The sequence below is a fragment of the Aquarana catesbeiana genome, linkage group LG12 (genome assembly GCF_042186555.1).
Source record: "Aquarana catesbeiana isolate 2022-GZ linkage group LG12, ASM4218655v1, whole genome shotgun sequence".
Classification (NCBI taxonomy): Eukaryota; Metazoa; Chordata; class Amphibia; order Anura; family Ranidae; genus Aquarana; species Aquarana catesbeiana.
In genome coordinates, this window is record NC_133335.1 from 202,593,838 (window position 1) to 203,170,553 (window position 576,716).

At 44.1% G+C, this 576,716-nt stretch overlaps 2 protein-coding genes across 3 annotated transcripts; one reads left to right on the top strand and one right to left on the bottom strand.

Annotated features, from left to right (window-relative positions):
- Positions 1 to 121,453: 121,453 nt before the first annotated feature.
- Positions 121,454 to 431,147, top strand: DLGAP4 (DLG associated protein 4). 2 transcript variants are annotated; one of them, XM_073606515.1, is made up of 12 exons: positions 121,454 to 121,784; positions 251,359 to 251,436; positions 272,002 to 273,064; positions 290,023 to 290,231; positions 293,080 to 293,194; positions 301,075 to 301,651; positions 383,318 to 383,670; positions 387,654 to 387,742; positions 390,679 to 391,052; positions 400,730 to 400,821; positions 424,441 to 424,593; positions 428,399 to 431,147. In XM_073606515.1, exons 3-12 carry the CDS (start codon positions 272,060 to 272,062, stop codon positions 428,621 to 428,623), a joined length of 3,192 nt encoding a protein of 1,063 aa, XP_073462616.1. In that variant the 5' UTR covers positions 121,454 to 121,784; positions 251,359 to 251,436; positions 272,002 to 272,059; the 3' UTR covers positions 428,624 to 431,147. The 2 variants fall into 2 exon arrangements, with proteins under 2 accessions (XP_073462616.1, XP_073462617.1); XM_073606516.1 differs by lacking the exon at positions 121,454 to 121,784 and adding an exon at positions 232,868 to 232,985.
- Positions 431,148 to 489,324: 58,177 nt separating this feature from the next.
- On the bottom strand, positions 489,325 to 494,542 carry TGIF2 (TGFB induced factor homeobox 2). The gene is made up of 3 exons (XM_073606451.1): positions 494,512 to 494,542; positions 491,474 to 491,721; positions 489,325 to 490,014 (listed from the first exon to the last, which is right to left on the bottom strand). Exons 1-3 carry the CDS (start codon positions 494,540 to 494,542, stop codon positions 489,325 to 489,327), a joined length of 969 nt encoding a protein of 322 aa, XP_073462552.1.
- Positions 494,543 to 576,716: the final 82,174 nt, after the last annotated feature.

The following is a 576,716-nucleotide window of genomic DNA, read 5'->3' on the forward strand; positions in this document are numbered from 1 at the left end:
GAGGTCCGCCAATTGCATATCCCTGATCTAGAGCGATCAAAGGGTTAAATGTGTGCCTAGCCAGTGTTTTTGTGTTTACTATATAGTGCTTTCACTAAAGCAGTGGTTCTCAACCTTTCTAGTGCCGTGACCCCTTGATAAAATTTCCCAAGTTGTAGGGACCCCTAACAGTAAAATTATTTTCATAGCGTGGGTTGTCGGCACTCAAGGCAAGACAAGTAATTTGCGCCCCTAACCCACGGACATTTAGCGATCCATGAGTCCCTTCCACTCGTACAGTATTATAACCCCTTATGGTACATTTTAGGATGTACCACTCTTTCTCTTTGTTCTCCTATCTTTCCCTTTTATCTCTCTCTATCCCAATTTCTTGTTTTTTTCCCCCCATCCCTCTCTCTAGCCGTCTTGGGAGGAGTTCTGATCAGCCAAATTAGGTGCTCTTGATCAAGGTCATCTGCTGAACGGAGAACTGTAGTAGTGACTTTTAATGGCAACTATAATCACAGGTAGTGTTACTCACTAAGTCTCCGGCTTCACTGTGTCTCCGACTAAGTGGGGTCTCGCAGCAGTGACATCTATGCCGAAATCAGGAGATAGGGTCTCCTCCACCCCCTTCCATTTCACATTCCTCATCAGTCAGCTGACCTCTAGTCTCTGCCCCCGACCCATGCCGTGAACTGAACGGGTGGCTCCGAAGAGGCTGAGTGGGCAGCCGCGCGCTCCAGGAACAGCCCAGCTGGGCGGCTGCGAAAAGGCTGGAAGAGCGGTACAGGCTTCAGGAACAGCCCAGGATTCGGTCACCCCTGGTAAATCATCATTTCGACCCACAGGTTGAGATCCAGTGCACCAAGGGATGTGCTGGATATTATTCCTTGCATTGCAGGGAAACAAAACCCAGCACATCCCCGCTGACAGAACAAAGCTCTGCCTTGTTTCTATAGGCAGAGCTCTGTTCTGTCTTTCTCCTTGCCGGTCAGCGGGTGCCAGCAGTCATCCATTGGCCAGCACCCGCTGATTGGCTTGTACTCAGGAGTGCCAGATCACATACTAGGTACATGACCAGGCACAGGAGAGCCACTTTGCCGGCGTATAATGGTGTTATGCGGTCGGCAAGTGGTTAAACTCGTCTACCGTGAGAACTATCCCATGTCACTATGAAAATGTGGCAAGATTATCATGAGTATAACCTGCTTATTAAATGAAACTCAATATACTCATTTAGAAATCTAGTAAACTAAATTTTACCAAAAACAAACTGGATGAATATTTTCTATTATTTTAGAAGTAGACGAGATTGCCTGGAAATCAGTGAGACCCTCTGATGGGGTATCGGCAATCCATGCACTTGGGAACTTTGTTGTAATAAGGGGGTACATGCTGTAATAAAGTTGAGAAATACTGGTGTAATATGTCCATCCAGCACTGCGGCTTGATCTCATCTAATTTTAAAATGTCAATCTGTCTAATCTAATTTTAAACAGGCTATCTGTCTTCAAGGCTTAACCAACAAGCATTATGTTTCTCTTGGGAGAGTTTGAAATTGGCAAGTGAAAATCCCTTTAGAAGAGGCTGTCTGTACAATGACATGCAGTATACTGAAACTGTACTCCAGCCAGGGCTCTGTGCTGAAAACTCGCTTCTGGTTTGACACATGTAAATGAATCCCAAAGTATAACGCCGCCATTCTGATGAGTTGGATTACAAAAGGCGGGGCAGTCAAAAATCTCAATCAGTTTAGTATTTATTACAGTATATCTAATGGCAAAACCTTTTCCTGGTGCCTCCATGGCAGCATACCTGTGACAAGCTCCGCCTTGACTCCTCCCTCAGGACCAGTGAATCTTATAAAAGAAAAGGATTAGTGCACTCCCAGCATTCTCCTTTTTTCCTTATACCCCATGGTCAGTGAATGGTGGTCGAACGTCCTTACCTCTGCAGTCGGCAGCTTCCAGCTGGGTTCAAGCCTCTCCCAGGTGCAGTCCCTATTCTTGGGCAGCTAAATGTGCTAAAAAGATAGGAAGTCCCTTCTGTGGGTCTTTTGGGACAGCAGTCATCTCTTAACCACTTCAATACCGGGCACTTAGACACCTTCCTGCCCAGGCCAATTTTCAACTTTCAGCGCTGTCGCAATTTGAATGACAATTGCGTGGTCATGTTACACTGTACCCAAACAATTTTTTTTTCATTTTGTTCCCACAAATAGAGCTTTCTTTTGGTGGTATTTGATCACCTCTTTGGTTCTGTTAAAAATTTTTGTAAATAAGTACGTTTTCTTCTTCAATGACGGGCACTGATTTGGCTGCACTGACAGACACTGATAAGGCGGCACTGATGGGCACCGATGAGGTGGCACCAATGAGGTGGCACTGATGAGGTGGCACTGACAGGCACTGATGATGAGCACTGATAGGTGGCACTGATGGGCACTGATAGGTGGTACTGATGGGCACTGATAGGTGGCACTGATATGCGGCACTGATGGGCACTCATAGGTGGCACTGATGGGCACTCATAGGCGGCACTGATGGGTACTTATGGGTGGCACTGATGGGTACTTATGGGTGGCATTGATAGGAGGCACATATGGGCACTGATAGGTGGGCACTGATGGGCATGGATGGGCACTGATAGGTGGCACAGATGGACACTGATGGGTGGCACTGTTGACACTGATTGGTGGCACTGATGACATTGATGGGTGGCATTGCTGGGCATCACTGCTTTATAATGGTGCCAGTCAGTGCCCTTTTGTGGGCACTGATTGGCACAGATTGGGCACAGACTGGGCACATTGGGCACATGTGGATGGCCACGGGGTGCATACCTGGCCATCCACATGTTGCCCGCTTCCCTGGTGGTCCTGGCGGCTTCCCGGATGATCTAGTGCGGGCACTTGAGGGGGGGGCTGCGCTGATAAACAATCAGCGCAGACCCCCCTGTCAGGAGATCCGCCCATCGGCTCTCCTCTACTCACGTCTGTCAGACGCGAGTGAGGAAAAGCCAATCAACGGCTTTTCCTATTGACATCTTGATCAGCCGTGATTGGACACGGCTGATCACGTGGTAAAGATCTGCTATAGGCCGGGCGGGAAGTGGTTAAAGGGGTTGTAAACCCAAGAAAAAAAAACAAAAAAAACCTGCAAGGCAAAGGCATAATGAGCTAGTATGCATAGCATACTAGCTCATTATGAATTACTTACCTGAGATCAGAGCCCCCGCAGCCGTCCTCATACCCTGCTCCGGCGGCCGACAGCGCTCCCGGAGTTACTTCCGGGTATCGCAGCTCCGGCGCTGTAATTGGCCGGAGCCGCAATGTTGTCACTTCCGCGCATGCGCGCGGGAGCCGCCGGTAAGGGCACACTCACTGAAGCAACGGCACGTACGTGCCATTGCTTCAGTTTGCTTCAGTGCACATGTGCCGATGACGTCGGCACATGCAAATACAGGGGATATCTCCTAAACCGGTCAGGATTAGGAGATATCCAGGGTAGCTACAGGTAAGCCTAATTATAGGCTTATCTGTAGCAAAAAGTGTGTTGTAAGGGTTTACAACCACTTTAACTAAGAGCTCCTATCTGCATGTGCTCAAGCCTGCAGCAGAGAAAGCAGCTATATCTATTTTTCACTAAAGCCTTATCCTTCTATTTCTCCCTCCTGTCATCCATTCTCTCTCACTTTCCTTTCCTTGCATTCCTCTGTCTCTTTTTCGCACTCTTTACCCCCCATCACCTCCCACTTGTTGTGGTATTGTACCTTAATTTCTGGTTGCTATAGTGCAGTGGTCATCAACCCTGTCCTCAGGGCCCACTAACAGGCCAGGTTTTATGTATTGCCTTGGGGAGATGCAGACTAGAATACTGCAATCACTGAGCAGCAAATGATATCACCTGTGATGTATTGCAGTAACGCAAACCTGGCCTGTTAGTGGGCCCTGAGGATAGGCTTGATGACCATTGCTATTGTGGGTGGCGCGCACCTCACGCTGGCTTTTCCAAGTCCCTCAGCGTCTCCCTGCCCGCTCTGCGTCTGCACGGACATCAGGAGCTGACTCGGCAGTCCGGGCTGAGTCGGGCGAGCTGCATAGGTCTTAGTGCGCGGTCCGGCCTGAGATCGCATCGGCCATCTTGAATAAGGGCACATTACAAAATATGTTGCCCTTACTTGTCAAAATCATTTTTGAGAGGGTTGTATTTTCCACAGATATCCCTCCCCTCTCCACTGTTTATTACTGGGGGCTTTCAGCATGGCATCCTGTTGTCATCTGAGGAGCTTGCCTATTCTGGGAGCTCCTGGAGGGGACCCTGTTTTTTGGCAACGGTAAATGTAATTTCTTTCTTTTTTTTTTACTCAGAAATAACCTTTACTTGCTCCAGCTGAAATACCAGTTGCTAACTCTTTTATCTTTCTCTAGCTGCTTTTTCTGTCTGCTGCCTAAAATAAGCAGTATGCCCTCTCCAACATTTAAGGTAGGGACTGTCATCTAGGTGAGTTAAAAAAAAAAAAAAAAAAAGAGAGCACTTATGCTGGTATGTTTATTTATTTCAGCCTCGTACACCAGAAGAAGTCCAAGCAGACATCAAGGCTTCATAAAGAAAGCTATGAAGGCCCCAACAAGGGCAGACCATCCAGATCAGGATACCATGCAAGCAGCAAGGGTTCATCCGTGAAAAGACATAGTTCTTCACATTCACCAACTCTCAAATCCCTAAAATGCAGAGCATGCGGGGTCATCCCATTACCAGTCGATTTGGTCTGCAAAAGCAGTTTTCGCCTAGGTTTACACTATTGCAACCTGAAAATCGCGCGATTTTTTGCCATGATTTTGATGTATTCTTGAGGTCTATGGCCTGCATCAAAGTGACACCAAGGTAGTGCAGGGACTGCTTTGAAGTCACTGCGACTTGAAGTCGCACAGATATGAACGGTACTCATTGTAAATAATGTGGTGCGACTTTTCATGCGACTTCGCAGTCCCATGTCACATGAGAAGTCGCACTAGTGGTTCCCGTGTCACAGGAGGAAAGTCAGACTTGATCCCCCAGAGCAGAAGAATTAGAAGTACCCAGGGATTCAGGGATGCTTACTTGCACGCACTCATACTACAACTGTTACAGAAATACCTGAGATTTTCAGTCAACCAGGTCCATCTACAATTCCAGAGTCTCCCCTTCGGACTCTGCACTTCTCCCAGAGCCCTCACGAGGGCTCGGATCACTATCCAAGCTTCCTTACAAGAACTGGGTCTCAGATCTTATCACTAACGAGACAATATTCTCCTTTTATCAAAAGATCCAGCCCAGCTAGTGGAACACAGGAGGTCTGTTCTGTGGCCTACACTATCAAGATACGGTTGGATGGTAAATCATCAAAGGAGTCGTCTTTTCTCCAGTTCATTTATTTAGACGCCTTATTCAACACCGCAAAAGGGGTGGTGTTCCTGCCATCTCAGAAAATGTGGGCGATCAATCAGAAAATAAAGAGAGTGAGGACATGGTCCTACCTAACAGCCTCCAGCTAACTCAGCTTAATAGGAATTTAGTCTATCTGTATCCAGAGGGAGATGCTTGTAAAGCCACATCCATTAAGGCATGTCTTCTGGACCACAGTAACCACAGACGCCAATGCAATAGGCTAGGAGTCACATTGTAATAGGCGTTTAATGCGGCAGACATCATCACAAATATCCAGGTGGCTTCATTGACAGCATTGCTCTCTCAGATCAAGGACAAATCAGTTCTGATTCGGATAGACAACAGAGCCGCAGTATCATACATACTTTACCAAGGCGGAACCCACAACAGTTCCTTACTGAGGGAAGTGGAACCCATCTTCATTTGGGCAGAAAGGAATCTGAAGGACCTAAGAGTAGTCTATCTTCCAGCCCACTCAAACACAGAGGCAATCACCTATCACAAAGATTCCTGGATCCCAACGAATGGTCCCTACATCTGAAGTAATTCAGTTGGATTGTGGGCCAGTGGGCCCTTCCCGAACTGCATCCTTTTGCTACAGCAAGCAATACCAAGCTGCAGAGGTTTATTTCACATCTACCTCACCCTTGGGCAGAAGCAATAGATGCCCTGTCAAACCCTTAAGCGTGCAATATAATTGAGGCCTCCTCCAGCCTCCTACCTCCAAAATTCTCTAGAGACTTGCAATATCAACAATAACGGTGATAACAGTCCTGCCATATTTGCAGGGAGACCCATGATTCCCTAGGGCAATGTATCTTGTCCAGTGTCCAGCCTCTGGTAAATATTGCTCTGCTACCCTTTCTTCTGGCTCAAGGCATCACACCCATCAGAATCCTCACAGACTGAACCTTCACATTAGGATGTTAAAGCACAGAGGCTTTAATCATTAGGATGTTCCTCCAGAGTTGTTTCAACTCTTCTCAAAGCACAGGAGTCTTCAACGAACAATACAATGACAAAGTTTTGAATAAGTTTGGATGTTTCGTTAACAGCAAAAACTTCAATCCTGATGTGCCCTCTTCCTCCCAACTCGCCTCGACTTCCTGCAAGCAGGCCTTGACTTAGGATTAGTATTAAGCAACTTAAAGGTATAGATGGTGGCAATCTCTGCTATGACAACAAGAGATGGGCTGAAGATCCTTTAATAATCAAATTCTTCAAGGCAGTCAAGAAGATAAGCCTACCTGTTAAAACACATCTTTCCCACTCTGCGTCTCTCTATCGCTCTGGAGCCTTTATCCAGACATCCTTTTGCCCCATCTGATTCAGCGTCCTGGAATCTCACTTGGAAACTGTTCTTCTTCGTGGCAATGGCAGCAGACTGGGGAATGTCAGAGCTTCAGGCTCTGGGATTAGAAGACAATAATATTATTTTTTTTGTACTTGGATAGAGTAGAACTTAGAACAGTACATGGATTCATCTCTAAGTTCTCCTTTTCCTCTACTATCGCCGAGCCTTGGGCCCTGCCAATCTTTTCAGATCCAATTTCGACCTTCTTCACAAAGACGATATTACTTCTGTACTAAGACACTATCTTCAACTCCCTTCAGACTTTCATCAAACCTTTTTGTAATACTCCAAAAAAAAAAAAAAACAGGGGCAAAGAAGCATTCCCTGGTGCGGAGGCCTCCGGGATGTGGCCCTCCGGTCATTCGGGAACTGCAGTTCCCATCATACCTATCAGAGCTTTACCATACCTCATGGGACATGTGGTTCAGTGGCAGCTGGGGAGCCATAGTTTGCAGATCCCTGCTCTGGTACAATAGCTTCATGGATTATCAAATTGATTAAGAAGGCATACAGGGCTAGGGGTCTAGAACCCCCTCTTCAATTGGGCTGTATTCCACCTAGTTGTTTTCTGCTTCTTGGACAGCCAGAGCAGACATATCCATTGAAAAGATCTAAAGGGTAGCACCATGGTTATCCCAACATGCATTTATGAAACGTTACGGAGTAGACCCGCCAGCTCTCTCATCTGTAGAAACTGGCAGACAGGCTATCAGGTCGGCATTTGCCTATTTAATATCCTTTTTCAAATAATTCTTTTACTATGTATCATCCCACCCATTTCAACTAATTATTTGTCACGGTTATGCTGCCATGAAGACACCAGGAAAACAAAAAATTGTATCATACTTACCGTAATTTTCTTTTCCTGGTGCCTATCCATGGCAGAATACAATCCCACCCTCGATATGCTATATTACATACAATGCTGGGAGTGCACTAATCCTTTTCTTTTATAAGATTCACTGGTCCTGAGGGAGGAGCCAAGTCGGAGTTGTCACAGGTATGCTGCCATGGATAGGCACCAGGAAAAGAAAATTACGGTAAGTATGATACAATTTTCAGTTTTTGCTATTGGGAAGATTTTGCTTCATTTCCTGTCTGAAGATAAAACAGGAAATGAGAGGAAATCTCTCCTACAAAAGACAAACTCCCTCAGACAGTTGTTACTAGATAGGTGTTCCCTATGGTAGAATTCCCCTCTATTCCCGTTCAAGTGTTCAACTCAAAATTTTAGGACTTTCACCGTCAATGTTGGTGGTGATGACCCCCACTGGCCAATGGGGTAACCCTGGTCAGCATGGACACAGACAGCAGTAATATCCTACTGTAATAATAAGCCATTACACCAAAGTTCAATCCTAATTATTTACTGGAGTTCAATTCCAGAAAGACCAATAGTTTGGGGACATGGGAGTCTCCTTTATCAGGATAATAGACATAACCATCTGTTTAAGGAGATTTCTTTTAACCCTGTGAAATATAAACAGACACAAAGGTGAGGTTTCCCATCACTTCCTGTCCCTCTGACTCCTTGTCACTTGTAAGGCAGAAGCTGAACAATGGGGTAAGCAAATATTGTCTAAATATTGTGTATTCTTAGCTGCATCTTGGTGTGCTTTGGGTATTTCTTCTTAAGCTGTAAGTAATCCAGTATAAAGCTTTGCCTCTGTACAGGGGCTTCCTTTAAAGCGGGGGTCCACCTATCTATCGTTTTTTTTTTTTGGAGTTCATTCACAAACTTTTCTTCTTATGATTATCTACTCACATGTTCTGTGTAATAAGTCCGCCTGTGTCCGATTTCGTTGTAAAGAATAACTTATAAAATTCACTGAAGGCGGTTTCCATCTTCATTGTGGGCATTTGAAGCCCACAAGCATGTATTTCCTGGATGTGGTGAATGTTGTGCTCCCAGCATTCACCGAGATGTTGTGATGACGCTGTTGCATAATGCATGCTGGGAAGCCTGAGACTAGCTCCCAGGGGAGGTCTGGGAGAGGCTAGAAACACGCCTACTCCCATGGGAGGAAAACCAGGAAGTGCTAAGAAGATTAGAAAAAAAAAGGTAATTACGGCGATTTAAATTTTTTTACACAGCATGTCAGCATCTAGGCAAGGAAGAGAATGCATAGAGATAATATTCAAAATTTGGGTGGAACCCCGCTTTAATAAAGATCAGTCATTATCCCCATATGTTCTGACCTCATGGCTTGGCCCCTTTGATGTCAGGAACCTTTATGTGTAGCCTCTAGAGGTACAGTATCTCACAAAAGTGAGTACACCGCTCACATTTTTGTAAATATTCTATTATATCTTTTCATGTGACAACACTGAAGAAATTACACTTTGCTACAATGTAAAGTAGTGATTGTACAGCTTTTATAACAGTGTAAATTTGCTGTCCCCTCAAAATAACTCAACACAGCCATTAATGTCTAAAGTGCTGGCAACAAAAGTGAGTACACCCCTAAGTGAAAATGTCTAAATTGGGCCCAATTAGCCATTTTCCCTCCCCGGTGTTATGTGACTCGTTAGTGTTACAAGGTCTCAGGTGTGAATGGGGAGCAGGTGTGTTAAATTTGGTGTTATCGCTCTCACTCTCTCATACTGGTCACTGGAAGTTCAACATGGCACCTCATGGCAAATAACTCTCTGAGGATCTGAAAAAAAGAATTGTTGCTCTATATAAAGATGGCCTAGGCTATAAGAAGATTACCAAGACCCTGAAACTGAGCTGCAGCACGGTGGCCAAGACCATACAGCGGTTTAACAGGACAGGTTCCACTCAGAACAGGCCTCGCCATGGTCGACCGAAGAAGTTGAGTGCACGTGCTCAGCATCATAGCCAGAGGTTGTCTTTGGGAAATAAATGTATGAGTGCTGCCAGCATTGCTGCAAAGATTGAAGGGGTAGTGGGTCAGTCTGTCAGTGCACAGACCATATGCCGCACACTGCATCAAATTGGTCTGCATGGCTGTCGTCCCAGAAGGAAGCCTCTTCTAAAGATGATGCTCAAGAAAGCCAGCAAACAGTTTGCTGAAGACAAGCAGACTAAGGACATGGATTACTGGAACCATGTCCTGTGGTCTGATGAGACCAAGATAAACTTATTTGGTTCAGATGGTGTCAAGCGTGGGTGGCAGCAACCAGGTGAGGAGTACAAAGACAAGTGTGTCTTGCCTACAGTCAAGCATGGTGTGTCATGGTCTGGGGCTGCATGAGTGCTGCCAGCACTGGGGAGCTACAGTTCATTGAGGGAACCATGAATGCCAACATGTACTGTGACATACTGATACAGAGCATGAACCCCTCCCTGCAGAGACTGGGCCGCAAGGCAGTGTTCCAACATGATAACAACCCCAAACACACTTCCAAGGCGACCACTGCCTTGCTAAAGAAGTTGAGGGTAAAGGTGATGGACTGACCAAGCATGTCTTCAGCCCTAAATCATATGGAGCATCTGTGGGCCATCCTCAAACGCAAGGTCTTTAACATCCACCAGCTCCGTGATGTCGTCATGGAGGAGTGGAAGAGGATTCCAGTGACAACCTGTGAAGTGCTGGAAAATAATTGTGGCCAAACACAATATTGACACTTTGGGCCCAATTTGGACATTTTCAATTAGGGGTGTACTTACTTTTGATGCCAGCGGTTTAGACATTAATGGCTGTGCGTTGATTTATTTTGAGGGGACAGCAAATTTGCACTGTTATACAAGCTGTACACTCACTACTTTACATTGTAGCAAAGTGTCATTTCTTCAGTGTTGTCACATGAAAAGGTATAATAAAATATTTACAAAAATGTGAGGGGTGTACTCACTTTTGTGAGATACAGTATGTGTATGTATGAATGTGGGTTAGGGAGCTTAGATTGTAAGCTCCTTGAGGGCATGAACTGATGTGAATGTACAATGTATACGTAGAAGCGCTACGTAAATTGACAATGTCAAATAAGTACATGAAATGAAATAAATAACATAACATACTAACCACACTTAGTGATTAGGGTGTGCCCAGGCACACCTGGCATACCCCCTGCGCACGCCTATGCCTGCACCTATTTTCCGGGGAAAAAAAGGCCTGGCTACAAGCATGACTCCCAAAGGCTGAGGCATGATTGGGCTTGTAGTTCCGCAACAGTTGAAGGGACACATGTTGAGCACCCATGCTGTACTGCTTCAGTTCCGTATAGTCTGCAGACAGCTCCAGGAGGTCCAAGCAGGGGTGTCCGGATCAAAAGGATTGTCAGTCCTCTGACAGGCAAAACAATGGCTTCAATACTTGGAAACACTGATCGGAAATATGCATTCAGATCAGGAAAGTCTGGGTAAGGTTAGGCCTTAGTTTTATACTTGTTCTGGGTCAGTGACCCAAAGTATAGGACCAGCCTCGTTTTGGAATTTAGGTGTTTACATGTTTAAAACAGTTTTTTTTTGCTAGAAAATTACTTAGAACCTCCAAACATTGTGTATTGTTTTTTTTTTTCTAACACCCTAGAGAATAAAATGGCGGTCATTGCAATACTTTTTTTCACACCGTAGTTGCGCAGCGGTCTTACATTTTTTTGTGGAAAAAATTCACTTTTTTGAATAAAAAAATAAAAAAAAAAAGTAAAGTTAGCCCAATTTTTTTTTTTATTGTGAAAGTTAATGTTACGCCGAGTAAATTGATACCCAACATGTCACGCTTCAAAATTGCGCCCGCTCGTGGAATGGCGTCAAACTTTTACCCTCAAAAATCTCCATAGGCGATGTTTAAAAAATTCTACAGGTTGCATGTTTTGCATTACAGAGAAGGTCTAGGGCTAGAATTATTGCTCTCGCTCTAACGATCGCGGCGATATCTCACATGTGTGGTTTGACCACCGTTTTCATATGCGGGTGCTACTCACGTATGCGTTCGCTTCTGCGCGTGAGCTCGTCGGGACAGAGCATTTAAAACATTTTTTTTTTTTTTCTTATTTATTTTACATGATTTTATTTATTTTTACACTGTTTAAAAAAAAAAAAAAATTGTGTCACTTTTATTCCTATTACAAGGAATGTAAACATCCCTTGTAAATTTCTTGTAAAAAAAAAAAAAAAAAACATCCCTTGTAATAGAGAAAAACATGACAGGACCTCTTAAATTTGAGATCTGGGGTCAAAAAGACCTCAGATCTCATATTTACACTAAAATGCAATAAAAAAAAAAAGTAATTTAAAAAAATGACATTGAAAAAAATGTGCCTTTAAGACATATGGGCGGAAGTGACATTTGACGTCACTTCCGCCCTGCAGTGTCATTGAGACGGGTGGGCGCCATCTTCCCCTCACTCGTCTCCATGAACAGCTAGGGAAAGGATGCGATCGCCTCCGGTAAGCAGCGGAGGGCACCGGCTCGCGGCGGGAGGGGGGGCCCTCTCCCGCCACCGATAAAAGTGATCTCGCGGCGAATCCGCCGCAGTGACCACTTTTATCTTGTAGTCGGCTGAAAACGGGGATACCCTGGTTATGGCAGCTCGCTGCTGCCATAACAACGATATCCGCCGCCAAAGTTAGGACATATATGTACATGCGGCGGTCGGCAAGTGGTTAAAGCCAGAGGGCCAGCATGATATCCGGGTCACTAGGCCCAGAACAGCAGGTCAGCAATGGCAGCCTATGGGCATTTCTCCTTGACAAGCTTCCTATAGCAAAATCAGGCTTACCCAATATGACAGAGAAGTATTGCTCTTTTCATTAGTATATTAAGTCACGCTTGCATTGGTAGCCTGTATGTTTTGTGAATCATCCTAGTACGTAGTATTTGCCAGTTCCCTTTTATAAACACAGCGCTGCGTCCAATATAGTAAAAAGCCACATCTAATTTGGATGATGGCAGAAAGAGGCACACGCTATTTTCAGGCTCTGTCTTAAAAATAGGAAGCGTCTATTGTACATCGGCCAAGCAGACTCATACATTGAATGTACGGAGACATTGTAGACCTGCACACTCACTTCCCTCCCCCGGCTGTCCAGCTGAGAGCTGCCTTGAGGATGATTAATGTCCTGATCACCTCCCACTCCTCCCCCATGCTTGCTTCTACATTCTGCCAGCCAGGCTCCCAACAAACCTGTGACATCACTGAGAGCAGCTCTGTGACATCACACAGAGAAAATATCTGCCTTGATATATGTGTGATGTGCTCATTTGTGCCTACGTCTCGCTTTTCATTCTGGCAACTAATAATGAAGAGTGAAAAATACCAATACATACATAAAGCAATGGGAATAATGCAGTAACAGTTAGTCAATATTGACAAATAGGGTCATTTTCAGGCATAAATCATTACATCTTGGGACTGTTTGTAACAATAAGGACATTGGGATTTATTTATTAAAGAAGGGGAAAAAAAGTGATTAGGTACAAAGTGCAGCCAATCAAAATGCACATCCTGTCATTTTATAAGGATGGAAGATGATTGCTGATTGGCAATCATCAAAGCTCCCATTTCGTTCCGTTTACAAAGGGCATTTACTAACTTCAGATTGGAACAATAGTGCATTATCCAGATGCACACATTAGATCTAATCATGGGATATTTGTTTGGTAAAGAGGGACAAGGGAGGGTGTTTGCTGAGTAAAGATGGCCGTAGATTACTTTGTTTTTATTCGATCAGCCAGCAGGCTGATAAAGAAAAGTGTCCTGATCGCTCCACACCTCACCCAGCCGTATAGTTAGCAGATAAAAGCAGCCTCAGCTCACTCCATCAAGGCCACTAGACATGTGCGCTGCCGAAAAATTCATTCGTTTTAGTCTTCGTTTTATTCGTGTTTTTTTTTTCTCAGAAATTCAAAAATTCAGAAATTCGGAAATTCAAAGATTCGAAAATTCGAAAATCCAAAAATAAGGAAAATCTGCCAATTAGAAAGAACGAAAATCCAAACATCCAAAAAAATTTAAATAATAACTAACTAATAATTTGAAAGAAAATTCCAATACCTATAATTTAATAGTTAGTAATAGTTATTATTAGTTAGTTATTTCAGATTTTTGAATTTTCGGGTATTTGGATTTTCGTTCTTTTTGAATGTTTGGATTTTCGTTCTTTTGAATTTTTGGATTTCCAAATTTCTGAAATTTAGAATTTTCGAATTTCCAAATTTTAGAATTTTCGAATTTCTGAATTTTTGAATTTTTGAATTTTCGGAATTTCGAATATTCTGAAAAATTTGAAAATTTGGATATTTCTGAATTAACGATTTTGTCTAAATTCCTAAAAAAAAAAACAAAAAACAAATTTGGAACAAAACGAATTGCACATGTCTAAAGGCCACACCCCCAGCATGTTTTGCCCGATCCCGGAGGAAATGCGTTGGGGGCATGGCCTTGATGGAGTGAGCTGAGGCTGCTTTTATCTGCTAACCATATGGCTGGGTGGGGTGTGCAGTGACCAGGACACCTCTCTTTCATCTCCTCTGCGTGTTTTGAGTCAGGGTGGACTCCCCAGCCTGCACCCGCAATAAACAGCAGCATTCACCTCACAGGGCTTTGGGAGCCTGAGCGGGACCCCTTAGCAAATCCTAGGATCACACTGATAAAAAAAAAAAAACTGAACAGTTTCCCTCATCCACCAAGCAAGCTGAATGGAGGAATCTAACAATGGGGACTCCTTTTGCTGTCAGATTACACTGATTAGAGCTATAGCTGATTGGCCGCAGGCACTGATCGAATGAAAATTTACCAGCAGTGCCGTTTTAGAGGAGTCGGTCATTAGATTAACTCCTCTTGAATGGGAATGACCATAGATTGATCAAAGCTGAATTTTGATCAATCTATGGCCAGCTCAAAGGTGTGGACTGTATTTATTCTGGACCAGTAGGGGACTATTCTTCGGCATGGACTCCCTGTGTCTGGAGATGATCAACAGGTCAGGAACTTCACTTCCCTTGCTCATTTGTTTAAATCCCCTCTTATTTGTTATGCTGGGTTGTTCTCATCTTCACATTCTTCTCTGATGGCTTCAGGGAGCCAACTGGCTTCCTTGCAGCCTGCCCCTTGGTGACATGGCCGCCAGGTCATGTCACCCGCTCTACTCCAAAGCGACCTGGGATGTCTAACGTGGATATCTCAGGAGGCTATGGCAGTGGTACATTTCAATCTTGCCTAGGTGAGAATGGGGGACAGGCTAGGGCTGAATATAAATTAAAAATGGTAAAAAAAAGTTGACTTTCTATGTTTGTGAAGGTGGGAAGGTTGTGAAGGCCAGGCTGGACCTCTCTCAGGGCTCCTAGGGGTGGAGTAAGTGTGTTTCATTCTCGTTGGACAACAAGTCCAAAAAGTTATGGAACTGCAGGATGCCAAGGGAAGCCCATCCAAGTACAGAAAATAGTTAGTGGTATAAAACCCAAAACCAAACATGTCAAATTTTACAGCTTGCAAATCTCTAGAAGTGATGGTTTTTTTTTTTTTGCCTTTTTCTCTTCTGTTTTCACATGGTGGTTTGGCCAGTATCACCCCCCCGAATTAGTGGTACACAACTCTGAATAAACATAGGAGGCACAGCAGACAGCAGCATTGTCAGTCTGGGGGGGGGGGGGGGGTTTAATAGATTAGCAGATTTAAATATATTAACAAATTGAAGCCAAACTCCAGCTTACACTTTATAATCAGTTGCAGCAGACAATTGTTTTCCTTTTGATGTAAAGGTTGTGCATGAATAAATAAATAAAAATGTATAATTTTAACCATTTAAGGAACGGAAGGATTTGACCAGGCCATTTTAATGACCAGGCCATTTTTTGCGAAGCGGCACTGCGTCGCTTTAACTGACAATTGCGCGGTCGTGCAACGCTGTACCTAAATAAAATTGACTTCTTTTTTTTTGCCACAAATAGAGCTTTCTTTTGGTTTTTATTTTTTGCACTCTAAACACAAAAAGACCGACATTTTTGAAAAAAAAAGCTATATTCTTTAATTTTTCCTATAATAAATATCCCAAAACTATATAAAAAACTAATTTTTTCCTCAGTTTAGGCCAATATGTATTCTTCTACATATTTTTGATTAAAAAAATAGCAATAAGCGAATATTGATTGGTTTGCGCGAAGGTTATAGTGTCTACAAAATACGGGATAGATTTATGCCATTTTAATTTTTTTACTAGTAATAGCGGTGATCTGGGATTTTTAGCGGGACTGCGACATTGCGGTGGACAGATCGGACACTTTTGACACTTTTTTGAGACCAGTGACACTTATACAGCGATCAGTGCTACAAAAATGAACTGATTAATGTATAAATGTTACTGGCAGGGAAGGGGTTAACACCAGGGCGATGAAAGGGTTAAATGTGTTCCCTGGGAGGTGTTTCTAGCTGTATGGGGGCTGGGCTGACTGGAGGAGGAGAGAGATCACTGTTCCTAATCACTAGGAACAGACGATAACTCTCAGCTCCCCTGTCAGAACAGGGATTCGGCATGTTTACACTGGCAGATCCCCGTTCTGTCTCTGTGTGGAGCAATCACGCCTGGCCGGCGGACATCATGCCCGCCGGCCACGCACGCGGGCTCTGGGACCATGCCGCGGGTGCGCATGCGCCTGCTATATCTGTTACACGAAGCGATGTACAATGAGGAGATTCGTGTAATAGAGCCAACCCGCCACAGTATAACTGGGCTGCCAGTGTTAAGTGGTTTGTCTCATCCATGTAAACTGATGCATTTTGCTGGAGAGCTTGGGCTTTTGAAAAACAGACTTGCTGGCTAGATCACCAGATGTAAATAGAAGAAAGGAAGCCTAAAAAAAGGAAACAAATACAGCCATCACATCTAAGAATTGGTAAGCTCCAATATAATAAATGTTTGCTTTTGGGTGCAATACTGCTTTAACCTGCTTGCCCATACACCCACTACATAACATTAATTAAAGGGAAACTAAAGCCTTTTTATATACATGAGAAATGCGTCAACTTAATACAGTGGAACCTCGAATTGTGAGTAACGTGGTTAACGAGCGTTTCGCAATACAAGCACTGCATTTTTAAAGATTGTAACTCGGTTTGTGAGTGTTGTCTCGCAAAACAAGCACAATTCAGGCCAAAGCGGTGTGCAGTACTGCTTTTCGCCTGAGGTGGGGGGGGGCGCCAGAGCCGAGCAGAGCCAAACGTCGCCGATTGGTGTTGTTTGGAAACGCACAGAAAGGCCCAAGGACAGCACGGCTCAGTGTCCTCTGGCCTTTTCGGCCATTTCCAAGGCTCTCCGGCGCCCCCCGCCTCTGGCCGCATGCAGTATTGCATCCCATTGAAGTCAATGCGGAACAAATTATTTTTGTTTCCATTGACTTCAATGAGAAAACTCGCTTTGATATGCAAGCACTTTAGATTACGAGTATTCTCCTGGAACGGATTATGCTCGTAATCCGAGGTTCCACTGTATAAACAGTTATCAGTGTGCTTTAATGTATTACAAACCTTGTTTCTGTGTATAATTTCTAATTATCTATGACCACGGAGTCAATCCCAAGCCTGGAGTGGAGCTTTAGTATGGTAAATGTATAAAGTGGCGGATGATGGGTGCAGAATCTTTTGTTCTCAAATGCTCAAGGGGTCACACTTATAAAGACGATTCACCGCTGGTGCGCCTGCTGTATCGAGTCAGGTTCTCTGCTAATCTGAATTTTCAAATCTTTAATGGGAAATACAAATCTCAGTAACATTTGTGTCTGAAAAACGGAGAATGTTAGAACCACTGGTCTTGATCTAGTTTTAGACATTTACTATTTGAACGTAATGAAATATTGATTTTATCAGTGATTCTACATTGATTCCTACAGAATACCTGCTGTGTGTTCTCTTATATTCTCACCACTGCAAATGGGATGGGATAGGATTTTGTTCTTCCCTCCTGCCTGTTCATAGATCCCGAACAGGCAAACAACAAACCAACATCAGAATAAAGCCATGATTACAATTCCTGCAGTTTTTCCAAGTCAGTGACCACAATAGTTCCAAAACCAAAGCAATACCATCAGGGCCGGGACAAGTGGTGGGCAGGAGGGGCGGCTGCCCTGGGCACTGTGGTATTATGTGAAGTGGGGGACACCACAAGGAGATGGGGGGGATTTGTGTTTGTAGGGGGTAGCAGGGGGTAAGTATTGTTCTAAGAGGGGAAATGGAGCGGGGGGTGCTAAGAGTGGTGGTTTGGGGGGGTTATGTTGGGAGGGGGGGTGGGGGAAGAACATTTGTGCCAGAAGCAAGGATATGGAGGGAGTTTGTGCTGGGAGGAGGGATCTGAAGTGGGGGGGAGAAGATGTGTACTAGGAGGGGAGATTTTAGGGGTAGAGGATTTGTGCTAGGAGGGGTGATTTTATTTTTTTTGGAGGGGGGGGGGGGCATTTGACCTGGGGGATTCATGGCATTGGCAGGGGGCAAAGATTAGTGCTCAGTGTTTTTGTGGGGGGATTTTTGCTGACACATAATGCCCATACATTATGGGGGGGGGGGGGGGTGCAGTTTGGCATTTTCACCCTGGGCTCTAGATGACTTTGTCCCGAGACTGAATTCCATGGCAGCCAGGTGAGTAGCAATTTTAGAAGGAGAGGTCAGGAACAGCCTATATGTTTCTCTCCATACCAATATCCTTTAAAATCCTCCTTTCCATTTGGCATTTCCACCTATCACAATACAAACAACAAAAATGAGACAACGTCGGGGAATGGCTGGCAAATCTAGGCCCCACAAATACGTCTATATTTCTTATCAATGCCCCCTTTAATAAAGAATTGGTCAGCTGTACTGCAGCACGTTTTTTTTTTCTTGCAGATTATAAGCCATTTTATTGTATACTTATAGGGGCTCTATGTGTGTACAGATCACCAAAGGCAAACAGCAATATTTAGCAAAGTTGGCAGGCCTTGAAAGACACCCCAAAGTAATGGATCAAGAGAAAAAGATGAGAAATGCTACAAATTCTTTGCATTTAATGAATGCATGAGCAGACAAAAAGAAACAGCCAATTACATTTTCAATGATTTCTATGTCTGTTTTCATTGCTTTTAATGTGTGTATGTCTCGTGTCTAATCGCATTGTGTGTATTAAGTCTTCTTATGCATGGCGCTTCCTTTTTTTGTGCTACTTTGATTACAATTGGCAGCGGCTACCAGCACAAGTTAATTAGCAGATAATTATTAATCAGGGTCTTGCTAGCTGGAAGGGATGATTAATCCAGTGGGCAAGCGGCTAAACAGTGTAGAAAATGACACCGGCTATTCCTCAGGGATGAGACCTATTGGTCGAACCGTGTACAGTACAAGAGGAGCTCAGTAATCCATGGTCACCATTGTAGACTTCTTGCCATTATATACAGATGGCACACACATTGGCTTTACATTGTGCTCAGTAGGAAGACTGCAGTGTCTACCAGTATGTATTGTAGAGGCCGGTGTCCCATCCACTGTAAGGATTAGCATGTTGTTTCTGCAGCATTCCTGGCTAGGGGGTTATACAATTGTGTTGAATAAAATAATAAGTTTAATCACTACAGTGTATGTATGTCTTGGAATGTAGGAGCTAACTGGATTTCTCGTAGGATCAATAGGTATTTTTCTGTTCTTATAGCGTTTTAACCGCTTCAGCCCCGGAAGATTTTACCCCCTTCCTGATCAGAGGACTTTTTGCCATTTGGCACTGCGTCGCTTTAACTGACAATTGCGTGGTCGTGCGACGTTGTACCCAAACAAAATTGACGTCCTTTTTTTCCCACAAACAGAGCTTTCTTTTGGTGGTATTTGATCACCTCTGCGGTTTTTATTTTTTGCACTATAAACAAAAAAAGAGCAACAATTTTGAAAAAAACGCATTATTTTTTACTTTTTGCTATAATAAATATCCTCCAAATATATATATTTAAAAAAAATGTTTTTTTCCTCAGTTTAGGCTGATATATATTTTTCTACATATTTTTGGTAAAAAAAAAATCGCAATAAGCGTATATTGATTGGTTTGCGCAAAAGTTATAGTGTCTACAAAATAGGGGATAGATTTATGGCATTTTTATTATTAATTTTTTTTATTAGTAATGGCAGCGATCTGCAATTTTTATCGTGACTCGTGACTGTGACATTATGGCGGACACGTCGGACAATTTTGACACATTTTTGGGACCATTGGCATTTTTACAGCGATCAGTGCTATAAAAATGCATTGATTACTGTAAAAGTGTCACTGGCAGTGAAGGGGGCGATCAAGGAGTTAATGTGTTCCCTAGTGTGTGTTCTAACTGAAGGGGGGAGGGGAATGTGTAGGGAAAGAGATCGCTGTTCATACTCTGTATGAAGAGACGATCTGTCACTTCTCCCCTCAGCATCTGTGCACCCCCCTTTGATAGTGGATGTCTTTTGGACGCCCATGCGTCACCGCCCGTACATGACGCTGGGGGCGTAGCCTTCGGGGTCTTGTGGGTATATCTGGACGTTCAGCACGGCTGGGATTCTGATTCACTACTTGGCGATTGGATAGAGCGGTCACATCTCTAAGAACAAACTGACAACCATTGGATGTTTTTCACTCCATTGAGACATTTTCCAGACACAATTTTAAGGGGCTAAGTGGAGACCGCAGTGAGAAATACCCCTATCCAGTCCGTGCTGATCCTCCGGATGTTCCCCTATTGTGGCCTTTGTTTTGTTCCGCCTCCTCAGCTCCCGAGCTGGATGCATCACACTGCTGCCATCTTGATATCCAGCGTTTGGCGATTCATCTCAGATTTCGATACAACATTCATGCATCCGCCCCTGAAGAAGCGAGCAGGGTCTCGCGAAATGCATAGGGCTTTATTGATACTTGTTTTATGCCGGTACATGCTGGGTATTATTGATGTCTGCATTATGTTTACATACTTCCCTGTCCACATGTATGTACATTTTATCATCTTATTTTGTATGTGTATTTACTGACCCAGCAACTTTCAAGTTTTATTGTTGCTCATTGATGTATAACATTTGTAATAAATCTTTGTATATTTACGTTCATCTGTGTTGTGTACATTGGCTATTATGCCTGGTAACTCACAATCATTGTTGTTACCGCTCCGTTACATAACATTTTGAAATGAATAAATTGATTTTGGACATTGGCTAAACCTCTCTCACCTCATCTAAAGTCCCAGGGCTATTTTTCTTGTTTTTTTGTGCACTATTAGGGATGGAGGTGTCAGAGGGGTCACACCAGACCTTAATCTTCCTTTTTTTAATCTTCCCCTCAGAGAACCGGAAACTGTGTGTTTACACACACAGATCCTGGTTCTCCACGTGCCCCCAAACGATCGCGGGAGCCCGGTGGTGATCGCGACCGCCGGGCACTCGCATCGGCTCCAGCGGCCCGCACGCGCCCCCTAGTGGCCACAGGGTGAAACGATGTTACATAACGTCGCTTCACCCAGCCGTGCCACTCTGGCGCAGTACAACTGCGGCAGATGGTCGGCAAGTGGTTAGAGAAGCAAAAGATGGGTAAATGAACATGTATTGGAGAAATGTTTTAAATATGTAAATATGTTTTCTTTTTTAATTTTGCCCAGGATTTTTAGATATGTTTCTTTGAAAAGGTTTTTGTTGAGAAAATACAAATAAACCAGTAGGACAATATAGGAATGCATATGGTCTGCCACATTGAATAATCACATGAAATATAATGCAGGCAATAACTGATCAACACATTTTATGAAAGAATACATTCCACATTATCCAGGCTTGAGGGCAGGCTACAAACTCTTTTACTGTACTAATTTGTTATATCTTCTTACTGTCAGTGCTAATTAGAGATGGGCCAAATACCCCCTGTTCAGTTGAAAAATCAAAAGTCTCCATTTTGAAGGCTTATATACAAGTTATTGGTCGAAAAAGGGTATGGGGGCCCGGGTACTGCCCTGGGGGGGGCATCTACCAATGCAAAATAAAGGCACAGTGATTTTAATGATGCTTAAAGAGATACAATAAAAATTAAAAATTCCCCTAAATATAGTGCTTGGGGGGTTACCTTAGCCTGCCTGTAAAGTGCCACATCTGTACCATGTATAGAACCTGCTGAAGCAAAACTGACAGAAAAAAAAAGACATTTAAATTAAATTTTCCCTGCATGCTTTCGTTATTTAGTAAACAAGGGCTTGGGGAGCCAGTCTGTATGATGAGGCCACATTTTAGTGCACTTGGAACAAGATTAGAGATTTCTTTGATAAATTCTGGTGTCTCTTTGGCAGACTTTGGATGGAAATAACAAAGTTTTGCACCATAGTGAGCAAGCCTTATGTGAAGAAGCCAAATTATAGTACACTCAGGCCAAGATTAACACATTTTTTTTTAGATAAAGTCTGGTGTCTCTTTCAAAGACTTTGGATAGAAGTAACAGGTGCGGAGAAATTGGGATTTGGGTGGTGCCTTCACACCATAACCCTATAGAGGTACTCTTGATGAAAGCAAAAATTTACCTTGCTGTAAAAATTTTTTTAAATTTGATGCCCCTGTCAAACAGTTGTGGAAAAATTGTTCTTTGGGTGTTGGTGGTGCCTTCACCCCATAGCCTTCTAGAGGTAAAATAGAATGGAGTCATATATGTATATAAATATATAGTAAAGACCCACCAATCATTTGAAATAGTGATTGTCATGAAGTGCCAACCCTGGTATTGAAATATAAGAAAAGTAGGTAATAGATATAGGTCGTTGAACGGCCATCTCCTGACAAGTATACACAAAATTGAAAATATATAATTTATTGTTGAAAAAGGTTTACAAAGGCATACACATATATAAACAAGTGTAGCACTAACTCTCGGTGGAGCTGCTGGTTTAAGCGGGCTTGTTACCTTCACTCTCGACACCCCTGCTTCACCGGCACTGGGTCTAAGGTTCCGTTGAGTTTACCTCTGGACAATAAAAGCACCAACACTTGAATACGTTTTCAATGCTTTATTGAACCAAGTAACGAAGGAAGTAGTAGGAAAGAGGCAGGAGGGAAGCTACAGGGAAGCTCAAATACCTTTCTTTAGGATTCTTGAGAACGTCCTTTAAAGTTGAATATTGTAATCGGATGCAATCCCCTTGTGGGACACAATCTTTGCTCGCCTGGATAGGCCTCTCTCACTTGCCTAGCAGCCAGTATGTAGCATGAACAAAAGTCTCTGCCACAGACTTGCTTGAAATAAATCTGTACAATCCTCTGCCACAGGATGTATTAAACTTTGCGGTGAATGTCAGACACAGTACTTGGACCTCTAAGCCAACCCGGCAGTACTATGCTGTGAAACTACTTTAGGATACGTCCGCCAACCCAGTCACCAGGCCCCTCTCCAGACCAGCACTCTGCGTGATCCTTCCATGACGGGTCCTCCCCTGGGATCTTCTCGGTTGTCCAGCTTCTTCACTCTGGATAGACAGCTCAGGACCATTCCTCGGCATGTTTCTGGGCCCACCCACGCGCCGCAGCGGCGCGGCATTCCGGAACGGAGGACCACGAGGTAGCACTCTAACGCATACCTGTCGGCCAGGAGGGCCAGCAGGTGGCTGAAAACGAACCCCAAAACATGGCGTCTGTCCCATAAATACCCTCTCCCAGAATGCAACTCGGAGGACCACCTCCACCGAGTAGTCTCCGGGACAGAGGAGCACCCATACGCTTCGACACGTTGCCTTTCCAACACTAGCCTATGGTAACAGCGACACCCACCGGCTCAGTGTGGAACCACACGCAACGTCAGCCAAGCTGGAACAGAGGCAAATCTAACTCCCCTAAGAGCAATTTACTAAATTTACCTATCAGTTGGTAGATCATAAATCTACCAGCGCTACATACTCCCCCCACTACAATAGACGTTGTCCCCAACGTCTGTCCAAAAACAATGATAATAACTCCCAAGCCTGGGAGCAGGTATTTGAGCTTAGAACTTGGATTAGATAGAGAAGAAGGAAAGACAGTGGAAAGACATTATGAGATTAACATCTACAAAACAATATGTTCACGTCCATAAACAAAACCATCCTATGACTGTACACAACCTCACTATCTATCTAGCTGAAAAGCCTCACAGCTTGATAGGAGATCAAATGGTTCCTGAAAAGAAAAACATGTTAAACACACACATATATACTGTACAACTTCAGGAGCAAAGCCTCATTTAAAAATGAAACTCTCTTCCCATAATCTGTTATCAAAATAATCTTTAGAAGTCCATCCCTGTATATAAAATTTTTTCACATGAAAGTAATCCAGCTAGCAAAAAGAAGTCCTTGGATTCAAAACACTGAGATGAATATCCAGACCTTGACCACGAAGATCTCTTTATACTGACACTAACTAACTAACTTCAGAGTTCTATTGTCCATAGTTACCAATAAAACCGGGGATCTGGCAAGGTCAGTGTTTTTCCCAGTTTATCCACTGTGGTAATGAAATATACAGCGTCATCTTTTCCGGGCCTGCAGATGACCACTTTGTCAGCATAGATGTGCCGACCGAAGTTCCAGTGCATAAAACATCCACTAAAGCGTTCATCCATTTTAACAGAACATCCAGTCTTTCGGAAAGGCTTTGGTACAGTGAAGTTCCCGGTTAACTTCAATCACTTGCATTACATCCTGGGGGACATAGGGGAACTCCAAGCCATACTCTGTAGCTACACGCTTGTTTAACATTCTCTGCAAACGTGCAAGCTTGGGCAAAGATCTGTACTTTTCCATGCCAGGAGGCACACAGGAATCCAATGATTTGCTCACCATAGACCCAGCCGGTGTCTGTAGTGAATTATCAACTTTCAACCAAGTCTCATTTACAGTGCTGTGTGACTCCACATAGGGTGACGTCTTCCCAGAACTCAGGGCTGTCCATTCAGGGAAAGTCATAGCAGAGGCGACATCCTTGCCTTGTGACCACAACAGTTCTTGTGACATAGTCTCAAACAGGTCATCATCACTGGAAATATCCAACATGGATTCTATTTCCGAATCTCCCAACTCTTCCGCTGGCAGATATTTATTTACAGTCCCAGATACATTCCCCATCAGCTGCTTACCCATTCCTGTCGTGGACTTTTCTGGATCCAGTTCGGGTAGCCTCGGGGGTAGGCCTCGGCCACGGCCGCGGGAAGCCTTCACATATCCTACCTTCCTCTGTACAGGTATAACAGAGACAGGCATGGTGGACTCAGAACTCAAAGCAATGTCCACTGATGAGACGGCAACAGCAGTGTCTCTCTCCGGAACACTCTCGGCAACAACAGGCAAAGTGACGGCCTGCCGCTCTCTCTCCGTAGTAATAGCAGCTTCTACTATGGCGATACCTGTTGCCCAATCCATCCGATAAGCACGGGGCGACATGGTAGGTTGCTCCACCACAAACAAATACTCTCCGCACTGCGGACATCGGCCAAATGGACGGAGATGTACGGCCAGTCCTTCACATTTATGGCAAATCATGCCCAGTCCCTCAATATCTCCTGAGGTATACAGAACAAACCTCCCCTGCGGCTTCAGATGAACACCGGTATCTGTAAGCAGGGTTCCGGTCAGCACGGTATTCAACGCGGTGCTTGCAGGGAACATTCTCGGTCCCATAATTGACTGCATCGCTGAAAAAGATATGACCACACTCTGATCTTCTCAGCACGATCACGAGGCCTCTCTTCTTCTCTGGCGCCAAACACATACACGCGTCCCACGCGGTATCAAGTAGGGTAGACTCCTCCCACTTGTTCTTCTGATCACGTAGCTCCCGAGCTTTTACTGGTGCCCGCCGCCTACGCACTCAGAAATAAAGTCCTGCAACTTTTAACCTCTTCTCTTCCTGAAAAATGACAAAGTCCAGCTTTCACCGTAAACTCCCGGTGAAACACCTCTCTGGGTTGCGAGAATTGATGGTCAACAAATCCCGGAGGACGCCCCCACATGTAGCACTAACTCCCGGTGGAGCTGCTGGTTTAAGCGAGCTTGTTACCTTCACTCTCGACACCTCTGCTTCACCAGCACTGGGTCTAGGGTTCCGTTGAGTTTACCTCTGGACAATAAAAGCACCAACACTTGAATACATTTTCAATGCTTTATTGAACCAAGTAAAGAAGGAAGTAGCAGGAAAGAGGCAGGAGGGAAGCTACAGGGAAGCTCTAATACTTTTCTTTAGGATTCTTGAGAACGTCCTTTAAAGTTGAATATTGTAATCGGATGCAATCCCCTTGTGGGACACAATCTTTGCTCGCCTGCATAGGCCTCTCTCACTTGCCTAGCAGCCAGTACATACCACGAACAAAAGTCTCTGCCACAGACTTGCTTGAAATAAATCTGTACAATCCACTGCCACAGGATGTATTAAACTTTGCGGTGAATGTCAGACACAGTACTTGGACCTCTAAGCCAACCCGGCAGTACTATGCTGTGAAACTACTTTAGGATACGTCCTCCAACCGAGTCACCAGGCCCCTCTCCAGACCAGCACTCTGCGTGATCCTTCCATGATGGGTCCTCCCCTGGGATCTTCTCAGTTGTCCAGCTTCTTCACTCTGGATAGACAGCTCAGGACCATTCCTCGGCTGCTGTGGTAGGCCCCAGACATGCTTCTGGGCCCACCCACACGCCGCAGCGGCGCGGGCCTCCTGAACGGAGGACCACGAGGTAGCACTCTAACGCATACCTGTCGGCCAGGAGGGCCAGCAGGTGGCTGAAAACGAATCCCAAAACATGGCGGCTGTCCCATAAATACCCACTCCCAGAATGCAACTCGGAGGACCACCTCCGCCGAGTTGTCTCCGGGACAGAGGAGCACCCATACGCTTCGATACGTTGCCTTTCCAACACTAGCCAATGGTAACAGTGACACCCACCGGCTTAGTGTGGAACCACACGCAACGTCAGCCAAGCTGGAACAGAGGCAAATCTAACTCCCCTAACGAGCAATTTACTAAATTTACCTATCAGTTGGTAGATCATAAATCTACCAGCGCTACACAAGGGACCAAATATCTTCCCTATAAAAACAGTAAAGTATGTACAGTAGGTACAATATATACAAGCAGTCAAAGCTGACATGTTTCACAGTAATATTGGTACATCCACTTCTTCAAAGCTGAATTGCTTCATACTTTAGTCAAAATCTCAAGGCCATCCTGACCATTCGAACTGAGGGTTGATTGAGAAGGAACACGCCAAGCATAAACTCCACACATCAAAGGACAACAATCCTGATGTATACGACTGTAGTCATCACTTAAAGGAAAACTTTGCATACACAGTGAGTTATAAATCTTAAATAGAGAAGGCTATCATTCAAGGTGTTCGTGCACCCAAAATCATTTACTATCAACAGATGTCCAAAAGGTCCAATGACTTTAAAAAGATTTAATATAGTGTAGTGCGTATAATGGACACCCGTAACATCCAAGTGCCTCTAGTATAGGGAGCCCAAAAGATAAAACAGCTGCAGGAGACGCTCCTTTTGGTGTGTAGTGCAGTCGACATACAGTAGCTCTGGGTCTCCCGAGGATCCCTGTCAGGAAAGATTTTACTTGCTGGTGGCACTATAACTCCCAGATCTATGGGCCTCAGTTCCGGGGTCCACCAGCGGGTGTCTCCTGGCAGTCTGGAGCCGACATCATCTCCTGCAATCAGCCATCACCTGAGACTGATTGTAGGAGGTGTACTTCTACCCGGCAGATGATTGCACTCATTGCCTTGGTATTGTTTCCTTGTGCCCTGACCTGTGTTTGCTACCTTGTATCCGGAATCCTGTTTCCTGTGATCTTGAACCGTGTATCTATTCCTGGACCCCTGCCCTGCAGCCTAATACCTTCTGCCTTCTCTCCCTGTCTCCTGTTATCCTTCCCCTGTCTTGTCTTGCTCCCAACCCCATCTGCTTGATCTCCCGTGTATGACCATGGCTTGTTTATGATTGTGATTGTATCGTACACCTGTATGCCTGTTACCCAGCCTGCTGAGCCGGTGACCGTTACCCAGCCTACTGGGCCAGTCCCCATTACCCAGCCTGTTGAGCCGCTGCCCGTTATCCAGCCTGCTGCTCCAGTGCCCGCTGTCCAGCCTGTTGCTCCAGTGCCCACTGTTCAGTCTGATGATCCAATGCCCGATGCCCTGCGTGATGATCTAGTTCCTGATACCCAGCCTGATGTTCCAGTACCCGCTGTCCGGCCTGATGTTCCAGTGTCCGCTACCCGGCCTGTCCAGCCTGATGTTCCAGTGCCCGCTGTCCGGCCTGATGTTCCAGTACCTGCTGTCCTGCCTGATGTTCCAGTATCTACTGTCTGGCTTGATGTTCCAATGCCCGCTGCCCAGCCTGATGTACTAGTGCCCACTGTCCAGCCTGATGTCCCAGTGTCCGCTGTGCGGACAGATGTTCCAGTGCCTCTGCCTGCCGTCCAGTCTGATGATCCAATGCCCGATGCCCGATGCCCAGCTTGATGATCCAGTTCCCGATACCCAGCCTGATGATACAGTTCCTGATGACCCAGTGTCTGATGCCCAACCTGCTGATTCTGTGCCTGTTGCCCAGTCTGATGTGCATCTGCCCACTGCCTAGTTTAATGTGCCTCTGCCCTGCTGCCCAGCTGGATGTGCCTCTACCCGCTGCCCAGCTTGATGTGCCTCTACCCGCTGCCCAGCTTGATGTGCCTCTACCCAGCTTGATGTGCCTCTGCCGGCTGCCCAGTTTGATGGGTAGCGGAACGGGCAACCAGGTGATGTTCGGGCCAATCTTTTGCTTGGTTTGAACTTTTCGCCCAACACTAGTGTTAATACTAGGAATAATACTGCTGGCTGTTACTGCTGGTTATAACACTGCTGACTGCGACTGCTGGTAAAAGTTATAGTGATGCTGACTATCATTGGCAGTAGATGTCTTCAGTCTCCATATTTTGCCCCCCTAATAGCTCTCTAGCCACTTCACTGTTCTATTTGCCAACATCAATCCTGCCTTCACACTGTTTCCCCCAACGATACTCTCCCAAAAGCACTCTTCCCTCCAACAACTGTCAAGCCTCCATACTCTGCCACCCTTGTAACACTACACAATCCACAATCAGCTTCCTAACATATCTCCAGCCTCTAAACTCTGCCCCCCCTAATAACCTCCACACTCTTTCTGCCAACAATTTTCTAGCCTTGATATCCCCCCTAACAACCTTATAGTCTTAACACTCTCTCCCCTACTCTCCACCATCCGCACTTTGCCATTCTAATAACTCTCTAGCCTCAATATTCTTCTGCCCACAACTTGCAAGCCTCCATGTCCCTTAAAAGCTCTCCAGCTTTTACACTGTTCCCTTAACAACTCTCCCGCCTTTACACCGCCTTTACACTCCAGCTTTTACACTGTTCCCTTAACAACTCTCCCGCCTTTACACTCTGCACCCTGACAACTCTTTGGCCTCCACTCACTTTTACGTCAGACCTCCTTCTCAGACTTGTTCCACCCAACAATTCTTCATCCTACACACTCAGCTTTCTAGCATTTTGCTAGCCTCCACACTCTTCCCCCTAACAACTCTTCAGCTTTCATACTCTTCCCCCCAACAACTCTCTAGCCTCCAAACTTTGCCATCCTAAAATTTCTCTAGCCTCCATATTCTGCCCGACAGCAACTTGCAAGCCTCCATACTCTTCCCTCAAACAGCTCTCCACCTTCCACACTGTTCCCCCCAGCAATTTCCTAGCCTTCACACTCTGCAATCCCTGACAACTTTTTAGCCTACACACTCTGTCCACTCAGACTTCCTCAGACTCCACACTGTTCCACCCAACAACTTTCCATCCTCAACACTTATCTTTCTAACGTTTATGCAGCCTCCACAATTTGCCCTCTAACAGCTTTCACAGTCTTTCCCACAACTCTGCATCCTCAACACTCTTCCCCCCAACAACTTTCCAGCCTCCACACTTTGCCATCCTAAAAAAACACTGTAGCCTGAATATTCTGTCCCCCAACCACTCCAAAGCCTCCATACTCTTCCCTCCAACAGCTATCCATTTTCCAAACTGTTCCCCCCAGCAACTCCCCAGCTTTCACACTCTTCAGCCCTTAACAACTCTTTAGCCTCCACACTCTTTCCTCTCAGACCACTTCAGACTCCACACTGGTCCACCCAACAACTTTCCATCTTCAACACTTATCTTTCTTTCTCCAGCTTCCACACTCACCTAACAGCTTTCACAGTCTTCCCATCAACAATTCTCCAGCCAGTGTGGACACTCTTTCCACAAACAATTCTACTGCCTCCATATTCCCCTTCCAACAACTCTCCATCCTCAACACTTATCTTTCAAATATTTCTCCAGACTCCCACACTCTGCCCCCTAACAACTCTTCAGCCGTCACAGTCTTCCCCGCAACAACTCTCCATCCTCAACACTATCCCCCCCCCCTCCAAAAACTCTCTAGCCTCCAAACTTTGCCATCCTAAACATTCTCTAGCTTCCATATTCTGCAATACAACAACTTTCAAGCCTCTATAATCTTCCCCCCAGCAGCTCTCCATCTTCCACACTGTTCCCCCCAGCTTTCACATTCTTCAGCCCCTGACAACTTTTTAGTCTCCACACTTTTTCCTCTCTGATGTCTTCAGACTTCACACTGTTCCACCCAACAACTCTCCATCTTCAATGCTTAACTTTCTATTATTTCTCCAGCCTCCACATTCAGCTAACAGCTTTCACAGTCTTCCCCTCAACAACTCTCCATCATCAAACTATTCCCCCAACAACTCTCCAGGATCCACACTTTTCCATCCCAATAATCCTCCAGCCTCCATACTCCTCCAGGTTGACCTACTGATCTCTTTTCTTTATCTTCACATTGTGGATCCAAACAAATCTTCAAATCAGAAATTCAGAGTAAAAGCACCAGTTCTCACTTGACTCCTTGTTTCAGGTGAGTGACTCAAATTATTGAAGGCATGGGGGTCAGCATGACATCTAGGCAATTAGTGGTTATGCAAGCAGAGCTCAGCAATGGCAGCCTCCATACTGCTGTACAACCTTGGTTTCTTTTATTATGTGGTCTGAGGGGGGAGTTTATAATGGTTAAGTTTGAGCAGCAGAGGGCAATTTATAACTCATGCTGTGAACTCATACCAAACCTTTCTCATCATGTGGTTCCTGTTTCACACTACCTTACTGTGCAGCAAAATTGGTAAATCTCCCGTGTCATTTTTTTTTTTTTTTAATCAGAACAGGTAAGAATATTGACTTGTTTTTTAAAACGCAAAAGGTACAACATTGGAATAAGCGCCTGATTTAATCTCAGGACAAAGGGCAGCTAATACTGCAAACAGGGTAATTAAGTATGCTGCATCTCACTCATGCTAATAGCATTTTCTTAGTTTCCCTTTGGGTGATGCCAACAGAAGTGTTTCACTGAGTCAGCTTTCCTTTATGATTCTTAAAGCCGGCCTTCAGTCATTTTTTTCGACTTTCCATCTATTAAATCTTCTGCCCTTGTTATTTTAACTTTGGATTGTAAAACATTTTTTTATGCCAGTAAATACCTTTTACAGCCCACTTCCTGTTTCTTTTCTGGTAAAAAGTCTCATGAGAGTTTGCCAGGAAGGGCGGGGGGATGAGTCAAAAGAGGGCCAATGAGAGCTGCATAGCTGGAGGTGTGCCTCTGTGTAAATCCAGGAAGTGTACAGGCAGCAGCTTCAGCTGCCCACAATTAAAATGGTTGCAGCCAGACTCAGTGGAGGTAGATTTTTGCAGCATAATTGGCAAGTACAGAGTCACAGTATACAGTATCTCACAAAAGTGAGTACACCCCTCACATTTTTGTAAATATTTTATTATATCCTTTCATGTGACAACACTGAAGAAATGATACTTTGCCACAATGTAAAGTAGTGAGTGTACAGCTTGTATAATAGTGTAAATTTACTGCCCCCTCAAAATAAATCAACACACAGCCATTAATGTCTAAACCGCTGGCAACAAAAGTTAGTACACCCCTAAGTGAAAATGTCCAAATTGGGACAAATGTGTCAATATTTTGTGTGGCCACCATTATTTTCCAGCACTGCCTTAAATCTCTTAGGCATGGAGTTCACCAAAGTTTCACAGGTTGCCACTGGAGTCCTCTTCCACTCCTCCATGACGACATCACGGAGCTGGTGGATGTTAGAGACCTTGCGCTCCTCCACTTTCCATTTGACGATGCCCCACTGATGCTCAGTAGGGTTTAGGTCAGGAGACATGCTTGGCCAGTCCATCACCTTTACCCTTAGCTTCTTTAGCAAGGCAGTGGTCATCTTGGAGGTGTGTTTGGGGTCGTTATCATGTTGGAATCCTTCCCTGCGGTCCAGTCTCCAAGGGAGGGGATCATTCTCGGCTTCAGTATGTCACAGTACATGTTGACATTCACGGTTCCCTCAATGAACTGTAGCTCTCCAGTGCCAGTAGCACTCATGCTGCCCCAGACCATGACACTCTCACCACCTTGACTGTAGGCAAGACACATTTGTCTTTGTATTCCTCACCTGGTTGCCGCCACACACGCTTGACACCATCTGAACCAAATATGTTTATCTTGGTCTCATCAGACCACAGGACATGGTTCCAGTAATCAATGTCCTTAGTCTGCTTGTCTTCAGCAAACTGTTTGCGGGCTTTTTTGTACATTATCTTTAGAAGAGGCTTCCTTCTGGGACGACAGCCATGCAGATCAATTTGATGCAGTGTGCGGCGTATGGTCTGAGCATTGAGGGACGACCCCCACCCCTTCAACCTCTGCAGCAATGCTGGCAGCACTCATACATCTATTTCCCAAAGACAACCTCTGGATATAACGCTGAGTACGTGCACTCAACTTCTTTGGTCGACCATGGCAAGGCCTGTTCTGAGTGGAATCTGTCCTGTTAAACCGCTGTATGGTCTTGGCCACCATGCTGCAGCTCAGTTTTAGGGTCTTGGCAATCTTCTTATAGCCTAGGCCATCTTTATGTACAGCAACAATTCTTTTTTCAGATCCTCAGAGAGTTCTTTGCCATGAGGTGCCATGTTGAACTTCCAGTGACCAGTATGAGAGAGTGAGAGCGATAACACCAAATTTAACACCCCTGCTCCCCATTCACACCTGAGACCTTGTAACACTAATGAGTCACATGACACAGGGGAGGGAAAATGGCTAATTGGGCCCAGTTTGGACATTTTCACTTAGGGGTGTACTCACTTTTGTTTCCAGCGGCTTAGACATTAATGGATGTGTGTTGAGTTATTTTGAGGGGACAGCAAATTTACACTGTTATACAAGCTGTACACTCACTACTTTACATTGTAGCAAAGTGTAATTTCTTCAGTGTTGTCACATGAAAAGATATAATAAAATATTTCCAGAAATGTGAGGGGTGTACTCACTTTTGTGAGATACTGTATATAAAATAATATGCAAAGTGGTTGGAGGAAAGCTTCAGATTGTCAAAGATGTTTTTATTACAAATTATGTGAGCAGACTGCAGTTCCTCTTTAATTTAGGTTCTGACAAAAGACTTCACTAATTGGATATTAGCAAATTAAGTTGTATGTGACTTTCATTTTAAAGTGCATGTAGGTTCTTTCCAAATATTACCATTACATTTTACAAGGATTTTTGGAAGTTTGTTTAACGCTCAACTTCAGCCTTACTTTCAGTTTTACACAGTTGTACAGACTCCTGTTCTGTATTGGAACTGCTTACTGATTTCACTGCACGCTGTGAACTTCTCACTGTGTGCATTAGAAGCTGCAGCAAGACAAAGAGAGACTACCTCTAATGCCGCGTACACACGAGCGGACTTTCTATCCTACTTGGTCCGGCACACTTTCCGACGGACTTTGTCCGCCAGGTGCGCCGGACTTTAAAACAGACGGACTTGCCCACACACGCCGGGACTTTCCGGCGGGCTAAGTCCGCCCGTCTTTCCGACGGACTTTCGCCGGAGTTCCGGCGGACTTTCAGAATGAACGGACTTGCCCACACACGGACAAGTCCGTTCATTTTGAACGTGACTCAGGTGCGACGGGACTAGAAAAGGATGTCAAACTTGCCGCTTTTATCGGCGAGATTGACACCTTACTAGCCCCGTCGCGGGGCATACCAGGCCCTTAGGTCTGGTATGGATTATAAAGGGGAACCCCGCTACGCCGAAAAAAACGGCGTGGGGTCCCCCCTAAAATCCATACCAGACCCCGATCCGAGCACGCAGCCTGGCCGGTCAGGAAAGGGGGTGGGGACGAGCGAGCGCCCCCCCCCCTCCTGAACCGTACCAGGCCGCATGCCCTCAACATGGGGGTGGGTGCTTTGGGGGAGGGGGGCGCCCTGCGCCCCCCCCCCAAAGCACCTTGTCCCCATGTTGATGAGGACAAGGGCCTCTTCCCGACAACCCTGGCCGTTGGTTGTCGGGGTCTGCGGGCGGGGGCTTATCGGAATCTGGGAGCCCCCTTTAATAAGGGGGCCCCCAGATCCCGGCCCCCCACCCTATGTAAATGAGTATGGGGTACATGGTACCCCTACCCATTTACCTAGGAAAAAAGTGTAAGTAATAAAACACACTACACAGGTTTTTAAAATATTTTATTAAACAGCTCGGGGGGGGGGATCTTCCTCCGGCTTCGGGGGTCTTCTTCCGGCTTCGGGGGTCCCTCCGCTTCATCTTCTCCCGGCGTCCGGTTGGTTCTTCTCCCGGTGTTCCAGTTCTTCGGCCGGCTCCTCTGCTGTCTTCAGGTAGCTCTCTTGCCAGCAGAGGTCCGGACTTCTGGGCTTCTGGGCTTCTGGGCTTCTTCTCTTCTCTTCTCCAGATGTTGACACGACGCTCTCTCCGGCTGGACTGCTCTCCGAGGGCTGCGTTGTGACTTATATAGGCGGAGACCCCGCCCCCTTTTGATGTCACAGTCCCTGGGCATGCTGGGACTGTGACGTTTTAGGGGGCGTGGTCACTGGGTGATGTTGACCACGCCCCCTAAAACGTCACAGTCCCAGCATGCCCAGGGACTGTGACATCAAAAGGGGGCGGGGTCTCCGCCTATATAAGTCACAACTCAGCCCTCGGAGAGCAGTCCAGCCGGAGAGAGCGTCGTGTCAACATCTGGAGAAGAGAAGAGAAGAAGCCCAGAAGCCCAGAAGCCCAGAAGTCCGGACCTCTGCTGGCAAGAGAGCTACCTGAAGACAGCAGAGGAGCCGGCCGAAGAACTGGAACACCGGGAGAAGAACCAACCGGACGCCGGGAGAAGATGAAGCGGAGGGACCCCCGAAGCCGGAAGAAGACCCCCGAAGCCGGAGGAAGATCCCCCCCCCCGGAGCTGTTTAATAAAATATTTTAAAAACCTGTGTAGTGTGTTTTATTACTTACACTTTTTTCCTAGGTAAATGGGTAGGGGTACCATGTACCCCATACTCATTTACATAGGGTGGGGGGCCGGGATCTGGGGGCCCCCTTATTAAAGGGGGCTCCCAGATTCCGATAAGCCCCCCGCCCGCAGACCCCGACAACCAACGGCCAGGGTTGTCGGGAAGAGGCCCTTGTCCTCATCAACATGGGGACAAGGTGCTTTGGGGGGGGGGGCGCAGGGCGCCCCCCTCCCCCAAAGCACCCACCCCCATGTTGAGGGCATGCGGCCTGGTACGGTTCAGGAGGGGGGGGGGCGCTCGCTCGTCCCCACCCCCTTTCCTGACCGGCCAGGCTGCGTGCTCGGATCGGGGTCTGGTATGGATTTTAGGGGGACCCCACGCCGTTTTTTCGGCGTAGCGGGGTTCCCCTTTATAATCCATACCAGACCTAAGGGCCTGGTATGCCCCGCGCTCGCCGCAATAGGGAAATGTGTTTTTCCTATTGCAGCGAGCGTGAGATGCAATACCCTGCCCTCGTGTTGTATCTGGTCCGTCGGACCAGCCTACACACGAGCGGGCTTTCCGTCGGACCAGCACACACACGAGCGGACTTTCCGCCCGAAACTGAGTCCGGCGGAAAGATTTAGAACTTTCTTCAAATCTAGGTCCGGCGGGCTTTTGGGAAAAAGTCCGCCGGAAAAGTCCGCCGGTGCCTACACACGGGCGGATTGTCCGGCACACTCTGGTCCGCCGGACCAAGTATGCCGGAAAGTCCGACCGTGTGTACGCGGCATTAATCCCCATTCACACCCCAGTGTTTCATAGCTTGAAGCTCCAAAACGCTGGAGGAGAAAAAGTAATTTTTTCTCGATGGAGTAGTTCACATCTCCACAAGTCGCCTGAAGCCAAACACTTGAAGCTCAAAAAAGTTCTGTTTTTTTTTTTGTAGCTCGAATCGGGCATATTGGTGCATTTTTGAAGTGTTTTTTGTTTCATAGAAATGCATAGAAATGCACCACGCTTGATTCGAGTGGTTTTGAGGACTTTAGTGTGTTTTGTCATTTTTTTTTTTTTTTTTGCGCTTTTCTGCTCAAATACAATCATTTAAAGAAATGAATAAATAAATAAATACATACAATGCATAAATAAATAATAATAGTCATACATAAATAATAATAAAAATAAATAAATAAATGTAGCACGGCCCCCTAGGGGACTGCTTGCATTTACCTGCTTATCTGCATCGCTATGACCCTGTGAACCTTCCAACCCACCTGACACTCTGGGTTCAGACATCATTGCAACAGCTTTAAGTATAAAGAAGGCACTCAATTTGTTTATATTATATTAGCGTTTACTGGAATACTTCAGTTAAGGTATAATTATACAAAAGAGATGGTGGTTTAACTGATTCTGAAATAGCAGCACAAGCTCAGCCAAATGACCATGGAATAACATGGATGGACATGGATGGTATGAGGGCCCTTTAAGTATCAATGACAGAATGTCCCTGTTGCAGATCTGGTGGTCTTCACCGGCAGTCTGAGCTCATTAACTGTATCCAATAGGGTGAAGTAAACAGAGTGGTAGTATATCTTGCACTGACTTAGTTAAATAACTTATGTACAGTGATCAGATGATGGTGCAGTGAAGTGAAGTCAAGGTAGAGCTGTCTGTGCACAGTGTCCCAATGAAACAAAGGAAAGGGTTGCAAAACTGGGCAATAGCCCTCTCACCAACGCCCGGGACGATTCAACGCCTTCCCGCGGCTGTCTCCCGAATAGATGTTCTGGCTTTAGTTCCGCTTGTGATGATCACCTGTGGCGGAGCGCGAAGCGTGGGTCACTGCACTGTATGGATAGTGTTGATCAGATGTCCGATTAACAGCAAGCAGTGCTGGCTCCCTTCTTGGTCAGGTAGGAAGGCTCTGGACCGCGTGGTAGGCCGTGACCTCACTCTCCCTGGGGAGGTCCTTCACACACAAGACCATGGAGGAAGAGAGCGCGAGGCGGGTCTCTGGTCTCCTTTATGGTTCCTAGCAACCCTCTTGGTGTTAACAAAGATCCCTGGGATATGTAGTCAGAATGCATGGTCATGCAGGGGAACAGCCGTCTGATGAAACTACCAGTCCCATAATCCCTTTGGTTGGGCTCACAGATATGATGTCAGTCTCATAACGCTGGGCACTAGAGGAATAGTGTGGTACACAGATAGGGTAGGGAATAGCTGTTTGTGGCAATTATAGTCCATATTACTACTTTAAATAACCCTAACCCCAACCCTTAATATTAACCCCTAACCTAAGAAAATAAATAAATAATAATAAGTAAATAAATAGTAAAAATTTAGCGCTACCCCTGTAGGGGCCGCTGGTGAATAGGGATCCCCCACCTAGGTACACTAAATTTCCACAGCACAAGAGTCAGGAATAGGGATGAGCCGAACACCCCCCCGGTTTGGTTCACACCAGAACCTGCGAACGGACCGAAAATTTGTGCAAACTTTAGAACCCCATTGAAGTCTATGGGACTCGAACGTTCGAAATCAAAAGTGCTAATTTTAAAGGCTAATTTGCATGGTATTGTCCTAAAAAGGATTTGGGGACCCGGGTCCTGCCCCAGGGGACATGTATCAATGCAAAAAAAAAGTTTTAAAAACGGCCGTTTTTTCGGGAGCAGTGATTTTAATGATGCTTAACCACCTCAATACAGGGCACTTACACCCCCTTCCTGCCCAAGCCATTTTTCAGTTTTCAGCGCTGTCGCACTTTGAATGACAATTGCGCGGTCGTGTTACACTGCACCTTAATTAAGTTTTTATCATTTTTTTCCCCACAAATAGAGCTTTCTTTTGGTGGTATTTGATCACCTCTGCGGTTTTTATTTATTGCGCTATAAACAAAAGAAGAGGGACAATTTTGAAAAAACACAATATTTTTTACTTTTTGCTATAATAAATATCCAATTTTTTTTTTTTTTTTAACAAATTTTTTCCTCAGTTTAGGCCGATACGTATTCTTCTACATATTTTTGGTAAAAAAAAATTGCGATAAGCGTATATTGATTGGTTTGCGCAAAAGTTATAGCGTCTACAAAATACGGGATAGATTTATAGCATTTTTATTATTTATTTATTTTTTACTAGTAATGGCGGCGATCTGCAATTTTTATTGTGACTGCGATATTGCGGCGGACACATCGGACACTTTTGACACATTTTTGGGACCATTCACATTTATACAGCGATCAATGCTATAAAATTGCATTGATTACTGTGTAAATGTGACTGGCAGGGAAGGGGTTAACACTAGGGGGCGCTCGAGGGGTTAATGTATTACCTAAGGAGGTGATTCTAACTGTGGGGGGAGGGGACTGACTGGGGGAGGTGACCGATCGCTGTCCCTATGTACAAGGGACACGCCATCGGTCTCCTCTCCTCTCTGACAGGACGTGGATCTGTGTTTACATGCACAGATCCACGCTCCTGCTGTGTTACCCGGCAATCGTGGGTGCCCGGCGGACATCGCGGCCGCCGGGCACGCGCACCGGGTCCCGAGTAACACGGCGGGTGCGCGCGCGCCCCCTAGTGGCTCGGGAAGGCGAGGACGTCATATGACGTCCTCCCAGAATAACAGAAGCCTCGTCCAGCCGTCATATGACGGTGGGCGGTGGCTTAGTGGTTAAAGTGAAAAAAAAGTGAAATATTCCTTTAAATATCGTACCTGGGGGGTGTCTATAGTATGCCTGTAAAGTGGCGCGTGTTTCCCGTGCTTAGAACAGTCCCTGTACAAAATGAAATTTTTAAAGGAATAAAAGTAATTTAAAACTGCTTGCGGCTTTAATGTAATGCCGGGTCCCGGCAATATGGATGAAAATCAGTGAGACAAATGGCATGGGTACCCCCCCCAGTCCATTACCAGGCCCTTTGGGTCTTGTATGCATATTAAGGGGAACACCGCACCCAAATTAAAAAAAGGAAAGGCGTGGGGCCCCCAGGCTCTATATATTCTGAACAGCAGTATACAGGCAGTGCAAAGAAGACAGGGACTGTAGGTTTGTTGTTAAGTAGAATCTGTTTGTAATTTTGAACTGGTACATTTTTAAAGTGTAGCTCCAGCCAAAAAATCTATTTTTAGGCTTTTTGGAAAACATAGGGAAGGGTTATCACCCCTGTGACATTTGTTTTGCTGTCTGTGCACCTCTTCATAAGATTTCACCTCACTTTCTGTCCCAATGACAAATTTTTTTTGACAATTTGGGGTTTTAGTGAAACAAGGATTGGTGATAAAGCATCAGTGGAGAGGAGACACGTTTTTCCCATATTAACTCTTACAGGTGAGAATTTCCCTTCCTAGGGCTAGATTTCATCTCACTTCCTGTTGTCTCCTTCCATTTGCAAGTAGGAGTTGTTTGTAAGTTGGATGTTGGAAAGTAGGGGCCTGCCCTATATACTCTGCAGAAATTGGGGTCTTAGGTGTTGGTGTTGCCCGCGAGGTAACCCTCTCAGGAGAGCGCTTCTCCAAGGGGGTGTGACCGTACACACGGTCGGACATTGATCGGACATTCCGACAACAAAATCCTAGGATATTTGTTGGCTCAAACTTGTCTTGCATACACATGGTCACACAAAGTTGTCGGAAATCCGATCATTCTGAACGCGGTGACGTAAAACACGTACGTCGGGACTATAAACGGGGCAGTAGCCAATAGCTTTCATCTCTTTATTTATTCTGAGCATGCGTGGCACTTTGTGTGTCGGATTTGTGTACACACGATCGGAAATTCCGACAACGGATTTTGTTGTCGGAAAATTTTATAGCCTGCTCTCAAACTTTGTGTGTCGGAAAATCCGATGGAAAATGTGTGATGGAGCCTACACACGGTCGGAATTTCCGACAACAAGGTCCTATCACACATTTTCCGTCGGAAAATCCGACCGTGTGTACGGGGCATAATACATCACAGCTTACTAATCATTAGATATGGTGGCTGCATCACCACATCTGTGGCTGTTTTCTTTTCTTAGGGTTTTCCCCTCTATTTTAACCTGGTGATTTGGCCAAGAACACACCTGTGTGTTTAGTTTTGTTTAGTTTAGATTAGTTAATCTAGTTATTTAGTTTCGTTAAATTCGGTTGATTCGTTCAATTCGTATTTGGGATTCATATTCGGAATTCACTTTTTTGTCTCTTTCGATTCCTCTTTTCCAACTTAGATTTTGAATCGGCCGAATCGAAAACTTTCAATTTTTTTATTTTTTTATTTGAATGTGGCAAACTGAACAAACAAAAGAAAAATTTTCATTCAAATGCTTACAATGACTCTTTAAATCACCTTTGGCTTAACTAAAACAGCATTATTTTGAAATGGTACTCTAACACACACACAATGGGGTTTATTTACTAATGCTAGAGAGTGCAAAATCAGACTCACTTCTGCACAGAAACCAATCAGCTTCCAGGTTTTATTGCCAAAGCTTAATTGAACAAGCTGAAGTTAGAAGCCAATTGGTTTCTATGCAGAAGTGAGTCTGATTTTGCACTCTCCAGCTTTAGTAAATAAACCCCACAGTCTTTGATTTCAGAAACATGTTTACAGTTCGAATTCGGCTGAGATTTGATGTAAAATTCAATTTTGAATTTCAATTCAAATTTCGGAAATTCGGACGAATTTGTCCAAATATTTTCTCAGAACGAAACGAACCACACATGTCTAGACCATGCGTTTCAGGGATCAGTGTCCTCTTCATCAGGGATAATATTAAACATACTTGATAATAATTATTAAACTGTAGTCATATAATTCTGTAAAAATGTATACCAAATATTTAACTTATATAAACATACTATGTGTACACCAACACACTGTATTTAAAATAAATATATACAGTATATCTACTTATACAGTATATACTTCCAAATATACGCATACATGCATGCATCCATATACACATAAAAAAAAACCAAACAAACAAAAAAAATGATAAATCAAGAAAAAAGGAAAGCACATATTTTTGTAATCTTTCTGAAGTTCTTCTTTATATAAAATAATAATGACGATATCTTATGTGTTTATTTCAGTGCTTAGTGGATTTCTGCAATAACCCAAATCTTTAGCTAAAACTGTGAAGACAGACGCCCTATTCAGACATTGCAATCATAGTAACACAGCACAGTAATTTAATGTAGACCTTTCAGTAACTTTCCAGCTCTGCATGAATACTTTCCTGATCCCGACATGACAATATACAGCAACAGTATAATTTTTCAAAAAGCTTTACTTCTAATCATGAAAAAGTTGTCCTTTAGCTCCATAAAAGGTGACTTTGTCTAAGCTGGGATGATGTTTTCACTGAATCCCTGGGATGTCCTGTGATTAGACTGGACATTATAACTTTGTAGCAAGTCACAAGGTGAAAGGCTGCAGCCTATGAGAGGTAATAAAGACCTGCTGGATGTATTAACCATTTGACCTCCGGAAGATTTACTCCCCTTCATGACCAGGCCATTTTTTTTGTTGCTATACGGCACTGTGTTACTTTAACTGACAATTGCGCAATCATGCATTGCTGTACATAAATTAAATTTATGTCCTTTTTTCCCTACAAATAGACCTTTTTTTGGTGGTATTTGATCACCACTGTTTTTTTTTTTTCTTCTTTTCCCGATAAGCAAAAAAAAGACCAACAATTAAAAAAAAAAAAAAAAAAAACAATATTTGTTACTTTCTGTTATAAAACATATCCAATTAAAAAAAAATGAAAATAAAATTTCTTTATAAATTTAGGCCAACATGTATTCTGCTACATATTTTTGTTAAAAAAAAATCACAATTATGCCCTGTCCGAAGGTTTCTCCGACGGAACTCCGACGGAATTCCATCCAAGCGGTCTTGCCTACACACGGTCAAACCAAAGTCCGACCAAAGTCCGACCGGCAAGAACGCGGTGATGTACAACACGTACGACGGGACTAGAAAAAGAAAGTTCAATAGCCAGTAGCCAATAGCTTCCGTCTCATACTTGCTTAAGAGCATGCGCCGTTTTTTTGTCTGTCGGAACAGCATACAGACGAGCGGTTTTCCCGATAGGAATTGGTTCTGTCGGAAATATTTAGAACATGTTCTATTTCTAGGTCCGTCAGAATTTTCTAAAAAAAAAGTCATAGTTATAGTCTACAAACTATGGGACACATAATGGAATTTTTTTTTTTTCTATATACTAGTAATGGTGGCGATCAGCGACTTAGTTACTTTTAGTTTATTTCGAACATAAACTAAAATAAGTAATCATTCAGAAGCAGACAATCACAAAACAACTAGTTACAAGAAAAGAAAAAAAAACTATAAAAAATGTTTTCGTTTACATATCGGAAAAGGAGTGGGAAGAAGTACAAATGTATTTAATTCCACCCCCTTCTCCATAATTAGTAATAAAATATTCAGGGTCCTATCGCTACTTAAAGTGGAACTACAATATTGCAAACAACTGGTACAAAAAGACACTAACTGACACTTTGTGGGAACCAGTGGCACTAATACAGCGATCAGTGCTAATACTATACACTGGGTACTAATGACACTGGCAGGGAAGGGGTTAAACATCTAGGGTGATCCCTTGTCTCGCCCCTTTGACTTGAGCAATGGGACAAGACAGGGGTGCCCCTTATCTCCTTTGTTATTTATACTGACATTGGAGCCCCTACTTGCAACCATCAGAAATATATATTAAATATTTTAAAAATGGGGATTGTACCAAAAGTACTTTATTAGTTCCAAATGCTCCCGGTACAAATTCCACAGAATTACTTTAATACATTAAAAAATATCATCTTGGGGCAACACAAAAAATCAAGAATACAATATACAATATTAAGCAAAGAGAAAAAACATGAAGGTTTAGCAGCTCCAGATTTTGAAAGCTACTGTAAAGCAGTTTTGTTGACACGAATTGTCAATTGGACATATCACTTAAGTGAAAAGGGGTGGGTTAAAATTAAGAATAGGTTGAGTGGGACACGGTTGGATAAGATGATTTGGATACCACAACATTATCATTTTTTTTCTAATGACACAAGTTCACTTACAACACAGGTAATTAGGGAGTGGGATGTAATGCATAAGCAAAAGAATTGGAATTATAACTCACCATTTATAAATAGTGTACTAAAGCGCTGATATGTGGAGTGAGTTTATAAAGTGAACTGTGTGCAAAAATTGTATTGATAATTGCATAAGGAAATGTTTAAATGAATCCCCAGGGAATTGGGATGAATGTGAATGTATGGGCCAAAAAATCCCAAACTATGGGATATAGGTGAAAAAATAGGAAATAACCAAATAATTAAGCCGCACCCATATACAAGTGCTCTGATGCCACTACAATAAAATAAATCTAACAAAAAAATATAGTGCGCTACAATTAACTTCCTATTAAAATATGATGATAAACACTATCATGTAGTATAAAACATACCGTGAGTATAACCAAATCAATGAGTGAATCACATGCCTGTTCATAAATAAAATAAGAAAATTCCTTAGCTGCCTTCATATGGTAAAAAACACCCAAAGAAAATATATCAGAAAAATGTAAGAGGAATGTTAGATGATGAATCTGAAGCCTTTAAAAATATCGAAAAGTGTTCTATACATGCTCAAAGGGAAAAAAAACACACCACAAATACTATTGCTGGTTGCTTCAATCAACAGTTAATTAGGAACGTGGGTCTCTCCCCTGCATTTCTGATGCTCTCAGGTGATGGTTTTAATTTCCTCCCATTATGTGTTATGTTCATGTAGTCACAAGAAAAAAAGAGAGAGATATCATTGCGCAGTGAACCACTTCTCAAGTGCCATCTATGTTCAAAACATATTCACTCACATGATCTGGCAAAATACAGCGCTTGTGAATCAGTCGTGTTCTCCTTCCTCTCACCGCTTCAGTGTGTCTCGCACACAAGCAGGTCGGATAACATCACTGGCTCCTCCCGACGCGTTGCGTCACATGTCACGTGACCTTGATAAAGTCAGGAGCCAGTGACGTTATCCGACCTGCTTGTGTACGAGAGGAAGGAGAACACAACTTTCTGACTGATTCACAAGCTCTGTATTTTGCCAGATCATGCGAGTGAATATGTTTTGAACATAGATGGCACTTGAGAAGTGGTTCACTGCGCAATGATATCTCTCTCTTTTTTTCTTGTGACTACATGAACATAACACATAATGGGAGGAAATTAAAACCATCACCTGAGAGCATCAGAAATGCAGGGGAGAGACCCACATTCCTAATTAACTGTTGATTGAAGCAACCAGCAATAGTATTTGTGGTGTGTTTTTTTTCCCTTTGAGCATATATAGAACACTTGTCGATATTTTTAAAATATATTTTTAAAGGATTTAGATTCACCATCATGTATCTCTTAAATTTTTCTGATATATTTTCTTTGGGTGTTTTTTACCATATGAAGGCAGCTATGGAATTTTCTTATTTTATTTATTAACAGGCATGTGGTTCACTCATTGATTTGGTTATACTCACGGTATGTTTTATACTACATGATAGTGTTTATCATCATAACTCACCATCAATACCCCTTACGGGTACAAATTATTTTCCACCAGGAAATGAAACACTGTTTGGGTTTGGATTAGGAAGAAAGATGCACGATTAAAGGACATTAGGAAAGAAGGGGGGATTTGCACCATACAGGAATTAAGATATAAGAATGATATCGTATCGATAAATGAGCCGAGATACAGACAATTAACACATTTTATAGAGACATTACCTAAACCAATAAGATCAAATGAGAACTTGTTGCCATTGGAAAAAATTCCTAGCTCCCTTTATCTCCTGAATCAATTGGATAATCTCCAGACAGAATTTCTTGATCTTTAGGCAATCCACCATATGTGGATCATTGACCCTCTTGACCCACAACCCCTCCAGCATAACGGTGATTTCTCAGGTTGGAATTTATTTAATTTGATGGGTGTTAAATACCATCTTGAGAAGCACTTGAAGTTCATCTTTCTCATGTTGGTATCTAAAACTGTCCCTTCCGCCAGTTTCAATAGCTTTCCTTTTTCTTGTTCGCTCCATTTTGCACCGAGCTCCGTTTCCCATTTCTCCAAAAAAAGTGGAACTATGGGATCTAACATTCCCATAATAATCTTAAAAATCTGGGAGGTACAGTGCTTCGGCGCAATCTTCGGCGCTCACAGATTGCAGAAGCTGGAGGAGGAGAAACAGCAGCTCACTGAGCTTCCCAGTGAAAGGCAGGGGGGGGGGGGGGGTGCTGGGGGTGTCAGGACAAGTCTGATCATTGGAGGAGATGAGAGCAGGCTGAGTTCCCCGCAGGGGCGGCTCGTCCATTAAGGGCGCACGGGTGCAGCCCCCCTTATCCATGCATCCGGCCCCTTGCAGGATGCCAGATGCATGAAATCTAATGGGGTTTTTTTTTTTTGAAGCACGTGATTAAAGCCAGAGGCTCTAATAGGCTTCGAAATAGGGTGGTCTCGGGGCGCAGAGCACTGCGAACTGATCCCACCCAGTTGCGTGACAGTAGCGAATGAATATTCGCTATTTTCACACTAAATCTCCTCCCCGCCAATCAGGAAGGCGGGTCTGAAACCTGTTTGGCCACTGAGGAGGAGGGATGAGATGGAAGCCACCGAGCAGGGAAAAGGGAAGCCGCTGTGCCCGTGATGCCCGCGGAGGAGAGAAGGGGAAGCCGCTGGGATGCCCACCGCCCATAATGCCCGCCATGGGGTAAGTGCTCCGGACCCGACCGACCGGACGTGTCTGTAGGTGCACTGTTTTCCACCCCCCCCCCCAGCAATACTAGACATCAGACTACGGTGTGTTCTCCTGTCTAGTGTGGTCAGTTTTTAAAAGGAAAGCAGAGGGACTGGCAGAAACACCAGGAATTTTACACAAAAAATCAATACAAACAGAACAGGATACTTTTTCATACAAGTACATGGTACAGCAGACACATATGCACCACAAAGCGACACAGGAAATCATTTTTGCCTGTGGCCCTCAAATGATATAATTCTTCTCTGTAAGTGCTGGATGTGAGGATTTATTCTAGTTTATGATCTAGATTTTTATGTATATTTTATATTATGTTGGTTGGTTTTAGGTTAACTATGTGTACTGATTTTTGGGTAATGTTAGAGAAAGTGGTGCAATTTACATGTTGATAGTTTGAATTTTTTTTTTTTATTATCTTTTCAATCAGTGTTATTTATTCCATGTAGTATTTTACTAGGATGGTATGGTTGATTACAGTACAGTATTCATTTTTTTTTATATGGTATTAATTGTTGTTATTGGTTATTTTATTATTTTTGTGCCTTGTTATTGTGATTTTTACATAGTTACATAGTTAGTAAGGTTGAATAAAGACACCAGTCCATCGAGTTCAACCTGAGCAAGTGTGGGTGCGTGTCTACAATTATCCCTATATTTTTATTTAAGGTACCCATATAGCGCTGTGTCAATTTTTACGCAGCGCTCCACATATATATCGCACACTCACATCGATCCCTACCCTCAAGGAGCCCACAATCCAAGGTCCCTAACATTCATATACTAGGGCCAATTTTTGAACAGAAGCCAATTAACCTACCAGCATGTCTTTGGAGTGTGGGAGGAAACCGGAGTATGCGGAGGAAACCCACGCAGGCACAGGGTGAACATGCAAACTCCAGGCAGGTAGTGTCGTGGTTGGGATTTGAACCAGCGACCCTTCTTACTGCTAGGCGAAAGTGCAACTCACTACACCACTGTGGTACCCCAAACATTTTTGTGTTGTCTTGTTGAATTTAATTGTATTTTAGTAATTTCTCTTTGGGATTAATAAAGTATTCTGAATCCGAATATCAGGAATATGGAATGGTAGGTTTACATACTCTTTTATCTTCTGCATTATAAAGATCTGTACAATATAAATAGCACTTCTTGGTGCTCACTGCCTGCTACATGTGTTCCACACTTCTGGCTGTGTAGAATACCTCCTACCCCACTGCATGCTGTGGTTTCCTCAACCAGCTCATATATCACTATAGAACATATAAGCCATTGGGTGGAACTATTGTGCAGTGGGGGAAATGGTGGGATGCTTTTCTTCAGCAGGGACAGGGAAGCTGGTCCGAGCTGATGGGACGATGGATGGAGCCAAATACAGGGCAATCTTAGAAGAAAACCTGTTATAGTCTTCAAAAGACTTGAGACTGGGGTGGAGGTTCACCTTCCAGCAGGACAACGACCCTAAACATACAGCCAGAGCTACAACGGAAAGGTTTAGATCAAAGCATATTCATGTGTTAGAATGGCCCAGTCAAAATCCAGACCTAAATCCAATTGAGAATCTGTGGCAAGACTTGAAAATTGCTGTTCACAGAGGCCCTCCATCCAATCTGACAGAGCTTGAGCTATTTTGCAAAGAAGAATGGGCAAAATGTCACTCTCTAGATGTGCAAAGCTGGTAGAGACATCCCCAAAAAGACTTGCAGCTGTAATTGCAGTGAAAGGTGGTTCTACAAAGTATTGACTCAGGGGGGTTGAATACAAATGCACGCCACACTTTTCACATATTTATTTGTAAAAAAAAAAATTGAAAACCATTTATCATTTTCCTTATTATGTGCCACTTTGTGTTGGTCTAACACATAAAATCCCAATAAAATACATTTACATTTTTGGTTAGAATGTGACAAAATGTTGAAAATGTCAAGGAGTATGAATACTTTTTCAAAGCACTGTATCTGTCACATACCTGGTAGAAGCGGAGCTGACGAGAGGACTTCCCTTACACCACCTGTGTATTACTCCCTGGAGTTGGTGATAGGATGTAGCAGAATGAGGAGAGACACCTGTGGTAGGTCCTGACACCATGGATGGTCAGATGACAGTCTGAATACCGCTGAGATGTTGTAGATCACAGGTGTCAAACTGGCAGCCCTCCAGCTGTTGCAGGACTACAAATCCCATGAGGCATTGCAAGGCTGACTGTTACAAGCATAACTTCCACAAGAGGCATGATGGGACTTTTGGTTCCGCAACAGCTGGAGGGTCGCCAGTCTGACACCCCTGTTGTAGATGCTCGACTGGAACTTGTGGAGAATACTGTAACACAGATGAAGTACATAAACTCACAAATGCAGGAATCAAAGCTGTGGTCAAGACAAGCCAAAGTCAGCAACAACTGGATAGAAAGGGCACCGATTTGGAAGATGGAAGCAGGGTCAGGAGCTAGGCCGGAGTCAATAACAGATGGGCAGAAGAAGTACAAAAACAGAGGATGGAGGCAGAACATGAGCCAATGTCAGCAACAGGAGATCAGAATCAAACGGAGTCAGGATTCATGTTCCCCATGACTAAGTTCCCTGGGCAGAATGAAATGCGTTGGGACGGTGGGCTGGTTGGAGCCCGGGTGGAGGCTGTCATACACCTTCTTACGGAGTTTTGCAGAGATGTGTGGCTTCCAGGATTTTTGCTTTTTCCATTAGGAGTCCGGAGGTGAACCAGGTCAAAACACAGCATAATCAGTATGCAGATCTGATCAATGAAGCTGATGACCAACCAGCAATTCTCCTTAGATCTTTAATGCCTTAAAAGAACCACTTGGTGCCAAATGCCAGTGCCGTACTTGCATATTAATCCACCTTAATGCGCATATTCATTATAGTCAATAAGCTGCACTGTGAGCATGTGTTCAGGTACAGCCATGTGCTAAATTTTCCTGACAATATCTTATACAGATACTTTTAATTCTAAACAACAGGTAGATATAAAAGACAGTAATTTAATCCAGTCCTACATTACAACAATACCTAATCAAATGCATTTTTATTATATACTGTAACTAATTGTCAGGAAGGGCATGCCAGCAGACAAGATGCTCTGGGCAGATTCCTGTTCAGGGCTCTTCACGTGCACTTACAAGATGTGCACGTGCTCATGCCTGGGTGCGTGCATTGGCATGCATAGGAGTGCGTATAGATTTGCGCAAGCATACACGTGTGCACGAGCACCCTGTGACGGATGTTGGAACCAAATGGGCTATTTAAACTGGGCCAGTGCTCAGGTTCAATGCTGTCATTTCTACAGCGTTCAGTGTGAACTGTGATTCTGCATCCAATTCCTGTTACCGTCCTTGTCCTGACTTCTCCTTGAACTTCCTCCTTCGTCCCTCGCCCACACATCTGTACCTGATCTGCCTGCATGTGTATGACCCAGCTTGTGTGACTCCGCTATTTCCTGCCTGATACCAGCCTACGCCTCGCCTGTCTGCTGTCACCAGTATCAGCCTGTTCCTGCTGCTCATCGGCTGCTACCCAGCTCACCCTTTGCATCGGGACAGAGAAGCGCTAGCACTGTGAACCAGTACAGACCAAGGAAGGTGAGCAGAGTTAGCAAATTGATGGTCTCATTATTATGGTATGCCTCCTTCATTGTCCAGTCATAGGCTGGGGGAGGGTTGGTGACCAAGCTGTAGTTCTTAACTGGAGAAATGTGAGCTCACTGACTGGACCAACGAACCTTGGCCTGGATAAGCAAAATCTTCTTGCAAATAAGACAGTTAAAATATATTTATTTCAAACGTGTTTTTAGTAGTTTTCCTGAGATGGTGCATACTGAGATAGCAGCAATGTTTTTTGGAGAGCAGCAGCTCCATGGTGTTCTGCCGTGAACACCCTACCAGTTCAAAGACTAATTAACAGGGATGTTTGCCAGTTCCAGTGATGCCTTCAAGCCTTTAGTTGGTACTCATGAGTTCTTCTCTACCTCATTGAGGATTCTTCTGCTTTGTGCCTTGGGAGTCATCTTGGCTGGGTGTCCACTTCTAGGAAGAGTAGCCACCATCTCCATTTATGGACAATTTGTTTAACTCTTGACTGATGGATACCTAAATACTTTGAGATTGCTTTGCATCCCTTTCCAGCCTTATGCATATCAACTACCATTGATTGTATGTGTCAGGAGCGTCTAGCACTCCTGCTCCTCATTCCAGCATCCTGGTTTTGGCTGTGGCATTCTCCTTGTCTGTCTCTCCACCTGCAGGGTGATTAATGTGGCCAGTCTCTGGGTGGAGACCAAACCTGATTTAAGCAAGCCAAACCTTGGCTTGTGATAACATGGAATGCTTGTGTTAACATGTGTAATACCTGATCAAGCCACCTGTCTGTCTGCCCTGCTCTGCTAGATTGGATTTCCCTGTGTATGACCTTGGATCGGATAACAACTATTTTCTGAAGTCTGCCTGCCTTTTACCTGGACTGTCATTGAACCACTCTGCCTGCCTGCCAACCACAAGTACTTGATCGTTTTGCTCAGTTTGGGCCTGCCCTGGCATGGTAGCCAGGCACTATAGCATTGTGTATAGGTCCTGGGGGCAACTGAGTACCGGTAGGCCTGTTTGCCTTATGGGAAAAGGGGCTGCTGAAGGTGAAGAACACAGTAGCCAGCTATAGTGTATGACCACCTGCGTTACAGTATGTCTTCAGAGAGCTCCTTTTTGCCAGGCATGGTTCACCTTCAGCGGGAGCTACTTAACAGCAATCTTACAATGTGTGAGTGTCTTTATCAAAGTAGCTCTAAACCAAACTTCAAAACTCATTGGATCATATGAGTAAACCCGTATTGTTGCCATCTCGTGCCATATTGTAATTTCTCCAACTCCAAGTACCTCTTGTTATCCCATTTGGGGCTAGACCTGGTGAATCCCTCCACTTGTTGTAATGCCCTAACTTTGTTATACACTTTCTGCATCAAGTTGTACGTTGGAAATTGCTTGTTAGATTTACAAAACTTTAATGCTTCCAGACCCTCCGCTACCTCTCCCCCAGTGGCAACCCGGAGAAGGTGTGACGTAGGGTCCACCAAGTTCAACACCTGAGTATTAGCAGGGCACAGAGCTCTGTGTTGTAGCTGGAAGGCCAGATAGTACCTGCTTCCTTAGGGTGCTGTAACTGTTCCAATTTTACCCTGGCTGTTGAGTTAAGCCAAATAAGAGACCTAAAAATTGAGTTAATAACTCGAAAGTTCTTCAATGGAACTACCATAGGGGAGTTGTAAAGTATATAAAAGCTGTGGCATCAAGATCATTTTGATCCAGTTTATCCGGCCTACCGCTGACAGTTTCTATTTAGACCACACCCTCACCCGATCCCTGCAGCGATTTAGCAAAGGGGTCAGATTCAAGGTGATATACTCTAGTGGGTTAGGTGTAACCTGTATACCCAAATATCTAAATTCCATGGCCACAGGCATATCTAGCAGAGTAGACAGCTGCGGGTCAGGTTTCCTATCTAATAGCATGAGAGACGACTTAGTCCAGTTAATCACCAGTTCTGAATAGTGGCCAAACGTTCGGACAACCTCCATAGCCTCCCCCAGGGACGACAACGTGTCTCCCAAAAGCAGCATGTTATCATCAGCATAAAGCATTAATTTTTTCGAGGTGTTCTCCATATTGAAAGCCCCTGATGTTAGTATTAGAGCGGACACGGGGTGTTAGTGGTTCTATAGACAGCGTGAACAGTAGAAGGGACAAGGGGCATCCCTGTCTAGTGCCCCTAAATAGACTAAAGTAAGGAGATACATTTCCTGCCTCTCTAATGGCTGCCTTCAGAAAGCTATACAACAGCTGGACCCAAACTATAAAATCCTTTCCGAACCCAAATTTATGCAGGATGGCCCATAGATAAGACCATTCAATACTGTCAAAGGCCTTATGGGCATCAAGAGAGAGCAACGCCCTGTCCCCCATATTATCGGACTTAGATTATAAATTTATAAATAGCCTGCATAGATTTATACCTATAGATTTCTGAGGCATGAACCCTGCTTGGTCTGAATAGATTATGGAAGACATTACCTTGTTAAATCTTAGGACCAGCACCTTAGCCAGTATTTTCACGTCCGATTGCAGAATTGCCTATACGAGCCTGAGTCTAAGGGATCCTTTCCGGGTTTCAACAGCAAAACTATAATGTCTTTGGACATAGAGGTAGGGAGACACCTGTTTTTTTTTATTTTGGCATCATTAAATACCCTTAACAGCTTAGGTAGTAACCGTTCACCATACTGCTTATACACCTCGGCAGGAATTCCATCCTCCCCCGGCTCTTTGGAGTTGGGGAACACTCTGGTCACCACCTGTAGCTCCTCCAGTGTCAGAGGAGCATCCAGTAGTTGCCTGTCAGCATCAGACAGAGAAGGTAACTCTATCCCTTCTAAATTTGTTTGTAAAGAACTTTCTGTATAATTCTGCCGGGATCTGTATAGGTCAGAGTAGTATGAGTTAAGAGCCGCCATTATAGCGTCAGGAGAATTGGTTACTGTACAGGCGGCTACCCTTAAGGCACCAATGGATGGGGATGTTTGCTGTGAGTGGGCAATTTTTGCCCACTCGCAGCAGTATGTTCACCCACCTCATAAAATGCAAGTTTGCTGAAGAAGTGTTTCTACTCAGCCGCCGAGGAGGTGAGTCGGCTAAGCGCAGCTTGAGCAGATAGCCACGCGTCCCTACGATCCTTCGTGGGGTTAATGACAAACTCGACCTCCAAATCATGTACCAATCTCTCCACCCCCTCGCTTTGTGTTTTGGAAGCACTTTTAAAATCATTAATTTCCCTGATAAATAGTCCCCTGAGGAAGGCCTTGAATGTATCCCATACCACCCCCTCATCGGGATGCCCCACCTGATCAAACCAAAAGTCAGTTATTTTTTGTGTAATCTGGGTCTGGGATGGAAGGAGATTGAGCCAAAAGGCATTAAGCTTCCAAGGGGCCCTAAGAAGTGTCGAGGGGGGACTAACCTCCAAACTAAGGACCAGTGAGCACTATTAATGGTTTAATTGGTGTGTTCAATAAAGACACAAGAAATTAAAATTTTTATGTTATTAATCACATTGTGGTTGTTTATTGTCACTTACAAGAGGATCAGATCACATTTTATGTCAAATTAAAAAAAACAGTCAATTTCAAAAGGTTCACAGACTTTTTCTTGCTCAGTACATATATTTATCGCAAGTGAAAGTTGAGACATTCACAGGTCTTGAAGCAAAAGAATGTGTTCGAAAATAACTGTTCATTGTGTCTGACATTTTGACAGGGCTCAGCCAATCTTCCTCAAGGCCTTGAGCCACGTTGCAACATTGGGCACAATAAATTGTTATTTTTTAACACATTCCCTGCTTCTTGACCTGTGAGCACCTCAACTTTAGCTTGTTGGTCTATTGATGCTTTGGACTTATCTTATCACATCTTATGTGTGCAGTGACTCTTACTGGGAAAAATGTATATAAATATATATACAGAGAGGCAGTGAGAGAGAGAGACCAATACGATATTCACACACACATATATATATATATATATATATATATATATATATATATACATACATATATATATATATATATATATATATATATACACACACAAAATATATTACCAAAAGTTTTGGGACACCTGCCTTTTACACGCACATGAACTTTAATGGCATCCCAGTCTTAGTCCATAGGGTTCAATATTGAGCTGGCCCATCCTATGCAGCTATAACAGCTTCAACTCTTCTGGGAAGGCTGTCCACAAGGTTTAGGAATGTGTCTATGGGAATGTTTGACCATTCTTCCAAAAGCACATTTGTGAGGTCAGGCACTGATGTTGAACCAGAAAGGTCTGGCTCGCAGTCTCCGCTCTAATTCATCTCAAAGGTGTTCTATCCAGGTGGGGTCAGGACAGTCCTCCACCCCAAACTTGCTCATCCATGTCTTTATGGACCTTGCTTTGTGCACTGGTGCGCAGTCATGTTGGAACAGGAAGGGGCCATCCCCAAACTGTTCGCACAAAGTTTGGAGCATGAAATTGTCCAAAATGTCTTGGTATGCCGACGCCTTAGGGCCAAGACCAACCCCTGAAAAACAACCCCATACCCTAATCCCCCCTCCACCAATTGATTTAGACCAGTGCACAGAGCAAGGTCCATAAAGACATGGATGAGCGATTTTGGGGTGGAGGAACTTGACTGGCCTGCACAGAGTCCTGGCCTCAACCCGATAGAACACCTTTGGGATGAATTAGAGCGGAGACTGCAAGCCAGACCTCCCCGTCCACATCAGTGCCTAACCTCACAAATGCGCTTCTGGAAGAATGGTCAAACATTCCCATAGACACACTCCTAAACCTTGTGGACAGCCTTCCCAGAAGAGTTGAAGCTGGTATAGCAGCAAAGGATGGGCCAACTGAGTATTGTACCCTACAGACTAAGACTGGGATGCCAATAAAGTTCATGTGTATGTAAAGGCAGGTGTCACAAAACTTTTGATAATATAGTATATATATATATATATCATCTATGCATACACTAAGGCAAGTTTTTAGAAAGCAGTGAATGTGACATTCATCAAAAATTCACTGCAGCTGAATCTTCCTGGTGCACATGTTTAATATTACTGGGATTGATTACCCACTAATAAATATTCAATGAATATCACATTCACTGCTTTATAAATATGCCCCAAAGTGTTCCTCAGAGCTGGATAGCCATAAGAATTATACTTATTAATGTAGTATTAATTAGCTTTAGCATATAAGATCCTTTTTATAATTATGGGAAATTATAGCACAGTCGTGGCCAGGTAGAGATTTACATCTCTCAGAGTTAATTTCCTACCCAGAATCCCTTCTTTCTGCTTGTTCTGACACTTACGATTCCCTAAATACTTTTAAATCTCTTCATCAAGAACCATTCTCCTATACCGAAGGAAAAAAAGAGGATTATAGATTCCTTTGGGCATTTTTTGTCATAGGCAGCCTGGTGGCATCAGATATTCTTTGCATACAGCTTAAAAGTTATTCGCTATGATTTTCTGGCTAGCATAAAATATGACATCATCTAACTGAATCTTTTCAGCCAAAGTAACAGCAGAGAATGCCACTGCGATTAAGTGATAGTAGACACCATTTAGCTTCTCATGAGCCTTAAACTCTGGTACACAAGATTTTTTTCTGTGTGTACTGGGCTTTAGGCTTCCCCCCCCTCCACTTTTTTGGCTAGCCAGTAATTTGACATTAGGGCCTGCAGCGTTGCCCAACACAGTCCCCATGCAAAAACAAGAACATTTGCTTTATGTCCTATCAATTCAGTTCACCAAGGAGCTAAAAAAAGTAGGTGTTGCATATTTGGGAATCACTGAACATTTGAAGAAACATTGCATTTTTGTGCAGTGCTGAGAAAAGTATATCTTATATTTTTTGCACAGGATTGAAAAAAAATAGCACATATGGCATTTTTGTGCAGCACTGAATATAATAGCACCTTGCATTTTTGCACAGCACTTTAAAAAAAAGTACATGTTGCATTTTTGTGCACACTGATAAAAAAAGACACGTTGCATGCTTGTGCAGCACTTAAAAAATAAGACGTGTATTTTTATGGAGTACATGTCGCATATTTTTGGCACACACTAAAAAAAAAAAACCTGATCCATTTTTGTGCAGTGCTAAGAAAAAATACATGTTGCATATTTGCGCAGCACTGGAAAAAAAACCATGTTGCTTTATTTTTGTGCAGTGTTAGAAAAAAAAAGGATGTTGCATTTTTATGCAGGTCTAAAAAAAAGGACATTTTGCATTTGTAGCACCTTCTAGGGTTGTTAGGCTGCTACAGTAGTCAGGTTTTCTGTAGTTTAGGTAAATTGCAGGTTTGGCTGGCAGCCAAGCCTGTTTGTTTGATCTGGGTTGGGAGTGACTCAGGCAGAGCTCTGTGACTCACAGGCAGCATCACTGAGACCTCACACTTCTTTCCAGAACATGCTGGAATCTTCTGGAAAGGAAGTAGGAGAGGAGAGGTAGAGCTGTTCTGAGGGTCCTGTCTAATCCCCAACTAGGATTGGCAGGGGGCAGGCCCCCCTCAAATACTCAGGGTCAGCCCAGCTAGGGAGGAGTTGGTATCGGGTGAAAGATGGAGATGGAGTGTTAGGCTGTTGGGGCATTTGAGAGAGCTCCCAAGTCTGGGGGGGGTGACCTTGGGCCCGGGCTCGGGTGTGGATGGGACCCTCTTACAACCCACAGAGGTGTCCTGAGAGAGGACAGCAGGAGAGCACTGCCGGGCAAGTCTCCAGGGGTTCCACCGAGGCAGCCAGGAGGGCTGGTGAGTGTTCACAAAGTCAGGAGGACTGGGAGGCATGCCTGAGAGGACTGGGTGCAAGCAGTCTGGGATGAGTGCAGAGCCAGTGGAGAGGACCGTGGTGGCACGGGCAGTGGAGAGAGGCAGCTGCAGCCAGGATGACTGGCAGGGCCTGAAGATGTGGTGCTGGGAGCAGAAGCGATGTGAACAGCTAGCACTAGGACTACCTACATATTTGCTACACCAAAGGGGCCTGCGTTCCCTGCCTGCAAAGGGCAATTGCTAAGGCCTGGCGAAGCCAGCGTCAGGCCTAATCCAAAGTGCTAGCTGGTCCTGGAAGTGAGAAATCAAGTGATGTACTGAAGGGTGAGATCAGTAGTCAAGTGATGTGCTGGAGGAAGAGAAGAAGTTGTATATACAGAGGATGTATATAGTTTCAGTCGCTACATTGTCTTTTTGATCAACTGGGCATCTCATTTGTACCCCATCCCCATCCAAGTTTTATTCCCCCAATAACAAAAAAAAGAAAAAAAAGTGCTTGGACTGTTTCATGTCTTCTGGATGCTTGAGGATTGTGTGCCTGGTTGGGCAGGGTGACAGATGGACAACAACTACCAATAGCCCTTACGAGGGTACCGCTACACACTTTTGTAGAGTGCTGAGAAAAAATACATAAAATACATGTTGCATATTTGCACAGCACTGAAAAAAAAGCATGTTGCATTTTTATTGTGCAAAAGGATGTTGCATTTTTATGAAGCTCTAAAAAAGGACATGTTGCATTTTTGTGCTGTACTGAGAAAAAAGACATTGCATTTTTGTGCAGCCTTAAAGGGCAAGTTCACCTTTGTACACTTTTTTTTTCTAAATTCCAGGTCCTCTATGCACCAATATAGCATTCATGTACTTTTTTTGCAAAAAATATCAAAGCTTTCCATTAAATCTACAGTCACTTGAGGGCAGCACAGTGGTGTAGTGGGTAGCACTCTTGCCTAGCAGTAAAAAGGGTCGCTGGTTCAAATCCCAACCATGACACTACCTGCCTGGAGTTTGCATGTTCTCCTTGTGCCTGCGTGGGTTTCCTCCCACACACCAAAGACATGCTGGTAGGTTAATTGGCGTCTGTCCAAAATTGGCCCTAGTATATGAATGTGAGTTGGGGATCTTGGATTGTGGGCTCCTTGAGGGTAGGGACCGATGTATGTGTTAAGTGCTGCGTAAATTGATGGCACTATATGGGTACCTTAAATAAATAGGGATAATTGTAGACGCACCCACACTTATAGGGCGTACACACGGTTGGACTTTGTTCGGACATTCCGACAACAAAATCCTAGGATTTTTTCCGACGGATGTTGGCTCAAACTTGTTTTGTCTACACACGTTCGCACAAAGTTGTCGGAAAATCCAATCGTTCTAAACGCGGTGACGTAAAACAAGTACGTCGGGACTATAAACGGGGCAGTGGCCAATAGCTTTCATCTCTTTATTTATTCTGAGAATGCGTGGCACGTTGTCCGTCGGATTTGTGTACACACGATCGGAATTTCCGACAACGGATTTTGTTGTCGGAAAATTTTATCTCCTGCTCTCCAACTTTGTATGTTGGAAAATCCGATGGAAAATGTCCGATGGAGCCCACACACGGTTGGAATTTCCGACAACACGCTCCGATCGGACATTTTCCATCGGAAAATCCGACCGTGTGTACGGGGCATTACACTGGATGGACTGGTGTCTTTATTTAACCTTACTAACTATGTAACTCACTTTTCTTGTCCTAATCCACGTTTCCAGACACTTCCATTAGTAATGTCTTCTTCCTGATCAGACTTTAGGTCATGACACAGGAAGGAGTTGACCAGCTGACCTCATTAGCACAAGCCCTGCATCACCCACCCACCCATTCCAAGGTGCACATTTTTTAAATTAACTGCAATCAATCAGTGATCACTCTTCTCACTAAATACACAATATACAATCAGATTGCATGGTGTATGGCCATGTTTATACACCTTAATCTACTAGTTGCACTTTTAGTGCCATTAATTGTTAACGGCACACCAAACACAGAAGCAAACACACATTTTACCACGTGAAAAAACGAGGGGCAAATGCTGCAAAACGCACAGTAAAAAAACCACAACCCACAAAACGCAAAAATGTCCCATTATCCACATGTAGTGCAGCCAATTAAAATCAACAGGCTGCCCTATGCGTGTCACAGGAAAAACGACACAAAATGTGCGCTCCAACGATGCTAGATGTGAATGGGGCCTGAAAGTGAAATTGGTGCGATAACACAAGAACAACGAGGCTCCATTCACATCTATGTGTTTCCTTGCATTTCAGAAATGCGCTGCACCAAAAGTCGCAGTAGAAAAACGCACCAAGCTCCATTCTAAAAAATAGTTCTGAATCTTCTTTTGGGCGATTGCTATATTTAGGGCAGCCCATTCAGGTGGATGGGCTGTCCTATGTGTGATGAGTAAAAATGTTCCAAAACGCCTCCCCCTTTGCTAAAAAAAAAAATGCATGTGGGAATGCGAGTTGTGAACGGGGCTTGACAGCTGAGTGTTTCTGTCCACTCCTTCCTATGTGCTTGTATAAAGATGACCATACACTATGCAATCTGATTATATATTTAGTGAGAAGGGTGATCACTGATTTATTGCATTTCATTTAAAAAACATGCACCTGGGAATGGGAGGGTGGATGAAGCAGGGTGTGTGCTGTTGAGGTCAGCTGGTCAACTCCTTCCTGTGACCTAAAGTCTGATCAGGAAGAAGGCATTACTAATGGAAACGTCTGGAAACGTGGATTAGGACAAGAAAAGTAAGTGACTGTAGATTTAATGGAAAGCTTTGATATTTTTGCAAAAAAAGTACATGAATGCTATATTGGTGCATAGGTGAGCTGGAATTTAGAAAAAAAAAGAAAAGTGTACAAAGGTGAACTTACCCTTTAAAATAATAAAAAAAAGGACATGTTGCATTTTTTGAGCAGCCTTGGGGAAAAAAAAAATGTTGCCTTTTTGTGCAGCTCTAAAAAAAGAAAAAAGGACGTTACATTTTTGTGCAGCACTGCAGAAGTAGGACATGTATTTTTGTGCTGTACTCGAAAAAAAATGAAGACATGTTGCATTTTTGTTGCATGTGCAGCGCTAAAAAATAAATAAATAATTAGTGCACGTTGCATTATTGCGTACATTTTTTTAAGCTGAGAAAAATAGGACACATTTGTGTTGATTAACTAAAACTGGAGAGTTCATAATATGGTGCAGCTCTGCATAGAAACCAACCAGCTTCCAGGTTTTTGTCAAAGCTTAACCGCTTCAGCCCCCAGAAGATTTGGCTGCTGAATGACCGGGCCATTTTTTGCGATTCGGCACTACGTCACTTTAACTGACATTTGCACGGTCGTACAAAACTGCACCCAAACAAAATTGACGTCCTTTTTTTCCCACAAAAAGAGCTTTCTTTTGGTGGTATTTGATCATCTGTGTGGTTTTTATTTTTTGCGCTATAAACAAAAAAAGAGTGACAATTTAAAAAAAAAAACACAATATTTTGTACTTTTTGCTATAATAAATATCCCCATTTTTTTTTTTAAAGCAAATTTTTTCTCAGTTTAGGCCAATATGTATTCTGCTACATATTTTTGGTAAAAAAAATAAATTGCAATAAGTGTATATTTGATTGGATTTATAGTATTTTTTTTATTTTTATTTTTTTACTAGTAATGGCGGCGATCTGCGATATTATGGCGGACACATCGGACACTTTTGACACATTTTTGGGATCATTGGCATTTATACAGTGATCGGTGCTAAAAAAATGCACTGATTACTGTAAAAAAGTCACTGGCAGGGAAGGGGTTAACACTAGGGGGCGATCAAGGGGTTAACTGTGTTCCCTGTGTGTGTTTCTAACTGTAGGGAGAGGGGACTGACCTAGAGGAAATGACAGATTGTGATTCCTAGCTATTAGGAACTCACGATCTGTCACTCCTCACAGAACAGAACAGGGATGTGTGTGTTGTTTACACACACATCCCTGTTCTGCCTCTCGTGCCCGCGATCGCTCGTGGCCGGTGGTCAATCACTACAGTCGGCCACGAGCATCGGCACCCCCGCAGTGCAGCGGGCCCGTGCCGACTTGCCGCAGTATAATGGCTGGTCGGCAAGCGGTTAACTAAAATTGGAGAGTTCATAATATGGTGCAGCTATGCATAGAAGCCAATCAGCTTCCAGGTTTTTGTCAAAGCTTAATTGAACCATCTGAAGTTAGAAGCTGATTGGCTACCATATACAGCTGCACCAGATTTTTCACTCTCGAGTTTTAGTAAATCAGTCTCATTGCATTTTTGCACAGCTTGTTACAACTCCAATGGCAGCTCAGAGATATATATTTCTTAGGAGGTTACCTTTAGTGGAAACCACATGTCAAAATAATTAGTAGATCCAGAGAAGCAGAAGAAGCCGAATCTACTAATTATTGCTTTAGATGCAGAGAAGGCATTCAATGGAGTGCATTGGGGCCATCTATCGGAAACATTGACTAAATTTGGATTTAAAGGATATATATATACATGCAGCTATAATGTCTCTATACTCAAATCCATCTGCTAGAGTATTCACCTCTGGCAATATCTCCAAAAGCTTAAATCTAACTAATGGAACCAGACAAGATTGCCCATTGTCGCCAATCATTTTTTCTCTAGCTATTGAACCGTTAGCAGAATCAATATGCTCCAATAATACTATTAAGGGAATAAAAATAGGTTAAACTGAGCACAAAATAGGATTATTCGCGGACGATATAATTCTAGCCATATCTGACCCTGAATCTACTATTAACGAAATACAAAACACTTTAGACAACTTCGGGAAAATATCCTACTATAAAGTTAATAATAACAAATGTTTTGTACTTCCTATGAATATGACAAAAATGGAGACTATTAGGCTGAGAAGCAATAATACCTATAATTGGGATGAACCTAGCATCTCCTACCTAGGTATATAACTTACCTTCCCAACAACTAAATTATATGCAGCCAACTTCCCAAAATTATTAGAGCAAATAACCAAAGACCTACATGGCATTCAGAAAATACAATTACCGTATATACTCGAGTATAAGCCGAGTTTTTCAGCACATTTGTTTGTGCTGAAAATGCCCCCCTCGGCTTATACTCGAGTCAAGCACTTTTCTGCAGCAGAGAATGACATTTTCCGAACCGACTTTGGGGCCCCGTATCTCCAGGGTGCTAGGAACCCCAAATTTGGTGTGCAAACCCAGTGGAACTAGGGAACTACAACATATCCAAAGCTGGGGTTCCTAGCACCAAGTGGCCCAGAGATACAGAGCCCCAAAGTCGGTTCGGAAAATGTCATTCTCTGCTGCAGAAAAGTGCTTTTGGGGCCACTTCTCGGGGCCACTTGGTGCTAGGAACCCCTAGCACCATGTTGTAGTGCTAGTTCCACTGGGTTTGCACACCAAATTTGGGGTTCCTAGCACCAAGTGGCCCCGAGATACAGGGCCCCAAAGTCATTCAACTGTGTCAATCTGCAACAATGTCCTTTCGGGACCCTTTGGGTCCAGAGACCCCAAATTTTGGCTGCAGCTAGGGGGCATCTAGGAACCCTTAACTACCAAGTTTGAAGTTCGGGGGACCTATGGCTGCAAATGGGCACAGTGAGGCATGCAAATGGGCACAGTGAGGCATGCAAATGGGCACAGTAGGCTTATACTCGAGTCAATAAAATTTCCTAGTTTTTTGTGGTAAAATTAGGTGCCTCGGCTTATATTTGGGTCGGCTTATACTCACGTATATACTGTATCCTGGGTGGGGAAAATAGCAGCATTCAAAATGCAAATATTACCGAAGATCCTTTACTATTTTCGCTCCCTACCTATCACTTTAACCGCTAAAATTTTCAACCAAATAAACCTAAAACTGAAAAAACTTTATATGGAACGGCAAGAAACCTAGAGTTGCCTTTTCAATACTTACCTCCAACAGTATCAAAGGAGGAATGGGACTACCAGATTCGGTATTACTATTATGTGGCAATCTTAGACCAAATGAAATACTGGTTCTCCACTACAACTGATAAATTGTGGAGTAACATTGAAAAAGAGATTACTAATGGCAATGATATGTATGCTTTATCTACAGCATATATGTTTTTGCCTAAAGTCATTTTGCCAAAATTTCTCACTATTAGAACCACATTAATAGCATGGAAATATATACTATCTAAATCTAAAGATTTAGGGGAACTGACCAGTCTCCCTATTCCCTTGAGAGTACTCGACAGTGGCGGTGCGTTCATAAAGGGCGCAGGAGCGCCACCCCCTCTCCCCTGACACCTCTCTCTCATCATAGATAGATTCATGCATTGCATGAATCTATCTATGGTCGCCGCTGCCGTCCCCTATTCAGGTGCCCGGCCCCTTGTCGGGCGCTGGGCACCTGACTTACAGTGGTGGGGTATTTTTTTGGAAGCACCTGATTAGGGCCGTGTGCTCTAATAGGCATCCTGGTTAGAGCCGTAGACTATAATAGGCTTCCAAAATGGTAAACAGCAGGTGCAATACTGTGCGTTCGCTGTTTAGTCAGTGTTATGTTAGGAAAGCGAATAAATCGCTTTCCTAACACTGACCCGCCTCTCAGCCAATCAGGTGCTCGGGTCTGGTTACCTGTCACCTGATTGGCTGAAACAGGTGCTGTGATTGGATGCCTGATAGAGAGGACCGGAGACATTGAGGAGCGTGGACGTGGAGGACGCTAACCGTGACCCGCTGCGAGATAGGTAAGTCCCGACTCCCAGGCGATGCGCACTGGCAGCATTTGATGGGGCACAGTAGTGGCAATTGATGGGCACACTGGAAGCAATTGATGGGGCACAGTAGTGGCAATTGATGGGCACACTAGCAGCAATTGTTGGACACATTGGCAGCAATTGATGGGGCACACTGGCAGCAATTGATGGGGCACACTGGCAGCAATTGATGGGCACCCTGGCAGCAACTGATGGGGCACAGTAGCGGCAATTGATTGGCACACTGGCAGCAATTGATGGGGCACAGAAGCGGCAATTGTTGGGCACACTGGCAGCAATTGATGGGCACACTGGCAGCAATTGATGGGGCACAGTAGCGGCAATTGATGGGCACAGTGGCAGCAATTGATGGGCACACTAGCAGAAATTGATGGGTACACTGGCAGCAATTGATGGGGCACACTGGCAGCAATTGATGGGCACACTGGCAGCAATTGATGGGCACACTGGCAGCAATTGATGGGGCACAGTAGCGGCAATTGATGGGCACACTGGCAGTAATTCATGGGGCACAGAAGCGGCAATTGATGGGCACACTGGCAGCAATTGATGGGGCACAGTAGCGGCAATTGATGGGCACAGTGGCAGCAATTGATGGGCACACTAGCAGAAATTGATGGGTACAGTAGCTGCATTTGATGGCACAGTGGCAGCAATTTATGGGTACAGTGGCTGTGCTTGATGGGCCCAGTGGCTGCACTTGATGGGCACAGTGGCTGCGTTTGATGGGCACAATGGCTGCAATTGATGGCTTTTTTTTCAGTTTGTTTGCACCCCCCAAAAATTTGGAGCACCAACCGCCACTGGTACTTGAGTACTGCAAAACGGAAAATTTATATCAAATACTTACCGTAATTTTCCTTTCCTGATGGACTCCATGGCAGCCTACGTATGGGTTAATCCCGCCTCTCATACCTCATAGGACCCCACTCCCATAAATCTTTGCTTCTAGACAGAGACTGTGTTCCGTAACTTAGCCTACTCCAGCAACTGGGAGGGAACTCCTGCTGCCATGGAGTCCATCAGGAAAGGAAAATTACGGTAAGTATTTGATATAAATTTTCCGTTTTCCTGACAGACTCCATGGCAGCCTACGTATGGGAAATAACTAGCCATACACACCCGGGTGGGCAATTGCTGGTTAAAGAAAAAAAGGTTTAATTGGCACCATCAACAGATAATACGTGCAAACCAAAGTTAACCGTAGACAAAGAAGCCGGTTCTACACAATAGTGTGTCATAAAAGTGTTAATTGATGACCATGAGGCCGCTTTACAGATTACATCTGGAGACACATGTCGGGATGCTGCCCACGATGTAGAGACGCTCCTGGTAGAATGAGCGGTTACCGCCTCCGGAGGAGCCAAACCCTTAGACCTGTAAGCCCATTGAATAGCTTGAACGATCCATGCTGCGATGGTTCTAGAGGAAGCCCGTGAACCCTTGTTCTTGCCGCGAAAAAGCACAAACAGATGATCAGACTGGCGGAAAGAAGCTGTGGCTTCTAGGTATTGCTTCAGGATCTGCCCAACATCTAGAGGGTGAACATTAGAGTCCTCAGTGGATCTGAAAGTAGGGAGGACAATCTCCTGATTTTCATGGAAGATGGTTGTTACTTTTGGATTCGATCCTAACATGGGAAACAAGACTACACGATCTGGGAAGAAGGTAAGGAAAGGTTCTTTGTATCCTAGGGATCCAATTTCAGAAACTCTCTTGGCCGATGTTATGGCCACTAGAAAGACCACTTTGAGAGAAAGCTCTCTAATCGATGATTGATCCATATGCCGTATCTCCTTTTCTGAGAAGAAATCCAAGACGAGAGGGAGATCCCATTTAGAGAATCTTGGTCTTTTCTGAGGCCTAAGCCATATTGCTCCCTTGAAGAACTGCCTAGTAAGGGGGTGTCTGGCCCATGATACGCCTGTAAAGGCTGAGATTGCAGAAATCTGGACCCGCAAGGAACTCACCGATAGGGACAGATCCAGGCCAGTTTGTAGAAAACCTAGAATGTCCTGAATCCTTGGATTACTACAGGATCCATTGGTGGAAATCACATAGTCTGCAAACTTCGCCCAAATCCTCTGATATACTCTGTTGGTGCCCGCTCTTCTGGCATTCAACATTGTAGCAATAGCTGTACTTGGACAACCTAGTGCTTCCAACCTTCTCCTCTCAACCACCAAGCCATCAGATGGAGCTGGGATGGACAAGGGTGAAGAGATGCTCCCTGCAGCAGGAGATCTGGTCTGGACGGGAGAGGGACCGGCTCTCGGTAACTGAGCTGCATCAGGAGAGGAAACCATGGCCTGTTGGGCCAGAACGGAACAACTGCCAGCACCTCGACATTCTCCCACCTGAGCCTCGAAAGGAAACGAAGAATGACTGGAACTGGGGGAAAGGCATAGGCCCTGTGGAATTTCCACTGGTCCGTCAGGGCATCCACTCCGAAGGCCTGGGGACAACGACACCTCGTGTAATATTTCCCCAGCTTGAAATTGCATGGGGATGCGAACAGATCCACTTCCGGCATCATCCCTAGAGACAGGAGCCAATCGAAAACTTCGGTGTGGAGGGACCACTCGTTGTCCAGGGTGACTCTTGAAAGGAAGTCCGCTTGGACATTTTGAATTCCTGGAAGATAAACAGCGGATAGATTTGATAAGTTCGTATGGGCCCAGGACATGATCGGGCTTACTTCCCTCAGTAAGGAGAGACTGCGGGTGCCCCCCTGTCTCTTGATGTATGACACTGCGGTCGTGTTGTCCAGTCTCAGAAGGACTGAGGCTCCTGATATCAGATGGAGGAAAGCTTGAAGGGCATGGAAGGCAGCTCTGAGCTCCAGGACATTTGAGACTATCCCTTGGGAAGGGAAGTCCCACCTGCCTTGGGCTATCTCCGTCAGACAGAGAGCGCCCCAACCTCTGTTGCTCGCATCCGTTGTCACTGTGATCCAGGAGACAGGTGCTATGGAGTGACAATTGAGGAGGTTTTTCCGTAGCAGCCACCAGGGGAGGCCCTCCCGCATGGAGGTGGTTACCCGCACCAGATGGTCTCGAGACCCTGGATCCCATTGCTGGAGAAAACCCTTCTGAAAGGGCCGCATTTTCCACTGCGCCCACCTCACCATGGGGGCTGTGGCTACCATAGTGCCGATTATTTTGAGACACTGAGAGGCTCTGAGGAGAGTTGCTGACAATGCTAGGCGAATTCTCTCTCGAATTACCGGAATCTTCTCCAAAGGAAGAGAGATGGTGCTCTCCACTGTGTTGAATAGGGCTCCGAGGAATACTAGAGCTTGAGTCGGAACTAGGTGACTTTTCTCCCTGTTCAATAGCCAACCGAACTCTGTCAGAGTAGATATGACTTGATCCCGATGTGACAATATCTGTTCTCTGTCCTGAGACAGTAGAAGTAGGTCGTCCAAGTAATGGTGTAACCGAATGCCTTTTACCCGGATTAGAGCTACCACAGCCAATAAGAGCTTCGAAAACACTCGAGGCGATGTTGTGAGCCCGAATGGGAGACAAGTGAATTGGAGATGCCTCTGGCCTACTGCAAATCGGAGATACCTCTGGAAATCTTTTGCGATCGGCACATGAAAGTAGGCGTCTTTCAGGTCTATGGAGACCAGCCAATCTCCTGGTTGTACTGTTTGTCGGATTGTCAGCAGGGTTTCCATCTTGAATTTTTCCTTCTTGATGAAGGAATTTAGATGTGTCAGGTCGATTACTGGTCTCCAAGAGCCATTCCTTTTGAGGACCATGAAAAGGGGGGAATAAATTCCAAGAAATCTTTCTTCTGATGGAACTTGAATGGCGGCCCCCTGGGCAATCAGTGAGTCTGTATAAGATAGAAGAATTTGTCTTCTTTCTTCTGAGTGCGGAAGGACCGTAGGCACAAACCGGTGACTGGGTGGATTGGTGAAAACCCAAGTGTGGCCTGAGGAGACCGTTTTTACGGTCCAGTAATCTTGAATCGAGGCTGCCCAGACGTGCTGATACCGAAGTAAACGAGCCCCTACTTGCACTACCTGGACAGGCGTTGTATCAAAAGGACTTGGAAGTCTCCCGACCACTTGACGGGGCTGACTTTGAGGATTTTTGGCCTGAAGGCTGGCCTCTCCTCCAGTTTTTCCTAAACTCCCGACCAGGTCTGTAGCGACGAGCATCTCTAGCGCGTTCTGGTTCTTGTCTGGGTTGAGCCCTTCTTTGGTTAAGGATACGACGGTCCTGGGGTAAGAATCCTGACTTGCCCCCAGTAGCACGGGAGATAGCAGAATCCAGTTTATTTCCGAAGAGTGAGGAGCCTTCGAAAGGAATCCTGCACCAGGCCTGTTTAGAGGCAGGGTCTGCAACCCATGGGCGTAACCAGAGGGCACGTTTTGCTGTAACTGATGAAAGCATGACACGTGCCACGAGACGAATAATGTCGATGGATGCTTCTCCCAGGAAGACCGAAGCCAGCTTCAGCTCATGTAATGGAGAGCTCTTGAATAAGTCCTCAGACACACTTCCTAGAGCTGCACCCACATCATCCGTCCAAGACTCCATAGCTTTTGACAAAGCTGCGAGGGCCAGAGCCGGTTTACAAGCCATCCCTGCCGTGATATAGATACGTTTTAAGTCCGTATCAATCTTCCTCTCCAGACCATCCTTGAAAGAGACGGTATCCTCTAGAGGGAGCGTAACATGTCTCACCAGCCTCATGAGAGCTGCATCGACAAGGGGAGCTGATTCAAGATGTTTTACTTCATCATTCTTGAAAGGGTACATCTTTGCAATCTTGGAAATTAAGGAGTTTTTCCTATCAACTTTTCCCCATTCATCCGAGATAATTTCACCCAGTTCACCCAGGAAGGGGAAGTTCGGGCGATCCTTCTTAAGGTGCTTAAAGTATTTCCTCTGTTTAGAGGGTGCTTCTGCTGGTTCTTCCCATCTCAATGCATCTTTAACCGCTCTGACCAGCTGGGGAACCAGGGAGAAGTCAAAACCTGCCCCAGGTTCAATTATCTCTGCTTCACTGTCTGAGGAACCGCTAAAAGAGAGACTATGATGAGAAGGGCCTGGAACTTCGGACTCAATTTCTTCAGCAACTGGAGCAATAACAGAAGGAGGAATTACTGCCCGGTCAAAATCTGCTTTGTTAAGAGATTCTTGGACCACTTTCCTGACCAGAGCCTCCACTTGCTGGTCCTCAGCTCCTCTTTCCTTCGTAGCTCTCGAAAAGCACAACTCACAGAGAGATTTACCCTCTGGGACCTGAGTTTTACATCCCCAGCAAGCTTTCCTCTCAGGGCAGCTGGAATGGCGGGGGGAATGATGGCTAGATTTAGACCTTAACCCCTCTTTGCGGTGTCTGGAAGATGACCTAGTCCGTCTAGAACCCAACGTAGACTGGTGATGATGAGACCTAGACTGGTCTTTTTCTTTATGTGCCGATAGCTGTGGTTCAGACCTAGAAGGGCTGAAGGGGAGAAAAGAATACTTTGTTCCTAAATAGTACCCCAACCAATACAGGCAGAATGAAAATAAAAATACTTCATCCTACCTGCGGTGTAAGGGTTGGCCACTAGGGGGCGGTGACACATCCATGGCGACAGAAACAAAGGACTGCAAACAACCAATAAGAGACAAATAACTATGTATACTTTCACTTTCTCTTTCCCCTATTTGGAGAAAGAGACCTAGACACAGGAAGGTACAGCAAAGCTCCTTACCTCAGAGACAGAGAGATGGACACAGGGAAGCCGCTGCCTGAGCGAAAGAGCAACCCAAACCATAGCTGTATGTGACAGCTATTTGAATCTGCCGCCTGTGATGACGTCATCGCGGCCACAGCGTCCCTACGCTGTGACCGACGCCGCTCCACGGCGCTCGCGCGCATGCGCAGTTGCCGTCATCGCGCGCGGACTGCGCAGGCGCGAACCAAGCCTCGATCTCAATCGAGACTTCGCAGCTGCGCAGTCGGAACGGGGAAGCGGCGGACTGGAACGCAAATGCGTCCCAGCCGCCATGGCCACTAGGAAAAGCATTACAAGACAAAACAACACACACAACAGGCTGCCAAAAATTCATAAACAGAAGACCATACATTACCACGGCACCTGAGGGGATCCATCCTGGAAATGGGAGCAAGAGGAGCACTCACCGCACGCCCGGGGTAATAATGAAGGAGGCCTCCCGCTAATAGCTGGGACGTTTGGCCGAGATGCCGCTTCCCAGCCAATGGCCGGTATAATCAGCTCTTCCAGGCATCAGAGTGAACCCCGTATGTCCGCCCTGCTAATAGCTGGGGAAGCTGGACTTCAATAAGACACCGCCATCATCAAACACGTGCGAACCACCAGGACTGGATCAACAAAACTTCATAAGGTAAGAGATACACCTTGGTCCTAGGAGGAGGACAAAAAAGGAACACAGTCTCTGTCTAGAAGCAAAGATTTATGGGAGTGGGGTCCTATGAGGTATGAGAGGCGGGATTAACCCATACGTAGGCTGCCATGGAGTCTGTCAGGAAAGCTAGGTTATCAGCAAAACAATGGATTACACAAGGATTTAATTATTATTACCATTTACTACTGATTCATAAGAACACAGTATTAAATAGAATAAGAAAATACGATCGTCTTAAGAATTTTAACCCTGACTCACATAATTCACATTCCCTCAGTAATATGGAAATTTATCACTAACAATCAACAACATAATATAAAAATATATCTCTATTTTACAAGCTCTTTTCAGAATTCCCAAAAATTATAAAAAATCTCCCAATATGATTAAATGGGAAAAAGAACTTTCACTAACCTTCACTGAGGAGCAATGGCACAACGCTATTTTAATCAATGGTAAAGCATCCTCATGTGTGGAGCACTGAGATATTGGCCAGAAAATATTAAATAGATGGTATCTGACACACATATAAAATCTCCAAAATGTATCCTTCCCCATCACTCACTCTTTGAAGTGTAAAGAACAGATTGGGACCCTCTACCACATATTATGGAGCTGTAAAAACTTAAACTGTTTCTGGAGATCAGTTTCTTCCCTTGTTTCTACGCTTACAGGAAATCTAATTCCTCTTACGCCAGCAATGGCTCTATTGGGAATTGACTTAAATATATACCCCAAAGAATTTCGGACAGTAGTGACAGTATCTTGATTGCCGTAAGACTAACTATCACCTCGCTATGGAAATCTAATGATGCCCCCAATCTTTCTAGAGTCTTCATTGTTAGAGTAAACACACAAGCTCAATATGAGATGTTGATAGCCTTTAAAAACCTCTCTGTGGTTAGATTTGAGAAACTATGGCAAAATTGGATTTCACACCATAGACTAGAGCTTCTAAATTCCTTAAAGATTCTAGTAAAACATTATAATGATAAAACTATTAAAATATAATATGAGGTTCCATACTGTTGATTACATTAAGTAACTGCTTCTAATTCCCCTACCTTTAACTAAATGATTTAGGAAAATTAGCATCTCTTAACCACTTAAGGACCGAGCCTCTTTCTGAGATTTGTTGTTTACAAATTAAAAACTGTTTTTTTTTGCTAGAAAATTACTAAGAACCCCCAAACATTATAAATTTTTTTTCTAACACCCTAGAGAATAAAACGGCGGTCGTTGCAATACTTTCTGTCTCACCGTATTTGCGCAGTGGTCTTACAAGCGCACTTTTTTTGGAAAAAATACACTTTTTTGAATTAAAAAATAAGACAACAGTAAAGTTAGCCCAATTTTTTTTTATATTGTGAAAGATAATGTTACGCCGAGTAAATTGGTACCCAACATGTCACGCTTCAAAATTGCTCCCGCTCGTGGAATGGCGACAAACTTGAAAATCTCCATAGGCGACGTTTAAAAAATTCTACAGGTTGCATGTTTTGAGTTACAGAGGGGGTCTAGGGCTAAAATTATTGCTCTCGCTCTACCGATCGCGGCGATACATCACATGTGTGGTTTGAACACCGTTTTCATATGCGGCTCTAGTCACGTATGCATTCGCTTCTGCACGCGAGCTCGACGGGACGGGGCGCGTTTAAAAAAAAAAAAAATGTATTATTTATTTTACCTTTGATTTTTACACTGTTCTTTTAAAAAAAATTGTGTCACTTTTATTCCTATTACAAGGAATGTAAACATCCCTTGTAATAGAAAAAAAAAGCATGACAGGACCTCCTAAATATGAGATCTGGGGTCAAAAAGACCTCAGATCTCATATCTACACTAAAATGCAATAAAAAAAATAAATAAAAAATGTGTCATTTATAAAAAAAAAAAAGCTCCTTTAAGAGCTATGGGCGGAAGTGACGTTTTGATGTCGCTTCCGCCCTGCAATGGTATGGAGACGGGTGGGGGCCATCTTCCCCTCACTCGTGAAAGGATCCGATTGCCTCCGCCTCCGGAGGAGCAATAGGGTAAACAGGGTACATAAAACTAAAATAGACATGATGCTTTTTTCCCCTTTTTATTATCATTTTTGTTGGGAATTATCAGGTATGAATATAAATATTTTGTGTGATGTTATGTTATGTACTGTTAAACATATTGATTAATGTTAAGTAACCTTTCAGTTACTGCTCCATATACTCGATTCATTTCTCTTACTGTTTTTATTTTTGTATTATGGAAAAACCTAATAAAAAATTATTTAAAAAAAAAAAAAAAAAAATAGTAGATCCAGAGATATAGGCAGCTGAAGTTTGGCACCCCATCTGTCGTGCCAAACATGACAAGGATAATAAGGAGACTAAAGTTCGACTTTCGCAGGAAAAGTCAGGATTTACATAGAACGTCAGCTGCCAGATTTCTGGATATGCTAAGATGCTGTTTTCATTGAAGGCAACCTCTGTGTTTGCGTCCTTTCATCATCTACTCAGTTTGAGTTATCCAGGTCTGTCACAATGTTGTTTTTATCTTCTCATCACTGCGCCAATTTACTTGCTAAAATCATTCATACTCTTCATGATATCCAGGTGAATTTTGGCATGTTTTTCAGTAGAGATGTTTTGTTTAGTAAAATAGTTAATAGAAAAAAATAATAAAAAATGGAAACTTGCTTTTTTTTATGGTCATAAATGAAATTCTCCAGAGCTAGAAACATAAGCTCAAAACCTTTAAACCTAGCTTCAAGCTGGCCATAGACAAATAGCAGTACCCCTGAAAGGGCCACTGATGGATGGTGATTACATGTAATAAAAGCATCTCTCCTGATGACCACCACACACAATGATGAAGACCAGGGTTCTTTCCCTGATTGTGCAGAGGCTGCCAGAACACACACAATAGCGTCTCCATGTACACTGACCCAGTAACTGTCTAGGGCAGTGGTTCTTAACCTTGGTCCTCAAGTACCCCCAACAGGCCATGTTTTGGGAATTTCTCTTAGATAAAATAGCTGTCCAAAATACCAAGCCATTGACTCTGATTCAAAGCACCTGTGCAAGATAAAATAAAACCTGCAAACATGGCCTGTTGGGGGTACCTGAGGACTGAGGTTGAGAACCACTGGTCTAGGGGATGTCTTTTTAGGTTTTAATGCTAATGAAACTTGTAACTAAGAAGGGGTATATGGCATGGGATACTCCAATAAGTGCAAGTTCCAAAGACTTCACTGTCTTGTACATAGCACTTCTTGATCCCTGAGACTAGAAGGAATGGTGAAATCAGGGACGCTGGGCTGTACTCGGTAAAGCTACAACTTCACTGGGATCAGCAAGCAGGCTTTTACTCACCAGGCCACCAAATAGGTACCCAGGCTTAGCTTCCTGTTGCCTTCTAGTGAAGTGCTAGTAGACTGGATCCTCCATCGTAATGTCTCAGGGGTGTCTTTGTAGTTGCAGGTATGGGCCCCACGGCTCTGCCACAGCCAGGATCCCGATGAGCATCAATGTAGATCAGCATCCAGGCCTTCAGAGATGGAAGTTTTCCCAGCTGGTTAATCTCTTATGCTAGGCCTCTAACAGGCTTTTGGGCCCATCAGCATAGACAGTTCAGCTGCAACACCTCAGGCCTCAGCCTGAGACAAGAGAGCAAGCACATGCCCTCCCCAAAAATGTATACTCTCCCCCATCATGCCCCAGTGGCTTGAACCTCTTATTGGGATAGCTGGGGAAGTATGAATATTCATTATTCAGCCTGGCAGGGGAACCTCGTACTATAGCCAGTGGTGTCAGTGACCCCTATCTATGTTGTATCTGATATCCATATCTATCTCATATCTATATGTATATAATACTGGTATAAATTAGTACAGAAGCTGCCAGTCACTCAAACACACCAAGGCTCAGTCTAGGGCAGGGTTCCATAACTAGGATTCCTCCAGTCCAGAGGTTGCTAGGCATTACTGGAAGCAATTAGCAATTTATGCCCCTCAGATAAATTCCCACTGATACCAATGATCTTTTTAGCTATCTGTAACGGGGTAATTCTTCCCAATGACTATAAGTGTAAGGAGCGTTCTTCCTATTGACCATCACACCAATGTATCATGAGTTGGAGATATAGTCAGTTTTAGCAGGGGTTCCCTGAGGTCAGAACGTTATTTTAAAGCATTTGTAAACCCAACAATTCATATTCTTGATATGTGCCTGCTGTATCATATACATGTATAAAAATATCATATTCTCTTTGTATTGCTTCCTCAAAAATCCCCGGTAATCCTGTCAGTCACTCTGCTTTCCTATTAAAAACTGACCACACAAAGCATGAGAGCACAGAATGGTCAGTTCGCTAGCTATGCTGTGAACTCAGTCTGACATGTCCTGACACCGCCCCCCCCCCCCCCACAAAGCCTTTCACTGGGACGATCCGTGTCCCGCTGTTTCTCCTCTCCTATTGGAATGAGACAAAAAAGTGGAGAATCAAAACGCCAAATCTGACACATTCCACGCAAAACTCCAAAAATGGTCTGGACAAAATTATTGGCACCCACAATTTAATATTTGATAGCACACCCCTTGGAAAAAATATATAATATATATATATATATATATATATATATATATATATATATATATATATATATATATATAAAATCTCTGGAGATGAGATGAACTTGTAACCTTGAGATTGTCCATGCTTTTCCACAATTTTTGCTTCCAAATCCTCAGACAATTTCTTTGCTGCTCTTTCTCTTCTCCATGTTCTGTGTGGCACACGGAGACACACAACAGAAAAGTTTAGTCAGTTTTTTACCATTTTAGCTGGTTGCCAGTGTGATTTCTATACTGTCAGCACCTAGTAATTGATACAGGTGATTTTAATTACAAATTACAGGAGCATCACAAACGTGGAGTGCAATTATTTCTTACAATTTTGAGAAGGTGCCAATAATTTTGTCCAGTCCATTTTTGGAGTTTTGCGTGGAATGTGTCAGATTTGGCTTTTTGTTTCTCTGCGTTTTTGTGTCATACCAATACAAACAAAAGAAATAAACATGAGAATGCCTAAACATTAGTAATTGCAACAATTTTCTGGGTGAAGTGGTGCATTATCTGACAGAAATGCAGGGATGCCAATATTTTTGGCAATGACTGTATGTCAATATTTAGCTTTCTGTTTCTGGAGCAGTTGATTATAAATGGTATAAAGAATTAAGGCCCATAGATGTTTTAACCACTTGCTAACCAGCCACCACAGTTGTACTGCGGCAGAATGGCACGGCTGGGCGAAGCAACGATATGTTACATCACTGCGCCCTGTGGCCACTAGGGGCACGCACACGCCACCCGCTTCTTGCTTCTGGAGCTGATGCGAGTGCCCGGCAGTCATGATCACCGCCAGGGCTCCCGCGATCGCTGCTGACACACGGAGAACCGGGATCTGTGTGTGTAAACACACAGTTTCCAGTTCTCTGAGGGGAGAAGAGACAGATCGTCTGTTCATACAGAGTACACAGTCCCATCCCCCCTTCAGTTAGAACACACACTAGGGAACACAATTAACCCCTTGATTGCCCCCTAGTGTTAACCCCTTCCCTGCCAGTGACATTTTTACAGTAATCAATGCATTTTTATAGCACTGATCGCTGTATAAATGACAATGGTCCCAAAAATGTGTCAAAATTGTCCGATGTGTCCCCCATAATGTTGCAGTCCCGATAAAAATCGCAGATCGCAGCCTTTACTAGTTAAAAAAAAATAATAATAAAAATGCCATAAAACTATCCCCTATTTTGTAGACGCTATAACTTTTTGCGCAAACCAAAAAATATACACTTATTGCAATTTTTTTTTTACCAAAAATATGTAGAAAAATACATATCGGCCTAAACTGAGGAAAAAATGTTTTTTTTTATATATTTTTCGGGGATATTTATTATAGCAAAAAGTACAAAATATTGTGTTTTTTTCAAAATTGTCGCTCTTTTTTTGTTTATAGCGCAAAAAAAAGAAAAAAACGCAGAGGTGATTAAATACCGCCAAAAGAAAACTCTATTTGTGGGAAAAAAAGGACGTCAATTTTGTTTGGGTACAACGTCGCACGACCGCGCAATTGTCAGTTAAAGTGACGACGTGCCGAATCGCAAAAAAGTGCTCTGGTCAGGAAGGGGGTAAAATCTTCCGGTTAAAAAATATTATTTTTTAAATTAAATATAAATTAAATTATAATAAGTCTTTGACTTACCAGGCAAGTTATTAGAGGCATACATTCTATGGAAAATATCAAGGTCATACACTATTTAAGCTCTTGGGATACATTGGGCCAATGTATTCACATGCAGTCCAGGGCATTTATTTCTGTGGCCTCTATAATCGTCATCTGTGTAATCCTTTGCTTAGAATATACTCAATGTGTTTCCTATAACCAGGTGCACTTCTCAGTATCAATTATTGTCACTGACTCCCACACAAGATCTCTTTTTAGCCCAAGAGAATAGGTGTCCACCTTCCTTTAATTATATCTGTGGTTTAACAATTAGTCAAAAGAAAAAAATATCTAATAGCTTAACCTAATACATACAATTACTAACCTGTTATTTATCATTATCTCCAATAGAACATCCGATGTCTGGTTTTCCTGATATTACAGATGATTCAGATGCCAAGCATGGAGAGCCACCAGCGTGGCTGTTGTCAGAAAAACGACTCAGTTCAGTCGGTTCAGATCGCCACTATAGGCTCTTGGCCTGTGCAAGGGCTGAGTGTGATTGAGTGCCTCCCAATACGGAGCTAATACTTATCATTTATAGATTTTTGGATAAACATAGTGGTGTTTATGTGATGTTATTTTCTTCTCCTTAAAGCTAAAATCCAGGCAGATAAAACAATATTAAATAATCAATACATATGTTCCTTGCATCTAAAAAGAAATAAATGCAAATAATGTGGCAACAGCTCAGACAAAATCAGTAATTCTGTCCTCGCTCAACTGAAAAAAACACAAAAAGAAGTAAGAGCTCAGTTCTTGACCTTTTAATCCTCACGGTGGTGCCAATACACCTATATGAAAAACTAATTTATATATATAAAAATAAGAATACTATCATTGATAGCTAATAAAAAAGGAAATTGTTTATTATAAGTTCTAAAGGATCAGTGTCCACTAATCAACTGAGTCATATTATCAAAGTTCCAATCCAAATGAAGCCAATCTCTTAAACTAGCAATTAAAGCATTTGGAAAAATAGAAAATGACCACAGCAAAAGGCCCACCCCCCCCGTGCTGCAAGGGATAAATACTTGTTTCATCCAGGGGCAACATAAAAAAACAACTATATTTACCTTATTCCTCACTTCAAAAGGTTTCCTCCCAGGTGCCCTTAAAAGTAATTTTCTTTACCACTTTATTGGTTGCAGGCACTCCATTATCACGTACAATGCAAGACCAATGGTGGAGAACCCACCCTTAACCCACCACTTCATTGGTTGCAGGCACTCCATCATCACATACAATGCAGGACCAATGGTGGAGAACCCGCCCCTAACCCACCACTTCATTGGTTCCAGGCACTCCATCATCACATACAATGCAGGACCAATGGTGGAGAAACTGCCCCTAACCCACCACTTTATTGGTTCCAGGCACTCCATCATCACGTGCAATGCAGGACCAATGGTAGAGAACCCGCCCCTAACCCACCACTTCATTGGTTCCAGGCACTACATCATCACGTACAATGCAGGACCAATGGTGGAGAACCTGCCCCTAACCCACCCCTTCATTGGTTGCAGGCACGCCATCACAGTAATGATTAAGCACAGTTGTACTGTGTGAAATGCGTCTACAAGACTGAGTGTTGGTGTGCCCTGGTGTCACTTTGGTGACTAATAAACAGCATTTGGAATCTACCAATGTGCAGCCATTTCTTCTTCATTCCAACTCCATCATCACGTACAACGTAGGATCAATGATGGAGAACCCGACATCAACTCATGAATTGATTGATTGGTTGCAGCCACTCCATCATCACATATAAGCAGAACCAATGGTTAAGAGCCTGCCAGCAATCCACCACTTCACTGGCTGCAGGCACTCCATCATTATGTATAATGCAAAATAAAAAGTTGCAAAAAAGTGAATGGAACATTTAAGTGACGAAAAAAAATGAATATATCCCCTTCTCGCCAATCGTACGCAGATATGCCGGGATGAAGCCCGCAGCTGCAGGCATCATCCTGGTACTGTTTTTTAGAGCGGGCGACCGGCTATCCAGGGATAACAACCGATGCGGCTAAAAGCTGCTCGATTGTTATCCCGGAGGAGCGGGAGGGGACATCCCCCCTCCCGCCGCCTCCCCCCGCTCTAAACGGGCCTCCTGTCCCACCGGGAGACCCGATCCCTCGATCCGCCACTTCCGACGGCTAGAGAGAGACTGGCACGAAGCCGGAAACGGCTTGGTGCCAGTCTCCTGAATGTAAACACGGAAGCGACGTCACAACGTCACTTCCTGTTTACTTGGCTGCCAATGGTGCCAGATTAGATAGATTAGAAAGATATACAGTATTCAAAATCGCAGTTTTTGGAGTTCTGAATACATTGAAGTGCATAGGAGGGATTGGAGGTCTTTTAGACCCCTGATCCTTCCATAAAGAGTACCTGTCACCACCTATTACTGTCACAAGGGATGTTTACATTCCTTGTGACAACAATAAAAGTGATCAAAGTGATCAAATTATTATAAAAAAAAAACACAATTTAATGATATAAAAATAAATACGAAAAAATATTTTTTTTTAAAGCCCCCCTTGTCCCCGCGAGCTCGCGCAGCAAAGAAAACGCATACGGAAGTCACGCCTGCATATGTAAATGGTGTTCAAATCACACATGTGAGGTATCGCCACCAATTCTAGCACTAGACCTCCTCTGTAACTTTAACCTGGTAACCGTAAAAAAAAAACATTTTAAGCGTCGCCTATGGAGATTTTTAGGTACTGTAGTTTGCCACCATTCCACGAGTGCGTGCAATTATAAAGCGTGACATGTTTGGTATCTATTTACTCGGCGTAACATCATCTTTTACATTATACAAAAAAATTGGGCTAACTTTACTGTTTCGTTCTTTTTAAATTCATGAAAGTGTCCCTTTTCCCAAAAAGTTGCGTTTAAAACACCGCTGCACAAATACCGCGTGGCATAAAATATTGCAACAATCGCCATTTTATTCTCTAGGGTCTCTGCTAAAAAAAATATATATAATGTTTGGGGGTTCTAAGTAATTTTCTAGCAAAGAATATGGATTTTAACTTGTAAACACCAAATGTCAGAAATAGGTTTAGGCGTGAAAGGGGTAAACACAAACAGAACATAAAATGGTTCCAAAGTGAAAATGAAAACATCTAAGGGAAGTCCATTTGGAACCAAAATAAACGTGAAAATTCTTTCTTGTGTGGTCCAAGATGGATCTTGAAGGTACAATCAAAGTGGTAAAGTATTCACGCATAACAGATTCGATGGACACACGTACCGTATAGCCTGTGAGTCAAACAGGCAGTCTTGAGGGAATGACCTCAATCAGGATCTCACACCACTGGAAAAATGGTAGGAAGGATTCCACCCGATGATGGACAGGGTATATCAGGCATCCAAAATTAGGCTCCACAGCATGCGATGAAACACATCATATGTTGTGCATGAAAAAAAAAAAAATCTGTACATATTGTGATACTGTATGACGTTTAATGGTAAAAAAAAGGGGGGGTTACACTCACAGCAAATCCAGTAAAACAAGCTTGTACATAAAATACGACATAAGCAATGATTCCAGGAGCGCCACTGCCAAAGACACTTTTAACCCTTTTTCGTCCGCAAGTGGGGGTTAAAAGCGCCCGCTAGCAGCCAAAAAGCGCAGCTGAAACGACGGTAAAGCGCCGCTAAAACGATGGTAAAATGTTGCTAAAAATAACGGCGCTTTACCGCCGACACCCCCTGCCCCAGTGTGAAAGTGCCCTAAATGTGTTTCCTCAGCGTGTTCTAACTGTAGAGGGGATGGGCTGCCTGGGACATTATAGAGATCGCGGTTCCCGATCACTGGGAACAGCAGATCTCTGACATGTCCCCTGTCAGAACGGTGATCCACCTTGTTTACATAGGCAGATCCCCGTTCTGCCTCTGTGTACAGCGGCCGCAAGCATGCTTCCGCAAAGCGCAGTGGGCGCACGCGCCCACAATCTCACATACACGGAGAGCCGACCAGCTGCAGTTTATGTGAGGCGGCTGGTGGGCAAGTGGTTAAAGAGTAACTCCACTTTTGTTGAGAAAAAAATATTCCCCTCTGATCTATGTGCATTGCAAGGATTTTAACAAACTTTGCTGCAGATTCCTATCTTTCTGTTTTTCTGAAGTAAATTGTTTGTTCACGGTGTCCACTTGTATAGGAGTGGTTTTAGAATTATCAATCAGCTGCTGCACTTGCAGGGCTCTAATGAGGAGATTGTCAGGGTCTGTATCCATTTAAGACAGGATTTCCCATTGGGAGTATCTCACCAAAATGCATTTTTTGTTGCAGGGGATGCCAAAATCTGACTTATATCTTAGTGCAGACTTCTGTGAGCCAATCACACCAGCAGGAAATGGCATTTTCAGGGGGAGTTTTGTACACCATCTTTGTAAAGAACGCCTCCAGGTAGCCATATTGCATTCCATTTTACGGAAAATTACAGTGCCACAGATTGAAAAGGAAAAGTAATTTTTAATAACATTCAATTGCAATATGACTTGTGTGGCAAATGTATATGCTATATTATTATTTTTTTTTTTTTTACACAAAAAAAAAGAGGAAAGTGCACCAAAAATGAGCATTACCAGGGAGGCGGACTTTTTAGGCTAACAAACAGTGGAGAAGATATAGCAGTATAAAAAAATATAAATTTATTGAAAAATACAAATATCTAAAAAACAATGACAATTGTAACATATAGCATCTATGATTATTGTGCATTGAGCCCTTGTATGTCTACGCGTTTCGCCGTTAGGCTTCCTCAGGACACGGCCAAGGCATTATTTTTTTTATTATTACTTTTTTTTTCGCTCCGTAGGGAGCAGATGGATGTTGGTACTGGTGTGCCAAAATGGCCGTCTCAGACCCCCAGGATGGTTCTGTGTATCTTTCATATTTGCCTAGCATTCAACTACTTAAAGCGGAGTTCCACCCAAAATTAGAACTTCCGCTTATATGCTTCCTGCCCCCCTCCAGTGTCACATTTGGCACCTTTACAGGGGGGTGGGGGGAACGGGGACCCATTTATGACAGGTCCCCTTCCCCACTTCTAGGAGTTAGACCCCCTCCTCCTTCTCCCACCGCCGGGCCAATTAGAAAGCGTAGCGTGCTTTGTGCATGCGCAGTAGGGAACCACTTGGTTTGCCTAGTTCCCTTACTAGGAATGGCGGCGGCTGCACCTGGGAATTGAGCCGAAGATCGGCTGGGGTGCTGACACCGCGGGCTCCCTGGACAGGTAAGTGTCCTAATCTTAAAAGTCAGCAGCTACACTATTTGTAGCTGCTGACTTTTACATTTTTTTTTTTAGGTTGGACCTCCTCTTTATTAGCCCTGTAATCTGTTTTTCGTGAAATTGTTCCTTACTGTGTTTTTCTGCCTCCTTGTTACATCCTCTGTAGGCCCATGAACCTCTCCTTTGCCCTCTCACTTTTGTTTGTTTAGAGAAGTGAACATTAGCTGCGCTCTATGCACACTACAAATCTCATAGCCCGGGGTTCTCCTAAATACGGCCCGTGAGCCAGATCCAGCCAGCTACAAGATTTTTTTCAGCTCATGGCTGAGGTCAGTGGCGTATCCTTAATGTGCACAGACTGAGAATTGAGGTCAGCGAAGGCTGCTTATGGTCTATGATTTGACCTGATATAAGGGGTGCTCTGATGTAAAGGACAACTTTGAAGGGGACCTTGATGTAAGAGGGGACTTTAATGGGGATCCTGATGTAAGGGGGCACTCTGATGGGGACCCTGATGTAATGGGGAACTGTGATGGGAACCCTGATGTAAGGTAGTGCTCTGATGGGAACCTTGATGTAAGGGGGGACTCTGATAGGGACCCTGATGTAAATCAGGGCTCTGATGAGGACCTTGATGTAAGGGTCCCCCTTACATCAGGGTTTCCATCAGAGTACCCCCCATTACATCAAGGTCCCCATTAGAGTGGCCTTTTACATCAGGGTCCCCATCAAAGTTCCCCCTTATATCAGGGCTCTGATGGGAACCCTAATGTAAGGGGTACTCTGATGTAAAGGACGACTCTGATGGAGACCTTGATGTAAGGGGGCACTCTGATGGGGACCATGATGTTATGGGGAACTCTAATGAGGACCCTTATGTAAGAGGGGACTCTGATGGGGCCATGATGTAATGGGGAACTCTAATGGGGACCCTGATGTAAGGGGGCACTCTAATGGGGATCCTGAAGTAAGGGGGCACTCTGATGTAAAGGGGGACTCTGATGGAAACTCTAATGTAAGAGGGGACTGTGATGGGGACCTTGATGTAAGGGGGCATCTAATGGGGACCCTGATGTAATGGGGAACTCTGATGGGAACCCTGATGTAAGGTAGTGCTCTGATGGGAACCCTGATGTAAGGGGCGACTCTGATAGGGACCCTGATGTAAATCAGGGCTCTGATGAGAACCCTGATGTAAGGGTCTCCCTTACATCAGGGTTTCCATCAGAGTGCCCCCTTACATCAGGGTCCCCTTTAGAGTGGCCCTTTACATCAGGGTCCCCATCAGAGTTCCCCATTACATCATGGTCCCCATCAGAGTGCCCCCTTATATCAGGGCTCTGATGGGAACTCTTTTGTAAGGAGGGCTCTGATGTGGCCCTTGATGTAAGTCAGGGCTCTGATGGAAACCCTAATGTAAGGGGGCCTCTGATGGGAACTCTGATGTAAGGGGAAAATATGATGTAAGGGAGGACTAATGGGGTCCCTAATGGGAGGGCAGACTCTGATGGGGGCCCTGATGTAAGAGGGCACTCTGATGGGGAAACTTATGTAAGTTAGAGCTCTGTTGGGAACCCTGATGTAAGGTGGGACTCTAATGGGAACTCTGATGTAAGGGAAAATCTGATGTAAGGGAGGACTACTGGGGTCCCTAATATGAGGGGAGACTCTGATGAGGACCCTGATGTAAGAGGGCAATCTGACAGGGAACCTTATGTAAGTCAGGGCTCTGATGGGAACCCTGATGTAAGAGGGGGCTCTGATGGGAACTCTGATGAAAGGGGGAATCTGATGGAGGGATGGAGACCCTTATGTAAGTCAGGGCTCTGATGGGAATCTGATGGGGAACCCGATGAAAGTCAGGGCTCTGATAGGAAGCCTTGATATAAGAGGGGACTCTGATGGGAACTCTGATGTAAGGGGGACCCTGATGTAAAGGGGGACTTGTTTATTTATAAAGCTGATTTTTTTTACAGCTACAAATATTTGTAAAATATATTATGTGGCCTTCATACCTAAACGTTTGCCCCTGCCATAGTTCATCTTGGGAAAGGGTGGCTACATTCCTACATATAGTGGAAGCATGGAAGGTGAATGTAGCCACCATATAACAGGAAGTCAGCTCACAGCAGCAAAAAAAAAAAGGAATTTGGAGATTGGAGGAGGCTGAGAGCAATAGAAGGGATTTTCTGAGTTGAGAACACATACTTGAACAGAAATCTTTGTAAATAAGAATTTAGTGTCGTTTTAAACCCTATATGAGTTTTTAGCTAATACGTTTATATTAAGCATAGTTCCCAACTGTCCTTGTATTTGAGGGACTGTCCCTGATTTGGAGCAATGTCCCTCTGTCCCTCTTTCCTCCTCCTTTGTCCCTCATTTTGGTCTGATCTATATAATTGTATCTAAAATGCACTTTTTAGCTATCAAAAAGTGTTTTCCAGCACTAAACCTTTCATCTGATTTCTAAATTGCTGCATTTGTAAATTCCAAAAGCCAATATAAAGGAATAGTAGTGGTAAAAAAAGGCACTTGTGGGTTTAACCAATCTTGTTTTTTTGTACAATTCTCCTTTAAGGGGGTGTGGCAAGGGGTGTGTCCTATGCCTGCATACTTTTGCTTATAGGTGTCCCTCATTCCCATCTCAAAAAGTTGGGAGGTATGCATTAGGCCATTATCCCAGGGGTGGAAGTATAGGGGTCGCAAAAGTCGACATTGCGACTGGGCCCCATGCTGCAGTGGGCCCGTGTGCCCCTCCCCAAGCGGTGGCTGTATATGGGACCGAGCTCCCCGATCCTCAGCCGATGCGTAAATCGGCAGTGCAGGAGCTCGGTCACTCTGTGTTTACTCTGAAAGTGAAAGCAAGGGAGAGGTGTCTAGCACAGTGTGTGCTGTGCTCTCTGCCTCCCCCTACAGTGCAGTACCCGGCATGGAGAGTGAAGGTATAGTGCTGCAGCTGCCGATTTTTAAAAAGGCAATCTATATATGTTTGTTTATATGTGTGTGTCTGCATGTTTGGTTATGTGTATGTGTGTTTTATATGTGTGTGCGTGTTTGTGTGCATGCACCTGTGTGTTTTATATGTGTGTGTGTGTGTGTGCATTTATGTGTGTATGTTTATATGTGTGTGTGTGTGTGTGTACATGTTTGTGTGTGTGTTTTATATGTGTGTGTGCATGTGTGTATGTTTATGTGCGTGTATTTATATGTGTATGTATATGTGATTGTGTGTACCTGTGTGTTTACATGCGTGTATATGTATACACATTACTTTTAATCCTGACACCCTTTTTCTTTACGATCAAAACTGATTTTTTTTTTTTTTTTAGGGTGGGTTCATAATACCAACAAGAAAATATCATTCCTCTGAAAAGCAATGCAGGCTCAGAACGCTTTTCAGAGGCATTTGCCATGCAGTGAAGAGGCAATATGTTGCGCCTTGACTGGTAAAATGTTGAGAAACACTGATACAGAGAAACCGATCTCTCCATTTTACTTCTCCAGCTGCTGAAAGCCTGCGGGAGGGAGAGGAGAAGTGGGGGAAATTAAAAGATCAGCTCCTCTATATGCTGCCCCCCTCGTGTGCTCTCCAGCCCCCCTGTACTTTTTCCTGGCCCTCCTGTGCTCTCTCCCTGTCCCTCCACTTGTCCCCACAGCTCCGCAGAGTTCCCCCCTCCCCTCTCCTGCCAGCTGCTGCAGGGTATCTGTCAGGATGAAGCCTTCTCTGAATGGAGAGTAAGTGATCGGTACCGGTCATGGACTCAGTCCATTCATAAATGAAACATAGTAAACTGTATTTACTATGCTTCAGTTTGCGAATGAAGGGGGCAGCTTTATACAGAGCTTTTCTTGTTCATTCATTCTGTGCAGCTGAAGCTGTGTTCTCAATCTCCTTTCTCGGTCTCAAAGGTGAAACATCAGAGGTCTGCTTAGACCCCCTGATATCGCACCAAAGCCTCCTAATGGGACTCTTAAAAAATTGTAAAAAAATATTTTTAAAAAATAATATTGTAAAATAAATAAATAAATAAATGATAGAAATATAAAGTTAAAAAAAAAAAAATGCCAGTGGAACAACTACCAGGGCCACAAACGTCACACTTGAATGGAAGATCCCTCAAATGTTTTTTTAGCAGCTAAAGTAGGTATTCAAATCAAAATAACAATGACATGGTTAAAAATTAAATTCTTTATTTACATTATGGTATCAAAAGAAAAGGATAAAGGGCATGATTTGCATGGGAGTTGTAAAAAGCAGTTCAGATCCTTACATATAAAAACATCTCGTCAGTATGGAGAAACCGCATATAAACTCAGTACAAATTAAAAATTCCATAAACTTATGCGGGGTTTCACAATATATCCATACGCGTTTCGACCTGTATGGATAAAGGTCTTCTTCAGGGAAATTTACTCTATGTGAAAGAGAAAACAGTTTAAATTAAGCTGTCTATAAGTAGATCAATTATTCTATATATTCATTTCATATTGCAGAATTATATGCATAGTGCATAGTGCATATTCACCACTTCCTGATGAGAAAGCTTCATGCCACAATTGGATGGATTGCTGTTCTTCTAAAAAATCTGAATCTGAATTTCTTTTACAACTCCCATGTAAATCATGCCCTTTATCCCTTTCTTTTGATACCATAATATAAATAAAGAATTTAATTTTTAACCATGTCATTGTTATTTCAATTTGAATACCTACTTTAGCTGCTAAAAAACCCTTTGAGGGATCTTCCATTCAATTATACAAATTGGGGTTTGCAGCTCCAACTCACACATATGCGTTACCTATTCTATACAAACGTCACACTTGTGACCGGGTCTTGGCGTCTCCACCACCGGGCCGGAGGGAAGGGTCCCAGCTAGGGGTCCTTCATGGTTTCTTGCACCGGGGCCCTGAAGGTTCTAGTTACGCCACTGCATCATCCTATAAACTTGCTAGTGATGACATAAGGAGGACTATTACTGGTGACACGGGACAGTAAATGGCATCGTCGCAGAATAATACAGGTCTGCATATGGTTGCAGAGAGACTTTGACAGCAGCACACATCACTGTTCAGTCTGATCTATCACAGATCTGTCGTAGAGGACATGACAGGCCACCATATCATTTCGCTGTAGAGTAGAGAACGACATGAAATTTTGGTCCTTTAGGGCTAGAGCAGATTTCAGCTGACAGCAACCCCCCCTCCAGAGTGCTGTGAAGGTCACCACTGTGACAGAAAAACCTCTTCCCATAACAGGCATTAGTATAGAGATCTAGGAGAAATCTAAACCACACTTCCCTGACTCCGGATTAGTGGAATAGAGGACTTATTCGATGTGATCAGGATAATATCATGGAATTGAACCCGCAGCTCTCAGGCATATGCCTGGAAGTAATCAGCCTGCAGATATCAGATTATACATATGCCTAAAAGGGCTCAGCTTCTAGCGGAGAAAACAAACAAATTAGCACAGATATTTCATCCAATCAAGGAATTATGTTATTTCAGTAAAGCCATAGATGGTACTCACAGAGCTAGATTACAATAATGTGCTCCCGCAGGATACTTTTACTCTGACGCCCACCGTGACCGTCGAATCTCTGTGGGTACACAGTTCCATGGGCATGAAATAAACAAGAGTACTCTACGTGTAACAAAATAGCTGAATGGAACTAAATACATACTTGTAATACATATATGTTTACTGTTTTAGTCCCCAAAGGATTGGTAACATTGGCCAGCCATAGGAGCGTAATAAGCAGCACACCAAGAGCACATACATAATAATAAAACAACATCAAAATACCCAATGCAACGGAGAAAGGGACACATTACAATGATGTCATCAAAGCTTGACAACTTTATTGATCGACAGCACACATGCAGCTGCCAGGTCTTTTACAATGCATTTTACCCATCTGGGCATTACCGTCTCATCAGAGTGCCCCTTTACATCGAGGACCCTAACAGAGTACTCCCTTACATCAGGGTCCCCATCAGAGTCCCTCTTACAGCAAAGTCATCATTAGAGTCCCCCTTACGTCAGGGTCATGATCAGAGTCCCCCTTTACATCAGGGTTATCATCAGAGTCCCCTTTACATTAGGGTCCACATCAGAGTCCCCTTTACATCAAGGTCCCCATCAGAATCCCCCTTACATCAGTGTCATCATCTGAGTCCCCTTTACATCAAGGTCCCCATCAGAGTCCCCTTTACATCAGGGCTCCCCCTTACATTAGGGTCCCACTCAGAGTCCCCTCTTACAACAGGGTCTACATCAGAGTTCTCACTTACATCAGATCGAAGCAGAGACCATAGGCAGTCTCTTCTGACCTGAATCCTCAATCTGTGCACATTGACGATCAGCCACTGAAACGCATTTGAAGGACAGACATAGGGTGGAAGCTGCAGTGTGTGCTGTCAATCAAGAAAGCTGTCAAGCTTTCATGATGTCATTGGAGTGCGTCCCCTTTCTTCATTGCAACATGCATTGATTGAAGCATGCAAGCGGCAAACAATCCGCCTCAGGCTCTAATCATGTGCTTCTAAGAAAAAAAAAAACCCCCAATGGACTCCATGCATCCAGCGCCTTGCATGTAGATTAGGGGCCGGTCACAATGGATTAGGGGGGCAGCGCCCCTGCGCCCCATATGGACTGGCTGCCACTGATTGGGACCTGCTTTACACGCAAATGAACTTCACTGGCATCCCAGTCTTAGTCCGTAGGGTTCAATATTGAGTTGGCCCATCCTTTGCAGCTATAACAGCTTCAGCTCTTCTGGGAAGGCTGTCCGCAAGGTTTAGGAGTGTGTCTATGGGAATATCTGACCATTCTTTCAGAAGCGCATTTGTGAGGTCAGGCACTGATGTTGAAAGAGAAGGCCTGGCTCACAGTCTCCACTCAAATTCATCCCAAAGGTGTTCTATTGGGTTGAGGTCAGGACTCTGTGCAGGCCAGTCAAGTTCCTCCATCCCAAACTTGCTCATCCATGTCTTTATGGACCTTGCTTTGTGCACTGGTGCGCAGTCATGTTGGAACAGGAAGGGGCCATCCCCAAACTGTTCTCACAAAGTTAGGAGCATAAAATTGTCCAAAAGATCTTGGTATGCTGATGCCTAAAGAGTTCCCTTCACTGGAACTAACGGGCCAAGCCCTACCCCTGAAAAACAACCCCACACCATAATCCCCCCACCACCAAATGATTTGGACCAGCGTACAAAGCAAGGTCCATAAAGACATGGATGAGCGAGTTTTAAGGTGGAGGAACTTGACTGGCCTGCACAGAGTCCTGACCTCAACCTAATAGAACACCTTTGGGATGAATTAGAGCGGAGACTGTGAGCCAGGCCTTCTCGTCCACATCAGTGCCTGACCTCACAAATGCGCTTCTGGAGAAATGGTCAAACATTGCCATAGACACACTCCTAAACCTTGTGGATAGCCTTCCCAGAAGAGTTGAAGCTGTTCTAGCTGCAAAGGGCGGGCCAACACAATATTGAACCCTACGGACTAATGCCCCATACACACGGTTGGACTTTGTTCGGACATTCCGACAACAAAATCCTAGGTTTTTTTCCGATGGATGTTGGCTCAAACTTGTCTTGCATACACACGGTCACACAAAGTTGTCGGAAAATCCGATCGTTCTGAACGCGGTGACGTAAAACACGTACGTTGGGACTATAAACGGGGCAGTAGCCAATAGCTTTCATCTCTTTATTTATTCTGAGCATGCGTGGCACTTTGTGCGTCGGATTTGTGTACACACGATCGGAATTTCCGACAACGGATTTTGTTGTCGGAAAATTTTATAGCCTGCTCTCAAACTTTGTGTGTCGGAAAATCCGATTGAAAATGTGTGATGGAGCCCACACACGGTCGGAATTTCCGACAACAAGGTCCTATCACACATTTTCCGTCGGAAAATCTGACCGTGTGTACGGGGCATAAGACTGGGATGCCATTAAAGTTCATGTGCGTGTAAGGGTAGGCGTCCCAATACTTTTGACAATATAGTGTACAGTGCCTTGAAGAAATATTCACCCCTTGAAATTTTCCACATTTTGTCATGTTACAACCAAAAACTTAAATGTATTTTATTAGGATTTTATGTGATAGACCAACACAAAGGCACATAATTGTGAAGTGGAAGGAAAATGATAAATGGTTTTCAACATTTTTTAACAAATAAATATCTGAAAAGTGTGGTGTACATTTGTATTCAGCCCCCGGTGTCAACACTTTATAGAACCACCTTTTACTGCAATTACAACTGCAAGTCTTTTTGGGGATGTCTCTACTGCTTTGCACATCTAGAGAGTGACATTTTTGCCCATTCTTCTTTGCAAAATAGCTCAAGCTCTGTCAGATTGGATGGAGAGCGTCTGTGAACAGCAATTTCCAAGTCTTTCCACGGATTCTCTATTGAATTTAGGTCTGGACTTTGGGCCATTCTAACACATGAATATGCTTTGATCAAACCATTCCATTGTAGCTCTGGCTGTATGTTTAGGGTCGTTGTCCTGCTGGAAGGTGGACCTCCACCCCAGTCTCAAGACTCAAATAGGTTTTCTTCTAAGATTGCCCTGTATTTGGCTCCATCCATCTTCCCATCAACTCTGACCAGCTTCCCTGTCCCTGCTGAAGAAAAGTATCTCCACAACATGATGCTGCCACCACCATGTTTCACGGTGGGAATGGTCTGTTCAGGGTGATGTGCAGTGTTCATTTTCCACCACAAATAGTGTTTTGCTTTTAGGCCAAAAAGTTACATTTTGGTCTCATCTGACCAGAGCACCTTCATCCACATGTTTGCTGTGTCCCCCACATGGCTTCTCGTAAACTGCAAACGGGACTTCTTATGGCTTCCTTTCAACAATGGCTTTCTTCTTGCCACCCTTCCATAAAGGCCAGATTTGTGGAGTACACAACTAATATTTGTCCTGTGGACAGATTCTCCCACCTGAGCTGTGGATCTCTGCAGCTCCTCCAGAGTTACAATGGGCCTCTTGGCTGCTTCTCTGATGAATGTTCTCCTTGCCTGGCCTGTCAGTTTAGGTGGACGGCCATGTCTTGGTAGGTTTGCAGTTGTGCCATACTCCATTTTCGGATGATGGATTGAACAGTGCTCCGTGAGATGTTCAAAACTTTGATATATTTTTTTTATAACCAAACCCTCCACAACGTCTGGTGTGTTCCTTGGCCTTCATGATGCTGTTTGTTCACTAAGGTTCTCTAACAAACCTCTGAGGGTTTCACAGAACAGCTGTATTTATTCTTAGATTAAATTACACACAGGTGGATTCTATTTACTAATAAGGTTGGTTCCACTTGATTTGTGTTAGGAGTATCAGAGTAAAGGGGGCTAAATACAAATGCACATCACACTTTTCACATATTTATTTGTAAAAAAATGTGAAAACCATTTATCATTTTCCTTCCACTTCACAATTATGTGCCACTTTGTGTTGGTCTATCACATAAAATCCCAATAAAATACATTCACATTTTTGCTTGTAACATGACAAAATGTGGAAAATTTCAAGGGGTATGACAAGAGATCAACAGGAACATGCAGGGGCAGAAAACAAAAGCAGGGTCAGGCAATTTTGGTTGGCAAGCAAGAACAACAGGAAATGCAAGGTAGCTGGTGAGAAGACAACGATCACCATTAGGGAAGATATTTAAATACCCTCCAGTACCTGAGAGCACACCTAGCAACAGAGCCATGCACAACTGCACACTAACGCATAGCTCCCAACTGTTCCTGATTTCGAGGGACGGTCCCTGATTTGGAGCAATGTCCCTCTGTCCCTCTTTCCCCCTCATTTGTCCCTCATTTTGGTCTGATCCATATAGTTGTATATTAAATGCACTTTTTATCTTTCAAAAAGTGTTTCCCAGTGCTAAACCTTTCAACCGATTTCTAAATTGCTGCATTTGTACATTTTAAAAGCCAATATAAAGCAATAGTAGTGGTAAAAAAAAGCACTTGTGGATTTAATTAACCTTTTTTTTGGGTTAATTCTCCTTTAAGGGGGTGTGGCAAGGGGTGTGTCCCATGCCTACATACATTTGCTGGTAGGTGTCCCTCATTCCCATCTCAAAATGTTGGGAGGTGTGCTAACGCATGCACCGACATATAAGGGCCAACACGCGCATTACCAGGCCCAGCCAGCACATGTGCAACATGCTGCAGATGGACAGGACAGGCAATGCCCCTGGCCATACTGACACAGACCTAGGAAGTACTGTAACAGCAGAACTTCAGGAACTTAGTTTTTGGTTCCTCAAATATTGCCCTTCATACTTTGTCAGAATCTATTAAAGATTGTATTAATGTAACACTTTTGTACCCTAAAAGCATGTTTGATTGAAGGCCATGTGACCTTCTGTGTTCTTACTACCCCCAAGTAAGCAATGGTAATGGTTACATCACAGTGACCTGTGCCACTTTGGACTTCAGGAAGTAGGGTGGGTAGTTCTTATCGGCATTGCCAGGGTGATCTATGAGTGACGGCCCTGGCATCATTGACACACACCGCTGGGGGATGTGACTTCTTTGACAGTCAGGGCATTGATGATTAGCCTGGACTGTGCAGGGTGTCATGTGGTCCAGAAGAAGAGTGGCCAGCAAGCAGGTCACATTAATAACATCTAAAATTGCGAAGGGATCGCATAAAAATGAAAGGGATTCCATGACTACCTGGGCACAATGTAAGTACTTTCACTGAATTCAGTGAATTTTGAGTTGGACTTCTAGGTAAGCCTGACCTGCTCTAACCTTTTTTGAACAACAGTGCCAAAGTGCAGAAAGAACCAGTGTTTGTCCTCAAATTCATTAGGCAATGTCTCTTCTGATGTTAAAGTGGAGTTCCACCCATTTTTACAACTCTTCAGCATCCCTCAATAAACTGCGCACTGTAAACAAATTGGATATTTTTAAATTTTTTTTCTCAGCACCTACTGTATATCTGCTGTATTCATTTTTCACTTCCTCCTCCCTGGCCGCGGCCCATCGCATCATTTCCTGTTTTCAATGCCTTCTGGGAAGGGGCGGCAACTTCCTCTGAAACTGCCGTTGCTATGAAAACCTGACCTGAAACCTATTACACTGCTTGTGCTGCGCTGAGCATGTGCGAGATCTGCAAGGATGAGATCCAGGAAGAAATACAGTCTGGCTTCAGATGCCCACACTTAAGATGGCCACGGCCTGCTGTAAGTTTATAAAATAACAAACTACTGCTATAAACTAACAAAACAGACCTTAGTTTACAGACTAACTTTACTAGAATACATTAAGCTTGTGTATTATAGGGGTATTTTTATTTAAAAAGTATAATTTCGGCCGGAACACCACTTTAAGCACTGAAAAATCCACACATTGATTGCCCTGGTGGTTTCCTGCCCACCCATCAGCCTAAGGCAGCGCCAACATATTTATACAGTATATACAGCAAGTGCAATTTGATGTGACACTTGGATAATATGTATGGTACGAATGACCATGACATATACATTATTGCCCACTTTAATTAGTGCATATGCTGTATAATCAGACACCATATTTTACTATATATATATATATTCCTTCCTGATCCCCCGAGAGGCAATCTGATTTTCCCTGCATCAACTTTACCTATAAATGTCAGTACCCAATTATATTATGTACATTTAGGAATGAATCCAGGCCTTCTTCTAAAGCAATCTACTGAGCTGGCCAGAACCACCTCTGGAGGGAGTCTAGTCCACATTTTCACAGCTCTTACTGTGAAGAAACCTTTCCGTATTTGGAGATGAAATTTTTTTCCTCTAGACTTAAAGCGGAGTTCCACACAAAAATGGAACTTCCGCTTTTCGGAACCCTCCCCCTCTCCGGTGTCACATTTGGCACCTTGCAGGGGGGAGGGGGGTGCAGATACCTGTCTAAGACAGGTATTTGCACCCACTTCCGGCATAGACTCCCATGGGAGTCTATGCCTCTTCCCGTCCCGACCGCGCTGTCTGCTGGGAACACACAGCTCCCAGCAGAGAGCAGGGACCACTAGGGACGAGCAGCGCGACTCGCGCATGCGCAGTAGGGAACCGGGAAGTGAAGCCGCAACGCTTCACTTCCTGATTCCCTCACCTAGGATGGCGGTGGCAGCTGCCGAGAACCGAGCGGGTTCTCGGCGTCCCCTGCCGACATCGCTGGACCCTGGGACAGGTAAGTGGCCATGTATTAAAAGTCAGCAGCTGCAGTATTTGTAGCTGCTGGCTTTTAATATTTTTTTTTTTTGGCGGTGTGGGTGAACCCCCGCTTTAAAGAGTGCCCCCTTGTCACCTGTGATGGCCTCAAAGTGAATAACTCAACACCAAGTTCACTATATGGGCCACTTATGTATTTGTACATGCTGTACATGTAATATCCCCCCTTGATCTCCTCTTCTCAAGAGAAAATAAATTCAGTTCCTCTTATCTTTCCTCATAGCTGAGCTCCTCCATGCCTCTTACAGTGTCTTAAAAAAGTATTCACACCCCTTGAAATTTTCCACATTTTGTCATGTTACATAAATGAAAAGGAGAGAAGTTACTGCGCTAAACCTTAAAGAAAAAGTGAGCTGCTACAAACAATGTGGCAAACATAAAAATACAATAATAAGCAAATTGTAGCGCTATAAAACACAATATCAAAAATGACTCAAAACACCAAAGTGAAATGGTGTGAAAAAATGTCTATGGAAAATGTGCGTAGATACACCTCAAGGAAGGGTGTCATCAAAAATGTCATAAATAGAAAACATAAAGTCCCATGGAAAATGGTGAGGTGCAGTAAATCAGGAACACAGCTCCATCCGTAATCTAAACATCCAAGATGGGATCATCAAACACTGAACAAGATGTGGGTGCGCTTACCAGAACTGTGGACTCTAGTGCCATCAGCAGACTCTCTGCTGATTGGGGTCATTATCATGTTGGGATACTGCCCTGCGGCCCAGTCTCGGAAGGGAGGGGTTCATGCTCTGCTTCAGTATGTCACAGTATATGTTGGAATTCATGGTTCCCTCAATGAACTGTAGCTCCTCAGTGCCGGCAGCACTCATGCAGCCCCAGACCATGACACTCCCACCACCATGCTTGACTGTAGGCAAGACACACTTGTCTTTGTACTCCTCACCTGGTTGCCTCCACACACGCTTGACACCATCTAAACCAAATAAGTTTATCTTGGTCTCATCAGACCACAGGACATGGTTCCAGTAATCCATGTCCTTAGTAGGCTTGTTTTCAGCAAACTGTTTGCAGGCTGATGCAGTGTGTGGCGTATGGTCTGAGCACTGACAGGCTGACCCCCCACCCCTTCAACCTCTGCAGCAATGCTGGCAGCACTCATACATCTATTTCCCAAAGACAACCTCAGGATATGATGCTGAGCATGTGCACTCAACCTCTTTGGTCGACCATGGCGAGGCCTGTTCTGAGTGGAGGCTGTCATATTAAATCGCTGTATGGTCTTGGTCAACGTGCTGCAGGCTCCCCATTAACACCTGAGACCTTGTAACACTGATGAGTCACATGACACGGGGGAGGGAAAATGGCTAATTAGGCCAATGCTCAATGCTCCTTTGTATATACAGAGCTGAAGAAAGTATTTAATTAATTTGCCTTCTCTTTGTTCCCAGTCACCCACTCTAGATTATTTTGTAGAGGGCCTACATGCCCAGACATGACCTTTTTTACTATTAATATTAATATATTTAAAGAATTTTTGGGGGTTTGTCTTACTATCTTTTGCAATCTGTCATTCATTTTGAATTTTTGCATCCTTGATTTCCTTTTTACATATTCTGTTATATTCTTTGCAACATTTAAAGGATGATAGTGTTCCTTCATTTGTATATTTGTAAAAGATATTTTCTTATTATTTATAGCTTTTTTAACTTTGGCTTTGAGTCACATAGGTTTAATTTTTAGCATTTTAAACTTATTGTCCATGGGAATATAGTTTGCAGTGAGTTCGCATACAGTCTTTTTGAAGAATTCCCATTTCTGTTCTGTGTTCATCGATGACAATATTCCCTACCAGACTAAGTCTTGGAGAGCAGCCCTCATCCTTGAAAAATTTGCTTTCTTAACCACTTGCCAACCACCTGTATGTGATCTGCCTCCCGCGGGTGGGGGGTCCGATCGAACCCCCCCCGGTGCCCGAGGCGGTCGGCTTTTGTCCAGCGGCGATCGGAGGTGAGAGGGAGGCCATCCATTCGTGCCCCCCCCTCGTGATCGCTGCCGGCCAATAGAATCATTCCTCTGCTGCTGTATGCTAAACAGTAGCAAAGGAAATGATGTCATCTCTCCTCGGCTCGGTATTTTCCGTTCCGGCGCCGAGGAGAGAAAACATCGATGTGAGTGTAGAACACACACACACTCAGTAGAACATGCCAGGCACACAAAACACCCCCCTTTACCCCCCGATCCCCCCCTCAATCACCCCCCAATCACCCCTCCCCCCCTGTCACACTGACACCAAGCAGTTTTTTTTTTTTTTTTTTTTTCTCTGATTACTGCATGGTGTCAGTTTGTGACAGTTAGTGTGGTAGGGCAGTTAGTATTAGCCCCCTTTAGGTCTAGGATACCCCCCTAACCCCCCCTAATAAAGTTTTAACCCCTTGATCACCCCCTGTCGCCAGTGTCGCTAAGCGATCATTTTTCTGATCGCTGTATTAGTATCACTGGTGACGCTAGTTAGGGAGGTAAATATTTAGGTTCGCCGTCAGCGTTTTATAGCGTCGGGGACCCCCATATACTACCTAATAAATGTTTTAACCCCTTGATTGCCCCCTAGTTAACCCTTTCACCACTGATCACTGTATAACCGTTACGGGTGACGCTGGTTAGTTCGTTTATTTTTTAAAGTGTCAGGGCACCCGCCGTATATTACCGAATAAAGGTTTAGCCCCCTGATCGCCCGGCGGGGATATGCGTCGCCCCAGCAGTGTCAGATTAGCGCCAGTACCGCTAGCACGCAGCATACGCCTCCCTTAGTGGTATAGTATCTGAATGGATCAATATCTGATCCGATCAGATCTATACTAGCGTCCCCAGCAGTTTAGGGTTCCCAAAAACGCAATGTTAGCGGGATCAGCCCAGATACCTGCTAGCACCTGCGTTTTTCCCCTCCGCCCGGCCCAGCCCACCCAAGTGCAGTATCGATCGATCACTGTCACTTACAGAACACTAAACGCATAACTGCAGCGTTCGCAGAGTCAGGCCTGATCCCTGCGATCGCTAACAGTTTTTTTTGGTAGCGTTTTGGTGAACTGGCAAGCACCAGCCCCAGGCAGTGTCAGGTTAGCGCCAGTACCGCTAACACCAACGCACGCACCGTACACCTCCCTTAGTGGAATAGTATCTGATCATATCAATATCTGATCCGATCAGATCTATACTAGCGTCCCCAGCAGTTTAGGGTTCCCAAAAACGCAGTGTTAGCGGGATCAGCCCAGATACCTGCTAGCATCTGCGTTTTGCCCCTCCGCCCGGCCCAGCCCAGCCCACCCAAGTGCAGTATCAATCGATCACTGTCACTTACAAAACACTAAATGCATAACTGCAGCGTTCGCAGAGTCAGGCCTGATCCCTGCGATCGCTAACAGTTTTTTTGGTAGCGTTTTGGTGAACTGGCAAGCACCAGCGGCCTAGTACACCCTGGTCGTAGTCAAACCAGCACTGCAGTAATACTTGGTGACGTGGCGAGTCCCATAAATGCAGTTCAAGCTGGTGAGGTGGCAAGCACAAGTAGTGTCCCGCTGCCACCAAGAAGAAGACAAACACTGGCCATCGTGCCCATAATGCCCTTCCTGCTGCATTCGCCAATCCTAATTGGGAACCCACCACTTCTGCAGCGCCCGTACTTCCCCCATTCACATCCCCAACCAAATGTAGTCGACTGCATGAGCGGCATTTTCTTTATGTCCTCCCGAGTACCCCTACCCAACGAACCCCCCCAAAAAAGATGTCGTGTCTGCAGCAAGCGCGGATATAGGCGTGACACACGCTATTATTGTCCCTCCTGTCCTGACAATCCTGGTCTTTGCATTGGTGAATGTTTTGAACGCTACCATTCACTAGTTGAGTATTAGCGTAGGGTACAGCATTACACAGACTAGGCACACTTTCACAGGGTCTCCCAAGATGCCATCGCATTTTGAGAGACCCGAACCTGGAACCGATTACAGTTATAAAAGTTAGTTACAAAAAAAAGTGTAAAAAAAAAATATATATATAAAATTTAAAAAAATAGTTGTCGTTTTATTGTTCTCTCTCTCTCTATTGTCTCTCTATTGTTCTGCTCTTTTTTACTGTATTCTATTCTGCAATGTTTTATTGTTATTATGTTTTATCATGTTTGCTTTTTAGGTATGCAATTTTTTATACTTTACCGTTTACTGTGTTTTATTGTTAACCATTTTTTTGTCTTCAGGTACGCCATTCACGACTTTGAGTGGTTATACCAGAATGATGACTGCAGGTTTAGGTATCATCTTGGTATCATTCTTTTCAGCCAGCGGTCGGCTTTCATGTAAAAGCAATCCTAGTGGCTAATTAGCCTCTAGACTGCTTTTACAAGCAGTGGGAGGGAATGCCCCCCCACCCCACCATCTTCTGTGTTTTTCGCTGGCTTTCCTGTCCCAACAGGGAACCTGAGAATGCAGCCGGTGATTCAGCCAGCTGACCATAGAGCTGATCAGAGACCAGAGTGGCTCCAAACAACTCTATGGCCTAAGAAACCTGAAGCTACGAGCATTTCATGACTTAGATTTGGCCGGATGTAAACAGCGCCATTGGGAAATTGGGAAAGCATTTTATCACATCGATCTTGGTGTGGTCAGATGCTTTGAGGGCAGAGGAGAGATCTAGGGTCTAATAGACCCCAATTTTTTAAAAAAAGAGTACCTGTCACTACCTATTGCTATCATAGGGGATATTTACATTCCCTCAGGTAACAATAAAAATTATTAAAAAAAAAAAAAAATGAAAGGAACAGTTTAAAAATAAGATAAAAAAGCAAAAAAATAATAAAGAAAAAAAAAAAAAAAAAAGCACCCCTGTCACCCCCTGCTCTCGTGCTAAGGCGAACGCAAGCGTCGGTCTGTCGTCAAATGTAAACAGCAATTGCACCATGCATGTGAGGTATCACCGCAAAGGTCAGATCGAGGGCAGTAATTTTAGCAGTAGAACTCCTCTGTAAATCTAAAGTGGTAACCTGTAAAGGCTTTTAAAGGCTTTTAAAAATGAATTTATTTTGTTGCCACTGCACATTTATGCGCAATTGTAAAGCATGTCATGTTTGGTATCCATGTACTCGGCCTAAGATCATATTTTTTATTTCATCAAACATTTGGGCAATATAGTGTGTTTTAGTGCATTCAAATTTTAAAAAGTGTGTTTTTTCCCAAAAAAATGCATTTGAAAAATCGCTGCGCAAATACTGTGTAAAAAAAAAAATGAAACACCCACCATTTTAATCTGTAGGGCATTTGCTGTAAAAAAATATATAATGTTTGGGGGTTGAAAGTAATTTTCTTGCAAAAAAAAATAATTTTTTCATGTAAACAAAAAGTGTCAGAAAGGGCTTTGCCTTCAAGTGGTTAGAAGAGTGGGTGATGTGTGACATGCGCTTCTAAATGTTGTGCATAAAATGCCAGGACAGTTCAAAACCCCCCCCCAAATGACCCCATTTTGGAAAGTAGACACCCCAAGCTATTTGCTGAGAGGTATAGTGAGTATTTTGCAGACCTCACTTTTTGTCACAAAGTTTTGAAAATTGAAAAAAGAAAAAAAAAATGTTTTTTTCTTGTCTTTCTTCATTTTCAAAAACAAATGAGAGCTGCAAAATACTCACCATGCCTCTCAGCAAATAGCTTGGGGTGTCTACTTTCCAAAATGGGGTCATTTGGGGGGGTTTGTGCCACCTGGGCATTCCATGGCCTCCGAAACTGTGATAGGCAGTGAAGAGTGAAATCAAAAATTTACACCCTTAGAAATCTTGAAGGCGGTGATTGGTTTTCGGGGCCCTGTACGCGGCTAGGCTCCCAAAAAGTCCCACACATGTGGTACCCCTGTACTCAGGAGAAGCAGCTGAATGTATTTTGGAGTGCAATTCCACATATGCCCATGGTCAGTGTGAGCAATATATCATTTAGTGACAACTTTGTGCAAAAAAAATAAAAAAATAAAAAACATTTTGTCACTTTCCCGCAACTTGTGTCAAAATATAAAATATTCCATGGCCTCAACATGCCTCTCAGCAAATAGCTTGGGGTGTCTACTTTCCAAAATGGGGTCATTTGGGGGGGGGGTTTGTGCCATCTGGGCATTTTATGGCCTTCAAAACTGTGATAGGTAGTGAGGAGTGAAATCAAAAATTTACGCCCTTAGAAATCCTGAAGGCGGTGATTGGTTTTCGGGGCCCCGTACGCGGCTAGGCTCCCAAAAAGTCCCACACATGTGGTATCCCCGTACTCAGGAGAAGCAGCTGAATGTATTTTGGAGTGCAATTCCACATATGCCCATGGCCTGTGTGAGCAATATATCATTTAGTGACAACTTTTTGTAATTTTTTATTTTTTTTGTCATTATTCAATCACTTGGGACAAAAAAAATTAATATTCAATGGGCTCAACATGCCTCTCAGCAATTTCCTTGGGGTGTCCACTTTCCAAAATGGGGTCATTTGGGGGGGTTTTGTACTGCCCTGCCATTTTAGCACCTCAAGAAATGACATAGGCAGTCATAAACTAAAAGCTGTGTAAATTCCAGAAAATGTACCCTAGCTTGTAGACGCTATAACTTTTGCGCAAACCAATAAATATACACTTATTGACATTTTTTTTATCAAAGACATGTGGCCGAATACATTTTGGCCTAAATGTATGACTAAAATTGAGTTTATTGAATTTTTTTAATAACAAAAATTAGAAAATATAATTTTTTTTCAAAATCTTCGGTCTTTTTCCATTAATCTTTTTCCATTAATAAACAAATATAGCGCAAAAAATAAAAACCGCAGAGGTGATCAAATACCATCAAAAGAAAGCTCTATTTGTGGGAAGAAAAGGGCGCAAATTTCGTTTGGGTACAGCACTGCATGACCGCGCAATTAGCAGTTAAAGCGACGCAGTGCCAAATTGTAAAAAGTGCTTTGGTCAGGAAGGGGGTAAATCCTTCCGGGGCTGAAGTGGTTAAAGTGTGTTTTTATCTTTCCGTGTATGTATGTGTTTGTTGCTTACAGCTAACATTAAATGAAATCATGTTATGGTCACTGCTACCCAGATGTATTATGAATATATGAATATTGGTGATAAGCTCTGCATTGTTTAAGATTACCAGGTCCAGCAGAGAATCATTCCTAGTTGGGGCCTCAATAAACTGGACCACAAAATTGTCTTGTAATACGTTTATAATTTTTTGCCCTTTAACTGTCCCAGAAGTGCCATTACTCCAGTCAATTTTCGGGTAGTTAAAATCCCCCATTATTATCACTGTCCCAGCCCTTGCAGCCCTTTCCATCTGTGCAAGGAGCTCAGTCTCCACCTCCTCATTAACACTGGGAGGTCTATAACAAACTCTAATGATAACCTTTGTAGGACGCACACAGTTCCAGACTCATCACACTCTCCACCAACTAGGTCCTCTTTCACCCTCGCTTTGAGATCACTTCTCACATAGAGACAGACACCACCACCCCTCCGTTTTACCTTGTCTTTCAGAAAGAGAGCATAGCCAGGAATATTAATAACCCAGTCAGGTAAAGAATGAAGCCAAGATTCAGCAATATCAATTAAATCATAGTTCTCCTTGTGCACCAGAGCTCCCAACTCACCTATTTTGCTTGGCAGACTTCTGGCATTGGTGAACAAACACTTTAATCCATTGTCACATTTTGCACACGTATGTTGCATATTTTTTATTTTAGTACAAATAGTACCATTTCCAATGGTTGTTTGTAACATGGGAACCTTCAGATCATCTGTCATAGCCCTCCCCCCCATCTTTCCCCATTCCACCCACCAATAGGAGCTGACCCCTATCTGACCTGTCTGCCCCATTATAATTTAATTCACCCTCCCCCCTCAATCCTAGTTTAAATACTCCTCCAGCCTTCCCATAAACCTCTCCCCCAGCACAGCAGACCCTCTTCCATTTAGGTGCAAACCATCTTTAGGATATAGGTTGCACCCCAATGAAAAGTCAGCCCAGTGCTCTAATAACCCAAATCCCCCTTACACCAGCTCTTTAGCCATGCATTCAGCTCTCTAATCTCCCCCTGCCTTTCCTGTGTTGCGCATTGGCACAGGCAATATTTTAGAGAATATCCCCTTGGAGGTCATTCCCTTCAACTTGCAGCCTAGTTCTTTAAAATGCTCTTAAGGAGCCTCCACCTTCCATATAGTCTGTCATTGGTTCCAACGTGGACCAAGACAGCTGGGTCATGCCCAGCCCCTCCCAGTAATTTATCAACCTGGTCCACCACATGTCGAACCCTTGCACCAGAGAGACAGCAAACCATTTGGTTGAGGTGATCCTGGCGACAAATTATTCTATCAGTCCTTCTGATTATAGAATTCCCTATTACTACCAACTGTCTAGGCCTACAGTGCCTTTAAAAAGTATTCACACCCCTTGAAATTGTCCACATTTTGTCATGTTACAACCAAAAACGTAAACGTATTTTATTGGGATTTCATGTGGTAGATCAACACAAAGTGCACATAATTGTGAAGTGGAAGGAAAATGATAAATGTTTTTCAACATTTTTTGCAATTATACTTTGTAGAACAACCGCTAGTGGGGTGCTTTTAACCCCAGAGATGGGGTTAAAAACTCCTGTGTTGCGGCGCTTCCGAATCGCTTTTCAGGAAGCACTGCCCATTCATTCCAATGGGCAGGGCGTTTGGGAGCACTAAATACAACGCTCTCAAACCGCCTCAAGGATGCCGCTTGCAAGACTTTTCGGAAAGTCCCACAAGCACACCGCCCCAGTGTGAAAAGTCACACTTGAATGAATGGCAGGCAGTTTTCAGGCGCTTAGCAGAGACTATTCCCAGCGCTAACGTGCCTGAAAACCGCCCCAGTGTGAAAGGGGTCTTAGGGTGTTCAAACCAAGGGCTGGCCTTCCTTTTCTGTAAGCCCCTACCACTCCCTCTAACTACATTACCCCTTTTTCTACCTGATAATCCTAATGACATGTAGTCACTATGCCCTGTGAGTAGGCACTGCTGTGTCACACATTTCACAGAGCCTGCCTTCTGATCTTGGAAGCCAGACACAGAAAAGTACCGCTCAAAGTGAGTGATAAGTGAACCCCATCACAGCTCCTGTCTGCAGGTGCCTGCCCGTCTTGCCACCGTGATAATCCAGGAAATGAAGAAGAGATGGCCTCACACCACAGCAAAATACAGTGCAATGCTTTTATTCAAAGATAACAGTTCATGTAGCACAAGATACAAGGATGTTGATGCGTTTCACACAACACAGTACCTAACCACTTTACCTCCATAAGATTCTAACTTCATCACCAGAGCATTTTTGCTTTATGCCACTGCGCGACTTTACCTGTCTTTTGCGCAGTCATGCAACACTGTACACAATTTATATTTGTAGTCATGCCCCCGTAGGGGTTGCTGAAAGTTGTGGTACGCCCGTCACCCTGCCCAGCTCAACGTCCATCTTACATTTACTCAGTAACACAGACCAGTCCATAGCTTGTTTGGTTTTGTTTTATTGAGGAGATTAAACTTGGATGGGTACTAGGGAATTATGGTATTCACAGGATTTCAAAACAAACAATTATGAATTGTAGATCATCAATTGCAGGTTGTAGAACAATTAATTGTGAATTGTAGATCATCAAATGGGACTAATATGTACACTCCCTAAATCTCTTCTCCAGAACTCCACTTGCTGTACACTGTTCCTTCACCAGCACTTCTCTTGCTGCAGACTATCACTCCTCTGGACTAGCTAGCACCACGTGGGTAGGCCTGACACTACTCCAGCCAGACCTCAATGAACTGACTTTTGCGGGCAGGGGCCGCAGGCCCCTGTAATGTAGAATAGTTCAGGTTCTAGCTGTCCTCTGCTCAGCTACGTCTCCCAGATAGCTCTCTTCAGGCCCTGCCAGCCAGCTTGGCTGCAAAGACCCCTTTCCACTGCCCTTCTCCACAGTCCTCTCTCCACTGGTTCTGTACCCATCTCTCAAACTGCAATCTCCCAGTTCTCTCAGGCGTGCCTCCCCAGTCCTCTCGACTGTACTCACTCACCAGCCAACTTGGCTGCGACCTGTAGTCCTCCTGGAGACTCTTAGCGTGTTCTCTTCCGCTGTCCTCTCTCCTGCACCCTCATGTGCCTCTGGTTCCGGGATCTCTTCACTCCTCCCGGATGCACCCGAGCCCCAGCCCAGGGTTACCCCCCCAGACTGGGGAGCTTCCTGTGGGCCCGACAGCCTCCACACCCTCTCACTCCAGCTCCTCCACCCGACAACTTCTACCTAGCTGTGCTGACCACAGGCATTTAAAGAGGCCTGCCCCCTGCCAATCCAAATTTGGGATTGGGCAAGGCTCCCGAGATACCTGATACCTCACCTCCTCTCCTTCCAGGACCTTCTAGAAGGAAAGGGGAGGTGGTGATGCCACCTATCAGTCATCCAACTCTCCCTGAGCCACTCCCTGCCCAGAATGAAAACAAACAGGCCTAGCCACCAGCTAGGCCTGCCTAAATTTTCCTACTCTGTCAAAAATCCTTCCTTCCAGCACTCACTAACTAGAGGGTGCTACATATTTATGTCATTGTTTTCACACAAATAGAGCTTTCTTTTGGTGGTATTTGCTTACCACTGGGTTTTTTATTTTTTATTATATAAACAAAAAAAGACCGGAAATTTTGAAAAAAAAAAAAAACAATATCTTTTACTTTTTGCTATAAAACATTTACAAAAAAATAAATAAATAAATGTAGCAAGGTCCTGGGCCCCAGAGGTCTAATGGTGACCTCAAGGGTTAGGGAGAGCCGATATTCTTCCTTGTAGATTGGGTTACCAGGCATGGTGGGTGTGATGCAAGAAGAATGGTGGGCGCCAGTCACTTTTTGAATACGAACAAGAGATTTATTGTCTCTTAACAGAACTGTGGGAGAGAGGGTTAGGTCCAGGACACCCTTGAGTAGATGCAATGGTAATTGGCAGACTCTGAGACTTCTATAGGTAGACAGCTATACAGTGGAAGGCCTCCAGCCGGATAACACTTCTGTATATGTAGGACTGCTGTCTCCTATGGCAACTAATCTTGCAACAGTCACTAATGGTGGATGGTCCCTTAGTGGTGACAGCTTCCTCTCTACCTCCGACGACCACAACTGGTTCCCCATCTGGCTGAACCTTCTCGACTCGGTTGGACTCCAATCCAGCAGTCTCAACCCTACACTGCTTCTCCTGCTCCTGGATAGGCCTCAGGCAGCCTAGCAGCTAGGTGTCCCCGGGATAGGCCTCAGGCTTCCGGCCTAGCAGCCCAGGGCTACATAACACACGTTCACCCAGACAGCCATCCAGGTGGCACAGAACCCTGGTCAACTGACTTCACCCAAATAAATAGGCTCTCCCAGCAGGCCAAAGGGGCTTCAAGAAACCCCTGCCTATTGGCTGAGACACCCCATCCATTCATAATCTGTCTTTGCTATGCCCTTGTCTATCTAATGTCACCAGCTACAATGCCACCTAGTGACAGAAGAGAGAAGTGCAGCAATTCCAGAATTAGGGGGATATCAGTGGATCTCCTAACAATTAGCCAGGACAATTACTACGTGGCAAACTAAATTGGTTAGCAATCCTGCCTAAACACCAGGGTGCTACCAAAAAAAAAAATATTCATAGATTTAGGCCAAAATGTATTCTGCTACATGTCTTTGGTAAATGAAAATCCCAATAAGTGAAAGTTATAGCGTCTACGAATGACAGAAAATATACTGGAATTTTTATTTATTAATGGCGGTGATCAGTGACTTATAGCGGGACTGTGATAGTGCAACTGGCAATCTGACACTGAGTGGGAACTGACTCACTGACATCACCGGTGACACAAACAGTGATCAGTGCTAATAATATGCACTGTCACTGTACTAATGACACTGGGTAGGAAGGGGTTAACATCTGGGGCAATCAAAGCGTTAACTTGGTGCCTAGCAAGTGTTCATGAGTTTACTGTGTGCTAATTTTACTAAGGGATGTGACAGTTTTTATTCCCTGCTTTGCAGAGAGACAAAAACTGCATATCCCCGCTGTCAGTAGAGAGATCTGTGTGGTTTACCATGAATCATTGGCTTGGACCACCTGATCGGCATGTGCTGGAGCCAGTGACAGCACACCTGGGTCGGCAAGCGCGCACATGTGCGCCCGCCCCTGCCCGGAAACAAATAATCGCGAACTGTACATACATATACGTGATTCTGCACATCCGACCCGCACTGTAGCAGCAAAACTACAATGCGCAGTCGGTAGGCGCTTAATCATAACCAAGTACTGTGTTGTGTGAAACGCTTCAACATCCTTGTATCTTGTGCTACATGAACTGTCAATACTGTGAATAAAAGCATCGCACTGTATTTCTCTGTGGTGTGCAGCCATCTCTTATGCCCCGTACACACGAGCGGAATTTCTGTCGGAAAAATCTTGGATGGTTTTTCCGACGGAATTCCGCTCAAGCTTGGCTTGCATGCATACGGTCACAAAAAAGTTCTCTGAACTTTCAACCGCCAAGAACGCGGTGACGTACAACACTACGACGAGCCGAGAAACTGAAGTTCAAAGCTTCCGAGCATGTGTCAAATTGTTTCCGAGCATGCGTGTTTTTTTTGTGCGTCGGAATTGCATACAGACAAACGGAATTTCCGTCAAGAAACTTTTTCCATCGGGAAAAATAGAGAACCAGCTCTCAATCTTTTGCTGGCGGAAATTCAGACAGAAAAAGTTGGATGGAGCATACACATGGTCGGTATATCCGACCAAAAGCTCCCATCACACTTTTTTTGACGGAAATTGCGACCGTGTGCATGCTGCATTAGTTTCTTGCCTTCTGATCTACAGAGGTCCTGAGAGGAGGATTTCAGGAGGGGGATTCAGTACAGGAATCACAGCAAAGATCCATGGGATATTTAGTCCTTAGAAATGGAAAGTAGACAGCAGAGGAGAAGCTGAAAAGCATGCAGGGAATGCAGGAAGTTGTGAAAAGAGATGGCCAGCAGACAGGTAGAACTCACAACATGAAAGGAGATTGTTTAAGTAAGTTTATATTGGTATAAATGCAGGCTGTGACCATAGATTTCCTTTAAAGCTGAACACCCTTGCAGTGGAGCTTCCCCGCAACTGCATGGGTTAAATGCTTATTTGTTTTTCCTAGGGTCCCATGACATGTGATGAGGTCAGAGTGTGACCGATGGAGGACCAAAGAGAAGAGGGTATGAGGGACCGATTGCATGGAGAGGAGGGAGTGAGGATAAGGTGAGTAAAAGTGCTCTTTATTGGTATCCTAGATAAAAACGAGCATTTAACCCTTGCAGTGCTGGGGGAAACCTATTGGAAAAGTGTATTTTTTTTTTTAATTTCTCCAAAGCTCACCCTTAAAGTGGTTGTAAACCTCAGACATGAAATATGAATGAAGCATATCCCTCTATAGTGTGTACTTGTCTCAATTAAGTGCTGCCTCATCCCTCTGCGATAAGTTTTCCTGAAACCATGAGAAAAAAGGTGACAGGGGAGGGACCTCCAGCAGATTGACAGCCTCAGCTATGTTCCTGTGTGCTGTGTGAAGGGGGTGTGTCTCTTCCCTCCAATCAGCTCTCAGAGCTCTCCTCACTGAAGTACGATCAGCTCTCCGTCCCCTGCTTTTCAGAGCTGGGAGATACTGTGTATATTCTGCACTTTGAATGGATGTAGGGGAAAGACGGCTGTAGATATGCCCCTCGATGTGAGCCCTTAAAGTGGTTGTATACCCTTATTTTTAATTTTTACCTACAGGTAAGCCTATAATAAGGCTTACCTGTAGGTAAAATGAATATCTTCTAAACCTGTACGGTTTAGAAGTTATTCACTTTGCATGCAGCCGCTGATGTCAGCGGCACATGCGCTGTGAATGCCCGGCTGAAGGCCAGGTAGACGCTGCCGGACCTTGCAGGGAAGAAAACTCTCGTGCGCATTAGCGGGAGTGACATCATAGTGGCTCTGGCCACTCACAGCGCCGGAGCTGTGAACCTGGAAGAAACGCTGAGGGCAAAATGTCAGCTCCCTCGCCGTGGATCGGGCTGTGATATGGGGACCTTGTTCTAAGGTAAATATTTCATAATGAGCTAGTATACGGTGCATACTAGCTCATTATGCCTTTGCAGGGTTTTTTTTTCCTTTTCTTTTTTTTTTGACACGTGCGGGTTTATAAACGCTTTAATGTCATTCAGTTAAAGGAGATCTAAGTAAAATAAATAAAGTGCGCTGTATCAATGTGAATGTATTAATTAGCTGCCAACACTGAAAAATACAAATGATTGTGCCCTTAAAAATAACGTGCACACTAACAATCAAACATATAAGAAAAAAAAACGTGCATAAAGACACTATCAAAACATGTCACAATGTGAGCAAAGTCATATTGCAAAGGCACAAAAAGCAAATAGTTAATACCTCTATATAAGGAAAATAAGAAACAATATAAGTGAAAAAAAGGCAAAACAAATCAAAAACAAAAATAGTCCCTAAAAGAACTCTGTTATTGTTGGATCAATACAATGAAAAAGTCCCAAATAGTGTTGAGTTGGTGCTGAAATTATGCTATTCCTTAAGTCCTTTAAAGTGCCGCACGGATCACCACCGTGCTTAGGTAATGAATGGCCACTTACCAGGCCCCAAGGGTCAACACTTCGATCTGTGTTGCCGCCTATATGGAACTCCCGAAGGTCAAAGGCTCCCGGCTCATAGGTAGATGTAAAAATGAAAGGAGGACTGATAGTGTGTTATCATTTAAAAGCATGTGTTTATTAAAAAAATTGCACTTACAGACTATTTTCTGGATTCATAGCACATATTATCGTGGTGGCACGGCCGCCTGCAGTACAGTCTGTGCGCGCTGACGTCACTGTTGTCTGCACTCGACGCGTTTCCCCTCAAAAGGCATCAACTGGGATTTGGAGCTGTAGATAAAGGAGATCTAGAAGCAAGAACAAAAATATAGACTGCATTTACAATGCGCGAACAATGCGCTATAAACAGGCTATAATTGTTAATGGCACCCCAAGTGTGGTTAGAAGACATGCATTGTGTTGGGTGGTAAACGTGCTACAAACGCACCAAAATGCACGTTGAAAGAACATTCGATGCTCCACGAAAAATGTGCAAAAAAAACCCAAACGAGCGGGAAAATGGCCTTAGACGTGGTGACTGCATTCGTTGCCATATTTCAGTATCTTGTTTGTGCTGAAGACCACGTAGGTCGTGCCCAATGGTGGATACTGACGGTGAACCCTCATAGGTCTTGGGCTGCTTCCTTTTTGGTATGGCCTTAAGGGGCCTTTCCACATGTAGACTTGGAAAAATAGGAAAGAAGGCGCACCAGATATCCAGAAAAATGCAAGTTCGATTGTAAATTAAGAGGCGTCTATTGAGAAAAGCAACAAGTATATCAGGCCAACCGTTTCGAGAGGACAGGGCTCTCCCTTCTTCAGGACTGTTGATGCACGCTATTAAATGGGAATGATTCCCACGCTGGTTATATATTTGTGAGGTTTCAGAGGTTAAACCCACAAAGTGACAGCTGAGGTTCCATGGATTGCGACCCCTGGAACCTCAGCTGTCACTTTGTCAGACTTATGCCGCGTACACACGGGCGGACTTTTCGACCGGACTGATCCGAGTCCGGCAGACAATTCGACCATGTGTGGGCTTCATCGGACCTGCAGCGGACTTTTTCGGTCGAAAATCTGATGGACTTTAGATTTGGAACATGTTTCAAATTTGTCCGACGGACTCGAGTCCGGTCGGAAAATCCGCTCGTCTGTATGCTAGTCCGACGGACAGAAACCCACACCAGGGCAGCTATTGGCTACTGGCTATCAACTTCCTTATCTTAGTCCGGTCGTACTTCATCATGTATGAATCCGTCGGACTTTGGTGTGATCGCGTGTAGGCAAGTCCGTTCATTCAAAAGTCCGACGGAAGTCCTTTAAAAGTCAGTCGAAAATCCGTCGGAAAGTCCGTCGGACCAGTCCGGTCGAAAAGTCCACCCGTGTGTACGCGGCATAACCGTCGAACTTGCATTCTTTTGGACATCGGGCGCGCCTTCTTTACTATTATTCCATATTTCAGCCAAGGAATTTTTCAGCAAGCAGGGTTGGGTTGGGGGAAGAAAGGAGAGGCAGCTGCCCCGGGCAGAGCACCCTCACTCATTGTGTTGTGCGGTGAGCGTCGCACACCACCACATGCATGACCAAGATCGGTAGCAGACCACGGTAGCCAGAGCACAGGGGGAGTACACCCATCTACACCTTGCATTAGGAGCGGGGGAGGGGGTGCGGTCCTGTATCTTCGTTCTGGGCACTCGCGAGCCTGTCCTGGTACCATCAGCAAGTACAGAATAAAACTATTGGTCCTGCCACTGTCCTTGTCACTTCCTGTGAATTAAATCACAATGTTATCAGCTTTCCAAGCTATCTTATGTAAACTACAAATGTTTCTTCCCCCCATATAATGTACTGTACATGAAGAAAGGAAGATGTATTTGTAGTCCAAATCAGAAGATCGGCCAAGGTAGACAAAGCTATAATTCAATCAAAATGATCAAATCAGCAAACAATCAAATAGGCATAAATAGCCTGATTGATTCAGAGTTGGTTTAGTCGATTAGCCAGGGCAAGAAATGATTGGTTGTATTTCATCGATCAGCAGCACTGAAATCCTTTGTTCATGAATTCAATTGTACTTTGATCGATCATAATATAAGGTTTCATGGTAAAAACAGAAATGCGATTGACAACTTACAATCGTATCTTCCAACAATCAATTGAAATCCATTTACCGTGTGTTTCATATTGATCAAATAGGTTGTCAACTATAGGTGGATTATTCCTATCGGGAGAAATCACTCAGAAAATAACTCAAATTTTTGGAAACGTGTATGCAACCTTTATGCCGCGTACACACGGTCAGACTTTTCGGCTACAAAAGTCCGACAGCCTGTCCGACAGACTTTCGACGGACTTTTGTTGGACTTTTGTCGGACTTTTGGCAGACTTTCTTACGAACAGACTTGCCTACATACGATCACACAAAAGTCCGACGGATTCGTCCGTGATGACGTACACCGGACTAAAATAAGGAAGTTGATAGCCAGTAGCCAATAGCTGCCCTAGCGTGGGTTTTTGCCCGTCGGACTAGCACACAGACCAGCGGATTTCTGGGTCCGGCGTAGTTACGACGTAAAGATTTGAAGCATGTTTCAAATTTAAAGTCCGTCAGATTTGCGGCTGGAAAAGTCCGCTGAAAGTCCACTGAAAGTCCGGGGAAGCCCACACACGATCGGATTGTCAGCCGTATTTTGTCCGTCGGCGTCCGTCGGACTTTTGTAGACGAAAAGTCCGACCGTGTGTACGCGGCATTAGATCTAGTGTCAACTTTGTAATGCAGGGGCCTACCTGATTTGATACTATTTCAATGGGTTATTTAGGTTTGTCCTCATATTACATAGTTTTGTTACATCTAAAGGCAATCAGATTGTATAGTACAGGGCTTTTTTTCAGCAGGAATGTGGGGGAACGCAGTTCTGGCAACTCTAGCACCGAATGTATGTAATGGCAAGGAGTGTTGGAGAGTCTAGTGATGCAGGCTGCTGGGAGTTCTTTTGTTTTTGTTGCTGTGGGGTCAATTCTATTGTTGCTGGGAGGGGTATTTTGCTGTTAGGGGGATGTATTGTTGCTAGGAGGATCTATTGTTGCATGGAGGGATCTATTGTTGCAGGGAATCTATAGTTGTAGGAGGGATCAATTGTTGCTAGGGGTATCCATTGCATAGTTGCCAACATTGTAAAAAAATTTTTAGGGACACTTTTTTGGCTGTAGGCGGAGTCTTATTATAATTAGGGGGCGTGGCATGCGTTTGTAGGTGTGGCACAGGGGAAAAGTAAAACTGCGGCAAAATGGGCGTGGTTTATGCAAAATAGTGTGTGTGTCTTAAATGGGGGTGGCTCAAAGGGGGTGTGGTTAGCGTCTGAGATGAACGAGGGATTGAGGGAGAGGGAGGGAGGGATGGAGGGACAGCAGCCCCAGATCCTACACAACAATAGAAATATGTGTATTCCAGAAAGTTTAACAATCAGCAGCTAAAGATACTCCAAACACCTGGTGTTAGCACTTCAATAATCCCGGCACCATGGTTGTTATGGTGTCAGGATGATTGAAGTGCATTATTTCTATTATTACATTGTAATATAAAATGAAATAATTCAACTCACCATAATGCCGAATCAGTGGGATCCCTGAGCGTGTCACCTGCCACGTCGCCTGCCACCAGCCGTCCGTCCTTGCATCAGGTGCCCCCAGCAGAGTCCGTCCTTGCATCAGGTGTCCCAGCAGAGTCCGTCCTTGCATCAGGTGTCCCAGCAGAGTCCGTCCTTGCATCAGGTGTCCCAGCAGAGTCCGTCCTTGCATCAGGTGCCCCCAGCAGAGTCCGTCCTTGCATCAGGTGTCCCAGCAGAGTTCATCCTTGCATCAGGTGTCCCAGCAGAGTCCATCCTTGCATCAGGTGCCCCCAGCGGAGCCCCCCTTACATCAGATGTCCTCAGCGGAGCCCCCCCTTACATCAGATGTCCCCAGCAGGGCCCCCCTTACATCAGATGTCCCCAGTGGAACCCCCCTTACATCAGATGTCCCCAGCGGTGCTCCCCTTACATCAGATGTCCCCAGTGGTGCCCTCCTTACATCAGATGTCCCCAGCGGAACCCCCCTTACATCAGATGTCCCCAGCGGTGCCCCCCCTTACATCAGATGTCCCCAGTGGTGCCCTCCTTACATCAGGTGTTCCCAGCGGTGCCCCCCCCCTTACATCAGGTTTCCCCAGCGGAGCCCCCCTTATGTCAGATGTCCCCAGCGGAGCCCCCCCTTACATCAGATGTCCCCAGCGGAGCCCCTCTTACATCAGATGTCCCCAGCGCAGCCCCTCCTTACATCAGGTTTCCCCAGTGGAGCCCCCCCCTTACATCAGATGTCCCCAGCGGAGCCCTCCCTTACATCAGATGTCCCCAGCGGAGCCCCTTACATCAGCTTTCCCGAGCAGAGCCCCCCCTTACATCAGGTTTCCCCAGCGGAGCCCCCCCTTACATCAGATGTCCCCAGCGGAGCCCCCCTTACATCAGCTTTTCCCAGCGGAGCTCCCCCTTACATCAGGTTTCCCCAGCGGAGCCCCCCTTACATCAGGTTTCCCCAACGGAGCCCCCCTTACATCAGGTTTCCCCAGCGGAGCCCCCCCTTACATCAGCTTTCCCCAGCGGAGCCCCCCTTACATCAGGTTTCCCCAGCGGAGCCCCCCTTACATCAGGTTTCCCCAGCGGAGCCCCCCTTACATCAGGTTTCCCCAATGGAGCCCCCCTTACATCAGGTTTCCCCAGCGCAGCCCCCCCCTTACATCAGGTTTCCCCAGCGGAGCCCCCTTACATCAGCTTTCCCCAGCGGAGCCCCCCTTACATCAGGTTTTTTCCTAGTATGTCTCCGCCGGCCGCGTGGTTACAATAACGGGGCGGAGTAGGGCAGGGGGGGTGGGAGCAAAGCGGGGCGGTGGGGTAAGCGGGGCGGAGGGTGGGCGGCGAAACACAGGAGCTCCGTCTAGCCGCCCAGCCGTGTCCTGGTCTTCTTAAAAATGGCAGCCGGTGGAAACAATGTCTCTGCCGGCTGCGGACCTCTAGCGGTGGCGGCGGAAAATCGTGGAATACCCGGATTTCTCAGGACATTTCCCGGGAAGCAATAAATTCGGGAAATAGTCTAAATCCCAGAAATGTCCCGGGAAATTCGAGACAGTTGGTAAGTATGCCATTGTTGCTGGGGGATCTAGTGTTGCTGGGGGGTCTATTGTTGCTGGGGGGTCTATAGTTAGGGTTGCCACCTCATCCCTTTAAACCCGAACACCTTTGAATTAAACAGGTTCTGGGGCTAATTAAATGCAGATAAGGCACCAAGTGAGTTTATTTACCACCTTAATCAGCCACAGAACCTGTGTAATTAATATGTGTTCAGGTGTAAAGGGATGAGGTGGCAACCCTATCTATAGTTGCAGGGGGATCTATTGGTGCTGGGCGATCCATTGTTGCTAGGGGGATCTAAAGTTGCTGGGAGGATTTTTTTTACTGTTTTTCTTGTTATCACTGTAGCATCCTCTAGTTAGGTAGGTGTAGGAGTGAGGATTTTTCTGATAGAGTAGGAAAATTTAGGCAGGCCTAGCTGGTTGCTAGGCCTGTTTGTTTTCATTCTGGGCTGGGAGTGGCTCAGGGCAGGGCTGGGCTGAGTGACTCACAGGTAGCATCATTGTCGCCTCCCTCTTCTATCTTGAAGGTGCTAGAAAGAGAGGAGGAGAGGTGAGGTGGGGCTGCCTGGAGTATTTTGAGGAGCCTTGACTAATCCCCAACTTGGATTGGCAGGGGGCAGGCCTCCTTAAATACCCAGGGTCAGGAGTTGTTGGGTGGAGGAGCTGGAGTGAGAGAGTGTGGAGGCTGTCGGGGCCCACAGGGAGGTCCCTAGTCTTGTGTAGGTGGGGGTGACCTTAAGCTGGGGTTCGGGTGCATCCAGGAGGAGAGAAGAGATCCTGGAGGAGAGGCATCCGAGAGAGCAAGGAGAGGACATTTCTAAGAGTCACCAAGGAGGACAACTGATCGCAGCCAGGAGAGCTGGTGAGTGAGCACAGTCGGGAGGACTGGGGAGGCACGCTTGAGAGAACTGGGAGATTGGGTGCAGAACCAGAAGAGAGGACTGTGGGAAGGGTAGTGGAAAGAGGTCATTGCAGCCAGGCAATGGCTGGCAGGGCCTGAAAGTAGTTGTAAACCCTTACAGACTACTTTAACCTACAGGTAAGGCTAGATTAAGGCTTACCTGTAGGTGCAAGAAATATCTCCTTAACCTCCTAAATACGGGCACAGATGTCTACAGCGCATGCGCGCCGTAGACAACGGCGCAGGTGCACTGAGCGTGCCGTTAGTGAAGGCGATCATGCCGTCACTGACGGCTCCTGTGCGCATGCGCCGGAGTGACGTCATCGTTGCTCCGGCCAGTCACAGCGCCCTCCGGGTATCATGGCAGCAACGGAGGAGGTGAACGAGGGTTGCTTCAGGGGCTTCGATCTCAGGTAAGTAATTCATAATGAGCTAGTTTGCCGTGCATACTAGCTCATTATGCCTTTGTCCTGCAGGGTGTTTTTTTTTTTTTTTTAGAGAGAGTTTACTTCCGCTTGATCTGGGATTGGTAGCTGAATAGAGGACAGTTAGCACCAAACCTATTTCTTCACCACAGGGGCCCGAGGTCCCTGCCCGCAAAAGGCAATCCATTGAGGCCTGGCTGAGTTAGTGTCAGGCCTAACCATGCAGGGCTAGCTAGTCTGGAGGAGTAACAGTCTGCAGCAAGTGAAGTGCTGGAGGATAAAGGAAAGAGGTCTTAATCAAGAGTTGTGCTGGAGAGTAGACTGGAGTGTATATTGAAGTCCCAAGCAAGTTGTGCTGAATCATCCTGGGCATCCCATAACTATCCTTTACCCATCCAAATTCAATCCCATAAAAAAAAAAAACAAAGCTTATGGATTGTTCTATGTCTCAGAGTGATTGTGAGATGGATGTCTGGCTGGGCAGAGTGTCAGGTGAACCACAACATTCAGCAACCCCTATGGGGGCGTGGCTACATCACTAAGAAATTCCATACAAATGATTTAGCACCACAAAATGATACTTGGTTCTGCATTCTCTAAAAGGGGAGGTACTGGGAGGTAGGTAGGGGGTGTAACCAAGGGACGGTGCTTAGAGGTAGGTAGGTGGTGGAGACAAGGGGTGACTCTGAAGGGTTAATGGTCAACAAGGGCCGGCTATGCAAGTCAGCCATTGTGTGTATTGTATATAGATCTCGATATTTACATGAGTGTTTATGTAGGAGAAGAGGTGACAAGAGAAATACGATAGAATCCATGAACAAAGCATCTCAGTATTGCCAACTGATGCAACATGATCGATAATTTTCTGCTATGACTGATCGACTTCCAGTCGGAAGTTTTGCCTATTCCATTGTTTGCCGATTTGATCATTTCCATTGGCTTTCCCATCAATTGGATAATAAGATTGAAGTGTACAAGAGATTGTACAATCAAATTGTATAGTGTATCATTAGCCTAATGGTGGCTATACACATAATGATCTGATGGAACAATAATTCACAGAATCAGACAATATGATTGAATCTAAAAAATACTGAAAAGACACATACTGTTTAATCAGTCGGTTTTGAGCAAAACAGATCAATTCCATCTAAATTATTTTGGCCGGTCTGGATGGAAAATCTGATCGTAGAAAAGTAGATAGACTGACATGATTCTTTAGTATATGGCGCATCAACCGATATTTTTAATCTTCTGAATGTATTTTTCTCCCGATCGTCAATGCAGTCATATTTAAAACAGTTTTGTGTGTGAACAACAGTGGCGACCCATCCATAAGGGGCGCAGGGGCGTCGCCTCCCCCAATCCAATGCGCCCGACCCCTAATCTACATGCAGGGCGCCGGAGGCATGGATTTCAATGGGTTTTTTTTTTTGGAAGCACATGATTAGAGCCTGAGGCTTCAGAAAAGGGTGGGCTCGGGGCGCACAGCACTGCGCCCTGGGCCCACCCAGTTGTGTGACAATAGTGAATTAATATTCGTTATTGTCTTCCTAAATCTCCTCCCGGGCCGATCAGGAAGCAGATCTTAAAGCGGGGTTCCACTCAAATTTTTAACTTAATCTTCCCCCCTTCAGTTAATTGTATAGATGTTTAAATGCCGCACGAAATTTTTTTTATCGCTGTAATTACCTTTATATTGTACTTTATTGTGGCACTTCCTGTCTCTCCTCCCATGGGAGTAGGCGTGTTTATTGCCTTTCCCCGCCACCACACTGTCTCCTGGGAGCTTAGTGTCAGGCTTCCCAAGATTCAGTGCAGGAACAATGATCATGCTTGTGAACAAGCTGTGAATGAACAGCATTCACCGCATCCAGGAAATCAATGCTTGTGGGCTTCACATGCCCACAAGCAAGATGGAAACAGCCAGCATCACATTTTTTAAGTTATTCTTCAGTACTAAAACAGACAGAGGCGGAAATATTACACCCAAACTGTGAGTATTATTTTGGGGTTAGCAATGTGTCTCAATGACCTAAAAAAAAAAAAAAAAAGATTGGTCGCCGGACTCCCGCTTTAAGACCCGATTGCCCGAGAGGAACAGCGACCCTATTGGCCGCCAAGGAGGAAGCCGCCGAGGAGGAGGAGACGCAGGAAGGAGCCGAAGCTGCCTGTGACTTAGATGGGGTAGGTGCGGGGCTGGTGGGCGGATGAGCGAGCGACGGGCGGGGTGGGTGGTTTGACCAATCGACCGACCTAACGGTGGAGGGGGGATGGGGGGTGGAGGGTAGTTTGTTTGCCCCCCCAAATAAATGGAGCAAGAGCCGCCATTGGATTCACCAACAACTATGTAGTACAACCGTCTGCCAGACTGGATGCAAATTAATTAAATAGATTAGGTAGGTCCTTTTAGTACATATAATCCAATGGTGGTTGTACGCTTTCATTGTATTATCCAATCGATGTGCAAATCAACCAAAATGAACCAATAGGCAAATAATCAAATAGCTATAACTTCCCTTCTGCTTGGATTCAATCAAACTAAAGCTGGCCATCGATAAATCGAAATTTGTTTGGTTCAGCAGGGAGCTGCCAAATTTTCGGTGTGTGTGTGGCCATTCCTGTTCAATAAATGTTGATCATTAGATCGACTTCTGTTAAATTGGAATGTTGGAAAACTTTTGTTGATCAGCAGCCAATCGGATGCAGCCGCTGATCAGTATTTTTTGATAACGGAAAGTCCTGTTGTCAGAATACAATGTCCCCGGCAGGGGGAAGTTGGTTCCTCCATCCACCTTCCTTTTTTTTTTGTTCAGCCCACCGGTTGGATAAAAAAAACCAAACTTTTATGACCAGTTTAAAGCAATATTAAACCGAAAAGCAAACATTTATTATATTGCAGCTTACTGATTCTTAGAAGTGATGGCTGCATTTGTTTTCTTTTTAGGCTTTCTTTCCTTTATTTTCATCTGGTGATCCAGCCAGTTAGGCCCCTTTGGCACGGGTGCCTCCGTTTTGACGGACTTCGCTTACTGAGCAGAACAGAGACGGACCCAGTCCCGCTCTCCTCTATGGGGAGATCAGGTGAAAACCGACCGCCTGTCCGTTTTCATCCAATCATATCCGATCCGCCAGACGAATGGAAAACAGGACCACCATCTGTCTGGATTTTGCGGACAGGATCGGATAATGGCGGATGTCAGCGGACATGTCACCGCTGACATCTGCCTCTCCATAGGGGTGAATAGAGCATTCGATCAGGTCTGCCTCAAGAAACTGACAGGTGGACCTGATCGGACAGCCTGTGTGAAAGGGCCCTAAGTCTTTTGTTTTTCAACAGAGCAGATGTAGCAGTTAAAGGGTTGAGACAAAACATTCACCACGGATGGGTGCTTACAATGATCAGCTTTTATTTATTTATGTAAAACCTTTATCCCAAAAGGATTTGTTCTATCTGTTTATAAAGTGTGAGCTGGAGTTTGGCTTCAATTTGTTGGGTATCTAAATCTGCTAGTACATCTAACACTCCCCCCCCCCTAGACTGGCAATGCTGCCTTCCAGGGGTGCCCCCCTGTGCTCCTTCATCCAGAGTGGAGGCACTCTACTACAGGAGGTGTGTTACTGGCCAGATCACCGGGTGAAAACAGAGACAAAAAAGCCTAAAAAAAGAAGACTAATGCAGCCACCACATCTAATGATTGGTGAGCTGCAATACAATGTCTTACATCCTTTGGATTGTAAGCTCCATGAGCAGGGCCCTCCTGTTCCTTCTGTATTGAACTGTTTTGTAATTGTACTGTCCCCCTTTTGTATTGTAAAGTACTGCGCAAACGGTTGGCACTATTTAAATCTTGAATAATAATAAATATATATAAAAATCAATATATAATAATAATAATATTAACCACTTAATGACCGCGCCATAGCCGAATGACGGCTACAGCGCGTCTCGATAACTCTGGGAGGGCGTACATTGACGTCCTCCCAGAATTGCAGGTGCGCACCCGGGAATATCCGAGACCGCCGGGTCCTCCGGATCTGATAGTGGCCATTTACCACGGGATCGCTCCGCTCCATCAAATGACGGAGCGATCACTTGTAAACAAACCGGCGTCATGTCCAGTTCCTATCTCCCCTCTCTGTACCGATCGGTACAGTGTGAGCGGAGTGGGGAGAGATCAGGTGCAGCAGCGCTGTGGGCTGGATCTATAGTGCCCACAGCGCTGATATGTGACAATTCCAGCCCCATCTAGATATCCATCCATCCTTGCTCAGCCATCCATCCCTAATCAGCAATACTCATCCATGCTCATCCATCCATCCATACTCAGCAATACGCATCCATCCATCCATACTCAGCAATACTCATCCATCCATCCATACTCAGCAATACTCATCCATCCATTCATACTCAGCAATACTCAATCATCCATGCTCAGCCATCCATCCATACTCAGCAATACTCATCCATCCATCCATACTCAGCAATACTCATCCATCCATTCATACTCAGCAATACTCAATCATCCATGCTCAGCCATCCATCCATACTCAGCAATACGCATCCATCCATCCATACTCAGCAATACGCATCCATCCATCCATACTCAGCAATACTCATCCATCCATCCATACTCAGCAATACTCATCCATCCATTCATACTCAGCAATACTCAATCATCCATGCTCAGCCATCCATCTATACTCAGCAATTCTCAGCCATCCATCCATACTCAGCAATACTCATCCATCCATCCATGCTCAGCCATCCCATCCACCCCATCCACCCCCAGCCATACCAAGCAATACTCAGCCATACCCAGCCATACCCAGCAATACCCAGTCATACCCAGCAATACCCAGCAATACTCAGCCATACCCAGCAATACTCAGCCATACCCAGCCATACTCAGCCATACCCAGTCATACCCAGCAATACCCAGCAACACTCAGCCATACCCAGCCATACCCAGCAATACTCAGCCATACCCAGCCATACCCAGCAATACTCAGCCATACCCAGCAACACTCAGCCATACCCAGCCATACCCAGCAATACTCAGCAATACCCAGCAATACTCAGCCATACCCAGCCATACTCAGCAATACCCAGCAATATTCAGCCATACCCAGCAAGAGTATATATATGTATAATTTGTAGTCAGAGTCTTCACGGAAATGTGATAACCCTAACTACCAAGACCTGAGATGTGCCCTGGTCTAGCTGGTCGGTATGCCTAAAAGAGGGCATAACCTGGATAAGAGTATGAGAAATGCGTATGATTTATATGAAATAATGAAAGTTTGGGGGAAATGGAAGGGTGGGAACCAGGAAGACGATCATCCATGCTCAGCCATCCATTCATACTCAGCAATACTCATCCATCCATCCATACTCAGCAATACTCAGCAATACTCATCCATCCATTCATACTCAGCAATACTCAATCATCCATGCTCAGCCATCCATCCATACTCAGCAATTCTCAGCCATCCATCCATACTCAGCAATACTCATCCATCCATCCATGCTCAGCCATCCCATCCACCCCATCCACCCCCAGCCATACCAAGCAATACTCAGCCATACCCAGCCATACCCAGCAATACTCAGCCATACCCAGCCATACTCAGCCATACCCAGTCATACCCAGCAATACTCAGCCATACCCAGCAATACTCAGCCATACCCAGCCATACTCAGCCATACCCAGTCATACCCAGCAATACTCAGCCATACCCAGCAATACTCAGCCATACCCAGCCATACCCAGCAACACTCAGCCATACACAGCCATACCCAGCAATACTCAGCAATACCCAGCAATACTCAGCCATACCCAGCAATACTCAGCAATACCCAGCAATACTCAGCCATACCCAGCCATACCCAGCAACACTCAGCCATACCCAGCAATACTCAGCAATACCCAGCAATACTCAGCCATACCCAGCAATACTCAGCCATACCCAGCCATACCCAGCAATACTCAGCAATACCCAGCAATACTCAGCCATACCCAGCCATACCCAGCAAGAGTATATATATGTATAATTTGTAGTCAGAGTCTTCACGGAAATGTGATAACCCTAACTACCAAGACCTGAGATGTGCCCTGGTCTAGCTGGTCGGTATACCTAAAAGAGGGCATAACATGGATAAGCGTATGAGAAATGTGTATGATTTTTATGAAATATTGAAAGTTTGGGGGAAATGGAAGGGTGGGAACCAGGAAGACGAGCCAACGTAGGACCTAACAGAGAAGGAGGGATATATACCTCCTCCGGCCAGCCTTTTAACATATATATGTATATAAAATAATTTTTGGTTTTGGCTTTAACACTGCTTTAAGTTGATTGGCCAGGGAGGAAAATGATCGATTGGCAGCACTGAGATGCTTTGGTCATGAATCCAATCGTAATTCCTCCTAGATTGTAAGCTCTAACGAGCAGGGCTCTCTGATTCCCCCTCTGTATTGAATTGTATTGTAATTGTACTGTCTACCCTAATGTTGTAAAGCGCTGAGCAAACTGTCAGCGCTATATAAATCCTCCTTAATAATAATAATAATAATAATATTTCGATGGATCAGATAATGTGAGGTCATGGTGGAAACCAAGATGTGATCGATAGTATACGATTGTATCTTCCAACTATTGATCAAACCCAACTATCAGTTGATTGGGTTGTTGACTATAGATCGATTAGAAGAGATATCGGTCGGATCATTTGATCGAATGTGCCACCATACATTGTACAGAGATTGCCCAATCAGATTGTATGGTGTATGGTCAGCCTAAGGGTTCACGGGCTGTACTTTAAACAATGCTGGTTAATGGCCAACAAGGGCCGGCTATGCATTCCCTAGAATACAAGAGGGTGACTGCATAGAGGGAGCTGGTTTATAGCAGGGCAGCCATTGTGTGTAATGTATACAGATCTCCATCTTTCCATGAGTGTCCATGTAGGAGAAGACTGTGCCTGGTGGATGTGTGTACACAGACAGCTCCAGATCCTGTGTCCTACATCCCCATCCCCGCAGGATTCCATCCCTGCTCTTCTACTCATCCCCCTCCTTCTCCTCTGTGGGGAGGCAGAGCACAGAGATCCTGCATCAGCACCAGACACACAGCATCCCTGCTCTCCATCATCCATCAGAGTGGGATACCGGAGGTGGGGTGCGGGGACCATCCAAGGGGGACAAGATCATTGTAGGGTGGGCTGGAGCAGAGACCTTTGTAACGCTGCAGAAGGAGGAGAGGGGGAGGAGAGGTGGAGAAAAGGAGGTTGGTGGTGGTGGCGACAGAAAAAGAAAAGGGGGGGGGATTATGAAGCCGGTTTCCACCTGAAGACATAGAAGAAGGAGCACCGGAGGGGGGTGACGGGAGCCCCAATCAATCTTGCACAGTGGAGTAAAGGTAAGACTTGTTTTTCATGGAAACGTTTGGCCGGAGCAGCGTTTTGGATGGCGGAGGGGGGGAAGGGGGGGGGGCTGCACATTGGGTCTTGTTATTGGCAAAGAATGCAGCAGATTTGCTGGCCATAGTGACAACAGAAGGGGTGTTGAGGATCCCATAGGGTGGAGGGCAGTGTTAACCTTTAAACTGCCAGAGCGATGGCCCTACTAGGATCATCTTTGACTGTAGCCCAGGTAATTCCTAAAATCGCAGCGTCTTTTTTTACAGTAGTTACCTGTTTGTTGGCCAGCGGCAGCGGGGGTGGGGGGTCTCATGAGTATCCCTTTGGTCAACAGATAAATTGCTATCTTGTGCAAGGTAGGATTTGTGATTGTCAGTTATGCTATTCCAGCACTTGTCCCATGGGTCCATTCCTCATGCGCTGTAATTGGTTTTCTTATTCATTATGGTACTTCAAACCATTTGCATCCCAAAATCTGCCCCGGCAAGCAGACAGGATTGTGCCCCCCCCCCCACTCCACATATAAAAGCGATGCCTTCAAAGATCCGGGCCTGTGCGGTCATCCTACCTGGTTTGCTGTTGGTAAATATCATTTTATCCTTCTCAACAAATGTATCCTGATCAGCTCATTGTATTTATTTACCTCTGTTTGTCACATCCTGTGATGTCACGGCTGATCCCAGGCATGCTTTTCCTACATCTTGACATCATCGAGCCTAACCACACCCCTTGGCAGAGAGATGTCACAATATAGTACATCGGAAGATTTAATTCAGCCTCCATGCAGAAATAATGTCTGATTCATAGCCTTGTGCTTGTGTTTTAAGGTGCAGATGTCTTTCCAGCTAGTGCTTTCCCCGCTGCCTGTGGGTGCGTTTGGCAGGGGTTAATTTTTTTGGGCTGTTGCAGCACATCTTCGCTCCATGTACTCTGTGCACCTTCAGCACTCAGTCCTCTCTGTGCATTCCAGTGCATCGCATCGCATTCTCTTCTAACTTTTTTATAACCTCTCTCACACCGACATAGTTGCCAAATGTTCCTGGTTTCCAGGATTTGAAGAGTTATCCTTAGAAAATCTTCCTGGAGATATCTCGGATTTTGAGCACTGATCTCTTTCATCATGACCAGTTCCTGGTGCCTCTGGGAAGTCAGGCACTTGTGAAAGAATTTGAAGATGTAAAGTGAACCTGTCGGCCAGGCTATGGTCATTATTTACATATTCTTGACTCGTAGCTGGCGCCAGTAGCTGGCCCCTTAATTGGGCCATGACAGCTGAGGCTAGTAGGAAGGGCTCCCAATCATGCGGCACAGTACCAACACCATTGGGAGCCAATCTTACCAATTGTGGGTAGTTCACTGCGACAGCTCGGTCACAGTTCTGGAGGTGCTGGTTAAGCGCGCCCTAAAATGACGCATTGATGCATTTATGCAGAGGCTGGGCGTTAAGGCCCACCCACTTTGCCGCTACATATATTTTGCTGTCATATAGGATTAGGCAGTAAACGTGTTTTAAAACAAGCCCTCACTGACCTCTGTAGCTGCAGGCACTGTGGAGAATATACTTCCTAAATATTTAAAGTGGTTCTAAAGGCTTGTTTTTTTTTTATCTTTAAAATAATAAACACATCATACTTACCTGCTTTGTGCAATGGTTTTCGACAGAGCAGCCCTGATCCTTCTCTTCTTGGGTCCCTGGGTGGCGCTTATGACCACTCCCCTTTGCAGAGTTCCCCCTAGAGCAGGGGTCTCAAACTGGTGCGAAACTACAAGTACCATGATGCATTGCAAGGCTGACAGTTACAATCATGACTCCCACAGGCAGAAGCATGATGGGACTTGTAGTTTCGCAACAGCTGGAGGGCCACCAGTTTGAGACCCCTGCCCTAGAGCAAGCTGCTTGCTCTGGGGGCACTAGTATGTGCTGGCTCCCGAGCCGCCTCTGTATCTATAGGACACACAGAGTGTGGCTCAGTCCCGCCCCCAGCTAGCGCCTTACTGGCTGTGATTGATGGCCAATGGCTCTCACTGCTGTGTCTCAGCCAATCGGGAGAGAGAGTCCTGGGAAAGCCTTAGCTCTCGTGCACATCACTTAGGGCTCAGGTAAGTATTGGGGGGGGGGGGCTGCGGGAGGAGATGCACCCTGAAGGTTTTTTACCTTCATGCATTTTAGAACAACTTTAAAGTAGAAGACCTGAAGTCCTTCAAGTCATTCTCTCATCAGCTTAGTTCACCATGCCCCCTCCCCCCCAGCAGTGACGTAAGAGCCTTTTCATCTCCAATGCAGCCATTTTCAACCAAGGTTCCTCCTGAGATTGCTTGGGTTTCATTGAGCTGTGGCTGATTGACCTTTTATCTCTAGAGGCTGCTAGGGCTTCATTAAACTGTAGCTGATTGACCTTTCATCTGACGGTGCCTACATGGTTCTGGATTCAGAGCCAGCTTCACGACAGCTGTCTGTAAGGGTGCCATTCTGACCACCATTGTAAAGAGAGCATTTTTCCAAGTGACCACCAATGTAAGGGGCATTCTGCCCACAGACCCCTGATGATTTTATTTTAACAGGGGTTCCCCGAGACCTGAAAATTCCTTTGGGGTAAAATGTTGAGAAACAGGAACAGCTGATTTGCAGCAAGAACGACTTCACCGGCTTCAGTTCTTCTGCTGTAAACATTGAGGATGAACTGCTCCACAATACCTGCAGCTAAATAGGTCAGTGGGGGGCTTGTTTTAATGCTTGTTTACTGTTGGCTGAGAAAAAGTAAATGCTTGAATATCCATAGTCTGGCCACAGGTTTTCTTTAAGATCTAAATGTTTCTACTCCTTCTCAAAATGACAGATTTAAGCCCAAAATGTGAAAGTCAACGCAACGTTTTTCATAGTGGAGATGCTGGGTTTAGGCTGGCCATACATGGTTGAATTTTGAAAGAATTTTCTTTTGAAAATCAGAAAATTTGTGCGTTTTGTGATCCGATGGTGCCACCACTGATTTCGAAAATTTGACCAACCAAGCCTTCAATTTCACCTCATTTTGCTACAGAAAAGAATGAGAATCTTTTCTTTCTGGGAATTTTCTTTTCTTGCACATGCGCATTTCTTTTTCGATTTACATTTCTCGCACAATTCTCCCATCGTTGATTAGAAAATCGTCCGTTTTTCAAAAAATTTCTGTGTCCGATTACTCAAATTCGATGGCCGCAGGAAAATCGGCTGTCACTCCAGCCCACTAATGGTGCGAAATACGAACGAAAATTCTTAGATAAGATTTTCAAAAGAAAATTCTTTCGAAATTCGACCCATGCCTTAGAGCTTAGCAAAAATTTTGGTAAATGTTTTATATTTAATGAAATCAACGGCTCCTGATTTTTAAACCCAGTTTTGCTTTTCCAAAGACCATGGTTTTTCTTTTAAAAGCAATCCTTCATATGTTAGAATTCATTGTGAAAGGACTGTAGAGCTTCGTTCTCTTCTAAACCAGGATTAATAGTAGCTATTATACAGTCACTGTTACAGCAACAATGTCCCTGGAAATTATGTTAAAGTATGAGAAATATGCTACGTAGTTGTCTCCTCTGGTTTTCCTTTGCGCTGTCTGATCTTTTTTTTTTTCTGTTCCCCTAGCAGTGCTCATCTACCTATCTCCTTGTCTTCCATGGCTTTCTGCCTAATCCCTTGAAGTGTTTGTTTCCCATAACTAATATGTATTCCTGTCTATTCCTGTTATTGACTCACCGCTCTGTTTTCTCTGCTATTTATGTGACTCCAGTCCGTTCTCTTTAACGTTTCCTCGTGTTAGTTGTTCATCTCTCTAAGCTTACTCTAATCGAGCCATCCTCTACTACTAGCCTGACCTCTGCTAGAACTCTGAAAGCAGTTGCTGTTATATCGTTTTATTTACAGTGTTTGACATCAATGAATTAATGAAGCAGTATGAGCTGTGAATTAGTAATCTGTACAGGAGTATACAAAGGCCTGCTCACTGAGAATACAGCAAGACAATGAGCCAAAATAAGCACATAGTTAATAAAGACAGATTAGATCCCCAAAATAAGAAATTGTAAACCAGTGCCTGTGGCTTAACTCTTCGATCTAAATGTAAATGATTCATTCCTGAGAATTTCTTTCTGTCCCTTTTTTAGATGCACACCCTGCACATCAATAATTACAGTGTATGTAAACCCTGAGGAATGATCTTCTCTTATTTGCTCCTTTTTGGACTGATAAATATTATACCATAATATACCATAGAATGCGTTTTGTTATGTCTGTTTGATAAGTGCAAGAAATACCTGTTGCTCTTTCTAGCACTCTTGTAAGGTGATAACTGCCTGGGGTGCATTCTCTTCAGTTTTCACTGAGGACTACAGTATACCTCCCTCTTATGTTATGGAAAAGACAACGTTGTATCCTGGCCAAGGCTGACAAGGCTCAGGACTAGGGCAGCACTTTGCAGGGGGCAGCACGGAAAGAGTCCCCTCCGGCTTGCGTTGTTAGAGTAGCACCAGTCTAGCGCCCCCATACAGCGGCTGCAACTGTGGGGGGGGGCCGCTTCTAATTTTGACTGTCCTATCATCCCGGACCACAACCCTTCCTCATTGTGCCATGTTGCACCATTGGCAGGGTTATATCTTCTTAGTCCTCTCCATAAAATTATCAGAAATTTGTCCTTGAAGTAGAACTATGGGCAACACTTTTTTTTTCTATTGTGGATAGAGTAAGGGAGGGTTATAGCTCCTGTCAGTTTATTTTTTTTACCATCCCTGTCCCATTGCAGAGATTTCCCTTCACTTCCTGCCCCATAGCCAAACAGGAAGTGAGAGGAAATCTATGCAAATTAAAGGAATCCATTATTTAAATAAAAATGATCTCGCGCATTCAAATCTAATCACACATATTGTAGTAATTGGTGTACAAATAAAATTATATCTAATAAATACAACAATGTGGGAATAAATATATATTATGGGTGTAACGGATCAGAAAAGCAGCAAAAAATGAATGAAATAATCAAATAATCAATCAAGTGTTCCAATTAAGTGCAAAACTAATGCAAGTTCACAGGGTGTACAACGGGTGATTTGTTCTGCCCTTTCAAGGTGTCTCAGTGTGACAATGACTGGATAGGTCAGACTTCATGTAGATCTTCATGTATAATTGTGCAATCACTTAAAGCGGAGCTCCGCCGAAATTTTTTTTTTTTAAGTCAGCAGCTACAAATACTGCAGCTGCTGACTTTTAAAACATGGACACTTACCTGTCCAGGGCACCCGCGATGTCGGCACCCGAGGCCGAACCGTCTCTCGGTCCCCGAGTGCTGCCGCCTCCATCTTCGGTAAGGGAATCAGGAAGTGAAGGCTTGCGGCTTCACTTCCCGGTTCCCTACTGCGCATGCACGAGTCGCGCAGCGCAATACGGATGGTCCCTGCTGTCTCTGGGACCCGTGTGTTTCCCAGCAGACAGCGAGGGGGGGGACAGGAAGTGGCGTAAATAACCGCAGATTCTGCGGCTATCTATGCCGGAAGTGGGTGCAAATACCTGTAATATACAGGTATCTGCACCCCCCTCCCCCCTGAAAGGTGCCAACTGTGTCACCGGAGGGGGGGAGGAATCCGATGAGTGGAAGTTCCACTTTTGGGTGGAACTGCACTTTAAGGCTCTCAGAACTCTCACCTTAATATTGTTGGTAAATAAGCGTCATGATATAGTATCTGTTGGTTACGTCACTATAGCCTCCCGGTTGTTCTTCTCCACTAAATAAGGTGTAATTCCATTTCTCTCCACCAATGATATAACTGTCCGCCTAATAAAAGATATATCTCCAGGAGTGGCGGAGCATAGACGTAACCGGAAATCTAGTAAGGAGGCGCTCTGAACGCCGCTTTTGCTGTACTTGCTTGTTTTTAAATATTTTAAATGTAAGAGACCACTTTTTTATCTTTAATAAATTTCTACTCTTAATGAACGTACTACACCATCGGAGCCCCTCTGTTTTTTCTTCTCCTTTCCCCCACCGGGCCGCTGTGCCCTGGAGATATATCTTTTATTAGGCAGACAGTTATATCATTGGTGGAGAGAAATGGAATTACACCTTATTTAGTGGAGAAGAACAACCAGGAGGCTATAGTGACGTAACCAACAGATACTATATCATGACGCTTATTTACCAACAATATTAAGGTGAGAGTTCTGAGAGCCTTAAGTGATTGCACAATTATACATGAAGATCTACATGAAGTCTGACCTATCCAGTCATTGTCACACTGAGACACCTTGAAAGGGCAGAACAAATCACCCGTTGTACACCCTGTGAACTTGCACTAGTTTTGCACTTAATTGGAACACTTGATTGATTATTTGATTATTTCATTCATTTTTTGCTGCTTTTCTGATTCCGTTCCACCCATAATATATATTTATTCCCACATTGTTGTATTTATTAGATATAATTTTAATTGTACACCAATTACTACAATATGTGTGATTAGATTTGAATGCGCAAGATCACTTTTATTTAAATATTTGATTGAAGTGCTATGTGAACACTTTTTGGTTTTGCTGCTATCGTTTTAGATATCACTACACATATTCAGTTCCATTCATTTTTTTGTGTTTATTGCACACTTTTTCACTATTACTCATTTTTAGCGCCAAGGACATTTTTACCCATAACGGAATCCATTGCCACCCTTCTTAGTCCTAGTTATCAGAAATTTGTGCTTAAAGTGGTGTTCCGGCCGAAATTATAATTTTTAAATAAAAATACCCATATAATACACAAGCTTAATGTATTCTAGTAAAGTTAGTCTGTAAACTAAGGTCTGTTTTGTTAGTTTATAGCAGTAGTTTGTTATTTTATAAACTTACAGCAGGCCGTGGCCATCTTAAGTGTGGGCATCTGAAGTCAGACTGTATTTCTTCCTGGATCTCATCCTTGCAGATCTTGCACATGCGCAGTGCAGCACAAGCAGTGTAATAGGTTTCAGGTCAGGTTTCCATAGCAACGGCAGTGTCAGAGGAAGTTGCCGCCCCTCCCCAGAAGGCATTGCAAACAGGAAATGATGCGATGGGCCGCGGCCAGGGAGGAGGAAGTGAAAAATGAATACAGCAGATATACAGTAGGTGCTGAGAATTTTTTTTTTTTAAATATCCAATTTGTTTACAGTGCACAGTTTAGTGAGGGATGCTGAAGAGTTGTAAAAGTGGGTGGAACTCCACTTTAAAGTAGAACTATGGGCAACACTTTTTTTTTAATTGTGGATAGAGTAAGGGAGGGTTATAGCCCCTGTCAGTTTATTTTTTTACCATCCCTGTCCCATTGCAGAGATTTCCATTCACTTCCTGCCCCATAGCCAAACAGGAAGTGAGAGGAAATCTATGCAAATTAAGGGAACCCATTGCCCCCTCCCCCCCTAGGCCCTCAGAACTAGTGTCCCCACTTGAAAATTTCAGGGCGGGTCTTAAACAGCAAGGGGTGTGGCCTTGACAGGAAGGGGTGGGTCATATTTAAATTAAGGGGTACACAAGTTTAGTCAGGCCTAGGGCAACACAAAACCTAAATACACTACTGGGAAAAAGAGGAGAGGGGGGGGAGTGTTCTGTAGTCCTGTCCTAGGGTGACAATGCTGACATAGATACTGTACAGTGAAAAGCTTTGTCACCCTAGGACAGAAAGGGGTTGTCTTACTAAAACTGGAGAGTGTAAAATCTGGTGCAGATGTGCATGTTGCCAATCAGCTTCTAATTTCAGCTTGTTCAATTAAAGTGTTACTAAACCCAGGACCCTGCATTCACTATCAGTGGCGGCTGGTGTTTTTTTTTTTGGGGGAGGGGACAGCAAACATATACCCCCCGCCACCCCTGAGTGGCCAATGGCACATCACCCCGCTTGCTGCCTGCTGGTCGATCCGGAACTTACCCCATCTAGGTGGCAGGTGGCGGGCAGCCACTCCTGTGTCCTCTCCTCCATCATGGCGGCTTCCGCCGTGCGTCTCCTAGGCATCCAATAGGGTCCGCTTCCCGATTGGCTGGGAGGAGGATCAGTGTTACAATAGCGAATATTCATTCGCTATTGTAACACACCTGGGTGGGCTCGGTTTGCATTCTTTGCGGCTCCTGTGTCCTCTCCTCCATTATGGCGGCTTCCGCCGTGCGTCTCCTCCCCTCCTCCTAGGCGTCCAATAGGATCCGCTTCCTGATTGGCCGGGAGGAGGATCAGTGTTACAATAGCGAATATTCATTCGCTATTGTAACACACCTGGGTGGGCTCGGTTTGAATTCTTTGCACCCCAAGCCCACTCTTTTTCAAAGCCTATTAGAGCCTCTGGCTCTAATGAGGTGCTTCAAAAAACACCCCCCCCATTCGAATCCATGCATCCGGCGTCCTGAAAGGGGCCGGACGCTTGGATAGGGGGGCGGTGCCCGTGCGCCATTAACCACCCTTGCGGTATGATTATGTCAGATATTTGATTGTCAAAGCGGTACATTGTTTTGCATGGAAATTTGGCGTTTTATGTTGTAGGCCTGTTATTCTTAGTAATAGCTCATTTAAATCTGTCCGAACAAGAGTCTAGTAGACATCCCGGGTATGATAAATAATGAAACACTAAATCATAAATTATAATATAATACATAACTATAAGTAATTATAAAAAATAATAATATAATAATAATACATTTTATTCAATAATGTAATCAAATCAAAAACACTGAAATTTGCTCAGTCGCAGAATCATCGCTGTCGTCACTTTCAGTGTCTGATGACGGATTTCCCCTCAAATCACTATCGCTCAATTTTGGAAGTGATTCTAATTCACTATCGCTGTTTTCTAGCTGGTCTAAAACCGCTTTTGACGTAGAGGGACGCTGTTTGGATGCCATGGACGTTCTCAAGTTTCCAGGCAGAAAAAATTGGTATATATTATATAAAAGTGCAGGCAGGGCACTGGACAAAGCACTAGGGACTTGGTTTAACCACTTGCCGCCCGCCCTATTGCCAAATGACGGCGGCAAAGTGGTTTGATATTCCTGACCGGACGTCATATGACGTGATCAGGAATATCGAGCCGCTGCGCGCCCCCAGGGGGCGCACATCGCGGCGATCATTGTTGCGGGGTGTCAGTCTGACACCCTGCAACACCGATCTAGGTAAAGAGTCTCCGACGGAGACTCTTTACCACATGATCAGCCGTGTCCAATCAAGGCTGATCACGATGTAAATCGAAAGAGCCGGTGATCGGCTTTTCCTCACTCGCGTCTGACAGACGCAAGTAGAGGAGAGCCGATCGGCTGCTCTCCTGACAGGGGGGGTCTGTGCTGATTGTTTATCAGCACAGCCCCCCCTCGGATCCTACCCAGGACCACCAGGGAAGCTGCCCAGGACCACCAGGGAAGCGATCCACACTGGACCACCAGGTATGCCCCTAGACCCCCAGGGAAATGCCACTGTGTGCCCAGGCAGCTGCCAATCTGTGCCCAGGCAGCTGCCAATCAGTGCCCACTTCAATGCCTACCACTGCCAGTGCCACCAGGGATGCCCATCAGCGCCTCATATCAGTGCCGCGTATCAGTGTCCATCAGTGCCACGTATCAGTGCCCATCAGTGCCGCCTATCAGTGCCCAGCAGTGCCGCCTATCAGTGCTGCCCAGCAGTGCCACCTTTCATTGCCCAGCAGTGCCACCTTTCATTGCCCATCAGTGCCGCCTATCAGTGCCCAGCAGTGCCGCCTATCAGTGCCGCCTATCAGCGCCACCCTATCAGTGCCCAGCAGTGCTGCCTTTCATTGCCCATCAGTGTCGCCTATCAGTGCCCATCAGTGCCAACCAGTGCCACCCATCAGTGCCCATCAGTGCCGCCTATCAATGCCCATCAGTGCTGCATATGAGTGCCACCTACCAGTGCCCATCAGTGCCACATATCAGTGCCCATCGTCAGTGCCCGTCAGTGCCCGTTCATTGGTGCCACCTCATCGGTGCTGCCGTATCAGTGCCTGTCAGTGCCACCTTATCAGTGCCCATCAGTGAAAGAGAAAACTTAGTTATTTACATTTTTTTTTAACAGAAACAAAAGCAAAACTTTTATTTTTTTCAAAATTTTCGGTCTTTTTTTATTTGTTTAGCAAAAAATAAAAACCGCAGAGGTGATCAAATACCACCAAAAGAAAGCTCTATTTGTGGGAACAAAATAATAAAAATTTAGTTTGGGTACAGTGCAGCATGACCACGCAATTGTCATTCAAACTGCGACAGCACTGAAAGCTGAAAATTGGTCTGGGCAGGAAGGTGTCTAAGTGCCCAGTATTGAAGTGGTTAAAATAGTAATGTAATCTTACAGATTACAGTGTATTGTATGTGTTATGTTTTGTGTACTTTTTTGAATTTGCCGCCGGGCTCCTCTTCCATGCATCGCAACGCTCGCAGGGAACAGAGCCTGGATCATTGATGAATCGGGTGGAGGATACAGCGGGGGGACATCGCAGGATCCTGGGGACAAGGTAAGTAACCTGTACCAGGATACTGCGATGCAGTCCCGAGTGTGGCTCGGGGGTTACCTCTCTTGGTACTGAAAATTCACCCCAAGCCACGCTCGGGAATACCGCCAGGGAGGTTAATGGACGGGGCGTCCCTGTTCACTATATCTGGTCTCCTACAGTACACAGAACATGGAAATGCACTTATTTTAGTAAATATAAACCGCTAAATACTTTTTTCTCATCAGCTGTATATAGCAGTCTTGTGACTTCTATCACTGTCTGGTTAAAGCTTGTAGGAGGAGCTTTCATTCTGCTTTGACTGTTCTATGAGGCTGCAGGACTCCTGACCCTCTGTCTAGACAGTGCTGATTTGACCTGTGCTGATCACATTCACCTTAAAAGAAAAAAAAAACTCTCTAGCAATACACAAACTGAGCATGTGCAGAGTGCCCCCAAGGCTCTGTACTATCAGGAGATTGGGGACAGTGGAAGAAGGTGAGGATCAGAGAAGACAGGATCAAACTGCCTATTTACACAATGCAGAGGATTAACGCCTTAGGTTCCACAGTGAGTATAACAAACATGCTTTACTGCATATAAATATTGATTTTACTGTTGTGGGTTTAGTAACACTTTAAGTTTTGACAAAAAAACCTGGAGGCTGATAGGTTTCCATGCAGAGCTGTACCAGATTTTACATTCTGCAGTTTTAGTAAATCAACCTTAAAGTGCGTTACTGGCAGGATCGTTAGATAGAGCGACTGCTCTCCCGGGCCTCTGCCACCTGATTGGCAATCACAGCTCAATCACAGCTCGCAGCCAGTGAGGAGGGAGAGGGAGGGGGCCGAGTTCCGTTCTGGGTGTCTTATGGACAAACAGAATGGGGCTCGGAAGTGAGCACGTAAGAGTGACCCCAGAGTAAGCAGTTTGCTCTGGGGTCACTCGGAGAAGTGGAGGAACCAGGAGCACCGGCGGGGGACCCGCAAAGAGGAGGATCTGGGCTGCTCTGTGCAAAACTACTGCACAGAGCAGGTAAGTATAACATGCTTGTTAGTTTTAAAAAATAAAAAAAAAAAATCCCTTTAATTTGACTTTAAGACTGCATTCATACCTGCGAATGGGCCCAACACCGATTACATGCGAGAACCGCTGCGGGGGGGTTTCCCAGCGATTGGCTGCAGGAGGCAGCCCCATTGAAAGCGGCTGATTGCGGTTGATCACATGTAGTCAGTAGAGTGATCAGTCCTGGACGCAGACAGTCCAGACATTGCTTCCAATGGGACTCCCCTCCCGCAGGGGTTCTTTTATGTAATTGGCACCGGATGCATGGATTTCAATACGTTTTTTTTATTTTAAACACATGATTAGAGACAGAGGCTCTAATTGGCTTCAAAAAGGGGGGGGCTTGGGGCGCAAAGCACTGCGCCCCGAGCGCACACACTTGTGTGACATTAGCGAGCAAATATTAGCTAATGTCTTCCTGCTTCTCCTCCTGGCCAATCAGGAAGCAGGTGGAGAAGCGACCGCCGGGACTCGGGAGGAGATGCAGGGGGGGAAGTCGCCAAAGCTGCAACCTGGATGGGGTAACAGTGGGGTAATAGCCGGGGTTGGTGGGCGGCCTGGTGGGCGACGAGCGAGCAATCCATCGTTCGATGGAGGGTATGGCTAGTGAGGGGGCCAGGTTTGCCACCCCCCAAAAAAAACTGAGTGCCAGCTGCCGCTGGTTGGGCTCATTCACAGGTTTGAATGTGGCCTGAAGGGAAAGTATAGCATAATGTTTTCAGTGGTAACAGTAAATTCATTTTTACATGACTTACATTTGTTTACAAGTTTGCCCTAAATTTTGAGATTTCTAGATTAGCCACTAGAGGGAACACTCAGTGGCTTAATATAATCACTCCTTCTCTCTTAACAGCTTTTACAATATCAGCCATACAGGGAGTGCATTATTGCAATGAGTCAGCGGACTCATCAACTTGTATTGTAAGAAGTAGCAATAAAACAAAGCCTTTATGTATCACTGCTGAGTGGAAAGCAGAACCAATATGGCTGTGTCATGTACAAACTTTATTTCAAATTATATACAGAAACAAAGCTTTTAAAATATTGAAACGCGTTGATGAGATTTTTTTCTCCAAACTGATCTCCTTGATATGTTTCTTTAAAGTGTCACTAAACCCACATCATAAAAAAACTGTTAAAAATGGTGTATTACATGCTGTTCATACTCAGTCACTATGAGATTCGTTTTCTGTATTCTGCAAAAAAAAAAAAAAAACCTGGCTAATCATGCCTTTCTCTATCTCTACCTTCTGTTCTTGTCCCCAATTCATCTAGGGATTTTGCAGCTGTGGTGGCAACTCTGCACATGCTCAGTTGGCAGTGTATTTTCTACCCTGAGTATTTTCACCCTGAGCAGCCTTTGTGACTATAGAGTCACACAAATGAGCATATGCACAATAGTAATGACAGCCTACTCCCTCTCTCCCTCCTCCTCCATGCCCACTGATCAGCTAAACACAATGGAGATGGGATATTACATGTAGATTATTGGAGGCTTCACCTTCCTCTTATTCTGAGATACAGACTGGAGGGGCGTGACACAGCCTGTGAATGGCAGAAATCTACCCACACCATTTTATTGCCAAAAAATAATAAAGATCTGATTACAAATATATATATGTATAACAATTTAAAACAGTTTATTGATAGTAATTATTTATTTTTACTCTGTATTCCAAAGGCTGTTTTTTTTTTTTTTTGAACATGTGACCAGCAGTAGAGGACTAAAGGCTCCTGTTGCTTATGCTTCCCTGCAGACAGGCTGGGAAAGTGCTGGGTCATGTCACAGCTGTATATCGGTTAGGGAAAAGGTAATTAGATGTTTTTTTTATTAAAATAACTACAGTGCCATCATCCACATACAAGAATAGAAGGGACAATGTAAATTAAATAGTGTGCACGTTTAGGGTTATTTTAACTTATTTTGGAATGAGTTCTTTGAACTCTACTCAACATCAAGTTGATATATCCGGTCTTGAAGCTGAATATTTTGGTCATTAACAACTTGATGTTGAATTTCCAGTTTGTCTAGTATATCTCGTTTAGATTTTTTTTTAGTTCCTTTACTCTTCTGCGGGCTACTTCACTCTTAGGAATTGTCATCTGTTCCGCCTCCATTTACTGCTCCGGGTCTGACCTCGTCGGTAGAGAGCGGATATAAGCTCGCAGAATTATCTTCATCCATGCCGGGGTTGGAGGAGTGGTGACCTGAGATGAGAGAGTTGGAGTAGGTGGAATGCTGTACAAGAGTGCCCCATTATGTGTAGGTGAGTCCCATAATGATGGTGTATCAGGTGACATTGCAGTCAAAAAGTTGCTCCAGTGGGTAGTGAGATCTACTGCAAAGACTAAAAAACAAATTGTGACTGGGTTCACCAAACATGGCAGTCACCTTGAAGTTCTTCTTGTTCTCCTTAATGGTGGTGGATAGTCATTAAGCAGTAGTAAAAGCGCCTGGATAAGCCTGAGGTTAGGGATCCTTGATAACTAACATCTTTTTCTGCCGTGAGCCAGCCACGTTCCCCATAAATCAAACATTTAAAAGACTATACATGTCTTTTGATGTAGACCTTTTCCTTTCTGATGTAGAGCTTCAATGCCTACAACAGATCTTGGTACCCTGACCGTAGCAAGGCCAACCTGCTCATAGTAGTTTGGGAAGCTATAAGTTCCAGCATGCCATGTTAACTGGTGGCTTTTAGGAAATTCTGAGAATTAGAGCAGTCCCACAACAGGTACCAGCCTACATGAAGTGCTGCCTATATCAACACATGGAATTATCCTTAGTTAAGCCTCTGCCAATGTCGATAAGTCCTGTCCCTTCTCTGTTCCAGCCATTTCTGTTTCTGTGTACAGTATGTTAATAAAAAAGCGTGAAGCAACAATCTGCATCTGTGTGCTGTGGCATATAGCAAATAGCAGCAGGAAGCAGCTAAGGGCCACAAGGCAAGGTTAGAGCTTTATCCAGCACTACCCCTAGGGGGCGTCATTAACAAATTCTCTCCTGGCCATGGTATGCATGGCCTCCAACTACTAAAAAGAATCAGATTGCTTAGTGCCTTTAGTCTCTCTTTTTTAAAGATATTTTCAACTTGGCAGGTCTTATTTGCATGGGTGGCATGGGTGGATCAATTTTCAAACAATTTTCTTGAATACAGTAATACCTCGGATTGCGAGTAACATGGTTAATGAGCGTTTCGCAATATTATTTTTTTTTAAATTCTGACTCGGTTTGCGAGCGTTGTCCCGCAAAATGAGCAGGATTCAAGCCTCTGCGTTCTCCAATACCGTATTTGGCCAGAGTTGTGGGGGCGCCGGTGACACTCGGAGCCGCTCAGATGCACTAGGATGCACTCTGAGCCACTCGGAAACACTTGGTTCCCGAGTGTTTCCGAGCCTCTTCGAATGTTTCCAAGTGCATCCGAGCAGCTCCGAGCGGTTTCCGATTGTCCCCGGCAACCCCCCACCTCTGACCACATGCGGTACTGCATACAATAGAAGTCACTGTGGAACAAATTATCTGAGTTTCCATTGACATCTATGGGGAAACTCGCTTTGATATACAAGTGCTTTGGATTACAAGCATTCTTCTGGAGCTAATTATGTTCCTAATCCAAGGTATCACTGTACCTGTTTTTTTTGCAGCCAAGTGGGGATTTTGTGAAATCTTGAACAGCTGATTTTAAGGCTGCATTTACACTATTGTGGCACGTGAATGTGCACAAAATCCGACAATTTAGTGCTTTCTTTTTCTTTTTTTTTTTTTTAACAAATAAACATTCTGAAATGTCTATTTTCAAAAGAGACAACACAGCCACAAACTGTTTATTTTCAGATTGTTTCTGTCTGATTAAAACATGGGAGTGGAGCCCTTAGTACTGGCAGGCAGGAAGGGGGAGGAGTCACCCTAATGCTTTCACTTTGTGTCAATTTCAGTTTGAGCTACTGAGCTCTGTAAGCAATAGGCTTTTTTTCAGCAAAGCAGACAAGGATAACATGGAAACATGTATTCAGGAGACTAAAGCTCCACCTACTGGTTGGATATAAGACAACAAATGTTCATATGGATTCATTCATATTTATCTGAAAAGGAAAAAAAATATTCATATTGTTTTTTTCTCCCGACCATAATACATAAACAAAAATATATACAAAATCAGTATACTTTGGAGTTAATTTACTAAAACTGGAGAGTACCAAAATCTGGTGAAGCTATGCATGGTAGCTAATCAGCTTCTAACTTTAGCTTGTTCATTTACCTGCTTGCCGCCTGCCCCCAAGCAAATGATAGAGGAGCGGTGCGGCTCTCGTTCTGGGTGAACGTCATATGATGTTGCCCCAAAACAGCCAGCAATGCCGTGTTCCTAGGAAATGGCACCACTCCGATTTCTGTAAAGAGCCAATCACAGCCGGTCACATGTAAATGTGGAAGTGCCGGTAATTGGGTCTCATCGCCTCACACTGACAGAGTGTGTGGTGAGGAGAGCCAATCAGCGGCATCTCCTTGCAGGGGATACCCGGACAGGTAATTAGGGCACTGATCATCAGTGTCCTGATTACAGTAAAGCCCCCAGTGACACCAATCAGTGCCCGTTAGTGATGCCAGTCAGTGTTTCCTTTCACTGCCCATCAGTGCCTGTTCATCAGTGCTGCCCATCAATGCCCATCAGTGCCTCCTATCTGTGCCCATCAGTGCTGCCTATCAATGCCCATCAGTGCCTCCTATCCGTGCCCATCAGTTCCACCTATCCGTGCCACCTATCAGTGCCCACCAGTGCCGCCTATCAGTTCCACCTATCAGTGTCCACCAGGGCCATCGATCAGTGCCGCATTTCAGTGCCACCTATCAGTGCCCATCAGTGTGGCATATTAGTGCCTCCTCATCAGTGCCACCTAATCAGTGCACGTAAGTGCTGCCTCATCAGTGCCCATAAGTGTCACCTCATCAGTGCCCATTAGTGCAGCCTATCAATGCCCATCAGCGTACATCAGTGAAGGACAAACATTTATTATTTACAAAATTTACTGACAGAAACTAAGAAAACCTTTTTTTTTCAAAATTGTTGGTCTTTTTTCTTTTTTCAAATAAAAAACCCAGCAGTGATTAAATACCACCAAAAGAAAGCTCTATCTGTGTGAAGAAAATTAATTTGGGTATTTGCAGTGTCGAATGACCGCGCAATTGTCATTCAAATGTGACAGTGCTGAAAGCTGAAAAATGGCCTGGGCAGGAAGGGGGTGAAGGTTCCCAGTATTGAATGGGTTAAAGAGGAATTCCAGCCCCCTCAGCCAAAAAATTCAAAGTGTCCTCACCCCAGCCGATACTTGAATCGCCTCTCGGGTGCTGGCGCCGCCATCTTGGGTAAGGGAAACCAGCAGTGAAGCCTTGTGGCGTCACAGCCGATTTCCTATTTCGCATGCACGAATTGCGCTTTGTGAATGGGCCGGCTGCGGGGGGGGGCAAAACTTTGCCACGGCGAACTGGACCGGAAGTGGGAGCGTGTACCTGCCAAATGTGGCAGCAGAAGGGGGAGGAGGCAGACAAGCGGAGCTTTGACAAAAACCCTGGAAGCTTTTGGTTTCTATGCCGAGCTGCACCAGATTTTGCACTCTCCTGTTTTGCCAACCCCCTAGGAACCCGTAGGATCGGTCAGGAAGATGTTTTATATTGAGGCAGTGCTATGTTTGAGCATAGTAATCTGTACATTGCACCCAGAAAAATGCTGCAAAAATAAGAAGGTTCAAACTGCATGCATACTGTATGTGATCCTTGGTGGAAACACCAGTGCTGTAAGGCAAACCCCTTAGTACCTGGATATGTGTGTTGTATTACCCCAATAAATCTTCTCATTATTCTTCTAGAGCAAAGTAGGAATGAACAGAAAAATTTATTTGAAAAAGAACACTTTTATTTTTATATATATGACGGGACCTGTTAATAGGGCAGTACAAATGGGCAAAGTTGGTGCACAGTGAGTTTGCTATGGTGAAACCTGTTAAAGTGAAGTTATGGGTACAATTAAAAATGGCATACTGTATAGGCTATAGTTTTCCACTAGTATTACTATGGTAGTTTTTGTTTCTCTAGGTCCTCCATAACAGTTTTATTACCTGTTGATCCTGCCAGTAGATCTGTTTCTTTTCCACTTCCTTTGGCAGGTAGACAATGCAGTTTATTTTGCAGTGAAATGACTCCAGCGTTGTCACCCAGTGGACAGGGTAGTTTTATTCACCATAATTCTGGTGAAAATTCAAGCTGTGGGTGGCCCTGTTCGAACCATCTGGCTTCACAAACTTCAATTTGAAAATCAAATGGCTGGGCAGAAAATACTTAAAGTGGTTGTAAACCCTTACAGACCACTTTTTGCTACAGGTAAACCTATAATACCCAGCATATCTTCTAAACCTGCACGGTTTAGAAGATATCCCCTGTATTTGCATGTGCCGACGTCATCGGCACATGTGCACGGAAGCAGACTGAAGCAATGGAACCTACATGCCGTTGCTTCAGTTAGACTGTGCCGTTCCCGGCGGCTCCCGCGCACATGCGCGGGAGTGATGTCATCGCGGCTCCGGCCAATCCAAGCCCCGGAGCCGCGATACCCGTATGTAACCCCCGGGAGTGATGTCACCGGCCGGTGCTGTGGCTTCAGTTAGACTGTGCCGATACCGGCGGCTCCCGCGCGCACGCGCAGGAGTGACATCATCGCGGCTCCTGCCAATCACAGTGCCAGAGCCGCGATACTCGGAAGTAACCCCTGGGAGTGATGTCACCGGCCGGTGCTGTGTATGGGCACCGCAGCGAGGGCTTCGATCTCAGGTGAGTATTACATAATGAGCTAGTATGCTATGCATACTAGCTCATTATGCCTTTGTCTTGCAGGTGTTAGTTTTTTTTTTTTTTTTTTCCAAAAGTGGGTTTACAACCACTAACTTAATAATGACTGCAGCTAATCAAATGCACTCACTGTTTGGGTATTCTGACAACCGTAGGAGCATAGGATGTCAGAATACAATAGCCATCAGGGGAGATTCCTCCATCCATGCTATTTATGCTAATTTCTCTTATTCAGCCTATGGGCATGAATGAGCAAAATTTTAAAGTGTTACTAAACCCACAACAGTAAAATCAGTCTGTATATGCAGTGAAGCATGCTTGTTATACTCCCTGTGGAACCTAAAAGGGTTAATTCTCTGCATTGTGTAAAAAGGCTGTTTGATCCTGTCTTCTGATCCTCCCCTTTTTACACTGTCCCCAATCCATCCCCTGATAGTATAGAGCCTTTGGAGGCACTCTGCACATGCTCAGTCTGGTGTGTATTGCTAGAGAGTTTTTTTTTCCCCTTGGAAGGGCCAATCAGCACTGTCCAGACAGAGGGTCAGGGGTATTGCAGCCTAATAGGACAGTCAGAGGAGAATGAAAACTCCTGCTGCAAGCTTTAACCAGACACTGATAGAAGTTACAAGACTGCTATATACTGCTGATGAAAAAAGGTATTATTATCAGTTTATATTTACTAAAACAATTGCATTTCCATGTTCTGTGTACTGTGGGAGACCAGATATAGTGAATGCAGGGTCCTGGGTTTAGTAACACTTTAATGTGTACGACCAGCCCTAGACTGACATGGAACTTTAAATGGGCTTTTATTATTATTATTATTATTATTATTATTATTCAGGATTTATATAGCGCCAACAGTTTACGCAGCGCTTTACAATATAAAAGGGAGACAATACAGTTATAATACAATACAATACAAGAGGATGAAGAGGGCCCTGCTCAGAAGAGCTTACAATCTAATAGGGTGGGGCAGGTGGTGCAAAAGGTTGTAATTGTGGGGAATGAGCTGGTGGAAGTGGTAGGAGATTAGTTGGAGACGTGATAGGCTTTCCTGAAGAGATGAGTTTTCAGGGATCGCCTGAAGGTAGCAAGAGTAGGGGATAGCTGGACAGGTGGAGGTAGCGAGTTCCAGAGGATGGGAGAGGCTCTGGAGAAATCCTGGAGATGAGCATGGGAGGAGGAGATGAGAGAGCTTGAAAGCAGGAGGTCTTGAGAGGAGCGGAGAGGACGATTTGGGTGATATTTGGAGACAAGATTAGTGATGTAGCTCGGGGCAGAGTTGTGAATGGCTTTGTACGTTGTGGTTAGTATTTTGAATTTAATTCGCTGGGTGATTGGGAGCCAGTGTAGGGATTGGAGTAGAGGGTTGGCAGACACTGAGCGGTTGGTAAGGTGGATAAGTCTGGCAGCAGCATTCATGATAGACTGAAGAGGGGATAGCCTATGGAGAGGCAGGCCAATGAGAAGGGAGTTGCAATAGTCAAGGCGAGAGATAACAAGGGAGTGAATGAGGAGCTTGGTGGTTTCATTTATTAAAAATGGGCGAATTTTAGAGATGTTACGGAGGTGAATTCTACAAACTTTTGACAACGATTGGATTTGAGGCTGAAATGACAAGAGTTGTAGGTGACACTGAAGGAGTGCTGTGATAAATAGGCAGAGAACCAGGATAGAGCAGAATCGGAGGCCAAGGGAATGTAGTTTATTGAGAAGGAGCGGGTGGTCAACAGTATCAAAGGCCGCAGAGAGGTCAAGTAGTAGGAGTATTTAAAGGAGGCTTTAAAGCGGAACTAAAAGCAAAAAATACTCACCTATGCTCCAACGATCTGACGCCCACAAAGTTCCTTCCCGACATCATCTCCTCAGATTCTTCCAGATGCTGGTCTTTGACCGTCTTGATGGACCGGTTTCCCGATGACGTTGCTCAGGAATCATTCATCCCGGCATACTGGCACTGTGCCGGAAATGTAAATAAAGCTGAGCATGCACGGCTCTCTTTACTTTCTGGGGAGGATAATGAACAGGCAATAGACATTGCCACAAGCAAACATTTTTATACGATTACAAAAGGAACGTTGGTGGAAGTCGTATCATTTCAACAATAGTATAAAGCTGCTTTGTGTGCAGTAAAGCATGCCTAGAGTGCATATGTGCTAATGGACTCAAAAGATGAACACTGATTGGTTGGTCTGGGGACCCTCACTTTGTACATCGCTACTGATTTTAGCAGTGCTTTCCTGAATCATTGCAGGAATTGTTTTTTTCACAGTTCTACCCATATGTAGCGTGTCACACACATGTTATATTTACAGTGAATTCCTTGTCACATTCCTCCCCTGAGTCTCACAACTTTCACTCAGTGTAACACCCTGCCCCCCCTCCCCCCCAGGTCAGCAGTTTGTGTCCCCCTCCCCCTCTGTCATCCTCCTCCTCCCATGTTCTGCCTGCTCCCCTGTGTAATCTGTGCTGTGTTCCCTCAGGTTAATCCTGCTCACTATCATCTGCTGCCTCCCCCCTCCTCACATCCACAAGCCCCCTGCATCTGTCTTGCTTTGCTTTTTTCAATCACAACCTTTCACTCCTGACATCTCCATCTCTCTGGTATCAAATCCCTTCCTCTTCCTCCTCAGCCTCATCACTGGAGGCTCCGTATACTGCTCTCCGTATACTGCTCTCCGTATACTGCTCTCCGTATACTGCCCTCCGTATACTGCTCTCCGTATACTGCTCTCCGTATACTGCCCTCCATATACTGCTCTCCGTATACTGCTCTCCGTATACTGCCCTCCGTATACTGCTCTCCGCATAGGCGTGCGCAGGGGGTGTGCCAGGTGTGCCTGAGCACACCCTAATCACCCCAAACGCATTAGCATTATCACTCTGTGTGTCGGCGGGGAGATGGGAAATATCTCCCTCTGACCAGTTCTGCCATTAATAAAGTGCTACCACGTCTCTCTTTCACTGCATTGGCTCTGCCATAAGAGTGTGTGTGTGTGTCTGTAATATACATATACATATACACATACATACATACACGCGCATGTGTGTTTGAGCTTTGGGGTGCACACCCTAATGCAACAGGCTGCGCACGCCTATGGCTCTCCGTATACTGCCCTCCGTATACTGTTCTCCGTATACTGCCCTCCGTATACTGCTCTCCGTATACTGCTCTCCGTATACTGCCCTCCGTATACTGCTCTCCGTATACTGCCCTCCCTATACTGCTCTCCGTATACTGCTCTCCGTATACTGCCCTCCGTATACTGCTCTCCGTATACTGCCCTCCGTATACTGCCCTCCGTATACTGCCCTCCGTATACTGCCCTCCGTATACTGTTCTCCGTATACTGCTCTCCGTATACTGCTCTCCGTATACTGCCCTCCGTATACTGCTCTCCGTATACTGACCTCCGTATACTGCTCTCCGTATACTGCCCTCCGTATACTGCTCTCCGTATACTGCCCTCCGTATACTGTTCTCCGTATACTGCCCTCCGTCTACTGCTCTCCGTATACTGCCCTCCGTATACTGTTCTCCGTATACTGCCCTCTGTAATACTGCCCTCGGTAATACTGCCCTCCGTATACTGCCCTCCGTATACTGCTCTCTGTATACTGCTCTCCGTATACTGCTCTCCGTATACTGCTCTCCGTATACTGCCCTCCGTATACTGCTCTCCGTATACTGCCCTCCGTATACTGCTCTCCGTATACTGCCCTCCGTATACTGCTCCCTGTATACTGCTCTCTGTATACTGCTCTCCGTATATGACGTGTCATGTGGATGCAAGGAAGGCTTTATGTATGTTAATGTGAAAGTCTGTGTGTGTGATACATTCCAACCGCTACCGATAATCCGTCATTTCACATATTGTCAGAGATCTATCTATCTATCTATCTATCTATCTATCTATCTATCTATCTATCTATCTATCTATCTATCTATCTATCTATCTATCTATCTATCTATCTGTCTATCTATCTGTCTATCTATCTATCTATATGTCTGTCTGTCATCTATCTTAACTACCTACTAACTATCCATCTATCCATCCATTATCATTCTATTAGTCTATCTATCCATCCATCCAGTATCTATTATCCATTTATTTATACTGTATCTATTATCCATCCATCCAGTATCTATCTATCTATCTATCTATCTATCTATCTATCTATCTATCTATCTATCTATCTATCTATCTATCTATCTTTTCCATTACTAATTGTGGAGCACTGTACAGCCTGCCCGACAGGTCTGCCTAAGAAAAAAAGAATGAAGCGATGTGCACAGTCTGAGGGGATTTAAACTTGAACCTACATAAAGAGTGAAGGGGTTAGAAGTATGTAATATACAGAGTGCAGGGGTCAGGTGTACATAACAAACAATGAACAATGATCTGCAGAGCCCAATTAAAAATGTATTAAATACACGTTTTTTTATTAATTTGGGTGTATTTATTACATTTTTGCAAAATGTGGAATTTTACTTTAAAGTACTGTACAGCCCAATATACAAAGTGCAGCGGTCAGGTGTATGCTATGTATTATGGAACAAACAGAGCACAGAGGTCAGGATTACTTGAAGTGGAACGGCGGCTGCCTGGCGTTTGTTATAATGTGTACTGTACACTAAGCCTGCTGTTTACCTTCCTCCAGTAATGACTGGCCTGAGCTATGCCTTGTCTCTTCATCCTCCAGTGCCTCCATCTTTTCCGTCCCCTTTTCCATGTCACTTTTCTTTGGCTATTAGGCAGCACTTGTACTACAGGCAGTGTACTCTGATTGAAAACTTGCTATTGGATAGGGGAAAGTATTTTCTTTTCACAGAAGCAAATAAATCTTTTAGCAATCTTTAAAAAAAATAAACAGATCCACTTTTAGGGCCTGTTCACACCATTTGTTTTGGGTTGAATTGGGTAGCCTTGCCCAGCGCAGTGCCCTGAAAAAAGTACTGCACACTAAATCTTTCCTAGCAAAAATGTACCTCCCAAAAATCAGCAAATATCCCACCACCACCCCTATGCAAAAACCTCTGCAATTAAAAATCCCCCAAACCAAGAAAAAGTCCCTGCCAAAAGTACCCCCCCCCCCCCCCCTTCCCTCAAGCTACCCCTCAAAAGGAAAAAGCCCCCCTCCATGCAAAACTCCCTTCCCAAAGCAAAGCCCACCTTCCCTCAAGCAACCAACTCAAAGCAGTTGTAAACCCCTGAAATGAAAAATTAGCAAAGCATATCCCTCCAATAGTGTGTACTTGTCTCAGTCCAAAGCACCTGATGTGAATCTTGTCTGATCTCTCCTTCTGACATTTACAGCGATTGTAAAGAATTTTTTAATTTTTTTTTTAAATATTACCTGCTCTGACCTCCTCTTCTCGGTTCCCCCGCTGGCACTCCTGGCTCCTCCTCTCTGTCCAGTGCCCCCATGTGAAGCAGGCGCGCTCACTCCCAAGCTTTGCAGTTGCGTCCATTGACACAGAAAGCAGGACTCGGCCCTGCCCCCTTTTCCCTCGACATTGCGGTTGATTAACAGGAGCGGGAGCAAATGGCTCCTGCTGCTATTAATCTGTCAAGGATTGAGTCAGCAGAGAGAGGCACTGCTCTCGTGCACATTGCTGAATCAGATCGCGCTCAGCTAAGGATAAAGGGGAGCTAGGGGGATTCTGCAGCAGAGAATGCATTAGTGCTAGTTCACACCAGACGCAGTTCCGTTCAGTTCCGTGCGCTTTTTTTCTGCACAAAATGCATGCACAGTGTTTTCATTGTATTCCAATGGCTCTAGTTCACACCATGCAGTCAGTTTTCGGTCAGTTTCTGCACCGGAAATTGACTGCATGGTGTGAACTAGAGCCATTGGAATACATGGAAGACACTGTACATGCATTTTTAGTGCAGGAAAAAAGCGCACGGAACTGAACGGACCTGCATCTGGTATGAACTGGCCCTTAAGGTAAAAAAAAAGCTTTACGCCGCGTACACACGAGCGGACTTTCCGGCGGACTAGATCCGACGGTCTTTCCGACGGACTTTCTGCGGAGTTCCGACGGACTTTCCAAACCAACGGACTTGGCCACACACGATCGGACTAAGTCCATTCAAAAGTCTGGTCGGTTTGAATGTGATGACGTAAACGGGACTTTTACGTCATCAATAGCCAGTAGCCAATCGCTTCCCTTGCGTCGTATTTGGTCCGTCGGACTAGCACACAGACGAACGGTTTTCCCGATTTTTAGTCCGTCGGACAGATTTGAAACATATTCTATTTCTAGGTCCGTCAGATTTTTATCCCGAAAAGCTATCGGACTAGCCCATACATGACCGGATTGTCCGCCGGAAAGTCCGCTCGAGTGTACGCGGCATTAGAACCACTTTAATCTGGATACCAAGCACTTCCAGGAGAGGGCTTCGCCCCCCTCCAGTTGATTGACACCCTCAGCTGTGCATGGCTCCCTATAAGACTTTGTAGAGAAGTGTCCTTTCCCTCCACTCAGGTCTCAGATTACACTCACTGCTCTATGCTGTGCAGTGTGTGACATCAGATCCCTGCCCCCACCTTCTGGAAACTCAGAAATAGCCTTTGATGTTTCAATTTTGAAGGGCTGTAGAGAACAGAGGGCTGCTGATAAACAGGTACAACTTCTGTAGGAGGATTTGTTTCACCTCTGTGTATAACCTGAGGCTAGGCACTTCACTGGGTATATGTGAGGGTTTCTAACCTTTTCCCAGTCTGTTTAGAAGTAAAGGATAATGTTTTGGCTTTACATATACTTCATATTTACACGGGACTAACATATGTACCTATATCTCACTAACCGACCCCCCCCCCCCCTCCGGCAGCATATCATTGTCCCTTCAGTGCTGGGAGTAAAGTGAAGTACTTGGCACTGCTGGGTATGGGTGAGCATGACTCCTCCATGACTCCTCCATGACTCCTCCACCCATGTGACAGGTAGGTGTCCTGAGATTGGCTCAAGCTATCACATAGGACAAGGAAAGATGTCCATAGCCCTGTGTGAAGCTCAAGCAGGATGGTTTGGAGCTTGCACAGGGCTTACCTTCCTCAATCCTAGGAACCAAATAGAGCAATGCTGGCAGAGGAAAGGTAAGCACTTCCCTGCATGGACAAAGGATGGATAAGCTCAGTTCAAGGGAGAGTCTGTTATTTTCAGGTCTGACCCATAGACTTATATTGACAGAGTGGAGCATCAAAGGACAGCAAAGTCCTACAGAGCAGTAATAATTGTCTGTATATGTAATGAGCAAATCCTATTTCCAAGTGTGTGTGTATATATATTTATATATTATTTTATTAAATATAAATATTTGTGGTTGTCACAAGGCCCCACATTTGCAAACCTCTTTTATCTTTGCCTATCGCTTCACTCTCTATCTCTTCTCTCACCAACTCTTCACTCTCTATCTCTTCTCTCACCAGCTCTTCACTCTCTATCTCTTCTCTCACCAGCTCTTCACTCTCTATCTCTTCTCTCACCAACTCTTCACTCTCCATCTCTTCTCTTTCCATCTCTTCACTCTCCAACTCTTTATTTTCTCTCTTCTCCCTCCATCTCTTCTCTCTCCAACTCTTCACTCTCTATCTCTTCTCTCACCAACTCTTCACTCTCTATCTCTTCTCTCACCAACTCTTCACTCTCCAACTCTTTATTTTCTCTCTTCTCCCTCCATCTCTTCTCTCTCCAACTCTTCACTCTCCATCTCTTCTCTTTCCATCTCTTCACTCTCCAACTCTTTATTTTCTGTCTTCTCCCTCCATCTCTTCTCTCTCCAACTCTTCACTCTCCATCTCTTCTCTCTCCATCTCTTCACTCTCCAACTCTTTATTTTCTCTCTTCTCCCTCCATCTCTTCTCTCTCCAACTCTTCACTCTCTATCTCTTCTCTCACCAGCTCTTCACTCTCTATCTCTTCTCTCACCAACTCTTCACTCTCCATCTCTTCTCTTTCCATCTCTTCACTCTCCAACTCTTTATTTTCTCTCTTCTCCCTCCATCTCTTCTCTCTCCAACTCTTCACTCTCCATCTCTTCTCTCTCCATCTCTTCACTCTCCAACTCTTTATTTTCTCTCTTCTCCCTCCATCTCTTCTCTCTCCAACTCTTCACTCTCTATCTCTTCTCTCACCAACTCTTCACTCTCTATCTCTTCTCTCACCAACTCTTCACTCTCCAACTCTTTATTTTCTCTCTTCTCCCTCCATCTCTTCTCTCTTCAACTCTTCACTCTCTATCTCTTCTCTCACCAAGTCTTCACTCTCCATCTCTTCTCTCTCCATCTCTTCACTCTCCAACTCTTTATTTTCTCTCTTCTCCCTCCATCTCTTCTCTCTCCAACTGTTCACTCTCTATCTCTTCTCTCGCCAACTCTTCACTCGCTATCTCTTCTCTCACCAACTCTTCACTCTCTATCTCTTCTCTCACCAACTCTTCACTCTCTATCTCTTCTCTCACCAGCTCTTCACTCTCTATCTCTTCTCTCACCAACTCTTCACTCTCTATCTCTTCTCTCACCAGCTCTTCACTCGCTATCTCTTCTCTCACCAACTCTTCACTCTCCATCTCTTCTCTTTCCATCTCTTCACTCTCCAACTCTTTATTTTCTCTCTTCTCCCTCCATCTCTTCTCTCTCCAACTCTTCACTCTCCATCTCTTCTCTCTCCATCTCTTCACTCTCCAACTCTTTATTTTCTCTCTTCTCCCTCCATCTCTTCTCTCTCCAACTCTTCACTCTCTATCTCTTCTCTCACCAACTCTTCACTCTCTATCTCTTCTCTCACCAACTCTTCACTCTACAACTCTTTATTTTCTCTCTTCTCCCTCCATCTCTTCTCTCTTCAACTCTTCACTCTCTATCTCTTCTCTCACCAAGTCTTCACTCTCCATCTCTTCTCTCTCCATCTCTTCACTCTCCAACTCTTTATTTTCTCTCTTCTCCCTCCATCTCTTCTCTCTCCAACTGTTCACTCTCTATCTCTTCTCTCACCAACTCTTCACTCTCTATCTCTTCTCTCGCCAACTCTTCACTCGCTATCTCTTCTCTCACCAACTCTTCACTCTCTATCTCTTCTCTCACCAACTCTTCACTCTCTATCTCTTTTCTCACCAACTCTTCACTCTCTATCTCTTCTCTCACCAACTCTTCACTCTCTATCTCTTCTCTCACCAACTCTTCACTCTCCATCTCTTCTCTCTCCATCTCTTCACTCTCCAACTCTTTATTTTCTTTCTTCTCCCTCCATCTCTTCTCTCTCCAACTCTTCACTCTCCAACTCTTCTCTGTCCATCTCTTCACTCTCCAACTCTTTATTTTCTCTCTTCTCCCTCCATCTCTTCTCTCTCCAACTCTTCACTCTCTATCTCTTCTCCTTCCATCTCTTCTCTCTCCAACTCTTCACTCTCTATCTCTTTTCTCACCAACTCTTCACTCTCTGGCGTCCGTTTATGAAGCAGGGATAATCAGGAGGAGAAGTGTTTGAACTTGTTCTCCCGCCGATTATCTCTACACACGGAGAATCCTCATTGAATGACACAGAAACGGGCAGTTTATGAAGCTGCGATCTCAGCGCTTCACTGGCGATCTGTGTCAGAATTCACACTCCCAGATTCACCAGCTCAGAGGTGGTGAATCGGGGATTGAAGAGGGAATGTGGGGGGGATCTGAGGGGGAAGGAGGAAGATTTTTAACTCCCTTATGCCTCGTTCAGACCCCCCAACATTGTAACCATGTCCCCCTGTCATATTTATGTGTATACATATATATATATATATATATATATATATATATATATATATATATAATGTGTATATGTATATATATATATATATATATATAATGTGTGTGTGTATATATATATATATGTATAGATAATGTGTGTGTGTGTATACATATGTAGATAATGTAGGGGGGCACGTTATTTTTTTAACATTAATCCACGCCGTCTGTCCGTGTACTGAGCGGTGATAATTTATCACTGCTTAATAAACTGACATCTTTGTGTGTCAGTGAATTTCTGGTGCTGTAATCTTGTAAAGTCTCACGAGATTCCAGTATCAGGGGCCGTTCTCCACTGTTGGAAGCGTTTGTAGATCACTTCACTCCTCCAAAGGTGAAGTGATCTACACAGCTTCATAAACTGGCACACAGAGGAGAAAGATCTTCACTGTGAATGCCGGAGAATGAAGCAGTGAATAGATTTCACTGCTTCATAAACGGACACCAAAATCTCTTCACTCTCCATCTCTTCACTCTCCATCTCTTCACTCTCCAACTCTTCACTCTCCAACTCTTCACTCTCCAACTCTTCACTCTCCATCTCTTCACTCTCCAACTCTTCACTCTCCATCTCTTCACTCTCCAACTCTTCACTCTCCAACTCTTCACTCTCCATCTCTTCACTCTCCAACTCTTCACTCTCCAACTCTTCACTCTCCAACTCTTCACTCTCCATCTCTTCACTCTCCATCTCTTCACTCTCCAAGTCTTTATTTTCTCTCTTCTCCCTCCATCTCTTCACTCTCCATCTCTTCTCTCTCTATCGCTTTTCTCTCCATCTCTTCTCTTTCCAACTCTTCACTCTATCTCTTCTCTCTCCATCTCTTCTCTCTCCAACTCTTCTCTCTCCATCTCTTCTCTCTCCATCTCTTCTCTCTCCATCTCTTCTCCCTCTAACTCTTCACTTTCTATCTCTTCTCTCTCCATCTCTTCTCTCTCCATCTCTTCTCTCTCCATCTCTTCTCTCTCCAACTCTTTATTTTCTCTCTTCTCCCTCCATCTCTTCACTCTCCATCTCTTCTCTCTCTATCTCTTCTCTCTCCATCTCTTCTCTCTCCAACTCTTCTCTCTCCAACTGTTTTCTCTCCATCTCTTCTCTCTCCAACTCTTCTCTCTCCATCTCTTCTCTCTCCGTCTCTTCTCTCTCCATCTCTTCTCCCTCCAACTCTTCACTTTCTATCTCTTCTCTCTCCATCTCTTCTCTCTCCATCTCTTCTCTCTCCATCTCTTCTCTCTCCATCTCTTCTCCTTCCATCTCTTCTCCCTCCAACTCTTCACTTTCTATCTCTTCTCTCTCCATCTTTTCACTCTCCATCTCTTCTCTCTCCATCTCTTCTCTCTCAATCTTTTCTTTCTCCATCTCTTCTCTCTCCAACTCTTCACTTTCCATCTCTTCTCTCTCCATCTCTTCTCTTTCCAACTCTTCACTCTATCTCTTCTCTCTCCATCTCTTCTCTCTCCAACTCTTCTCTCTCCATCGCTTCTCTCTCCATCTCTTCTCTCTCCATCTCTTCTCTCTCCATCTCTTCTCTCTCCATCGCTTCTCTCTCCATCTCTTCTCTCTCCATCTCTTCTCCCTCCAACTCTTCACTTTCTATCTCTTCTCTCTCCATCTCTTCTCTCTCCATCTCTTCTCTTTCCATCTCTTCTCTCTCCATCTCTTCTCTCTCCATCTCTTCTCCTTCCATCTCTTCTCCCTCCAACTCTTCACTTTCTATCTCTTCTCTCTCCATCTTTTCACTCTCCATCTCTTCTCTCTCCATCTCTTCTCTCTCAATCTTTTCTTTCTCTATCTCTTCTCTCTCCAACTCTTCACTTTCCATCTCTTCTCTCTCCATCTCTTCTCTTTCCAACTCTTCACTCTATCTCTTCTCTCTCCATCTCTTCTCTCTCCAACTCTTCTCTCTCCAACTGTTTTCTCTCCATCTCTTCTCTCTCCAACTCTTCTCTCTCCATCTCTTCTCTCTCCATCTCTTCTCCCTCCAACTCTTCACTTTCTATCTCTTCTCTCTCCATCTCTTCTCTCTCCATCTCTTCTCTCTCCATCTCTTCTCCTTCCATCTCTTCTCCCTCCAACTGTTTTCTCTCCATCTCTTCTCTCTCCATCTCTTCTCTCTCAATCTTTTCTTTCTCCATCTCTTCTCTCTCCAACTCTTCACTTTCCATCTCTTCTCTCTCCATCTCTTCTCTTTCCAACTCTTCACTCTATCTCTTCTCTCTCCATCTCTTCTCTCTCCAACTCTTCTCTCTCCATCGCTTCTCTCTCCATCTCTTCTCTCTCCATCTCTTCTCTCTCCATCTCTTCTCCCTCCAACTCTTCACTTTCTATCTCTTCTCTCTCCATCTCTTCTCTCTCCATCTCTTCTCTTTCCATCTCTTCTCTCTCCATCTCTTCTCTCTCCATCTCTTCTCCTTCCATCTCTTCTCCCTCCAACTCTTCACTTTCTATCTCTTCTCTCTCCATCTTTTCACTCTCCATCTCTTCTCTCTCCATCTCTTCTCTCTCAATCTTTTCTTTCTCTATCTCTTCTCTCTCCAACTCTTCACTTTCCATCTCTTCTCTCTCCATCTCTTCTCTTTCCAACTCTTCACTCTATCTCTTCTCTCTCCATCTCTTCTCTCTCCAACTCTTCTCTCTCCAACTGTTTTCTCTCCATCTCTTCTCTCTCCAACTCTTCTCTCTCCATCTCTTCTCTCTCCATCTCTTCTCCCTCCAACTCTTCACTTTCTATCTCTTCTCTCTCCATCTCTTCTCTCTCCATCTCTTCTCTCTCCATCTCTTCTCTCTCCATCTCTTCTCCTTCCATCTCTTCTCCCTCCAACTGTTTTCTCTCCATCTCTTCTCTCTCCAACTCTTCTCTCTCAATCTTTTCTTTCTCCATCTCTTCTCTCTCCAACTCTTCACTTTCCATCTCTTCTCTCTCCATCTCTTCTCTTTCCAACTCTTCACTCTATCTCTTCTCTCTCCATCTCTTCTCTCTCCAACTCTTTTCTCTCCATCGCTTCTCTCTCCATTTCTTCTCTCTCCATCTCTTCTCTCTCCATCTCTTCTCCCTCCAACTCTTCACTTTCTATCTCTTCTCTCTCCATCTCTTCTCTCTCCATCTCTTCTCTCTCCATCTCTTCTCTCTCCATCTCTTCTCCTTCCATCTCTTCTCCCTCCAACTCTTCACTTTCTATCTCTTCTCTCTCCATCTTTTCACTCTCCATCTCTTCTCTCTCCATCTCTTCTCTCTCAATCTTTTCTTTCTCTATCTCTTCTCTCTCCAACTCTTCACTTTCCATCTCTTCTCTCTCCATCTCTTCTCTTTCCAACTTTTCACTCTATCTCTTCTCTCTCCATCTCTTCTCTCTCCATCTCTTCTCTCTCCAACTCTTCTCTCTCCAACTGTTTTCTCTCCATCTCTTCTCTCTCCATCTCTTCTCTCTCCATCTCTTCTCTCTCCATCTCTTCTCCCTCCAACTCTTCACTTTCTATCTCTTCTCTCTCCATCTCTTCTCTCTCCATCTCTTCTCTCTCCATCTCTTCTCTCTCCATCTCTTCTCTCTCCATCTCTTCTCCTTCCATCTCTTCTCCCTCCAACTCTTCACTTTCTATCTCTTCTCTCTCCATCTTTTCACTCTCCATCTCTTCTCTCTCCATCTCTTCTCTCTCAATCTTTTCTTTCTCCATCTCTTCTCTCTCCAACTCTTCACTTTCCATCTCTTCTCTCTCCATCTCTTCTCTCTCCATCTCTTCTCGCTCCAACTCTCCATCTCTTCACTCTCCATCTCTTCTCTCTCCATCTCTTCTCTCTTCAACTCTTCACTCTCCATCTCATCTCTTCTCTCTCCATCTCATCTCTCTCCAACTCTTCTCTCTTTATTTCTTCTCTCTCCATCTGTTCTCACTCCATCTCTTTTTTCTCCATCTCTTCACTCTCCATCTCTTCTCTCTCCAACGTTCCACTTTCTGTCTCCTCTCTTCCCTTTCCATACCTTCTCTCTTTAACTCTTCTCTCTCCAACTCTTCACTTTCTATCTCTTCTCTCTCCATCTCTTCTCTCCCCATCTCGTCTGTCTCTTTCTGTATCTCTCTCACACATCTCTTTCTATTTCCCAATCTCTCTATGCCAACTCTCTGTCTTTTATCTTCCTCTCTCGTTCTTTCTCTTAGGCAGCCTCTACATTACTCACTTTTATTCTTTCAACCAGCGGGTTGAACGAAAAAACAATGATCTGATTCCCCTCATTCACACACTTGAGATAGATGAAGGAATTACTCCAGATGAGCTATTGTGTTCTGACAGCGGAGATACCTCTCCACCATCAGAATATACTGGTCAGTGCTAATGGCTATAGCCAGCAGCACTGATCAATCGGAAAAACTGACAGGTTGGTTGTACAGAAGTCGATCAGTATATCAACTGCTGTACAACCAGGGTGCCCGTACATCGATTGAAATTCATCCGATCCCTGCTGAGCTGCCTGAATTTTGATCCATAAATGGCCGGCTTTAATCTCCCTCTTAATCTATCTATCTATCTATCTATCTATCTATCTATCTATCTATCTATCTATCTATCTATCTATCTATCTATCTATCTATCTATCTCTTTTTTTTAATTCATCTTCCTGTCGCTCTTTATTTTTCTTTCTCTATTCCTGGTGAGTGCATTCACTTTAACCTGAGAGCCACAGGGCACCCTTGACACCGACAGCTGATATCTAGAGCGCCCGTGGATGTCAGTACACACTGACACTGTTCTTTTAATGGATTTGCTGAATTCAGAGCAGACAGAGATCTATCTATTAGGAAATGGTATCCTGGTTTCTTTTTTCAATAGAGTCAAAGTTGTTAAGACCAACATATAACAATTATATTCTGTTTTTATTTTTGTTATTTCATTTTTGCTCTGTTTACTATGTGATACTTGTAGGTAACCCTTAAACTAGCACAGAAAGTAGACTAGTAAGAGAAAGTCACAATGCTCTCTGCAGCTCAGGAAGTGAGCACTTTTTACCTATTTACACAGAGCTTTACATAACATACATTCACATCAGTCATTACTCTTAAGGAGCTTACAATCTAAGGCTCCTATCTTATATGCATGCATACTAGGACCAATTATCCTACTGCATGTCTTTGGAATATTGGAGGAATCCTACGCAAACACAGGGAGAACATGCAAACTCTGCAGCCTCAGCTGCACATGATAAATGGACAGGAAATGCTCTGTGCAGAGGCTTCCTGTTCATTTACAAACTGAAGCATAGTAAACACAGTTTATTATGCTTCAGTTATGAATGGACACAAAAGAGATTGGTACCGATCACTCACTGTGTCTATTCAGAAAAGAAAGGGGCCGGTAAATTACATATTTACTGGTCCCTTCAGTAGGGGGAATAGTGCCCCATCAATGGTATCAGTGGGAGGACTAGTGTCCCATCATTGGTGTCAGTGGGAGAAATAGTGCCCTATTATTGCTTTCAGTAGGAGGAATAGTGCCCCATCATTGGTGTCAGTGGGAGAAATATTGCCCCATTATTGGTTTCAGTAGGAGGAATAGTGCCCCATCATCAGTATTAGTGGGAGGGCTAGAGCCCCATCATTGGTGTCAGTGGTAGGAATAGTGTCCCATCATTGGTGTCAGTAGGAGGAATAGTGCCCCATCATTGGTGTCAGTGGGAGAAATAGTGCCCCATCATCAGTATTAGTGGGAGGACTAGTGCCCCATCATTGGTGTCAGTGGGAGAAATAGTGCCCTATTATTGCTTTCAGTAGGAGGAATAGTGCCCCATCATTGGTGTCAGTAGGAGGAATAGTGCCCCATCATTGGTGTCAGTGGGAGGAATAGTGCCCCATCATCAGTATTAGTGGGAGGACTAGAGCCCCGTCATTGGTATTAGTGGTAGGAATAGTGCCCCATCATTGGTGTCAGTAGGAGGAATAGTGCCCCATCATTGGTGTCAGTGGGAGAAATAGTGCCCCATCATCAGTATTAGTGGGAGGACTAGAGCCCCATCATTGGTATCAGTGGGAGAAATAATAGTGCCCCATCATCAGTATTAGTGGGAGGACTAGAGCCCCGTCATTGGTATTAGTGGTAGAAATAGTGCCCCATCATTGGTTTCAGTGGTAGGAATAGTGCCCCATCATTGGTGTCAGTAGGAGGAATAGTGCCCCATCATCAGTATTAGTGGGAGGACTAGAGCCCCATCATTGGTTTCAGTAGAAGGAATAGTGCCCCATCATTGGTGTCAGTGGGAGCAATAGTGCCCCATTATTGGTTTCATTAGGAGTAATAGTGCCCCATCATTGGTGTCAGTGGGAGAAATAGTGCCCCATCATCAGTATTAGTGGGAGGACTAGAGCCCCATCATTGGTATCAGTGGGAGAAATAATAGTGCCCCATCATCAGTATTAGTGGGAGGACTAGAGCCCCATCATTGGTTTCATTGGTAGTGGTAGTGGTTCAGTGGTAGGAATAGTGCCCCATCATTGGTGTCAGTGGTAGGAATAGTGCCCCATCATTGGTGTCAGTAGGAGGAATAGTGCCCCATCATTGGTGTCAGTGGGAGGGCCGGATAAACTAATGGATGGGAGACTGGTAACTTTGCAAGGCTGTATTCAGTCCAGTCATCCAATCCTGTGCAATCAATGATTTTCTGTGCATGTGATTGGGTATTCAGCATGAACATAGTGTCACCCTCTATAATAAGCTCAGTGAGCATTCACTTTGCTAAAGGAACAGTCTCTATATCTTTAGTAAATTGACCCCGTTGTGTTCTGACAGCTGTTGTTGCGGTAGGTACAAGGCTTCCTACCTGGCACTCATGGGTAGGTTGATGTCGTGTTTGTTGCAATCACATCCAGAGTGCATGCGGTTTACTGACTTGCTGTGTCATAGACACTAAGAACCATTTCAATTCGGGAGAAGAATCTGCTTCCAAGATGGAATTTTCCTGAAAGATCTTTATTGTTCCCCCCAAGATAAAACCAGCCGCAATGTTTGCACAGAACACTTGATTGGAGGACAGAGTTTTCAGCCATCATCCCATGTCTGTCTTAGTCTCTGACCTCTTACATTGCATTGTATGTTGATCCATATTTAAAGCTGAAGTTTAATCTGCTTTTATATTTATAATAATAATATTTTGCCTACCTGGGTTCTCAATTGTTAATACAATTTTTAAATAAACCTGTTTCTTTTTCTTTACATACCTCATTTTAGATCCAGTTAAGTTATCACTGGGTCTCTGTGCTTCTCTGTGCAATGCAGGCAGATCATGCTTCTGTAAGCCACTGTGTTATAGCACCAGGGGGTGTGTTCATTTCCAGCTGGTGTGAGTAGTAATGTGTTTTTTTTTTTCCAGTGAAAAGATTATCACACACATATAATAAAATACACCTACCTGTCTGTTCGCAGTCCCCTGCGGAATGTACACGGTGCTGCACATGCACAGTTCAGTTTACATTCCGGCACTCTGCCAGTGAGCGGGGACGATTATACTCCCAAGTGACATCATCCCAAAATGGTGGAAGACCAGCACCCGGAAGAACCCGGGGAGAAGATTCCAGCACTGGCGAGGGACCTCACTGTGTTGGACTGTTGGAGGGACTGTTGGTCCCTTTAGTTCCACTAAAAAAAAAAGTTGGGCAATCACGGTGTCGGGACTTGAACAGCAGCGGCTGGCGCTCCATTTTGTGTGTGGGGGGGGAGGCGGCACACAAACCACTCGCCACCCCCCCTCCCCCCCTGGTCGGTCCTCTACCAAAAGAACCCTGCCCACCCCCCACTCCGTCTACCCCACTAGCCCGGCACTTACCCCTGCGGGAAGCGGGACCGGAGACCAGGGGAGCCGAGCCGAAGCGTCAGGCACGCCTGGGTGACGTGGGAGGAAGGAGAATGGAAGCCGTGCTTCTCCTCTCAGCCAATCAGTTCTCAGGGCCCGCTTCCTGATTGGCCGGGGAGGAGAATCAGGAAGACAATAGCGAATATTAATTTGCTAATGTCACACAAGTGGGTGGGCTCGGGGCGCAGTGCTCTGCTTCCCGAGCCCACCATTTTTTAAGCCAATTGGAGCCTCCAGCTCTAATCACGTGCTTCGAAAAAATAGCAATAAAACATTGAAATCTATGCGTCCCACGCCCTGCATATAAATCAGGGGCCGGGTGCATGGATTAGGGGGGCGGCGCCCCTGTGCCCCGTATGGCTGCCACTGGACCTGATGCCAATGATATCCTTGCAGTACACCTCTGGACAGATGGGGACACCTCTGGGGAAGCTTGTTTCCCGAAGACAGACCCCCTCAAAAAGCAAATACACTACCCGCGCTCAACCGCAAGCTCAAGCGCAGCTTCTTGTGGCCCGAATCGGTGCTCTGGCTGAAGTATCTCCACACTCGGATGACAGAACTAGTAATAATTTAAAGCCGGCTACTCGGCATAAAATGCAAGTTTGTATTGACTACATAGTAAAACACAACTGTGACAGGCTAACGCATTTCGGCTGTAGCAACCTTCCTCATAGTTACACATTAACCTGTCACAGTTCTATTTTACTATGTAGCCAATAAAGACTTGCATTTTAAGGATGACACTGAGTAGCTGGCTTGAATTTACTACTAGTTCCCCAAAAAAGGGGACAGATGATAGACGTAACCAGGGGCGTTGCTAGGTCTACAAAAGATCTGGGGCTAGAGCCCATAGCAGAGTAGTAAAGAAAGTCATACGCTTGGGTGGGCATACACATGTATATACAGTAATATACGTGTGTGTGTGTGTATATACCCCCCAGAGAGCCCCCCCTTACATCAGGGTCCCCAGAGAGCCCCCCTTACATCAGGGTCCCCAGAGAGCCCCCCCTTACATCAGGGTCCCCAGAGAGCCCCCCTTACATCAGGGTCCCCAGAGAGCCCCCCCTTACATCAGGGTCCCCAGAGAGCCCCCCCCTTACATCAGGGTCCCCAGAGATCCCCCCTTACATCAGGGTCCCCAGAGATCCCCCCTTACATCAGGGTCCCCAGAGAGCCCCCCCTTACATCAGGGTCCCCAGAGAGCCTCCCCCTTAAAATCAGGGTCCCAGAGAGCCTCCCCTTGCATCAGGGTCCCCAGAGAGCCCCCCACTTACAATAGGGGCCCAAGAGTGCCTCCCCCCCCCCCCACCTTGGGGACCCCTGCAGAGACTCGGGGCTATGGGCCCCAGATTTAGGGCTATAGCCCCAAAAGCCACCCCCTAGCGACACCACTGGACGTAACCCATCAAGGCATTTTGATATTTGCGTAATTCTTCTCAAGAAACCAGAGACTGTCATTAGCACACCAAGGATCTCCAGAATGGGTCCAAATCTTTATTCAGCTATCACATCAATACAGTAGGTTGGCACGTTTCGAAGCCACGCAGGACCCCTTCATCAGGCATGTGACTCTTCTCAAGAGCCAGCACACTGCTTGTATCAGGGCTGAGAGCCCTTGAGAGGAGTACTAAAGCTGGCCATACATTATACAACTTTCTCATACAATTTCCTTTAGATATACCTTCATCTATGTAGTGCAAGGGCCTGCCTGACTGCATACAAATTGAAAGTGCTTAGGTCTGACCTCCTATTATATGGTTTTGGTAAATCCAAAGGAAAATTATATAATGTATGATTAAACAAGAATCATACGATCTGGTATCATACGAGAAAAATTTTCGCGTTTGTCCATTCGGATAATATCGGATGAAGTGTCATGATCAGCTCTCGAAAAGCTCTGTACTAACGATCCGATTATCGTACGATCGCTTCGAAAAGCGGTATTTTTCATCCGATTTTCGAATCGTGTGTACGAGCCGGTGCTGTGATGTTTTTATGAAGCTATATACAGCACCCTGCCGGACCCTCCCACCAGCCACAATCTGCCTGCATTGCATGGAGAAGCACAGAGACACAGTGATGACATCACTGCATCTAAAAGAAGGTTTGTAATAAAACAGAAAAAAAAAAGATGATCGGTGTATAACACACACATTCGTTTAGGAAAAAAAAACTTAAATTTTAAAAAGGAACTTTGAAGCAAAATAAGGGTCAGTGCTCATCTGCAGCCTCACCATTGCCATCAATGCAGCCTGATCAATGCCTATCTGCAGCCTCACAAGTGCCATCAATGCACCCTTATTGGTCTGCATCAATGCAGCCTCACAAGTGCCATCAATGCAACAGCCTCACCATTCCCATCAACGCAGCAGCCTCACCATCGCCATCAACGCAGCAGCCTCACCTTTCCCATCAACGCAGCAGCCTCACCTTTCCCATCAACGCAGCAGCCTCACCATTGCCATCAACGCAGCAGCCTCACCATTGCCATCAATGCAGCAGCCCCACCATTCCCTCAACGCAGCAGCCTCACCATTGCCATCAATGCAGCAGCCTCACCATTCCCATCAGCGCAGCAGCCTCACCATTGCCATCAACGCAGCAGCCTCACCATTGCCATCAATGCAGCAGCCCCACCATTCCCTCAACGCAGCAGCCTCACCATTGCCATCAGTGCAGCAGCCTCACCATTGCCATCAGCGCAGCAGCCTCACCATTGCCATCAACGCAGCAGCCTCACCATTGCCATCAGTGCAGCAGCCTCACCATTGCCATCAACGCAGCAGCTTCATCATTGCCATCAATGCAGCAGCCTCACCATTGCCTTCAATGCAGCAGCCTCACCATTGCCCTCAATGCAGCAGCCTCACCATTGCCATCAACGCAGCAGCCTCACCATTGCCATCAATGCAGCAGCCCCACCATTCCCTCAACGCAGCAGCCTCACCATTGCCATCAGTGCAGCAGCCTCACCATTGCCATCAGCGCAGCAGCCTCACCATTGCCATCAACGCAGCAGCCTCACCATTGCCATCAGTGCAGCAGCCTCACCATTGCCATCAACGCAGCAGCTTCATCATTGCCATCAATGCAGCAGCCTCACCATTGCCTTCAATGCAGCAGCCTCACCATTGCCTTCAATGCAGCAGCCTCACCATTGCCCTCAATGCAGCAGCCTCATCATTGCCATGCAGCAGCCTCACCATTGCCTTCAATGCAGCAGCCTCACCATTGCCATCAGTGCAGCCTGATCGATGCCCATCTAGAGCCTAGAGGGTACAGGGAGGGGGCGGGACGAGCGCCGACAGATTACATACAGTGAGAATCTCCTATGATAGACAGAACAGTGGTCCAATGGCGGCCCAGGAGACGAGACTTCCTATTACAGAGGCCGCCAAGTAAACAGGAGATTCTCACTGTATATAATCTAATGGCGTTTGTCCCACCCCCTCCCTGTCCCCTCCGAGGCAGCTAAAATTGAAGTATTGGGTATAACACACACACGCTATTTGCATTTTCAGGGTGAAAAAGTGCGTGTTATACCCCAATAAATACAGTAATTACTATGTTTGATTGGGGGGGATTAAACTTTATCATTATTCGTTTTGGAATATCTACATATAATTGTATAAAGATCGTAGATTGTAATATGTATAGTTGGCTTTCCATTGACACTGGTTATTCCATCAGACACCTCCAAATGGATATTTATTAAAAATGATTATCCTATATAAAGCAATATATAAACTGTGCCTAACACTGTCCATCCATTCCCACTTAGGAGTGAAACTTACATTATGTGATAATATACCCTTCAGCAAAGCCATCTGTCTGTACATTTTGTCTTGTATTACACACAGCCATGTAAAATAATCCATGATTTATTCACATCCTAAAACCTCATCTTTTAACCCCTACCTCGTCCCCCCTGTCACCGCAGAGACCTTTTGCATCAGCTAAGGGTTAATGTATGTTTGTACACCAGCAGAATTCTTGCTCTTGGTTTGGGGGCAGAGAAACTCACGCAGTGACACCACCGGCATGACAAGGACACTACAAGGTCATATGAATGTTGAGCTACTTAAGACAATCTGGATGGCCCTTCTGATGCAAATCGCTTTGGGTAGCATGGTTTTAACGCTTACCTAGCCAAGCTGGCCAGGTCCGTTGTGTAACTCCCATTGGGGGGGTTAAAGATCAGGACTCATGGAATGAGTATGATGGACAGATGATAAGCGATGACTGTGTCTGGATGGAGAAAGCTTTTTATACAAATGAGCCTACTGGAATCATCTGAGATGGAAGGAGAAGATAACAGACGCCACATAGGACTAGCCTCCCCTGACCAAGTGGCTAGTACAATCGTTGAGGCTTCTGATCGAATAATTCTATGTGCATCTAAAGTTCAGCAGCCTCCAGTCTTATTAGCATTGATACCTGTCACCGGGGTGCTGTATGTTTATATAAAACATGCTGGGTTAGGTGTCACCGAGTTTATTGGCAGTGCATTCTGGGTATTGCGTTGCATGTCTGTGCACTGTGCCGAATGAATAATGCATTGAAGACATCCCAGAGATCCAGATGTGATCCATTTTATACGGTACTCTTCGCCAGCCCTCCCTCTCCGCACCTTCCTAGCTATTTTCAAACTGCAGTAATGTCTGCTAAATTAATTAACACCCTCCACAGCAATGGGGGAAATAAGTCATAAGAATGGTAACGCAGCAGCGTGCACCTAGTAAAATGGGTCACTATGGAAGCTGCGACGTTATATGTAATTTCACTCAGCTTCTACACGGAGAATGATAGGTGTCTGAAGTACAGTTTTGTTGCTCTGATTGTACAGTACAAGCTATGGAGAGCAAATTAATGATATAATAAATCAGCAGTTCAGGCAGAGTTCAGCCAACTGACATTTGGTTAAAGTTGAACTCCAAGCAGATAGAAAAGACAAAAAAATCATGCAGCTAATCATTTTTAAATGACTGCTTGCATTAAGTTACATTTTTAACTGCAAATTCCTGTATTTAACTTAGTACCAGCCATTTGCAATCCCTGTACTGCAGAGCTCAGACTGGGAGAGGGAAAAGAACCACACGGAGCCAATTACTGTATGTGTGCCAATGCTTGCCTTAAAGCGGAGTTCCGCACAAAAATGGAACTTCCGCTTTTCCGGTTTCTCCCCCCTAAAGTGTCACATTTGGCACCTTTCAAGGGGAAGGGGGGGGGCGGATACCTGTCTAATACAGGTATTTTTCTCCCACTTCCGGACATAGATACCCGAGCCACCCACGGGTATCCACACCACTTCCTGCCCCCCCACTGTATTTTGGGAGACACACGGCTCCCAGAAAACAGCAGAGACCAGTGGGATAGCGCAGTAGGGAACCAAGGCCACAAGGCTTCACTTCCTGATTCCCTTACCGAGGATGGTGGCGGCAGCACCCGACAGCCGAGGGATAGACCGGCTTTGGGTGCTGACATCGCGGGCGCCCTGGACAGATAAGTGTCCATATTATACAGCCAACTGGTTTTGGGGATTGGGTTCCCCTTCTTCAGGACTTGCAGTGATAGTTAAAATGGTTGCCATGGGGCGACTTTATTTGTTATCAATAAAATGATGCAGCCAACTGGTTTCAGGGATTGCGCTTGCCTTCTTTGGGGCTTGTGGTGATAGTTCAGGTGGGTGCTATAGAGCTACTTTATTTGTTATCAATAAAATTATACAGCCAACTGGTTTCGGGGATTGGGTTCCCCTTCTTCAGGGTTGGAAGTGATATTTCAGATGGGTGAGATGGAAACTACTTTATTTGTTATCAATAAAATTATATAGCCAACTGGTTTCGGAGATTGGGCTTTCCTTCTTCGGGGCTTGCAGTAATAGTTCAGGTGTGTGCCATGGAGCTACTTAAAGACTGTGTCTGGATCTTTGGGTTGGGCAGAAGTGTTGACATTTCTCCCACATAGCAAAACCCTGCACAGTTTGTGGTGGCATGGTTGCTTAGTCTCCTTCAGAAGTATATGTGATGAGATAACAACACAAGAGCACTAATGGAAGACAGTTGTCACTCAATGCCAAGAACTGCTGGAACAAGGCCCCTTAGGGCAGCATCATCCAATATACCATTAATGTAAGCAGTAGAAGTAAAAATACTGAAAACAACTTTAAAAATGACAATAACATGCTAAATCTTAAATGAAATATTTAATGATTGGGTTTACATCGACTTTAAGGCAAAATACATTAAACATTGCAATAACATTGTTTAGCTTCTAGCATGAACCAAGACACAAAAAATAGTTTGCGCCGATCTGAAAGGCCTAGTAAACCTAAATTAAAATATGCTTTGCATAAATAATACATTAATTCATACAGATAAACATAAATGATTTATGCAACAGAGTTGAGGATAACATTAGCTCTGTGGGGACCCTCATTTTCCAACACACAGCTAAATTTCCTGTCCAGTAATCACTTTAAAGGACACAGTAGACAGTCTCTGGTGAGCCTCTGTCTTCCGAACATGGCTGATAAGATTAAACAATTATATCAGTTACAAGTATAACACCCTAAGTGGTTCTAAAGCAGTGGTTCTCAACCCTTCCAGTGCCGTGACCCATTGATAACATTTCCCAAGTTGTGGGGATGTTGGCGTGGGTTGTCGGCACCCAAGGCAAGACAAGTAATTTGCGCCCCTAACCCAAGGACATTTCGCGCTCCCTGAGTCCCTTCCACTCGTACAATATTAAAACCCCTTATGGTACATTTTAGGATGTACCACTCTTTCTCTTTGTTCTCCTTTCTTTCCCTTTAATCGCTCTCTATCCTAATTTCTTGTTCTTTTTCCCCCATCTCTCTCTCTAGCCATCTTGGGAGAAGTTCTGATCAGCCAAATTAGGTGCTCTTGATCAAGGTCATCTGCTGATCTGAGAACTGTAGTGGGGACTTTTAATGGCAACTATAATCACAGGTAATGTTACTCACTGTGTCTCCAGCTTTACTGTGTCTCCGACTTTATGGTGTCTCGCAGCAGTGACACCTACGACGAAATCAGTAGATAGGGTCTCCTCTACCTCCTCCGACTTCACATTCCTCACCAGTCAGCTGAACTCTAGTCTCTGCCCCCAACCCATGCCATGAACTGAATGGGCGGCTGCGAAGAGGCTGAGTGGGCGGCCACAGACTCCAGGGACAGCCCTCCTGGGGTGCCGCGAAAAAGGCTGGGAGAGCGATGCGGGGCTTCAGGAACAGCCCAGGATTCGGTGACCCCTGGTAAATCATCATTTCAACCCCCGAGGGGGTCCCGACCCCCAGGTTGAGAACCACTGTTCTAAAGGCTCAAGGTTTTTTACCTTCATGCATTGGACTGTTTACATAGGCAGATCTCCTTTCTGCCTCTCTGTGGAGCGATCGTGGGTGACCAGCGGACATCGGGTCCGCCAGACCCGCTGATTGGCTCCCGCTATGTGCAGTGGGCGCGTGCCCATAGTATCTATGGCTCAAAATGACATACAGGTACATTGTTTCGTGCAATAGAGCCGCCCTGACGCAGTATATATGCGGTGGGCGGTCTTTAAGTGGTTAAAAGGTAAGGGTTCACATATACGTGAAATATTGCAACTTTTTAACTTGACGTATTTGATATCTATTTATCAGGTGACTTAAAAATGTGCAACTACCATCTTTTTATCCTACAGGTTTCGTCCTTTTAGAAAATTGCAACATTTTAAGGGTTTCCAAAGTGGAAGGTCATCCAAAGGGGAAGTTACACTATTCCCCCCCCCCCCATCACATTTGCCACCTATGTTTTTTTTGGGGGGGGGGAGCAGGTTCTTTTGTAGCTGCTGACTTTTAATATTTACAAAGGTGACTGGAGAATCACTTTAAGTAATTTTCAGGCTTGAAATATTTTAACGTGTACAAAAAAGGTATAAATCACTGGGAAATGTACAGGTATTGCAGAGGTTTCATTCTGCTCTATATACAGTACTTTCCATTTCTTTCCATTCAGTGCTGACAGTTCACACACCACAGACAGACAGCCTGGTGACTTGAATTTTCTCTGCTTCAGGTTCACCAGTACATCTTGATCACCTCCCTGTCCCCAGGGATGATTGGGTACTGAAGAAGCAGCAGCAGACTAATGAGGTGATCTCTCTGCTCTAACCTGTCAAGATGTTCCTTGTTAGCACATTTGCATGCAGCACACCTAATTGGTTGCTAGTATTGCCCCTCTCCTGTGCAATCTGGTTACTGCTGTAAATGGGATTTCATGGAGCTGAATATTATTATTATTATTGTTATTATTATTATACAGGATTTATATAGCACCAACAGTTTGCGTAGTGCTTTACAACATGAGGACAGACAGTACAATACAAGAGAAATCAGAGAGTTCTGCTCATTAGAGCTTACAATCTAAAAGGGAGGGTCAAGTGATACTGTGACGGGAGTCTCGCTGCGAATCTGCCACAGAGGCCGCTCTTATCGGAAAGCGGACCGCCGGCCCGAAGAAGAGGATACCGGGGTTATGGTAGCTAGCTGCTGCCATAACAACGATATCCCTCTTAAAATTTAGGACGTATATCGCCGTGCGGCGGGCTGGTGTTTTCAAAGCCTATGATACAGAAAATCAGTGCACTGGTCATCTGTTCACAAAACCTTATAGCCTAATCAAAATAAAAAAATAAACTGATAACAATAAACTGAGAATATTCTAAAATAGTTTTTGAACATCTGAGCTTTAAGCCAGCCATAGAAGGTCGTTTCAGCGGGGACTGGCCGAGAGTTGAACCATCTATGAGCAGGCTGATTGTTCCCAAGTCGATCCATCAATCAACTTGGGTACAACACGCATGTCGGATTTTCCATGCGATTATTGCCAGCGGCTATAGCTGCTAGCAATAATCACTGTGTGTTCTCCCAACAGAGACTGCTCCCCGTGCATCCCCCCAACCAGGAGAACACAATGGCTCTTCTGGAGGGATCCCCCCATCAACATTGACTGTGTTGATAGGGGAATCAAGCAATTTTGCACCATCTATGGCCGGCTTTATTGGAAAGCCCCCCATCACCACCAGAAATTTCCACTCAATAGGCTGGAGCTAAAGACTGGTGGCGAAGGGGCAGCTCGAAATCTACATCTATTTGGGCTACAAGCTGAATATTTTTTTTCAAGATTTGCATTACAGGTACTTACATGACAGATACTATATGATCAGCTTTATTTGATAACAGGTGTACATTAAGAGGAATGATAAATGTCTTATTGGCTTGGGACATGCAGTAAGCTATATGAAAGAACCGTCAAGCACAAAATTAAACTTTAGAATGCAAAGTAAATAATCAAAATTGGCCAAATGCATTTTTGCCACAATATTGTATTATATTATCATTATTATTATTATATTGTACTGCTATTGTACCATGTACTGTACACTGAAAGAACAATCTTTCTGGAGCTAGCTCTAGCCACATCTTTTTGGTTAGAAAGGTGGACTTAAGTGGTTTTAAACCCAATACCAAAAATGTTATATATTGCAGCTTACCAATCATTAGATGTGGTGGCTGCATTTGTTTACTTTTGTAGGCTTTTTCCCCCTCTGTTTTCACCCGGTGATCTGGCCAGTAACACACCTCCTGTATTAGAGTGCCTCCACTCTGGATGAAGGCGCACAGACAGCAGCATTGTCAGTCTGGGGGGGGGAGTGTTAGATATACTAGCAGATTTAGATACACTAAGGGCGGGTTCCCACTGCTGTGATGTCAGACATCGCATGTGATTCGCACCGCACTGCTGTGCAAATCACATGCGATGCAAATTCAGCCATACAACTTGAATTTGCATTGCATTCGGAAGAAACTCGCACAGGCCCCATTTTTATTGTTCGAATGTGAACACCCATGCAATCCGATTCCTGTCCGAATTGAAAGTTTGCACTGCGATATGCGAACTGAAATGGGGGTGTCACTAATTTTCTATTGACACTCCCAGTGGTTTGCATAGGACAGTGTGAACTGCCTGCGAGTTGTTTGCGATGCGCGAACCCGCACTGGATTCGCAGGGTTCCCGCATCGCTGCAGTGTGAGCCGAGCCTAACATATTGAAGCCATACTCCAGCTAACACTTTTTATAAATAGATATAGTGTTTGTTTTTTTTTGTTTTTTTTTGGGATAAAGGTTTTACATAAATAAATAAAAGCTGATCATTGCAAACAACCCTGTCAGTGTTAAATGGTTTGTCTCAACCCTGTAAACTGATACATCTGGAAGAGAGCTGCAGCGCGGACTTAATTTGCCGGGAGGGCATCCATAGACGTCCTCCCGTGCTCAAGCGGCCTGCGCGCCCCCTTACTACATGATCAGCGGTCAGCCAATGACAGCTGATCATGTGATGTAAACAGAGCCAATCACCGGCGGCTGTGAGAGGGACATCAGTCCCGATCGTGGAGAGCCTCTGCAGAGGCTTCTGTGCCACCTACCAGTGCCCACCAGCGCCACCTACCAGTGCCCACAGTACCACCCATCAGTACCCACAGTGTCACCTGTCAGTGCCCACAGTGCCACCTATAAATGTCACCAATCAGTGTCTCATCACCAGTGCTGCCTATCAATACCACCCACCAGTGCCCATCAGTGCCACCTAGCAGTGCCCATCAGTGACATCTATCAGTGCCGTCTTATTAGTGACTATCAGTGTTGCCTTATCTGTGCCTATCAGTGTTGCCTTATCTGTGCCCATCAGTGCAGCCCATCAGTGCCCATCAGTGCAGCCCATCAGTGCCCATCAGTGCAGCCCATCAGTGCAGCCCATCAGTGCCTATCAGTGCAGCCCATCAGTGCAGCCCATCAGTGCAGCCCATCAGTGCAGCCTCATCAGCGAATATCAATGAAGGGGAAAAAATTACCCGTTTGCAAAATTTTATAACAAACTATGAAACATGTTTTTTTTTTTTTTTCAAAAATTTCTGTCTTTTTATGTTTGTTTAGCAAAAAATAACCCAAGCGGTGATTAAATACCACCAAAAGAAAGCTCCATTTGTGTGAAAAGAATGATAAAAATTTCATTTGAGTACAGTGTTGCATGACCGCGCAATTGTCATTCAAAGTGTGACAGCACTGAAAGGGGGGGGTGGGGTGTTAAGTGCCCAAAAAGCAAGAAGTTAATGGCCAGATCACCAAATGAAAATAGAAGAAAAATCTAAGAATTGATCGGCCACAGCAATATATTACATGTTGGCTTTTGGGTTTAATACTGCTTTAGCTTTTAAATATGGTGTTACTAAGTCATATGAGGCAACTTTGTTCCCTAAAATGCTCAATGTGACATAATGGTGGCCGTATTTATCAAACTATCTTTGTGCTTCGCACCTTTCATCCAGCCTTTCTCCTTTTTTTAGCCTTTAGTGCTTCTACGATCTGTCCATGGTGCTGAATTCCTAATGAATAATGCATGCTTATTTTACACAAACTGGGACCAGTAAGCAGAAATTGTCAGTGCTGATTTAAACAGAAGTTAATACTCTAGCAACAATCAGGGATAAAGAGAATGTAGCACCGGAGCTCCATGTGTCAGCAATCATTTCATGTTATTTTTCAAAGAATCAGCATTCAGCTCTTGTTAGTTTATTTGTCTGTCGTGCCACATTAGAGCCAATTCCAGGCAGAATGTTTTTTTTTTTTTTCCTGATTTTGACAGAGCCTCTGTAAATTCTTTTTTTATTGTCACTTCCTGTCTAGCTGACAATGTAACAGGAAGTAATGGGAGTCTGTGTACTGGGGACAGAAACAGCACAAAAGATTTATTTATTTATTTTTAAGCAGAGCTTGCAGTGTCGAATGACTATAAGGATTTTATTTCCGTCTGCCAACCAATGGCGGCCCATCCACTAGGGGCACACGGTCGTCGCCCCCCCTATCTATGCATCCACATGCATATTTACATGCATAGATTACAATGGGGAGGGGGGTTTAAGCACATGATTAGAGCCAGAGGCTCTAATAGTCTTCAAAAAAGGGTGGGCTCGGGGCGCAGAGCACTGCTCTCTGAGCCCACCCAGTTGTGTGATAATAGCGAATGAATATTTGCCATTATCACACTGATCCTCCTCCCGGCCAATCAGGAAGCGGGTCCTGAGATCCGTCACCCGATTGACTGAAAGGACAGGCGATCCTTTTGGATGCCTAGGAGCGGGAGGAGGGAGGAGACGCATGAGCGGAAGCTACTGTGATGCAGAGGAGGAGGAGCCACTGCCCATCGCCCTCTGCCTGTCGCCCCCGCCGCCTGTAGGAGCGCTGTCTGCCTGCAACCTAGATGGGGTAAGTGCCTGGATGACCAACTGTGAGACCCCCGGGGGGGAGGCACAGGTTATGTGGGTGACTCGACCGACAGCGAGCGAGGGGGGGGTGTTTGCCACCACCCCCAAAAAACCCAGACAGCCACCACTGCTGCCAACATGTTCGCCGAATTGATTCCTTAAAGCTGTTCTTGTGTTACTGAAGAAGAGGGAAGTCCCTCGAAACGCATAAGCCTTTTGGACTTTTATCATCCCGTTATGAGATGTGATGTATTAAGGTCTTGGAGATGTCGTAATGTTTTGACAAGCTTTTATGCACCTGCTGGTTTGTGAGTATATTTACCACCTCTTTAATAATAAAAGATATGTTTTGAGGGAAATGCACTAGGCTGGTGAGCCCTCTGTTTTGTTCATGATCTAGCCAATGGGGACACAGCAAAAGACATCTGAAGTTCGTACTCTTTATACTTGTATAAAGAGTTGTACTCTTTACTTTACTTACTTAAGTTGTACTGATAGTTGTACTCTTTACTTTACTTTACTTAAGTTGTACTGGTAGTTGTACTCTTTACTTTACTTTACTTAAGTTGTACTGGTAGTTGTACTATTTACTTTACTTTACTTACTTAAGTTGTACTCTCTATAAAAAATACATTTTGGCTAAAGTTAGGCTTTAGTTTTAAAGTATATGTAAACCCAATCACTTAAATCTCATATAAACTTTAAAGAAAATCTATCATTATCTTTTTTATTTAGCACTGCTGTCCCTCATGGGACAATGTACGTGTAATACTTAATACTTTGTCCAATGTTTGAGTGCCAACCTGATGCCCCCCCCCCCCGCCGCAGCTAGTCTGACAATAGCTTTGAAGGAGATGGTTGATTCATAGCTACAGCTTGTCTCGGCTAAGAGCACTTTACCAAGACAAGTAGCGGCAAGAGGAATGCAAAGGGAGGGAGGATGTGTCAGACTCCGCAATCCTTTAGCTGCTGCTTGTGTCAGGAAAGTATTCACAGGTGAGTCAAGCTGCAGCTATGAATTAACCGTCGCCATCAGAGCTGTTGTCAGATTGGCCATAGCAGGTGAAGGGGGGGGGGGGGGCAGATTAGTGCTCATAACTTGGGTTAAAAAGCGCTTAGAAACATGGGACAAAGTCCTACAAGTACATTGTCCCATAGGGAATAACATTGTAAAATAAAAGTGATAATGATAGTTCTTCTTTAATGCAATTTCAAAAGTAATTTTTGGTGTTTTTGAAATGTGCAGCTTTTATTAAAATAATGTCTGACGATTCTGCCGTGAAGGTACTTGTTCAAGCATTTCCCGTTGTCATGGGGTTGATTTACTAAAACTGGAGAGTGCAGCTGTGCATAGCAGCCAATCAGCTTCTAACTTCAGTTTGTTCAGTTAAGCTTTGACAATAAAACCTTGAAGCTGATTGGTTTCTATGCAAAGCTGCACCGGATTTTGCACTCTCCAGTTTTAGTAAATCAACCCCAGTGTGACAACATTCTATCTTGGTTTCTCAAATATGCCTCAGTGTTGTCACTCTGTTATGCAGGCTTCAGGTGAAGGCTCTAAGTGGCCATTTCAACACCCATTTGGTACGAGAAGTCTATGGTTGTCACCCTCAAGAAACCAGACCTGGGAAATGCCCTAAATTAAGCTCATTTTCTTTCTTATCCTTTGAGCACGTCTGAAGATGCTTGATGTCTTAGTTGGGCAAATGTTTTGGTTCAGCACAGCATTAGATTATATAATAGTTATTCTCACATTGGGATAATCAAATCTGAACAATTACCAATTCAGCACTGCTTGATTCTCCGGAATATTTGCTTGTAGATCTGTCTGACCTGCAAATAATTACCAAATATCCAGGCAAATGTGGTTCATGAATAGTATGATTCTTTGTAGACTGGACAAATCTGCATGCATATATGCAAGAGAGTCAAAACATTTGCAGTTCAGCGAGTAGCCTGATTTGCAAACCAGATTACTTCTCTTGGAAGGGCTTATGATGAGTCTTAGGTCAGATATTTGTCTCATAAGAAAATTCTAGTTAGCTCAGACTATCCTGGTGGCCTTGGTTGTAAGCAAATTCTCTTGATAAAGCAGCTAAGTATTGACTTCCACCGATTGTGGATGGAACATTCCACCATTCTTTTATATGGGACTAATATGGGACATTGCAACCACGAGCCATGCATTTGGCTCACAGCTGTGGCATGGCCCTGTTGACTTCAATAGGCAAGTTTGAGAGGTGGTGCCATATGTCAACTTGACATGTTGTGTTAAATTTGACACACCCACTATACTTTGCGTTTCAGCTACAGCCCCCTCCAGCTGTGTATTAGACATAGTTGAGTCGCTTAGCCTTGTTTCCACGTTATATGCATGAAAACATAGGAACTGGGGTGCAAAAAAATGGCAGCAGGTGCTCTGGACTGATGAGCCAAAATGTGAAATATTTGGCTGTAGCAGGAGGTAGTTTGTTCACTAACCACTTCAATACCGGGCACTTATACACCTTCCTGCCCGGACCAATTTTCAGCCTTCAGCGCTGTTGCAGTTTGAATGACAATTGCGCGGTCATGCAACACTGTACCCAAACTAAATTTTTATAATTTTGTTCCCACAAATAGAGTTTTCTTTTGGTGGTATATGATCACCTCTGCGGTTTTTATTCTTTGCTAAACAAATAAAAAAAGACAGAAAATTTAGAAAAAAATAAAAGTTTTGCTTTTATTTCTGTTAAAATTTTTTGTAAATAAGTAAGTTTTCTCTTTCACTGAAGAGCACTGGGCACTGATAAGGCAGCACTGACAGGCACTGATAAGGCGGCACTGATGAGGTGGCACCAATGAGCGGGCACTGACGGGCACTGATATGCGGCACTGATGGGCACTGGAAGGTGGCACTGATGGGTGCCACTGATATGCAGCACTGATGGGCATTGATAGGCGGCACTGATGGGCACTCATGGGTGGCACTGGTGGGCACTGATAGGTGACACTGATGGGCACTGAAAGGCTGCAAAGATGGGTTCTTATGGGTGGCACTGGTAGGCGGCACTGATGGGCACTGATAGGCGGCACTGCTGGGCACTGATGGACACTGATAGGTGGCACTGCTGGGTACTGATCGGCACTGATACATGGCACTGATGGGCACTGATACGCGGCACTGATATGAGGCACTGATAGGCATCCCTGGTGGCACTGGCAGTGGTAGGCATTGGAGTGGGCACTGATTGGCAGCTGCCTGGGAATTGATTGGCAGCTGCCTGGGCACAGATTGGTATTTCCCTGGGGGTCTAGGGGGCATACCTGGTGGTCCAGTGTGGATGGCCATCCTGGTGGTCCTGGGCGGCTTCCCTGGTGGTCCTGGGTGGGCATCCGAGGGGGGGGCTGCGCTGATAAACAATCAGCACAGACCCCTCCTGTCAGGAGAGCAGCCGATCAGCTCTCCTCTACTCGCGTCTGTCAGACATGAGTGAGGAAAAGCCGATCACCGGCTCTTCCTATTTACATCGTGATCAGCCGTGATTGGACACGGCTGATCACGTGGTAAAGAGTCTCCGTCAGAGACTCTTTACCTAGATCGAAGTTGCGGTGTGTCAGACTGACACCCCGCAACAATGATCGACGCAATGTGCGCCCCTGGGGGCGCGCAGCGGCTTAATATCCTGATTACGTCATATGACATCCGGTCAGGATATTGAAACCACTTTGCTGCCGTCATTTTGCTATATGACGGGCGGCAAGTGGTTAAAGACTGGAGAGCGGTACAATAATGAATGTCTGCAGACAACAGTGAAGCATGGTGGAGGTTCCTTGCAAATTTGGGGCTGCATTTCTGCAAAGGGAGTTGGAGATTTGGTCAGGATTGATCAGATACTTATCCATCATGCCATACCATCAGGGAGGCATGTGATTGGCCCCAAATGTATTCTGCAACAACAACCCTAAGCAAACAGCCAATGTTATTGGCAGCCTTAATGCAGATCGGACGCATATATGTGTACCAGAATGTAAACAAAGCTGTGCCAAGAGCGCGCACCATGCCCGCTCCCAACACAGTTACCAGCGGCTAAGGAAAAGCTCCCAATCTCTACTTGCGATTGGGAGCTTTCTGATCATGTGACTGCTGTGACAGCCAATCACAGCAGTCACATGATCAGAAACCCCACCTTGCCTCCCAGCATTAGAAACTTATTAAAGGGCCGGGAGGTGCCGGCGTTAAGGGGTTAGAATCTTCAGCGTAAAGAAGAACAAGGAGTCGTGGAAGTGATGGTTTGGCCTCCACAGAATCCTGATCTCAACATTACTGAAACTGTCTGGGATTACATGAAGAGACAGAAGGATTTGAGGCAGCCTACATCCATAGAAGATCTGTAGTTAGTTCTCCAAGATGTCTGGAACCACCTACCAGCCCAGTTCCTTCAAAAACTGTGTGCAAGTGTACCTAGAAGAATTGATGCTCTTTTGAAGGCAAAAGGTGATCACACCAACTATTGATTTGATTTGGATTTCTCTTCTGTTCATTTATTTTCTATTTTGGTAATTGATAAATATAGATTATTAACACGAATTTACAGCACAGTATTGTATGTATAAACTCAACACTAAAAATGTAATATATTGCAAATACAAGTCCTCAGATATGGTGGCCATGTTTTCCTGTCCTAGGGTGGCAATGCTCACCGTATCCATGGAAGTGAAGCATTGTCTCCCTAGGAAAGGACTACAGATAACCTCTCCCCTTTTCCGTAATACAGGTGGCAGGTGTTTTGCAGTCCAGAGAGATATCTGGTATCTGGGAATATTTTAACTGGTTATAGTCAGCAGAGGAATTTATAAACTCAGAAGACTTTTGGCAAGACTATCGAATAGATGTAACAAACCATTTTCATTCATATATTGAACAAACCAAAGGGGAACAAATAAGAGAACTTTTTTGTTAGGGTTCACATGCACTTTAGGAAATATTTAGATAGAACCATGATATAAAACCATTTGTACCTAGCTTCTCGCACATACAATTGTGTGTTCTGTAACAGCATTTTCTTCCTTTCTATTTGGAAACGATTGCTCTCTGTAATTCCAGGGTTCAGTTCCCGAACCTGAGCATTGATTATTTTGCTGTTGTTTGACTGCCTGGTATTATCTCCTTCATCTGTGTTTGCTTCTATTGAACATTGGTTCCTCTGGTCCAGGTCATGTGAACCAGACTCTGAATTTTCCTTGTTATTTGATACTGTGATTTCTCTAACCTTAGCTTATTGTTGACTCCTGGATACCGGATTGCCGGGTTATTGTGTAGCTCATAACCCTTCTTGTAACCCTTCTATGGGATAATCATCTGCTTTCTTTCAAAGAACATTTAAAATTGTGTCTACAGTTCCTGACAGCATGTAGGAGCTATTGCTTTCGCTAAAGTAAACTTGTACTTGCCGTAGATTAGGGTTACTAACCTTCAAGCTTTGCAACAGCATCCTTAAAGTGTTTAGCTATTTTTTCGTATTTCATAAAGTTTGAATTGGTGATAACCCCTATCACAGTGGTTCTCAACTCCTGTCCTCAGGACCCACTAACAGGCCAGATTTTATGTATTACCTTGGGGAGATGCAGACTAGAATACTGCAATCACTGAGCAGCAAATGATATCACCTGTGATGTATTTCAGTTATCTTGCAAACCTGGCCTGTTAGTGGGCCCTGAGGACAGGACTTGAGAACCACTGCAGGTTTTTATTGCTGTGTACAAAGTCCAATGAAAGCATCAAACAAGCAGACCAGAAGTCCAAAAACCTTTAAAAAGGATATTGATTCACAAATACAACACAGAACAGACAAAGCATTATGGAGGTTTAAAGACCTCCCCCTTCTTCTGGGCTACAGCACAAACATGAACAGCCCCGAAGAAGTGAATCTTTGACCCCTGAAATGTGTTGGCTGTTCGGCGTTGTTGTTGTTGTTTGCCAATCAATAGTGTTAATGAAAGTTTTTGGACTTCTGGACTGTTTGGTGCTTTGTACACAGCAATACAGACCAGTCAAGGCTACAAAAACATGAACAGCCCTGAAGAAGGAGGAGATCCTAAAGGCCCTGAAATGTGTTGGATGTTCTGTGGTGTCATTTTTAAATCAATACTATTATTAAAGGTTTTTGGAGTCTTGGACTCTCATTGGACCTTGTACATTTAAATCTTCAAATCCAGGCTCCTTGCTTGAAGGACACCTGTTTTTGTCGAGAGCTGCCTCACCAGAGCCACTGTGCCTTGTTACATTCTGACCGGTCTTCTGATTGAATCCAACAAGATTTTGATGCTGTCTTTGTTGCTGCTGGGGAGAGTCACTGCTCTTTATTTGTGCCAGTGACCTTTGGCACCAGGAATGCCTGCCACCCCTTTCCTGTGACAGTGTGTGGGGTTCCTCTCCCCAGCTGCTGTTACAATAGAAATTGAATGAATAAACTACAAGTCAAGCATTTACTTTCAATGCACTACAGTAGGAGTGCAGTAATCAGCACACTCACAATTCATTGACACTTCCTCCAGCTCTCCAACTGAAAACCGATACAGAAGCACGGACAGAAAGCTGGAGGGAGAGTGTGCAGGAGCCTGATTTTGAACCCACCATCCACTGACTGCAGGTGTAATGCTTGGCAGGCTCTTGTGGGAAAAAAAATAATGAATGCACATTTGTTTCCTGCAAAATAATTTACATTTATTATGTTTTTCCTTAAAGGGGAACTTAGCCTTTAACAAAAGATTTATTTGAAATATAATTAAGGCCACTTAGGCTGAAACACTTGGGATTTGTTACAGTTTTGACAAGAGAGCCGCCGAAGGACTCCAGAAGAGCAGGTTCGGGGCCACTCTGTGCAAAACGAGCTGCACAGTGGAGGTCAGTATGATATGCTTGTTATTTAAAAAAAAAAAACGCAAACCTTTAGTGTCCCTTTATGTGTGTGGTACACATTTAACAGTTTTTTTTTTTCATTCAACCCAGAGGGCTGAACGAAAAAAAAAAAGAAGAGCTCAGGAGGAGCCACTGTACTAACAATCCGATGTTAGTACAGCGATCTCTCCCTTTGAGCTAATATGTTCTGACAGGGGGACGGATGCCCCTCCCCCCCCAAGAACACACCGGTCAGCCGTTGGATTGGCAGACCTTTTCTGGTCATGCCGGCTGCCGTACACACATGCCAAATGTCGGCCGGTTTCTATTGAATCAGCTGATGCCGCCCAACATTTGGCCTACGGGTACGACCCTTTAAGACAGAAAGTGAAGAAAAATCTCCTCAGTGGGTCACAGATAGCAATAAAAGTACAGCAAAAATAAAAGCACCATGGGCTAGGTTTACCAGAGGACCAGTAGAACATAAGATGTAAGGTGAAGGTCCTGATAAAAATAAAAAATCAAGGATAATCATTATGGATGAGTGATGATGACGAATTGACAATTTCGATGACTGTGAATCACTGAAGCAGAGACTCTCAATTTCACTCATTGATCTGCTTATGCAAAACTTGATTGAGAAAAGACATGATTTACTTTTTTTTCCTTCTTTTAAACAGCGTGAGGTTTTCTTTTTTGTGTGTTTAGAGAATTCTAGTTCATTTAGGCTAGATTTATACCTTTTTTTTTTTAGTATTGTTATGCCTTTTTACATGCATTGTCATCAGTCATGCCCTGATTGCTGCCACTAATATAATCTATAACGTGCAGCCATACAACACACATCAACGTATCGCACAGATGTGGACTAGCACCATTCAAAACCACGGCTGAACTGTGTGTTAAAACACATTTATTATTTTATTTATTTCAGGTACTTATATAGCGCCATCAATTTAGAGTGCTACCCACTACACCACTGTGCTGCCCACACATCAGTGTGAATAGGGCCCCAAAACAACTTATGAATTTAAATTCTGCCCAAACGCATACCCTGAAAATGAAGAGTGTATATACTTACATTACCAGATGTCTGTGCTTTGAACTGGTCTCCAAAGCCACTGGAAAACTGACACTTGCAGGAGTGTCGATCTCCCGGGTCCCCCACATCTCTCGCTGGTTCCCCCCCTTTGCCCTATATCCTGTAGTGATATGGAGGTCAGCCAGAAGAACCAAACCAGTGAGAGTTGCAGGGGCCCCAGGAGATCCACTCACTCAAGAACATCAGCTTCCCAGCAGACTTTAGGGAAGGAGTTCACAGATGTGAACTGGCTTTGAATTTGTGTTTTTTACCCTTTTTCGTGTAATCAGTATTGTTTATTTTGGTAAGAACAGGTCCAGGCTAGTTAAGTATAGTAACCCTTAAAAGCTATCTAAAGCCCACTGCATCCTTTAAGCTAATTGAATGCAGGCTAGGACCTTGGGTAGAGGAATAACTTCTATTGTTGTACCTTATTCTTTGTTCTGGCAGGTTTAAGAGGCTCGCCTCTTCTCTCTGAGGCAAGAGTTGAATGCAGGCTAGGTATAGTGGTAGAGGAATAAGCTGTAATACTTACCTTATTCCTTACTTCGGCAGGCTTCGGACACTCACCTCCTCTCTCTGTTGCTCTGGGTTGTGGACAATCCCTTGCTGTCCTTATGTGTGTAGCCAAGTCCCAGGTCTCTCTAGGCCTAATGGTGACCTCTAGAGTTAAGGACAGCTGACATCCTTGGGTTACGAAGCATGGTGGGTGCAATGCAAGGTAGATTAATGGGCGCCAGACATTTTTAGAATGCAAAGAGATTTATTTTCTCTTAAACAGAACTGCAGGAGAGAGGGTAAGGGCTAGGACCCCCTTTAGTAGTTGCAATGTTAATTAGCAGACTCTGAGACTTCTATAGGTAAACAGCCATGCAGGGAAAGGCACCTAGCCGGACACCACATCTGCATGTGTAGACACGCTGTCTCCTATGGCAACAATCTTGAACAGTTTCTAACAAAGGTTGTAATGAACTCTTTCACTTCCTCCACAATCTCCTTTTTAGATCTTCACTCAACTGAGCTCCCAGACTATCACTTAGATCCACTGATCTATTGCCACTGGATCTCCTGAGCTCTTCCAATCTTCTCACTGAGTATCTTCCTCAAGCGTCACTCCCACGTCCCTGCTGGGTCCCTAGCTTGGCACTCACAGATAATCTTCAAGCTTCACTCCACTGGCCTGCTCATTCCCTGGCTTGGCACACAATAATGCTCTGCAAGCATCACCTCCACTGGCTGGGTCCCTGGCTTGACCTCAGCTGAAGTTTCCCAATTCTTCACAGTCCCCGGTTGGTGAGAATGCCACTCAGGTTCTTGCTTCAGCTACTCAGAATGGTCCCTGGTAATAAGGTGGATGAATCCTTAGTGGCGACAGCTTCCCCTTTACCTCCAACCACGACAGTTTCTCCGGCTGGCAGAACCATTACTTCTGGTTGGACTGCAAGCCGCAATCTCAACCCTACGCTGCTCTCTTGCTTCTGGATAGGCCCTCAGACAGCCTAGCAGCCAGATGTCCCCAGGTTAAGCCTCAGGCTCTGGCCTAGCAGCCCGGGGCAGCACAACACACGTCCACCCAGACAGCCGTGCAGGTGGCACAGAATCTGACTGATTTGGGTGAACCTGACTTCGCCCAAATAAATAGGCTCTCCAAGCAGGCCAAGGGACCCAAGAAAATCCCTGCCCATTGGCTGAGACACCTCATTATTCCTAATCTGTCCTTGCAAAGCCCTTGTCTTATTTAATGTCACCAGACACCTGGCCATCTAGCGACAAAAGAGAGAAGTGCAGCAATTTCAGAATTAGGGTGAAATCAGTTGACCTCCTAGCAATTGGCCAAGGCAACTATCACTTGGCAGATAAATTTAAGAGCAACCCTGCCTAAACATCAGGGGGCTACATGAGCAATGCAGCGCTATTAGCACAGATGACGTCAGTGTGCAACAGCTGGCTATTGCACCATTGGTTAGAGACTTTGGGAGATTGGTTACAGTATAAGATAAGTATTACGACTTCCTACTCTACTCCTAGACTTAACAAGCATTCAACCTTTGCAGTGCGGGGGGAGGGTCCCACTGCAAAGGTATTATTTGTGCAAGTCTCAAAGCTCAGCTTTTAAAAAAGCACCAAAAAACACCTTAAGCCCGGGTTCACACCTATGCGAATTAGATGCGGCTTACACCGCATCTAATTCGCAGGACATTTTAAAATACATTCATATGAATGCATCTGGTTCACATATGTGCGTTGCATTCGCACTGCGCATTGCACAAAAAACGTGTGCGTTTTTTGGGCATTGCGGCGCGAACTACAAGCCTATTATCTCCTATGGGAACGCATCTGATTCGCAGATGCATTGCGTTCTGAACAAGGATTTTCTCTTTCTCCTCACTACACCTCCCCCTCTCCCCCCCCTCTCCCTCCCCCTCTCCCTGCTCTCTAATCCTGAGCAAAAACGCAATGAATCCGTTGAACAGGAGATTGTTATCTCCCCAGTGAAACCTGAGCTTCAATTCGCACCGCACATGTGTGAAACCAGGCTAAAGGCTAACTACACTTTTTTCAAAAAAGTAATAAATGTACCCAAAAATTTCAGTAAAAGAAAAAAATTATGCATTTGTTATTTTTTTGCATTGGAGCATTGCAGCCGCTGTCTGTGTATTGCGGGTGAAATGCACAGGCTCCTGCAGACTCTTCCTTCAGCTCCATTTCCATACTAAAGCCCCGTACACACAGGCAGAATGTTGGGAGACATTTGCCGGTACAAAAAATACCAGTCGACATTCTGCCCGTGTGTATGTTGGTCTATCGGATGTGCATGCTGGAAAACCAGCAGCCGACCAATTCCGGATCAGCGCTCTCAGCCAATGGCAGAAAGTGCTGATCGCTGAACTAACCTTGCATGGTTAGTACAGCGGCTCCCGACCGGAGCTGTCAGTTTTTTCTGTGCAGAAAAAAAAAATGTAGTGTGTACTAGGCTTAAGGTGGGGGGTGGAGGAAGTATCAATGGACTACCAGTGCGGTTATCACTGCATTTGTGTTCCACTGATAGCAAGCCCCTCTGTGGAGGTGGCAGATAGGACAGATCTCTGTGAATGAATGAATGAATGAATGAATGAATGACATGGTTGTTCTGGCACAGCCACCTAAATTTGAAAAAGTGACAGCAGCCATTGGGGAGAAGTGTCCACGAACTCTGTAAGAGAGGGCGGATTGGGGGTCAGCAGCTTGGCATCCTAAATATTGGTGTAACTTTTATTTTACCTTACCCATTGACTCATTTCAATTCGATTTGCCAAAATGGTGACATTTTGCAAAAATCTCTCAAGACTCTCAGATTTCGCTCCTCCTACTGTATATACTGTATTTATTGGCGTATAACATGCACTTCTTCACCCTGAAAATTATGTGCAAATAGCGTGTGCGTGTTATACCCAATGCTTCAATTTTAGCTGCCTCGGAGGGGACAGGGAGGGGGTGTGACAAGCGCCGTCAGATTACATACAGTGAGAATCTCCTGTTTACTTGGAGGCCTCTGTAATAGGAAGTCTCGTCTCCTGGGCCGCCATTGGACCACTGTTCTGTCTATCATAGGAGATTCTCACTGTATGTAATCTATTGGCGCTCGTCCCGCCCCCCCCCCTGTCTCCTCTAGGCTGCAGATGGGCATTGATTAGGCTGCACTGATGGCAATGGTGAGGCTGCTGCATTGAAGGCAATGGTGAGGCTGCAGCATTAATGGCAATGGTGAGGCTGCATTGATGGCACTTGTGAGGTTGCAGATCTGCATTGATCAGGCTGCATTGATGGCAATGGAGAGGCTGCAGATGGGCACTGACCCATATTTTGCTTCAAAGTTCCTTAATTAAAATTTAAGTTTTTTTTCCTGAAACTTCCCTCTTAAAATGAATGTGCATGTTATACACCGATAAATACGGTAATTATTATCAGATGGGTAAGCCAGAACAATATGCTATAAAACAGGAGTGTTTATTGTTCTTAGTCATCCCTGATAATACAGTGGTTCTCGTTTATCAAGGCGTCTAAAGGAAACCTTATTAGACAGACAATCTTGCTTGAAGCAACCTCTCGGAATCTCCCTTCCCCCTCCCAGGGAGTTGATTGGCTTCCAGGGACAACACAGACAATTTTACATCAGACAATGTGATAAATGAGGCTTGGCGGTTTGCTTATAAAGGTCAGTGAACTACTTGTTTCTTATTTCAGCATATTTGGTCCAATATAGCTGCAAATGCTTACTCACTTTAACAATGGCAGTTGACATGGAAGGGTGCTAATTGGGAAGGGGGAGCAGTGAAAAGGATGGTGAAAAAAATGTCAGATTTGTGAAAAAACATCTGAAATGGAGCAAAAAATTTAGAAAAAACAAAACAGAGGAAAAAGAATTTCTCTCACTTCTCTCCATTGACGGTAATGGATTTTTTCAGGCTTAAGCTGGTGTAAGTTCAAGCTGAAATTTTAATGAACGATCAGGCATAGGGTATATTTTCCCCCGAAATTACCTAGAAAATATATTTCACTAGATGAATTTCATCATCTCCGCGTTATGGTGAAAATGACGAAAAAGATTGCCGGGCAGCTGTAGAAATGGAAGAAGCTCTGTCTGTTTTGACCTTTTATAAATTGGCCTTTTAATGTCATTGCTGCAGCCTCGGCACGATGACATCACAATGCTTGCTGTGATAACATCACATTGTCCGTTCTTCTGCATGCTGAGATTTCCACTGACCCTCATACATAAGGGTCAGCTCACTAAAGCATAATACAAGATGGATTTTTATTACCATGGATTATTTGCTACTTAATTTTTTTTAAATTATGTTTTTATATTACTAATGATTTTATGGCACCAATCAGCTGAATTCACTCCATGCACAATAAATTATTGATTTTGGTGGTATTTGTTATGTAGAGATCAATTTACAAAGACTTTTCCTTTGGCTTAGTCTCTTTTACATTCAAATCTTTCTGTCCATCTTTACTCTGGAGACGTCCCTCTTTTGTGTCTGATGTCTATAAATAATGTATTATTTAACAACCAAAAGTGTTATGCCTTATGCATACTGGGTGTTTAGCCATGGTGGTGCATGAGGCCGCAGCATGGAAGGAAGGAAGTGCGGATGAAAGGTACAGATGCACCATGCAGCCCTGCTGCTGGCAGCCTGTATAACTCTATGGGAGGCTGAGGGCTGCTGTGGCTGGATGATGCACAGCGCAGTGCTAATATTTAGGGAAGTATACGCCCAGGAACGAATGCCCAGAACACAAGCAGCCTTCATTACCAGCATTTAGCCCTGGACGCATACTGCAGTAAATGTAAGTACCACTCAGTGCCCGTCCAGCTGCAGAAGCTCATGCACCGGGCCTTATGCACCAGATTCTCGTGCAGCAGAGCTAAACACCCAGAGTGCATGGAGCCTTAAACTGCACCTTTCATACAACCAATAAATCGTTTTATTTGTTACTTTCAGAAGCCAGTATAAAGGGAAGGTAGTGGTGAAAATGTACTGGTAGGCAGGGCCGGGACAAGGGGTGGGCAGGAGGGGCGGCTGCCCTGCGCACAGTAGGGATTTTTGCTAGAAGGGGTAAGTTGGAGGGGGGGGATTTGTACTAGGAGGGTGGATTTGTGTTGGGGGGGTATTGTTCTAGGGATGATTAGGGGATTAGTGCTAGGAAAGGGAATTTGGGAGGGGGGGGGGATTTGATCTGAGAGAGGGGAGTTTGGAGGGAGGGGGAGGGGTTTTTGCTCAGAGAGAAAATTCGAGGGGTAGTGGACAGTGGCGGCTGGTGCTCAATAATTTGGAGGACGTTCATCCAGCCAACACTGTTTGGCATTTTCACCCTGGGCACTAGATGACCTTGTCCCAGTACTGATTGTAGGTTTAACCAATCATTTTTTGCATATTAGTTGCTGGTCTGTGGAACTGGGGCATGCCTATATTCATTGTGACCTTCTTTCTCATTCTAGAAAGTTGGAAGGTATGTAGTAGACATGAGACATTGAAGGGGTTTCGGGACTTTAGATGAGATTTATGACCGCATATTCTCCATCCCTATTAATTGAATTGAAGGACAGGGTTTGGGACTTTAAATGAGGAATGCATGAAAGGACCCAGGGATAAGACAATGTAGTACGGAAGTGTTTATTAGTATAAAACACCCAACAGAGCGTGCATTTGAACATACATACATAATAGTAGGCATACATCATAATAGACACATATATAACAAAGCATGATGCAGGAAACCATAAAACACAGTAGAGCGGCTACTCAATCGCATTGCTATACAATCCTTTCACAAGTGAAAACATTAAAACCAAGGTGGGTCCTAGAATAAAATCATGTTGCATCTGTATGTGCCCGACGCGTTTCATGACGTACCAGCCAATCTTCAGGGGCGGATGCATTATTGAGTAAGATCTGCAAAAGGACATAAATATATCGTGTAATTGTGGTCATATCACCCAGTAACTAAAGAAAACTAAAAATAGAGATGAAAATTAATCCAGCTCCAGCCAACTTACTTAGTTGTAGAGTGCGACAAATGTGCATGCGAGCCAGAGCACATGGGCCAACAAATGGTCTGCAGACCGGGAGCTGAAGTGGGGCCAATGGAAAACAACAATCATGGACATATTTGCAGGTGGGCAGATGTCCACCTGATAGGTGGAAAAAGCAGGGACTCCAATCTAAATGAATAATGAGAGTTATGAGTGGCACAATAGGTTGAAAGGAAGTGGACCAACCACCCCCAACCCTAATGGAAGCATGAGCAAAAAATATATATATATATGTACCTGGATTGCTCCAAGAAGATACAAAAACCCAGCAGTAAAAATGTGTCAGCAAGGTAGGAGTGGACTGCAGGAGATGGCCGAGGTGGATATGCCTGGTGTTCGTCCAAACAAGCCCAACTAGCGTCACGCTGGCATATCATGAGGGAGACACGTCCGGACCGAAAGGCGGCCAAAGCCGCTCATTGCAAATCGGGCGAAGTCCCCCATTGGATAGCCAAGATCACATGACTCGTCCCGACATTCCGACGTCAGAGGCGTCTGGAATGTCGGGCAGGTGCGTGACGCTGATGCGCTGAGGGAACACCCGCCCATCTCATCACACCCAATAGTGAGTGACCAAGGGAGGAGACGGGAGGGCGCCTGAGAGCATCGCAGCTCCCGGGAGTGCAGATGATAGCAGCCCCGTGGTCGCTCGGTGCACACCACAGCACTTACCACAATAAAGTGAATAGATAAATAAAATAAAATAAAATAAATTAAAGGGTGGTATGAAACATACACGATAAAAAGGAGGGATTGCCCAAATGTGTAAGAACACAGTACCATGGAGTATGAGTCACAGCTGATTAGATTGCAGCATGCATTCCTCATTTAAAGTCCCAAACCCTGTCCTTCAATTTGTTTAGTAGACATGGGCGCCGTCAATAAATTTGTTTCGTTTCGTACGAAAATGAATTCGCATTTTGTGATTCGTGTCTGAAATTCAATTCGGATTCGTACGAAATACAAATTTTCGTTAGGTTCGTAAACTTTTCGCAAAATAACGAAAATTTGTTATGATGAATTTATCATTATGAGGGGCTCCCACCATCCCTGTGCTGTGCTGACTTCCTCTGATTGGTGAACAAAATACCAGTCACGTTTCTGTTGTAACGGGATTTGGATCCGAAATTCCGAAATTCGTTAACGAAATTTCGTATTTCGTATGAAATTCGTAAGCATAGAAATTCCCATAGGGTTCCCACCATCCCTGTGCTGTGCTAATTTCCTCTGATTGCTAAACAAAACTCCAGTCACGTTTCTGTTAATTTGGATCCGAAATTCTGAAATTCGTTAACGAAATTTCGTATTTCATATGAAATTCGTAAGCATAGACATTCCCATAGGGTTCCCACCATCCCTGTGCTGAGTTGCCACTTCTGTACACCTGCTGTGCCCATTATGAGGGGTTCCCACCATCCCTGTGCTGACTTCCTGGGTTTTTAACTTTTAGGTTCGTAAACTTTTCGTAATAAATACAAACGTTCGTTATGAATTTGGATCCGAAATTCGTAAACAAAATTTCTATTTTTCGTACAGAATTCGTATGCATAAAAATTCGTATTTTGGATTCGTACAAATGTACTAATTTCCGGAAATTCGTACAAATTTTCGATTCATACGAAACTAATCGCACATGTCTGAGAATTAATCATGATTTGCCTATGTAGGTTCCCTTTAAAGCAGATAGATAGACTCTACATTATAGGAGCCTAGTAAGACATAGATTCACACATCATTGAAGATCCATCCATTGGAAACAAATGAAAATGGCGCTGTGAACAAATGGAAATCAGCCTTTCTGGTTTCTTCCTTTCCTTCTGCAATTAAAAGTTTCTCCCAGTATGGGCATTCTTGATGAGTCAAGCTAAGGATAGCAAAGAGGTTCTTGGGGTTGGCAGACAGGCAGAGGGGTTCAAGGCAGGCAATGTTCAGAGACTAGTCAGGGTCAAATCTCTTTTTTGGAAATGCTGCTTCCCATCTCTTCCCACTTGGTGCTCTATTCTGGTAGAGATAAGTAAAAACTACACTCATCAGCTCAAGTGTCCTTCCACAGATGTGTATTGTACAGGGATAGAGAGGATGGGTCTGATAGCACTGGGTAACTAACAGACCTTATCAGACCCATCCTCTCTATCCCTGTACAATACACATCTGTGGAAGGACACTTGAGCTGATGAGTGTAGTTTTTACTTTTCTCTACCAGAATAGAGCACCAAGTGAGAATAGATGAAGCAGCATTTCCGCAGAAAAGAGATTTGACCCTGACTAGTCTCTGAACATTGCCTGCCTTGAACCCGGATTGCCATTGGACCACTCTGCCTGTCTGCCAACCCCAAGAACCTGTTTGCTAAGCTTAGCTTGACCCATCAAATGTCCATACTGGGAGAAACTTTTAATTGCAAAAGGAAAGGGAGAAACCAGCAGGGCTGACTTCGGCGCCATTTTCATTTGTTTCCAATGGATGGATCTTCAATGATGTGTGAATCTATTGCCTCGTACACACGATCGGATTGTTGGCCAACAAAACCGTAGAATTTTGTCCGAATGGTGTTGGCTCAAACTTTTCTTGCATACATACAGTCACACAAATGTTGGCCAACAATTATGAACGTAGTGACGTACTAGATGTACTACGTGGTTTTTCAGCTCCTTAGCGCCACCCTTTGGGCTCCTTCTGCTAATTTAGTGTTAGTAGAAGTTTGGTGAGTGTTGATTCGTGCTTTTCTTTTTGCATTTTTCATTTAGCGCTTTTCATTTCCTGTTTTTCAGTTAGTTTCTGAAAGGCCATTCGCCAACCAGACATGTTGCGGAATCGGAGGAGATAACGTGTTATTTATTATTGGTCTTGGAGTTATTGCTTTGACATTATTTTTTTTGTTGAATAATGATTTGATTTGGTATATTTAATATATTTTTGGATGCATAGAATGCACCTTTTGGGTAAGTTCTATTGGCAGATAACGTGTCTAATTTTAAAATTTTTATGCACAAATTCATAATTTGCCACGTGACGAATGTTAATTCTTCATTACAAATGCTAGTTTACAAGACCGACCTCTTCTGGCTCGTCCTTGCTTCCGAGCATGCGTGTTTGTACTTTGGACTTTTGTCCAACGGAAAAATCCGACAACAGACATTTGTTGGTGGAAGATTTGAAAACATGCTAGCCAACATCTGTTGGCGGAAAGTCCGACAACAATTGTCCGATGGAGCATACACACGGTCGGATTTTCCGCCAACAGCCTGACATCCAACATTTCCGTGGGAAAGTCCGATCGTGTGTATGCGGCATTAGTCTTATGCCCTGAACACACGGCGGACATTGATCGGACATTCCGACAACAAAATCCATGGATTTTTTCCGACGGATGTTGGCTCAAACTTTTCTTGCATACACACGGTCACACAAAGTTGTCGGAAAATCCGATCGTTCTGAACGCGGTGACGTAAAACACGTACGTCGGGACTATAAACGGGGCAGTAGCCAATAGCTTTCGTCTCTTAATTTATTCTGAGCATGCGTGGCACTTTGTGCGTTGGATTTGTGTCCACACGATCGGAATTTCCAACAACTGATTTTGTTGTCAGAAAATTTTATAGCAAGCTCTCAAACTTTGTGTGTCGGCAATTCCTATGGAAAATGTGTGATGGAGCCCACACACGGTCGGAATTTCCGACAACAGGGTCCTATCACACATTTTCCATCGGAAAATCCTATCGTGTGTACAGGGCATACATGGACTCCTGTAACATAGAGTCTAGCTATCCAGTAAGGGCACATCTTTTATTTTCACGGTGGAAGGTGCACTTTGGGTGTTTCTGTCAAGAGACACGATTTCAAGGATTTTTTCATGTTTGGACACTTTATGGACTAATCACCATTATTTAGTTAATATATTGTTCACAAGTTATTAGCGTGGCAATCTTTTGTTTTTTACGCTTTTACACAAAGTGTTCTGTTGTGTGATTGCCAGCTGCTTTTTTGACTATTTATCGCCACTCTTCACCTGTGCAATTACTACATTTGCTTTTCCCTTTAAAGCGGACATGGAACTCCTGAATAAGGTCTGCTTATTCAGTGAAGGCTTCCTCCACCATCTTAAGCAGAAAAAACAGCTGTGGGGGAAAATAGTTAGGACTCATTCACAGAGGCACAGAGAGAGACGTAAATTGAAAAAAAAAAAAAAAAGCATATTTCTGCACCCAGAAGTGACAGATGTTTGCGCACTGCCAGTTGTACAATTCAATGACAGGCCGTTGGTGTACGCTGGTAATCGCACATGTACAGGGAGGGATAAGCCGCTCTGGATGTAAACTGTATTGCATTAGGGCAGCTAGGTATTTTCAGAGGGCTGCCAACATACCACAGTGCACCTAAAATTGGAACTGCACCTTTTTCCCCAATGCAACACATGCGCAAAATTTTTGTGAATTGTGATGCGCTGCAACACCCATGTGTAATGAGCTGGTTTCATGTGTTGGGGTGTCCTTTAGAATCAATGGCAGTGTGGCACGTGCCTTGCAGTATTGCACAATAAAACCTTTGTTTGACTGCGCATACCACAATGCAAAGGTTGGAAACTGGCTACACAGCTCAACTCCGGGAATTTTACTAACTACCTTTGCAGTGGGGCTCCCTCGAACTGCAGGGGTTAAATGTTCATTAAAGCCTAGTACCCATGGGACGAATGTAGGGCGGCATTGTCCCGTTCAATAGAAACAGGCCCGTGTGTGTACAGTAGCTGGTCCGACAGAAGTCGGCTGTTTAGTCGGCTTCTGTTGAAGGGGCATGACCGAAAAAGGTCCGGCCAATGGCTGAGATCGCTAACCGGAGTGCTCTGGCGGTGGGGCTACCCCCCTATCAGAACACAATACCTCAGCAGGGGAAATTGCTGTACTAACATAGGATTGTTAGTACAACGGCTCTGACCTGAGCTGTCAGTGGTATGTACTAGGCTGAACTCTAGAGTAACATCTCTAAACTTCGCCCCTTTTTAACAAATGAAACCACCAAGCTCCTCATTCACTCCCCTGTTATCTCTCGCCTTGACTATTGCAACTCCCTTCTCATTGGCCTGCCTCTCCATAGGCTCCTCCCCTCTTCAGTCTATCTTGAATGCTACTGCCAGACGTTATCCACCTTACCAACCGCTCAGTGTCTGCCAACCCTCTCCTCTAATCCCTACACTGACTCCCAATCACCCAGCGAATTAAATTCAAAATACTAACCACAACATACAAAGCCATTCACAACTCTGCCCCGAGCTACATCACCATACTTGTCACCTTCACCCAATATAACTGACCCTGACCATCAGTGTATGGGTTATACACATATAATGCAATCTGGTGATGGCAAGAGAACGATCCTTCCAGCTTAAATAGCAATTCACTGCAAATGCAATCCAAAGCGTTCCTTCTCCCAATAGACCAAACAGGCTAAAAGAAGCCTTTCCTCTCAGCAGGATCTAAGGCCAGGTAAGTTCCAAGGCTCAGGCCGTGGCTCGATAAACATATCAGTGCAAAAAATAGAAAAAGAAAGCTCATTGCGCAGATATCCAAAGAAGGAGTATTTATTATGCAAAAAAGTAAGATTGAATGAACTTACATTTGATAAAAATTCAACAGGCACATTAGAAAGAAGCGACCAGCACTTCTAATCATCAAGGTAGCCGCTGTACCTCCGTCCGTCCGTGTCCTACGTCACACGTGCCGTGACTCCACCCAACGTTTCGTCATTAACATGCGTCTTCGGGCGCATTACTACAATGCATGCCCATCCACCTGTTGTATGTGTGGTGTGCTCCAATATGAATGCCAAATCAAGGCCCTGAACAGCAGAGTGCAGCATACAATACACAGCAGCACACCACAACATATGTGCTGTGCATTGTGATGTGCTGCATTTTGAAAAAATGGTCCTGTACATTGTTTCATCTGTTGTAGTGCATAATGAATGGGCTTACTTATCGCAATGCATGTCAATGCTTGTAAACATGCGCATGGGTTACAGATTGCTTTAGCGTTAATGGGCCCTAAGGCAATCTAGACAACAGTGATGGCATACAAAGTGCAGTAACCTAAACAAACCAATCATCTTTGATCTGAAGACATAACCAAGTCAGCCCATACATTAGTATTTTTTTTTAGCTCAACCAGCGGGTTGAATAAACAAAAAAAAAAAAAATTACCCGCTTCACCCCACCCACACACTCAATGTGATAAGAAAAAGGAGAACAGTTTGGACTTTATTTGAGGCGGTCACCTGGTAAGGTCAATTGCCTCCATCCCTATCTATATGTCAAAAAACGAGGGGAAAGGGGATTGGGATTTTGAATGAAGCACGTAGGTATAAAGAATTCAGTTTATTATATAAATTAACATACAAACGCATAATCATGAGTAAGTATCCAATACAGTAAAACCTTGGATTGCGAGCATAATTAGTTCCAGAAGCATGCATGTAATCCAAGGCACTTGTATATCAAAGCGAATTTCCCCATAAGAAATAATGGAAACTCACATGATTTGTTCCACAACCATTTATTCATAAGTCCTTCAGTTTATAGTCCATATAAAAAGATTATAGCAATGTGATCAGGTTGTTTAACCATAAAATGTCCATCTACAAATGGAAGCCTCCACAAGGGGATTAAAAGCAAAATCCAGCAGGAGCTCCAGAGTATAAAAGTGAAGAGAGGCGCCTCTAAGTGTAGCAATATGTTGCTAAATGTTGTACCTGCATTTGTAACCATATTGCTACACTTAAAGGCACCTCTCTCCTCTTTTATACTCTGTTGTGAGATGACACTACTTGTATATCAAGACATCGCTTATATAGTCAAAATTTATCTAAAAATTTTGCTTGTCTTGCAAAACACTCTCAAACCAAGTTACTCTCAAATCATAAAAAATAAAAATGAATAAAAATGTATATCTATACATACAATGTAGAAGGGTTGCCACATGATTATAAACGAATAATATAAAAAATTATACATACTGACAGATATCAATTGAATCATAGGGACACGGCATATAATTGCTCTATGCATTTTGTGGATTGATCCACTCTTCAGGAGCATGCGCGTGAGTTCAATAAAATATAATAGAAGGAGTTGCTGTATGGTCTTATTCTACCCAGTTGCTGTATGGTCTTATTCTACCCAGTTGCTGTATGGTCTTATTCTAAAGAAAAATTATAAAAAATAAAATAAAACCAAGTATAAAAACCAAGTATAAAAACCCACTCTCTACCATACTTACAAGGTTGACTATATAATAAACGTGTGGCACTGTAGATCGGAGATCCCCAAAGGGGGGCATCTCCAACGTGAGCTGAGGTGGTGTAAGTGGCTTGCTGTGCAGCAAGAAAATCATCCAGAAGAGACAGATTTCAATAAATTGAAATAGTCAGAGTGACCATAAGTGCTGAGACCATCAATGAAAGACTTCTGAAAAAATATATATGTATATATATTTTATATAGTTATAGTATGACACATGCAAGGTGTCCTGGGCTTGGTAAAGAACAGGGGGATAGTCAAAGCCCAGACCTCAATCCAATAGAAAATCTGTGATCAGACCTAAAGATTTCATCCAACTTGAAGGAGCAGGAGCTGGAGCAGTTTTGCAAGGAGGGATGGGCAAAAATCCCAGTGGTAAGATGTGGCAAGCTCATAGAGACTTATCCAAAGCGACTTGGATCTGTGATAGCCGCAAAAGGTGACTCTACAAAGTACTGATTTTAGGGGGGTGAATAGTTATGCACATTGACTTTTTCTGTTATTTTGTCCTATTTGTTGTTTGCTTCACAATAAAAAAAAACATCTTCAAAGTTGTGGGCATGTTCTGTAAATTGAATGATGCAAATCCTCAAACAATCCATGTTAATTCCAGGTTGTGAGGCAACAAAACACGAAAAATGCCAAGGGGGGTGAATACTTTTGCAAGGCACTGAATGTATAGATATATATTTTTATGAATTGTACCAGTTATTATAATTGTATTGGATACTTACTCATGATTATGCGTTTGTATGTTAATTTATATAATAAACTGAATTCTTTATACCTACATGTTTCATTCAAAGTCTCTTTCCCCTCATTTTTTGACACACTTATGTGGATGGGGGAATCCTTCTCGCTGAGTTATTGATCGACTTCTGTACAACCGGCATGCCCATACGAAATTTAGTCAGTTTCTGCTGAACTGGCTGAATTTTGATCCATGTATGGCCGACTTATGCCTTTACAGCAGGGACATGCAGTTAGGGGTAGGTAGCCGAAATCCTACCCCACCATTGGTCGAAATTTGGGTCTCCTAGCACCTATTGTTCCGGAGATACGGGGCTCAGAAGCTACATACAGAGCGGTCAGTTTAAATACAAGCTGGCACACTCTGTTTGCAGCAGACTAAGAAGATGAGCTCACAGTGATTTCTTGTCAGAGGTACTGAGCTCAATGGACAGCTTGGAGCCTTGGACCAATGGTAAAGCACCATTGTCCAAGCTGTCCAATAAAAATGCTGTAGTGGCGGCACGCCTCTCACTGCAGTGTCATATAAGGGGGCATCTGTCTAAAAGACACACGCTCCCTTCCAGCCCAGCCCTCTTAACTAAAAGGAAAAAACATGGGTTTATGGGCATAAGGTTTACCCATAATCCCATGTTTTTCTCACACAGTTAAGAGGGAGAATCTACTGCTGCTGAAAAGGTACTTTTTTAATCAAGCTAAATAATATATTATTATGCTATATGTTATAACATAATAATTTATCATTATTTATCTATTTACTGTGAAATTACTGGTTTGAAGTTATAACTTCAGACTTCAGTATTTTGTCCGTTAAGCCACCTGCTTGAGTACAGTTTTTGAAATATATAGTAAATTACCTTAAAAACAATATTAAATAATTATTTGTATATTCCTTACTTATGGTAATTAACCACTTGCCACCCAGGCCAACACTTCTTAATCATAATTTTTTTGCTAGGGAATTACTCCCCCAAACATTATATAGATATATATATAATATATATATATATATTTTTCCCTGCTTTACAGTAGATCTAGGTCAGGGTTTCCCAAACTTTCTAAACAAAGAGCCAGTTTTCCATCTTTCAGACATCGGGAGTAGAAAATGTTCTGGCATCAGTGGGAGTAAACAATGCCCCATCTTTGGTGAGAGGAACTGTGTCCCATTGATAATGTCATTGGGAGGAATTGTGCCCCATAGTGGGTGTCATTGGGAGGAATTGCACCCCTTAGTTGGTGTCAGTGGATGAAATGGTGCCCCAAGGAAAGCAAGCAAAGGGCTGCATTCGGCCCCTGGGCCACAGTTTGGAGACCACTGATCTAGGTGACAACACTTGACATCATCATTGCTCGGTGTCGTCCTATACTTAGAATGAGATGTATTTCCACTGTCCGGGCTGAACTTTTAAAACAGCATTGATAGGAAAATAATTATTTAAAAGATAAAATGTTCAAATATGACACAAAAAATAAAGAGAGTCCCAGTGTCCCCTTACTATCCTGTCCTACTTAAGATGTAAATGAGGCTCAAATGAGCAGTATTGTTGGTGGATATAAAATTAATTAATTGCAATTAATGAAAAGGGTTTTCTCGAAATTCTCCTGTCAGATAATATATAGCAATGTATTCCCAGTGCAATTTTGTAAGGGGTGGCAGAGGAAGTGAGAAGCGGACACATATCTTGAAAATGACAGTTTAATGTACTTATATTACAGACATTATTGTAGACAGGGAAGGGTGAGCTAACTTTTCAGGCCATATAAAAAACTCTAGCGGCAAATAATTAAAACCCCTGACTTCCCCAGGGTTGTATGGAGCAGGGACTTGGACTGCAGGGAAAAAATAAGTAAAGCTTGTACAAAAAGATACCATCATTTGTGTTTGTCTATCGGTTAGTACAGTACCTATTTTAATATGCTATGAATAATGGATGATAAGAGAATACGGAACTATAGGTGAAAGAATTCAGATTTTACCACAATGTTGCAAATGCTAAAAAGCCAGTGTACACAATATAACATTTAGGCCAGGTGAAGCCTGGTGGCCGAGTCAGCCCTTGACTTCTTATACACTCTAAAGCCGGCCATAGATAATTCGAATCTCGGTCAGCTCAGCAGGAACTGGCCGAGATTCGAACCATGTATGGGCAGGCTGAATGCACCCAAGTGGATCGATCAATCAACTTGGGTACAACCAGCCTGCTGGATTTTTCAAGCAATGAATTTAGCCGCTAGCAGTTATTACAGTGTTCTCCCAGCAGGGATGGCTCCCCTTGACTCTCAGCCGGAAAAGCATAAAGGCTCTGCAGGAGGGATTCCCCCCATCAACATTGGCTGTGTAGATGGGGGAATCGCTCCATCTATGGCCAGCCTAAGGCCAAAAGTAAGTATGAAGTATGTAAGTATGAATGTAGTCAATTATTGTTTAGGTGTTTCCAGTGAAGAGTACTGGTAATTGGCACAGCATACAAAGACAATTGTATGCTTTCAACTTCATGACAATGGGCAAATGCCCATTTGTTATCCAGCATGACAGTGCCTCTTTGCACACATCCAGCTCCATAAAGGCATGGTTTGATGAGTTTAGTGCAGAGGAACCTAAGAGTCCTCACCTCAAACCTATTTACCATTTTGAGGTTACATTGGAATGGCAATTGTGAGCCAGGTCTTCAATATCAGTGCAATATCAGTAACTGACTGACGCAAGATTTGTTATGGCTGAACAGGCACAAATTCCCACAGGCACAGTCCAAAATCTTGTGGAAAGCCTTCCCAGAGGAGAGGAAGCTGTTATACCTGCAAAAGGGTTGTAGGACAATTTCATATTAATGGGCATGGTTTTGAAAAGAAACATCCAACAAGCTAATATAGGTGTGATGATCAGGTGTCCACAAACGTAAATCTTGGGGACTATCACGAATAATTCCTTGATTGAAACAGAGTAGTTGCCTGTTTCCAAACGCTAGGAGAGAATGTTTGAGACCTGCAGGACCTAAAGGCAGTTTAAACACGTATGCAAGATAATGGCACTGCAACCCAATGTAGTTAGGGCCGCCAAGAGCTCTCTGTTTCCACTCACCGTGCCTGACTTGTGGTGAATAAAATGTCTCTTTATTTCATCCAAGGATGAAATAATGAGGATCCAACAAGCTAATATAGGTGTGATGATAAGGTGTCCACAAACGTTTGATTGTTATATAGTGTATATCTTGGGGACTATCACCCAAGTTAATATAGGTGTGATGATCAGGTGTCCACAAACGTTTGATTGTTATATAGTGTATATCTTGGGGACTATCACCCAAGTTAATATAGGTGTGATGATCAGGTGTCCACAAACGTTTGATTGTTATATAGTGTATATCTTGGGGACTATCACCCAAGCTAATATAGGTGTGATGATCAGGTGTCCACAAATGTTTGATTGTTATATAGTGTATATCATGGGGACTATCACTCATAATTCCTAGGTTTCAACAGAGTAGTTGCCTGTTTCCAAACCCTAGGAGAGGATGTTTGAGACCTGCAGGACCTAAAGGCAGTTTAAACACATATGCAAGATAATGGCACTGCAACCCAATGTAGTTAGGGCTGCCAAGAGCTCTCTGTTTCCACTCACCGTGCCTGACTTGTGGTGAATAAAATGTCTCTTTATTTCATCCAAGGAGTACACATGTTCCAAACAGAACAAACAAATGGCCACTGCCCTCACCTATAACTGGCCTTTTGCAGCAACAAGCACATGGAAGGGTAACACATGCAAAACTAAACCAGATAAATTCCCTGCCCAACTTACCGACCAGCCTGCAAACAACTGAGCAGGGATGTTCCAAAACGAACGCATTTCAGCCTATCAAGGCCTTACTCATAGTCGAATTTATCTCCATGTAAGGGCAGTTCCTGTCTGCAGAAAGTGGTATGGGTTGAGTATCAGTCACCCCCCCCACTCAGAAAGCACCTTTGTGCTTCAGGATGAACTCGGACAGACTGAGAGTGCATGGCCCTGGGGGCTCCTAGTGATGAGATTTGGGGCCCTTTCAGACAGAAGATACTTTTGGGTATCAGTATGCTGTTGCACTACCGGTACCCCACCTCTGCATCTGCTCCTTTACACCTGGAAGTTTTGGATGTATCTGTCCACCCCTTCATGCTACAGCTCTTACTGAACCATTTTCTATAATATTAAATAATTAAAAAATCCAACAAGAAAATATGGAATAATAATAATGACCAGAGTAGGTGTGCGGTCCTGAAAATTTATTCCAGAGATCTTGCCAATAGAGTCCCTGGAAGGTATAAGAATTTGGTGGTTAACCTTCCAGCGTCTACCAAAAACGGAAATGTTTCTGGTGGACTGACCCTTTAAAGTTCTACGATTCTCTATAACGAAGTCAGAAACATCTCTGTCTGGGAATATTTCAGATCAGAGCAGTTTTTTTTTAGCTTTTTTAGACTGAGAGGACAGCTAAGTTAATCTGGGCATGTAATATGGACACCACCCCCATCCCAAGAGGCCCTATTTGGATCCTTTCCAGCTACCTGGGATGAGGCCAAGAACACAGTGGTAGTTTTTTTTTTCTGTCAGCTGACCTGGAAATGCATTGGAATTCCCAGGAAGAGCCTGAGGCTGTGGTTGGGCGATGTGAAATCTGCATTGGCCTGCTCATCCTGCTGTAGTGACAATGACTTTTTCAATAATTTATTATTGCTCAGTGCTCATGTTCCTGCTATATAGACTTCTACTCCCAGCCCTATCAATTTATCTCATTTATACCTTATCCAAGAGCTGCAACCTACATTTGTTTAGTGCACCAGAGCACAAACCATTAACCCAAACCAGGCTGGGATGAAACCTAGGCAGGAGCCTAGGTCCTAGGGCAGTGATGGCGAACCTTGGCACCCCAGATGTTTTGGAACTACATTTCCCATGACGCTCAACCACACTGCAGAGTACATGAGCATCCTGGGAAATGTAGTTCCAAAACATCTGGGGTTCCAAGTTTCGCCATCACTGTCCTAGGAAAAGTCCAGAGGTCCCAGTTATAACCATTATGCTTATGCAGTCAACCAGGGGATAGTGCACATAACTGACTGAATCGCATGCGGTTTCCCACACCAAGCCTGGATTCACACAGGAGCGGTGGGGGAAATTGCATGTGATTCGGACAGGAATTGCACCACATTCCTGTTGAAATCGCATGCAATTCTTTGCGGTGTAATTTGAGCCCATTCATTTTGTATGGGCTCAAATTGCACCGCAAAGGTATTGGTTTCAGGTATTGGAGCATTTGCACGAGTACACATGTAAATGCTTAGTATCGGCACTGATACCGGTATTGATGCAACCCTAGTTATTATAAATGTAGGTGAGTACAAACATTCAAGTTTAGTGCCGCCCAGTTGAAATGGTTTGCAAAAGAGCTTGCTCCCAAAAGAAAGAAAAAACAGTTTGCTCTAACTGCTTATAAAGTGTTACCTAGAGTTTGGCTTCAGTTTATTAGTATATATTGTAATTTGCTAGTCCATCTAACACCCCCCTCCCCCCAAGACTGACCATGCTGCTGTCCAAAGGTGCCCCCCTGTGCTCCTTCATTCAGACTGGTGTATGTATAATACAGGAGGTATGTTATTGGCCAAATCACCAGGTGAAAACAGAGGGATAAAAGCCTAAGAAAGAAAACGAACGCAGCCACTACATCTAATGACTGCTAAGCTGCAAAACATAAATTTTTTGTTTTTGGGGTTTATCCACTTGCCGACCAGCCATCGTCATTATACTGCGGCAGGTCGGCTCGTTCCAGTAAATTGCCGTAGGTGTACGTCGGCTCTTTTAAGGGCTATAGCAAACGTGCACGCGCCCGCTACACGGCGGGGGAGATGATGCGCGTGGCCAGCAGCCAAGATGTCCGCTGGCCACCCGCGATCGCTCCACAGAGAGCCAGAATGGGTATCTGTCAATGTAAACAAATAGATCCCCGTTCTGACAGGGGAGTAGAGAGAGATCGTCTGTTCCTAGTGATCAAGAACAGCGATCTCTCTGCTCCTCCAATCAGTCCCCTCCCCCCACAATTAGAAACACCTCCCAGGGAACACATTTAACTCCTTGATCACCACTAGTGTTAACCCCTTCCCTGCCAGTGACATTTACACAGTAATCAGTGCATTTTTATCGCGCCGATCGCTGTATAAATGTCAGTGGTCCCAAAAAAGTGTCAAAAGTGTCTGATCTGTCACAGTCCCACTAAAAATCGCTGATCACCGCCATTACTAGTAAAAAAAAAAAATTATAAGGAAAATGCCATAAATCTATGCCCCATTTTGTAGATGCTATAACTTTTGGGCAAACCAGTGTTAATTTAGTCGATTAAAACCGACTAAAACATTTTAGTCGACTAAAACCGACTAAAACATTTTAGTCGACTAACTTAATACCATTTTAGTCGACTAAAATACGACTAAAACTATAACAATTGAGATGACTAAAATAGGACTAAAACTAAAATGGCATTTTAGTCAAAAGACTAAAATGGGACTAAAACTAAAATACCATTTTAGTCAAGACTAAGACTAAAACTAAATTGAAATTTGACGTCAACATTAACACTGGTCTGTAGTGCATGTTCATACCTCAATACCAAAAATAAGAACATATTACATTTTTCACTCCAGCAGTATATAATGAGTTTGGGAATTGTAGAGAAATGCCTAAATAATGCATTACAATTTAACTACACCCATTAGATTTTAGATGACTTAAATGAGTTTTAGTCGACTAAAATCATTTTAATCAACTAAAATGTCCTGGAGATTTAGTCGACTAAATACGACTAAAACTAAAACAATTGCAGAAGACTAAAATGGGACTAAAACTAAAATGCCATTTTAGTCCTAAGACTAAGGCTCTATTCACACGAATGCGTTTTTTGATGCATTTTGCATTTTGCAAAAATGCATGGGAATTTTTTAACATTGGTTCCTATAACATGTTCACATCATGCATTTTTGTGCCTCTGCGTTTTTGGAAAGGGTCGGGGACTTTTTTTCATGCAAAATGCACCAATGGACCCGCATTCAAAATTGCAAGTACCGTGTTTTTACCACGTTTTTACAGCATTTTTGCCGCGTTTTGCGGGGTTTTTTTTCTTTCATTTTTTTTTAACACTGAAAAAAAAAACTGTAAAAAAAAAAAAAACGCAAAATGCGGCAAAAACGCGGCAAGCACTGCAAAAAGCACTGCAGAAACGCTCAAAAGCAACATGAATAGATGTGAATCTATATATATATATATATATATATATATATATATATATATATATATATATATATATATATATTTTTTTTTTTTTTTAAATTGTCGGTCTTTCTTTGTTTATAGCGCAAAAAAAAAAGCTGCAGAGGTGATCAAATACCACCAAAAGCAAGCTCTATTTGTGGGGAAAAAAGGGCGTCAATTTTGTTTGGGTACAACATCGCAAGACCGCGCAATTGTCAGTTAAAGCGACGCAGTGCCGTATCGCAAAAAATGGCCGGCTGATTAAGGGGGAAAATCTTCCAGTCCTTAAGTGGTTAATACTTTAAATCTACTGCATCTACTCTAGTCTAGGTGGGGGGCCCTAGATGGAGGAAGCTTAGCGGCTTTTGCCCTTCGTTAATCTAGCCCCAGTACTCAGCGTCTCTTTTTTCTGCCTCCTGGAGCAGATCTTTCTCTCCCCTGCACCTGGTGGATAGCCTGCTCCATTTGTACCAAGCTCCCCTCTGTCAGTGTCTGAGTGACCCATTTTCTTCTACAAAGTCATCTATTTTAACCTTTGAAATTTCATTTTCGGCTCACAATATACCATTGGAACAGCTGTATCTAGACAACCTCAATGACTTACTCATTGCCCTTTTTATAGGTTATTACTTCTTATTCATCCTCATTCACGGCTATCTCCTAGAATTAAATTGAGGGTTCTTCCAGATTTGGAAACTTCTTTACAGAAATAGAAACTTCATTAAAGGATGTCTTTATTTACCAGCACTGCCAAATAAAGATTTCGATTAGGGGCAGAATTTTCAGCTTTCATGGAATAAAAACACTAATTTAGGCATATCAGGGGCATTGCTAGGTCTTAAAAGGCGCGGGGCACCCCGGGCACCCCGACTGATATGTTGTAGGTCATGCAGCATAACATAATGAAGTGGGCGGGGCTCTCTAAAAAAAATAATTTGTATATGCTGTGTGTGTGTGTATATATATATATACAGCGGGTAAATTAAGTATTGAACACGTCACCATTTTTCTGGGTAAATATATTTCTAAAGGTGCTATGGACACGACATTTTCACCACATGTCAGTAACAACCCATGCAATCCATACATACAAAGAACCAAAACAAATATGTTCAGAAATTAACTTATGTGTAATAAAATGGAATGACACAGGGAAAAAGTATTGAACACGCTAACTGAAATCTATTCAAAGTGATTGTAAATGTTCGTTTAAAAAAAAAAAAAATAACAAACACATACCTCCCAACATTTTGAGATGGGAATGAGGAACACCTACTAGAAAACGTATGTAGGCATAAGGCACGCCCCCTGCCACGCCCCCTTAAAGGGGAAATAACCAAAAAAAAAGTTAAATAAATCCACAAGTGCTTTTTTTACCACTACTATTCCTTTTTATTGGTTTTTAAAATTGAACAATTCAGCAATTTAGAATTTGGATGAAAGGTTTAGCACTGTTTTAGGTTTAGCAAGGTTTTTGAAAGATATAAAAGTGCATTTTATATACAGCTATGTGGATCAGACCAAAATGAGCGACAAATGAGGAGGAAAGAGGGACAGAGGGACATTTCTCCAAATCAGGGACAGTCCCTCGAAATCAGGGACAGTTGGGAGCTATGACAAACATATCATACTTACCTCCACTGTGCAGCTCGTTTTGCACAGAGTGGCCCCAATCATCCTCTTCTGGGGTCCCTCGGCGGCTCTTGCAGCTCCTCCGCACATCAGATAACCCCCTGGGAGAAGCGATCTCCCAGGGCTTTACCTTGTGGGCGCGCTCCCGAGTCCAGCATTCGGCGTCCATAGACGGCGTCCATAGACGGGAGCCAATGGCTGCGCTGCTATCAATCTATCCAATCAACATCCGAGAACCCCGGGCCCCCCGGCGGCCGCGTCATTGGATGTGATCGACAGCAGCGGGAGCCAATGGCTGCGCTGCTATCAATCTATCCAATCAAGAGCCGAGAACCCCGAGCAGAGAGACAGCTCGTCCCCGTGGGTCAAGTTCTAGGGCTCAGGTAAGCAAAATGGGGGGGCTGGTCACTGACAGGTGTTTTTTCACCTTAAAGGGGTTGTAAAGGTTCGTGTTTTGTCAGTGACCGGCCCTCAGCCCCCCCATTTTGCTTACCTGAACGCTAGAACTTGTCCCACGGGGACGCGCCGTCTCTCTGCCCGGGGTTCTCTGCTGTTGATTGGATAGATTGATAGCAGCACAGCCATTGGCTCCCGCTGCTGTCTATCAAATCCAATGATGCGGCCACCGGGGGGCGGGCTGAGTCCAGCATTCGGCATCCATAGACTCGGGAGCGCGACCGCAAGGTAACCCCCCGGGAGAGCGCTTCTCCCAGGGGGTTATCTGATGCAGGGAGGAGCCGAGAGAGCCGCCGAGGGACCCCAGAAGACCAGGTTCGGGGCCACTATGTGCAAAACGAGCTGCACAATGGAGGTAAGTATGATATGTTTGTTATTTAAAAAAAAAAAAAAAAGAACCTTTAGTGTCACTTTAATGCATAGGATGCATTAAGGTGAAAAAACGCATAGGTTTACAACCCCTTTAATACTTGGTACAAAATCCTTTGTTGGTAATGACAGCTTCAAGACGCCTCCTGTATGGAGAAACTAGTCGCATGCATCGCTCAGGTGTGATTTTGGCCCTATCTTCCATACAGTCTTCAAATCTTGAAGGTTCCGTGGGCCTCTTCTATTAACTCATTCCATAGATTTTCTATTGGATTCAAGTTAGGTGATTGGTTGGGCCATTCTAGCAACTGTCTTTGAAACCAATTGAGAGTTTCCTTGGCTTTGTGTTTGGGATCATTGTCTTGCTGAAATGTCCACCCTTGTTTCATCTTCATCATCCTGGTAGATGGCAGCAGATGTTTATCAGGAATGTCTTGGTACATTTTTCCATTCATTCTTCCTTCATTATGAAGTTTGCCAGTACCGTATGCTGAAAAACAGCCCCACACCATGATGTTCCCACCTCCAAAGCTCACTGTTGGTATGGGGGTGTTTTTGGGGTGATGTGCAGTGCCATTTGACCACCAAACATGGTGTGTATTATGGCATCCAAAGAGTTCCATTTTGGTTTCATCTGACCAGAATATATTCTCCCAGGATTTCACAGGCTTGTCTAAATGTTGTGCAGCAAACTTTAAACGAGCTTCAACATGCTTTTTCTTCAGCAATGGAGTGCATTACTTATTGTTTTCTTTGAAACCCTTGTACCTGCAAATTCCAGGTCTTTCTGAAGCTCTCCACAAGTGGTCCTTGGCTCTTGGACATCTCTTCTGATAATTCTTTTCACTCCTCTGTCAGAAATCTTGTGAGGAGCACCTGGTCGTGGCCGGTTTATGGTGAAATGATGTTCTTTCCACTTCTGGATTATGACCCCCAACAGTGCTCAACATTCAGAATTTTAGATATCCTTCTGTAACCAATGCCATCAATATGTATTGCAACAATAAAGTTGCGAAGGTCTTTGCTTTTACCCATCATGAGATGTTTCTTGTGTGACACCTTGGTAATGAGACACCTTTTTATAGGCCATCAGTTGAGACTGAACCATCTGATATTAATTTGCACTGACAAGGGGCAGGATTGCTTTCTAATTACTGATAGATTTCAGCTGGTGTCTTGGCTTCCATTGCCTTTTTGCACCTCCCTTTCTTCATGTGTTCAATATTTTTGCCCTGTGTCATTCCATTTTAAAAAATATGAGTTTCACTTTTTGGATTGAATTAATAAAATAAATTAACTTTTTGATGATATTCTAATTTTATGAGATGCACCTGTGTATGTCAAAAAGCAATGTTACTTGGAAGATTTACAGCATTATTTTAACCAAAAAGGCAAACATATATTATTCTGCAGCTTACCAATACTTAGATGTTTTTTTTTGTTTTTTTTTTAAAGAACAAGCTCCTCTGTACATATAGTAGTTGGAAGGATGAGACAAACCATTTAACATTGACAAGGGTGCTTATACTTATGTGTGTAAAACCTTTATCCATAAAGGAAAAAACTGTTTGCTGTAACTGTGTATAAAGTGTGAGCAGGAGTTTGGCTTTAATTCGTTAGTGTATTTAAATGTGCTAGCTAGTACATCTAACACTCTCCTCCATGCAGACTGACAATACTGCTGTCCAAAGGTGCCCCCTGTGCTCATTCATCCAGAGTGGGGGCGCTCTAAGGCTGGGTTCACACTCTATCCAATTTGCATAGCAGGAGATTGTGACCGGCTCTCTATGGTTCATGAGGGGGAAAAGCCTAAAAAAAAAGTAAACAAAAAAAGAGCGACAATTTTGAAAAAAACCCCCACATTTTTTCACTTTCTGCTATAAAAACATAATCTAATAAATAAATTGAAAAATCGAATTTCTTCATTAATTTAGGCCAATATGTATTCTGCTACATATTCCTGTTAAAAAAATCCCAATACGTGTATATTGATTGGTTTGCGCTAAAGTTATAGCGTCTACAAACGATGGGATATTTTTATGGGATTGTTTGTTTGTTTTTTTACTAGTAATGGTAGCGATCTGCGATTTTTAGCGGGACTGCGACATTGCGGCGGACAAATCGGACACCTGACACATCTAACAATTTTTTGGGGACCAGTGACACTAATAATGATAAAAATATGCACTGTTACTCTACTAATGACGCTGGCAGGAAAGGGATTAACACCAGGGGCGATCAAAGGGTTAAGTGGGTCCCTAGGGGGCGCTTGCTAACTGTGTGGGGGTTGCTCTGACTGGGGAAACACAGAGATCCGTGTTCCGCTTAGCCGGAACAATAGATCTCTATGTTCTCCCCTGTCAGAACAGCGATCTGCCTTGTTTACATAGACAGATCACCAATCTGCCTCCCTGGGGAACGATTGCGGGTGGCCAGCGGACATCGTGCTCACCAAACTCACTGATTGGCCCCCCCTCTGTCCAAAGAGCGCGTATGCACCTCCGGTGGCCTGCGCCCGCCCCCAGAGGCTACTGCACGAATCGGCGTACAGGTACGTCATTTCACGGAGGCCAGGACACATTGCCGCAGGCTGAAGGTGGCCCAGAACCAATTAAAAAGGATATAAATATCAAAACTAAGGGAGCTCTGTAATCATTAATACATCCTTGAAGCAGTGAAAGTACCTGAATCTGACCCAGTATCAGCTTCTTGCAGTCTACTCTACAGCAGAGCTCTTAGGGGAGAAGGAGAAGCAGACAAGAAGGCAATCTGCTGTGCTGCAGTGCAAGGAGCGCACTGATAGGAGAAGGGAGCAGAGTCACAGAGAGAGGAGCTTGTCTTTTTGATGCTTCTACTTTCACTGTCCAATCATAGGGTGGTGGAAGACCTGTAAGTGGAAGTAAAACTGCAACAGCAAAATATTAGGCCCACCCCCCCCCCCCCCCCCGGATAGACAGAAATATGACTCCAACCCGGAGATGTTAACCCCTTCAGATCCGCGCTATAGCTGAATGACGTCCTCCCCTTTGCACGCTCCCTGCGCGCCCCCTACAGGGCGCGTACAGCGCCCACTGTGATCACCGAGTCAATGAGACTCGGGTGATCACAGATCAGAGTAAGGGGTCAATCCCGCCCCCTTACAACGTGATCAGCTGTCAGCCTCGGCTGTCCGGGACTCATTGGCTGACATACAGCAGCGGCGCCATTGGCTCCCGCTGCTGCCAATCTAAGTCAGTGAGCTAATTATGAGAGAGGGGGTGGGGCCGAACCGCAGCTCCATGTCTGAATGGACACACAGAGCAGCGGCTCGGCTCAGGTGCCCCCATAGCAAGCTGCTTGCTGTGGGGGCACTCAGCAGGAGGGAGGGGCTATGAGCGCCCAAGACGGACCCGAGAAGAGGAGGATCCAGGCTGCTCGGTGCAAAACCACTACACAGAACAGGTAAGTAAGTATGACATGTTTGTTATTTTTAAAGAAAAAAAAAAAAGACGAGACTTTAGTATCACTTTAAAGCCAAAACCAAAAACTTTATATAGTGCAGCTTGCCAATTATGGACGTGGTGGCTGCATTTGTTTTCTTTTTTTAGTTTTTTTTCCCCTCTGTTTTCAATTGGTGATCTGGCCACTTAGGCTATGCTTACACTATTGCGTCCCCAAAGTCCCGCAATTTACATTGCGACTTTGCTATGCGATTTGTGATGCGATGTCATGCGACCGGTGAAAACCATGTGAGAACAAGTCGCACCGATAACGGAACAAAGTAGTGCAAAAACCTTTTTTGGAGTCGCTGCGACTTGAGTCGCACCAATTAGAACGGGGACCATTGAAATACATGAGTTTTGACTTGTCATGCGACTTCACATGTGTCAAGTCGCACAACAACTCGCGGTAGTGGAAACAGAGCCTAACACTCCTCCCGTATTAGAGTGCCCCCACTCTGGATAAAGGAGCACGAGAGGCACCTTTGGACAGCAGCATTGTCAGTCTGGGAGGGGGGGAAGGGAGTGTTAGATTCACTAGCAGATTTGAATACACTAACAAATTGAAGCCAAACTCCCGTTAATACTTTATAAGCAATTACAGCAAACTGTTTTTTTTTTCCTTTTGGGATAAAGGTTTTGCATGAATTGCATAAATAAATAAAGCTGATCATTGTAAGTCAGTGGTAAATGGTTTGTCTCATCCCTGTAACCAAGCTTTATGCAAGAGAGCTTGTTTTTTTTTTTTTTTTTTTTTTTTTTTTTTGAAAAACAACAGAATTACTGGACAGATCACCAGATTAAAATAGAAGAAAGAAAGCTTAAAAAAAAGAAAACGAATGCATCCACCCCATCTAGGAACTGGTAAGCTGCAATATGACAAAAGTTTGCTTTTGGGTTTAATACGCCTTTCATCTATATTAATATCCATAAGAAGCGTTATGTGCTGTTCAAATATATCTGTTAATCATCAGACAATTGTCCACAAAGAAATCCGGTGTGTGTTCTAAGAAAATTGGATTTGTGAGTCTTAGGCGTTAGAAAAAAAAAAAAAAAATCTTAAACTCTTTGATAAGGAGCTTGTAATATATAATAGGATTAAATTCTCTATAATAAAACCGGTAGTTCCACCTCAGCTGTAAAGGTATCAGGAAATCTCTTGTGGAGAATATGAGGGACACACCAGTCCTTCCGAGTAACAGCACTGCGGAAAATATCACATCACAAGTGAATGATAATACAGTAAGTAGTACATCTGCACCGCGCCTGCATATCATGATACTTCTATCAGGTAGCGGAGATGAGAACATTAGCGAGCGTTGAATACTGGGAGATGGCAGTTACTGATTCCACTTGCAGACACTTTCCACTTGAAGGGGAAACTTTAGCATGTATTCCGTAAACCTATATATATTTTTTTTTTATCGTGGGTCAAGTGGACCTGAAAGTTCTTTTTCATTTTTTCTTTTTTACATATTTTAGTTTCTGATTTATGTCTTCCTTTAACCACTTAAGTTTCGGACCATTTGGCTGCCCAAAGACCAGAGCACTTTTTGCGATTCGGCACTGCGTCCCTTTAACTGACAATTGCGCAGTCGTGCGACGTTGCTCCCAAACGAAATTGATGTCCTTTTTTTTCCCCCACAAATAGCGCTTTCTTTTGGTGGTATTTGATCACCGCAGTGGTTTTTCATTTTTGCGCTATAAACAAAAAAATAACGACAATTTTGAAAAAAAAGCGCATTATTTTTTACATTTTGCTATAATAAATATCCCCAAAAAATATATAAAAAAACATTTTTTTTCCTCAGTTTAGGCTGATACGTTTTCTTCTACATATTTTTAGTAAAAAAAAAAAAATCGCAATAATCACCAGGCCATTTTTTGCAATTCGGCACTGCGTTGCTTTAACTGACAATTGCGCGATCGTGCGACGTTGCACCCAAGCAAAATTGACGTCCTTTTTTCCCCACAAATAGAGCTTTCTTTTGGTGCTATTTGATCACCTCTGCGCTATAAACAAAGAAAGACCGTCAATTTAAAAAATATATATATACTTTTTACTTTTTGCTATAATAAATTTCCAAAATAAAAATTTTTTTAGGCCGATATGTATTCTTCTACATATTTTTGGTAAAAAAAAACGCAATAAGCGTATATTGATTGGTTTGCGCAAAAGTTATAGTATCTACAAAATGGGGGATAGATTTATGGCATTTTTATTATAATTTTTTTTTTTTTTTTACTAGTAATGGCGGTGATCAGCGATTTTTAGCAAAAGGCGTATATTGATTGGTTTGTGCAAAAGTTATAGCGTCTACAAAATAGGGGATAGTTTTATGGCATTTTTATTAATAATTTTTTTTTTTTACTAGTAATGGCGGCAATCAGCGATTTTTATCGTAATGGCGGACAGATTGGACACTTTTGGCACGATTTTGGAACCATTCACATTTATACAGCCATCAGTGCAATTAAAAATGCATTGCTTACTGTGAAAATGTGACTGGCATTGAAGGGGTTAACCACTAGGGGGCAGTGAAGGGAATAAGTGTGTCCTAGGGAGTGATTCTAACTGTGGGGGGGCGTGACTATGTGTGACATGACACTGATCACCGCTCCCGATCACAGGGAGCTGTGATCAGTGTCCTGTCACTAGGCAAGACGGGGAAATGCTTGTTTACATCAGCATTACCCCATTCTTCCTCTCTCCGTGAGACGATCATGGGTATCCCCGTGGACATGCGGGACCCGCGATCACACTCACAGAGGTCGCGGCGTGCGTGCGTCCGCAAACCGCTTCTTAAAGGGAAACGTACAGGTATGTTAATCTGCCTGTACCTACCCTTCTGCCGACGTATATCAGCGTGAGCCGGTCAGCAAACGGTTAAAGTGGAATTTCAGCCTGGCTCTAACTAAACCTCTTGAAGACCAAGCCTTTTCTGGCACTTTTTTGTTTACTAGTTTAAATCAGTATTTTTTTTTTTTTTTTGCTAGAAAATCACTTAGAACCCCCAAACATTATATATATTTTTATATATAATTTTTTGTTTTCAATTATTTTTATTGAATTTGTTTCACATATAAAACATTCCACATCATTTCAAAGACACTGGATCTATCCCACAACATACTCCTATCAGAAGACCACATTTTCCGTAGTTCTCTAGGAAAGTGAAGAATCCCCAAAAAAAGAAAAACATTTTAAAAGTTGAAAATATTCCACCGTCTCCCCCCGCACCCAAAAAAAAAAAAACCCAACCCCCCCCCCCAACATATATTGTTGGATGCCGTGAACGCGCCAATCCCTCTCCCTCAATCTGTTTACCTTTACCCAATTGTGTATTAGTGAATAACATCCTCTCCCTCCTACCTATATTTAAATACCCCCCCAAAAAAACAAACCCTTTTTATATATAAATCTGTGACCTTTCCCAACCCTCTTTATTTATTTTGGGGGGAGGAGAGAAACTATCTCTCTCCCTCCATTTCAATCTCCTCTAAAAATCGCGACCGATTTCCTGCCCTTTATATTTATTTATGAGGGGGGAGAGAGTCTCATCTTTCTACCACCATTACTATCACCCCTTCCAATCGTGTATTTCTATCCTGTGTCAAAAGAAGAATATATATATATTTTTTAGCAGAGACCCTAGAGAATAAAATGGCGATCACATTTGAGCAGCAGTTTTTATTTTTTTTGGAAAATTAATTTTAATGCAAAAAACACAATATATAACCTAATTCTTTGGTAAAGTATAAAGATGATGTTTCACCAAGTAAATAGGTACCCAAAATGTCACACTTTAAAATTGCGCACACCTGTGCAACGGCAACAAACTATGATACCTAAATGTCTCCATAGGCGATGACATTTTTTTTTTTAACAGGATACCTGTTTAGAGTTCCAGAGGAGGTCTAGTGCAAAAATAATTGCTCTCACTCTAAGGCCCCGTACACACGATCGGATTTTCATATGGGAAATGTTGGATGTCAGGCTATTGGCGGAAAATCCGACCGTGTGTACGCTCCATCGGACAATTGTTGGACTTTCCGCTAACAAATGTTGGCTAGCATGTCTTCAAATTTTCCGTGGACAAATGTGTGTTGTCGGATTTTCCAATCCTGTGTACACAAGTCCGTCGGACAAAAGTCCAAAGTACAAACACGCATGCTTGAAAGCAAGGACAAGCCAGAAGCGGTCGGTCTTGTAAACTAGCGTTCGTAATGGAGAATTAACATTCGTGGCAAATTATGAAATCTCCAAATGCAGCGCACAATTCTCTTCTTCTTTAATGGGATAATAATGAAGCTGCTTTGCTGGTGATACTGATGGAGTTATTGCAAACTAATTTTCAAAGGCTTTTTTTTTTCTAGTGATATCAAGAATAATATTATTATGTTTTTTTTTTTTTTGTTTTTTGTGCAAGTTACCACAACACCATTATCCCGTAGTTTTTAAGAACAAAGATATAACTACATGTTGGTGTCCCTTGTTAATTTTACATTGTATTTTTTAAAATGTAACTGCCTACTCCCAAACTGTCATTTGAAGTAAAACACATAGCCAAGTATTATTCTACACAATTTTTTATTGTGCATTAAAGAAAAAAAAAATTAGACATGCTATCTGCCAATAGAACTTAACCAAAAAGTGCATTCTATGCGTCCAAAAATATAGAAAATATACCAAATCAAATCATTATTCAACCAAAAAAATAATGTCAAAGCAATAACTCCAAGGCCAAAAATAAATAACACGTTATCTCCTCCGATTCTGCAACATGGCTGGTTGACGAACGGCCGTTCAGAAACGAACTGAAAAGCGCTAAATAAAAAACGCGAAAAGAAAAGCGCGAATCAACACTCACCATACTTCTACTAGCACAAAATTAGCAGAAGGAGCCCAAAGGGTGGCGCTAAAGAGCTGAAAAAAACACGTAGTACATCTAGTATGTCACTACGTTCGTAATTGTTGGCCAACCTTTGTGTGACCGGGTGTATGCAAGACAAGTTTGGGCCAATGCCCTTCGGACAAAATTCCACGGTTTTGTTGTCGGAAAGTCCGATCGTGTGTACGGGGCATAAGGCTTAATGTACACAGGACATTTTAAAACCTCTTCTGAACGATTTAACTTGACAGATAGTAATCAACGTTTAAAAACGTCTGTTTTGCCGCGTTTACATGCTGCGTTTTTTCAAGTAGTCAAAAATGTATCTTCATTAAAAACACCTGTAAATGAAACGTGGCTAAACATGAGTTACCGTGTTTACATGTGTTTACAAGCTGTTGTAGGCATTTGCCGTTTTAAATGCATCTGAACATTCGTCCTGAACAGTTTTTGTTTGCTTTACAAAAAATGCTTCTAAACTCAACTGCCTAGAAAGGACTATAAATGACTCAGTGTACATGTACTGATAAGATAACATAGAGGAGAGTTCAGGGGCAGCTGAAAAAAATGCCCAACTGCTCCTAAAAGTCTGTTTACCAACAGCAGTGGACATGAAGCCTAGCAGTCACGGCAATACCTCACATGTGTGCTGTGATTACCATTTACATATGCGTGTGCGACTTTCGTATGTGTTCACTTCTGTGCGCGAACAAAAAAGGATGGGGGCGCTTTAAAAAAAAAAATCCTATTTGTTTAATTTTTTATTTTTTTTTTACACTGTCACTTAAATCATTATTTTTTTATCACTTTTATTCCTATTACAGTGGAACCTCGGATTACGAGCATAATCCGTTCCAGGAGTATGCTCGTAATCCAAAGTACTCGCATATCAAAGCGAGTTTTCCCATTGAAGTCAATGGAAACGGAAATAATTTGTTCCGCATTGACTTCAATGGGATGCAATACCGCATGCGGCCAGAGGCGGGGGGCTCTGTTCACGAGCCTTTCCAAGGTTTGCCGAGGTCAGCTGAACTGTTCTTGGGCCTTTCCGTGCATTTCCGAACGCCGACGATTGGCGCTGTTCGGCTCCGGCGCCCCCCACCTCAGGCCGAAAGCGATACTGCACACTGCTTTTGGCCTGAATCCTGCTCGTTTTGCGAGACAACACTCGCAAACCGAGTTAGGATTTTTAGAAATACAGTGCTCGTTTTGCAAAATAGAAAGAAGGGATGGCAGGCACTCTTTATGGAGAGATCTATAGTTCTATAAGAACCAGGACTCTCCTCTACCTTTAAAAGCAAAAGATAAAAATAAAAAAAAAATTGATCTTTTGCATTAAAGAAAAAAAAAATTGTTTCCTTCCATCCTAGACTGGAAGTGACGTTCCTCGAAGATCATAGAGGCGATCAAAGACAATCTGGTCTCTGTTCACCTCTATGGCCAGCCACACGACCTGTCGGTTCATTTCCCGGGCTCGCCAGTAAAATCAGTAAGCTCAAAATACACCTGTAAGCGAAGAGAGGGGGGTGGACCCCTCCCACTGCTTCTGAAAGCGATCCAGCGGCTAATTAGGTGCTCAGACATGGCCGAGTTTAAGCTGCGCTTTACCGTCATTTTAGTGGCGCTTTTCGGCTGCTAGTGGGGAACTTTTAACCCCTGTTAGCACTTGGGCTCTCACACTGGGGCTGCAGGGGAGGCGCTATTTTTAGGCCAAAAGCGTCTGAAAAACACCTCAGTGTGAAAGTGGCCTTACAGGGTCCTTATACCTAAGGCATGGGAATGGATGCCCTGATTGGCTGCCACTGTGGTCACCTGATCGGAAGCAGGTCCTGCCACCTCCCAGTGATTACTAGAGACTGGGAGCTTTCTTTGACAGTTCGGTCGCTGTGCTGGGAACGTGCAATGAGTGTACTCTCAGCGTCACCCATGGACGCATTAGTGTGATGTGCGGGCGTTAAAGCCCACCCTATTTGCCTTTGCAGATATGCGTTATGTGGGTGGCAAGAGGTTAAAAAATGCGCTTTGCTGTTTTGCGTTTTTTAATGTACGGGTGTGAAGGAGCCCTCACTGCCAGGTAGCTAGCATTATCAGATGAAGAGGTCAAGCAATGGAGACCCATATACTTCCCTACAGTACATTTATTTTGAATAGAGGTTTAATTACAGCATCGGTCCTTAATCATCACCAAGCGGCGATACGAATACCCCACGCTGTTCTGTTGATAACATTCCCACGTTGCGTTTTCTAAAAAACGATGAGATGCTCTTTTTTTATTTATTTTTTTCTTAAAAGCAGTGATATCCAATATTATTCTACAAAAACAATAGCCAACGGCTGCTCAGTAGCTCCGGGAGACACCTGAGTTTCTCCCCGCGCTCATTTCCATAAGGACGCCGTGTTTCCGCAGCACAGTTTATGGCATAATTCAGCCGAGATTTTATGAATGAGAGATCAGCCAGCCAATAAAAGGCCTCCATCTGTTCCCAGGCACCTCGGTGGCAAATGTGTTTTCCTGTCACATCGCTGTGTATGGAGTGGGTCACGTGAGCGGGTTTTCAGTGCTTTCTCCCCGGTGCGGCATGCGAGCTGTTTGAGCGTGAACGGCTTATTGCTAACTAAACAGTTGTCAGCGAACCCAAATATTGCAGAGAAAGGCTGCAGTAATTACTCTGTATTAATAGAAGAGGAGGGGGGCATCCTAGGAATCCTTATTGACTGCTCGGATGATGCAAAGGGTCACTGGCAGAGGATGCTGGGAGAGTGGCTAACGTTACACTGAGGTGTACTATAGGCAATGTGAGACATGGATTAAAATGTCTGTGCCTGGAGATGTGTACAAATGTTAGAGCACATTATTATAATGACAGCTTGCACAGGCATGGCAATTTTCTATGCTATTTTCACCTAAATCACATATAGAAGCAAAACGACGAGATTTAAAGAAAATGAAATGCTCTTAATTAAGTATACAGCTGTGCAGAGGCTCTTAGCTCAGCGTTTTAAGATGTCACTAGAAATAAGTAATTGCCACTTCTTTGTATTAATCTAAAGCTTTATGGTAATGTAAATAGAACTGTATGGAAATGATTAGGCTTTTCAGGCTTCTATATTGAGGCAACGCACACAGCAATGAATATTTGCAAAGTGCAGTAATCCAAATGAGCCAATCAAAAATCATCTTTTTTATTACTGCTATGGGTGCTCGAGAGAAAATGGAGTCTGGTTCCTGATGCTTTTTTTTTTTGCATCGTCATTGCTTGTTGGGGTTGTTATGACATGAAGCCAGCATGTGGTGCAATGATCTGAACTGGGGCTTGTTCATTTCTATGCATTTATTTAAAAAAAATATATAAATTGCGCTTGGTAAAAAAATAAACGTGAAAAACATAAAATACAGTGAACTGTACAGCAGCACTCAAAAACACTTATGCCGCGTACACACAGTCAAATTTTCCGACGGGAAATGTTGGATGTGAGCTTGTTGGCGGTAAGTCCGACCGTGTGTATGCTCCATTGGACATTTGTTGGTGGACTTTCCGCCAACAAATGTTGGCTAGCATGCTCTCAAATTTTCCGCCAACAAATGTGTGTTGTTGGACTTTCTGATCATGTGTACACAAGTCCGTCGGACAAAAGTCCAAAGTACAAACACGCATGTTCGGAATCAAGGATGAGCCGGAAGTGCTCGGTCTTGTAAAACTAGCATTCGTAATGGAGATATCACATACGTTCAGAATTGTTGGCCAACATTTGTGTGTCCGTGTATATGCAAGACAAGTTGGAGCCAACATCCTTCGAACAAAATTCCATAGTTTTGTTGTCGGAATGTCCAATCGTGTGTACGAGGCTTTAGACACATCTGTGTAAACATCTAAATACAAACATTTGTTGTGTTATACCTTTAAATACATTAAACATGTTTATCACCTATAAGTGAAAAAACATGTGACTAAGTCCGTAAGACATTCAATATGATTGTGATCCAATGATGTACGGACTTCTGCCAGATCCTTTGTGATTTCACCATCAATACGTGAAATATCAGCTTTTTACCACACGAAAAACTCTCTCTGGGAGTTTGGGTAGATCATAAGCTCAATAATAGCATGCAATGCCAAGTTGCAGTTTCCAAAGTGAGCAAAGTCCTTTCTTGTATAAGGAGAGGTATGGACTCCAGAGAGAGAGATATCATTTTGCCCCCCCCCCCCCCCCTGTACAAATCATTAGTAAGACCTCATCTGGAATATGCAGTTCAGTTTTGGGCACCAGTTTTCAAAAAAAATGGAGAAAGTGCAGAGCAGGGCAACCAAACTGATAAGAGGCATGGAGGAGCTCAGCTATGAGGAAAGATTAGAGGAACTGAATTTATTCTCTCTTGAAAAGAGAAGATTAAGGGGGGATATGATCAACGTGTACTTATATATAAGGGGTCCATATAGTGAACTTAGTGTTGAGTTATTCACTTTACAGTCAACACAGAGGACAAGGGGGCACTCTTTACGCCTAGAGGAAAAGAGATTTCATCTCCAAATACGGAAAGGTTTCTTCACAGTAAGAGCTGTGAAAATGTGGAATAGACTCCCTCCAGAGGTGGTTCTGGCCAGCTCAGTAGATTGCTTTAAGAAAGGCCTGGATTCATTCCTAAATGTACATAATATAACTGGGTACTAACATTTATAGGTAAAGTTGATTCAGGGAAAATCCGATTGCCTCTTGGGGGTCAGGAAGGATATTTTTCCCCTGCTGTAGCAAATTGGATCATGCTTTGCTGGGGTTTTTCACCTTCCTCTGGATCAACTGTGGGTATAGGATTGTGTATATGGGACTGTTTGATATTATTTTTTATTTATTTTTATGGTTGAACCAGATGGACTTGTGTCTTTTTTCAACCTGACTAACTATGTAACTATGAAAAGACCTTGAATTATAAGAGGTTATACCTTTTTTGCGGTGCTCTGTTTTCTTCTCCTAGGTGACATTGGCTTGCCCAACTGCCTGAAGTCTCCTGAGATAATCAGGTCATGTATGCCAGGAGGTTTTAATGCCATCTAGGACCGACTGTGCTTGCACCATGGCGTGTCTTTAGGCAGCAAGAACCCTGAAAAACAAATAAAATAGAATAAGGGCCAGCTAGATACTCATCCATAATTAGTATTACAACACGCCAAAAACGTTCTAGGCAAGCTTTACCGCATCACACGTATATAATTTTTCATTCTTATTCATATCCATATATAAAACACTTTGGATCAAATGGCCCTAAGGAAAAACACCCTGCATCAATGCAACATATCCAGTAGCTATATACTGTAGTATACTATATCGTTTTTTGGTGTGTTGCAAAAACCCTGAAGAATCAACTGACCCCCCGATGACATGAGGAAAGAGTATGGTGGCACGGGACATGGCGTGCAGTGGTCGAGCATTGGAGTATAGCAGGGCAACATTAGATTTGTGAGAATGTGCTTTGAGGGTGACCCAGGAAACCAGGTGAAAAAATTAACATGGTGGGGGAATTCCTCTTAACCTCCCTGGCGGTATGATTATTTCGGATTTTAGGTGCTGAAAGCGGTACCATTATTTTGCATGGAAATTTGGCGTTTTATATTGTAGGTCTGTAAATCTTAACAATAACACACTTAAATCTGTCCAAACCAGAGTCTAGTAGATATCCCGGGTATGATAAAGTTTGAAACACAAAAACATAAATTATAATATAATAAATAAAAATAAATAATTAAAAAAAATAAAAAAAAATAGTAATAAAATAAATTTCCCCACAATTCACTATCGCTCAATTCTGCAAGTGTTCTAATTTACTATCGCTGTTTTCTAGCTGGTCTAAAGCCACTTTTGACGTAAAGGGACACTTTTTGGTTGCTATGGACAATCTCCAGTTTCCAGGCAGAAAGAACAGTGTATATCATGTAAAACTGCATGCAGGGCATGGGCCAGAGCACTGGGGACAAAAGGGATGTGAAATCATTTCATACAGTACTGTAATCTGTAAGATTACAGTACTGTATGTGTTATGATTTTGACAGTTTTTTGAATTTGCCGCCAGGCTCCGCCCCCGTGCGTCGCGCCGCTCGCAGGGAACGGAGCCTGGCACGGAGAGGCTTCGGAGGAGGACGGAGCCCTCGGACACTGCGGGAGACATCGCAGGATCCCGGGGACAAGGTAAGTAACGCCGCCCCAGGATCCTGCAATGCGATCCCGAGTGTGGCTCGGGGTTACCGCTAATGGTACTGAATTTTAACCCTGAGCCACACTCGGGAATACCGCCAGGGAGGTTAAAGAGAAGCTGATCTCTGGAAGCTGTGCCCAAAAAAAGGCAAGGGGTGAACAAAGGACTAGTCACCAGCGTTTGCCTCTCTCCCTACAGTTGGTCTTTCCCCCTGCTGACTTTAAATGCCTTGTTCTGCACTGTGTCCGTGTGGAGGCGGCCATCATGGTAGAGGCGGCCATCATGGTAGAGGCAGGGCTTTGCTTCCTTATGTCAGAGCGTCCAACAAAGAAAAGCACAGTAGACATCACCAAGCGTCCTGAATCTTGCTGTCAAAGGCAGCAGTGTCCTAGATCTCACGCTGTAAATATACAGCTATAAGTCTGTAGTCCCAGAAGTGTCTAGGCCCACTTACGTACAAGGAAGTGCACTGCTATTTTTCAGGTGGAATTCCAGACAATAAGGCAGATTTTCCAGATAATACTTAGGCACAACTAAAAAGGTGGAAGGCACTTTACGCTTTGGAGTGCATTCTGTTTTACATTGAGAAGTTTTACAGAACTTAAAGAAGCTGCAAGTGTTTGGCATTGCAGGGCCGCCTTCCTGCCATGCTCTTGGTTACGAGCCATCTGGTTTTATCAGTCACGGTCTTGCACAGAGTCACACTGATCAGTAATGCCATCTCCCATTCTTCTGATGTCTCATCTGTTGCAGTGATGTGAAGAATCCCTGACATCTAATGGAAGGGTTTATTATTGAGATGTTACAATGTCACTAATGGCAGCTGAATTAGATACTTGAAATGTCACAATGAACAGAGTCATATGAAGGTCATGTGTATTTTTAACATTCAAAATGAATGCTTTACTGCTGGCCTTTTCTTACCTATTGCTGAACTTGAAAACATGCAGTATGTTATTTACTAAAGGTGTTCACTTTGAATTACCAATCATATCTTAGTCTTAGGGAATAAAAAAGAAAAAAAGCGATTTTGTCCTGTACATGATCGGATGGTGAACCCTGTGACTGCTAAGGACATATTACATGCGTCATGGCTGTACCTTCTCTTGAGTAGCCAGGGGTATATTATATGTATGTAATGCATTGTGGCAATCAAAACATTTAAACTAGTTTATGGCTGTCTCACCTTAATTGCCTCCAACTCATTTCATTGTCATTCTCATTTCTGTTTTATCAATTCAAGATAAGTCCTAACCTAAATACGTGGTTCATTTATTATTTTTTTTTTGTTCCGCCAGCTTAATGAAAAAACTGAACAGATTCCCCCATCCACACATTTGACATTCAAGGTGGATGTGGAAATCCTCCCTGCTGTGTTATTGTATTCTAACAGCGGGACTCCCACGCCATCAGAATACACGGATCAGTGCTGCATCTGCTGATGGAAGCAAACTTTTCAAAGATGGTTCATGAGAAGGGGATTGTTGGCTATACATGGATCAAAATTCAGCTGGTTCAGCAGGAAACTGACAAATTTCGATCCATGTATGGCTAGCATTATGTTGAGCTTTGGATGAACCCAGGAGTGCTCAGTTCTGTGCAGTTTGGTGATCAGTGTCAGAGTTTCTTGGATGACAGGGTAGAAGGAGATCAGGGACTTGGTGTAAAAGGCTCTCTTGTGACAGTACAGTAAAACCTTGGATTGCGAGCATAATTTGTTCCGGAAGCATGCTTGTAATCCAAAGCACTTGTATATCAAAGCGAATTTCCCTATAAAATATGATGGAAACTCAAATGATTTGTTCCACAACCATTTATTTATAGGTCCTTCAGTTTATAGTCCATATAAAAAGATTAGAGCAATGTGACCAGGAAGCCTCCACAAGGGGATTAGAAGCAAAATCCAGCAGGAGCTACAAGTAGCATTACGTCACAACTGAGTATAAAAGAGAAGAGAGGCGCCTCTAATTGTAGCAATATGGTTACATTTAATGAAGGTACAACATTTAGCAACTTACATGGTTGATGAATAAAAGAGGCACATCTGAGTATGCTGGCATCTGGGGTAAAGCTGTCTACATCGACTGTCCTCCTCACCGCCGGCTCTCACCGCTGTCAGTCTGCAATCTTGACCAGGAAGACCACCCTACAGTAGAGCGATCTGAAAGCGAGGCTTGAAGCGCTCATGGAGTGCAGTGTGGAAGGGACGACGTTGATGGTGTTGCGGAGTACGGTCTATGTGGACAGCTTTACCCCGGATGCCTGCATACTTGCATGTGTATATTTTAATCATCAACCATGCGAGTTGCTAAATGTTGTACCTATATTAAGTGTAACCATAATGCTACACTTAGAGGCGCCTCTACTCTCTTTTATACACAGTTGTGACATGGCGCTACTCTTATATCAAGACATCGTTTGTATATCAAGTCAAAATGTATTAAAAATGTTTGCTTGTCTTGCAAAACGCTGTCAACCCAAGTTACTCTCAAACCAAGGTTTTACTGTATTAAAGTTACATCTTTTTTTTTTTTAAGTACAAATAATGAACCAGAAAAAATAAATAATGTGAATTCCCATGCACACATACAACACATCCCACACACACATAACATACTTGTACACACAATTAGGATGCATAGATAAGCATGAAATTCCCATTGCACTAAACACATTAATTATTATCAGATTAGAGACAGGGGAGGATATACCATTTGTGTAGACTGTGCAGCTGCACAGGGGCCTTTGGGACTTATTTACAGTAGATATGGGCCAGATGGGTGTTGGGACCCCTTCCGCTGTCACATAGACCTATACACAATTGCCAGTCAATGCACAATAAATAAGTATTTTTACTTGGTAAATAGACTGGGAACCTAAAAATTGGACTTGCACAGGGGCCCTTTGATATCTATCCACTTCTTACTAGAGGAAAGGATTTACAAAAAAACAAACCCATGCAGTCCCCATAACAGCACTGCAAGAGATAAATGATTGTTTCGTCTAGGAGTAGAGAAATAAGCTGTAATACTTACCCTATTTTTTGGTATTTTTTGGTCTGGCAGGTTCATTCAATTGTAGGACCAATCCTCTGCAGACTTTTCTTTAAGGCACTCTGTCCAGTGGTTACATCTGATGACATCAAGTACAAAGCAGGGCCAATAGCCCTGCATTGTACATGAGGACAGCAAGGGATCACCTACTGCCCGATGAGGAGGAGAGCGCCATAAAGAGGCATATGAATAGTATTACACCTTCATATTTATCCTCTAGAATTAACCAATATCTAACCCTTGCATTGTGGGGTCTCCTCTATAGATGATGAAGTAGTAAAGGATTTTAGTGTAATTCACTTATTCCTTGTTTTACAAAAATTACAATTTTAAAGCTCATCTCTGCGCACATACATTTTTTTTTTTTTTTTGGAATACTAGCAGCAATCAGTTAGGGGGGAATAGGAGAGGCTGGAGATCAGATTTAAATACACATACAGTATTTCTCCTTTAATAAATTCACTATATACAGTTTTATCCTTTTTATAGTAGGGGTTTTTGAGATGCTGTTGTATCCTTTAATTTTCAGGCCCTACTTTTTTTTTTGAGAAATATGCTTTTCAGGGGGTCTTTTACAAATATTTATTTGCAAACACTTTTAAAAAGCTTCAGAGTCTCAAAATGGGAAGCAGCCCATGAACATGGATTCGCTTTGCTAAGTGAACGTCCTCTACTTCCTTATAAGACCAACCCCGGAGTTTATATAGTGCTACATTTATATATTAATGACATATTGAGTTTTGGAGAGGTTTCAAAGGCAGGCAAAAAAATGAATAAAAGAAATGAAAAATCTTACTTACAGTGAAATAGTAGGGAAAAAAATGGCATCTAACGTTTTGAAAAAGAAAGAAAGACTTCTTAGCCAATTTTTTTTTTTTCAAAAAAAGTTTTTATTTGTTTAATCAAACAAGTTAACATGTAGTATTGTACAGGTATATGGATGATACACAGTATGTTAAGCAGTGCAGGTAACAGGCCAAGGTACTATCAACATCCCAAAGCGCCCACATAAACTCTAAAACTCCAATTCATGTGTGTTTTCTCTGTTGTGTTGTCTCTAATATACAATTTCCGGACATCAAAGCAATCCAACTAAAGTAGTCTTGTTTTTGTAATATCCATAACCGTGTAGCAAGTATTTATATAATCATTGTGTCGACATAGGTAGGGTCTTTGGATGTGAGGTTATCTCACGTGGATGGGGGCCTATTGCCTGTGCAGTAAGTGTTATCTGTCGGTCCCTATCTTGACTATCTAGGTTGTCCTGTGTGCGCTGGGGTGTTCTCAAGGTGTTGTATAAGCATAAGGTATGATGTGTATGAGATATATAGTTAATGACGACCTGTTATGATCATTAGTTGTGGGAAGGTGTGTGTGTGTGTGTGTGTGTGTGGGGGGGGGTCAGTAAGAGGGTGGGAGGTAAAAGAGAGAATGATATTAGTGTCATTGAGTATAAGGTTGACCGTCACTTGCTTCCCTCCACCTGGGGTGGACCTTCTGATGTTTTGTTGTATACTATTTAGATGTGGGGGGAGGACAATATTTGAAACGTGGGAATGTTGGAGTTTCTATTACGAGTCATTATGGCGGAGCGAAGAGGTTCCAATATCTTGGTGTATGTGTTTTAATGTTTAATTCCGTTGGGTTGGGGAATTTAGAAGGGAGTATTCAGCCGTGGTCTGGTAATGTTTCCAACAGGCCCATTTGATGTTGAATTTGCTTGGGGAGTCTCATGCTATGTGGATTAGTTCCTCTAGTTCTGCTATCTTTTTGATTCTACAGAGACATTCTTTAATCAATGGGATGGTTTGGGACTTCCAATGTATGGATATGCACTGTTTTGCGGCATTTATCATGTGCATCGCCAGTGATTTGTGGTAGGTGCGATGTGATAAGTTTGTATGGTGTAGGAGAAATTGAGCCGATGACCTTTTGCAGATCAATTTATTAATATCTATAAGTTTAAATCCAATGTCAGTATTTAAAAAAATCGAGAAATTTTACCCCCAAAACCCGTGTAGCGCTCTTTTGTTGGGTTATAGAAAATGACTCTCCCTATACAGGTTGTGGCACTAAAAACAAGGTAACTAGAAGGACCAGAACTTTGGCCAAGTGAAAGGGTGGGTTTGATGACAAAGTTGGCAGTGCCATCACCCAGGACAGGGCCTCTGTGAGCAGAGGGGTTCCCTTCCTGGGAAATTATCCAGTAATCTAAACAAAGTAACTGGAAAGGAACTACTGCAACCAGCATATAACAATAACCATAAGTATATAGATACACAACCAGTATGTAAGTAATACAAACTTTATTTGAAAAGTTTAGTAATAGTACATACATCCACTATACCAACATATAATGTCTGTAAAAGAACCCAACGGGGGTCCTGGTGGAGAGTGCACATATACCCGGGTATATATAGTTATTTAGCAAAGAAACAACATTTCATTTGCGGGGGGGGATGATTGCAGGTGTGATATCTGTTCTGGTTCTGAAAAGCTGAATACTGGATCAGGAGTGATGCGGCGATCTTCCAGACAGTGCTCGATCAGCATGAGTGCCTTTTTACTGACAAAATCTACTGTATGTTGTGACACTGGAACTCAGTTCTGGACTATCTACTCTGCTTTTCAGTCCCTAACAGCTTCTAATCTGGCATGCAACCGGCCCTCTAGCTAACTATGGGCCGTTAAATGCTTAACTTGGCTCTACTCGATGCTGTTTACTGAACCCTGAGCTAAAGCTAGCTAGAGAATCCCAGACCATAAGGGGCAGCAATTAACTAAGGTAACAGGAGCTGCATATAAACTCTATTCTCATTCTTAACCTAAAAATATTTTGCAAGTTGACCACTATACACATGCAGCAGCACAGACCTTGCTGTCTGGCACTGTGCATGTGAGATAATAAAATAGAACAGAGACACTTCTGTCACCGCAGGCTTACACCAGATACACACAGAAGTTGCTACAGTTAAACAATTAGAACACAGAAACTCTTGCCTAGCAGTCTCTGCTTCTAGTCTGAATGGAATACAACAGCAGCAGCTTCTGGATGGCAGATCATGTGGTCCAATTCTTTTTCTACTTCCTGGGAGCTCCCCTTTTAAGATATCATAGTCCTCCAATCAGAGTTTCTGACCCAGCTTGCAGGGACAGGAAGTCCACAACCAGCTAACTCTATGATAATTAAAGCAGGACTTCACTAAAAAAAGTGAAGTGCTGCTCATTCTCCCCCAGACACCAGCCTGTAACTGAGTTGCAGGTTTTTTTAGGGGAGCAAGTACTGTCTTTTGTTGGTATCACTAAAAAAAGTGAAGTGCTGCTCAACAAAAGACAGTACTTGCTCCCCTAAAAAAACCTGCAACTCAGTTACAGGCTGGTGTCTGGGGGAGAATGAGCAGCAAATCTTCCTCAATCCTTGCCTAGGTAAAGAAGATGTCACTTGTCCTGCAGCCTCCTGGTACATGTCACACGTCCATAGAGTCTGCAAGACTAGTCTCCCTGCACCACGCGATCTTGTTCATACGCTGTTGAGAGTCGGTTAATGGCTGTTAACACTATCCACTTAAAATTCAAAAACATATTAAAAATTTGCATCAATGTATGTCAACAGTCATTGACGCTTGACTATACACGTACCTAACGCTACAAAAAATAAAACACCTCTAAACACATGCATAGATCTAAAAAGGATATCTGAACTCAAGAACAAAAAAAAATTATATTGCACCTTACCAGCCCTTTGATGTGATGGCTGTACCGTATCAGAAAAGTCCTTTTAAATGCCTGTAAATTAACCTGAAATAAAAACAATATAGCTTCCTTCCAAGCTACAAATCCTCCCGTTCCCCCCATGTAATTAAAAGGAGTCCAAATCAGAAAGGCAACTTAGGGTGACAACCATGGCTCCCTCTGTTGATACAGCAGAGAAGTGAGTGTAGTGGAGGGAGTATACTATTCACAGGTATACCCGTTGAAAATAAAGGAACGTAAGCTTGAATAAAGGGGTTTAGATTGGAATGGAAATTACTCCTTCTGATGATAGGATGGAGGAAGTCAGGTGAAAAAGCAAATCTAGTAGCTGTCCAATGCTGCAGATATAAATAATGTATCATACCTCCATATAGCTTGGTTTCATTAACCACTTCAGCTGCGGAAAGGTTTTACCCCTTTCCTGACCAGGCCATTTTTTGCGATACGGCACTGCGTTGCTTTAACTGACAATTGCGCGGTCGTGCGACACTGTACCCAAATAAAATTGATGTCCTTTTTTTCCCACAAATAGAGCTTTCTTTTGGTGGTATTTGATCACCTCTGCGGTTTTTATTTTTTGCGCTATTAACAAAAAAAGGCGGACAAATTTGAAAAAAAAAAACAATATTTTTAACTTTCTGCTATAAAACATATCCAATAAAAAATGTAAAAAATCTAATTTCTTCATCAGTTTAGGCCAATATGTATTCTGCTACATATTTTTGGTAAAAAAAAAAAAATCCGAAAAAGCGTATATTGATTGGTTTGCAAAAAAGTTATAGCGTCTACAAACTATGGGATAGATGTATGGACTTTTTATTTTTTTAATTGTTTTTACTAGTAATGGCGGCGATCAGCGATTTTTAGCAGGACTGCGACATTGTGGCGGACAACCCTGACCCTAAGTGACACTTTTTGAGGACCAGTGACATCATTACAATGATCAGTGCTAAAAAAAATGCACTGACACTGTAGAAATTACACTGGCAGGGAAGGGGGTTAACATCAGGGGGGAGCAAAGGGTTAAGTGTGCTCCTAGGGAATGCTTTCTAACTGTGTGGGGGATGGACTCTGACTGGAGGAAGAGAGACATCTGTGTTCCTGATTAGAAGGAACACAAGATCTCTCTCTCCCTCTGTGGCAGAACAACGGAACATAGGCAGACCGCCGTTCTGCCTCTCCTACGAATTATCGGCGGCCATCGCGGACGCTGGACCCGCTGATTGGCTCCTGCTGTGTCCAAACACAGCGGGATCGTGGCTCCGGCACTGTGAGCACACGCCCCAGAGCCGACGACAGGAATCACATACAGGTACGTGATTTTGCGCTTAAGGGCCACCCTGCCACAGTAAATGTATGTGGGACAGTCCTTAACTGGTTAACAGCATTTACTGTATGTTTTAGTAAATATGACATTTTCTTTTATTTTAGGAGATATTTTTTTCTTAAACCAGGATCACACTTTAAATACAACAGAATACAATTAAAGTTTAATTTAACAATGTTAGTTGCAAATGTTAATATGTTTTTAACAGAAGAACGGAGAAAATGAAAGCATAGAAATGACTATTATGTTCCAGAGAGCCATTTGTAAAATGGATATGACAATAAATTGTTGAAAATTTCAATTTCAACAAATGTAATACAAAGTCTCTTTTTCTGTGTTTAATTTGACTTCTCTGGGGAGTAGAATTGTTACTTTGTATTTGCATGCAGAATCCACAAAACTTTTTCCAAAATTGCTGTATCTGAAGGCTGCATTGCAATGTAACAGTATTGTAATCCCTAGAAATAGTCCGTTGTGTCCTAATAGCATACCTCCCAACATTTTGAGATGGGAATGAGGGACACCTACTAGCAAATGTATGTAAGTATAGGACACGCCCCCTGCCACACCCCCTTAAAGGAGAATTAACCAAAAAAAAAAAGGTTAATTGAATCCACAAGTGACGTTTTTTTTTACCACTACTATTCCTTTATATTGGCTTTTAAAATTTACAAATGCAGCAATTTATAATTTGGATTAAAGGTTTAGCACTGGGAAACACTTTTTGAAAGCTAAAAAGTACATTTTATATACAACTATATAGATCAGACCAAAATGAGGGACAAATGAGGGGGGAAAGAGGGACAGAGGGACATTGCTCCAAATCAGGGACAGTCCCTCCAAATCAGGGATAGCTGGGAGCTTTGAGTCATTTATAAGACAGAAAAAAGGTGTCCCAATGTAGTCATGAAATGTCAGCTTGAATTTTTAGCGACACCCCCTTGAACATAACATGGAATATTAAGTCAGTCTGCATCCTCTGACATCTGGGTATATCAATTGCCCAGATCTATCAACTGCTGACCTGCAGCAACTGGAAGATATACAGAGGCAAGATCATGTGATCTTTTTTTAAGTTAAAACACTAGGTCATTTAACCTCCCTGGCGATATGATTATGTCGGATTTTAGGTGCTGAAAGTGGTACAATTATTTTGCATAGAAATTTGGCGGTTTATATTGTAGGCCTGTAATTCTTAGGAATAACTCACTTAAATCTGTCCAGACAAGTGTCTAGTAGACATCCCGGGTATGATAAAGTTTGAAACAAAATCATAAATTATAATATAATAAGTAACTATAAATAATAACAAATAATATACATTTTATTCAATAAATTTTAGTCAATAATATAATCAAATCAAAACACTGACATTTTTTTGGGCCAAACAAGGGTGCAAAATTACTTCATATTGCTTCAGTAAACATCCCGGGTATGGTAAATTTTGAAACATGGGACTGCACAAAGTCCAATGTCACAATCAAGACAATAGAACCTGGCTTCTTTTTGGATCTTCCTTCCAGTGTCATCACGCTTTGAGCAGCAAACAACGCACATCCTTGTGGGTGCTGCCTTTTTTTCAGTTGGTGGGATGTGGTCGATAAAGTTACGACCAGTCAGGCGTTCCGGGTTGACAACACCAGCGGCACGACGTCCAGCTCTGTTTGGTGTCTGGTGGTCCAGAAAGATACGTTCTGCAACTTTCCAAACAAAGTCAGCATAAACCATAGGCTTGTCACTCTTTTTTTTTTTAGTAGAATGAAGGCATTCCATAGGCATTGTTCAAGAAGATGCCTGAAGATCTTCTTATAATATTTTTTTTGTTGTTTTCTCATGGCTGGATAAAATGTCATTGCCTGGTCAGCTCTGTCAACACCTCCCATGGTGTTGTTGTAGTCTATAACCACTTGTGGTTTCATGATGTCTTTCCCACTTTTTGTGTATACCATGACAGCGGAGGTGTTTATGGATTGTACTCATTAGGCAACATCTTTTTTTGTCATTGCATTGTCATTTTGTCATTGCAGTGCCATCATTTTGCCTTTCTGCCAGGCAACCATTTCTCCCGTCTTGAGCTTCTTATTGCCATAGGTTGGCGGCATGTCACAACGGTTAGCCCTAACGGTTCCATAGGCATTCGTTTTGTTCAGTAGAAGGAACTCAGAGTTCAGGAGATGTGTAAAAATTGTCTGTGGTTACACAATTCAGCAATGGCTCAATCAATGAAAGAACTGAAGAGGTTTCCATTCCATAATGACTGTATTTTTGGTTGAATTTGGTTCCTTTACCGGTGTATAGGACAGAATTCCAAATATAACCAGTGTTCGATTCACATAGCATGATTTTACGTCAAATCATGCCCTCTTTGACGCTATATATTGTATCCAGCTGAGCCTTCCCTTGTAGGCCATTAGACTTTCGTCTAGGCTGATATCTCTATCTGGCACATAGCTCTGTTGGAAATTTTTCATAATCAACTGATATACCTCCCAAATCTTCTTGAGTTTGAGGGCTGGATGAGTAGTTTCGTCAAATGCTTCATTATTTTCAAAGTGCAAATATTTCATTATCAGGGAAAATTTGTACTCATGAGTACAAAACGTAATTTTCTTGGCTCGTCGTAGTGTTGTACGTCACCGTGTTCTTGACGGTCGTAAGTTCAGCGAACTTTTGCGTGACCATGTGTATGCAAGGCAAACTTGAGCGGAATCCCCGTTGGAAAAGCCGTCATATCTTTTTCCGACGAGAAGTCAGATCGTGTGTACGCAGCATGACAGTGGTCTTAAACTTACCCTACTCTATTCAAAACAAAGAAAACGAAGGCTTTAGATATACTGTACAATTAATGGCTAGTTGCATATTTCATATATTATTTCATATATTCAAGGAAACCAAAGAAGTTTACTAACATAACCTATTACCACACTTCCCTGTTCTCTAATGAGAATAACAACTTCCCACAAATATTTGCATTAGGCAAATTTGCATGTATTTGTGTAGGATGGGTAGGGATGGTGGCACTAATGTGTGTTAAACCCAAAAGCAAACATATTATATTGCGGTCTACCCATGAGGAGTTTTGCTTCAATTTGTTAGTGTATTCAAATCTGCTAGTACATCTAACACTCCCTTCTCCCCAGACTGAAAATGCTGCTTTGCCTCCTGTGCTCCTTCATCCAGAGTGGGGGCACTGTACTACAGGGGTAGGGTTACTGACCAGATTACCAGGTGAGAACATAGGGAAAAAACTACCAAAAGAAAACTAAGGCAGCCACCACATGATACCTAATGATTGGTAAGCTGCAATATATTACATTTTTTGTTTTGGATTTAATACCGCTTTAAGGGGAGCATCATGTAGGCCCGCTGTCTTAGGGGAAACAATAACATTTTGTTGGCAAGATCTATCTCAGTCGATCAACATTGCCCTAAGTAGACTCAGTCAGGAAGCATTGTTTAGAGCCGTGTGTCTGAGGAACCCTAGTGTTTTTCATGAGGTTGTTGAGGGGTTTCTTGAATGGTGAGCATTCTATTGTATTGCATTCTATTCTATTGCATTCTATTGTAAAGGGTCACTTCTCTACTGACCACTAATGCTAGAGGACAGCACAATTTTTACTGTCTGCCTTTCTTTTCTGCAGTTATTACTGCCCACTGCAAGGGGTCACCTCTACACTGACCACTAAAGCTAGAGGACCGCACTCTAGGGTAAAACTATAGAAATTTGTTGGTAAGATCTATCCCGGTTGATCAATATTGCCCAGAGTAGCCTTGATCAGGGAGCATTGTTCAGATCAGTGTTTCCCAACCAGGGCTCCGAGAAGCCCCAGGTTTTCTCCTGAGGTTGCTAAGGGCTTTCTTGAATGGTGAGTAATGGTAAATTGATTTCTCCACCTACACTGACCACCAATCCAAGGGGAACAATTTTCAACTAACCACAACTCTAAGGGGTCACTTCTACACTGACCACTTATGCTAGAGAACCACTGTCTTGGGGGAAACTATAGAAATCTGTTGGTAAGATCTATCGTGGTTGATCATCGTTGCCAGGAGTAGCCTTGTTCAGGGAACATTGTTTAGAGCAGTGTTTCTTGATAGGGTTCAGAGGAACCCTGGGGTTTCTCCTGAGGTTGCTGTGGGTTTCTTGAATGGTAAGCAATGGTGGATTGATTTCCCCACCTACACTGACCACCAATGGAAATGGAACAATTTTCCACTAACCACCATTGTAAGGGGTCACTTCTACACTGACCACTAATGCTAGAGGACAGCACAATTTTTACTGTCTGCCTTTCTTTTCTGCAGTTATTACTTGCAGTATTTTAAGAATATTACTGACCACTGCAAGGGGTCACCTCTGCACTGACCATTGTCTGGGGGGAAAACTATAGAAATCTGTTGGTAAGATTTATTCCGGTTGATCAACATCATCCCGAGTAGCCTTGATCAGGGAGCATTGTTTTCCGACATACACTGACCACCAATGCAAGTGGAACAATTTTCAACTTACCACTATTGTAAGAGGTCACCTCCACACTGACCATTAATGCTTGAGGACCACTGTCTGGGGGGAAACTATAGAAATCTGTTGGTAAGATCTATCCCACTTGATCAATATTGCCCTGAGTAGCCTTGATCAGGGAGCATTGTTTAGATGAGTGTTTCTCAACCAGGGCTCAGAAGAACCCTAGGGTTTCTTCTGAGGTTGCTGGGGGTTTCTTAAATGATGAGCAATGATGGATTAATTTCGGACATACACTGACCACCAATGCATGTGGAACAATTTTCAACTTACCACCATTGTAAGGGGTCAGTTCTACACTGACCACTAATGCTAGAGGACAGCACAATTTTTACTGTCTGCCTTTCTTTTCTGCAGTTATTACTTGCAGTATTTTAAGAAAATTCTAAAGACTGCAAGGGATCTCCTCTACACTGACCACTAATGCTAGAGGACCACTGTCTTGGGTGAAACATTAGATATCTGTTAGTAAGATCTATCCCAGTTGATCAACATTGCCCTGAGTAGCCTTGATCAGAGAGCATTGTTTAGATGAGTGTTTCTTAACCAGCTTTCTTAACTTAGCTCAGAGGAACCCTAGGGTTTCTTATGGGGTTGCTTGGGATTTCTTGAATGGTGAGAAATGGTGGATTGTTTACTGAAATACACTGACCACCAAAGCAAGTGGAACAATTTTCAACTTACCACCATTGTAAGGGGTCACTTCTACACTGACCACTAACACTAGAGAACACCACGATTTTTACTTTTCTGCCTTTTTTTCTGCAGTTATTACTTGCAGTATTTTAAGAATATTTAATGAAGTGGTCCCTTCTACACTGACCACTAAGATAATATAGAAATCTGTTGGGAAGATCTATCTCAGTTGATCAACATCACCGAGAGTCGCCTTGATCAGGGAGTATTGTTTAGATCAGTGTTTTCCGACCAAACCCTGGGGTTCCTCCTCAGGTTGCTGGGGGTTTCTTCAATGGTGAGCAATGGTTTATTGATTTCCCACCTACACCGACAACCAATGGAAAAGTTTTCTTCTAACCACCATTGTAAGGGGTCACTACTACACTGACCACTAATGCTAGAGGACAGCACAATTTTTACTGTCTGCCTTTCTTTTCTGCAGTTACTTGCTTATTTTAAGAATATTACTGAAAATTATTTCATAAGGGGCTGGTATCAAAATGATCTGTCCTGAGTGTCCAATACACTAGGTGTGTCTCATTACTTATCCTCTTATTTAAAATGTTCTTTAACCCAGTGGCGTCTGGTGCTCCATTTTTTGGGGGGGGGGGCGGCAAACAAAACCCCCGCCCCCCCCCCATCACCAGCCCCGCTCGCAATCCCGCCAGCCCCGCTCACAAGCCCGCCAGACCGCATTTACCCCATCCAGGTCCTGGCAGGTGCTGAGCAGCTTTGGCGGCTTCCCGGGTTCTCCTCCTGGCCAATCTGGTCTTAGGACCCACTTCCTGTCCTGAGCGAACCCGGGAGGAGAAGCAGGAAGACAATAGTGAATGTTGATTTGCTATTGTCACAAGTGGGTGGGCTAAGGGTGCAGTGCTTTGCACCCGGAGCTCACCCTTTTTGAAGCCTATTAGACCCTCCGCTCTAATTACATGGTTCACAAAAATAACAAAACATAGAACTCTATGTGTCCGGCGCTCTGAATGGAAATTAGGGGCCGGGCACATAGGGATTAGGAGGGGGGCGCCCCTGCGCCCCTTATGGATGGGCTGCTGCTGCTTCAACCGTTTTTGCTACTGGACCAAGATCTGTAGGTATAATACTTTTTGGCAGGGGTTCCCTGAGAACCTGAAAATTATTTCAAGGATTCTTTGGAGGTAAAAAGGTTGAAAAAGGCTGGCTTAGGGTCTTAAAGTGGGGTTCCACCCAAATTTTGAACAATATCTGTATGTATTCTCTTCCTTGCCTAGATGCTGACATGCCATTTAAATCGCCGTAATTACCTTTTATTTTTCTAATCTTCTTAGCACTTCCTGGTTCTCCTCCCGTGGGAGTAGGCATGTTTCTAGCCTCTCCCAGACTCCTGGGAGCTAGTCTCAGGCTTCCCAGGATGCCACTGAGCATGTGCGGGAACGAGCAGTGAATGCTGGGAGCACAGCATTCACCACATCCAGGAAATAAATGCTTGTGGGCTTCAAATGCCCACAATGAAGATGGAAACCGCCTGCAGTGAATAATATAAGTTATTCTTTCCGACGAAATCTGACACAGGCGGACATATTACACACAATATGTGAGTATGTAATGCTGAGAAGAAAAGTTTGTGAATGAACTAAAAAAAAAAAAACCGATAGATAGGTGGACCCCCGCTTTAAGAATATATGACATTCTTATCTGACCCTAAATGGCCGAATCTGGTGCACAATGTCCGCTAGATGGTCACACTCCGTCATAATGTACTGTTCATGGCCAGGTTTAGTTTTCTAAAATCAGGGCACTAAAATGGGGCAATTTTGTGGCTTGATTGTGCATAGCAGGAGTTGTAATAAAATGTGAGATAAGGGAGAATGTCAAGTAACACATGCGGCTCTCAGATATACAGACATTTAATCCTGTTAATGATATTAATTAAGAAGCAGTAAGGGGTCTGGTTTCTGCACTGATAGCTAAGCTTAGTGAAAGACCAAATGAAGGACATGTAAGGGATGGAGTGTAAGATGAAAGGAAGGCGAGGGGGGAGGGGAGCCAGAGATATAAGGGTCAATATTCCGAAGCTACGCAGATGTAGAATTCATTATTGGCTCGTGGTTTCTCCTTAATGTGTGCTCAGTGATATGTACTAAACAGGATGTGTCATGTTCATACAAAGCATACTTTGCATCCATCTGCGTGCTTTGTTGTGACACCATGGTTCTAGCTGCTGGGTGTAGATGGAATATTTTGTAGTTTAAAATAGTGAGGTCCCACTTTATCTGACCACTATGCATGTTAATGATGTATATGTACCACCGCAGCTGCTTCTGGTGCACGGTACACAAAAGCTCTCTGTGCACAATATTCATATGGAGACGTGTGCAGCATAACATTAGACAGAGTATCTACATAGAACTCAATACATGAAACTGCATGTCACAGCTGCATGCTTATGCAAGATCCATTTTGTTAAATGAGCCTTTAATTTGGGTCAGAATAAATTCTCATGCATATTAATGGGAACATCTCTGTTACTTGCAGGGGCCATGCTCCTTGTGCTCCTGAGACTTCTTGAGTGACGTCACCAGGCTGCAAGCTTTCGGTCCTTTGGCATGGATTAAAGTGCACCTGTCATTTAGAAGTAAACATAATGCTGTGAAGGACGAGGAAGGAAGATTGTGTACATGGCTTTAACAGTGGAGGGCTTTGCAGGTAGGGTTCAACACATCCAAATTTAAAGTTAGCCCTCGTTCACAAATTGCATGACAAGTCGTAGCCTATTTCCGACAATGACATTATTCCAATCGGTGCGATGCCAACATTGCAGCGCCGCAGCAATTTGCAAAATTAATTCCTGTACTACTTTTGGCAATTTCGGGTGCGACTTCAATAGACGCCTCTGCATGAATACGCACAGATGTCTTTCAAGCCGCACTAAAATGCGGCTTTGAAATTGCGCGAGTCACAAGTCTCATGATTTCAAAGCCGAGTTCAATGTGAATGAGTGCTTAAAAGTTAAAATACTTATACTTTTGCTCATTAAACGAAGATATTGGCGTACTCTACTGGTATTAGTCATAATGTAGTATTTTTCAGAAATACTGCAATCAGGAAAATACTGCATTATGACCACTCGATGGAGCTGATGATCATAGGAAATAAACAGATTAGACCAATTATGGGGATTATAACAAGACCTCCTACTAGGATAAAGACAGCACTAATTATTCACCATATATATAAAAACTCCAAAAATTCTCAGTGCTTAATATATAAAATTAATAACACATTCCATGTGAATAAAATGCTTAGTGCATGAATCAATCCAAAAAACATGTGTTGTGACAAGTCTGAATGTGCTTTTTCCTCAGTGTCCCTATTTAAATAGACAGCACTCACCAGATGTTGTTGACTACCTTTTCTATCGGTGTGCCATGCGTTGGTAAACCCTGTCTAGTTGGTGGTGGTCTGTAGTCCCCTTAAGGTCTAGCTGATGGGTCTTTAGCCTTTTGCACTTTAAAACACGCCTGTCCCTTAACCGCTTGCTTACTGGACATTTAAACACCCCTCCTCTCCAGACCAATTTTCAGCTTTCAGCGCTGATGCATTTTGAAGCACAATTGCGCGGTCATACAACACTGTACCCAAATGAAATTTTTATCATTTTTTTCTCAGAAATAGAGCTTTCTTTTGGTGGTATTTGATCACCTCTGCGGTTTTTATTTTTTGTTAAAAAAATTTAAAAAGACTGAATTTTTTTTTAAAATGTTATTTTTTTTATATCTTGTTATAAAATTTTGCAAACAGGTAATTTTTCTCCTTTATTGATGTACGCTGATGAGGCGGCACTGATGTGGCACCGATAGGTGGCAGTGATGGGCACTGATGGGTGGCATTTATGGGCACTGATGGGTGGCAATAATGGGCACTGATCGGCACTGGTTGGTTACACTGATAGGCAGCACTGCTAGGTGGCAACACTGGTGGGCATTGATAGGTGGCACTTGTGGGCATTGATAGGTGGCACTCATGGGCATTGATAGGTGGCACTGGTGGGCACTGGCAGGTGGCAATGGCAGGTGGCACTGGCAGGGGGTACTGGTGGGCACAGATGAGGCAGAATTGCCTCTTCCTCTGCAGGACCGATGTCCCTTGCACATAAGCCGGTGATCGTTTTTTTTTCTCCTCACGCTGTCAGCGTGAGGAGAAAAAAAAAACGATTACTGAGCTTTTGTTTACATCATGTGATCAGCTGTCATTGGCTAACAGCTGATCACGCGGTAAGGGGCCGGGATCGGCCCCTTACTCGGATCTGTTATCACCCGAGTCTCAGTGACTCGGTGATCACAGCACACGCAGGGACCGTGCAGAGGGGAAGCTTCATATGACGTCCTCCCGGAATTTCAGGTCCGTGCTGTGGCCTTCATTCAGCTATAGCGCAGACGCTAAGTGGTTAAGGATGCTTTGTGGTGTCAAAGGTCATATGGCACAACCATCAAAAGAGATTGGGGAAGCCTCTCATAGTTTTTAATTAAACAATTTTCATAAACAGTATTGCATTTGCATGGGTTTAAATGAGCTCAGGCCAAAAGTGAAACCAAGAATGCTGCTTTGTTACGCAGCGTGCATTATAAAAAGCCGAAGTGACATAACCAGAAACCCTTTCCTACGCGTTTTGTCATCAGTATACAATGTCATCAGGAGCTAATTATGGGGATTATTTGAGATGACTGTGTGAATGCTTGAGACTTTCACACAGCAATTTTTTTTATAAATAGAGCAGTATCTGTTCAGTGCAGCTGAAGGCTCATACAGTATGTGCTTGACATGGTGAGTTGTACATCTCCATTGCTGGACATTGGACTACAAAACCTGCAGGTATTACAATGTCCTCCAGGCACACCTCTATCTCTGACAAAGAAGTTCATAAGATGGGCTGGAGCATCTGGGGGTTGATTTATTAAAAGCAAATAGACTGTTCACTTTGCAAGGGAAGTTTGCAACAAAATTGTACCCAGAGCTTAGAGAATAAGGTTAAAGCTCTGCTGATATAGATCATCCAATCATGTGCAAGAAAATAATGTTGTTTTATGTTAAGCTTCCTTGCGTGTGATTGGGTATTCTTTGCAAAGTGAATTTTCACCATATAACTAAAGCTCTAGAGGAAATACCCTTGCAAATTGAGCAGGCTACTTGTCTTTAATAAATCAGCACCCAGATGTCCAGATGCACCAGGCCATCCTATGAACACCATAGAGTCACCATAAATGACTGACAGCTCTATCACCTAGATTAGAGGGCTGGAGCTTTCTGTAGCTTGTGAACTACATTCAGATATAGCAAGTGATGGCGATCCACTCTTGGCATGAACACAAAAATATAAATGAAGTAACCTTTACTTGGTTGTTTGCTTATGAAGGATGTAGCACACAGCAGGCGTTGAGGCAGAAAAGTACAGAGCACCTGCTGAGAGCCTACCTTGAAGCCTATCGAAGATTGCTGAGAGCCACACATAGCTTATGAGATCCTTGCTGAGGATCAGGGATGTGGAGGTTCCTGGAAAGGCTGAAGAGTACCTGTATTCTAAAGAGGTGGCTGAGCTGTAACCTAGATGACTGACAGTTGGCAGGGAAGGGGACATACTGAAGAATGGGGGCATAGCATATGTGCAGCAGCTGGTCGTGATTCATGATGCAGATGGTTAGCTTTACCGGGTAATGAAGGATATTATATCTGATGTTTTAAGCATATCTGGAGTTGTACGGATAAAGGTGATCAGCTACCGGGGGTTTTTACTTCATTTTTTTATTAAAGATCTTTTAAAACTGGGAGGGAGGCCAGATAGACAGATCCTTTATTAAAAACAGTGGAAGATTAGAGATCTGTTGATCATCATCACTTTGAGATGATTTACACCTATGCATTATGGGACAATAATAAAAGGTCATCACTAAAATGATCCAACCCCATCACTAAAATAATCCGACCCCATCACTAAAATGATCCGACCCCATCACTAAAATGATCCGACCCCATCACTAAAATGCAATGCAACACATGTTAACGCAGAATATAACATGCATTAACGCACTTGCATTGATTTTACATGAATGTAAAAAGGTTGTTTAATAACGATACCACCCAGCCAATCAGACTTTCCTCCTTGAGTAAGCTTTGGTGCGCTTGAACTAAAATGACTGATTCCTGTTCTGTGCAGAAAAAAAGACCCATCACTAAAATAATCCAACCCCATCACTAAAATAATCCGACCCTATCACTAAAATGATCCAACCCCATCACTAAAATAATCCAACCCCATCACTAAAATGATCCAACCCCATCACTAAAATAATCCGACCCCATCACTAAAATGATCCAACCCCACCACTAAAATTATCCAACCCCACCACTAAAATAATCCGACCCCATCACTAAAATAATCCAACCCCACCACTAAAATTATCCAACCCCACCACTAAAATTATCCAACCCCACCACTAAAATAATCCGACCCCATCACTAAAATTATCCAGCCCCATCACTAAAATTATCCGACCCCATCACTAAAATAATCCAACCCCATCACTAAAATAATCCAACCCCACCACTAAAATAATCCAACTCCATCACTAAAATTATCCGACCCCATCCCTAAAATCATCCGACCCCATCACTAAAATGATCCGACCCCATCACTAAAATAATCCGACCCCATCACTAAAATTATCCGACCCCATCACTAAAATTATTCGACCCCATCACTAAAATCATCCGACCCCATCACTAAAATAATCCAACCCCATCACTGAAATAAACCGACCCCATCACTAAAATTATCCAACCCCATCACTAAAATAATCCAACCCCATCACTAAAATAATCCAACCCCATCACTAACAGTGGCTGCATATGATGTACACAGTGACTGTATTTGGTGGGCACAGTAGCTGCATATGATGGGCACAGTGACTGTATTTTGTGGGCACAGGGGCTGCATTTGATGGAAAAGTGGCTGTATTTGATGGGCACATTGACTGCATTTGATGGGCACAGTGACTGCATTTGATGGACACAGTGGCTGCATATGATGGGCACAGTGGCTGCATTTGATAGGCACAGTGGCTGCATTTGATGGGCACAGTGGCTGCATTTGATGGGCACAGTGGCTGCATTTGGTGGGCACAGTGGCTGCATTTGATGGCACAGTGGCTGCATTTGCTGGGCATAGTGGCTGCATATGATGGGCACAGTGGCTGCATTTGATAGGCACAGTGGCTGCATTTGATGGGCATAGTGGCTGCATTTGATGGGCACAGTGGCTGCATTTGGTGGGCACAGTGGCTGCATTTGGTGGGCACAGTGGCTGTATTTGATGGGCACAGTGGCTGCATTTGATGGCACAGTGGCTGCATTTGCTGGGCACAGTGGCTGTCTTTGATGGGCACAGTGGCTGCATATGATGGGCACAGTGGGAGCATTTGATGGCACAGTGGCTGCAATTGATGGCACAGTGAGGCTGCAATTGATGTTTTTTTTTAAAGTATTTTTCAGAATTTTTCAGTTTGTTTGCGCTCCCCCAAAAATTTTGAGCACCAGCAGCCACTGGTTGCAATAGAAAACACATATTGAAGTAAGGCAGCAACAGTTCACAATAACTTGGGGGAGGACATCTATCCAGCCAGCCGCACTCACAGTATCCAATAACGTGAAGAAGTAGGTTCCAACCAAACTGTCGGCGTTTGTTGAGAGGGAGCAGAATGCAGCCTGGCCGTCTCGTGCCCAGTCGTGAAGGTATCCACTTCCCCTTCTCATCAGGAACCTTTCCCTACTGCTAGTACTGTCCCTAACAGATGGGGTACCTGTCCCTACTCTGCCAACTCATATAATCTACACCTGGGAGCCAAGATTTTAAATAGGCTCTGTCTGACCCAAGATGGCTGCTCGATTCACATGGGGCAGCAGCATCCAATAGGATAGCTTCCCCAGTGACCCAGGAAACCATAGAGGAACCTCTTGACTCCCTCTGCAACAACAGCGCCACTGCAGAACAGCGCCACCTGCAGTGTAGAAAATAGACTGAACCTGCCTACAAAGCAGCCTGCCCATACATGGATCATAATTCGGCCAGTCCATGCTGAACCGGTTGAATTTTGAACCATCAATGGCCAGCTTTACTCCAACATGGAAGAGGTCTGATTTACCTCCACTTTCCCTATCACTGAATTTGTTGCAACATTAGCAGTAGATAGTAAACGTCACAAATAAGAACTACTTTAATTTGTCACACATGTCGGTATCATTAATGAAAATGTTGCACAGGTTTCATGAATTTGCGGCCAGACCTTCAACTACATCCACTCCACCAGCAATGTGTTACCAACCTCTTGCCCCCAATATATTCTTACTGGCGATCTAACCAGCAAAATTCCCACACAGTCATAGCTCCGCCCCTATAACTCTTCATTGTCCATATTGTGAACTACGTCGCAAATTCAGCAGTTACAGTGAGACTTACTACATCTCCGAAAATATGAGTTTTGGGTGGAGTTTATGTAAATGAGATCCCAGTAGGACATATTTAATGCCCAATTCCAGGCAAATAAAAAAATATTCTTTGCAGTGGGGCTGCACCCGCACCACAAGGGTTAATAGCTCATTTTTGTCTAGGGGAGATGAGAAACCATTATACTTACCCGATCCTCTGCTCCCCCGGCAAGCGGTGCTCCCTCACAATCTGGCGGTGAACTATTCCACGGCCTCCTTATTTCCAAAGTGGGGCTATGGACTCTGCTCTGGTCTTGATGACATTAAGATCCTAGACCACTCGGGTATTGGGGGTACAGAAGCTGCGGGGAGGAGTGGACGATCGGTTAAGTGAATCTCATTGTATTTTTCCGCTGGACATAAATGAGCAACTAACCCTTGCAGTGCAGGCTCAGCCCCACTGCATGTGATCATTTTTTAATTGCCCGGAGTTGGACTTTAAATATGTCCTATAAGGATCTCATTTACATAAATTCCTCCCATAACTCATATTTTCGGAGATGCAAGAAAGTCTCACTCTGATTTGCCAAGTAGTTTACAGTATGGGCAATGAAGCAAGACAGTTATAGGGGCGGAGCTATGACTCCAGTGTGGGGATTTTGCTGGTTAGATCTATAGTAGAAATATATTGGGGGCGATTTAATAAGGTGTCGGCAACGCATTTCTGGTGGAGTAGATGTAGATGAATTCCGAGATCAGCAAATATTATCTAAATACAAGATTTATGTGTATTCTTCATTGAGTCTTGGTGTGCTCTGTGTATTCCTTCCAGATCTGTGCAGTAATCCAGTGTAAAACTTTACTTCTAGAGGTGCACCAAAACCAAAACTGAAAATTCAGGATGCACTTGGCCAAAACCGAAACTGACATTTTTAAAAAATATATATATATTGTTATATATAATTGTATTATATAATCGACATTTTAATTAATATGGATTTAACCGCTTCAGCCCCGGAAGATTTGGCTGCTGAATGACCAGGCCATTTTTTGCGATTTAGCACTGCATTGCTTTAACTGACAATTGCGCGGCCGTGTGGCGCTGCACCCAAACAAAATTGACGTCCTTTTTTTCTCACAAATAGAGCTTTCTTTTGGTGATATTTAATCATCTCTGCGGTTTTTATTTTTTGCGCTATAAACAAAAAAAGAGCGACAATTTTGAAAAAAACCCACAATATTTTGTACTTTTTGCTATAATAAATATCCCACATTTTTTTTTAAAAAAAAGCAAATTTTTTCTCAGTTTAGGCCGACATGTATTGTTCTACATATATTTCATAATAAAAATCGCAATAAGCGTATATTGATTGGTTTGCGCAAAAGTTATAGCGTCTACAAAATAGGGGATAGATTTATAGCATTTTTATTATTATTTTTTTTTTTTACTAGTAATGGCGGTGATCTGTGATTTTTATCGGGACTGCGACATTATGGCGGACACATTGGACACTTTTGACACATTTTTGGGACCATTGGCATTTATACAGCGATCAGTGCTATAAAAATGCACTGATTACTGTGAAAAATGTCACTGGCAGGGATAGGGTTAACACTAGGGGGCGATCAAGGGGTTAACTGTGTTCCCTCTCTGTGTTCTAACTGAAGGGGGGGATGGGACTGTCTAGGGGAGATGACAGATACTTTGTATGAACACACAATCAGTCTCTTCTCCCCTCAGAGAACTGGGATCTGTGTGTTTAAACACACAGATCCCGGTTCTCGGTGTGTCGCAAGCCTTTGTGGGAGCTCACCGGTCATCGCGCCCGCCATCAAACGCATTGGCTCCAGGGGTGAGCAGCGGAGTGCGTGCGCCCCTAGTGGCCACAGGGCGAAGCAACATAACATAACGTCGTTTCGCTCATTTGTGCCATTCTGGCGCAGTTAAACTGCGGCAGCTGGTCGGCAAGTGGTTAAATGAATATGAATTTATTGTTGCCCGTTATCGGCACCTTTAGCGCAAGAAAAGCTCAAGAAAAATGCATCCCTTTAAATCCTATGTTTATATTTCTTAACACTGGTCTGTTGCGCTTCCGTTGTGGTATTAAAAATCTTGCTTGCTGCATTTTTGGTCAGTTAAAAAAAAAACGCACCAAAAACGCATCTCTCCATTGAAATGCATTGAAAACACATTAATTACGCACCCGTGTTACGTTTTCGATGCGGTTTTTGAGTCACAGGACCTATGAAAAACACATCAAAAGCACAGTAAAATCATGGTAAAATCACGGCAAAATCACATCAAAATTGATCGTGGCAAAATCACACAAGTTTTCGCCACCTTTTTTTTCTATCGGCAAAATGCTGAAAATACAATTTTTGGTTGATATGTTTCGGCCGCCGTAATTTCAGGGAGTCTCTATTTACTTCCTGTAATAAAGACCAGTCACTGCTCCTCTCTATCTTTGTGCAGGGTGACGGGTCTTGTCTCCACCCACTCCTGTAGTTTTCTACAGCCAGCCTGCAGTGGGTGGGCCTTCTGGGCCCCTCCCACTGCTCAGTTCTCAGTACTCAGGTTTTGTACAGCACAGGGGTGATGTCACTGTCACGTTTACAAAATAATATCTGAGTTCACAAAAAGGTTTGTTTCACACAAAGTGGATTTATATATGATGTAGCTATTGAGGAATATATCTGAATTAAAGTTTTGGTGCCTGGAGTTCAGCTTTAAAATAGACCTGGTTTATGAATAGACCTTCATACATTTTATGTGTTACAGAAATAACTCTGTTTTCCATGTTTTCCTAGACCTGCTTATTACATTGTCTCTGCAGCTCCATATACTGCAGCCAATTTTACACCTTTCCGTATCCTCTGTTTCTGTGCCCTACAGACATTGCGTAACACCTATACTTTACTCTGACATCTTTGAGTTGCTTGTGGTTCCGGAGATGCTCACGGCTGCCACATCTATCTAGCCAGCTGTAATCAACACTGTATGTGGCATGACAATTACATTCAAACTTGTGCAGTGCATCACAGGCCATTACCCCGGTCTAATGCGGATAGAAGGTCTCTACAGAATCGTTGGGTTATTGACAATGGCTTTCTTCTATCTGAAGTAAAGGGAATTTTCAAAGAGGAATTGGTCTGGTGGAACTCGTATTTAAAACATCTGCTTTGCTGTACTAGGCAAACAAAATTGCATGTGTCTGACCCTGACAGGTCCATCCTGGCTGTCAGTCCCCATGGAACCAGAAAGCAATGCAAAGCTTAATGTGTATCTAAAGCCAAAAAGACTGCATCCTGTATATTGCAGCTTACCAAAACGTAGTGCATTCATGTGAATGGGGCCGCACCAAAACCACCATGGTTGCTACATAGTGGTGCAGCATTTACAGAGTTAAAACAGGAGGTGTGAAGAGGTGACATATCAACACCTCACCTGCCTGTCAAACAATCTGCAGTGGATCGTTTTTCAGAAGGATGGCATGGGCTACCGCTAGTGTAAACCTAGCATTAAGCCTCATACACACGATTGGATTTTCCGATGGGAAATGTTGGATGTCAGGCTGTTGGCGAAAAATCCGACCGTGTGTATGCTCCGGAAAATTTTAAAACCTGCCATTTTTGTCAGATTTTCCGCAGACAAATGTTGGATGGCAGGTTTTAAAATTCTCCACAGACAAATGTGTGTTGTCGGATTTTCCGAGCGTGTGTACACAAGTCCGTCAGACAAAAGTCCAAAGTACAAACACGCATGCTCGGAAGCAAGGACGAGCCAGAAGCGGTCGGTCTTATATACTAGCGTTCGTTATGGAGAATTAACATTCGTGACGTGGCAAATTATGAAATCTCCAAATGCAGTGCACAATTCTCTTCTTCTTTAATGGGATAATAATGAAGCTACTTTGCTGGTGATACTGATGGAGTTATTGCAAACAAATTTTCAAAGGCTTTTTTTTTTTTCTAGTGATATCAAGAATAATATTATTATGCTTTTTTTTTTTTTTTTTATGCAAGTTACCACAACACCATTATCCCGTAGTTTTTAAGAACAAACATACAACTATGTTGGTGTCCCTTGTGAATTTTACATTGTATTTTTTTAAATGTAACTGCCTACTCCCAAAATGTTATTTGAAGTAAAACACATAGCCAAGTATTATTCTACACAATTTTTTTATTGTGCATTAAAAAAAGAAAACAAATAAAATTAGACATGCTATCTGCCAATAGAACTAAGTGCATTCTATGCATCCAAAAATATAGAAAATATACCAAATCAAATCCTTATTCAACCAAAAAATAATTTCAAAGCAATAACTCCAAGACCAATAATAAATAACACGTTATCTCCTCCAATTCCCCAATATGTCTGGTTGATGAACGGCCGTTCAGAAACTAACTGAAAAGCGCAAAATGAAAAGCGCAAATCAACACTCACCAAACTTCTACTAACACAAAACCAGCAGAAGGAGCCTAAAAGGTGGCGCTAAAGAGCTGAAAAACAATGTAGTACCTCACTACGTTCGTATTTGTAGCCCAACAATTCCTTGCCGTTTGTATGCAAGACAAGTTTGGGCCAACGCCCTTCGGACAAAAGTCCACGGTTTTGTTGGCCAACAATCCGATCGTGTGTACGAGGCTTACGGGTGGCTACACTCACGCCTCCGCTGTATCTACCAAGGGGGAACGTAGCCATGCTTGGATTTGCTATGAGTAAGGCTGTGGTCTAAACGCGTTTGCGTGTTACTGCTGTATACTACCACGTAGCCAATAAAACATTGTGGCAATGGATTCTACCGAATAGCCAACTTCATCGTATTAGGGAGAAGTACACGTTTGACTTCATTGCATTAGAGCAGGGGTCTCCAAACTTTTTAAGCAAGGGGCTGCTTTACTGTTCTTCGGGTCTGGGGGGGGGGGGGGGGGGGGGCTGTGGCCAGTGGGAGTAAAATATGCCCTGGCATCAGCGTTGGTTTTAATGGGATGAATAGTGCCCCATCTATGGTGTCAGTAGGGGGAATGGTGCCCTATTATTGGTGTCAGTTGGTGGAATAGAGCCCCAAGGGCCAGATAAAGGCAAGCAAAGGGCCACATCCGGCCCCCGGGCCGCAGTTTGGAGACCACTGTATTAGAGGAATCTTATTACCCTTGGATAGCAGTATTGTCAACTTGTGGATAAGGTAATGTTTACTGTATGTATGACTTTACATAAATGACTAACAAATTAAAGAAAATTTTAAACCCTAACTACTCTAAAAAATATTCCCTGTTCTGTGTCTTGCTGGTAAAAGCTAATATACTATATTGTTTTTTATATTGTTATTTTGGAGGTTGGGCGAGACACGAGAATGGGAGTTAGAATGTATATCTGGTAGAGTTATTTTATGTTTGGAAGTTATGATGCAATGTATGTATGTTGTATAAATGTATATAAAAAAAAAAAATTAAATAAAGATTAAGATTTAAAAAAAAAAAAAGTTCCCTCCCCCTCCTTACACCTATTCTAAATAACCTCTGTAAGTAAAAATCTGTATACTTACCTGCTTTTCGGCTGCTATGGTCAGGTCACATGATTGCTCCTGTGTCGGCCAGCAGCAGGGAATAGAGAGAGCGCTCAATAATGGCTGGTAATGCCTGGGAGCAGTGATGTCACCCATAGGATTACTATGGCCCATCCATTGTCAATCTGCCCTCTTCTCCCCTGCAGCCAGCACTGGCTGACACAGGGGAGCCAATCACATGACAGGACCAGAGCGGCATGAAAATAGGTAAGTATGTACAGTATTATTATCATTATACAGTTTGCGCAGCGTTTTACAACATGGGGGCAATACTTACCTGAGAACAAAGCCTCTCCAGTGGCGCACGGTTGCCGCTGACAGGGCTTTCATCTTCACCTGATCTTCCTGCCGGGTTCGTGTCCTCCAGCCATCTCAATGGCCACGCTGTGATTACGTCACGCATGCACGCTGGAGTCACGGGCTGATGCACGGAGCTCTGAAGGGACGGCGCGGGTATGCCGTCCCTTTCAGAGCACATGTGCTGGTGACCTTTTTGCAGGTGCAAGTTTAGGAGATATTCACTGTACCTACAGGTAAGCCTTATTATAGGCTTACCTGTAGGTACAAATAAAAAAAAAAAGGGTTTACTTCCCCTTTAAGCAGCCACAGCCAGATTAAAAAAGCCTGTCCCCTGCCAGCATGCTGTAGAGAGGGACCTTGCCCTGTTTGGAAGCAGTGGTCTCTATGCAGAAGTCTGAGTTATAGGACCGACAGCATAGCAATTCTTTTGGCATTTGGCAGTATGGTGTCCACCTGTCCTTGACCACAGAAATCAGCATTTTCCTCTTTTCATTTATCACCTTTATGATGCCAGCCTTTCATTATAAGATGACACTCCGCAGCAGTGTTGCATTTACTGTAAGTGGCTTAGAAGCAGTGGATTTTAGCTTAGGCCTTTTTGATTATTATATTACATTACGATACATTACATTTAGTTTACATCCAGTTTATTCCTTATATCCGGTTTTATTATTCAGTATGAGTTTTTGTAATAAAAATCTTGTATATTCCACAATGTTTTTAATGAAGCAGATACACCTACTTGTACTTTTCTCCGCTGCTGTTTTTTTTTTTTTCAGCTTTAAAGCTAAACTCCAGGGAGATATAAAAGCATAATTTAATCCAATTATGTATTCATTAAAAAACATAATAACATGTATTTATAATTTGCATAATTCCTGAATTTGCCTTATTATAAGACTCCTTTGATGCCCTGTGTAGCAGAACTGATGGGAGGGGGAGGGTAGAACCAATTAGGGCTCTAAGCTGACAACGTGCTGGGGTAGAGCAAATGGATGACCCAATAAGTGGGCTGCTATTCCTTCATTTTCCAATCACAGTTTGGGGGCGGGGCATAGGCCAAGCTCTACTGCAAAGTAGACTGCAGACAGGTCCTGAGCCTTGATTCTCCTTTAGCAGATAGAACAGGGTACACATACTGTTTGTATTTTAACTGTGTATTTAGCGGTTTGCTTGGATTTCTGCTTTAACCACTTCAGCCCCGGAAGATTTTACCCCCTTCCTGACCAGAGCATTTTTTGCAATTCGGCACTGCGTCGCTTTAACTGACGATTGCACGGTCGTGCGACGTTGCACCCAAACAAAATTGATGTCCTTTTTTCCCCCACAAATAGAGCTTTCTTTTGGTGGTATTTGATCATCTCTGCAGTTTTTATTTTTTGCGCTATAAACAAAAAAAGAGCGACAATTTTGAAAAAAAGCATTATTTTTTACTTAATACTATAATAAATATCCCCCAAAAATATATATAAAAAAACAAATTTCTTTCTCAGTTTAGGCCGATATGTATTCTTCTACATACTTTTGGTAAAAAAAAATCGCAATAAGCGTATATTGATTGGTTTGCGCAAAAGTTATCTGCAATTTTTATCGTGACTGCGACATTATCGCGGACAAATCGGACACCTTTGACACTATTTTGGGACCATTGCCATTTATACAGCGATCAGTGCTATAAAAATGCATTGATTACTGTGTAAATGACACTGGCAGGGAATGGGTTAAACACTAGGGGGCGATCAAGGGTTTAAGTGTGTCCTAGGGAGTGATTCTAACTGTAGGGGGGGATGGGCTACCTAGGACATGACAGCGATCAGTAAATCTCTGTCATGTCACTAGGCAGAACAGGTAAATGTCTTGTTTACAAAGGCATCTCCCCGTTCTGCTGCTGCTCTGTGACACGCGCGCGGGACACCGGCTTGCACGGTCATGGAGCACGCGGCGGCCACATGCGCGCGCCCACAATGACGCAATTTAAAGGGGATGTACCTGTGCGCCCATTTGCCCAGCCGTGCCATTGTGCCGACGTACATCGTCGTGCGTGGGTCGGCATGTGGTTAAAGAGGAGCTTCAGTTTCATGTTTTTTTTTAAATGTCAGCAGCTACAAATACCGTAAATCAGATACCAGTGGCAGCTGGTGGTTTTTTTTTTGTTGGGGGGGGGGGGGGCAGCAAACAATGCACCCACAGGTCTCAAGACCCACTTCCTGATTGGCTGGAAGGAGAATCAGTGTGACAATAGCGAATATTTATTCGCTATTGTCACACAACTGGGTGGGCTCGGGGCGCCGAGCTTTTGGATGTGTATACACGGGAGGATTTTGCTGGTAAATAACATGCATAAAAATGTGGTAAAGGTGCTTATAATGTCATTTGAAGATTTTTGTTGAAATGGACTTGTGACAAGGTGTCTTTAAGGACACAGGCAAAACCCCTGATAGCCAGACCAATTATTGGAGTTTTTGTATGTGTCAGTCTACTAAAAAAGTTTGTCTGGACATTTTTTTTTTTTAGTTTTAAAAAGAGTAAGAAAGGTTTTTTTATTTTATAGATGAACAGGTCTAGATAAAAAAAGAAGCTAATAATCCTAATTAACAAATTAACAGATAAAATAAATGATCATATCAAGCTATCAATTAATCAGTATACATCGATTAACTAAATAACCTATAAACCTGACTCCATATTATATAACTGGAACTATTTAAAATGCTAATATATGAATTCATTAACCTACTTTTTTTTAAATTCATAAACATAAAACAGCCTTAAATATTTAATAATCTGGGCAGTGGTCATCAACCCTGTCCTCAGGACCCACTAACAGGCCAGGTTTGCAAGATAACTGCAATACATCACAGGTGATATCATTTGCTGCTCAGTGATTGCAGTATTCTAGTCTGCATCTCCCCAAGGTAATACATAAAACCTGGCCTGTTAGTGGGCCCTGAGGACAGGGTGGATGACCACTGATCTAAGGCGTCATTTATGCACAGAGCAGGTAAGTATAGGCGTGTTTGTTATTTTTTTGAAGAAAAAAAACAAAGCTTTACAACCACTTTAAGGGAAATGCTGCTGGGAACACAAGCCTTGATGAAACAGCATGAGGGAGACTCCATGGTGGTAAGAAACAAAGCTAGGAACTCCAACAGGACATCTGTGTTCCTGAATCCTGAACGATATTTTAAAACTGAAGTATACTGAAGTATCTGCTGATACTTTGCCTTGCTTGGTTCCTCCCTACAGACTACCCTAGATAATGTCCACATATGATGCTGAGCCTCCATTATTGAAAGAACTCAGATCCAACCAATGAAAGGGGCAAGCCAGGTACAGTGACGCTGGGGAGTGAAGGACTAGATCAGGGGTCTCCAAACTTTTCAGTAAGAGGGCCACATCATATATTTTAACAAACCCTCACAGGCCAAAATAAAATCCCAATCAGATTCCCCCTTACATCAGGACCTCTATGAGAGTCCCCTTACATCAGGGTCTCTATCAGAGTCCCTCTTGCATCATATTCCCCATCAGCAGAGCCCCCCTTATTTCAGGGCCCCTATCAGAGTTCCCTCTTACATTAAGGTCCCTATGAGAGCCCCCCCCCTTACATGAGGATTCCCATCAGAAATCCCCCTTTACATCAGGGTTCCCATCAGAGCCCCCCTGACTTCAGGGTCCCCATCAAAGTCTCCCTTTACATCAAAAACGGAGACCATAGGCAGCCTCTGCTGACCTTAAAGTGGTTTTAAAACCCTAATTGGTTTTGTCTTACCTCAATGCATTCCCTGTATTAAGGTAAAAACACCCCACTAACTGCTCCCCCTTCTCTAAATACTTACCTGACATTTCCACCAATCCAGCGCTGTCTCCTGCTGCTCCTTCTTCTTGGTCTCACAGGAGACACTGAGAACAGTGGAAACCATTGGCTCTTGGAACTCTCAGTCAAATCCAGTGAGTAGGGAGTAGGAAGCCTGGCCGAGCCATGCTATGTATGTGTGTAGCAAGGTCCCGGGCCCCTCGAGGCCCAATGGTGACCTCCAGAGTCAGGGACAGCGACATCCTTCCGTGTAGTGTGGGTTGCAAGGCATGGTGGGTGTAATGCAAGATAAAAGGGTGGGCGAAAAGACACTTTTAAAATGCAAAAACAGATTTATTGTCTCTTAAGCAGAACTGTGGGTGAGAGGGTTAGGGCCAGGATACCCTTAGGTAGATGCAATGCCAATTGTCAGACTCCGAGACTTCTATAGGTAGACAGCTATACAGGTGAAGGCCTCCAGCCAGACACCACTTCTGTATAGGTAGGATCGCTGTCTCCTATGGCAACAATCTAGTAGCTGTTACTAACGACAATTGTATTCAACTATTTTCAACACGAACAGTTCTCAGCTTACCCCACACTCTCTCTCGGTGGGTCTTCACTCAACGAGCTCCCAGTCTTTCAGTAGACTTCAGATCCACTAGCCACTGGATGCCCTGAGCTCTTCCACTTTAGCACTCAGTATCTTCCTCAAGCGTCACCCCCCGCTTCCCTGCTAAGTCCCTGGCTTGGCACTCACAGATACTCCTCAAGCTTCACCCCCACTGACACGTTAGGTCCCTGGCTTGGCACTCAGTAATGCTCCACAAGCGTCAGCTCTGCTGTCCCACTGGGTCCCTGACTTGGCACTTGCTGAAGCTTTCCCACTTCTTCACCATCCCCGGCTGGTTTGGAACAAGAGAATCTGGATGCCGCACACCGGATAAAGTTGAAAATTCTTCTTTATTGTAAAAATTGGATCATCAAAAATACAGGACAATCAGGCAGATGGTACAGACACAGCTGATGCGTTTCGCACTCTAGTTTGAGTGCTTACTCATAGCTGACAGATAATGGGAATGACTATCTTATATATCTTTGTAAGTGATGCCACATGACCATATAATTACACATGTAATGAATATCAGCTGAAAGCCAATTATATAAGGTCTCGGCATCTGCTGTTAAATCAGTGTGTTACCCAATAGAAAAGACTCTTATGAATGTAACATTTAAACGACAACAAATAACTTAGATGGGTGAATAAAAAATATATGTATAAATGGATGTGTGTGTATGAACCAAAAAAGACAGAGAAGACTGCTCTGGTACTGGCCTCAGCTTACTGTGGTCTCCGGTAGCAAGGTGGATGGTCCCTTAGTGGCGACAGCTTCCCCTCTACCTCCGACCACGACTGGTTCCCTGGTCAGCGGAACCGTTACTTTAGGTTGGACTACAACCCTGCGCTACTTATGGATAAGCTCTCTGATAGCCTAGCAGACAGATGTCCCCAGGATAGGCCTTAGGTTTCTGGCCTAGCAGCCCGGGGCAATACAACACACGTCCACCCAGACAGCCGTCCAGGTGGCACAGAACCCTGATCACCTGACTCCACCCAAATAAATAGCCTCTCCCAGCAGTCCAATGGACGCAAGAAAATCCCTGCCCATTGGCTGAGATACCCCATTAATTCATATTCTGTCCTTGCTATGCCTTTGTCTTATCCAATGTCACCAGATACCCAGCCACCTACTGAGAGAAGAGAGAAGTGCAGCAATTCCAGAATTAGGGGCAAATCAATTGATGTCCTAACAATTGGCCAAGGCAACTGTCGCCTGGCAACTAAATTTAATAGCAGCCCTGCCTAAACATCAGGGTGCTACATGTGTGTCTATGAATGCATACAGCTTGGCTCAGGAGTGCTCCTGCACAGCTGCCCCCTGAGCACATGGCTTGCTGAGGGGGCACTATGAGAAGAGGAGTAGTAGACAGCCCTTGAGGGGGACTCCAGAAGAGGAGGTAAGAGACCACTCTTTGCAATACCGTTGCACAGAGCAGGTAAGTATAAGGGTGGCTTCACACTGATCCTCTGTGCAGTGTACCTTCAATTTTCGTGTAGGCTAGCTGCGTTTTCTCATAGACTTCTATTATGTCCTGCAATTTTGTTCCATTTTCTGAAAGCACACCAAAAGTCCTGCTTGAGGCACAGCAGGGCAGTGTGAAAGCACCCTTACACCTTTTTTCTTTTAATTAAAAGAAAAATTTGCCTTTAGAATCGCTTTTATTCCCAATCAGTGCATATTGAGGGTATGCCACTGACCCTAGCTGGGGGCTGGATGAAATCTTGTTGCTGGCCAAATGTAGTTTGGACACCCCTGGACTGGATGATGCTGGACATCCTCCAGCCAGGAAATGAGGCAGGATCTTTTCTGACTTGATGCTGCTTCTAATGCATGCTGTGAGAAGCTCACAGTATGCAGTGAAATCAGAGTAAGCAGTTTCAGTACAGGAGAGGAGCCTGCACAACTGTGCTGGAGTTCAGTTTTAAGCTAGTGATTTATTCAGCCCATCAATCTATAACTAAAATATAAGCAATGGCCCCTTAAACATGTCTCTGGGCCTTTATGTTGGCTGTAATTGTCTGTTCGGTGTTCTGATTTTTATTCTTTTGCTGCTGCTTTACATCCCCCATCTGCACACATTTCCTCTTCTCTAGAAATACAGTCATTTTCATCTTTGGCTTAGGGTCCTTCAAGCCTTGTCGCTGTTTGATTGCACCCGGCTTATTTCCTTTCTCCAGCTCTCCGCTCTGGATCCTGTTCTGTGTCCTGGCAGCATCAGAATCTTTCTCTTGCTCAATCTTCTCTTTCATGTTTCCTACCTCCCGTCTCATACTCAACGTTCTTACTTTTTTTTTTTTTTTTCTGTCTTCCAGGCTAAAAAATAGGCAGAGGGTTTGCGGAGGGAGGAGAACAGGTGACAAAATGAAGATGGAAAAATCCATGGAACACAGGTACGTCGTTAAGGAGAAGAATGGCGGAAATAATGACTGCATGAGCTGTTAAAGGGGGATTCCATTTTCAGCTATTTAATAAGAAACCCCCTTAACATGCAGGTCAATGTAGATTGGCAGGGACCTTAAAAAACTGATGCTATTTGTGTGTTTTTAAAGGGGCTGAAGCTCTCTGAGATGCTTGGCAATTTTTGGCATGATACAGCGGCAGTGCAGAAAATAACTGTAAGTGATGGGTTTTATGGGCGGAGCTACATCACAGGGAGAGCGACTCTGAGCCCTACAGCACCCTGTAAGATGCCGTTCACAAATATTTTCTTACTGGCTCACAATTTCACAGGTTTTGATCTACTTTATTGAGAGTACGGGCTCTCTGCATTTAAGAAAGGTTCTTGCTTGATTGAAGAAAGGAAAATTGCATAATCTACGGCCAGCCTTAAACCGGCCATAGCCTAATCAAAATTTGGCTGGTTCAGCAGGAACCAGCCAAATTTCGTTCTGTCTATGCGCAGTCCTTCAGTTGACTTCAGTACAACCAGCCTGTCTGTTTTCTTTTTCACAGAATCACTGTTGCCAGTAGTGATCATTGTGTTCTGCCGGTGGGAAATGCTCACCACACTCCCCGCCGTCAGAGCACAATTCCCATATTTATCAGCGTATAACACGCACCCCGATTTAAGAGGGAAGTTTCAGGGAAAAAATTTTTTTTTTTTAAATAAACCACATTGAAGCAAAATAATGGTCAGTGAGCATCAATTCAGCCTGATTAGTGCCCATCTGCAGCCCCAATGAAGCCTAATCTGCGCCCATCTGTAACCTGATCTGTGCCCATCTGCAGCCTGATCTGCGCCCATCTCCCCATCAATGCAGCTCACCATCTCTCATAGGAAATCGCCAAGCCGTCATCTTCTGTTTACTCGGCTCTCAGTCGACACTCACATACACAGTTCCGCCTCCGCCATCGGCATTGGACCAGCTCCTGTGATAGACAGAACACTGGTCCAATGCCGGTGGTGGAGGCGGGACTGTGTGTGTGACGTGCGAGCCGAGTGGAGAGGAGATGACGGCTCGGTGAATTCTGGCGGCACTTGCCCCCCTCCAAGGTACGCTGTCGGCGTGTAACAAGCACCTGTGATTTTCCCCCTATTTTCAGGGGCAGAAAGTGCGTGTTATACGCCGATAAATACGGTATGCTGCGGAAGGGAATTGGAAATGAAGTAATTTTCTTCCCTTCAGCCCTTAGCAGGCCATATACGAGCTGAAGGACAGAAAATTGCTGAGCCCCTCCTACAGCGATATTGTGTTCTACCAGCGGGGAGTGCGGGGAGCCTTCCCCACCAGTAGAATACAATGATCACTGCTGACGGCTATAGCCTCCAGCAATAATCGGGCAGAAAAACCCTGACAGGCTGGTTGTACTGAAGTCAATCCATTGATTACCTCCAGTACAACCACCCTGCCCTTCTGTCTCTCTCTTATGCACAACAACTATAGTACACAACAAAGGGGACAAGACAATGATAAATTAGACAAATAAAATATTTTTTTGGGCAGTTGTTATGGCTGTATTGAAGATTTTTTTTTTGTTTTTTAATTGGAGCTTTTCTTTTGGAGGATTTAAATATTGAAGTGAAGATTTTTGTGGTGGACATGGAAAACGGGTAAATGCAGAAGGAAGGGTAGGAAGTGTACGTCTTGGTATTTGGAACAAGGTTATATCCCTTGACACATTCAACTAGAACACAGTCCAAATTTAAACATTGCCAGCTGCCTTGTGAATGTATTCCAGTATTAACATGTCACATCCCAAACTGTTATGAAAAGAAAGTGGATAATGGGGCACATTAGTGACAAGTAGAGGGACAACTGTGCACATACAGTGGTGGTGGTGGGGGGGGGGTGTGCATGGCAACCAATCAGTTTCCAGCTTTCATTTTCTGAACAAGCTGAAACTAGACGTTGATTGGTTACTATGCACAGCTGCTCCAGATTCTGTCTGATCCAATTTTAGGGCTCGTTTACAATCTCTGCATTCACTGTGCGTTTCTAGATTTACATGTTTGTATGTGTTTTCAGTGTGTTTTCAGTGCATTTTTTGGAATCATGTTTTCATTTATTTCAGCAGTTTTTTTCCCCCCATGAGTTCATGCGCATTTGCATTTGCTTGCGCTCATGCTCTTTTACATGCGTTCACAGTGTGTACTGGTGCAGAAAAATGCTGCATGCTGTACTCTTTTTAAATGCACATGAAAACACTGCAATGGTGTAAACTAGGGTAATTTGAATGCATTTTTCTTGCATATGCCTTTTTGCTGCATTTAAAAACACACCTGACTGCATCTGCTGTAAATGAGTGTAAATGCCAGAGGCAGGAATCTACTAATTCTTGTTGCTGTGTATGACAGCCGTGAGCGGCTAGCTGTGGCTGCCAAGCCCGTGAACTTCAGTGACAGGTTTTCAGCAGCCACAACTATTCGTGACTGTTCACACAGCCAACAATAACCGGTGTTGATCGCTGCTGGACGCACTTTGTGTGACTTCTATTGTTTTTTTTAATGTACAGTACATATTTAAATGGGGCACATTTCCAACATTAGACCTAGTTTTCTATCAATTTAGTAGGTGTTTTTTTTATTTAGAGACAGAGATCAGTGTTAGGGTTTTTTTTTTTGGGGGGGGGGGGGGGGGTTGAGCAGAGTGAAGTTCTTACTTAAGGTAATCAGTGAAGAACTATCAATCATGGATATCTATCAAGAATTGCTGATTGAAAGTTTGTCAGTGTGTTCTTTATATCAGTGTTATTCCTGAACTTTTTGTTGCAGCAATGTGAATGTGCAATGAGAGAATACAATATTTGTCATCCTTCATCCACGTGGTGCATATAAACTAGGGGTCTCCAAACTTTTCAGTCACAAATTTTACACATATTCGCGGGCTGAAAAAATCAGTTATTTATAAATGACCGAATGTGCCTCCCCACACATCTATGTTTCCATGGGAGCCTTGTTGCACATCTATGTCCTCATAAGAGCCTCCCCACATCTGTGTCCCCATAAAAGTTTCCCCCAAATCTGTGTTGCCATCAGAGTCTCCTCCACATCTGTGTCCCCATCAGAGCCTTCCCTCACATCTGTGTCCCCATCAGAGTCTCCTTGCACACCTGTATCCCCGTCAGAGCCTTTCCGCACATCTGCGTCCCCATCAGAGCCTTTCCGCCCATTTGTGTTCCCATCAGAGCCTTCCACACATCTGTGTCCCCATCAGAGTCTCCTTTTACATCTGTGCTGTGTCCCCTTCAGAGCTTTCCACACGTCTGTGTCCCCATCAGAGCATTTTAGCAGATCTATGTCCCCATCAGAGCCTTCTGCACATCTGTGTCCCCATCAGAGCCTTTCTGCACATCTGTATCCCCATCAGAGTCTCCTTGCACACCTGTGTCCCCATCAGAGTCTCCTTGCACATCTGTTTCCCCATCAGAGCCTTTTTCGCACATCTGTGTCCACATCAGAGCCTTTCTGCACATTTGTGTCCCAGTCAGAGCCTTTCACACATCTGTGTCCCCATAAGAGTCTCCTTTCACATCTGTGCTGTGTCCCCTTCAGGGCTTTCCACACATCTTTGTTCCCCATCAGAGAATTTCCGCACATCTATGTCCCCGTCAGAGCCTTCCCTCACATCTGTGTCCCCATCAGAGTCTCCTTGCACACCTGTGTCCCCATCAGAGTCTCCTTGCACATTTGTGTCCCCATCAGAGCCTTTCCGCACATCTGTGTCCACATCAGAGCCTTTCCGCACATCTGTGTCCCCATCAGAGCCTTTCTGCACATCTGTGTCCACATCAGAGCCTTCCTCACATCTTTGTCCCCTTTAGAGTCTCCTTTCACATCTGTGCTGTGCCCCTTCAGAGCTTTCCACATATCTGTGTCCCCATCAGAGCATTTCAGCACATCTGTGTCCCCATCAGAGCCTTCCTGCACATCTGTGTCCCCATCAGAGCCTTCCTGCACATCTGTGTCCTCATCAGAGCCTCCCCACACATCTATGTCTCCATCACAGCCTTCCCTCACATCTTTGTTGCCATCAGAGGCTCCCCCACGTCTGTGTCCCCATCAAAGTCTCCCCCACGTCTGTGTCCCCATCAAAGTCTCCCCCACAATTGTGTCTCCATCAGCGTTTCCCCCATAACTGTGTCCCCATCAGAGTCTCCCCACATCAGTGTCCTCATCAAAGTTTCCCCCACATCTGTGTTCCCATCAGAGGCTCCCCCACGTCTGTGTCCCCATCAAAGTCTCCCCAGCGTCTCCCCCATAACTGTGTCCCCATCAGAGTCTCCCCCACATCTATGTCCCTATCAGAGCCTTCCCTCACATCTGTGTCCCCATCAGAGTCTCCTTGCACATCTGTGTCCCCATCAGAGTCGCCTTGCACACATGTATCCCCGTCAGAGCCTTTCCGCATATGTGTGTCCCCATCAGAGCCTTTCCACACATTTTTGTCCCCATAAGAGCTTTGCACACATCTTTGTCCCCTTCAGAGCCTTTCCGCACATTTGTGCCCCTTTTAGAGCTTTCCAAACATCTGTGTCCCCATCAGAGCATTTCAGCACATCTATGTCCCCATCAGAGCCTTCCTGCACATCTGTGTCCCCATCAGAGCCTTCCTGCGCATCTGTGTCCCTATCAGAGTCTCCTTGCACATCTGTGTCCCCATCAAAGTCTCCTTGCACATCTGTGTCCCCATCAGAGTATCCTTTCACATCTGTGCTGTGTCCCCTTCAGGGCTTTCCACACATCTTTTACCCCCATCAGAACCTTCTACACATCTCTGTCCCCATCAGAGCCTTTCCGCACATTTGTGTCCCCATCAGAGCCATCCTGCACATCTGTGTCCCCATCAGAGCCTTCCTGCACATCTGTGTCCCCATCAGAGTCTCCTTGCACATCTGTGCTGTGTCCCCTTCAGGGCTTTCCACACATCTTTGCCCCCATCAGAGCATTTCCGCACATCTGTGTGCCCATCATAGTCTCCTTGCACATCTGCGTCCCCATCAGAGCCTTTCCGCACACCTGTATCCCCGTCAGAGCCTTTCCGCACACCTGTATCCCCATCAGAGCCTTTCCGCACATCTGTGTCCCCATCAGAGCCTTTCCACACATCTGTGTCCCCATCAGAGTCTCCTTTCACATCTGTGCTGTGCCCCTTCAGAGCTTTCTACACACTGGTATTCCCACCAGAGCCTTTCTGCACATCTGTGTCCCCATCAGAGCCTTTCCACACATCTGTGTCTCCATCAGAGTCTCCTTTCACATCTGTGCTGTTCCCCTTCAGAGCTTTCCACACATCTGTGTCTCCATCAGAGCATTTCAGCACATCTATGTCCCCATCAGAGCCTTCCTGCACATCTGTGTCCCCATCAGAGTCTCCTTACACATCTGTGTCCCCATCAGAGCCTCCCCACACATCTATGTCTCCATCAGTGTTTCCCCCATAACTGTGTCCCCATCAGAGTCTCCCCACATCTGTGTCCTCATCAAAGTTTCCCCCACATCTGTGTCCCCATCCAAGTCTCCCCCACGTCTGTGTCCCCATCAGAGTCTCCCTCACATCTGTGTCCCCATCAGAGTCGCCTTGCACACCTGTATCCTCGCCAGAGCCTTTCCGCACATCTATGTCCCCCATCAGAGCCTTTCCACACATTTGTGCCCCCATCAGAACCTTCTACACATCTGTGTCTCCATCAGAGCCTTTCCACACATTTGTGCCCTCATCAGAACCTTCTACACATCCGTGTCCCCATCAGAGCCTTTCCGCACATTTGTGTCCCCATCAGAGCCTTCCTGCACATTTGTGTCCCCATCAGAGCCTTTCCGCACATTTGTGTCCCCATTAGAGCCTTTCCACACATCTGTGTCCCCATCAGAGCCTTCCACACATATGTATCCCCATCAGAGCCTTCCACACATCTGTGTCCCCATCAGAGTCTCCTTTCACATCTGTGCTGTGTCCCCTTCCGGGCTTTCCACACATCTTTGTCTCCTATCAGAGCATTTCCGCACATCTATCTCCCCAACAGAGCCTTCCCTCACATCTGTGTCTCCATCAGAGCCTTCCACGCATCTGTGTCCTCATCAGAGCCTTCCACGCATCTGTGTCCCCATCAGAGCTTTCCACACATCTGTGTCCCCATCAGAGCCTTCCTGCACAGCTGTGTCCCCATCAGACCCTTCCTGCACAGCTGTGTCCCCATCAAAGCCTTCCTGCACATCTGTGTCTCCATCAGAGCCTTCTACACATCTGTTTCCCCATCAGAGTCTCCTTGCAAATCTGTGTCCCCTTCATAGCCTTTCTGAACATCTGTGTCCCCTTCAGAGCTTTCCAAATATCTAAGTCCCCATCAGAGCCTTTCCACACATCTGTATCCCCATCAGAGCCTTTCCACATATCTGTTTCCACATCAGCATCTTCCTCATATCTGTGTCCCCCATCAGAGTCTCCCCATATCTGTGTCCTCATAGCACAGTTATGTCCAGCACATTGCCCCCATTTGCCTCTTACATTGCTGTTACAATAACGGCACAGTACAGGTCTCCTGCACCACGCTGCTGCCACCCATGCTAAATGTGGAAGGATCGCAGCAGGTGGGAGCCGGGAGGTGCTGCACCGATGATGTAATTGGTTGCTAGGACGCTAGCAATGCTAGCAACCAATCCACAGCACAGCGTGGTAGAGTGGGAGGGGGTGCGAGGAGTGGCTTTGTTTGCTGTTTGCCAGGACTTGAGAACAGCGGGGGTTTAAAAAAGCAAGCAGACCAGCTGTGCTGTGTCTGCAGTGTCGGCAGTATCTGAGAGCGCTGCGGGCCAGAGAAAACATACAAGTGGGTGGAATGTGGCCCATGGCCGAGGTTTGGAAACCCCTGATATAAATTATAGTAGTTCAACTCATTCACAATTTACAGTGTAAAGTAAATGCTTGTACTGATGTACTCCTTCCTGGCACATATGTAATGATATCCGGTCCCAAGTCAAGCAAGGCAGCATCTTTTCCTTACCTACCTCTATTAAGACCATACTCTGCACAAGTCGGGAAGGTGGATCATGTCATATCCTAGCAGATCAACGTCATGAAACCGAAACACAACCAGGAGCTAATGTACACCCCCCTCTATCCTCCTCCAGGGCAGGCAGCCAATGACTCATGAGGTTCTAACTTGGGACGATATGCCAAGTAGATGACAACACAAATTCTGGTCAGCCAAAGTTATAATATATAGTGAACAGAGGTGCATATTTATTACACCTGTCTACATCATAACTCTTCAAGCAGTTGGACTGCTTCCAGACCAAAATGGGCTGTACTATAGACAAGCCGGGTGTGCTCTATGTGAGGTCTTCATACAAACCAATAGGCAGTTCTATGTGAAGCTGGCTTCTCAGAATCGTAGGGTTTAAATCAATAGATGCATAATCTTGTATAAGGCTATGTATAATCAATGCTTTATCTGGGAGTGTAATAAAAAGGACAATGCATTTAAGAAATGGTGCAACAGTTTTAGGGCTCATATCGATGGATGTTACTTCAAAAGCTGTGCTATTCGAATGGAAAATGTAGCATTGGAATAGAAAAGGCTTTGTTTAACCTGCTTTGTCTGCAGTTCAAATGTATCCTAACAGTGCATGATATGTCATACTGTTACACATCACAAAACAGGTCAAAAGCAGCCTTTGAACTGCCATGTTGACTGCTAAGTTAAAGTCAATGGGATTTTGATGACCTGTATTTGACATGTTCTCCACAAAAATTAATGATTATGGACACAATAACGCAGTCCATGTGTCCTCGGGCACATCTGTGTGTGATTCCTACATCCACTGCCAATAGCTTACTCTTTACTGTACCCACTGCAGCCGGGCATTTCCTGTACACAGCAGCATGCCTGTTCTTCTTCCACCCAGGCATAGTCTAGTTGTGTGTACACACTAGTTCCAGCGTTGGCTGCACATCAGTGCTCAGGACCAACTACCAGATAGTGAAAACATTGGACCATGTCTACAAGATGTGCGTCGGCATGGCCACTTGTAGTCACCATCATGGGCACATGTGACAGGGTGACAATGCAGGGGCACAACTAAGAGACAGTTCTCATCCTATAGCAGGAAGCATCTGAACAAAGACCTTCACAACAAGATCACCATGCACTATTTTTGAAAGCTGCAGATTTAATGAACATCTTCAGGTAAAAAAAAGTTTTCCCGTGGAGTGGAGTTTGTCTGCACTGCACGGGTTAACTGCTCATTTTTGTCTAGGGGAGAGGGGAAAGGAGATATACTTACCTAAGAACTGTCAAACTATCCAAACAGTGGCTGCATCTGATTGGATGCCACTGCTGCTTGGCTAACAATTTTTTGCCCCGCTCCTTCAATTTTTAGTTAGAAGGATATTGAATGGAGTGGTGCCAACAGGGCCACTCACAAATCAAATATTGGTCGCTTCATCAGGAACCAGCTGACATTTGTCCCATGTATGGTCAGCTTAAGTATATTTGTTGAGGTTTAATACTTGAGCATCTATGTCTCAGTGCTGCCCCACAAAGGACCCCCTAAAAGAAAGGTTGGGCAACATTGGTACAATGTCCCTACAGTTGGTCTTGCCAGAACTGGAGTCACAAGCAGACTCCAGCCCCCAGCCCATTCTAACACATACCAGGCTTTTTTGGAAAATGCCTACATTGCTTGCACAGGTGGGGGGGGGGGGGGGCGGGGGAGACAGTTAGACAGCTGTTCTCAACCACTGGGCCATAGCCTACTTAGCATTTACTCTGTAATTGATGATTATCAAATAAAGAATTTGGATAGATTCCAGAGTGTGAGTTCTTTCCATATATCCATATTCTGAGTTTGTGACGAGTGGGAGGTCGTCTGAACCTGGCACCTGGAGAGAAGGTACCAGTAACCAACACACATATTTGGAGGTTTTCACAGTTAGAGCGGTGCTACCCTTTGTGTACATAGCTTACTGCCAGACCTCTTGTCTCTGAGGCCTCCAGCCATTTGCAGATTCCTTAACCTCTCACAGTGCCTCCCAGCTCCCAGATTGCCTCCCAAAATGGTCCATGGTGCCCCAAGGTCCCCTGAGAGCCCTCAGCTTCCACAGTGCCCCTCAAACTCCCACAGTGACACCCAGCCTCCTACAGTGCCCCCCCCCCCCCCCCCCCCCTCAGCTTGCTGCAGAGCCTTCAGCCCTACATAATGCATCCCACCTCCAACAGTGTCCCACAGTGCATACCCAGCCTGCTCCAGAAACCTCATCCTCACAGGGCCACCAAGTCTGCCGAAGAATCTCCCAACCCACTCGACAACCACCATCCCTCCCAACAATGACACCCAGCCCCATCCAGAGCCTTCCAGCAGTTCAGTACGTGTTTTCCCATACTTTCATTGTGTACATTTTAATCTTGTTATTCTCTTGGGGCATGGAAGGTTTTGGAAGAATTTACCGAGCCCTGACCTAAAAAAAGTTACGAATAGGATATCAGGGCAGTTAGGTCTATTTATTCCTATAGTGAGGAAGAATGATATCTAGCCCTGTCCATTATAAACAAGGGCACAGTGATACATATCTGTGCATGCTACAGAGACATTGGCGTTGATTTCCAGATATATAGCAGAGAGGAAGCAGCTCTGGAGGAGAGGCAGTGAGCATTGCACACCTCGGTCAGAAAGGTTAAACTGGAAAGATTAATATTCTGATTAAGCCGTTAGGATTGAGAGTGTATGATCCTTGGCACTGGGAGCACTCCTACCCCTCCTGCCCATTGTTACATGCTGTATAGAAACCATGTGGAGGGGGTGAGAGGAGAGAAACTGTAATTTCTATCAATGTTCTTATCTTTAATCCAAAGCCAGGGTTGGGTGAGAGGGAGGGACAGTCACAAGGGCAGTGACATAAGAAGAGACAATACATGGATATGAGTGTGAGAACCTGACAACCCAGAGAACCCACCCAGAGACAGAAGAGGGACACCAGGGGAAAGATGGGTCTGTATTAACAGATTTCATGAAAGAGTTGAAAATACATTATCTGCGGAATCTTTGAATTTTAATGCTGAACTCTCGGCAAACTAAAGCTAAATAAACAGTAGTAGAACCGACGAGGAAGCTGTTTTACCTTGCAGAGTATTTGTCTTTCTGTCCATCTATCCATTTCTGAGCTGTGCATAGCCCCAAAACACAGTACAGCTAGGTGGACAACAACACTTGCCTTTAGCATCGTTACTCAACCTTTTTTTCAGTAGCGGCAACCATCAAAAATATGTAAAATCTCAAGGTACACCAGTCTAAAATGTAAAAAAACAGAGATGTTACTTATCAATGGGAGACCTAAGCCTGGGGCTCTTTGATGAAATGAACTTCACATTAGTGGTCCTTCCATCACATCAGAGGTCCCTCATCATATCAGAGGTCACCCCATCACATGAAAGCTCCCCTTTTACATCAGAGTCCTCCCTTCAGATTAGAGGCCTCTCATCACATCAGATGAACCCCATTACCACAGGTGCAGCTGAGGGTAGGAGGTGGAAAGAGGTCTGGAGGAAGTGGACTTCCATGTACTACTAAATACTGGAGGCGGCCTTTCATCATTAGTTGGTATGGTGCTGGCGCTGGCCCTTTCACACTATGCCAAATCCTAATGCTGATCCAAAGCAAACTGGTTCCTGTGCTTGCAGCATCATGGGTGAACATAGACGGCACTTTGTATGACTTACAGGCTTGAGTTAGGCTGGCCATACATTATACAATTCTCCTTTAGATTTACCAAAACCATAAATCAAACCTAAACACTTTCAATTTGTATGTAATCATGCATATGTATAATGCATGGCCAGTCTTAAGAAATACAGTGTTATTTCTAACCCCCAACCCCCCCCCGCAGCACCGCAGGAGAAGCAGCTGACTGATAGGGGCACCCCTCTGCTCTCCTCCTATCAGCATGTTCCGTGTCAATACATTTGCATGCAACACACCTGGTTGGTTCTTGAGTCTGTCCCTTCCCCTCTTAGGCTGGGTACTGCTGTATAGAGGATTGCAAGAGGCTGATATCAAATCAAATCCAGGTACTTACACCAGCTGCAAAAAAAAATAACTGCGATAATTTGTGTCTTTTATATTTTCCTGGAGTTCAGCTTTATTTTTTTAAGGATAGATATGTGAATGAGATCACTTAATAATCATTTTTGATAACAATATTGGCTCTGTAAACAGTTAATAATCTATTCACATGGGAGTGGGCAAATATGTTTGCTAGTTGCTACTTACAAATGCTGTGCTTCCTGATCAATAGCACAGTGCAGTGATTGTTCTGTACATCTTTTACTGTATTGATACAACTCCGGACATAGGTTTTGTTGGTGAGAAAATATAGTGTATTTTTAATGAGCACATAATCATCGAAAGTACGCTATATAGTACTGTTAGTAGTGTTTAGTAGTGTGACATAGTTTTTGTGACCACAGTTTCACATTCTTGATGGTCCATATTTTTGCATTAAATGTTGAGATTGCTAGATTAGATGTTATCATTGCTTAACCACTTCAGCCCCGGAAGGATTTACCCCCTTCCTGACCATTTTTTCCCACAAATAGAGCTTTCTTTTGGTGGTATTTGATCACCTCTGCGGTTTATTTTTTTTGCGCTATAAACAAAAAAAGAGCATACATTTTGGGAAAAGAAAGCAATATTTTTTACTTTTTGCTATAATAAATATCCCTCAAAAATATATAAAATTTTTTTTTTCCTCAGTTTAGGCTGATATGTATTCTACATATTTTTGGTAAACAAAATCGCAATAAGCGTATATTGATTGGTTTGCGCAAAATTTATAGCGTCTAAAATATAGGGGATAGATTTATGGCATTTTTATTATTACTTTTTTTTTTTTTTTAATAGTAATGGCGGCGGAATGCGATTTTTATCGGGACTGCGACATTATGGCGGACACACCGGAAACTTTTGACACTATTTTGGGACTATTGTCATTTATACAGCGATCAGTGCTATAAAAATGCATTACTGATTATTACTGATGATTACTGTGTAAATGACACTGGCAGGGAAGGGGTTAAACACTAGGGGGCGATCAAGGGGTTAAGTGTGTCCTAGGGAGTGATTCTAACTGTGGGGGGATGAGCTACAACTCACATGACAGCGATCACTGCTCCCGATGACAGGGAGCAGTGATCTCTGTCATGTCACTAGGCAGAACAGGGAAATGCCTTGTTTACATCTCGTTTACAACAACGCATCTCCTCGCTCTTCCACTCCGTGACACGATCGTGGACACCCGGTGGACACTGAGTCTGCGGGACCCACGGGCACGGTCACGGAGCACAATGCCACATCTTAAAGGGGACGTACCTGTACGCCCATTTGCCCAGCCGTGCCATTGTGCCTACGTATATTATCGTGCGTTGGTCGGCATGTGGTTAAAGCAGAACTATAAGCAAAAGGGGGTTTTGGGACTTTAAATGAGGTGCATGTTTATGAGGTATGCTTTGTTCATATGTCAATTAAACAATTTTATAATTTCTCATATTACGTATCTTGTGCCTCACTTAAAGTCCCAAAAACCCCTTTCTTAAAGCAGAACTATTCTCTTCTTCACTACAGCAGTGTCCCAGAGCTTCCCCTCGGCCACTGACATCTTTGGCCGGGCTGATTCTGGCTACTGATTACTGGTCATTTTCATTGATTGGGCTGGGATAATGTCATTCCCGTGCATGTGTGGGAGTTTATCCATTTTGGCATTGCTGAAACTATACAGTGAGTTGCATGTGTGCAGCTCAGTGTACAGGGTGGACAGGCAGGTAAGAAACTTTAATGCAGAAGAGACATAGGGGTTGATTTACTAAAGGCAAATAGACTGTGCACCTTTGAAAGTGCAGTTGCTCCAGAGCTTAGTAAATGAGGAGAAGCTCTGCTGACTTCCATCATCCAATCATGTGCATTGAAAAATTCTTTTTTTTTTCCTTGCATGTGATTGGGTGTTCTTTGTAAAGTGAAGCTTCACCTCATTTACTAAGCTCTGGAGCAATAACACTTGCAGTGCAACTACACTTTACAATGTGCACAGTCTATTTGCCTTTAGTAAATCAACCCCTTACTCTGATTCTTACTCTGAATTGTCTAAGGTTATCAGTGGTGTACCCCAAGGTTCAGTGCTGGGACCCTTACTTTTTAATATCTTTATAAATGATATTGGGTCTGGGATTAAAAGTAACATTTCTGTCTTTGCAGATGACAATAAGCTATGCAGTGGAATAACGTCCTTATAGGATGTCTCCAATTTACAAGCCGACCTCAATGCACTGTCTAATTAGGCGACTATGTGGCAGATGAGGTTTAAAATTGATAAATGTAAAGTTATGCACTTGGGGGCTAAGAATATGCATGTACCATACATGATAGGGGGAGTACAACTAGGGGAAACAATGGTGGAGAAGGATCTGGGGGTTTTGGTAGATCATAAGCTCAATAATAACATGCAATGCCAAGCTGCGGTTTCCAAAGCGAGAAAAGTCCTTTCTTGTATTAAGAGAGGTATGGACTCCAGAGAGGGAGATATCATTTTGCCCCTGTACAAATCATTAGTAAGACCTCATCTGGAATATTCAGTTCAGTTTTGGGCACCAGTTCTCAAAAAGGATATCGGGGAACTGGAGAAAGTGCAGAGAAGGGCAACCAAACTGATAAGAGGCATGGAGGAGCTCAGCTATGAGGAAATATTAGAGGAACTGAATTTATTCACTCTTAAGAAGAGGAGATTAAGGGGGGATATGATCACCATGTATAAATATACAAGGGGTCCATATAGGAAACTTGGTGTTGAGTTATTCACTTTATGGTCAACACAGAGGACAAGAGGGCACTCTTTACATCTAGAGGAAAAGAGATTTCATCTCCAAATACAGAAAAGTTTCTTTACAGTAAGAGCTGTGAAAATGTGGAATAGACTCCCGCCAGAGGTGGTTCTGGCCAGCTCAGTAGATTGCTTTAAGAAAGGCCTGGATTCTTTCCTAAATGTACATAATATAACTGGGTACTAACATTTATAGGTAAAGTTCATCCAGGGAAGATCTGATTGCCTCTCGGGGGATCAGGAAGGAATTTTTTCCCCTGCTGTAGCAAACTGGATCATGCTTTTCTGGGGGTTTTTTCGCCTTCCTCTGGATCAACTGTGGGTATAGGATTGGGTATATGGGATTGTATGATATTTTTTATTTTTTTTTATTTTTTATGGTTGAACTAGATGGACTTTGTCTTTTTTCAACCTGACTAACTATGTCACTATGTAATCCCATAGCATGTTTCTTCTGTATTAAAGATCCTGCCTGTTCACCAATTTTCTCTTTCCCTAAAGTTCCACTTTAATATTCCTGCTTCAGAGAAGAGATATCAGCCACACAGGGAGTGAATTGTTTTCAGTGAGTTAGCTGACTCATAGATTTGCATTGTGAGAAGCAGCAGTAATGTACAACCACTGTGTAGCACTGAAAAGCGGTTAGCAGAGCCTGTGTATGTAATGAGAAAATGTGTCTGCCCCCATGGACATATATTATTACAAGCTATACACAGAAACATATTTTCAAACACTGATCAGAATTTTTAGCTGATCTGTTTTATGTAAAACACAAAGAAATTGCTATATAAATAAAATAGAAAGAAAAAAGGAGACGAAAACAAGAACACCTAGACACCCATATATAGTATGAAATATAATACTGGATGTACCGGTATATATTATTTATAAAAAAATTAAAGAACGTGAGTAGGTTAACACTCTCCTTAGCATGTAAAAAAACAAAAACAAATGCAGCACATCTTTTGCAATACATGCACATTTTCCCATGTATTTTCTCTTTAAAAATGCCGCTAGTACAAAAAAAAATCTCATTGATCTACCAGAAATCCAGTGAGCTCCTAACTTCCTGAAGTATACTGACAATGCTGCCTCTGCTGCACTGAAACCCCAAGCAGTCCTAACCTGCCTGAATACTACCCTGCTGGACTACAGACACCTTCCCATCTCCTCATCCCCATAGCATAAGGGCGTTAATGTCAGTGGCTTGGAAAGCAACCTCCCTGGTGGTTTTCCAGAGTGTGGCTCGGGGTTAAATTTCAGCACCATTAGCGGTAACCCCGAGCCACACTCAGGATTACATCTCAGGATCCTGGTGCGGTATACTTACCTTGTCCCCAGGATCCTGCAATGTCCCCCCACTGTGTCTGCGGGCTCTGTCCTCCTCCCAAAGCCTCTCTGTGCCCGGCCCTGTTCTCTGCGAGCGTCACGATGCACTGGGGCGGAGCCTGGCGGCAAATTCAAAAAAGTGAAAATTCATAACACATACAGTACACTGTAATCTTACAGATTACATTACTGTATGAAATCATTTTACATCCCTTTTGTCCCTAGTGTTTTGTCCAATGCCCTGCAAGCAGTTTTATATTATATATACTGTTCTTTCTGCCTGGAAACTGGAGATTGTCCATAGCAACCAAAAAGTGTCCCGTTACGTCAAAAGTGGTTTTAGACCAGCTAGAAAACAGCGATAGTAAATTAGAACACTTGCAGAATTGCGCGATAGTGAATCGTGGGGAAATTTATTTTATTATTATAATTATTATATTATTATTTTTTATAATTATTTATATTTATTTATTATATTATAATTTATGATTTTGTGTTTCAAACATCATCATACCCGGGATATCTACTAGACTCTTGGTGGACAGATTTAATTGTGTTATTGTTAAGAATTACAGACCTACAATATAAAATGCCAAATTTCTATGCAAAATAATTGTACTGCTTTGAGACGCAAAAATATGAAAAAATAATACCGCCAGGGAGGTTAAAGCGATACTAAACACACACTGTTTAATTTACATTATCCATTCTCTTTCTGTATGCGGATGATGGCACTGTAATTATTTTAACTGCTTGCCGACTAGCCGCCGTCATATTGTGGCAAGTTGGCTGTCCTTGGCGAATCGGCGTAGGTGTATGTTGGGCGCTTTAAGAGCACTTGAGGGTGCAAGCGCATGTGGCACAACGCCGGAGCTGATGCGCATGGCTGGCGGTCGCGATGTCCGCCGGCCACCTGCGATCGCTTCTCACAGACACAGAATGGGGATCTGTCAATGTAAACAGACGGATCCCTGTTCTGTCAGGGAAATAGAGAGAGATCTGCTGTTCCTGTTAATCAGGAACAGCAATCTCTCTCTACTCCCAGTCAGTCCCATCCCCCCCCCCCAGTTAGAAACCCCTCCCTAGGACACACTTAACTCCTTGATCACCCCCTAGTGTTAACCCCACCCCTGCCAGTGACATTTATACAGTAATCAGTGGCTATTTTTAGCTCTGATCGCTGTATAAATATCAATGGTCCCAAAAATGTGTCAAAAGTGTCCGGTCTGTCCGCCACAATGTCGCAGTCCTGCTAAAAGTCACAGATCACCGCCATTAGTAGTGAAAAAAAAAAATAATAGTAATAAAAATGCCATAAATCTATCCCCTATTTTGTAGACGCTATAACTTTTGCGCAAACCAATCAATATACGCTTATTGTGATTTTTTTTTTTTTTTTTACCAAAAATATGTAGAAGACAACTTTTTTCAAAATTGTTGCTCTTTTTTTGTTTATAGCACAAAAAATAAAAACCACAGAGGTGATCAAAGAAAGCTCTATTTGTGGGAAAAAAAAGGACATGAATTTTGCTTGGGTACAGCGTCGCACACCCGTGCAATTGCCAGTTAAAGCGTCACAGTGCCGTATCTCAAAAAATGGCCTGGTCAGGAAGGGGGCAAATCTTCCGAGGCTGAAATAGTTAATGGAAAAAAACATAAAAGCACTTTCTTTCCTAATTGATATACAGCTGTCACATGACCCAGCTCCTTCTTTCTTTCTTTTCTTTGTCTGTAGGAAAACAGTGGCAGGAGGAGCTTCTGGTCCTCTGCTGCAGGTCACATGTTGAGAATTAAAAAACAGCCTTTGGGATACAGAGTAAAAATTAATTATTAATATCAATTAGGGTTGTCCCGATACCACTTTCTTAAGAACGAATACAAGTACCGATACTTTTTTTAAATGTCATGTGACAGTGGCACTAATATGCGGTACTGATGGTGCGTGGACTGTCAGTAGTTTTTATTAGTATTTAATTTTTTTTCCAATTTTATTTTTTACAATTTATTTTATTTAATTTTTTTTTTTTCAATGCTTTTTTTTTGGGGGGGGGGGGGTAGTGAACGGTGTCAGTGTGTTCTTTATTTTTTATTATTTTTACAATTTAGCCTTTTAAATATTTATTTATTACAATTCTTTTTTTTTAATTTTTTTAACAGCCCTGTTGGGGGGCTGACATCTCCCCTTTGAGACAAAGTAAGGGACTAAGGGCTCAGATTCCCCAGTCCCTTCCTCTGCAGCCTCAGCTGCACTGAAGATGAATGGAAAGGAGACAGAGGCTCCTCTCCATTCATAAACTGAGGCATTGTAGCACAATTACTATGCTCAGTTATGAATGGACAGTCAGCGATCACTGACTGTTCATTCGGAAAAGGGTTCCTTCCTCCACTCTCCATCCTAACAGATCAAGGACAAAGGGGGCGGAGGAGCACGGAGGGGGATAGGAGCCGTACATGGAGGGGGACAGGAGCAGAGCATGGCGGGGAACAGGAGTGGTACATGGAGGGGGACAGGAGCAGAGCATGGTGGGGGACAGGAGCAGAGCACGGCAGGGGACAGGAATGGTACATGGAGGGGGAGAGGAGCGGAGCACGGCAGGGGACAGGAGCGGTACATGGAGGGGGACAGGAGAGGAGCACGGCGGGGGACAGGAGCAGTACATGTAGGGGGACAGGAGAGGAGCACGGCAGGGGGACAGGAGCGGTACATGGAGGGGGACAGGAGCGGTACATGGAGGGGGACAGGAGCGGTACATGAAGGGGGACAGGAGCGGAGCATGGCGGGGGACAGGAGTGGTACATGGAGGGGGACAGGAGCAGAGAACGGCAGGGGACAAGAGCAGTACATGGAGGGGGACAGGAGCGGTACATGGAGGGGGACAGGAGCGGTACATGAAGGGGGACAGGAGCGGAGCATGGCGGGGGACAGGAGTGGTACATGGAGGGGGACAGGAGCAGAGCATGGCGGGGGACAGGAGCAGAGCACGGCAGGGGACAAGAGCGGTACATGGAGGGGGACAGGAGTGGTACTTGGAGGGGGACAGGAGAGGAGCACGGCGGAGGACAGGAGCAGTACATGTAGGGGGACAGGAGAGGAGCATGGCGGGGGACAGGAGCGGTACATGAAAGGGGACAGGAGCGGAGCATGGCGGGGGACAGGAGTGGTACATGGAGGGGGACTGGAGCAGAGCATGGCGGGGGACAGGAGCAGAGCACGGCAGGGGACAGGAGTGGTACATGGAGGGGGACAGGAGCGGTACATGGAGGGGAATAGAAGTGGAGCATGGCGGGGACAGGAGTGGTACATGGAGGGGGACAGGAGCAAAGCATGGCGGGGGACAGGAGCAGAGCATGGCAGGGACAGGAGTAGAGCACAGCGGGGGACAGGAGAGGAGCACGGCGGGGGACAGGAGAGGAGCACGGCGGGGGACAGGAGAGGAGCACAGCGGGGGACAGGAGAGGAGCACGGCGGGGGACAGGAGCAGAGCACGGCGGGGGACAGGAGCAGAGCATGGCGGGGGACAGGAGCAGAGCATGGTGGGGGACAGGAGCAGAGCACGGCAGGGAACAGGAGTGGTACATGGAGGGGAACAGGAGCGGAGCATGGCGGGGACAGGAGTGGTACATGGAGGGGGACAGGAGCAGAGCATGGTGGGGGACAGGAGCAGAGCATGGCGGGGGACAGGAGCGGAGCATGGCGGGGGACAGGAGAGGAGCATGGCGGGGGACAGGAGAGGAGCACGGTGGGGGACAGGAGAGGAGCACGGCGGGGGACAGGAGAGGAGCACGGCGGGGGACAGGAGAGGAGCACGGCGGGGGACAGGAGCGGAGCATGGCGGGGGACAGGAGCGGTACATGGAGGGGGACAGGAGCGGTACATGGAGGGGGACAGGAGCAGTACATGGAGGGGGACAGGAGCGGTACATGGAGGGGGACAGGAGCGGTACATGGAGGGGGACAGGAGCGGTACATGGAGGGGGACAGGAGTGGTACATGGAGGGGGACAGGAGCGGTACATGGAGGGGGACAGGAGCGGAGCATGGCGTGGGACAGGAGCGGTACATGGGGGGCAAAGGAGCGAAGCACGGCGGGGGACAGGAGCACCCCTGACTGCCCAAGTATCGGATTAGGTATCGGTACAAGTACCAAGTACAAGTACTGGGGCAAAGGCTCGGTATCGGCACTGATACCGATACTAGTATCGGTATCGGGACAACACTAATATCAATAAACTGCTTTAAATTGCCATACTTATAAATTTGAAATCAAATCTTTATTATTTTTTGGCAATAACAGTGTGGGTGGGTTTCTGCTATTCACAGGTTGTGTCGGGAGGTGAAGCCTCCATCAAACAAAATGTAATATTCCACTCCCATAGTGTTTAGCTGGTTAGTAGGCATTGAGGAGGAGGGAGGAAGTTGGCTGGCCTTTTCCCTTGTGTATACGTCCACATGTGTGACTTTGTAGCCACATGGGCTGCTCAGAAAGGAAAGCGAGAAAATGCTCAGGGTAGAAATACACTGAAAACTGAGCATGTGCACTAGCTGCCAACACTGCTCTGCAAAATCCCCAACTGCAGTGGGGACATGGACAGGAGGGGGAGACAAAGAACTGTGAGATCAGTGGATTTTTTGCAGAATACAGAAACTAAATCCCATAGTGACTGAGTATGAACAGCATGTAATACAGCATTTTTTGATAGTCTTTAGTGATGTGGATTTAATGACACTTTTTTTTTTTTAAGAAGTAATTGGTTAGCAGTACAGCCAAGGAATTACCATGGTAAGATGGAGAGGACAGCAATGTTTTCATACTTTCTCACCAAAACTTTTCCTTTAGCATTCTGAAATAAGTGGGAGAAGAGATCCAAATTCCATTGTACATTTGTAAACTTAATCAATAAAGATTTCCTTTCCTTAAGTGCCAGTTGCTAAGTGCACTAACACATATCAACCAATCAAAATCCATCTTGTACTGGCTTCAGCTGAGTGGATTCTGATTGATTCCTTTGAGGTGCTGTATTTAAGAATTAGCACTTTAGCACTTAATAATAAGAACTTTCTATTGAATAAAGCCATAAACCTTTTGGGCAAGCAGGCACCCTCATTGACTGTACAGTAGTCTATTAGTCCAACATACCTAAGTCAATCAATTCATTTTTACTTTTACTTTTCACTTTCCGATCCCACTAAAATAATTAGGAAACTATTATATACTGCCTGTTTGCATCTTATATTGCATTTCCACATACTGAAAGAAGTCTCTTGATTGTTGTTCTAAATCATGACGTCTTAGAATTCTGTAAAATACTATTCTCTTTTTTTTCAGGGCTTCTGAAAGCCAAATCAGCAACCTGTGACGAGATGATCTGCAGGTGCCGACTGCAATGAAGGGTCTGGGGGATGCCCGTGGCCGGCACCTGTCCGGAAACCTGGACTCACATTCAGACTCCTTATATGTTCAACCAGAGCGGACCCCTTATCTGATCAGCTCCACTGAGGCCTATCCTCCGGAACCTCGATACCCCGATAATTCTTTGCACCCTGACTGCCTATACCCTCTCAACAACCAGCTTTCAAACAGTAGCACCTTTCCCCGAATTCACTTTAATTCCCATTATGAACCTCCTGAGGAGACTCCACCATATCCTACCCCCCATGCACCACCTGCCAAAATCAACCGCCTTCCTGCCAGCCTTTTGGATCAATTTGAGAAACAGTTACCCGTTCACAGAGACGGTTTTAGCACTCTACAGTTCAAACGGGGTGACCCAGAGGGAAAGGACCGCAGTGAAAGTCCTGGACGCATCCGGCACCTTGTCCACTCAGTACAAAAACTCTTTGCAAAATCCCAGTCCCTTGAGGGTGGTGGAAGGGCCAGTGTGAATGGAAAGAAGGGGTCATCAGAGGATACTAAAGGAACAAAACGGAGTAAAAGCAAAGAGCGCGGCAAAGGGGATGGAAAAGGTCAGGCCCCTCCTCGAGGAGGAGGGGTCTCTGGCTGGTGGAGCTCAGACGATAACTTAGACAGTGATACGGGCAGCTACCGCAACCCAGCAGGCATGATGACCCTTGGAAGGCGCCCAGATCACGGAGCAAGACACTTTTTGAGCGGGTATAACACTATCAGTGAAAGCATGTTAAAGGCGTCCAAAAGCAATAATGACCTCAAATTCACACCCTTCCAGCCTCCATCCCTCACCCTATCCCCTCTGCCTACACCCCATGAGGTGGTCCCTCCTAGCTCGACAGCCTCACTGAAGAGAGGGTCTTGGTCAACACTAACACTGAGTCACGCCAGAGAGGTGTGTCAGAAGGCATCAGCCACCATAGACAAAGCATTACTGAAGTCCAAATCTTGTCATCAGGACCTCAGCTACCAGTATCTGCAGGTTGGTATTGAGCACATACCAAACACACATATGCTGTATCTGGGGGGGGGGGGGGAACCCTTGGTGTAGCAGAGCCTGTACCTTCAAGTACAACACTAGTGTTCTCAGAGAGCGCACATGGCCCGACAGTCATTGGCATACCAGCACACATGCATGACTGGTATTTCTGAGGGTAGTTGGGTAGTTGGAGGGAATGGGGATTCAATGCTTATGCTGTAAAAACACAAGATAATCAGCACTGGACAGCTCAGGAAATGTCAGAGGGTGGTTTTCAATATATTTCAGTAATGACTTAAAATGATTGATAAACTCTGATCAGCTTAATTAGCACTCGTTGCTTGGCACTTTAGGCAAATGTTACTGAAAAGTAATTTAATGAATGGAGCTATAATGAGCATGCAATACTGATTGTTAATTACAGCAATGCTGTTTACTTTACGTTTACAGAAATGACACTTAGTGCTCTTATTTGAGACACGTACACATTATAGAGGGGTATGCTCTGTTCATATTTCGTATTTCATGTCTGAAGTTTACAACCACTTTAAGACTTTAGAATCACTTTAAAACAGGAATCTGGGTAAATTTATTTTGTCTAAATACAAAGCCATATGTATTCTTATATGAATCTTGGGGTCCTTTGTTTATATTTTCAGAACTTTGAATGGAAAAACTCCTGCACTTTGCATCTGTGTTTCCAGTAATAAAGACCGGTCACTGCTGCTCTTTCTTCTTGTCCAGGGTGACTGGTCTTGTGTCCACCCTCCCTGTAGTTTTCTGCAGGCAGCGTGTAGTGGGTGGGGCTACTAGGTCCCTCCCACAGCTCTGCTTTTTCCATTGGTTATGTGGTGTGTATTTGGTGCACAGTAATTTAGAGTTCTATTATTTAACTATTGAGGGAAAATTTCAAATGAGAGTTTTTGTGCCCAACTGTAAAAGGAGTCTGACAATAAGGACATTTGGCAGCTGCCACTGTCTGACTTTTTTTTTTTTAAACGAGCATTGTGGTTGTTATGCTCATCTTTCCTTCACTACACATCAAGCTGCTGACCTAGAACAAGTACGGAGGTCGGGAGTTGAGACTTCAAAGGCCGCATGCAAAACAAGAATCGGGTTGACAGCTCCAGAGTGTGTGCCTTTAAAGACAAAATCACTATGGTAGCTGGATCTTTTTTATGGCAGGTCCCGTTAAGATAGTGGTGATTCATAAATTAATTTATTCAAAGAATAAATCCAGTGTTGCGCTATAAATGGTTGATGAACTTAGATTATATATAAATGTTCATGCCTGCTGGTGTTGTTTTCATTATATTAGGGAGGTTGGAACATGTATATGTATTTTGCTGAGTTTTGCTTATTTAAATATTTAGGTAAATATATGTACTAAAATATTTGGGGGGAAAATATATATACAGCATAGTAAATATATATATATATATATATAGTTGAAGCCCTATGGCCGATATGGACATGGATAACATTTATAGTTAACATAAGACTTACCATATGAAATAGACCTGGAAGTGTGGACTTACCACATGAAATGGACCTGAAAGTGTGCCTTGGTCTGATGGACAGGTATAACAAAATAAGGGGGCATACCCTAGTTTTAGAAATAATTATTCTGTGAAGAGAAATGAATAGTTGAGAAATGCCTTGAAAAGGGGGATGGGAGGGTGGGTATCGCGCACAGGAAACCGACAAATACCACAGGCGAGCGGGCTGGTTAAATGCCCCCCGGGCTCCTCCCATAAATTCAGGCCACCATACTGGCCTTTCTACTTATGGTTGAAGCCCTATGGCCGGTACGGACATGGAGGATAACATTTATAGTTAACATAAGACTTACCATATGAAATAGACGTGGAAGTGTGGACTTACCACATGAAATGGACCTGAAAGTGTGCCTTGGTCTGATGGACGGTATACCAAAATAAGGGGGCAAAAACATTCAGGTAGGGGTATAGTATTTTATTGGTTTTTCAGTTGTTCATTGAGCCAATTTTGAAAATGCCTGTGCCATCTCCACTTGAGGATTAGGGATATACCGGGCAAAGCAGGCTGACTTCCACCTGCTTAGTCTTTTAATGACGTGGTCTGGGACCCCGTGGCGGGATTCTGCTGAGGCCGCTCCAATATAACCCCGTTATGGGTAAACATTTGGTACTGACCACCGGTTGGTGTTTCTGAGTGCCACGTAGGATGGCTCGGATAGCGTGGGATGAAAACAGGGAAGACTTTGCGGGGTCTTGTAGAGTCAAGAAATGTTGTATGCCGGCTAGGTTTAGCCGAATAGTATTATGAGATAAGGCCAGCTGAGTATGGCAATCTGAAATGAAGGCCAGTACGTGCTTGACATCTGTTGTTCCCTCGGAGCAGGGTGCCAGGAATTTATTGAATGCACTCCAAGCTGTCTGGTAGGCTTTGAGTGTGTTATGGGACAGTGAGTGGTTGATGAGCTGGGTCGCTCCTTGTAAATGTTGTACTAGTCCAGGGTCAGCTGAGACCAAACGGGGATAGGGGCCGAAAACGGATCGGCTCCGGGAACCTGTTTGAAAAAGGAAGTGTAATTAAAACGTGACAGTGCGTCTGCAGCTAGGTTGTATTTGCCTGGAATAAATGAACAGTGGATATTAAATTGATGTTGTAAAGACAGTTGTACCAATCTGCGCAGGAAGGACATGACTGATAGGGACTTGGACCTGCCTTTGTTGATAATGTCTGCTGTGGCCTGATTGTCAGTGGTGAAGACCACAGTTTGCCCTGTCCACTGATGACCCCAGAGCTGTGCGGCTGCCACTATGGGATAGAGCTCGAAGAGGTAGGATGTTCAGGTGAAGCCAGGTATTAACAGTATCTGTGGAGGCCAGGGTCCTGAAAACCATTGGTGGCCAAAAATTGCCGCGAAGCCTGTGGACGCTGCAGCATCTGTCACCACCTGGGGTGAAAGGGACAAGACCGTAGGTATAAATAGGGATATACCATTCCAGGCGGAAAGGAATTCCTCCCACATAGATAGGTCCGCTACTGCTGCGGTATCTAGATTGAGGATCTGATCGGGGTATTGTGTTTGTGACAGAAATATCAGCAGACGTGAGACGAAGGTGCGACCCTGTGGAATGATTCGCATGACGAAATTAAGCATTCCCAGGAGAGATTGCAGCTGCTTTTTGGTATAACCCCTAGTGTGGGTGAATTCTCGGAGGACCGCCCTAATGCGGGTTAGTTTGTCGAGGGGGAGACTGGCCTGCATGGTGCAGGTATCTAAGTTGACCCCGAGAAAGGTAATCTTGTGTGCTGGACCGTCGACTTTATGCTCAGCGATGGGAACATTGAGATTTCCGAATACGACTCTGAGTTTGTCGAGGTCTCCTGGGGGCATGCTGGGTGGTTCTATTAGTAAGAAGTCGTCCAGGTAATGGATGACCTCTTGACACTGAGCTTTGTGCAAGAGTATCCAGGCGAGGGACTGAGCGAATGTGTCGAAGAGCCAAGGGCTACTCTTCGAACCGAAAGTCAATTTCGTGGCAAAATAGTATGCCTCCTTCCACTTAATGCCATGCCAGCACCAAAGGGACGGGTGGATAGGCAGGAGCTTGAATGCGTCCGAGATGTCGGCTTTGGAGAGCCAGGCGCCTGTACCGGCTTTGATGATCGCTTGGATTGCCATATCCACGGAGGAATATTTTAGGGAGAATTCTTCAGAGAGGATTAGGGAATTGAGACTGGGAATGTGGGAAGAATGAGGCGCAGAGAGGTCATACACCAAACGTAATTTATTTGAGAACTTGCCCTTGACAAACCCAATAGGGCTGACTCTCCAAGTACTGAAAGGGGGCTGAGTGAAGGGGCCTATAATGAACTCTCGGTCTATTTCTGCCTGTAAGAGCTGGTCTATGGCTTGCTTGTCAGTGGCCGCTGAGCGAAGATTCCTACATTCGTAGGTAGTATGGGGCAGTGAAATGAGGCTGGTGTGAAACCCTACTGTGAATCCCTGGATAAGGTAGGTGGCAAGGGAGGGGGTGGGGTGTGAGGTGAGGTAGAGCCCTAGCCACAGGACGTTGACTCGGCTTAGTCATGCCCTCTTCTGTTGCTTGAATTCGCACAAGTTCCTTGGATGTGCCCTCTGGCATAGGGTGCAGATGTGGAGCAGGCGGCACTGACTGAAGTTGCAGGACCCGTAATTATAATTATTGCAGATGGCTGCCCCTCCCACTGTTCGGACTGGCCGTCCGAATGTGTCCACCTGAGGCGTTTGTGCAGGGGCCGACTGACCCTGAAGTGCACCGGAGGTAGAGGGAAATTCGAAGGGGTGTCTGATTGTCGCATTGGTGCACCAGGTAGTGGTGTGAGTGGAGGACTGGCAAATTGCACACAGTGGTGAACGCAAGCCGGCAAAGTGGCGACAGAACAGCTCTGTGTCCATGAGGCTTCAATTTGTGGTTGTTTGAAACTGTGTGAGTCTGGCTGCTGCCTTTGCGGAAAAAGAACGATGATAATCATAAAAAGAAAATCCTCCATACTTGTAGCCCAGGTCTACTACAGTATGGAGGTATAAGTCCAGCTCTTCCCTCCTGCTGGGAGCGGCTGAACATAGGACATCCCTCAGCATGCCAAAGGCCAATGTAAATTCTGGGACGGATAATTTCCGATTTAGTCTGGGGTCTTTGGCCTTAAGGACCACGACACGTCACCCCAGGTATAGGCCTTATTTTCCCGCCAGATCATGGACAGAAATGAGGAGAGAGGCAAGGTTGACGTCCCTGCCGTCCAGGATGTCCTTCCTGATGCTGGCTGGAACCAAATGGGAGGGGTAGACAATGGGGTTCCACCCTGTGGTACCTGCAGGAAGGGGTGTCAAAACTTGGGTTGCGGTCGGGTGAGGAATAGCCGCGGCCGGCCGAGCCTCCAGGAGTGCCACTCTGGTTTGTACGTCCGTGACCGAGGAAGACAGGGACGATACCATAGTGTGGAGCTGTGCGATGGCAGAGGATATTGACTGGAGAGACGCCTGCTGGGTGCTGGGTCCTGCTGCGGCTGGTGGGGGGAAGAGGATCTTGAAGAGCTCGCCTTTCCTAGCTGTAGCGGAGAAGGGCACGCCTCTGCGTCTTAGCTCTGCCGTCAACTTGGGGATAGTCCATCCCCTGAGGGACTGCACACTGCCGCTCTCTGAGACCGGAGAAGGTGACAGAGGGGCCGTGAGGTCTTCGCTGCCGGCCTGGGACATGGTTGATCTAGATCAGTCGACTGGAACCTATTGGGGGGTGACATGAATTTCAAGTTTGCTTCTTTTCCCTAAAAGTCATACGTACCCAGCTTGTGCTCTTTTTTCTTTTTTTTTTTTCTTTACCTGGGGGGACATCGTCCAACCTGGTGCAGGGTGGACCTACTGAACTTGACTGACCTGGAGGAAAATGAAAAGGTGACAACTCGTGAACAGGGGCGGACTGACAACTCATGGGGCCCCCGGGCAATAGAAGATCATGGGGCCCCCTGTGTCTCCGCCCACATGCAAGCCGCACCTACACAAAGCCCCACTTACATGGGGCACACAGTAAGGCACATCACATGGCACACAGCAGAGCACGGGGCACATTATGGGGCACAGGGCATACAGTAGGGCACATCACAGGACACATAATGGGGCACCCAGCAGGGTTTATTATGCTGTACACATCAGGGCACATTATTGAGCACAGCATGGTGCATCACAGAGGGTACAGGGCACATCAGTGGGTACACAGCGGGGCACATCACAGAGCACATCAGGAGATACACAGCAGGGAGCGTGCCGCACATCACAGGGCATGTGGCAAATAGTAGGGCACACAGCAGGGCACACAGTAGGGCACATCCTTGGGAACAGGACACAGGCGGTACACATCAGGGCACACATCCCAGGGCATGGGGCACACAGTAGAGCACATTACAGGGCACACAGTAGAGCACAACAGGCGGTACACAGCAGGGCACATCACAAGGCACATCACAGGGCAAGGGGCACAGAGTAGGGCACATAAGGGGGTACACTAGCAGGGCACATCACAGGCCATGGGGCACGCAGTAGGGCAAATAGCAGGGCACAAACCAAAACACAGGGCACACAGTACAGCACTGGGATCCTCCAGTGTCTTTCAGGGTAGCCATCAGGGGGAAGGCGACACAGTGGGGGTGGAGGACACAGGGAGACACCATGGGGGGGGGGGGGTTGGAGGGCACAGGGGGACACTGTAGGTGGGTGGAGGGCACAGGGGGACACTGTGTGAGTGGCACAGGGAGACACCATGGGGGGGGATAGAAGACACAGGGGGACACTGTGGGGGGTGAAGGGCACAGGGGGATACTGTGGGGAGGTGGAGGGCACAGGGGGACACTTTGGGGAGGTGGGGGGCACAGGGGGACACTGTGGGGGGGGGGTGGAGGGCACTGTGGGGGGAGGTGGAGGGCACAGGGGGGCACTGTGGGGAGGTGGGGGGCACAGGGGGACACTGTGGGGAGGTGGGGGCACAGGGGGACACTGTGGGGAGGTGGAGGGCACAGGGGGACACTGGGGGGGGGTGGAGGGCACTGTGGGGAGGTGGGGGGCACAGGGGGACACTGTGGGGGGGTGGGGGGCACTGTGGGGAGGGGGGAGGTGGAGGGCACAGGGGGGCACTGTGGGGGGCACAGGGGGACACTGTGGGGAGGTGGGGGCACAGGGAGACACTGTGGGGGGGTGGAGAGCACAGGGAGCACTGTGGGGGGGTGGAGGGCACAGGGGGACACTGTGGGGGGTGGAGGGCACAGGGGGACACTGTGGGGGGTGGAGGGCACAGGGGGGCACTGTGGGGAGGTGGAGTGCACAGGGGGACACTGTGGGGAGGTGGAGTGCACAGGGGGACACTGTGGGGAGGTGGAGGGCACAGGGGGACACTGTGGGAAGGTGGGGGGGCACAGGGGGACACTGTAGGGAGGTGAGGGCACAGGGGGGCACTGTGGGGAGGGAGGAAGTGAGGGGCACAAGGGGGCACTGTGGGGAGGTGGGGGGCACATGGGGACACTGTGGGGAGGTTGGGGGGGCACAGGGGGGCACTGTGGGGAGGTGAGGGCACAGGAGGACACTGTGGGGAGGTGGGGGGCACATGGGGACACTGTGGGGAGGTGGGGCACTGTGGGGAGGTGGGGGGCACAGGGGGACACTGTGGGGAGGTGGGGGGGCATAGGGGATCACTGTGGGGAGGTGGGGGGCACAGGGGGTCACTGTGGGGAGGTTGGGGTCACTGTGGGGAGGTGGGGGGCACAGGGGGACACTGTGGGGAGGTGGAGGGCACAGGGGGACACTGTGGGGAGCACAGGGGGACACTGTGGGGAGCACAGGGGGACACTGTGGGGGGCACAGGGGGACACTGTGGGGGGCACAGGGGGACACTGTGGGGAGGTGGGGGGCACAGGGGGACACTGTAGGGAGGTGGGGGGTACAGGGGGACACTGTGGGGAGGTGGAGGGCACTGTGGGGAGCACAGGGGGGCACTGTGGGGAGGTGGGGGCACAGGGGGTCACTGTGGGAGGTGGGGGGCACAGGGGGACACTGTGGGAGGTGGGGGTCACTGTGGGGAGGTGGGGGGCACAGGGGGACACTGTGGGGAGGTGGGGGTCACTGTGGGGAGGTGGGGGGCACAGGGGGTCACTGTGGGGGGTGGAGGGCACAGGGGGGCACTGTGGGGAGGTGGGGGGCACAGGGGGACACTGTGGGGAGGTGGGGGTCACTGTGGGGAGGTGGGGGGCACAGGGGGACACTGTGGGGAGGTGGGGGTCACTGTGGGGAGGTGGGGGGCACAGGGGGTCACTGTGGGGGTGGAGGGCACAAAGGGGGGCACTGTGGGGAGGTGGGGGCCACAGGGGGACACTGTGGGGAGGTGGGGGCACAGGGAGACACTGTGGGGGGGTGGAGAGCACAGGGAGCACTGTGGGGGGGTGGAGGGCACAGGGGGACACTGTGGGGGGTGGAGGGCACAGGGGGGCACTGTGGGGAGGTGGAGTGCACAGGGGGACACTGTGGGGAGGTGGAGGGCACAGGGGGACACTGTGGGAAGGTGGGGGGGGCACAGGGGGACACTGTAGGGAGGTGAGGGCACAGGGGGGCACTGTGGGGAGGGGGGAAGTGGGGGGCACAAGGGGGCACTGTGGGGGGCACATGGGGACACTGTGGGGAGGTGGGGGGGCACAGGGGGGCACTGTGGGGAGGTGAGGGCACAGGAGGACACTGTGGGGAGGTGGGGGGCACATGGGGACACTGTGGGGAGGTGGGGCACTGTGGGGAGGTGGGGGGCACAGGGGGACACTGTGGGGAGGTGGGGGGGCATAGGGGATCACTGTGGGGAGGTGGGGGGCACAGGGGGTCACTGTGGGGAGGTTGGGGTCACTGTGGGGAGGTGGGGGGCACAGGGGGACACTGTGGGGAGGTGGAGGGCACAGGGGGACACTGTGGGGAGCACAGGGGGACACTGTAGGGGGCACAGGGGGACACTGTGGGGAGGTGGGGGGCACAGGGGGACACTGTAGGGAGGTGGGGGGTACAGGGGGACACTGTGGGGAGGTGGAGGGCACTGTGGGGAGCACAGGGGGGCACTGTGGGGAGGTGGGGGCACAGGGGGTCACTGTGGGAGGTGGGGGGCACAGGGGGACACTGTGGGAGGTGGGGGTCACTGTGGGGAGGTGGGGGGCACAGGGGGACACTGTGGGGGGTGGAGGGCACAGGGGGGCACTGTGGGGAGGTGGGGGGCACAGGGGGACACTGTGGGGAGGTGGGGGTCACTGTGGGGAGGTGGGGGGCACAGGGGGACACTGTGGGGAGGTGGGGGTCACTGTGGGGAGGTGGGGGGCACAGGGGGTCACTGTGGGGGTGGAGGGCACACAGGGGGGCACTGTGGGGAGGTGGGGGCCACAGGGGGACACTGTGGGGAGGTGGGGGGCACAGGGGGACACTGTGAGGAGATGGGGGGCACAGGGGGACACTGTGGGGAGGTGGGGGTCACTGTGGGGAGGTGGGGGGCACAGGGGGTCACTGTGGGGGTGGAGGGCACACAGGGGGGCACTGTGGGGAGGTGGGGGGCACAGGGGAACACTGTGGGGAGGTGGGGGGCACAGGGGGACACTGTGGGGAGGTGGGGGCACAGGGGGACACTGTGGGGAGGTGGGGGGCACAGGGGGTCACTGTGGGGGTGGAGGGCACACAGGGGGGCACTGTGGGGAGGTGGGGGGCACAGGGGGACACTGTGGGGAGGTGGGGGGCACAGGGGGACACTGTGGGGAGGTGGGGGACACTGTGGGGGGCACAGGGGGACACTGTGGGGAGGTGGGGGTCACTGTGGGGAGCACAGGGGGTCACTGTGGGGGTGGAGGGCACACAGGGGGGCACTGTAGGGAGGTGAGGGGCACAGGGAGACACTGTGGGGAGGTGGGGGGCACAGGGGGACACTGTGGGGAGGTGGGGGTCACTGTGGGGAGGTGGGGGGCACAGGGGGTCACTGTGGGGGTGGAGGGCACACAGGGGGGCACTGTGGGGAGGTGGGGGCACAGGGGGACACTGTGGGGAGGTGGGGGCACAGGGGGACACTGTGGGGAGGTGGTGGGGGCACAGGGGGACACTGTGGGGAGGTGGGGGTCACTGTGGGGAGGTGGGGGGCACAGGGGGTCACTGTGGGGGTGGAGGGCACACAGGGGGGCACTGTGGGGAGGTGGGGGCACAGGGGGACACTGTGGGGAGGTGGGGGCACAGGGGGACACTGTGGGGAGGTGGTGGGGGCACAGGGGGACACTGTGGGGAGGTGGGGGCACAGGGGGACACTGTGGGTGGGAAGCTGTGCAGCAACTTTCTAATAGCAGCGCGTGGTACAAGCTGCTGCACTTTCCTTCCTAGATGCAGAGTAGCGCGGGAAGCGGCTGTATACAGACCTCTCGTGATGCGCTCCTCCTCCTCCTCGCCGGCCCCTCCTCTTTTCTGTCCGTCCGAGGTGATGACAGATACAAGCACCTGGGGTGGACGGGAGGGAAGGAGGGGCCGGCGGGGAGGAGGAGGAGCGCATCACGAGGTGTTCTGTATACACTGCAGTCTCAGCAGTGAGCAGGGACCCGATCAGCCCGTCAATCACAGCTAGCTGACGGGTAGATCGGGTCCCGACTCCCAAAGTGGAAGCTGCCATGGGGCCCCCTACTGGCCACGGGCCCTCGGTCAGCGTCCGAACTGCCCGATGGTCAGTCCGCCCCTGCTCGTGAAGGGTTTGCTAACTAACTTGAAGTAGTAAATTGTATGGTGATTTAAATGACAGGTGTATGGAACGAAATAAATAAGTGAAATGTAAATACCTTGATGGTGGCACAAATCAGTATGCTGCGACTGCGACAAGCTACGAATCGAACTGTGGGGCCTGGCATGAAACAAGGCCAGGACTGTTGTGGCCTACCAGGTTGAATCAATACCTCACGAATGCCCAAGATTCAAATCTTAAGTGTGGTGTATCGACAATGAAATGTTTACCTTCATCATGAAATGAATAAAAACATCTTGCCATGACAGAGGCCTGGCTCGATCATGCCGCGACTGCGACTGACAGTGAACCGGACTCTGGAGCATGTATTGAAATGAGGCAACAGAAAACATTGGTGCACACCGGAACGAATCGGTGCATCTTAGATGCGACTGGATTCTAATCGGAGCGCAGTACCTAACAATGAAAAATGACTGAAATGTTTTACCCTGACAGAGGCGCGAATCGTTTGTGCCGCCACTGCGACTGACAATGAACCGAGCTCTGGTACAGGTATAGGATACGGCCGAAACAACTGAGGCCCACGTAACGAATCGGTGCATCTCGGATGCGACTGGATTCGAAACGGGGGCGCGATATGTGGGAGTGAAATGAATGGTAATTAATTCCCATGACAGAGATGCGGATCGGTCGCCCGGCATCTACGACTAACCACGATCCGGACTCTGGAGCATGTACTGAAATGAGGCCGAGCAACTGGGGCACACCGTAACGAATCGGTGCATCATAGATGCAACTGGATTTGAATCGGAGCGCGGTGACAGTGGAATGGTTTTGATTTGCCATGACAGAGGCACGAATCGATCATGCCGCTATTGCGACTGACTACGAATCGGACTCTGGAGCATGTACCGAAATGTGGCAAATACCTGGGGCACGTCGAGACGAATCGGTGTGTTTTTCAATGCGACTGGATTTGTATCGGAGCGTGATACGTGACAGTGAAATGATGGCCATGACAGAGATACGAATCGGTGAGCCATAACCTGCGACTGACAACTAATCTGACTCTGGAGCATGTACTGAAATGAGGCCGTAAGCAACTAGGGGAACACCGGAGCGAATTGGTGCATCTTTAGATGCGACTGGATTCGAATCAGAGCGCGGTACGTGACTGAAATGAATGAAATGATTCAAAATGGTTTAAAATGCTTGAAATGCTTAGAAATGTGAAATGAATTAGTATCGAACTGTCACGAGTCGATAGAGAATTTTGCGAATTTGTGAATCACAACGGTTTGTCTAAAGAAGCATGGTAACAGTTTGTTAGACATGCCTAAATGAAGTGACGTCTACGTTGCAGTGGGGTACAAATAACAAAATGGCCATAATAACGATGGTATTACGATTACGTTTTGCAAGTGATTCGCAAGTTTGATATCACTGTTTAGTGACATGATATATAACAATGCGTGAAAAGAAAAACGTCAGCCGGAACCCTACCTGCGACAGCCGAGCCAGACGCGTTGTACGAAAATACGAATCGGTAATGAGGACCTCGAAACTCTCGAGCACGGAAATTTTTGCGAATGCGGGAAACTCACGAAGACGGGAACTCACGGACACTGAGTTTCGAATAGGCGGCCTAGTGACGTAGTATTGCGCACAGGAAACCGACAAATACCACAGGCGAGCGGGCTGGTTAAATATCCCCCGGGCTCCTCCCATAAATTCAGGCCACCATACTGGCCTTTCTACATATACACACACATACAGTGGAGAAAATAATTATGTGATCCCCTGCAGATTTTGTAAGTTTACTTACAAAGAAATGAAGGGTCTATAATTTATATCATAGGTGTATTTTAAAATGATAGAGACAGAATAGCAACCAAAAATCCAGAAACAACACATGATACAAATGTAATAAATTGAGTTGCAGTTCAGTGAGTAAAATAAGTATTTGAACCCCAAGCAAAACATGAGTTAGTACTTGGTGGAGAAACCCTTGATGGCAAGCACAGAGGTAACACGTTTCTTGTAGTTGGTTACCAGGTTTGCCCACATCTTAGGAGGGATTTTGGTCCACTCTTCTTTATTGATCTTCTCTAGATCGTTAAGGTTTCTTGGCTGTGGCTTGGCAACTCGAAGTTTCAGCTCCCTCCATAAATTTATATAGGATTAAGGTCTGGAGACTGGCTAGGCCACTCCATGACCTTAATTTGCTTCTTCTTGAGCCACCCTTTCTCCCAATCTTTCTCTGAATCATTTAGATGTTCATTTGCAAACTTCAGAGGGGCCTGTATATGTGCCTTCTTGAGGAGGGGGGGACCTTGCCGACACTGCAGCATATCAATCCATGGCGGCATATTGTGTTACCAATGGTTTACTTGGTGACTGTGGTCCCAACTGTCTTGAGATCATTCACAAGCTCCCCCTGTGTAGTTCTGGGCTGATCCCTCACTTTTCTCATGATCATCCTTACCCAATGAGGCAAAATTTTGCATGGAGGTACAGACCCCAGGCGATCGATGGTTATTTTGTATTTCTTCCATTTGCAAATAATCACTCCAACAGTTGTCTCCTCACCAAGCTTCTTGTTGATGGTCTTGTATCCCATTTCAGCCTTGTGCAGGTCTACAATCCCTGATGTCCTTTGACAACTCTTTGGTCTTGCCCATGATGTTGAGGTTTGAATGGAAGAAAGAGATTTGGTGGACAGGTGTCTTTTATACACATAATGAGTTGTCCTTAGAAGCACTGTTTTAAATTAAGAGGACTAATCTGTGTACCACATGAGCACATACCCTACCCAGTCTGTGGGAGCCAGAATCAAATAATTATTTAACTAATTGAACTGCAACTCAATTTATAACATTTGTTTCATGTGTTTTTTTTATCTGGATTTTTGGTTAATATTCTGTCTCTATAATTTAAAATACACCTATGATAAAAATTATAGACCCTTCATTTCTTTGTAATTGGGCAAACATACAAAATCTGCAGGGGATCAACTAATAATTGACACCATCACTCCTGCATGAGCTTGTTGGACATCTGATTCCAAAACCAAGGGCATTAAAGTTGAGTTGGTCCCATTTGTGGCTATAATGTCCTCTACTCTTCTGGGATGGCATACCACAAGGAATGTGCCTATTCAGCCATAAGGGAATTTGATGTCTTTATGGAGCTGGCTTTATGCACCTGAACTCTATATGGTGGTGGTGGGGTTTGGAGTTGTTCACATATTTTTAACTATATATAAGTGCATATACATCAATCAGCCATTACTTTATGACCACTGACAGGTTAAGTGAATTACATTGATTATCTTGTTGTAATGACACCTGAAAGTTGGTGGGTTATATTAGGCAGCGAGTAAACATGTTGTCCGTAAAGCTGATTTGTTGAAAGCAGAAAAAAATGAGCATTGCAGTTTGTTGTGTATGGGGCTGTGTAGCCGCAGAACGATCAGAGTGCTCATGCTGACCCGTAGCCACAGCCAAAAGAAACTACAAGGGGCACATGAGCATCAGAACTGGAAGATGAAGCAATGTAAGAATTTGCCCTGGTCTGGATGGTCTGGTGCGCGTGTGCTTTCCTGGAAAAGAGATGGCACCAGGCTCTAGTATGGGAAAAAGGCAGGTGGAAGCAATGTGATGCTTTGGGCAATGTTCTGCTAGGAAACCTTGGGTCTTACCCAGGGTGGATAAAAATCAATGATTGTTTTAAAAAAAAATAAAAAAAATCTGATTTTTTTTCTATTTAAATCAATTTTGTCATTGTTAGCAAATGTATTTTATATTAATAATATGCTTTTAGAGTAAAAATCTATCTAAAGATAGTTTTCTATTTAAGATACATTAATCATTTAGTTTATTCAGCATTAGGAATGAGCCGAACACCCCCCTGTTCGGTTCGCACCAGAACATGCTAACAGGCAAAAAATTTGTTCGAACACGCGAACACCGTTAAAGTCTATAGGACTCGAACATGAATAATCAAAAGTGCTAATTTTAAAGTCTTATATGCAAGTTATTCTGATAAAAAGTGTTTGACCCGGGTCCTGCCCCAGGGGACATGGATCAATGCAAAAAAAAGTTTTGAAAACGGCCGTTTTTTCGGGAGCAGTGATTTTAATAATGCTTAAAGTGAAACAATAAAAGTATAATATTCCTACCTGGGGGGTGTCTATAGTACTATAGTATGCCTGTAAAGGGGCGCATGTTTCCCGTGTGTAGAACAGTCTGACAGCAAAATGACATTTCAAAGGAAAAAAAGTCATTTAAAACTACTCGCGGCTATTAATGAATTGTCGGTCCTACAATACACATAAAAGTTAATTGATAAAAACGGCATGGGATTTCCCCACAGGGGAACCCTGAACCAAAATTTAAAAAAAAATGGCGTGGGGGTCCCCCTAAATTCAATACCAGGCCCTTCAGGTCCATTCAAGAACCATTTTTTTATTTTTTTTTTCAAATGACAACATTTTTATTGCATTTTAGTGTAAATATGAGATCTGAGGTCTTTTTGACCCCAGATCTCATATTTAAAGCAGGATTCCATCCCTGAAAAAAAAAAATTTAAAGTCAGCAGCTACTAACACTGTAGCTGCTGACTTTAAATAAGTACTTACCTGTCCTGGGTGCCCGCGATGTCGGCCACCCGAGGCCGACCCGTCCCTCGGCTCTCGGGTCCCGGCACCGCCATCCTAAGTAAGGGAAACAGGCAGTGGAGCCTTGCGGCTTCACTGCCAGTTTCCTACTGCGCACGTGCGAGCGGCACGGCACTCTGTGAATGGCCCCGTGGTGTTCTGGGAACACACACAGTTCCCAGAAGACAACGGGGCCGCTCACCGAGGAGCAGAACATGCCGCGGAATAGGAAGAGGCAGATTAGGAAGATTGCCACAAGGGTTTAGGTAAGTTTAAAAAAAAATTTTTTTAATTTTTTTGTAAATTTTTTTTTAGGATTTTTGGTGATTTTTTTTTTTTCAGGGTGGCCCTCCACTTTAAGAGATCTTTTTTTCTATTACAAGGGATTACACGTGAGTAGCGTCCGCATATGAAAACGGTGTTCAAACCACACATGTGCAGTATCGCCGCGATCGGTAGAGCGAGAGCAGTAATTCTCGCCCTAGACCTCCTCTGTAACTCAAAATATGCAACCTGTAGAATTTTTTAAACGTCGCCTATGGAGATTTTTAAGGGTAAAAATTTGTCACCATTGCACGAGCGGGCGCAGTTTTGAAGCATGAAATGTTGGGTATCAATTTACTCGGTGTAACATTATCTTTCACAATATAATAATAAATTGGGCTAACTTTACTGTTGTCTTATTTTTTAATTTAAAAAAGTGTATTTTTTCCAAAAAAAGTGTGCTTGTAAGACCGCTGCGCAAATACGGTGTGACAGAAAGTATTGCAACGACCGTCATTTTATCCTCTAGGGTGTTAGAAAAAAAAACGTATAATGTTTGAGGGTTCTAAGTAATTTTCTAGCAAAAAAAACTGTTTTTAACTTGTAAACAACAAATCTCAGAAAGAGGCTCAGCCCTTAAGTGGTTAAGACAGGTTCACATTATAGAGGGATATGCTTTGTTCATATTTCATGTCTGAGGTTTACAACCACTTTCAGTAATCTAAAAACTGGCTTGTTACTGCACTTTCCACATTAGTTTAGCTCCTTGCACTTCCATTGAAAAAGAACAGCGAGAGAGGAAAATTATGTGTTACAAACCATTCAGATTCCAGCTGTTATACATTTAAAGCAGCCAAAACTAACAAGAAAAAAAAAATACTATCCCATTAAGAGCTACACAAGCAGCCAGGGGGCTGTAAAACCAGGTTGAACCCTGCTTTTTCTGCCCCCGCCAAACCCTAACCCCCCCCAATCCCCCACAGACCACCTGCCTAAACCCTGACATCCAGTCACTCATGGCTGTACACATGCCATGGTAAAAATGATACAGCCTGTTGCATTTGGCTACATTACCACCGAATGTAACGAAGGCAAGTCCTATGGGGCCTTGCCGCAATCGCCACGCAACTGCATGTAATACATGTGATTACAGCATAGTGGTGGAGCATTTACAGGGTTAAATCAGGCAGTGAGGAGGCGACTCCTCGCTGTCTTTCAAATGCCCTCTGAAAAGCATTCCAAACGTGGATAGCTCTTTGGAAGGCTAGCGTGTGTGAAGGAGCCCAAAGAGTAAACATGACAAAACCAGCTTTCGACACAATATTCAGCTTCAGTCTAGAAATATTTCCCACGGTACTTTTATTCCTGTTGCTGGATGTCCTCAGTCTGATGGACAACATCATTCAACCCACTTCCTCTGAGCCCAGGTCGCCCTGGACCTGAGCCAGGCTGTGGCTGAGCAATGAAAGAAGCAGCACAGTGATGAGCTCTTTTCTCTGTCACTCTGCTTCTTCCTCCTATCAGCATGCTTCTTGTCAGCATATGAACTGATTGGCTCCTTGTGCTCTTACACTCCAGCCCTGCTGTACAGGGACTGCAAGAGGCTGTTACCAGGCCAAATTCAGGTACTTTTACTGTGTGTGCCTAAAAAAAATGCATTCATTGATTACAGAACCACACGTATCTGTGTATTTTATATTTGCCACTTTGTATAACTCAGATCCTGTTTTAGTTCACAGTTTAGTTGCTGATTGGTCCATGTGTATTTTAACCATATATGTCCTTTACAGGTACCAAGCGGGGAGTGGGCTGGAGGCCCAATGAAGGGTGATGACATCCCATGCCGGCGAATGCGCAGTGGAAGCTACATTAAAGCTATGGGGGACGCGGACAGCGAGGACTCAGAAGGAAGCCCACAACCATCCCCAAAAACTGCAGCTAGGAGGCAGAGCTACCTCAAGGCCACACAGCAGTCACTGAGCGAGAGCACCACGCAGAGGTAACCAAACCACCAATACTATGACCTCAAATATTTGGATCCCTAAGGTATAGTGTGCTAATGGGTCATAGATGCAGGTTTGCTTGAATAATTAGCACCACCCTGTGGCAGACATGTAGAAGTACAGAGCTGTCCAAGCACAGGAACTTACAGTAGTAATGTAACATGGTTATTGATAGGGATGCACCGATACCATTTTTTTTTTTTACAATGAGTACAAGTATCGATACTTTTTTTTTTAGTACTCGCCGATACCAATTACCGATACCTACCGCAACTGTTTTGTTTTAACTTCAGCTGTCAGCAATGGTACAACGTATTGAAAAGTTATTTACAAATTAAATTAATTGATTTTTTTTTTATTTTAGCGCTTTTTCAATGTGAAATGTGTAAATATTTGTTAATATATATGTGTAAAAATATTCACTAATGAAGCAAACAAAAAATTTTTTTAATTATTTATCATTTATAAAATAGACGTGAACAAAAGAAAAAAAGCAGGAAAATAATAATTAAATGGAGGAGAATAGGGAGTTAACTAAGGCTGATTAGCGTAAATTAAGGGTTATTAAGGGGTTAAACAGAGGAACATTTGTTCATCCCTTTGATCTGCAGATGAAGAAACAGAAATATACAAAAAGAAACAATGTTTCTTTTTATTTTAGTGTTTCAGGCTGAGCAATGTTGTTAATAAACATTGCCGGCTGCATTTTTTTTTTTTGACAGCTCAAATTACCGGACTTCTTTAACACTGGGGAGACCCACTGACAGCTCAAAGAGGCAAACCTGAAAGTATCGGTTTCAAGTATCAGTGCATTTGCACGAGTACCGATACTTATGCAAATACTCGGTATCGGCACCGATACTAATACTAGTATTGATGCAACCCTAGTTATTGATATACAAAGGTAAGAGCTATTTATTTTTGATTTTGGCTGTGCCAAAAAAAAAAGCTATATTTTAGGATCTGTGTATAGGATGATACATATGAGCCTCCTGACATACTGTACATGGCATAGCTGGTACCCATGTTTTAACACACACCCATACATCCAAATTATTTTCAGTGATAATTATGAATTGAAATCATGCATGCTGAGATAGGAGCAGCATTAGCTGAAGGAGGGTGGATAGCAGCAGCTGTATGTATGGTTGTAGCTTTATTTGGAGATAATGAACTGAGCATATTAATCTGTCCAACATCAGGAGTTTAGAAATTCTATCTCTTGCATAGTTATTGACATGGAAAATTGGAACGCATCAAAGGTATCAAGAAATAAAATGCGGTGTGCATAGCTTGAAGGTGAATAAAGCGTTGCTCTATGGTGTATGGCTTGTAGTGCATGAGTAAATGAATCCCAGCATTGGTGTTATTGGCAGTAATAGTAACCTCCAGCATTAGTGTCATTGGAAGAAATAATATCCCCCTGTGTTGGTATAAGTGGATGCATTAATCCCCTTCTTCATTGGTGGTCATTAGTAGTAACATTAAACCCCAACACTGGTGGTCAGTTCTAGGCTATAACAATAAACTGCCACATCCTCCTTCTCAGCATTGGTGGGCAGTGGCTGGCTGTGGCAATAATGATACCACCCCCAGCACTGAGGTCCAGCGTTTACCTACCTGAGTAAACACTCCCACACCAAAATCTCTTTCCCAGTCATGCCTTTGAGTATAGTTTCACTGGCGTGCGGAAATCTTTCAGTACCGGTGTTATGGTGCCCCCTGGTGGGCTTTCTTGAGGCACAGAGTCTAAGTGACAGCTCCCAAAAGTGGAGAGGTGCTAGATCCACATTGGCCCTAGTTTTTTGCTGCAACCTGTTACCAAGTTGTGGCCCTCAGGATCATCCCACTGAGGGGGTGACTGGAATGGAGAATACTACTAAGTGAAGACTGCAGACAGGAGAGTAATCAGATCCAAGCGGAGGTCAAGGCAGGTGGCAGACAAGAGAATGGTCAGGTCCAAGCGGAGGTCAAGGCAGGTGGCAGACAAGAGAATGGTCAGGTCCAAGCAAGGGTTGAGGTAGGCAGCAAGCAAGAAAGTAGTCAGTTTGAGACAAGGGTCAGGGCCGGCAGCAGGCAAGAGAGTAGACAGGTCCAGGCATCGGCTGAGGCAGCAGGCAAGAGAGTAGTCAGATCCAGACAGGGGTCGGCAACCGGCAGGTAGCTTAAGGCCTCATGTACATTAGGCTGTAATGTACTGTGGTAATGGTTTTGTGCTTTCCCATGGCTGGCAGTCAAAACGTTCCTATACTGAACGCGATTCTTCCACGTTCAGGAGAGGGAGTTTTAACCTCACCTAACTGCAGCAGCTCCTAAACTCTAGCCTCGCTATGAACGTTAACACAAAGCAACGTGTGCTTACGCATGCTGAACAGATACACTGGCCATTCCGGAAATCCTGAAGGTACTAGGAATCCTGAAAATTTGGTAAGTACCAAAACAGCCGAGTGCTGAAACGCAGAGAAAAGGTTCCCAAGTCTATTCCCAAGACCCTATTTCAGATTCTGATGAACTTGGGTTTGACTTCATGAGGGACCATATGTTTTTGTTAGTCTTTAGGGAAAAACAATGGACAATCAACCCTGAGATATACTTTATAGAACTGATCAGTGAGAAAAGGCTTTACCTATAAGGACACTGCAGTACAAGTGGCCGATATACATAAAACCCAGCTTTGAACCTTGACCCACAGCTTATACAAGTTTAGTCTATGGTACCCTAGGAATATCCATATTACATACTTGTAAGTCTGAGGTTTCCTATTAACGTATATAATATTGCTATATTTATATACTGTATACTGGCTTCTTTTTCTATCTTCACTATGTTGGGATGTCTCCCCAGGAGTCTGGACCGTATGGACTCCATGGATATCCTGTCTCCCCCAAAGTTCTCCAGTTGGGAAGAAGATTACAATCAGCTAACGGAGAGTGTAACAGAAGAGAGCAGCATTTGCCAGGTGAGAGGAGTGAGATTTTAATGAATTTGTATCATACTATATAGTATAGTGTATCAAAGTGTATCTAAATCTCAAACTATATTTTTTTCGGTTATGGATAGAGTATTAGAATGCTAAAACATATCTGTGTCCTATTGGTGATATTTCCCTTCCCTCTCCTGGAGACACAACAGGAAGTAAGAGGAAATCCCCTCTAAAATAACTGTCAATAAAACAGGTATCCACATTGAAATATTTGTCATCTCCTGTTCTAGTGACAGCTCTAACATTTTTGATTTCCTATTGATTCTCTATCCCCAGGACAAACAGAGAGGGCAAATCTCAACAGAGGGCCAATAAAACTACTGCAAGAGTTATATTTTTATTTGTAGTCTGTGTCCCCATTGGAGAGACTGCAATGGGAAGTCTCTTCAGTAGGCACTTTTAAACAAGCACTCATTCACCTCTGTAGCTATAGGCATTGTGGAGAAATTATAAAGGTGGCCACAGCGCAAACAACAATACGAGCATGTAGCGATTTATTAAAAACACAAAAGCGCTTACATGTGAAATCACAAAGTCCTGCTTGGGCTGGGGAGAGGTAGGAGAGTGGTGAGCAGCGTAGCCGGCAAAAACAGCTGTCATGCATGGAATTCCAGAATTTCGGTTGGAAATGACAGCGGCTTCCTAGGCCAAAGCAGCAAGCATCGAGGGTGTGGTGGTGGTGGTGGTGGTGGGGTGTACAATGGGTTTCAGAGGCCCGGCATTCTTTGTCAAGTATGCCCAATCATGGTGCAGGGTTGTCTTTTATAACTGCGGCTGGAAGACGGTAATACAGGCGGGAGATGGAATTAAGATTTAAAAGAGCCAATCAGCTGGGGCAGGGTCAGTGCATGTCAGTTAAAAACAGAGGGAATACAAAGGTGGACAATTCCTACAACAATCGGCAAATCATATACATCATAGAGGAAAAAAATACATATAGGCAAGAACAAAAGTCACAGTAATAACACAAGTAACAAAAGGAAGCTAATGTTGTAAACTCAATGACAGGAGGTGCAACAAGTACAATAATACCAAAACAAAGTATCAATATATCTGAGAAGAGCCTAAGGCAATATAAAAGAAAGCTATTTTAACTAATGTTACATATGGTGGAAAATGGCGAACATATGATACTAAAAAAACATCTACGGGGGGCATTAGTGCAGTTAAAATGGGAAAAAATTTGAACAATTCCTGTGGGTTACAGATATACATACATCATAAAGGCAAATTAATTTTAAAGGATGTTAAGCAAAAATGCATAGATAAAGCAGAGGGTAGAGGACAAAATGGGAGACAGGAGAGCACACTGAACTGCAAAATCCTAAAAAAAATATATTTGACCAAAAAAAGCAGTATGAGGGTTAATAAACAGCCCAGTGTGCAAATAATACGAAACTGAAAACAAAACAATAGAAAATAAAGAAATAATTAAAGTGATACTAAAGTCTTGTGTTTTTTTTTCCTTTAAAAATAACAAACATGTTATACTTACCTGCTCTGTGCAGTGGTTTTGCACAGAGCAGCCCAGATTCTCCTCTTCTCGGGTCCATCGCTGACGCTCCTGGCCCCTCCCTCCTGCTGTGTGTGCCCTCACAGCAAGCAGCTTGCTATGGGGGCACCTGAGTCAAGCCACTGCTCTGTGTGTCTTTTCAGACACGGAGCCGCGGCTTGGCCAAACCCCTTCTCTCTCCTTATTGGCTCACTGACTTTGACAGTAGCGGGAGCCAATGGCGCCCCGCTGCTGTCTCAGGCAATGAGGAGGGAAAGTCCCAGGCAGCCGAGACTCTCGTGCAACATCGCTGGATGGAGATGAGGCTCAGGTAAGTATTAGGGGGGCTGCTGCAAACAGAAGGTTTTTTTTATCTTAATGCATAGAAAACCTTCTGACTTTAGCAAAAAAGTTATATAAATATATAAATGCTTAAAAAGAAAAATGCATATGATTATGCATGATATAAATATATATGATTTCTTGCCCATTTTTCAGAGAATATGAATGATAACACAAAACTGTTTCTTTCACTCATGGTTAGTGTTTGGCTGAAGCCATTTATTATCAATCAACTGTGTTTACTCTTTTTAAATCATAATCACAACGGAAACTACCCAAATGACCCTGATCAAAAGTTTACATACCCTGGTGATTTTGGCCTGATTTTACACACACACACACACACACACACACACACACACACACACACACACACATATATATATATATATATATATATATATATATATATATATTCCCTGTTTCCCCGAAAATAAGACCTAGCGTGATTGTCGGTGATGGCTGCAATATAAGCCCTACCCCCCAAATAAGCCCTAGTTAAAGTCCTTGTAGGTCTTATTTTCAGGGTAGGGCTTATTTTCGGGGAAACAGGGTAGGGATTATTTGGGGGGTTGCGCTTATATTGCAGCCATCACAGACAATCACGCTAGGTCTTATTTTGGGGGAAACAGGGTATATATATATATATATATATATATATATATATATATATATATATATATATATATATATATACACACACACACACACAGTATGTACATGTGTATATACTAATTCAAAACCATTTGGGTAAAAGACGTTGTATTAAATATATAGGGTAGAGTTAAGATATCCAACCATTGGGTAATATGACAAAGTAGCCCTCTAGAATGAGATTCATAAACTATATAATCATATGAACCTCCAAATCTTCATTTAAACCTTTTGAAGAAAGGGTGTTTAATGTAAAAATCCAAAACGTTTCGTGTTTATATAGTTGTTGAAATATTTCTCCGAAAGAGGAAGAAGGAGGGATGGACTCTATGACCCACATCCTATCTTTAGTGGATTTATTATGTTTAAGGGTGTCTGGGCACGCTCTGCTCTACGTCACCACTTTCGTTCTTTTATGCTTGCCAAATCTAGCGCGAGCTGAACGAATGGTGCGGCCCACATAGAGAATGTATATGATTTGTCAATCGTACGAATTGTCCACGTTTTGTATTCCCTCTCTCTTTAACTGACATGCACTGATTCTACCCCCATCAGCGGATTGGCTCTTTTAAATCTGTCACACTTAATTCCATCTCCAGCCTGTATTACCGGCTTCCAGTTGCTGATATAAAAGACAACCTTGCGCCATGATTGGGCATACTTGAAAAAGGGGGCCTCTGAAATACGTTGTAAATGCCCCACCCCCACCCCCTATACCCTTGATGCTTGCTGCTTTGGTTTAAGAAGCCCACAGACGCCACTGTCATTTCCAGCCCTCTTTGGCAGTTTCTGTGCATGACAGCTGTTTTTTGCTGGCTAGCTGGCTAAGCTGCTCACAACTCCTCTACCTCTCCCCAGCCCAAGCAGGATTTGGTAAATTCACATGTAAGTGCTTTTATGTTTTTAATAAGTGACTACATGCTCGTATTGATGTTTTCGCTGTGACCACCTTTATATCTTCCACATGTCATTGAGGATCTTCCCAGACCTGATGAGCCCTGCTGCACCACAATCTGAGCCTTGACCCATCCATCCATTCATCTCCACTTGGATCCATCTTTAAGACACATCCTGCATTGACTCTCATTAGGCTGCAAATCACCATCCTAATCCATCTCACTGGCACTGGGACCCCCTAGAAGTATTGGCCTTGGAGCTTCCCCATCATAATCACGTACTCTTTTATTGCCATCTTTATTCCTATATCCAAGGTTTGTTGTGCCTGAATTTTAGAGCGCAGAGAGACTCTTTTCTTTTTAAGATGTTTTGTTGTGGAAAAATGAACCTTCTAATTTTAACAAATTAAGAGCCCTCTTCCTATTAATGAATCTTACAGCCCTTAATACAGCTGGTGCAGCTAGAGAGGTCAGCCATGGTTTGTTTAACCACTTAAGAACCGGAAGGATTTGTCCCCTTAATGACAAAGCCATTTTTTGAAATACAACACTGCGTTGCTTTAACTGACAATTGCGCAACGTCATGCGACGTTGTACCCAAACAAAATTTATGTCCTTTTTTCCCCACAAATAGAGCTTTCTTTTGATCGCCTCTATGGTTTTTACTTTTTGCTATAATAAATATCCCCCAAAAAAATCTTCATCAGTTTAGGCCAATATGTATTCTTCTACATATTTTTGGTAAAAAAAAAAATCACAATGAGCGTATATTGTTTGCGCAAAAGTTATAGCGTCTACAAAATACTGGATAGATTTATGCCCTTTTTTAAAATGTATTTCTTTTTTGCTAGTAATGGCGACGATCTGCGATTTATAGCGGGACTGAAACATTGCGGCGGACAGATCGGACACTTTTGACACTTTTTTGGGACCAGTGACATTTATACAGCGATCAGAGCTAAAAAAAATAGCCACTGATTACTGTATAAATGTCACTGGCAGGGAAGGGGTTAACACTAGGGGGCGATCAAGGGGTTAAGTGTTCCCTAGGGAGGTGTTTATAACTGTGGGGGAAGGGGACTGACTGCAGGAGGAGAGATATTGTTGTTCCTGATCACTAGGAACAGCAGATCTATCTCTACTCCCCTGTTAGAATGGGGATCTGTTTGTTTACATACACAGATCCCCATTCTGGCTCTCTGAGGAGCGATTGTGGGTGGCCGGCCATGCCCATTGGCTCTGGTATCGCGCCGCGGGCGTGCGCACCCCCTATTGCTCTTAAAGCGCCCGGCGTACACCTACGGCGATTCACGCAGCCGTGCCAACCTGACACAGTATAATGACGGTGGCTGGTTGGCAAGCGGTTAAAAAGATCTTTTACAGCTTGTTTAGAATTTGTACATAATTTAAAGTTCATAGTCAGGGCACAGATGCACTTTAAGATATGGTGTATTGCTAAATTCTGTGTAACCTGAGGCCTTGTCCATACTTGTATACATCTGTTCCTTTATGGCCACTGAGCAAACAAAGGCAGCATGCATATTTTATGTTTGTACAGGGTACATTTGCCTTATACTAGGCTAGACACAGCCAGTTTGAGGAGCAAAATCTATGTCCCCATACACACTATTAGATTTTATGCAGATTTTTGTCTTCAGATTTACCAAAATCATGTAGTGCATGGGCCTGCCTGATTGCATACAAATTTAAACTCTTATGCCCTGTACACACGGGCAGACTTTTCGGCAACAAAGGTCCTACAGTCTTTCCGACGGACTTTTGACGGACTTCCTACGGACTTTCTAACGAACGGACTTGCCTACACACGATCACACCAAAGTCTGACGGATTCGTACGTGATGACGTACGACTGGACCAAAATAAGGAAGTTGATAGCCAGTAGCCAATAGCTGCCCTAGCGTCAGTTTTCGTCCGTCGGACTAGCATACAGACGAGCGGATTTTTCGACCGGACTTGAGTCCGTCGGACAAATTTGAAACATGTTCCAAATCTAAAGTTCGTCAGATTTTCGACCAAAAAAGTCCGCTGCAGGTCCGATGGAGCCCACACATGGTCGGATTGTCCGCCGGATTCGGTCCGTCAGACCAGTCTGGTCGAAAAGTCCGCTCGTGTGTACGCGGCATTAAGGTTTGACCTCATATTATATGGTTTTGGTAAAATTGAAGGCAAAAATCTGCAGAAAATCTAATAGTGTGTATGGAGTTACTCAACTGAAACAAATATCATCTCCAAGAGCATTGGTTCTGCGGTTGTAAAGTCATACGTGGCATTGGCTACATTGATCCAAAATCTTTTTTTTATAATTTTATAAATGCCCTAATTTCTATCCATAAATGGAGACAGCAGATGAACTAGCCATATAAAGTCAGTTTATTTGACAAAGTAGATTCTCTTTTTCATTCTCCCAGCGTGATATGACAATCTGATTGCAGGACAAGAATTCTTTCTTCAGACACTTCGAATTTTAAAGAAAGGACTGTAGGAGCAGAGATCACAGGGTTTGAAACTGGGATCTGAGCTGTGGACCTGAAAGGGCCTAAATGTTCATCTTGCCAATTTCCCATTGCTGCTATATGTCCACTGCAAGGACAGTACCATCCAGATTCTGCACAGAAAAACTACAGATTTTGGTGGTTGCTGTCTTCCCTTTGCTTTAGTGTCAACCAATACATAGTAGGAGTTAAGCTGGTGACACACATCACAAACTAACTGCAAACTCTTGCCAACTGTATATTGTGAGTGCCCACCTGGATTTTAGATCATTTATACGCTATATTACCAAAAGTATTAGGACGCCTGCCTTTGCACGCACATAAACTTTAATGGCATCCCAGTCTTAGTCTGTAGGGTACAATATTGAGTTGCCCCACCCTTTGCTGCTATAACAGCTTCAACTCTTTTGGGAAGGCTGTCCACAAGGTTTAGGAGTGTGTTTATTGGAATGTTTGACCATTCTTCCAGAAACGCATTTGTGAGGTCAGGCACTGATATGGATGAGAAGGCCTGGTTAACAGTCTCTGCTCAAATTCATCCCAAAGGTGTTCTGTCGGGTTAAGGTCAGGACTCTGTGCAGGCCAGTCAAGTTCCTTCACCCCAAACTCTCCCATCTGTGTCTGTATGGACCTTCCTTTGTGCATTGGTGCCCAGTCATGTTGGAACAGGAAGGGGCCATCTCCAAACTGTTCCCACAAAGTTGGCAGCATGAAATTGTTCAAAATGTCTTCGTATGCTGACACCTTTAAGAGTTCCCTTCACTGGAACTAAGGGGCCAAGCCCATCCCCTGAAAAACAACCCCATACAATAATCCCCCCTCCACCATGCACAAAGTAAGGTCCATAAAGACATGGATGAGTGGGTTTGGGGTGAAGGAGCTTGACTGGCCTGGCCTGAGTTCTGACCTCAACCCGATAGAAAACCTTTGGGATGAATTAGAGCGGAGACTGCGAGCCACATCAGTGCCTGACCTTACAAATGCGCTTCTGGAAGAATGGTCAAACATTTCCATAGACACACTCCTAAACCTTGTGGACAGCCTTCCCAGAAGACTTGAAGCTGTTGTAGCTGCAAAGGATGGGGCAACTCGATATTGAACCCTACGGGTTTTGTGTTCAGAAGAACTGCTCTTGAATGCGATTTCAGGGCGTTCAGACAACAGCCCATAGACCATAAAGGCCCAAATGCACAAAAACGTGAGTTTAACAGCAACAGTGTGCATTAAGGCCTTAGGCAGGCTTCCCAATGCTTTTGCTAATGTATATATATATATATATATATATATATATATATATATAATATGTATATATGTATATATTTTTTTGTGACTCTATTCCAAAAAAATAAATCATTTAAAAAAAAGTAAAAAAGTTAATGTTTATTTCTTTTGCCATCTGCCTTGACAAACCCCACTTTATTACAGCTGCTTGTAGAGTCTTCAGCAGTTGACACTTCCTGGTCTCCAACTGAACTCTGTGGCTCCTGTCACTAAAGGACAAAGGGCACCAGGCATCTGATAATTGTATAATTTGAAATGTAAACACCTTTTTTACTAGGAACTGTAGGAAAGGTCATGTTCAGATTATCTTCAGCTGCTTGAAGAATCTTTAACAGCCAACACTTCCGGGTGTGTCAAATTCCTGGTCCCTCACTGTACTCTGTGGTTCCTGTCATTATAGGACTAAGGGGACCAGGGATCTAAAAAAAAAAATATTTTAAAATGTAAACATCTTTTGTGTTAAGGAACTGCAGGAAAGGTCTTGTTCAGACTCGGGTTATTCTTTAACTCTGTAGAGTTCCGTTACGATAGGTCAAATTATAAATTAAATAATGGAATTCTCTAAGCATACAGATGGTAGAACATTGGCCTAAACACTATTTAAGGACCATTAATTGAGAATTATGAAATGTGGAAACACTTAAGTACTAAACGTTTTTTTTACCTCTGTCCATATAGGATAATGAACCACGCTGCATCCTACAGTACCAAACAGACGAATCAGATGACCAGAGGGAAAGGTACCAGTTATGCCAGGTGACAGAAGAGCAAAGAGATCGGTATCCTTTGTGTCAAGTTCCTGAAGAGCCAATGGAAAGATACACATTATCACAAGTTCCAGAGGAGCCTTGTGAGAGATTCCAACTTTGCCCAGTTGAAGAGGAAGAGAGAGAACGATATCCATTGTGCCAGGTGCCCGAGGAGCCAAGGGAAAGGTACCCTTTGTGCCAGTTACCTGAGGAGGAAGCAGAAGAGTACCCCCTGTCTCAGATCCTTGAGGAGCAGAGTGTGCAGTATCCACTGACGATAGAAGACAAGAGAGAGCGTTACCCTCTGGTTCAGGCTGTATTTGGAGATCCTGAATCAACCCAAACTGAGCCTTTTGACCTTCATCTTCCCAATTTCTTCCGCTCGCGCAGTCACAGCTACCTCCGTGCCATACAGGCTGGCTGCTCCCAGGATGACGACACCATATCCCTGCAGTCCATGTCACCTCCTTTCCCTATCATCAGCCGGACCCTTCCCAGACACATTGGTAAGTTAAACCCTGAAGTGATGTTTAAAAACAGTTTTCTTGAATTGGACGATGTCTTCATAAATTGTCATAAATCCCAGCTGAACTATTTATTTTTTTGTCCAGAACACAATGAGAGTCATAGGTGATCTAGGTTCTCAGCAGCTTCTGTGCCGTGTTATTTGCTATTTCAAAGATGTATTTCCTTAACCTACATGTATTTTCACTGAAGGTTAAAGTGGAACTGAACCCAAAAAAGTGAAGATTTGCTATGTTAGGCCCCTTCCACATGGGGCAACCTACGTTAGGAGTCCGTTTGCTAAGCAGGTAATCTGTCCACTGATCCCCGCTGAGCAGGCAGGTGGCTGGTCCATGTCTACTCTGCTTATGCAGGACGGACACAGACACAGCCTGCTCTCCTCTATGGGCAGTCGGATGTAAACGGTCTGTCTGTCCGTTTATACCCGACTGACATCTGATCCAATGCGCTATAAGAAAGGGAAACCGTTCCCCATCCGTTTTTTTTAACAGATCAGATTGGATGTCAGTGGGTCGGCCCCTGCCACTCCATAGAGGACAATAGACGGTCCAAAAGGTCTGCTTGTGTGAAATGGGCCTTACTGGGATAGTTTACAGATGTTAATTGTGAGCAATGCCCTAAAAAATTGCCTTTGTCTTACATTCCTGCTAAAAAATAGCAGCACCCTTCCTGGTGTGTGTGTGCATAGGCATTCTTGTGCCTACAGCCTCATAGTTGTACATCTTCAGTGTGAGATCTAAGGCACTGCTGCCTTTGACTGCTAGTCCAGCTTGATTTGGGGTGAGATTTCATGAGGTCACTACTGTGCCACTCACAGTTCTCCATGCTGGAGGTTTTAACATGAGGAAGCAAAGTCCGGCCTCTACCAAGATTGCCACATCCACACAGACACAGTGCAGAACAATGCATAATAAGTCAGTAAAAGGTCATTTTGAAACATATTTAAGTTTTGGATAGAGTGGAGATGGATTAGAACACCTTTCAGGTTTTATTGCTGTCTGTGCCCCCATTAGCGCGATTCGCCATCTCTATTTGTCCTGTTTACCATTATCATTGAAAGTGAAAGTAAAAGAAAATCCCAAACATTGGGTAGTCCCCAGAAAAGTAATAGACAGGAAATCTTCAAATGGGTTCACTAGTTCTGGTGACCTGGGGGTCTCCAAGGGATTCCCTTAATTTGCAGGGATTTCATTTCACTTCCTGTCTTGGCTATGGAACAGGAAGTGAAGGGAAATCTCCCCAATGGGACACAGATTGAAAAAAAAAACTGACAGGGGTTATGACCCTCCCTTACCCAAAAATGAAAAAAAAAAAGAAAAAAGCTTTGCCTATAGTTCCATTTTAAGGACTAACGTATAAAGGGCACCACATCCACATCATTCTAGTATAGATGAACTACTGGGCATAGATGGACTTTTAAGGTGCCAAATCACAACAACAATATTATAAAAACCAATACGCTATTTATTAGTATCACAGTTAAAATATTTTAAAATATTATTGCTCACAGCATGATTACATGTTTATTAGTCTCAGTCAGTGATGTTGTCCACAACCCACACCAATCCACATATCTATATCTACAGCTCATCAACCTTATTCATAACAAAAAACTCAAAATGTGTCCATGTCCAAAATGTGTCCATGTCCATGCCATTGCACTGGAATGTGTTTTTGGAAGTCTTCATTCAATTCACTTAAAGTGGCTGTAAACCCTTTAAAAAAATTCCACAAAAAAAACCCTGCAAGACAAAGGCATAATGAGCTAGTATGCATAGCATACTAGCTCATTATGAATTACTTATCTGAGATCGAAGCCCCCGCAGCGGTCCTTGTTCACCATTCCGGTGGCCGACACCCGTCTGGGGGGTTACTCCCAGGTATCGCGGCACCGGCGCCGTGATTGGCCGGAGCCGTGATGCCGTCACTCCTGCGCATGTGCGCGGGAGCCGCCGGTAACGGCACAATAAATCTGAAGCAACGGCACGTATGTGCCGTTGCTTCAGTTTGCTTAAGTGTGCATGTACCGATGACGTCGGCACATGCAAATACAGGGATGCAGGTTTAGGGAGATATCCAGTGCAGCTACAGGTAAGCCTAATTATAGGCTTTCCTGTAGTATAAAGTGGTTGTAAAGGGTTTACAACCACTTTAAATGGGCAACTGCAAGTAAAAACACCCAAAACTCAGCACACCTTAGTGAACAGTTGCCATATGTTTAGCACAATAAAAAACTGGCCATACACTAGTAGATGTTTGAAAAATGTTTGTACAATTTTTTTTTTTACAAACATTTGTCTGAAAATTCTCAATATATTTGATTACTTGACAAATGTCATTAAAAAAAAAAATGTAGTTTGCTTTTAACAATTTAAGGTAATTTCCTAAATCAAAACTGTATACGCTGTTAGAAATTCTTTCGTTCTGACAAAATTGCTCATCCTGCTCCTTCAAATTTTCTTGTCAATATGGTCGAAAACAAATGTTGTTTTAACCCCAGTAATGATTAGCAGGTAGAACAATAGTCCATAAAATTTTGGAAAAATTTTTTAGTGTATGACCAGCTTTAGGCAGGCCATACAAGATTCGAATCTCAGCCCGTTCAGCAGTGTATGGGCAGGCTGAATGTACCAAGCTGATCGATCAACTTGGGTACAACCAGCATGCCGGGTTTTATCTGCGATTATCGCTAGAGGCTGCTATAACTGCTAGCAATAATCACTGTCTTCCCACGGCGGGGAAGGCTTCCCCTGCCCTACCCCACCCCCCGGCCAGGAGAAGAAAAATGGCCTTGCAGGAGGGATTGCCACTGTCTGTGTTAATGGGGGGAATCAAGTGAATTTATTTCCTGCAACCTGTGGTTTCAGGAAAGGAGTTTGCTCTGTGTATGACCTGCCTTGGACTAACTTTGAACATGGCAAATACTGGGGTGGTTTTTGAAGGCAAAGTTAAATAATGTCCACTCAGAAGAGTGTCAATAATACGGTATATTTACCAGACCAAAAGGAATCAAATAAGAGTGGTTCAGTGTTATGCCCCGTACACACGGTCGCATTTTCCGACGGAAAATGTGTGATAGGACCTTGTTGTCGGAAATTCTGACTGTGTGTAGGCTCCATCACACATTTTCCATCGGAATTTCCGACACACAAAGTTTGAGTGCTTGCTATAAAATTTTCCGACAACAAAATCCGTTGTCAGATATTCCGATCGTGTGTACACAAATCCGACGCACAAATTAAGAGACGAAAGCTATTGGCTACTGCCCTGTTTATAGTCCCGACATACGTGTTTTACGTCACCGCATTCAGAACGATCGGATTTTCCGACAACTTTGTGTGACCGTGTGTATGCAAGACATGTTTGAGCCAACATCCATCGGAAAAAATCCATGGATTTTGTTGTCGGAATGTCCGATCAATGTCCGACCGTGTGTACAGGGCATTAGGGTGTACATACTGCTCCACAAATGACAGTTGTAACTCGACATGCCAGACAAACTCCCTGGGAAAATCAGCAGATTTTAAAATGAAACCTTTCATCCTATGCTTTTCTACACCTAGAATACAGAAATAGAATTAAATTGATAGTACTCAGCAGCCAACGCAGTAAACGTGTGGAAATCGGTACTATACTTATACCTCACCCTTAATTACAGCTACACACCTACAATTAAAAAACCTAAAATAAACCCGTCACAAACCTGGAGGATTAAAACATAAGCACATAAAGGAATACATTATCAGGGGTCACCTTCAGTGAATAGCACATATAAAAACTCTCAGTAGATATAGATATATATATATTGTATCTCACAAAAGTAAGTACACCCCTCACATTTTTGGACATTTTTATTATATCTTTTCATGTGACAACACTGAAGAAATGACACTTTTCTACAATGTAAAGTAGTGACTGTACAGCTTGTATAACAGTGATAATTTATTTATTTCAGGTACTTATATATCAGTCAATTTACGCAGCGCTTTACATATACAGTGTACATTCACATCAGTCCCTACCCTCAAGGAGCTTACACTCTAAGGTCCCTAACTCATGTTCATACATACTAGGGACAATTTTTTGTCAGGTTCTAATTAGCCTACCAGCATGTCTTTGGAGTGTGGGAGGAAATCGGAGTACCCAGAGGAAACCCACGCAGGCACAGGGAGAACATGCAAACTCCAGGCAGGTGATGTTGTGGTTGGGATCCGAACCAACAATCCTTCTTACTGCCAGGCAAAAGTGCTATCCACTAAATCACTGTGCTGGACCCTTTGCTGTCCCCTCAAAATAACTCAACACACAGCTATTAAAGTGGAGTTCCACCCAAAAATTTAACTTCCGCTTTAAGTGATGGTGACCCCCTGACATGCCACATTTGGCATTTCATATTTTTTTTGGGGGGGTACCAGCTCCCACTTCCTCCCAGGGCTCTGCGGCGCCAGAAGGAAGTTCACCTCTCCCTCCTCCCTCCCTATAATCTTGCCCGGCCATTCACAGCGGCGCTCGCATATGCACAGTGCATGCCCACAGTTACAATGCCGGCGCCACAGAGAGGAGGGGGAGAGGAGCGAGGCTTCGTGCGCCCGCATCGCTGGACCTTGGGACAGGTGAGTGATGATTAAGTCAGCAGCTACACTTTTTGTAGCTGTTGACTTTTAAATGGGTGGAACTCCGCTTTAATGTCTAAACCACTGGCAACAAAAGTGAGTACACCCCTAAGTGAAAATGTCCAAATTGGGCCCCAAGTGTCAATATTTTGTGTGGCCACCACTATTTTCCAGCACTGCCTTAACCCTCTTGGGCATGGAGTTCACCAGAGCTTCACAGGTTGCCACTGGAGTCCTCTTCTACTCCTCCATGATGACATCACGGAGCTGGTGGATGTTAGAGACCTTGCGCTCCTCCACCTTTCGTTTGAGGATGCCCCACAGTACTCCTCACCTGGTTGCCGCCACACACGCTTAACACCATCTGAACCAAACAAATTTATCTTGGTCTCATCAGACCACAGGACATGGTTCCAGTAATCCATGTTCTTAGTCTGCTTGTCTTCAGCAACTTGTTTGCAGGCATTCTTACACTGTGTGCATCATCATCATTCCTTCTGGGATGACAGCCATGCAGACCAATTTGATGCAGTGTGCGGTGTGTGGTCTGAGCACTGAAAGGCTGACCCCCCCACCCCTTCAACCCCTGCACCTCTACAGCAATGCTGGCAGCACTCATACATCTATTTCCCAAAGACAACCTCTGGATATGACGCTGAGCACGTGCACTCAACTTCCTTGGTCGACCATGGCAAGGCCTGTTCTGAGTGCAACCTGTCCTGTTAAACGTTTTTCAGATCCTCAGAGAGTTCTTTGCCATGAGGTGCCATGTTGAACTTCCAGTGACCAGTATGAGAGAGTGAGAGCAATAACACCAAATTTAACACAACTGATGCCCATTCACACCTGAGACCTTGTAACACTAACGAGTCACATGACACCGGGGAGGGAAAATGGCTAATTGGGCCCAATTTGGACATTTTGACATAGGGGTGTACTCACTTTTGTTGCCAGCGGTTTAGACATTAATGGCTGTGTGTTGAGTTATTTTGAGGGGACAACAAATTTACACTGTTATACAAGCTGTACACTCACTACTTTACATTGTAGCAAAGTGTCATTTCTTCAGTGTTGTCACATGAGACAAAATTCAAATCTCAAATTTTCCCTAATAAATCCAGCCTGGCCTCCTGTTCCTCCTATCGGTCAAGGAAACATTCAACATCAAATTAAAGGGCAATAGGAAGGCTCAAAGGGCAGGAGAGGGCAGCTTGACTTTCTTGGAGAAAGTCAGGATTTACTTATTGTTTGAATTGCCCATGTTTCTGGCAGGTTTACTGTAATCCTTCTCAGCTCAGCTAAATTATTGCTATTAAAGTGGTAGTAAACTTTTTTTTCTACCTACAGGCAAGCTTATATTAAAGCGGAGTTCCGCTTAAAAAAAAAAAAAAGTCAGCAGCTACAATTACTGCAGCTGTTGACTTTTAAAAATCGGATACTTACCAGTCCCAGGGTCCAGCGAAGCGGGGGAACGAAGCCCCGCTCGTCTCCCTCTCCTCTCTGTGGCGCCGGAAATGTAACTGTGGGCGCCCGGCTGTGACTTCACAGCCAGGCACCCACTGCGCATGCGCAAGCGCGCCGCACATCATGACGGGCAATCATTTGGGACCTGTGACGTGTCCCAGATGATTGCCGAGGGGGGGGGGGGTGAGGTGATCTCCCTTCCGGTGCTGCAGTGCACCGGGAGGAAGTGGGAGCTGGGACCGTCTAAAAAGAGGGTACCGGCTCTCCCCCAAAAAAAATGACATGCCAAATGTGGCATGTCAGGGGGTCACCTTCCCTTAAAGCGGAGGTTCCATTTTTGGGTGGAACTCCACTTGCCTATAGGTTAAATGAATATCTCCTAAATGTGCACCGTTTAGGAGATATTCTAGTGAGCAGCAGCTGGTGCATGTGCTCATACCCATGCCGTTCCTTCAGAGCTCTGTACAGCGTCCGTTACTCCCACGCGCATGAGCGGGAGTAATGTCATTGCGCCGCAGCCATTCAAGCGGGCGCAGCCGATGGACCCCGAATGAAGACTCAGTGAAGATGGCTCTGCAGCGGTGACAGTGCTCTGCTGTAGGGCTTTATTTCAAGGTAAGTCTTTCATAATGTGCTAGTACAGTATGTGATGCATACTAGCACATTATGCCTTTACCTTGCAGGGGGAAAGTTTACTACCGCTTTAAAAAAAAAAGTAATAACATGCACATAATCATACAATGTACTGGCGTATCTTTAATCTGTGCAATGCATGCAGTACACATGGGCCCAATAAGGGAGGGGGCCCATAGTGCACTCACTGTACACGTTGGGCTTTGGACTCAGGAAGACCTCCCCTGCCTAGGCAACCCCAGTGCATTACTCAGCGCACTACCCATCTGTGCTGCTCATCAGTATTCTACAGTGAAGCATTGACAGAGCCCAAATGAGTTACATGGCTCCACCCTTTTAAGCTTCCTTCTGTCCTCGCCACAACTGTTGACATACAGTGAGGTGTCAGACTGTGACCAGGACCCTCTGTTCTTGGTTCCTACTTTATTCCAATGAGATGGTATAAATTAGTTTGCACTGTGATTGGATGGTAGTAGAGCTGCTGATACCAGGGAACACTCTGTAGTTGCCATCTGGTGAGTGAGGAGGTAAAGACAGGTACACGTATGCCAGTTTTTCTCAACCAGGGTTCCACTGAACCTTAGGGGTTGCTAGAGAATCCTTGAGCAGTGAGCAAGTTCTGCCTCTTACATACAGTAAGTAACCGCTTACGGTAATTATCTTTTTAGCTACCTGTAAGGGGGGAATTCTTTCCACTGACCACGAATGTAAGAAGTATTCCTTCCATTGACCATCACACTAATGTATCATGCGCTGTAAATATAGTAATTAATAATAGGTGTTCCTTGAGACCTAAAAGTTATTTTAACCGCTTGCCGATCAGTTGCTGTGATTATACTGCGGCAGGTTGGCACGGCTGGGCGAATCACTGTAGGTGTACGTTGGTCACTTTAAGGGCTCTAGGGGGCGTCCACGGCACAACGCCAGAGCCAATGACATTTGATCTTGTACACACACCTACAACATTCAGAATATGCCGTTGATATGATGATATAGATCCAAATATATCTACATCTAGCCAGTGTAAAGTATGATAAAAAAAATCCTTTGCATGTGCCTAACTGAACAGGTTCACTCTATATGTTCTTCAAGAGTCAGGGAAGGTACTTCTGAATAATACCACCATTGGTGGCAACTGACAGGTGGGCCTTCCAGTCTCACAGGCCGTCTACAGTGCCTTGAACAAGTATTCATACCCCTTTTTTTTCATATTTTGCCATGTTACAACCAAAAAGGTAAATGTATTTTATTGGGATTTTGTGTGATAGACCAACACAAGGTGGCACATAATTGTGAAGTGGAAGGAAGATGATAAATGGTTTTACATTTTTTTTACAAATAAATATGTGAAAATTGTGGCGTGCATTTGTACACAGCCCCCTTTACTCTGATACACCTAATTAAAATCTACTGGAACCAATTGCCTTTAGAAGTCACCTAATTAGTAGAGTTCACCTGTGTGTAATTTAATCTCAGTATAAATACAGCTGTTCTGTGAAGCCCTTAGAGGTTTGTTGGAGAATCTTAGTGAACAAACAGCAGAAAAGAGAACGAATAGAACAAACAAACAGGTCAGGGATAAAGTTGTGGGGAAGTTTAAAGCAGAGTTAGGTTATAAAAAAAATCTCAAGCTTTGAACATTTCCCGGAGCACTGTTCAATCCATTATCCGAAAATGGAAAGAGTATGGCACACCTGCAAACCTACTAAGACATGGCCGTCCACCTAAACTGACAGGCCAGGCAAGGAGAGGATTAATCAGAGAAGTAGCCAAGAGGCCCATGGTAACTCCGGAGGAGCTGTAGAGATCCACAGCTCAGGTGGGAGAATCTATCCACAGGACAACTATTAGTTGAGCACTCCACAAATCTGGCCTTTATGGAAGAGTGGCAAGAAGAAAGCCATTGTTGATAGAAAGCCATAAGTCTCATTTGCGAGAAGCCATGTGGGGTACACAGCAAACATGTGGAAGAAGGTGCTCTGGTCAGATGAGACCAAAATTCAACTTTTTGGCCTAAAAGCAAAATGATATGTGTGGTGGAAAACTAACACTGCACATCACCCTGAACACACCATCCCCACTGTGAAACTGTTGGCTGCATCATGTTGTGGGGACGCTTTTCATCAACAGGGACAGGGATGCTGGTCAGAGTTAATGGGATGATGGATGGAGGCAAATACAGGGCAATCTTAGAAGAAAACCTGTTAGAGTAGGCAAAAGACTTGAGACTGGGGTGGAGGTTCACCTTCCAGCAGGACAACGACCCTAAACATACAGCCAGAGCTACAATGGAATGATTTGGATCAAACCATATTCATGTGTTAGAATGGCCCATTTAAAGTCCGGACCTAAATCCAATTGAGAATCTCTGGCAAGACTTGAAAATTGCTGTTCACAGACGGTCTCCATCCAATCTGACAGAGCTTGAGCTATTTTGCAAAGAAGAATGGGCAAAAATGTCCCTCTCTAGATGTGCAAAGCTGGTAGAGACATCCCCAAAAAGACTTGCAGTTGTAATTGCAGCAAAAGGTGGTTCTACAAAGTATTGACTCAGTGGGGCTGAATACAAATGTACACCACACTTTTCAGATATTTATTTATTTTAAAAACCACTTATCATTTTCCTTCTACTTCACAATTATGTGCCATTTTGTGTTGGTCTTTTACATAAAATCCCAATAAAATACATTTACATTTTTGGTTGTAACATGACAAAATGTAGAAATTTTCAAGGGGTGTGAATACTTTTTCAAGGCACTGTATTTGGCATACAGGCATAGAGATATCACAGCCTTACATATTGTTATATTAATTAGAGTAATTGTCATGGCCAAGGGTCGGGCTCAGAGACCAGTAGCTATAGCAGTAGAGCCGTTCCCACTGACCAGCAGTGTAATTATACAAGCAGGTCACTCTGGTGAATGACGTGGGCTAACCCGAGGTGTGGGGTCTAAGTACTAACCGGTATTCACCAGTGCTCTTGGTGGTGGAGATGGGTTTTGCTGCATGTTAGTACCAGGCCGCGGCCCTTAGGATCGCCCCACCAGGATGTGAGCAAGCCAGAGTCCAGTAGCAGATATAGCAGGTGGGGATCAAGCAAAAGCATAGTCAGTAAACAAGTCAAAGGTCAGTAACAAGTGGTTGGGATCAAGCAGAAGCGTAGTCTAGGAACAAGCCAAAGGTCGGTAGCAAGTGATAGCGGACACAGATGGCAGCAGGAGTGACAGTAATCTAGCAAACAGGAAGTGCAAAGCCATGGCTTAAATAGGAGTTCATGGGAGGAGCAAATAGTTCAAAGTTTACCAGAAACAAGGTTTGAGGCAAGATTGTTCAAGGAATTATCCAGGGAGCTGTCCAGCATTTCTAGGTGGCTCAGCAAAAAGAGATACTGTCAGACACAGAAGTTGTTACTGGTTCAGATCTGGGTCCTGACAGTAATATTAAAGTGGTTGTAAACCCATGATTAAAAAAAATTAAAAACCTGCAAGACAAAGGCATAATGAGCTAGTATGCATAGTATGTATTACTTACCTTAGATCGAAGCCCCTGCAGCAGTCCTCGTTCACCGCTCTGGCTGGCAACATCGTTCCTGGAGTTGCTGCCGGGTATCGTGGGCTCTGGTGCTGTGATTGGCCGGAGCCGTAAAGACGTCACTCCTGTGCATGCGCGTCGGAGCCGCCTACAGTCTACGTACGTGCCATTGCTTCAGTGTGCATGTGCCGATGACGTCGGCACATGCAAATACAGGGGATATCTCCTAAACCGTGCAGGTTTAGGAGATATCCGGGGTAGCTACAGGTAAGCCTTATTATAGGCTTACCTGTAGCAAAAAGTGTGTTGTAAGGGTTTACAACCACTTTAAGCTTGGCCATACACTACACAATCTGTAACATTTCCGAAGAATCACCTTTAGATTTACCAAAACTATGTAATATGAGGATAATCCGAAACAATTGCTTTAATTAATATCGAATCAGGCAAGCCTTTGCACTAGATGCAAAGAACTAAAGCAGGTTGTACGGTGTTTCATCAATTGGACCCCTACTTTATTTTTATATTCCATGTAGTACTTACACCATACATATGGCAGGATAGTGTCACTGTTGTGAGATCTGGGACACTAGATAGGAGGCACTGGCCAGGTGCCCAACTACCCAGGGCTAGTGTCACCATTGCCAGCCAGAAAAGAACCCTGAGAAAGTATTGGTTCACCAGTTGGCTAATGTAATGTTTCCAACTTATCTGTAAACGAGCAGATTATCCTTGCAAGATGCTCCCGTCCGCCACCAGAGGGCCTGGAAGACAGGAGATGTGCTTTATATTGGGCCAAATGAGCAGCCAGTTTCTTCTCTCCAGAAAGTGCCCTTTATGCCGTGTACACACGGGTGGACTTTTCGACCAGACTGGTCCGACGGAACGACTCCGTCGGACAATTCGACCGTGTGTGGGCTTCATCGGACCTGCAGCGGACTTTTTCGGACGAAAATCAGACGGACTTTAGATTTAAAACATGTTTCAAATCTTTCCGACGCATTCGAGTCCGGTCGAAAAAGCCATTCGTCTGTATGCTAGTCCAACAGACGAAAAGCGACGCTAGGGCAGCTATTGGTTACTGGCTATGAACTTCCTTTTTTTTTTTTTTTTTTACAGTCAAGGGAACTTCCTTATTTTAGTCCGGTGTACGTCATCACGTACAAATCCGTCGGACTTTGGTGTGATCGCGTGTAGGCAAGTCCGTTCGTTCGGAAGTCCGTCAAAAGTCCGTCGAAAGTCAGTCGGAAAGAGCGTCGCAAACCTTTTATGCCGAAAAGTCCGCCCGTGTGTACACGGCATAAGTGTTGTAAGAGAGCTTTTTGTTCAACAACCAGTGATAGGTAAACATAGGGCTGTCAGGGTGCAGGTTGTACTGCTAGTAGGGTGATGAGTACTATAGGTAACCTATCTTATTACTCTATAGAGGCAGCAGGAACAAGAGTAAATAATACTTTGAATGCCTTTATACTTAAAGTGCACTTATCCTTTAAGCACTGCAAATAGAGGGTTTTATATTTAAATACGTTGTATATATTAACAGTATCAATGTATGCTGTAGACATTTTACTTTATTCATTTCCTCATTAGAAGTGCCTTGCTGCTTGTATTCTGCGTTTTATGTTAGCAAATTGTACTAATAATGCTTTTTTTCCAGGAGAAAAGAAAATAAGAATGCAAACAACAGTGTCATAAATAGAATAATATTGCTCTATTATAATCAATGTGCTACCTCAGTCAGGGTCTGCAGTTAAGAAAAACAGCTCCTATAATTGAAGGATGAATGAGAGGAAATAGCAGAGAGCTTTTAAAGGGAAAGTATAGAATATGTTTGTTGAGAACATTATTTTAAAGTGGTATTAAAGAAAAAACAAAAATGTAATATATTGCAGCTTACCAATTCTTACCGAACTTTTCTTTGGCTTTTTTTCCTCCGTTTCCACCTGGTGATCTGGCCAGTAACACACCTCCTGTATTAGTGAGACTCAACTCAACAGCAGGTTTAGAACCACTAACAAATTGAAGCCAAACTCCAGCTCAAACTTTATAATCAGTGAGGTTTTACATGAGTAAATAAAAGCTGATCATTTCAATTACCCGTGCCAGTGTTAAGTGGTATGTCTCATCCATGAAAACTGATACATCCTGCTGGAGAGCTTGTGTTGTGAAAAACAACAGACTTACTTGCTGGATCACTAGATGAAAGTAGAAGAAAGAAGCCTAATGCCGCGTACACACAAGTGGAATGTCCGACAGAAAAAGTCAGACGGAAGCTTTTTATCGTCTATTCCGATCGTGTGTATGCCTCATCGGACTTTTTTTTTTCGAAAATTCTGACGGACCTAGGAATGGAACATGTTCTAAATATTTCCGACTGAACCAATACCTATTTGGAAACCTGCTCGTTTGTATGCTGTTCCGCGGACCAAAAATACACATGCTCTGAAGCAAGTACGAGACGGAAGCTATTGGCTACTGGCTATTGCACTTCATTCTTCTAGTCCCGTCGTACGTGTTATACGTCACCGTGTTCTGGACGGTCGGACTTTGGTTTGACCGTGTGTGGGCAAGACCGCTTGAGCGGAATTCCGTCAGAGTTCCGTCGAAGAAAACTTCTGAGTTTATTCCGACGGTAAAACCGGTCGTGTGTACAGGGCATTAAAGGGAAACCAATACAGCCATCACATCTAAGAATTGGTAAGCTGCAATATAATAAACATTTACTTTTGGGTATATTACTGTTTAAAGAGGAAGTAAACCCTGATGGGTTTTACTTCCTCTTTTTTCCCCTGCTTTCCTCTGTAAAAGCATAATGGGCTAGTATGCATTGCATACTAGCCCATTATGTGGCACTTACCTACAAACGAAGCCTGCGTTGTCAACGCTGGTGGCCGCATCCATCTTCGACCCTCTTCCTTCCGGGGCCGCAGACTCCAGTTCTGTGACTGGCCGTATTCACGTGACGTCACTCCAATGCGTGGGAGCTGTCAGTCACGGCACTGGCTAGTGAAGAAACGCCACGGAGGGCCGGAGCGCATGCACCGATGACGTCGGCGCAAGCGTATATGGTAAATATCCCCTAAACTGTGCAGGTTTAAGAGATATTTACAGTACCTTATTATAGGCTTACCTGTAGGTACAAGTGGTGTAACTAGGTTTACAACAACTTTAAGCTTTGTAACTAAACCCAGGCTAAAAATTCTAAAATTTTGTAGTCACCTTTGAGTAAACCTGCTTTCCTGGTACATCCAGCATGCCAATGGGATTAGGTTGTACACCATAACTACATAAGAGAGGATAGCAATAAATATGAAGGCACACCTTGCCGAAGTATCCTTGTAACTATAACGCCATTATGGGTAGTTTTATGTATAATAACATTGGATGCATCAGGAAATGAAAATTACCGAAAGATGAGCATACAATATTTTGGTATCCTGGGGCATTATGGCAGCATACCAGTGGGACTTAAATATTGCAAGTCAAGAGGCTGCAGAAGAAAAAAAAACACTTTATTTAACATGACTCATGCGAGAGCTTAACACTGATTTGCCAAAGTTATCGGTAATGAGGCAGGCTGGATTTATTGTGTAATGAGACATGAACATATAGATAGATGACAGGTCCCTGCCCTTCATATCATTTCAGGAGAAACAGAATTCTACCCATGAGGCAGCGATGCTGTTTTTTAGAATGTGCCCGTAATTGTTCTGGTAATAGGAGACCCCTCATCTTGTAGGCTTTTTGTTTGGTTGTGACTAACCAGGAGCTTGACCTTTCCTGGAACCATGCAGAATAATGGAAAGGCCGTATCTATAGACATGAAGGATTTTATCAGCTCTATATACATTCATAAGATGGAAACCATGTCTACGGGGTGGACAGCCCTTGATGGATTGGACAATGTTGGTAAGGTAATTTCCTCATTTAGATACAATGTAGAAATTGCTTGCATCTCTGAGCCTTTTCTTCTTAAGGCTATAGCTATTATGTATTATGTTTTAAGGCATATAAGAAGTCTATAAGCTTTAGAAAAGGAGGGCCTGAACATGTATCTTGCAGCAGGGAGAGATCCAATTTTAGATTTTTTTGGTGCAGGCTTTCCTGTACTGAGCATTAGGCATATGAGTAGCCTATTTAGTCTCCCAGAGGGCAGAGATAGAGCTTGAGGAGAGCTCCTGCTAGAGCTCCTGGTTTGACCTGTTTGGAGAAAGGCTAGGATTCTGTTTGCCTCTGGATGAAGGGGATCTTTTGAGTTGGGATTTGCAAACTGTATGAACGTTTCCAGATTGTTCCCAGATTCTGTAATATCTTGAGTTTGTGGAATTTTTCTTTGCCCTCAAGAGGGTTTCCATGACCTGGGATGAGCACCCATCTGTTTTAACTTCCATTTCTTAATTTCCAGGTCATGAACTGTAGTTTGTGTGGATTAGAGTAAATAAATTCTCTTTGATTTAGCAGTTTCAGTATGAAAGTCACCATGGAGTGTCAGTGCTAAGTTCTCAGAGCAGTGTGAACCACAGTCTCTGTGACCAGTAGGAAATGATGACTATCAGGACCACTGGTTTGGTTTTCAGTCTGCTCAAAAGCCTCATTATGATGTGCGTTGATATGCATAACCTTAAGAGAAGTAACTTAATGGCACTTCTGGTGTGATGGAGTACATCTGTGCCTTCTCCTGTTGAGAAAGGTGGGACAGAGAAACAGAGTACATTGAGAGTTGTTGAGTCCCGCCATCAAATTAATATCTGTAATGCATAATTTGAAAATAATAGACTGGAAGATGGGTCTATTCAGAGTCCACTCGTGATCTATAATGTTGCAGCTCAATGTGTCTGCCAAGATATTTATGATTGCCGGAATGTAGGAGGCCAAAATGGCCAAAATGTTCACCAAATGCTTCTGTGTCAATTCTATAAGAGGGTGAGTTTCTCTCAACATGGAGTTACTGTGAGTACCCCTTGTCATTGAACAAAAGAGTACAAACTGTAACATTGCTCATCTGAAATACTACATCCTTCCCATGAATAAGGGGTGAGAAGGCTTTCAGCCCTTTAAATGCTGCTCTGATCTCCAGTATGTTTGGGACTGTGTTCTCTGGCAGGAATGTCTGGCAATCTTGTCGAAATAGTGTTTTTTTTTAAATATCCCAGTGTTTTAAAATCTTGTTATTATAGAAGGATATCATCCAAATAATGAAATAAATCCATTGTGTTGAACTGCAATCATAAATTGGAGGAATTGCTGAAATTTTGCATGGATTGGTATGGGGAGGCATGAGTCTGAGAAGTCAAATAAGAGCATCCAGTCCCCTAGCAGCCAATTGCTTGCTTTATCCAGCCCTTTGGGCACTATTCTTCCAATGACACCAACACTGGAACCCTATTGCTCCCACTTGCACCATCAATGGGGCGCTATTCCTCCCACTGACGCCAATGATGGGGTACTATTCCTCCCACTAATACCGATGATGGGGCAATTTTCCTTCCACTGATACCAATGATAGGAGACACTACTCTTCCCCTAATGCTAAACATGGGGCACTATGCCTCCCACTGACGCCGGGACATTTTCTACTCCCACTGCCACAGTCTGGCCCAATTAAGGTCTGAACAACCGTAAAGTGCATTGGAAAGACCCAATCTTGAATTTTTGGATTTGGGTATGCTTGTTTAATTCTTTTAGGTGTTACACTGGTTGGAGGTCACTGCTCTGTTTTTTTTTTTTGTTTTGTTTTTTACAAAGAAGGGTGGAGAGCAGAATCCTGTGTAGTGTAGGGTAAAATGGCCTGATTCACCATTAGCTTTTGAACATACTTTAAAAGAATTAGCTTTTTTGTGGGTTAACAAGGTAATTTGCTTCAATAATTAGACCTTGTGGTGGAAAAGACTTATGCCGCGTTCACACGACCAGACTTTCCGTCAGAAAAGGTCAGACGAAATCATTCTGTCGGACATTCCGATCGTGTATGGGCTTCATCTGACTTTTTCTTTCGAAAATTCTGATGGACCTAGAAATAGAACATGTTTCAAATCTTTCTGATGGACTCAATTCCTATCGGGAAAACCGTTCGTCTGTATGCTATTCCGACGGACCAAAAACGACGCAAGGGCAGCTATTGGCTACTGGCTATTAAACTTCCTTTTTCTAGTCCCGTCGTACGTCATCGCGTTCTAAACGATCGAACTTTGGTGTGATTGTGTGTAGGCAAGTCTGTTTCAGCGGAACTCCGTTGGAACTCCGTCCGAAAGAGCGTCGGAGTCTATTCTGATGGAGAGTCCGGTCGCGTGTACGCGGCATTACAGGTCTTCGAGGTACACATGGTAACAAAATTGGAAAACTGCTCATCCGATTTTTGACGAAAGAGCATGTCCAGGATGTGATCTTGGAATATGGTATTGAGTTGTACGAAATTTTCGGCTGACAAAGGCTAACGTAGCTACATACTATCGTAGTATAAAATGGGGTAAAGTGATGTAGTGTGCGTGACCCTTCCAGGCCCCGCTAATTTCGTTAGCAGTGTTTTCGTGCCCAACTTCTTCCGGGTCATTCTTTGATTCCGATCATGCGTGTTTGTAGATTAGATTATTTCCAAACGATTTCTATATACATTAAGCGAAAATTGGACGTTGTATTCACGTACATTAAAAATTTTATACCATGCACCTTCAGGTTTTGTCGTACGATAAGTTGGAATCAGCTGTCGAAAGCAATATACTGTCAGATAATTAGCCAATCGTTCGCTGTACGATATTTTACTTACGATTTTCTTATTGTGTGTACAGGCCTTTAAAATCCCATTTGTGTCCTTTGACAACAGTGTTGTTCATTTAGCTGTTTGAATGATTGTTTGCCCAAACTAGGGTGAATGAGGGTAATGTTGTCCCCACTGCCTTGGTGTGAGCAGACAACCTCTAAAAATATTTCTGGCCTTTCTAGGCAGCAGAAGTATTCTTGCTTTTCGCCATTTCACAAATGCTGATTGCGCGATCTTCTGTGGCCTGTGGTATTCTCTACCAAGTTTGTATATTCTTTTTCAGAAGAGACATTTTCTGTGCCTGGTCTATTGCATCAGGGTCTTCTATCTTATGGAATTATATTCAAATGACCTCCAGTGATCTATGATATGACGTCAAGTTTGCTTTCAAACATGTTTATCCCATCAAAAATTCTGCACCAATTGGCTCTTTAGCCCGCGTTCATAGTCCAGGGTTTGAGCCATAGGGATCTTCTGGCTGTTACTGAGTTTAACATTGATCTGGCTAAACCACTCATTAAATCGGCCATTGTTTCCTCTACAAACTCTCCTGCCAATTTAAGTTATTTGAGTGAAGATAGGTTGCTCTATATATCCTTTTAGTGCTGACTGTGTCCTCTATATAAACATATAAAAGATCGGCGCTAACTCTCATATGTTTTTGGACCTGTGAATATAGTGCATAACATATAACCACACATAAAACGTATATCATACAGTAGACAGTCCTCATATAAGTGAAACAAACACACCAAAACACCATATAGTGACAGGTGGGGGCGTCGCTAGGGGGTGGCTTTTGGGGCTATAGCCCTGAATCTGGGGCCAATAAGCCCTGAGTCTCTGCAGGGGTCCCCAAGGGGAGGGGAGGCTATCTGGGGACCCTGATGCAAGGGATAGGCTCTCTGGGGACTCTAATGTAATGGGGGCTCTCTGGGAACCCTGAGGTAAGGAGGAGGCTCTCTGGGGAACCTGATATAAGGGGGGCTCTCTGGGGACCCTGATGTAAGTGGGGGGCTCTCTGGGGATATATATACACACACACACACACACGTATATTACTGTATATACATGTGCATGCTTGCCCAAGCGTATGACTTTCTTTACTTTCTTTACTACGCTGCTATGGGCTCTAGCCCCAGATCTTTTGTAGACCTAGCAACGCCCCTGGTGACAGGTACTCTTAGTTGACCAATCCATGTTCCACCTTCACACGTGTGAGAAAATTGCAGACTCACCAGATGAAAAGGGAATACTTCATAGGCTCAAGTCCTTATAGAGGCTACTCTTTATATTCATAGGGCTATATGACTCTAATGCCCACAACATTCCGACAACAAAATCCATGGATTTTTTCCGACAGATGTTGGCTCAAACTGCCTAGAGAGGACATGGGGGAAAATGGCTGGGGTGAGCACACCGCTGAATCGTTGACAGGTGAGTGGCTGTTTATCAACCACTTCCGGACCGCCCACCGCACATATACTGTGGCAGGGCGGCCCTGCTGCGCAAACTGACGTACCTGTAAGTCGGTCTGTGCATAAGATACAGCAGGTGCACGCGCCGCGGGAGCACCCCCGCGGGTCCGGCGGCCACCCCTGATCGCTGTAAACAGAGGCAGAATGGGGATCTGCCTATGTAAACAAGGTGGATCCCCGTTCTGACAGAGGACAACTCAGAGATCTGCTGTTCCTAGTGATCAGGAACAGAGATCTCTGTGTTGTCCCAGTAAGCCCATCCCCCACACAGTTAGAACACATCCAGGGAATGCAGTTAACCCCTTAAACAAAAGAGATCACATAGCGCAATATGCTGGACTGTAAATCTTAACACCTTACTGGTGTTTGATTTACAGTCCAGCATATTGCGCTATGTGATCTTTTTTGTTTACACTTTTGCCCCGTACACACGGTCGGATTTTCCAATGGAAAATGTTCGATGGGAGCTTGTTGTCGGAAATTTCGACCGTGTGTAGGCTCCGACGGACATTTTCCATTGGAATTTCGGTCATACAAAATTTGAGATCTGTTGTTGTAAATTCCGATCGTGTGTACACAATTCCTAAGCACACAGTTCCACACATGCTCGGAATCAAGAAGAAGAGCCACACTGGCTAGTGAACTTCATTTTTTCTCGGCTCGTCGTGCGTGTTGTATGTTACCGCGTTCTTGACGTTCGGAATTTCGGACAAGATTTGTATGACCGTGTGTATGCAAGACAAGTTTGAGCCAACATCTGTCGGAAAAAATCCATGGATTTTGTTCTTGGAATGTTGTGGGCATTAGAGTCATATAGCCCCATGAATATAAAGAGTAGCCTCTATAAGGACTTGAGCCTATGAAGTATTCCCTTTTCATCTGGTGAGTCTGCAATTTTCTCACACGTGTGAAGGTGGAACATGGATTGGTCAACTAAGAGTACCTGTCACTATATGGTGTTTTGGTGTGTTTGTTTCACTTATATGAGGACTGTCCACTGTATGATATACATTTTATGTGTGGTTATATGTTATGCACTATATTCACAGGTCCAAAAACATATGAGAGTTAGCGCCGACCTTTTATATGTTTATATAGAGGACACAGTCAGCACTAAAAGGATATATAGAGCAACCTATCTTCACTCAAATAACTTAAATTAATATATACCTATATACACTATACCATTAATGCACAGACCTTTGTAAGTTACCAACTGAGGGGGGGGGGGATTTTCATCCCACCCTCTTATATGTTGATACATATTAGATCGTTTAGACAATCAATTTTTAATTTCAGATACATCCCGTGCTTTCTCCTGAAGAGTGGCTCAAAGCCACGAAACATGTAGAGCTAACAGATGCCAGGTTACATTTATCATGTGCTTATCAGATTTTTATGTTATTTTGTATAAACCCTTACAAACCATGATGGGGATCAGTGAGGCCATAGGTAATGCAGGTATTACCTTGTAACATGTATATGTATACTGTATATATTCATTTTGGTAAATTGTGGAATTTTAACCTTGTGATACTAACTGATACCAAAGTTATCATCGTGTTTAACTGTTTCAGAACTTGACATAGAGATTATTTTTGTACATACATGTATATGAACTAATAAACATCTTGTTATATTCACCAATCTATTCAATTGCAACCACGTGCTTTATATAAAGTCCCAACCCTCCTTCTCCTTTTATCATACTGACAGGGATGGAGGCACATGGCCTTACCAGGCAATGGCTTCATACAAAGTCCCAAACCCCCTCTTCCCCTTTTTAGCTTATAATAAATCTGTTGGATAATGCACTAGGCCAGTGCACCCTCTTTTCTTTTTCTATTCTCACAGCACTGTCAGGATGACCCCAGTCGCAGCGCAGCAAGGCTTCTATGAGATTATCCACGATTTGACCAGGCACCTGTGACACTACACAGTCAGCTGACTCTAGCGCAGGGAGTGTGTTGTTCTTTTCCGCAGTCTTCTGGGACCTGTCGTGTCCCAGAAGACTTCCGGAGGGAGGGGTGAAGGAGAACTTCCGCTTCCGATCACCTAGGCATTCGGAGCAGAAATGGGAGCAAGTACCTGTCAAACTCAGGTACCCGCTCCCCATTTCACAAACAGGAGCGGGGGAGGAGACCTTAAAACAGGAATTCCCCTTTTTGGGTGGAGCTCCGCTTTAACTAGCTTCCTAAAGCCCAACAAGTAATGCTTACTTCCCTCAAGCAGCAAAATTAGAGCTTACATATAGAGAGGCATAAAGAGTCCCTAGTCCTCCACTCAAAAAAACATGTATTCACTAATACCAAAATCATAGCAGTGATAATTAAAAGAACTAAGCCCAAAGATCCCAAAATATTTTACTCTCAAAAGGGAGAGCTTAGTCAGGGGTGCAGAAAAGTGAAATAAAAAAATGTAGTTGTATGTGTGCCACCACCACAAGGTCAGACAGCAAACTGGCAGCGAAGCCCACTTTTTCCCCAATTTGTAACCGAAGATGGCTGCTATGCTCTCCCCTTCCTTCGCCATCTTGTGGACAAAAAAGAGAAGGCTATCTACCAGACACTAAAATATCCTATATTTTTTTACAATGTCAGGAAAATACTGAGAATCATCTAAACTTGTCAGATTTCTATACTTAAGCCGCGTACACACGATCGGATTTTCCAACGGGAATTGTGTGATGACAGGCTGTTGGTGGAAAATACGACCGTCTGTACGCTCCATCGGACAATTGTTGTTGGGTTTTCTGCGTATAAATGTTGGATGGCAGGTTCTTAAATTTTCCGCAAACAAATGTGTGTTGTCGGATTTTCCGAGCGTGTGTACACAAGTCCGTCGGACAAAAGTCCAAAGTATAAACATGCATGCTCAGAAGCAAGGACGAGCCAGAAGTGGTCGGTCTTGTAAACTAGCGTTCGTAATGGAGAATTAACATTCGTGACGTGGAAAATTATGAAATGTCGAAATGCAGCGCACAATTCTCTTCTTCTTTAATGAGATAATAATGAAGCTGCTTTGCTGGTGATATTGATGGAGTTATTGCCAACAAATTTTCAAAGGCTTTTTTTTTCTAGTGATATCAAGAATAATATTATTATGCATTTTTTTTTGGGGGGGGGGGGCGGGGGATCAAGTTACCACAACACCATTATCCTGTAGTTTTCAAGATCAAAGATTCAACTATGTTGGTGTCCCTTGTTAGGCCTCATGCACACGAGACGCTGTTAAACTCGCGTTCAGAGGCAGTTGGACACTTTTTTCAACTGCTCCTGAACCCATTCAATGTTATCCTATGTGTCCATGTACACAGTCTCATTTTTTGGCGTTTTTAGGCAGTTGCATTCAACCCCGTTTTTCCAGAAGCAAAAAAATGGGTTCAGACGCAAACGTTTTCCACGTTTCAGACGCCAAACGCAGCTAAACGCTGGTACTGCGTTTAGCCGCGTTTGCGTTTATAAGTGTTTTTAAAGGAACATTTTACGATCCGAATTTGGGGCCCCATATCTTGGGGCCACTTGGTGCTAGGAACCCCAAATTTGGTGTGCTAACACAGTGGAACTAACACTATATTATATTCAAATTTGGGGTTCCTAGCTCCAAGTGGCCTTGAGATACAGGGCCCCAAATTCGGGTCACAAAATGTAATTCTCTGCTGCAGAAGTGCTTGACATTTTGCAACCTGGCTTTGGGGCCCGTATCTCGGGGCCCAATTTGGGTATGTTGTATTGCTAGTTCCACTGTGTTAGTATACCAAATTTGGGGTTCCTAGCACCAAGTGGGCCCGAGATACGGGGCCCCAAAGCCGGGTTGCAAAATGTCATTCTCTGCTCTGCAAACGCTTCTAGACGCAAACGTGGCTAAACGCGGCATGCAAACGCGCCAAAACAGGCGTTTCTAAACGCCGCTTTCAACTTTTAAAAACATGTGTTCAGCAGAGTTTGCATCCAAAAATATAACAAATGAAATCATTATTATTCAACCAAAAAATAAAATAAAAGCCTCATGCATGTGTCCTGCTTCTTAATATAGGGGGGTCAGCAATGCCAAGAGTTGGTGAAAGCAGGGGTCCGTCATCCGGAGATAATTCCGAAAATCATCTGGATTATTCTCCTGGAGCTCCCACAGCAAAGGCATATGACATAATTGGTCACGATTAATAAAGCAACCAATTTTTGGTCCAAGAAATCCTCCTCCTCCTGTGCCTGGACTGGACTTGGGTCAAAGCAATAACTCCAAGGCCAATAATAAATAACACGTTATCTCCTTCAATTCGGCAACATGTCTGGTTGACGAACGGCTGTTCAGAAGCTAACTGAAAAGCACGAAATGAAAAGTGCGAAATGAAAAGCGCAAATCAACATTCACCAAACTTCTACTAACATGAAATTAGCAGAAGGGTGGCGCTAAAGAGCTGAAAAACCACGTAGTAGGTCACTACGTTCGTGTTTGTTGGCCGACAATTCCTTGCTGTTTGTATGCAAGACAAAATCCACGCACACGCCCTTCGGACAAAAGTCTGAGGTTTTGTCTGCGGAAAATCCAATCGTGTGTATGAGGCTTTAGATCCTCTAGTTTATCAAGTTTTCAGACTAATGTCAACTTATAATATTCAGGCACACTTTTTCCTCTCCTGCCCCAAAATAGACCACACAGTATACGTATCTGTTTCCATTATAGGATATAGACCCTTTGGAGTTAATTTACTTAAACTAGAGAGTGCAAAATCTGGTGCAGCTCTGCATGGTAGCCAATCAGCTTCTAACTTCAGCTTGTTCAATTAAGCTTTGACAAAAAAACAAACTGGGAGCTGTTTTCTTTGCACAGCTGCACCAGATTTTGCACTCTCCTGCGATTTAGTAAATCAACCCCTTTATGTATATTGCAAACAGCAGCCACAGACTGCTGAGCTCATTTCTCTGCTCTCTCCGCTCTCTCTTTCAGTCAGCACATTCCTTGTCAGCACATTTCCATGCAGCACACCTTAATGGCTCCCAATGTAGGGTTACCAATCGCCCCAGATTTCCAGGAACAGTCCTTGATTTTAGGGGGCTATTCTCAGATAAAAAGTGTCCCGGTTGTGCATGGTAATGTTCATACCTGGTAACTTGCCAGACCTCATCTAGGAATGCTGGCTTTTTTTAGTTACCAGTTTTCTGGTTTGAAATGCGAAATCTTTGGCTCTAGCGTGGCCTGCATGTTTGACATTGATCTGTCACATACCTTTAAGCTGGCCGTAGATGGAGCAATTTTCTTTCCTGCAACCTGCCGGGAGAACACAGTGATTACTGCTAGTGGCTATAACAGCCGCTAGCAATAATCACATGTAAAATCAAATAGGTTGGTTGTATCCGAGTTGATCGATCGATCAACTTGGGTACATTCAGCCTGCCCATATATGGTTCGAATCTTAGCCAGTCACTGCTGAATTGGCCAAGATTCGAACCGTCTATGACCGGCTTTAGTCTTGGCATGGCCTGCATGTTTGTAAACAAGGTCATGTGATATTGATGCATCATGGGAATGGATGGGCATGGGAATGGTAGTAGCTCCCTCCTCCGGGAGACCTGCATTGCCACATGCTTTCCTTTACTGCTAGGCAAAGCTGCAGAGACTCCTGATCCCATACCACCGATACCAAGGATGAGGTCATTGTGGAAGCCACACTAGGAACGGCAATGATGGGAGACAACTAAAAATTTGGGAGGGGGGTGATGGAGCAATAAAAGACTGGGGGGTATCCAGGAGAGTATATTAAATCTAGAGGTGTCAGTATTATGTGTGGGAAGTAAATATTACCAGTGGGGGTATCAGTGGTTGTACTGTATGTGTGGTATGTATATTACCTGTGGTAGTATCAGTACTATATTTAGGATTTGTATAATATCGGTGCATGTGTCAGTATTATTTGTAGGGTATGTAAATCATCCGCAGTGGTATTAATATTAAAATATTTTTGGTGTTTGTATATTTTATCATTGGGGGTATCAGTATTATATGTGGGCGCGTATATTTTGTCAGTACGGGTGTCAATGTTATATCTAGGGTGTGTACTCATCAGTGTGGATGTATGTTATATGAAGGGGTGTCAGTATTCTCATTGGTATCATCTGCATCCTATAGATTTTCCTATCTTATGTTGGGCAGATAGAGGGGTCCTTCATAAATCTTTATCCTCACCAGACAAATCTACCCCAACAGTAATGACCCTCCCCCATCCTAAAACAATTGGGATTGGGAACTGGTAGGATCCTCTCTGTGTGTATTGCCTGAGCTTACCATCGACTGCCCCCTCTGTACTGCCCGAGCCACTTTAAACTGCCCCATTAGATGTGCATGAGAGGGCAACACTTGGGGGAGATTTACTAAAACTGGTGCATACAAAATCTGGTGCAGCTCTGCATAGAATCAGCTTCCAGGTTTTATTGTCAAAGCTTACTTGAGCAAGCTGAAGTTAGAAGCTGATTGGTTACTATGCACAGCTGCACCAGATTCTGTGTGCTCCAGTTTTAGTAAATATCCCCAATGTATACTGCCTCTCCCTCTATGCTACCTGTTTCCACTATCAACTGCCCCCTGCCCCATGCAAGTTTCTAATATACTCTGAGTTGAATTAGATTGAAGTGCTTAACATGTCAGTGGTAGATAATACATGTTTGCATGCTTTCACGCTTATTTGATGGAAATGGAAATGTAGTACATATTGTCCTTGACAACCCGTCATATTATTCCTGCCCAGTCCTCTTCCCATACCCCTGACTACTGCACTGGTTTTAATTGAGTTCTTCTTTAAGGTAGGTTTAGAGAAAGTATTTGGATGCAGAAAAACAAATGTAATGTAAAAGTTTAATTTTTGTTTGTAATGATCCTTTGTCCTGAGGTTTATGTGTGTCTGTGAGCCTGTCACTTGTGGAACAGTGCTTAGCGTATTTTGCGGGTACAAGGACTGCTGAATATGTGTGCAGTGTATACAGCGAATAGGCACAGGTTCTGTTTAATCATCCCCCTTTAAGCCACTCTCACTGTTAGGGCAATCTTGGCATACCCACTATCCATCAATCAGGTTTTACCTTTTCGCTGCTAGAAACCAAAGCAATGAAACATGACTACCAATTGGTTCCTGTGGACCAAATGCACTAGCCTTGTGTTCTTTGCCTTATTGAGCAAGCACAATGATAAATGCCATGCGGTGAACATTGTACGTTTAGTAGAAGCTCTGATCCTATTGATCACTAGCTGCCACAAAGGGGGGGTGTAACGTGACTGAATTGCTGAGCCATCAATTTAATCCATTTTATCCGAAAATGATCAGCCAGTTTCGTGCAGTAGATTGCTGCCATCTAAGCAGTTCTGCTAATGGAGATGCTTTTTTCACTTAAGCTCTGTTAATACCTCTGAACACAACACTAATGGGATGTCCATTTCCAGTTCCGACCCCGTCCCTCTCTCCTCTGATCCTCCCTGGTTAACACCACTAAGTCAGCTAGCGATCGCTCCATCTTCCTGTTCCAGTTAGATTGCACCATCCCCACTTTCTCCTCTTTCTGCTGGCTACTGATAAGGTTATTTTTCTTGGTTTAATCTGACACATACAACTACACACATTGCCTCACTGTGTCTGAGCTAATGTCTGCTCATTCTTCTTTCCTCGTACTTATGTCAGACTACAGAATAAAGAAATTTAAAGTGGTTGTATACCCCCTTTTTTAACCTACAGGTAAGTCCTTAATAAGGCTTACCTGTAGGTAAAAGGAATATCTTCTAAACCTGTACTTTTTAGGAGATATTCACTTTGCATGCAGCCGTTGACATCAGCGGCGCATGCGCTGTGAAGGCCCAGCTGAAGGTCCGGGAAGAAGACTCCCGCGCATGACGTCATCGCGGCTCCGGCCACTCACGCCGGAGCCGCGAACCCGGAAGAAACGCAGAGGGCGTGGACCGGGACCAGATGCCGAGGCCTCGTTCTAAGGTGAGTATTTCATAATGGGCTAGTATGCACGGTATACTAGCTCATTATGCCTTTGCCTTACAGGTTTTTTTGTTAAAAAAAAAAAAATAACAATTCTGTGCAGGTATACAACCGCTTTAAAGGGAATCTAGGATTACAAAACGAGTGAAACTAACATAAGCTTCTAATCGGAGGAACCATAAATAGAGATTAACAAGTAATGGAAAATCCACTTTACTGGTGATTAGGCAGAGTGTAGCCCATTACTTGTTCCAGTGGGAGTGAGTAATGGACTTCACATGACTGGATAAACTGGTAAAAAGTGATCCAAACAACCACTTACCAGATTGCAAAGTGGAGCATCCCCCACTTTTAAATCCACACTATAGAGCAGGGATCTCCAAACTACGGCCTTCCAGCTGTTGTGGAACTACACGACCCATGAGGCAATGTAAAACTTTGACATTCACAGACATGACTAGGCATGATGGGAATTGTAGTTCCTGAACAACTGGAGGGCCATAGTTTGGATACCCCTGCATAGAGCATGATGTCCCTGCCCCTGGATAACTTTGCTTCTCTAATATGAATGTTTTGGACTTACACTATGGCCTCATGCACACTAACAATTTGGCCTGTGTGCATCCAATCTTGGGAGGCACAGGTGCAGGGTCCAGCACTGCTACCAGCAGCCTGTTAAATCTATAACAGGCTGAACACGCTGTGGCTGGATGCTGTACTGAGTGGTACTCCCATTTAAGGCTGTATGCATCCAGGGGTGTATGCCGGGAATGCAGGAATTCAATCCAGAATGGATGGGGCCCTAAATGCAAATACCACTTGGTATAGCGTCCAGCCATAGCCACTGTGTATTTTCACCTGTCATAGGTTTTGACAGGCTGTTGGCAGTGGGGCTGGATGTTGCCCCCCGTGCCTCCCAGGTGCCCAGAAATGGGCAAAAGGAATTTGACCCACAAGTGCTAATGTGCATGAGGCCTGTACAGACACAAGTTTGTGGACACCTGACCATCTCACCTGTATGAGCTTTTTGGATGTCGTGAAGACTGAGGAGAAGAATAAATTCAATACCTTTGCCATCTCTCCATCCTAAGTAACCAGATTCCCTTCATCATTCTTTATGGGACCAATATGATCTGACCTCCCTTTCTTACTATGTATGTACACTGCCCCCTCTCTCCAGCCACCCCCCTGCAGTTGATAGATTCATGCATTGCATGAATCTATCCACGGCCGCCCCCTATTCATGTGTCTGTCCCCATTTGGGTCACCGGGGATATGAATAACAACAGCAAGGGTTTTTTTTTTTTTTTAAGAACCTGGTTAGAGCCAGAGGCTCTAATAGGCTTCAAAATAGGGTGGACTCGGGTCGCAGAGCATTGCGTCTGTAGCCCACCCAGGTGTGTTGCAACAGCGAATAAAAATTCGCTGTTGCAACACTGATCCTCCTCCTGGCCAATCAGGAAGCAGGTTCGAAACTTGTTTCCTGATTGTCCAAATTGTCAGGCGATCCTATTGGAGGAGACACCGCAGGACCTGCTCCAAGAGAGGACATTGGAGCAGCTTTCCCCAAGCCTGCCATGCTGGAAGATGGCCACATCCGACCACTGCTCTCACATCCAGGTTAAGGACAGCAAGTGGTGGTGGGGGGTGTGTGTTAGTGCCACGCCGCGGGTGTCCTAGTGCCGGCACCCCCCCCCCCAAAAAAAAACCCACAAGCTGCGACTGCAGGTGAAATTAATATCTCCTAAACCTGTACAGTTTAAGGAGATATTCACCTTGCATGCAGCCACTGACGTCAGCACCGAGGGAACATGTCAGCCCCCTCAGTGGTGACCTGGAGGCGGTGCGGGCGCTTCCTTCTACGGTAAGTATTTCACAATGAGCTAGTATGCGGTGCATACTAGCTCATTATGCCTTCTGCCTTACAGGTTTTTTTTTGTCAGGGCATACAACTGCTTTAAGTAACTTCAGACCAGGCATGATAATGTTTCAAAAGCTTTACTTGAATAGTGCAGCACAATGAGCAACACAAGACGACAGTCCAACACTGAGTGCAGTCTTTTCCTAATATCCCTAATCTCTAACTACAGGCTTATGTCTACCCCTGGCATACCTGCTTAGGAAAGAGTCCATTGCTGACATGTTCTGGGAGGACTGCAAGTTCCACCAATCCCCAACATGTAAAAAGGCTCCAAGACACAGGACTGTAGCAGCTTTGCTGAAATTAGGAACAGAACCCTGCCACACTTTGCTGACTGTTTGTGTATTTCTTTCCCAGACAGCAGGCTGTATATTGTGGGACTACAGCTCTTAGCAGTCCTAGGCATGTTGGCAGGCTCCTCAGGTAGGCAATCTCCAGGGAGGACAGTCAGGATGAGAATGTAGCTGAAGCAGGGATGAGAAGTGCCCCTCCAGGCTAATGGTGCGCTGGAGGATGGGATTACATTGCAGCAGTCAGCCATTCCTTCTCCCATGCAGCTGGACTCATCTGGGCAAAGCTCCTTTCTAATTTATATTCATAGGAAAGGAGTAGAGCCCAGCAGAAGTGTGCCATGAAAGACCCGGTGAAATACGTTAATTCGTTCCCTTCCTGCTGGACCTCAGCTAATTTGCACATTCTGTATAAATAACAGTGCAGTGCAGACAGGACTAAAACATTCACAGGCACCCAGTCAGCACCTGTTTACATGTCTCTGTAGGATATTGTGCCAATAAGGTCAAAAGAGCATTTCTGAAGTCAGATATTGATGTTTGATGAAAAGGTCTTGCTCATAATTGGTTATGTTTCATCCCAAACTTGTTGAGTGGGCTTGAGGCCAGGGCTATGTGCAGACCACTCAAGTCCCTCATTCAACCGTGTCTTTTTTTTTTTGGACCTGGCTTTGTGCACGGGGCACAGCCATGCTGGAACAGAAAACAGCCTTCCCTCAAACTGTTGCCACAAGGGTAGAATAGCACAAGTTTGGAATCACACAATTGTCTTAAAAGACCGTGATGTAAGGGGGAAATTTGTGGACTCTGAAGTAAAGGGGGATTCTGGGGAGTTTGATGTAAGGGGGCTCTGGGAACACTGGGAGCTCTGATATAAGGGGGACTCTAATGTAAGGGGGAACTCTGTGGAGTCTGATCTAAGGGGGAACTCTGTGGAGTCTGATCTAAGGGGGGCTCTGATGTAAGGAGGGAATGCTAGAGAGACTCTGATTTAAGGGGGATTTCTGTGGACTCTAATGTAAAGGAGAACTCTGATGTAAGGAGGGGTATATAGTGTAAGAGGGGACACTGGGGATTCTGGTGTAAGGAGGAACTCTTGGAACCCTGATGTATTGAGAGACTCTGATGTGAACAGAGGGTTTATCCTGAGTGCTGCATTTTAGATGTTATTTTGTATGTTACTTACTCCTGCCCCCTGCACTCTATACATTATGTTATAAATTACATAGTCCTGACCAAGGTGTTCATTGTCTCAACAGTTGCTGGTTTTAATGAAGTTCCTCTTTAAGGTAGGCTCAGTCAGACGGAATGATATCCTTTTTGTGTGTGCATAAAAGCATGTGTAATGAAAACATTAAATCTTTTAAAAATGATCCTTTGTTCTGGGGTTTATTTGTGTCTGTGAGGCTGTCAGTTGTGGTACAGTAATTAGGAATATATTTTGGGTACAAGGACTGTTATATTTGTGCTGTGTATATAGTGACTAGATTCCATTCAATGATCCTCTTTAAGCCCCTCTCACAGTTAGGCAAAATCTGGCAATGTATACTGTTTGCTACAGCATGTTACAACCCTCCCTTTATTCTTTCCAAAATGAAAAAAAAAAGCCTTTAGTTCTGCTTTAAAGTGGATGTAAACCCAATTCATGAAATTTGAACTGGACACATATATCAGTGGTGTTTTCTTATCTCTCTCCAAAGCACTGAGTCCTGTGCCTTTCTCCTGCTCTGTAGCTCTGTTATCAGCCTGATAACTTCTGACAAGTTCTCTGACACAGGAGATAAAAGCAGCCTGAAGTTTGTGTCGTGGGAGGTTGCTATAAAATAAATTAGCAGAGAGCTTGACTTGTCAGAGCATAGCTCTGCACATTAATTCCTTCTTTTGCCAATGTGGAGTGGGCAGTGTGTGCCTTTCCTCCAATCAGCTGTCTTGGCTGTATGCCCAGACTTCACTCCTAGCGCTGAACAGGAAGAGAAAAATCTGTAACAGGACTTTCTAAAGAATATATACAGCTGAAGACAGCAGATATGCATGTAAAACGTATGTAGGGAGATTTGTTTCATCCTTGTGTATCATCTGAGGCTGTTTACTTCACTAGGTATATGTGAGGGTTTACATCCACTTTAAGTGTAATTAAGCCTTAAAATCTGCCCTTTAATGAGACCCTGTCACTGGGGCAAAGGGTGGGGGGAAATTTACAGCAAGTATGAAGTGCAGGTAAGCAGGACTGGATCTAGCTTGTCTGATGTGGTGTGCAGTAAAAAATGTAAGAGGGACAGAAGATGGGAGGTAAGAAGGGCAGTACACAGGAGGCAGCAGGGCAATGTACAGGGTGTCAGCAGGGCAGTTTACAGGCGGTCAGCAGAGCAGTGTACAGAGGGTCAGCAGGGCAATGTACAGAGGGTCAGCAGGGCAGTATACAGAGGGTCAGCAGGGCAGTGTACAGGGTATCAGCAGGGCAGTGTACAGGGTATCAGCAGGGCAGTGTACAGGGGGTCAGCAGGGCAGTGTACAGAGGGTCAGCAGGGCAATGTACAGAGGGTCAGCAGGGCAGTATACAGGGGGTCAGCAGGGCAGTGTACAGGGTGTCAGTAGGGCAGTGTACAGGCGGTCAGCAAGGCAGTGTACAGGTGGTCAGCAGGTCAGTGTACAGAGGGTCAGCAGGGCAATGTACAGGGTGTCAGCAGGGCAATGTACAGGGTGTCAGCAGGGCAATGTACAGGGTGTCAGCAGGGCAGTGTACAGAGGGTCAGCAGGGCAGTGTACAGAGGGTCAGCAGGGCAGTGTACAGAGGGTCAGCAGGGCAGTGTACAGAGGGTCAGCAGGGCAGTGTACAGAGTGTCAGCAGGGCAGTGTACAGAGGGTCAGCAGGGCAGTGTACAGAGGGTCGGCAGGGCAGTGTACAGAGGGTCAGCAGGGCAGTGTACAGAGGGTCAGCAGGGCAGTGTACAGAGGGTCAGCAGGGCAGTGTACAGAGGGTCAGCACGGCAGTGTACAGGGTGTCAGCAGGGCAGTGTACAGAGGGTCAGCAGGGCAATGTACAGGGTGTCAGCAGGGCAGTGTACAGGGTGTCAGCAGGGCAGTGTACAGGGTGTCAGCAGGGCAGTGTACAGGGTATCAGTAGGGCAGTGTATAGAGGGTCAGCAGAGCAGTGTAACTGTCACATTTGCTTCTGCTCTTAACCAAACTGTCAAGCCATTAAATGACTGGTGTCATAGCTGGTCACATGTGCAGAACCATTGCAACTTCAGATCTAACAGAGGCAAAAATGGCAGCTTCCCTGGTTGTAAAGGATTGGAGGGTTTAGTTCCACTTTAAACCACCAAGCAAATTTCAGTTGCCAACTGAAAGTTTGAATTTGAAACTAGTCTGTGACTGTGAGACACAAGGACCATTGTATACAAAATGCTTATTAAAAACATGTCCGTTACTGCATGCAGCTTACAGATTGATTATTATTTAAGGCCTCCTTCACACCATGGTGCAGAGACGTCAGTTTCTTTCTGCGCGCGTTCTACAAGGGCACAAAAAAAAACCAACTGTTCTCTATGTGACCTGTTCACACCACAACACTGGTATCACGTGCAGATTTTTTCTGCACGGGAAAAAAACTGACATGACTATATATATATATATATATATATATATATATATATATAAAAAATAAAAAATTGACATGACATCAACATCGGTGTGAATAGGGCACATAACTGACGCGCATGAAAACTAATGGAAACTGATGTCGGTATGGTGTGAATGAGCCCTAAAGCGGAACTGAACCCATCATTTTAATAGTTTGAAAAACACTTATGTTCCTGGCATGCTGGAATTGCTAACTGGAAAAAAAACAACATTGGTGTGAATAGGGTACATAACTGATACGCACGAAAACTGATTTCAACATTCATAAAACTAACTGGAATGCGCATGAAAACTGATATCTCTGCAAGTGAAATTTGCACGGTTTTCTAATAGATTTTCATGCAGGTATGATGTGAATGAGCCCCTAAAGGAGAAGTACAGCCAAAGCTTGTTTGGCTGTACTTCTCCTATGGATCACAGGAGTGCAGTTCGTTCTGCATTCCTGTGACCCGTTTTCAGCAGACAGCGGGCTGAAAACCGCTGTCTGCTGACATAACAGAGCCAGTCCAGGCTCGGGCAAGATCGCGACGATGGAGTCAGGATCTGCCCACATGCCTGGACCGGCACCCAGCTCAGCCTCTCAGCGAGCCACTGACAGACTGACTGAATGAGTGGGGGGGAGCAGAGCAGACAGCCGGTGAGTGACAGTCATCAGATCTCTGCTCAGGGAGCTGCGAGAACCGAGCGATCTGCGGTGTTAAATTGCTCAGTTCTTAGTCTTACAGGTGCCGGGGGACACCTAGATAAGTGTAGTTATAAAATATAAAAAAAAACTATACTTCTCTTTCAATCAAATTTTGAAATGACTGTGACAAGACATTCTAGTTTTTAATGATGCTTTTTCTTGGGAACAGTCATATGTGATCTCTCCACATATACATATTGTACTTCCTGTATGTTCCTAGTCAAACAGCACAGCACTGAGACTTTATTATAGATCTAATTACAGTGTATGAGAAAACTAGACAGATACATTACTGAAATCTAATCTCTGTATAAAGAAGACCGTTTACTATGCTGATCTGTTGCTACTACAGGTGCACTTTTTGTATTCTTGTGGTAGAGATATGCGATATATGTGTTTATACAGTAGTGGTATGTATGTAATACAGTCAGATCTATGGGCCAGCTCTCTGCACACCATTCTGATATGCTTGAAAGCCTTTTTCTTGGCAATTGTTTTTAGGAGGTAGGTTGCAGGTCTTTCCTTAACCCTCCCCAATTGCTCAGGTCACGAGCACCATGCAGAATGTAAAGCCTAGTACACGCTATTAGAAAATCCGACAAACGATTGCTCACAGCTTTTCATGTCCTCACCCCTTGTTGAAAACGAGAATGCCTAAAATGATATGAAAATTCTCGAATGACAGAGGACAACTTCCCAAGTACGTACAGTCTATGTCTAGTCTATAGTCAGACTTAATTTCCAATCATGCGTGGACTTGCTCATTCGATATTTATAGGACGAATACTGTACTGATTAAACAAAACTTGGAGGTTATAACTAACAAGAAAAAAATCCTAATAAGCCCTGTTGAAAATTTTCATCTGAATAGTCCAGATCAGCCCTTGAAAGCAGTGTACTAATGAATAGAAAATCAAATGATCATTCCAAATGCAGCTCCCTGCTGCACTCACTGACCCGCTCTGCACTCTCGCAGGTCCCTGCTGCACTCATTGGCCCGCTCTGCACTCTTGCAGGTCCCTGCTGCACACCATGGCCCACTCTGCACTGTCGTAGCTACCTGCTGCACCAGGGCTGGACTGGGACAAAAATGTGGCCCTGGACTTCATCCAGACTGGCCCAGGGCACAACACATCAGGGCACGGTACATCAGGGCACAGCACATCAGGGTACAGGGCACAGAACATCAGGGTACAGAGCCCAGCACATCAGGACACAAGGCACATCAGTGTACAGCACATCAGGGTACAGCACATCAGGGTACAGCACACCAGGCCACATCAGGGTACAGAGCCCAGTACATCAGCGTACAGGGCACAACATATCAGGGTACAGTGCACAGTACATCAGCGTACAGGGCACAACATATCAGGGTACAGTGCACAGCGCATCAGGTCACAGTACATCAGGGCACAGGTCACAGTACATCAGGGCACAGCACATCAGGGTACAGAGCCCAGCACATCAGCTAATAGGGCACAACACATCAGGGCACAGTACATCAGGTTATAGCACATCAGGACACAGCACATCAGGGCACAGAACATCAGGGCACATGACACTGAGGCACAGCACACCGGGGCACGGGGCACATCAGGGCACAAGACATCGGGGCAAAGCACATCGGGGCACAAGGCACATCAGGGCATAGGACATCGGGGCACAGCACATCAGGGCACATCGGGGCACATCAGGGCACGTGGCACATCAGGGCAAAGCACATTGGGGCACAAGGCACATCAGGGCATAGGACATCGGGGCACAGCACATCAGGGCACGGGGCACATCAGGGCACGGGGCACATCAGGGCACGGGGCACATCAGGGCACGGGGCACATCAGGGCACGTGGCACATTAGGGCACATAGCACATCAGGGCACGGGGCACATCAGGGCACGGGGCACATCAGGGCACGGGGCACATCAGGGCATGGGGCACATCAGGGCACATAGCACATCAGGGCACATCAGGGCACGTGGCACTCAAGGCACATTATGGCACATCAGGGCACATGACGGGGCACATGGCACATTATGGGGCACATCAGGGCACATAGCACATCATGGCATGGGGCACATCATGTGCAAAACCACTACACAGAGCAGACAAGTATAACATGTTTGTTACTTTTTAACTAAAAAAAAAAACAAAACGAGACTTTAGTATCACTTTAAAGTTCATGCGTGTGTAAAGCTGGCGTCCCAATACTTATGGTAATATAGTGTGTATATATATATATATATATATATATATATATATATATATAATAACTACCAGGAATATATGTATGGTGTGATATGTATTTATCAAGACATATATAATGTCGAACTTGTTTAATATTAACTTTAAGGCCCCTTTCACACGGGCTGTCTGATCAGGTCCACCTGTCAGTTTTTCAGTACCCTCCATTCCCCCCTATGGAGCTGCTGATGTCAGTGGTGACATGTCCGCTGACATCCGCCGTTATCCAATCCGTTTCCTGTGCGCCAAATCCAGACAGATGGTGGTCCTATTTTCCATCCGTCTGGCGGATCGGGTGAGAATCCAATCTCCCCATAGAGGAGAGCTAAGGTTCGTCTCCACTCAGCACAGTGAGCGATGCTCAGCAGGAATCAGCCGAGCGATCCCTCCGCTGAGCAACCGGATTCCATCAGGCGGAGGCCCCCAAGTGAAAGGGGCCTAATATGAAATACATTTTGGATTACCTGCCTGGAATTTGTATGTTCTCCCTGTGCCTGCGTGGGTTTCCCCTGGGTACTCGAAAGACATGATGATAAGTTAATTGGCTCCTGTCTAAATTGGCCCTAATATGTGTGAATGTGAGTTAGGGACCTTAGATTCATTGGCGTCACCAGCATGGGGCCTGAGGGGGCCACGACCCCCCCTCCAATTTTCCTGTGTGCTCCCCCATGTTAAGTACTGTCTGTGAATGTCAGCTACTAATAACCATGGCAGCCGGCCGGGCCCGCCCGTATGACTGTCAGTCAGAGGAGTCTAAGCCAGTAGTAAGCTAGCTACTAGCCCAGGTGACGTCGCGGTCGCACGACAGCCACCGGCTGCCGCTGTTGTTTATGGGAATTGTAGTGCAGTCCGCGGCGCGGCGGCGGGTGCTTGCTCAACTTAGCTCCCTGCTCCTGGGGGGTGGAGTCCGGAGTCAGTCTAAGGAGAGGAGAGCAGCAGCGCAGCCCGCCTGAGCCTGGCGCCTGCGTGCTACAACAACTCCCATTCGCCGCGGACCAGTCGGATATTGCCTGGCCTGCCTCTGCCTGGACACCACACCACATCTGATGGCTGCAGTAGTGGAGTGGAGACCCAGGAGGAGCAACATCACTGACCAAGACTGACCCCCACGACTGGAGGAAGCACTGGCAGTGGCAGCAGTGCAAGGAGGAAGGACTGGAGAAGGTGGAAGAGAGAGAGAGGACCTGTCCTGTCCTGCTTGCCAAGGTGAGAGACCTGGCTGGCTGTCCCTGACACCCCCCCACAGGATCGATTTCCCCCCCCCCCCCATACACCTGACCTCATCTAGCTTTCCCATCATGGCCTGTGATTCCTGCTGGAGGTTGGAGCTGGCCAAGGCCTACAGGCCAGCAGGACCTCCGACCCACATGCCATGGTCGGCTCGCAGCAGGACCCACAGGTCCGCAGCCAGCTCCCAGCAAGACCCACAGGCTGCGGACCTGTGGGTCCTGCTGGCCACTTATCTGTGGGTTCTGCTGGCCACTAGCCTAGGGTGACCATAAGTTCCCAGCACCGCCGGATTACAAATTACAAATATCTCCCGCTTACAAGGCCACTGTGTGCAGTCTATCATAGGAGCCCATCCAGGAGGCGGTACTTCGTATGACAGTGGCCACCGGGTAAGTGGGAGATCCCTGTTCTGTGTAATCCGGCGGCGCTCGCCCCCCCCCTTCCACCATGCACTGGTAAGGCTGCATTGATGGGCACCGGTGAGGCTGCATTGATGGGCACCGGTGAGGCTGAATAGATGGGCACCGGTGAGGCTGAATAGATGGGCATTGATGTATTATTTTTGTTAAACCTCCATTTTTGCTATTAACATTAAATTATGTTAAAACATTGAGTTACATTTCTCTAACATCAATATGTTGGCACCACCAGCTTTCAACTGAAGAGAGTAGAACACTAAATTCAATAAATAGGCAGCACAGCTGCAAAACGCACCCTTGCGGCGCCTATTCAATCAGGGACAGGTTCAGACCAGGCGTTCGTGTTGGCGGCGGGACGGCATGTTTCGTGTTCATGCGTTTTGTGTGCATTGTCAGGAATATTTCATGTCTATGCATTTTTTGTGTGCATTGTCAGGAATATAAAGGGACTCTCCAGCTTCCTTCTATGAAGTACACCTAGGGACTTTTTTGCATCTTGATAAAAGTCCGCAGTTGGACTGAAACATTGACGCTCAAGTGTATTGTATATTGCACAAATAAAACAAAGGTGAATTTGTAACAAGACCTCTGGAGTGCATTCTATTGAATTTATTTTTTAATACAAATGTGTGTGTGTATGTGTGTATATGTATGTGTGTATATATATATATATATATATATATATATATATATATATATATATATATATATATATTTATATATATATATATATATATATATTTGCGTTTTATGGTTGGCCCCCCTACTTTTGTCCTTGTGCCCCCCCTAAATATGAAAGCTAGAGACACCACTGCTTAGATTGTAAGTTACTTGAGGGCAGGGACTGATGTGAATATATAATATACAGTTGTGCTCAAAAGTTTGCATACCCTAGCAGAAATTGTGAAATGTTGGCATTAATATTGAAAATATGACTGATCATGCCAAAAAAACTGTCTTTTATTTAAGTATAGTGATCACATGAAGCCATTTATTATCACATGGTTATTTGGATCTTTTTAAAATCATAATGATAACAGAAATCACCCAAATGGCCCTGATAAAAAGTTTATATACCCTGCAATGTTTGGCCTTGGTACAGACACAAAAGGTGGCACACACACAGGTTAAATGGCAATTAAAGGTTAATTTCACATTTGTGGCTTTTTTCCACTTCTTATTATGTGATTAAACAGTACTGACTGGCATATTCAGGGCTTTGGATATGTTTTTATATCCTTTTCCATCTTTGTAAAGTTCCATTACCTTGTTACGCAGGTCTTTTGACTGTTCTTTTCTACCTCCTCATGGCTCAGTGTCTAGCCTGCTTAGTGCAACCAAGTGAGAGCTAACAAACTCATTGCCTATTTATACACAGACACTAATTGTGATTTAAAAAGCCACAAATGTGTGAAATTGACCTTTAATTGCCATTTTAACCTGTGTGTGCCACCTTCTGTGTCTGTACCAAGGCCATACATTCCAGGGTATGTAAACTTTTTTATCAGGGCCATTTGGTTGATTTCTGTTAGTTTTTTGGATCCTTTTTAAATCATAATGGTAACAGAAATCACCCAAATGGCCCTGATAAAAAAGTTTACATACCCTGGAATGTATGGCCTTGGTACAGACACAGAAGGTGGCACACACAGGTTAAAATGGCAATTAAAGGTCAATTTCCCACGTTTGTGGTTTTTTATATCACAATTAGTGTCTGTATATTAATAGTCAATGCGTTTTTTTATCTCTCACTTGGTTGCACTACAATTTCTGCCAGGGTATGCAAACTTTTGAGCACAACTGTATATGTAAAGTGCTGCATAAATTGACGGCGCTATATAAGTACCTGAAATAAATAAATATTGTTTTTTTTTTAACATATTGTTATCAATTTCATTTGGCACAACTCATTATGGGAAAAATGTTCTGTTTGGTTCATGTATTCCAACCATTAGAATAAATTTGCCTGCATTTATGTGCGTTTGCGCAGGAAAACGCAAAATGCTTCTCCTGGAATCTGTGCCCAGGCCATTTTTTTTCCGCCATAATTGAACGCTGTGGGTAAAAAAACACGCAGAAAACGTCTGCATGTGCACATAAACCTAACATGCAGTTGTGTTCCGAGGTGCCGCCCCGAAGATCCATTCGCGTTTTGCGTCTCCTGAACAATGCGATGCAGGAAATGTGTGTTTTGCCGCAAGCGCAGTGCAAATACGCCTTGCGTTGGCGGGGCCATTGTTAAAAAAAAAAAAAAAATGCAACACTCCACACAGAAAAATGTTCTGTAGCTTCTTTGGGTGCGTTTGTTGCGCATAGGGCAACCTATTCAGGGGGAAAGAGCTGCCCTACATGCGACACGTGGGAAAAAAAAAAAAAAAAGCGAGTTGGGGACTAGGGTCGCCACCTGTCCAGGATTCACCCGGACAGTTTGGGTTTGGAATCATGCGTCCAGGTTTCAGACTGCCTGAAACCCGGACACATGATTCAGACTGGACTATGGCTTCCCAGCAGGCTGAGAGTGTCTGTTATACTCTCTTTCATGCTGCCCAAAGCCAGCACTAACAATCCCCTCCCTAATCACATACACAGACGGGAGAGGAGAGAGGGCTCGATCTGATCCTCTTCCTCCCGCCCCTACACCTCTGTGTCTGCTCACACGCCAATCCCCAGGGATGTGCCTCAGAAAAGGAAAGTGGGGACCAGAAATTTGAAGTCCAGCAGCCTCAGATACATCTGGATGAGAGGTGCTGACTGCCAAGGGGTGAGTGAGCTCACCATCCATCCCTGTTTGTGATTGAAGTCCCCCCCTTCTCTACACTAAGGAAAATCAGGGCTCTCAGAGCACCCCTTACATCAGAGTTCCCCTTTACACCAGAGGCCACAGTGTTCCCCCTTACATCAGAGTCCTCTCCATACATCAGAGTTCTCAGTGTTCCCCCTTAAATCAGGGTTCCCAGAGCATCCCTTATGTCAGAGTCCCCAGAGTTCTCCCTTACATCAGAGTCTGCAGAGTCCCCCCTTACAGTGTAAGGGAACTCTGCGAGTTCAGATGTAAAAGGGGAACTCTGCTATAAAGGGGGACTCTTGTTATTAACTTTATATAATGTTATTTAATAGCAAAATCTATGTATAGTTTATACTATTAAAAAAAAAAAAAATTGCTGTGCGCCGCTAAAGTGTTCAGGTTCGACTTGAAGAAAAGATGGCAACCCTATTGGGGACGCACGTCCGTGTGGATGAGCCCCTATACAGGAGGTCCCCGAGTTACGAACCTCCGACTTGCGAACGACTCCTACTTACAAGGCGTCGGGCACATCGGAAAACAGCGGAAAAAAATGGAAAACGACGTCAAACAGCGGAAAAAAAACGGAAAAAGGACGTCGAAAACAGCAGAAAAAAAAACCGGAAAACGACGTCGGAAACAGCGGAAGACATCGGAAAACAGCGGGAAAAAAAACGGAAAACAACGGCGGAAACAACGGAAAACTTTGGAAAACAGCAGGAAAAAAACGGAAAATGACGTCGGAAACGGAAAACATCGGAAAAAGTGGAAAAAAAACGGAAAACGACTACGGAAACAGTGGAAAACAGCGGAAAAAAGGGAAAACGATGTCGGAAACAGCGGAACACATCGGAAAGCGGCGTCTCTGCCATTCTGCGAATAAGGTCCCAGGCAGGCAGTCCCTAACTTGTTGGTGACTCGGGGACTGCCTGTAGACTGATTAGTGTAAACGATCCATCGGTAATGTAGAGGCAGCAATAACAGCTCTGCCCCCCCTGTGGGTTGATGGTTACCTAGGAGACAGGGTCGCTGTCACTAGGTGACAGTCGGTGGAGCACACATTAGGAAGACGGAGGTAACTGGTGGTGCAGGGTACGATGTGTACTGGGGCACAGATGGGCACAGACGATGAATGGGATCTCGGTAGCCGGATCCTCCACGTTGCCCGGCTCTGCCCCTTTAATTGGAATCGGTCGCCTGTCACGCCGGGGCTTTTAAACGCTGACGTCACCATGAGTAAACCGTAGCCGCGCCCCTTCTCCCTCTCCCTCCCCTCGTGAGTGGTCCGTGATGTCAGAAGTGGGCGGGAACCCAAGCCTGGGCTTTAACCCAGCGCGGGGCCCCTCCTCTTAAAGGGGAGACGCTGCAGAGGGAGCAGGCAGGAGGGTGAGTGTCCGTCCGTGTGTGTCCTCCTTGTGTCTCCGGTACCGGGGCCGGTTCCCCCCCACCCACTGATCGGTGCACAGCCTCCCCCACCCTGCTCATCGCACACACGTGTCCGGGATCTCTCCGGCCGCCTGCAGGATCTTCTATGAATGAATAGGGCGGATCCCCCCCTCCCGGTCCATCTCCCTCCACGTCTGCCCGGTCCGTCCTCCTCCGATCCGGAGCCCTTTGTGGCCGAGCTGTGTGTCTCCTCGGAGCCCCTCCCCGTCTCTCTCTCTCCCACTCACTGGTGCCATCATCACCCTGGCTTTGTTACAGGAGCTGTGGAGGCAATGTGAGTGTATGGATCTCTATTGTGTCTGTGCCACCCCAACCCCCCCTCCCCCCCTCTTCTCCTGTGCATGGCTGTGTGTGGGGGCATCGCATTGTCTGCCCTGCCCCTGGATGGGTGCTGTGATTGGCTGCTGGAAGCTTTTCTTCCCCCTGGATCCCTCTCTCCATCCTCCCCTCCTCCTCCATCCCTCCCTTCCTTCCCTGTGCCGGGGAGCTGGAATGGCAATGTGATGCCAGCTGGGAGCGATGGCACGCTGGGCATGGTTAACCCCTGGGGGGGAGCCCGCTGGGTCTGGAGTATAACTAGTTAACGGTGATGTTGGCAGGGAGACTGGGGCCGTGCTCCTACTCCATGGTGCCAGGCTGGTTGCCCTCTCCGTGCTCGACTTGTCCTGATCTCCGGGTGGGTGTAGATAAAGCTTTGCCTGCCATTGTTATGCATGCATGCCGGGGCAACAGCCCCCCTCCCTCCCCTCTGCCAGTTGGCGTGCCATTCCCCTCGCTGGCGCATGACATTGAGATTGGCACTGTTTATGAGTCTAGGCTGTGATAATAAAGCCTTGGGTTACATTGTTGGCAGCGTCAGGCGGACGCAACATATGACACACTTGGTTGTATTATTTTGGAAGTCCTGGCACATCTACTAAATTGGCTTTTGCTTTCTCTGTTCATTCATGGTGGGAAGTGTAGAATGGGAAGTGTCTTATTTTCTTGGTGGCATCTGATTTACTTCCTGGTCCCTTGGTGGGGGCTTGGTCCATGCTGCTGGGATCTGAGATAGATGTATGGTACATATACAGAAGTTCCCTTGGTGGGAGGGTTTGGTCCATGCTGCTGGGATCTGAGATAGATGTATGGTACATATACCCACGTTCCCTTGGTTGGAGGGTTTGGTTCATTCTGGGGACATCTAAGTTAGTTATCGTACATGTACTGGGGTGGGGGGAACCTTGGTTCTTGGCCCATGCTGTGGAGATATATACACACACTCACACACTGTTATGGGACACCTGACTTTAATGGCATCCCAGTCTTAGTCCGTAGGGTTCAATATTGAGTTGGCCCACCCTTTGCAGCTATAACAGCTTCAACTTTTCTGGGAAGGCTGTCCACAAGGTTTAGGAGTGTGTCTATGGGGAATGTTTGACCATTCTTGCAGAAGCGCATTTGTGGGGTCAGGCTCTGATGTTGGAGGAGAAGGCCTGGCTCACAGTCTCCGCTTGAATTCATCCTCGGGTTGAAGTGCAGGCCAGTCATGTTCCCCCGATTCCACCCAAATTTGCTCACCCATGTCTTTATGTACCTTGATTTGTGCACTGGGGCACAGTCACTTTGTAACAAGAAGGGGCCTTCCCCAAACTGTTCCCACAAAGTTGGGAGCATGAAATTGTCCAAAATGTCTTGGTATGCTGACGCCTTAAGAGTTGCCTTCACTGGAACTATGGGGCCAAGCCCAACCCCTGAAAAACAACCCCACACCATAATCCCCCCCCCCCTTCAACAAATAATTCAGACCAGTGCACAAAAGCAAGGTCCATAAAAAGTTTGGGGTGGAGGAACTTGAGTGGCCCGCACATAGTCCTGACCTCAACCTGATAGAACATCTTAGGAATAAGTTAGAGTGGAGACTGTGAGCCAGGCCTTCTCGTGCATATCAATGAAAAGAAGAAAAAGAGCGCACCAGCCTAGTGCATTATCCTTGACAGATTTATTAATTAAAAACAAGATAAAAACTACTCACAAAGGTCGAAGAAAAAAATCGCATGGTATATGGCACAGAGGCAATTATTCCAGTGGTAGCAGTTTTCCAGGTCCCAGGACGGAGGCATGCGGACTACTGCTGGCTAACGCGTTTCGAAGGTTACCCTTCTTCATCAGAGGCTCTATACACCTGTGCGCAAGAGTATTTTTTGCTTCTTCTTTTCGTGCATATCAATGCCTGACCTCACAAATATGCTTCTGGAAGAATGATCAAACATTCCCTTAGACCAACCTTTTTCAACCAGAGTTTCTTCAGTGGTGCCTTGGGGAAATGTCTAAAAATTGCCCAAAAATTATATACGAGCCAGCAAGTGGAGGAAGCCCGCTTTTGAGTTACACAAAGCCACAGCGTTTTTTTTTATTTTTTTTTTTATATATAGGGCACTGTTACAACCTTCTAGCCGTTGGTGTCCTAACAACCAATGATGTCATTGGTTGATAGGGGAGACATTGGGCACCTAAGGACGTCCTTGTTTGCCCCTCCTCTGCCCCTCTCCATCAGAAGGGAGAGAAACGGAAGGAGAAGAGAAACCTTGGAATACTAGACAGTACTATTGTGCAAAAGTTTGTTTGGAAGAATAAATCACCTCTGACGTTGCGTGACCTACATGTGTAGATGTTGCTGCTTTATGTAAAACTATTAGTTTAGTTTTTTACATTTTAGAATGGGGTGCCTCAAGATTGTGCAGAATTTTAACGGGTGCCTCAACTGAAAAAAGGTTAAACATTCCCATAGACACACTCCTAAACCTTGCGGACAGCCTTCCCAGAAGAGCTGAAGCTGTTATAGCTGCAAAGGGTGGGCCAACTCAATGAACCCTACGGACTAAGACTTGGATGCCATTAAAGTTCATGTGTGTGTAAAGGCAGGCGTCCCAATACTTTTGATAATATAGTGTGTATGTATATCTCACATACTTGTGTTCTCTTGGAGATGGATTTGGTCCATGCTGGGGGAAAGCAAAGATACAATTAAAGTGATTCTAAAGCGTAAAGGTTCTTTATAACCTAATGCAATCTATGATGGGTCCATGATGGGGAGGTCTGAGGTATATTTATGGTACATATTCCAGTGTTCCCTTGGTGAGGGGGTTTAGTCTATGCTGTGGGGATTTTTCATATATTTATGGCACACATACTTGTTATCCCTTGGTAGGGGTTTGGTCCATGCTGGGGGAATCTGAGATACGTTTATTGTGCACGGTTGTCTGTTCCCTTGATGCAGGTTTGATAATTGCTGTGGAGCTCTAAGATGTATTCATGGTGCACCCGGGGCATTCTGGTTTGTCTACCTGCTGCTGCAGCAGATCTCCGCTGTGGTCCTTTGTCAGAAGCTTAGATGTCAAACGTTGCTGCATGTGGTCTCCGCCAGCTTTCCTGTTCTTTTAATAGCTATCAGAGCTTCTCTGCAGGGATTGCAGACTCCATCATAGGTGTGATTCTCAGGCTGGCTGTGCCTTTGGAAAAAATTATGGTACTCCTGGATGAGGTTGGTTCGGATAGGCCAGCTCCGTACAGGGGGAACTTAAGGACATCTGATACTACTTTTCTTATTGATGACGCTCCCAGACAGCTGTCACAACAGTAGGGGGTGAAACAAAATGAGAGAGTATTTCAGGTGCCAGCCTGGGTAAAGTTCACCAGGCCTCCACTGACTGTCATTATGTGGTCTATTTCTGGGCATTGGAGTGATATTTCTGAACAATGGAATTTTTATGATCTTCAGAACAATTACAATTGGTAAAAGTGTTGCTAGCACTCCTTGTTCCTGTTCTCTATAGTAGTACCATAATAAAATGTGTATTACAATAATGGATGCGTCCTACAGCTGGCTCTTTATTAGCCCCGTGTCTGAGCTGTTTAGCTGTTGATTGGATTTGGGGGTCTGTGTGAGGTTAGAACATTGGATTATTTTCAGTCTTTGCCAGCTAGTGCAGATCTATAAGAAGGCTGGGAAGAAGTTCATCATCTTCTCCCTTTCACTCATTTTCAGGGATTGTGAAAAAAAGCCGCACATTAATTTGGAAAAGTGTCAGAGTTCATACAAATATGAGGCATATAATAAGGGATGTATATAGGAGGCCAGAGATGGCTGCTAGTAGACTTAATGAGCTACTGTGCTGGTATCAGATTGCTGTGCATCTTCAGAGTTCTTCAATTATGTAACATTTCATAAAAGCCGATATTTACCAAGTACTCACCTTAACTCAAGTACTCAATGACATGTGTGGTCAAAGCACTTAGTAGTGTATAAGTGGTTTAAAACAAAATAAAAAAATACCTTGGAACTGGAAGCACTGTTTGAATTGGTTTCCGATCTATCTGTCAGAGAAACATAGCTAGTACTAGATGGTCACATTCAATTTAGACTTGGTCTTTAATGTTGAAGTTGTTTCTCTGCTTATCTTAGTAGCTTTCTCAGTTCTTCGCAATATGAATAAGTTGCAAAATCTCTTCAACACTGGGGAATGCTTCTTGAGTGAGTGGCAAAAGGTCTTCAACACCGAGGAAGCTTCCTGAGTGAGTGGCAAAAGGCCTTCAACAAAGAGGAAGCTTCCTGAGTGAGTGGCAAAAGGCCTTCAACAAAGAGGAAGCTTCCTGAGTGAGTGGCAAAAGGCCTTCAACAAAGAGGAAGCTTCCTGAGTGAGTGGCAAAAGGCCTTCAACAAAGAGGAAGCTTCTTGAGTGAGTGGTAAAAGGTCTTCAACACTACAGAACAAGCCCAGCTAAATGGGACTACTACTATACCATGTCCTTAGTAAATAAGAACCTCCATAGACCCCTCCAATCAACAAAACCCATGCCATCCATCGAAATGAGATGACCGTCACTGGTTCTGGCTGTTTTGTGATGGAATTTATCCATGATTACCCCAAGATGGGAGTCTGCTTTTGAAGAGGGAGGAATTGATTGGTTATACTGGAAAATGTGTCCCAACTACTATTGCTGATGACCGTACCTACCAGTATCGCTTATCTTCTCCTCCCATCTATGTTGGTATAAACGTATTGCTTTATGAGTTTTTGGAGGGCTGTGCTTGGGACTCCCATTATGCTAAGGTCTAGGCAAGAAAATAAAAGCACAGGTGAAATGTGTCTTACCTGTTTAGAGATTTGTAATTTGTTTGTAAACCTGGTACCCCAGTCTGTACAACCAGATCCTAGAACTTCCCGTAGACTAGATTAGTTAAACCATCCACCATGTTGCCCACACAGTGCAAAGGAACAGGTGTACATTAACAGCTGCTCATGGCTTCCCTTTGGTCCTCCACCGCTCTGTTCACCCTATTGAAATAAAGAAATAAATGCATATCTGTCTCCTCATTTTCTGTATAAAGTGCAAAAAAAGGAAAATGTATACCAGGGAAGTTAGATTTTTTTTTTGGAAACGTGTAGATTGAGGCTTGAGGTGACGTCCTGGATAATGTTGGACAGTTTCCCAGATAGCTCCATCACAGAGCAAGAGAATTATTACATGGGGGGGGGGGGGGAGGAAATGTCCATATGTACCAAAAATGATCCCTTAATTGGTAGCCCATCCCAAAAGATTCTAGAGCCTGTTAGATCGCAGTTGAGTTCCCGGATCTGTGACCATTATGAGGCGTTCCCACTCTTCCTGTTCTATTTATTTTTTTATTTATCCTATAAGATGAAGAATCTTTTATATGCTGGGACACTAAAAAGTGGTTGAGGACACCCAGAACCTTTATACGGATGGGAATAGTCAGGAATCATGGCAAAGAGAACTCACTGTCTAAAGGTGGACACGCACGCACACACATACACATATATGTGTGTGTATATATATATATATATATATATATATATATATATATATATATATATATATATATATATATATAATTTATTTGGGCAATCAGGTGATCGACAAAATTCCACCAAGGCTGACCATCTTGGCAGAGAGGAAATTGATTTGTGAGCTTGATAAATCAATTGAATGGAGCTTCTTTGGTTTGAGATTATTTTATTTTTTATTCAAGTTGATCATTTTAGCCACATTCGATGATTGCTCCTATGATCATAGCGATATGTGAGGCCACTTTAAGTGCCCATTTACACTTTGCCGTTCTTGCATGTTAATACGTGCCTGATGTGTGTTGCGTAAAGGCAGCCCATTCATGACTGAAGAAGTCCATCTATATATTAGGGTTCCCATTGGAGTCATCCCTTATGCCCCGTACACACGGTCGGATTTTCCGCTGGAAAATGTTCGATGGGAGATTGTTGTCGGAAATTCCGACCGTGTAGGCTCCATCGGGCATTTTCCAATCGGAATTTCCGTCGCACAAAATTTGAGATCTGGATCTCAAATTTTCCGACGTCAAAATCCGTTGTCATAAATTCCGATCGTGTGTACACATTACTGACGCATAAAGTTCCGCGCATGCTCGGAATCAAGCAGAAGAGCCGCACTGGCTATCGAACTTCATTTTTCTCGGCTCGTTGTACGTCACCGCGTTCTTGATGTTCGGAATGTCCCTCAAGATTTGTGTGACCGTGTGTATGCAAGACAAGTTTGAGCCAACATCCGTTGAAAAAAAACAAATAGATTTTGTTGTCGGAATGTCCGATCGTGTACGAGGCATTACATTAGTGTCCCCATCAGACCAATGGTGAGGAAACACAGCTCAAGGTGTGAGTGCTGCAAGTCTAATGTTGCTTCCAAAGCAGGTGCCCACCCGGCTCGCCCCCGAGATCTACAGGAGAAAATGTATGAATGGCTTCACTCTCCAGAAGTATGCCAAAATCTCTGTTGTAGCAATCAACAAATAAAAACATAGAGCACAGCGAGAATCAGGAAATAAAAATGTTAACGCGTTTCAGGCAGATAACAGTGCTTAATCAACACCATTATTAAAGAGCAACTACAGTCTGCTCACATAATTTGTACTAAAAGCATCTTTGTCATTCTGAAGCTTCCCTCCAACCAATTTGCATATTATTTTATATATACTGTGATTCTGTACTTGCAGAAATCACCTTCCACTGAGTCTGGCTGCATCCATTTTAACTGTGGGCAGCTGAAGCTGCTGCCTGTTCACTTCCTGGATCCTGCAGCTCTCATTGGCCCTCTTATGACTCACCCCCCCCCCCCCTCTTGGCTAACTCTCACGAGAGTGAGAGAGAGAGAGCTGTGCATGTCATACACCTTGGCCAATTACCAGACAAGAACAGGAAGGTATATATAAGGTATTTACTGACAGAAAAAAACTCTTACTGGCAGTTAAAACAATAAGGGCAGAAGGTTTTAATAGATGGAAAGATGAAAAAATTACTTAAGTTCCGCTTTAAGCACTATTATCTGCGTGAAACGCGTCACCATTTTTATCTCCTGGTGCTCGCTGTGCTGTATATGCTTTTATTTGTTGATCACTCTAATAAAGATTTTGGCATCCTGGAGTGTGCAGCCATTCACCCATTTTCCCTGTCCCCATCAGAGTTCCCCTTACCACTGTAATTAGGCTTTCCATGTGGCTGTAGCAGCAGGACGGGAGGCAAGACGTGGAACACGTTTTGGGTGGAGCAAGTTCCGTCTTACTGTGAATGCTGCAGCATGCTCGTCATTGGTTGCCAGAACACTTGTGGGAAAAGTGGAGACCATAGGCAGCCTCTGCTGACCTGACTCCCCAATCATTGCACAGTGAGGATACGTCACTGACCCTAGCTGAGAGCCAAGTAAAGTCTTGTAGTGGGCCGAAGTTTGGAGATCTCTGCCTTAAACCTAAATGTAGCCAAGGTCTGAATTGGTCTACTAACCTCCACCTGTAATTACAATAGATCAGGGCTTGACAAATTTGCTTTGAATCTAGGAGCCAGCTAAAAAAGTTAGACCTTGGGTGTGGTGTGGGTTTTTTTTTTTTTTTTTAACAAAGCTTTATTTTCAATGACAAAACTCTTTCTCTCTTATGTAGCCCTATGACACCCTAGAGCAGTGGTTCTGAGGACCCTGTCCTCAAATACCCCCAACTGGCCATGCTTTGGGAATTTCTCTTAGATAAAATGGCTGTCCCAAATACCAAGTCATTGACTCTCTGATTTAAAGGAAAACCTGCAAACGTGGCCTGTTGGGGGTACTTAAGGACAGGGTTGAGAACCACTGCCCTGAAGAATAAGGCTGGGTTCACACCTAATGCGAATTGGATGCGGTTTTTCTCCGCATCAAATTCGCATGTCAGGCGACTGGCCTCCTCTCAGTGGAGCCGGTTCACACAGCTCCGAGGCGGCTGTGGAGCGGCTGGCAGAAGAGTCCCGTGTGTCTTATGGTCCGAATCCAGCAAAAAATTAGTCCCTGAAATGGAGAACAGGGATGCATCGAACCCCTGCTGTGAGCCGCTCCCAGCCTTAAATAATGGTAGTTCCAATTTTTTTTTTTTTTTTGGTCACACTATATTACAGCAAAGGCAAAATTTCAGTAAAAAAGACATTAAATGTAATTTTAGGGGGCACAAAAACGCAATAAGTTGCCCAATTGTTTTGTAAAATAAAATAGCTGAGACTGCACCGAGTAAATGGATACCCAACATGTCAAACCTTAAATTTTGTGTTCGCCTGTGAAATGACGACAAACTTAGGTACCCTATATTTTCCATAGGCGCCGCTTTAAAAAAAACCCTAAAGGTCATCAGTTTAGCTTTTCAAAGGAGTTCTGGTGCTAGAATTATTGCTCTCATTCCTGTATGTGCGGCGATATGTAACATGTTTATTGCAATTGATGTTTTCAGGTGTAGGCGTCCAAAGGGGTGCATTTGTTTGTAAATGTGTATATGTGGGTGCGGGGAGGCCTCAATTTTTTAGGGGGTATTTAACCGCTTCAGCCCCAGAAGATTTGGCTGCTGAATGACCAGGCCATTTTTTGCGATTCGGCACTGCGTCGCTTTAACTGACAATTGCGTGGTCGTGCGATGCTGCACCAAAAAAAAAAAAAAAATTGACGTCCTTTTTTTCCCCCACAAATAGAGCTTTCTTTTTTGGTGGTATTTGATCATCTCTGCGGTTTTTATTTTTTGCGCTATAAACAAAAAAAAGAGCGACAGTTTTGAAAAAAAACATATATCTTGTACTTTTTGCATAACGTCCTTTCGCCCAGCTGTGCCATTCTGCTGCAGTAGAACTGCGGCGGCTGGTCAGCAAGTGGTAAATGTGTTTGGGTGTAACTGACATGTAAAAAAAAAAAAAAAAATTATAAGTATTCCAGCCGACAAGTAAACTGCCCAGCGCTCATAATTACATGTGCATCCCTGCGCCTGGTGCCACCAATCAACAGTGAATGGGCTGACAAAAGCCCAGGCGCCAGGATGCAATTTCTAGTCGCCATGGCAACCTGGTGCCTGGTATTTGTCGATTCCTGCAATAGACCATCTCTTTAACTTTCTTGTAGATATGTAGAATAAAGTGTGGCTTGTGCTGCTTACATGTACTATAATAATGCTGGGTTCAGACTGAGGTTTGGGTGCAGCAGGATTGTACTGCGTTTTTACACTGGGTTTTAGTTGCGCTGGCTTTGACTTTTATTAGACTGGGTGTTTTCATGAAAGCACATCCAATGCCCTGCATGCTTCATCTTTGATGTGCTTCCAGAAAACGCATGGGCTAATAGAAGTGCATGTAAAAATACGCATAAAATCATGCTGCACCCAAATCGCAGCGCATTGGTGTGAACCCAGCCTAAGTCTATTTCCTGGCTACCATACAAGTTGGTCATATGTCAAACCTTGCAGCTGTGGCACTGCCCAGAAGGCTGAGCGTTGGCCAACTGCTGAGTACTCCTGTTTGGGTGAGGAATGAATACAGGATGTATACACAGGGAGCCGGCTCTCTAGTGAGGAGTTGTTAAGGAGATTGTATCTCTGAGGCTGTTTCCATAGTTCCAGTTTAGGTCATACAGCTGTCCTGGTAACTGCATACGATCCCAGCATACGATCTCAGCTATACATGCTCATGTTTGCATGGTACGTGTTGCTATTAGAATGTGGATGGTTACATTTTTTTTCTCACTAATCCCATTTTTAAGTACAATCATTTTGGCTTTTCTAAACCTTGACATGTTTAAAAGCATTTTTGTTCATCTCTATTAAGACATGCGTTTACATGTTTAATGGTTACTTGCACACTGATGTTTAGATCTGCCTGTATTGAGTTGGTGCTTGTGATACCCGTGCCAGTATCGGAGGTCAGAGATTGTAGCTGGCTGATGTAGTGCCCCCTATAGGAACCCCCGTTTCTTTTAAGTGAAGCAGGCCTAGAGGTACTTGGTTGCCCCAGGGACTGGTTATATAGCGAAATAAAAAGAAGACAGGGGTGCACCAGCCTTGTGCATTAACTTTTAAAACATTTATTGAATAAAAATAGTAAAAGGAAACAACTCACAAGCAATTGGTGGAGGAGGCACAACATAAAATCGCACCGACAGACAGCCTGCGACTTAGGATGAGCGAAACCTTCTAAGGATCGTGGAGGAACACACAGGCATCACAATCAGCTAAGGCATTTCGTAGCCTCCCTTCGAAACGCGTTAGCTGATTGTGATGCCTGTGCGTTCCTCCACGATCCTTGGAAGGTTTCGCTCATCCTAAGTCGCAGGCTGTCTGTCGGTGCGATTTTATGTTGTGCCTCCTCCACCAATTGCTTGTGAGTTTTTCCTTTTACTATTTTTATTCATTAAATGTTTTAAAAGTTAATGCACAAGGCTGGTGAGCCCCTGTCTTCTTTTTATTTCGGTTTCTACTAGGATCCCCATCCTTGAGGGCAGCAAGGCCTGTGTTTACGTATTATTTATGGTGATCCACCTGTGCGCAGGAGTCGTTTTTTCTCTTTTGCTACTGGTTTTTTAGCCTCTGGCTAGGTTGCACAGGAGACTTGGACCCCTTTCACACTGCGCTTTTTTGCGGCGCTTTAGTGCTGTTTAAGCGGCGCTTTTCGGCCGCTAGCGGGGTGCTTTTAAACTCAATGAAGGGGTTAAAAACTCCCATGTTGTGGTGCTGCCCATTCCAATGCCCCAAAGATGCTGCTTGCAGGACTTTTCGGAACGTCCCGCAAGCGCACCGCCCGGGTGTGAAAAGTCACACTTTAATAAATGGAGGCGGTTTTCAGGCGCTTAGCAGAGGCTATGGGCGGCACAGTGGTGTAGTGGGTAGCAGTAAAAAGGGTCGCTGGTTCGAATCCCAACCGTGACACTACCTGCCTGGAGTTTGCATGTTCTCCCTGTGCCTGCGTGGGTTTCCTCCGGGTACTCCGGTTTCCTCCCACACTCCAAAGACATGCTGGTAGGTTACTTGGCTTCTGTCTAAATTGGCCCCAGTATGTATGAATGTGAGTTAGGGACCTTAAGTTGTAAGCTCCTTGAGGGTAGGGACCGATGTGAATGTACAATGTATATGTAAAGCGCTGCGTAAATTGACAGCGCTATATAAGTACCATAAATAATAATAATAATTTCCAGCACTAAAGCGCCTGAAAACCACCCCAGTATGAAAGGGGTCTTATGCCGCGTACACACGAGCGGACTTCTTGTCGGACTGGACTCCGAAGGACTTTTCAATGCAGTTCCGACGAAACGGACTTGCCTACACACGATCCCACCAAAGCCTGATCGTTTCGACCGTGATGACGTACGACCGGACTAGAAAAGGAAGTTCAATAGCCAGTAGCCAATAGCTGCCCTTGCGTCGTTTTCGGTCCGTCGGACTAGCATACAGACAACCGTTTTTTTCGATAGGAATCGAATCCATCAGAAAGATTTGAAACTTGTTCTATTTCTAAGGTCCGTCAGATTTTTGGACCGAAAAGGTCTGATGAAGTCCACACTCGATCGACATGTCCGAAGGATTAGTTCCGTCTGACCTTTTCTGCCGGAAAGTCCGGTCGTGTGTTCACGGCATAAGAAAGCATGCAACAAATTGCTTTGTTAAATCCTCTATGGGATTTTAAGGGCAACCAAAAATAAAAAAAATATTTTTATCTAAAAAAAAAAAACAAACAAAAAAAACTATTTATTTTTTTTAGATAAATGGCCAATTCAGGAGCCAGACATGATTGAAAGAAATGCTAAGGAGCCAGAAGAGATTTTCATATGGGGCATTGTGAGACTGACACACTGGAAAGCAATAGAATTGTTGTGGTCGGTGGTGGTATTCTATCCCTAAGGAAGAAATTGATTCCTAAAGTTTTGAAACGCGTTGGATATCCCACTTCGTTAAGCAAGATACAACTAGGATTTTCATAGCCGTGGAACACAATTGGTTTTGGGAATACCACTCAGCATGTATACACAACTCATTGTCAAATCTTTCTGTGGCTGACTTTAGTGTATTAATTTTAACCATGTGGGATTTTAAGATTATCTAAATAAAGATGTAAAATGTTTTTACAGACAAAAATATTTATTTTTTATTTTTGTGTGACTTTCGGTTGTCCTTTAACATCTAATAGAGGATTTAACAAAACCTATTGCTTGGAATGTAGGGATGGTGTCAACCTTTGCCCCTAACCGAGAGCATTATAGATAAATAAGCATGCAACAAAGATTATCTGTGGTTATCAGGCTTGGGCTGATGTTCCAGCAGGTGTGCAATCAATGGCAGAGGTCAGGAAAGGCAGCAGACAGTAGTGTAATCCAGAGGCTGGTAGAGGTCAGGGTAGGCAGCTGACAGCATAATCCACAGGCAGGCAGAGGTCAGGGCAGGCAGTAGGCAGCAGACAGCATAATCCAGAGGCAGGCAGAGGTCAGGGCAGACAGTAGCATAATCCAGAGACGGGCAGAAATCCAATCAGGGCAGGCAGCAGATGGTAATGTAATCTAGAGGCTGGCAGAGGTCAGGACAGGTAGCAGACAGTAGCATAATCCAAAGACAAAGGTTATGGCAGACAGTAGCATAATCCAGAGGCTGGAAGAGGTCAGGACAGGCAGCAGACAGTAGCATAATCCAAAGACAGGTAGAGGTTATGGCAGACAGTAGCATAATCCAGAGGCTGGCAGAGGTCAGGGCAGACAGCGTAATCCAGAGGCTGGCAGAGTTTAGGGCAGACAGGAGCTTAATCCCGAGGCTGGCAGAGTTTAGGGCAGACAGGAGCTTAATCCAGAGGCTGGCAGAGGTCAGGGCAGACAGTAGCATAATCCAGAGACAGGCAGAAATCCAGTCAGGGCAGACAGCAGATGGTAACGTAATCTAGAGGCTGGCAGAGGTCAGGGCAGGCAGCAGACAGTAGTGTAATCCAGAGACTGGTAGAGGTTATGGCAGGCAGTAACATAATCCAGAGGCTGGCAGAGGTCAGGGCAGGCAGCAGACTATAGGGGAATTCAGAGACAGGCTAGTCAGCTCAGAAACGAGCATCACAGTAACAGCATGCAGCGCCAGTGTAGGAAGACCGGGTAGAAGCCCAGAACGCTGGGCTTGTGATGTTTAGAGCACCAGTGGCCAATCAGGGCAGTGGAGGCACTGGAGAGAGAGCCCACCCACTGCGTAGCAATGAAGACACAGCCCTTTTTGTCAAAGCAGGACCCCCTTATACCTTGCAATCAACACTCAGCTTAGAGCTGTGGAGAGGCACCTGACAATTTCTTATATTCCTCGTCTGGTGAGATATTCCTACTAGAATTAGTTGGTCAGCACACATTATAAGGGTGTCCCATCAGAATATGTAACGGAAGTGACGTTCCAGCACGGCCATCTTGGTACACCCGCACTCGTCCGCAGTAAGCCTACAGTCAAAAGGTGGTGTTCTGCCAAGAAAGTTCACCCCGGCGGATAGGGACTCCCCTGTACTGCGCAGCGCTTGCGCAGTACGATCCGACGAAAATAGCCGAAGCTGAACAGCTGAGAGTTAGCTGTACACGGCGCCTGTAACGGGGCCCCTCGCGGGCTCGCTTTGCTCGCCATGCTTCGGGCACGGCCTCGCTTCGCTCTGCATAGTTTTATTCAAACTCTATGCCCACTTGGATGGTGGGGCTTGAACCTGGACTCAGTGCGCAGGCGCCGTGTAGAGCTGACGATCAGCTGTTCAGCTTCGGCTATTTTCGGCGGCTCTTACGGCTCTGTAGTCGTTCGTACTGCGCAAGCGCGGTACAGGGGGGGTCCTTATCCGCCGGAGGAACTTTCTCGGCAAGACACCGGCAAGCGGACATCTTTTTACGCTCACTAAAGTCTTGCATTTCACACTTAGTTATACCAGTAAACTGAGCTTATATAGTCAAATACAGTATTTGGAAGTCCGTGTGACTGTTTTGATGTTGAATTTTAAAAGCATAGGCAAGCCTGCTGATCTCACAGGTTTGCAAATCTGACAGAACACCGCTGCTTTTAAAATTCAACATTAAAACAGGGATTTCTAAATACTGTATTTCACTATATAAGCTCAGTTTACTGGTTAAAATAAGTGTGAAATGCAAGACTCCGGTGGGTGTATAAAGATGTCCGCTTGGCGACTTCAGACTGTAGGCTTACTACGGACGAGTGCGGGTGTACTAAGATGGCTGCGACAGAACGTCACTAAGGTTGCATTTTCTGATGGGTAGTGGCTTTCTGATAGAACAAGGACATTATAGGGAGTTCCCACTCTGCTGGCTTATTTTATATTCTGGAGAATAAAACAGGTAGCACTAGTAGACAAGAAGATGATTGGAAATACCCAAAATTCCCAGGTGGACAGGAACAGTTGGGTATTATGGGAAGGAGATCTCACTGTTGGAGAATAGCAAGATTTATAAGAAACCTGAGATTGGCCTAGCACAGCCTTTCTCAACCTTTTTAGCCCAGGGGAACCCTTAAAAATTATTTTGAAGTCTCGGGGAACCCCTGATAAAACCCATTTATTGGGGGGTCAGTGGGAACAATGCCCCTTACTTTGGTGGATAGTGTAAGAATAGCCCCCTTTACAGAGAGCTATAAAGATCATTGGTGTCATACCACTGGCTCCTTCAAGTGGCATTGGCTCAGAACTATGTAGGGCACCATCAAACAGGAGATAAATCGGCCACAGCTCAAGGAACCCCTAGCCACCTCTGGAGGAACCCTAGTTTAGAATGGCTGGTCTATGCCCCATGTATAGCTAAGATTCCAGTTTTGGGCTGCATTTACACCTGAGCGTTTCAAAGTCGGGAGATTTTGCCACTTTCTTTTACTGCGTTTTTGTACATGTCGCCAATGTAAAAAACCCTGCAAGACAAAAGCATAATGAGCTACTATGCGTAGATCGAAGCCCCCCGCAGCGGTCCTCGTTCACCGCTCCGGCCGGCGACATCGCTCCCGGAGTTGCTTCTGGGTATAGCGGGCTCCAGCGATGTGATTGGCCAGAGCCGCGATGACATGCGCGCGGGAGCAGCCGGTAATGGCACGTACCTGCCGTTGCTTCAGTGCGCATGTGCCGATGACGTCGGCACATGCAAATACAAGGGGGTATTTCCTAAACCATGCAAGTTTAGGAGATATCCGGGGTAGCTACAGGTCAGCCTTATTATAGGCTGACCTGTAGCAAAAAGTGTGTTATAAGGGTTTACAACCACTTTAAGGTATTCAATAGGAACCTTTTGCAGACATTGGATGAGTAAAATGTCACGTTTACCGATCAGCTGTTTGTATATCAAAGTGAGCCAAGTGTGTACAGGAGGTCTGATTCTCTTACTTTTGTCCAATAGAATTTCATCTGACAGTTGTGGTGTGCTTGCAGCACTGCACACAGTACTATTACTACATAACATGAACAGCATGCATACAAGTAAGTCAACAGCTACAACTACTGTAGCTGCCAACTTTTAACAAAAAAGACACTTACCAGCTCACAGATCCAGCACTGTCTCCACCCGGGCCAGTTCTTCACCTATGCTCAGGTCCCCGCCACCGCCATCTTGGGTGTGGGAAGCTGGCTGTGACTTCCAGGTGTTTCACAGCTGGCTCTCTGCCGCACATGCATAAGACTGTGACAATCTGGATTGGATTGGGGGGGGGGGACCTTGCAGAATTGGGAACAGGTATCTGTCTGAAATAGGTACAGAATTACAGTGGTGAACAGGGCCTAAGGGGATCGGGGATGAGGGCTCTTTACAGGATGCTGTCACTTTGCCCTGTATGGTCAAGCTGACTATCTTTTTAAAGCAGAATTTAACCCCAAAAATACTCAGTGCCATCCCTTGCTGGCTGTTGTTCTCTTCTCCCCGGCTACTTCTGGGTTTTTCTGTCTCTTGATTGGCTGGTGGGGAATGATGATATCCTGCACATGTGCAGCTCGGCGTACATTCTATACAAGAGCAGACAGCTAAGTGTGTGTTATTGCAGAAGAGACATGGCATGCCTGCCTGTGGTTCGTCAGATTAGGCGACCCTTTAGAATATGTAACGGAAGTGACGTTTTGTCGCCGCCATCTTGCTACACCCCACACTCCTCTTCAGTAAGGATGCACTGAGAAGGGGCAAGCGGACATCTTGTTACGCCCACCGGAGTTTTGCATTTTACACTTGTTTTTTTTAACAGTAAACTGAGTTTATATAGTGAAATACAGTATTTAGAACTCCGTCTGACTGTTTTTAGATGTTGAATCTTAAAAGCAGCGGCAAGCCTGCTGATCTCACGGGTTTGCTAATCAGACAGAAGTTCACTGCTTTTAACCACTTCAATACTGGGCATTTTCACCCCCTTCCTGCCCAGTGCTGTAACATTTTGAATGACAATTGCACAGTCATGCAACACTGTACCCAAATTTAAATTTTTATCATTTTTTTTCCCCACAAATGGAGCTTTCTTTTGGTGGTATTTGATGACCTCTGCGTTTTTTTTTGTTTTTTTTTTTTGCGCTATAAACAAAAGAGCGTCCATTTTGAAAATGAAAAACAATATTTTTTACTTTTTGCTATAATAAATATCAATTTAAAAAAGAAAAAACAAATTTCTTCCTCTGTTTAGGCCGATTATGTATTCTTCTACATATGTTTGGTAAAAAAAATCGCAATAAGAGTATATTGACTGGTTTGCGCAAAAGTTTTTACTAGTAATGGCAGCAATCGGCGATTTTTTTTTTTTTTTTTTTTTTCTTCTTCTTCTCCTCTTGTCAGGACTGTGATATTGCAGCGGACATATTGGACACTTTTGACACGTTTTTGGGACCATTGACAATTTAACAGCGATCAGTGCTATAAATATGCACTGATTACCGTAAAAATGTCACTGGCAGGGAAGGAGTTAACACTAGGGGGCGATCAAGGGGTTAAATGTGTTACCTAGGGAGTGATTCTAACTGGGGGGGAGGGGACTGACTGGGGGAGGAGACCGATCGGTGTCCCTATATACAAGGAACACACGATCAGTCTCCTCTCCCCTGCTCTGTGACAAGCATATGCGGGTGCCCGGGCGGACATCGCAGCCACTGGGCACAAGCATGAGCATTGACTCCTGAATGACGCGGCGGGCGCGCGCCCCCTAGACGGCTGGGAAGCTGAGGACGTCATATGACGGCCGCCCGGGATGACCGAGCCACCTTGCGGCCATCATATTACTATGCGTCTGATGGGAAGTGGTTAAAATTCAACATCTAAACATTCACATGGAGTTCTAAGTACTGTATGTCGCTATATAAACTCTGTTTACGGTAAAAAAAAAAAAAAGTGTAAAATCCAAGACTCTGGTGGGTGTAACAAGATGTCCGCTTGTCCCCTTCTCAGTGTATCGTTACTGTGGAGGAGTGCGGGGTGTAGCAAGATGGCGGCGACGAAACGTCGCTTCCGTTTACATATTCTGACGGGTCGCCTAATCTGACGAAACGCCTGCTACCAGTTTTTTGCAAGTTAAATTTTTAGTTTCACTTTAAAGGTATGCTGCAGTCAAAACTGAAAATGAAACTTTTAAATGCATACAGGAAGCATATTCCACTTCAAGTGATTCTAAAAGGCTCACCATTTTTTACCTTCGTGCATTCTATTAAAAAACCTTCTGTGTGCGGCAGCCCCCCTAATACTTACCTGAACCCCATCGCAATCCAGCGTTGTGCACGAGAGCCTCGGCTCTCCGGTGACTCTTTCTCCTCATTGGCTGAGACCACAGCGGGAGCTGCAGTGACCCAATGGGAAGAGCGAGGGGGCACAGGGATGTAAATGGCTGTACACAAGCAAATGCTACATGAATCATTTGCCCTTACTCAACGGCCAGAAATGCTAAGGGGGGGGGGGTTTCAAAGTGATTTGGATAGGAGAGATTGCTTTGCATATTAAAGAGGGAACTGCAGTCTGCTTACATAATTTTGTAATAAAAACACTTTTTTGCCATTCTGAAGTTTCCCTCCAACCACTTTGCATATTATTTTATATATACTGTGATTCTGTACTTGCCAAATATGCTGCAGAAATCTCCCTCCACTGAGTCTGGCTGCAACCATTTTAACTGTGGGCAGCTGAAGCTGCTGCCTGTTCACTTCCTGGATTTACGTAGAGGCACACCTCCAGTCCTGTAGTCCTCATTGGCCCTCTTATGACTCCCCCCCCCCCCCCCCCCCCCCCACTTCCTGGCAAACTCTAACCAGAGTGAGAGAGAGAGCTGGGCAGGATGTCACAAGCCTAGGCTTTTTATCAGACAAGAAACAGGAAGTGGGCTGTATAAGAAAAAAAAAAAATATTTTTTACTACTCAGAGTTAAAACAAGGGCAGAAGATTTAATAAATGGAAAGATGAAAAAATGATTGAAGATCCGCTTTAACCACTTCAGCCCCGGAAGGATTTCTTTTTAACCAGGCCATTTTTTGAGATTCGGCACTGCGTCGCTTTAACTGACAGTTGCGCAGTTGTGTGACGCTGTACCCAAAAAAATGTATGCCATTTTTCCCCATAAATAGAGCTTTCCTTTGGTGGTATTTGATCGCCTCTGCGGTTTTTATTCTTTGCGCTATAAACAAAAAAAGAGCGACAATTTTGAAAAAAAAGCATCAATATTTTGTAGTTTTTGCTATAATAAATATCCCAATTAAAAAAAAAAAAAAAAAAAATGTCCTCAGTTTAGGCCGATATGTATAATTCAACATATTTTTGGTAAAAAAAAAAAAAAATCGCAATAAGCGTATATTCATTGGTTTGTGCAAAAGTTATAGCGTCTACAAAATAGGGGATAGATTGATGTCATTTTTTATAATTATTTTTTTTTTTTTTTTTACTAGTAATGGTGGCGATCTGCGCTTTTTATCGGGATTGCAGCGGACAGATCGGACACTTTTGACACTATTTTGGGACCAGTGACATTTATACAGCGATCAGAGCTAAAAATAGCCATTGATTACTGTATTCACTGGCAAGGAAAGGGTTAACACTAGGGGGCGCTCAAGGGGTTAACTGTGTTCCCTGTGTGTGTTCCAACTGTAAGGGGGAGGGGACTGACTAGGGGAGGAGAGAGATCTGTGTTCATACTTAGTATGAGAGAACCGGGATTTGTGTGTTTACACACACAGATCCCGGTTCTCGCTCTGTCACGAGCGATCGCGGGTGCCCAGCATTCATGGCGCCCGCCGGGGACACATGCCGGGGGGGGGGGCGCCTGCTGTCATGTCTCAAAGGAGCGACGTACAGCTATGGCGATTGCCGAGCCAACCTTCCGCAGTATAACTATGGTGGCTGGTCGACTAGTGGTTAGTGTTTTTGGTGTGTGGCGCTTAGATGCAGTGAAGATCCGCTTTAAGCCTAAGGTAGACTGAGTGAACTTTGTGACTTTTGCAGTGTTGCAGTTTTTGCTGGATAACTCACTGATTTCATTCTCTCCTTGCCTGGAATTGCTCTTTAAACCAAGTGTGACCTAAAGCCTCATACACACGATCGGACTTTGTACAAACTTTCCAGTGGATTTTTGTACAAAGGGCGTTGGCCATAAACTAATTAAGCATACACACGGCAGGACTTTTTCGGCAACAAACACGAACGTAGTGATGTTTCAACGTACTGACGACACTTCAAAAAGAGGAAGTTCAATTCTCCGGCGCCACCCTTTGGTCAATTGCTGTATTGTTATCTGATCTTTTGCATTGGTTCTGAGCATGCGTATTTGTAGTTTGTACAAAAGTCCGATGGTTTTGTGTACACACGATCGGACTTTTGTTGCCGGAAAGTTTGTCCCTTCGCACAGCCAACAAAAGTCCGATGAAAACCGAAAAAGTTTGTCCGGTGGAGCGTACACACGGTCAGGTGTTTCCTTAAAACAGCTAATTTGCATGTTTGTTGTCAAAAAGTCAGATCGCGTGTACGGGCCTTAAATGTTGTAGTAGCACATTAAAGCCCCATACACAATGGGTCAAATGTCAGGCGGCATCAGTTGGTTCAATAGAAACTGTCTGACATTCAACCCGTGTGTCCTGCAGCTGGTCCGACAAGCCGGCCATCTTCTGTAGAAGGGGCGTGTCCAAAAAGGTCTGCCAATCGGCTTCTAGTTCGCGCTCTTCGCCAATGGCTGAGGGCACTGACCGCAGTGTTCTAGCGGAGGGGCCGTCCCTCTGTCTGGAACATAATAGCACAGCAGAAGAGATTGTTGTACTAACATCGGAATGTTAGTACAGCAGGTCCGACCTGAGACAGTTTTTTTTGGGGTTGAACAAAAAAAAAGGTAGTAGTGTGTACTAGGCTTAAGACGCAGCGCATAAGTGTGAAGTCAGCTCTTCCCTCCCCAGTGTTACCGGCCCTGGACTGCCTCCTTAAGCGCCTTCAGGCATGAAGTCAAATGCGAGCATGCAAATGCAGCCTGCCTAGAACACCTACTCCTCCAGCCTGTCGCCCACACAGCAAGGCATTTTGATATTTGCATAGCTCCTCCCAGAAGTCAGCCAAATGCTTTCATCGGTATTAACCACTTGATTACCGGGCACTTAAAGAGGAAGTAAACCCTCTCCCAAAAAAACAAAAAAAAAAACACCATGCAGGACAAAGGCATAATGAGCTAGTATACATAGCATACTAGCTCATTATGAGTTACCTGAGATCGAATCGACCCTCGTTCACCTGCTCCGTTGCCGCCATGATACCCAGAGTGACTTCCTGGTATCGCTGCTCCGCCGCTGTGACTGGCCGGAGCAGCGATGACATCACTCCGGCGCATGCGCACGGGAGCCATCAGTGACGGCATGATCGCCTTCACTAACGGCACGCTCAGTTCGCCTGCGCCGTTGTCTCCAGCGCGCATGTGCTGTAGACATCGGTGCCCGTTTTTAGGAAAATATCTCCTTAACCATGTAGGATAAGGAGATATTTCTTGCCCCTACAGGTAAGCCTTAATCCAAGCTTACCTGTAGGTTAGAGTGGTCTGTAAGGGTTTACAACCTCTTTAAACCCCCTTCCTGTCCAGAGCATATTTCAGCTTTCAGCGCTGTCACACTTTGACAATTGCGCGGTCATGCAACACTGTACTCAAATGAAATTGTTATCATTTTTTTTCACACAAATAGAGATTTCTTTTGGTGGTATTTAAAGAGGAAGTAAACCCTGATGGGTTTTACTTCCTCTTTATTTCTCTGCAAAGGTAAAGTATAATGGGCTAGTATGTCACTTGTCTGAAAACGAAGCTTGCGATGTCACCACTGTCTGGAAGCGTCCATCTTCACCCCTTTTCCTTTTGGGGGGACGCGGACTCCGGCTCTGTGACTGGCCGGAGTCGCGTGACGTCACTTGCACGCGCGGGTGCCGCCAGTCACGGCATGATCGCTTTAGAAAGGCACGATCGCGCCCTTTCTAAAGTCTGAACGTGTATATTGTAAATATCTGCAGTTTTAAGAGATATTTCCAGCACCTACAGGTAAGACTTAATAAAGGCTTACCTGTAGGTAAAAGTGGTTGTACGGTATAGAGTTTACAACCACTTTAATCACTGCTGGGTTTTTTCTTTTTTGCAAAAAAAAGAAAAAAAACTGTTTCATAGTTTTGTTCTAAAATTTTGAAAACAGATTTTTTCGTCTTCATTGATATGCGCTGATGAGGTTGCACTGATGGGCACTGATAGGTGACACTGAGGAGGGGGGGTGTTCTATCGAAGTGCCCGGGACGAACGATGCATGTGCCGTATGGAACAGCACAACAGCTGAGTTTACGATCAGCTGTTTCGGAGAGACGGCGCCTGCGCTAGAGCTGGGGAAAAAATTAATTTAAATCTTGAATCGAATTGAGAGGTCAAATCGATTAAAAATTTCAGCAAATCGATTTAATTTTTTTTTTCAGCTAGTGCTCCAGTCCTGAGGAGCTGCGGGCAGGAGTTTTTAGGCGAGGCCGCGGCTTCGACCTAGTCCACGAGGCCGGACGCCGCAGACTAGGCCGAAGCTGCGCAGGCGCCGTCTCGCCGAAACAGCTGATTGTAAACTCAGCTGTTGTACTGTTCCGTACAGCGCATGCGCAGTACATCCCGAGCACTTCTCGATAGCGGGCACTATCCAACAGAACAGCGGCGCTGATGGGTGGCACTGGTAGATGACATTGCTCTTGGCACTGATGGGCATTGATTGGCAGCACTGGTAGGTGGCACTGTAGGCTACTGGCAGGTGGCATTGGTGGGCACTGATGAGGCAGCCATGGCTCTCTGTGTCCCTCTGACAGAAGCCGATCAGCTTTTTTTTTCTGTTTACATCACATGATCAGCTGTCATTGGCTGATAGCTGATCACGCGGTAAGGGGTCGGGATCGTGACTCTGTGATCGTAGAGCACGATGTGCGCGACCCGCAGGCAGCTCATGCATGGGAGGACGTCCATGGACGCCCTCCCAGCAATTAAGGCCCGCGCTGTAGCCTTCTTTCGGCTTTAGTGCGCTAGTGCAGGCAGCAAGTAGTTAAATCGATATTCAACCTAAAACAAACATTTATTATATTGAAGCTCGCCAATTAAATTTGATAGCTGCGTTCATTTTTTTTTTTTTTTTTTTAGGCTTTCTTTTATTTTCACCTGGTGATTCAGCCAGTAAGGCTGACCATACATTTTATATTTTCTGTACAATTTTCCTTTTAGATTTACCAAAACCATATAATTTAATGTCAGGCCTAAACGCTTTCAAATTGTATGCAATCAGGCAGGCCCTTACACTATATAGTTGAAGGTAAATCTAAAGAAAATTGTATAATGTATAGCCAGGCTTAAGAAATACAGTGATGTGCTCTCTCCACCCCCAGCCAAGCTGACTGGACAGTAAAGGAGAAGCGGCTGACTGATAAGGATCTCCTCCTGCTCTCCTCCTATTAGTATATTCCTTGTCAGTATATTTGCATGCAACACACCTGGTTGGTTGAGTCTGTCCATTCACTGCTAGGCTGGGTACTGCTGTATGGAGACTGATGCCAAATCAGATCCAGGTACTTGCACTAGCTGCATTAAAAAAAAAAAAAAAAAAAAAAAAAAAAAGTATTTTAAATGATTTATTGAACAAGAAAATTGTATAATGCATGGCCAGCTTTAGTCTGTTTTTCGAAAGAACAAGCTGTCCTGTAGATGTACCGTTTACAGGGATGAGACAAACCATTACCACTGACAGGGGTGCATGCAAAGATCAGCTTTTATTTATGTAAAACCTTTATCCGAAAAGGAACAAAACTGTTTGCTGTAACTGCTTATAAAGAGTTAGCTGGAGTTTGTTTTGGCTTCAATTTGTTAGTGTATTTAAATCTGCCACTACATCTAACACTCCCCTCCCTCTAGGCTGACAATACACAAAGTTCACAAAAGTGCTCCCTGTGCTCCTTCATCCAGAGTGGACGCACTCCAATACAGGAGGTGTTCTACTAGTCAGATCACCAATTGAAAATCGAGGGGGGAAAAAAGCCTAAAAACAAAAACTAATGCAGCCACCACATCTAATTATTGGTAAACTGCAATATAAATTTTACACTACATTAATGTTGGGTTTAATACAGCTTTAGGCCTGAGTCACACCTTTGCAGGTTGCTGTTTGCATATTTGCATATTCCAGCTAAATGTTAAATGGACTGCAGTGTGTTTCTGCAAAACTGAAAAAGCACTAAAAAATGCATAGGAGTGAACCCGGCCTTAAGGGCTCTTAAAGCGTTAAAGCTTTTGTAAAGGAAAACATTTGAAAACAAATAACATACATGTCATACATACCTGCTCTGTGCAGTGGTTTTGCACAGAGCAGCCCCAATCCTCCTCTTCTTGGGTCCCCCTCCTCCTTGCCAAAGTTTCATAGCTCGGCGCACAACGATGCGGCGATCTTACACGGAAGTGGGAGCAGATGCCTGGTTTTGACATGCTCCTCCATGTCCTCTGGCCCTCCCCCCCATCCCGGATCTGCCAGGATGGAGAGCGGAGGAAGGAGCCAGTAAATCTGTCATTTACTGACTCCTTCCTTTTCTGAATGCACAGTCAGTGATCACTGACTCTGTCCATTCATAACTGAGCATCATAACCTGTGTTTACGATGTCTCAGTTTATGAAAGGAGAGGAGCATCTGTCTCCTCTCCATTCATTTTCAGTGCAGCTGAGACTGCAGAGAAAGGGACTGGGGAATCTGTGTCAAAGGGGAGATGTCAGGGGTCTGTTTAGACCCCTGATATCTCACCAAAGCTGCTAAAAAAATAAATAATTTTAAAACGTAGAATTGTATAAAAAAATACAACCGCTGACGCCATCCACCCCTCCCCCCCCCGATCATTGTAAAAGAAAGAAAGCGTGGTGAGAAAAAATATATAGATAGATATGTTATTATATAATTCAAAAAAAATATATATATATATATATATATATATATATATATATATATATATATATATATATATATATATATATATATATATATATATATATATATATATATATAATAATTTTTTTTTTTTTCACCATGCTTTCTTTCTTTTACAATGATCGGGGGGAGTGGATGGCGTCAGTGGATATATATATATATATATATATATATATATATATATATATATATATATATATATATATATATATATATATATATATATATATATATATATTATATTATAATATAATTATACACAATTTATTTTAGTCCCAATGATATCATCACTGGGTCTCTGTGCTTCTCTATGCAGTGCAGATGAAGAGACTGGCAAGGTATTGTACATGGTAGGGTTGCACTGATTCCACTTTGTTAAGCCTAAGTACCGATACTTTTTTTTTTTCTCAAAGTACCTTATTTATCGGTGTATGACGTGCACTTTTTTCCCCCCTTAAAAGAGACAGCGCCGAAATAGACAGAGCCGAGTGTACTGTGTACTCGGTTAGGCTTGGCTCCGCTCGCAGTCACGCCCAGTACTGCCTCCTAGCATTTACGTCCCGCTGTTGTGTCCATCATAGGAGCCGGGCCAAGGGGCGGGACTGCGAGAGGAGCCGAGTACACAGGACATCCGGCTCTGTCTATCTCGGCGGCGGTAACATTTAAAAATCGTGAAAATCAAAAATTATTCTGCAATGATGGGCAAGGCTGCAAGATGGACACTGGGCATTTGAAATGTAAGTTTTTTTTTTTTTTTTTCCTTCCCTCCTAAACTTGGGGTGCGTGTTATACACCGATAAATATGGTACTCACGGATACCAATTACCGATACTTTTTTAAATGTAATGTGACAGTGGACTGTCAGTCATTTTTTTAATCTTATTTTACAATTTAAAATTTTTTATTAATAAATATAAAATATCTCTCTCTCGATCCCTCTCTCTCGATTCCTCTCTCTCTCTCTATATATCTCTCTCTCTCTCTCTCTCTCTCTCTCTCTCTCTCTCTCTCTCTCTCTCGATCTCGTGTGTGCCTAATATATATGCCAGTCTCTCCATCTGCAGTGCATAGATAAGCACAGAGACCCAGTGATGATATCATTGGGTCTAAAATAAATTGTATAATAAAACTAGAAAGGGTTTATTTAAAATTCATGTTAATGACGGGGGGGGGGTTCAGATTGGAGGTCGGCTTTCTTTGCAGGTGCTGCTGTGGAATGTAGTGCTGTGGTTCTGCACGTCTGGCCTTGGGAATGTACAGGAACTCGGTCTGCAATCCAAGCTGAGTGTACACAAGGCACAGCAGACACTATGGGGAGCGCCCATAGAAGCAGCTGCACACCAGCTGTCCATGTGGATGTCTGTGTAAACAGGAGCAGCAGCTGACAGGAAGACAGTTGTGTGTGTCTGTACTCGTTCTAGCTGTCGCTGCCGCCGCCTTTCGCAGTTGAACGCATGGACCTTGTCACTTCCTGCAGACCGGCCTTTCTACAAGGCGATGCCGCATGCGTACGGGTCTCGCATTTTCTGTTTCACATTCCCCTTCCTCAAATTTCCTTCTTAACTTCCTGGCAGGCTGTGAGTTCATGTAGAGCCGGGCACAGAGGGTTCACTTCCAGGAAATCAGACATTGCATTGTTCTGCGAAAAAAGTGCACAGCCACCGGTGTGAATGCAGACGACTATGACACACGCCGGACATGTGATTTTCTGCCGTCCTGTCCTGACTCGTGGCTGAAGGTACTTTTTTTAACCGGGAGCTGGCTCTTTAAAAGGGGGCGTGGCTGCCAGCTCAGTACTTTGACAGCGCTGCACTTAACCCTCGGGACACCGGGGGGGGGGGACTAGGGCACATCGGTCTGTGATCAGGTGGTTGCTCGTGGCCCCCGGCCGCATACTTCTTAAGAAAGGGTTGTGGTTTGGCAATGCTTTGCCAAGAGAGGAGATTCTCAGCCAAGCAATGATTAATACACAAGCAGGTTTCCAAGGGAGGCTTTTTATGATGGCGGAGATTTGCGGCGTACAGGATGCAGTGACAGGGTTGTTATTTCACAGTATGGGGGAGCAATGCTCGGCAGGGTGCGGTGCATGTGTGCCATTACTCACAACTTATGTAAGCCTGTGTAATTCAACACACAATAGGGTGGTACTGAGTATACACCCAGCACAGCATCCCACAAGACAGGAGATCACTTCCAGTACGAGGACAACACACAAGGTCTGTCTCTTATAGTGCTCATGAACTTTGCTTGGGATGAAAGCTGTGATTGGCTCGGTGTCCTGTGTTGGCAGGGCCTGCGCTGTGCTTGGCAATGCTGCATGTATCGCTGAAAAGCCTATTAACTGCTTGTTTGCGCTGAATGTTGCATGAATATCGTTTTTAATGATGGCAAATCTAGCTTGCAGGTACGCAGACCACTGCTGAGCAAACTTGTTATCTGGTACAAACAGCATTATTTATTCATGTGTCTGTCTGCACAATTGTCTCAGATGTTCTGATTGTAGAAACCAATTGTTTAATTTTTTTCCTTGTTCTTAGAATGAAAGGGAGGATCTAATTGGTTGCTGTATGGGGGCGCAGGGTGAGATCAGTGTTTCCGTAGACTGTTTAGTGAGGATTAAAGTGATTATAAAGCATCTGGCCATTGGGGATTTTTTTGGCAGAGAGGTATCTGTGCTTGTGGTCCCAGCACCACCCACCTACCTGTTGTGGTCTCTGCCCCGCCCACCTGTTGTGGTCAGAGATGGCAAATTTCCCCAGCGGAGTTTTTCTTTATTTTTACATTAGGGTGCATGAGGTGGGAGGGGCTGCTGGAAACATAAATGAGAAGACTTCCTGCCTGGGGTACCTTAAAAACCAGGGTCCCCCCCACACCAGAATATTTTTCTCCAAACACTTCTGATTTAGTTAGGTGGTAATGCTGGTCCAATTCACCAGGACAGGAATCTCCAAACTTTCAAAACAAAGGACCAGTTTACTGCCCTTCAAACTTTGGGGGGGGGGGGGGTTTAGCCAGTGGAAGTAGAAAACGCCCTGGCATCGATGGGTATAAATCATGCCATAGGCTTGGTGGTCAATGGTAGTGAAAAAAAATTACATCATTGGTGATAGTAGGAGGAATAGTGCCCCATCGTTGCTGTCAGTGGGTGAATTAGTTCCCCATCTCTGGTGACAGTGGGAGGAATAGTGCCTCATAGTTGGTGTCAGCGGGTGGAATAGTGTCTCATCAGTGGTGTCAGTGGGCAAATTACTTCTCAGTCTCTGGTGTCAGTGGGAGGAATAGTGCCCCGTCTCTGGTGAGAAACAGAGGAATAGTGCCCCATCAATGGTGTCAGTGGGAGGAACAGTACCTCATCGATGGTGTCAGTGGGCGAATTAGTTCCCCGTCTCTGACGTCAGTGGGAGGAATAGTGCCCCGTTTCTGGTGTCAATGGGAGAAATAGTGGAAGGAATAGTGCCCCATCTCTGGTGACAGTGGGAGGAATAGTGCCACATTGTTGGTGTTAGTGGGAGGAACAGTGCCTCATCGTTGGTGTCAGTGGGAAAATTAGTTCCCTGTCTCTAGTGTCAGTGGGAGGAATAGTGCCCCATCTCTGGGGACAGCGGGAAGAATAGTGCCCCATCTCTGGGGACAGCGGGAAGAATAGTGCCCCATCTCTGGGGACAGCGGGAAGAATAGTGCCCCATCTCTGGGGACAGCGGGAAGAATAGTGCCCCATCTCTGGGGACAGCGGGAAGAATAGTGCCCCATCTCTGGGGACAGCAGGAAGAATAGTGCCCCATCTCTGGGGACAGCGGGAAGAATAGTACCCCATCTCTGGGGACAGCGGGAGGAATAGTGCCCCATCTCTGGGGACAGCGGGAGGAATAGTGCCACATTGTTGGTGTTAGTGGAAGCAACAGTGCTCATCGTTAGTGTCAGTGGGTGAATTAGTTCCCAGTCTCTGATGTCAGTGGGAGGATTAGTGCCCCGTCTCTGGTGTCAATGGGAGAAATAGTGGAAGGAACAGTGCCCCAAGGGCCAGATAAAGGCACGCAAGGGGCCACATCCAGGCAGCACTTTTGATACCCCGGTGCATTCAATGGGTAAGTGTCATAAGGAATTTGGCAGAGTTTTAGGGTAGGAGATCGGGGAGGGGGGGGGGGGGTCTTTACCTCTAAGCCCCTTATGCAACTGATAACTTTAAAAAAACAAGAAGAAAAAAAGTTTTTTATAGTGTATGTATATATTTATACACAAACATTTTTCCTTTCATTTCTGTGTTGAATGGAGTTGGTTGTTTTACAAGGTAAGGGTTCACATATACTTTAAATGTTCTAAAACGTCACTGTGTACCGAGTGCTGCAAGTAATAGACATTTTGACTTGGTGCCAGGAAAAGTGGTGGTTTTATTTTGTTTTTTTTAATAATTGGATGTCAACGTAATTGGCTGTCATGGTAGTGGCTTTATTATGAGGCCTCGGTTCCATATTTAGAAATACACACACCCTGGTCCCCGCTGAGCTACTCCTATACAGATGACGCAACTGCGTGAAATGAAGATAATGTTCCAAATGGGGCTCCTCCACCCTGTGTCATCCTGCCTGTTAATATCAGATCAACTATAGTAAGTGACTTGGGAACAAAAGGTTCTTTTGTTCTAGTCTGGGGTAATTGTGTGAAAATATGACAGCTATTTCAACTGCTGATCTCCAATCTACCCTCAGCCTACACATGCTTGGCCCATACAGCAACCATTTAATGCACTTGCTTCTACTAAGGCAGAGGGCTTCCCCTTCATGTTGTATGTGGAGGGCCTGAATTGGGGGTCAGACTTTACATTCCAGATCAGAAAGCCTTTTAACTATACATGGCATTCATAAGTTTATTAAATCTGAGAACTACACTGTTTTTAGTGCAGCGCAAAAGCTGCACTATAATAAGATTCATGTATGAAGTTTAAAGGTTCTCTGATCTGAGTTTTCAATAATCCATGCATGGACGTTCCACTGCAGAGCTGCATTATAATGGACAATGTTTAAGGAATAAATATCACAAGTTGTGATGATGTATAGCCAGGACCTTGTTAATGATTAGCTCCCCCTTTACACTCTGTATAAGCCTGATGGGCTTTTATTCACTTCAAAGGGTTTTGCATTCCAATACAGTCTATGGGAATGCAAAACCCACTTGAAGTAGGTCAGAAGAGGTCAAATGCATCTGTCAATTCTAAGTGATCTGATCTCAAAAGCAGTTCAGCCTGATGTTAAATGAATGCCATCAACAAAAGTGCAAATCCCATCAACACGGGCCCTATGGAAGCCGGTGCAACCATGCTTCATGCATAAAAGTGGCAAAGTTGCTACTATCCACTGGAGGTGGTAACAACCATCCATATATTAGTAAAAAATATCCTAAGATGAACTTCTGCGCTACTAAAGTGAATGCTATGTGAATGCTGCAAAATCAAAAAAGTGAACACCACTCACTAACTGAAATCTGAAAATACCACAATCAGTAATTGTGCCTGTGATTTTGCGCAAAACAGAATAAACAATAAATAATCAATAAATTTACATAGGTGTTAAATCATATATAAATCAAATAGTCCATAGGTGAATATTCGTGACTGTAGTGCAAATCAATCAAGTGAATAAGATGCGTGAATAATCTATACAGTGATACATCAAAAGTGTAAAGTGCGTTGATGGTAGATCAACGATTACGTTGTAACCGGATACACAACAGCGCGGACCGGAAGTGACGTAGCGGGGATTGTAAACACACTGTTTGAATTGCTGTTTCAACGCTACCTCTATGTAAGCAGATAATTTTTAATAAAATCTTCGGCTTTAACGATATCACCCTATTGGAGTATCCTCCTTTTTGATTACCCCCCATATGTGGAGTCCATTCACCGGAGAGAACGCCATCTCCCCATAGACACACCAGAACGACTACACCGATTGGATTGGAACAAGTACAGTCCTAAATGGATACATAAAGGCATTATTTTGATGTCAACAGGGTGAGAGTTCTGGGAGCCCCTAGTGGGTATCCAACACCACGAAAGTCACGAGATCTACCATCAACGCACTTTACACTTTTGATGTATCACTGTATAGATTATTCACGCATCTTATTCACTTGATTGATTTGCACTACAGTCACGAATATTCACCTATGGACTATTTGATTTATATATGATTTAACACCTATGTAAATTTATTGATTATTTATTGTTTATTCTGTTTTGCGCAAAATCACAGGCACAATTACTGATTGTGGTATTTTCAACCATCCATATATGTGTTAGAAAACCTATCAAAATGTGTTTATAGTTACTAATGTGTCAAAGCCGTCAAGGGAGCCCAGTAGTTTACCAATCGGTCGGCCGCGACATAGTCCCACTGGACAGGGGCTGGCCCTGCGAGTTAAACGTCTCGCAAGGTCGCATACGACCTGGCTTTGGCCCGAGTTGCAGCGTCCCTCATGGCCGACAGCCCCCCCACTTCGGTGGCGAGGAGGTTCTGTCTGGAGCGGTGCCCGCCCGGTTCCTGGTATGGTGAGTACTTGGGGGGGGGGGGGGGCCCGGTGGGTTTGCAGTGGACACGGGCCCCTCCCCGGGTCGGTCGGTCCTGCGGGTTCCCCTCCGTTCCCTCTCTCCCTGGGGTGAATGGTCCCTGGAGGTCCTCTGGGAGCCCCCCTTCCCCCTCCATATGGGGTAGTGTGGTGCCATGGTTGATCCTGGGGGGATGGTGTAAACTCCTGGGTCCTTGGTAGCCCCGTGTGCGTGGCTGGTGGTCATTTTGCCGTAGCTGACGTCTTTTCCCCTAGTGCCTGCTGACTTTCTATGACTGGCAGCCATGTTTGTAGTCCGGCGGCCATGATATGGTGGATACTGTGCTCAGGCAGCGGCGGCCAATGCGGTGTAGCCCAGGACGGCGGTTTCAGCAGGCGGGAGCTCCCACTTTTACTCCAGTGCTGACTTGTGTGGTTATCTTCTCCCTCGGACGCCACGTGTGTGGGACTACATCTTAGGCAGCAAGCGCTACGCTGGTGGGGTCCCTTCCTCTCTCTGCTGCAGGCTGTGGGGTGTCCTGGTGATCTCCTGCCGCTACCGCTGCAGGGGGTGTCCCATAGCAGTGGTCGCTCTTGGTGTGGTGGGGCCCCTTCTTTCTCCAAATCCCAGCCATCCATTGACACACTGACAGTGGTCCTGGAGTCCTTTGTGTCCTGGGTGGAGGTGGCTCTTGGGCGGCGGACTAGCAAGAAGAGTCCCCCGCCTTCCCATGCTTCATCTGTCTCGTCGGATCCTGAATCTGATTCAGCCGCCATGGACGGGGCCCACCCTGCAGGGTTTGCACTCCTGGATTTTTCGGACAGTGAGGATGATTCCTCTGCCCCGGTGGCTGCGCAGGAGAAGGTGCTGGTGGATGTACCGATTCCATCTGCGGGAAACTTTAAAAATGGAGGATGCAGCTGCGGCAGAGGTGCCGGTCCCTTTTGGCACTCACAAACCGTCTCGCACGGCGAAAGTGTTCCCTTTATCCCTCCTATTTTGAATAGTTTGTCTATAAAAAATGGGAACGGCCAAAACGTTCCTTTTGTGGTTCCAAAGCGCTTCGCTGTATGTTATCCCTTTTTGAAGAGAGTCTTCTCAAGACGGTGGATCCCCCGGTTTCTTGATTGAACAAAGCTACCATGATTCCGGTAAAAGCTGGAGAGTCTTTAAATGATCCGGCTGACAGGAAGGCGGAGTCTCTGAGCCTCGCTATGTTCACTATTGTGGGTTCAATGCTTCGGCCGGTCTTGGCCATGGCCCTGGTGTCAGTTGGCCCTGGTGTCTCAAACACTGACAGAGTGGGCGAAGCTGTTGCGCCGTGATCTGGAGGAGGATCAGTTTCCTCCTGCCTTCACTGAATTGGCGGACCAGTTGGTCCAGGAGCTGCAATTTGTCTGCGATGCCTCTTTGGACTCATTGGACTCAGCTCCCTTGCTTTCTAAGCTGTCTGTTTCAGCGGCGGTGCTTCGGCGTGTTTTTTGTGGCTGAAGTGTTGGGCTGTGGACCAGGCCTCTAAAAAAAAAAGAAAGCCCTAACTGATCTGCCTTTTCAAGGCGATCGTTTGTTTGGGGCCACTCTGGATGATATCACAGAGTGGCCCCAAAGATTAAGAGTGTCACAGGGGGGAAGAGTACCTTTCTTCCACAGTCTAAAAAGGGGAAGGAGCCACGTCGCAAGCGTGGTCCTTCCTTCTCGGCGCACAGAAAGTTTTTTCCGTCCCTCAGAGTCCACTGGCAAGGGCTCAAAGTCTTTCAAGCCCCCCTCAGGAGGTTCCAAGTGACAGTCGGGCAAACCCAGAGCGGTTTTCTCCAGACCCCCAGATAAGGCCCCTTCGGCATGAAGGGGCGCCCTCAACCGCATCCCGGGTGGGGGGGATGTCTTCGCTGCTTTCCGGGCCCGTGGACCTCTCTGATAAATGACATGTGGGTCCACGAAATGATTCTGGTCTGGTTACAAGATCGAGTTCCAGACTTGCCCCCCCCAAGCAGATTTTTTCCTTCCAATCTGCGTCTGTCTCTGGACCGCTTGTTAGCCCTCTGGGGACCTGTTGCTTCAGGGGTGATTGTCCCGGTTCCTGTGTCAGAACATATCCAGGGCTTTTATTCAAATTTGTTTTACAGTCCCCAAAAAAAGAGGGTATGGTACGTCCAACTCTGGACCTCAAGGCCCTGAACCGCTTTGTGCGGGTTCGGAAGTTCAGAATGGAATTGGCTTGGTGGTGGCATCCCTTCATCAGGGTGACTTTCTTGCCTCCATCAACATCAAGGATGCCTACCTTCACATTCTGATTTGTGCACAACACCAGCGATTCCTTCGCTTTGCTATCGGAGAGGAGCATTATCAGTTTGTTGTTACCCTTTGTTTTCACCTCCGCTCCTGGGGTCTTCACAATAGTGTTGGCCCCGGTTGTGGCGTTGCTGCGCCAGTGGGGAATTGCTGTTCTGGGCTACCTGGAGAACCTTCTTCTGTGAGCGGAGTCTCCTGCTACCCTGAGGGGTGACGTGGAGATCACTATTCAGACTCTAGCAGATTTTGGGTGGCTGATAAACTACCAGAAGTCTGTGCTGATTCCAGCTCAAAAATTGGATTATCTGGTTCTGACTCTGGATTTCGCTCTGGCCAGAGTGTTCCTTCCGCTGGACAATCTCCAGAAGTTACAGGCGGCGACTCGCTTACTGCTGTCCATCAGGTTGTTTTCCCTGCGGAATTGCATGGGGGTGCTGGGCCTGATGGTATCTACTTTCGAGGCGGTCCCGTTTGCTCAGTTCCATACGAGACCCCTGCAAAAAAAGATCCTGTTAAAATGTGACAAATGTCCAGGATCTCTGGACAATCAGATTCGGCTGAGCCAAGAAACCAAGGGGTCCCTGATCTGGTGGCTTCGTTCCCCAGCTCTTCGGCAGGGAAAATCCTTTCTCCCTCTGTACTGGACGGTGGTCACCACTGATGCCAGTCTGTCCGGGTGGGGAGGAGTCCTGGGCCTGAGCTCAGGGTCGCTGGACTTTGGAGGAATCCAGGCTACCTATCAACATCTTGGAACTCCTGGATCATTGGACAGATCGACTTCAGGGGCTCCCGGTATGGATCCAGTCAGACAATGCCACCACCATGATTGACATTTATACAGCGATTAGAGCTAAAAATAGCCACTGATTACTGTATAAATGTCACTGGCAGGGAAGGGGTTAACACTAGGGAGCTATCAAGGGGTTAACTGTGTGTTCCCTCAGTGTGTTCTAACTGTAGGGGGGATGGGCTCACTAGAACATGACCGAGATCACTGTTCCCGATGACGGGGAACAGAAGATCTGTCATGTCACTAGGCAGAACAGGGAAATGCCTTGTTTACATCAGCATTTTCCCGTTCTGCCTCTCCTTGCTGCGATCGCGGGCCACCGGCAGGCATGGAGTCCGTGGGACCCGCAGGCATGCTCCCCGCGGTGGTGTGCGCCCGCCCGCTAGCCGGCTTCAACGGAGGAAAGTGCGGGTACCAGCCCTGCCATTGTGCCATCGTACATTGGCGTGTAGTGGTCAGCAACTGGTTAAGCCAGGCCTATTTTTCTTTATATGGATAGTCATACATGGCCACATCCAAGCAACAGATGTTTCCCATTTGGTATTGAGTTAAAATTAATGGAGGTTCGGTCAGAACGTTTTCTTCTTGCAGAGGTGTAAATCACGTTTGTGCGATGCTCAGATCCTTCACATCACAGCCCCCTACTCTTAGATCTCAGTCCCGTTCTTACATTAGTGTCCTCAGTCCCCCCTGCATATCTTAATCCTGGGGTGGGGGGATTGTGATATGCCATTTAGTGATGCCTACCCTAGAAGGGCAGTAATGTTACTGACCATCAAATCTTCCAGCTTACTGGAAAATATCTGTGCTTCAGGTGACCTTCTTTTTTTAGTCAGACTTCACCTATCATTTTACTGGGTGAGCCTGGGAGCAATGGGACAGTTTTAAGGATCGCCAGAAGTCCCCGGGCCTGTCAATATTGGCCAGTCTTAGTGGTACAGTGCAGCTACTGTGAGAGAAAATACTTTTCCCACCTGTTTTGCCAGCAATTTAAGCACTTGGCTCGGAGTCAATAATAAGTCTATGGTTGTCCCAAACAGGCCATATGACCCTTGACTGACCTTCCTTTAAACCCGAGTGAAAACAGACATCTAAATGATTTTTCTAAAGCCACAAGCCTCAGTCTGTTAAGCATTTACCACTAGTCTGACTGCGTTTTGTTGACAGAAACGCTTAGTGCTCCGTACGTAGCCCAGAAGGCAACAGAACGCTTGCCAAAGTGTCTGGGCAGAGCAGTCATTGACGGGCCAGCTCCTGCACCTGCTTTGTATTAACTCAAGTAATTGCCATTTCATGTTTAGATTTTAGTTCTAAAGAGGCTTTTGGTCGTTAGCTTGATGCCCTGTGTAGGCTCGGGCCTAGCTTTGTTGCCATAATAACAAAGTAATGAAGAGGACAACGCTTAGCTGAGTGTCGCCACGGCAACACCGTGGAAATGGAGCCGTTGCTAGGAAACCATCATCTGAGGCCTGGCGGCCATTTCCTGGAGAGTGATGGATTGGGGGACTAAAGGCAAAACTTTGCCTTGATATTAATTGACTCTGCATTAATACACACCATATTAATAGAAAGTATCAATCAGAGGTTTCAAAATAAGATTTCTGCAGCCTTGTAAAACATGGCCGTGTAGACTTGATTGTCATAAAAGTAGGCCACAATCCTTTTATTTTGAAGAAGTAAAAATTTGATTAAAATCAGTGCTGTATTTTAGGAATCATGGTGATGATGCACTTTTTTTTTTTTTTTATTTAATTTTTAATCTCCTTTTATCCTGTTTGCTGGGTTACTCTCATAATATACTCATATGTTCAGCAAATCCAGCATTGCACTGCTGCAATGCTGGATCCCACGCTGACATCTACTTTACATACATCACCAATGGGCAGCTGTCTTTTTGGGGACCTTGCAGCCAGCCTTCTGATGTACATGCACCTTGGCGAATCGTCATGGGACTGACTCATAAACCAGGAGAGAAAAAAGTGGCGTGATTTTTGCTGCAAAATCTGTAGACCTCAACTCGCATGAATGCCGGACACATGACTTGTCATGTGATTTTGCAGTCCCAAGTAGCAGGACAAGTCACACAAGTGTGAAAGGGGCTTCAAGAAGACACTTGAATATATTTTTTTTCTAACCACTTGACATCCTTGGGTCATTTTTAAAACATTCTGGACTTTAAGTGGTTAAAACGAGCTTACTTTTTCACTAGTGAAAAGGGTAGGCCCATGTGGTTCTGGGCTCTCCTGTAGTTCCAGGGAGCCTGGGACTGTTGAAAATTGTCCCATTCATTAGGCAGGAGGAGATTGAGGAACATCCGTTCCCCCCATCCTCCTGTGAGTAATGAAGCTGGAAGCCATGATGATATTGTCACATCTGGTTTCAAAGCGGTCATTCCCTGTCTACTGTATAAACCAAATTAGAAATGTATTTGATGCCGCGGCTGACAGGACCACTCATGACGTGAATTTCGACCAGTTCACCAGGAGTTGGCAGAAATTCGATCAATGTACAGCTTTTACGTGCCCTCTTTCTGGGCAGTCCTGCCCAGATCATGCCTACTTTTCAGGCAGTTTCACTCAATCATGCCAATTCTCTGGGTTGTCTTGCCCCCTAACTCAAGGTTTTACCTCCTTCATGACTTGGGCATTTTTTTTCACTTTTCAGCAATGTGCTACTTTAACCACTTCAGCCCCGGAAGAATTTACCACCTTAATGACCAGTCCATTTTTTCCGATAAGGCACTGCGTTACTTTAACTGACAGTTGTGCGGGCGTTCGACGTTGCACCCAAACAAAATTGATGTTCTTTTTTCCCCACAATAGTGCTTTCTTTTGGTGGTATTTGATCACCTCTGCGGTTTTTATTTTTTGCGCTATACACAAACACGCTATACAGTTTAGGCCGATATGTATTCTTTTACGTATTTTTGCTTTTTTTTTTTTCAAACTTGTCGCTCTTTTTTTTGTTTTGTTTATAGCGCAAAAAATAAAAACCGCAGAGGTGATCAAATACCACCAAAAGAAAAGCTCTATTTGTGGGGAAAAAAGGACGTCAGTTTTGTTTGGGTGCAATGTCGCACGACCGCTCAACTGTCAGTTAAAGCGACACAGTGCTGTCTTGCAAAAAGTGCTCTGGTCAGGAAGAGGGTAAATCCTTCCAGGGCTGCAGTGGTTAATAACACAAATAAGGGTGATGGCTTGATCTCGGGATGCAACCTGGGACACAGATTCATCCTCTAGATGCGGGACTGTCCCAGCAAATCTAGGACAATTGCCATCTATGGAGAAAGCCAAAGGACTTGCATTTTCAGAAGATGAGCAATGGCGGCCTCCATTTATGGCTCAGTATGATTTGCTGCCCAAGACCAGGTCTGATTTATCTTCTTGTGATCATGTTCTAGTATATTCATTGTGCTTGTGCCAGCATCTCAGACTGTGATGTTTTTTTAGCACAAATTGAAGTGGAGCGAGCAAGCGGAGTCGTGTTGTTGCTGTGAGCTGAATCAGTAGGCCTGGATATGTCACCGACTGATGAGAGAAGGAAATGTAGGTCAGACATCAAGGGAAGCAATCAGGATACAGAGTCAGACACTAATCCCTGAAAGTGTCTGTGCTGGGTGTCTGCATATGTGCACTATGCGGAATGTAATACTATGTGTCTGCTATGCACACACTTTGGTATGTTGTATGACATTGTCACTAGCTGTATAGCTTGCTGTCTGTTTTGATTATTGCCTACGCTTGTGTAATTATACGTTTAGCTGCGGCGTGTGACTGGTGCGCGCACATTCTTCAAATCAGTGTGGCATTCCGAGAAGTAATTGCAAGAATCCAAATCTTCCACCCGTAGTCTTTTCCTCTGCTGCATGCTTCAGTTTTTCCACTAAGTGTATAGTCTCCCGCATGTGTCATCATTCATAGAGGGACTTGGCTTCTTCCTGCTCTGAACCTTATAGGGATATTAAAACTGCCTTTATTGCACTCATGTCTAGGTATGCCAAGTGCTTTACAAACCTTAATCCATGTATGTCTCGGACTTTTCTGCGTCTGACGTTGGAACTCAGTCTAGGGATTTCAATGAAAAATTGAAGTTCTAAGCGGCCATTTAGTATTTTGGGAAGTTTGAAAAGCTGTGCTAATCTTTAAGGCTAGGTTCACATCTAGGCATCTGCAGTTGATGTGTTTTTTGCAGTGTGTTTTTTTTCATGCTGGGGTTTTTTTTGTTTTTTTTTGTAGGTGGAAAGTGAAAAACGCACAAAAAATTTGCATTTTTGATGCACTTCCATTTACTTCAGTGGAGCCAAAAACGCACCGTGCTGCATGTAAAAGGGGAATTAAAAAAAAAAAAAAAAAAAAAGGTCCTTGCACCTTTTCCAAAAAGCCCTGGAGGAGATTGTATAGCTGTGAACAAGACTCATAGGCAACAATAGTAAATGGATTGCAGTGCGTTTCTGCAAATTTGCAAAAAAACGCACTATAAAAATGCACAGATGTGGACCTAGACTATAGGCCAAGTCATAAAAACAGATTTTCAATCAGATGTACTAACAAACTACATTTTTATAGTATTGACGCCATTCCTCTGTTATTCATTAAGGTGTTTATGTATGACTGCGCAAGCCAATAGCCACTGGTGTTAGGCTGGCCATACACTAGTGCAGGGCTTGACAAATCCCAGGTCGCCATGGCGACTAGAATTGCGTCCTTGCGCCTGGGCTTTTGTCAGCCCATTCACTGTTGCAGGAATGCACAATTGTATCGCCTCACATGCAGTTCCGGGCAGGTACTTGTTCTTTTTTTTTTTCTACTTTTATCCCTGCTGCAGGCAAGCAGCAGGGCTCACTTGTCAGGTGGAAGCATTTGGGTGGCTCCACTGCTGCCCGATTACTTCCACACAGATAAAGTGCCCACCCCCATGCGTGCCCCGTGCTATGTATTCTGGGCTCTGCTTTCCCATCTGCAAGCCAAAGACCAGCATGGGGGCGCCACAGGGTAGAAGGGAGGGAGGAGAGCAGACGTGTGTCCATCTTCTTCCTGACCCGAAAGTGACGTGTATGACGTCACTTCTTTGTCCCCATGGACAATTTCCCTGGCCACCGTGGCCGGGAAAGAAAGTAATGCAGTGCAATCTGCATTGCATTATATTTAGTGGAGCACAGGGGAGACATACAGGGTCTAAAATCCTGCATGTCTTATTAAAGAGACCCCCCTTTGTCCCCTTTGTGATGGGGGGGGAGTTGGGTAATAAAAAAATTAATTAATTAATTGTAAAAAATTAGTTACACCCAAGCACATAAAATCATTTTCAGTGGTGCCGTTCACATCAATGCAACTCGGCACAGAGCGTTTTTGGAAAAGGTTCCTGTACTACTTTGGCACGATTCCACCACGATTTTGGCCCCATAGAATATACAAACCTTATCAAAGCGGGACAGTGTGAAGTAGACCTCTCCATCTACAAGAGTGGATCTTCTGGAGAAGGCACGTTTATCCATTTATGAATTTCTTTGTCTTCATGTTACTAACAATGACCTATATCTTTCATGTGCAGTTCATTTTAATTTCTTGCCATCCATGTAATGCAGGTTTGCAGTGGCAAAGAGGGTGGGCTTTAAGGTCTACAAGCCACTACACATGTGTGTCCATGGGCAGCAGATGTTTCTGTGCTGAGAACACGCTCGCTGTGAGCTCCCAGCACAGAGACCGAGCTGTCAAAGAGAGCTTCCAATCCCTGTGACCGCCAATCACAGTGGTCACATGATCTGGGAGACCTTTCGGCCACCCAGGGGTAATAGTCAGGTTAAAGGGGACACCGGGGACTAGGTGGGAAGGGGTTAAATAGACGGTGAACCGCATATCAGTACAAGTGTACATTGGCAGGAAAAGGTCTCCTATTCATACTTTGTCTAATGTGTCCATGAGAACTTATTAAAATAAATTTGTATAAATCTACAGCATATTCAGGTACAGTCCTTTTGTAGACTGAAATAGGTGCTCTCTACAGGTATATAACCTCTAGAGTAGTATGTTTCATGGTCAAATGTAGGACTGGAGAGTTGGTTACTTATTTGCTACAGTTGTCCCAGAATTTCTAGGAGAGGTCGTCGGTTTGTTTTAAACTACACTGCTGTATTGGAGTGTGTAGTCTCTGATTACTGCCCACATTAACTCGTCTTGTTCTTTTCTTTCCGCAGGCTCCTCTTGTCTGGTGGGTTACAAGAAGACCCCCCCGCCGGTGCCCCCTCGCACCACCTCCAAACCCTTTATATCTGTGACTGTACAAAGTAGCACAGAGTCTGCCCAGGACTCTTACCTGGATGCACAGGAGGGGCAGAGTGAAGGCAACAGCCAGTCGGGGCTCAGCACCTCCACTGAGAGTCTTGAGAGTACCCGGGCACCCAGTGTAACCCGTATTGGCCCCCCGACCCCCATCCGGCAAATCCCTCCTGAAGTCCCCCCAAAAAATGCAGCCGTAAAAATTGTCAGAGAAGAGCCTCGTGCCCCAGACCCCCTCCCGAAACGCAAGCTATCCTCCATTGGAATTCAGGTGAGAAAATTATGCATTTCCTTTAGGAAAAAAAATACTCCTAGAATAACTGGCATTTTAATATTGATCATTCGTAATCTGATGTTAGAAATGTTGATGCTTCACTATGTTGTCATTTTTTTGTGATTAAAAAACACTTTGCTCCCCACATTTAGATCTTTTCTTTAGTATTGTTAGCCAGTTCTTTAGACGAGGGCCATGGTTGTGAGACAATGCATTCCTCGCTTGAACTATTGTTTGCTAATGGTCTTAAGATGCCTGCAGAGTCACTGGATTGTTTCCAACTGCCGTTCCAATGTTCATTTCCAGGAATTATTTCAGTGTTTCTTTGAGTATGTCTGAACCATAAAACAAAAATTATAATATATTGCCGCTTACTGGTCCTTAGATATGGCAACTTTTATTTTCACCTGATTATCCTGCTAGTAACACGCTTCCTGTCCTTGGGTGGCAACGCTCACTGTACTGTATCTATGGAGGAGCAGCATTGTCCCTTTTAGGATAGGATGTTTATTAGTAATATAGAATACCTCTACCTCTCATTTTCTCCATAACTAAGTAGGGAGTTGCTTTCTAGTTCATGGAGTCACCCTGGGCAGGAGGATAATAGTGGTTAGTAGAATGCTGCAGGGGGCACAGGACACAGGGCAGCACTGGATATCTGGCAGGATCAACATTTTTTTATTTATATTTTGCACTTAACACTCCTGTCTATGGTATTAAATGACCAAAAGGAAGCAAATACAAATTATGTAAGGCTTCTTCGACTTTGCCAGGAGTTCCCTTGCTCAATATGGAATCTGTCCATGCGGATGGCTGGTCCGTGTCCGCTCTGCTTATTCAGAGCGTACCCAGACACGGACCGCTCTCCTCTATGGGCTGTTGGATGTAAACATCTGTCTATTTATATCGAATCAGATTGGATGTCGGCAGGTATAGATGGAATGGATACATGTCCCTTTTACATCTGCCACTCCATAGAGGACAATGGACGGTCTAAACAGGCCTGCCCTAAAAAGTGACAGAAGGACCCGATCAGTCTGCCCCTGTGAAAGGGACCTTTAGGGTTTACATACATACAGGGTTGTTCCATCCAAATCTAATTTTTCAGGTTTGGTAGATGCCAAAGGGCTTTTTTGCTCTCTTAGGGATACCAATGATGAGCTTCTGTAATATTTTGATTTGTAGAATCCCAAGTTCACACAGAGCTGCGGGAATGAAGCCATGTGAGTTCAGCTGAACTCGCACGATTTCACTCCAGCATGTCAGTCCCGATTTCGGCAGCGATTTCACTGACATCCGTGCGGGTCTCTGCACAGATATCAATGGAAATCGCACCCCGAAATTGCGAAAAGTAGTACAAAAACTACTTTTTGAAATCGGTGCGGCGCCGCAAATGCAGCGTCACACCGATTAGGACTGTGCGATTGCTGCCGATTTGACATGTCAAATCGCATGTCAAAATGCACCAATGTGAAGCAGGGCTAAAGAGACTTTTGTTACTGTCCTTCCCTGTGCTTTCCCCAGAAATTGGGGAGCATGTGCATTTCAACCATGATGCAGTTTTCAGGCTTAGAGACCAATTTTTTTTAAACCTTTTATGTGATTACAATTATATGTGGAACATCACAAAGTACCTTTTTTCATATACAGTATCCCACAAAAGTGAGTACACCCCTCACATTTTTTGTAAATATTTTATTATGTCTTTTCAAGTGACAACACTGAAGAAATGACACTTTACTACAATGTAAAGTAGTGAGTGTGCAGCTTGTATAACAGTGTAAATTTGTTGTCCCTTTCAAAATAACGCAACACACAGCCAGTCATTTACACCATACGCGTTTTCAAACGCAATATGAACGCATATGCAAGAGAAATGAATGTATTTTAATGAAACTAGTTCTTTTTGGAAAGAAGTACAGAACACTACACTTTTCACACAAGAATGTACCCCAAAACATTTAAATGCAACTATGTAAAAAAGAAAAATGAAAAATATGCTGCAAAGGCAACAGAAACGCATGTAAAGATGCATAAAGAACTGCACAACTAATGCGGCGAAAGAGATGTAAACGAGCTCTTAGGCTGGTTTCACACAGGCATTTAGTTTTTTGTTCAGTCAAGTTTTTTTTTTTTTTTTTTTTTTTTTTTTTTTTTTTAAAGAACCGGATACGGATGTAAATTTTTACATCTGTTTTCATATTCGCTGACACAAAAAAAAGTGACTGAATTGAACTTCACCAGTATATATTGCTGGTTGCTAAGGAGGGGGACAGAAACCGGCCGCCTTTTCCTTAACAACCGATGAGTCATCAGCTGTCAGTGGGGTTGCCCGCTGACAGCTGAATGTAGAAAAAAATTAATTGCCGGCAAAAAAAAAAACACAGCGTGGGGCCCCCCCAGGTCCTTACCAGGCCCTTCAGGTCTAGTATGCATTCGAAGGGGACCCCCCCCCCCCACGCCAAAAAAAAAATGGCGTGGGGTACCCCCCAAAATCCATACCAGACCCTTATCCCATCATGCAGCCTGGTTTTTGACAATTCCTTGATTTGACAATTTATTAATAGCTCTGTCTGCTCCCGGTGCCATCCTCTCCGCCGTGGTCTTCTCCTGCTGTCTCTCCCGGTGCCTTTTCTCCCACCGCCGTCGTGCTCGCCGCCGGTTACCAGCTAAAAAAAATTTAAAAGCCGCTGTTCTTCTGTTGCCGTCTTCCTCTGCTGTGTTGTCGTCCGCTGTCTGGCATCTGTTATATAGCCACGAGGTGACGTCACCTGGAGAGCCCACCCCCTGTGATGTCACAAGAGCGGGCTCTTTGGGTGACATCATCGGATAGCCACGTCCCATGGCTATATAACAGATGGCAGACAGTGGACAACACCAACGGAGGAAAAAAAGGACGTCAATTTTGTTTGGGTACAGCGACACACAACCGGGCAATTATCAGATAAATCGACGCAGTGCTGTATCGCAAAAATGGCCCGGTCATTGAGTAGCCAAATCTTCCGGGGCTGAAGTAACCCCAATTGACAGATAGCTCCCAGCATACTGGCATTTACCTGCAACAGATTTTTTATTGGGGAAATACTTTGACTCCTTTCACACTGGGGCCCCGGCCTCATTAGCGCTAAAGCGCCGCTCGTTTTAGCGGGGCTTTAGTGCTGTTTAAGCATGGCTTTTTGTCCGCTAGCGGGGGGCTTTTAACCCCAAAGAAGGGGTTAGAAACTCCCGTATTGCGGCGCTTCCAAAGCGCTTTTCAGGTACTTTGGAAGTGCCGCAACGCTGAAGCGCTTTTCCAGAGCTAAAGCACCTGAAAAACGCTCCAGTGTGAAAGGGGTCTTACAGTACAAAAGTGCATACACTTCTTTGTGGAGCCGTGTTTATGCCTTGTATTTATTTCAGGTATATTATATGTAACTTTTAACGATCATTGCAATGATGTATTGTTTAAAGCTGGGTTCACACTTGTGTGATCACAGACATCGCATGAGATTCTCACCGCATTGCTGTGCAGATCACATGTGAAGTCTGTGCAATGCCAATTCAGCCCTACAACCTGTGTGGCTGAAATCGCATCGCATTTGCATCAAAATAGTGCAGGACCCTTTTTTTTGTCTGCACTGGAATCGGATCGCATGGGTGTTCATACCTATGCGATTCGATTCCTGCACCATTTGACAGTTCGCACTGCGATCTGCGAACCGATCTGGGGGCTTCATTAACTTTACATTGACACCCCCAGCGGTTTGCAGATGTCAGTGTGAAGCAGTGTGCGACTCAGGTGCGATGTGGGAACCGGCACTGAATCACTGGGTTTCCTGAATCACACCAGTGTGAACCAGGACTAAGACTAGCCTACCCCTACCCATATATCCCCTCTATACTTAAGATTAGGGCTTGGAATTGTCGTACTTGTAGAATGTTAGTAGTAGTACATTCTGTGTTTGTATATACCTTGCTCAGTGCAATTTTCTTTACATCAGGTGGATAGTATACAACCAGTGCCTATCCCTGAGCCACCCCCTCCTGCCAGATTTCAGTCCATTGGGGTCCAGGTGGAAGAGGAGTGGAGGTAAGTCTCATTTATAGGACCATGGAATGATTGCACAAAATGGCCTTTCTTCACAAACCTAATACTCCAGGATAAGGGGCTTTATTTTGTAAAGAGTGACAGTTATTTTCAGCTTAGTCTGATGAGCTTTGAAAACTACAGACACATGGCTAAAATAAAGATCCTTATCTTTGTGTTTAAAGCTTTGCGAATTGAGCCTAATGACTCTGTAACACAAGAGTCAGACAGCGGCTATATGGTATGTGATTTACTAAGGATTTGTGGATGATCTACAAATGAGTCTTCAAAGGGTGAAAAGATCTTAACCACTTTAAAACCGCGCTGGGATCAGGTGCTTTGCAGCTACTTCCCACCCAGCCCAATTCTGACATTTCTCACATACATGCAAAAATCAGGATTTTTTTTTTTTTTGCTAAAAAATCACTTAGAACCCCCAAACATTGTTTTGTTTTTTTTTTTTTTTAGCTTGGAGACCCTTGGAGACCCTGCTAAAAAATGGTGTGTGTTTGCAGGGGTTTTTTTTTTTTTTGTTTGCTTTTCGCTCAGTGGTCTTTCAAACACAATTTTTTGGGGAAAAAATACACATTAGGGTAATTTTACACTAGTGTAAATTGGATGCGGATTTTCCCCCATCCAATTCGCATGACTGGAGATTGCGACCAGCCCTCAACGGAGCCGATTCACAGGGCTGCGGAGCAGATTGCACAGGTCCTGTGCGTCTTTGGCTCTGTTTCAGGTCCAAATTCAGGCCGGATTCGTCCCTGAAACTGAGAACAGGGACGCACCCGACCCCTGTTGTCAGCCGCATCTGCCTGCAGTGTGAACCCAGCTCAAATGAATTTTATTGACCACAATATTATGCCCAGTTTTTTGGTAAAGTATCAAAAAATGTTATGCTGAGTAAATGGATACCAAACACGTCTTGCTTAAAAATTGTGCACGCTCATGGAATGGTGACAAATTACTATAGTTTAAAAAAAAAAAAAAAAAACTCCATAGGCAGCGCTTTAAAAGGCTTTACAGGTAACCAGTTTAAAGTTACACGGGATGTCTGGTGCTAAAATTATTACTCTCACTCTGACATTCACGGTGATCCCTAACATGTGTGGTGTGATCACCATTTACATATGCGTGCACAACCTACATGTGCGTTCATCTTTGCAAGGGGGTTGGGGCACGATTTATTTTTTTTAATTATGTATTTTATTTAAATTTTATGTATAATTTTTTTGTACAATGTCCCTTTTTTTTATTGATTTTTTGTTTTTTTTAAACTTTAGTGCTATCGTAAGGGATGAAAAATATCCCTTGTGATAGTATGGGCCATAGCAGGTTCTCCATATCTTTTCCCTGGCCATCAAAGCATCTGGTCAACCCTTCGCCTGTAAAAGTTATCCAGCAGCTGTATAGCCGCTCAGATCACTTTGACATAAAAGAGAATTGCTTACTATGAAACAACAATACCAGGATCATAGTTAGCCTCAACCATGGTTCTGGTTTAACCACCTCAATACGAGGCCTTATATATACGTATGGCAGCGGTATTGAGGCAGTTAAACACACTCCTGGCTGCACTGGTGCACGCAAACTTAAGATTGTGTATCTACTTACCTGGTGCAACCTCATCTTTTTATATTTGATCAAAAAATTGGATCATTTATTTTGCTTATGTGCCCTAAAATTAACTGTTTTTACTGACATTTTGTCATAAACCGTTGTGCTAAAATAGCATAAAAAAATTGGAGCTACCATTTTTTTTTTTATTCCCCCCAGGGGCTTTCACACTGGAGCGGTGCGCTAACAGGACGGGAAAAAAAGTCCTGCTTAGCAGCATCTTCGGAGCGGTGTATACACCGCTACTTCACCGCTCCTGGCCATTGAAATCTATGGGGCAGCGCGGCAATACCGCCAGCAAAGCGCCTCTGCAGAGGCACTTTTGCGGTGGTTTTTAACCCTTTCTTGGCCTCTAGCGGGGGGTAAAACCACTCCGCTAGCAGCCGAATACCGCTGCTAAAACAACGGTAAATCATCGCTAATAATAGCGGCGCTTTACCGCCAACGCACCTCCTGCCCCAGTGTGAAAGGGGCCTAAGGTTTGGGGTTTTTGAAATCTCTTTAGGCCTAAAATGATTTATAGCAATAAAATATAAAACAAAACAAAAAATGTTTATTTTTATTTTTCTATTAGGCATATATAAAATTATATGACTAACACAGATTTACCATGTTTTAGCTTGCAGTTGTAGCTCTGTGGGGGGAAAGTAAAACAAAAAATCAGTTTGCTTAAACTTTAATCTTTCTATTATTATTATTATTATTTACTATACTTTTTTTATTTTATTTTTTTTTTGTGTATGTAAAAGAGATTTGCTTTAAATAAAATAAATAAATAATTAAAAAAAATCCGCTTTAAGTACATTCGCCTCGTGGTGTTAGTCTTCAGATCTCACCCTGTGTCCCTGTGCAGACCTTTGGGTCATAGGCCCAGGCTCTTCAAGTACTAAGCCCCAAGGAATTGCCAGGGACATAGGGACCCATCTGAAGCCTATCGCTAGCACTTTTGTTACTTTTGTTACATTTGGGCACTTTTGGGCCAGAATAGATCAATTTTTAAACTGAACTGTGGGGAAATTATAACACTAATTATAACACTAACCCCACACACACACACACACCTTTTTTAAAAATAAAACCTAAATAACACAGATCAGAGAAAGAAAAGAAGAGAAAGAGAGGTGTCGTCATAGTGGCCTATGTACTGGTCCAAGGTGGATCCTCCTGGAGATGCCATAGGTTCCAGACATGATTGTGGGCTTCCATTCTATCTTGTAGGAGTTCCTCCTTTTTAATGAGCCATTTTGGGTAGTGCTGTTGGGTTAATATTATAGATTCCTCCCTCTGCAGACGCTCAGATCTTATTTTTATCTCCTGAACAGGAATAGCCGCTCCAGCAGTATGACATCCAAGCAAGAAACGGACTCTGACACCCAGGAGCCCAGCAATTCGTCTGACAAGAGTGTTCCGGACTGCCCGCCACCCCGCCAGCCTACACCAGGCCCTCCAGTTCCCCTTCCTAAAAAGAACCTCTCCTATGGAGATGGTGGGGAAATGGAGGCATCTGCCCTTCCTCCTCCTGACCCCTGGCTGGACTCTGCAGCCTCCCCCCCTTCTTCAGAGCCAGCCCAGACAGGAGCATGCCGCAGGGATGGACATTGGTTTCTGAAGCTCTTGCAGGCTGAGACAGAAAGACTTGAGGGCTGGTGCAAACAGATGCAGAAGGAGACTGGTGACAACAACCTTTGTGAAGAAGGTATGTACTATTCCATCTGATCATGTGCGGGTCATTGTCCTCCAGCACAATGGAAGGAACGCTGTTTGGAATTCTTCACCTGGGGTTTGCCAGGACAGGGCATTGGGGGGGGGGAGAGAGCATGATCTGTTAAATTTAGTTTTTCATTGATTTGGGGATTTCAATATCTGCATGGTCAACTCCACCCAAAATTGCTATTTCAGTCCATTTTTGCTGCCGTGCACAACCCAAATCTCATTTGTGGCATTACGAAAATGTAAAGTAGGTGTTATCCCAAATTTTCTGCAAAGGTGGAAGTTCACTTTAAGCATCTAAACGCCTAGTAATCATCATCCCCCCCCCTCTACCTTCTTTTCTCCCTCATCTATCCTGTGGCAGTGCTGCTGGCTCTGGATAGAATGCATATGGAGAAAAGCATTGTGGGATTCAGAAAACGTGAAAACTTGTCCTCCACCACCAGGATGCCGACTTCAGGATCTGTGCAGAGTTCTGGTAAAAGCAGCGAGCCAAATAAATGAGCAAGAAATTGCTGATAAAAAATATGCCATGATTGCAAGTAAAGGGAAATTTTTGGAAGTCGTAGAAATGTATGGTTGGTATATTGGAATGAATAGCCACCACTCAGTTACATAGGTACAAGAAAAGTGCTTTTGTTATAGCATTCCTTAGCAAGACAAGATTTTCCTTGAAATTTAACAATATATTGAATTCTTTTTTTTTTTTTTTTTTACACACGATCAGAAAATCAGATGACATAAATCGCTTTCGGAACAATCGTACGATAATCTGATCTAATCTTTTGAGAGCCGATCATGACAGTTCATGCAACTTTTTCCGAAAGGACAAGCACGCAAATTATATATGTTAAGTAATTACAACGTTATTGCTGAACAGCAGGCCCATAGCAGAAATTTTAAAAAATAAATGTTAGTCTATCATTGTCCCATTTAAAACTACACTAAAATTAAGATTCTGGTACAAAGCATTGTAAAGTTATTTAAAAATAAAAAAGTGTTTGTTTTTTTTTTTTTTTGTTTTTTTTACAAATTTGTTAGCTTTGTTAAATAAAAAAAATGAAAAATAATAAGTATTAATGGTTAGAAAAAATGAAGAATAAAATTGGCAAGAAAATAATAGTTAAAATGGATGTACACCCATTCTTTACACTTGTACCTACAGGTAAGGCCTCATGTACACTGCTGCTGCTAAACGGACGTTTAGGCCCGGTTCACACTTGTGCGATGCCAGACATCGCATGTAATTTGCAGCGCACTGCTGTTCACATTACATGCAATGTCTGTGCGGTGCGATATCAGCCATACACATAGTATGGCTGATATCGCACCGCATTCGGTCCAAACAGGCACAGGACCCTTTTTTCTGCTCGGACCAGAATCGGATCGCATGTGTGTTCACACATATGCGATCCGATTCATGTCCGAACTGGGGGTGTCGTTAACAATGTATTGACACTCCCCAGCGATTCGCATATGGCAGTGTGAACTGACATGCGAGTCGGTGCGATGCGGGATCCCGCAGTAGATTTGCAGTGTTCTCGCATCGCACAAGTGTGAACCGGGCCTTAGGAGCAGTTGGGCATTTTTTTCAGCTGCTCCTGAACTCTCCTCTGTTATCTTATCAGTACATGTACACAGGATCGTTTACAGTCGTTTCTAGGCAGTTGAGTTTAGAGGCCTTTTTTTGGAAAGCAAAAAAATGAGTTCAGACGCTGAGTTTAGAGGCATTTCAAGTGCCAAACGCTTCTAAACGCGGTAACTCGCGTTTAGCCCCATTTCGTTCACAGGCGTCTTTTTCATTTTTGGCTATTTTGAAGAAAAAAATTAATCCTTTTTTTTTTTTCCTAAACGCAAACGCAGCATGTAAACGTGGCAACACAGACGTTTTAAACGCGGGTTACTATCTGTCAAGTTAAATCGTTCAGGAGAGGTTGTAAAAACGTCCCGTGTACATTAAGCCTTATGCCCCGTACACACGATCTGATTTTCTGACAACAAATGTTGGATGTGAGCTTGTTGTCGGAAAGTCAGACCATGTGTATGCTCCATCGAACGTTTGCTGTCGGAATTTCCGCCCACAAATGTTTGAGAGCAGGTTCTCAAATTTTCCGCCAACAAAACTTTGTTGTCAGAAAGTCCAATCATATGTACATAAGTCCATCACACAAGTTCACGCATTGCTTGGAATGAAGCAGAAGGAGCCGCCCTGGCTATTGAATTTCCTTTTTCTCGGCTCGTCGTACGCCTTGTACGTCACCGCGTTCTTACGTTCGTAATTGTTGGCCAACATTTGTGTGACCGTGTGTATGCAAGACAAGTTGGAGCCAACATCCTTCGGACAAAAATCCACGGTTTTGTTGTCGGAAAGTCTGATCGTATGTACACAAGTCAGTCGCACAAAAGCTCACACATTGCTCGGAATGAAGCAGAAGGAGTCACCCTGGCTATTGAACTTCCCTTTTCTCGGCTCGTTGTACGTCACCGCGTTCTCACGTTCGGAATTGTTGGCCAACAGTTGTGTGTATGCTAGACAAGTCTGAGCCAACATTCTTCCGAACAAAACCCATGGTTTTGTTGTGGGAAAATCCGATCGTGTGTACAGGGCATAAGCCTATAATCAGGCTTACCTGTAGGTAATGAATAGGTATGAATATCTCCTAAACTTTCACGGTTTAGGAGATATTCACACTTCATGCAGCCGGTGATGTCAATGGCTCATGCAATGTGAAGGGACGGTATACCTGTGCCGTCCCTTCAGAGCTTGGTGAGACCGTCCGTGACTCCCGTGCGCATGTGCGGAAGGGACGTCATCACGGCGCGGCCAATCAGACGGCTAGAGGAAGCAAAGTCGAAAGGAAGACCGGGTAAAGATGGAAGTGTCTGTCAGAGCTCACAGCGTGTGGTGCAGGGCTTCGTTTGAAGGTGTTTCATAATGTGCTAGTGTGCGATGTATACTAGCACATTATGCCTTTTTACTTTGCAGGGTTTTTAAAAAAAAAAGAAACTTTGGTGTGGTTTACTTTCTCTTTAAGGGGTAATTTTGGGCTGATTAGGGTAAACTAAGGGTTAATTAATTTAATTACTAAAATAAACTAAAAAAAAAATGTTTTTGTTTTAACTTGTCAGGTTGCTTTAACTGACATCATACGGAGATTGAAGTTTATTACTTTGATCTGCAGTTATATGAAACAAATTAGATGCAATAAATTACAAAAATATTACATTGTGTCCATGTCACCTCTGTATGGTGTTTATAAACACAGTTTGTCTTTATTTATTTAGTTTATTTCAAATTTTACAGCATCAGCTATTATAACTACTGCATTTATACAGCCCCTCCTAGCTATCATTTTTGATAATGGGGAATTTCCAACAGATTCGGGGGAAGTGGAAATGGGGTAGACGGACAGGATGTACTATACAAAATGTGTGCTTTGAAGATTTTTTTTTTTTTTGGGTGCGTACTGTCCACAGCTGGTTAATCGCACTCTTTTGTTGCGATCATCTTTTTCTTGCTAATCTAAAATCCATACACATTCCCAACAATAAAGAAAAGCAATTACAGTAACTAATGGACACCAGATTGGTAACCACCCTTTTTTTGTATTCTGCTTGTCATTATTTATAGAATGCGACACAATGTTCTGGGCTATTACAAATGACCCGAAACAAAAATAAACTGGCTAAATTATTCACCAACTGATCCATCCTGTGCTGCACATTCGTCATTCTGTTTTGTACCAAATTAGTGTAGTGCTGAGAAATGGAGAAATCAGTTTACTGGTAAAACTTCTGGAGGCAGTTGTTCTGTAGGAAACGCATGTAAAAGCAACCAATTACTTTCTGACCTGCTGCTTTAAAGTATCCCAAGAACAAAAATGGAATGCATTGCAATTTACCAATCTCAAGATGTGTTTGCAGCTTTAGTTTTCTTTTTTTTTAAGGCCAAGTACATATTCTGAAGATACATAAAATGCCAGTTGACCCTTTTAGAATTCCAGTGTTCTTGTGGACTACTGAAATCTCAAAAAATCTCCTCCCATATTTGCAACTAATTTCTATGATATACAAAGCAACCCAACCCTCTGAAATGAAGATCAGAAGGGAAGGCATTTGGAGTCCAAAACAGGAGAGACCAGATCACCAATGGCGGCTGGTGCTCAACTTTCGCGGCCGCCAACCACCCCCTCCATCGATCGATCGCTGCTTTCCCCACAACACCCCCCCCCCCCCCTCTTGATCGATCCCAGCTTCGCTCTCCCGTTGCCTGCCAGGCCCCCCGCCAACACCGCACTTACCCTATCCAGGTCGGGGCTTTCCCCGGCGAGTCCCAGCGGTCGCTTCTCCTCCCGGCCAATTACGACTTAGGACTTCCCAGCCAATCGGGTCTCAGGACCTGCTTCCTGATTGGCCTGGGAGGAGAAACCCTAAGACATTAGCGAGTAATAATTTGCTAATGTCACACAAATGGGCCCACCCCCACCCTTTTTGAAGCCAATTAGAGCCTTAGGCTCTTATGTGCTTTTCAAAAAACCCCATTGAAATCGATGCGTACGGCGTCCTGCATGTAGATTAGGGGCCGGGCGCATAGATTAGGGGGGTGACGCCCCTGCGCCCTGTATGAACGGCCACCACTTTGGATCACCATGTGAAAATAAAAGTAAAGAAAATGAATGCATCCACCACAACTACAAATTGATTAAAATATATTAATAAAAATATATTACACTTAGGCTTACCCCCCACCTCAAGAAAAAATTAGGCACAAGGGACGTTACGATCAATGCCATGCTGTCTCCTCATTTAGTAGAAATCCCCCCCCACCCCCTCCACTCTAATCTTCCAATGCAGCAGGAGTTAATGGAGCCAACAGAGCTGTGATAGGCACTTATCATGCATGCCTTACTATGCCCACCCTTTAAGCCCAGCGACTCCATTCATAGAAGCTGTAACTACAGGTTTTACAAATGAAATGTGATCTATGAATGGAGGACAGGCAGATGACTAAAAGGTCCGCCTCCTCTATTTATAGATTGCATTTCATTCATAGGAATTGTAGTACAGCTTCTATGAATGGAGGAGCTGGGCGGAAATGGAGGGCATAGTCGGGCACTCTTGATGAATTGCTGTCACAGCTGCGTCTGCTTCATTACCCCCTGCTGCACCAGAAAGTTATGGTGGCGGAGGTGGGTGGGGGGAAGCAGAGAAGGATTATTACTGAAGCAGAAGACGCAAGTAACACATGGCATCAATTGTAAATGATGTCTCTCTTTTTGATATTTATTTTTTCAAACTTGGGTTAAGTGTGGAATTTTTAAAATATTTTTTTTTTCAAAGCCTAGCTAGTCTTAAAAAATGTCCCCTCCCCATTCCTAACACCTATGCTGACAAACGTTTGTAAGAAAGATGTGTATACCTACCTAATTTTAAGTCCGCTTTTGTCCGATCCGGCTCCCCTTTGTCAGCCAGTGGCGGCTGCAGGGGAGAGGAGGGAGCACCAACAACAGCTGGGAAATGGGAGCCTGGGGTGATGTCACCAGTTCCAGACATCCCCAGCCATTGTCGAGCTCTTTCTCCTCTCCCCTGCAGCTGCTGCTGGCTTACACAGGAACATGTGAATGGAGTGGAGCAGGCTGAGAATAGGTAAGTATATACATCTTTTTTTTTTTACACAGGTTAGTCAGCATAGGTGTTAGGAATGGGGAGGGAGGGACATTTTTCAGACTAGTTAGGTTGAGGCTGGAATTCTACTTTTAAGCATATGACCTCCGGAAGATTTACCCCCTTCATGACCAGGCCATTTTTAGCGATAAGGCACTGTGTTACTTTACCTGACAATTGCAACACTAAACACTAATAAAATTTGTGTGTGTACTGTAATTTTTTTTTTTTTTTTTTTTTATACTAGTAATGGCGATTAGCGACTTATAATGGGCGGTCAGCTGTACGTTAACTGACACCTTGTGGGAACCAATGATACAAATACAGTGATCAGTGCTAAAAATATGCACTGTCACGCTACTAATCCACTGGCTGGGAAAGAGTTAAACATTTAGGGCGATCAAAGGGTTAACTGTGTGCCTAGCCAGTGTTTTACTGTACTATGTGTGCTGCTTTTACTCGGGGAAGTGATGGATTTTTTTCCCTGCTTTGCAGGGACACAAACGCCATCTCTTCCCCCCCCTGTCAGAACGGAGGTCTTCCTTGCTTACATAGGCAGATCTCCGTTCTGTGTCTCTGCCTGACGATCGGCAGGTGGGGGCAGCAGACATCCAGTGCTTGGCACCAGCAAATCGTCTTCTGCTGTGATCATTCACAGCAGAAGTGGCCCAGCGGTGTGCGCTCCCCCTAGGCGGAAGTGCAGAGTCCCGTATCTATATGTGATTCTGCGCAGGAGGAGCCGCCCTGTAGCAGTAAATCTGATATAGGTTGGTCCTTAACTAGTTAAATAAACGATCTTATAGACTTCATTTAAGGTAGATGTATACTCTGTCTCTAACATCTCATCTAAACTTTACATGTCGGTGTAATTTCAGTTGCCTTTTTCAATATTTTTATTTTTAGATCTGCAGCTATTTAATAGAATACTTGACATTCCCGGCATGAAGGTCACTTGCAGTTACAGGGTAACAAAGCTCTGTCCCTGTCTCCCAATTTTGCACCTGCATTGTCATACAGGCTCGCAATGGAGAATATAAGTGGCCGTGCCAACACTCCGTACACAGGCATGGTAAAATCAGGAACCCCGCCCTGAGAAATCCCATGCAACCATCGTGTAGTGAGGAAGTGGCTGAAAAGAGACTGCAGGGGATTGGCAATTTGGCAGTGTTGGTAGGCAACAAAGGAATGATAACAGTATTTTAGTAGCAAAAAGACACGACAGCTGTTAATGATACATGTTGCTTTGGCAAACAAACTGTCATTTGATTATGGGTTACATGTTCTTTAAGCCTCTGAGATATTTCCGAACACGTCCACTCCCTTCAGTGGCCTCCACTTGACAGAGGAAAATCCTGGTCTGTCACTAGGGACCAATTAGAGTGGTCTCCTGGGTACGTGATCACTGTAGAAACCTGTTGTAACTATGGTTCAGTATGATGTCTGTATAATCCTTATGAAGTTACAGCTCTGCTAGTGTAGATCACAGGGGGTATGCTGTAATCTTTTCCAGATAGAAACTGCAGCAACTCCCTATAGCAGTGATGGTGAACCTTGGCACCCTAGATGTTTTGGAACTACATTTCCCATGATGCTCATGCACTCTGCAATGTAGTTGAGCATCATGGGAAATGTAATTCCGAAACATCTGGGGTGCCAAGGTTTACCATCACTGCCCTATAGTGATGTAATGATATACACCATATTATTTTAATAAGGATTTAGGAGAACATTTTGATTAAAAAGGAATAAATACTTGTAAATCCTTATTAATATGCTGTACCCATGTATACGTTGGCATGAACTTAACTAGCGTACAGCACATGGACTATTTTTTATGCAGGATCATGCTGCCAGCGGAGAGCCTTCCATAAAGGGAGTAAAGGCCACTGTTGATAGGAGGAGTCAATGCAAAATAGCCCAATGTTCGTCTGATTGGCAGTGTCACCCGACGTCCTTTTTTTTTCCAAGTGCAAATGCTTGCATGCAGTGTTTCTCCTTAAAATTGTCTATAAATATTTTTTTATTCACTTGAAGTGAGCCATTGAACTTGCTAGAAAATATGAGCGCTCCAGGAAGTCGTTTCCCTAGTACAGCCCCCTCCTGCCTTGCATGTCATAGGCCTGTCCTCTTCTGGGAGTATTATTACTGTCTGTGATGCCCAGATCCCCCTCCTCCAACTCTCCTACATAACCTTTTATGTTGCTACCGGAGGAGTAAATGATCCATTTAGGGCTAAAACTAACCATACGTGGCTCGGTTTTTGTTTTTGTTCAGCTGGAGGGCTGAACAAAAAAAAAAAAAAACTGAACCGTTTTCCCCCATTCACACAATCGAGGTTGATGGGGAATCCTCCCTGTTGTATTGTGACAGTGAGGAGACTCCCCTGCTGTCAGAATACACAAATCAAGCTATTGCCTGCAGTGCAGATTGAGCCGCTTTTATCTGACAATGTGGCTAAACAGAAGTGGATCAATAGATTGAGTTTTGTTCAACTGCAGTGGCCACACATGGATCAAAATTCAGACGGTCCCTCCTGAACCAGCCAAACCATCCATCTATGGCCACCTTAACCACTTCAATACTGGGCACTTATATACCTTCCTGCCCAGACCAGCTTTCAGCGATGTTGCACATTGAATGACAATTGCGCGGTCATAAAACACTGTACCCAAAACTAAATTTTTATCATTTTGTTCCCAAAATAGAGCTTTCTTTTGGTGCTATTTGATCACCTCTGCGGTTTTTATTTTCTGCTAAACAAATAAAAAAATGACCGAAAATTTTGAAAAAAAAAGTTTTTGTTTTTTGTTTGTTACAAAACTTTGTAAATAAGTTTTCTCCTTCACTGTTGGGCACTGATGAGGCTGCACTGACGGGCAACTGATAAGGTGGCACTGATAGGTGGCACTGATGGGGCACTGAAAGGTGACACTGAAAGGTGGCACTGATGGGCACTGAAAGGTGGCAAGGATGGGCACTGATAGGCGGCATGGATAGGTGGCACTGTTGTACACTAATGGATGGTGCTGATGGGCATCACTGATTGGCAGGCATTATTGTTTGGCACTGGCATCCATTGTGGGCACTGATTGGCATCCCTGGTGGCCATGGGTGGCATACCTGGTGGTAACTAGTGGTGGCATCCCTGGTGATCCGGGGAGGGGGGGAGATAACACAACCACTTTGCCGACATCATTTTGCTATATGGCGGGCGGTGGTCCACTTTTGTAAAACATTCCCCCTCTGGGTGATCTATGTACATTGCAAGGATTTTAACAAACTTTATTGCAGATGTGCTGAGTGACTCTTCATGGGAGTGGTTTTAGAATTCTCAATCAGCTGCTGCACCTGCAGGGCTCCAATGAGGAAATTGGCAGGGTCTGCATCCCTTTAGACATGATTTCCCATTGGGAGTATCTCACTAAAAATGGCATTTTTCGTTGCAGGGGATGCAAAAAATCTGCCTTGTATCTTAAAACTGCTCAAACTGTTGGCACTATATAAATCCTGAGTAATAATAATAATAGTGCAGACTTCTGGAAAAAATCAGTTGAGCCAAGCAGGAAAAGACATATCTTGGAGGGGCATTCTGTACGCCAACTGTGTACACAATGCCTCTAGGTAGCCATATTGCATTTTACAGAAAATTACAGAGCTGCAGATTGAAAAGAAAAGGTAATTCTTAATAACATTCAATTACAATATGACTTGTGTCGCAATTGTATATGCTACAGTATTATTTTTTTTTTTGCTATTTTTTTTTTTTTTCAGTGTGCTTTTATTTTAGCACACTGAAATCCATGCTAATGCAGAGATAGCCCAAGTAGTTAAATCTCTAAGTAGATTTATTCGCCAATGCAGCCCTGGCCTCGGGTCATTTGGGCTGTATACTAATCAGATGCTACAAGGGATAATTTGCCAGCAGTCCACATGGAAAGACTAGATGAATTATTTTGGAAATGTTTACAGTTCATACTAACTTCTGCCTCTTACTTGCAGTGATCGGGAAGCTTCTCAGTGCTGTCGGCAGTGCACAGCTTCTGATGTCACAGAAATTCCAGCAGTTCCGTGGCCTGTGTGAGCAAAATCTGGTAAGACATCCATGAACTGGAAAACAAATCTTCAGTAATGTTCATCCCTCACTTGTACAGTATTGCAGTTCTTTCACTTTTTTAGCCTCTATTAAGTGATGTATTAGTCCTAAAAAGTTTTGGTTTTAGACCTACATTTATTTTAAAGTCCAGGCAAACCACTAAAATACAAACAGTATATGGAAGCAGTTTAACCTTTTTTAAAGCATTTCTGTACATCCATTTCTGAGATTCACACAGCTCTGCCACAAAGCACTGTCCTGGCAGGGCAGGAGACCTGATTTTTTTTTTTTTTTTTTTACTCTTCTGCAGTTCAGTAAACACTTGCAGGTCTTGTGCTTCCCCCAGCCTGTCACTGGACAGTGATAGTAGAATAGCAGATTAAGTCTCCATCACTTTGCTTTCTCCTTCTGTCAATGTTCTCCTGAACTGATTGGCTCCTTGTGCTGCTTTACTCTTTCTCTGCCTGTGCCTGCTTTACAGGAACTGAAAACGAGCAGTGTATTTCTAAAGATCCAGGATTCAGGCCAAAAGCGGTGTGCAGTACCGCTTTTGGCCTGTGGTGGGGGGGCCGGAGCCGGACAGCGCCGATCGTCGGCATTCGGAAATGCACGGAAAGGCCTGAGGACAGTTTGGCTGTCCTCGGCAAACCTCGGAAAGGCTTGTGAACTGAGTCTTTCCGAGGTTTGCCGAGGTCAGCCGAAGTGCGCTCGGGCCTTTTCGGCCGTATCCGAGACTCTCCAGCACCCCCCCCCCACCTCTGGCCGCATGCGGTATTGCATCCCATTGAAGTCAACGCGGAACAAATTTTCTTCGTTTCCATTGACTTCAATGTGAAAACTCGCTTTGATATGCGAGTACTTTGGATTACGAGCATTCTCCTGGAACGGATTATGCTCGTAATCTGAGGTTCCACTGTACTTACACCAATACAATAAAAATGATTTTGTTTTCAAGAAATACCTTTCTCAAGATGCATTGACGTCACCACTGGGTCTTTCTGCTGGTCTTTGCTTTGAGTTTAGTGTGAGGGGTCAGCAGGCTCCAATAAACATTACAGCACCCTGCCCCGGGTATTCTTTCAAGAACCCGAGAGTTATAGTAAGAAAAAAAAAAAAAACATTCTTAGCATCTTTTACGTGCATGCTTCTCCCTGCTTTAGCTGTGCAATCAGTTGATTAGTTGCTTGCTCAAGCAACTGATCCGCCCATTGCACAGCTATGGTCTGCACCTCCCAGTGAGCTTGCATGTTTTTTATAGGGATTTATACCAATATAACGCTGCGCTATCTAAATGTAATCAAATGATAATCATACTAAATCCTAATATTACTGACTGCAGTTAAATATTGGTGGCGAGATATTCCATTCCTATGTAAAAAAATCTAGTGAACATAATAATAATGAAATCTGATGCGATTAAAATTGCAATCATAAACAATTAAAAATTGCAATCCTATGTAACATTGGGAGTATCGCATAGGATTGCATCAGATCGCATCAGATTTCATTATGTTCACTAGATTTTTTTTACACAGGAATTGAACTTAATAATGTAATCTGATGCGATTAAAATTGCGATCATAAACAATTAAAAATTGCAATCCTATGCGATACTCCCAATGTCACATAGGATTGCCATTTTTAATTGTTTATGATCATAATTTTAATCGCATCAGATTTCATTATGTTCACTAGATTTTTTACATAGGAATGGAATATCTCACCACCAATATTTAACTGCAGTCAGTAATACTAGGATTTAGTATGATTATCATTTGATTACATTTGGATAGCACAGCATTATATTGGTATAAATCCCTTTTAAACAGGCAAGCTCACTGGGAGGTGCAGACCATAGCTGTGCAATCGGCTGATCAGTTTCTTGAGCAAGCAACTAATCAACTGATTGCACAGCTAAAGCAGGGAGGAGCATGCACTGCAGTCAGTAATATTAGGATTTAGTACGATTATCATTTGATTACATTTGGATAGCGCAGCATTATATTGGTATAAATTCTTGTTTTGGCACGAGCATTTGAGACGTGGTCATTGCTAGCAGCTGTCCTTTAATCATCATTTGGATTTTCACATGGTAGCTCGCAAGAGTTTGTTTGTTTTTTAGAATGTTTAAAGGGATGCTGGGTAAGTGTTCTTTTAAAAGACCCCTTTCACACTGGGGCCGCAGTAAATCGTTGTGCGTTTTAGCGGCGCTTTTCGACCGCTATCGGGGAGCTTTTAACCCCAAAGATAGGGTTAAAAACTTCCGGCGCTTCCGAAGTGCTTTTCAGGCGCTTCAGAAGCGCTGCCCATTCATTCCAATGGGCAGGACGTTTTGGCAGCACTAAATACAGCGCTCCCAACCTTTTGGATGGTTTAACTTTTTCGGTTCTTTTGGAACCAAGTATGATACAAACTAGTGATTGATTGATTTTTTCCATCTTGCCAGTAAGATGTTCAAATTATATTTCAGATTTCCATTTGCTTTTTTGTCATAAGTAGTGATGGGATCAAATCCAGACTGCTTGATTTTGGTTTAAAAGATGGCTGAAAGTCGCAGGAACCATCAGAAGGATAAGCTTTGAGCTGCTCTGGGTGGCAGCGAGATTATGGGATTTGTAGGAAGCTGTGGATGAAGTTCCGGGAGAAAAGCTTATAGTCACTTAGAGGATTTACATTTTTAATAGATGAATATTATGTGGATCAGGGCTGAGTTTTGCATGGACAGCGGACGTGCTGGTTTTGTTTGAGGAAGTTCATGGGTTTTGTATTGTTTTATGGGACTAGAGGAGGAAGGAGGCCACAAGTCTCGGAGTTTGTTGTCCAGTGAAGTTTAATTCATTCTTACTTTGCTGTGGAGGCTGATGGTAGAATATATCTGTTTATATTTCTGTGTAGTAAGAGTATTGCTTTAACATGGTAAACAGGTCACATACACTACCACCCATTCCCTAGAATTCATAGGGGAGATTTAATAAATCCGGAGAGTGCAAAACCTGGCACAGCGCTGCATAGAAACCAACATCCAGATTTTATTGTTAAAGCTTAAAGTGTTTGTTAACCCCCCCCAAAAAAAAAAAAAAAATTGCAGATTCTGGTCCCTTAAAGTCGATTACACAGTACAGTGCTTGTGCCGTGTAATCTGCCCCCCTCTAAACTGTAAAAAAAAAAAAAACCTGAACTTGCCACTTCCTGTATGCCCTCTCTATACTGGCCACGAAAATCAGCCCTGATCACCGTGGTCTGATTGTGTCCCTGCATCATACGTATCTGTCCCCTCTGCTCTCCTCTCTCTCCCCCCCTCACCCCCTCCTTCCTGCCTGTCATCCCCCTCTGTGTCTGTCTCTGGCCCCGCATAAAATTCAATCCAAAAATTTTCACTGCCAGACTGGCATATCACACTATGTAATTTAGTTTTCAAAAACGAGTGTTCTAAATACCTAATTTGAGTTGTCTGCACGCTGGTCACATGATTTGCGGCTGCTTTACAGCTCCGCTACACGGCTTCTACGGAGGAGACGAGCGGCCACGTGATCTCCCCAGGTGACGTCAGAGGGAGATCACGGCCCCTCACGCAGAAGCAATCCATCAGAGCTGTAAAGCGGCCACGAGTGATGTGACCAGCCTGAAGACAGTTCAAATTGGATATTTAGAACGCTGAGTTTTTAAAACTGCTGACACCGTGTGCTATGCCAGCCTCTAATAGAAGGGCTGGCATAGTTTTATATAGATGGGTTAACAAACCCTTTAATTGAACAAGCTGAAGTTAGAAGCTGATTGGTTACCATTCACAGCTGCACCAGATTTTGCCCTCTCCAGTTTTAGTAAATCAACCCCATGACAACTGGAAGTGCTTAAACAAGCACCTTCAAAGCAGAATCGTCAGGCGTTATTTTAACCGGTACCCGACCGGCTCGCGTGTATTTATGGGGCAGAATGGCTCCCCTGCGCGTAACCCGGTACGGGGCTCCTTTAAGAGCCACCAGTGGTCACACGCGCACTGGCGGCAGGGGGACCCAATGTGCGTGGCCGGCGGGTGCGATCACCGCCAGCTGCGCGCGATCGCGTGCACGTGGATGTGTGTGTGTGTGTGTGTGTGTGTGTGTGTATGTGTATAAACGCACAAATCCCTGTGCTGTCAGCGGACAGGAGACATGTCGTTTCTTCCTACTAAGTAGGAACCGCAATATGTTTCCCCTCCTACTCAGTCCTATCCCCATACAGTTAGAACACACTGAGGGAACACACATTTAACCCCTTGATCTCCCCCTGGTGTTAACCCCTTCCCTACCAGTGTCATTTACACAGTAATCTGTGCATTTTTATAGCACTGATTGCTGTATAAATGTCAAGTGTCCCATCTGTCCATCCGCAATACCGCTAAAAACGCAGATCACCGCCATTGCTAGTAAAAAAAAAAAAAAAAAATTATAAAAATGCCATAAATCTTTCCCATAGTTTGTAGACGCTATAACTTTTGCGCAAACCAATCAATATACTCTTATTGCGATTTTATATTTATTTTTTTAATTTTTTTTTTACCAAAAATATGTAGAATATATATTGGCCTAAACTGATAAAGAATTTTTTTGTTTGTTTTTTTTTAAAAAAACCTTTTTGGGGATGTTTATTATAGCAAAAAGTAATAAATATTATTTATTTTTTTTAAAGTTGTCGCTCTTTTTTTAATAGCGCAAAAAATAAAAATCGCAGAGGTGATCAAATAGCACCAAAAGAAACCTTGTTTTTGTACAGCATTGCATGACCGCGCAATTACCAGTTAAAGTGACACAGTGCCAAATTGTAAAAAGTGCTCTGGTCAGGAAGGGGGGTAAAACCTTCCAGGGCTGAAGTGATTAATAAAAGCTGCACATTTTAAAAACTCCAAAAATTACTTTTGAAATTGCATTAACATGTTAAAGCAGAACTATCATTATTATTTTTATTTTACAGTGTTGTCCCCTATGGGACAATGTACATGTAGCACTTGTGTTTCTAAGTTACCGAGCGAGCGGAACGATGTCTGTTCCTCCCTCTCTGTTCAGTGCAGCAATCACGGCCGGCCACATCGCTCCCGGACTCCGCAACCGGACACTAGAGCCCAGGAAAGGCGGGAGGGCGGTTGGGGACCCACTTCAGCCACCTGCCACCTGTAGAAGCGATCGAGTGGCTATTTAGCCACTCAAATCACTTCTGCTACTAAGAGAATCGCCAGCTGAAAATATTTATACCGGGATGATGCCTACAAGTGCAGGCACCATCTCATCCGTATAATCACTGCAACCCGAGGACGTCCTACAGACGGCAAGTAGTTAAATGATTCTTTTCGGCACCTTCCTTTTTTTTTTTTTTTTTTTTTTTTTATATTTTCCACTGATCATTTTCGGCGCCAGTTATCGGCACCTTTATTTTATCGCCAATAACCCTATTTTCTGCCGATAATTTTCGGTGATATATATCTCTATCTCTCTATCATATATATCGATATAGATATAGATATATATATATATATATATATATATATATATATATATATATATATATATATATATATATATATATATATATATATATATATATATCTATCTATCTACCCCTACTTTTTAAGGTTGCTTTTACTAAAGGCAAATAGGCAAGAGAATTTTTCTGCGGAATTTAATTATCCAATCATTTTGCAAGCAAAAATCCATATTTATTTATTTATTTTAATGTTAATTTTCCTTGCTTGATTTGGGTATTCTTTGCAAAGTGAATTTCTACAGCATTCTCTAAGCAAAGAGAAAATTCCTTTGCAAAAGTATTATTTGCCTTTTAGTAAATCAACCCTATTGTTTTCAGTCTTGTGACTTGCTATATCAGGTTTAAATTTCGATGTGTCAGGCAGTATTGTACTTCTTCCAAGCTAAGGTAATACATAATCCATCTGATTTTCATAAATTGAGAGTATAATGCAAATCCAAAAGATTTTGAACCCTCTACTGAACATCGCATGTTATGGGTAAAAGACAGGCTGTCCGGTAAGACAGAAGATTCTGCTGTTCAGCAATGATGCCGCCTACAGAGAGACATGATCTGCGGGGCTGTATGAAGCATTTCTAAATGGTTTGGGATAAGAGTATTGGAGCTGATGTTTGATAAAATGTATCTAAACCCAAAAACAAATGTAGCCTATTGCAGCTTCCTACGACTTGGGACTTGGGACTACTCCATGATTTCCAATGAGTACCCTTCATATCTGTGCGACTTCAAGTTAGTCCCTGTACTGCTTTGGTCCGACTTTGATGCGAGTGACACAGACATTCCCTGAAATCGCGGACGGGAAAATGCGGTAAAAATCGCACAACTTTGAAGTTGCGGTAATGTGAAAGGGGCCTTACCAGACCTTAGTTGTAGTGGCTACATTTGTTTTATTTATTTTTTTCCCTAACATGCTATTACAGGTGTTGTACATAGGAACTTCTGAAACCATACATCTACACACTAAGGCCTTCACACAGGCATATCAACCCATGCGGGTCTGATACATGGATCAGGACACAGACTGACTGCATTCTGTTCACCAGACCCGCACGGATGTGAGATCCATGCAGGTCTGCGCAGTTGTCTTCCTCTTATTGATTTCAACAGGTTGCCTGCATGGAGCACCTGTGTACAGATCAGTGCGCTCATGTAAAGGAGCCCTTGGGCCCCTTTTAAGAGGGCCAATGCTGCTGACTCGCAATCTGCAGTGGATCACTTTGTCAGCAGTGGCTGACCTGCAGTTAGCAAGCAATCGGGAGGGGAATATGCTGCCTTCCACACACCAGTTTGAAGAGACATTTCTCATGGAAATATTATGCCACTTACACACGACCGGACTTTCCGTCAGAGTAGACTCTGACGGCTTTTCCGACGGAGTTCCGCTGAAACAGACTTGCCTACACACGATCACACCAAAGTCCATTCGTTTAGAACGCGATGACGTACAACGGGACTAGAAAAAGGAAGTTCAATAGCCAGTAGCCAATAGCTGCCCTTGCGTCGTTTTTGGTCCGTCGGAATAGCATACAGACTAACGGTTTTACCGATAGGAATTGAGTCCGTCGGAAAGATTTGAAACATGTTCTATTTCTAGGTCCCTCAGAATTTTAGAAAGAAAAAGTCAGATGACGCCCACACACGATCGGAATGATTCCGTCTGACCTTTTCTGCCGGAAAGTCCGGTCGTGTGTAAGCGTCATAGTCAGACATGGTTGCGGCACAGCCTCATTCGCTTTTTGGGGCCATTGGCAGGTGATGTCGCCTGCTGAACCTAACATGCCGACAGCACAAAGCTTTGTGGACACAAGTTGTGTGAAGGGTATAGCACCGTCTAGCGGGGTGGTTTGCTGCATCGGCCATGCTCCTATGAAAGGGGCCTAAGACTCCGTTCACATGTGCCGGCAGGTTTGCAGCATGATTTCAAAGCCCGGTCCTGTGCGATATTGATCAGCGGCTCAGGTGCGATTCCCGGTTGGACGAAAAAAAAATGGACAGCTCCGGTCGGAGCTGCTGTACTAACAGTCTGACGTTAGTGCAGTGATCTCCCCTGCTGTTCTTTTGTGTTATGACAGTGGGACGCCCCACCCGGCCAGAACACTCTGGTCAGAGCTCTCTGCTATTGGTCGGTCGGCTGCTGGTTTTCCAGCATGCTCGTCCTGTCGGACCGGCTGCCATGCACACAGGCCGAATGTCAGCCAGTTTTTATTAATGATGCCCAACATTTAGCCCATGTGTACTTTGCTTAAAGTACAGTAAAGTGCCAGTGCATAGCTGTATGTGCATTGCAGTGCTATTTATTGTGAATAGGTAATTCAATGCATGTTAACATAAATGCAGCACAAACGCATAAATGTAATCTTCATCAAAGATAGAGAGCCTGGGACATCTCCTGCTGATTACTCTCTTTAGAACACTCCTAATGCTCTGCAACTCTGGTGTCACGGGTGCACCCTGTGCTGTTCTTGTAAAACAATTTTTATTTTATTTTTTTTTTTTATAAGGAATAAACATCGACCAGGGTGCTTACACTGATCAGCTTTTATTTATGTAAAACTTTATCCCAATAGGGGAAAAAAAAAAATAGTTTGCTGTAACTTCTTATAACGTGATAGCTGAAGCTTAGCTTCAGTTTCTTAGTGTGTCTAAATCTGCTAGTTCATCTAACCCCCACCCCCACCCCGCCGCCAGATTTGCACTCTCTGGATTTAATAAATCCCCCCTCATGAATTCTAGTGAATGGGCGGTAGTGTATGTGATCCGTTTACCATGTTAAAGCAATACTCTTACTACAGAGAAATATGAACAGATATATTCTACCATCAGCCTCCACAGCAAAGTAAGAATGAATAAACTTAATTGGACAACTGAAACTCCCAGACTTGTAGCCTCCTTCTTCCTCCTGGCAATGGGACAGGAAGTGAAGGGGAAATCTCCCCAATGGGGACACACATGGCATAACCCTCCCTTTAGCTTAGTTCACAGGATGAGATTATCAGACGAATGATCGTCTGTTTTTTTTTTGGGGGGGGGGGGGGGTTAGCATGCTAGTCTCCATATCAAAAACAAATAGGTTACTAAAGTATGAAAATTCTCATAAGACAAAATAAAAATTTGGAAGTGATGTAATGTATTTGTATTGTATTAAAGTACAAAAACTTTACTGATTAAACTAAAATTGTACGATCTAGTATCATAAAATAAAAATTTTTGTGTTTGTCTCTTCGGAAAATATCGGACGAAAGATGCGTACGAACGATCAGATTCTCGCACGGTCGCGACGAAAGCTAAAATAGTATTCATTTAGTCGACTAAAATGTTTTAGTCGACAAAATTAACACTGCTGATAGGTGCCATGTTCTTTTGTCTGAGCCAGTCTATGATGAAAGGATTCTCCCCTCCTGCCATGTTCTTTTGTCTTAGCCAGTCTGTGATGAAAGGATTCTCCCCTCCCCACCACCACTTTTGCATATATTGAATTTGGAAGTGGTACTAGCGTATTTTATTTTTTTGGATAAAGATGTGGCAATATAGGAATTCTAAAACCTCCACCCCAGGAGCTCACGTTTTAAGGTTCATTGTATGCAGCACAATGGCTGTCGAGACCTGTGCTGATTGCACGGGTCATGTACAGTGCACAGGAGTAGAGGAGCTCGTGTTTTTCTGCTTTAATAGCCTGTCATGGTGAATACTTCCATTCCTCACAAATGCATCCACGTGACCTTCCAATGTATTTATGTACAAGCTTCTAATCCCCTCGGAGCACATTTTTCTATTACAAGCTTCCATTTCCAGGGGGGAAGAAGAGTTTTACAAGCAATCATTCCTAAAACACATTTTTCTTTCTAATTGGTTGCTTTTGTTGCCGTGTAATGAAGTATGACAAGTATGCAGTCCACTAGGCCATCTGTCACCAACGTCCTACAGAAGGAATTCCTCAACTACATGCCGGTAACCTGTCATAAACCGGGACCATGCATGTGATGAAAACAGGCAATTGGCGTAAGTTACCTTCTGAAAAATGCTAGAAGTCTCTGAGCACAACTTTGCAAATTTACGCACATTGTCCGACATACAATACATGACAAGAGGATTACAATTATTATTTTTATGGGGTCCATCAGACCTGTGTGTTCCTCTTACATGCATCTTGGAAAAAAGTACAGGTGTGTGTTTTTTTGTTTTTTTTTGTTTTGTTTTGTTTTTTGTTTTTAATGGCCATGTGCATTTTTGGCCCCATAGACTTCAGTGGGAGGGCTTAAAACCACAGGAAAATGTTATTGCGTGAAATGCTTGAAAACACACAGGTGAGAACCTAACCTAAGTCAGATTTGGCTCTGACCTTTTGCAACCCAGTCCTTTCCTTAGGAATTTCTTAAATTTGCAGTGGGCGGGGGGGTTTGGGTGGTAAAAACATGCGTCCTGCTCACCAACCATTCCCCCACGTGTGGGAGCCGTGGCCGTAGCAGGAATTAAACTCTGACGCGTTCGAGTGAATGGTGCTGCGTAATGCACACAATTGCGGTGCAGTGCTGTAGCATTTAGGGGGTTAAAATAGGTGGTGGGGAGGCGACCTTCCACCTGTCAAATGTCTCTGGAATGTGATCTGAGAGCGGATCGCTTTTCAGAGGCAGTCTTTGCCGCATTTGTAAATGAGCCCTTAAAATGGGAGCCTGGACAAATCGTTTTTAGATTTAGTGGAGAATTAGAACCCATGTTGGGCTTTTACTGCTCTGTGGATCTGTTACGCAAGCCATAGATTATACAATTTTCTTTTCTTCTGCCACAGGGGAAGAAAAGAAAATTGATCGATTCATTAACTCAGTCAATGTTTATGGGGGAATCCCCCCCGCAGAACTTTTGAGCCATCCCTGTCGACAGAACACAATGATCACTGATGGCCGCCTGCAGTGATCGCATGCGAAATATCCAACAGACTGGTTGTACTGAAGTGGATCTTCAGTCTGCCCATAGATGGATCAAATCTCGGCCTGTCAGTTGGGACCGGCTGAGATCCAATCCGTCTATGGCCGGGTTTAGAGAGCTTTCCACTCTGCTGCTGACACGGTGACCACAGTTTTAGTAGACAGGAAGTAAGGGAACATATGTACCAGGAATACAGACAGCTACTGTGTCTTGAAAAAGTATTCATACACCTTGAAATTTTCCACATTTTGTCATGTTGCAGCCAAAAACGCAAATGTATTTTATTGGGATTTTATGTGATAGACCAACACAGTGGCACAAAATTGTGAAGTGGAAGTTAAATGGTTTTACATTTTTTTTTTTTAAAAGTAAAATATCTCAAAAGTGTTGTGTACATTTGTATAGCGCCCCCCGGAGTCAATACTTTGTAGAACCTCCTTTCACTGCAATTACAGCTGCAAGTCTTTTTGGGGATGTCTCTACCAGCTTTGCACATCTAGAGAGTGACATTTTTGCCCATTCTTCTTTGCAAAATAGCTCAAGCTCTGTCAGATTGGATGGAGAGCGTCTGTCTGTGAACAGCAATTTCCAAGTCTTGCCACAGATTCTCAATTGGATTTAGGTCTGGACTTTGACTGAGCCATTCTTATACATGAATATGCTTTGATCTAAACCATTCCATTGTAGCTCTGGCTGTATGTTTAGGGTCGATGTCCTGCTGGAAGGTGAACCTCCGCCCCAGTCTCAAGTCTTTTGCAGACTCTAACAGGTTTTCTTCTAAGATTGCCCTGTAATTGGCTCCATCCATCTTCCCATCAATTCTGATCAGCTTCCCTGTCTCTGCTGAAGAAAAACATCCCCACAATATGATGGTGCCACCACCATGTTTCACGGTGGGGATGGTGTGTTCAGGGTGATTTGCAGTGTTAGTTTTCTGCCACACATAGAGTTTTGCTTTTAGGCCACAATGTTCAATTTTGGTCTCATCTGACCAGAGCACCTTCTTCCACATGTTTGCTGTGTCCTCCACATGGCTTCTCGCAAACTGCAAACGGGACTTCTTATGGCTTTCTTTCAACAATGGCTTTCTTCTTGCCACTCTTCCACAAAGGCCAGATTTGTGGAGTGCGTGACTAATATTTGTCCTGTGGACAGATTCTCCCACCTGATCTGTAGATCTCGAAGTTCCTCCAGAGTTACCATGGGCTTCTCTGCTTCTCTGATTAATGCTCTCCTTGCCCGGCCGGTCAGTTTAGGTGGATGGCCATGTCTTGGTAGGTTTTCAGTTGTGCCATACTCTTTCCATTTTCCGATGATGGATTGAACAGAGCTCTGTGAGATGTTCAAAGCTTGGGATATTTTTTTTTATAACCTAAACCTGCTTTAAACTTCTCCACAACGTTATCCCTGACCTGTCTGGTGTGTTCCTTGGCCTTCATGATGCTGTTTGTTCACTAAGGTTCTCTAACAAACCTCAGAGGGCTTTACAGAACAGCTGTATTTATACTGAGATTAAATTACACACAGAGGGACTCTATTTACTAATTGGGTGACTTCTGAAGGCAATTGGTTCCACTAGAATTTAGTTAGGGGTATCAGAGTAAAGGGGGCTGAATACAAATGCACACCACACTTTTTCACATTTTCCTTCCACTTCACAATTATGTGCCACTTTGTGTTGGTCTATCACATAAAATTCCAATAAAATACATTTACATTTTTGGTTGTAACATGACAAAAATGTGGAAAATTTCAAGGGGTATGAATACTTTTTCAAGGAACTGTATAAAAACTTCAGGAAAAGGCAGGGGTAGCGCTGGAAGAGTGGGACTGTCCAATTGCAAAAGGAGTATTCGGCCAGGGTATCTGGATTTTAGGCTGACCGCTTCTCTATACCAAAGGATTTCCACAGTTTCCTTGGTTTGTAAATGAGAGGGTTTAAGTTTGAATTGCAAAAATGAAACTTTATTGTCCAGATATAGATTTATTCCAAAATGAAATGAGACTTTATCTCAAAGCCAACATGTTTCGGAGGCCAGAGAACATCCTTCATCAGGGCTTGGGAGTAGTGCCATCTAGTGGCCGTAATGCATTTATTTTTTTTCTTCTCTGATTCATTCTATCTGCATTAGTAACATTCCAACTGGAAAGAAAATAAATAAAAGGCAACTCTCTTGCCTGTAGTAAATCAACCTTAAAGTGCATCTAAACCCAAGAACAAAAATTGATAGTAGTGCAGCTGACTGGTCCTTAGATGTGATGGCTGCATTCGTTTTCTTTTTCACTCTTTTATTTCCCATTATTTTACCCTGGTAATCTTGCCATTAATACTCACTTCAGTACAACCGTACTGGGCAACATTGTCACCCCAGGACAGGGTGGTGTGTTAGGGACTACATTACCCAATGGTAAGATTACATAACACCTCCCTCTCTTCTCCAGTACAGGGGGAGGCGTTTTGTAGTTCATAGAGATAGAAGGGAACAATTCTAGCTGATAACAGTCCAGATTGTAAGCTGTAACAAGCAGGGCTCTTTGGTTCCTATTATATAGAATGGTACTGTCCCCCTCTATTTTGTAAAGCACTGTCCAAACAGTTGGCCCTCTAAATCTTGTATAATAATAGAATACATAAGGTTTCATTGAGGCAAGGTTCACACTGCCGCAACCTGTAAGTCGTGCGACTTTGCCAGGAGACTTTGGCGTGACTTTGAAGCAACTTCAGGGAATGCCTGTGTAATCTTCCTGTAATGTTAGGTCCAAATCACATCAATTAAGAATAGTCTATGGGCACAAGATGGATAGAAGTTGACCTTGAAGTAGTACAGGAACCTTTTCTATAGTCGGAGCGACTTCAGTAGTGCTAATTAAAGCGGGGTTCCACCCAAAAATGGAGATGACCCCCTGACATGCCACATTTGGCATGTCTTTTTTTTGGGGGGGGGGGGGGGATACCCTCTTTTTAGAGGCTCCCACTTCCTCCCGGTGCACCGCGGCACCAGAAGGGAGATCACCTCTCCTCCCTCTCGGCAATCCTCTGGGACGTCACAGGTCCCAGATGATTGCCCAGCCAGTCACGGTGCGTGGCTCGCACATGCACAGTAGATGCCCCGCTGTGAAGCCACAGCCGGGTGCCCACAGTTATGTTGCCGGCTCCGCAGAGGGGGGGGGGGGGGACAGGGCTTCGTTCCCCCGCATCGCTGGACCCTGGGACAAGCAAGTGTCCGATTATTAAAAGTCAGCAGCTGCAGTATTTGTAGCTGCAGACTTTTATTTATTTTTTTTTTTTAAGCAATACTCCGCTTTAAGACAGCCCTCATTGACCAACATGGGATTTCACATGTCACATGTCACTCGACTCACAAGTCGAATCCCAAGTCACAGCAGTGTGAACCGAGCCGGAAGGAACAAGTTTTTCATAATTGGCAAGAAAGAGACTTTTTGACATATAAATAAAATAATTCTGTATATTTCATACTGCTGTAATGCCCCCAACTGATTCACGTGAAATGTCAAATTTTAATAATGGGCCTGCTTTAAGTCCTCTTGCTCCCTCTACTGGCCGATTTTGTGTCATTACACCGAACATATTTGATGGTTCCCAGAAGTATAGTGACCGCGGATACTGAAGCATCTTTGGCCCAGTTCAGTCCTTTTTTCTGATGGCAAGCTTGGTGGTATAAAATCTAAATGCAGTGCATATATATCACTAGACGTTTACACTTTACTGCTATGCTAATGTGTTCACAGTTCTGTACAGGATCCTTTTTTAAGACCTCATCAGCAAGACGTAACGCAAGGTGTGGTTTTACATATACAGTATAAAAAAATTTAAAAAATCAGGAAACAAAGTAACTGAAGCCTCTTTTATGGGTGGCCGTAACCTGGCTGTTCAGGTAAAGAGCGCCCCACCATTCAAGAACAGCTGCGTACACCATCATCCTGAACACGCCACAATAATTACATTGATTTACCGTTTTCATTGCTCCAACCATCACATACAGTAAAATCACAAAAGCACAATGCTTGAAATCTTTTCATTACCGGCCTTTTCTTTTTTTTTTTTCACACAATCAATAATGGATTTTTCAATTCACTAAAGATATTACTGCTCGGATCAGTTGAATTTAACACATGGCGGCTATTTCATCCAAATTTGATTCGCAAAGATTTTCAGATGGGTAGAATACGGCTAACTATACGATGGAGATAACACCGAGGGGAGTGGGATAAAGAGCTGTGTGCTGTGGTGATAAAAGAACACTTTGTCAAAATGATTTAATTGTTGAAAGACTAATTTCTTCAACAGTATTTAATTAAAGAAAAAAAATAGCATTTACCAACACTTTATTTTTATTTTTTTAAATAGCCATGTTATACTTACTTGCTTTTGTGCAAAAGTTTTGCACATAGCAGCCCCAATCCTCCTCTTCTTGGGTCTTCCGTCTGCACTTTTGACACCTCCCAAGCCTCCCCCCCCCACCCCCACCCCCACCCCCGCCCCCGCAGAGTGCTACCATAGAAAGTTGCCATTACACTACAATATGTGTGTGGTCAGATATTGATCAGTCATTTGATTGACCAATCAATCACTTATACAGCACTTGCCTCCTGTCCTCTTCCCCAATCCCCATATTATTAATACCATAGAAAGTTGCTTGCTATGGGGGCCCTTGTGCGTGCTCGCTCCCGAGCCATGCTCTGTGTATGGGCTGTGCTTGATGGCAGCAGGCGCCAATGCTCCCGCTGCTATCTCTGAGCCAATGAGGAGGGAGAGAGCTAAAAGAGCCTTTTGTGAACAGTGCTGGATTGAGATCGGTCTCAGGTAAGTATAAGGGGGTGCTGGGGGGGGGGTGGAGAGTTCTTAATGCAAAGAATGTGCTAGAAGTATGAAGAGTAATACTTTATTTTGTGGTATCTCCAGGCTGTGTCGAGCCCTTGCTGTCCTCACATATGATCCAGGGTTGCTGGTCCTGCATTGTGTGTGATGATGTAAGAAAGCGCATGACCAGCAGAGCAAAAAGGGAAGCGACTTTGGGGACCAGTCTTGCAGCATGGGGGGAAGTCTGCGGGTGCTGGGAATTGAGAATAAAGTAAAGTTGCTCATTTTATGGGTTGCTTTCTGTTTCGTTCATCCGACCGACTGAACAAAAAAAAAAAATTATCCAATTTCCCCCATCCACACATTCGGTGTCTTTGTATTCGGACAGCGGGTAGATTTCCCTCCCCTCAATGTCAGAATACACTGATCAGTGCTGAAGCCTGTTGACACGGAAAATGGCCATACATGGAAGACGTTTGACTGGTTCCTGCTGAACTGGCTGAATTTTGATCCATGTATGGCCAGCTTAAAGTGGTATTAAAACCAAAAATGTAATATATTGCAGCTCCACCTCCTGTATTAGAGTGCATCCACTCTGGATGAAGGAGCACAGAGGGCACCTTTTTTGGAAAGCAGCATTGTCAGTCTGGGGGGAGGAGAGTGTTTAGTGTATTTTAAGGCCTGATTCACACCTATGCATTTTTATGCGTTTTCAGTTTTGCAGAAACACACTACAGTCCATTAAACCACTTAAGGACCGAGCCTATTATTGAGATTTGTTGTTTACAAGTTAAAACCTGTTTTGTTTTGTTTTTTTGCTAGAAAATTACTTAGAGCCCCCAAACATACATTTTTTTTCTAACACCCTAGAGAATAAAATGGCGTTGCAATACTTTCTGTCAAACCGTATTTGCGCAGCGGTCTTACAAGCACACTTTTTTTGGGTGAAAAATACACTTTTTTTAATACAAAAATAAGACAACAGTAAAGTTAGCCCAATTTTTTTTTTATATTGTGGAAGATAATGTTACGCCGAGTAAATTGATACTCAACATGTCATGCTTCAAAATTGCGCCCGCTCGTGGAATGGCAGCAGACTTTTACTGTTAAAAAATCTCCATAGGCGACGTTTAAACATTTTTTACAGGTTGCATGTTTTGAGTTACAGAAGAGGTCTAGGGCCAGAATTATTGCCCTCGCTCTAAGGACCTCTTAGGCTCTGTTTCCACTAGTGCGACTTTTCATGCGACTTGGGACTGAAAAGTCGCATGACAAATTGTTTCCCATGATTTCCAATGAGTACCGTTCATATCTGTGCGACTTCAAGTCGCAGCGACTTCAAAGTAGTCCCTGCACTACTTTGGTCCCACTTTGATGCGACTTGAGGTCCATAGATACAGGCATTGCTTCAAATCGCGGTAAAATCGCGGTAAAAAATCGCGGCAAAATCGCGCGACTTTGGGGACGCAATAGTGGAAACCTAGCCTTAAATATGAGATCTGGGGTCAAAAAGGCCTCAGATCTGATATTTACACTAAAATGCAATTAAAATAAAAAAACTGTCATTTAAAAAAATAATTAAAACAAAATGGCCCTTTAAGAGCTATTGGCGGAAGTGACGTTTTGACGCTTCAGCCCTGCAATGTTATGGAGACGGGTGGAGGCCATCTTCCCCTCACTCGTCTCCATGTCACACAATTGGAAACATCCAATCTCCTCAGCCGCTGCCGACGGCTCCAGTAAGCGGTGGAGGGCACCGGAGCGCAGAGGGGGGGCCCTCTCCCGCCGCCGATAAAAGTGATCTTGCGGCAAATCCGCTGCAGAGACCACTCTTATCAGAAAGCGGACCGCCGGCCGAAGAAGAGGATACCGGGGGTTATGGCAGCTAGCTGCTCCCATAACAATGATATTCCTCTTCAAACTTAGGACGTATATCGGCGTGCGGCGGTCCGTAAGTGGGTAACATGGTTTCCTATGGATGTAGTTCACATCTGTGCATTTTATGGACAGGGTCATGGACTTTTTTCTGGTTTTTGGTTCCATAGACTTCAGTGGATGAAAAGCGTGTATTGAAATATGCAAAATTCACCTGGAATATGCAAATTGCAACCTGCATAGGTATGAATCAGACTTCAATCTGATAGTACTCTAACAAAGTGAAGCCAAATTCCAGCTAATTACAGTTACAGCAAACTTTTTTTTAATGTAAATAAAGCTGATCATTTTAAGCACCCCGGTCAGTTTTAAAGGGTTTGTCACAACCCTGTATCTGGAACTGATCTGGAAGAGAGCTTGTTCTTTTGAAAAACATACTTTCTGGCTAGATCACCATATGAAAATAGAAGAAAGAAAGCCTAAAAAAGAAAACAAATGCAGCCATCACATCTAATGATTAGTAAGCTGCAATATAATAAATGTTTTTGCTTTTGGGTTTATTACCCCTTTAAGTGTCTGCTCCCAACTGGTTTTCCTCTTCCCCCAGGCTAAATGAGCGTTTAAATGTATTTATAACGTATTATGCAGGATATTCTACTCCAGAGAACAAGTCCTTTGTATCGCTCATCCTGGCTTATACTGAAAGTCTTACATAGTTACATAGTAGGTGAGGTTGAGAAAAGACACAAGTCCATCAAGTCCAACCTATGTGTGTGATTATATGTCAGTATTACATTGTATATCCCTGTATGTTGTGGTCGTTCAGTTGCTTATCTAATAGTTTTTTAAAACTATCGATGCTCCCCGCTGAGACCACCGCCTGTGGAAGGGAATTCCACATCCTTGCCGATCTTATGCCCCGTACACACGGTCGGATTATCCAACGGAAAATGTGCGATCGCAGCGTGTTGTCGGAAATTCCGACTGTGTGTGGGCTCCATCGGACTTTTTCCATCGGATTTTCCGACACACAAAGTTGGAGAGCAGGCTATAAAATTTTACGACAACAAAATCCGTTGTCGGAATTTCCGATCGTGTGTACACAAATCTGACGCACAAAGTGCCATGCATGCTCAGAATAAATAAAGAGATGAAAGCTATTGGCTACTGCCCCGTTTATAGTCCCGACGTACGTGTTTTACATCACCGCGTTCAGAATGATCAGATTTTCCGACAACTTTGTGTGACCGTGTGTATGCAAGACAAGTTTCAGCCAACATCCGTCGGAAAAAATCCTAGGATTTTGTTGTCGGAATGTCCGATCAATGTCCGACCGTGTGTACGGGGCATTACAGTAAAGAACCCTCTATGTAGTTTAAGGTTAAACCTCTTTGATTCTAATTTAAATAAGTGGCCACGTGTCTTATTAAACTCCCTTTCGTGAAAAAGTTTTATCCCTATTGTGGGGTCCTCAGTACGGTATTTGTAAATTGAAATCATATCCCCTCTCAAGCATCTCTTCTCCAGAGAGAATAAGTTCAGTGCTCGCAACGTTTCCTCAGAACTAAGATCCTCCAGACCCTTTATTAGCTTTGTTGCCCTTCTTTGTACTCGCTCCATTTCCAGTACATCCTTCCTGAGGACTGGTGCCCAGCAACTGGACAGCATACTCCAGGTGCGGCTGGACCAGAGTCTTGTAGAGCGGGAGAATTATCGTTTTTATCTCTGGAATTAATCCCCTTTTTAATGCCAATATTCTGTTTGCTTTGTTAGCAGCAGCTTGGCATTGCATGCCATTGCTGAGCCTATCATCTACTAGGACCACCAGGTCCTTTTCCATCCTAGATTCCCCCAGAGGTTCTCCCCCCAGTGTATAGATTGCATTCAGATTTTTGCCACCCGAATGCATTATTTTTCTACATTAAACTTCATTTGCCATGTAGTTCCCCACCCCATTAATCTTATGTGTGTCCTGGGAGGAATGATAGGAAATCCCTGGAGGCAGATAATAAAGGTGATATATACTGTAGCTGTACTGTAGACCTTCTGCATGAAGATGTCTTTAGCTTCAGAGTGGCAGGAGGAGGAGGAGGAGGTGATACACGGGGGGGGGGATATGGAACCGGCAGGACATTTTGAGGACATTTAAAACCCACGGCACATTCATCCTCATGAGACGCTGGCTAAAGGAGTGTGCAGCTGATGTCACTTGGCTTGTGGGGATGTACTTGTTGGAACATGCCTAAGATGTTATTTTGGGATTTATGTCTTGATACTGGAAAGGAAAGCACCAAATAAAATCAGATGTAGAAAAAACAAAGGTCAGAAAGTGTTTGGGTAATAGCAAGCAAGTGGAGCCTTTACTTTATGCGTACCTAACCCCAACATCTCAAATATTGCAGCTTAACAGCCTTTATGCCGTGTACACACGGACGGACTTTTCAGCATCAAAGGTCCGACAGTCTTTCCGACGGACTTCAACGGACTTTTGAACGAACGGACTTGCCTACACACGATCACACCAAAGTCCGAGGGATTCGTACGTGATGACGTACGACCGGACTAAAATAAGGAAGTTGATAGCCGGTAGCCAATAGCTCCCCTAGCGTCGGTTTTCGTCCGTCGGACTAGCATACAGACGAGCTGACTTTTCGACTGGACTCGAGTCCGTCGGAAAGATTTGAAACATGTTCCAAATCTAAAGTCGGTCTGATTTTTGACCGAAAAAGTCCTATGCAGGTCCGATGAGGCCCATACATTCGTCCCGTCCGGTCGAAAAGTCCGCCCGTGTGTACTCGGCATTAGAAGTGGTGGCTGGGTTAGTTTTCTTTACTCAGACTTTTCTACTCTTTATTTTCACCTGATAATCCTGCCAAGTAGCGCCCTCCTGTCCGAGGATGACAGCGCTCACTCATCTTGCTGTTTCTATTAGGGATGGACCGATATCGGTTTTCGGTGCTGATACAATACCGTTATTTCGGCAACCTCTCGGGCCGAAAGCCGATATTGTCTGCTGATATTCTGTACATTTAAAAAAAAAATTACACCCTTTTGTTTTTTTATCACTGTTATTGCTGTCACAAGTAATGTAAATATCCCCTGTGACAGTAATAGGCATGTTACAGGTACTCTTTATGGAGAGATCGGGGGTCTATAAGACCCCAAACCCCTCCTCTGCACTTGAAAGTATTCAAAACGTCAAGATCAGCGAGTTGAGTTTTTTATTTTTTAAAACTGGCTCCTTTTAAGATGCCAGTAATCCGGGATGTGATGTCATGACATCGCTTCAGAGTTAATGAAAGGGGGGAGTTTGGGACTTTAAATGAGGCACAATAAATGTACCTCCATCCCTGATTCAGGTAAATGAGAAAAGAATGTTCAGGGTTACTAGATCCGAGACCCGAATGAAGCATCGGCTTTGTTCGGGTCTTCGGCCAGCCGGGGGATGTGCTGGCTGGTTGTTTGTGCCTCCCGGTGGGACGGGAGAGCCCGGGCGAGCAGCGGAAGGCGGCGGGAGGAGGGATGTCCCCTCCCATTGTTTGTAATAACAGCCGAGCGGCTGCTGAGCCGCATCAGTTGTTATTACAATAAAGCCGACTGTCCTCTCTAAAGAACGGTACTGGGGTGATGCCTGCAGCTGAAGGCATCACCCCGGTAAAACCTCTTGAAGCAATATCAGTCTAGTTTGCGACCTATACAGATTTTTCAGAAAATGCTGATAGCCTGCAATAATCGGTCGATCCCTAGTGTCTATGGAGGAGCAACATTGTCACTGTAGGCCACGGGTCTCCAAACTATGGCCTGTCAGTTGTTCAGGAACTACAACTCCCATCATCCCTAGTCATGTCGATAAATGTTAGCTTTACAATGCCTCGTGGAACGTGTAGTTTTGCAACAGCTGGAGGGCCGTTTTTTGATGATCCCTGCCGTAGGCCATGGGTGCTCAATCTGTGGCCCTCCAGCTGTTGCGGAACTACAAATCCCATGAGGCATTGCAAGGCTAACCGTTACAGGCATGACTTCCAAAGGCAGAGGTATGATGGGACTTGTAGTTCCGCAACAGCTAGAGGGTCACAGGTTGAGCACCCATGCTGTAGGCCAGGGGTAGGCAACCTCTGCCCTCCAGCTGTGGTCAAACTACAAATCCCATCATACCTCTGCCTCTAGAAGTCATGCCTGTGATTGTCGGGGTCTTGCAATGTCTCACCGGACTTGTAGTTTCAAAACAACTAGAGGGCCAAGGTTGCCTACCTCTGCCGTAGGCTGTTCCACTTATTTGGACTACAAACCCCTCACCTCATCACTGTTACATAGGGGAGAGGTGTTTGGTAGTTCACAGGAGATGACCATGCTATCTCAGAATCAACAGCACCTAGAAATACGGGACAAAGTGCTACATGTTTGTTGCCTGGGGGGGGTTAGAAGCAATTAAAGTGATTCTAAAGGCATACATTTTATTTAAAATACCAAACATGTAATGCTTACCTGCTCTGTGTAATGGTTTTGCACAGAGCTTCCCTGGTTCCTCGCCGTTGCTCCTGGCTACTCCCTCCTTCTGAGTGCCTCCAGAGCAAACAGCTTGCTCTGGGAGCACTCATGCTTGCACACTCCCGAGTCAGCTCTGTGTGTCTATTGACACACAGAGTGCCGCTCAGCCATGCCCCCGCTCTCTTCTTACTGGCTGTGATTTGACAGCAGTAGGAGCCAATGGCTCCTGCATCTCTGTCCAGTGAGGAGAGATGCAGACGCTGCTCCTGTGCACATTGCTGGATCGAGATCGGGCTCAGGTTAGTATGTTTAGGGGGGTTGGGAGGGCGCTGCATGCAGAAGGTTTTTTTTAACCTTAATGTTCAGAATGCATTAAGGTAAAAAACAAAACCTTGTACCTTTTAGAACCACGTTAATTGCTTTTGTAATATTGACTTACTGAAAGTCAGCACACACACACTCCCACATTACACAAAGCTGTACTAGAGACTCAACGACTTGTCACTTTATCACATTGTGGGGTTCATTCATTTGCTCTGACAAAGAAATTTGGCTCTTACACTTTCACATGCGGGCCCTTCAGGACACCTATAACAGGAGGGGTGCGGGCACCCTTTGGTAGCTGTTCTGAAAGTTTTGGTTTAACCCCTTCCCGCCGACCGAACGCACATATGCGTCCTCGGCTTTCCGGGGTTATACCGGGATGATGCCCACAGCTGCAGGCATCATCCCGGTACCGTTGTTTTCAGCGGGCGATCGGCTACCCGAATATAACAACCGATGCGGCTAAAAGCCGCTCGGCTGTTATACCGGAGGAGCGGGAGGGGACATCCCCCCCCTCCCGCCGCCTCCCGCCGCTGTTACCGGGCCTCCCGTGCGTTCGGGAGGCCCGGTGTCCATTCGGGAATCTCCGGCGGCTGGGGGCGGGCTGGAACGAAGCTGTGAGCGGCTTCGTTCCAGCCTTCTAATTGTAAACGCGGAAGCGACGTCATGACGTCACTTCCCGTTTACTCGGCTGCCAATGGCGCCGAATTTAAAAAAGTACACAGTATTCAGAATCGCCGTTTTCGGCGATCTGAATACTTTGAAGTGTAAAGGAGGGATGGGGGGTCTTTTAGACCCCCCATCCCTCCATAAAGAGTACCTGTCACCACATATTACTGTCACAAGGGATGTTTACATTGCTTGTGACAGCAATAAAAGTAAAAAAAAAAAAAAATTTTTAAACACAATTTATAAAAGTACAAAAATAAATAAAATAAATAAAAAAAAAAAAAAAATTTTTAAAGCGCCCCCGTCCCCGCGAGCTCGCGCAGTGAAGAAAACGCATACGGAAGTCGCGCCCGCATATGTAAACGGTGTTCAAACCACACATGTGAGGTATTGCCGCGATCGTCAGAGCGAGAGCAATAATTCTAGCCCTAGACCTCCTCTGTAGCTCAAACCTGGTAACCGTAAAAATTTTTTAAAGCGTCGCCTATGGAAATTCATAGGTACCGTAGTTCGTCGCCATTCCACGAGTGCGTGCAATTATAAAGGGTGACATGTTTGGTATCTATTTACTCGGCGTAACATCATCTTTCACATTATACAAAAAAATTGGGGTAACTTTACTGTTTGGATTTTTTAAAATTCATGAAAGTGTCACTTTTCCAAAAATTTGCGTTTAAAACACCGCTGCACAAATACCGTGTGATAAAAAATATTGCAACAATCGCCATTTTATTCTTTAGACTCTCTTCTAAAAAAATATATATAATGTTTGGGGGTTCTAAGTAATTTTCTAGCAAAAAATACGGATTTTAACTTGTAAACACCAAATTTCAAAAATAGGCTTAGTCATGAAAGGGTTAAATTGCTTAATGTTAAACTTTCTCAATGCATTGGAAAACTGCTCTTCCCCTGGGGTCTGTGGGTAACTGTTCCCTATTCCATAAATCCGCTTCTCACAGACCGCAATGTTCACGGTTTTTCCTTTTTTCTTCCTTGTAGAACCCGAACTCCAACCCTCGCCCCTCAGCGCAGGACCTGGCCGGATTCTGGGACCTTCTGCAACTTTCTATAGAAGACATTAGCATGAAATTTGATGAACTCTTCCAGCTCAAGGCCAACGGCTGGGCATTGAGCGAAACTCCTGATAGAAATGTAAGTCCTAGTGTGCACTCATCTATTGTTGTGTTTTATATACAAAGCAGTTGTTAGGAATTGTAATCATAAAGAGGCTTAGGCTCCGTTCACATTGGGCGACTCCAAAGTTGTGACATTGGAGTGCAACTTTGGATGGGTGTGATTTGGATACAACCCTGGCTTTGAGCAGTGATAATAGATAACCGTTGCACAACTGTTGCATTGTATAACATTCCGGTACAACTTTCATGCAACTTTTGAGGGTTAACATTGAATTCTATGGCCCTCAAGTTGCATAAAAGTTCGCCCAAAGTAGTACATGAACTACTTTGAAGTTGCTGCAACTTTAAGTCGCACATATACTGTTGTGCTCATAAGTTTACATACCCTGGCAGAATTTATGATTTCTTGGCCATTTTTCAGAGAATATGAATGATAACACAAAAACATTTCTTTCACTCATGGTTAGTGTTTGGCTGAAACACAACACAAAATATGATCAAAAGTTTACATACCCTGGTAATTTTGGCCTGATAACATGCACACAAGTTGACACAAATGGGTTTGAATGGATATTAAAGGTAACCATCCTCACCTGTGATCTGTTTGCTTGTAATTTAGTGTGTGCATGTGTGTGTGTATAAAAGGTCAATGCGTTTCTGGACTCCTGACAGACCCTTGCATCTTTCATCCAGTGCTGCACTGACGTTTCTGGATTCTGAGTCATGGGGAAAGCAAAATAATTGTCAAAGGATCTGTGGGAAAAGGTAGTTGGCTGTATAAAACAGGAAAGGGATATAAAAAGATATCCAAGGAAAAACAGTAGTGTTCAAACTCTAATCAAGAAGTGAAAAATTAGGGGTTCTGTTGGTTCTGATGAAACCAAACCACGGCCAGGTAGACTAACTAAAATTTCAGCCAAAACTGCCAGGAAAATTGTTTGGATGCAAAGAAAACCCCACAAATAACTTCAGGTGAAATGCAGGATTTGCTGAAAACATGGTGGGGCTGTTTCAAGATGCACAATAAGGAGGCACTTGCAGAAAGATGGGCTGCATGGTCGAGTCGCCAGAAGAAAGCCATTACTACGCAAATGCCACCAAAGTATCCCACTTACAATATGCCAAACAGCACAGAGACAAGCCTCAAACCTTCTGGCACAAAGTCATTTGGAGTGATGAGACCAAAATTGAGCTTTTTGGCCACAACCATAAATGCTACATTTGGAGAGGAGTCAACAAGGCCTATGATGAAAGGTACACCATTCCTACTGTGAAACACGAAGGTGGATCACTGATGTTTAGGGGATGTGTGAGCTACAAAGGCATAGGAAATTTGGTCAAAACTGTTGGCAAGGTGAATGCAGGATGTTACCAAAAATACTGGAGGAACATTTGCATTCATCAGCCAGGAAGCTGCGTATGAGAAGTACTTGGACATTCCAACATGCCAGTGATCCAAAACACAAGGCCAAGTCAACCTGTCATTGGCTAGAGCAGAATAAAGTGAAGGTTCTGGAGTGGATATCTCAGTCTCCTGACCTCAATATCATTGAGCCACTCTGGGGAGATCTCAAAACATGCAGTTTATGCAAAACAGCCCGAGAATTTACAGGAACTGCAGGCTTTTTGCCAAGAGGAATGGTTTTACGAACTGAGAAGATAAAAAGCCTCATCCACAAATCCCACAAAAGACTTCAAGCTATTATTGATGTTAAAGGGGGCAATACACGGTATTAAGAACTGGGGTATGTAAACATTTGATCAGGATCATGGGTAGTTTCTGTTGTCATTATGATTTAAAAAGAGTAAACCCAGTTGATTAATAATAAATGGCTTCAGCCAAACACTAACCATGAGGGAAAGATGTTTTTGTGTTATTGATATTTTCTGAAAAATGGCGAAGAAATCATAAATTCTGCCAGGGTGTGTAAACATATGAGCACAACTGTATGAATGGTTATCATTGGAAAATAAGGGGAATGACTTGTCATGCGACTTTGATATCCAAACTAAGTTGCACAAGCGTGGATAGAGCCTAAATCATAGGTGCTCAACCTGTGGCCCTCCAGGTGTTGCAGAACTACAAGTCCCATGATGCATTGCAAGCCGCTGACCGTTACAAGCATGACTCCTAAGGCAGAGGCATAATAGGATTTGTAGTTCCGCAACAGTTGTTGGGCCACAGGTTGATGAGCACCCATGGCCTCAATGAAGACCTCCACCAAATATTACTAGCTTAATGTTTGAAGAAGGATGATGGTGCCCTGATATTAAGATTAAATGTGCTTCTAGCAGTGTACGTTCATCAATGTCTATTAGAATGAGATCTATGTCTCCAGGGTTGAGGGCTGAGGTTTTCTACATGTTACCTGGCTGTCATGCTTATCTTCTGGCTTCAATACTTTCTGAGCCTCTGATGCAAAATCGGTATATAGAACTGATTTTAGTTACCCGGTTTACAGTCAGCAGAAGAGCCAGGCAGCTAGTATTTTTAGGACAGCAGTGGTAGCTTAGGTATTACTTTCATGGCAAGTTGCCCTAAAATTAAAAATGTGTCTATTAAAAAATATATGTAGCTATTCCTGATCTTTCTATCTGAAAATGATAGTTGCCTGGCTATCATGCTGATCCAGTAGCTTCAGTTCTTTTGAGTTACTGACCAGGAGCAAGCATTGCATAGCAGAAGTTTTTTACTTTTTTTTTTTTTTTTTTCTGGCTTTTTAACTTTCAAGCTTGTTTTGGGTCTGTAGCTCAAAAAGGATTAAAGCCAGAGATAGGCGATTTGGTCTTTGTTTTCAGCATTTGCAGCTTTTGCATGTTTTCCCTCTGTACATGAAAATGGCATTTTGGTAAATAGGCAGCAGAAAGCTGCACTGTCCTGGCCTATTTTAAAAGAGAAGTATGGCCAAAGCTTGTTTGGTTGTACTTCTCATGTGGTTCATAGGAGTGCACTTACTTTTACAATATTGTGACCCACTGTCTGCTGATGTCAGAGTTGCTCCAGATGCTGAGGGGATCCCAACAATAATGTCAAGATCCCCCCCCCAGCCCAGATTCCTGACCGGCAGGAGGCTCAGCCTCTGTGTGCCACTGAGAGCCTGAGCTAGCCATTTCCACCCCCTCTCTTGCCCGGCATTCAGTGAGTGCTGGAGAGGCAGAACACGGAACTGGAGGTCTCTGCTCAGAGCGGACCCAAGAACTCAGCGATCAGCAGTCCTGTGATTGCTCAGTTCTTGGACTTAGAGGCGGCTCGGGATAGCTTCAGGATCAGACCGATGCTACAGCCATATATGTAAATATAGATTTTTTTTTTTTTCACTTCCCGAACTTCTCCTTTTAACCACTTGTACTAAAGTTGAAATTCCTTATGAGGTATACCTTTTTAAGTTCATCTTAACCAGTTGCCGCCTGCATAACACATATGGGCAGCAGCAACACAAGGGTGGGCTTTAACACCCAAACGCCGCAGATATGCGCAGCCGATATTTCTGTGCCGAGAGCTTCCAGCACAGCGACAGAGCTGTCAAAGGCACAAAACAATTTGTAGCCAACAGGACCGGCTCGTTATCATGTGACATCCAACCACAATGGTCACATGATCTCCAGTCCCTCTTCCCCTGTATACAGCCCCTAGTAAAAGGATGCCGGGGCTGGACAGGAAGGGGTTAAGCATTTAGTACTATTGCCATGGCTGCAAGGAAAAGCAGTTTGAAATTTTTTGGAAATTAAGACTGACTGTAGATTTGAATGTGTGTCTTCTAGTGTGTTTTCTTTGTATTATAATTTTTTTTTTACAAGTCTCTCATTTCTCTGTTGGACAGGAAGTAAAGAGGCCCCCTCCCCCTGTGCCAAAGAAGCCAGCCCGGCCCAAGCCCCCGCTGAGTCGCGACAAGACCCCAGGCGCCTCCAACAGTGACAAACAACGGCAAGAAGCTCGCAAAAGGCTGATGGCAGCCAAACGAGCAGCCTCGGTGCGCCAGAACTCGGCAACCGAGAGCGCGGACAGCATCGAGATCTATGTGCCAGAGGCACAGACGCGGCTCTGAGTGATGGAGCCTCCCGTGCCAACTATGGGAAACGGAGGGCATTGGCAGACGTAGACTTGCTGAGAGACTGAATTGGGAGACGAAGGGAGGAAGGCACAAGAGCACGTTCGGTCTAGGCTGCGTATCCTGGCAGTGGCGTACTTCTGCGAGGAGAGCGCCACGGAGAGCGTGCTGGGACTTTTCAACTAAATATTCTTAAAAACAAAGGAGCTTTTTTTTTTTTTTTTTTCATGTCTTTTGTGGGGAAGAGACTCAAAGTGGAAGATATTCAGAAGGGGGTATACCTGTTATGCAGCCCCCCCTCCCCCACTTTCCTCTCCTTGTATGGGCCGAGGCAATAAGGCGCCCCAAAATCTACACAATTGCACAAAGACTGCACCCTGGTTTTGGATGGTATGCCATCTTTGTATCACCCTCCCCTTTGTCTGTATAAGTAGCACCTATTGCAATAAGGAACAAACTCCACCCTTAGCATCCCTCTTCCTCCTTGAGCAGGAGCATGCAGATTTGTATGGTGGTTTTGATAAACACTCAGCTCATACAGACCCCAATTTGATGTGATGAGATAGAAACAGGAGCTTGCAATGCATTGTTCTGCACACAGCAGACGTAACATTTATTAATGCAGTGCTCTGCTCCCAGTAGAGGGCAGCAGTGAGCAGCTTTTGCACACTGGCAGGCTCTGCACTGCAATGTGTTGCTGAGATTACACTCCCCCCCTGTTATTTGTAATGCTGATTTAGGCACATATATGAAATGGAGGCAAGACTATTGTAGAATTTGTTTACCAGGTAGGCCAGCAACTGAATAATAAACAAAGCACACTGTACTATAGAATTAGAGATTATAGCCCATCATATTTCCCTTTCAACACATCAAGCTGTGCGCAAAGTCTTTTTTTTTTTTTTACAGACCGATGCAAATGTTTTAACAGCCCTGATCAAAGTGCATGTATTGTTGGTTTCCTTGGGGCCCATTCACATGGTATACATTGGGCGAATTTATCCAACTGAATCCCAATGCATAGACAAGGCAGTTTGCCTTCTGCCCTTTTATTTCATTTTATAGTGGTGTGCGCAAAAAAAAAGTAGGACATGTGGCATTTTACGCGAAGCAGCGTATTGCAATGCACTACACCATAGTGCAACACAACATGGTGCATTAAGATAAATGTGGTATTTAAATCGCATTAAAAAAAAAAAATGAAGGTAAAAAGTGTGATGCGTTTGCCTTGCCCCGCCCCTTCACAAATGACACCACATTATATAGAGTATGCTGCTGATGTGAATAGGCCCTAAGAGGAAGGACAACCTCTGCCAGGAACAGATAGAAACATTAGCTGATTTCATCGAAGTTCAATGCGTAGCTCCTAATTTTCTGAATGTAATGTGTTTTTTATTTACATTGCCTTAGCCGTAACAGTGGCGTAACCCATAGCACCCAATCAGAATCCTTAAAAAGCTCACCACACATATTACAATCAATGTTGTACGATCTCCTCCTTTTAGATTTACCCACCACTATGTAGTGCAAGGGCCTGCCTGATTAGATGCAGATTGATTAGATAATTTTAGGTAGGTCTTCATATTACCTAGTTTTGGTAAATCTTGGGGTCACCATACACATTACAATTGGACGAAACAATCAACTTTAGATTTGCCATAGTAATATAGGCACCTGACTATTCTATCCAATCAGTTTGTATCCAAACAAGCAGGCATTACATAAGATGGTGGATCTAAAAGGAGATTGTCCAATCGGATTGTAATGTGGGTTTGTGAGCTTAAGGCCCCTTTCATACGACTGTTCCGATCAGGTCCACCTGTCAGTTTTTCAGGCAGACCTGATCGGATTGTCCATTTATTTTTTATATACCGGCGGGTGTAAACGTACATGTCCTTTTGCGCCCGCTTACCTCTGATTTGATCTACCCTGTTTCCCTGAAAATAAGCCCTACCCTGAAAACAAGACCTACAAGGACTTTAACTAGGGCTTATTTGGGGGGTAGGGCTTATATTGCAGCCATCACTGACAATCATGCTAGGTCTTATTTTCAGGGAAAGAGTTTTTAGCAGACTACCAACGGAAGGGGGTCCATTCTCCTCCGTGGAGGCGGATCAGATCCGAAGGGCAGTCCTCTATAAACAAGCAGCAGTCCATAGAGCAGAACAGCTCAGTCTATGTCCACTCTGCAAAAACTGAGCAGACCCGGACCTGTCATCCGCCTGCTTTTCTCTGATCAGCAGAGTGGATCCCCTGCTGATTGGAACAGAGTCCGTCCCCTATGGAAGGGGCCTTCAGTCCCCCAAAACTATGTACAATGAGGACCTACCTAAACCATTCATTGCATTTGCATCCAATCAGGAAGGCCCTTGTAGTACATAGTGGAAGGTAGATCTAAAGGATGTTGTATAATGTAAGTTCAGCCTAAAGTTGATTGTGTAAACATGTTTTCAGAATGTAAAATGTGTGGTGAGCTTTATACGGGTTTGATGTCAGCAGAGTAAATTCTGATTGGTTTCTATGAGTTACTGCAAAGATCTCTTCATTGAATAAGGCTGAAAATGTGACAAATGTTCCGGCAGACTCTCGGTATTTAGTTTACCCAGTTTGCTAGAAATAAGGACCTGAGTACAGTCTTTCTTTTCTTGCTGTAGGATTTATTTTTCTGCCCTTCCTGGGCAAACCCACGTTAGTTCAAAAATGTTCTTAGGTCATTTTGCGTGTAATGTATGTGTGACATCTAAGGAGAAGGTACATTAAGCTACATGTATGTGGGCACATTTGCCCATGCAGCACGAACACTCTGTATTTATGGGCGCCCGGTATGGTCTGGGGATATGTACAGCCACCTATAGACCTGAATGGGTGAAGGTGGCTGTAGGCAGCCTTGTGCAGCTAAAATAAAGTAGTGCATGCGCACAGATCTGTGCCAAACATGGGGCGCGTGCGTTTGGGACATTACATCCATGCGCTTGCCCTACTTTATGCTATTAGCAGTACATAGCTGCCTTCACTTATAAATGTCTATGGACGGCTGTACACAGCTCCAGAACATCGCAGACACCAGAAATGCAAAGAGTGTTTATGCTGCACGGGCAATTGTGCCCATGTTCATGAAGCTGTAAATTATAGAGAAATGTGCAACACTTTTAAAGTGTAAATCCAAAGTGTATTGGGCTGTCAATAAATGGTGCCAGGCTTCACATCCCATCAAACATATTGTACACCTTCAGTAATCCATTTCTTATTGTAGTGGCCAATGCAAAGCCATGTTTTATCTGTGCTGCGCTTTGCTTTGGAGAGAACGTGTGTGTGTGTGTGATATTGGTACAGATCAGAGGTGACCTGGCCAATTCTGAGCCAGCCTGTCCTCTTATCTGTATACCTGGCTTTATTTGGCACTGCACCGTTGTCTGATGCTATTCAAGCCGGCCATAGACGGTTCGAATCTCGACCGGTTCAGCAGGGACCGGCTGACATTCGAACTAGGGTTGTACCGATACCACTTTTTTAAGACAAGTACCGATACTTTTTTTTTCAAGTATTCGCCATTACCGATACTTTTTTTTAATGTCATGTGACAGTGGCACTAATATGCGGCACTGATGAGGCGTGGCCTGTCAGTTTTTTTTTTTTTTACAATTCAATTAAAAAAATAAATTAAATATATTTATTTTTTTAATAATTTTTTTTTTTATAATGCTTTCTTTTTTTGGGGGGGAGGGGGGAGTGGACTGTCAGTGTTTTTTTTTTTTGTTTTGTTTTGTTTTTTTGTTTTTTTATTTTTTTTTTTTTTTTTTTTTTACAATTCTACTTTAAAATTATTTATTTATTACAATGATTCTTTTTTTTTTTTTTTTTAAATATTCAACCCTGTTGGGAGGGGCTTTGGTGAGATGTCAGGGGTCTAAACAGACCCCTGACATCTCCCCTTTCAGACAGTCCCTTTCTCAGAAGTCTCAGCTGCACTGAAAATGAATAGAGAGGAGACACAGTTTATGATGCTCGGTTATGAATGGACAGAGTCAGTGATCACCGAGTCTGTTTATTCAGAAAAAGATTGAGCCGGTAAATGACATATTTACCGTCTCCTTCCTCCACTCTTATCCTGAAAGATCTGGGACAGGGGGGGACTGGAGGAGCACACGGAGAAGCATGTGGGGGGGGGGGGGGGGGGGGGGTGTGCGAAGGAGCACAGAGGAGGACACAGAGGGGATCCGGAGGAAGATACAGGGGACACTCGGGAAGGATCGGTGCGGCGGTGGGGGAAGTTATAATCGTCAATCTCCCTGTGTGGCTCAATAAAGCAGCTGAAAGCCGCATAGGGGAGAGGAGGAGAAGCAGTTGTCATCTGCTTTATTGAAAGCCACACGGAGATCAGTGATTTATAACTTCCCCCCCGCCGCACCGATCCTCCCTGAGTGTATCGGACTAGGCATCGGGAGCATGTGCAGGAGTACAAGAACTCCTGCAAATGTTCAGTATCAGTACCGATACCAATACTAGTATTGGTGCAACCCTATCTCGAACCGTGTTTGGGCACGCTGATTGTACCCAAGCTGATTGATAGATTGATTAATCAACTTGGGTACAACCAGCCTGTCAGATTTTTCATGCGACTTACTGTCAGTGGCGCTGGCCGCTAGCAGTAATCACTGTGTGTTGTCCTGGCAGGGACGGATCTCCCTGCCCAGAAAGCACAATAGTGTCGCGGGAGGGATTTCCCCATCAACACTGACTGTGGCCCAGAGTTGCAGGAAAGAAAATTGCACCATCTATGGCCAGCTTTAGCCATTTCGTGTGTGTGTGTGTGTGCGTGCGTGCGTGCGTGCTTGTGTGTGTAAGAGAACCCTGCAGAGGTTGTACAACTTTTTGTTTCCTACTGGGGAAAAATAAAATCAGCAAAATGTCATGATCAGGGGTGCCCAAACATTTGCATATAATCCAGAACAAGTAGACACCATTTTTGTGCTGAATAGAAGGGTAAAGCTGAAACCAGAGCAAAAATTCCATCATCTTCTGCTTAAAGCTGAACTCCAGCCAAACCGTTAAATACACACATAGAATACATGTAGGAGACCTGTTTTACGTGTCAAAGGATTTGTATTTATGTCCATGCAGTGCTGAGATATACAGCAGAGACACGTCTGGCAGAGCGGGAGACTAGATTTTTTTTCTACTCCAGTCTGAGCTCTGCTGTGCAGGGACTGCAAGAGGCTGATGCTAGGTCAAATTCAGGCACTCCAACTGATTGCAAAAAAGTACATTAATTGATATATTAATGAATAATGAGCTGCATTACTTTTTTTGCATGTTATACTTGCCTGGAGTTCAGCATTAAGGTTTCAAATTAGCCTCTTAATGTACTCTGTCTTTCCGGGCAAACAGTAAGGCAATGCAGAATGCTGTGATAGTGAATTGTAAACCCATAGCAGCCAATCGGATATCACCATTTTCCTTATTTTACACTAAAAGAGTCGCATTAGTGCTGTTGTAACTTCAGTATGATTATGACATAAACATAATGGATCTCACACAACAATAGCAACTGGAAGACTCCATCCAAGATAAGTTAGGTCTCCTGGTTGCTATGGGTGACTGCAATTTTTGCACATAATCACTACTTTTTTGCACTACGTTATTAATCAAACGTAAAATGCAGTAATCCTTTGCAAATAAATTGGCAATCACCTTTTAAATTTAAGGATGAAATCCAGGACAAAAATCTTTCATGTGCCTATATAGCCACAGAGGGTAAAAAATCCACTTTATGTGTACCAGATGCCTGCAAACTCAAGATATTTCCTTTGTAAATGTAGCAGTGATATCATATTGCTGTACATAGCCTGAGCAGAGCTGTGGGAGGGACCCAGCAGGCCCCACCTCCTACAGGAGGGGGCGGATACAAGACCAGTCACCCTGCACAAGGAGAGAGTGTAGCAGTGACCGGTCTTTATTTACATGAGACTTCTGAAAAGACAAGCCTGCTCAATTACTGCACAGATCTGGAAGAAATAAACAAGGCATACCAAAATAAAAGTAAGAACACACGTGGATCTTGTAATTGCACAATATTTCTTTAGCCTGGATTTCAGCTTTAACTTTTTAGCTGATGGGTGAAATCTTTTTAGCTATTGGTTACTGCCTTTTGCATATCACTATTACGCTCTGCACTTACTTGAGTGGAAATGACCAAATCCACAGTTGAATTACATATATATATATATATATATATATATATACTGTTTTTATCTACCAAAGGATTTTAAATTCCGTTCAACCAGTCTTGTGATTGACATATGTCTGCCATACTACACAGCCAGGTCGGTTCCACTTTGTAACACCATCTGTCTTCTAGTCTGATCACAGTGCATCCGCTGCTCTTTTGTTGGTCAGTGAACAGGCAGCAGACACAGGGAGCTGTTGAATCAACTTTAGCAGTATGTGAATCACAGGAGTGACTGAACAGAATGACATGTCATTTATCCGGTAAAAACAATCCATGTATACATTGATCATTTTGTTGTTGATGCGGAGTATCCCTATACATTACCAATGAACATGCTGCGCTGTATAACGATGCTGAGTATCTGTTCAATAGTTATATGCAAACATGTATAAAGATGTTAATATTCTATACACTAATGAACACCCTTGTGGTTAACGATACCAAGTATCTCTATACTGCAGATATGCACACATGTATAGTGATGCGGAGTATCTATATACTAATGGGACACATTGTACTTGGGAATGCCAAGCATCAGTACAATCTTGATGAGCAGGTTTTGTGCTGATCCACAAAGACTGTTGCAAAGAACCTATAGCTGTAACTGAAGCTGATCAGAATTCAAATCTTAAAGAGAGAACAGTGTTATGTTGTATGTTAAAGCATACCTGTAATAAAAGAGGCTGTATAGTTATCTGTTGATATGCTGCCTCTTTGCTTCTCCGTGGCCACTGCCAGTATTGCACACTTCTGTGTGTGTGTGTGTGTGTGTGTGGAACACCTGCTCCCCCCCCCCCCCCCCCCCCCCACTGCACACTGTGGTTTCTCCCGTTAGCTTATCCATCACTGCAGGACATATTAGTTGGCGGAAGGAACCACTGAGGGCTGCAGGGGGAATCGGCAAATACTTAGCAGCTGGGGAAGGGGGTCATGTTTAATAATAATTTTTTTTTTTTTTTTTTTTTTTTTTAAAAGGGTTCTGTTTGCTTGTTGGTTGTTTTGGTCAGCTGCTCTAGCGTTTTTTGCACCAGTCTTATTAGTTCCACCCAGCACTGTATAGTGATACTGACATACTTGGAGGACAACTGGCCCACCCTGCATCTTTGATTGACAATACCACTACCAATTTTAGGTTTCTTCCCCATGCGACACAGGAAAGAACTTCACGTTTTGCCGACGCAGAAACTGGATTTTTGGGACAAACAAAAATAAACTTAAATGAATTATAGATGTTTTGGAATTTTGGAAAAAATTTAAAAAAAAATTATCTATTCCTAGGGAAGCACCCAATAAAGAGCAATAGAGCCTGATTTGTGGAATTATTTATGTTTTCAGAAATTGCTTAAATTAAGCTGTTTATACCAGGAGGAACAGGATGGTTAAAGATGATTATGCTGATTTTATATGTGCTATATGACCAGATGTTTGTGGACACCTGACCATCATGCCTATATGACACCCGTTGTGTACCTTGTTTAAAAAGGAATATGGCTTTGACCCTTCTTTTGGCTAAAAGAGTCTCCACTCTTCTGGGAAGGCTTTCTACATTATCTTGGACTGTGCTTGTGGGAATTTGTGCCTATTCAGCCAAAAGAACCTTTGTGAAGTCAAGTATTGATAAAGATCTGGCTATCGGTGTTCCAGTTTTTCCCAGAGGTGTTCAATAGAGTTGAGGTCAGGGGTCCGTCTAGACCAGGGGTGTCCAACCTTTTGACCTTGCTGGGCCAGCATTTGAAGAAGAGAATATTGTCTTGGGCCACACATAAAATACACTAACCAGAAGGATAGCTGATGAGCAGAATAGGTTTGGACAGATCTCAAGTTACAGTTGTATGACTTTATCCCCATTGGTAGTAAGCCTATAATAAGGCTTACTTATAGGTACAGTAAATATCTCCTAAACGTGCGCCGTTTAGGAGCTATTTACTTTACATGCAGCCAGTGACGTCACCGGCACATGCGCTCTAAAGGTGACATCATCGTGGCTCCAGCCACTCACGCAGCTGGAATCCGCAATCCCAGAAGGAAGACCAGGTGAAGATGGAAGTGGCCTTCAGCGGTGACAGTGTGCCGCTGAAGGGCTTTGCATACTAGGGCGATTCATACTAGCCCATTATGACATTACCTTGCAGTTTTAGAATAATAAAAAAAAAAAAGCCAGTGGTTTACTGCCGCTTTAACAATCCCTGATATAAATAATGTACCTATCTGAGTAATAAAACTTCATTTTTATTTTGTAGTATCTTTTATTATAAAAGTGTCAGAGGGCAACATAAAATGAGTGCGATATTTGACACTGTTTTTGATAAACGAACACGTCAGTATCTGGTTCGATGGATGGAGTAGCAATTCTCAATGAATTCTCAAGGTGCTCATCAGATATTTTGGTTCTAATTTTGCCCTTGATGTGCTTCATCCTTGAAAATAGTTGCTCACAAATATAGGTGCCACCAAAAATGGATGACACCAATAAGGCGTGATTGTGAAGAGTGGGAGATTTTTCTTTGAGAAGATAAAATCTTTAAAAGTCCAGTAAAGAGACACTGTCACATTTTTCTTCAGCTGCATATGTTCATTAGGTGTAAATGCATTTTTATAAGAAAAAACAAAAGAAACATTTTAAACATGATACTAAACGCACACTATTTTTTTTCCCCCTTCTCTTTCTGTATGTGGATGATAGCACTGTCATTTTTTTTTTTTCATAAAAAAAAACCTCTAAGTACACTTTTCTTAATCCATATACAGCCGTCACATGACCCAGCTCTCTCTCAGCCTGTGTGCAGGGAAACATAAGCAGGAGGAGCTTCTAGTCCTCTTCTGCTGGTCACATGTTAAAAAAAACAGACTTTGGAATACAGACTAAAAATAAATAATATCAATAAACTGTTGTCCTATAGATATATATTTGAAAATAGTGTGGTTGGATTTCTGCCAGTCACAAGCTGTGTCCCACCTCTCCAGCCTGTGTCTTAGAATAAGAGGGAGGCGAAGCCTCCATTAACCCCTTGGTGCTGACATCACACAAATATGCGACCCCACAGGACTGAGCTTTTTTCCATGGGGCCGCATATTTGTTTTTCACCCCTTGAGCACGGTGCGCTCCCAGCATAGGGACCGGGGGCTAAATTTTAACCACATGCTGACCAGCCGCCGCAGTTGTGCGTCAGAATGGCACGGCTGGGCGAAACGACATTATGTAACGTCGCTTCGCCCTGTGGCCACTAGGGGGCGCGCACGCCCCCTGCTCGCTCTCCGGGCCAATGCGAGTGCCCGGCGGTCTCGATCACCGCCGGCTCCCGCGATCGCTCGGGGCACACAGAGAACCCGGAACTGTATAAACACACAGTTTCCGGTTCTCTGAGGGGAGAACTGACAGATCGTCTGTTCATACAGAGTATGAACAGCGATCTGTTAGCTTCCCTGCACAGTCCCCTCCCCACTTCAGTTAGAACACAAACTAGGACACACATTAACACCTTCACTGCCCCCTAGTGTGAACCCCTTCACTGCCCCCTAGTGTGAACCCCTTCACTGCCAGTGACATTTTTACATTAATCCATGCATTTTTAATCGCACTGATCGCTGTATTAATGCCAATGGTCCCAAAAATGTGTCAAAATTGTCCGACGTGTCCGCCATAATGTCGCAGTCACAATAAAGATTGCTGATCGCCACCATTACTAGTAAAAAAAAAAATTAATAAAAATGCCATAAAACTATCCCCTATTTTGTAGATGCTATAACTTTTGCGCAAACCAATCAATATACGCTTATTGCACAGAATGCTAATTTGTAGTCCTGTGAGCCTCCAGGTAATTGACCAAATCTGGTCTCCAAAATAGTATATCTTTGCAAATGATCAGCTGCTAACGTTACGCATGTCTCATAACCATGCAAAATAGTTAAACCAAATTGTACACACGCTGCGCTTATCAAAATAAAAAATAAAAAAATTTCCACTAAAATATTAATAAAGTGATATTGTGCTTAACATATACAAAATCTATTAACAACTATTAATACTATATGTTAATGTGCAATAAATTTCAATGAATGAATAAATAGGTAAAAGTGCTCCAATAAGCCTGTGTATTGAAAATATTCCACAAAGCTTGTGCAATTTTCAAACATTAATAAATAATTCAACACAAACATCCATGCGATTTAGTGTTGCATCCAAGCATATCAGTACTGCATCTATGCAATATGGTGTTAGTGCAAGGTTCGAACAATAAAAAGTTAAAAAATACAAAAAAACGCATCCATGCGATTTGGTGCTACATCCATGTGATTCTATTCAATTCAGTGCTGTGTTGCTGTGCAATGATTAAATTAACAGTCCGATTTAGTGTTGCATCCATGCATTTCAGTGCTGCATCTATGCAATATGGAGTTAGTGCAATGTTCAAACAACAAAAAGTTAAAAATACAAAAAAAAGCATCCATGCAATTTGGTATTGCATCCATGTGATTCTATGCAATTCAGTGCTGTGTTGCTGTGCAATGATCAAATTAACAGTCCACAGATCTTCCACAATCCATTCATGTGTTATGGTGAACACAAACTAAAGTGCTGTGCGCTCATACAAGTGCTCCCCCCCAGGTGATAGCCCCCTGATGAAGATACGAAATACCCCTTGTATCGAACATGCGTAGGGGAAGGGGACAGGACGGAACGTTATACATACAACCTGTTGGGACAGATTAGCACGCCACCCCATACCGGCCGCTGTTGCCTGTTCGTCTCTGCTGTTTTAGTGTGGCGCCCTGAAGCTCCTTGTTACTGTGAGTACCCATTGCGGGATTTGTTTATGATTTTAATAAGTTTAGTACATACTGCACCATGAAGTCCTTTTTATGTTGATATATTGAGGTACAAACGGGACTGCTGTGAGGAATAGACGTACCAGTGCAAATCTATCCAAGACCCTGCATATACCATCGAACCCAGAGAGGTTCTAAGGCGCATTCTGACCAAGCTTAATTGCAAGGTCGCACGCCCTAAGGTGAGGGGCTATCACCTGGGGGGGGAGCACTTGTATGAGCGCACAGCACTTTAGTTTGTGTTCACCATAACACATGAATGGATTGTGGAAGATCTGTGGACTGTTAATTTGATCATTGCACAGCAACACAGCACTGAATTGCATAGAATCACATGGATGCAACACCAAATCGCATGGATGCGTTTTTTTTGTATTTTTAACTTTTTATTGTTTGAACATTGCACTAACACCATATTGCATAGATGCAGCACTGAAATGCATGGATGCAACACTAAATCGGACTGTTAATTTAATCATTGCACAGCAACACAGCACTGAATTGAATAGAATCACATGGATGTAGCACCAAATCGCATGGATGCGTTTTTGTATTTTTTAACTTTTTATTGTTCGAACCTTGCACTAACACCATATTGCATAGATGCAGTACTGATATGCTTGCATGCAACACTAAATCGCATGGATGTTTGTGTTGAATTATTTATTAATGTTTGAAAATTGCACAAGCTTTGTGGCATATTTACAATACACAGGCTTATTGGAGCACTTTTACCTATTTATTCATTCATTGAAATTTATTGCACATTAACATATAGTATAGTATTAATAGTTGTTAATAGATTTTGTATATGTTAAGCACAATATCACTTCATTAATATTTTAGTGGAAATTTTTTTTTTTTTTTTTTGATAAGCACAGCGTGTGTACAATTTTGATACGCTTATTGCAATTTTTTTTTACCAAAAATATGTAGAAAAATACGTATCGGCCTAAACTGAGGGAAAAAAATTTTATTTTATATATTTTTTAGGGATATTTATTATAGCAAAAAGTAATGCGTTTTTTTTCAAAATTGTCGCTCTTTTTTTGTTAATAGTGCAAAAAATAAAAAACGCAGAGGTGATCAAACACCACCAAAAGAAAGCTCTAGTTGTGGGAAAAAAAGGACGTCAATTTTGTTTGTGAGCCACGTCGCACGGCCGCGCAATTGTCAGTTAAAGCAACGCAGTGCTGAATCCCAAAAAAGTGCTCTGGTCTTTGGCCAGTCAAATGGTCCGGGGCTGAAGCGGTTAAAAATTTTTTTTTTTTTTTTTATTATTATTATTTTGGGCCAGTTTTCCCTAAATAAGAAAAAAAAAATCAGGCGATATCCATTACCATTTACCTCTAAATGAATGCCCAATTTGTCCTGAAAAAAAAAAAACAGGTATAATCCACCTGGATGCACAAAGCAGTTTTGATGATATGTACAGTTTTACTAACACATGTCAAAGTTGCAAAATGGGCTAGGGCATTAAGATTTGTTTTACTGCGCAAAGGGATTATTCTACATGTAATATCCCACTTCCATTGTGTTTAGCTGGTTAGTGGGCAGAAGAGAGCGGGCTGTCATTTACCACTGTGTATATGGCAACATGTGTGATGCTAAAGTCACATAGGCTGCTCAGATAGGGAGCAAATGCTCAGCATAAAAACTCACTAAAAACTAAGCATGCGTTGCCACCACAGCTACAAGGTTGGTATTTTGAGACTAGGCTAGTGATGTAGCTGGGGGCAGAGTTATGGATGGCTTTGTAACTTATTGTTAGTACTGTATTTTGAATTTAATTAGTTTGGTGAGTGGCACCCAATGGAGGGATTGGCAGAGAGGGGTAGCAGACACGGAGCGGTTGGTAAGGTGGATGAGTCTGGCAGCAGCATTCATGATGGACTGAAGGGGGGATAGTCTATTTAAAGGTAAGCCAATTAGGAGGGAGTAGTAGTCGAGGCGAGAGATAACCAGGGAGTGAATCAGGAGCTTTGTGGTTTCGTGGGTTAGGAAGGGATGTAGTTTGGAGATGTTGTGGAGGTTGAGGCGGCAAGCTTTGGAAAGGGATTGGATGTGGAGCCGAAAAGAGTTCAGAATCCAGGATAACACCTAGCACCCTGACATGTGGGGATGGGTGGATGGTTGTGCCATTGCTCTCAAGAGAGAGAAATCAGGAGAAGAGGCACGGGGGGGGGGGGGGGGGGGGGGGTAATATTATAAGCTTGGTTTTGAACAAGTTGAGTTTGAGGAAGTGGTGTGACATCCATACAGATATGTCTATAGAGATAGAGAGCAGCAGGATCATTCAGTGACTGAGTATGAACAGCATGTAATACACCATTTATTGAACACACTTTAAGTAAGTTTATGCCATTTTGTGTTGGCCCACATTCATAGCCATCTTTGGTGGCAGGTTGGACAACCCTGTTCTAGACTGAGTTTCTCCACCCCACACTCCTCAAACCATGTCAATGAGAAGTCCTGAACAGTAAAAGGGTTGGAAGGTTGGAATAGATCGTATTAAAGGTTTAGTATGTTGTAGCTGCATCAGCACCCTTCACTGGAAACGCTAAACAATTTGGAGGGTTGTCCTCATGCCTTTGGTCATACAATGTACATACTCCACTGGTCTTCTTTTACATTATCTCTCTTTTTTTCCTTTTTTAAACAAAGATGTCACACATTGGTGGAGCTTGGTTATGGACACCAAAAAAATCACATTGGGCAATTTGGTTTGTGTAATACCAAGTGAGACTGTAAATTTACTGTGTATATGTCTAATGCTATGTGAGCACACCAAGGGCTATAGTGAGTAAGTATGTAAGTCTATATTCATTAGTTGTAAAAAAAAAAAATACTTTGCAGTCAATATGTACAATTCCTAAAAAATATAAGTGCATGTGCCCAAAAGAGGTTATTGTTTTAAATAACAGTATTAGATAACATAACTATTGGTAGTAGGCCTGTTTTAATTCCTGCTTCATGCAAAATTTGAAGTTGGGCCTCCTGTTATGTCAGGCTGGATTCACACCTATGCAGTTTTAGTGCTTTTTGCATTTTGCAGATTTGCACAACAGTCCATTTAAAGCGGGGTTCCACCCAAATTTTGAACAATATCTGTATGTATTCTCTTCCTTGCCTAGATGCTGACATGCCGTTTAAAAAAATTTAAATCGCCGTAATTACCTTTTATTTTTCTATTCTTCTTTGCACTTCCTGGTTCTCCTCCCATGGGAGTAGGCGTGTTTCTAGCCTCTCCCAGACTCCTGGGAGCTAGTCTCAGGCTTCCCAGGATGCCACTGAGCATGTGCGGGAACGAGCGGTGAATGCTGGGAGCACAGCATTCACCACATCCAGGAAATAAATGCTTGTGGGCTTCAAATGCCCACAATGAAGATGGAAACCGCCTGCAGTGAATAATATAAGTTATTCTTTCCGATGAAATCTGAGACAGGCGGACATATTACACACAATATGTGAGTATGTAATGCTGAGAAGAAAAGTTTGTGAATTAACTCAAAAAAAAAAAACGATAGATAGGTGGACCCACGCTTTAACACGGTTTCCTATGGAACCCTTTTTGTAGTGCAAATGTGCAAAATGCAAAAAGCACCAAAACTGCATAGGTGTGAATCCAGCCTAATTGAATATTTATTACAAGAATATTTTATTTTTTAAATATCACCGACAATTTACACCGTGTGGTCAATTCAATAATGATAATCGCATGCACTATATGTTTTTGGGAAATATTGCATGCAATAATAAGAATCAATTCATGAAAGTAAAATATTGAATTTACCATTTGCCTACTGGGAACTTTCAACCCCTTCCTGCCCAGGCCAGTTTTCAGCTTTCTGAGCCGTCACACGTCGAATGGCAATTGCGCGGTCATGCAACGCTGTTCCTAAATTACATTTTTAGCTTTTTTTTTTTTTTTTTTGACAGATAGAGCTTTCTTTTGGTGGTATTTAATCACAGCTGGGTTTTTAATTTTTGTGCTAAACAAACGAAAAAAGACTGAAAATTTTGAAAAATATTTTTTTTCTTAGTTTCTGTTATAAAATTTTCTGAATAAGTACTTTTTCTCCTTTACCGATGAAGCTGCACTGATCTGTGGCACTGATGGGCACTGTTGGGGTTGAACTGATAATAAGGACACTGCGGATTTGCCGGTTACCGGCTTTCCTCTCCTTGCGCTGTCAGCGTGAGGCGAGAAATGCCGATAACCGGCAAATCCTGTTTACACTGTGATAAGCTGTGATTGGACACAGCTGGTCACATGGTAAAGAACCGCTGTGATTGGCTATTTACCCCGATCTGTGTCCAAAGGATCCCTGCCGATGCACACTGCAGTAGGCATGCAGTAAGCGCGATGACAGGAGGACGTTAATAGACGCACTCCGGAAATGTGCGACCGTGCTGTAGCTGTCATTCGGCTATAGCACAGTCGGGAAGAGGTTAAGGTAAATACTGCAAATTTGATAAAAATACAGAAAAAAATTAGATAAACCATTAACCACTTCCCACCCGGCCTATAGCAGATTGACGGCTGGGCGGTGGTCCTGTTATCTTGACTGGGTGTCATATGATGTCCAGCAAGATAACATGGCGGTGCACGCCCAGCACAGTGATCGCTAGTGTGGCGTGTCAGTCTGACACACTGCATCTTCTATCGTGGTAAGGAGCACCTCAGACAGAGGCTTCTTACCACGTGATCAGCTGTGACCAATCATAGTCGATCATCGTGTGACCCAGGAAGTGCTGGCAAAAGCCATTTCTCGGTTCACGCTGACAGGGAGAGGTGATCGGCAGCTCTCCCTGTCAGAAAGGGGGGGGTCTGTGCTGATAATCAGCACATTGATTATGAGCACAGCCCCCAGCAGTGCCCCATCAATAAAGTCTGTCAGTGCCCGCCACAGTGCACAGCAGTAACACCTGTCAGTGCCTCATCATCAGTGCTGCCCATCAGTGCCATCTATTAGTGTCCATCAGTGCCGCATATCAGTGATGCTGTTCGGTGCCCATCAATTCTACATATCAGTGCCGTCAGTGAAGGAGAAAACAAAATTTTATGACAGAAACTAAGAAAAACTTTTTCAAAAATGTTGGTTTTTTTAATTTGTTTAGCAAAAAATAAAAACCCCAGAGGTGATCAAATACCAACAAAAGAAAGCTCTACTTGTGGGAAGAAAATGATAAAAATTTAGTTTGGGCACAGTGTTGCATGACCGCGCAATTGTCATTCAAGTTGCGACAGCGATGAAAGCTGAAAATTGTCCTGGGCAGGAAGGGACGAAAGTCCCGGTATTGAAGTGGTTAAAGTCAATTCATTAAAAATAGCATGCATATGTTATTTATCTCATTGTACAGGCAATTGATATTTTAGAAACCTAACATTTCTCTAAAAGGAGATCATTCTGTCACTGAAGGCACACTGGGGTAGATTCACAAGTGTGCAAGGCTATTCCAGCTCAGCCCCATTGCAAGACAAAACGCCTTGTCTCCTATGTGCCCGGTTCACACCACTGTGTTGCGGTTGTGTGCAGTGCAAGGCCATCCACCGCCTCGCACCATGCGGAGGCAAGTTGAACTTAATGAATTGTCTTTTTGACATTTCAATAAAGTTTGTTTAAAATTAAAAAAAAAGTGCGCATTGCACATTTATCAGTGCATCAGCACTACAGTGATCCTGCCGCACTGCAAGCCAGCTGCTGCGTTGTAACACAGCATCTGGTGGGGATATTTCTCTGTGCCTTCAATTATAGAACAATCTTCCTCTGGTGCAGCCTATGAAAAAAATAAATAAATAAATTAGATAAAACAACGTAAAGAAAAACACTTGATTTATGTGTTAAATTTACAAATATTTAACACATTTGTTCAATTACGCATTTTTTTTAATTATTTTTTTTCATTGTGAATTTACATTTGAGATAAGTACTGCATGCATTATTTTAGGGCAAAAAAAATAGCTAAGATGATCCACCAAAAAGGGGCTTGAGGTTGCCAATCCTAGATATAATATTAAGAAGCAAATATCCCCCAGATAAATAATAAGGACTTTATAGGAAACAAGGAAAGGGGTCTAAGGAAAATATTATATAAATGATTATTTATTGAATTATAGAAAATATAAAGTTATTCAGGTGCAGACATCACCAAAAATAAAGTTAATAAAAACAGCAGAGTATACAAAGACTAAATCTTTAATGCGTGGCAATTGTAGATATTCGGACCGACACATTTTAGGACACTTGTGGGGTCCCTTCATCAGGGAGGTTCAAGATAAGGTGAAATTACCGTAGCATATTCTAAACAATAAAAAACAGAAGAATAGTAATAGTATTGAAAAAAAACCCCACAAATTATAATAACAAAGTATGTACATCATAAACAGAGGGCAAGAGGCAGGAGCATCGCCGAGACCAAGACTGGGAGATCACCCACCAATTGGATGAACTTGATATAATATACACCTCCAGAAAATGTGCCAGCTGATGCAGTGCGGCCGTAAAGTCCCACCAAACGCCGTGAAGCAGTATGAAATGGAGATCACTACTTGGTTATATGAAACCAATAAGTCTGCATGGTTAGGTGCAAATTGGTTCAGGGTGGATAATGACACAATTAACAAAAAAGTGTCTGCAAAGAAGAAAATATAATATATAGTTACATAGTTAGTCAGGTTGAAAAAAGACACAAGTCCATCCAGTCCAACCACAAAAAAAAAAAAAAAAAAAAAAAAAAAAAAGTACAATCCAATATACCCAATACTATACCCACAGTTGATCCAGAGGAAGGCAAAAAACCCCAGCAGAGCATGCTCCAATTTGCTACAGCAGGGGAAAAAATTCCTTCCTGATCCCAGAGAGGCAATCGGATTTTCCCTGGATCAACTTTACCTATAAATGTCAGTACCCAGTTATATTATGTACATTTAGGAAAGTATCCAGGCCTTTCTTAAAGCAATCTACTGAGCTGGCCAGAACCACCTCTGGAGGGAGTCTATTCCACATTTTCACAGCTCTTACTGTGAAGAAACCTTTCCGTATTTGGAGATGAAATCTCTTTTCCTCCAGTCGTAAAGAGTGCCCCCTTGTCCTCTGTGTTGACCGTAAAGTGAATAACTCAACACCAAGTTCACTATATGGACCCCTTATATATTTAAACATGTTGATCATATCCCCCCTTATTCTCCTCTTCTCAAGAGTGAACAAATTCAGTTCCTCTAATCTTTCCTCATAGCTGAGCTCCCCCATGCCTCTTATCAGTTTGGTTGCCCTTCTCTGCACTTTCTCCAGTTCCACGATATCCTTTTTGAGAACTGGTGTCCAAAACTGAACTGCATATTCCAGATGAGGTCTTACTAATGATTTGAACAGGGGCAGAATGATATCTCTCTCTCTGGAGTCCATACCTCTCTTAATACAAGAAAGAACTTTGCTCGCTTTGGAAACCGCAGCTTGGCATTGCATGTTATTATTGAGCTTATGATCTACCAAAACCCCCAGATCCTTCTCCACTACAGATTCCCCCAGTTGTACTCCCCCTAGCATGTATGATGCATGCATATTCTTAGCCCCCAAGTGCATAACTTTACATTTCTCAACATTAAACCTCATCTGCCACATAGTCGCCCAATTAGACAGAGCATTGAGGTCGGCTTGTAAATTGGAGACATCCTGTAAGGACGTTATTCCACTGCATAGCTTGGTGTCATCTGCAAAGACAGAAATGTTACTTTTGATCCCAGACCCAATATCATTTATAAAGATATTAAAGAGTAAGGGTCCCAGCACTGAACCTTGGGGTACACCACTGATAACCTTAGACCATTCAGAGTAAGAATCATTAACCACTACTCTCTGAATTCTGTCTTTTAGCCAGTTTTCTATCCATTTACAAACTGATATTTCCAAGCCTGTAGACTTTAACTTACACATGAGCCGTGTGTGCGGAACTGTATCAAACGCTTTTGCAAAATCCAAATAAACCACGTCCACAGCCACCCCTCTGTCCAAGGTTTTACTTACCTCTTCATAAAAAGAAATCAGGTTTGTCTGACAACTTCTGTCTTTCATGAACCCATGCTGTCTGTTGCTTAAAATGTTTTTTTCCAGCAAGAACTCGTCTATGTGGTCTTTTATTAAACGCTCCAGTATCTTCCCGACTATAGAAGTTAAACTAACAGGTCTATAGTTACTTGGTAAAGACTTTGATCCCTTTTTAAATATAGGCACCACGTTCGCCCTGCGCCAATCCAGCGGTACTATTCCCGTCATTAATGAGTCCCTAAAAATTAGATACAATGGCTTTGAAATTACAGAGCTCAATTCTTTTAGGATCCGTGGGTGGATGCCATCAGGTCCAGGTGCTTTATCCACCTTTATTCTGTCTAAATATTTCTGGACCATATCCCTTTTGAGCCATTGTGGATCATTGGGGGCTGTGTCAATACCACCCCCATTATGGACATGAACTTCCCCATGCTCTTTTGTATACACAGAGCTGAAGAAAGTATTTAATAAATTAGCCTTCTCCTTGTCCCCAGTCACCCACTCTAGATTATTTTGTAAAGGGCCTACATGCTCAGATCTGACCTTTTTACTATTAATATATTTGAAGAATTTTTTGGGGTTTGTCCTACTATTTTTTGCGATCTGTCGTTCATTTTGAATTTTTGCACCCTTGATTTCCTTTTTACATATTCTGTTAAATTCTTTGTAGCATTTAAATGACACTAGTGTTCCTTCATTTTTATATTTTTTAAAAGCTCTTTTCTTATTGTTTATAGCTTTTCTAACTTTGACCGTGAGCCACATAGGTTTTCTTTTTAGCCTTTTAAACTTATTGCCCATGGGAATATACTTTGCAGTGAGGTCCCAAACAGTCTTTTTGAAGAATTCCCATTTCTGTTCTGTGTTTATCGCTGCCAATATTCCCTCCCAGTCTAAGTCCTCGAGAGCAGCCCTCATCCTTGGAAAATTTGCTCTCTTGAAGTTAAGTGTTTTTATCTTTCCCTTATGTATTTCTTGTTTACAGCTAACATCAAATGAAATCATGTTATGGTCACTGCTACCCAGGTGTTCCTTTATCTGCACATTAGTAATAAGCTCTGCATGGTTTGAGATTACCAGGTCCAACAGAGCTTCATTCCTAGTTGGGGCCTCAATAAACTGGACCATAAAATTGTCCTGTACTAGGTTTATAAATTTTTGCCCTTTAACTGTCCCAGCAGTGCCATTACTCCAGTCAATTTCTGGGTAGCTAAAATCTCCCATTATTATCACTGTCCCAGCCCTTGCAGCCCTTTCCATCTGTGCAAGGAGCTGAGTCTCCACCTCCTCGTTAACATTGGGTGGTCTATAACAAACTCCAATGATTAACTTTGAACTACGCCCATCTATATGCAGTTCCACCCATAATGCTTCAGACTCATCACACTCTCCATCAATCAGGTCCTCTTTCACACTTGCTTTGAGATCACTTCTCACATAGAGACAGACCCCGCCACCTTTCCTTTTTACCCTGTCTCTCCGAAAGAGTGCATAGCCAGGAATATTAATAGCCCAGTCATGTGAGGATTGAAGCCAAGTTTCAGCAATACCGATTACATCATAGTTCACTTCATGCACCAGAGCTTCCAACTCACCTATTTTGCTTGGCAGACTTCTGGCATTGGTGAACAAACACTTTAATGCATTAATACATTTTGGTCTGGTGTTTTTCATATATTTTTTAGTAGTACAAATGGCACTACAGTTTCCAATGGCTGTATCTTAGAAATATGTAAAGCTCGTAGGGAAACAGGTGATATTTGTCACTCCAGTGTTATCATTAATATGGGTATATACTTATTTAAGAAAACCCCCCTCTTTTTAGACAAAAGCATTCATTATTGGACATCGGTGTTCACAATAATAGCCGAAGTTGAGGGTAGGAACATTGTATTATTAATCATTGATGAAGGTATAAATATATAGGTAAGTCTTTGTACTAGTAATAAGTAAAGAATATATCCAAAATAATTAGGTAGTGTTAGCAAACCTGAGGTTTATCAGAAGCAGACAGATACTTCGTATAGGTACCTGTTAAGGCATTAAATCAGCCCCCTGGATCAGCCCATAAGCAGTAAGCTGGGCGGCTATTATTCAAGAGCAGACAGGGTATGCTATAGTTAGTGTCATAAAGGAAAAATTATAACAAAAAGAACTGAATATTCCACCAACCTTGCAGAGCGATCCCCAGCTTATGCAGCACGTTAGTCCTGGTGTGAATAGAGGAGACTAATACTCCAATTTGGGCTTGTGTTGTTATAGTGAGAGACGCCAGCGCATGCGCAGCGTCCCATGCTGCGCATGCTGTGTCAAGAGAGATACGAGGTGTGGGCGGGGCCTGGCGTTAGTACTGGCCCATATAGTGTGTGTCTATTATCTGTGGATAGGCATGGGGGACAGGCTTAACAGCGTGAGCGGCACTATACGACCGCCTCCTCCATACCTCTGACCAATAGGGGAGGATGAGGGGCGGGGCTGTGCCGGTAAACAACTGCATATGTTCTTATCCTCTATGTACAGTGAGACATTAGAGGAAGCGGACAAGAACTGCTGATCAGAGCAGCGAAGTAGGCGCATAAAAGCGCCACCAGCAGAGCCAACATAGGGATTCTAGTGGTGCGGATAAGGAATGCTGATAATGTAAAATTGTATGTCCAAGCAGAGTTGAGTGACTTCAGTATTACCATTGCAATTAATACATATGGGCATAGAATAATGAGCCCATAGGTATGCATTCAAAAAAGAGACACACAAAGCCCAGTACAGTACCACCATAGCCATAGCCACCAGACTAACTCATATGGGCCACAATCAGCATGACAGGAGAACATAAGTCTCCCTTAATGTTGCAACAGCCTATTGTATACAGACACAGGGTGCGGTACATCACATACATCAGCAGTGACTCCCAAACGTGGTCTCAAGGGATTATTAGGTCTATCACATTGGACCATACAGTGGAGGATTTGTGGTACATGCCAGAAAACAGTTCAGTGGTGACAATAATGGGATAAACCTATCTATTATCTTAATTCGTAAAATACTATAGGGCACATGTATGGCATATTGTGAAGAGGATTCTCCCATTTATCTTTGCAATGGACATTATTCCTAGATTAATTTAAACAGTCATATGGGGGATACCAAAATTCCTAGAGATCTTTTTCACATACCCCTGATTGAAAACCTTCCAAGAAGGGCCTAAAACTGAGTTGAGTATTGAGGCCTGGAAATAGGGCAGCGTTTAACTCCACTATCCATCGAGTTTCTCGTTGTAGGAGGAGTTTATTCCAGTCTCCTGCCCTGATGTTTGGATGGATTCAATCCAGGATGAGAAAATTAAATTTGGGGCATATCCCCCCCATGGTGATCAACCACGTGCCTACCCATTGGCAAGTCTGGATTTGCTGTCAGCATACTAGTGATGTGTCGCCTTGCTCGTACGGAACTCCAGTTTTGTTTTGCCTATGTAGAAACACTTACATTGGCAAGCCAATAGGTAAACTACCCCAGGAGTTTTGCAGTTGGCATAGTGTCGTGGTTTGAACACCATGCCATTGGGTAGTATTATATTTTTTTGGGTGTTCATATATCGGCACGTAGTGCATCCACCACAGGGGAAAGTGCCCATATTTTTGCAGGGGTCTGATCTAAATTTGACAACGAATTTGCTCTGAACTAATTGGTCTTTTATTGACCTAGTTCTGCGATATGTGACCACTGGGTGTGGTGGAACATGTGGTCTTAAGGGTGGGTCGATGGTAAGTAGGTGCCAGTATTTTTCGAAAAAAAATTTTAATTATTTTGTGCTGACTGTTGTATCTCATGATGATCCGAGTGGTCTGTGGTTTGATGTTACCAGACTTTAGGATTTCCGGCTAGTCCTTGATTGATTCCTCACATGTTTAAAGGCTCTCTTGAGGCACTTGCATGAGTAGTAGGGATGAGCTGAACACCCCCCGGTTCTGTTCTCACCAGAACCTGTGAACGGAACGAAAGTTTGGGCGAACTTTAGAACCCCGTTAAAGTCTATGGGACTCAAACGTTCAAAATCAAAAGTGCTAATTTTAAAGGCTAATATGCAAGTTATTGTCCAAAAAAGGGTTTGGGGACCCGGGTCCTGCCCCAGGGGACATGTATCAATGCAAAAAAAAGTTTTAAAAACGGCCTTTTTCAGGAGCAGTGATTTTAATGATGCTTAAAGTGGAAAACAAAAGTGAAATATTCCTTTAAATATCGTTCCTGGGGGGTTTCTATAGTATGCCTGTGAAGTGGCACGTGTTTCCCGTGTTTAGAACCGTCCCTGCACAAAATGACATTCCTAAAGGAAAAATAGTCATTTAAAACTGCTTGCGGCTTTAATGTAATGTCTGGTCCCGGCAATATGGATGAAAATCATTGAGAAAAATGGCATGGGTACCCCCCCCCCCCATTACCAGCCCATTTGGGTCTTGTATGGATATTAAGGGGAACCCCACACCCAATAAAAAAAAAAGAAAGGCGTGGGGCCCCTAGGCCCTATATACTCTGAACAGCAGTATACAGGCGGTGCAAACAAGACAGGGACTGTAGGTTTGTTGTTAAGTAGAATCTGTTTGTAATTTTGAACTGGTACATTTTTAAAGTGTAGCTCCAGCCAAAAAAATCCTATTGTTAAGCTTTTTGGAAAACATATGGAAGGGTTATCACCCCTGTAACATTTGTTTTGCTGTCTGTGCACCTCTTCAGAAGATTTCACCTCACTTTCTGTCCCAATGACAAATGTTTTTTGAAAATTGGGGTTTTTTTGTGAAACAAGGATTGGTGATAAAGCATCAGTGGAGAGGAGACACGTTTTTCCCAAATTAACTCCTACAGGAGAGAATTTCCCTTCCTAGGGGTAGGTTTCATCTCACTTCCTGTTGTCTCCTTCCGTTTGCAAGTAGGAGTTGTTTGTAAGTTGGATGTTTGAAAGTAGGGGCCTGCCCTATATACTCTGCAGAAATTTGGGCCTTAGGTGTTGGTGTTGCCACAACACTGTAAGCCCTCACAGTTACTCTTGGTGGGCGCTGGAACACCCTGCTGTGAACTATTATATCAAGAATTGTAATTACATGCCATTGTTAAACAATGGTAGAAAAATTGGGCCTTGGTGGTGGTGGTGGCGATGCTGGTGCCACAACACTGCAAGTCCTCACAGTTACTCTTGGTGGGCGCTGGAACGGGCCCTGCTGTGAAATATTATATCAAGAATTGTATTTACATGCACCTGTTGAACAGGGGCAGAAAAATTGGGCCTTTGGTGGTGGTGTTGCCACAACAATGTAAGCCCTCTCAGTTACTCTTGGTGGGCGCAGGAATGGGCCCTGCTGTGAAATATTAGATCAAGAATTGTAATGATGAACAGGGGCAGAAAAATTGGGCCTTAGGCACTGGTGCCACAACACTGCAACCCCTCACAGATACTCTAGTTGGAGCGCAGAAATGAGCCCTGCTGTAAAGTATTGCATCAAAAATTGTAATTACACGCCCCTGTTAAACAGGGGCTGAAAAATTGGGCCTTAGGCACTGATGCTGGTGCCACAACACTGCAACCCCTCACAGATACTGTAGTTGAGCGCAGCAACGAACCCTCCTGCAAAATATTTCATCAAAAATTGTAATTAGACGCCCCTATCAAACAGGGGCTGAAAAATTGGGCCTTAGGCACTGGTGCTGCTGGTTCCACAACACTGCAACCCCTCACAAATACTCTAGTTGGAGCGCAGGAATGAGCCCTGCTGCAAGGTATTGCATCAAAAATTCTAATTACATGCACCTGTTAAACAGGGGCTAAAAAATTGGGCCTTAGCCACTGGTGGCGGCGCCCAGAACAAAAAATGTTCTTACAAGCTATCAGCATGATCATTGAAGGGATCTGACATTTCAAAAAAAATTATTCGGTTACATCAGCATCAGGTGCTTGGTAGCTGGTGGTGATCCAAGACTGATTCATTTTATGAAGGTCAGTCGATCAACCTAGTCGGTGGACAGGCGCACCCTGTGATCGGTTACAAAGCCTCCAGCAGCACTGAATGTGCGTTCCAAAAGAACGCTGGACGCAGGACAGGCCAGTAGCTCAATTGCATACTGTGCAAGCTATGGCCAGTGATCCATCCTCAAGACCCAGTAACCCAGAGGATTTTTGGTGGGAAAGGTGTCTGATCTTGCCCATAGGTATTCCTGCACCATGTAAAACAGACGCTGGCGATGGCTGCTGGAACCGATCATACCTAGGGGCTGCGGACTAAAAAATTGTCTGAACGCATCGGTCAGACGGCCACCTTCTCCCCTGCACCCCCTTTTACTGACCGAAGCCCCAGCAACACGTTGTCCAGGAACAGGAATTTGTAACCTCCCAGTCTCTGGGAACCCGTTGAACAGACCTTTCTGCAAGGCCTCCCGAAGATGTTTAATTCTCTGCTCCCTCTGCGGCAAGATAAGGTCCGCAACCTTACCCTTGTAACGTGGATCAAGGAGGGTTGCCAGCCAGTAATGATCCCTCTCCTTGATACCACGAATACGAGGATCCTTCCACATGCTTTGCAGGATCAGGGAGGCCATGCAGCGTAGGTTTGCTGAGGCATTCGGTCCAGAGTCCTAATGGGTCACTAAGGACGACATGATCCGCAGCCACCTCCTCCCAGACACGTACAAGTCCATGGGTTTCTTGGGACTGTAAATGATCCCTTGAAGACTGCTGCTGATGCTGAGTGCCAGGCTCCACCTCCATGCTGACACAATTCTCCTCCTCCTCCTCCTTCTCCTCGTCCTCTTCCTGTGTGATCGGTTGGCACGCAGGAACACTGTCTGGATAAAGGGGGCCTTGAGAGGTAAGGAAGTCCTCCTCTTCCTGCCTCTGTTCTGCCTCAAGTGCCCTGTCCATTATTCCACGCAGCGTGTGCTCCAACAGGTGGACAAGAGGGACAGTGTCACTGCTCACCATCCTCGTGGCCTCCTCAAATGGTGACAGGACAGTGCATGCATCCCTGATCATGGCCCACTGGCGTGGGGAGAAAAAAAAACAAGCTCCCCTGACCCTGTCCTGGTGCCATAGTCGCATAGGTACTCATTGATGGCCCTCTGCTGCGTGTGCAGCCGCTGCAGCATGGCCAACGTTGAGTTCCACCTGGTGGGCATGTCACAGATTAGGCGGTTCTTGGGCAGGTTAAATTCCATCAGCCAGCCGAGCACTGCCATTATATGACCGGCGGAAATGGACACAGACTTTCCTGGCCTGCCTCAGGGCATCCTGTAAGCCCGGGTACCTGCCCAAGAACCGCTGCACCACCAAGTTAAGGACATGAGCCAAACAGGGCACATGGGTCAGTTGTGCCTGTTGGAGGGTGGAGAGGAGGTTGGTGCCATTGTCGCAAACCACCATTCCTGGCTTAAGCTGGCGTGGCGTCAACCACCTCTGAACCTGCCGCTGCAGAGCTGACAGAATCTCTGCCCCAGTGTGGCTCCTGTCCCCCAAGCACACCAGCTCAAGCACCGCATGGCATCTTTTTGCCTGAGTGCTTGCGTAGCCCCTTGAACACCTACGGAGCACCGATGGTTCTGAGGACAAATCAGCACAGGAAGAGGCCATGGAGGAAGAGGAGGAGGGGGTGGAGGAGAGAGGTGTGGCAGAATCACCACCAAGTAGAATTTTGGAGGCGTGGTGGCGGAACGACCTCCAACACTACTGCACCCTGTCCTGCATCCTTCCCAGCTGCCAGAAGAGTCACCCAGTGCGCGGTGAAAGATAGGTAACGTCCCTGTCCATGCCTGCTGGACCATGAGTCAGCGGTAATATGCACCTTACCGCTGACCGCCCTGTCCAGCGAGGCCAAGACATTGCCTTCCACATGCCGGTAGAGAGCCGGAATCGCCTTCCATGAGAAAAAGTGGCGTTTGGGAACCTGCCACTGAGGAACCGCACATTCCACAAACTCACAGAAGGGGGCAGAGACTACCAATTGAAAAGGCGGCAGTTGAAGTGCTAGCTATTTAGCCAAGCTAGCATTCAACCCCTGGGCATGTGGATGGCTGGGAGCTAACTTCTTTTGGCGGTGCAGCAGCTGGGGCAGGGAAATTTGCCTGGTACAATCTGACGTCAGTGTACCGATAGCAGATTGCCCGCAAGTACTTGGCTGTGACACACCTAATTCTACACCTTCATTCCTCTCAGTGCAGGTTTCAGAGAGGACTGAAGGTATAGTGGGGTTGGAGATCCCAGCTGATGAGGAGCAGGGAGAGGTCTGCTTTGTTCTTTGGTGTGGGTCTTTTAGGTACGCTTGCCAACGAACTGCATGGCAGGTCGACATATGTCTGGTCAAGCATGTGGTGCCCAAGCGGGTGATGTTTTGGCCACGCGAGATACGCTTGAGACATATGTTGCAAATAGCAGCGGTGTGATCTGATGCACTCGTCTCAAACAAGGTCCACACCAAAGAACTTTTGGAATAAAACACAAAGACAGCAGCGCCCTGCACATGCGGAGCTCTGCGGTGTGATGCAGTCAGTGTGCTGCCCTTAAGCTGGCCCCTGGAGGGCATCCTGCCTCATGGCGGATGTGCCTCCTCCTCATCCTCTATCCTATCAGGCAGGAGGATGAGGACGGCTTGGTCATCCACTCTACCAAGTCTTCAGCATGTTGCGGCTCAACACGGCCAGCTGCCGAAAAAAAGGACAAGCGTGTCCCACGGCCACGTGCTGATGAGGATGCACCGTGTCCATGACCAGCACTGTTGCCTCTAGACACAGAGCCTGCTTGCCCTCTTTTATTGGCTTGTGACTGTCTGCCTCTTCTTGTTGGCCTTCCAGACATACCCTGTTTCCCTGAAAATAAGACCTAGCGTGATTGTCGGTGATGGCTGCAATATAAGCCTCACCCCCCAAATAAGCCCTACCTCCTTGTAGGTTTTATTTTCAGGGTAGGGCTTATTTTTGGGGAAACAGGGTAGGGCTTATGGCTTATTTGGGGGGTAGGGCTTGTATTGCAGCCATCACTGACAATCATGCTAGGTCTTATTTTCGGGGAAACAGGGTACTAATGGCCTGCAGTGAGATGTAGCTGCACAAAGCTGGGATGTATATGTATATATATATATATATATATATATATATATATATATATATATATATATATATATATATATATATATATATATTGATTATACTGCAGCTAGCAGAATCAACTGCCTGCCTGTAGTATTATTAGTATGAGAACACCAGCAATTGTCTTCAGGTAGCTTTAGGTGCACACTGTGCAAAGGACACAGTACACTAACTGTAAATACTGCAGCTGCCTGCCTCTGGTATTAATAGGATCAGAAGAACACCAGCAATTGTCTTCAGGTAGCTTTAGGTGCACACTGTGCAGAGGACAAAGTACACTAACTGTAAATACTGCAGCTGCCTGCCTGTGGTATTAATAGGATCATAAGAACACCAGCAATTGTCTTCAGGTAGCTTTAGATGCACACTGTGCAGAGGACACAGTACACTAACTGTAAATACTGCAGCTGCCTCCCTGTGGTATTAATAGGATCAGAACACCAGCAATTGTCTTCAGGTAGCTTTAGGTGCACATTGTGCAGAGGACACAGTACACTAACTGTAATACTGCAGCTGCCTGCCTGTGGTATTAATAGGATCAGAAGAACACCAGCAATTGTCTTCAGGTAGCTTTAAGTGCACTCTGTGCAAAGGACACAGTACACTAACTGTAAATACTGCAGCTGCCTGCCTCTGGTATTAATAGGATCAGAAGAACACCAGCAATTGTCTTCAGGTAGCTTTAGGTGCACACTGTGCAGAGGACACAGTACACTAACTGTAAATACTGCAGCTGCCTGCCTGTGGTATTAATAGGATCAGAAGAACACCAGCAATAGTCTTCATGTAGCTTTAGGTGCACACTGTGCAGAGGACACAGTACACTAACTGTAAATACTGCAGCTGCCTGCCTGTGGTATTAATAGGATCAGAAGAACACCAGCAATTGTCTTCAGGTAGCTTTAGGTGCACACTGTGCAGAGGACACAGTACACTAACTGTAAATACTGCAGCTGCCTGCCTGTGGTATTAATAGGATAAGAACACCAGCAATTGTCTTCAGGTAGCTTTAGGTGCACACTGTGCAGAGGACACAGTACACTAACTGTAAATACTGCAGCTGCCTGCCTGTGGTATTTAAAGGATCAGAACACCAGCAATTGTCTTCAGGTAGCTTTATTTGCACACTGTGCAGAGGACACAGTACACTAACTGTAAATACTGCAGCTGCCTGCCTGTGGTATTAATAGGATCAGAAGAACACCAGCATTTGTCTTCAGGTAGCTTTAGGTACAACTGTGCAGAGGACACAGTACACTCACTGTAAATACTGCAGCTGCCTGCCTGTGGCATTAATAGGGTCAGAAAAACACCAGCAATTGTCTTCAGGTAGCTTTAGGTGCACACTGTGCAAAAGACACAGTACACTCACTGTAAATACTGTATATACTGTAAAAACACCTGCCTGCCTGTCAGTATATTAGGAAGAGAATAACAGGAACGGATCTAGCTAAACTGAATACAGTGTATATACAGTGGGGCAAAAAAGTATTTAGTCAGCCACCAATTGTGCAAGTTCTCCCACTTAAAAAGATGCGAGAGGCCTGTAATTCTCATCATAGATATAACTCAACTATGAGAGACAAAATGTGTAAACTAATCCAGACAATCACTACTGTGAAATTGCACAATTGGTGGCTGACTAAATACTTTAAATACTTTTTTGCCTAACTGTATATATGTATATACAACACCTAGGGTGCATATATATATATATATATATATATATATATATATATATATATATATATATATATATATATATACATACACACAATAAACTGTAAGTGCAGCTAACTGACTCGCCTGCCTACTCTATCTAACTTAAATCAAATTACACTGTCTATCACAACAAGTCCCCGTCGCTACTCCCTGCACCTGAAGGTAGTGGGAGCCATGGAAAGAAAAACAGTTGTGTGACAGAATGAATTCCAAAGAGGCAGTGGTAAACTGCCAAGTTTTCAAGTCGTCCTTGAGGGACTGTGAAGAGTACGTGCTTCACAGCTGTGACTCCCAGGTGGTGGGGGATCGAGCTGTACAACACTTCGACATCCACAGCCATCAATAGGGTATCTAGGGGCAAGTTGGATGCCTTCTAGATTTTTTAGAAGATGTATCAAATCTTTTATATAAGATGGGATATTTTGTACGTAGGGTCTCAGTTTGGTGTCTACAAATTTACTTAGGTTTTCAGTGATGCTTCCAATTCCTGAGCTGATTGGTCTGCCCGGTGGAGTTTGTACATTTTTGTGTACTTTTGGCAGACTATAAAAGTAGGAATCCTAGGATGTTTGGTGCGTACATATTCCCATGTTTCCTTATTGATTGCCCCATTAGAGAAGCCCTCATCCACTAGGGAGAAGTCTTCGTTATATTTTTCAATAATACTTCTTGAGATTTTCTTGTACCACGTGCTGTTTTGGAGGATCTTGTTACACATTTCCTGGTATTGGTCATTTGTCATTATGACAATGTTTCCCCCCTTGCTGGCTTGATGGTTAGATCATGCTTATCTCTCAGCGACTGTAGTGCAATTTTTTCTTCTTTGGTTAGATTTCCAATCAGTCTAAATTTATTATTCTTAATTTTTTACAAGGTTTACAAATGCTGCCAGGTTTATGTTTTCGGATAGATGGGGGAATTTGTCTAATTTCTTTTTGAAAGTAGAGGGGCCTGGGGTGAATTCAAACTGTTCCTCAGCACGTTGTTGCAATGCACTCGTGGTGTCAATGTTGTCAAGTGGATCACTTCAGTTGGATTCCTCCAGTAGACTAATTAGGATTTGTAATGCTTTGTCTGTTTCAGCGGTTTCAATTTTTTCTTTTTTATCTTCATTTCTTTCTGTTTTTTTAGTTGTCTCAGTTGTCTGATTTTTAGAATATAGACTTTTAAAGAATAGCCATCTCACAAATAGTTGAACATCTTTGATAGTATCAAAGGTGTCCAGGTCTGAATCCGGACAGAAGTTCAGACGCTTGCATAAGAGGGATACTTCAGCTTCAGAAAGTACATGGTTGGTTAGGTTGATAATGTTTGGGGTGTCGGAGCTATCTGTAGATAAGTCACTTAGTTCCATCTTCTGTTCATGTCAGGGTTTATCCTTTCGTGTTGTGGTATCACTTGTATCATGTGGGAGGGGTGTTCCCACATGAGTAGTGGCAGGTAGCCCGTCACCTGTAGGTCCTACCATCCGGGATCCTGCTGCACCAGGTAAATTGCCTCTGCTCAAATTGGAAATATTTCCAAATAATGAAGGTGTGGAGTGTTGTTGAGACGGTGATGGATCAATCATACGTTTCTTGGGTATGGCGTCGTCTCTGGAACGTGAGCGTTTTGTCTTCTGACTTTTTCTGTCTATTCTCTGTGATTTCTGTGAGAATGAAGAGGATGCTGATGAATTAAGTGTAAAGTCAGATTCTTTTTCATAATAATGTTTTTTCTGTCTGGTATTTGAAGGGTTTGATTTGCTATTCTGCTGCCATCTGTATGCCTTCCCTTCCTGGAAGGCTCTTTGATCCCGTCAGAATTTCTTCTCCTTTGTAGCTAGCATCTCTCCAGTAAATGCCTCCAAATGATTTTTGACTCTTTCCTCTTGTTCTCTAAATATCGCCAATTTTTTAAAGGGTTGTAATCTGTTGTAGATTAGATCAATATCTTTGTCCATGGCAACGATGCGTTTCTGTTACTCCTCGATGAGGAGTTGCATCATTACCATGGTACAGTTTTGCAGATTTTCTTCCCACTTTAGTTTAAAAGATGTATCAAGGTCTTCTAAAGTGGGAAAAATCTGGATTCTCAAACCGAAAGGGTTGACATTCTCTTGCAAATATCTTGAAAAACCCTCAATGTGCCAAAAATATGCAGCCTTCTTCTCTACCACTTTTTTGAGTTGAGTAAAGAGAGACAGTACCTCAGTGTGGGAAGATTCCCTCTCACCGTGGCCCTTGTAATAGCCTGCCATCAGTGCCTCCCATTCTTGTCCCCGGAACATGATGGAACAGGGAAGAAAGAAATTTGTATAGTACAACACAAAAAAAAACAAAAAACAAAAGGCAAAGAACAAATAATAATTGTTAGGTAAAAAACAGCCAAGCATGAAATAATAATGAATATTCAGCAACAGAGCCTATACATTAATATTAGAAGTTATACTCCAATCTAGGATCATCAAAATCAAAACATATATATCATCACATGGGAGTGAATAATTCTATATATTCAAAAGTATTCCGGATGAGATATAGGAACAAATTGGTATATAGAGAGCCTCATTGGGTAGAAACAAGGGGGGGGTGGGTATTTACTACCCTGGGTTAAACGTATAAATAGCTAAGAAGATCCACCAAAAAGGGGCTTGAGGTTGCCAATCCTAGATATAATATTGAGAAGCAAATATCCCCCAGATAAATAATGAGGAGACTGGAATAAACTCCTCCTACAACGAGAAACTCGATGGATAGTGGAGTTAAACGCTGCCCTATTTCCAGGCCTCAATACTCATCTCAGTTTTAGACCCTTCTTGGAAGGTTTTCAATCAGGGGTATGTGAAAAAGATCTCTAGGAATTTTGGTATCCCCCATATGACTGTTTAAATTCATCTAGGAATAATGTCAATTGCAAAGATAAATGGGAGAATCCTCTTCACAATATGTCACACATGTGCCCTATAGTATTTTACAAATTAAGATAATAGATAGGTTTATCCCATTATTGTCACCACTGAACTGTTTTCTGGCATGTACCACAAATCCTCCACTGTATGGTCCAATGTGATAAACCTAATAATCCGTTGAATAATTGAAAAAGGGCTAAATGTCACAGAGTACACGCTATATTGCCCCACATCCCGAGTAGCAAGACATTGAAAAAAATCAGGTTTCCTCTGGGTGGGACTTTTGGAGAGGGGTAGATAGCGCAATGAGGTGTGAAAACAATATATAAAAAGTATATAAGATTTTATTAGAAAACATAAGTTTAAAATGATAAGCACATACATACACTACACATATCAAATGGTCATAATTAGATACTGGACAGGACTATTCATACAATAGCAGTTCAAAGCAGTTGTCATCATTTTTTTCAATGTCCTAATAATCCATTGAGACCACGTTTGGGAGTCGCTGCTGATGTATGTGATGTACTGCACCCTGTGTCTGTATATAATAGGCTGTTGCAACATTAAGGGAGACTTATGTTCTCCTGTCATGCTGATTGTGGCCCATATGAGTTAGTCTGGTGGCTATGGCTATGGTGGCACTGTACTGGGCTTTGTGTGTCTCTTTTTTGAATGCATACTTATGAGCTTATTATTCTATGCCCATGAGTATTAATTGCAATGGTAATACTGAAGTCACTCAACTCTGCTTGGATACACCATTATACATTATCAGCGTTCCTTATCCGCACCACTAGCATCCCTATGTTGGCTCTGCTGGTGGCGCTTTTATGCGCCTACTTCGCTGCTCTGATCAGCAGTTCTTGTCCGCTTCCTCTAATGTCTCACTGTACATAGAGGATGCAAACATATGCAGTTGTTTACTGGCCCAGCCCCGCCCCTCATCCTCCCCTATTGGTCAGAGGTATGGAGGAGGCAGTCATATAGTGCCGCTCACGCTGCTAAGCCCGTCCCCCATGCCTATCCACAGATAATAGACACATACCATATGGGCCAGTACTAATGCCAGGCCCCGCCCACACCTTGTATCGCTCTTGACACAGCGTGCGCAGCATGGGACGCTGCGCACGTGCTGGCGTCTCTCACTATAAAAACACAAGCCCAAATTGGAGTATTAGTCTCCTCTATTCACACCAAGACTAACGTGCTGCATAAGCTGAGGATCGCTCTGCAAGGTTGGTGGAATATTCAGTTCTTTTGTTATAATTTTTCCTTTATGACACTAACTATAGCATACCCTGTCTGCTCTTGAATATTAGCCGCCCAGCTTACTACTTATGGGCTGATTCAATGGGCTGATCCAGGGGGCTGATTTAATGCCTATACGAAGTATCTTTCTGCTTCTGATAAACCTCAGGTTTGCTAACACTACCTTTTTATATTTTCTTCTTTGCAGACACTTTTTTGTTAATTGTGTCATTATCCACCCTGAACCAATTTGCACCTAACCATGCAGACTTCTTGGTTTCATATAACCAAATAGTGATCTCCATTTCATACTGCTTCACGGCATTTGGTGTGACTTTACGGCCGCACTGCATCAGCTGGCACATTTTCTGGAGGTGTATATTATATCAAGTTCATCCAATCGGTGGGTGATCTCCCAGTCTTGGTCTCAACGATGCTCCTGCCTCTTGCCCTCTGTTTATGATGTACATACTTTGTTATTATAATTTGTGGGGGTTTTTTTTCAATACTATTACTATTTTTCTGTTTTTTATTGTTTAGAATATGCTATGGTAATTTCACCTTGTCTTGAATGCCCCTGATGAAGGGACCCCACAAGTGTTTTAAAACGCGTCGGGCAGAATATCTACAATTGCCACGCATTAACGATTTAGTCTTTGTATACTTGCTGTTTTTATTAACTTAATTTTTGGTGATGTCTGCACCTGAATAATTTTATATTTTCTATAATTCAATAAATAAATTATCATTTATATAATATTTTCCTTAGACCCCTTTTCATTGTTGCCTATAAAGTCCTTATTATTTATCTGGTGGATATTTGCTTCAAAAAAATCATTTGGTATTTATCTTTTTAGTAAATTGATCCCATAGTGCACAGTACACAGTGCATTGATCCCACAGTGAATTTACATAATGTAAATTCACATCGGCCCCTACCCTCAAGGAGCTTAAAATTTATGTTCCTTATCTCACATGCATACTAGGGCCACTTTAGACAGGATGTATTTACCCTACCAGCATGACTTTGAAGCGTGGAAAGAAGCTGAGATAATATGCAAACTCTATGTAAGTAGTGTCCTGGTTGGGGTTCAAACCAAGACCCTAGCCCTGCATAGTAGGATCGCTATCCACTGAGCCACTATTTTTACCAATCCACCTACAAGCGAACATTGTGCCACTCGGCTGGGCGGGCGGGTACACGTTAATGCAAAGCATCCCAGTTTGTCAGTTTTAATGCTACATGCCAAATTTGACACTGCCTGTCAAACTCTCTAAGGTAAGTGAATGCGATCAAGTGCTTGGCTCGCAACATTGCCATTCAGTGCAGCCCATATTGACATTCCCCTGCCGATCTCCTTTTCCTCATTCTCACATTATTGTTGGCTGTCAGTGCATTGTCAGTGGGCCTGAAGCCCACCCAGTTGTGTGACGATAACGAATGAATATTAGTTATTGCCACACTGATCCTCCTCCCAGCCAATCAGGAAGTTTGGCTGAAAGGACAGGCAATCCTATTGGACGCCTAGCAGGAGGAGAGAAGAGACGAACGGAAGAAGCCGCCATGATCTAAGAGAGGACAAAGGAGCCGCTGTCTGATCCACAGCTTGCTGCCTGTCACCCCCTCCCTGACCCGCAGCCCGTCAACCACCACCAAGATGGGGTAAGTGCCGGGCAGAGCATGCAAAGTCTGTGCAGGTAGTACCGTGGTTGGAATTCAAACTAGTGCTGCCAGCTGGAAGTGCTAACCACTTAGCCACCGTGCTGCGCAGTAGTTACTAGATAAACATATGTGGAAACATTTGACACGTTAATTCAAGTACCTAAGGGCTCATGAACACTGCACCTCAAAGAAGCAGTTCCTGCAGGCTTTTGTGTTTTTTTGAGCTCTCATTTTTTTCTGCCTAGAAACTCCCCTCCATGTTGGCCAATGTGTCCATGCACACTTTGGCTTTTTAAGGAGTTTACAGGCATATGCTCTTACAGGCAGAAACTCCACCAAACGCACATTTTTGAGAGGAGCTTTCGAGCAGAAAAGACGCCTAAGTGCCCAAAAACATGTGAAAAAGCAAAAAAAGCATGAAAGAGCTAAATAAACTCAAAAAAGATGTGCAAAGAGCACAAAAAAGCACAAGCTTCTTCAAGCTTTTAGGCAGAGAAATAAAAGCTCAATTAACTGTAAAAGTAGCTTTTTTTTTTTTTTACTGCAGTGTGCATGAACCCTTAATGTTCTAGGGAATGGTGTTCGGTCCGAGCATGAATTCGCCCATTTGGCGAACACCCAAATTGTCAAGGCGTTCAACAATTTGTTCGGCCCGCCGAGCGCCCCCCAATGCACTGCGCACTGCACAGTGCATTGAAAGCTCTGATTGGCTGAAGCAATTAAGGATTTGCCCAATCAGGGCACAGAACACTGTCAGAGCCATGACTGGAGAAAGTAATGATGACTGTGCCCAATCATGGCTCATTGCTCATAGACCCACCCCCCTCTTTAAAAGGATCCCTCCCAGAGTAGCCATTTGCAGTGTGATATTGGAGTGGAGATAACTAGAACAGGGCTCTGTTCAGTGCTACTAGCAAGTTAGTGTGCTATTGTGCTATTCAGAGTGTAAGTGAAGATAGTGTAGTGCTACCCTTCATTTTTACTTTAGTGTCAGTTTAGTGTTTTAGGGCACGTTTACTGCAGTATATTGAACTGCGTTAGTGCACGTCTACTGCAGTATATTGAACTGCGTTAGTGCACGTTTACTGCAGTATATTGAACTGCGTTAGTGCAGGTTTACTGCAGTATATTGACGTGCGTTAGTGCAGGTTTTCTGCAGTATATTGAACTGCGTTAGTGCACGTTTACTGCAGTATATTGAACTGTATTAGTGCACGTTTACTGCAGTATATTTGATGTGTATTAGTGCAGGTTTACTGCAGTATTTTGAGGTGCGTTAGTGCACGTTTACTGCAGTATATTGAACAGCGTTAGTGCACGTTTACTACAGTATATTGAACTGCGTTAGTGCACATTTACTGCAGTATATTGAACTGCATTAGTGCATGTTTACTGCAGTATATTGAACTGCATTAGTGCACGTTTATTGCAGTATATTGAACTGCGTTAGTGCAAGTTTACTGCAGTATATTGAACAGCGTTGGTGCAGGTTTACTGCAGTATATTGAACTGCGTTAGCAGGGCCGATCCCAGGCGGGTGCACGGGGTGCAGTGCACCCAGGCGCCAGAGAGGTGGGGGCAATGAAGCGCCAGAGTGCTCCCCTCCCTCCTCCTCCTCCATGTGCAGAAGTAGCTCTGTCCGCCCGTCCCCCCTCCCTCCTCCTCCTGTCAGAGGAGAGCAGCCGCCGAAGATCGGAGCGGCTGGTCTCTGTGTTGAGAGAGACCAGCCGCGCAGTGACTTCGCTGGGGAGGGGGGGGCGGCCTGTGCCTGCAGCCTGACACGGTTTCCCTCCACTCTCCTCCTCTGTCTCTCCCTCCCGCCTAAGCTGCTGCCTAGCTGTCTCGATCTGCTCTTCACCCGGGCGGCGCGGCTGCACACTGTCCTCTCTAGCTGCCGCCCGGGTGTTAATGTGTTTGTACTGATAGAGGGAGGTTTGTCCCTGGGGGTCTGTACTAATGGGGGGGGTTGTCCTGGGGGGTCTGTACTAATGGGGGGGTTGTCCTGGGGGGTCTGTACTAATGGAGGGGGAGTTGTCCTGGGGGGTCTGTACTAATGGAGGGGGGGTTGTCCTGGGGGGTCTGTACTAATGGAGGGATTTGTCCTGGGGGTTTGTACTAATGGAGGGGGGTTGTCCTTTGGGGTCTGTACTAATGGAGGGGGGTTGTCCTGGGGGGGTCTGTACTAATGAATGGGGGATTTATCCTGGGGGGTCTGTACTAATGGAGGGGGGTTTCTCCTGGGGGGTCTGTACTAATGGAGAGGGGATTTGTCCTGGGGGGGGTCTGTACTAATGGAGGGGGGATTTGTCCTGGGGGGGTCTGTACTAATGGAGGGGGGTTTCTCCTGGCGGGTCTGTACTAATGGAGAGGGGATTTGTCCTGGGGGGGTCTGTACTAATGGAGGGGGGTTTCTCCTGGGGGGTCTGTACTAATGGAGAGGGGATTTGTCCTGGGGGTCTGTACTAATGGAGGGGGGATTTGTCCTGGGGGGTCTATACTAATGGAGGGCGGATTTGTCCTGGGGGGGTCTGTACTAATGGAGGGGGGATTTGTCCTGGGGGGTCTGTACTAATGAAGGGGGGGTGTTTGTCCAGGGGGGTCTGTACTAATGGAGGGGGGGTGTCCTGGGAGGACCTGTACTAATGGAGGGGGGTTTGTCCTGGTGGGGGGTCTGTACTAATGGAGGGCGGTTTGTCCTGGTGGGGGGTCTGTACTAATGAAGGGGGGATTTGTCCTGTGGGGGTCTGTTCTAGTGGAGGGGGGGTTCTCCTGGGGGGTCTGTAGTAATGGAGGGGGTTTGTCCTGGGGGGGTCTGTACTAATTAGGGGGGGTTTGTCCTGGGGGGTCTGTACTAATGAAGGGGGGATTTGTCCTGTGGGGGTCTGTACTAGTGGAGGGGCGTTGTCCTTTGGGGTCTGTACTAATGAATGGGGGATTTATCCTGGGGGGTCTGTACTAATGAATGGGGGATTTATCCTGGGGGGTCTGTACTAATGGAGGGGGTTTTCTCCTGGGGGGTCTGTACTAATGGAGAGGGGATTTGTCCTGTTGGGGTCTGTACTAATGGAGGGGGGATTTGTCCTGGGGGGGCCTGTCACCCCCTCCCTGACCCGCAGCCCGTCAACCACCACCAAGATGGGGTAAGTGCCGGGCAGAGCATGCAAAGTCTGTGCAGGTAGTACCGTGGTTGGAATTCAAACTAGTGCTGCCAGCTGGAAGTGCTAACCACTTAGCCACCGTGCTGCGCAGTAGTTACTAGATAAACATATGTGGAAACATTTGACACGTTAATTCAAGTACCTAAGGGCTCATGAACACTGCACCTCAAAGAAGCAGTTCCTGCAGGCTTTTGTGTTTTTTTGAGCTCTCATTTTTTTCTGCCTAGAAACTCCCCTCCATGTTGGCCAATGTGTCCATGCACACTTTGGCTTTTTAAGGAGTTTACAGGCATATGCTCTTACAGGCAGAAACTCCACCAAACGCACATTTTTGAGAGGAGCTTTCGAGCAGAAAAGACGCCTAAGTGCCCAAAAACATGTGAAAAAGCAAAAAAAGCATGAAAGAGCTAAATAAACTCAAAAAAGATGTGCAAAGAGCACAAAAAAGCACAAGCTTCTTCAAGCTTTTAGGCAGAGAAATAAAAGCTCAATTAACTGTAAAAGTAGCTTTTTTTTTTTTTTACTGCAGTGTGCATGAACCCTTAATGTTCTAGGGAATGGTGTTCGGTCCGAGCATGAATTCGCCCATTTGGCGAACACCCAAATTGTCAAGGCGTTCAACAATTTGTTCGGCCCGCCGAGCGCCCCCCAATGCACTGCGCACTGCACAGTGCATTGAAAGCTCTGATTGGCTGAAGCAATTAAGGATTTGCCCAATCAGGGCACAGAACACTGTCAGAGCCATGACTGGAGAAAGTAATGATGACTGTGCCCAATCATGGCTCATTGCTCATAGACCCACCCCCCTCTTTAAAAGGATCCCTCCCAGAGTAGCCATTTGCAGTGTGATATTGGAGTGGAGATAACTAGAACAGGGCTCTGTTCAGTGCTACTAGCAAGTTAGTGTGCTATTGTGCTATTCAGAGTGTAAGTGAAGATAGTGTAGTGCTACCCTTCATTTTTACTTTAGTGTCAGTTTAGTGTTTTAGGGCACGTTTACTGCAGTATATTGAACTGCGTTAGTGCACGTCTACTGCAGTATATTGAACTGCGTTAGTGCACGTTTACTGCAGTATATTGAACTGCGTTAGTGCAGGTTTACTGCAGTATATTGACGTGCGTTAGTGCAGGTTTTCTGCAGTATATTGAACTGCGTTAGTGCACGTTTACTGCAGTATATTGAACTGTATTAGTGCACGTTTACTGCAGTATATTTGATGTGTATTAGTGCAGGTTTACTGCAGTATTTTGAGGTGCGTTAGTGCACGTTTACTGCAGTATATTGAACAGCGTTAGTGCACGTTTACTACAGTATATTGAACTGCGTTAGTGCACATTTACTGCAGTATATTGAACTGCATTAGTGCATGTTTACTGCAGTATATTGAACTGCATTAGTGCACGTTTATTGCAGTATATTGAACTGCGTTAGTGCAAGTTTACTGCAGTATATTGAACAGCGTTGGTGCAGGTTTACTGCAGTATATTGAACTGCGTTAGCAGGGCCGATCCCAGGCGGGTGCACGGGGTGCAGTGCACCCAGGCGCCAGAGAGGTGGGGGCAATGAAGCGCCAGAGTGCTCCCCTCCCTCCTCCTCCTCCATGTGCAGAAGTAGCTCTGTCCGCCCGTCCCCCCTCCCTCCTCCTCCTGTCAGAGGAGAGCAGCCGCCGAAGATCGGAGCGGCTGGTCTCTGTGTTGAGAGAGACCAGCCGCGCAGTGACTTCGCTGGGGAGGGGGGGGCGGCCTGTGCCTGCAGCCTGACACGGTTTCCCTCCACTCTCCTCCTCTGTCTCTCCCTCCCGCCTAAGCTGCTGCCTAGCTGTCTCGATCTGCTCTTCACCCGGGCGGCGCGGCTGCACACTGTCCTCTCTAGCTGCCGCCCGGGTGTTAATGTGTTTGTACTGATAGAGGGAGGTTTGTCCCTGGGGGTCTGTACTAATGGGGGGGGTTGTCCTGGGGGGTCTGTACTAATGGGGGGGTTGTCCTGGGGGGTCTGTACTAATGGAGGGGGAGTTGTCCTGGGGGGTCTGTACTAATGGAGGGGGGGTTGTCCTGGGGGGTCTGTACTAATGGAGGGATTTGTCCTGGGGGTTTGTACTAATGGAGGGGGGTTGTCCTTTGGGGTCTGTACTAATGGAGGGGGGTTGTCCTGGGGGGGTCTGTACTAATGAATGGGGGATTTATCCTGGGGGGTCTGTACTAATGGAGGGGGGTTTCTCCTGGGGGGTCTGTACTAATGGAGAGGGGATTTGTCCTGGGGGGGGTCTGTACTAATGGAGGGGGGATTTGTCCTGGGGGGGTCTGTACTAATGGAGGGGGGTTTCTCCTGGCGGGTCTGTACTAATGGAGAGGGGATTTGTCCTGGGGGGGTCTGTACTAATGGAGGGGGGTTTCTCCTGGGGGGTCTGTACTAATGGAGAGGGGATTTGTCCTGGGGGTCTGTACTAATGGAGGGGGGATTTGTCCTGGGGGGTCTATACTAATGGAGGGCGGATTTGTCCTGGGGGGGTCTGTACTAATGGAGGGGGGATTTGTCCTGGGGGGTCTGTACTAATGAAGGGGGGGTGTTTGTCCAGGGGGGTCTGTACTAATGGAGGGGGGGTGTCCTGGGAGGACCTGTACTAATGGAGGGGGGTTTGTCCTGGTGGGGGGTCTGTACTAATGGAGGGCGGTTTGTCCTGGTGGGGGGTCTGTACTAATGAAGGGGGGATTTGTCCTGTGGGGGTCTGTTCTAGTGGAGGGGGGGTTCTCCTGGGGGGTCTGTAGTAATGGAGGGGGTTTGTCCTGGGGGGGTCTGTACTAATTAGGGGGGGTTTGTCCTGGGGGGTCTGTACTAATGAAGGGGGGATTTGTCCTGTGGGGGTCTGTACTAGTGGAGGGGCGTTGTCCTTTGGGGTCTGTACTAATGAATGGGGGATTTATCCTGGGGGGTCTGTACTAATGAATGGGGGATTTATCCTGGGGGGTCTGTACTAATGGAGGGGGGTTTCTCCTGGGGGGTCTGTACTAATGGAGAGGGGATTTGTCCTGTTGGGGTCTGTACTAATGGAGGGGGGATTTGTCCTGGGGGGGTCTGTACTAATGGAGGGGGGTTTCTCCTGACGGGTCTGTACTAATGGAGAGGAGATTTGTCCTGGGGGGGTCTGTACTAATGGAGGGGGGTTTCTCCTGGGGGGTCTGTACTAATGGAGAGGGGATTTGTCCTGGGGGGGTCTGTACTAATGGAGGGGGGATTTGTCCTGGGGGGTCTGTACTAATGGAGGGGTGATTAGTCCTGTGGGGGTCTGTACTAATGGAGGGGGTATTTGTCCTGGGGGTTCTGTACTAATGAAGGGGGGGTGTTTGTCCGGGGGGGTCTGTACTAATGGAGGGGGGGTGTCCTGGGGGGACCTGTACTAATGGAGGGGGGTTTGTCCTGGTGGGGGGTCTGTACTAATGGAGGGCGGTTTGTCCTGGTGGGGGGTCTGTAATAATGAAGGGGGGATTTGTCCTGTGGGGGTCTGTACTAGTGGAGGGGGGGTTCTCCTGGGGGGTCTGTAGTAATGGAGGGGGTTTGTCCTGGGGGGGGTCTGTACTAATGGAGGGGGGATTTGTCCTGGGGGGGTCTGTACTAATGGAGGGGGGTTTCTCCTGGCGGGTCTGTACTAATGAGGAGGAGATTTGTCCTGGGGGGTCTGTACTAATGGAGGGGGGGTTCTCCTGGGGGTCTGTACTAATGGAGAGGGGATTTGTCCTGGGGGGGTCTGTACTAATGGAGGGGGGATTTGTCCTGGGGGGGTCTGTACTAATGGAGGGGTGATTTGTCCTGGGGGGTCTGTACTAATGAAGGGGGGATTTGTCCTGTGGGGGTCTGTACTAGTGGAGGGGGGGTTCTCCTGGGAGGTCTGTACTAATGGAGGGGGTTTGTCCTGGGGGTCTGTACTAATAGAGGGGGGTTTGTCCTGGGGGGGTCTGTACTAATAGAGGGGGGGTTTGTCCTAGGGGGGTCTGTACTAATGAAGGGGGGGTTTGTCCTGTGGGGGGTCTGTACCAATGGAGGGGGCTTTGTCCTGGGGGGATCTGTACTAATGGAGGGGGGGTTGTCCTGGTGGGGGTCTACTAATGGAGGGGGGGTGGTTTGTCCTGGGGGGGTCTATACTGATGAAGGGGGGGTCTGTACTGAGAGAGGGGTTTATACTTAGTGGGGGGCCTGCACTGACAAAGGGGGGTCTATACTTAGGGGAGGGGGGTCTGTACTGAGGGGCGACTAAAGTTGGTGGAAGGGGCCCTAGTGACGTCACTGCAGCTGCAGGCTCTTCTTTCGCCCCTTTCCCTCCCTCTTCCTCTCCTCCGCACGTGCACTGCTATACTAGTGAGCGGCGCTGGCCAGCACAGCCTCCCACTATGTTTCTTCCCCCGCCTTCATATCAGCCAGGGAAAAAATAGAATAGAAAAAGGAGCAGAGAAGAGGATTGTGGGACATGTAGTCCCGAGGACTGGCAGCCCCACTGTAACACGGAAACTGCAGCCCACACAGCAGGCTCAGCTGAATAGGAGAGAGAGAGATACAGGAGCCTGGGAAAGCTTTCTGGGAAGTACACCCAGGACTCCAGAGGGAGAGGGCAGTGCTGAGGGAACACCATCAGAGAGGAAACCCCACTGCCCTGTGCCACCAGAGGGAAAGACACACAGCCTAGTGCCATCCCTGGCGGAGAAAGGAATGGAGTCACTGCCAGAATACAGATCTGGGTGCTACCCAGCGGAGTCGCCACGGGCAATTCAGAGTGAGCTGACTCCTGATCAGAGGAACCATCGCTGCGTCAGGTGAGAGGGCCGATCTGCCATTATCTACTAACGTCCATAGGAACTGCAGTCTCTGACCATCTCCTGTATTATATCTGCAGTCTCTGACCATCTCTTGTATAATGTCTGCAGTCTCTGACCTTCTCTTGTATCATGTCTTCAGTCTCTGACCTTCTCTTGTATCATGTCTGCAGTCTCTGACCTTCTCTTGTATCATGTCTGCAGTCTCTGACCATCTCTTGTATTATGTCTGCAGTCTCTGACCATCTCCTGTATCATGTCTGCAGTCTCTGACCTTCTCTTGTATCATGTCTTCAGTCTCTGACCTTCTCTTGTATCATGTCTGCAGTCTCTGACCATCTCTTGTATTATGTCTGCAGTCTCTGACCATCTCCTGTATCATGTCTGCAGTCTCTGACCATCTCTTGTATCATGTCTGCAGTCTCTGACCATCTCTTGTATCATGTCTGCAATCTCTGACCAGCTTCTGTACCATGTCTGCAGTGTCTGACTGTCTCTTGTATCATGTCTACAGTCTCTGACCATCTATTCTATCTTGTCTGTAGTCTCTGACCATCTCCTGTATTATGTCTGCAGTCTCTGACCATCTCTTGTATCATATCTGCAGTCTCTGACCGTCTCTTGTATCATGTCTGCAATCTCTGACTAGCTTCTGTACCATGTCTGCAGTGTCTGACTGTCTCTTATATCATGTCTACAGTCTAACCATCTATTTTATCTTGTCTGTAGTCTCTGACCATCTCCTGTATTATGTCTGCAGTCTCTGACCATCTCTTGTATCATGGCTGCAGTCTCTGATCATCTCCTGTACTATGTCTGCAGTCTCTGACTGTCTCTTGTATCGTGTCTACAGTCTCTGACCATCTCCTGTACCATGTCTGCAGTCTCTGATCATCTCCTGTACCATGTCTGCAGTCTCTGACCATCTCCTGTACTATGTCTGCAGTCTCTGACTGTCTCTTCTATCATGTCTACAGTCTCTGATCATCTCCTGTACTATGGCTGCAGTCTGTGACTGTCTCTTGTATCATGTCTACAGTCTCTGATCATCTCCTGTACCATGTCTGCAGTCTCTGATCATCTCCTGTACCATGTCTGCAGTCTCTGACCATCTCTTCTACTATTTCTGCAGTCTCTGACTGTCTCTTGTATCATGTCTACAGTCTCTGATCATCTCCTGTACCATGTCTGCAGTCTCTGATCATCTCCTGTACCATGTCTGCAGTCTCTGATCATCTCCTGTACCATGTCTGCAGTCTCTGATCATCTCCTGTACTATGTCTGCAGTCTCTGATCATCTCCTGTACCACGTCTGCAGTCTCTGATCATCTCCTGTACCATGTCTGTAGTCTCTGATCATCTCCTGTACCATGTCTGCAATCTCTGATCATCTCCTGTACCATGTCTGCAGTCTCTGATCATCTCCTGTACCATGTCTGCAGTCTCTGATCATCTCCTGTACTATGTCTGCAGTCTCTGATCATCTCCTGTACCATGTCTGCAGTCTCTGACCAACTCCTGTACCATGTCTGCAGTCTCTGACCAACTCCTGTACCATGTCTGCAGTCTCTGACCATCTCCTGTACTATGTCTGCAGTCTCTGACTGTCACTGTAGCTGCAGGCTCTTCTTTCGCCCCTTCCCCTCCCTCTCCTCCGCACGTGCACTGCTATACTAGTGAGCGGCGCTGGCCAGCACAGCCTCCCACTATGTTTCTTCCCCTGCCTTCATATCAGCCAGGGAAAAAATAAAATAGAAAAAGGAGCAGAGAAGAGGATTGTGGGACATGTAGTCCAGAGGACTGGCAGCCCCACTGTAACACGGAAACTGCAGCCCACACAGCAGGCTCAGCTGAATGGGAGAGAGATACAGGAGCCTGGGAAAGCTTTCAGGGAAGTACACCCAGGACTCCAGAGGGAGAGGGCAGTGCTGAGGGAACACCATCAGAGAGGAAACCCCACTGCCCTGCGCCACCAGAGGGAAAGGCACACAGCCTAGTGCCATCCCTGGCGGAGAAAGGAATGGAGTCACTGCCAGAATACAGATCTGGGTGCTACCCAGCGGAGTCGCCACGGGCAATTCAGAGTGAGCTGACTCCTGATCAGAGGAACCATCGCTGGGTCAGGTGAGAGGGCCGATCGGCCATTATCTACTAACCTCCATAGGAACTGCAGTCTCTGACCATCTCCTGTATTATATCTGCAGTCTCTGACCATCTCTTGTATAATGTCTGCAGTCTCTGACCTTCTCTTGTATCATGTCTTCAGTCTTTGACCTTCTGTTGTATCATGTCTGCAGTCTCTGACCATCTCCTGTATCATGTCTGCAGTCTCTGACCTTCTCTTGTATCATGTCTTCAGTCTCTGACCTTCTCTTGTATCATGTCTTCAGTCTCTGACCTTCTCTTGTATCATGTCTGCAGTCTCTGACCATCTCTTGTATCATGTCTGCAGTCTCTGACCATCTCTTGTATAATGTCTGCAGTCTCTGACCTTCTCTTGTATCATGTCTTCAGTCTTTGACCTTCTGTTGTATCATGTCTGCAGTCTCCGACCATCTCCTGTATCATGTCTGCAGTCTTTGACCTTCTCTTGTATCATGTCTTCAGTCTCTGACCTTCTCTTGTATCATGTCTGCAGTCTCTGACCATCTCTTGTATCATGTCTGCAGTCTCTGACCATCTCTTGTATCATGTCTGCAGTCTCTGACCATCTCCTGTATCATGTCTGCAGTCTCTGACCATCTCTTGTATCATGTCTGCAGTCTCTGACCATCTCTTGTATCATATCTGCAGTCTCTGACCATCTCTTGTATCATGTCTGCAATCTCTGACCAGCTTCTGTACCATGTCTGCAGTGTCTGACTCTTTCTTGTATCATGTCTACAGTCTCTGACCATCTATTCTATCTTGTCTGTAGTCTCTGACCATCTCCTGTATTATGTCTGCAGTCTCTGACCATCTCTTGTATCATGTCTGCAGTCTCTGATCATCTCCTGTACTATGTCTGCAGTCTCTGACTGTCTCTTGTATCGTGTCTACAGTCTCTGACCATCTCCTGTACCATGTCTGCAGTCTCTGATCATCTCCTGTACCATGTCTGCAGTCTCTGACCATCTCCTGTACTATGTCTGCAGTCTCTGACTGTCTCTTCTATCATGTCTACAGTCTCTGATCATCTCCTGTACTATGTCTGCAGTCTCTGACTGTCTCTTGTATCATGTCTACAATCTCTGGTCATCTCCTGTACCATGTCTGCAGTCTCTGATCATCTCCTGTACTATCTCTGCAGTCTCTGATCATCTCCTGTACCATGTCTGCAGTCTCTGACCATCTCCTGTACTATGTCTGCAGTCTCTGACTGTCTCTTGTATCATGTCTACAGTCTCTGATCATCTCCTGTACCATGTGTGCAGTCTCTGATCATTTCCTGTACCATGACTGCAGTCTCTGACCATCTCTTGTATCATGTCTGCAATCTCTGACCAGCTTCTGTACCATGTCTGCAGTGTCTCACTGTCTCATGTCTGCAGTCTCTGACCATCTGTTCTATCTTGTCTGTAGTCTCCGACCATCTCCTGTATTATGTCTGCAGTCTCTGACCATCTCTTGTATCATGTCTGCAGTCTCTGATCATCTCCTGTACCATGTCTGCAGGCTCTGATCATCTCCTGTACCATGTCTGCAGTCTCTGATCATCTCCTGTACCATGTCTGCAGTCTCTGATCATCTCCTGTACTATGTCTGCAGTCTCTGATCATCTCCTGTACCATGTCTGCAGTCTCTGACCAACTCCTGTACCATGTCTGCAGTCTCTGACCATCTCCTGTACTATGTCTGCAGTCTCTGACTGTCTCTTGTATCATGTCTACAGTCTCTGACTGTCTCTTGTATCATGTCTGCAGTCTCTGATCATCTCCTGTACTATGTCTGCAGTCTCTGATCATCTCCTGTATTATGTCTGCAGTCTCTGATCATCTCCTGTATTATGTCTGCAGTCTCTGACTATCTCCTGTACTATGTCTGCAGTCTCTGACTGTTTCTTGTATCATGTCTACAGTCTCTGACCATCTCTTGTATCATGTCTGCAATCTCTGACCAGCTTCTGTACCATGTCTGCAGTGTCTGACTGTCTCTTGTATCATGTCTGCAGTCTCTGACCATCTATTCTATCTTGTCTCCGACCATCTCCTGTATTATGTCTGCAGTTTCTGACCATCTCTTGTATCATGTCTGCAGTCTCTGACCATCTCATGTACTATGTCTGCAGTCTCTGATCATCTCCTGTATCATGTCTGCAGTCTCTGATCATCTCCTGTATTATGTCTGCAGTCTCTGAGCATCTCCTGTACTATGTCTGCAGTCTCTGACTGTTTCTTGTATCATGTCTACAGTCTCTGACCATCTCTTGTATCATGTCTGCAATCTCTGACCAGCTTCTGTACCATGTCTGCAGTGTCTGACTGTCTCTTGTATCATGTCTGCAGTCTCTGACCATCTATTCTATCTTGTCTGTAGTCTCCGACCATCTCCTGTATCATGTCTGCAGTCTCTGACCATCTCCTGTACTATGTCTGCAGTCTCTGATCATCATCGTGTATCATGTCTGCAGTCTCTGATCGTCTCCTATATCATGTCTGCAGTCTCTGATCATCTCTTGTATCATGTCTGCAGTCTCTGACCATCTCTTGTATCATGTCTGCAGTCTTTGACCGTATCCTGTATTATGTCTGGGGACTCTTTCTAACAGAAGCCCTCTCTGTGTGCATCAGAGAGACTCCCCTCCAGGTCTCATTAGTGTTCTCTCTTCCTGTATTTTCTTTATTGTTAAGAGATCATGGGAGGATTTCAGGGTAACAAAGACTTCTTAGGGGAGCAGCTCTGTATTTGACATAGAATAATTTGTAAAGGGGAGGAGTTGGTAAGATGACCACGCCCATGTGGGGGCGCCAGAAATATTTCTGCACCCAGGCGTCTGTGACCCTAGGATCGGCCCTGTGCGTTAGTGCACGTTTACTGCAGTATATTGAGTTGTATTAGTGCAGGTTTACTGCAGTATATTGACATGCATTAGTGCAGGTTTACTGCAGTATATTGAACTGTATTAGTGCACGTTTACTGCAGTATATTGACGTGCGTTAGTGCAGGTTTACTGCAGTATATTGAGATGCGTTAGAGCACGTTTACTGCAGTATATTGAGGTGCGTTAGTGCACGTTTACTGCAGTATATTGAGGTGCGTTAGTGCACGTTTACTGCAGTATATTGAACAGCTTTAGTGCACGTTTACTACAGTACATTGAACTGCGTTAGTGCACGTTTACTGCAGTACATTGAACTGCGTTAGTGCACGTTTACTGCAGTATATTGAACTGCGTTAGTGCACATTTATTGCAGTATATTGAACTGCGTTAGTGCACTTTTACTGCAGTATATTGAACTGCGTTAGTGCACGTTTACTGCAGTATATTGACGTGCATTAGTGCAGGTTTACTACAGTATATTGAACTCCGTTAGTATACGCTTACTGCAGTATATTGGAGGTGCATCAGTGCACGTTTTCTGCAGTATATTGAGGTTCATTAGTGCAGTTTTACTGCAGTATATTGTAGTGTGTCTGTGTAGTGAGTACTAAATTTAAAGTGAACCAAACACCACTTTCCATTCATTAAAGCACATGCAAGTACACATTTCCCCTTCTTTATTACATTTTGGTAAAAAGCCCCCCATCATGTCTGGGAGGCCAACAAGGAGAGGCAGATGTTCCCATGGCACTGAGGGAGCCAGGAGCATCTGTGTCCACAGGCAAAGGTGGAGGTGGTCTGTCCTCAGGCAGGGCACCATTTCCTCTGTTTAGTGATGTTGCCCGTGTTATCCAACCACAGCATGCAGAGGAGGTGCTGGACTGGCTTGCTAAACCATAATCATCCTCTATCACCCAAGCTGAGACTAGTGCGCAGTTCACTGCAGCTAACAGAGCTGCTTATTCTGCCTCCTTGTTCACACATACTCCAGCATCATGCATGGGAAAGTCAGCTGAGTTATTTGAACACGTCAGCCACTTGCTCCTTGACCATGCACAGGCATTACTTGATTCTAATGTTGGTTCTGAGGCTGAGGAAGGTAAGAACATGAGCCTACAAAGCAGGGAGAATACTGGTAAACAACAAATTGGTGGTCATGTTCCCCCAGCCGCAGCGTATTGCCAAGTTGGTTCCAATGATGATGAGGATGGAGGGGATGATGATGTCACTGACGTGACCTGCATGCCGGATAAAGCAGAGAAGGAAAGTGAGGGTGAGGCACAACCTCAACGAGGTAGCCATCATGTAAGAGTAGAGAGCAGCCACCCTATTCCATTACATTGTGGAGCTGGTAACTCCAAGCCCACCTCTCACAGCTTAGCTGTCTGGACACTTTTTTAGCACATGTGCAACCAATCGCACTGTTGCAATTTGCAAACTTTGCCTCAAGCAGATCAGGCGTGACAAAAACACCAGCCATTTGGGTACGACATGCTTGACAAAGCATTTAACCTCCCACCACTTAGCCCACTGGCAAGAGCACCTGAAAGTCACACAAATGGGACGCAATTCTACTCCTCCTCACCTTTCAGGTCTACCCCCACTATATCTCATGACCTTTACAGTCACTACCACCCACATGCCCAGCATCTAAATTGAAGCTTGTCAAAGCTGCTGGCTTTACAACTCCTGCTTTCCCGTCTGGTGGATAATGCCCCCTGTCATGATTTTGCAGAATGTGCTGTACCACTATGGCAGGTTCCCAGTTTCTTTTTTTTTTTTTTTTTGCATGTAAGGCCATTCCAGCTCTGTACCATCACATGGGAGGCAATATTGGGGCATCGTTGGGCAATACAGCGAGCCCCAAGGTCCACATTACTGCTGACACATGGCCCAGCAAGCATGGTCAGGGACCATATATTTCATTCACAAAACGGGGGTAACTCTGTTTACAACTTGGAAGGATGAAGGACAGGGCTCAGTGTTGCAGCTTGTTTTGCCACCACGTCTCCATATTGTGGCTTCAAGGAGAAGGATCACTATTGGTTGACAACCCTCCTTGACCACCATTACAAGGGGAAAGTCTCGAAACTCATCCTGTCCTCATAGAGGGAGCAGAGATATCTTGAGGACACCTTAGGAGGAGTTTATGTAATGCCTTTGTAAGGCTAGTTTTGAGGCTTCTGTTGGTCAAGAGAGGAGCGGTGGAGAAAGGGGCCACCTCAGTGATGCATTTCCAAATTTTTTTTAGTCCTTGGCGTCCAGGGCTGTCAGTGTTTCCATCCCATCTTCAGCGTCTGCATCATATGGTGGAAGATTATCTAGAGACAAAAACAGACATGGAGAGCTTTCCAGTTGACGATCCACTGGGTTACTGGATCATGAGAATAGACCACTGGCCAGAACTTTTCCAGTATGCAATTGAGCTGCCCTGAATCCAGCGAGTTTTCCAAACGGCGATTCAGTGCTGCAGGAGGTTTTGTGAGACGTAAAAGAGCGCGTCTGTCCATAGACTCCATTAACTGGCTGACATTTATCAAAATTAATCAGTCCTGGATTAGCAGCGATCAAGCCCCTGATGCCGATTAAGTGTTTTCTGGATCTGGAATCTCTGCAAGACTGTCTACTCTTTGTAGATTTGTGGGCGTGGATTTTATCTGGAAGAAATTTTTTTGGTAAAGGTTTCATGGGCACTATTAACATCCAAGGACCAATTTTTCCACACCTGTTTGATAGGTGCATATCATTTCAATCTTTAACAGCAAGGCCAATTTTTGCTTTCATCAAGAGTACCTTTATGCAGGGAACTCCAAACTATGGCGCTCCAGCTGTTGCAGAACTACACATCCCATGAAGCATTGTAAAACACTGACATTCACAGACATGATTATAGTTTCTGAACAACTGGAGGACCATAGTTTGGCGATCCCCTGCACTATAGGATTACGGTGTGAAGGCACCACCAACATCCAAAGCCCAATTTTTCCAAAGTCTGCAAAAAATCTCTAATCTTGTTCCGAGTGCACTAAATTGTGGCCTCATCATACAGACTGGCTTCCCAAGCTGTTTATAAAATAAAGAAAGCTTTACAGCAGGGGTAGGCAACCTCGGTACTCCAGCTGTTTTGAAACTACAAATCCCATCATGCCCCTTCCTCTAGGAGTCATACCTGCGATTGTCAGGGTCTTGCAATGTCTCATGGGACTTGTAGTTTTACCACAGCTGGAGAGCCAAGGTTGCCTATTCCTGCTTTACAGCAGGTTCTAGACATGGTACAGATGCACCACTCTACAGGCAGACTAAGAGGACCCCCAAGCACTATATTTAAAGGAATTTTTCGTTTAAATTTAAGCATCACTAAATCACTGCTCATTCGAAAAGTATGTTTTTTACATTGATACCTATCCCCCAGGGCAGTACCCAGACCCCCATACCCTTTGTATGCCCAATAACTTACATCTAAACCCTCAAAATGGGCACTTTTTCCATTTTGGGTCCTATTAACTTCAATGTGGTTCATCATTTTTAAACTCCGAACCGGAGCTTATGTACAATAAAGATATAATGCGCTGTCCTATACTTAAATCAGATATATAATTAAATACACAAAGTAATAAACCATGAACAGCTGCGACTTTGCTGCTAGATACACGCATACACAAACAATTTACCAATAATAAGTTGCACTAAACTAGTGATGAATATAATATTGTGGCTTAGTGCAAACTAATGCATAAGAGTGTGATTGGTCAAAATGATGAAGGATAAAAAGTCCATTCAAATTAACAATAAATACATGTAATATTGTGACTTGGTGCAAACTGATACATAAAAAAAAAAGTAATTAAATCAAAATGAAGGCTTGAAAGTCCATTCAATTACTCAAAAATAAAGAAGCAATTAATCAGAATGATGAATTGAGAGTCCATTCAAATTATCAATCAATATCATTGGTTGCGATTATCACACACACGACACCCAAGTAGTAACATAGAAAAGGATCAGTGATATAGAGGCCTCAGTGGTTTTAGTACAGAGGAGGACTGTTGTACCCCACTGGAGTCCAGCTCTTCCCATTGTGACTGACAGAGATAAAGGTAGAGCTGCACTTCCAGCTTTGTTGACTTGTACCTGTTGCAGATGACACTACTGAGGGATCTTCAAGACTTGTTTGTCTTGCACTAATTTTTATGTAAATGATAGAGAATCAATACTGGAGCCAGACGCTACCACCGAGTGCAATCTTTCACAAACTTTCTCTTTGATATTTTTTTTTCTGGGAAACATTTGCTATCCACTCCTGAAAAGGTGCTGGGATCCTTACTAAGAGCAACCAAAGGCCCGGAGCTGGTTATTAAGCCATAGGCGCACACAATCTCCTGTAATTAAGAGATCCATAGGAGCTGGTAAGCAGTCTGTGTGAAGGTGGAAGACAGATCCTTTTCTATATCACTACGCGGGTGTTGTGTGTGATAATCGCACCAAGGATATTGGTTGATAATGTGAATGGACTCTCAATTCGTCATTATTCTGATTAATTACATCTTTATTTTTGAGTAATTGAATGGACTTTCAATCCTTCATCTTGATTTAATTACACTTTTTTTTTATGCATCAGTTTGCACCAAGTCACAATATCACATGTATTGTTAATTTGAATGGACTTTTTAGCCTTCATCATTTTGACCAATCACACGCTTATGCATTAGTTTGCACTAAGTCACAATATTAATCACTAGTTTAGTTCAAAGCGCAACTCATTATTGGTAAATTGAGGATGTACAATAAAGACAGACATTTTGTTCTTGGACAGATCCTAGGCCAGTGAAGGGATGTGCGATCAAAGAAAAGTTGGCCGTCAGCCACTTCAAGTATTTTTTTTAATGCTTTATTGGAGAACTCTGTAACTGTGAGAGGGTATAGGGCTTAGAACAGGGGGTGTCAAACTCAATGTTATCACGGGCCGTATCAGCATTATGGTTACCCACAAAGGGCCAGTTGTATCTCTAAGACAACATAAATGTACCTACTTTTTATCATATAAAATAATTACCTCTGCATTTGATTATTACTGGTTTTACTGATAACTTAAGCTGTGAAGGGCGGGTGCAGATCAGCACGAAGCCCACTCAGTGTCAATTTTGGCAGCAAATGTCGATTTGGTTTTAGTCTTATGCTCCGTACACATGGGCAGAATTTCCGTCGGAAAAAAATCTTGGATAGTTTTTCCAATGGAATTCTGCTCAAGCTTGGCTTGCATACACACGGTCACACAAAAGTTCTCTGAACTTTCAACAGTCAAGAATGTGGTGACGTACACAACATTACGTTGAGCTGAGAAAATGAAGTTCAATGCTTCCGAGCATGCGCTTTTTTTTGTGTGTCGGAATTGCATACAGATGAACGGAATTTCCGATAGAGAACCTGCTCTCAATCTTTTGCTGGCGGATTTTCCGCCAGCCAAAGTCCGATGGAGCATACATACGGTCATTTCCGACCAAAATCTCACATCGGACTTCGCTGGCGGAATTCCCGCTCATGTGTACGGGGCACTAGTCTTTTGGCTGAAATGGCATTTTAGTTCTAGTCCCATTTTGGTCTTCTGCGATTGTTTGTCGTATTTAGTCGACTAAATCTCCAGTACATTTTAGTCAATAAAAAGTCCTACATTTTAGTCACCTAAAATCTCCAGTGAATTTTAGTCAACAAAATCATTTTAGTCACCTAATATCTAATGGGTGTAGTTAAAATTGTAACGCATTATTTTAGCATTTCTCTACAATTTCCAAATTATATACGCCCGGAGTGAAAAATCAAATGGGTTATTATTTATGGTTTTAAGGTTTGACCATGCACTACAGACCAGTGTTAATTTTGATGTCAAATTTCACTTTAGTCCTCAATGGTTTTAGTTAAGTCAATTAAACACTGCCACTCACTCTGGTAGCAGATGCAAGTCTGAAAAGGAGGGTTGCACAACACTGGTATCATCCATAAACTGTATTGGAGACTGCTCATAAAAGAATATGGTTCTTCCATGGTGTTTTGTCTGAGCAGTCTTCAATAAAGTTTCTGGTGGATGATACCAGCGGTGTGCGATCCTCTTTCAACTGGCATAGAATAGGATCATGATAATAAGCTGGTGTCCAGAACACCCCATCCCCCTTAGAAGTCAGGAGTCCCCCACCCTCCCTTACATGACAACTTACCCCCAGGGGCCTTGTGTTTCACACATGTGGCTTAGAACATTCACGGCAAAAACGAGATCAGAACAAAAGCCAGACTCAGTCCCTTTCAGCATTCCACAGCGCAGAATCAATAGGAGTATATGCTGACACTGGGTAGTAGAGCAACAGCTGAATAGGGATAGGCATGAGATCTTTAGTAGGAAAGCCAGACTTGCACCTAAGGTCTATTCCAGTACCAGGTACCACCAGCTTCTCTATCTCTCCTCAGAATGTGAGACCTCTTCTAGGCTTGAGGCCTAGTCAAAACCTTTCCCATACTAAGACTGAGCACATATTTCCCCAGCATGCACCACATGCCAAGCAACCCCTAGTGATTGGCTGGTGTGACAATATTTCCCCATGCTACACAGAAGGTGTTAGTGCTACACAAGCTTATTGTCACCCACTTGCTTTGTGGGAAACAAATCCATGAAACATCTAGGATAGGTTTGTAGAAGATGAAAACTTGGGTTGTGCAAAGTTTCAAGGCAATTGAGGTTTAGGTACTTCATTCACAATAAGCAATTATTTTGGTCTTATTTTTGGGCTGTCATTAAAGTGTTACTAAACCCAGGACCCTGCATTCACTAAACCTGGTCTCCCACAGAAATGCATTTTAGTAATTAGGACTGCCAAATACCTTTTCTCATCAGCAGTATATAGCAGTCTTGTGACTTCCATTAGTGACTGGTTAAAACTTGTAGGGAGGAGTTTCCATTCCACTCAGACTGTCCTATGAGGCAGCAGGACCCCTGACACAATTTACTGCATACACAGACTGATTTTTATGGTTGTAGGTTTACTAACACTTTGGGTAAATATATCAGGCAATTAAGACTTTTTCACCCAATGACCCCACCAGTAACAGTTCATGCCCAGTCTGGGTTTTCATTTACCAATTAGTCCTTTAAAATAAAAAAAATTAAAAAAAACCCACACAAGAGAAAACAAGTATGCAAAAACACTCAATTTTATTACATATCAGGTATAAAAACTCCAGAAAATGTTTACAAAAAAGTACCTTCAATTGAATTTCTGGATTTGAAACCAAACATTAAAACACTGTTTTAAAGGATCTCCCTCTCCCCACCAACAAAAATATATAAAAAAAAAAAAAAAAAACAAAAAACAAACGTAACACACATATATTCTTTGCAATTGTGCATGACTGGTCAGTGGTTTCAAACAGATTTTTCTTCATGAATCATACATGCAATATGAAAATCAATGTTAAAAAAAAAAAAAACAGAAAGCTAGTTGAAAGAAGCCGTTTTCTTATCAAGCTGTGGCTGTGCGACTTCTTGTAGTTGTCTCAGAAGCCACTTGCTTAGAATGTGTGCAAGAAGTGCCAAGCCAGGGAATGTAAAGAAAACACCTACAACATCAGAAAAATGGTCAGAACACTTAGTAAACTGAAGTGAAAGACATGGGTAAAATAAAATGGCCATAGTGTTGGTCTCCATCTGGGAGATTTCCCCTCAACTTACTGTGCCAAGATGGGAAATCTTCAAACAGGAAAAAAAATATAAAAAAAACCCCCCCACACACCACCCAAAACAAAACACACTGAACAGTTGCAACCCTGCCCATGTCAAAAAGTTCTGGTTGTATTTCCAATTTAACTGAAGTAAAGGAATGTCATCAAGCTGGCTTGGCAGCAGTTAAGCGCAAGTTCTCTGGCTTCAAAAAAATAGATATTCATTTGGCAACCCAATAATAAAGTACCAGCAATGAAGAAAAAAAAAAAAAAAAAAAAAAATTCTCACACACACCTTTACAGTCCAAAATTTTTATAACATTTTATATTTTTGTAATTTTTATATATTACACAGTAGTTTTCTTCATGTTGATTATGATACAGTATCCATACAGCCAATAACTTCCTATATTTTTAAAGGATGACCGAATTGAGTGAGGTTAATGAAGGTCAGCATAATAAGAACAAGAGCTCCAAACTGCCAGCTATCAGTCACACAATTTAAGAGCAAACCTATAAATTCCAATGGTGCCAGTCAGACTGATGTGAATGTATATGTAAAGCGCTGTGTAAATTGACAACGCTATCCAAGCACCTTAAATAATAACACAAGTTAACTGAGAGCTGGCCATGGGTAGTTAACGCAGAGGACACGATTCAGAAATCAGAGCTGCCAATCAATCTCTTTGGCTGAGATCAGGTGACCAGTTCTCCGGTACTTTGCCATGCAATTTACTGCTGGAAGAAACAGAGTGCCTTTTCGAGAAAAAAAAAAAAGCCTATTTCACCAACACTTCAGTTAAACTTCCAATTTAAAGCTTCAAAATAAATTCCAGGGGCATAAAAACACAAGCAGTATAAAATCTCTTTAGAAAGCAGCCACCACTTGAGTAGAAAAAAATCAGTCCCCTGCCAGCATGCTGTAGAGAAGGACCATTGCTCTGCGTGCCAGCAGAGGAAGAGTTCTGGCTGTGACCCAACAAGGGAGGTGTATGAGCCCATTGTTTCCCAATAGAGAGCAAACATCCTAATCTGTGGCTTGCTAGCAGGGGATTGGCTTTCCTATGCAGGCTGTGGCTGATCACTAAAGAAACTGCAAAATATTTTTGTTTAGATGGACCAAGGATTTGGGCTTCAAGGGATGAGCAATCATAAAACTTAATTTCAAATACAGGTGGTAGGGGGGACCTCAATGTGCTGTCACTTTAACTCTCCAATCAGGCTTTGACCAAGCTGATTAATGGCACTTAAGATCAGGGTCCTAGCTACCCCATTTAGGATTCTTTGTCTGAAGAGAACACCAATTTTTGGCTTGGAAATGGTTCACATGTACGTTGCATAAAAGGGATTACAAAACTAATACAGATATAGAAATTTGACAGGTAAATAGTTCACACATATATTCATAGTCTAGAGTTCAGCATAGGGACATCCTTTGGGGAACTGCAGAGCACTTCCTAAGGATCTGCCCGCCCTGTAAGTTAAAAGGTATAGCCAAAGCCATTTTGGCTATACTCTTGTGGGGGAATCACAGGAGTACAGTTGGTTTTACACTCCTGTGACCCCGTTTAAGCCAACAGTGGGCTAAAGGCCACTGACGTCACTCAGCCAGTCCAGGCTCTGAAGAGATCTTGATCATATGGTTAGGATCCACCCAGAAGCCTGGACTGGCAGCTGGCTCAGCTGCCGAGAGCCTGAGCCAGCCACTCCCACAGCCCAGCTCATTGAGCACCGGAGGGGAGAGCAGAGAGCCGCTGACTAACAGTCAGCACTCTAGAAAGAACTGAGCAATCAGAGTTTGATCGCTCGGTTCTCACTACAGAGGCAGCATCGAAGCTGCATCCACCAATGGCAATGATACATTTCAAAGGCCATACTTTTAATGCCAGGAGGCACATGGATATCGCTTCCTGCTAATGACAGTCAAGTAGCCCTAGCTGTAGGGCCTAAATCTGGCAATTTTATTTGGGTAGTTTGTCTTTAACCTTTAAAAGAATATTTCTTCTCTTTAAGCACCAAGATTGACAAAATATCCTAGTGTTACAATTTAAAGTTAAAGTTTTGCTTTAGGCCGTCTCAAAAAAAAAAAAAAAAAAAAAAAAAAAAAAATTCTGCTTAACCATGTTATAACTTCATCTGAAAACTTTAATTCCATCAAGTCCTTTACCTTATATTTGGCTGTCCATTTGTTGCTTGAAATTTGATCAGATCCCAAGCAGTAAAAATATAAAAACAAAAAACACAGTTGAAACTTCCAATATATACACACAAAGAAAAGACAACTCACTTAAACAAAAAGGCCTATTGATTCATGTGAGGTAAGGAGTGTCTCTCCCCCCCCCCCATATTGAAAAGAAAAAACACCCCACACCATTTAAGTCATTTAAAATATGCTGCTCTATTTAAAAAAAAAAAAAAAAAAAAAAAAAGGGAAATTGCACTGAGGGATTTAGGATAGATACACAAGGTACTGCAACACTGCAGCAAACAGCTTGAAAAGACAAAAAACCCACACAACAAAACTTGTTACCCGTTATACAAAACATTTTAAAATAAGGTATTTGCAAACATAGAAAAGTCCTTAGCTCACGTACCATTTCTACTCAAATACATACCAATGAGGTCAGGAATTAAAAAATACTACATTACAGAACTGAGGTGCATGTAAATATTGTGCCATCTAGTGTTTTTTTTTTTTAAGGGAATGGCAATTCTAGTGAAACTAAAAGTTCTAGCACCAGGCTCTCAGCATCACTTAAGACTAAGCTCTTTAAAGGTAGAACTTTACAAATGCAAGAGGCCAAGGCAGGTAGAAATGCATTGAAAAATAATACTGTATTTCCCTTAATATATATCTGCTGCTAATTGCATTGAGATGAACAGCAAAAAAGTTTACAAAAAAAATAATCTCTGCCACAATCTAAATGCAATAATTAATGCACTGTGACCGAACATATGATATTCACAGTTTCACAATTCTTAAAGTGGACCTACCACAGCTCAATGCAAAGCTGTGCAAACACCAATTTAGTAAATACAGGTTATAGTTGCAATGTATAGCACCCCCCCCCCCCATCAGAGAAGTGGCCCCCAAGACAATGTTTCCATCAGACAGAAAGTGAGGAAATATCTGCAACAAGGACAGCATTAAAAATCTGCCAGGAGATCTAGCCTTCTCATATTCCACGTTGTAGATTTGTCCTCATTTCCTGTCTAATTTAATTGGTGACAGGAAGCAGAAGGAAGTCTGTAATGGAGCCCTAGAAAGCAGAACAAACCAGTCAGGTTCCAAGTCGCCCCCACTATCCAGAACTACAAGGTTATGACTGGACATTAACTTTAACAAGGCAGAATGTGGCAGAGGGACTACCTGCAATAAACACACATGCAAACTCAAAAGTAATTTGGGCACCTTGGAAAAGGCCACTTGGCATGCCATTAAATCTGCTTATTTGACATCCTGGCTGGTGCCAAAATGCTTCAGCACCCATACATAAAATCAGTGATTTTTTTATGAGCATATAGTGCAAGTATAAATCTGTTTAGTGTGAGCAGCGTACTGTACTTCCATAAGGAAGCTTCAAACTAGCTATTCAAAAAAAAAAAAAAAAAAAAAAAAAAAAAAAAAAGGGAAAAAAAAAAAAAAATTTATAAAATTTAAAAACACAGTGTTAACAAAAAACGAGTTGCCCCTCCTCTACAAACACTATAATAACAAACAAACAGCAATGTAAAAAAATGCCAAAATTCGGAGAAGGCTCAAGAAGTATCATGTGCAAGTCACCTACTCCAAAACCCGACTGTAGCAATTCTTTACCATTGCGGACTAAGATCTGGCCAGTTTGACCGATAAAGTGCGAGGGCGGTAGCAGCATATTTAGAACACTGTGCAGAAATGGTTCATTGAATATGGCCACCCCACCCATAGTGTCTCAAGGTGCCGTATTGCCCCATATCCAATTCAACTACACTAAGCAATTGGGGGCTGAACACTAAATTAAAACGTAAACAGCAAAAAGTACCGGAAGGCACTATATAAAACAAATACCCATCGGCAGGTGTTTTGACCTGTTTGCAGAGCGCCCCCAGTAAAAGCTGAGGGCTTGTGCGTTCTATGCAAAACTAAACATGGGTAGTATTCAATTCTAGCTTCTCAATGAAGTCCTAAAGAAAAAAAAAAAAAAAAAAAAAAAATGATGGAAGCGTTAAGTCATTGGACTGATGGAAAAAAAATAAAAAATAAAAAATTGTAGATGGTTAGGAATCATCTGACTCATCATCATCATCATCATCATCATCAAGGTTGAAATTTTGAAGGGCCTGCAGGGCACTGCGTGCAGCTTCGCGGATATCCTCCTCCTTAGCAGTCATTTCGGTTTTGTACAGTGTAGCCACGTGAGCCAAGATCTGCAAGGGGCTAATTCTAGCACCTTCAACAAAGGGAGGCGGAAAGGCAGGTAGAGGGGTTTCTGCATGTTCCGCAGGGGAAGGGCAACTAGGATTGTTGGGCAGCTCTGCTGAAGTGCCGGCTTCCTCGGCTTTCATAGCAGGAGCCACTTGTTGCACGACGATGTCAGGACGGACCGTGGCGACAGCATGGATGGGTTGCCCGAAAGGATAGATCAAAGGCACAAAGCCAGGAGGAACCATAAACAAGCTTGTCAGTGTAGCTCTGTCAACTGATGTAATCTGAGGGATCTCTACAGGCCTTTGTGAAACATTTGTAGGCATTTGCTGTTGGGGAAGTTGTGGAGGCATTTGCTGTTGGGGAAGGGCTGGGGGCATTTGCTGAGTATTTGTAGCCATTCGCTGTTGCTGAGCACATGAAAGCGACTCTTGATTTCTCGATCCCTTGCGAGAGATGGTGTACTGAGCAGGATCTTTCCCGTCCTTGCGGAGCATGTCAGGTAGAGTTCTTCGGCGAGCATTAATGAACCAATTGCAAATCTGTAAAATGACAAAAGGATGGAAACCCACAATTATAAAAGATCACAGCAGTAAGACTAATGATATAGGGAAAAACACAGAGAAGAGTAACCTAGCGCCAGTGGTAGGTCACCCAGAGAATGTAACAAACATATAAAATAGATGTATAGCCTGTACCATCCATTCAAAAATTATTAATGCATATACAGGGATGAAACAGGAAACTAGAAACTACAATAAACATAATAGTAATATCCCGTGCTGCTAGACAAACTGTAATTGGTGAAAACAGATCATACCAGGAAGCAACATATAAAATGTCCAGCGCTCAGGCTATTGTTGGAAAACAAAATACAACAAGTATAAAAGGTATAAAAGTTTATGGTTTTTAATGAACCAATAATGAGCCAGTGGTTAGCAATAGTCCAAAATAACAATATTTACTGCAAAAGAACCAGGTTCAGAGGCTCTGTTTAAAAACAAAAAAAGCAAAAAAGCTATGTATGATATACACACACACACACACACACTGATAACATGTTTAGTGGTCCTCCCACTATGCCATTCTACTCCTATGATCATCGCTATTGCACACCATGTTAATTAACTGCCCAAAATTACTCAGGCAGCAAAATAGGCAGTATACCGTTTGCTACCCGCTTTCTGAAAATGCGTAGCCTGGCTGTTATGCCAAGCCAGAAACAAATACTTCACCACTCACTGACAAGGGATGATTATTCAGAAGTTTATTTGGTAAAGGCTTGTTCTGGGTCACCAAAAGCAGCCTACATATTCATTTTATGAGAGCCAATCTTTGGGTTCTTAGCCCCCAACCCACAGGGTAATTGTCATGCTTCAGGCCCAACTTCTGCAGTCCTTTGCTTCTTCCTAATGGCCATTGCAGTCACATTTGGTGGCCAATATGAAAGAATCAAGGGCTTAGTAGTAAAGCGTGACTATTAAACTTTCAATAACATATCAAGATTGACTACAGGACAGCAGTGCCAGATTTTACCAGCAGGTGGTGCTGCAATTGAAGGTTGGAATTACAACCTAAAAGCAGAATTCCAGCCATTTGTGTTTATAAAAAGTCATAAGCTACGGAAAGTGTAGCTGCTGACTTTACTAACACTCACCTGTCCCACAATCCAGCGTTCTCTCCCCGGCATCACTAGTGTGGGTACCCAGCTGTGACAACATGCAGCTTCACAGCCAATGGTGCAAGTCACACGTCCTGAACAGCCGGGCAATCTTCTGGGACATGCAGGGAAGGGGAGAGAAGAACTTCTGCTCGGCCGCCTAGGTGGCCAAGCAGAAGTGATAGCTGGGTACATGCTTCTTCCCCCCCCCCCCCCCCCCCCCCCAAAAAAAAATATTATATTTATATATCTATATCTCATGCCAAATGTGACATGTCAGGGGGTCAGGTGCCAACAATTTCTCTGGCTTGCTTTGTAAAGCTGGCAGTCAAGCAACATACCTGCAGTACGGTGAGTTGAGTCATTTCGGATAGCGCGGCCTTCTCCGCCTCTGATGGATAGGCATTGTCACGATGCGCAAAGAGCCATTCACGCAGGACATCAACAGCTTCTTTGGGAAGGTTTCCTCTACGGGCTTTTTTAGGTTCAGGAGGATTCATGTCACTGCTGCAACCCTCCCCAGGATCACTATCGGTGGAGGTGGGGGGTGAAGGAGGTGTGCGGGGAGTCTTTGCTTTCTTTTTCATCCCTAGGACAAATATTAGAAGCACATCAGTCATTAAGTAAAACAAAAAAGTTAAACAGAAGGATGCCATTCACATAAAAATTAGACCAATTTTAAATAAAGCTAGTCAAAGCCAGTGTTCTGTTGAACACCATAAAATAAAGCTCATCTTTTCCCGAAAAACAGAACAACTTGGTGTCCGATACCCTTTACAGATTTTGTCTGTGCCCATTAACTGCTTTAGAACATGTGGAAAGAGGAAAAAAAAAAAAAAAAGAAAGTCTTTCCTTTACACCATGGGATAATAATGTTTTCCCATTTAGACCATCTGAGAAGATGAAGAGGTCCCATCTTATTTCCCCCCTCACACGTGTATGACAGTTAGAACCCTGCAAATTCCATGAAAAGCAAAACAATGGATAGGGATGAGCCCAGGAAACCTGATGAAGGGCAAGCTATGAAGTTGAGCCTTGAGATTCCCATGAAGAGAAATATGGATAAAGTGGTTTTGGAGGAGGTTATTGAATTTGCAATGTATACCGTATATACAGTATAGCCATTAAGGAATTTAAGTAAACCAACTGCTTTTACAAAGAATAGGCAGCATTTTGAAACCTCCATGAATAGCCTCATCTACATTCTCTTGCATTTAAAAAAAGAAGGTCAGCCTGCTCTACATAGAGATTGTATTCCCTGGGTGGGAGGGGGTCTATACACCTTTTGTTTTGCTAATCAGTGAAAATTTACATTTCACTTCTCATCTGCTTATCTGCTCTCCAAAGTTAAGACTCCAGCTACAAGACAGACCTACAGTTGGCTTTTCTTTGTTATAACAAAAGTGTTTCACAAACAATATAGCCACAATCACTTAAACGCAAATAAAGATTGGGAAGGTTAATGTACATTTTTTTTTAAATACTTTTAACTCTGCAGCTTTAACAATTTGTGTTTTGTATTTATTTGATCCTGCCTTCAAGGTCCTTGGTCAAGCATTTCCTAAGTGTGACAATCTTTGTCACCCAAGGGTGATTATGTGTTCCAGTCTCCATTGTGAGCCATTCCAACAGACATTACACAGGCATGTGGCCCACTGTTGTCACCACCAGGAAAACTCTTGAGAAATGGTAGTAGCCATCTATGGACAGAAGGTGGCAGCAAACAATGGCGACAACAGTGGCCCGTGCCATGTATTTTGAAATGGCCACTTCTATTGGATCCTGAGATGAAGTAGTGACAACATAGGAGCACAAAATGGTCGAAAAGGAACATGTTGTCACCTTCAGGTCCACCCCCCCCATTTTTTTTCTTAGTGCATGTGAAAAAAAAAAAAAAAAAAGTTATATAAAATTGATACGGTGGGGGGGGGGGGGGGGGGTGGATTCTTCCATGGGGACAATTCTGGGGGGGGGATTCCCTCTTGGCTAGGGTAAAGTGTGTTGGGGGAAAGAAAATCTCTCAAATGAGAGACCCATGGCAAAAATAAAACTGACAAGGTTAAGGGGGGGGGGTAGTATGTATTATTGAGGATGGAGAGAGGAGACTCAGGGAAGGGGAGGGGGGGGCGGGGCTAGGGGATCCTGCCAAAAAGGCACTTCTGCTATAGGGTGACACTGTCATCAGCCATTTTGTGCTACTGTGTTGTCACTTCTTCTCACAATGTGTTTTTTTGGTAATTTTTTGATAAGTGAATACAATAGCACTTTTGAAACCACATGAACATTTTAAAGCCGATTCATTGAATTACACTCTGCAAAACTTTTATTTTTAATCACATGAACAGGTCAAAGCCTATATTAAAAAAAAAAAAAAAAAAAACACACACATACATCAAAATGCAAACAAAATGGTGAATATTTGCTAACAAACGCTGCTATCTAAGCCCCTTGCCTATCACAATAGGTCCGATCCCCCCCCCCCCAGCCTGTGTCTGTTCAAATGCAAAGAAACAACTTCTCCCTCCAAAACAAGCTGAACAGAGCAAGGTTCTCTTCCCATCAGAGCAAATGGATATCCTTCACCCCCACCCTTCATCTCCTCCTCCACCAAAATGGATGGTTAGAAGGGGGGGGGGCTGTGTACGTGCACAGGACATCCCAGACATGTGCACACAGGAGGACTCATCATCCATCTACCTGCTCCGTTGTGCACAACAAACTCTAGTAACCTCACAGCCCTTTAAACGTGACGTCATCGCCTCCCCACCCGCCAAACACACAAAACAATGACAGTTGACAATCACAGCGCAAACTTTGAGCCCAGCACATCCTCCGATCACACAAAGCAGAAGTCACCTCTTCATAGGGGGGGATCGGGAGTCGTCCAGGAGCGGGTCGGAGGGGGCAGTCCGGGTCACAGAGGGGAAGACACGTGAGCGCAAAGTTGGAGAGGAGATCGGAAACAAAGAGCTGTCCGCACATGGCGTACACACACCGATCCCCCCCTATACTCACCGATCACACACCAACTGCGATCAGCAACATAGGGCTGATCGGTGCTGGGGAAAAAAAAAGTTGCTCTCACTAAACAAGACTGTTTCTTTGTTTCAAAAAGAAACAGGAACTTCTGTGCTCCTCTCCCCCTCCTCGTCCTCCTCTCCGCTCCCCCTCCTCTCCTCTCCCCAGCTGTCACTTCCAACTCCAGCCTCACACGAAACTCAAATAATGCTCTGCCTTCCCCTCCATGGGAAACGCATGTGACTGCACCAAATTCCCATCAAATTGCAAAAAATAAATAAAATAATGATGAGAAGGAAAAAAAGAAAGGGGAGAGGGTTGTCCCAGATCCGGATAAATCTCCAAAAAGAGCACAGCTTACCTTTACCGTCTTTACCCGATTTCTTGCTCATGATGTCAGTAGATGTGTACGGCAGTATCTTCAATCTCCGAAGTCTGGCAGGTTATGACTGCTGCCCAAATCCTGCTGTCAAATATACCCCCCTACCCCTCCTGTCTCCTTTGACAAGGGAGGGGCACGGTTTGAATAGAGACCCCCTGATTGGCTGCAGCTTATTTTGTGTTAGGTGGGTGTGGGGGGGTGAGAAGACAGAGAGTCGGGTTTCTGTCACTTGTTGTCTTTGCTATTGAAACTTCTTTTCTTATTTAATTAACTTTGCTGCAATCAATTGGGGGTGGGGTGTGAGTGTCCTGGAGGACCATTGTGAAGGACAGGGGCTGCCAAGACCCCCTAACTGCTGGTCTGATCATTGGGATAGGAGAGGATTCCCGCCACACATTAACCTTCAATCACCTGCAGATGGCATCATCAGTCTGCACTCAGCATTGCATGGCCGCAAATGTCATTAATGTCAAATAATATCATCTATTAACACACAGCCCTACACTGATCACTGCATGGCTGCAAATATCAAATAATAATCATCATCATTATACTGATCACTGCATGGCTGCAAATGTCAAATAATAATCATCATCATTATACTGATCACTGCATGGCTGCAAATGTCAAATAATAATCATCAACATTATGCCCTGTACACACGATCGGACATTGATCGGCCATTCCGACAACAAAATCCATGGGATTTTTTCCGACGGATGTTGGCTCAAACTTGTCTTGCATACACACGGTCGCACAAAGTTGTCGGAAAATCCGATCTTTCTGAACGCGGTGACATAAAACACGTACGTCGGGACTATAAATGGGGCAGTAGCCACTAGCTTTCGTCTCTTAATTTATTCTGAGCGTGCGTGGCACTTTGTGCGCCGGATTTGTGCACACGCGATCAGAATTTCCGACAACGGATTTTGTTGTCGGAAAAATTTTACAGCAAGCTCTCAAACTTTGTGTGTCGGAAATTCCTATGGAAAATGTGTGATGGAGCCTACACACGGTCGGAATTTCCGACAACAAGGTCCTATCACACATTTTTCATCGAAAAATCCGACCGTGTGTACGGGGCATTAGACTGATCACTGCATGGCTGCAAATGTCAAATAATCATCATCATTAGACTGATCACTGCGTGGCTGAGGATGTCACAAATCAAATAATAATAACATTCATAATAATATCAACAACAATAATATCAATATTAACAATATCAACAATAAAAAATAAAATAAAAAAAAATAGCTATAGATACACTTTAAGTCAGTTCCCATCCAGGGGTAGTTGACCAACGCTTCCATTAAGAGAAACTACTAGAGAACTACAGAAGTTCTATTTTCTCTGAGCACGCCTAAACGCGCGTAAACTCGCAGTGTGAATTATACAATTGAAAATCTTTATGGGGTCTTGCGCAAAAAAAAAAAGCCACTTTTTTCGTGATCTGGATATGGATGCGTTGCTGTCTATGGAACCATACACAAAGACAAATAACACAGCGACGAGTAGAGAGCCATAAAACAAAAAGGGAAAATGCTATATCTGAGTGCAGTCATTTAGATGCGTACACGCATTCATGCAAGATCTTTTTGGAACATTTTGCTCTGCCTCTTTTTCTTAACAAGATCCTAAGTATATGTAAAAATTTTACTGGTCTTAGTACGCATGTTTTTTTTTTTTCTAGAACAAACGTTCCTGTGTAATGATCAATAAATAGTTGGTGTAAAAAACTGTCCTGTTTTTTTTTTTCCCTCAATATGTGCATCTGGTATTCATGTATACGCAGAGTTTTGGATTTATTGCTACAAATCTGAACGCACTTTTGCCTTGACTTGTAATGGGACTGTGCTGGAATAGCTGCCCACCGCAGTCCCACGACACCTGGTGTGAATGGTCTTTTTATGCTGGTCATAACACTATATGAAAAATCGTCCGAAATTCGGTCATTTAGACCGTTCGTTTGTTTTTCAGCCAGTTAATGGGCACAAAATCGATAATCGTTTGGATGTTTTTGAGCCGAAAAAGAACGAAGGACGAGTTTGGAAATTGAAAGGTTAATGTGCTTCCCGTCCGAACTGTCTGCACTAGGTATATGTAAAAAAAAACGAACAAAAAATGTATTTATTTATGTCCACTGAACGATTTATCGGTCATTACATGATGGCACCATCGTTTGCGCTCACGGCCGAACTTTCGTTTCTCGAAAATGGGTTCGGACGATTTTTTTGTATAGTGTATGGCCAGCATAAGACCCCATTCACATTGGCATGATTTGACATGTCAAATCACATGCCAAATCGCAGCCTATTGCCTGCAACGGCACCGTCCCAATCGGTGCGATGCCGACTTTTGCACCGATTTCCAAAAGTAGCCTCTGCGCTACTTTTGCAGGAACCCGCACAGATGTCTTTCAAATCGCCCCCCGAACTCGCCGCTGAAATTCGGATTTGAAATCACGTGAGTTCAGCTGAACTCGCACGATTTCAAACCCGCATGTCAGTCCGACTTCGAGAGTGATTTCAGAGACATCTGTGCTGGTTCCTGCACAGATGTCTATTGAAATCGCCCCCGAAGTCGCCAAAAGTAGTGCAGGAACTACTTCGCACCGATTCGGATGGTGCCGGAAATAGCCGGCAATTAGACATGTCAAATTGCATGTCAGAATGGCCCGATGTGAATGTGGGCTGAGTGTGAACGAGGGCTAAATGTAGCATTTGGATGCATTTGGAGTATCTAATCTGCCCCTGGGCACACATTCTATTTTCCCTAAAATGAATTCACCTAAACACAGAGTGTGAATGAAGCCTCATTTTCACAGCTGATTAGAGCCATTGATCAGTGTATAACCTGGATCACTGGTGTGTGCCATCAGCCATTGATAGGGAGTCTGTACAGATCAATGACAGGCTGGCAGGTAGTGCGACTGTTTTCATGTAGCTGCACATCCAGCAGACAGTTTGCATCTAGAGCCGCTCGTCTCTCCCTAATCACATGTAACCGCTGGATGAGACATTCATCTGTTCACTGGATGTGCAGTTACATACAAACAGCTGCGGTATCTGCCAGCCTGTCATTGATTTGTAGAGACTCCCTGGCTGCAGATGATCACACACACCTGTGACCCTCACCGTAGATACTTTGCTGTACCAGGCTCCTAATCATCCATGTGAACAAGGATTCATACAAAATCATTACATGCGTTTAGAAATGACCTCATAATGGGCTCATACACACAGGCGCCTGGGGCTATACAGTATAAAGTTTTGACATATTTCTCCACCTGGGAGCCCAAGGTGCTGCATATCACTGCTCCATAACCATAAAGGACTGAGTAGAACTATAGGCAAAACTTTCTTTGCATTTTGCATAGAGTTAAGCAGGCCATAAACAATCCGAATCTCAGCAGGTTCAGCAGGGACCGGCAGAGATTCGAACCATGTATGGGCATGCTGATTGCAAAATCGCACGATTTCAAACCCGCCCTAAATGTGAACCTGGGCTCATTGGATGAGATTGATTGGAAAAGAAATTGATCATTTTTTCAAAGTGTCTAGGATTCTTTTGTGTCTAGCACATGCACAATACAATATGTACAATTTTAGAATTTTACCCTTTGAATTTTCTTGTCTCTACAGTGAAAAAATAAAGTTGATTTGAGCCCACTAATCAATAGATTTCTATAAGTAGCCACGGGCTGAACAAGAGAAATCGAATAGATTCCCCCATCCATGCTAGACAACGTGGACAGAGGAATCTCCCGCTGCCGGTGTTCCGTCAGATTTCGTAACGGAACATCTTGGTTCACCCGCACCCGGCCACACTAAGGCTCGGTTCACATAGGGGCGACTTGTCAGGCGACCTAGTCGCCTGACAAGTCGCCTCCCGTTCTGTGCTACGGAACCGTTCTAATAGGAGCGACGCAAGTCGCTCCGACTTAGAAAAAGGTTCCTGTACTACTTTGGGGGCGACTTGGGGCGACTTGCATAGACTTCTATACAGAAGTCGTTTTGCAAGTCGCCTCAGAAGTCGTTTGCAGGTCGCCTCGCTGAGGCGACCTGCAAGTCGTGCCGCCCCTGTGTGAACCGGCACTAAGCCTACAGTCTGAAGTCGCCAAGCGGACACCTTTTTTACAACCACTGAAATCTTGCATTTCACACTTATTTTTACCACTAAACTGAGCTTATGTCGTGAAATACAATATTTAGAAGTCCGTGACACTGTTTTGATGTAGAATTTTAAAAGCAGCGGCGAGCCTGCTGATCTCACACGTTTGCTGATCTGATAGAAGACCGCTGCTTTTAAAGTGGTTGTACACCCTGTGCAACCACTTTTACCTACAGGCAGGGGCGTTGCTAGGGGGTGGCTATTGGGGCTAAAGCCCCAAATCTGGGGCCCATAGCCCCGAGTCTCTTGCCGCAGAGTCCCTGCCTAACCAGCGGGCCAGGGCCACGGCTGTGGCGGGCAGGCTGGCTGCATGAGAGAGGCGGAAGAGAGGAGAGAAGCAAGCGGGCATAGGAGCAGAGATGACATCATCTCTCTCCGACCGCTCCACATCAGCGCTCTTCACAGCCTGTAAGCACGGTGGAGTGGAGGTCACATGCTTCCTGTCATCAGTGGAGCTCCACTCTACAGCCAGACCCCCTTGCTTCAATGTCGGAGGTGCGGTGGGGAGCAGTGAGATGACATCATTTCTCACTGCCCGCCCCGCATCACTGCTCTCCTGCCCTCACTAAATGGACCAGTGCTGCCAGCCTGCCACCAATACAGGGACAATGCACATTTGGTGGCACTGGCTGACATGGCAAGTTACAATCCACATCAGTTGGCAAGTGACAATCCACATCTAGTGGCAGGTGACGTGGCAAGTCAAATCAGCAAATGGTGGCAGGTGATGTGGCAGTCTGCAAATGGTGGCAGGAGACGTGGCAAGTGACAATCTGCAAATGGTGGCAGGTGATATGGCATCTGACAATCTGCAAATGGTGGCAGGTGATATGGCATCTGACAATCTGCAAATGGTGGCAGGTGATGTGGCAAGTGACAATTCACATCTGGTGGCAGGCGACATGGCAAGTGACAATCCAGATCTAGTGGCAGGTGACGGTGGCAAGTAACAAGCTGCATCTGGTGACAGGCGATGGTGGCAAGTGACACGCTGCATCTGGTGGCAGGAGATATGGCAAGTGACACGCCCAGGGCTCCCACTGATTCTGCATTATGGTGAGTTGAACCACTTGCTTGGTGTGCCCTCCCCCCTCCCCCACGGGCCTGCAAAATGGTTGGTGACTGCTGCTATGGGCGCTAGCCCCAGATCTTTTGCAGACCTAGCAACGCCCCTGCCTACAGGTAAGCCTATATTAAGGCTTACTTGTAGGTGCTTGAAATATCTCCTAAACCTCCACGAAAAAGCCGAGCGCCGATGACTACGGCGCATGCGCGAGAGTGAGGGAACTCAACTCCGGCCAGTCACAGAGCTGGAGTTCACGGCCCCGGAAGGAAGGGGGGCAAAGATGGACGCTCCCTGCCAGCGGGCTTCGGTTTCAGGTAAGGGACATATAATGGGCTACTATGCGATACATAGCAGTCCATTATGTTTTACCTTTGCAGGGAAATAAAGAGGAAGTAAAACCCACCAGAGTTTACTTCTTCTTTAAAATTCAACTTCAAAACAGTGTCACGGTCTTCTAAAAACTGTATTTCACTATATAAGCTGAAATGCAAGACTTCGGTGGGTGTAAAAAGATGTCCACTTGGCAACTTCAGACTGCAGGCTTACTGCGGCTGAGTGTGGGGTGTACCAAGAGGGCCGTGATGGAACATCATTTCCGTTACGAGTTTTGGCAGGTCACCTAATCTGACGGAACACCGGCTATCTAATCTGACGGAACACCAGCTATGGTATTCTGACAGCTGACACACCCGGCTGTCTAAATACCTGAACACTGACTACAGAATAGATGCAGGCACTGTTCTTCTAATCATTTTCTACCCGTCTCATTTGACTTCTCTGGTGAAGTTTATCAAGCCGGGTAATTCCAACACAGAACCACCGAACCTGCCTGACGGATCCCGCCAGGAAGCTGTCACTGCACACCACCAATCATAAATAGTGTTGGCATTCACCATCTAGCAGCCGTGGCGCTACTCGACGGAGAATGCCTCAGCGGTTTATGCTTGGTGGTCCGCAGTGACAGCTTCCGGCGGGATCGGTCAGGCAGGTTCGGACGAAGATCTGAACATGGCTGAGCTCATCCCTTCATGGCACACGGGTGTCTCTGTGCTTAGCAAGCCACTCACATTATTATTATTATATTTTTTTATTTCAGCTTCTACGCATTTCGAGGTGCAAGTTTAAGTTTTTGATTGTTCAATACGTAATCCAACTAGGGCTGCATTGTGCACATTGAACATCAGCTGAAAAGGTTTATATATTGCAATCACGCATTTGATTGCATGCTCATAAACTTGTTCAAGAAAGTCAGCAAACAATCCAATCCAATTATTCCTTCCCAGTTTATACCTGATCTTGTTGTTTTTATTTAGCAAATGAATAAAGTGGGAACAAAGGTCTGACACAATTAAAAACTGCCTGAATGGTTTAATCGCGAGGAATGTCCTCCAATTTATGCACATACAGGAGAAATAAGCCACCAGTTGATGACTCCAGGTAAAGGGATTACAGCTGACTGTGGGGGATGGGCACCATTTGCTGCCAATTGAATCACAAAACCTTTTTTTCTGAAAGAAGTTGTAGGGCAGATTCTTGGAGGAGCTACTTAACCCATTCACTGCTCCTGGGACTGTCACCAATTGTCAGACAGCTTCCCCCCCCCCCCCCCCTCTTTTCTTTGACGTGTCTTTAACAATCACAAAGACATTAAGACAGTCCTTCAGACAAAAATCAGCACACATGGATGAAACGACTGGAAGTCCAATAGGGATCTTCATTGTAGAATTGCCTATTATATACATGGCAGGCTACAAAAATCAATAGATAAATAGGTTCCTCCATGCATGCTAATCGCTAAAGATGGCGGAATCTGCATCAACAGCTTTGTATTCAAGCAATCGCAGCTGTGCGAATACCTGAACAGTAACTACATCTGATTGGATGTGTTCAGCCACCAATTTTCCTCCCATCTTCTTAAATTTTAACATTTTAAAAAGTTATTATTTTATATTATTTATTTATTAATGTTTCTTGAAGTGCGTGGTGCAGACCAGTGTTCATTTCGTCGACAGAGAGAGAGAGCCTGAGCCAGCCGCTCCCAACCCCTCCATGGCCCAGCACTCCAGTGAGCAAAGAGGGGGGCAGAGCAGAGAGCGGTGACTGATAGTCAGCAGCTCTCTGCTCACGGAGCTATGAGAACCGAGCGATTGGCGGTGTTTGATCGCTCGGTTCTCAGTGTTAGAGGAGGCGGGGGACAGATGCAGCATCAGACCGTCACTGCATCCACCTAGGTAAGTATGAATCTAACCAATAAAAAAAACCCCATACTATCTCTTTTAACACTATTTTAGTAGACTAAAATATGACTAAAACAATTCAGATGAATGAAATAAAAATCAAACTAAAATGGCATTTTAGTCAAAAGACTTTGACTAAAAATGAATCGAAATTTTACATCAAAATTAACATTGGTTATACAGTATCTCACAAAAGTGAGTACACCCCTCACAATTTTGTAAATATTTTATTATATCTTTTCATGTGACAACACTGAAGAAATGACACTTTGCTACAATGTAAAGTAGTGAGTGTACAGCTTGTATAACAGTGTAAATTTGCTGTCCCCTCAAAATAACTCAACACACAGCCATTAATGTCTAAACCGCTGGCAACAAAAGTGAGTACACCCCTAAGTGAAAATGTCCAAATTGGGCCCAATTAGCCATTTTCCCTCCGTGTCATGTGACTTGTTAGTGTTACAAGGTCTCAGGTGTGAATGGGGAGCAGGTGTGTTAAATTTGGTGTTATCGCTCTCACTCTCTCATACTGGTCACTGGAAGTTCAACATGCCACCTCATGTCAAAGAACTCTCTGAGGATCTGAAAAAAAGAATTGTTGCTCTACATAAAGATGGCCTAAGCTATAAGAAGATTGCCAAGACCCTGAAACTGAGCTGCAGCACAGTGGCCAAGACCATACAGCGGTTTAACAGGACAGGTTCCACTCAGAACAGACCTCGCCATGGTCGACCAAAGAAGTTGAGTGCACGTTCTCAGAGTCATATCCAGAGGTTGTCTTTGGGAAATAGAAGTATGAGTGCTGCCAGCATTGCTGCAGAGGTTGAAGGTGTGGGGGGTCATCCCTCAGTGCTCAGACCATACGCCACACACTGCATCAAATTGGTCTGCATGGCTGTCATCCCAGAAGGAAGCCTCTTCTAAAGATGATGCACAAGAAAGCCCGCAAACAGTTTGCTGAAGACAAGCAGACTAAGGACATAGATTACTGGAACCATGTCCTGTGGTCTCATGAGACCAAGATAAATGTATTTAGTTCAGATGGTGTCAAGCCTGTGTGGCGGCAACCAGGTGAGGAATACAAAGACAAATGTGTCTTGCCTACAGCAGTGGTCATCAACCCTGTCCTCAGGGCCCACTAACAGGCCAGGTTTTATGTATTACCTTGGGGAGATGCAGACTAGCATACTGCAATCACTGAGCAGCAAATTATATCACCTGTGATGTATTGCAGTTATCTTGCAAACCTGGCCTGTTAGTGAGGACACTGTTGATGACCAGTGGCCTACAGTCAAGCATGGTGGTGGGAGTGTCATGGTCTGGGGCTGCATGAGTGCTGCTGGCACTGGGGAGCTACAGTTCATTGAGGGAACCATGAATGCCAACATGTACTGTGACATACTGAAGCAGAGCATGATCCCCTCCCTTCGGAGACTGGACCGCAGGACAGTTTTCCAACATGATAACGACCCCAAACACACCTCCAAGATGACCACTGCCTTACTAAAGAAGCTGAGGGTGATGGACTGGCCAAGCATGTCTCCAGACCTAATCCCTATTGAACATCTGTGGGGCATCCTCAAACGGAAGGTGGAGGAGCGCAAAGTCTCTAACATCCACCAGCTCCGTGATGTGGTCATGGAGGAGTGGAAGAGGACTCCAGTGGCAACCTGTGAAGCTCTGGTGAACTCCATTCCCAAGAGGGTTAAGGCAGTGCTGGAAAATAATGGTGGCCACACAAAATATTGACACTTTGGGCCCAACTTGGACATTTTCACTTAGGGGTGTACTCACTTTTGTTGCCAGCGGTTTAGACATTAATGGCTGTGTGTTGAGTTATTTTGAGGGGACAACAAATTTACACTGTTATACAAGCTGTACACTCACTACTTTACATTGTAGCAAAGTGTCATTTCTTCAGTGTTGTCACATGAAAAGATATAATAAAATATTTACAAAAATGTGAGGGGTGTACTCACTTTTGTGAGATCCTGTATATCACAACGGCTAAATCTGTGTCTGTAGTGCATGTTCAAACCTAATACCATAAATAATAACATGTTGTTAGATTTTTACTCCAGGAGTATATAATGCGTTTGGAAATTTTAGAGAAATTTTAAAATAATGCATTACAGTTTACCTCAACCCATTAGATTTTAGTCAACTAAAAAGATTTTAGTCGACTAAAATGTGCTGGAGATTTTAATTGACTAAAATACGCCTCAAACTGAAACAATTAAGATGACTAAAATATGACTAAAACTAAAATGGCATTTTTGTCAAAAGACTATGACTAAAACTAAATCGAAATTTGATGTAAAAATTCACACAGGTGCTGACAGAGCTACTCACAGCTCGAAATTCGTGCCGAGCTTAAATGGTATACACTAGTAGAATTCCGTTAAACATTTTTCATTGTGAGAATGTTCATTCGTTTTTCTAATCATTAGTGCGTTCAAATCGATATTCATTTTCGACTGCAGTGACGTGAAAGTTCAAAGGAGCAGGACGGAAAATGATTTTAATTTTGTGAAGTCCATTCGTTTCAAAGTGGAATGTTAAAAGCAAATAAACTACTTTCAAACAAAATTCAAATGTTCTGAGATTATTTGTACAAATTGTTCTAAACCTTTTTATACAAATTACCGTATCGTTCTTAACTCCAGCTAAGGAGGGCAGATAAAATACACACTGGAGCTGCGATTTTAGCCCCCCTCCCCCCCAACCATTCCCCCTTAAGCTGTAAATGCAGCGTATAGGAGTATATACATGTCTCATACCGTGTCAAATGAGTGAGGCTGCACCACAACTGTCCCACATCTACATGCGATGCAAGCGTTTAGGGCACGGTGGTATGGACTTTTAGGGGTTAAAACAGGCGTTAGGAGCTGATATAAGACTTCCTCGCTGACTGTTTAACACCACCTAAAAAGAGCTCCGACACAAATTACTCTTCAGAGGGCTAACACTAGTGTACACTAGCCCTTGGAGCTAAAACCTCTGCTGGTTTTGATCTACGGTGACATTTTCTGGTCCTGTGACAGAAACGGGGGATGGTTGTCACCAGGACAAGAAGACGGGGACAGCAATAAAGGCTTTGTCAGAAGTTCTGACTCTTTTGTCTGTGTCATTGGAGAGGGACCTCATGGCTTTCTATCCTGACAGGAAGGGCTGGTTAACAGCAGATGCAGTCCAGTGTGTTTTTATTCGGCGTCAAAAACACCTAGACGCATTCTTGTACCGTGTTGTTGTGCTGTGAAAAAAAATAATTTAATTAATTCTTTGTGAAACAAAAACATAGACATGTTCACCATGTTCAACATGAATCCCAATGGCCCTAGTTCACACCAGTGCAGTGCGTTACCGTGCTTTCAACAACAGTAGAATGTGCTGCATTTTTTTTTCTGTATGGAATGCGGCGAAACGCATCAAACATGCACCAGAATGATTAAAAAATGCACCAGAACGCACATGTCCTAATTGAGATAAAGAAAAAAAAGAAGGTATAAAATGTATCAAAAACACGCATGCAGAAACGCATCCGGAATGCAGAAATTGTGCTGTGAACCAGCCTGAAGTGAGGGGGAAATCTCTCAACAGACAATAAAAACCTGAAAGAAGCTCTTTCCCACTCTTTTCAAAATCAAAAAATGTTGTGCCTGATACAATATTCTCAGCTTTTTTTACAGCTGGTTCCAGTTACTTTAGGGCGAATTCACACCTGAAAACATGCATGTATATCACATACGCGCTGCCTTATGAGTTTCTTTTAACATGTAGTGTTACATTGCAATGTTTTTTACACGCAATGCAGAGCGCTTTATTTCACAACGAGAGCAAAACTAACAATGTTTGCTGGTAGCAGAGCTTTCCTTCTAGCATGCGTTGACTTGAATTGCAGCGCACTGCAATAAAGATGCACCATGTTGCATTTTTGGTCAACATGCACTAATGCAGTGGTGTGAACTGGCACCAATACCAACAATTGATTTTTCACCCCTTTGCTTTTTGGCTTCATTCAGAACGCAGCTCAGAGCTTGTAGTGTGAGCAAGTCTTTGATGCCTACTGTATTCTCTAGTTGTGGTGCATTGCTGTGACTGCCTCTTCATATATATATATATATATATATATATATATATATATATATATATATATATATATATGTATATTTATGTATATATGCTAAATTCAGACTGCCAGGAACGCTCAGCCGCTGACACAAGGATGTATCTCTGTGCAGTTGTTTGTGTGCCGCTATCTTGTGCAACCCTAACCTGCGCTGAGGTGAACTTGCTTGCACCAAACATCCAGTCAAGTGAAGAAGGAATATTTCTGTCAATTTTCCCCTCCACCTTGAATGGATGTTTTGCACTGGACACCCTGTGTGTACACAACCGCTTCCACTGTAGGAGCCATTCCACCCACCCTGACAGGATTGAAAATTGAACAATGTAAGGAGGTGAGATAAAGCTTCCTCACCGGCTGTCAAACGCATTACATTGTTACATTGTTGCATTTTAACACATACATTTTGAAAACACGTCTCGCAGTTCTCCATAAAAGATAAGACATTTTTCATTGTAAGAACATTTGTTCGTTTCTCTAATCATTAGTGGGGTCAAATCGATGTTTTTCAACTGCAGCGATGAGAAAATGCAAAGGAGCAGGATGGAAAACTTTCTCAAATGTATGAATTGTTAATGGTGATTTTTGTTTGGCAAAGTCCATTCATTCCAAAATCGAATGTTAAAAGTAAACTAATTACTTTCAAATGACATTTGAATGTTTTGAGAATTTTTGTACAAATTTTCGTTCTAAATTCTACAATATTCTACAAAATATTTACAAAAATGTGAGGGGTGTACTCACTTTTGTGAGATCCTGTATATCACAACGGTTAAATCTGTGTCTGTAGTGCATGTTCAAACCTAATACCATAAATAATCACATGTTGTTAGATTTTTACTCCGGGAGTATATAATGCATTTGGAAATTCTAGAGAAATTTTAAAATAATGCATTACAGTTTACCTCAACCCATTAGATTTTAGTCAACTAAAAAGATTTTAGTCGACTAAAATGTGCTGAAGATTTTAATTGACTTAAATACAACTAAAACTAAAACAATTAAGATGACTAAAATATGACTAAAACTAAAATGGCATTTTAGTCAAAAGACTATGACTAAAACTAAATCGAAATTTGATGTAAAAATTAACACAGGTGCTGACAGAGCTACCCACAGCTCGAAATTCAGGCCAAGCTTAAAGGGTATACACTAGTAGAATTCCGTTAAACATTTTTCATTGTGAGAATGTTCATTCATTTTTCTAATCATTAGTGCGTTCAAATCGATATTCATTTTTGACTGCAGTGACGTGAAAATTCAAAGGAGCAGGACGGAAAATGATTTTAATTTTGTGAAGTCCATTCGTTTCAAAGTGGAATGTTAAAAGCAAATAAACTACTTTCAAACAACATTCAAATGTTCTGGGATTTTTTGTACAAATTGTTCTAAACCTTTTTATACAAATTACCGTATCGTTTTTAACTCCAGCTAAGGAGGGCAGATAAAATACACACAGCGGAGCTGCGATTTTAGCCCCCCTCCCCCCCAACCATTCCCCCTTAAGCTGTAAATGCAGCGTATAGGAGTATATACATGTCTCATACCCTGTCAAATGAGTGAGGCTGCACCACAACTGTCCCACATCTACATGCGATGCAAGCGTTTAGGGCACGGTGGTATGGACTTTTAGGGGTTAAAACAGGCGTTAGGAGCTGATATAACAGTTCCTCGCTGACTGTCTAACAGCACCTAAAAAGAGCTCCGACACAAATTACTCTTCAGAGGCGCTAACACTAGTGTACACCAGCCCTTGGAGCTAAAACCTCTGCTGGTTTTGATCTACGGTGACATTTTCTGGTCCTGTGACAGAAACGGGGGATGGTTGTCACCAGGACAAGAAGACGGGGACAGCAATAAAAGCTTTGTCAGAAGTTCTGACTCTTTTGTCTGTGTCATTCGAGAGATTCCTTATGGCTTTCTATCCTGACAGGAAGGGCTGGTTGACAGCAGATGCAGTCCAGTGTGTTTTTATTCGGCGTCAAAAACACCTAGACGCATTCTTGTACCGTGTTGTTGTGCTGTGAAAAAAAAAAAATCAATAAATTCTTTGTTAAACAAAAACATAGACATGTTCACCATGTTCAACATGAATCCCAATGGCCCTAGTTCACACCAGTGCAGTGCGTTACCGTGCTTTCAACAAAAGTAGAACGTGCTGCATTTTTTTTTTCTGTATGGAATGTGGTGAAAAGCATCAAACATGCACCAGAATGATTTGCACCAGAACGCACATGTCTTAATTGAGATAAAGAAAAAAAAGAAGGTATAAAATGTATCAAAAACACGCATGCAGAAACGCATCCAGAATGCAGAAATTGTGCTGTGAACCAGCCTGAAGTGAGGGGGAATCTCTCAACAGACAATAAAAACCTGAAAGAAGCTCTTTCCCGCTCTTTTTAAAATAAAAAAATGTTGTGCCTGATACAATATTCTCAGCTTTTTTTACAGCTGGTTCCACTTACTTTAGGGCGAATTCACACCTGAAAACATGCATGTATATCACATACGCGCTGCCTTATGAGTTTCTTTTAACATGTAGTGTTACATTGCAATGTTTTATACACGCAATGCAGAGCGCTTTATTTCACGAGAGCAAAACTAGCAATGTTTGCTGGTAGCAGAGCTTTCCTTCTAGCATGCGTTGACTTGAATTGCAGCGCACCGCAATAAAGATGCACCATGTTGCATTTTTGGTCAACATGCACTAATGCAGTGGTGTGAACTGGCACCAATACCAACAATTGATTTTTCATCCCCTTTGCATTTTGGCTTCATTCATTCAAGTCTTTACTGATTAATTCCCCTCTATACATTTGCAAAATATGGAATAGGTATTTCCTGTTAAGACTGAAATATAAGCAAATTCAAGCCAAAGGGTGTCCAAATGGTTGGCAAAGCTCATATTGTTGCATTCATGAGAGTACAGAGCTGCATCTGTGTAGACATAAATTGATGCCTGCTGTATTCTATAGTTGTGGTGCATTGTTGTGACTGCCTCTTCATATATATATTTATACCGTATTTATCGGCGTATAACACGCACTTTTTTCCCCTTAAAATCACTTGTGGGTGTGCGATCGCCGCCGACATTCACATCGCGAGTAGTTTTAAATATGGCGCCGCGGAGTTCGGAGGGACTCGGCGGTGCTGAACGAGCGCCGCCGAAATCACAGAGCCGAAATACACATACCCGAGTGTATTCGGCTCTTTCCGGCGCCGCTCACAGTCACGCCCAGTCCCGCCATTGGACCTGTGTTATGTCCATCATAGGGCGGGACTGGGTGGGACTGTGAGCGGCGCCGGAAAGAGCCGAATACACTCGGGTATGTGTATCTCGGTGGCGTTCGTTCAGTTCCGCCGGCGCCGAGTCCCTCCGAACTCCGCGGCGCCATATTTAAAACTACTAGCATGTGTATGGCGGCGGCGGCGGCAGGCATGGACACTGGGGACAAGGCTGTACTGGGGACAAGACTGCACTGGGGACAAGGCTGCACTGACAAGGCTGCACTGGGGACAAGGCTGCACTGACAAGACTGCACTGGGGACAAGGCTGCACTGACAAGACTGCACTGGGGACAAGGCTGCACTGTCAAGGCTGCACAGGGGACAAGGCTGCACTGGGGACAAGGCTGCACTGGGGACAAGGCTGCACTGGGGACAAGGCTGCACTGACAAGGCTGCACTGACAAGGCTGCACTGACAAGACTGCACTGGGGACAAGGCTGCACTGGGGACAAGGCTGCACTGACAAGACTGCACTGACAAGACTGCACTGACAAGACTGCACTGGGGACAAGGCTGCACTGACAAGGCTGCACTGGGGACAAGGCTGCACTGACAAGACTGCACTGGGGACAAGGCTTCACTGACAAGGCTGCACTGGGGACAAGGCTGCACTGGGGACAAGGCTGCACTGACAAGACTGCACTGGGGACAAGGCTGCACTGGGGACAAGGCTGCACTGGGGACAAGGCAGCAATGACAAGGCTGCACTGACACTGAAAAGGCTGCAATGACACTGACAAGGCTGCAGATGAACACTGATGAGGCTGCATTGATGGGCATTTTAATGTAAGTTTCTTTTCCTTAAACTTCCCTCCTAAAAGTTTTTTTCCTTAAAATTCTCTCCTAAACTTGGGGTGCGTGTTATACGCCGGCGCGTGTTATACGCCGATAAATACGGTATATATATATATATATATATATATATATATATATATACAAAATTCAGACTGTCAGGAACGCTCAGCCGCTGACACAAGGATGTATCTCTGCGCAGTTTGTGTGCCGCTATCTTGTGGAACCCTAATGCCGCATACACGCGGGCGGACTTTTCGATGGACTAGGTCCGGTGGACTTTTCGACGGATTTTCGAATGAACGGACTTTCCTACACACGATCAACCAAAGTCCAACAGATTCGTACGTGATGACGTAGGACCGGACTAAAATAAGGACGTTCACAGCCAGTAGCCAATAGCTGCCCTAGCGTCGGTTTTTGTCTGTCGGACTAGCATACAGACGAGCGGACTTTTCGTCTGGACTCGAGTCTGTCGGAAAGATTTGAAACATGTTTCATTTCTAGGTCCATCGAACTTTTGGGGAAAAAAAGTCTGCTGGAGCCCACACACGATCGAATTATCTGACGGACTCCGGTCCGCCGGACTAAGTCTGCCGCAAAGTCCACTCGTCAACATAACTTGTGCCGAGGTGAACTTGCTTGCACCAAACATCCAGTCAAGCGAAGAAGGAATATTTCTGTAAATTTTCCCCTCTGCCTCGAATGGATGTTTTGCACTGGACACCCTGTGTGTACACAACCGCTTCCACTGTAGGAGCCATTCCACCCACCCTGACAGGATTGAAAGCTGAACAATGTCGCCGCCATGAAGCAGAGTCTCTTCAGATGCAGCTCTGTGTCCTTACATTACCTACAAAGACTCCTAAGTTCCAGCAATAACTCGTTTCTTGTCCTATAGTGGAGCTTTACCATTGAGTCTAGGTTTATACAGAAGAAAACTGTTACATTGTTGCATTTTAACACAGACATTTTTAAAACACGTCTCGCAGTTCTCCATAATAAAGATAAGACATTTTTCCTTTGTAAGAACATTTGTTCGTTTTTCTAATCATTAGTGGGGTCAAATCGATGTTTTTCAACTGCAGCGATGAGAAAATTCAAAGGAGCAGGATGGAAAACATTCTCAAACGTATGAATTGTTAATGGTGATTTTCGTTTGGCAAAGTCCACTCATTCCAAAATCGAATGTTAAAAGTAAACTAATTACTTTCAAATAACAATTGAATGTTTTGAGAATTTTTGTACAAATCTTCATTCTAAATTCTACTAGTGTATACCCAGCTTAACTCCAGCCAAATTGTTTAACAGTCATTTACACTTGCAGTTGGGAGGGCGGAAAAAATACGCAGTTCAGCCGCAATTTTAGCCCCACCTCCCAACCGTTCTCCCTTAAACTGCAAAAGCTGCGAATAGGAGTATATACATGCTGCATACCCTGTCAAGTGAATGAGGCGGCACCAAAACTGTCCCACAACTGCATGCAATGCAGGCGTTTGGGGAATGATGTTGTGGACATTTAGGGGTTAAAACAAGCGGTGAGGAGGTGACATAACGCTTCCTCGCCACCTAAACACCACCTAAAAAGAGCTCCACCGCAAATTACTCTTCAGAGGGCTAACACTAGTGTAATTTAGCCCTTGGAGTTAAAGTCTCTGTTGGTTTTTTATCTAAGGTGACATTATCTGTCACTTTCTGGTCCTGTGACAGAGATGGGGGATGGTTGTCACCAGAACAAGAAGGCAGTGGCCGCAATAAAAGCTTTGTCAGAGGTTCTGACTCTTTTGTCTGTGTCATTGGAGAGATTCCTCATGGCTTTCTATCCTGACAGGAGGGGCTGGTTGACAGCAGATGCAGTCCAATATGTTTTTTTTTCTGCATCAAAAACACATAGATGTATTCTTGTATCGTGTTATTGTGTTGTATTAAAGAAAAAATAATTCCCATTAGACTCAGACTGGCTAAGGACACAATCACTAGCAATCCAGTTAAGGTTCTCTCGGAGTTCCGTAAACAGCTAGCAAATCTTTATGATTCTAAAGCAGCGTTTCCATTGCGCCAAGCGGAGAAGCTGTTCCATAATTTGCCTATTCCAACCCTGTCTGAAGCCAGTCGCGAGCTCATGGAAAGTACGATCACAACAGACGAAGTTCTGGCAGCCATTAAAACCCTCAAACCTCATAAGCGCCGGGGTCCTGATGGCCTTCCCAGTCTTTATTATAAGAAATTTGCTGCAGAACTATCTCCCCTTCTCACCAATACTTTTAATGCCATACTAAAACAACACTCTTTTGGCAGAGACACGTTGACAGCGCTTATTTCAATGATCCCAAAACCAAACACTGACAGTACATTATGGTCCAACTACAGGCCAATCTCACTTCTAAACGTGGACATCAAGATCCTAGCCAAAATCCTAGCCCTACGCCTCAACCCCATCATTGGAGGATTGATACATAAGGACCAGGTTGGTTTTATACCCAAACGACAAGCGAGCAACAACATCAGACGTGTTATGCCTCGTACACACGGTCGGATTTTCCGATGGAAAATGTCCGATCGGAGCGTGTTGTCGGAAATTCCGACCGTGTGTGGGCTCCATCGGACATTTTCCATTGGATTTTCCGACACACAAAGTTGGAGAGCAGGAGATAAAATTTTCCGACAACAAAATCCGTTGTCGGAAATTCCGATCGGACAAAGTGCCACGCATGCTCAGAATAAATAAAGAAATGAAAGCTATTGGCCACTGCCCCGTTTATAGTCCAGACGTACATGTTTTACGTCACCGCGTTTAAAACGATCGGATTTTCCGACAACTTTGTGTGACCGTGTGTATGCAAAACAAGTTTGAGCCAACATCCGTCGGAAAAAATCCTAGGATTTTGTTGTCGGAATGTCCGAACAAAGTCCGACCGTGTGTACGCCCTATAATACTCCTACAACACCTGGCCCGCTCCCGTAAAATCCCTATGCATCTCCTCTCCCTAGACATACGGAAGGCTTTTGACACAGTCTCCTGGCCTTATTTATTTTATATCCTTCAGCGCTGGGGCTTCGGCCCACACTTTTTAAGCTGGATTAATGCCCTGTATAACCACCCACAAGCATATGTGCATTATTCCGGATTTCGGTCGGAACCTTTCCCTATCTCACGGGGAACTAGACAGGGCTGCCCCTTATCCCCTCTGTTGTTCGCACTCACAATTGAACCTCTAGCAGCCCTGATTAGATCTAACCCTGATATCTAACCCGGCTTGGAGGTAGCATAGTCTCTCATAAATTATGTCTCTTTGCTGACGACGCACTAATGTTTATTACATCACCCCATACTACATTACCAAACCTTATGAACACCTTAGATAAATTTTCTCAAATATCCGGACTAGAAGTCAACCAATCTAAATCCAAGGCTATCGACGTGTCTCTGTCACAAGCTGATTTCGAAATTTTGCGCAAAAATTTTCCCTTCCACTGGTCCTCCTCATCTATTCCCTATTTAGGGATCAAACTGACTAAAGACCCATCCAACCTGTTCCAATCTAATTATCTCCCAATGCTCACCCAGCTATCTTCTCTACTTAATTCTTGGCTACCTTTATGCGTCTTATGGTTGGGACGTATCGCAGCTGTGAAAATGTCCCTATTGCCAAAGCTTCTGTACTTATATAGAGTGCTCCCTATCACAGTCCCACCCTATTACCATAGGATCATACAAAACAAAGTTTTCAGATACATTTGGGGCTCTATTAGGCCCAGAGTGGCGAGACCGGTTCTTCTCCGTAACAAGCTCAATGGCGGCCTGGGCATCCCCAACTTCTTGCATTACTATCATGCAGCCCGACTAGCCCAGTCAATATTATACCACTCTAAAGTTGAGACACCACTTTGGGTTGCCCTGTAGGCCATCGACCTACACCCGATTAGTGTAACTAATTTACTATGGCTCCCTACAGCAGCACGAGGACCCATAGCTAATCCATTAACACAGCACACGCTTAAACTATGGGATAGACTGAAGTCCACCTTTAAGTTAATCTCCCCACACTCCCCACTTCTATCCTATTTAGGCCACCCTCAATTTTACCCAGCTCACACAGAGCCAGCCTCATTCCAAGCCTGGGTCCAGGCGGGTCTGACTCGCATTTACGATCTAATTAGTGGAGACTCTGTAAAATCGTTTCCAAATATCCAGGTGCAAGCACAGCTCCCCAGCAGAGAATGCTTTTGCTACCTCCAAATTAAACATTTTACTCAAACTATCATAAAATCTAACTCTGGGCTGGATACTCTAACTGAATTTGAGCATATGTGCGACTCGGACCCGCATGCCCCAGGTACTATTTCTTGCCTATACTCCCACCTTACATCACCACCCCCGAGTCTCCCCACCTACGCACAGCGATGGTTAAGGGACTTAGATATTAACCTTGAAATGGATGACTGGACGACCATATGGTCTAATACAAAAAACTCATCCCAAAATGTTGTTGCTTCAGAAGCAAATTACAAAGTGTTAATGCGCTGGTATCTAGTCCCAGCCAGAATCGCTAAATTTCTACCTGAATCTTCTCCAAGCTGTTTTAGAGGGTGTGGAGACAGGGGCACACACTTACATATCTGGTGGACATGCCCCTTGGTACAGTGCTTTTGGGCAACAGTATTCCGGATGGCATCCACCCTCCACCAAGTCACCTTAGCTCCTAGCCCAACCATAGCCCTCCTTAATTATTTCCCGCAAGATTACACTAGAACACAACTCCGTCTCCTCCTTCACTTATTTACCGCAGCCAAACAGACGATTGCTAAGGCTTGGAAAACACCCACTCTTAATATAGTCGAAATGAAGAATAGGATTACCCAGGCAATGATACATAGCAAAATTGAAGCGAAAATCCTTGATAAAATCCAACAACACTCCAGAACCTGGCAACCCTGGGTTGAGCATTTTTTGCCAGCAGATATTGACGAAAACCTCTTGTTACTTTAGGTGGGTCTTGGTACCACCTTAAGATTTTGAATTGGTTCTTGTGCCCGCGCGGACCGACCGGTCCCTCATTCCCGTCTACTTCTCTTATCCACATCTCCTTTTCTTAGATCCCCCCTTTACTACTACTTTTTCTTCTTTCTTTCTTCTACCCTAATCTACCCTTCACTATTAAATACTGGTAATGTACTCTGTCACATGTGATCATTTCGGTGGCCTCCCCGCCAGTGTTTTTGGGGAATGGCCAACATTTTAATATAGTAAAACTGGGGACGTAGCTCCCTTTAACTATTTGTGTATCTAGTTACACTAATTCAGAATATTATTTGACTGAGAATGTACCCGCTGCTATATCATTCAGTTTTCTTTATGTTCATGTTCTTTTACCTTATTGTCATATGCACTGTCCACTATCCATACGGTACTTCAACAAAAGTGAAACATGCTGCATTTTTTCCTGCATGGAATGTGGCAAAACGCAGAACAAATGCCCCAGGATGCACATGTCTTAATTTAGATCTGAGGGAAAAAAAATTACATAAAAATCATGCATGCAGAAATGCGTCTATGACACAGAAAATGTGCTGTGAACCAGCCTGAAGTGAGGGGAAATCTCCCAACAGACAACAATAAAAACCTGACAGAAGCTCTAAACGTTTCCCGCTCTTTAAAAGAAAAAAAAAATGTTGTGTCTGCCATAATATTCTCTGCTTTATTATAGCCGGCTTATGAGTTTTTTTTAATATGTAGTGTTACATTGCAATGTTTTTTACACGCAATGCAGAGCGCTTTATTTCACAGTGAGAGAAAAATTAGCTGCTGCTTGCAGAGCTTTCCTTATAGCAGGGGCGGACTGAACATTGAGCCACTCGGCCCTGCCCGAGGGCCCTGGGCCACTAGGGGGCCCCATCAGGGTTGCCAGCCTCAGTAAAACCAGGGACAGTATGTATAAATCTGTGTTTTTTTTTACATCTGTCTGTGTATACTGTGTGTACATGTATGTGTATACTGTGTGATTGTATACTGTGTGTGTGTATACTGTGTGGCCCCATAATCTCTGATTGCCTGGGGGCCCCATGAGTTATCAGTCCGCCCCTGCCTTATAGCATGCGTTGACATGATTTTCAGCACATTGCAATAAAAATAAACCATATAGCATTTTTGGTAAATGCACATTAATGCATTGGTGTAAACCAGCGCCATTAAAAACAATGGATTTTTCATCCCCTGGCATTTTGCCCCTTTCAGCAACGCAACTCAGAGCTTGCGGTGTGAGCAAATCTTTACTGATTAATTCCCCTCTATACATTTGCAAAACATGGAATAGGTATTTCCTGTTAAGACTAAAATGTCTGTAGAGACATACATTGACATACCTCCCAACATTTTGAGATGGGAATGAGGGACACCTACTAGCAAATGTATGTAGGCATAGGACACGCCCCCTGCCACACCCCCTTAAAGGAGAATTAACCCCCAAAAAAAGGTTAATTAAATCCAGTGCTTTTTTTTACCAATACTGTTCCGTTATATTGGCTTTTAAAATGTACAAATGCAGCAATTTAGAATTTGGATGAAAGGTTTAGCTCTGGGAAACACTTTTTGAAAGGTAAAAAGTGCATTTTATATACAACTATATAGATCAGACCAAAATGAGGGACAAATAAGGAGGAATGAGGGACAGAGGGACATTGTTCCAAATCAGGGACAGTCCCTCGAAATCAGGGACAGTTGGGAGGTATATACATTGATGTCTGCTGTATTCTCTAATTGTGCATTGCTGTGACGACCTCTTCATATATACAGTGTATATGCTAAATTCAGACTGTCAGGTATCGTCTGCCGCTGCCACAAGGTTGTAACTGTGCAGTTTTTGTGCCGCTATCTTGTGCAACCCTAACCTGGTGCTGAGCTGAACTTATGTTTGTGACAAACATCCAGTCAAGTGAAGAAAGAATATTTCTGTCAAATTTCTGCTCACCTGAATGGATGTTTTGCACTGGACACCCTGTGTGTACACAACCGCTTCCACTGTAGAAGCCATTCCACCCACCCTGACAGGGTTGAAAGCTGAACAATGTAGCTGCCATGAAGCAGCTCTGTGTCCTTACATTACCTATAAAGGCTTCTATTTAAGGGAGCCTTTCACCCAAAAAGAGGAAGCTCTGCTTGTTTGCAACCCCCCCTTCCCCACTGCCACATTTGGCACTTTTTGAGGGGAAGGGGGGAGCGGGTATCTGATTTTGACAGGTACCCGCTCCCACTTCCGGGTCAGATTGCTGCGGCGATCTAGGAGTATGTCCTCCTTCCATTCCGCAACCTTCTGGGACACACACAGGTCACAGAAGACTGCAGGACCATTCACAAAGCACAGTGCGACTCACTCATGCTCAGTAGGAAACTGGTTGTGAAGCCGGAATGCTTCACTGCCGGTTTCCCTTACCTAAGATGTCGGCGCTTGCACCAAAAGCCGATTGAAGAATTGGCTTGGGTGCCGACACCGCTGAATCCCTGGACAGGTGAGTGTTCTTATATCCTCTTTAAGCTCCAGCAATAATGAGATTGTAGGCCACACACTCTTCCCCTTAATATAACCAAATCCCAGTTCTGCTAAACATAATGACACAATACACCATTTTGGCAAATAATTGGCCGCGACACCTTTATTGGTTTAATTATTAAACATAAATTCTTTCTTTTATTCAAATGAACCTTATCATAACTTTAATTCACACCAAATAAATACACTGCCCAGTTATCAGAACTCGAGCAGCAAACGAACCACAGTTTTCATATATCAAAAATCCCCCCTGATATCCAGGGTGACCCTACCACATAAGAGGTGCATAGGGGAGGCAGGGAGTTCTTCTGGTGCTGCTCCGGTCCAAAGGGGAAAAGGAAATAAGCCCCACTGCAAGTTCCTTTTATATACACCTCCAGGCTTCCAGAACCATCCCAGTGATCCAATTGGACCCTTGTTACCTGTAACCGCAAAATTTAAAGAGACAGTAACCCAATTCCTGCCTACCTTAACCACTATCTAACCTGATTAAATATAAACGCATGTGTGCTGGCCACAATCTCATGCAGGTGGGCCCCGAATTTGTGCCCCCCCTTTTATATTTGTTTCTTACACTATAGTGGAGCTCTAGCATTGAGTCCAGGTTTATACAGAAAAAAAACTGTTACAATGCATTTTGACACATACGCTCTGAAAATGCATGTATTGCTGTTCCCTATCAGTGTTGCCAACCGTCAGTATTTTTACTGGTAGCCAGTAAAAAACAGGCAATTTTCTCCTGCCAGTAAATGCCAGTAAAAGTAAAAGGTTGCCAGTAAAAAATATGGCTGTGATGCTCGGCTTGGTCCGGAGCCGGCTGAGACCATCCAAGTGCCTGCTACAGTGTGATCGGGCAGGTCTGGCGGAGGTGGTGCCTGAGCATGTCGTGTGATGTCATAGTGCAATGGAGCCAAGCAGAGCGGCCAGAGCTGGGACCGGGACCATCAGTGCTGTTTAGACTGGAGTGGACTGGAGGGACCACTTGGCTTGGAGAGAGACTGTGACTCAGGAGGGGACGTGAGGTGTCATCATCATCTGTGCTGCTGCACACTGCTGTCAGTGTCACTGTGAGAGTCAATTTTATGTGTGTGCGCCACCCAAACTAATTTCTTGCCCTCCTGTCTCCTGTCCCTGAGCTACTTACTTACTATATCGAAAATAAAATATGTTTTTTGCCTTATTATCTACATTAAATCATATTGCTAATTGCATATTGTATTTGTTTGTAACCTAAACACTCAAATTTGCACTTAAAACTGTAATTTTGTAACTTTTGGAAATGCCACAAAAAACGTGGCTGTGTCAGTAAATTTTGGGTGTTGTGTCAGTAAATTTCAATCTGGTAGGTTGGCAACACTGTTCCCTATAACAAAGATAATCCCCAGAAGGAGTGAGTGAGGCTGCACCACAACTGTCCAACAACTGCATGAAATGCACGATGGTGTGGACTGTTAGGGGTTAAAACGGCAGTGAGGTTACATAACGCTTTCTCACCGGCTGTCAAACATCACCTAAGTCCTTGGTCACGTTGACATTTCAAAGCGGCATATTAGTGTAACTTCGGGTGCGACTTTGAAGACATCTGTGCAGCTTAATTCACAGATGTCTATTCAAGTTGCGCAGAAAATCGCCAAAAGTAGTGCATGTACTACTTTTGCAAATCGATGCGGCACCACAAAGTCGGCATCGCAACGATTTCAACACTGCGATTGCTGGCAATAGGTGCATGACAAGTTGCTCCAATGTAAATGAGGACTAAAAAGACACTAATAAGTACACTAGCCCTTGGAGCTAAAACCTCTGTTGGCTTTTTATCTAGGGTGACATTTTCTGTCACTTTCTGTAACAGAAACGGGGGATGGTTGTCACCAGGACAAGAAGGCAGGCACAGTAATAAAAGCTTTGTCAGAAGTTCTGACTCTTTTGTTTGTGTCTTTGGAGAGATTCCTCGTTGCTTTCTATCCTGACAGGATGGTCTGGTTCACAGCAGATGCAGTCGAGTGCGTTTTTATTCTGCGTCAAAAACACATAGATGCATAATTATGCCGTGTTATTGTGCTGTATAAAAAAAAAAAAAAAAAAACAAGAAAATTTTCAATAAATTCTTTGTGAAACAAAAACACATAGACATTGTTTAAGATGGATTCCAATGGCCCTAGTTCACACATTGCAGTGCATTCCAGTGCTTTCAACAAAAGCTGAGTGCATTTTTTCTATATGGAATGTGCCAAAATGCATAAATAATGCACCTGAACGCATATGTCCTAACTGACATGAAGAAAACAAAGAAAGTAAAAATGTATCAAAAACACACATGGAGAAATGCATCTGGAACACAGAAATTGTGCTGTGAACCAGCCTGAAGTGAGGGGAAATCTCCCAACAGACAACAATAAAAACCTGACAGAAGCTCTAAACTTTTCCCCCTCTTTTCAAAATAAAAAAATATTGTGCCTGACGTAATATTCTCAGCTGTATTATAGCTGATTCCAGGTACTTTAGGGCCCATTCACACCTGAAAACATGCATGTATATTGCAGACGCATACACGCTGTCTTATATGTTTTTTTTTTTTTTTTTTTAACATGCAGCTTTGCATTGCGCAGTTATTTGCATACATTGCAGAGTGCTTTATGTCACACCAGGAACCAAGTTAGCAATGTTTGCTTCTTGCAGAGCTTTTCTTGAAGCATGTGTTGACACAAGTTCTAATAAAAATACACCATGTTGCATTTTATGGTAAACGCACACAAATGCATTTGTGTGAACTGGCACCATTAAAAACAATAGATTTTTCATCCCCTTGCTTGTTGGCTTCATTCAGAATGCAGCCCAGTGCTTGCGATGTGAGCAAGCCTTTACGGATTAATTCCCCTCTATGCATTTGCAAAATATGGAATAGGTATATACTGTATATATGCTAAATCCAGGCTGTCAGGCACGCTCTGCCGCTGACACAAGAATGCAGTGCAGTTTGTGTGTCGCTATCTTGTGCAACCCTAGCCTGCGCTGCGGTGAACTTGTGTTTGCTCCAAACATCCTGCTGTATTCTGTAATTGTGGTGCATTGCTGCGACTACCTCTTCATATACTGTGTACAGTATCTCACAAAAGTGAGTACGCCCCTCACATTTTTGTAAATATTATATTATTTCTTTTCATGAGACAACACTGAAGAAATTACAAATTTACAAAAACGTACTCACTTTTGTGAGATACTGTATATATATATGCTAAATTCAGGCTGTCAGGCACGCTCTGCCGCTGACACAAAAATGCAGCGCAGTTTGTGTGTCGCTATCTTGTGCAACCCTAGCCTGCACTGCGGTGAACTTGTGTTTACTCCAAACATCCAGTCAAGTGAAGAAGGAATATTTCTGTCAATTTTTCCCTCCACTTCGAATGGATGTTTTGCACTGGACACCCTGTGTGTACACAACCGCTTCCACTGTAGGAGCCATTCCACCCACCCTGACAGGATTGAAAGCTGAACAATGTAAGGAGGTGAGATAAAGCTTCCTCACTGGCTGTCAAACGCCACCTAAAAAGAATTCTGCCACCAATTACTCTTCAGAGGGCTAACACCAGTGTACACTATCCCTTGGAGCTAAAAACCTCTGTTGCTTTTCATCTAAGGTGACATTTTCTGTCAGTTTCTGGTCCCGTAACATAAATGGGGGGATGGTTGTCACCAGGACAAGAAGGCAGGGGCAGCAATAAAAGCTTTGCCAGAAGTTCTGACTCTTTTGTCTGTGTCATTGGAGAGGGACCTCATGGCATTCTATCCTGACAGAAAGGGCTGGTTGACAGCAAATGCAGGCCAGTGCATTTTTATTCTGCGTCAAAAACGCGTCTTATTTGTTACTATTTTATACAGCACAACAACACGGTACAAGAATGCATCTGCATTCTTGTACCATGTTATTGTGCTGTATAAAAAATAGAAAAAATTCAATAAATCCTTTATGAAACAAAAAACACATAGATTCCAATGGCCCTATTTTACACCAATGCAGTGCGTTCCAGTGCTTTCAACAAAAGTACAACATGCTGCATTTTTCTGTATAGAATGCGGGAAAATGCATAAAAAATACACCAGAAAACATCAAAAATGCACCTGAAAGCACGTGCCCTAATTAAGATGAAGAGAAAAAAAAAAAAGAAGGTAAAAATTTAACAGAAACACGCATGCATAAACGCATCTGTAACACAGAAATTGTGCTGTGAACCAGCCTGAAGTGAGGGGAAATCTCCCAACATACAATAAAAACCTGACAGAAGCGCTATTTTACTTCTCTTTTCAAAATAAAAAAATGTTGTGCATGACATAATATTCTCAGCTATATTATAGCCGGTTACGGTTCATTCACACCTGAAAACATGTATTTATATCACATACACGCAGTCTTATCTGTTTTTTTAAACATGTATTATTGCATTTCAATGTTTTTTACATGCAATGTGGAGCGCTTCATTTCATAGCGAAAGCAAAACTAGCAGTGTTTGCTTATAGCATGTGTGGACATGAATTGCAGCACATTGTAATAAAAACAAACCATATTGCATTTTTGGTAAATGCACACTAATGCATAGGTGTAAACTGGCGCCATTAAAAACAATGGATTTTTCATCTCCTGACATTTTGCCCCTTTCAGCAATGCAAACTCAGAGCTTTTAGTGTGAGCAAGTCTTTACTGATTAATTCCCCTCTATACATTTGCAAAATGTGGAATAGGTATTTCCTGTTAAGACTGAAATATAAGCAAATTCAAGCCAAAAGGTGTTCAATTAATTAGCAAAGCTCATATTGTTGCATTTATGAGGGTACAGAGCTGTATCTGCAGAGACATGCAGTACATTGATGCTGCTGTATTCTGTAACTGTGGTGCATTGCTGCGACTACCTCTTCATATACTGTGTACAGTATCTCACAAAAGTGAGTACGCCCCTCACATTTTTGTAAATATTATATTATATCTTTTCATGTGACAACACTGAAGAAATTACAAATTTACAAAAACGTGAGGGGTGTACTCACTTTTGTGAGATACTGTATATATATATATATATATATATATATATATATATATATATATATATATGCTAAATTCAGGCTGCCAGGCACGCTCTGCCGCTGACACAAAAATACAACGCAGTTTGTGTGTCGCTATCTTGTGCAACCCTAGCCTGCGCTGAGGTGAACTTGTGTTTGCTCCAAACATCCAGTCAAGTGAAGAAGGAATATTTCTGTCAATTTTCCCCTCCACCTCGAATGGATGTTTTGCACTGGACACCCTGTGTGTACACAACCGCTTCCACTGTAGGAGCCATTCCACCCACCCTGACAGGATTGAAAGCTGAACAATGTAAGGAGGTGAGATAAAGCTTCCTCACCAGCTGTCAAACGCTACCTAAAAAGAGTTCTGCCACAAATTACTCTTCAGAGGGCTAACACCAGTGTACACTATCCCTTGGAGCTAAAAACCTCCGTTGCTTTTTATCTAGGGTGACATTTTCTGTCAGTTTCTGGTCCTGTGACAGAAATGGAGGATGGTTGTCACCAGGACAAGAAGGCAGGGCGCAGCAATAAAAGCTTTGCCAGAAGTTCTGACTCTTTTGTCTGTGTCAATGGAGAGGGACCTCATGGCATTCCATACTGACAGAAAGGGTTGGTTGACAGCAAATGCAGGCCAGTGCGTTTTTATTCAGCGTCAAAAATGCATCTTATTTGTTTCTATTTTATACAGCACAACAACACGGTACAAGAATGTGTCTGCATTCTTGTACCATGTTATTGTGCTGTATAAAAAAAAATGAAAAATTCAATAAATCCTTTGTGAAACAAAAAACACATAGACAGTGTTTAACATGGATTCCAATTGCCCTATTTTACACCAATGCAGTGCGTTCCAGTGCTTTCAACAAAAGTACAACATGCTGCATTTTTCTGTATAGAATGCGGGAAAATGCATAAAAAATACACCAGAAAACATCAAAAATGCACCTGAAAGCATGTGTCCTAATTGAGATGAAGAGAAAAAAAAAGAAGGTAAAAATTTAACAGAAACACGCATGCATAAACGCATCTGGAACACAGAAATTGTGCTGTGAACCAGCCTGAAGTGAGGGGAAATCTCCCAACAGACAATAAAAACCTGAAAGAAACGCTATTTTCCTTCTCTTTTCAAAATAAAAAAATGTTGTGCATGACATAATATTCTCAGCTTTATTATAGCCTGTTCCAGTTACATTACGGTTCGTTCACACCTGAAAACATGTATTTATATCACATACACGTGGTTTTAGCGGGTTTTTTTTAACATGTATTATTGCATTTCAATGTTTTTTACATGGAATGCGGAGCGCTTCCTTTCATAGCGAAAGCAAAACTAGCAATGTTTGCTGCATGCAGAGCCTATCTTATAGCAGGTGAGGACATGAATTGCAGCACATTGCAATAAAAATCAACCATATTGCATTTTTGGTAAATGCACACTAATGCATAGGTGTAAACTGGCGCCATTAAAAACAATGGATTTTTCATCCCCTTGCATTTTGCCCCTTTCAGCAACGCAAACTCAGAGCTTTTGGTGTGAGCAAGTCTTTAATGATTAATTCCCCTCTATACATTTGCAAAATGTGGAATAGGTATTTCCTGTTAAGACTGAAATATAAGCAAATTCAAGCCAAAAGGTGTTCAATTGGTTGGCAAAGCTCATATTGTTGCATTTATGAGGGTACAGAGCTGTATCTGCAGAGACATGCAGTACATTGATGCTGCTGTATTCTGTATTTGTGGTGCATTGCCGCGACTACCTCTTCATATACTGTATACAGTATCTCACAAAAGTGAGTACGCCCCTCACATTTTTGTAAATATTATATTATATCTTTTCATGTGACAACACTGAAGAAGAAATTACAAATTTACAAAAACGTGAGGGATGTACTCACTTTTCTGAGATACTGTATATATATATATATATATATATATATATATATATATATATATATATATATATATATATATATATCTGTCTTGTGCAACCCTAGCCTGCGCAGAGGTGAACTTGTGTTTGCTCCAAACATCCGGTCAAGTGAAGAAGGAATATTTCTGTCAATTTTCCTCTCCACCTGAATGGATGTTTTGCACTGGACACCCTGTGTGTACACAACCGCTTCCACTGTAGGAGCCATTCCACCCACCCTGAAAGCTGACCAATATAGCCGCCATTAAGCAGAGTCTCTTCAGATGCAGCTCTGTATCATTACATCACCTATAAAGGCTCCTATTTAAGCTCCAGCTAAAACTAGTTTCTTACTTTATAGTGGAGCGTACCATTGAGTCTAGGTTTATACAGAAAAAAAAACTGTTACAATGTTGCATTTTAACACATGCACTCTGAAAATGCATGTATTGTGGTTCCCTAAAATCCCGATAATCCCCAGAAAGAGTGAATGAGGCTGCACCACAACTGTCCAACAACTACATGCAGTTATACAGAAAAAAAAACTGTTACATTGTTGCATTTTGACACATACGCTTCGAAAAAAAATGTAATTGTTCCCCATAATAAAGATAAGACATTTTTCATTGTAGGAACCTTCATTCATTTTTATAATCATTCGTGGGGTCAGATCAATGCTTGTTCTCGAATGCAGTGATGAGAAATTTCAAAGGAGCAGGATGGAAAACTGTCTCAAATATATGAATTTCTGATGCTGATTTTCGTTTAGTTAAGTCCAATCATACCAAAATTAAATGCTAAAGCAAACAAACTACTTTCAAGCGACATTCACTTTTTCGGGAAATTTTTATACAAAGTTTCCTAAATTTTTTTGTACAAATTTTTGTTCTAAATTCCACTAGTATATACACAGCTTAAGGCTGGGTTCACACATGCTGCGGCTGCGGCTCACAGCATGAGGTCGGGTACGTTCCTGTTCACCGATTAAGTTGAGAATCAGGTTCCGAATTTTTGCCTGAAATCGCACCCGAATCGGAAGCAAAGATGCACAGGAGCCTTTTTAAATGCGGACCGTGGCTGCCCTGGAGCTGTGCGAAACGACTCCATTGCGAGCTGGGCACACTCTCCTGTCATGTGAATTGGATGCGGGTGTTTGCTCCAAACATCCAGTCAAGTGAAGAAGGAATACACTGTAGGAGCCATTCCACCCACCCTGACAGGATTGAAAGCTGAACAATGTAGCCGCCATGAAGCAGAGTCTCTTCAGATGCAGCTCTGTGTCCTTACATTACCTACAAAGGCTCCTATTTAGGCTCCAATAATAACTAGTTTCTTACTACAGGATTTAGTCTCCTTTAGTCTCTCCTTTAGTCTCCTTCTCCTCCTCCTTTAGACTCCTAAGTTCCAGCAATAACTTGTTTCTTGTCCTATAGTGGAGCTTTTCCATTGAGTCTAGGTTTATACAGAAAAAAGCCTGTTACAATGTTGCATTTTAACACATACGCTCCGAAAACGCAGAGTCTCTTCAGATGCAGCTCTGTGTCCTTACATTACCTACAAAGACTCCTATTTAGGCTCCAATAATAACTAGTTTCTTACTATAGGATTTAGTCTAGGTTTATACAGAAAAAAGCCTGTTACAATGTTGAATTTTAACACATACGCTCCGAAAACGCACGTATTGTGGTTCCCCATAGTAAAGATAATCCCCAGAAATGAATAAAGGATGTCATAGGCTCTGATTAGGAATCTGTCTCCCTTCTGTGTGACAAATGGCACACATTCATGTATATCAATCTGTTTCAAAATTACTTCAGAAATCTGTCTGCAACACAATTTACTCCAACATGGAAAAAGTCTTATTTACTTCACTGTTCTTATCACCTATACTGTATATGGCGGTATTTCTTGAATACATTATTGCAATCATAGTCCCAGAATATAAAAGTGTGAATTTGTTGTGTGGGAAATGGCAAGATAATTCTTCCATGACTTTCATGAATTTGGGGCAGGACTTTCTAATAACACCGGAATAATGTTACAAATGCTCTTTTGGATTTCTATATTTTTGTGCTTTGGGAAGCTATAGAAGTCAATGGCAGCACATCAATATAATATGGGTTTGCAACAGGTATAGCCAAACCTTGCTCAACGGCTAACCACTCCAAACTCTAAATTCAAAAACACATTGAAATTAATATCAGCGCAAAGGAAATCCAAAAAAATGCACCTCCGCGCAAATGTATAGATCCAAATAGGCCCTTATACATTAAAAAAAAAAATTCTGCATAATCCAAAATTACCAAACTGAATTTCAGCATGCAAGAACTGAGCTGTGCAGGACTTCACTGGAGGCATTCACACCAAGCATTTCCTTTTTACATGGACAAGCCTGTCACCACTCATGCACTGCCCCTACATGTCCGCTAAGTCTGAGAGGAGGGGAACCCTGTACCTAGCAATGTGTGACAGGACTGACAGACTGCTTTCTCTCCTGTTGTGTCAATGACTATGCTCTCATTGCACGGCATGACCTTCCTTCTCTTTTGAATATTCTCAACTCAGTGGATACATCTCAAATCTCTGGAATGGGAAAGAAGGATAACTTTAAAAGCTACATTTTTAGGCAAGGAACCCGTTATTGCCACACCAGCCATTAAAAAGTAAAGCACAAAAAGTTTACAAATACCACTACTTTCCCTTTATATTTGTTTTAAATATAACCAAATCAATAATCCAATCCCTAATCAGGCAGTTAAATGTTACATACAGGCATGTGTTCCAGCCCTATGGAAGCAGGAATCATGTCCCTCGATCTCGTTGTGGCTTAAAAAAATAGCCGACATATATGCTATGGAAAAAGTTATTGCAATTGCGCAAAGTAGAGAGGAGAAATTTAATAAAAAATGGACACGATGGTCCCTCTTTGTCTGTTCCAGGGAATATGGATGGCTGTGCGCTAGTAGAGGGGAAATAACATTTTTTTTTCCTTTTTTTTTTTTTTTTTAGTTGTTGTTGTGAATAGCTAGGACGACAGAGGTCAAAGTCTACACTTTTATTAGAAATATATAAAATAAGAATGGTGACTTCAAAGATTTTGTATACCTACTTAAAATAGAATCAAATTGTGTTATGTTGTATTTTATGATGCACATGCAATTGAATTATGTTTGTTTGTATAAAATTGCTTGGACTAGCTTTCGGGGTGTGTCCCCTTCTTCAAGGTCCAAGCAGTACTATGGGGCGTGGCCGGGATGTGAGCCGAGGAGGACGTGTGCCTGAAGAGCTCCGTGCAGATCCTGCTTGTATGCCCGTTTTATATCCTCGTTCCCTGCTTCAAAGACTACCACTGTGTCCTCCGTCTGACCTGCATCCATCGGTGACTGGAATTATGTCGGCGAAGGGCCGAGGAAAGTCACAGGCACCCGCTAAAACTCCAAAGTCGGGTAAGGGGCGGGCCGCCGGCTCTCCGGGCGCCATCTTAGGCTCTGACTCCGGAGCACAACGTGGGGGGAAGAAATAGCAGTGCCTGACACGATCTCCTGTGGCGATGGCGGCACCTGATGAGGAGATGGAAGCCCCCTTGTCTCCAGCTCTGCTAGAAGCAACACCGGAGACAATAACTAAACCCATCCTGGCTGCAATAGAGGGGTTGAAGACCATGCTGATGGTAAAAGTGGAACACCTGGCTTCAGAATGCACCCTCATTCGTCATGACTTAGACAAAATCCGGGGACGACTTTCGGAAGCTGAGGGCCGCATAAGCACTGTAGAAGACCAGCAGGGTTCTCATTCCTCTCAGATCAATGAATTACAGTCCCTGGTACATACGCTGGCGAACAAAGTGGATGATGCCGAGAACAGACAAAGACGCAACAACATCCGCGTGGTGGGCCTACCAGAAGGTGTGGAGGGCTCACGCCCAGCAATATTCGCGGAATCACTGTTTAAGGAAATATTGAATTTGCCTGACATGCCACCTACTTATGTGGTAGAAAGAGCCCACAGAGTTCCAACGGGCCGTCGCCCTGAGGGGGCACCACCGCGACCGTTCCTGGTAAGGTTCCTGAACTATCGCGATAGGGACATGATACTGGCTGAAGCAAGAAAGCACCCGGAGTTGCCCTATGAAAACACAAAGCTAATGTTTTTCCTGGATTTCTCGGCTGAGGTCCAGAAGAGGCGCAGATCGTTTAATGAAGTGAGACGCAGGTTACGGGAGAAAGAAATCAAGTACAGCATGTTATACCCTAGCAGATTGAGGATTCCATACAAAGGCACCGTGCGATTTTTTGACACCCCTATGGAGGCTAGCGACTGGATTGACAGTATGTGAGTAAAATAGCTACAAGTTGCTGGCTGAAGTTTTGTTTTAGTTTTGTCATTTCTTTTGCACCTGTTGCTGGTGCCTGGAAAGATTCCTTTTTTTCCTTTTTTTTTTTTTTCCTGTCTAAAGTTTTTTCTTTTTTTTTTGCTGGGGGGGGAGGGGGGCAGAAGAAATGATGTTATGAGCATAGTTCTGCATGCACGAATATGATCGTACAGTATCCTGCATCAGGACTGATCGGAGGCAGTGGGTCCCTTCCCTATGTTTTTCACACTGGACCATACAGTATGCTTGGAGGAAGATGGGAGACTCAAATATGAGGACCAAAAGAACATCCGAAACAGAGGCACAGAGCTTAAAAGGCACGGACACTATGTCTTTCAAATAGATGGACTCTGGGAGAGGTTTTTTGATCTCTTTTTTACCTTTTTTTATTTTTATTATTTTTGTTTGCAATTTTTCTGAGGCCACGTTTTCCAGGACTTTTTCTGGACAAGTTTTGGGGGAAAGCTGCGTGTACTGGTTGTGTTGTTTTGCTACACAGCAGCAGGGAGTTTTGGGGGTTGTGGGATTTTTCTTTTTTGATGGTGCAGCTTACCACTTTCAATTACTTAATGTGCAAATTACTAGGTGGCCATATAAGATTTGTAGCATACCTGTATGTTATATGCATAATTTGATGGTACCAGGTGCTATGTATTTTAGATTCCAATACATCTTATGGCAGGTTCTAGTGTTAATTTGATATCTTGGAATGTCAGAGGCTTAAATGACAAATTTCGTCGAGCCTTGATGTTCCAATATCTAAAGTCGGTTACTCCACACGTGGTGTTTCTTCAGGAGACGCATTTGGATGGGAGCAGGGTGCTGTCCTTACGCAGAGCCTGGATACAACGGGCATTACATGCAACCTACTCTACCTACTCTAGGGGAGTTTCAATTCTGATCTGTAAGGCGGTACCTTGTACCATACATCATGTGATCTCGGATCCGGGTGGCCGATTCCTCATTGTTGTGGCGGATATCAATATATGCAAGATGGTATTGGTGAATATGTATGTGCCTCCACCTTTCCAGGTTCAGGTCCTCTATGATCTTTTAAGTAAATTAGCCCCACACATGCATTTACCTCTTATCATAGCAGGGGATTTCAATGCCATTCTTTCTACTACTCTGGATTCCTCTAACGCACACAGGGTGGCGTCTGCTGATCTTTCTGCCTGGGCGGCTACGGCCTCCCTGACAGAACTATGGCGATGGAAAAACCCTAATACAGTCAGCTACTCACATTTATCGAAAACTCATAGGTCATCCTCCAGGATAGATATGGCCTTTGCTAATGCGCCTATGTTGCAATTGGTGGGAGGTGCAAATTATTTAGCTGGGGGCCTCTCTGACCATACACCATTATTAGTACACATTGGTATCCCCTCGGCCTGTAAAGGGGGGGCTTGGAGATTAAACCCGGGTTGGTTGGAGGTAGAAGAGGTATCATCTCAGATAGCTCCACATTTCTCGGGATATTGGAAGGACAATGTAGGATCCGCCAACCCAGACACAGTGTGGGATGCGTTTAAGGCTTGTATGCGGGGCCATTATATTTCGGCTATCAAACAGGTGCGTAGGTCTTATAATAAGAAAGAACAAGAACTGCAAGACAGGGAAAGGACATGTGAAGTTGCACATGCAAATGACAACTCTGATGCAACTTATAATGACTTGTTGGAGGCACGACATATACTGGCTTTGCACTTTACTGACCTAACACATACGTCTAGGCAGAAGTATGCGGAATCCATTTTTGAACAGGGTGATAAGAATGGTAAGTTACTGGCTATGCTAGTGACGGATCAGAGAATACAGATGAATATACCATGTATTAAAAACAGCGGGGGAGACATTCTTACAGACCCAGTAGCCATTATGGACACTTTTGTGGAGTATTATAAAACCCTTTATACCCCTATACCAGAGTATGACAAACAACATTTGAATGCATTGTTGTCGTCTCTGACCATTCCGGTCCTATCTGTTTCGGACAGGGATGTTCTCGAGGCTGACATAACTGAAAAGGAAATTGAAACTGCTATCAGGGCATTCCCTCCGCACAGGTCACCGGGTCCGGATGGCTTTGGTGTGGAATGGTACAGACAGCATATTGAGGAATTGGTCCCTAGACTGAAGGCCTTATTCCACTTCTGTCTGAAACATAAATGCTTACCGCATTCCATGCTAGAGGCACATGTGATTCTTTTACCGAAGCCAGGTAAGGACCCGTTGTCTTGTTCGTCATATAGACCTATAGCGCTCCTAAACCAAGACCTTAAAATTCTCACAAAAATTTTAGCTACAAGACTGTCACAGATCCTTACTACCCTAGTGGACATAGACCAGACTGGTTTTATGCCTCAAAAGTCGACGGACACTAACCTACGCAGGCTATTCGCTCATTTACAGATAGAACATACTAATGCGGGAACTAGGGCGGTAGTGTCTCTCGACATGGCCAAGGCCTTTGACTCTGTCGATTGGCATTATATGTTGGCAGTAATGCGTCACATGGGATTTGGGGATGTTTTCATGACATGGATTTCACTCTTGTATAGTAAGCCCCGGGCTGTCATAAAATTGGGTACCTCAGTGTCCTCTCAGTTTTTAGTGGGTAGAGGTACACGGCAGGGTTGCCCACTATCCCCATCCCTATTTGCCTTAATTATAGAGCCTCTGGCTATAGCTTTAAGGAGATCGCCTGAGGTGAGAGCATTGGAGGTGGGAGGTATACGGGAATGTACTGCCCTCTACGCGGATGATATGCTTCTGTTTCTGCAAGATGCCGGATCATCCTTGGAGGCAGTGTTTCAGATACTAGATAGATTTGCTGAGGTCTCAGGACTCCGAGTAAATTGGGAAAAGTCTACTGTTATGGCCATTGACAGTGATGCCCAGGCTTTGCGACCAAAAGGGTTCCCATCCTCTGGGTTTCAGAGTTCAAGTATTTGGGTATACGTATCTCACCTAGGGTGGGGGATTACATGTCTCTTAACTTGCTCCCTTTACTGTCCAAAGTTAAGTTGCAGCTTGAGGCATGGAGACACTTGCCGCTGTCCCTGATTGGTAGAGTCAACTTATTGAAGATGAAGATTCTTCCGGTTTTTCTGTATTTTTTGAGGAACTCTCCAGTCTGGATCCCCTGTTCTTTTTTTAAGAGGGTGAATAGCTTATTCAGTTAATTTCTATGGTCTGATGCACATCCTAGAATCAGCCTCCGGACTCTGCAAGAGCCGTTGGGACAGGGTGGTCTGGCTCTACCTGATTTATTCAAATATTTCATAGCCGGACAAATGGTATTTGCTAGACGCTGGCTGACTAGAGATGATGGGGACGCAGCGACGGTACTGGAAGCAGCCCTTGTGGGCTTGTATGAAGGTCTGTCTTACCTGGTACATAGAGGACCGCAGGCTTCTTCGTCTTTAACCTCTTCGATGCGCGTCACTATTCGTGCATGGGATAAGGCACAGAAGCTAATGAAATCTCCAGAAGGGAGTTGGTCACAGGACACCCCCCTGTGGTTTCATCCTAGGTTGCCTCACTTTGGTGTAATCCCTGACCCAATTATATGGGCTAGAGTCGGTGTTAAGCAACTTAAACATTTAGTGGGTGGACAAAAATTGCTAACCTTTGACCAACTAAAAGAAAAATATAACTTACCCAACTGGTATTTCTCCCGTTATATCCAGGTGAGGCACGCCTTCTTAACCCAATTTGGCTCTGTGGAGCTGGAGTTGGGTTTATCACCATTAGAGAACATGCTGGGGGCAGAGGACTTACCGAAAACGTTATCAGTAGTGTACAAGGAACTATTTGTTGAAAGGCCAAAAATGCTTGTTAAATGTAGGGATACCTGGAGCGCACTTGTGACAGATTTCGGGGGGGAAGATTGGGATGACATGTGGGATCACCCCTTCCAGACCTTAGTATCAGCCAGAGATAGACTCATTCAATTTAAATTATTGCACCGGGTCTACTATACCCCTGCAAGGATTGCTGGGATATATGGTGGGGGTGCAGCCGAGTGTTGGCGCTGCACGGCCGACAATGCTGATTTTGACCATGTATTCTGGCAGTGCCAACTGATCCGGGAATTCTGGAAGGAGGTGACACACACTATACAGAAGGTCCTCAAGGTACAGGTTCCTGTAACAGTGGCAGTATGTTTGCTGGGATTGGTGGAAGAGGTAACGCCACGTAGGGCACAAGGAACCATGATTTCTCTATCTCGTTTCTATGCACGTAAAGCTATCTTGTTATGCTGGAAAAAACCAAACCCACCTACTATATCCTTCTAGAAAGAACTGATTAATAAAGCTCTCCCTTTCTATAAAGCAACATACCTGAGAAGGGGATGTCCAAAAAAATTTGAGAAGGTGTGGCAGTGCTGTCTTGATGCCAAGTTCACTTTGCAGTGATTCCGAGAGGGAGTAGTGGTATTTATAGTGGTATTTTTCCTGGTATATTTGGTTAACACATGGGTGGGCGGTTTTTAAAGGGAAAAAAAAAAAAAATCTCAATCAGCTCAAATACTAGGTATGCGATGATTGTGTAAACCACGGATGTATCAAGAACCTAATTATGTTATTGGAAGGTAGAGAATAAGTATAACCTGTATTTGTATTGTGGAAGCTGCACCGGAAACAGGGTAAAGGTAGAGGGGGTGGGAGAGGAAGGTGGGGGGGGGGGGTGGGAGAGGGAGGTGGGGGGGGAGGGGAGGGGTTTTTTGGTACATGTTGTACTGTTGTATTGTTATGAAAAATGAAAAATAAAAATTGTTAAAAAAAAAAAAATAAGGTCCAAGCAGTACTGATTCACTAAAAGTTTTAGTGGAAGTTAAAACGTTAAAATAAAACAAAAAAGAAAAAAAAATCTCTGAGGGAAAGATTGTTTTTAAATTTTTTTTTCTTTTTTTCTTTTTTGTTTTGTTTTGGCATTTTACCTTCTGCTAAAAGTTTTGTGAATCAGTACTGCTTGGACCTTGAAGAAGGGGACACACCCTGAAAGCTTGTCCATGAAAAATTATATGTTAGTGCAAATAAAAAAAGTATCATGGACAGTACTCAATTTTCTATGTCACAATTGCACTAATACGGCTACAATCACCTCAAGTATAAAATTGATTAAAATAAAATATAGAATTAAAAAAAAAAAAGTTACATACAGGCTTTTACATCAGACCTAAAAGAGGGACATTTTAGAAGGAAAGATGGGCGGAGTGTTTTGGTGCCAAAAAACTGTCCCTTCAAATGAGTGACTGTTGGGAGATGACTCTGTGCAGGGATTTGAGTAGGAAAGAGGAAAAAGGATTTTGTTTCAAAGAAGGCACTGCCCCCCCCCCCCCCCCCCCCCAGTCAGGGACCATGGATAGCTATGGCTCAGTTAAAGGATGTCCCAGTCACACAAACAAATGTTGTCTTTCAGCCTAGTATAAGGAAAGCAAATGGCTTCCAGATCACCAACCAATGCCATGTAAGATGGCTGCCTATTTTCCCGCCAAGTTCCCAGAGACAGTAATATTTTTGATATACCTGTAAAGGGAATTATTATTACCGCTATTATATAGTTCATAATTAAATGTTATTTATTCATTTTTGGTAAACAATTAAAATAGTATAGAAGCCAGCTGCTTTCTTTTTTTAATTAACCGGTAACGTTTTTACCTCACAGGCAGCAGCCATTTTAATTTAGGAGGCACATGAAGGCAGTGGACAGGGGTTGAACATAATCCATGACAGTGGTGCTTTGCTTTGTGTTTGCAGCACAAATTTATACCCCTGTTGCACTCAGTGGCCAGTACCGCAACTTCCGAATGCAGCCCATTCATGTGAACGGAGCCGAGCAGCAACCATCCCGCAATCTTGTCCAATGCACATTGTTGCAGCGCCCCATTCACACCTGAGCGTAGCGTTTTTGAGCATTTCAAAAACTGTCTCAAATATATGAATTTCTGATGCTGATTTTCGCTTAGTTAAGTCCAATCATACCAAAATTAAATGCTAAAGCAAACAAACTGCTTTCAAACGACATTCAAATTTTCGGGAAATTTTTGTACAAAGTTTCCTAAAAATTTTTGTACAAAGTTTCCTAAAAATTTTTGTACAAAGTTTCCTAAAAATTTTTGTACAAAGTTTCCTAAAAATTTTTGTACAAAGTTTCCTAAAAATTTTTGTACAAAGTTTTGTTCTAAATTCTACTAGTATATACACAGCTTAAAGCTGGGTTCACATATGCTGTAGCCGTGGCTCACTGCATGAGGTCCGTCGTTCCTGTTCACCGATTCAGTTGCGAATCAGGTTCCGAATTTTTGCCTGAAATCGCACCTGAATCAGAAGCAAAGATGCACAGGAGCCTTTTTAAATGCGGACCGTGTCTGCCCTGGAGCTGTGCGAAACGTCTCCATTGCGAGCTGGGCACACTCTCCTGTCATGTGAATTGGATGCGGGTGTTTGCTCCAAACATCCAGGCAAGTGAAGAAGGAATATTTCTGTCAATTTTCTCCTCCACTTGAATGGATGTTTTGCACTGGACACCCTGTGTGTACACAACCGCTTCCACTGTAGGAGCCATTCCACCCACCCTGACAGGATTGAAAGCTGAACAATGTAGCCGCCATGAAGCAGAGTCTCTTCAGATGCAGCACTGTGTCCTTACATTACCTACAAAGACTCCTATTTAGGCTCCAATAATAACTAGTTTCTTACTATAGGATTTAGTCTAGGTTTATACAGAAAAAAGCCTGTTACAATGTTCAATATTAACACATACGCTCCAAAAACGCATGTATTGTGGTTCCCCATAGTAAAGGTAATCCCCAGATATGAATATAGAATGTCATAGGTGCTGAGTAGGAATCTGTCTCCCTTCTGTGTGACAAATGGCACACATTTATGTATATCAATCTGTTTCAAAATTACTTCAGAAATCTGTCTGCAACACAATTTACTCCAACATGGAAAAGGTCTTATTTACTTCACTGTTCTTATCACCTATACTGTATATGGCGGTATTTCTTGAATACTTTATTGCAATCATAGTCCCAGAATATAAAAGCGTGAATTTGTTGTGTAGGAAATGGCAAGATAATTCTTCCATGATTTTCATGAATTTGGGGCAGGACTTTCTAATAACACCGGAATAAAGTTACAAATGCTCTTTTGGATCATCTCCAGTTGCTATATGTTGAAAATATATATATATATATATTTTGGTTTTCTACATTTTTGTGCTTTGGGAAGCTATAGAAGTCAATGGCAGCACATCAATATAATATGGGTTTGCAACAGGTATTGCCAAACCTTGCTCAACGGCTAACCACTCCAAACTCTAAATTCAAAAACACATTGAAAATGCATATCAGCGCAAAGGAAATGCAAAAAAAAAATGCACCTCAGCGCAAATGTATAGATCCAAATAGGCCCTTATACATTAAAAAAAAAATTCTGCATGAGGCATAATCCAAAATTACCAAACTGAATTTCAGCGTGCAAGAACTGAGCTGTGCATGACTTCACTGGAGGCATTCACACCAAGCATTTCCTTTTGACATAGACAAGCCTGTCACCACTCATGCACTGCCCCTACATGTCCGCTAAGTCTGAGAGGAGGGGAACCCTGTACCTAGTAATGTGTGACAAGACTGACAGGCTGCTTTCCCTCCTGTTGTGTCAATGACTATGCTCTCATTGCACGGTATGACCATCCTTCTCTTTTGAATATTCTCAACTCAGTGGATACATCTCAAATCTCTGGAATAGGAAAGAAGGATAACTTTAAAAGCTACATTTTTAGGCAAGGAAACCGTTATTGCCACACCAGCCATTAAAAAGTAAAGCACAAAAAGTTTACAAATACCACTACTTTCCCTTTATATTCGTTTTAAATATAACCAAATCAATAATCCAATCCCTAATCAAGCAGTTAAATGTTACGTATAGACACGTGTTCCAGCCCTATGGAAGCAGGAATCATCTCCCTCGATAGACGACATATATGCAATTGCAATATAAAGCAATTGTGCAAAGTAGAGAGGAGAAATTTTATTAAAAATGGACACGATGGTCCCTCTTTGTCTGTTCCAGGGAATATGGATGGCTGTGCACTAGTAGAGGGGGAATAGTGTTTTGGGTTTTTTTTCCTTTTTTTTGTTGCTTTTTTTAGTTGTTATTGTGAATAGCTAGGACGACAGAGGTCAAAGTCCACACTTTTATTAGAAATATATAAAATAAGAATGGTGACTTCAAAGTCCTGAAGCGCCGAACAGTATGTTGTCTACCGGGCGCTCGGGTTCGGCACATCACAGATCTTGTGGACAGATTACAGGGAGGGGCTGGGGAAGATCCGGCTGTCATGGTGCACGTTGGCACCAATGACAAAGTCAGAGGCAGATGGAGTGTCCTAAAGAACGATTTTAGGGACTTAGGAGCTAAATTGAGGAAAAGGACCTCCAAGGTAGTATTCTCAGGAATACTACCGGTACATCGAGCCACAGCAGAAAGGCAGAGGGAGATTAGGGAAGTAAACAAGTGGCTGAAGAGCTGGTGTAGTAAGGAGGGGTTTGGGTTCCTGGAGGTCTGGGCTGACTTCTCAGTCGATATCCGGTACTATAGAAGGGACGGACTGCACCTAAATGAGGAGGGTGCAGATCTGCTGGGAATGAAGATGGCCAAAAAGTTAGAGGGGTTTTTAAACTAGGCGATGGGGGGGAGGGTCCAGAGGCAGACATAGCCAGCGCAGAAGATATTCCAGAGGGTAGTATTGGGGGCATTAGTGGTAGGTTGCATGCATAAAAATTATTGCGGCGCTGAAAAGTTAAAAAATGAAATTGAAGAGTGGGAGGAATCCAATCACCAAATATATTGTGCAGATGTAGAAAGAGTCACTCGTCACCACGTAGTAATGTAGTCTGCTTACCAGAAGGTGTTAAGGATTAGGCATAGATGATAAATTCTCAATAGCATCCAGCAAATCCAGCCCACTGGAACCCCTCATCAGACCACAACATCCGTGGGATTTCCTTCACATATAAACATCTCCCAATGGTCACTTCAGAATTAGGCATTCAGGCATGTAGTCATCATATATCCGAGAAAAGAAAATGAAGGACCCATAGTGAAGCCCGTAATGATAGATAAAAAAACTTTTATTGTAGTAACTTACAGTTGAAGCTTAAAACAGCATGCATCAATGATAGGAACAAATGGCTGCAGCAATCAGCGTACGGATGTCAGCCTGCCTGACATGTTTCATCATAACAGATGTCTTCAGAGGCATGGCTACAGCTACAACCGCACGCTATATATATGGTATGGTTGGTGGGTGGATCAGAGGGGATATAATCAAACTCATCACTAACAGCTGGGTAGGATGTGTGTCTTGTGCAGAGCGCTCTGGTGCTAACAGGATAAACCTGGTAAGCAAATGATGACGCGACAGTGCACGGCCAATCAGAAAAAAGAGAGGATAGGAACAAAAAGAGGATGGCAACAGATGACTCAGTGCCACCTAATTGGTTAACCTATCTCTCAGTGAACAGAAAAATTTAAAAATGCCAGATAAGCGCAGTACGGAGGACAAACGAGACGCCGAAAGTCTCCGAAGTTCAACAGCTGATCGTCAGCTGTACACGGTGCCTGCGCATTTATTCTTACCCTATGTCCAGGATCATTCCCTACTATCCAAGTGGACATAGAGTTAGAATAAATAGTTGCCGAGCGCAGCGAGGCCGTGCCCGAAGCGTGGCGAGCGAAGCGAGCCCGTGAGGGGCCCTCTTACACAGCCATCACTAACAGGTGCCCGAGCGCCGTGTACAGCTGATGGTCAGCTGATCAACTTCGGACATTTTCAGCATCTCCCGCTGCTCCGTACTGCGCAGGCGCTGCGCCTGCGCAGTACGGGGCGGACACTATCTGATAGGAGGACACTATATGTCAGAACACCGGCTGTGCGGTCCGGCTCAGGGACATGAAAAAGGCTAAAAATGTATTTTTGTTTGATCAGACAAAAACCTGATATCATATAACTCAATATACACAATAAAAAAAATGGAAAAGAATTAACACCCGCACAGATAAGCTATGAGATTAACGCCTGTCATGCAGTATAGATCAAAGGCATAGAATAAAACGCTAGACTTTGTATAACAAATCAGTACCTGCATGGGAAAAAAACACTAACCTATATATAACAAACCAGCGACTCACATGCAACTAAGCAATAGACATTGTGAATGCGATTAATCGCACACAATTCAATAAAAATACATGCATGCAATATACATCAATACATGTGTTAAAATCAATACAGATGATTGTAAACATCATTAAAAAATATTGTTTTAAAAAATATTGTTTTAAAAAACTGACCTAGACCCAAGATTTGCAAATAAATAAGGGAGAAAAAACAAAAAATAAATAAAACGAATAAAGGAGTTTATTGATGCTAACTGTTATTAATGAAGCTATTAACATCCCACTCTACGTTTACCCATGTGGCGTATAGCATTTGAGGGTGTGTATCCATCGCGTTTTCAACCTCAAGATTTCTCTCTTGGTGTAACTACCTCTCCAATGGGGTGTGAAACGATCAATGGCGGTAATCAGAGTCCCTACTGGATTTCTGTTATGACATTCTAAATAGTGACGTGAGACCGTGTGCTTAGGAAAACCTTTCTTTATGTTTTTTATATGTTCCTTTATTCGCACATTCATGGCTCTCATAGTGTGGCCTACATACTGTAGACCGCATGGACAAGTCAATAAGTACACAACATTTTTTGAGGTGCAGGTGATGAAAGTATCTACATCATAGACCTTTGTGGTGGAGTTAGATTTAAATTGACAAATTTTCCTATTTTTATCGCCATTTATGGGACACACTTTACATTTGCGACATGGGAAAAAACCTTTTGAGTTCTGAAAAAAGGGGACCCTATTGGGGGCATCAAGAACATTAGGGGCAACCTGTAGCCTTAGGGGGGTACTCCCCTATAGATAACTTGTGGGCGTTCAGGTAAGGATGGGCCCAACACTTTATCGTTTTTTAACACGGCCCAATGTTTTCTAAGAATTTTCTTTATATCGTAATGTTGTCGAGAGTAGGTGGTCACTAAAGAAAACTCATGAATATTATTATTCTTAGTGATTCTATCTGTGCCCTTTATCATATTGGCCCTATCCAAGCCGGCAACCTCATTTATGGTTTTGTCCAAGTCTGCACCAGAGTACCCCTTCTCCACAAATTTGGTTTTTAAGTCAGAGGCCTGCATCAAAAAGTCATGTTTAAAGGTACAATTACGCCTTAGGCGAATAAACTGGCTTTTAGGAACCGCTTTTAACCAGGAGGGATGGTGACAACCCCCCTGACTAATATAGCCATTACGATCTGTCTCCTTAAAAAAAGTGGTGGTTGTAAATTTATTGTCACAGATCCGTATATTCAAATCCAAAAAATGGATAGCAACCTTGCTCATTTCGAATTGCAGAGAGATACCAAAGGTGTTCTGATTCAGCTCCTGCATGTAATTGGTCAATGATGTTTCATCTCTATCCCATAGGAGGAGGATGTCGTCTATATACCTGCCCCAGTACACCAATTCTGGCCGTCTGTCAGCATAGACGACATCCTCCTCCCACTTGGCCATGAACAGATTAGCCATACTGGGCGCGAATTTTGAGCCCATGGCTACACCTCTGGTTTGGAGGTAGCAAGAACCCCCAAACCAGAAGTAGTTATGCATCATGGCAAACCTTAGCAGGAGTAAGATGAACTCCCTCTGTGGGGGGGCCAGTTGGTCATCTCTACCAAGGAAGGTCTCAACTGCATGCATACCATCTGAGTGGGATATGATGGTATACAAAGAGGACACATCGGCGGTAGCCATGATGTAACCCTCCTTCCACACCAAGGTATCCAGTATCTGTAAAACCTGGGAAGAGTCCCTCAAAAAAGAAGTAGTCTGGGATACCAGGGGTTGTAAAAATCCATCTATATATTTCCCAATACAGGAAGTGACAGAATCTAGCCCGCTGATAATGGGCCTCCCAGGTGGGTTAACTAAACTTTTGTGAATTTTTGGTAAAAAGTAAATTACCAGAATCCTGGGAGCCATAGGGATCAAAAAGGCTTTTTCTTTTTTGTTAATCAGTTGTTCGTTAAACCCCTTTTCAATAAGTTTCTGCAATTCCCTTTTATATCTGACAGTAGGATCATGTGGAAGGGGAAGGTATGTGTCAGTATCCGAAAGAATTCTCCTCATCTCTGAGATGTAGGCAACCTTGTCCAAGACAACAATCCCTCCCCCCTTATCAGCAGGGCGAACGATTATGTCGTCCCTATCTTTAAGGGTTTTCAACCCGTCCTGAAATTTCTGATTGTTTGGATCCCTCCGAATTTTCAATGTTTCCAGATCATTCAAGACTAGATCTTTAAAAACTGAAATAGATGGTGGCACAAAACCCGGCGGGTTGAATAACGAGGCATTCGCAAGGGCAGAATATCTAATTCCATTACTAGTATGTTCGGATCTAGCAATGGGTTGAGACAGGAAGTGTCTTTTTATGCTCATCTTCCTGATATATTTCTGTACATCAATAAAAGCATTGAATTTACTCAATGGTTTATCAGGTAAATTCAATGCTTTTATTGATGTACAGAAATAAGGGGGGAGGGATTGTTGTCTTGGACAAGGTTGCCTACATCTCAGAGATGAGGAGAATTCTTTCGGATACTGACACATACCTTCCCCTTCCACATGATCCTACTGTCAGATATAAAAGGGAATTGCAGAAACTTATTGAAAAGGGGTTTAACGAACAACTGATTAACAAAAAAGAAAAAGCCTTTTTGGTCCCTATGGCTCCCAGGATTCCGGTAATTTACTTTTTACCAAAAATTCACAAAAGTTTAGTTAACCCACCTGGGAGGCCCATTATCAGCGGGCTAGATTCTGTCACTTCCCGTATTGGGAAAGGAGGGTTACATCATGGCTACCGCCGATGTGTCCTCTTTGTATACCATCATATCCCACTCAGATGGTATGCATGCAGTTGAGACCTTCCTTGGTAGAGATGACCAACTGGCCCCCCCACAGAGGGAGTTCATCTTACTCCTGCTAAGGTTTGCCATGATGCATAACTACTTCTGGTTTGGGGGTTCTTGCTACCTCCAAACCAGAGGTGTAGTAATGGGCTCAAAATTCGCGCCCAGTATGGCTAATCTGTTCATGGCCAAGTGGGAGGAGGATGTCGTCTATGCTGACAGACGGCCAGAATTGGTGTATTGGGGCAGGTATATAGACGACATCCTCCTCCTATGGGATGGAGATGAAACATCATTGACCAATTACATGCAGGAGCTGAATCAGAACACCCTTGGTATCTCTCTGCAATTCGAAATGAGCAAGGTTGCTATCCATTTTTTGGATTTGAATATACGGATCTGTGACAATAAATTTACAACCACCACTTTTTTCAAGGAGACAGATCGTAATGGCTATATTAGTCAGGGGGGTTGTCACCATCCCTCCTGGTTAAAAGCGGTTCCTAAAAGCCAGTTTATTCGCCTAAGGCGTAATTGTACCTTTAAACATGACTTTTTGATGCAGGCCTCTGACTTAAAAACCAAATTTGTGGAGAAGGGGTACTCTGGTGCAGACTTGGACAAAACCATAAATGAGGTTGCCGGCTTGGATAGGGCCAATATGATAAAGGGTACAGATAGAATCACTAAGAATAATAATATTCATGAGTTTTCTTTAGTGACCACCTACTCTCGAAAACATTACGATATAAAGAAAATTCTTAGAAAACATTGGGCCGTGTTAAAAAACGATAAAGTGTTGGGCCCATCCTTACCTGAACGCCCACAAGTTATCTATAGGGGAGTACCCCCCCTAAGGCTACAGGTTGCCCCTAATGTTCTTGATGCCCCCAATAGGGTCCCCTTTTTTCAGAACTCAAAAGGTTTTTTCCCATGTCGCAAATGTAAAGTGTGTCGCATAAATGGCGATAAAAATAGGAAAATTTGTCAATTTAAATCTAACTCCACCACAAAGGTCTATGATATAGATACTTTCATCACCTGCACCTCAAAAAATGTTGTGTACTTATTGACTTGTCCATGCAGTCTACAGTATGTAGGCCGCACTATGAGAGCCATGAATGTGCGAATAAAGGAACATATAAAAAACATAAAGAAAGGTTTTCCTAAGCACACGGTCTCACGTCACTATTTAGAATGTCATAACAGAAATCCAGTAGGGACTCTGATTACCGCCATTGATCGTTTCACACCCCATTGGAGAGGTAGTTACACCAAGAGAGAAATCTCGAGGTTGGAAACGCGATGGATACACACCCTCAAATGCTATACGCCACATGGGTTAAATGTAGAGTGGGATGTTAATAGCTTCATTAATAACAGTTAGCATCAATACACTCCTTTATTCGTTTTATTTATTTATTTTTTGTTTTTTCTCCCTTATTTATTTGCAAATCTTGGGTCTAGGTCAGTTTTTTAAAACAATATTTTTTAAAACAATATTTTTTAATGATGTTTACAATCATCTGTATTGATTTTAACACATGTATTGATGTATATTGCATGCATGTATTTTTATTGAATTGTGTGCGATTAATCGCATTCACAATGTCTATTGCTTAGTTGCATGTGAGTCGCTGGTTTGTTATATATAGGTTAGTGTTTTTTTTCCCATGCAGGCACTGATTTGTTATACAAAGTCTAGCGTTTTATTCTATGCCTTTGATTTATACTGCATGACAGGCGTTAATCTCATAGCTTATCTGTGCGGGTGTTAATTCTTTTCCATTTTTTTTATTGTGTATATTGAGTTATATGATATCAAGTTTTTGTCTGATCAAACAAAAATACATTTTTGGCCTTTTTCATGTCCCTGAGCCGGACCGCACAGCCGGCGCTCTTCCTCGTCGCCTGTTCATGCTTATCTGGCATTTTTCAATTTTTCTGTTCACTGAGAGATAGGTTAACCAATGAGGTGGCACTGAGTCATCTGTTGCCATCCTCTTTTTGTTCCTATCCTCTCTTTTTTCTGATTGGCCGTGCGCTGTCGCGTCATCAGTTGCTCACCAGGTTTATCCTGTTAGCACCAGAGCGCTCTGCACAAGACACACATCCTACCCAGCTGTTAGTGATGAGTTTGATTATATCCCCTCTGATCCACCCACCAACCATACCATATATATAGCGTGCGGTTGTAGCTGTAGCCATGACTCTGAAGACATCTGTTATGATGAAACATGTCAGGCAGGCTGACATCCGTACGCTGATTGCTGCAGCCGTTTGTTCCTATCATTGATGCATGCTGTTTTAAGCTTCAACTGTAAGTTACTACAATAAAAGTTTTTTTATCTATCATTACGGGCTTCACTATGGGTCCTTCATTTTCTTTTCTCGGATATATGATGACTACATGCCTGAATGCCTAATTCTGAAGTGACCATTGGGAGATGTTTATATGTGAAGGAAATCCCACGGATGTTGTGGTCTGATGAGGGGTTCCAGTGGGCTGGATTTGCTGGATGCTATTGAGAATTTATCATCTATGCCTAATCCTTAACACCTTCTGGTAAGCAGACTACATTACCACGTGGTGACGAGTGACTCTTTCTACATCTGCACAATATATTTGGTGATTGGATTCCTCCCACTCTTCAATTTCATTTTTGAACTTTTCAGCGCCGCAATAATTTTTATGCATGTGACTTTTTGTTTGTTATCTACGAACTTTGCTGGCCGCTTGCTTTTTTCAGTTCAGCGCGAATTTTTACTTGTTTTATGCCATTAGTGGTAGGTTAACCAAAGCACAAAAACACAAGGTGAGTATAGTAGCAAGTCCTAGTTGCAATCTCAAAACACCCAATACGAGGATAATATGCGACCGGTCTAAACTATGTGGCATGTTCACCAATGCCAGGAGCATGGGGGACAAGATGGGTGAACTAGAGATATTGTTGCATGAGGAGGATTTGGATTTTGTGGGAATTTCAGAGACTTGGTTCAACAGCTCTCATGATTGGCTGGCAAACATTCAAGGGTATACCCTATACCGCAAGGATAGAGAGGGTAAAAAAGGGGGAGGGGTATGCCTATATATAAAGAATAATGTACAAGTAAATGTGAGAGATGACATCGCTGAGGGAGCTAGGGAGGAGGTGGAATCCTTATGGGTAGAGCTCCAAAGGGATGACGCTAAGGGGAAAATAATACTGGGAGTATGCTATAGGCCCTATAACCTGAGGGAGGAAGTAGAGACAGATCTCCTATCACAAATTGGATTAGCAGCAAGGATGGGAAGTGTTATCATAATGGGGGATTTTAATTATCCAGACATAGACTGGGCGGAGGGAACTGCGCATTCATTTAAGGCTCGCCAGTTCCTTAATGTCTTGCAGGACAATTTTATAGGTCAGATGGTAGTCGCACCAACTAGAAATAAAACATTACTGGATCTACTGATTACCAACAATACAGACCTGATCACGGATTTAGGTAACAGCGATCACAGGTCAGTTAGTTTCAGTATAAATCACACAAATAGGAAACATAAAGGGAATACAAAGACACTGAATTTCAAAAGAGCCAACTTCCCTAAACTACAAACCTTGCTAAAAGGCATAAATTGGGATAAAATATTAGGAACAAAGAATACGGAGGAGAGATGGGTTTGCTTTAAGAGCATATTAAATAAGGGCATTAGCCAATGTATCCCATTGGGTAATAAATTTAAAAGAGCGAACAAAAGTCCTGGATGGCTTAATTCCAATGTAAAAATGCATATAAAAGCAAAGGAGAAGGCCTTCAAAAAATACAAGGATGAGGGATCATCCTCAGCATTCAGACTTTATAAAGAATGCAACAAGACATGTAAGGGTGCAATTAGAACAGCTAAGATAGAACATGAAAGACACATAGCGGAGGAGAGCAAAAAAAATCCCAAGAAATTCTTTAAGTATGTAAATAGTAAAAAAGGGAGGACAACCATATTGGCCCCATAAAGAATGGTTAACAGAGGACAGAATTAAAATTAGACTTGAGAAACTTAACATTAATAAATCACCGGGACCAGATGGCTTGCATCCGAGGGTACTTAGGGAACTAATTTTTACAGATAGTCTACAGACTGGAATGGTACCAGCTGATTGGAGAAAAGCCAATGTAGCACCAATATTTAAAAAGGGCCCAAAATACATCCCTGGGAATTACAGACCAGTTAGCCTAACATCAATAGTATGTAAACTCTTGGAGGGGTGGATAAGGGACTATATACAAGATTTTAGTAATAAGAACGGTATCATTAGCAGTAATCAGCATGGATTCATGAAGAATCATTCTTGCCAAACCAATCTATTAACCTTCTATGAGGAGGTGAGTTGCCATCTAGATAAAGGAAGGCCCGTAGACGTGGTGTATCTGGATTTTGCAAAAGCATTTGACACAGTTCCCCATAAACGTTACTGTACAAAATAAGGTCCATTGGCATGGACCATAGGGTGAGTACATCGATTGAAAACATTGCTACAAGGGCGAGTTCAGAGGGTGGTGGTAAATGGGGAGTACTCAGAATGGTCAGGGGTGGGTAGTGCGGTTCCCCAGGGTTCTTTGCTGGGACCAATCCTATTTAATTTGTTCATAAACGATCTGGAGGATGGGATAAACAGTTCAATCTCTGTATTTGCAGACGATATTAAGCTAAGCAGGGCAATACCTTCTCCGCAGGATGTGGAAACCTTGCAAAAAGACCTGACCAAATTAATGGGGTGGGCGACTACATGGCAAATGAGGTTCAATGTAGAAAAATGTAAAATAATGCATTTGGGTGGCAAAAATATGAATGCAATCTATACACTGGGGGGAGAACCTCTGGGGGAATCTAGGATGGAAAAGGACCTGGGGGTCCTAGTAGATGATAGGCTCAGCAATGGCATGCAATGCCAAGCTGCTGCTAACAAAGCAAACAGAATATTGGCATTAAAAGGGGGATCAACTCCAGAGATAAAACTATAATTCTCCCACTCTACAAGGCTCTGGTCCGGCCGCACCTGGAGTATGCTGTCCAGTTCTGGGCACCAGTCCTCAGGAAGGATGTACTGGAAATGGAGCGAGTACAAAGAAGGGCAACAATAAAGTTAGCTAATAAAGGGTCTGGAGGATCTTAGTTATGAGGAAAGGTTGGGAGCACTGAACTTATTCTCTCTGGAGAAGAGACGCTTGAGAGGGGATATGATTTCAATTTACAAATACCGTACTGGTGACCCCACAATAGGGATAAAACTTTTTCGCAGAAGAGAGTTTAACAAGACTCGTGGCCACTCATTAAAAAAAGAAGAAAAGAGGTTTAACCTTAAACTACGTAGAGGGTTCTTTACTGTAAGAGCGGCAAGGATGTGGAATTCCCTTCCACAGGCGGTGGTCTCAGCGGGGAGCATCGATAGTTTCAAGAAACTATTAGATAAGCACCTGAATGACCGCAACATACAGGGATATATAATGTAATACTGACACATAATCACACACATAGGTTGGACTTGATGGACTTGTGTCTTTTTTCAACCTCACCTACTATGTAACTATGTAAAGATTTTGTATACCTAACATAGAATAAAATTGTGTTATGTTGTATTTTATGATGCACATGCAATTGAATTATGTTTGTTTGTATAAAATTGCTTGGACGAGCTTTCGGGGTGTGTCCCCTTCTTCAAGGTCCAAGCAGTACTGATTCACAAAAGTTTTAGCGGAAGTTAAAATGTTAAAACAAAACAAAAAAGAAAAAAAAATCTCTGAAGGAAAGATTGTTTTTAGATTTTTTTTTCTTTTTTGTTTTGTTTTAACATTTTACCTTCCGCTAAAACTTTTGTGAATCAGTACTGCTTGGACCTTGAAGAAGGGGACACACCCCGAAAGCGTGTCCATGAAAAATTATATGTTAATGCAAATAAAAAAAGTATCACGGACAGTACTCAATTTTCTCTGTCACAATTGCACTAATACGGCTACAATCACCTCAAGTATAAAATTGCTTAAAATAAAATATAGAATTAAAAAAAAAAATGTTACATACAGGCTTTTACATCAGACCTAAAAGAGGGACATTTTAGAAGGAAAGATGGACAGAGTGTTTTGGTGCCAAAAAACTGTCCCTTCAAATGAGTGACTGTTGGGAGATGACTCTGTGCAGGAAATTGAATAGGAGAGAGGAAAAAGGATTTTGTTTCAAAGAAGGCACTGCCCCCCCCCCAGTTAGGGACCATGGGTAGCTATGGCTCAGTTAAAGGATGTCCCAGTCACACAAAAAAATGTTGTCTTTCAGCCTAGTGTAAGGAAAGCAAATGGCTTCCAGATCACCAACCAATGCCATGTAAGATGGCTGCCTATTTTCCCGCCAAGTTCAGAGAGACAGGAATATTTTTGATATACCTGTAAAGGGTTATTATTATTACCGTTATTATATAGTTCGTAATTAAATGTTATTTATTTATTTTTGTTGAACAATTAATATAGTATAGAAGCCAGCTGCTTTCATTTTCTATAACCGGTAACGTTTTTACCTCACAGGCAGCAGCCATTTTAATTTAGGAGGCACATGAAGGCAGTGGACAGGGGTTGTACATAACCCATGACAGTGGTGCTTTGCTTTGTGGTTGCGGCACAAATTTAATCCCCTGTTGCATTCAGTCTCCAGTACCCCAACTTCCGAATGCAGCCCATTCATGCGAACGGAGCCGAGCAGCAACCATCCCACAATCGTGTCCGATGCACACGGTTGAAGCGGTGGGGGCTTTCAGGCCCCATTCACACCTGAGCGTAAAGTTTTTGAGCGTTTTTCTGGCGTTTTGTCGCGTGTATTTGCGCGTTTCCATGCAGCGTTTTCCGGCGTTTTTGAGCTTTGGCGTTTTTCATCATTTGTTGCTATGTTTTTAGATTTTGTCATCTGCTTCCTGCTCCAAAAATGCCCAAATCTGCCCGATCTGAGTGACAAAAAAGGGTCCAGAACTCATTTGAGCTTCAGGCATAGGACTTTAGGTGAGTATGGATGGATGAAGAGATCTGGACAGCCGCACACCGTAATAAATTATATTCGTCTTTTATTCGTGAAGCAGGACCATGGGGTACATAGGGCACCGCTGTGGGTGTTAGAGAACAACAGCTGACGCGTTTCACACTTACATGAAGTGCCTACTCATAGCTTAGGGCTTTAGGCTACTTGGAGTGGAGATGTGAACCATCTCCATAGAGAATAATGGATTTTTTCCCCTCAAGCGTTTTGTAGCTTGAGGCTTCAAGCTACAAAACGCTGAGGCTTGTCAAATGCTGCTAACACTGGTATAAATTAGCTGTATCGGGGGTCAATATTGATAGAAATTTCTGAATGTCACACTGTTGGGGCAGCTGGTGATGTAAGCTATGTGTTTTATGAAGGAAGATATTAGGTTAAGTTCACAAAGGAATCTGAGATGCCTTATGCCTTGTACACACGGTCGGAATTTCCGACAGAAAAAGTCTGATGGGAGCTTTTCATCGTATATTTCGACCGTGTTTCCCCCATCAGACTTTTTACGTTGAAAATTCAGAAGGACTTAGATAGAGAACATGTTCTATATTTTTCCGACAGAACAAATTCCTAACGGGAAAACCGCTCGTCTATATGCTGTTCTGACGTACCAAAAATGACGCATGCAAGTACGAGACGTTGTACGCGTTGTCCCGTTGTGCGTCATCGCGTTCTTGACGGTCGGAATTTGGTGTGACCGTGTGTATGCAAGACAGCTTGAGCGGAATTCCGCCGGAAAAACCTTCAGAGTTTATTCCGACGGCAAAACCGGTCGTGTGTACAGGGCATTAGTTTGCATCTCCGACTCGCAGAAGATAAATTGAATAAATTGGATTTTGTAGGCTCTCCGGGCGTTTTGAGGGTTGAAGGAAATCAAAGAAAGGAGCCTTGCCATGGCATCCTGCAAACGAGTAACAAACGCCTTAGGCATTTGCAGCAAGTTTCTATTGACTTGAATGGTAGCGTTTGGCAAGCTTTGCAAGTTGTTACGCCTGCCAAAGTTTCAGGCAAGAGCAAGATTAACGCAGAGCATTGCAAACGAGCTGTGTGTACTGGGCCATTCGCTATTCATGTCAACAACAGCCATCTGCTTTGCAAAGTGTTGGCAAAAGTTTTATTGAGGCACTTCAAAGGCCTTAGTGCAAGCAGCTATTGTTTGCTTGTCAGGTTTGTCCTGAGTCAACCAGGCTTTAATGGGTTAAAAAGACATTTGGTCAGGGTTATCACTTGCCCCTCCACCACCCAGATCAACTTGTTTTCTCCAGCTAGGAGATCTAAAAGTCAAAAATTCTTTCTGCAAACAATGTCCCCCTTTGCCCCCCCCCCCCCCCCAGTAGAATAGCCCTAGTGCAGAGTGCAATGTGAAATAGGACACTGTGGGTGATAGCAGAGACTTCACCCCCCCCCCCCCCCCCAAAGTAGGAGCACAGCTTCCTGTAGCCAGGGGCTGCAGTTTGTGAAAATACCTACCCCCCCCCCCCCCCTTTTTCTTTATTGTCCATTCCTTCAGCCATTTGACAGCAAAAAAAAAAAAATGACGTTTCTAAACTGCAGTTCTACAACTTTGACGTTAATGGCTGTCAGATGGGCAGGAACTGCTTACTTTCTGACATCTAACTCATGGGACTTTTCTTTGTTTGTTTTTTCTTTAATTCAGAAACTTAATAAAAAAAAATCCATAGAATAATAAAAAAATAATAATTAGCAGTAGATACATACTATGCAAGTCAGTTATTTTTATCAGATGGTTGGTTGTCGGAAGATATACAACTGTCACACAATTGTTTTGGCTGCTTTCACAAGATCGAATAGCAGCGCCAGGGGCAATCACTAGCAAGATTAAGGCCTAGTACACACGATGAGATTATCGGATGAATGATCGTCCTTTTTTTTTTTTTTTACATGCTAGTCTCCATATCGAAAACAAATAGGTTACTAAAATAGGAAAATTCTCGTACGACAGAATAAAAATTCAGAAGTGATGTAATGTACTGTATTCTATTTTCAGGTGAAAACGGTACTGATTAAATGAAAATCACACAAGAAAAATTTTCATGTTTGTCCCTTCGGAAAATTTCGGACGAAAACTGTGTACTAAGGATCAGATTATTGTACAATCACTTTGAAAAGTGGTATTTTTTGTACGATATTCTGGTTGTGTGTACTAGGCTTTGGAAGATTCTTACTGGTGGTTGTAAATGCTGTCTGCCGGGGGTCCTGCTGGTGGTTGTCAATGCTGCCTGCACACACTGGGTGTTACCAGCAGCAACTGTCATGCCCTGTATACACACGATCTGACTTTTCGACGGAAAATGTGCGATCGGAGCTTGTTGTTAGAAATTCCAACCGTGTGTAGGCTCCATCGAACTTTTTCCATCTGTATTTCCGACACACAAAGTTTGAGAGCTGGATCTAAAATTCGTTTGCGTAAATTCCAATCGTGTGTAGACAATTCTGACGCACAAAGTGCCACGCATGCTCAGAATCAAGCAGAAGAGCCGCACTGGCTATTGAACTTCATTTTTCTCGGCTCGTCGTACGTGTTGTACGTCACCGCGTTCTTGACGTTCAGAATTTCCAACCAACTTTGTGTGACCGTGTGTATGCAAGACAAGTTTGAGCCAACACCCGTCGGAAAAAATCCCATGGATTTTGTTGTCGGAATGTCCGATCGTGTGTACAGGGCATAAGTGACAGCTGTCAGATGTGTACTCTGTACAAATCAATGACGGGAGCCAATGCTGTTCTCAAATAGGGCTTCTGACCGACCCTGGTTGTAGACTTCTGGCCGTACACAAACTGACCGCAGCTAGATGGTATGCAGTGTGTTGCTTCGTCCAGATTAGTCGTTTAGCCATCTGAAATGAATGCAGCAAACTGTCCACAAATATGCACCTGGGTCCATGTAGCCCTAAAGAACAATTAAAACATTAAAGCATATCTAATCCCCCCCCCCCAAAAAAAAAAAAAAACAACAACTGATTTTGTAGCTGACTGGTCCTTTGATTTGGTGGCTGTATTCATTTTCCTTTTTTACTTGTGGGCTCAGTTACACCTGCGGTTGGGAGGCTTTAAAAACATGAGGCTCTGTTACATTTTTACAGACCCCCCAACCTCCTTCTTAAAGTGGAGGTTAAAACAGGCAGTGAGGAGGCAATGTAATTTCAAACATACAATGCAGATCACTCTTCAGCCTAGGTTCACACTGCTGCGGGATTGGAATAGTGCAAGTTCAGCTGAACTCGCACAATTTCATTCCCGCATGTCAGTCTGAGCGATTTCTGAGACATCTGTGCGGGTTCATGCCCGCAAAAAGTAGTACATAAACCACTTTTGGGAATCGGTGCGGCGCCGCAAAGTCGGCATCGCACTGATTCAAAAGGTGCCATTGCCAGCAATAGCTGCCGATTTGGCATGCAATTTGACATGCCAAATCGCATCAATGTGAACCTAGGCTTAGAGAGCAATAGAAATGTGCACGACGGAAACATTTTTTGTTTTATTACGGATTAATTAGTTCCATTCATTATTTTGTTTCATCATATTTCTTATGTTAGAATTGTTTGTTACTTATATTCCGATTTATGTTGTATATTTGTTGTTGCAAATTCATCCATATTTCAGAAGTTATTTCTGAAGATTAGTTATATTTGTGTTTTCAACATGTTCATTCATTTTTTCAGGAGTTTACGTATGCACTCTGTTTGGGTTGGATGGAGGTGGATCCATCAGAATCTCTGAATCATAATATAGCGAATGTAAGAAAATTAATTTCGGATTAATTTGTTATGTTATGATTCAAAGATTCTGATGGATAAACCTCCCTCCAACCCAAACACAATAAGTAGGAATCATCATCTTGTTTAACTTTTATACCTTCTTGCATTTATTGCAATATGTTTCCATTTCATATGTAGTGCATTTTTTATAAGGAAAAATGTTAATGCAAATTAAAAATGTTGTTACGTTATTTTGTTTGCAAACATTAACAAAAGGGCCAAACTATCGCATCATGTCATTATAATAAATTAGTAGCTTCATTATAATTTATTTTGAATTTGTTGAATTTCATTACTATTGTGATTCAGAGATTTGGATACATCCGAACTTCCAAATAACAAAAATTTAGTCAGAATTTTGATTTATAACAAAATGAACGGCCCATGTCTAGAGGATAACACAAGTGCAAACGAGATGTTATTATGACCTGGTACTCCTGCCATTTACATACTTCATGTCCTAGGGTGACAACTGTACTGATCAGTGTTGTCACCCTGAGACAGGAATGTGTTAGAGCACTGTCTAATGCCGCGTACACACGACTGGACTTTCCGGCAGAAAAGGTCAGACGGAATCATTCCATCGGAATCATTCCGATCGTGTGTGGGCTTCATCAGACTTTTCCTTTTGAAAATTCTGACGGACCTAGAAATAGAACATGTCTTAAATCTTTCGAATCAATTCCTATCGGGAAAACCGTTCGTCTGTATGCTATTCCGAGGGGCCAAAAACGACGCAAGGGCAGCTATTGGCTGCTGGCTATTGAACTTCCTTTTTTTAGTCCCGTCGTTGGTCATCGCGTTCTAAACGATCGGACTTTGGTGTGATTGTGTGTAGTCAAGTCCGTTTCAGCGGAACTCCGTCGGAACTCCGTCGAAAAAACCGTCAGAGTTTATTCTGCCGGAAAGTCCGGTCGTGTGCACGCGGCATTAAGACTATATAACATTGAACAGCGAATAGATTTAATGCAACACATTGTATATTTAACAGACCTAAAGGGAGCAAATAAGAGAGATTTATTGTGAGCATTTACAGTATATACACTTTAACATGCACATCTCATCAGCTAAGTATGCATCCTTATGTCCTGGCTTCCAGTGTTGATCTTATCTATGCTGATTTAGTTGGAATTCAAGCCATGGGTGGCCTTGTTGTCACACCCGGCTTGACAAACGTCAGTTTGAATATTATCAGCTGAACAGAGACTGCAGAAATCTAACCGGATGCAACTAACCTTAATGGACGATCAGTCCCTCCCCTGAGATTGGTGGGTTTTGGGGTATCGGCAAAGTGGGGCAGCTTGTAAACAAATGATTATATTTCCACCAAAGCTCATAATTCTTTTGCGGGATTGGTTTTATTTCCTTGGATTTTTCCTGGTCTAATTTTTCTCCATAATTATTTTTTTTACAATTTGACTAGACACAAAACTTTATTTCATAGTTTTTAGATAGAGTAGAGAATGGTTAGGGCATTGTCCACCTTTTGAACAAAAAAAATGTATCAATGTAAAAAAAAAAGAAAAAGGGCATTTTTTTTTTCTTGCATTGGAGCCACGTTTAGTTTGTCGGGGTGCAACATACGGGTTCCTGCTGACTTTTGCTGTAGCTCAGCCTTTATCAACCTTTTCAACACGCAAGAACCCTTGAAATAACTTTCTCTTATGCCGTGTACACACGATCGGAAATTTGGCCAGCAAAAGACCGATGAGAGCTTTTGGTCGGAAAATGCGACCGTGTGTATGCTCCATCAGACTTTTGCTGGCCGAATTCCGGCCAACAAAAGATTAAGAGCATGTTCTCAATTTTTCGGTCGGAAAAAGTTCTTATCCGAAAATGCAATCGTCTGTAGAAATTCCAATGCGCAAAATTCCTACACATGCTCGGAAACAATTCGACGCATGCTCGGAAGCATTGAACTTTATTTTCTCAGCTCTCTCTAATGCCCCATACACACAGTCGGACTTTGTTCGGACATTCCGACAACAAAATCCATGGATTTTTTCCGACGGATGTTGGCTCAAACTTGTCTTGCATACACACGGTCACACAAAGTTGTCGGAAAATCCGATCGTTCTGAACGCGGTGACGTAAAACACGTACGTCGGGACTATAAATGGGGCAGTGGCCAATAGCTTTCATCTCTTTATTTATTCTGGACATGCGTGGCACTTTGTCCGTCGGATTTGTGTACACACGATCGGAATTTCCGACAACGGATTTTGTTGTCGGAAAATTTTATCTCCTGCTCTCCAACTTTGTGTGTCGGAAAATCCGATGGAAAATATCCGATGGAGCCCACACACGGTCGGAATTTCCGACAACACGCTCCGATCGGACATTTTCCATCGGAAAATCCGACCGTGTGTACGGGGCATTAGTGTTGTACGTCACCGCGTTCTTGACGGTCGAAAGTACAGCGAACTATTGTGTGACCGTGTGTATGCAAGGCAAGCTTGGGCGGCTACCCGCCGGAAAAGCAATCATATCTTTTTCCGACCAAAATCCCGATCCTGTGTATGCAGCATTAGTCTCAGGGAACCCCTGCTAAAATTACTATATTCTCCAACTCATGAAAGATGGTGTGATGGTAAATGTGAAGAATGCTCCTTTAAGCTTGTGGTCATTGCAAAGAATTACTCCTGATGGAAAGCTAAAAAGATCAATGGTGTCAGTGGGAACTCATTGCTCAAAGAACCCCTAGCAAACTCTGAGGAACCCTAGGGTTCCATGAAACCCTGGTTGAGAAACCCTGATCTAGCCCCAGGTTCGTATCTCTTTATGAACCTTCTCCTACGGGGCTAAAGTAGGGTTGCTACCTGTCCAGGATTCACCCGGACAGTTCGGGTTTGGAATCATGTGTCCGGGTTTCAGACTGCCTGAAACACAGACACATTATTCAGAATGGACTATAGCTTCCCAGCAGGGTTGCTGGCTGCAGTTGTCTAAGCTGAGAGTGTCTGTTACCCTCCTTCACACTGCCCAAAGCCAGCACTAACAGTCTCCCCCCCAAACACACAGACGGGAGAGGAGAGAGGGCTCAATCTGCATCTCTTCCCCCCATCCCTACCCCTGTGTCTGCCCACACTCCAGTCCCCGGCGCTGTGCCTTTAGAAAAGGAAAGTTGGGGATGGACATTTGAAGCCCAGCAGCCTCAGACAGATCTGGATGAGAGGTTCTGGCTGCCAAGGGGTGAATGAGCTCACCATCCATCCCTGTCTGTGACTGAAGTCTCCCCCCTTCTCTCTCCTGCCACTGAAGTACACTTAGGTAAATCAGGGTTCTCAGCGCACCCCTTACATCAGAGTTCCCCTTTACACCAGAGGCCACAGTGTTTCCCCTTACATCAGAATCTTCTCCGTGCATCAGAGTTCTCAGTGTTCCCCCTAAAATCAGGGTTTCCAGAGCATCCCTTATGTTAGAGTCCCCAGAGTTCTCCCTTACATCAGAGTCTGCAGAGTCCCCCCTTACAGTGAAAGGGAACTCTGCAAGTTCAAAAGTAAAAGGGGAACTCTGTGGACTCTGATATAAAGGGGGACACTTGTTATTAACTTCATATGATTAGAAATGTTATTTAATAGCAAAATATATGTATAGTTTATACAATAAAAAAAAATTGCTGTGCGCCGCTAAAGTGTTCGGGTTTGACTTGAAGAAAAGGTGGCAACCCTAGGCTAAAGGAAGTTATCTATGCACTACAAGTGCAGCGATTTCACTGAACTTGTGCTCCTTTAAGATCTACAAGTCTGTCTGCTGTGGTGGCATTCGGGTTTTGTAGTTTGCCATTTACAGATCCCGCATATTAATGATGTTGCTGTACAGGCAGATGCAAATCAGATTAGTGGGAGGGTGAGGGGCTGTGGAATGTCACCATTCTGTTATCCTCTAACATGGGCGTAACATGAAACCTGGCCAGAAAAGTGGATTGTTCTGAGTAGACCTTTCAGTAAGTTTACAAATCTGCATTGCTAAAATTCTGGACATGTCACAATATACAGCAACAATATCATATTTCCAAAAAGCTACACCTTTTATTATTAATATTATTAAAACTCATCTTTGAGCTCCAGTCTAGTGACTCTGCCTAGGCGAAGATCATCCTGCGACAGGCAGGAAGAAGCATTTCCTCAATCTTCTGTCCCCACACTGGTCAGAATGCAACATTGTAACTTATATGTGTTGAGGTATTGGGGCTGATCTATGTCAGACAATGTGAACATAACCAAGAGCTGCAGAGGTATGTGTACACATGCGGCAAGGTCTGGCGTACCTCTGAAAGGTGATCCGTGGTCGGAATGCATTTTAAAAGCTTTTGACAGGCAGTGAGGAGGCAAAACAAAGCATCGCTGCCATTGCATGTGCACACCCCCATTTACTGAATTTGTAGCTCAAGGGGGAGCTGCTGCAGGCAGTAAAAACCTGGCTCAACCACATGTTTTTACTGCCCCCCCCCCAACTACAAGTGTAAATAAGCCCTTACACGACTGCAACATCATCTCAGCATCTGAGATGATGTCTGAGAAGATGCTGAGCCAGCATCTTCGACCAGAAAATAGATGCTGAACTTGGATGATGCCTGAACAAAGATCACTCATCCTTCTGGAGAAAAAAACAGTAACAGAAGAACACACGGTCAGGTGAAGTAATGTAATCTCTGTGAGTGATAATTAATGCCTGTTAGTGTAAAAAATACACGTTATGTATTATGCATGCACTGAACATGAAAAAGTATATAAGTTGCTAGATACACTTTAAAAGCAAAAATCCCTTGGCAGGTTATTTGTGTCCCAAAAAGGAGATCCCCCTTCACTTCCTCTCCCAGGAACAAAACAGGAAGTGACACGAAATCTCTTACAAAGTGATGGGAAGTCCCCTCTTAGATGGTGTCAACTGGGACGTAACTATAGATTGGTCATTCTCACCGGGGTTCAGTAGAACCCTAAGGTTCCTTCAGAAGTTGCCAGGAGATCCTTGAGCTGTGGTTGATTGACCTCTCATTTGATGGTGCCTACATAGTTCCAGGGTCAATGCCAATTGGCAGAGCCAAATGCCTGAAGCCAATGCTCTGTAAGGGCGGTATTCTGACCACCACTGTAATGGCACGTACACACGAGCGGACTTATCGTCCACCAGAACTCCGAAGGACTTTTCGACGGAGTTCCAACGAAATGGACTTGCTTACACACGATCACACCAAAGTCCGATAGTTTTGAACGTGATGACGTACAACCGGACTAGAATAAGTAAGTTCATAGCCAGTAGCCAATAGCTGCCCTTGTGTCCTTTTTTGTCCGTCGGACTAGCATACAGACGAACTGATTTTTTGATCGGACTCGAGTCCATCGGAAAGATTTGAAACATGTTCTATTTCTAGGTCCATCGGAATTTTCGAGAGAAAAGGTCCGATGAAGGTCCGATGAAGCCCACACACGATCGGAATGTCCGACGGAATCGTTCCGCCGGACCTTTTCTGCCGGACATTCTGTTCGTGTGTACGCGGCATAAGAGGGACATTCTTTTCACTGGCCACCAATGTAAGAGACATTTGTTCCACCACCAATGAATTAGTTATAGCAGGGGTTCCTTGAGACTTGAAAACTATTTCAAGGGTTCCTCTGGGGGAAAAAAAAAGGTTGAGAAATACTGCTATAGAGCATAAGACCACGTAGAAAATATTTGATTGGGTCCTCCCAGCAACCTCCCTACTGTCATTGATTGATAAGCATATTCAGTAGAGACTATGCTATGGACAGGATGGAGCAGGATTTACTTTTAACCTTTATTTTCCAGATACCTACGGCTACAAACGCCTTTAAACTCTTTTTCTTTGCAGAAATACAATCAGCTGTCAGGAGACACACTGGAATTTTTACAACCTGAAGAACATTATGTTAGGCATATAGGATTAATTTCAGTGCTGGCCAGGATGACCAAGAGCTCCAAACAAATCTACACAAGAAAGCTTTCCATATTCTGAGAAAATTTAGAAATTTGTCTGGTTCCTGATGAACCGCCTAAAATTTGCTTTGTGGGTTGCCCCTTCAGCACCCTTCCACCCAACATCCTTTGATTTAAAAAAATAATACAATAGACAGCACTACAGATTCACTCATATGTGCCTTACCCAAATCATATGTGCTGCACCCAAAAATGGAACTTCCACTTTAAGTGCAGGTGACCCCCTGTCATGCCACATTTGGCATGTCATTTTTTTTTTGGGGGGGGGGGGGAGCAGGTACCATGTTTTTAGAGGCACCCAGCTCCCACTTCCTCTCCTGGCGCCGCGGCCAGAAGAAAGATCACCTCTCCCCCCTCCCTCCCTGAAAACTTCTGGGACACGTCACAAGTCCCAGAAGATTGCACGGCCATTGACAGCGCACAGCGCAGCTCGTGCATGCGCAGTGCGCGCCAGGCTGTGAAGCCACAGCCGGGCACCCACAGTTAGAATGCCGGCGCCATAGAGAGGAGGGGGGGGGCAGGGTTTTGTGCGCCCGCATAGCTGGACCCTGGGATAGGTGAGTATCTGATTATTAAAAGTCAGAAGCTACACTTTTCTTGTGTTTGTGCTGGAAGCACGTTCGTTTGTGCGCTCCCATCACAGAGACCGGTCTGTCCGTGACAGCCCCGGGTCTCTACTAACGATCGGGACCTAGGGGAACCAGATCTTGATCACATGATCGCTGTGATAGCCTCTTATTGGCTATTACTGTGATCATTCAGTCTGTAGCCCACCCCTGTGTTGTTTTTCTTCGGTGAAGACGAGAAACAACACCCTTACATACATTGTATCTTCTCTTCCTCAACATATCTGTTAATAAAAAATCTGTCTGTTCAAAAATAATGATTTAAGATTAGATCAGGTCTTGATCTAGTGTAGTGAGTGATAGTGTCAGTGTAGGTGCCAGTGTTAGACCCCTTTCACACTGGAGCGTTTTGCAGGCGCTATAGCATTAAAAATAGTGCCTGCAAACTGCCCTTAAACAGCTGCTCCATTCACTCCAGTGTGAAAGCCCGAGGGTGCGCTGGCAGGGCATCAGAAAAAGTCCTGCCAGCAGCCTCTTTGGAGCGGTGAAGGAGCGGTGAACTCACCGCTCCTCCACCGCTGCTCCCCATTGAAATCCATGGGTCAGCACTGCGATGCCGCTGGCAAAACGCCGCACTGTGCACCGTGCGTGTTTGTTGTCCAAAAAAAAGCTCTTTTCGGGTGACAAGCTTCACGTGATTTGTAAAGGCGTGGTTTGCCACAATTGCCCCATGATCCTGTCACACGACGATCACAGCACAATCGCCTCGTTTTGGGGGTTTCATTGAAGGATAATGGCACGCAAATGTGTGCAGCTCAATGTGCATCGATTACCACCCGATTTGGGATCGTAGGCAGAATCGCAAAAATTCTGCCCGCGATCCTAAATCTCGACATGTGAGGGGGGCTCGAAGGTTTGTATTGACCCTGTTCATGAAGGGGTTAAACAAATTCCCCCTACTGATCAGCCTGCAAAGGAGATTTGTGACCAGTGACAACTATTGGGAGGTCTCCTGTAAGCCTAACTTCAGCTGTTCTTGATTGTAAATGTCACAGGGTGGTAACAGGGGGAGCGTGGACAGCAACCTTTGTTACCTTCACATGAATACAAATGATCTATGTTTGAATTGCCCCAACAGCCCCCCTAATAGGGCCCCTTTCCTTTTTCAGGCCCCATAGCAGTTGTGTGGGCTGCTATGGCTATTGTTAAGCCATTGTTAAGCCCATACACAATTAAATTTTTGTTTAAGCGCACATAGATAAGTCAGTCATCAAAATACTGACTTGTTAATTTTGCGAGTCTCCACTTGGCTGGCTTATATTCTAGTTATTGGCTTTCAAATGGGTATGGGGACCAGGTCCCACCCTGAGGGACATATATCAATGTCACCAATTTGGACAACCCCAAAAACGAAACCAAGAGAAGTGCCTTTAAAAATGCTAAATTGCTTAAAAGCTAGTAACTTGGGGGGGGGGGGGGTGGGGGGGTGAGGCTACTGTAAAGTGGTACATCTGTAGCATGTATCCAAAATGCTGCTTCAAAGATGTACGGCTTTAGAGAAAACTTACAAATGTACATTGCAGCTGCAAGATTTTAACCCAAAACAAAAAAAAGGCCTGCCCCCCCAATACATACAAGGTCATTTGGGTCTGTTAAGGCTTAAAATGGGAACCCCCACGTGAAAAATACCACCCCAAACTAAAAAAAATTTGGGCCCCTCCCACACACTGACAAAACCCTAGCCAAACACACAGCAAGCCAGCCCATGAAAGGCGGGTGGATGCTTGCGGGCAGGAGGGGCTTGGGCACCCCAACAGTCAACCACCTTGTTCCCATATTCAGGGGGTTCAAGGGCCTCTTCCACACAACCCTAGGCTGGGGTTGTGGGGGGCTGCAGACAGGGGGCTTTACGGAATGTGGAAAGCCCCTTTAAACTAGTGGGTACAAGGTGCTTTGTGGTTGGTATTGGGCTGAGCCCAACATGCCCCAAAGCAGCCAGCTGTGTTAAGTGCATGTGGCCTTGTATGGTTAAGGAGGGGGTTGGCCGATCACTCTTCTTGTCCCTTTCCTAGCTGGCCCTGTTGTATGCTCTAAAAAAGGATGTGGTTTGGATTGGTGAAGGCAGCTCACACCCTTTGAGAATAGAGTGGGGTGTGGAGTTCCCCTTTAAAAGCAAAAGTTAGCCCATGGAAATCCAAGGGGTTAGAGGGGGGGACAAGAGCATCGGAGAATGGAGTGTGGAGTTCCCCTTTAAAAGCAAAAGTTAGCCAAAGGAAATCGTATGCATTAGAGGGGGAAGGTTAAATACCCTTTTAGGAGGAGCAAGAGGAGCGAGAGTCTTTTTACATAATTTTAACAAGGTGCTTCTTCCCGCCCGGCCTATAGCAGAATGACAATCGGGAAGTGGTTCAGTTATCCTGACTGGGCGTAGAGCAGGATAAAAAGCCAGAGCGTGCCCGCGGGGACATGCAGCACGGCGATCGGTGGTGTAACAGTCTGAGACAACGCATCTCCGATCTAGGTAAAGAACCTCTGACAGAGGCTCTTCACCATGTGATCAGCTGTGTCCAATCACAGCTGATTACAGTGTAAACAGGAAAAGCCGCATATCGGCTTTTCCTCTACTCGCGCTGACAGACGCGTGTAGAGGAGAGCCGATCGGCTGCTCTCCTGACAGGGGGGCATGCAAAGATTGATTATCAGTGCAGCCCCCCCGATTGATTATCAGGGCATCCCAGGACCTCCAGGGATGCCCACCAATGGCCAGCAAGGATGCCCATCCACGGCCACCAGTGAAGCCCATCAATGACCACCAGGTAGGCCCACTAGCGCCCAGCAGGGATGGCAATCATTGACCATTAGGGATGGCACTCTGTGCCCATCAGTGATGCCTGCCAGCGCCTCTGTGCCCATCAGTGCTGCCTAACAGTACCATCTATCAGTGCCGCCCATCAGTGCCCACCAGTTCTCATCAGTGTCGCCTATACATGCATTCCAGTGTCACCTATCAGTGCTGTACAGTGGGGACAGAAAGTATTCAGACCCCCCTAAATTTTTCACTCTTTGTTATATTGCAGCCATTTGCTAAAATCATTTAAGTTCATTTTTTCCTCATTAATGTACACACAGCACCCCATATTGACAGAAAAACACAGAATTGTTGACATTTTTGCAGATTTATTAAAAAAGAAAAACTGAAATATCACATGGTCCTAAGTATTCAGACCCTTTGCTCAGTATTTAGTAGAAGCATCCTTTTGCTCTAATACAGCCATGAGTCTTTTTGGGAAAGATACAACAAGTTTTTCACACCTGGATTTGGGGATCCTCTGCCATTCCTCCTTGCAGATCCTCTCCAGTTCTGTCAGGTTGGATGGTAAACGTTGGTGGACAGCCATTTTTAGGTCTCTCCAGAGATGCTCAATTGGGTTAAGTCAGGGCTCTGGCTGGGCCATTCAAGAACAGTCATGGTGTTGTTGTGAAGCCACTCCTTCGTTATTTTAGCTGTGTGCTTAGGGTCATTGTCTTGTTGGAAGGTAAACCTTCGGCCAGTCTGAGGTCCTGAGCACTCTGGAGAAAGGTTTTTGTCCAGGATATCCCTGTACTTGGCTGCATTCATCTTTCCCTCGATTGCAACCAGTCGTCCTGTCTCTGCAGCTGAAAAACACCCCTACAGCATGATGCTGCCACCACCATGCTTCACTGTTGGGACTGTATTGGACAGGTGATGAGCAGTGCCTGGTTTTATCCACACATACCGCTTAGAATTAAGGCCAAAAAGTTCTATCTTGGTCTCATCAGACCAGAGAATATTATTTCTCACCATCTTGGAGTCCTTCAGGTGTTTTTTTAGCAAACTCCATCGGGCTTTCATGTGTCTTGCACTGAGGAGAGGCTTCCGTCGGGCCATTCTGCCATAAAGCCCCAACTGGTGGAGGGCTGCAGTGATGGTTGACTTTCTACAACTTTCTCCCATCTCCCGACTGCATCTCTGGAGCTCAGCCTCAGTGATCTTTGGGTTCTTCTTTACCTCTTTCACCAAGGCTCTTCTCCCCCGATAGCTCCGTTTGGCTGGACGGCCAACTCTAGGAAGGGTTCTGGTCGTCCCAAACATCTTCCATTTAAGGATTATGGAGGCCACTGTGCTCTTAGGAACCTTAAATGCAGCAGAAATTTTTTGTAACCTTGGCCAGATCTGTGCCTTGCCACAATTCTGTCTCTGAGCTCTTCAGGCAGTTCCTTTGACCTCATGATTCTCTTTTGCTCTGACATGCACCGTGAGCTGTAAGGTCTTATATAGACAGGTGTGTGGCTTTCCTAATCAAGTCCAATCAGTATAATCAAACACAGCTGGACTGAAATGCAGGTGTAGAACCATCTCAAGGATGATCAGAAGAAATGGACAGCACCTGAGTTAAATATATGAGTGTCACAGCAAAGGGTCTGAATACTTAGGACCATGTGATATTTCAGTTTTTCTTTTTTAATAAATCAGCAAAAATGTCAACAATTCTGTGTTTTTCTGTCAATATGGGGTGCTGTGTGTACATTAATGAGGAAAAAATTAACTTAAATTATTTTAGAAAATGGCTGAAATATAACAAAGAGTGAAAAATTTAAGGGGGTCTGAATACTTTCCGCCCCCACTGTATATCAGTTCCACCTCATCAGTGCCAATCAGTACTGCCTCATCAGTGCTCGTCAGTGAAGGAGAAAACATACTTATTTACAAAGTTTTGTAACAGAAACAAAGAAAAACTTTTTTTTTCCAAAATGTTAATTCTTTTTTTATTTGTAGCGCAAAAAATAACCCCAGAGGTGATCAAATACCACCAAAAGAAAGCTCTATTTGTGGGGAAAAAAATGAAAAAAAATTTGTTTGGGTATAGCGTCGCATGACCGTGCAATTGTCATTCAAAATGTGAGAGCGTTGAAAGCTGAAAATTGGTCAGGGCAGGAAGGTGTATAAGTGCCCTGTATTGAAGTGGTTAAAAATAAAAAAATACCGAACTTCTTTTTTAACCTTTATCATTCAGTTATGTTACATAAATGTGATATCATTTTAGCTGGCAGACTTTGAAGTTTACATTTTGCAGTAATATCTGGGGGGGGGTGCACATATTTTGTAAATTTGGCACTGGGAATAACTACAGAAGTATTATTTTATACATATTTTTCACTATTGCTTTCCAAGAAAATGTAGAAAAAAAATGATTTAATACAAATCTACCAAATTAAAGCCCCATCTGTCTTTTAGGTTCACTTTGATGTGATTTGGCATGCGATTTGACATGTCAAATCGCATGCCAAATTGGCAGCTATTGGCGGCAATGGCGCCCTTGGAATCAGTGCGACGCCGACTTTGCGTAGTAGTACAATTTCTGTACTACTTTTGGCGACTTTGGGGTGCGATTTGTATAGACATCTGTGCAGGAACCCGCACAGATGTCTCTGAAATCGCTCCCGAAGTGGGACTGACATTTGGGTATGAAATCGTGTGAGTTCAATCCCGCTGTCAGTGTGAACCTAGGCTAAACCAGGGTTTTTCAACCAGGGTGCCATGGAACACTAGTGTTCCTCCAGAGGTTGCTAGGGGTTCCTTGAGCAATGAGCAATTTCTGCCTCCAAGATAAGTTCCCACTGACACCTTTCATCTTTTTAGCTATTTGTAAGGGGTGAATTGTTCTCAATGACCACAAGTCTAAGGAGCATTCTTCCCACTGGCCATCATACTAATGTGGTTCCCTGAGACCGGAAAATTATTTCAAGGGTTCCTCTATGTCACTGCAGTAAAAAATGATGGTCAATTTGACCCCACTAACCACTAGACAATTTTTTATTATTATTATTATCATACAGGATTTATATGTCACCAACAGTTTGCGCAGACCTTTACAACATTAGGGCAAACAGTACCGTTACTGGAAGGATCAGAGGGTCCTGCTTGATAGAGCTTATAATCTAGAACTGTTTCAAAATGGACTGCTTTCAAACAGAATTCTACCATTTTGCAGCAGTGTTAATTTCGTCAACTAAAACGACTAAAACATTTTTAGTCGACTAAAATACGACTAAAACTAAAACAATTGAAATGACTAAAATACGACTAAAACTAAAATGGCATTTTAGTCAAAAGGCTAAAATGGGACTGAAACTAAAATGCCATTTTAGTTAAAAGACTGAGACTAAAACTAAATGGAAATTTGACTTCAAAATTAACACTGGTCTATAGTGCATGTTCATACCTCAATACCATAAATAATAACCTATTAGATTTTTCACTCCAGCAGTACATAATGAGTTTGGAAATTGTAGAGAAATGTTAACTAATGCATTACAATTTAATTACACCCATTAGATTTTAGACGACTAAAATGAGTTTTAGTCGACTAAATCTACTGGAGATTTAGTCGACTAAATACCACTAAAACTAAAACAATTGCAGAAGACTAAAATGGGACTAAATCTAAAATGCCATTTTAGTCCTAAGACTAAAACTAAATCAAAATTTGCTGCCAAAATTAACACTGTTGTGCAGCCAGCTTAATTCTCACAGGAACCAGTCATTTGTTTTCATTGTCTTCTGTACACTAGAAGAATGAAGCCTTCATGCACATGTGTGTCGGGAGGGGGCGTCCAAAACACATGAAAGCCATTCCATGGCTGAAGGCTGTATTAGGCTTTGCAGTTTGCTTGAATGAACAGTACCTGGATTCAGAACTTGCTTTTTGCTGCATACACATCGACGCGGTTTCATGGAATATTTAGCACATGGGCACTGTGCACCTAAACTATAAATATAAAAGTATATCTCAGGCTAAGTTTATACATGCGGCGGCTCTGTCTGTCCCTCTGAAAAGTTACCCAGCGGAGATGGTTGAGGCAGTAAATACGCAGCTCAACTGCCTGTTTTACTGCCCCCCTGACCGCAAGTATAAACAAGCCTTAGGGAACAAACATTTTTCATTTTGGATAGGGTAGGGAATGTTTAAAACCCCTGTTGGGTATTTTTGCTATCTGTCTCCAACGTTAGAAAAACGTTAGAAAAATCTATTTGGGGTATATTTATAGTTACCTATAGTTACATAGTAGGTGAGGTTGAAAAAAGACACAAGTCCATAAAGTCCAACCTATGTGTGTGATTATATGTCAGTATTACATTTTATATCCCTGTATGTTGCGGTCGTTCAGGTGCTTATCTAATAGTTTCTTGAAACTATCAATGCCCCCCACCCCCACCCCCGCTGAGACCACCACCTGTGGAAGGGAATTCCACATCCATGCCTCTTTTACAGTAAAAAACCCTCTACGTAGTTTACGGTTAAACCTCTTTTCTTCTAATTTTAATGAGTGGCCACGAGTCTTGTTATGCCGTGTACAGACGGGCTATCAACTTCCTTATTTAAGTCCGGTCGTACGTCATCACGTATGAATCTGTCGGACTTTGGTGGGATCGTGTGTAGCCAAGTCCTTTAGTTCGAAAGTCCGTCGGAAGTCCGTCAAAAGTCCATTAAAAGTGCATCGGAAAGACCGTCGGACCTTTGATGCCGAAAAGTCCGCCCGTGTGTACACGGCATTACACTCCCTTCTGTGCAAAAGTTTTATCCCTATTGTGGGGTCACCAGTACGGTATTTGTATATTGAAATCATATCCCCTCTCAAGCGTCTCTTCTCCAGAGAGAATAAGTTCAGTGCTCGTAACCTTTCCTCAGAACTAATATCCTCCAGACCCTTTATTAGCTTTGTTGCCCTTCTTTGTAGTCGCTCCATTTCCAGTACATCCTTCCTGAGGACTGGTGCCCAGAACTGGACAGCATACTCTAGGTGCGATGATGTGGGATCCTCCGCTCAAAGAGGGGCTTAAACCAGAATGCTTGTGTCTCATTACCTCCAGGAAGAGAAGAGCCCCAGGTGCTGGCTAAATGCTGATGCAAGTAGAGGAGAACAAGAAGACCTGGACAGCCGCATACCGGAATGGATAAATCCGTCTTTTTATTCAAAATACAGGATCATGGGGTACACAACATGACTGTGGGGTGGTACAAAAATAGCTGACGCATTTCGCACTTACACCAAGTGCTTACTCATATCTATGAGTAAGCACTTGGTGTAAGTGCGAAACGCGTCAGATATTTTTGTACCACCCCACAGTCGTGTTGTGTACCCCATGATCCTGTATTTTGAATAAAAAGACGGATTTATCCATTCCAGTGTGCGGCTGTCCAGGTCTTCTTGTTCTCTTCTACATACTCTAGGTGCGGCCGGACCAGAGTCTTGTAGAGCAGGAGAATTATCGTTTTATCTCTGGAGTTGATCCCTTTTTAATGCATGCCAATATTCTGTTTGCTTTGTTAGCAGCAGCTTGGCATTGCATGCCATTGCTGAGCCTATCATCTACTAGGACCCCCAGGTCCTTTTCCATCCTAGATTCCCCCAGAGGTTCTCCCCCCAGTGTATAGATTGCATTCAGATTTTTGCCACCCAAATTCATTATTTTACATTTTTCTACATTGAACCTCATTTGCCATGTAGTTGCCCACCCCATATAAAGCAGTAAATGTTCACCAAACATTTACTGCAAGTGTCACAATCACTCTAATTTCAAATACATGCTTCTTGCTGTATATTAACTGTCACATTCACTGCTTTATAAATATACCCCACAATGATCAGTGGGAAACATGTCTCTACTGGAAGATTTTTGTTTTTTTCTGATGATGTCTCAGGGCTGTTCACACCACAAAAACGTTCCGAATGCGTTTCTGCGTGTGTGTTTTTGATGCATTTTTTATGTGTTATCGGATGCATTACAGGTGCTTTTTTTTCCTTTTCTCCTGTTTTTTTCCCACTATACTAGGATCCAGTGGGTTTTGATGCGTTCCAGTGCATTCCAGTGCATTTCAGTACACTTTTGATGAGTTTTACTGTGTTCCAGTACAGTCCAGTGCAGGAAAAATGAAGCATGTTCTACTTTTTTTTCAGGAATTGAAAAGCCCTGGAACTGACCGCCATTGGAAATCATATAACCTACTTTCCATGCATTTTTGATGCAGAACAAAAACGCACTGGACTGCATGTGGTGTAAACTGGCCCAGTTTGTTTTTCCCATCCAATGACAGTAGGGACGTGCGGTGAGGTCAGTGGCTGGTGAGGCACTGGTTAGTATCAGAGCCAGATACACACAGGTTACATACGTCAAGATCATTGGAGCGAGAGCAATAATTCTAGCACTAGACCTCCTCTGTAACTCTAAACATGTAATCTGTAAAAAATGTTAAAGCGTCGTCTATGGAGATTTGTAACTACTGAAGTTTGGCGCCATTCCACGAGTGTGCGCAATTTTAAAGCATGACATGTTCGGTATCTATTTACTTGGCGTAACATCATCTTTCACATTATACAAAAAAATTGGGTTATCTTTACTGTTTTTTTTTAATATTCATGAAACTGTTTTTTTCCAAAAAAAACGTGTTTGAAAAATTGCTGCCCAAATACAGTGTAACATAAAAAGTTGCAATGACCACCATTTTATTCCCTGGGGTGTCTGCTAAAAATATATAATGTTTGGGGGTTCTGAGTAATTTTCTAGCAAAACAATGATTATTACATGTAGGAGAGAAGTGTCAGAATTGGCCTGGGTGACAAGGGGTTAATTGCCATAAGTAAGTAATATACAAATAATTATTATATATTGTTTTTAAGGTAATATACTATATAATTCAAAAACTGTACTCAAGCAGGTGGCTTAACGGACACATTACTGACGTTTTCACATATAGCATAATAACATATGATTTATCTTGTACCTTTTAAACAGCAGCAGATTCTCATTCTGTGTGAAAAAAAAACATGGGATTATGGGTAAATCTTATAGCTAAGAGGGCTGGGCTAGAAGGGAGCATATTTTTTTTTAGACACATGCCCCTTCTATGACACTGCAGTGAGAGGCGTGCCTCCACTGCAGCATTTTTCTTGGACAGCTGGGTCTAATGGTACTTTACCATTGGTCCAAGACTCCAAGCTGTCCATTGAGCTCAGTGCCTCTAACAAGAAGTGAGGAGAGGCACTGTGAGCTCATCCTCTCAGCCTTCTACAGAGTGTGATAGCTTGTATTCAACCTGCCTGCTCTGTATGTAGCGTCTGCACAAGGAGCCCCGTATCTCCGGAACCATAGGTCGTAGAAGCCATTTGTGACCTCAGGTCGCCGAGCTACGACCCTCGAAGCTCAATTTATTTTTTTATTTTTTTTAACACTCTGCCTCACCTACCTCACCTGACTGCATGTCTCTGAGGTGTCACCAGGTAGAGGGGAGGGCGCAGAGCGGACACACATCCGCTCTCCTCCCCTTCTTGTTGCTGACCTAGAAAAGACATGTATGACGTCACGGTTAATAGTTTCCCTGCCCATCAAGGCCAGGATAGAATGTAATGCAGTGCGATATGCATTGCATTAGATTCAGTGGAACACAGGGGAGACATCCAGGGTCTAAAAGATTTTATAATAAGTTTTATTAAAGAGAACCTGTCACCAAAAAAAAAATCACCACATAGGGGACTTTTTGTCCCCTGTGTGATAAAAAAAAAAAAGTTAAGTAAAAACACGTTTTTTACTTGTAAAAAGTTAAACTTACACCCAGGCACATAAAATCCCCCCCCCCCCAAAAAAAAATCAATGCCCCCCCACCCCACATATATGCACGTACAAGCGTCAACGCACGAGTCAGGGCGCCTATACCTACCCCCATATAAGCCATAATTAAAGTCCTTGTAGGTCATATTTTCAGGGTAGGGCTTATTTTCGGGGAAACAGGGTGGGGCTTATTTGAGGGGTAGGGCTTATATTGCAGCCATCACCAACAATCATGCTAGGTCTTATTTTTGGGGAAACAGGGTACCATCAGGCCTCCTTCATAACTCTAAACTGATGACCTATAGGGGGCTTCTAAAGCGGCACACATGGAAAATATTGGGTACTGAAGTTTGTCGCCATTTCACTGGCGTACACAAATTTAAGGTTTGACAGGTAGGGTATCTATTTACTTGGTGCAACCTCAGCTTTTACCAAAAAATTACCTTTTTGTGCCCCTAAAATAAACTTTAATGTGTTTTTTTATTAATTTTTTTTTATATTACTTATAGGTAATATCGTGTGACATAAAAAATTGAAACAACCACTATTTTATTCTCTAGGCACAATGCTGTCTGATCATTTTTTGTTTCCCAGAGGTAAACTTGGGCCTGGTTTGTCTACAGAGAGTGAAACTGCTCCTCCCTTTGTTCCTCTCCGATGCCTAAACAGGATCTCCCACGTTACCCATGTATTCCTGTTAAGGGAAGAAGCTGTGTCTACAGATATTGTGAGTAGGTGAGATTGCACCTACATGTCTGACCATCCTCCAGTGTCTGTAGTCAGCTTAAAGTGAACATGTCTTCTTCCAATGCAGGACAAAGCAACAGGTTCACTTTAAAGTCCTCTCTGCAGCCTATATGCATCTTTAATTTGCTATCAGTTGCTCCACTGAGTACCTGGAATGAGAAATTAACTCATTTTAGCTCCAAATTAATCTAGTGCTCTAGCCCAGCCTTTCCCAACTTTTCTGGCCCAAAGGAACTCTGATAATAATTTTCAGGTCTCAGAGAACTCTTACTAAAACCACTTTATCAGGAGTCAATGGGAAAAATGCCTCTGACACTAGTGGTCATTATAAACAATGCAACCAATACTATGGTGGACAGCATGCCACACTTGGACTTGGTTTGCACATGCAATTGCCCTCTGAAAAGTGATCTGTGGCAATGTGTACTAATTTGAAAGTGGTAGTTCATGGGGTGGTAAAACCGTGGCTCAACTACTTATTTTTATGTTCAATTGCTTATTATTAGATACACAAGTACAAAAATGAAAAGCTCAACCACTTTTTTATCCACCCCCATCCTTTCTCTGGCTGCCAGTGCAAAGAAGGCCTAATGCCGCTTACACACAAACGGACTTTACGGCAGACTTGGTCCGGCGGACCGGACTCTGTCGGATAATTCGATCGTGTGTGGGCTACAGTGGACTTTTTTTCCCCAAAAGTTTGACGGACCTAGGAAAGGAACATGTTTCAAATCTTTCTGACGGACTCGAGTCCGGTCGAAAAGTCCGCTTGTCTGTATGCTAGTCCGACGGACAAAAACCGATGCTAGGGCAGCTATTGGCTACTGGCTGTGAACTTCCTTATTTTAGCCTGGTCGTACGTCATCACGTACGAATCCATCGGACTTTGGTTGATCGTGTGTAGGCAAGTCTGTTCATTCGAAAGCCTGTCGAAAAGTCTGTCGAAAAGTCCACCAGACCTAGTCCATCGAAAAGTCCGCCCGTGTGTACGTGGCATTACAGACAGCTACAAAGATAACTGGTGTCATACTTTTGGCTTTAACAAGTGATGTTGCACCTGGAACAATGCAGGAACCATCAAATGGGATGTCAATCAGCCGCAGCTCAAGGAACCCATAATAACCTCTGGAGGAACCCTAGGGCATGACCCAGTGGCGGAACTACCAGGATCACAAAGGTCGCACTTCTGACTGGGCCCTGGTGTTTTGCCACTGTCAGGGGGCCCAAGCAGTATTGCAGCAGTGGGGCTCTGAGCTGAGAGCTTTTCTCTTATACAGCCAGAGCCTGCACTGACAGACCCTCCTCCCGCCACGGATTTGGAGAGGAAAGAGCTGATCTGCATTGATGAGCACTGATAGGTGGCACTGATAGGTGGCACTGATAGGCAGCACTGATAGGCGGCACTGATGGGGCTGCACTGATAATCTGATTATCAGTGTAAACAATGTACTGACAGTCTTGACAGTTAACGGCTCTCATTTCTCCACACAGACACAGCATGGGAGGAAAGGACTGCTGATAACCGGCAAGTCAGTTTAAATGTGATCAGCTGATCACATGGTAAATGGCCGCTGTGATTGGCCATTTACCGTGACCTGAGATCAGCTTTGTCCAAAGGACACAGCAGTCACAGAGCACGTTAAATGCTCGGCATGGGGTAGGCAGGGTTGTCTCCCTCCCAAAACTGAAAGCCCGGAGCTCAGATGGAAGGGTGGGGGTGGGGGTGGGGGGTGTCAGGGGAGCCCTTTATGGTTTCTTGCACCGGGGCCTTGAAGGTTCTAATTATGCTTCTGGTGTGATGTGACAGCACTGGGTCGAATACCATGCACCATTCCTGTTACAATGAGTAGGACCAATCTTGCTCTATACCCAGAAGTACCAAGTTGTTTTTCGTTACCAGCTGAACTTGGTGGGGGCTAAGTATGTATTGCTGGGGAGGGATGATACAAAAATAAATTATGCTTTCCTTGCATGGGCAAAGCAAAGGTTAGCACTAAAGCAGAACTGTGGTCTAGCTATGGGCCTTGCAATATAAATATATTATTGAGGAGCAGCAAATAAACTTTAAAACAAGCCGCCATTAACCTGTGCAGCTGCAGCCACTATGGAGTAGTTTATTGTCCTTTTTGCACTAGAGCTTTTCTTTCACTTTTGTTCTGTAGCTCAGCTCCCCCTTTAAAAGCCCTTACAGGCCATCAGTTTAGAGTTAACTTTAAATAGTGGAATTATTATTCTCACTCTAGTATGCACAAAGTTGTAGCGAAAATGTCCCTTTGTACGCAGGCATTTGTGTTCCCATGTGTGCGTATGTAGGAGTGTCGATTTTTGTTTATATTGATTTTGTATAACTAACTTTCGAAACTTTATTTTTTTGCTTAACTTAAGTGACAGGTTCTGTTTGTTGGGACATTAGGGGTCTATCCCACCATTGATGTCACCCTGCACTTCATTGAACCTAATCAAGCACAGATCGTAATTGACTGGCTTTTTCCCTGGCTACAGCAATGAGGGGAATGACAGTGTTGAAGCCAAAAGTGTCGAAAAGGCTTGCTGGCTTCTCTCACTGCAGGGATGAACAGTGAATGGATGTTTGCTGATGGTCCTCCATTCTCCCAACCAATTGGTTGTTTCTTCTGCTGTATGCATATAAACGTCAGCACAAACATTCGATGTGTACAGTATATGGACAACTTTTTACGCACGATCTTGTTGCAAATAAGATAAGATCCTGCATAATGGCAAAACACTTGTGTACATTAGACCTTCTGATTTTGGTTTACATGGCTAAACATAACGATCATCACGAACCATAGTGCATAAGCCCACAGCTTACAATAGCGACATGTTCAGATCCATATAAATTATGGATCTGAACGCAGCAAATTGTATGTCTGTGTGCATGACCCCTTAAAGCTAGCTGCTATTTTAAGAATTGGGCACAGTGGTACAGTTTGAGTGTGGAAGTTCATTCAAACATATATTTCATTCCTTTATTTTATGTACGTCTGCTGAATATATTAGTTCTGTACACATAAAGAATAATCGTTCCTACTGGCATTAATCCTGAAATAAGAAAAAGCCTCAAATAGTCTGCATGACATCATGACAACCAGATAAATTGTCCCTTTCACGATGACACTGTAGAGGGAGCCCGCTACGCCTCGCCCATAAAGGCTGAGTGTTCATTGATCCCTGGGAACAGACAGACTGCAAATAACATGACACCTGGTTGAGTGTTATTGCAAGAAAGTCCTGTTTATTCCCTCCACCAGGCTGGAGAATCTTAAGTGTCAGACATGTAACATTTGCTAACACTTTGCATTTGTCTTTAATCACCAACCATAACCTGCATTGATATAGCTGGTCTCTTTAATCAAAAGCTAATTCAATTACTGCAGTCCTTGTTCAAAGTGCACAAGTGAAATGTAAGCTCAACAGCAGCAGATAAAGAGAATCTATTAGTATAGGAGTGGAGCTGTCATTGGTGACTCTATTCCCAGCTTTATCACTTCGTATGTCATTGACCTGGAGCAAGCATGTGGTTATCAGATGTCCAGACTGATGATATGACAATGTTTATTTTCTGATGAGTGGTTTGTCAAATAGTGAAGATGATAGCCCCAAACAAATCAGCTATGGCAGCCCCTATTGTTCTGCCCTGACATGTTCCCTTTTAAATTGCAGGCAAACAGCTGATACACAGATGCCAAAATGATTTGTGTTTCTGTCCATCCAGTGGCTTTATACAGCTCTTCCAAACAGCTTAAACCCCCGTATACACGGGCAGAATTCCGGGAGACATTTGCCGGTACAAAAAACACCGGCCAACATTCTGCCCGTGTGTATGTTGGTCTATCTGACAGAAGCTTGGCTGGTTTCTGTCGGACATGCACGCTGGAAATCCAGCAGTCGTCCGACTCCCAATCAGCGCTCTCAGCCAATAGCAGAGAACACTGATCGGAGTGCTCTGGTGGAGGGCTATCCCCCTGTCAGAACACAACAGCTCAGCGGGGGAGATCGCTGGACTAACCCATGGGTAGGGATGAGCCGAACACCCCCCCCGTTCAATTCGCACCAGAACAAGCGAACAGACAAAAGATGTGTGCTAACATGCGAACACCATTAAAGTCTATGGAACACAAATGTGAAAAATCAAAAGTGTTAATTTTTAAGGCTTATATGCAAGTTATTGCCATAAAAAGTGTTTGGGGAACCGGGTACTGCCCTAAGATCATGTATCAATGCAAAAAAAAGTTTTTGAAATGGCCGTTTTTTTCAGGAGCAGTGATTTTAATATTGGTTAAAGTGAAACAATAAAAATTAAATATTTCTTTAAATATGGACCTGGGGGTCCCCTTAGTCTGCCTGTAAGGTGGCGCATCTTTCTCATGTGTTTTACTGTGCTGCAGCAAAATGACATTTCTAAAGGAAAAAAATGTAGTTTAAAATTGCTCACAGCTGTAATGTATTAGCTGGATCCTGGCAATATAGATAAAAATCAATGAAAAAATCAGCGTGGGTTCCCCCCCAGTCCACACCAGGCCCTTATGGATATTAAGGGGAACTCCACACCAAAATGTACAAAACAAATAGCGTGGGTCCCCCCCAAAAACCATACCAGGCCCATCGGGTCTGGTATGGATTTTAAGGGGAACTTCAAGCCAAAATTGGCGTGGGGTCCCCCCCAAAATCCATAGCAGACCATACTCTTGTTGGGCGCAGGAACAGGCCCTGCTGTTAAATAATATTTCAAAAATTGTAATTACATGCCCCTGTTAAACAGGCAGAAAAATTGGGCCTTTGGTTTTGGTGGTGCCAGAACACTGTAACTCCTCCTCACAATTACTCTTGTTGGGCGCAGGAACGGGCCTTGCTTTTGAAAGCTAGCATCATCAAGATTCAGGAGGAATAGGATAGGCAGCATAGGCATTCTTCAAGGGATCCCAGATCCATAGCAAATTCAATCAGTTACATCAGCATTAGGGGCTTGATAGCTGCTGATCCAGAACTGATTCATTTTTATAAATGTGAGCCTATCAACGGAGTCTGTTGACAGGCGCCCTCTTTGATCAGTTACAAACCCTCCAGCAGCACTAAATGTGCATTCAGAAAGCACACTGGATGCAGGACAGGCCAGTAGCTCGATTGCATATTGAGCAAGTTCTGGCCAGTGGTTCATCCTCAAGACTCAGTAACACAGTGGATGCTCTGTTGGAAAGGTCTCCAAGTCTGCTCTTGCCCCTAGATATTCCTGCACCATATAATGCAGACGCTGGTTATGGTTGCTTGAACAGACCTTGAGGACTGCTGAGGACTGAAAAATAGTTTAAAGGCATCGGTCAGCCGGCCACCTTCTCCACTGCTCTTCCTCTGACTGAATGAACCCTCAGAAACACATTGTCCAGCACCAGGAAATGATAACCTCCCAGGGTCTGGAAAGGTGTTACACAAACTTTTCTTCAAGGCCTCCTGAAGATGTTTCATCCTCTGCTCCCTCTGCGAAGGCAGGATGAGTTCTACAACTTTACCCTTGTAACGTGGATCAAGAAGGGTTGCCAGTAATGATCCCTCTCCTTGATACCATGAATCCTTGGGTCCTTTTGCAGGCTTTGCAGAATCAGGGAGGCCATGCAGCATAAGTTTGCAGAGGCATTCGATTCTGAATCCTCTGAGTCATTAAGAATGACATTACTCGGAACTACCTCCTCCCAGCTATGTACAACTATTGGGTTTTTGAGAACTGAAAACCATCCCTTGAAGACTGCTGCGTGTTATCCTCTACATTCATGCTGACACAATCCTCCTCCTCTTCTTCCTGTGTGCTTGGTGGCCCTGCAGGAATGC

Excerpts from the sequence above, each read along its gene's own strand:
- DLGAP4 (XM_073606515.1), top strand. The coding sequence starts at position 272,060 with ATGAAGGGTCTGGGGGATGCCCGTGGCCGGCACCTGTCCGGAAACCTG. Across the intron at positions 290,232-293,079 it reads AGCGAGAGCACCACGCAGAG|GAGTCTGGACCGTATGGACT; the intron begins GTAACCAAACCA and ends ATGTCTCCCCAG. Across the intron at positions 387,743-390,678 it reads CAGGTGGAAGAGGAGTGGAG|GAATAGCCGCTCCAGCAGTA; the intron begins GTAAGTCTCATT and ends TCTCCTGAACAG.
- TGIF2 (XM_073606451.1), bottom strand. The coding sequence starts at position 494,542 with ATGAGCAAGAAATCGGGTAAAGACGGTAAAG. Across the intron at positions 491,722-494,511 it reads ATCGGGTAAAGACGGTAAAG|GGATGAAAAAGAAAGCAAAG; the intron begins GTAAGCTGTGCT and ends TATTTGTCCTAG. Across the intron at positions 490,015-491,473 it reads CTCAACTCACCGTACTGCAG|ATTTGCAATTGGTTCATTAA; the intron begins GTATGTTGCTTG and ends GTCATTTTACAG.